General features: G+C 49.3%; 1 protein-coding gene across 1 annotated transcript; it reads right to left on the minus strand.

Annotated features, from left to right (window-relative positions):
- Window positions 1–16,606: 16,606 nt before the first annotated feature.
- On the minus strand, window positions 16,607–409,424 carry LOC144754137 (major histocompatibility complex class I-related protein 1-like). The gene is made up of 9 exons (XM_078641715.1): window positions 409,248–409,424; window positions 181,787–182,056; window positions 180,322–180,594; window positions 68,377–68,646; window positions 45,743–45,850; window positions 32,196–32,225; window positions 25,778–25,807; window positions 25,207–25,252; window positions 16,607–18,559 (listed from the first exon to the last, which is right to left on the minus strand). The coding sequence occupies exons 1-8, from the start codon at window positions 409,312–409,314 to the stop codon at window positions 25,209–25,211; spliced, it is 1,092 nt and encodes a 363-aa protein (XP_078497841.1). The 5' UTR covers window positions 409,315–409,424; the 3' UTR covers window positions 16,607–18,559; window positions 25,207–25,208.
- Between the last annotated feature and the right edge of the window lie 120,832 nt (window positions 409,425–530,256).

Raw genomic sequence — 530,256 nt, forward strand, 5'->3', positions numbered from 1 at the left:
CAGCAGAGGTCAGTAAAATACCAGAATTGCTATTTAACTGTCTCCATAGAAAACAACCAGCAGAGGTCAGTAAAATACCAGAATTGCTATTTAACTGTCTCCATAGAAAACAGCCAGCAGAGGTCAGTAAAATACCAGAATTGCTATTTAACTGTCTCCATAGAAAACAACCAGCAGAGGTCAGTAAAATACCAGAATTGCTATTTAACTGTCTCCATAGAAAACAGCCAGCAGAGGTCAGTAAAATACCAGAATTGCTATTTAACGGTCTCCATAGAAAACAACCAGCAGAGGTCAGTAAAATACCAGAATTGCTATTTAACGGTCTCCATAGAAAACAACCAGCAGAGGTCAGTAAAATACCAGAATTGCTATTTAACGGTCTCCATAGAAAACAACCAGCAGAGGTCAGTAAAATACCAGAATTGCTATTTAACTGTCTCCATAGAAAACAACCAGCAGAGGTCAGTAAAATACCAGAATTGCTATTTAACGGTCTCCATAGAAAACAACCAGCAGAGGTCAGTAAAATACCAGAATTGCTATTTAACTGTCTCCATAGAAAACAACCAGCAGAGGTCAGTAAAATACCAGAATTGCTATTTAACGGTCTCCATAGAAAACAACCAGCAGAGGTCAGTAAAATACCAGAATTGCTATTTAACTGTCTCCATAGAAAACAACCAGCAGAGGTCAGTAAAATACCAGAATTGCTATTTAACTGTCTCCATAGAAAACAACCAGCAGAGGTCAGTAAAATACCAGAATTGCTATTTAACTGTCTCCATAGAAAACAGCCAGCAGAGGTCAGTAAAATACCAGAATTGCTATTTCACTGTCTCCATAGAAAACAGCCAGCAGAGGTCAGTAAAATACCAGAATTGCTATTTAACGGTCTCCATAGAAAACAACCAGCAGAGGTCAGTAAAATACCAGAATTGCTATTTCACTGTCTCCATAGAAAACAGCCAGCAGAGGTCAGTAAAATACCAGAATTGCTATTTAACTGTCTCCATAGAAAACAACCAGCAGAGGTCAGTAAAATACCAGAATTGCTATTTAACTTTCTCCATAGAAAACAACCAGCAGAGGTCAGTAAAATACCAGAATTGCTATTTAACTGTCTCCATAGAAAACAACCAGCAGAGGTCAGTAAAATACCAGAATTGCTATTTAACTGTCTCCATAGAAAACAGCCAGCAGAGGTCAGTAAAATACCAGAATTGCTATTTAACTGTCTCCATAGAAAACAGCCAGCAGAGGTCAGTAAAATACCAGAATTGCTATTTAACTGTCTTCATAGAAAACTACCAGCAGAGGTCAGTAAAATACCAGAATTGCTATTTAACTGTCTCCATAGAAAACAACCAGCAGAGGTCAGTAAAATACCAGAATTGCTATTTCACTGTTGCCATAGAAAACAACCAGCAGAGGTCAGTAAAATACCAGAATTGCTATTTAACTGTCTCCATAGTAAACAACCAGCAGAGGTCAGTAAAATACCAGAATTGCTATTTAACTGTCTCCATAGAAAACAGCCAGCAGAGGTCAGTAAAATACCACCAGAATTGCTATTTAACTGTCTCCATAGAAAACAACCAGCAGAGGTCAGTAAAATACCAGAATTGCTATTTAACGGTCTTCATAGAAAACAACCAGCAGAGGTCAGTAAAATACCACCAGAATTGCTATTTAACTGTCTCCATAGAAAACAGCCAGCAGAGGTCAGTAAAATACCAGAATTGCTATTTAACTGTCTCCATAGAAAACAACCAGCAGAGGTCAGTAACATACCAGAATTGCTATTTAACTGTCTCCATAGAAAACAGCCAGCAGAGGTCAGTAAAATACCAGAATTGCTATTTAACTGTCTCCATAGAAAACAACCAGCAGAGGTCAGTAAAATACCAGGATTGCTATTTAACTGTCTCCATAGAAAACAACCAGCAGAGGTCAGTAAAATACCAGAATTGCTATTTAACTGTCTCCATAGAAAACAACCAGCAGAGGTCAGTAAAATACCAGGATTGCTATTTAACTGTCTCCATAGAAAACAACCAGCAGAGGTCAGTAAAATACCAGAATTGCTATTTAACGGTCTCCATAGAAAACAGCCAGCAGAGGTCAGTAAAATACCAGAATTGCTATTTAACTGTCTCCATAGAAAACAACCAGCAGAGGTCAGTAAAATACCAGAATTGCTATTTAACTGTCTCCATAGAAAACAACCAGCAGAGGTCAGTAAAATACCAGAATTGCTATTTAACTGTCTCCATAGAAAACAACCAGCAGAGGTCAGTAAAATACCAGAATTGCTATTTAACGGTCTCCATAGAAAACAGCCAGCAGAGGTCAGTAAAATACCAGAATTGCTATTTAACGGTCTCCATAGAAAACAACCAGCAGAGGTCAGTAAAATACCAGGATTGCTATTTAACTGTCTCCATAGAAAACAACCAGCAGAGGTCAGTAAAATACCAGAATTGCTATTTAACTGTCTCCATAGAAAACAACCAGCAGAGGTCAGTAAAATACCAGGATTGCTATTTAACTGTCTCCATAGAAAACAACCAGCAGAGGTCAGTAAAATACCAGAATTGCTATTTAACGGTCTCCATAGAAAACAGCCAGCAGAGGTCAGTAAAATACCAGAATTGCTATTTAACTGTCTCCATAGAAAACAACCAGCAGAGGTCAGTAAAATACCAGAATTGCTATTTAACTTTCTCCATAGAAAACAGCCAGCAGAGGTCAGTAAAATACCAGAATTGCTATTTAACTGTCTCCATAGAAAACAACCAGCAGAGGTCAGTAAAATACCAGAATTGCTATTTAACTGTCTCCATAGAAAACAACCAGCAGAGGTCAGTAAAATACCAGAATTGCTATTTAACTGTCTCCATAGAAAACAGCCAGCAGAGGTCAGTAAAATACCAGAATTGCTATTTAACTGTCTTCATAGAAAACTACCAGCAGAGGTCAGTAAAATACCAGAATTGCTATTTAACTGTCTCCATAGAAAACAACCAGCAGAGGTCAATAAAATACCAGAATTGCTATTTCACTGTTGCCATAGAAAACAACCAGCAGAGGTCAGTAAAATACCAGAATTGCTATTTAACGGTCTTCATAGAAAACAACCAGCAGAGGTCAGTAAAATACCAGAATTGCTATTTAACTGTCTCCATAGAAAACAGCCAGCAGAGGTCAGTAAAATACCAGAATTGCTATTTAACTGTCTCCATAGAAAACAACCAGCAGAGGTCAGTAAAATACCAGAATTGCTATTTAACTGTCTCCATAGAAAACAACCAGCAGAGGTCAGTAAAATACCAGAATTGCTATTTAACTGTCTCCATAGAAAACAACCAGCAGAGGTCAGTAAAATACCAGAATTGCTATTTAACGGTCTTCATAGAAAACAACCAGCAGAGGTCAGTAACATACCAGAATTGCTATTTAACTGTCTCCATAGAAAACAGCCAGCAGAGGTCAGTAAAATACCAGAATTGCTATTTAACTGTCTCCATAGAAAACAACCAGCAGAGGTCAGTAAAATACCAGAATTGCTATTTAACTGTCTCCATAGAAAACAGCCAGCAGAGGTCAGTAAAATACCAGAATTGCTATTTAACTGTCTCCATAGAAAACAACCAGCAGAGGTCAGTAAAATACCAGGATTGCTATTTAACTGTCTCCATAGAAAACAACCAGCAGAGGTCAGTAAAATACCAGAATTGCTATTTAACTGTCTCCATAGAAAACAACCAGCAGAGGTCAGTAAAATACCAGGATTGCTATTTAACTGTCTCCATAGAAAACAACCAGCAGAGGTCAGTAAAATACCAGAATTGCTATTTAACGGTCTCCATAGAAAACAGCCAGCAGAGGTCAGTAAAATACCAGAATTGCTATTTAACTGTCTCCATAGAAAACAACCAGCAGAGGTCAGTAAAATACCAGAATTGCTATTTAACTGTCTCCATAGAAAACAACCAGCAGAGGTCAGTAAAATACCAGAATTGCTATTTAACTGTCTCCATAGAAAACAGCCAGCAGAGGTCAGTAAAATACCAGAATTGCTATTTAACTGTCTCCATAGAAAACAGCCAGCAGAGGTCAGTAAAATACCAGAATTGCTATTTAACGGTCTCCATAGAAAACAACCAGCAGAGGTCAGTAAAATACCAGAATTGCTATTTAACTGTCTCCATAGAAAACAACCAGCAGAGGTCAGTAAAATACCAGAATTGCTATTTAACGGTCTCCATAGAAAACAGCCAGCAGAGGTCAGTAAAATACCAGAATTGCTATTTAACTGTCTCCATAGAAAACAGCCAGCAGAGGTCAGTAAAATACCAGAATTGCTATTTAACTGTCTCCATAGAAAACAACCAGCAGAGGTCAGTAAAATACCAGAATTGCTATTTAACGGTCTCCATAGAAAACAGCCAGCAGAGGTCAGTAAAATACCAGAATTGCTATTTAACTGTCTCCATAGAAAACAGCCAGCAGAGGTCAGTAAAATACCAGAATTGCTATTTAACGGTCTCCATAGAAAACAACCAGCAGAGGTCAGTAAAATACCAGAATTGCTATTTAACTGTCTCCATAGAAAACAGCCAGCAGAGGTCAGTAAAATACCAGAATTGCTATTTAACTGTCTCCATAGAAAACAACCAGCAGAGGTCAGTAAAATACCAGAATTGCTATTTAACGGTCTCCATAGAAAACAACCAGCAGAGGTCAGTAAAATACCAGAATTGCTATTTAACGGTCTCCATAGAAAACAGCCAGCAGAGGTCAGTAAAATACCAGAATTGCTATTTAACGGTCTCCATAGAAAACAGCCAGCAGAGGTCAGTAAAATACCAGAATTGCTATTTAACGGTCTCCATAGAAAACAACCAGCAGAGGTCAGTAAAATACCAGAATTGCTATTTAACTGTCTCCATAGAAAACAACCAGCAGAGGTCAGTAAAATACCAGAATTGCTATTTAACGGTCTCCATAGAAAACAACCAGCAGAGGTCAGTAAAATACCAGAATTGCTATTTAACGGTCTCCATAGAAAACAACCAGCAGAGGTCAGTAAAATACCAGAATTGCTATTTAACGGTCTCCATAGAAAACAACCAGCAGAGGTCAGTAAAATACCAGAATTGCTATTTAACGGTCTCCATAGAAAACAGCCAGCAGAGGTCAGTAAAATACCAGAATTGCTATTTAACGGTCTCCATAGAAAACAGCCAGCAGAGGTCAGTAAAATACCAGAATTGCTATTTAACTGTCTCCATAGAAAACAACCAGCAGAGGTCAGTAAAATACCAGAATTGCTATTTAACTGTCTCCATAGAAAACAACCAGCAGAGGTCAGTAAAATACCAGAATTGCTATTTAACTGTCTCCATAGAAAACAACCAGCAGAGGTCAGTAAAATACCAGAATTGCTATTTAACGGTCTTCATAGAAAACAACCAGCAGAGGTCAGTAAAATACCAGAATTGCTATTTAACTGTCTCCATAGAAAACAACCAGCAGAGGTCAGTAAAATACCAGAATTGCTATTTAACTGTCTCCATAGAAAACAGCCAGCAGAGGTCAATAAAATACCAGAATTGCTATTTAACTGTCTCCATAGAAAACAGCCAGCAGAGGTCAGTAAAATACCAGAATTGCTATTTAACTGTCTCCATAGAAAACAACCAGCAGAGGTCAGTAAAATACCAGAATTGCTATTTAACGGTCTCCATAGAAAACAACCAGCAGAGGTCAGTAAAATACCAGAATTGCTATTTAACTGTCTCCATAGAAAACAGCCAGCAGAGGTCAGTAAAATACCAGAATTGCTATTTAACGGTCTCCATAGAAAACAGCCAGCAGAGGTCAGTAAAATACCAGAATTGCTATTTAACTATCTCCATAGAAAACAACCAGCAGAGGTCAGTAAAATACCAGAATTGCTATTTAACGGTCTCCATAGAAAACAACCAGCAGAGGTCAGTAAAATACCAGAATTGCTATTTAACGGTCTCCATAGAAAACAGCCAGCAGAGGTCAGTAAAATACCAGAATTGCTTTCTGCTGAAGGACTTTATTCTTTAAAACATTTCTGGCAACTGCCTCTATTTAACTTCCTTGATAGGAAACGACCAGCAGAGGCCAGTAAAATACCAGTATCACTTTAGCATTCTCTAGATTCCAGTCCATAGAAATTGTCTTCCACGAGCACCCGTAGACAATAATATATTTTTAAAATCTTGTATTTTCAGTGATATGACCACCGAAGGACTTGATTTTATTTTAAAAGCAGAGCTTTGCACTATACCATTTCGTACTGAAAGGGCAATATTTCTCTCACTGTGTTCCCATACCTGGCGTGTCACGCAGTTTGATGCTTACTTTCCCTCCATGTTAAAGAACAGTAGATGTGTCAGCGCCCAGGCTAATGTACTGCATAGCTAAATACATATAATGTCTTGAAGGTGAGACCGATTGCATTGCAAATGCTTGTTTGTCGATGTTTTCAGCTCTTGGTTCAATTACTTAGAATGGGGTCGTCCTCAGTACAGAGTAAGTAGTGGAGACGCCTACGAGTAAAGAACCATGTACCAGAATTAGGTACATAGTCAGCTCACCTGCAATATTATTCAGACGCTCCAGGATTTTGCGATTTCCCCAAAATTTGTGAAATTGGCAGTTTTGTAAAAATGCTGCACTTTTTACAAAACTGCCCACGAAAACATGCGAAAATGTGATAATTTTTTTATTTACAAGTCTGAAAACAAAATATATTTTCACCTTTCCATTCTCAACTTTTGGGAAACGAGGACCTCTTGTGGCCATTTTATGATGTCCACAACATTATTGTATCATTGCACGATTCACAAGTATTTGTAATGCAATAGGTTTCACAATTGCGAGACTTGTTAAATGAGAATGCTTTTCAATTATGTGTTGGTTTTTAAAACATAAATAAAAGGCATTGTTATTTACAATGCAAACAGCTTACACGCTCTCAAATGCGAGACCTATTGCATTGCAAATGCTTGTTTTTAATATCTCTTTAGACGGCTTCTTTATTATGGACAGTACATAAGGGGAAGGTGTCTTGCCATGCGTCACTGTATATCCTCGGGGTCATGCTGGGATTCATGGATTCCCACAGGGTACCCTGTGATAGTGACAGACAGAGGTGTGCACATCTGTAGTGTAATGCAGTGACTTAAGAGCATGTAGTGACAGACAGAGGTGGGCACATCTGTAGTGTAATGCAGTGATTTAAGAGCATGTAGTGACAGACAGAGGTGGGCACATCTGTAGTGTAATGCAGTGATTTAAGAGCATGTAGTGACAGACAGAGGTGGGCACATCTGTAGTGTAATGCAGGGATTTAAGAGCATGTAGTGACAGACAGAGGTGGGCACATCTGTAGTGTAATGCAGGGATTTAAGAGCATGTAGTGACAGACAGAGGTGGGCACATCTGTAGTGTAATGCAGGGATTTAAGAGCATGTAGTGACAGACAGAGGTGGGCACATCTGTAGTGTAATGCAGTGATTTAAGAGCATGTAGTGACAGACAGAGGTGGGCACATCTGTAGTGTAATGCAGTGATTTAAGAGCATGTAGTGACAGACAGAGGTGGGCACATCTGTAGTGTAATGCAGTGATTTAAGAGCATGTAGTGACAGACAGAGGTGGGCACATCTGTAGTGTAATGCAGTGATTTAGGAGCATGTAGTGACAGACAGAGGTGGGCACATCTGTAGTGTAATGCAGGGATTTAGGAGCATGTAGTGACAGACAGAGGTGGGCACATCTGTAGTGTAATGCAGGGATTTAGGAGCATGTAGTGACAGACAGAGGTGGGCACATCTGTAGTGTAATGCAGGGATTTAAGAGCATGTAGTGACAGACAGAGGTGGGCACATCTGTAGTGTAATGCAGTGATTTAAGAGCATGTAGTGACAGACAGAGGTGGGCACATCTGTAGTGTAATGCAGTGATTTAAGAGCATGTAGTGACAGACAGAGGTGGGCACATCTGTAGTGTAATGCAGTGATTTAAGAGCATGTAGTGACAGACAGAGGTGGGCACATCTGTAGTGTAATGCAGGGATTTAAGAGCATGTAGTGACAGACAGAGGTGGGCACATCTGTAGTGTAATGCAGTGATTTAAGAGCATGTAGTGACAGACAGAGGTGGGCACATCTGTAGTGTAATGCAGTGATTTAAGAGCATGTAGTGACAGACAGAGGTGTGCACATCTGTAGTGTAATGCAGTGATTTAGGAGCATGTAGTGACAGACAGAGGTGGGCACATCTGTAGTGTAATGCAGTGATTTAAGAGCATGTAGTGACAGACAGAGGTGGGCACATCTGTAGTGTAATGCAGTGATTTAAGAGCATGTAGTGACAGACAGAGGTGGGCACATCTGTAGTGTAATGCAGTGATTTAAGAGCATGTAGTGACAGACAGAGGTGGGCACATCTGTAGTGTAATGCAGTGATTTAAGAGCATGTAGTGACAGACAGAGGTGTGCACATCTGTAGTGTAATGCAGTGATTTAAGAGCATGTAGTGACAGACAGAGGTGGGCACATCTGTAGTGTAATGCAGGGATTTAAGAGCATGTAGTGACAGACAGAGGTGGGCACATCTGTAGTGTAATGCAGTGATTTAAGAGCATGTAGTGACAGACAGAGGTGGGCACATCTGTAGTGTAATGCAGTGATTTAAGAGCATGTAGTGACAGACAGAGGTGGGCACATCTGTAGTGTAATGCAGGGATTTAAGAGCATGTAGTGACAGACAGAGGTGGGCACATCTGTAGTGTAATGCAGGGATTTAAGAGCATGTAGTGACAGACAGAGGTGGGCACATCTGTAGTGTAATGCAGGGATTTAAGAGCATGTAGTGACAGACAGAGGTGGGCACATCTGTAGTGTAATCCAGGGATTTAAGAGCATGTAGTGACAGACAGAGGTGGGCACATCTGTAGTGTAATGCAGGGATTTAAGAGCATGTAGTGACAGACAGAGGTGGGCACATCTGTAGTGTAATGCAGTGATTTAAGAGCATGTAGTGACAGACAGAGGTGGGCACATCTGTAGTGTAATGCAGTGATTTAAGAGCATGTAGTGACAGACAGAGGTGGGCACATCTGTAGTGTAATGCAGTGACTTAAGAGCATGTAGTGACAGACAGAGGTGGGCACATCTGTAGTGTAATGCAGTGACTTAAGAGCATGTAGTGACAGACAGAGGTGGGCACATCTGTAGTGTAATGCAGTGACTTAAGAGAATGTAGTGACAGACAGAGGTGGGCACATCTGTAGTGTAATGCAGTGATTTAAGAGCATGTAGTGACAGACAGAGGTGGGCACATCTGTAGTGTAATGCAGTGACTTAAGAGCATGTAGTGACAGACAGAGGTGGGCACATCTGTAGTGTAATGCAGTGATTTAAGAGCATGTAGTGACAGACAGAGGTGGGCACATCTGTAGTGTAATGCATTGACGTAAGAGCTTATAGTGACACTGTCCTATCGAGGCCTCCAGAGCGTCTCCACTGACAGTCATGAGCCGCGGGGGCGGGGCCACCAACAGGCAGCAGGCACGGGAGAGAAAGGTGAGGGTTCATCGCAGATGCACCCATGGGCACATTTATTTAATTGTTGCTTTTTATAGAGAACTTCCTCATTCATGGGATGGATAGAGGCTACTTCAAGACGAAACACGAAGTTGATTATCAATGTATAAAGTTTGGAGGTTTGTCTAAAGTATTAGAAATTATAAGAAAATGGTCTCTGAAACTTGGGAGGTGGAAATGAAATACAATTAAAGGGTTTGCATTGATTTATTATAATGAATTGGACGTATCTAGAATTAGGGGATTCATTTGAAAGTGCTTTGTTCTGTAAAGATTATAATGTTTGAATTATGAAACAATGTGGCAGGATCGCTGCTCTCACGAGGCCGTCCTGAGCACCGGGTGCAGAGATGGGGGTTGTGGGGGGTGCAATGGTTTCTTGTGTTGCTACCGTCAGAATATTCAAAGCACTCTTCACATAGGCTTTTCATATATTCGTTTCCTCTGTTCCTATGGTTTTCACCCATGCATGCTTCCATTTGAGCTTTTCTGATTCATTTGCTCTCTCGGTTACGGTTCTGTTAGAACATAAAGCAAAGTTCAGACCCAAGCAGTACAGCGTCTCATTCAAGCCTGTCACAGCCGCTTGGGGAATATCTGCAGATCGCATAGTTTAACCCTTCAGATAAAGATTCCTCATGTTGTGCAGTTCTCTAGGATGAAGCCAGCTCGAGGGAATCCATCTTTACCTCCTTTTCCAGTCCTGGTGGCCATCCTGGACAGTTCTACTGCAGTGGGTGGAGTGTGAGGGTTCAGGTGGCACGCGCACGGTAGAAAGGGTGTGCCCACATGTCTAAGTGGTACAAGAGCAAACTGGCAGCTGCAAACATGAGAACAACACAGCCCAGGGACAGGATGTGTGAGGATAATGTGGAGGTGATGCAGGGGTCAGAGTTGAATCTTTACTCAAGAGGACGCTCTCCAGATGACAGTGATGTTCTTAACACTTTAGTCCAGTTGCAGTTCCTGGTTGAGAGGGGCTATAACAGTACATGAATGCCTGAAGCAGAGCTAACCTTCCCCTGGGAACCCTGCATGTTTGTTAACGTGGATCCTGCTGGTCATCAGATGGTTTCACTTGGCCTTTTTTATCCTGTCACATTTTCGGGTTTAGTGATATCCCCATTTTGACAGTTTGCACAGTTCTCTTCCATTTGGAGATGGAACTCCAGGAGTGCATTGATGCAGCTCAGAGGGTTCATCGGTGCTTCCCTGTAGCTGTATTACTCTCACCTGCATGTAGATTATTTCTATTGAAAACCGCTACCTGTATAATGAACTCCTTTCTCGAAGGGTTGACTTTGGGAGAGCAGTTGTAACACAATCCTGTATTCCTGGTGATGTGAACACCCTGCCTGAGCCAGACTCCACCTACTGACATCTGGCAATGTATTTCCCTCCTTCCTGTTCTCCTTTCTTTGCCTCATCTGCCCAAAAGCATTATTCTTACCCTTAAGAGTAGGATTGTCTGTAGGCGCTGGCACCGCCGCTGCCAAGATAAGTTTTGTGCCCCTGTTTGTTCTGGCCCCCTGTTCCTGATTGTCCCTCTGTGCCTGCTTCGTTTTCTTTTCGTTTTTAAACAGTATTTGTATCGTTGCCGTTACTCTCGTGTCTGGTTCTGTTTTGCCCCATTGTCGCTCCAGTTGTTCCCTGCCCCACCCCGCTCCCTGCCGCTACTCCCCCGCGCCCCCACCCCCGCTCCCTCCAGCATCTCCGGACCGCTCCCCCCCACTCGCCACCCCGCCTCCCAGCTGCTCCTCCCTCGCCCCGCCCCCCCACTCTCCACTTATGGCAGAGTGCATACGTACGCGCAGCGGGCGCGCCGATTGTGCGCCGAAGGCTCGCCAAAGGCAAGCCCGTCTGCGCCCGTCCGCACCTGGACCGCGCCCAGCGCCAGACCCCCTGGCCCCCGCAGCTGCCAACCCACCCACGACACCGCCACCCTCAACGCACTCAATACCGGCCGAATCCCCGGCTGCCACCGTGCCACCCCAGGACGCACCCACGGACCCTTCGCCTGCCAATCCTGCAAGTTCTCCTGCCTCCGGACCTGCACCGCACCCGCCAAGCCAAGCACCAGCAGCAACCACCTGAAGTGCATCCTGCTCAACACCTGCTCCGTCCACAGACACGCCGTGGAACTATGGAACCTGCTCGACTCCACATCACCAGACGTCGCTTTCCTCACGGAAACATGGATGAACGCCTCCTCAGCGCCCGACTTCGCCATCGCCATCCCGGACGGATACAAGATCACCCGAAGGGACCGCGTCAACCAGACCGGAGGAGGCATCGTCATCGTCCACAAGAACACCATCCGCATCACGACCAACTCCGACGACACCTTCACAGCTGCCGAACACCTGCACTTCCAGATACACACCGACCCCAAGACCACCCTCAGAGGCACCCTCATCTACAGACCCCCAGGACCACGCACACAATTCAGCGAAGACATCGCCGACTTCATCATCCCGCACGCCCTCCCCTCGGCTGACTACATCCTCCTTGGGGACCTCAACTTCCACCTAGAGAACAACAACGACCGCAACACCACCACCCTGCTGGACAACCTCGGACTCAAGCAACTGGTGACCACCCCCACACACTACGCCGGCCACACGCTTGACCCCGTGTTCTCCTCTAGCAAGGACATCTCCTTCAGCCACACCACCGGACTCCACTGGACAGACCACAGCTGCGTCCACTTCAGCTTCAGTAGGACCACCACTCACCACCACCCGCAACAGTTCCCCCGCAGAAGCTGGAACAAGATCACCACCGACCAACTCACCACATCCCTGAGCCAGAACCCTCCCGCCAGCTCAACGAACCCCAACCAAGCCGCCAACAACCTCACAAGATGGATCACCAACTGCGCAGACGACCTCGCCCCACTGAAGACCCCCCCCCCCCGTCAGACCCGGCAACAAGAAAGCATCCTGGTTCACCGACGAACTCAAGAGATCCAAGAAGAACTGCCGGGCCCTCGAGAAAGCATGGCGCAGAGACCCGACTGCAGACAACATGACCACCCTCAAGCACGCCACCCGAAAACACCACCAGCTGATCCGCACCACCAAGAAGACAGCATTCAAGGAACGGCTGGACAACAACGCCCACAACAGCAAGGAACTCTTCATCATCGTCAAAGAGCTCTCCAACCCCAGCGCCGGAAACAATGACATCACTCCCTCGCAAGACCTCTGCAACTCGCTCGCCTCGTTCTTCCACAGCAAGATCGCAGACATACACAACAGTTTCAGCACACAGCCGACGCACCCCACGACTGTACCAACGCCCCCCACCACCACCCTCCGAGCCTGGACCCCGATCAATACCGAAGACACCATCCGCACGATGAACTCCATCCACTCCGGATCACCAACCGACCCCTGCCCTCACCACGTCTTCAACAAGGCCGACGCCGTCATCGCACCCCACCTCCAGGACATCATCAACACCTCCTTCGACACCGCCACCTTCCCAGAGTGCTGGAAGCACGCCAAACTCAGCGCCCTACTGAAGAAACCGTCAGTGGACCCCACCGACCTCAAAAACTACCGCCCCATCTCGCTCCTTCCTTTTCCTGACAAAGTCATCGAGAAGACCGTCAACAGACAGCTGGCCGCCTTCCTCGAGACGAATGGATCCCTCGACCACTCGCAGTCAGGCTTCCGGGCCAACCACAGCACCGAGACCGCCCTCATCGCAGCCACCGACGACATCCGAGCCCTGCTCGACAACGGGGAAACAGCGGCCCTCATCCTCCTGGACCTCTCCACAGCGTTCGACGCGGTCTGCCACCGCACCCTAGTGCAACGCCTGAACAACGTTGGAATCCAAGAGAAGGCACTGGAGTGGATCATCTCCTTCCTCGCCGGAAGGACCCAGAAAGTCCGCCTCCCCCCGTTCAGATCCGAGGCCACCGAAGTCATCTGCGGCGTACCACAAGGATCATCACTCAGCCCCACCATCTTCAACGTCTACATGAGCCCCCTCGCAGCCATCGCACGCCAACACAACCTCAACATCATCTCCTACGCCGACGACACCCAGCTGATCCTCTCCCTCACCAACGACCCCACAACCGCCAGAACCAACCTACTTGAAGGGATGAAGGACGTAGCCGAGTGGATGAGGAACAGCCGCCTGAAACTGAACTCAGATAAGACGGAAGTCCTCATCCTAGGATCATCACCCTCCGCCTGGGACGACTCCTGGTGGCCCCCTGCCCTCGGCAACGCACCCAAACCAACGGACCACGCACGCAACCTGGGCTTCATCCTGGACTCCTCCCTCTCAATGACCAGACAAGTCAACGCCGTCTCCTCGTCATGCTTCAACATCCTACGCATGCTTCGCAAGATCTTCAGATGGATCCCGACAGAAACCAGGAAGACGGTCACCCAGGCCCCTGTCACCAGCCGACTGGACTACGGCAACTCCCTCTACACCGGAACCATGACCAAACTTCAGAAAAGACTCCAACGCATCTAGAACGCCTCAGCACGACTCATCCTGGACATCCCCCGACACAGCCACATCGCCGGACACCTGAGAGACCTGCACTGGCTCCCCGTCAGCAAGAGAATCACGTTCTGACTCCTCACCCACGCACACAAAGCTCTCCACAACCAAGGTCCCAGATACCTCAACGACCGTCTGACCTTCTACACTCCCACCCGCCAGCTACGATCGACCAACCACGCCCTCGCCGCCGTTCCCCGCATCCGAAGAGCCACAACGGGAGAAAGATCCTTCTCCTACCTGGCTGCCAAGACGTGGAACTCCCTACCCATCCACCTCCGCCTGACCCAAGACCACCTCTCCTTCAGGAAGCAACTCAAGACCTGGCAGTTCGAACAGTAGCGGACCCCCCTCACCCAAGCGCCTTGAGACCCTCCGGGTGAGTAGCGCGCTATACAAATGCTTTGATTGATTGATTGATTTATTCATTTCATCTCATCCGTGGTTGAGTTCCTTCAACAGTACGAACAGTTTTGGAGACTGGGCCAACAAGGGTTCAAGAGACAAAATAAACAAAAGAGGTGATAAAGAGCAGCCCGAAGAGAACCTCTCGGAAGTTAGAAATTAGGCTTTAGGATCAGAATAGAATAAAGAAATCATTTACAAAAATGTTGATTCCCTCTCATGCCATTCCAATTATAAAATCCCTTCCAAAATTTCTTTGAATCAAAATTGACAGCGGCAGAAGGTGGTTTAAGCAACAAAGCTTTACTTATGACACTTAAGAATACTCCGATATTGTACGAAAGTCTGCCCTCCACAATCAGCCAGCTCAATTTTAATAGTATTCGCTAAGAGAGATGCAAGATTCATTGCCAGTATCCTTGGCAAACATTTTACTATCAGCATTGATAACTAAGGGTAATCATTCTCGCAAAGAGTAGCGTAGTGACCAGATTTGGGGATTAAGCCAATCTTTCTTTATACAAGTCAAAAGGTTTGGATCCAAGGACTTTAGAAAAATGTGAATACACTGGCTGGAAAACCATCCAGACCCGGGGCGTTCTACATTTCAAAGATGCCCTGGCCAAGATTATTTTCTCTGAAGTAATGCCATGATCTGAACAAGTCAACACTGGGACAATTTAAGAAATATGATGTTTCTGAGGTTAAAAAAAGTATGCTTTAATTGCTTAAAACTTTTAGTCCACTTTTTGATGTTTTCCTCAGCCCTTTAACTTTCTTTAAAATTGATAACATCTGTACAGAAAGATTTGTAAGTGTACCAAATATATGTAACTGAAGAACCCACAACTCAATCCAATGCCCATAAATTCTGATGAAAACAGCGGCAATTCAATATTTTAAAAAACTGAGTGTCATACGAAAGGGAATTGTTAAACCTCCATCTGTTGCCACCTGTCAGAAGAGCCAAAATATCAGAAAAAACCGGAGCGTGATCTTAAGTAGGGATTGAACCTTAAATCTATGCTAAAGATTAATAGTTATTGTAAATATTTCTGATGGGTCTTCTTCAAGGGATGTTATCAGTAGGACTAAGAGTAGAATTGAGACGACTTGACTAAGCTCCCAACATGTGCTGAGCAACAAAACCGTCTGAATAAGTGACCGACCTACAGGAAGCTTATGGGCCATATGTATGAAACTTAGGTTTTGCGATTCTCAAATAGCGATTTTTAGAGAACTGCTATTTGAGAATCGCAAAATGCTATGTATGTAAGATTTGCAAACAATTGTGTGAATCCTACATATTCCTTAATTAAGGAATACCTTCCTATTCATTCCTATGGGTCTAGAGGCCCATAGGAATGAATAGGAAGACATTCTCAATTTGCGAATCTCAATTAGAGAACCCCAAATTGAGAATGCAATTTCAAGGGTGCCAGGGTGTTAAAAGGACACCATGTTGCAACCCTGAAATGTACATGTGTGCACATGTGGCACACATACATGCCCTAGTTGGTGGTAATTTGCAATTCCCTAAGGTCAAATTGCACTTTTTATGTTCTTCTTATATTGCATTTAAGGAATAGCAATTTGCGATTCCTTAAATGCAATCGCAAAATAAGGAATCGCAAATTTTGCGATTCCTTATTTTGCGAGGCAGTTTTGCTTTCATACATACCAATTAGCTAAATTGCGATCACAAACGCCGAAATTCTGCGAATTTCGGCATTTGCGATCGCAATTTTGCTTGATACATATGGCCCTTAGTCTTTAACCTGACGCTGGCTCCATGGGGATCCACTTCCATCTCACTGAACACCTCGTGACCTTCCAACGACCCTCAACGCTTCACTGTCTGTGATAACAACCACAGACTTCTTACCGGGTCTGCGCATCACTTCCTGCCCCGCGGTAATCACTGAAAAAAGAAAATGTGTCTCTGGCAGGTCCTTCCGGGGAATGTCACAATGTTTGATAAACATGGAGAGAAATAATTGCAGATAACAAGATAAAGAGTTACTGTATTAATTATATTTATTTATCTCAAATACACTCACAGGCTGAATAATCGAGAGACTCCAGACCCCACTAAAGGCCTCAGAAAGAACAGCTGGAGCTGATATACAGATCAACAAGTCAACAGATCACAAGCTTCATTTAAAGCAAGTTTATTTTACATTCCACATTAATTTACTGCTTATAATAGAGCACAAAGATACAGAAAACCAATTATCTCATCACACAATGATAAGCAACAGACAGACCCATTCCTTATGACACGTCCCTTCCCTGCTCCAATGGTATCTGACCCGGGGGCTAAGACAACCAAAGAATTCTCTCCTATTTTAATACCATCTACTCTATATATGGATGCGTGGTCCCAACACAAACCACTTGTCTTACTGGTGTACGCTCCCAACTCCATGCACGCTACGAAAGGCTGTTCAGTCCCACCACTAGCTCCTCTACATACGGATGTGCGGTTCCATCATGGATGCACCGTTCTAAAAGCATCCATTCTCCACATAGATGTACAGCTCTGACACTATCCAATCTGTATATGGTCCCAACACCCTCCCCTCAACATAGATGTACGTCTCCAACACTGTCCACTCTGCACACAGATGTGCGGTTCTGACACTATACACTGTGCATAAAGATGTATTCCTTCAGCACCAACAAACCATGGAAATGGACGCATGGCTCCACGACTATCCAAACTGCACACAGATGTATAGCTCTGACTTTATAGACCATGTAGATGGTTGTAAATAGACAAGTGACTGTCCTCCATGGTTAGACGGGATCTGTACATTGAGTGCAAAAAAGCATACAGAGCACCTGGCACAAATGTTTTAAGGATCCTTGTGTTTTTGCACGCATTTATACCAGCTATGGTTAAATAAACCCATAAAAGCGAGCACTTGGGGAAAACTGCACCCAGTACCAAGAGGCCCTTCTAATTCTGGAACATCAGTACTGTGGGCCGGATTCACAAAGGAGAACTTACACACTTGTTTTGCTATTCATCTTGTTATGTGCACAGTTCTCCACCACAGCTGTGGAATCTCTGCATTTGTAAACTTACTATAATGTCACAGTTTGTGAATAGCAACAAAATAGTAAATATGCACAAAAGTGTAGATTTACCTTTGTGAACCAGGCCCTGTCAGTCACTCACTCGTCAGATAAGCCGACACCCGAGGCACACTCCATCCTCTGGAGATTTACAGCTTCCACAGTCGTTCTTGAGCCCAAAGACAGTGTCCTGTGACCCCTGAAAGGCTGTCTGCAGCTGGTTTATTGATGACATCTGTATCCAAATAGCTGCTAAAACTGGGCGGGAAGCCTTACAACAAGGGACTCACCACTCACAGCTCACCCTCTGTAAAGACCTCCAGTCTCAGGACTCAAAGACCTCTGCAAGGTACAGGAATCCGATGCACACACAAGTGAAGGGCATTGTGGGATATAAGGGAGAGCTGATGCTTCTTGAAAGTTATATATGAACTTGGTTATACAAATGAAAAGTCAAAATCATAACTTATTACGGTTTAAGTCACAAAAGTTAAATGTGTCTGAAAATTTAAGAATTGAATGCCTACACAGCAAACTAAAAGTATGAATAATGTGTTATTTCAAGGTATATTACTCCCAGGCAAAATAAATCAAAATATATGACAAATAATATTTTCCTCTGTTCAAACAATCACAGATTTTCTAATAGGATCTCCCCTCCCCCACCACCACTGTAGGATCAAAGGCACAATTATAACAATAAAGCTGAAGTTCCCATGGAAGCCAGAAGAGGGAGACAGAGGCGAGCGCTCGGGCTCAAGAAGGACCAGCGCTGCTGCCTCAATCAGGAGCGAAGGATAACAGAGGCCAGGGATGGATTCCTCGTCTCGGTCAAAGGATGCTCTCTTCCTGCTGATGATGCTGATGGAACCTCAGCCCCAGGGCTTGGATCTGTAACAGAAAGACTGAAGGTCAGAGGTTTCTATAGTGAGAGCCCCAGCCTCAACCAGAGGGGGGATTACAAGGAACAGAGCAGAACAAACATGAATACACTGAATATCCCTGGACATCATTGCCTTCCACTTCTACTCTATACTCTGTATAACTCCCAGGGATGCTGTGAGTAACAAGCTTCAACTGAGCCATCTATTCATTAACCCCTCCCACGCTTATGACGGAACCGCTCCGTCATGGCCCTCGTGTGGGCTGTGCTGGTGACGGAGCGGTTCCATCATGGCTTGCTCGCCGCGCCTGCGCAGCGCTGATTTTGCACCTGTGCTGACGGTCTAAAGAACGGGCGGGGCCATGACGGAACTGCTCCGTCACAAGCACAGCCCACCCGAGGGCCATGACGGAGCGGTTCCGTCATAAGCGTCGGAGCGCCACGCGGCCGCCCCACCCCCTTAGCGCTGCGGCGGAATTGCCGCCGCAGCGAAAGGGTTAAAGCAGAATCCAAGTTAAAAAAAATAACAGGTAGGTGATTTATCTCTTGAACAGCACGCTGACTCCAAAAGATTTGTTGCACTTTTGCGTAAGTGTAGACACGCTTGAGTAACTTTACTTCTTTTCAGTATTCACAAACTCAGAGCCAGATTCACAATCTGCACTTTGCAGTACATTTGTAGTACAACAAAACATACTACAAATTGCAATTCATAAACTATGTGCAGAGTTTTACGACTCCTCTGCACTGCCTATGTGCGCGGTTCTACACCCCAACTGTGGAGTCTCTGCACATGTACGTATATGATTTAGTATTAAATTGGGTGGGGCTGGAGTGAATGGGTGGGAAAAGGGTCTGGCTTACTACTAAAAAGGATGGGAATAGGGAGAAGTGAGCAGGATTTTCCCCAAGGGGCGCGAGATGCCAAAGTAAGGCCAAAAGGGGTGGCTGTCAAATTGGAAGTGTTCCGGCTTTGAAACAAACCGCAGGTAACAACTGAGGGACTGCGAGACAGGTCCATGAAACACAAGCCCCTCAAGTCCAGAGACACCGTCCCGTCTCCACAGACCAGAGAAGAAAGAACCTGAGAAGAATGAGCATCTGGATAGCTCTGTCTCCAGAAAGGTACTCAGTGAGTGGCCAGAGGTCCAAAATAAGCCTGAGGTCTCAGACTTTCTTCAGAATGAGGAAGTAACGTGAATAACATCCTTTATCTTTCGTAGAGTCCAGCACCGCACTCTCTCAATGACACCTTTATTGCGGTGATGTTTGAATTTCTGCAGCAAGATTGCGGAGTGATCCTTTGAAAGCAGCTCTGGTTTTGGGGGACGATGGGGAGGGGAGGAAATAAAAGACAGGGCGAAGCCCATTTAGATAATTTCCAAGACCCACTTGTCTGAGGTGATTAATCTCCAGCCAAGTAGAAAATCCTGGCTCCCAATGGATGGGTGTGGGCCTTCGAGGGCACCTCAAGCAGCCGGGCAGCTGCTGCCGCAGAGCAGGAGGAGCTGGATGACTGCAGCTCTTGCTGGGGTAACTGCCTCGGACTCCACCACAGCCTCTGCCCCTGAAGGAGTGGCTCTGTCCCCCAGGGCAGGATGTGAGGGCTGCCATCTATATATATAACAAGCATTTACAATGCAACGGTCTTGCCTTTGCCAAAGTTAGAGCTATTGGCATTGTAAATGACAACATTTTTATTTATGTGTTGGTTTTGAAAACAGATAAATGAATGGCATTGTCCTTTACAATGTCAATAGCTTAATCCCTCTCAAATGCGAGACCTATTGCATTTGCACCCACACACACACCCACAGAGAGCCACACACACAGAGCCCCCAACACACAGAGCCCTACACACACACAGCCCTACACACACACACACCCACACAGCCACACACAGTGAGCCACACACACAGAGCCCCCCACACACAAATAGCCCCCCACACACAGAGAGAGCCCCCTTACACACACAGAGCCCCCCACACACAGAGAGCCCTCCCACACACAGGAGCCCCCCCACACACACAGAGCTCCACACACACATAGAGATCCACACACACACAGAGCCCACACACACACAGAGCCCCCCCACACACACAGAGCCCTCCCCACACTCACACAAAGCCACACACACACACACACAGAGCCCCACACACACAGAGAGCCCCCACACACAGCCACACACACACACAGAGCCACACACACACAGAGCCACACACACAGAGCCCCCCACACACAAATAGCCCCCCCCACACACAGAGCCCCCCTACACACACAGCCCCCCACACACACAGAGAGTCTCCCCACACACAGAGAGCCCCCCCCACATACACAGAGCTCCACACACACATAGAGCTCCACAAACACACCCAGAGCCCCACACATACACACAGAGCCCCCTACACACACACAGAGCCCCCCACACACACAAAGCCACACACACACACACACACACAGAACCCCACACACTCAGAGAGCCCCCCCCACACACACACAGAGCCACACTCACACACACACACCCACACAGAGCCACACACACACACACACACAGAGCCACACACACACAGGTCCACACACACTAAGCCACACACACACAGAGAGCCACACACACACACACAGAGCCACACACACACACACACAGAGCCACACACACACACACAGAGCCACACACACACACACACACACAGAGCCCCCCCCACACACACACAAGCAGCCCCACACACACACACAGAGCCACACACACACACAGAGCCACACACACACACAGAGCCACACACACACACAGAGAGCCACACACACACACACACAGAGCCCTACACACAGACACACACAATCATACAGGGAACAGAGGCCAGAAAAAATGATCACAACGAGGGAACAGGGGGGGCAGAAAAGCAAGCACAATGAGGGAACAGGGGGGGCAGAAAAGCACACACAACGAGGGAACGGGGGCAGAAAAGCATGCACAACGAGGGAACTGGGGCAGAAAAGCAAGCACAACGAGGGAACAGGGGGGCAGAAAAGCACACACAATGAGGGAACGGGGGGGCAGAAAAGCACAACGAGAGAACAGGGGGGGCAGAAAAGCAAGCACAATGAGGGAACAGGGGGGCAGAAAAGCACGCACAACGAGGGAACAGGAGGGGGCAGAAAAGCCAGCACAACGAGGGAACGGGGCACAAAAGCACGCACAACAAGGGAAAAGGGGGCAGAAAAGCAAGCACAACGAGGGAACAGGGGGGGCAGAAAAGCTAGCACAACGAGGGAACGGGGGCAGAAAAGCACGCACAACGAGGGAATGGGGGTGGGCAGAAAAGCAAGCACAACGAGGGAACGGGCGGGGGCAAAAAAGCACGCACAAAGAGGGAACAGGGGGGCAGAAAAGCATGCACAACAAGGGAACAGGGGGGGCAGAAAAGCAAGCACACGAGGGAACAGGGGGGGCAGAAAAGCAAGCACAACGAGGGAACAGGGAGGGCAGAAAAGCAAGCACAAGGAAGGAACGGGGGACAGAAAAACAATAACAATGAGGGAATTGCAAATCGAGGGAATGGGGGGACAGAAAAGCCAGCACAACGAGGGAACAGGGGGGCAGAAAAGCAAGCACAACGAGGGAACAGGGGGGGCAGAACAACAATCACAACGAGGGAACAGAGGCAAGAAAATGGGCACAATCAGGGAACAGAGGCAAGAAAAGCGAGCACTCACCGGCTTAGGCGGAGGACTCGGCAGCTTCTCTATTTCTTCCGGCGGCGGTCCAGCAGAAATGGCTCTCCGAAAAGCCCTGACATTTTCGGACTGGGGGGCGGGTTTTTCTTTCTCTCCTCTTCCCATTGGCAGGAATGTAAAATTCCAGCCAATGGGAAGAGGAGAGAAATAACATGAAAAAACACGCCCCGAATCCCAAAATGACGGGGCTTAAATGGACAGATGCCCCTCTTCTCCAATGGCTGGCCTCCATTTAGGAAGCCAGCCAATGGAGAAGAGGGGTGGGTTCAAGCCCCACACACAAAAACATAAGATTTCCCCAGCAAGACTGAGCACGTGCAGCCTACGCAGGCGGAGACCTAAAAACGAATGTATGTCTGTCTGTCCGTCTGTTTGTCCTTTATGCATTACTACACCATTCATCCGATCGCCATGAAACTTTGGGAAGTTGTTAAGTACACTCCCGTCAAGGTTTCTGGCATAAATTTCTTTTAAAGATCGGCCCCCCCAGGGCCCTCACAATCTTTCGAATACTGAATTTGCAACCACGACTTTGCAACGGAACAAGACTTTCGGTGAAAAAGATGATGAACAATGTCATCAAAGCTACAATTTTGAATGGGAACTTGAAGGGGGAAGATGTACTGTTGCCACGTATTCCAATGATCCTAACATATATGCCATTTGAATTCAAACGTTTACAGTTTCCGGTGCGACTCGCTTTTGCAATGACCATCAACAAAGCACAAGGACAATCGCTGCAAGTGTGTGGACTAGATTTGGAGAATCCGTGCTTCTCACATGGACAACAGTATGTGGCCAGCTCACGCGTCGGAAAACCTTCTGATTTATTTGTGTACGCACCAGACGGAAAAACAAAAAATATCGTGTATACACAAGCACTCAAATAAATAAATAGATTTAAAACAACACTTTGAAATGCTTTCCAGATTAAAATGAATACGTTTCGATAAAAATGACACAATGTAAATTGAATGTTATCATAAAGAGTTTACTTGAATTACCTTTCTTCTGAGATCGCAGCAACGTGCGACGGGTAAGCTAGTTGTCTATAAGCTAGGCCCTGGCAGACTCTCTGAAATGTCTCTGCTGTTGGTGAACCTGTTTGGCTGGATACAAGAGCCCCAAAGTTCATGCTGTGGCACAGATATCGGAATTATACTTGTGTTTAAACAGCTTGCTCTCAAACGACCGAGATGCATCAAAAGGCATATCCATAAGGGAAGCTTGTACATCTCCTGAAAACCTGGTTGATGTTGTTGGGGTGTGCATTCTAAGCAAGGCACTGGTGCCCACAAGTTTACCTATCCAGCATGCAGTGTCCAGGCTGGCACGCAGAGCATACTAAACATACTAGGCCGCCTCCTGGCCATCTTGTATCACGTTGGCAAACTCTGTCCTGAGGTCGTCTGGGACAGACATGTCCCACAAAGCATGGGTGTACTCACCCAAGAAGCTCACTGTGCTGAGAGCTCTGAGGGCAAAGATGGCCCAAGAGAACATGTTCTCTCCAGTAGCATCAATTAGTTTTGACTCTACTCGGAGGACTGGTCGGAAAATAATTTGGGTTCACCCTAATGGTTGGTGCCTGAACTGCCCAGGCGGTCTGATGTAGAATGCCTTTTTTGGAAATCTGGATTCCTGGGGTCCAGCCTATGGCTCCAAACCACGTGCCGACTAACTGGATCTTAGTCCATCTCACCAACAGGGTGCCAGTAAGTGCTTCCTTGAATGGCAGCGGAGGCTCAGACGAGGCCGGCCCTAGTTGGAGAATTTAATTTATTAAATTTGCTATCGATTTAACAATGGGCAACTGTAAGTCCAGGAATTCAGCCTTTCGTTCCACTACTGGAAGAGGCACCGGTGGCCCATGTGGAGAGCCGAGCTCTGTTCCAGGGGACGCATCAGCCCCACTGGCATTTTGAACGTCTAACTATAAGCCTTCATCAGTGCGACGGGTAAATAAATTATACACAGTCAGCATCAAGGTATCCCTCTGTTAGAAGAGACACTTTTCAAGGAGGGGGGCTGTTACGTGCCACACCTGTACACTACTTCAAAAGCAGGTGAGAAAAGGGGAAAAAGTCATTTTTTATAAAGAGCCCTCACCCACTCATAGCATGCGTCATCACTGGGCTCACCCTGACCCCTAAAAGTCAAGGCGGGCTCAACTAAGTTTCAGGGAGCTTTTTTTTATATTGTTATTCAGAGGGGCGTAAAAAATAAATGAAAATTCCATATCCACTTACAAGGTACCCCTTTATTAGCGGGTGGATGGGAAAGATTAAAAAATAACTATAAAGGGGACTGAGGATATTACAGTCCTTTGTCCCTTTAATTCGCCAACATGTTTCAGCCCGACATTACTGGACTAGTAGGTCCTGGGCTCTGGTCAGGGTGTTTTTTTTTCTAGTACTTCCCCGGTGACATATATTCTTTACGTAGGCATTTTCATGTGCCATGCATTCTAGGTCAAGGCATGCCCAAGGCAGCATTAAACTCGTCAGTCCAAACAGTACCCTCTTACTGGGTAAATATTACCCCTCAGGCGGTGTGGGGACCCCCTGTAGTCAAACAATCATCAAGGGTCCCTCCCATCCGTACCACCTATTTAGCGTCCACTCTCCCCGGCTCACAGCCTTGTGCATGCCTTGACTTAGAATGCAGGCCACATGGAAATGTTTACGCACAGAATGTACCCACCGGGGGAGTACTAGGAATACAAACCCGCCCTGACGAAAGCCTCATCGAAAGTCTGGAGTCCCCAAATGGACACAGATGGCAAACGTTACTGTCGTACAATCTCAGGTGCACATTTCACCAGTAGATATTGTAGTCATACTTAACCACTGAAGCTGATAAAATGAGAAGGTTATTGTTATAATTAGTAACTTATGTCCCTTGGAGTGCGGCCGGGACCTACCTTCAGGCGGAGGCCTGGCTGGACGAAGAGTCCCCAGGAGCCGGGTCTGCAAAGAGAAGAGAGGGTGAGACTGTCGCTTCCAGTCTGGATATGTCTACTTTTTAATTCTTTGTGTTATTTGCAACTTAACAACTCAGCAACAGTAGGGCCACAATGGCACGTTCCTGCTCCAGCACAGTAAGTACTGCCTGCACCCAGCAACATTATAGAATAGAATAATACACACATGTAATTTACAAGCAGTCTGACAACTTCTGCCCCATCCAACCCCTCGCTCGCACCCATGCCAGTCACCCAGGATCACCCACGCACAACTGCTCCCCGTCTCTCTCCCACCGCATGAGATGTGTGTCTTTCACAAACACAGGAGACAAGTTAGAACATGGACCTTTGTAAATAAGTAGTGCCTGGAAGCGCCCTCTAAGCAAGGGCCTGTCGGACAATTAACCTGTGAGGTGCCATAAATGCAGTAAGAGGCGCAGAGGGCGCAGTGTGAAGATACTTCAAGCCGCTTCTCACTGCTCTCAGATCCCTTAGGAAGTTTAACTTAAACAAATCAAAAGTCACTCACCTGTTTTCACTTCAATGTACTCATTTCCTCCTGAAAGAAAATACACAGAGTAAGTATGTGGTTAGAGGTCACAGAGGTCATACAGCTCATTCTCTCTCAGGTCTACACAGGGGTGTTTGGGGGAGGTGGCAGCAGACAGGTGCAAGGAAGCAGAGCCTGCTCTATGTTGTATCTTACATGAAGCTTGAGTGGGAACAAGTCACATCTTTCCAGCAGCCTCAGATCTCCCCACAATAAGCTCTTGTCATGGATCAGCAACACTGACCCCTAGTGGTAGGACCCAGTACTGCTTCTAACACATGTGAGGAAGTGCCTCTTGCCTCTTTTCCATGGCTAGCCCCCGCTTTGTGCATGGTTTTGATGTGGTTTCAATTTAAGTGCACAGGGTCCCTGCCAACCAGGTCCCCTGTGCCAGTGCTTCTTCCCCAAAATATATCCACAATTGGTACTTCTGCCCCTGTACACCCTTAGTAGGTGGTGCCCTGAGTATGCTGGGCCTGGGAGCTGAAGAGGGGACGCCCCTCACTGGGACCATGCCACTGCCCTTGCAGCTTGCATGCCCCTGTGAGGTAGAAAACGACAAAGTCGACATGGCACCCTGCCTGGGTGCTATGCCAGCCAGCACTGCCTGAAGGTATAGGCAAGTCACCCCTCTAGTAGGCCTCACAGCTCTCAAGTAGGATGCACTATACTACAGGTAAGAGTAGAACTGCATGAGCAGATATGCCCCAACAATGTTAGGGTCCATTCCTTAATATCGTAAGTGCCAGTGAAGCCGTAAAGAGTACATGGGCTGGAAAATCGACAAGACGAGTTCCACAGCACCATGATGTCGTCACTGAACAAAGGAGTGTTTGGTACCAAACTACTCCTCTCAATAAATCCAAAATGATGCCAATGTGAGATTTATTGTACCATGTACTCAAAGAGCACCTCAGAGGTGCCCCCTGAAAACCTACCGACCCTGGTGGGGTCTCTGACAGGCTGTAGGCAGTCAGCCACCACCAGACATGTTTCTGGACCCCTGGGTGGAGCGCCTCTGCTCTCTGGAACCAGAAACAATGCACATCCCGGGCGGAGGTGTCACAACTCCTCCATCAGGATGGGTCAGTCCTCGAATGAGACTCTTCAGAGGCCTGAAGCCTTTGTAATGTGACCCCCAACCTCTGCTGCTAGCGGCAGATGCCAGCCCCCGGTTTACACCCCCACTTTGGGTGGGAAAACCGGTTAGTAAACCTAGTAGAATAGGAGGTGTACCCACCTCTGCCAACTCCACCCCTAAGGTGGGGGAGGCGAGGTGAAGCACATCTTTCAGTCCCCGCCATCTTCAAGACAGGGAGACCCCTTCAATCAGGCATAACAGAGGGTGTAGTCACCACAGGTAAGGTGCCTATTGGCCCTACCTGCTACTCCCCTGAAACACCCCTTATTAAGTGGCAGATTTACAATATGTGGCGCATCCCTGCATATCAGCAGGACGCGCCAGTTATTGTGCACTGCTGCTCCGCCACCCTGGATGCACTGCATTTACAATGCGGCGCACCATGGGGCAAAAACGGCACCGATGCATGACGCATCTGTGCCGTAAAGGCGGCGCATTGCTCGAGTTGCGTCGCATGTGTGACACAGCTCCAGCAATGCTCTGGGGACCCTATCTCCACAATGCTGCGGCAATCCTTATGCCTGCAATCAGCAGCATGGGTCCAAAAGTGACTGAGTGAAATCTTGTAGATTTCACTCAGCCACTTTTAGGAGGCGTTCCTGCGCCGAAACACCCTCACTGCGATGGAACGCCTACTTCGGGCGCAGGGCTTTACAAAGTTACGCATCTCCCAGATGCGTCACGTTGTAAATACCCTGCAACATGGCGCATCTTGTGCGCCGCTGCTGCATCATAAAAGTGACGCAGCGGCGGCGTAAAAGAGGCGCAAGGGGCTTGTAAATCTGAGTCTCAGTATTTAGGTGGCTCAGACAGAACTAGAAACTAGATCTGCAACGATGTAAGAAGAAAGAGGACATCGCTGCAGAGAAGACTGAAGACGACGACTGCCTTGGCCCCAGCCCTACCGGCCTGCCTCCAGCTGCTGCGAATCTGCGACCTGTCGTACAGGCAGTGACCTCTGAAAACCCCAAGCTGATTGTGCATCCTGCACCTCCCTGCCTCTGTGCCGCAGATGGTGTATGTTTGGTGCTGCTTTGTTGCCCCCCCATGATTGTGCTAACCCCCAAAGCCTGGCCCCTGCAACCGTGCAACCGATCCACCTACCTACAAGAAGTGTGGCGCCAGGCACCCCCAGTCGCAATTGAAAAGCATTGGGCCGAACTGTGACTTTGACGTTTGCACCCGGCCGCCACTGGGCTGCTGGTGGTTCAGTTTTGGTTCTCTCCTGACCCTTGCCCCTTGGTGTCCTTTGGGTCGGAAGACTGGATTTGTAAGTGTGGTCTTACCTGTTAAACCACATTATTGTTCTCCCCATAGGATAACATTGAACTGCTTCGAAAATATGTCGACTTTTGAAAGTGCAAAATATTTTTCTTTTAAAACATACTTTAACCCTGGTCTTCAAATAAAATACAAAAGTATATTTTTTCTAAAATTGGTCGAGATCGCCTTCTTGAGTCTTCTGTTCATTATTGGTCAATATTGTGCAATAAATGTCTTACACTCCTCTGTGTTAGGCCTAAGGCTGCTCGCCCACACTACCACTATTAGAGCACTTTCGGTTTTACATTGAGCCCTGTACACTTTTGGGGAACTCCTGGACTCTGTGCCTGGTATTCCCACCTTGTGTCAATGTTTCATGCAGAGCCAGCTTCCTACACCAAGTAAACCACAAAAGCAGCACTGCGCGTGCCCACGCTTCCATTTGATGCCACAGGGTATCACCACAGTCCAGTTTAAAGCTTGTTACCTATTAGAATATGATCCAGATGCACCCACTGCTCGGTGAGGAGTACAGGGCGAGGGTAGATTCACAGAGGGCTTCTCATGGGCACATCTGCTTCAAGGCTCAGGCCTGATGCAAGTCATGAGATCCGCAGATTTACGTAGAGTTGTGAAATGTACCAGCCTAATGTAATTCTCTTGAAGGGGGCATAGGGGTTGTGCAGCGCGGTTAAGGCAGCTTCAGGTTGCAACAGGTCACACATAGTACCTAAAATACCTCGAATATCCAAGGGTCTACAACAATGTTCTGAACACTATGAACTCTAGAAAACAAAAACCCAATGTGTTGGCGCCACAATAAGAAAATATTTATTAAATTTCCGGATTCCCATCACTCACCAATCACTCACCAATTCACATGACAGCGAATTGGTGAGTGATGGGAATCCGGAAATTTAATAAATATTTTCTTATTGTGGCGCCAACACATTGGGTTTTTGTTTTCTAGAGTTGATAGTGTTCAGAACATTGTTGTAGACCCTTGGATCCTCGAGGCATTTTAGTATTGTGATTGGTGGCAAGGTATCCAGGCAGGTCTTAATATATTGCCTCAGACCCTACCTAAAAGTGTTTGTGTTTTTTTCACAAACAGTACCTGCCATCTGCACCTCTGCAGTTCCTCAGGGCACACAATATCATTCTCTTGTTACGGAGGCATAATCTTCAAGCATGTACAAGTCTTGAGTAATAACTTAGGGAGGTGAAGCCAAACATCCCCGAATGGGCCTATCAGAGAGGCCACATGTCAATCTGGCCTCATGTACCCTCTGCAACTGTTTGACATCTGGCCCTAGTACATCATGTGTGGCTCAATACTTTACTCTTTTCAATGTTTTAAGCTCACCAGTGACTTTGAACAGGAAGTTTACAGTACATTTCTTTCATGGAAGACTCCGGGCTGAACAAGTCCCTTTGTGGGTGCTCAGTTACCCCTGGCCTGTAGTAGGCCTGGGTGTAATTTCAATCAGGTTTCATATCCCTCGCATACATGTGTGGGTCAAAATGTGCTATTCGAGCGTCACTGCTGACATTTTATACTTAAAATACCTAAAGTCATTATATGCTCACATGAATCAGTGTTCAGAATTTTGTGCTTCTCTGGAAGTCCCACTGAGGGCTCATTTGAAGCTTCAGACTCAGTCAGGGCTCCAAGAGGCCAGATGCATACTCTTGAATATCCCCCTCTGTCACTCAGTGTGCATGAATTACAAGAATGTATATTGTTCTGGAAGGCCATGGGTGAGGACCCAGGAAGGGATCCACAGGCACCGAAATCCACGCCTGCTTACGAAAAGGCCCAATGGCCCACGTCGACGATCGATTGGAGATGGAAGGTTGTATGGAGTAGAGAGGTACCGAACGCGAACAATACCGACGAAGTCGAAGGCCTTTTGGCCTTTAGAAAAGTTTTGTTTCGATTCCGAGTTGGAGTATAGGAGTTTGCATCCGAACCCAATGGCGGAAAAAAACAATCTGAGCATGGAAAGGATGCCCATGCGCACTGTAGTCCAGGGGAGCAGTCACCTACCTCGTGATACTTCGAAGACTCTTCCAGGACAACAAAGTGCAATCATCCGGACCCAACACTAGGCGGAGATCTATGCACAGATATGAATTCAGCAGCCCACATGCCTCGATCAAGAAGTTCTGATAGTGTTAGAGCTCTGGCTGGCCCTGGGGTGGAAGCGGCCGGCCCTGGGTCCCTTCTCCAGCCTGACGCATCGCAAAGTAAAGGGGATGGGCCTGCAGGCACTGGACCATCTCCCCTGCTTATCCTGGTTCTAGCTGGGCCCTAGGTCAGAGCTCCGGCTGGCCTCAGGTAGAAACCCCTGACCTGCCGTGTCGTAAAGTGTCCAAGACGAGGTCTCCCCTGCTCGTCCAGGTTTAGAAGTTGTGACCAGAAATCCAACTGGCCCTGGGTTGGAAGGCCCGGTCTCTCTTCTATGGTCCACTGTGTTGCAAACTGCTCGGCACAGGGTCCCAAAGGGACCTTGGGCTCTCCCCTGCTTGTCTGCGTTCAGAAGTTCTGATGGGCCCTGGGCTCCCTTCTCAAGCCTACCATGTCATAAAGTGCCCAGGATGGGGTCCCGCAGGCACCGGGAGGACTCCCCTGCTTGCCCATGTTCAGAACGGATGACGTGCTCCCAGGACAGACCTCCCACTTGTCCTGCGGGCAAGCCCCTAGCCCTGGGCTCCCTTCACAACCCCACTGTGTCACAAAGTGCCTAAGACGGGGTGTCACAGTCGCACTACGTGTCTCACCCACAGTAATTACATGGCAAACGGACTGCACGTGTCTACCACCAGTGTCTGCCTTTAAGATAATGCCACTGCGACGCAGCAAGGGTAACTGGCACTTGGCTGGTTACACATGAACAAGTGCGCACACGCGTGAGTCTACGTATGTGCACAGCCAGGTAACTGCGCACAGGTAGCCTGGTGCAATGGGAGACTCTACATGGTTCGTCACCAGGGATAGGCCTTTTAAGGTTAGTGTAGACTAATAGAGAAGTCAGTGGGATTTACTGCTTTTTTATAGTGAAACCCCATTATACACATAGGGAGAGGACTGCCTTGGAGTGCCGTTCTGCTCCCCTTTGGCCTATGCGTATGGTTGTATTTATCATGGCTGAGAGGCCTAAAGGTGGTGCATTGAAGCTCTCTGAGGGGCCATGTGTATGGTTGTATTCATCATGGCTGAGAGGCCTAAAGGTGGTGCATTGAAGCTCTCTCCGGGGGCCATGCGTATGGTTGTATTCATCATGGCTGAGAGGCCTAAAGGTGGTGCACTGAAGCTCTCTCTAGGGCCATGCGTATGGCTGTATTCATCATGGCTGAGAGGCCTAAAGGTGGTGCATTGAAGCTCTCTCCGGGGTCATGCGTATGGTTGTATTCATCATGGCTGAGAGGCCTAAAGGTGGTGCATTGAAGCTCTCTCTGGGGCCATGCGTATGGTTGTATTCATCATGGCTGAGAGGCCTAAAGGTGGTGCATTGAAGCTCTCTCTGGGCCATGCGTATGGTTGTATTCATCATGGCTGAGAGGCCTAAAGGTGGTGCATTGAAGATCTCTCCGGGGGCCATGCGTATGGTTGTATTCGTCATGGCCTGAGAGGCCTAAAGGTGGTGCATTGAAGCTCTCTAGGGCCCTAGTATTTGAAATGCAGTTTCATTACAATGCGATGCCCTCTAGCAAATGTTTTTGAAAGTCCAGTTTGATGGTGAAAAATTTATAAAAATGTACACGGACAGAGCTTGTAAACTCCGCCCCTCTGCCCCATGGATGCTTTACTGATAATGATCACAGTTTCTGACACAGAAAGACTTCCTGGTTTCACTCTAGATGTTCTGGTTTCTTTGCCAAAGTTCCCTTCATTTTGTCATTTAACAACCATGAGAACATTCAGTGTCTTCTCTTAATCACTCTCAGAGACTCACAAAACTCATCACAAACAAGTCAGGAGTCACTCACCTTGATTTGCCGCAGCATTGGTAGATTTTCCTGAAAAATAAAACACATTTAATCAGTGTTAAGGACACAGAGGTCACTCAGCCTGAAATGTCACTGGGGGATCACAAATGTTTTTATTGGGAGGTTGGAGGAGAGAGGGGGGAGGGAAGCCCAGCCTCAGGGGCGTGGCTTAGTCAGAGAGATTCGGGGGTGAAAATCTCACATTTCCCAGCGAAAAAGTAGTGCGCCACAGAGTGATTGGTGACGTGACTAGGGTCCTGGGTGAACTGTTCCAATAAGGAGAAGGGAGTGTAGGGCATCGGCTAGGGAGCACAGGGTTCATGGTTCAATCACTGGTGGCAGCTCAGCTCAGCATCATGTGATTCTGGGCAATAGCTCGCTTAATCTCCCCGACGGCCCCCACCGTCTTGAAACCCTTAGTGGTGAGTAGTCGCACTTTACAAATACCTAATTTAGGGTCAATTAGGCAGGTCTCTGGGGCTGATTTAGAGTTTGGTGACAGGTACTCTCTAGCAACCAGCTGATTTTGAGTTGGGCAGACCGCAGGTTTTATGCGGAGTAATTTTCAGAAAGCAACAAAACCGGAGGGTAGAGGCTGATTCTTATGAACAGGAGTGACTATTTACATGAGATAGATAGGCAATTGAAAGATGCGCAACGCTATGAAAAAGTCATGACAAATCCCATGCCCTGGATAGAGGGAAATATTAATTCTAAACTGTGGGACTGGCATGAATCAAATCTATTATCAGACCAAGAATATACATTTCTATAGGCTCACCCTTCCTGGTCTCAATGTATTTACATATTACCTAAAATTCATAAAGGGGGCGCTTTTCCACCTGGGCACCCTATTATCTCCGGGAATGGTGGTCCCAATGAAAATATAGCACAATTTGTTGATAATTATCGTCAGCCAATTGTGAAGAATCTCCCCTCTTTTCTTAGGGACAGCTCTGATCTCTTATGTAAACTTGAGGATTTTAAATGGGATCATGACAACTTGCTTTTCGTAACCATGGACGTGGAAAGCCTTTATACCTGTATACATATTCATGAAGGGATGAGGGCTCTAAAATACTTCCTCTTTAAATGGCGAGCGCAACACTTGACATGTTATTAACCATGGCAGAAATGTTTTTAACACACAATGCATTTCTGCATAACAATGAGTGGTTTCTACAACGACGTGGTACTGCTATGGGCTCCGGATTTGCTCCATCTTATGCAAACCTGTTGATGAGTTTGTATGAGGTGGAGCATGTCTGGGGCCCAGGTGCACACAAATGGAGTGATAATGTGATTTTTTATGCACGATACATTGATGATATCATTATGGTATGGCATGGCACAGTAGAACAGCTTAATCTGTATCACTCCTATCTGAATAAAAACAAGTTCAATGTAAAGCTTACCATTGAATATTCGAAGACTAATATTGATTATTTGGAATTGAGTTTGTTCACTAGGGATGAGAATATACATAGTGACATATACAGAAAAAAGACGGCGTGCAATAGTTATTTGCATGCCACGAGTGCACACCCACGATCTACAATAGAAGCCATACCTTATGGTGAAATGGTCCACGCTAGGCGCAATTGTAAACTGGATGAAGATTTTACTAAAAACATCAGTAAAATTAAGACCAACTTCTCTAAGAGAGGTTACGATCGAACTTGCTTAGATAAGACTGAAAAGTGGGCCAAGACCCTGAAAAGAGAGGAAACTATGTTGACGAAAGTCAGGAAAAAATCAAACATTGAGAAATCTGATTCTGAGGCACTTTTCATAACTGAGCATAATACCTTTAGCATTCATATATACAACATTTTGCGCAAGAATTGGGATCTTCTTGTGAATGATAATACAATGAGCGGAATAACATCTAGAAAGCCCAGGGTAATCTATCGTAGAAGTAAAACACTGAAGGATTTGTTAAGTCCTAGCTATATTAGAGACATCTCTACTCCTATGTCGATGTGGTTACCGGATAAACCATTGGGTTTCCACATAGGTGGAAATTGTTGTATCTGTAAATTTGGTTTAAACAAGAGTTTGAAATTCAGCAATAACACATCCAGGGAATTCTCAATAAACAGCTTTATTAACTGTAATACAACATTCAAAGTATATATGATTATATGTGCATGTCAAAAGAAATATATTGGGAGTAGTATACGCAGCCTTAAACTGCGTATACTGGAACATGCCAGAGCCATCAAGAATAGAGATGATAAATATCCGGTCTCTATGCATGTACAGTGTGAACATCCAAATGATAAGACCATTAGCTTCTATGGTATTGACCATGTTAAGATGCCAGAACGTGGGGGCGACAGAGAATTGCTCTTGAAACAGCGTGAGACGTCATGGATATTTCGTCTTAGGACAGTGAAACATGGGGTTAATATTCATGATGAGATGCATTATTTTCTGTAAACTGTTCATGATCTATGGACATAGGCATGAGCAGGATGATGAATTATGGATAAATGAAACAATTCTTGAAATGACAACTGGATATAGTTTACCATCCTTTTATTGCCCATTTGTCCAATATTTATGGATATAAATATGTATAGGATGATGAATTATAGACAAGTGGAACAGCTTTTGAAATGTAAATTGCATGATGTTTAACATCTTTCTAGAACATGTAGCACTTAAATAAGAACTCTGATATTTTAAAATTGGACATATAGGAATATGTTTGGTCACAACAAAATGTAGCGCTTATGTGACTCACAGAAGAGTGTATTACATAAGTCATTTTTAATTACAAGGAATTATGTAAGTGTAACTAAGTGATGACATTCGGTACTTCCAATATGGCTGCCAAATCTCATGTCGTTTTTAGGACATCATACAGCTCTCTATCCACATTTAACAATAGTTTGAAAATGTAGCAATGAACATACAAATCAGAATATAATGCTGCAGGAGATGATCAATGTGTGCTGATCTGTTTTACCCAACATTGTAGTTAAAATTCAGCATGGTTGGGGATACTTTAAACAAATTTAATTTTGTGGCATTTCATAATGTAATTTTATTTATTTGTTGTACGTGGACAGCGGGCTCGCTGTCCACTTGTTCAAATATAATAATTATTATGTCTAGGGACCACGAAATATGGCGTTGAATTGAGCAGAGAATTGTTCCAACATGTCCGCGCCGCTTAGCGCGGTGCCTTATACATGAGTATCTTGGCTTCGATCACATGATGAATCCGCTTCCGGGTAGGGAGCTTAAAATCGCAAGACCCACGAATACACGGTTTTACAAAAAATTACGCTGACGACATCTGAGGTCGGTTACTATGCCGATTTTGGTAAGTCTAAACTTGAGGCAATATTCTGCCCTAGTGTAAAGCTTTTAGAGTTTATCAATTTGGTTAACGCAAACTCTATGATTTTGTGTAATGTTCTTGTTAAATAAGGCTTGGGACCAAACAATTATATGTTTATCTTATAGGACACATGAGATATGGTATCAGTCATTTTTAGAATATATAGACGGGTGAATATATAGTAACAGAGGAATGTATTTTTTTAAAAGACGGCTGCCCTGATATACGGCGTTGAACTGAACCGAGAATCGCTCCAACATGTCTGCGCTATTTGATGCGGTGCGATATACATGAATTTGGGAGCCTTGACCATATGATATTGAATATGCTACTTACCAGTATGCATCTGTTCTTGGCATGTAGGGCTGCTAACATTCATATCTTTAGCATAGATCGCCGCCTAGTGTTGGGTCCGGATGATTGCACCTTGTTGTCCTGGAAGGGTCTTCGAAGTATCACGAGATAGGTGGCTCCTCCCCTGGACTACAGTGCGCATGGGCATCGACTCCATCCCCAGATTGTTTTTAGCCATTGTGGCAGAGATGGAGTGAAATAGTGTAAAGGATGTCCATGCTAATGATTGAATGCAAGAGAGTATCTGCAGCCGCTACGGGCACCGGGGAGGAGGGTGGGCGATATGAATGTTAGCAGCCCTACATGCCAAGAACAGATGCATACTGGTAAGTAGCATATTCAGTTCGAGGCATGTGGGCTGCTAAATTCATATCTTTAGCATAGAATACATAGCAGTCCCTCCATTAACGGCGGTTGCCCGTGCCAGCTGCAGAAGTCTGAAAGAGTGTCTTGAGAACAGCCTGTCCTACAGCTGCTTGCTGCTTGGAATGTACATCGACACAGTAGTGTTTGGTAAATGTGTGCGGTGTAGTCCACGTGGCTGCTCTACAAATGTCTTCCAAAGGAATGTTTCCCAGGAAAGCCATGGAGGCCCCCATCTTGCGTGTGGAGTGCGCCCTTGGGAGTATTGTTAAATTACGTTTAGCTTTTTGATAACAGATTTGAATGCACTTAACAATCCATCTGGCTATTCCTGCTTTGGAACTAGGGTTGCCCTTGTGCTGTGCAGAGAAGGCAACAAAAAGTTGTTGTGTTTTCCTAAAGGGTTGTGTTCTATCAAAGTAGTACATCAATGCCCTTCGAACGTCTAATGTATGGAGCATTCTTTCCGCTACTGTTTGCGGGTTTTGAAAGAATGCGGGCAGGTCAATAGTTTGGTTGATATGAAACTGTGACACCACCTTTGGAAGGAATTTGGGGTTAGTACGTAGTACTACCCTGTTTGCATGAATTTGTATGAATGGCTCCTGGGTTGTGAGCGCTTGCAGCTCACTAACACGTCTGACCGATGTAATAGCAATGAGAAAAGCCACTTTCCATGTTAGAAACTGAATTTCGCATGAGTGCAGTGGCTCAAAAGGTGGGCCCATCAGCCTAGTGAGGACCACATTGAGGTTCCACACTGGAGCTGGTGGTGTTCTTGGAGGAATGACTCGTTTCAGTCCCTCTAGGAAGGCTTTAATGGCAGGCACCCTGAAAACAGAGAGATGCTGCCTGTTTTGGAGATAAGCCGCTATGGCGGATAAGTGTATCCGAATGGAAGCGTACGCTAGATTGCATTTGTAAAGATGTAACAAATAGCAGATGATGTTAGGAATTGAAGCATCTAGCGGGTCGATGTGATGTTCTGCACAGTAAATGACAAAACGCTTCCATTTTGCTGCATAGCAAGCTCTGGTAGTGGGCTTCCTTGCCTCGCTGATGATGTCCATGCATTCAGGAGGCAGGTTGAGGTAGCCAAACTCTAGGACCTCAGGAGCCAGATCGCCAGATTGAGCTGTTGCGGATCTGGATGCTGAATGTCGCCATGGTTCTGCGTCAAGAGCCTTGGAGTGAGATGCAGCCTTTGATGCGGTACCACGGAGAGTTCTAGAAACGTGGTGTACCATGGTTGGCGAGCCCACGTTGGAGCAACCAGGATGAGTGTTATCGAGTGTTGCTTTAGCTTTCTTGCCACCAGCGGTATGAGAGGTGCTGGGGGAAAAGCGTACGCAAATTTGCCTGACCAGTTCATCCATATCGCATTGCCCTGCGATTGTGGGTGAGGGAACCTGGCGGCAAAGTGTTGGCATTTTGCGTTTTCCCTTGTGGCAAACAGGTCTATCTCTGGATGACCCCACTGCTGGAAGTACGGGCGGAGTACTGATGGATGTATCTCCCACTCGTGCATCTGATGGCTGTATCTGCTGAGCAGGTCCACCATCTGATTGTCCTTGCCCGGGAGGTGTTCTGCCATGAGGCAAATGTTCCTCTGAATGGCCCACTTCCACATGCTCTGAGCCAGATGAGACAGCTGTGGCGAGTGAGTACCACCATGCTTCTGGATGTAGTACATGGCTGTCATGTTGTCCGTCGGATCAACACGACCTTGTTGCACAGATGTACTTTGAAGGACTTGAGTGCCATGAAGATTGCCATCAACTCTAGGTAGTTGATGTGCATTCTTTTCTGTTGTGTTGTCCATAGTCCCTGCACCGTGTAGTGGAGCACATGAGCTCCCCACCCCTGGAGAGATGCGTCCGTTGTTAGGATAATCTGTGGCACAGGCTCTTGGAACGGTCGGCCCTTGCAAAGGTTGTGTGGATTCCACCAATGCAGAGAGTTGTATGCCCGACCGGTCACCAACACTAGGTCGTTCAATTGTCCTTGAGCCTGGGTCCACTGACGTGCCAAGCATTCTTGGAGCGGACGCATATGCAGTCTCGCGTGCGGGACTATGAAGATGCAGGAGGCCATCATGCCTATCAACTGCATAAACACTCTCGCTGGAAGTGAGTGTTGCGGTCTGAACCTCTGAATGAGCGACTGGATGCTGTCGATCCTCACAGGGTTCGGCTGAGCCGTAGCATTCAGCGTATTTATTGTCGCGCCCAGATACTGATGCACGTGGGCTGGCTGTAGGTGCGACTTCGGATAGTTTAACGAGAACCCCAGACTGTGAAGGAGGTGAATAGTGTGGGACATGTCCGCGGCGCACTGCTGAGCCGACTTGGCTTGAACGAGCCAGTCGTCCAGGTAAGGGTAGACATGTATGTTTTGTCTTCTGAGGTGCGCCGCCACAGTCGCCAGACACTTTGTGAACACTCTGGGGGCAGTGGTCACTCCGAAGGGTAGAACCCTGAACTGATAATGCCTGTTTTGTATGGTGAACCTGAGGTACTTTCTGTGGGATGGGTGGAGTGGTATGTGGAAATAAGCATCCTTGAGGTCCAAGGTTGCCAGGAAGTCCCCTTGTTTTAGCAGGGGAAGAATTTGTTGCAGTGTAAGCATGTGAAAATGTTCTGACAGTATGTACAGGTTGAGGGGGCGTAGATCCAGAATGGGCCTGAGGGATCCGTCCTTTTTTGGGATAAGGAAGTACAGGGAATAGACCCCTGTGCCTTCCCCCTCCACCGGTACGAGCTCGATTGCGCCTTTTTGCAGCATCACCACTACTTCTTGCTGCAATAAGTGCAAGTGCTCTGCCGACATAGGACGTTGCCTTGGGGGAATGTTGGGAGGAGTAGAGGTCAACTCCAGACAATAACCGTACTGGATAAGCTGTCTTACCCACCTGTCTGTGGTGATGGATGTCCAGACTGGCAGGAACTGCTGGAGTCTCCCCCTGACAGGTGTTGGATGGTCGGGGGGCAGTGACAGAGAGTCACTGTTTGTTGGCGGCAGAGGAACGGGAGTTGTTGTTTCCTCTGCCTCTGCCCTTGGAACTATTACCTCTGTAACCCCCCCTGCCCTGTTTGGGGTACGAGGATTGTGCGCCACCTTTCGTGAATTGTGTCTGTTGACCCAAGTGTCCTCTGGTAACACCGCGTGCACCTGAGCGACGAAAAGTGCTCCCCCTGAACTGTTGAGACTGAAGCGCCCCCATGGACTTAGCTGTCTCATTGTCCTTTTTAATTTTCTCGAGGGTGATGTCCACATCTGGGCCAAACAGTCTGTCAGGATTAACAGGCTGGTTGAGTATTGTTGTTTGAATGTCAGGTTTAAAGCCTGATATGCGAAGCCAAGCTTGTCGCCTTAACATGACGCTAGTGTTAATCGCCCTAGCCGCTGTATCAGCCACATCAAGAGCACACTTTATTGCAGCGTTTGAAATGAGCTTTCCCTCTTGTATGAGCATTTCTGCTCCCTCCTTAAACTGATCAGGTAGGTGTTGAAGGAGCTGTTCTAGGGTGTCGTAATGCGCCCTATCATATCGTGCCAATAGTGCCTGTGTGTTTGCTATACGCCAGATATTGGCAGCCTGTGCAGCCACCCTTTTGCCCCCTGCCTCAAGCACTTTCGACTCCTTGTCTGGGGGAGGAGCTTCACCCGTTGTCTGGGAGTTCGCCCTTTTGCGGGCATTGGCGACGACTAGAGAGTCCAGAGGCAACTGTCCCCGAATATATGCAGGGTCCCCAGGTGCCGGCCTGTATTTCTTTTCGATACGTGGGTTCACCACTCTCGCCCTGGTAGGTTCCTTAAAGATCTCTGGGGCATGCTTAAGGACACCTTTTAGCATAGGAAGGGTCTTAACTGTTCTCTCTGAGACAGAAAAAGTGTCAAACAAGAAATCTTCTTCCACCGGGTCAGCATGCATGTCCACATTATGATTTGCAGCTGCCCGCTCTATTAAGGCATTGAAAGCCGCTGAATCCTCTGTTGGGGATGTACGTGCACCAAAATTCTGTGGGTCCTGTACCACCTGATGGCCTCCATGGTCACCAGTGTCGTCATATGAGTCCTGATGGACATCAGGATCATCATTGTCCGGGAAATTGTACTGGTCATCCTGGTTATCCTCTTCTACCTCCGACTGGTGTAGGGAAGGTGATGGAGTCCTCCTTGGTGGAGGCTGAATAGGTTCCACAAGGGCAGGAATGTCCTGTGCTGGCCTTTTCTTCTTAAGAGGAATGACATATGATTGTAGTGGTTGGGAAGTGATCTTTCTTTTATAGAGTGTCATTTTCCCTGTTTCGGCATCGATGTAATGCTCAGATTCTTCGTCTGAGGCTTGATGTCGATCCAATCGGCCACTGTGCGTGGAAGGTGTCGGCGTTTCCGTGGTCTTCGGCACCGATTTGGGTGCAAATGCCTTCGGTGCCACCTTAGGCGGCAGAGTGTAGAGAAGCTTGCTCGAAGGCTTCGCAGGTACGTCCACCTGTTTCGGAGCCGACGGCGTGTGGGTCGTTGATGTCGAAGACTTCTCCCGAATACGTTTGAGGGAGTCAGCGACTTGCTTTGTGAAGGAGGCCGAGGGTTTGGTCACCGACGCCTCATGTCCGGTACCATCGTAGGCCTTCGGCGTCGAAGCGGTGGCCGCCGATGCATTTTGAGGTGCGACGGTCCGTGCCTCCGTTATAGGCTTAGGCGCCGGTGCCGTTGTTGGAGATTTGGTGTCTTTGTGCCGATGCGTAGTGCCTCCGGACTTCGGGTCGAGGGCCTGAGCAGTCTTCGGTTCGACGGCTTTAGTGGATTTAGCCGGCGGAACCGTGCCCGACACCTGATGGACCACCTTCTTCGAGGACGGGTCCTTGGGCACCTTCTGCGGCGCTGTCGACTCGACAGCCTTCTTCGACTTCGGAGGGCCGGAGGGCGACGGAGTCGATGAGGTAGCAGGCTTAGTTGTGTTAGACGGGACGTCGGCCATTTTAGGTGTTGTCGAAGCCGTAGGTTTCGGTTTCGTTTTTGATGGGACGTCGGCCATTTTAGGTGTTGTCGAATCCGAAGGTTTCGGTTTCGATACGCGCAATGGCGTCTCCGCTGTTATGTCCGTGGCCGGGCCAGAAGGCGGGGCCGGGGACAGCGGTGCAGGGTCGTGGGTAAGGCCGAGTGGCGATCCCGTGACCTGAGCCTGAAGCATGTAACTTTCGGGGCATAGCTCTTCCTCCGAGCTATCTTCCGCGGCCCCATAGACTTCTTCGTCGTCCCCTACCTCCTCGACGTCTTCAAGGTCTTGGCCCTGTCCTTCGACGTGTTCCTCGGGATCGGCCTCGACCTCCGTCGACGGTGGTGAGATTTGAAGATGATGGCTTAGGCCTTCTTCTGCGGGGTCGTCGAATATGTCGTCGGGTGCCGGAGCCGCTCGTTGGGCCTCAAGGCGCGCCGCGCACCGATGCTTGAGCGTTTTCTTCGACCTGAACTTCGAGCAGGCCATGCAGTTGTCCTCGTTGTGGTCCGGCGAGAGGCATTTGTTACAGACTGGATGCACGTCGATATGTGGGTATTTGGACCCACAAACGGGGCAGAACTTGAACGGAGATCGTTCCATGGTAAGATCGTCGGGGTCTTGCTGCGACGAGAGGGCCTCGATGTCCGAAGAGTTACTCGACTCCGCAGAAATCCGACTCGAAGAGTGGGATGATGCTCGAGACCGCACGCTAACAATACCGACGGAGGGAACGAAGGCCTTTTGGCCTTAAGAACTAAGAGTTTTTTGATTCCGACAAGGAGTCGTCGAAATCACATCCGAACCCAATGGCGGAAAAAAACAATCTGGGGATGGAGTCGATGCCCATGCGCACTGTAGTCCAGGGGAGGAGCCACCTATCTCGTGATACTTCGAAGACTCTTCCAGGACAACAAGGTGCAATCATCCGGACCCAACACTAGGCGGCGATTTATGCTAAAGATATGAATTTAGCAGCCCACATGCCTCGAACATATAGGTTTATAGGCGGATGCGCAGGAACAACTACGTACCACCCATGGAATGCCTAATTGACTCAAAGGAACATAAGGCAGTGCAATGTGCTGTGTTTTGTTGAAACTCGTCATTTGCGCGGCTTTGTAAATACCAAAAAGGATTTCACATTGAGGCGGCTTCAAAAAAGTGTTGCAACCCAAACGCAAAAGCTGTGTAAATATGGGTTGCCTAAAAATTCATGGGCGGATCGATAGGAACCCCCGTGCACCATCCATGGAAGGCCTCCCTGACTTACCGCAACACGAAACAGTGGAATGTTCTGTGTTCCATTACTTTTTCTCACAAAGCTACACAAAGCAACATTTTAAGTGGCTTTGTAAACGACACAGGCATAGCAAACCCGACTCAGGGACCCCTGATCCAACTACCTAGCCAAGAATGTATTCATTTGGGGGTGTCACATCTCAAATAACCCCCCTCCCGCTGCTATGCCCCTGCGCAGCCTGCTCCATGTTACATCCTCAAAACCACAAGCTTGATCAAGCCACCTTTCCGGTGACCTCAAATCTCCCCTCAAACAGTGCTCCCCAAGATTCACCGATTGCCTCCAGTGCAAGGATTTCACGTCTCGTCACAAGGCCCAGACCAGGAAAGTGGCACTGTTGACGCTCCCTTATTCACGTCACATGGTAACACCATTCCTCAGTTAAAAGTAAACGTTTTTTTACCCGCCAAAAAATGTGCGGATCCCAATTCATTTCAATGGGGACTGGTCACTGTAATAAGAGGCTGCAGGCTCCGGCTAGGAAGCCAGGTGGACTGGACCAGCAAGTGGGCTCCGGCCTTTCAATGCTCGAGGACAGGGGACAGCTTTGGTCCTCTTCTCCAAGGCTCCGGGGCGAGGGGTGTCCTTAGGCGTCGGGTTTTTGCTTCCTGGAGCAGTCATGGTTGAGGGGGCCTGCGTGCAGAGGCTGCAGGTGACATTAAAGGGTCCAGGAGGGGTGAAACCAAGATAAACTCAAGATCTGGAGTGCTGGGGGACCTTGTTACCACCGGTGGTCCACTTCAACTTGGGCCGGAGGTGACGAGTGCAGTGGGACTTCGGGTGTCGAGTTTTGGCTGTTCCAGAGGCCTCAGAGTCTTCTCTTTTGAAGTTACTTCAGAACAGGTCCGCTGTTCACGGGAGGTCTTGAGTCTTTTTCGAAGTCAGGCACCCCTCCCAGGTTTCTGGAACCAACAGGTGCAGGATGAGTTGACTTTGGCTGAGATTTCGACGAGTGATGCAGACAGGCCGGCAGCGTTGGTACACGGTTTGCTGCTTCTTCTCTCTTCTTGGCTTTTGCGGCTCTTTGGGGTCCTCTCTCTTCTTAGGTTGTCAGGATCTGCTTCTCTGGTGCCAGGGGCTCCCCTAAATACTGCATTTAGGGGTGTTAGGTCAGTATAGAGTAGTAGCCAATTGGCTACTGACCCTTGGGTTTACTACGTCCCATATATGACCACTTCCTGTCAGAAGTTGGCATAACCCTGTCCCAGAATTCATAAGTATGCCATCACAAAGATTCCTACTTCTGAAAAATCGTTCCCACCTCACAGAAGCCACCTTAGGAGTGGTACTAGCCTGGAGGTGGCACGCTTTCCTAACTAGCTAATTGTCCCATCTGTCCAGGTGCCAGGGGGCCCAGGACAGGGGGGTGGCATCCTCTGCTTTGAGGGTTAGCCACATTCACATTACAAAAGCGGCAGCTCTTTGAAGCTCGTCCGCGGAAGGAAGCTAATCAACAGGTCATCCTGTAGGAATAGGACTGACCAGCACAGGGGCATATCTGCTCATGCAGGTATGCCCTCACATGTAATATTCAGCACCCTACCTAAGGGCTGTTAGGCGTGCTGTAGGGTTGACTTACAAATATTACATGCCGTGTTAGGGGACGCGGCACACGGGGATGTGTGACATGTGTTTTCACTTTGGTCTGCACCAAGACACGCATCCTGGCGATAGCAGCCCTGCATGCGCTTGGTGAGGGGTCCTTCAGGGTGGCACCATTTGTAAGATAAGCGGGGTGCTGGTCATGATGGCTACGTAAATGACGCATTTGCATTTCAAGTTGATGCAGGCCAGTAAGGGGAGCCAAGGGAGTGTTTCTTCAAGCCCCGGATAAGTCATCCTGCAGCATGTAGGAAGCTTTAAAAGGTGCCAGTGTGGAGTCTGGAAGGTCATGGAGTAGGTGTTACTGCCGTCCATACGTGAGAAAGAGGGTTTGAACAGCAGCACTAACGTTGCTTTCAGGAAGAAATGGTTTTACATTCTTTAGAAGAGAGAGCTGCTACCAGTCTGTATTTGCTTTTTTTGTTACTTGAAGGTGAGGTTGATGTTGACTTGTTCTCCCCTTCACACTGTGTTTTCACTACAATCCCTCCATGGCTTCTGAGGAATCCTGAAAAAAGGGTGCTTTATCTCCATTAATTATATTAACTTTTGCATGGACAGTAGCATGTACTTTATATTGGCTTCACACAGTCGATGTTTCAACGCCACAAATGATGTACCGTGTTTCTGAATTGTAGCCGTATAGTCTTGGAGTATGGATACTGTTTGGCTCTATACTTGGAGTCCACCTGCTGTGCTGGCCTTGTGCAGTATTGTGTCTCTGTCCCTAGAATGTAACAGACAGGCCACCACAGGTCAGGGCACAACTCCAGATAGGGATTTCTTCATTAGGTATACTCTGTGCTTTATATCCTCCGAGGCCATTGCTATCACACCAGAGTACACAGTATACACAGTGCTTTGTATCATCTCTGAAAGCACTGTTATGACATCACAGCCCACATCATACTCAGTACTTTACAGCCTCGCTCAGGGCACTGCTATCAGCACAGCAAACAGTACCTTGTACCCTCTCTCAGGGCACTGCTATCAGCACAGCACACAGTACCTTGTACCCTCTCTCAGGGCACTGCTATCACACCACCGCACACAGGACCATGTACCCTCTCTCAGACCACTGCTATCACACCACAGCACACAGTACCTTGTACCCTCTCTGAAGGCACCGCTATCAGAGGACACCCCACAGTACACTCCGTGCTTTACAGCTTCAACATTGTCCTGGAGCTCCTCACATCTCGCTGGAACCTGGTCCAGGAAGGCACAGGGTGTTTCAACTGAGCAGCCAACCAGAACAGTTGAAACATGGGGTCCAATTTTCATTGGCAGAAGACTCGTAACTGTTACAATTTGGGGCAGATTTAAGATTTGTTCATGCATCTGGGGTTGGAGACGGAGTAGTGAAAGAGTGCTGTCAAGGACCTGCATCAGCAGTGCATCGACAAGGAAATACCTGCTCCACCCTAATCAGGGTAAATGATGCAGGTCTCTAAGCATGGATGTGTCACCAGCCATACTCGAAGTGGCAGATGGTATTCAACCACCTACCCGCGTATGAATCAGGAAGTGATTGTATCTCCCACTCACAGCATCAAACTGAATCCACTCACCTGATGTTTTCTTGTAGACAACCCAAGCGACAGCAGCGATCAGAGCAACACCCACCAGGGCTCCAATGACGCCTCCAATAATCACCCCCATTGGAGGAGATTTCTCTTCTGTGGGACAGAGATGGACAGGAGCAGAGTTACAGGACAGAAATCACTTCAAAGATATGAAATATGATGCAGTAACACTAACACCTGCCAGGTATAAAGATCTCTGTGAGTAAAGGGTCAGAGAGAGCTGTACCCTAACCTGGGAACAGAGGACTGATCCCACTACAGCCAAAGATATACTCACTGCTCTGTAACCCTCCGCACTCACTCCTATCACACCACAGCACATGGTATACTCACTGCTCTGTCACCCTCCGCACTCACTCCTATCACACCACAGCACATGGTATACTCACTGCTCTGTCACCCTCCGCACTCACTCCTATCACACCACAGCCCATGGTATACTCACTGCTCTGTCACCCTCCGCACTCACTCCTATCACACCACAGCCCATGGTATACTCACTGCTCTGTAACCCTCTGCACTCACTCCTATCACACCACAGTCCATGGTATACTCACTGCTCTGTAACCCTCCGCACTCACTCCTATCACACCACAGCACATGGCATACTCACTGCTCTGTAACCCTCCGCACTCACTCCTGTCACACCACAGTCCACTCACTGCTCTGTAACCCTCCGCACTCACTCCTATCACACCACAGCTCATGGTATACTCACTGCTCTGTAACCCTCCGCACTCACTCGTATCACACCACAGCTCATGGTATACTCACTGCTCTGTAACCCTCGGCACTCACTCCTATCACACCACAGTCCACTCACTGCTCTGTAACCCTCCGCACTCACTCGTATCACACCACAGCTCATGGTATACTCACTGCTCTGTCACCCTCCGCACTCACTCCTATCACACCACAGCCCAAGGTATACTCACTGCTCTGTCACCCTCCGCACTCACTCCTATCACAACACAGCACATGGTATACTCACTGCTCTGTCACCCTCCACACTCACTCCTATCACACCACAGCACATGGTATACTCACTGCTCTGTCACCCTCCGCACTCACTCCTATCACACCACAGCCCAAGGTATACTCACTGCTCTGTCACCCTCCGCACTCACTCCTATCACAACACAGCACATGGTATACTCACTGCTCTGTCACCCTCCGCACTCACTCCTATCACACCACAGCACATGGTATACTCACTGCTCTGTCACCCTCCGCACTCACTCCTATCACACCACAGCACATGGTATACTCACTGCTCTGTCACCCTCCACACTCACTCCTATCACACCGCAGCACACGGTATACTCACTGCTCTGTAACCCTCCGCACTCACTCCTATCACACCACAGCCCAAGGTATACTCACTGCTCTGTCACCCTCCGCACTCACTCCTATCACACCACAGCACATGGTATACTCACTGCTCTGTCACCCTCCACACTCACTCCTATCACACCGCAGCACACGGTATACTCACTGCTCTGTAACCCTCCGCACTCACTCCTATCACACCACAGCCCAAGGTATACTCACTGCTCTGTCACCCTCCGCACTCACTCCTATCACACCACAGCACATGGTATACTCACTGCTCTGTCACCCTCCACACTCACTCCTATCACACCGCAGCACACGGTATACTCACTGCTCTGTCACCCTCCGCACTCACTCCTATCACACCACAGTCCATGGTATACTCACTGCTCTGTAACCCTCCGCACTCACTCCTATCACACCACAGTCCATGGTATACTCACTGCTCTGTCACCCTCCGCACTCACTCCTATCACACCACAGTCCATGGTATACTCACTGCTCTGTCACCCTCCGCACTCACTCCTGTCACACCACAGTCCACTCACTGCTCTGTAACCCTCCGCACTCACTCCTATCACACCGCAGCACACGGTATACTCACTGCTCTGTCACCCTCCGCACTCACTCCTATCACACCACAGCCCAAGGTATACTCACTGCTCTGTAACCCTCTGCACTCACTCCTATCACACCGCAGCACACGGTATACTCACTGCTCTGTCACCCTCCGCACTCACTCCTATCACACCACAGCCCAAGGTATACTCACTGCTCTGTAACCCTCTGCACTCACTCCTATCACACCGCAGCACACGGTATACTCACTGCTCTGTCACCCTCCGCACTCACTCCTATCACACCACAGCCCAAGGTATACTCACTGCTCTGTAACCCTCCGCACTCACTCCTATCACACCGCAGCACACGGTATACTCACTGCTCTGTAACCCTCCGCACTCACTCCTATCACACCGCAGCACACTGTATACTCACTGCTCTGTAACCCTCCGCACTCACTCCTATCGCACTAAAGCACATGGTATACTCACTGCTCTGTAACCCTCCGCACTCACTCCTATCGCACTAAAGCACATGGTATACTCACTGCTCTGTAACCCTCCGCACTCACTCCTATCGCACTAAAGCACATGGTATACTCACTGCTCTGTAACCCTCCCCGCTCACTCCTATCACACCACAGCCCACGGTATACTCACTGCTCTGTAACCCTCCCCGCTCACTCCTATCACACCACAGCACATGGTATACTCACTGCTCTGTAACCCTCCACACTCACTCCTATCACACCACAGCTCATGGTATACTCACTGCTCTGTAACCCTCCGCACTCACTCGTATCACACCACAGCCCATGGTATACTCACTGCTCTGTAACCCTCCACACTCACTCCTATCACACCACAGCACATGGTATACTCACTGCTCTGTAACCCTCTGCACTCGCTCCTATCACACCACAGCACATGGTATACTCACTGCTCTGTAACCCTCCACACTCACTCCTATCACACCACAGCCCGTGGTATACTCACTGCTCTGTAACCCTCCGCACTCACTCCTATCACACCACAGCACATGGTATACTCACTGCTCTGTAACCCTCCACACTCACTCGTATCACACCACAGCACATGGTATACTCACTGCTCTGTAACCCTCCACACTCACTCCTATCACACCACAGCCCGTGGTATACTCACTGCTCTGTAACCCTCCGCACTCACTCCTATCACACCACAGCACATGGTATACTCACTGCTCTGTAACCCTCCGCGCTCACTCCTATCACACCGCAGCACACGGTATACTCACTGCTCTGTAACCCTCCACACTCACTCCTATCACACCACAGTCCACGGTATACTCACTGCTCTGTCACCCTCCACACTCACTCCTATCACACCACAGCCCACGGTATACTCACTGCTCTGTCACCCTCCGCACTCACTCCTATCACACCGCAGCACACGGTATACTCACTGCTCTGTAACCCTCCACACTCACTCCTATCACACCACAGTCCACGGTATACTCACTGCTCTGTCACCCTCCACACTCACTCCTATCACACCACAGCCCACGGTATACTCACTGCTCTGTAACCCTCCACACTCACTCCTATCACACCACAGTCCACGGTATACTCACTGCTCTGTCACCCTCCACACTCACTCCTATCACACCACAGCCCACGGTATACTCACTGCTCTGTAACCCTCCGCACTCACTCCTATCACACCGCAGCACACGGTATACTCACTGCTCTGTAACCCTCCACACTCACTCCTATCACACCACAGTCCACGGTATACTCACTGCTCTGTCACCCTCCACACTCACTCCTATCACACCACAGTCCACGGTATACTCACTGCTCTGTCACCCTCCGCACTCACTCCTATCACACCACAGCACATGGTATAATCACTCCTTTGTAGCCTTCGAGGTGGCACTAGTGTCTCACCACAGCCCATGGTTTACTCCACACTTTATCCTCTCAGGGCGCTGCAATCACCAGAGCCCACATTATACCCAGCAGTGCCCGGAGAGAGGCCACACAGACTATCACCCCACAGCCCGTGGTACTCGCCGCACTTTGTCGCTTTCCTCAGGACACTGTTGTACCACCACTGGCTGCACTTTACTCCCTGCACTGGGCCCTTTCTACACTCTCAAAAACAACAGTTGATGGACAGAATGCAGAACAATGTCATACATTCACCCCAGTACAAGGATCTGGGCCTAAATCCATCATTTTTTTGCACTCCACCACCCTAGTTCAGACATGGCCATATGCAAATCAGCCTTGACCCTGTGGCTCATGGGAACAGTCCAGCCTGAACTGCCAAGCCATGCCTTCCCTGGACCGGAATCAAGCATCCTAGGACCGGTTTCTGGCTATCAGCTGTCTTCAGCCAGGATAGCTTGACTCCAGTGGCATCTAAGCACCCATGCTCTCCTTCTGACTGGCTCCTTCATTAATGGCTGCAGCCAGGTCAAAGATTGGCTGGAAAAAGGCTGGCTTCCTGTATCGTCTGCTGTCTTGGGTCGAGGGCACCGGCGACACCTGTGGGGGTCAACCTCCAGATTAACAGCAATGAGGCCAAACTGACAACTTCCCTGGAACAATTCTCCAGCGTGGAATTCTTCTCTATTCACATCATTCTGTTATCTAGAGGTTGGGTCCAGATATTCCTGGCTCAGTAAAACTGTTTTATCTTTTCACCAGGGAGATGGGGGGAGGAGTTAAGGTGTGAATGTAGAAGAGCTACAAGCCACAAAAGGAAGGGAAACGGTTACCCTGTAAGCATCTGTTCGGAGTGTGCAGTGCTGTAGATTCACGTGCTCTGCATACTCCTACCATCTAGTTTTCGGCTCAGACGCTTGGAAGTTGTTTATCTTCGAAGAAGGTTTAGAGTCACACGATTTGCTGTGACGCCACCCTTCGTCCACAATGTGCACGGGCACCGGCTCCATCTTGGATTTTGCTTTTCAGACAGGGGTTGAGAATGTGGACATAGTGGCTAATTACGAGTCTGTGGTCATTAGATCGCCAAACCCAGAGTGGCGCAGCGGTGGCGGTGCATCCAGGCGGTATCACTGCTGTATTCTGATTTTGCTGGTTGGACCGCCGCAACCGCCGGGGACCCGTGATCTCTCAGCGGTGGCGTGTCGGTCACAGGCCATAATATGGTGCTGCACCGCCAAGCATATTATGAGTTTGCTCACCGCCGCAGCTTTCATGGTGGTGAACCCGCCATGAAAACTGTGGTGGTGAGTGTAGGAAGCCGGCTCTGTATATACTATACCAAAGTCAGGTATAGCGGGCACAGGATCCCCAAAGGCTTACAGAGGTTAAAGAAGATAATACTTTACTCTCTATTTGTGATAGTGTGGATGAGCAGTAAGGCTTTATCAGAGGGTAGTGTTAGGAATTTATTGTACACACTCCGGCAGGAAAGGATGTCACACACTCAAAGACTGAACTCAGACCAATTGTTTGTATAAAAATATATTTCTTATGCAGTTTTTCTAGAACCAAGCAGGACTTGGTACAGGTAAGTAGAATTGTACTTCTCAAGACAGATGGATAAACAAGCAAGCAGGATGAAAATTACTTTTGTTACACGTTTGTAAAATATTTAAATAAAGTTGAAATTACTCTTAATTACTTTTTCTACTCAGTGTGATATGCCTAGCTATCACACTGGGACATTTCCTAGATAAAAGGTAAGTAAAACAGTTTTCATAAAACCACAGAGGAAAACAGTCAATGCAATCTGATAGAGAAAAATTAAGTTATCGATTTGCAGGTAAGTAAACGGTCTTTAAGGTTGAGTTCCTGAGGTTAGAACAAGGGTTTCAATAGGGTGAAGGATGCACTCAAAAAACACACTCAACGGCACTACTGCGACCGGGTGCAGAGTGCTGAGGCCCAAAGTTAGCCTATGGGGGCTGTCGATTGGTGGCTGCTCACGAGCAGGCAACTGGGTTGTAGGAGCAAAGCTTCTAGGGTTAAGCTCAGGGCAAAGGAGGATCCAAGTTAGCACACAAGACCCACCACGGGGATCACTGAAATAATATCGAGTGACAAAATATCGACCTTCAAGAATATCGTTGACAAAATATAGACTGTCAAAATATCGACTTTCTATGTACAAACAGGTAAGTACAAAAATATCGAGTTTTAAATATCGTTTACAAAAATATAGTTGTAAAAAATATCGACTTTAATAAAAACAATGTTTAATTACATTAATATAAAAAATTAATTACTAAAATATACTTAACAATACTTAAAATAACTTTTAATAATTAAATAATTAATGAAAGTAAAAAAATAATATTTTTTTATTCATATTTCTTAAAACATATATATATATAGTAACAACATTTAATTAAATAATAGCCAATATTATTAACGTACAATTACAAAAGAGTAAAAATTACTATTCCCACTCCAGTGGGTGCAACAGTAGGGAAAGCGTTGGATAGCGTAGGGGTTAAAATTACTATTTCCACTCCAAAGAGTGCAACAGTAGGGAAAGCGTTGGATAACGTAGGGGTTAAAATTACTATTCCCACTCCAGTGGTTGCAACAGTAGGGAAAGCGTTGGATAGCGTAGGGGTAAAAATTACTATTCCCACTCCAGTGGTTGCAACAGTAGGGAAAGCGTTGGATAGCATAGGGGTAAAAATTACTATTCCCACTCCAGTGGGTGCAAAAGTAGGGAAAGCGTTGGATATCGTAGGGGTTAAAATTACTAATCTCACTCCAAAGAGTGCAACATTAGGGAAAGCGTTGGATAGCGCAAGGGTTAAAATTACTATTCCCACTCCAGTGGGTGCAATAGTAGAGAAAGCGTTGGATAGCGTAGGGGTAAAAATTACTATTCCCACTCCAAAGAGTGCAACAGTAGGGAAAGCGTTGGATAGCGTAAGGGTTAAAATTACTATTCCCACTCCAGTGGGTGCAACAGTAGGGAAAGCGTTGGATAGTGTAGGGGTTAAAATTACTATTCCCACTCCAAAGAGTGCAACAGTAGGGAAAGCGTTGGATAACGTAGGGGTTAAAATTACTATTCCCACTCCAGTGGGTGCAACAGTAGGGAAAGCGTTGGATAGCGTAGGGGTAAAAATTACTATTCCCACTCCAGTGGGTGCAACAGTAGGGAAAGCATTGGATATCGTAGGGGTTAAAATTACTATTCCCACTCCAAAGAGTGCAACAGTAGGGAAAGCGTTGGATAGCGTAAGGGTTAAAATTACTATTCCCACTCCAGTGGGTGCAACAGTAGAGAAACCGTTGGATAGCGTAGGGGTAAAAATTACTATTCCCACTCCAAAGAGTGCAACAGTAGGGAAAGCGTTGGATAGCGTAAGGGTTAAAATTACTATTCCCACTCCAGTGGGTGCAACAGTAGGGAAAGCGTTGGATAGCGTAGGGGTTAAAATTTCTATTCCCACTCCAGTGGGTGCAACAGTAGGAAAAGCATTGGATAGCGTAGGGGTTAAAATGACTATTCCCACTCCAGTGGGTGCAACAGTAGGGAAAGCGTTGGATAGCGTAAGGGTTAAAATTACTATTCCCACTCCAAAGAGTGCAACAGTAGGGAAAGCGTTGGATAGCGTAGGGGTCAAAATTACTATTCCCACTCCAGTGGGTGCAACAGTAGGGAAAGCGTTGGATAGCGTAGGGGTTAAAATTACTATTCCCACTCCAGTGGGTGCAACAGTAGGGAAAGCGTTGGATAGCGTAAGGGTTAAAATTACTATTCCCACTCCAGTGGGTGCAACAGTAGGGAAAGCGTAGGATAGCGTAGGGGTTAAAATTACTATTCCCACTCCAGTGGGTGCAACAGTAGGGAAAGCGTTGGATAGCGTAAGGGTTAAAATTAGTATTCCCACTCCAGTGGCTGCAACATCAGGGAAAGTAAATACTTCATATATTAATAAATAAATTACAAAATAATATCAATATAAATGTATTTAAAAATGATTAACTATTTATTATAACATAATAATTAATATATTAAAATTACTAATTAACTATAATTATTTCAATTAGTTACCTATTAATACTAATTTATAACTAATTACCAATTATTTATTTGATAATTAAAAATTAATTTACAATTATTTTCTATTAAATACAATTAAATAAATGTTATTATTTCATTAATTATTATTAAATTACTTCCCACTCTATTCCCCTATAAACCCACAACCCGCTACAGAACATAAATAATTTAATTTAACATAATTAGCAATTAATCAATTAAATTAAATTAATTACCAATTAAATTTTAAATAATTAACAAATATTTTTAAATTAACAATTAATTAAATATTACTACCAATTAATACATTTACATATTTAATTAATTATAATTAAATTACTTCCCACCCTATTCCCCTATAAACCCACAACCGCTACAGAATTAAATTACACAATAATTAAAAAAAATCATTAATTAAAATTAATTATAACATAAAATGACACTTTTCACACATATTATAACATGAAAAAACACTATAAATAATTAAATATTATTTAAAAAATGATATTTTTTACTATCTATATTATATACTTCGATATTTTCACTTTCTATATTATTTACAGTCGATATTACTTCACTTACCTTAAAAACGATATTTTGGCTGTCTATATTCTGTCCTGTCGATATTTTGTCCAAACGATATTTTGGAGTCGATATTATGTCTGTGCACCCCACCACGGCACATGGGCGGCTGGATGCAGTGTGCCGGATCGGCGTTGGGTTCCCTGTTGTTTTCAATGGGAGATCTCTGGTCAGAACATTTGTTTGCAGGTTTGGGTAGGAATCTTACTGGAGGCGACCACCAGTTGGAAAGGTAAGTTGGGATGCTGGGAGTTGCCTGGACACCGTCGGTTGGGCCACCCAAGGCCATGGGGCCTGTGGTGCAGCGGTGTCTTTAGGCATCGGGTTTCCTTACCAGCTCCAGTCGTGGAGACGCTTCACAAAGAGGCTGTAGGCTTAGGTGGGGAGGTTTGAGGTAGGTCAGGATCGCCGGGGGGACTTCCTCATGGTGTTGGGATCCTCGAGCTCTGGCATGGGCATGGGGTGCAGACTCGCGGATTCGATTGAAGCCAGAGTCTGGTTCTTGAGCAAGTCCGGTGCTCACGGGAGACAAAGTCTATTTAGAGAAGGCAGGGCAGGCCCTCCGGGTTCTGGGAGGCTGCTGGCTGTAGGACACGCCGGGATTCTGCTGGAGCAGGTCGAGGTCCAGACAGGCCAGTCGGACTGGGGCGAAGTCAGTTAGTGTCCTCCTCTTCTTCCTTCAGCACGGCTCTTCGGTCCTTCTTCTTGCTTATCCAAGGAGGCAAGTGTCGGGGTGTCTACATTTAGGGGCGTTTCAGGTAGGTACAGGACCCTTCCTTTGGGTGGGTATACCCCCTATTATGCCAACCTCCAGTGTAAGTGAGGAATAAGCCTCACTCTAAATGGCTGGATCCCCCCATCTTCAAGATGGCGGACACTGAGAGTTGTGCTTCACCTCGCCTCCCCACCTGAGGTGTGGGGTTGGCAGAGTTGGGCTCCAGTCTTTAGCATTAAATCCCACACTGGCATCAGTGTGGGTTTAATGTCCTTAGAACTTTGTTAGAAAGCGAAAATGATGGGACCCCCTCAAAAAGGTTAAGTATAGGCCAGGGAATAGAGGGGACCGTGGTGTTCCTGTTTGACGGTGCACTTTGTGCACATTTGCGAGAATCCTCCACTGTGGGCATTCAGGTCGGAAACGGAAAGACACGCTCTTGTCTTATAAATTAAGGAATTTCCTGGCACAACATGTAAGCAATCATGCTTATTAACTATAGTCCATCTCAATAAAACCACGGATCAAGCGACATAATTGTGTGACATCGGGTACTTATCATTTGGGCATTGCTGGAGAGACACCCATGTTTGGATAATGAGGGAATGAATAGAAAGAAAACCCATATACCTGTGATACAGCCACTCATTTGAATATACATCAAGACTTGAACACACACCAAGATCTTACGGTGTCCCCTTGGGTCTCACTGGGTTGCTGTTCATCTGGGGAAAGGTCCTGAGGAAGGTGGCCTAGAGCCGCCGAAACGCGCGTCGACTACCAGAGTGCGGGTCTCAAAAATTTGGTTGAGACTGTCCTAGTAACAGGGGGCTCCCTGTCTACTAGTACCCAGCTACCTTTTCACAATTGGAGCTTTTTGTGAATGTGTATGTATGAGTGTGTTAGTTGTTTGTGTGGGTGAGAACCTTTTGGGACACATGAATTGTTTTTTCTTCCTTTTTTAACGAAAATAATTCTTTCCATCTTTTGTATAATGTTGTTGTAAATAGTGATTCCTTTTTTTGTTGTATATATTGTGTTAATAATTTACTTTTGCTATATGGATTTTGTGATTTAGCTTCATGTGGTGTTCTCAAATAATGAATTTTGTATCGTATCTGTGAAAGCAATGCTAATACTTCAAAGTATAAAGATAATAAATGATATATATTTTTGAAAAAAATGAGAAAAAAATGTGGTTGGTGCAATTCTGTCACTTTTATATGAAGAATTTGATAAATACAGATCTGGAATAACTGAGGCCTAGGAGGGAACATTTTCTCTTACTGCTTAGAACTTTGTTACCATACTACCCAGAATTCAGTGGTGCTGTGGAGTTTGTAATGGCAAACTCACAGACCATTTACTCTTTATGGCTTTACTACATTTACAGTGTCTAAGAATGGATTTAGACACGGTAGGGGTTCAGGGCTCATGCACCTGTACCCTCACCAGTGGTACAGTGCACCCAGCTAGAGGGGTGTCTTACCTATACCATAGGCCGTGGATTGTAGCCACGCAGGGGCCCTCTCGACTCTTCACTTTTCTCTGCACCAAAACACGCAGCCTGCAAGGGCAGTGTGTGTTCAGGTACAGGGCCTCAGAGGATGGCACAATGTGTGCTGCAGTCCTCAGAGGCCTTCCCTGGTCACAGTGCCCTTGGTACCCATGTTACCTTTTACAAGGGACTTACATGTGGCCAGAGAGTTGCCGATTGGGGTTGCAAAGGTACAGTTTTAGAGAAAGAACATAGGCCCTTGGTACCTGATTAGCAGGAACCGAGGGCACACTACTTCAAAGTGCAGGAGGGTGAATCTACAGCACTACACGCTATAAACAGATACTTACAGGGGGAGTAACATTTTCTGTTCATAGTCTGTGGCTGTGGATACACATACTCTGCAGAGACTAGAAAGCAGAACCCTTGATTGCGGCATGCTGGCGGAGGCTAGCAAACAGAACCCTTGATTGCTGCATGCTGGCGGAGGCTAGCAAGCAGATGTCTGGAACAAAGTTCTTAGAATTGTCTGGCCAACGATAGCCTGGTGGCAGGCTAAGCGACCACACAATAACGCTTGTTAAGAGTATGCGTTGGTGACCAGGTGACCTCTTTACAAATGTAGGCTGGTGCAATGTTTCATAGGAAAGCCATGGTTGCTCCATTCTCGTGGGTAGAATGTTCCTTGGGGTGGTATGGGTAAACTTATCTTGGTTTTATGATAGTAAAAGTGGATTATCCATCTTGCAATATGTGCCTTGGAACCAGAATGACCTGTGAAAGGTTTCACAAAGGCTACAGAGTTGATATGATTTGTAAAAGAGCTTGGTTCTGTAAATATAGTACATAAGAGCTCTCTTGACATCTAGTGTGTGTAAATCTCTTTCCGCCGCTGAGTCTGGTGCAGAAAGAAGACTGGGAGTGCTATTGTTTGACTGAGGTGAAGATTAAGGTGAATCCTCCTTCGGCAAGAACTTAGGGTTTGTTCTGAGAACACTCCTATCCTTGACAACTTGAATGAAAGGTTCTTGTGGTGCAGCTCGCTAATGCACCTGAGTGATGTTTGGCAACTAAGAAGGCCCCCTTCCAGGAAAGGAAATTTGAGGGGCAAAAACCTCCTGGGGACCACAATGCGGTTCTGGTGGAGTGTGGGGGGGATTTGACGAAGTATGACCCTTTATGAAAGCCTTGACTACTGGGATTCTAACGAGGGAGGAGTGTTCCATCTTTTGCATATAATCAGCTACAGCAGCGAGGCTTAACCCCTTCCCTGTGGGGCATATTCCCCCACTGTGCTGGGGGGAGGGCAGGCGCGCACAGCCCCCCGGTGCTCATGACGAGCTGAGCTCATCATGACCACACCCGTTTCTTTAGAACGCTCGCACAGCAGGGTAATTTGCCCAGCGTGCGAGCGTTCTAACTGTCATGATGAGCTCAGCTCGTCATGAGCACACGAGCACTGTGGCTCATGATGAGCTGAGCTCGTCATGAGCCACGGTGGTCGTGTGCTCATGACGAGCTCAGCTCGTAATGACCACACCCATTTCTTTAGAACGCTCGCACAGCAGGGTAATTTGCCCAGCGTGCGAGCGTTCTAACTGTCATGATGAGCTCAGCTCGTCATGAGCACACGAGCACTGTGGCTCATGATGAGCTGAGCTCGTCATGAGCCACGGTGGTCGTGTGCTCATGACGAGCTCAGCTCGTAATGACCACACCCGTTTCTTTAGAACGCTCGCACAGCAGGGTAATTTGCCCAGCGTGCGAGCCTGCTAACGGTCATGATGAGCTCAGCTCGTCATGAGCACACGAGCACTATGGCTCATGATGAGCTGAGCTCGTCATGAGCATGGAAGGTGTTAAGTATTTTGACATGTAGGTATAAAAGGTAGCAGATGATGCCCCAGACCTTATCCATCACAGGGTCTAGATGTTTGGAAAGGCAGTAATGGATAAATGCCTACGTTAAGCCGCATGGGGTCTGGGGGTCTGATCTGACCCCATCTCTGGGTGAGAAGATCCAGCCTGATCGGGAACCTCTCCTGTGGCTGATGGACATTCCCTGAAGCATGGAGTGCCACGACTGTCCGGCCCACGTCAAAGCCACTAGGAGACATGGACGCCGCATCTTACCACGTACCCGAGAAATAGGAGAGGAGGAAAAGCAGAGGCAAAGATCAGATATCTGACGGAACTTGGGCCAGAGTGAGCATTTTAAATTAATGCTTCGGCAGGAAGGCACCCAGGGGGCGAAGATCTAAAATAGAATGAAGGCATCCATGCTTCTTCGGCATGGTGCAATAGAGGTGGTTAAAAAGCATCCCTGCTTGCAAGGATGGTCCCCTCTTGATGGCCCCTTTGACAGTAAGTCCTGCACCTCTTGTAGAAAGATGGAAAGGTGCTCCTCCGAAAGCCACCCTGATGTGGGAGGAAGCGGTGCCTGTCAGTGTGAAATGGGAGGGCAGAACCCTGCTGGACGATCTGTAGGATGTAATGTCTGATTCTTCCTTCCGCAAGGTGGTTGTGAGCTGCTAAGGGCATATACTAAAGCGGTTTGGAGGTTCAAACCAAAGGGAAGGGGCCCAAGAAGAGCATTGGCAATAGTGGCCCGTGGGATGTCTGCTCGATCCCTGCCACGAAAGTACTGGGGTGGCTGTTGAGGGGGTGGATGGGTCTGATGTTTCTGTACGCCAGCCCTCCGCAGTGACCTTGGAAGGAGTGAAACTGATGGGGAAACTGACCAGCGGCTGGAAAGGCCCAAGGATCGCATTGTGACTCTGCTTCCCTTAAAGCGTTTGAGGGTAGAGACAGCTTCTGACCAAACAGGCGGGACCTGTCAAAGACATATCTGTAAGGAACACCTGCACATTTACAGAAAAGCCACTGATCGCATCCATGCATGTTGGCGAAGCATCACTTCAGTGCCCATCCCTCGCCCAGAGCAATCAGTAATGCCAAGGCCAGCCCTCATTGGTGACATCCTAGCGGCCCTGAATGGTTTGAGCCAAAGAGGCCCGAAACCAATCTGTGCCTAACAAGCATAAAACCGCATTGATCGACCTCAATACTAAGCCAGCCGATGAGAACATTCACTCCCCGAACGAATTGGGATTTACTTTGCTGGTGGAAGTCTGGAGCACCAAACTCTCAGGAGTAGGCGCTTCATAAGAAAATCCAGATCACCAGGTGCCGGTCTGCGGCATGATAGGTTATGTGTATTTGTAAAGCACACTATAACCTGTGAGGGCGTCCTCAGGTGTGTGTGCGCCTAGGCCTGCCTGTGGTAAGTTGGTTAATTGCAACGCAAGGCCTTCAGCTTCTTGTAGAAGAGAAGAGAAGCGAGGAGGAGGCGCAGATGCAGAGTGGGACACCGTTCCACGCTTTAGGAGCATGTAAGAGAATGCCTGTTTTATTGATTTGGTTTTGTGTATGTGCTAGATGTGTGTGTGAGTAGTAGTCCTACGTAGCAGAGGTGTCTGGGTGGTTGGTGGTAGGAGATCCGTCTGTTCAGGTAGGTGGGGCCTAGGTTCAGTAGCGCCTTGACTGTGTGTGTGGGACCAGTTTGAAATGAGCTTATTCGTATATCAGGTGCAAGTGGTGTGATGTGATTCGAATGCTTTGTGGGAGGTGGAGAATAAAAGTGGCTGCCGAGTTCTGGATGGGTTGTAGTCTTCTAGTGAGTTGTAAGTTCATCCCGGCTTAGAGGGAGTCCTACTTGCTGGTGAGTGGAGCATGAGTGACAGTTGTTCTAGTGTTGCCCGGGAGCCATTTGAAGATCTTCTGCAGCATCTTCAGGTTGGTGAAGCAGGATGCAGCGATGACGTTGACTTGTGCGGTCATGTCCAGTTTGCTGATTATTCCAGGGTCATTGGCGAGGGTGCAGGTCTAAGTTCAGCTGGCCATGGTGAGGTGTTCTTGCTGAAGATCAATACTTCTGAGTTGGCTTACATTCAGTTGGCAAATTCTGCCATGCAGGCGATGATCTGCTTTCTCATGTTGGGTGCTTACCTGAGAGGGAGAGTAGGAGTTGCACCTCTTCAGCATAGAAGAGAATGTTGATATTGTGCGTGCGGATAACGTTGGCCACAGGGATCATATATGCATTGAAGAGGGTGGGGACACTTCAATAACACTTAATTTTTTTATTTAAGAGGTTTTATATAGCGCTAGCCAGACCCGAAGGTATCGGAGCGCTTTACAGCGAGTAGAAAAACACATAAAAGAGGAACAAGAATGCGTAAGTGATCAAAAGTTCCAGTGTGCTGTGCGTCCCTCGGAGCACATTGAGGTAGAGTGCTTCCGATGTAGTTTCGATCTGTGGGTAAAGTCCTGAGCTCCGTTTCCCTCCGGGAGTGGAGGAGAGTAGGGGGTTAAGGGGCGTGGATGAGGATGGGAATGTTGGAGCAATTGTCTGTTGGCAGCAAGGTGTCAGCTTGTGCACTTCGGATTTCAGTTTGGGAAGGTACGGTTGAGGTATAAGTCTTTTAGGAGTCTTTTGAATTTTATGAAGGAGGGAGTAGTCCTGATGTCAACCGGGATGGAGTTCCATATTTTGGGTGCGTTTCCGGCGAAAGAACAAGCTGCAGTTTTTTCCTTGCGTACTTTCAGAGGGATTATTAGGAGGGTGTTGGAACTCCTAAGGTTTCTTGACTGGCCGGCTTTCTTGAGCTTGGAGGCCAGGTATTCTGGTTTCCCTGTGTGTAAGGCTTTGTGAGTAAGGCGGATGTATGACGTTACAACGCATACTTTTACAACGCCTACCTTTACAACGCATTTTTTACACCGCAACATCTATTACAACGCACACCATTACAACGCATGCCATTACAACGAATTCTTTGAAACTACCTTTACAACGCATTCCACTACAACGCATACTACATTTACAACGCATACCATTACAACGCATTACATTACATTGCATGTAAGGTAAGTGTTGGATAGTGTAGGGGTAAAAATTACTATTCTAACTCCAGGGGGTGCAACAGTAGGGTAAGTGTTGGATAGTGTAGGTGTAAAAATTACTATTCCAACTCCAGGGGGTGCAACAGTAGGGTAAGTATTGGATGGTAAGTTATGCGTTGTAATGGTATGCGTTGTAATGACTGCGTTGTAATGGTATGCGTTGTAGTGGTGTGCGGTGTAGTGTCATGCGTTATAATGACTGCGTTGTAAATGCATGCGTTGTAATGGATTTTGCGTTGTAAAAGTTTCGTTGTAATGGTAGTGCGTTGTAAAAATTGCGTTGTAAACCTTGTATACCGAGTAAGGCAGGCAGTTCTGAAGTTGGCACGCAATTCCACTGGGAGCCATTTTAGTTCTCTGAGTGCGGGAGATAGGTGGTCGTACTTTTTGACTCCGGTGACCATTCTGGCAGCCGTGTTGAGAGTTGTTTTGAGTGGGGCTAGGCGGGAGAGAGCTGTACCCGAGAGAACTGCATTCCCATAGTCCAGTCTAGATAACACCAGTGATTGGGTGGCTTGCTTGAGGTCCGTGGGCGGGATGAAAGGTTTGATTTTGTTGCAGAGCTTCAAATTATGGAAGGCACTCTTGGCAGATGTCTTGATGTGATTTGTCATGGTTAGTTTTTGGTCGAGGGTGATTCCTAGCGATTGTACTGAGTTAGCCAGGGTGAGATTGCCATTGAGAGCATCAATAGCTTTCAGCCACTCTCTGATTTGCGGGTTTTCATCTTTGTTGGAGATAAGGAGGATTTCGTTTTTTTCATGATTGAGTTTAAGGTGGTTTGTGGCAAGCCATTGTTGAACTTCTTCTAGAGTGTTGTTGAGTCTTAGAATGTCATTAATGGAGGAGGTTTCCAGGTAGATCTGGGTGTCGTCAGCATATAGGTGTTGGCTTTTTGTAGGATGGTTGTGAGGGGTTCCATGTATATGTTGAACAGCTGAGGAGAGAGTACTGAGCCTTGGGGGACACCTCTGTTGACGGGGAGTGAGTCGGACGTAAAGGATTTGATTTTTATCCTTTGGGAGCGACCATGAAAGAAGGAAGAGAACCATTGAAGGACCACCTCGTCTGCACCTACTCGGTCTTTGAGAGCCTTGATGAGAAGATTGTGATCCACAGTGTCGAAGGCTGCCGAGAGGTCTAGGAGAATGAGTAGGCAACATTGGTCAGAGTCAAGGGATATGAGGATGTCATCCACGATGTTAAGGATCGCAGTTTCAGTGCTACATCCTTTTCTGAAGCCTGATTGGTGTTGGTCTAGGAGGTTGATATTGTCCAAGTGCCGATTCAGTTGCTGGAGAACGCATTTTTCGAGGAGTTTGGCTAGGAAGGGGAGATTGGAAACCGGTCTGAAGTTGTTCAGGTCGTTGGGGTCTAGGCCAGGCTTTTTTGAGTAAAGGTGTGACTTGGCCGACTTTGAGACACTCTGGTATGATGGCACTTTTTAAGGAACTGTTTATGATTTCGCACCATCGTGGTGCGAGGGAGAGTTTCAGCTTTTTGGTCAGTTGAGAGGGTACAGGGTCGAGGATGTGTGAAGAGGGTTTGGAGGAGGAGATTAGATTGAGAATCTCAGCTACAGGTACGAGGTCGAAGGTTCTCCAGGTTTTAGTGGGACGCGAGCTAGAGGTGATTTCAATTGCTGGGCTGAGTTCTTAGAGGCGTGATTGAGCATGGTGCCGAGTGATTGCTCGATATTGTTGATTTTTTCGTTGAAGAAGGTTGCGAAGTTGTCGCATAGAACTTTGGAGGCCTGCACTGGGGTTGAAGAGGGTTTGGAGGTTTGCTGCTTGATGATGTTAAAGAGTTCTTTTGGCCTGTTTTTCGCATTGTCGAGGGCGGTGCAGAAGAAACAGTTTTTTTCCTTAATGATATGTTTTTTGTACACTCTTCTTGCAGTTTTGAGTTTTTCGCAGAGGTTAGCAGAGGGATCCTTTCTCCATAGACGTTCTGTGGCTCTAAGCTGCCTCCTTTCGTAATTAATGTCCTTGTTGAACCAGGATCTGGAGGGGATGTTCCTGTTTTTTTTCAGTTTCAGGGGGGCAAGTTGGTCTAGGATAGAGGACATGGTTGTGTTGTGGTGGGATGAGAGGTCTGTTGTGGAGAGACCAACCAGGGGGGTGGGGAGGAGAATGGTTATTTTTTCTTCCAGGTCATCCATGTTGATCTGTGTTAGGTTTCTTGTCCATGTGGGAGGGTCTTGGATGGGAGGTTGGGGCATGATCGGTTGGGAGATGCGGAATAAGATTAAGTGGTGGTCTGACCAGTCAACAGGTAGGATGCGGTCTAATGTGAGTATCTTATGTTGGGCGATGATGGCATCCAGAATTGCACCTTTGTTGTGGGTTTCTTCTGAGCAGTACTGGGTGAGGTCGTTGCTCTGTAATAGTTCGTTCAGGTTTTGTGTTGGTGCGCTGTTTAAATCATTCCAGTGCATTTTGAGGTCTCCAAGAATTAGGTTGTTGCTGTCTCGGAGAGAGCAGTGGGCGACCAGGTCTGAACGAGGGGGTGTTGCTAGGAGGGTGGTATAGGAGATGACAGAGTAGTGAATTATTGTTACTGGTGATAATGTTGGTGGCTAGGCATCCGAAGGAGTTGTAATTGAACGTGTCAATTTCCGTCACAGATAGGTTGTTGTTGTGAATGATTGCTAGTCCCCCACCTTTCTGGTCTGGCCTATCTTTGTTGATGATAGAGAAGCCCGGGGGTACGAGCATATCCATGATTGGAGGAGAGGTGTCGTTCAGCCAAGTCTCTGTGATGAAGGCTATATCAATGTCATGGTTGAGGATGGATTCCGCTAACTCCGTGGCATGTTTAGTAGCTGACCTGCAGTTAATGAGCATGCAGTTGGTCAGGGTTGACTCTTCTTTTGGTTCGTTCATGAGGGGGATAGTTGAGATGTTGATGAGGGAGGGTGGGGGTCTAGGGGGTTTCCGGATGGGGTGATCACTTCTGAGTCCAGTGATTACTTGGATCGAGGACTGGGGTGTGTGTGAAGATGGGGTGGTGTACGAGGAGGCCAGCTCGGTCGCTTCGACAGGCGACATGGCTTCCATAGTTCTATTGGGTCTTGTAGTTCGGTTCGAGAGGGGGAGTGAGGTACAGCTGGGCCGCGGAACCTTCGGAGTGGTTTGGTGAGAGAGGTTGGGGGCGATAGGGGTCAAGTGGGGGTTTAAGGACGGCATATGACATGTGGCAAGGTTGCTTAGGATGACTTTCAGGTCCTGTATTATAGTAGCCACTTGGCTTTCAATCAGGGAGAGTCGGCGCCCTGTCTCTTCTTGGCGAGGAGTGGGGGGGATTTTGGTGAGGTCTTCACGGAGGGGCGAAGATCTGACAGCGTTTGGCTTACTTTTGGTGGTTGTTGTGTTGTCGGTCGGGGTTGTGGGATTGGAGGGAGGGTGGGTGGGGTCATGATGTGGTGGTTGGTTTCTTATAACGGTGGGGGGTGCTTGGGAGACTTAGCTTGGGTATTGTGGTCGCCCGGTAATGCTCGAAGTCGAGACGGAGCGTGAGGGTTGGTGGTGGCGGGTGGGGGTGTTCTGGTGGGGGGACTGGTTGTCGAGGAAGGGGGGACCGATGGGAGGGGAGGCTGTGTGTGGGTGAGGGTAGTCCTCAGAGAGGGAAAGAGGAGATCGAATGACTCCAGGTTGATATTGTTGGCTTGAATCAAGACTGTGCCATTGGAGTAAATGGTCACAAAGGTGTTCCCACAGCGCGCCTTCCGGTTAGGGGTGGAGAAAGATAGTTTGCAGCCATGGGGAGTACTGATGGTTTTGGAGATGTGGAGTTGTGCTCTCAGGATGGAATTGGCACCTGTCGGGGCTTTCCGTGTGAAAGATGAGGTCCATTTTTACTTGGCCTTTGGTGGAACAATGGTAAAGGTCAGCAAAGAGTGATTCGGGGAATTGCCTGATCAGTTTGTGTTTGAGGTTTTTTTTCACTTTGGGAGAGAGGTTGGGGGGGGGAGACTGATCAGGAAGGAGTTCGGGCCGTACGGTTTAACGTAGGGTGAGGTGAGGGGGTTGGGGGAGATTGACATGGTGAAAGGCGTGTCGTTTAAGACGTCGGTTGGACTGATTACTGTCGGGGTCTTTGCGAACTAGGTGCGTTATGGTAGCACAGGGGACAAGGGGTTGGAGTGGGGGACGGGACTACTAGCGAGGTCGGACCGCTTCTGTGTGGGTTGTGTTGGGTGGATGCTCAATATGAGGCCTGAGGGGGTAGGGAGAGAGAGGAACGGAGAGGCTTGGGATGATCTGGTTTCTGACGTTGGAGTCTGAGATTAAGGGCACCACTAGCCTTTGATAGGTGAGTGGATGAGAACTGAGCTGCAGTGGGGGGATGCAGCGGGCTGCTTTAATATCAATGCTGGCACTGGTGTTAGATGATTATGCGTCTGGCCGCAGTTAAGGGTTGGTCGGTGGCATGTCTGAGGAGTGTACATGGACGGTGGGAGGTGCGATGTCTGAGTGGAAAGAAGTATCAGACAGGGGGGGGCAATTTTTGGAGAAAGCGTAACTCTGGAGCGGCTTGCACTCCAGTATTCTAATAGCTATTCCAAATTGTTGGCCACTAGGAGGGGAATGATTTGTGCCTGGGGCTGTCTGGATACTCAGAGGCTGGGAGGTTACCTTAGGGAGTGAGCCTTTCGAATCCTTGGTTTCCTTGCTCATGAACTCAGAGGCTGTGTCTGCGGGGTGGAAGAAGGAAAGCAATCTACTGGCATTCCACAAACTCTGGTGGCTCTTTAACAACCAGCCCAAACACGCTTTTCTCTCATTCTCCTCTGGTTAGCCAATTCTGCAGTATTCACAGCGCCTAGACACCCATGGGTATTAGTGGGCGTTATAAATTGTATTTTCATTTCACTGAGCGATGAACCTTGAGGCACTCCACAGATGAGTTTGGAGGCTTCCAATGTGGAAGGTGCCAGGCTCACAGCATGTGCTCTATCCTGAGAGAAAAGTGGGTATTATATAGTGTGGCTGTGCGACTACACCATGTAATACATTCACAATACCGTCTTGGGTCCAGTTACATGACATAACGTGTATTTGTAAATGGCACTTTCACCACTACGGGTATCTTGGCGATGAGTAACAGATGTTTTTTGTTACCCAACTCAATGGTACTCATTTTATCGACCTCAGATGGATGAAAGGCTGGGTGGACCTGCTGGGATTTGAACCTGTGATCATGAGGTCGAGCACAGGCCCCTGCAGTAGGCGCATTAGTCCACTGAGCCACTAGGCCCGGCAGTTCGGCTGGTTTGTCAAACTTTAGCTCAACCCTGGGTCGCTGTGGGTTCGAGCATTCAGGTTTAAACAAAGAAACAAGTCTAAGCATTTAAACAGCACCAAAAGAACTGAATAAGAAAGAGACATGACTCTCGAAATCCGACATGAATTTAGAAAAATAGAGAGTATTTGTATGACTTTATAGACACCAAAATTAACAAAATCCACTGGAGGGCTCTGGAGATTTACATACTTGAAAAAACAGTAAATTAGGATTCCTCACTCAACCATGAACAAGCTGTGGCAAGTTCAAAGTATTTGACACTTTGAAGCATTTGCGAGAAAAACTTGCATCAAGGTTGAATGATATCACTTCCAGTTACTTTGGGCAGGGAGCAGGCCAAATGTATTTATATAGTGTTTTTTAAAGTTTACCGTGTACCACACTGGTACCTAGCAACTACAGTGTTTGTTAAAAAATGATTTATTTTTGCTTTTTTTAAATTGTGCTGCAATGTGTAGGTATTACAGCGGTACTCCATAGACTTTTTTTTATAAATAACAAAATACATACAAAATTGAAAATAAATTGTAGTACACTATTTGTGAAATATGGAGTAGTACAGTGTATTTTTAATTTCTGTACAAATGTTGTTTTTTTAATTTTATGTACAGGGGTACTTCCTATTTAGCTCCGCGATAGTCCCTAATACTTTTTTCAAATATATAGAAACTTATAAATGATTTTCCCTACCTCTTACTACTTATAATAAAGTGTTAGGATACAATCTAAGACCTAAAACGTACCTATAGCAAAAGCCCTAACCCAGAACTCTGACAAAGTCCCCTTAAAACAACATGGCTGCCTTTCACTTTTGTAAAGGGGGTCATTAGCCAACTCCATGACGCCTTGTCATCGGCATGTACCGGGGTACTTTCGTGACATGGTGTGAAACTACTGCAGCAACAGATATCTCTAAGTTAAAATACTTTAAAACTTAACACATACTTGTCCCTCTTACCTATACTACCATAAAGAGTCATTCGCACACCATAGTCTATAATCCTGCCTAAATTAATGTGAATCTGACAGGTGTTTGCCCGCCACATGTGAGTACAAAGTCTATGGAAAATGCATTGGTGCAAAAACATGCTTGTGGACCCCCCCCGCCCCGTTTTTCTTTTCACCCCCGTGACAAATATCTGCCAAATTTTGCATCATCTGCCAATGTAGAAAAAGGAATAGGGCTGCAAGGTTTTGCACAGATTTGTCAATTGGGTGCAAAGTTATTAACGGTCCAAAATCCAAGGAAATCCTGTCTCTAGGAACCCTCACTGTTACGGAGCGGACCTAGTCATTCTGTAGTTATAAAGTTCCTTAATTCACTTTTTTCAGGGGAGTCTAGGGCGGGGTGACCTACATGGAATCCACTAGGTTGTCTTACTCAGAATGCCCTTCGAACCCCAGCCTTTGGCTAAAGTCACATTTTCCTCATACTTCTGTGAGGGAAGCTTCTGAAATCTGCCGGGACCTACAACATTTCAACCCCCAGCATTCCCACAAATCTCCCCATAAAAATGTCCTCCCCTTCTGTGGCTGGGCCTAGCGCCAGTGACAGGATCAGATCAAGCCAGGGACCGTATGAAGTCATTATTTGCACCACCGTCACAATCACCCCTACAGACCACAGTGCACTCACCATACATCACGCTCACAGTGTCCGGCAGGCCGCTGTGATCCACCTCATATCTGTACATTTTCTCGTCATCTCCTTCCAGAACTTCCACTGTTTTGTGGGCCTGGTAGGTTCCGTCAGGGTTTGGCAGGATGTCCATCGATTCCCAGGGCATCTCTACACCATTCCTGACCCATTTCACCTCAATGTCTCTGGGATAAAATCCATACGCGTAGCCGGTCAGAAAGGTGCGACCGCCGTTCTTTCTTCGTGTAACGATTGTTTGAGGGGCAACTGGAAGGAAACACAATTACACAACCATCACAACATTGGGTTTTAACCAGCACACTTTTTTGGAAATACATACCAGTGACACTTTTCTTCAGCCTATGCTTTGACGCCCCCCCTTCACACACTTCCAGGACGCCATGAGCCTCTGCACAGAGGAGGAAACTGGGTAGAGGGGCGGGTAGGAGAAGCCTCACCACAGCCATCTCGGATCACAGACTCTACTACATTGGTAGCTCCATCCTACAAGAGCTGAGGATGCTACTAGAAGCTCAAGGAAAGGACCAAAGACGGTGACAGATGTTGGGGCTCACCCGCAGAGGCTCGATGGAGGAGAAACAAGATGACGTCAAAGTAGTGTTGCTGGATACAGACTCAGTGACGGGATTAAAGGGAACCAGACATTCAGTTTTTATAATTAGTTTATCATGCGATTTACCAAGAAGAGGCTGAGGCCATAGGACACGGCACACAACACATACACGGGTTGCTTGCTATTCAAATCATTGTGGTGCTCGAGTCAGGAGGACAAGCTGTCTTAGTCTACAAAACCAGGAGAAAATCTCTATCAGATGTGACTCGGGGTCGCAACTCACAACCCAACACTTTTTTGGTTAGTAACACCTTGATTAATCACAGCAGCCATTGGACAGCAAATGCACAGACTCAGAAACTTTTTATTTATAAAAGAAGATTCTTTATTAATTTACTCTTTTAAAACATATCCTTTTCTTCTTGGATTTTTTCTGTAGCCAACGCGTTTCATACAATACAACTTCTTCAGGGCTTGTTTAATGTATATCCCAGGGTTTTAAAAGAAGATTCTCCATCCAAAAGTCAAGAGCACTAGAGAGTGCGCTGTTGCAACACTCTGTATAGACACCTGAAGTTCCTGCAAACTGATCCAAGAGTGGAGGAAACTAGATGCCCAGAAGTTATCAGATATCAACTTTTAAGTTCTTAAATCAATATATGAACAAAGAATTTAATCCATTGATGGGTGAGATCTTGATAACAAACAACGTGGTCCAAATTCAGAACCTGCACGATGTGGCGTATGGTAATTCCCACACAAGCGGAGTAACTGTAATTAATGTATCACACGGCATCTTTACCTGTGCTGCATTGAAAGGACTCTTTAGTAAGAAGTACATTATACATCATGCTAGTGTATGACATGCGAATTCCGTGGTGATACCATTGATGAAATTGTCTATTTTTAAAATTCTCCAAGATGAAACGATTACTTTTTTTTGCTTTTATCACTTGTTCATATTGATTCGTAAGATCAATCTACTAGCTAAATTGTGTATACTGTGTTGCACTTGCTTTTATAACAACATTGTCGAAATAAAGCTTTTTGAAGTGAAGTGATATCCTCTAACCGCTTTGCATCGCTTTGGCTCTAGGGTCCTCGGTGTCAATTCTTAGATGCGTCCATCACCCTTGAGGAAATCACCGCTGCAATCCCTGGACTCCCCACGTGTAGAGCACCCGGAATGATGGTTCTTCTGCAAAGTTTTACAAAGCCTATTCCCACCTCCTAGCACCCTAGCTCCTGTGAGTGACAATGAGGCGGTAGAGAAGATCACTCCCCCGCCCTCATTCAGGGAGGCTTGTGGTGCGCTTGAAACCTGGCGAACCCTCTTTACAATACCGACCATGGGGCTCACACCGAACATTGTCTCTTATCAATGTAGACACCAAAATCCTCGCTAAGGTGCTTGTAAACCGGTTATTATTACTGCCCCAGGCTTGGTTCAACCAGAACAAGTGAGATTAATTCATGGAAGTCCACACCCTATGACCTCTGAACTTTGGTTGCCATAGTGAATTAGTTCAATCGGGCGATGGATGACGTGTCTCTATAGATTTTTTTTTTATTTTTTTAATTTATGTGTTTTTATATAGTCCGGACTTTACCCGAAGGCGTCTTAGCGCTTCTCAATAGGAACAGAAAATTATAAATGAACAAATTACAAAAGCAGACGATAAGTTACATGAGGTAAAAGTGACAATTGTGAGCAAACAAAATACATGAGGTAGCAAACAGTGCAATACAGGAGGAGAGAGTGACAAGTGTGCAGGTTACAAGAGAAAACAAAGTACAATTACAGGTAATATACTGCAATATATGCTAGACACAGAGGCACAAGAACAAACGTTACGTAGGCAAAGGTGGCACTTGTGCATGTATCAAAAGCAAACAAAATGTGAGAGGTAGCAAACACTGTGTTACAAGAGAAAAGTGGCGTGTGCATGTTACAAAAGAGTACCAAACACAGGTACAAGGATAATACTGCAATAAAAGGCATACACTCCAACCACACGAACACACTGGGAAGGCACTTCCATAGTCATGGAGAAAAGAGTTTTCACTGATGGGAGGTCTTCCTTCAGATAATAGAGAGGGAGTGAATTACTTTAGGAGGTGTCTTTGGAGGAGGAGAACTTTGAGGTCCGTTTTGAAGGCCTGAGAGGAGGTGGTGGTCCGGAGCTGAGGCGGAAGTGAGTTCCAGATTCTCACTGCGTTGCCTGAAAAGGATTGGGCCATCGATCTTTCCTTCTTGAAAGTGGGAAGTTCAAGCAGTAGATTTTCCGCATTACGTGAAGGTCTAGAGCCTCCAGAGAGTTTCAGCTTGTTCGCCAGGTAGCAAGGAGAGGAGTAGTGCAAGGCTTTGTGGGTGATGCAAGCAGTCTTGTAGATAGCTCTAGCCTCGATGGGAAGCCAGCGGAGGGTGGATAACATCGGTGTGACGTTGTCGCTTCTTTTGGCCCCATAAATGAAACGAGCTGCTGAATGGAGAACAGATCTAAGGGGGGACAAGTGGGATTTGGGGAGGCCAGTAAGAGAAATGCAGTAGTCCCGTCTGGAGAGGACCAGCGATTGCACCAGGGTTTTAAGGTCCTGCTCCGGGAAAAAGCGTCAAATTCCCCAAAGAAGGCGCAATGGTATCGAGCAGACTTTGCAATGGAATTGATGTGGGAGATTAGATTGAGTATTTTGTCGAGTATGACACCAAGGGATTTTGCGCTGTCGACAATGATGGGTTTATTGTTTAGTAGATTCATCATCTGATCATCCATGATTGAACCGGGGGAGGAGAGAGTGAGGAGGAGAGGAGGAGGAATTCAGTTTTGGAGGGATTCAGAATCAGTTGATGAGTTGACATCCAGTTTTGAATGGAGTTGGGAGTGGAGCTTAGGATAGAGAGATCGCGAGTGGAGGCAACCTTGAGGTAGATTTGAGTGTCATCTGCATAGAGATGATAGTGGATCCCGGATTTACTTAGGAGATTTCCCAGTGGTTCTAAATACAGATTGAACAATGTGGGTGCAAGTATAGAGCCTTGAGGAACACCTTGACCCACCGCCACAGGAGATGAAAGACTGTTCTCTATTTTGATCATTTGGGATCTATCTGAGAGGAAGGAGGCAAACCATTTAAGCACAGTGCCCTCCGTGCCCATTCTCTGTTCAAGAGTGTTAAGGAGGGTGTTGTGATTGACAGTGTCAAAGGCTGCAGAAAAGTCAAGGAGAATTAGAAGACAGGAGCCCCCCGAATCGAGTATCCTCAGCATGTCATCAACCACTTGCAGTAGGGCTGTTTCAGTGCTGCAGTTTTGGATGAAGCCGGACTGACAATTGTCAAGAAGATCATTGTCCTTGATATGACGAGAGAGTTGTTTCGCTACACATCTTTCTGTGATCTTCGCAAGAAAGGGTAGATTTGTGATGGGGCGGAAGTTGTTGAGGTCTTTCGCATCAGCAGTGGGTTTTTTAAGCAGTGGGGTGACCTGCCCAGTTTTGAAGGAGACAGGAAGGGAGCCTTGACAGAGGGAGAGGTTGACCAAAGTGGTCCAATAGGAAAGGGAATGGGTGTAGAAGTCAATGGCAATGGCACTGGGGATGGGGTCAAGAGAATGGTTGGAGGGCTTTGTTTCGCGGATGCACTTGAGGAGGACATCTTCAGAGATGGGGTCAAAGTTCTGCCAAATGGCTGAGGATTTGTGCTCCTCTGGAGGGGTAGGATGAGCGACCTGATCCACAAGTGATTTCACTTTTTCATCAAAGAATACAGCGAAATCCACTGCTTGCTTTGTAGAATCATCCAACTTGGAGGTTGGGGGGAGCAGTTAGGAATCTTGATGAGATCAAATAGTTTTTTAGGTCTATTTTTGGCTGAGTCAAGGAGGGTTTTGAAGTGCGATGCTTTCCCAAGAAAGATGTGCTTGTGGTACATGGATCTTGCTGAGCGAAGCGTGGCCAAATTATCTGTGGAGGGCGCTTGTCTCCATTGTTTCTCCAGGAGTCTTTGGTGATTCCTTTCTTCATGGAGGGATTTGTTGAACCAACGAGCCACGATCATGTTTGACTCCCTAGGGTGGGGGGTTCTTGTTCCCAGTTCTGTCCAGGATGGGCCTCCCAAACAGCTTTATAAACTGGGTAAGACCACTCTGCACTCAGTCAACTGCCTGGATGTGGCTGAATGGTCCGCTCTGACCGGATACCATTGAGAAGAGGCACCTGCCTTCCTTTTATCTATGCCCTGGTACCAGAGACTCTGGCCGTCTCTATTAGGCAACTACATGCGCAGCGAGGCCTAAATTTTACCCCCACAATCTCACAGTATCCCTGTACACAGATGACTTCATCCTATACCGGTGCGACCGGGCTCACAACCTAGACCTCTTATCCGAGACTTCACGCTATTTAAAATCCTCGCCAGAATCACCATCAAGTTGAATAAATCAGCTATTCTCCCTTGACACCCAGCACCCTAGTCAGCCAACTAGAGTTTCCATTCCACCGTCGCATTTTTGGACTGATTCGAGCATACTGAAGGAGTCTGTCACTCAGCCTTGAAGCCCAGACCCCACGTGGCCCATTGAGGGCTGATTAGAGCCCCCTGGGGGTATCCAGCATATTTCAAGCTCAGGTCAGTGCCTCCCATCCTACTGCACACACTTTCCTTCACCAGGATCACCCGTGGGGGGGTTTAAGCTGCTCTGTTTCCATTTCTTTTTTTTAGACCATTCCCACCCACCCTGTTCCTGAGGCTTGTCACGAGGGACCCCCTCCTTTAGCAACTGTACTACCTTTCATAATGCAAGTACGGTCTCAGAGTTATCGTCTATGCCTTGTACTGGCTCTTTTGCACTTTTCTACTTTTTAGCGCCACTCTGATCCTCCTTTCTCTAATATTGTTTCAGCTCTCCCTCTCTCGGGCTCTTTATATACCCCTGAGTCCTGATGACGATCCCGCCAGTTTTATGGGAATTGAAACGCCCGGCACTATCTGATTGTTGAGAACTTGCTGTAACGGGCTGTGCTGTTTATCTATTTGCTGATACACTTGTTGATCAGGATTCCCCTTTGTTTGTCCTCTATCCTAATTCTACAGCACACATAGAAAGAGGAAAAAGCCTCTCATGATTCTGTTTTTGCAGGAAGGTGTTCCTTCCTGCACAAACACAATCCTGCATGCAACAGAGACCCTTGCACCATGGTGCAAGGGTGCCTGCATTGGCGCCAGGCAGCCCATTGTGCGCCAGCGCAGGGCAAAGGACAGGAATGCGCCGTATAGCCTTAAATATGGCGCATTCCTGCCCTTTCCCAGTGACGCAGCGCAGCAAGGGGACTTGCAGCGCTGTGCCTCTTTTTCATAAATATGCCTCCTACTGTCTGAAACTCAACATCGACTCGAAGGAAGTGGTGCTATTCGGAAAAGACAACTCTCTCTGATCCTTGGCCTGGTGGCCCTCACAGCTAGGGCCGACACCAAGTCCGCCCAACTCACCAAGAACCCGGGGCTCATAATTGATCAGCAAATCTTGATGTCCAACCTGATAAACATGGTCATCTAAACCTGCTTCCACACCCTCAAGCTCCTTAAAGTGTAGGGATGACCCCACTGGACGCCCAAAGGTCTGTCACACAAGCCCTGATGACCAGCAGACTATGCTGCGGCAACACTCTTTACATTAGCATCACTTCTCAGCTCATCGACAGACTCAAAGTCATACAGAACGCAGCAGCCAGATTCACGTTCAAACTCCCACTCCAGTGTCACATGTCCAAACACCTCAAGGACCTCCATTGACTCCCACTCCACAAACACAGCCTATTCAAGTGCCTCACACACACATACAAAGCACTACACAAGCAAAGCCTAGCATCCCTCAACAGCTGCATCCAGTTCCCCAAACCAACCAGGCACATCCGCTCAGACAGCCTTCTCCTGGCAAATGTCCCTCGCATCCGCCGAGCCAGAGCCGACAGTCGCACTGTTCCCTACCTGGACCCTGAATCCTCCCACATCAGAGCCACCAGCCCCATCACAGGTTTCTTAAACCTTAGATCTATCATCAGGGGAATTGTGATCACTTTTGTCTCTGGTATCCACAGAAGGAATACTGCCAAAAACACAGGGATGGCCTGGTACTGGCTCTCTCTTCTAAAAGAAGTGACATTGATTCTTTCAGAAAGTGCTGGCGGAACTGCTATTCAAGCCTTGTTCTCTTGCATCTGGATGAGGGTAATAACATCCCCCCCAATGGTATCACAGACTCCACACTGGCAACCTTTAATGCCATCTGCACACCAAAGCTCGTCTCATCCAAGGCCTGAAGCAATATTACCACAACACTCCCATCCTGATGGAACTCCATTGGTGGCCAGCACCACCTTCAAAGCCATCTGCATCATTTACAGAGCCATCACCGCCACCACCATCTCCAAAACCATCTGCATCATTTACAGAGCCATCACAACCAGCACCATCTTCAAAACCATCTACATCATTTACAGCACCATCACGACCAGCACCATCTTCAAAACCATCTGCATCATTTACAGCACCATCACGACCAGCACCATCTTCAAAACCATCTGCATCATCACGACCAGCACCATCTTCAAAACCATCTGCATCATTTACAGCACCATCACGACCAGCACCATCTTCAAAACCATCTGCATCATTTACAGAGCCATCACGACCAGCACCATCTTCAAAACCACCTGCATCATTTACAGAGCCATCACGACCAGCACCATCTTCAAAACCATCTTAATCATTCACAGAGCCATCACCACCAGCACCATCTTCAAAACCATCTGGATCATTTACAGAGCCATCACGGCCAGCACCATCTTCAAAACCATCTGCATCATTTACAGAGCCATCACCACCAGCACCATCTTCAAAACCACCTGCATCATTTACAGAGCCTTCACCACCAGAGCCATCTTCAAAACCATCTGCATCATTTACAGAGACATCACGACCAGCACCACCTTCAAAACCATCTGCATCATTTCAAAAGCCATGACGACCAGCACCATCTTCAAAACCATCTGCATCATTTACAGAGCCATCACGGCCAGCACCATCGTCAAAACCTCCTGCATCATTTACAGAGCCATTACGACCAGCACTATCTTCCAAACCATCTGCATCATTTACAGAGCCATCACCACCAGCACCATCTTCAAAACCATCTGCATCATTTACAGAGCCATCATCACCAGCACCATCTTTAAAACCATCTGCATCATTTACAGAGCCATCACCACCAGCACCATCTTCAAAACCATCTGCATAATTTACAGAGCCATCACGACAAGCACCATCTTCAAAACCACCTGCGTCATTTACAGAGCCATCTCGACCAGCACCATCTTCAAAACCACCTGCGTCATTCACAGAGCCATCACTGCCAGCACCATCTTCAAAACCACCTGCGTCATTCACAGAGCCATCACGACCAGCACCATCTTCGAAACCATCTGCATCATTTACAGAGCCATCACGGCCAGCACCATCTTCAAAACCATCTGCATCATTTACAGAGCCATCACGACCAGCACCCCGCTTATCTTGCAGACAAGCTTACAACCTCTGGTGGATCATGGCTCACCCGCAGCCAGGACACCATCAGACTGCAGGAAAGAAGTGCAAAAAGACAAGACAACAAGCCTTTTCCATCTATGCACCCAGGATCTGGAACAATCCTGTATTCCACTGGAGCGAGAGCAAAGAGTTGGAAGACTCACCCCTCTAAAGAACACAACATCAGAGTGCATTAACTGTCCAAACTTGATATCTCTCATATCACTCGTTGACTTTATGCTGGTCTTTGACCTGCTGACTTTTAGCTGGCTCAGTACTGATGAAATACCACAAACATAAGCGCAAATTGAGGAATCATCAGCAGCACCTCCTGATGTGTGGGGTTGATTGTAAACTTAAAAATGACTAGTGAATCTTTTCTGTATATCCTTGGAAGATGTGTTTATAGACTGAGTCCGGCAGGTCAGCCTGTCATCTGTCCAGATGTTGAATCCTCCAGATGACCTTCCTCAGTAAGGTGGGACCGCAGGTGTACTAAAGGTGGTGTACCCCTGGATAAAGACTGGCTCCAGGCACCGTACCTCTGTAAGAGGGACGGCAGGTGTATTAAAGGTGGTGTACCCCTGGATAAAGACTGGCTCCAGGCACCATGCCCCTGAAAGAGGGGACCGCAGGTGTACTAAAGGTGGTGTACCCCTGGATAAAGACTGGCACCAGGCACCACGCCTCTGTAAGTGGGGACCACAGGTGTACTAAAGGTGGTGTACCCCTGGATAACGACTGTCTCCAGGCACCGCGCCTCTGTAAGATATGACTGCAAATATACTAAAGGTGGTGTACCCCTGGATGAAGACTGGCTCCCGGCACCCCGCTTCTGTAAGAGGGGACCGCTGGTGTACTAAAGGTGGTGTACCCCTGGATAAAGACTGGCTCCAGGCACCACGCTTCTGTAAGAGGGGACCGCTGGTGTACTAAAGGTGGTGTACCCCTGGATAAAAGAGGAAAAAACATGAAGAAGGAGGTGTTCCCTTAAATAACAAGGATCAAAGTTTAACTAATATCAGCAGTATACCACACACCACAAAAAGAATAAATGTATTCAAAAAAAGTTTTTAATTTTCATTTTTATATATATATATATATATATAGATATCAACATGATTTTTTATAATAAATAGAGTAATTACATTTGAGCAATACAAAGCATTTCGGAAGAATATACATAATCAAAAACATGCAAAAACAGTCTAAAACCTAGGACACGCAGTGACACTTCAAACAAGGCAACAAATAGACACTCATACATCCAGACATCCCTTTTATACAGTCAAATTCATACACAGACATTCACATCCATATCACTACACACAAGGACAAGAAAAGCGCCGACGCGCGTTTCGGACAAGTGCCAATAGAGGCTTCCTTCATCAGGGCGCACTTGAGATATTGCACAGACAGACAAAATAGATAATGTCTGTGACACGGTCCTGAGAAGCGGTCCTAGTAGCAGCAAGGCTGTGGGTGGGTATTCTGTGGGCAAAAAGGACAAATTAGGGACAACTCGGGATAAAATTTCATAAACAAGAGCAAGGTGGCCTGTAAATAGAGTCAGCAAGACGTAGGGGTTCCAATCAGCCAGGTACATACATATCAATAGAGATAAGCTCTCCTTATATCCCCAAAGTTTACAAGCACCGAAAAGGTATATTCAAGGATTAAAAAAGTGTGTAAAGAATATCAGAAAATACATAAATGTGTAAAGAATATAAGAAAATACATAAATCGGTCGCCCCATAATTGGTGCACCTGTAACCAGAAACCAGGTTTCAAGCAATGGTAGCCTACCTAGATACCCTACAATAACGGGGCCCCTTTAAGTATGTAAAAAGGTCAGCAGATTATAAAATCATGAAAACGTGGATCGAAATCCCAGGGTTCCACCGGTCAAAAATTTCGCACTTTAGGATGGGCCCACAGGGGATCCAGGTGTAAGAGGGAACCAGGTTTAAAAGCAATTCAACTGAAACATTCCAGGTATCTGATGGGGACATAAAAATAAAGACAGGGGTAACACATCTATACAAATAACAATAGGACAACGCAGGGTGAAATGAGTGTAGTCTAAAGGAGGGAGAACTACCTCAAAAGGAATAACAAGCGCTGATACAGTACAGGAAAAAGCACCGGAGCCAACTATGAAAAACGACCTAAAAAGCAATAAAACAGCAATAAGCTTCACAGATCATAAGGAGGTCGTGCTTCTAACACGGTACAGAATTGACACACAACAAACTGAAACCTACCTCAATGCAAAAGAAATGAGCAGTCCTTTAATTGCGGTGAGACGAAGACGGGAGACATCACGATATGGAGAAACTTCAAACCCGGGGAATAGGGGGCCTAAAGGGACAATAAAAGCAGAGGGATTTTCAGCAGGGTAAAAGTAAGAAAAGTGAAAGAGAGGTTGCGAGAAAAGAAGGATCGGGAGGATGGAACACACGAGGCCCGCAAAAGGTACACACAAGATCCGACTACACTGACCTGAAACGGCCCGGCGGTACAAGTATAAATGGTGTCCTGGATCGAAGAAAACCGGGTGACTCCTTCACCTTCCAGCGATACGGTTTGTCGATAGGGGAAAGCGGGAGGGACAGTGGGATTATATACAGGTGCTGGAGGGGAAATGCAGCGCACCTGAACGCAATGGAAATCGAGAAAGGACAACGCCGTAGATGTAGGGAAATAAAAATAGACAAAGGGCAAAGAATAAACAACTCCACAGTAGGAAACAATGAAGACAGACTATCAGAACCAACTAAAGAAGAGGTATACATATCAATAAACCCAAGGCACGGTCCAAAACATAAAACACCGAAAGTGGGGCAGGCAAAAACACGGAATACGAAGAATAAAAAAATGAATAAAATAAAGGAACCAGAAGTCAAGGTAAACAAGTAACACTCTAACCTAAACAGAAACTCTCTCAAAAATAAGTCTCGAACAGAAGGACTGGACGGATGTGGAAGAACAAAAAGAAATGCTACTTCTCAAGGCCATTCAATGAATGGCATTCTCCCAGGGAATAGATTCGTTCAATCCTGAGACAGCCGTCTCAAGATAAAAAATCCAGAAGACTTCTCTTTTGGCTCTGATAGCATCAATGTTGCCATCCTTAGGGTTTTTTATTTTCTCCAAAATAAGCCATTTCAGATCTTCCAGGGTGTGATTCAGGGCTTTCCAGTGTGCAACAAGCGGGGCTCCAGGGCGTAGGTTTCTGATGCAAGATTTATGCTCCGAAAACCTGGTCCTGAATTCCCTGCCCGTTTCTCCTACATAGCCCTTGGAGCACGGACATGTAATGAAGTATATGACGTTACTAGTTCTACAGTTCGTCATATCTTTCAACGTAATTCTTTTTTTGTTCCAGTTAAATTCAGATTTAACTGGATTTAACTGGATTCAGGGTCCCTCCTCTGTTTTACAATTGATTCCCGGCACTTTTTCCGTGAGGGTTAGATAGGTCCCTCCCTTTGGCCTTGAGTTCAGCAAGACTAGTTTGCATGTGGGATCATTCTTTGGCCCTAGTATATCTGGATTATTGTGTCTTCTAGGTTTTCATTTTTCTCTCCTTCTTCCCTTGGTGGGGAAGAACATTCTGTTGGTGCACATATTCATTTTGTTTCGTCTAATTCTGTGACATCTCATTTCTTATTCCTTGGGACAGACAAAAGGTCATGGATGCCATTAAAACTTTCGGTTTTAGTGAGGAAGACTTCACCAGGTTGCTTGGACCTACCACCTCTTCCGACCAACCCTTCTCGCTTAACAAAGGTACTAATGACGAATGGCTTAAACTTCTCAACTTGAAAAAGAAATCAAAAAGGACGGAGTCCCACGCAGACTTCATGATTAAATATCTAAAAGCTGGAGTCATACCCAATGGGTTGCGTATTAGAAATATACCAGGCTTATTCGTTGAATTGCGCGCTTTTTTAGAAAGATGGTCTCTTATTGCCAATCGTTGTTCTAGAGACCCGATGCTACTCATTATTGAGACAGCTAGAGAGGTAGTAGCTGAGCTGCTTAAAGAAATTACAGCGATGGAGGAGTCACTCCTTAAAAATGATGCAGTGGGCGACGCCAAACGCAAACTTGAAGAAGTTAACCTAGAACTCGACTCCTTCAATGAGTATATAGTTAAAAGAAAGGCAGAGAAACTTAAAAAAGACATCAGATTCTTCTCAGAAGAAAGAGTATACCCCTACCTACATGCCCAATACTACACCACTCGGGACTCATACCAACAAAATGACCAACAATATTGGTCAAATAGGCAAGTTCGGACTTTTTCAAATACATCTGAATCTGACGAAGGTGGGTCCACCTCCAATGAAAATCCCTCGGATAGAAGGAACAACTTTGACGGTCCTCAAAGATCCCATCATTTTTTAGGGAACCGCCGAGGGACGAATCGTGTTCGATTCAGACCATCGGAAAGGGGACGCTTCCAGAATACAGGTTTTCATCAGACGGAGAACCAGCCACGCTTTCTGGAGACAAGACAAAATCGGTACTGGAGAAATTAGAGACACCTACTAATCAGTCTCTGATCCCTATTTTTAATCTGTCAAAAAAACCTCTAAAAGACAGTACAGTAGCAGTTCTATCTCGTGGATTATCCTTTGTCCCGAGTGCCCCTTTCAATGCATTCGAACTTAACAAGGATATACAAGCCTTTTTTCGAAAAGTCCGCCTTAAAAAGTTTTTCATGGGAAGAGAATTTGAAGGAGAGAATAATATCTCTGGTTTCCGACCTGCTTCAGTCTTTATGCCCACCATTGACCAAGTTGGGCCTGAGGTGGAAATATTTGAGAAAAGCGTCTGCTCTAAAATTTCTAAGCTTACCAAGTTCGTTCCTAAGCCACCTTACAATCTCAATTACGATGAGTATCAGGCCCTTAAGCAATTGTCGACTGATCGCACCCTTATTGTGAAACCGAGCGACAAAGGGGGCGGTATCACTGTTCTAGATAGTGATTACTACAAGGAACAGATCTTGCTCATGCTCAGTAACCAAGAACACTACCTTAGAGTGGCTAACTATCCGTCCAAAAGAATTATGACTGAGATTTCTAATGTTACATATAGTGCCTTACAACGTGGGTCTATTTGCAAACAGGAATTTGATTTTCTGAATAAATCCTTTTTTTAAATACCAGTCCTTTATGGACTTCCTAAAATGCATAAAAGCCTTACATGTCCACCTTTTAGGCCTATCGTTTCGACCATTGGGTCCCTTACCGAACCGCTTTCTAAATTTGTAGACTCTTGTCTTTCTCCAATTGTAAGTGGCCTCCCTGCATTTGTCCGTGACACCGGACATCTCATTACTAAAATTGAGGGACTTGAATTCAATACTGACTCCGACTTACTTGTCTCTATGGATATTGAGGCACTATACTCGAATATCCCCCAAGAGGGTGCACTTCAAGCTGTCAAGAAAATTCTCAAAAACTCTGATTGTCCTTCTGAGAAACTGTTTGTCCTCGAATGCCTAGGTATTGTGCTTAAGGAGAACTATTTTGAATTTGACAAGTCCATCTATAAACAAGTTCTTGGCATCAGCATGGGGGCGGCATGTGCTCCGAACGTGGCCAATTCCTATATGGGGGTTTTTGAGGAGAAACACATCTACAATGAGATGGCCCCGTTTTTTGAAAACGTCACAAACTATAACCGGTTCATAGACGATATCTTCTTCATTTGGACACGAGACCAACTTGATGAATTTATCCTATGGATAAATCTCTGTGACTCCCATCTCAAATTCACAGCGAACATCAGCTCCTCTAAAATTGAATTTCTAGACATCTGGATTCAGGCTATTAATGGACACATAGAATTCTCCCTTTACACCAAGCCCACAGCACGGAATACCCTCCTGATGTACGATAGCTTCCATCCTCGTACACAAAGAAACAGCATACCGTTCAGCCAGTTCCTTCGGCTTCGTCGGAATTGTACTGACCCTAGGGACTTTGAAACACATGCCACTGTCATGAAGAAGAAATTTCTCGACAGGGGATACCCTAATAGGCTTATTAGGGATTCCTACAAAAGAGCCAAATATTACAACCGGGAGGCTCTTTTAGAATCAAAAATCCAAAAACCTGAGGACAAGTTGGTGCTAGTTACTACCCACTCCAACTTTAATGATAAACTCCGATATATCATTAATTCGCAGTGGCATCTGCTTAACCTAGACAAAAATATGGAGAAATTCGAGAAACCTATATTTGCGTTTCGCCGCAATAGGAATCTCAGAAATGTCTTGGTCAGAGCTTCCCTCCCTGAGGTACCCATGGTCAGTCAACGCAGCATCAAAGGGACTAACCCCATTACTGGGAGTCATAAGTGTGGCGGATGTCACGCTTGTGATAATATCATGACTGTCCCTGAATTTAACTGGAACAAAAAAAGAATTACGTTGAAAGATATGACGAACTGTAGAACTAGTAACGTCATATACTTCATTACATGTCCGTGCTCCAAGGGCTATGTAGGAGAAATGGGCAGGGAATTCAGGACCAGGTTTTCGGTGCATAAATCTTGCATCAGAAACCTACGCCCTGGAGCCCCGCTTGTTGCACACTGGAAAGCCCTGAATCACACCCTGGAAGATCTGAAATGGCTTATTTTGGAGAAAATAAAAAACCCTAAGGATGGCAACATTGATGCTATCAGAGCCAAAAGAGAAGTCTTCTGGATTTTTTATCTTGAGACGGCTGTCTCAGGATTGAACGAATCTATTCCCTGGGAGAATGCCATTCATTGAATGGCCTTGAGATGTAGCATTTCTTTTTGTTCTTCCACATCCGTCCAGTCCTTCTGTTCGAGACTTATTTTTGAGAGAGTTTCTGTTTAGGTTAGAGTGTTACTTGTTTGCTTTGTTCCTTATAATTCCTTCCTGTTTCATTTTAGTCGATTCTTTTTTCTAATAAATTTCTCTTGATAGTGCTTATAATTTATATTTTCTTTTTCGGTTATACCTTGACTTCTGGTTCCTTTATTTTATTCATTTTTTTATTCTTCGTATTCCGTGTTTTTGCCTGCCCCACTTTCGGTGTTTTATGTTTTGGACCGTGCCTTGGGTTTATTGATATGTATACCTCTTCTTTAGTTGGCTCTGATAGTCTGTCTTCATTGTTTCCTACTGTGGAGTTGTTTATTCTTTGCCCTTTGTCCATTTTTATTTCCCTACATCTACGGCGTTGTCCTTTCTCGATTTCCATTGCGTTCAGGTGCGCTGCATTTCCCCTCCAGCACCTGTATATAATCCCACTGTCCCTCCCGCTTTCCCCTATCGACAAACCGTATCGCTGGAAGGTGAAGGAGTCACCCGGTTTTCTTCGATCCAGGACACCATTTATACTTGTACCGCCGGGCCGTTTCAGGTCAGTGTAGTCGGATCTTGTGTGTACCTTTTGCGGGCCTCGTGTGTTCCATCCTCCCGATCCTTCTTTTCTCGCAACCTCTCTTTCACTTTTCTTACTTTTACCCTGCTGAAAATCCCTCTGCTTTTATTGTCCCTTTAGGCCCCCTATTCCCCGGGTTTGAAGTTTCTCCATATCGTGATGTCTCCCGTCTTCGTCTCACCGCAATTAAAGGACTGCTCATTTCTTTTGCATTGAGGTAGGTTTCAGTTTGTTGTGTGTCAATTCTGTACCGTGTTAGAAGCACGACCTCCTTATGATCTGTGAAGCTTATTGCTGTTTTATTGCTTTTTAGGTCGTTTTTCATTGTTGGCTCCGGTGCTACTTCCTGTACTGTATCAGCGCTTGTTATTCCTTTGAGGTAGTTCTCCCTCCTTTAGACTACACTCATTTCACCCTGCGTTATCCTATTGTTATTTGTATAGATGTGTTACCCCTGTCTTTATTTTTATGTCCCCATCAGATACCTGGAATGTTTCCGTTGAATTGCTTTTAAACCTGGTTCCCTCTTACACCTGGATCCCCTGTGGGCCCATCCTAAAGTGCGAAATTTTTGACCAGTGGAACCCTGGGATTTCGATCCACGTTTTCATGATTTTATAATCTGCTGACCTTTTTACATACTTAAAGGGGCCCCGTTATTGTAGGGTATCTAGGTAGGCTACCATTGCTTGAAACCTGGTTTCTGGTTACAGGTGCACCAATTATGGGGCGACCGATTTATGTATTTTCTTATATTCTTTACACATTGATGTATTTTCTGATATTCTTTACACACTTTTTTAATCCTTGAATATACCTTTTCGGTGCTTGTAAACTTTGGGGATATAAGGAGAGCTTATCTCTATTGATATGTATGTACCTGGCTGATTGGAACCCCTACGTCTTGCTGACTCTAATTACAGGCCACCTTGCTCTTGTTTATGAAATTTTATCCCGAGTTGTCCCTAATTTGTCCTTTTTGCCCACAGAATACCCACCCACAGCCTTGCTGCTACTAGGACCGCTTCTCAGGACCGTGTCACAGACATTATCTATTTTGTCTGTCTGTGCAATATCTCAAGTGCGCCCTGATGAAGGAAGCCTCTATTGGCACTTGTCCGAAACGCGCGTCGGCGCTTTTCTTGTCCTTGTGTGTAGTGATATGGATGTGAATGTCTGTGTATGAATTTGACTGTATAAAAGGGATGTCTGGATGTATGAGTGGATCTATTTGTTGCCTTGTTTGAAGTGTCACTGCGTGTCCTAGGTTTTAGACTGTTTTTGCATGTTTTTGATTATGTATATTCTTCCGAAATGCTTTGTATTGCTCAAATGTAATTACTCTATTTATTATAAAAAATCATGTTGATATCTATATATATATATATATATATATATATATATATAAAAATGAAAATTAAAAACTTTTTTTGAATAAATTTATTCTTTTTGTGGTGTGTGGTATACTGCTGATAGTAGTTAAACTTTGATCCTTGTTATTTAAGGGAACACCCCCTTCTTCATGTTTTTTCCTCTTGTTCTCGCCCTGGCAGGTTGTTCCCCAATTGTAGTTTTTTCTTAGATTCAGGGTCCCTCCTCTGTTTTACAATTGTACCCCTGGATAAAGACTGGCTCCAGGCACCACGCTTCTGTAAGAGGGGACCGCTGGTGTACTAAAGGTGGTGTACCTCTGGAAAAAGACTGGCTCCAGGCACTACGCTTCCTGAAACAGGCAGGTATGATAACTGGATAAGGTCCTGCACCAATAGGGATCACTAGCCTTGGTGCCAGCCCGCGACAGTCCAATGCAGCACATGGATGTAGTTTGTGCATAAAAGGTGAGAGTTGACAGAACTGGCTCCACTGACTCTCTCTTTCATCACGCAGTGCTCCAGTGGCCTTGAGGCACTAGTAAGAAATATGCTACTTACCAGTATGCATCTGTTCTTGGCATGTAGGGCTGCTGACATTCATATCTGTGCATAGATCACCGCCTAATGTTGGGTCCGGATGATTGCACTTTGTTGTCTTGGAAGAGTCTTCGAAGTATCACGAGATAGGTGACTCCTCCCCTATGGGCATCTCCATCCTCAGATTGTTTTTCGCCATTGTGGCAGAGATGGAGATAGTAAAGCAAGAGATGGCCATGTCAAAGATAATGCTGCAGCTGCGACAGGCACCGGGGTGGAGGACGGGTGATATGAATGTCAACTGGTAAGTAGCATATTCCGTTCGAGGCATGTGGGCTGCTGAATTCATATCTGTGCATAGACTGTATAGCAGTAACTCCTCTAGCCGTGGCTACCCGTGCCAGCTGCAGCAGTTTGAAAAAGAGTTTTGAGGACAGCCTGGCCTACAGCAGCTTGCTGTTTTGCCTGCACATCTACACAGTAGTGTTTTGTGAAAGTGTGAATGGTGGTCCATGTGGCTGCCTTACAGATGTCTTCAAGAGGAATATTTCCCAGGAAAGCCATGGATGCCCCCATTTTTCTTGTAGAGTGTGCTCTTGGGGGGACGGTTAAAGTGCGTTTAGCTTTTTGATAACATATTTGAATGCATTTAACTATCCATCTGGCTATTCCTGACTTTGAAATAGGGTTTCCTTTGTGTTGTGGTGCAAAAGCAACGAATAGTTGTTTTGTGCGTCTAAATGATTTAGTTCTGTCCACATAATAAAGTAGTGCTCTCTTTACATCTAAAGTGTGTAGGGCTCTCTCAGCTACTGACTGTGGATTTTGAAAGAATACTGGCAGTTCTATTGATTGATTGTTATGGAAATTTAATACAACTTTAGGCATGAACTTAGGGTTAGTTCTAAGAACCACCTTATTGGCATGTACCTGCATGAAAGGTTCTTGAATTGCTAGTGCTTGTAACTCACTCACTCTTCTGAGTGAGGTAATGGCAACCAAGAATGCAACTTTCCACGTTAAGAACTGTAGTTTGCATGAGTGTAGGGGTTCGAAGGGAGGTCCCATAAGTCTGGTAAGTACTATATTTAGATTCCAGACTCGGGAAGGGGGGTGTCTTGGAGGGATCACCCTTTTTAGTCCCTCCATGAAGGCTTTGATTGCGGGTACTCTGAACAGTGAAAGGTGTTGCCTGTTTTGAAGGTATGCTGCTATAGCAGCGAAGTGTAGTCATATTGAAGAGTACGCTAAGTTGCATCTTCGTAGATGTAGCAGGTAACATATAATGTTTTGTATGGAGGCGTCCAATGGGTTGATTTCGTTATTGTTGCAGTAAATAACAAATCTTTTCCATTTAGCTGCATAGCACGCTCGTATGGTTGGTCGCCTTGCCTCCCTAATGATGTTCATGCAGTCTGGAGGCAAGTTAAGGTATCCAAACTCTAAGACCTCAGGAGCCAGATCGCTAGGTTCATCTGATTGGGATCTGGGTGTCTTATTTCTCCATGGTTCTGAGTTAGAAGGTGGGGCGCGAGGCACAGTTTTTGGTGAGGAACTACTGAAAGTTCTAGGAACGTTGTGTACCATGGTTGCCTTGCCCATGCGGGAGCAACTAGGATCAGCGTGAGTGAGTGTTGCCGCAGTTTGCGTGCCACCAGCGGGATCAGCGGTGCTCGGGGAAAAGCGTACGCAAATCTGCCTGACCAGTTCATCCATATCGCATTGCCGTGTTAAAATGGATGTGGGAACCTGGCGGCAAAGTATTGGCATTTGGAGTTTTCTTTTGTGGCAAACAGGTCTAACTCTGGGTGACCCCACTGTTTGAAGAATGGCTTGAGAACTTGTGGCTGAATTTCCCATTCGTGTAGTTGTTGGCTGTGCCTGCTGAGCAGGTCTGCCATCTGATTGTCTTTCCCTGGAAGGTGTTCTGCTAGGAGAAAGATGTTCTTTGGAATTGCCCACTTCCATATGCTCTGTGCCAAGTGGGACAGCTGTGGAGAGTGTGTCCCCCCTGTTTTTGGATATAGTACATTGCAGTCATGTTGTCCGTCCGGATCAACACTGTCTTGCTGTACAAGTATTTTTGGAATGCTTTCAGGGCTAGGAATATCGCCAACAACTCTAGTTGGTTGATATGCAGTTTCTTTTGTTTTGTTGTCCAGAGTCCTTGCACTGTGTAGTGAAGGAGGTGGGCTCCCCAGCATGTCAGTGATGCGTCCGCTGTTAGTACTAGTTGTGGAACCAGCTCTTGGAACAGTCGCCCCTTGGAAAGGTTTTGTGGGTTCCACCCCTGCAGAGAGTTGTGAGCGCGACTGTCTACCAACACTAGGTCTTTCAGTTGTCATTGAGCCTGGTTCCACTGCCTTGCTAGGCATTCTTGTAATGGACGCATTTGAAGTCTGGCATGGGGGGACAATGAATATGCAGGAGGCCATCATGCCTATGAGCTGCATAAAGACTCGAGCTGGTAGAGTGTTGTGGCAGGAATTTTTGAATGAGTATCTGCATGCTGGCTATCCTCGCTGAGTTTGGATATGCCTTTGCCACTGCTGTGTTTATAGTGGCACCCAGGTAGTGTTGTACCTGGGATGGTTGCAGATTTGATTTTGGGTAGTTGATCGAAAACCCTAAGTTGTGGAGCAACTGAAGTGTTTGAGACATGTGCACGGCACATTGTTGGTACGAATTTGCTTGTATTAGCCAATCGTCCAGATAAGGGTACACATGGACGTGTTGCCTCCTGAGATGTGCTGCTACTGTCGCCAAGCATTTTGTAAACACTCTTGGAGCTGTGGTAACCCCGAAGGGCAAAACCTTGAATTGGTAGTGTTGACCTTCTATTGTGAACCTGAGATATTTTCTGTGGCTGGATGGATGGGTATGTGGAAATACGCATCTTTGAGGTCCAGTGTTGCTAGAAAGTCTCCTTGTTGTAGCAACGGGAGCACTTGCTGTAGTGTGATCATGTGAAAGTGCTCTTGTTAAAATCTGGTTTGCGATGTCAACATTATCGGCGCCATCTTGTCCCCTTTCAGACTCACGCACACTTGCAGCAGCAGCCATTTTTTGAAAACCATGGTCTCTCTGCCCACTGCCAATAGCCAGCGCGTCTCTCCCCCTCACTCCCCGGCCTCGCAAGCATCCCCCGCGCCCCGACAGCCCCCGGTCTCTCCTGCCTGGGCCATAAACGCACCTCCAGCGTGACCCTGCCTCCGAGCCACATCCCGTGCTGAACCCCCTCACTCTTTCATCCCATTCATAGAACAGGCCCTTTTGATAACCTCTTCCTCCCTGCCCGATTGTCCGGCCTGATCCCAGGCCATCACCTAGCCCAACAGATGCAGTTTATTGCCCCCTACAGTAGGACCTCGCCTCACATCAAAGGAGCGGGGATTAATCAATGCATTCACACCCCTAGATCCGACTGATCGCCCGCATTCCTGTTCCCAGCGGAATGTCCAGCTGCGCGATAGCCATCATGCTGAGATTTGGGTGGGGACCCCTACTGTAGATATGTGTGAGAACGGGCCTAAACCGGGGATTCCAAAGATGCCTTTTTTCGTACTTCAAAGCAATACCACGGATGTCATGAATGTAATAAAGCCATAAACTTGTGTATAAGAGGCCTGGCCTCAGAGATGCGGTTAGAGCACCTCGAGAAGATACCCTGTTGTCTGATTTGACGTGTTCTGCTCCGTCGGAATAAACTCCTGTTTCTTGCCTTCCAGTCTCCAGCGCCTGCCTCTTCATTTGGTAACCTTGAGTTGGGTGAGAGGCGGCTATCGCCGGGCAAACCTTGAAAAGGGGTAATCGATCTGACCTGCTTGCCCTTTTTCCACAATTGGCGCCCAACTTGGGGCCCATCAGCGACACGTGGATCCAGTGGGAGAGGTCCCAACGACAGTGTGAACGACTGCAACGATCGGGAAAGAGCTCCTGCCTGATAGACCCTCGTCTGGCAGCCGATTATCCGAACTTCACCAGTTCCGAGCAGACCTCTCTCGAGTGATCTACGGTCCTGACTGGGAACCATCAGGAGTGCCACAGCAATTACGGAGAATAGAGGATGATCAGGCGCTGGAAGCGGAAGACGAGAAACTGTCCATGTGGTCCGGGTAAGGTCGTGTAACACGACGAATTGCGAATTGATTGTTTGATTGTCTTGGAAAATACTAGTATTACGCATTTGATTGTTTGGTTCTGAGAGATTCTCTGTCTACAAACGGGGAAGGATAGGAGTATTCTCCCTTTGCAGATAGTGAAGGGTAGGTAGCGCAGGCTTTTGCCCCCGTTGTAACCCGTCGCGCCTACTTCCCTCTCCATTGATTGATTGTTTGTTCGAGCATTAACTGTTCGAAATTGGTTCTCTGAAAGGATCTTCTCTGCCTACAAACGGGGAGGAACAGGAATTTCCCTCTCTCTTTGCAGATAGTGAAGGGTAGGTAGCGCAGGCTTTTGCCCCCGTTGTAACCCGTCACGCCTATTTTATTCCTCATTTGATTGATTGATTGTTTGTACGAACATTGACTGTTTGGAATTAGTTCTCTCTTTGGGTTTTCCCTATTTGCGAATACTGTAGAATAGAAATATTCTGCCTAGTCTTCGCAAAGTAGTGAAGGATAGGTAGTGCAGACTTTTGTCCCCATTGTAACCCGTCATGCCTATCTTCTCCCCATTGTTCAGTAGTTGGTTCAGCCCGGACCGCTTATTAGAGGTGGATCATCCGGCTCCTCTGGAAGGCACCCCTAATAAGGATATGTTTTTAAAGTATGGACTAGTCGCCGTAGCTTATAGTAAGTTACGGCATAAATATACTAAAAAGGATCAGGAAAGTCAGTGGCCACTGATAGGATCCTTCGATGATACTAAAATAAGCGTGCTGGAAACAGCCCTTCGTAACCATAAAACAACGCCCACTATGCTTGATAGTTTTGGCATGTGGCTCAAAGAAACAGAACAGCGAAAGAAAAGAAATTAAGTCAGACTAGAAAAAGAATTACGAAAAGCAGCTCATTTAGCTGCGAACAAGTTGAAAGAAGAAATAAAAGAAAGAGAGGAAGCTAAACTAAAACAAGGATCTGAAACATCAAGCCAATGTCCCGTTAGAACGCCCGCCACGCTTTACCCTGAGCTACCTTCGAAGCAGCGAGCGAACGATGATCTACTGCTAGGTCCCCTGATCATCTACATGCCCCCTCCATACGCCCCGATGCCGATAAGAGAAGCAGCTCCTTATTGGGTCCCCTCACGAGGACAGGGAACACACGACGATATTAACCACCAAGATGAGAGGGGGAGGGTAATGTACAACTGGGTCTACCAACCCTGGGATCGGCAAGACATCCTGACTTTTCGAAAGTCCTTGCCTGATCTATGAAAGAACCCCACTGCCTTCTACACAGAATTAGGTACCGCCTTGGGGTCGACGATTATGTCCCTAGCGGACATCGACTTGTTTTTCCGGCTATGTCTACCAGCTGATGTGTGGAAGCTAATCCGGAAAGTCGACCACCTTGAGCTGTTCGGACATACCTGGTTACAACTCGATGGCATAGACAAGCAACGAGAGCCCGGACAGAAACCTTTGAAATCAATTCTAGACCTGCCAGACAAAATCGTACAAAAACTCAAAACCATAGTCCCAGAAAAGAAGGTGGACTGGTCGATAGTAACGGCCTGCTGCCAGAAACCCCAGGAAGACGTATCAGAATACTTTTCCAGGTTCGAAACGGTGTTCTCCGATTACAGCGGCCAGGACATGACCTCTGCAACTGGACATCACTTATTCGTCCAGAATTACTTAAAGGGCCTGACTCCAGAAGTCTCGCAGAAACTGCAGACTAGTGAAAGTAGTTGGGCTGCCTCCAAACCCGCGGCTATCCTTCAGATGGCTCAATACTACGAACGACAAAAGAATGAGAACGACAAAGCGACTGAGAGAAAGAAAAAGGACTTGAAAGAACGAGTAATGATCGCTCAATTGCAAGGAGCGACGATAGGTAGGGAACCGTACAAGGGACACTACCAGTCGACTGCCCCTAGAAATCCACCCCCTAAAGACCGTACCCCCGCGCCCTATGCTGGACAGACAGACATTGGGATTTGGGCATTGGAAGTCCCAGTGTCCGGTCCTGTTAGAAATGTACAAAAATAGAGACACAAAAGACGTAGCGGATGGGCCGAAAAATAGAGGACAGGGACGAGGGCACACAAACGACGCTAGCAATGACAGACCAGGCACACCGAACACTTTTGACCGCCCCCGACAGAACCAATGCCAGCAGGCTGACTGTGACGATGCCCGCGACTTCGCATAGGACTGCCAAGGGAAAGGGAGGGATCCAGTCGAGCTCTATGTTGACCAGCAAGGTCCTTATGTCACCGCTAAGGTCCTAGGTACGAAGTCTCCATTTCTGGTAGACACTGGCGCGACACGTAGTGCGTTATCTAAACGACTGATTCCAAGGGCACCCTTGTCTGGCTCTCACATAACATCAATAGGTTTTGATGGAACGCCCTCCACTAATCCCTTGTCCGCGCCGATCTCCTTCGACTTGGACAGTAACCCCACTGACACGACGTTTCTGCTTTCCTCCAACACCCCCGATGCCATTATGGGACTTGACTTACTGAAGCATTTCCGAGCTACTATTAGGTGTTCACAGGACGGAGTTCGAGTCATTCTGTACGATAACCCGACTCTGCTCAGACCTTATCCCTTACGACACATGTTCTCCATCTCTGACGCTGACTCATCCTTACTCGACTCTCTACCTCTGTATCTGTGGGCCAAAACTGACGCTGACGTAGGACGCATGATGATTGACCCTGTGCACATAACTGTTCGCCAAGATGCGATACTCCCAAAACTCCCACAGTATCGGATATCGCCCGAAGGTGAGAAGGCATTGGTAAAGATAATTCAGTCCTTGGTAGAGGCAGGAGTGGTAGAGGAAGTAGTCAGCAATATTTGCAACGGCCCTATCCTACCCATTGTAAAGAAGCAGGGTGAGGGAGATGAGAAAGCGTACCGCTTCATCATCGACCTTCGAGAGGTCAACTAAGTGGTTGTACCTCAGTACCCCGTAGTCTCGGATATCACCACCATTTTGACCCTGATTCCTTCCACAGCCACCACCTTCACTGTAATCGATCTCAAGAATGCATTCTTCTCCATCCCCATCCACCCAGACAGCCGCTGCCTTTTCAGCTTCACGTTAAAATCCCGCTCATATAGATTTTGTAGAGCTCCCCAAGGTTACACAGAAAGTCCCAGCATCTATAGCCAGGCCCTCAAGAGACAGCTGGACGCCGTTCAGCTGCCGGATGGAGTGTTGATACAATACGTCAATGATATCCTTTTGGCGGCCAACACTACTCCACTTGCAGTCACTACAACTGTCCAACTCATGCACTTCCTAGCGGAAAATGGCCACAAGGTCCCCAAGAAGAAGTTGCAATTCTGCCAACCCCAGGTCACCTACCTAGGCCACCTCTTGTCCAAAGACGGGAGAAAGCTTACACCCGATCGAATTCAGGCCATTCTAGAAACCCCTGTCCCAAAGACCCAGAAACAAGTCCGCTCCCTGGTAGGCCTCACCTCCTTCTGCCGGCAGTGGTTGCCAAACTTCAGCCTCATTGTAAAGCCACTGCTTTCTCTACTAGCTAAAGATGTCCCCTTCCCGCTCCCTTGGACCCCCGAATGGCAATCCTCCTTCAAAGAACTTCGAGACGCCCTTTGTTCTGCACCAGTCCTAGGAACCCCCGATTATACCAAACCCTTCTCTCTCTACACTCACGAAAGGGAGGGATGCGCTTTGTCTGTCCTGACTCAAACCATCGGCCCCAAGCAACGACCATGTGCCTATTTCTCTGCCACTCTTGACCCCGTAGCGAGAGCCTTGCCTGCCTGCCTTCGAGCCGTAGCTGCCGCTGCTGTCTCTATCCGACAAAGTGAGGGGATCGTACTCTCGAATTCCCTCACGGTATTAGTGCCCAATGCTGTTGACACCTTCCTGAACCAGACTAAGACGCAACACCTGACTAGCACATGACTGACTGGATACGAACTGACTCTGCTTGCACCCCACATCACGCTGAAAAGATGCACCACGCTGAACCCAGCCACCTTGTTGCCTCTGCCCGAAAATGACCCAAATGTCCCCCCTATACATGACTGTGTGACCCTCACGGACGAACAGACTAGGAGTAGAGTTGACCTCCGAGACACTGCCTTCCCAAACCCTGACGGAGAGCTATGGGTAGACGGCTCTTGCATTAAACTCCCCGACCGCACCACCTCAGCTGCCTATGCAGTTACCACAGCCCGAACTGTAGTTGAAACCGCCCGCATCACGCAACGATCCGCACAGGCGGCAGAACTGATTGCCCTCACACGAGCATGTATCCTAGCAAAGGGGACGACAGCAAACATTTACACGGACAGCCAGTATGCCTTCGGGGTGGTTCATCATTTTGGGCTCTTATGGAAGGAGAGGGGATTTCTGACATCTCATGGCACACCCATCCTGCACGGAGATCTAGTCTCCGCTCTGACTGAAGCGGTTCTCCTCCCCAAATGACTTGCCGTAATCAAATGCCAAGCACACAAAAAGGTGACAGACATCATTGGACAGGGAAATGCACTGGCCGACATCACTGCCCGAACCACAGCTGAGAATAGGACGACGACTCACATGTACGTGACTAGGTCACAAGCAGAAAAATGGACGGACGCTAGGGAAACTATTAGGGACATCCAAATGGCCAGCTCACCACACGAATTGACTGAATGGGCACGGGTGGGATTAAAAGACGATGAAGGCTGCTGGCGGACAAAAGACACGAACAAATGGTTGCTACCCAACTCGTATCTGATCCCCATACTGGCTATGGCTCATTCCCCTGCACACATAGGATCTGCCCCTATGACCGAACTTGTCTCCCGAGTTTGGCATAACGATAGAATTGCAGACTCAGCCAAACGATTAGTCCAGCAATGTCTAGTCGGCCTGCAACACAACCCTGGGAAAGGAACTGTCGTACCCCGGGGAGGGTTTGGGGTCCCCAATCATCCATTTGAAGTCCTACAGATGGACTATATCCAGTTAGAGAGATGTCAAGGACTGAAGTATGTACTTGTTGTTGTATGCGCTTTTAGCAAATGGGTGGAAGCCTACCCGACGCGTGACAACACTGCCATTGCCACTGCAAAAGTACTACTGAAAGAGTTCTTCCCTCGCTACGGCCTTTGTCGTATTTTATGGAGTGACAATGGCCCCCATTTCGTAGCCGAGGTTATCCAGCTTATCCTGAAGGGGCTGGGGGTACGACAGAAATTCCACGCAGTTTTTCACCCCCAATCTGCTGGACTGGTCGAGCGCCACAACGCCACATTGAAACTAAAACTGGCAAAAATAGTGGCTACCACAGGACTAAAATGGCCAGACGCTCTTCCCCTGGCATTGCTGTCAATGCGTTCCACCCCCACCAAACACCACTTGACCCCTTACGAGGTCGTTTTTGGCCGACCCATGAGTATCTGGTCTGCACCCAAACCGACATCTATTCACGACGTCCCGGACGTCCTAATGTCTGACTATCTGTATAACCTAACTAAAACGCTGTCTGTTATTCATCATCAGGTGCTGCAGGCCATCCCCGATACTTCCAGGGGCCGCGGACATACCATCCAGCCTGGAGATTTCGTCCTAATTCGGAACTTCCAGCGGGAGAAGAGTCTGGAACCCCGCTGGACGGGCCCCTGGCAAGTTTTGATCACCACCCGAACAGCTCTTCGAGTGGAGGGAAAGCGCAATTGGCTGCACGCACACCACTGCAAGAAGATCTCGTCGAATCTGACAACAACCGAAGGCGTGACCACGCAAGAAGAGCTCCTGAACAAAGATCGACCATCCCTGAGCTGCTACCCGGAAACAGACGCGCTTGAACTGGCAACATATCCCGACCCCACTGTGCCATCCAGAGAAGGGTACAACCTGCGACGAAAGGAGGGAGCTTCGGCTAAATAGACCACTGACTAAGTTTATATTCTCAGAGCGGTGGCCTAACGCTACTAAGGTCGCCAGGAGAGAAGCCAAAAGAAGTTTGTGGTTCTGCCCACTACCGAGCCCCCTTGAAGATGATGGAAGCGCCCGATACGAAGATGATGGAAGCACCCGACTTGAAGATGGTGGAAGCGACCGGATATCCAAAGACCCACTACAGAAACCCAAAGACTGACAAAATGCACAGTTCAAAGACTATTGCCTTCTTTGTTACCCTTCTCTTCTGCCTCCTCCTCATGACCACCCTCTGGATCTTGGAAGAAAGCCCACCAGCACATGAGACACTTCTAGCCACTGTACTACCTGTCACCGCAAAGGAACACCACCTGATCTCTCTCTCACCTCAACTCCGAGAAAGACGTAAGGAGTTCTGGAATAACTCCTTCGTACAACTTTTGCACCAGCACAACCTTGCCGCCAATGCCACCAACTTCTGGATCTGCGGGTTGCTTCCGCATGCCACTGGACATTCCATCCCTTTCATCCCCTCACCATTCTCTGTTCATGGCTCCTGCCTCGCCTGGTTGATTCTCCTGCAAGAGAGCTACAGAGATAAGACAATCTCCAGCGAAACCATGTCACACTTTTATCAAGGGGTCTGGCTGAAAGAAACAAAAAGAGCGGCTCACCCTTTTGCCCACTGACGTCCAACACCTCTGTTCACTTGGACATCCCAGCCAAAGAGCGTGTCGAAATGCAGGTGTTCAACAACCCGGCCAGACCTACCTTCTCCTACCTCCGGAAACGAACAGCAGCCACCCTGACTGTGGCCCTATCTGTTGTCAATGTCTCTGGCCTTGTATGCATCGAAGGCCTCGGGACACAATTTGTAGGTCACAGTGCCTGCAACATCACCAGAACCTTGGACACAACTGACCCACCCTCTTTTGTCACTTCTCCAAACATGTACTTTGTCTGCGGTACGAAAGCCTACACCTGGCTCCCAAAAGGCTGGGGAGGTACCTGCTACATTGCCTTCATCCTTCCTCCGACCTATGTGGCATCTGCAAACCACCACCGACAAAAACGAGAGAGAGACATTGAACAAGCCGTCTCTGCCGGAGCACAGTTCCTGGACGCAATGAAGGGACTTGTTCCACTCTGGGGTCCAATGGCAAACAGCCGTGCCATCCGACATTTGACCCAGGCAGTTGAAACAACCATGAACATTACAGCTGGCATCCTCACAAATAACACGGCCGAGCTTCAAGCGGTCCGCTTGGTGGCCCTTCAGAACCGCCTTGTTCTAGATGTGGTTCTAGCAGATCGTGGAGGGGCATGCCGCATCATTGGGTCCAGCTGCTGCACCTATATATCGGACAATTCACCCTCAGTGTACAAAGCCATTGAACATCTCCACAGACTTTCCTCAGAAGTCCACCAGGAACAAGAAGAATGGTCGCTTGGTGGATGGTTCTGGAGTACTGTAAAGAACTGGGAGTGGAGGTTGTTTACAATTATACTGATACCCATTGTTGTGTTATGTGGGTTCTGCCTAGGAATTCAATGTCTGCCGCCTTTGTGCTCACTATGTGCAAACTGTATCTGCCCAAAGACTCTGAACTTTGAAAAGGAACGCATGAGAGCATTGTACGATGTCGAGGTTAAGGATTTAATGAAGATCGATATCGACTAGACAAAATGGCTAGATATGTTGAAAAGGGAGGACTGTTAAAATCTGGTTTGCGATGTCAACATTATCGGCGCCATCTTGTCCCCTTTCAGACTCACGCACACTTGCAGCAGCAGCCATTTTTTGAAAACCATGGTCTCTCTGCCCACTGCCAATAGCCAGCGCGTCTCTCCCCCTCACTCCCCGGCCTCGCAAGCATCCCCCGCGCCCCGACAGCCCATGGTCTCTCCTGCCTGGGCCATAAACGCACCTCCAGCGCGACCCTGCCTCCGAGCCACATCCCATGCTGAACCCCCTCACTCTTTCATCTCATTCATAGAACAGGCCCTTTTGATAACCTCTTCCTCCCTGCCCGATTGTCCGGCCTGATCCCAGGCCATCACCTAGCCCAACAGATGCAGTTTATTGCCCCCTACAGTAGGACCTCGCCTCACATCAAAGGAGCGGGGATTAATCAATGCTTCACACCCCAAGATCCGACCGATCGCCCGCATTCCTGTTCCCAGCGGAATGTCCAGCTGCGCGATCGCCATCATGCTTAGATTTGGGTGGGGACCCCTACTGTAGATATGTGTGAGAACGGGCCTGAACCGGGGATTCCAAAGATGCCTTTTTTCGTACTTCAAAGCAATACCACGGATGTCATGAATGTAATAAAGCCATAAACTTGTGTATAAGAGGCCAGGCCTCAGAGATGCGGTTAGAGCACCTCAAGAAGATACCCTGTTGTCTGATTTGACGTGTTCTGCTCCGTCGGAATAAACTCCTGTTTCTTGCCTTCCAGTCTCCAGCGCCTGCCTCTTCATTTGGTAACCTTGAGTTGGGTGAGAGGCGGCTATCGCTGGGCAAACCTTGAAAAGGGGTAATCGATCTGACCTGCTTGCCCTTTTTCCACACTCTGACAGTATGTATTGATTTAGGGCTCCGAGGTCCAATATTGGTCTGAGTGAACCGTCCTTTTTAGGTCGAGCTGGAGTTAGCATCCAAAGGATGCGTCCAGCTGGAGACCTAATGTTGCCTGTCTCGGGGGAAGGAAGGACAAGAGGGTGCCACGTGCTTCTCTTGTCCTGGATTTCACTGCGTGCACGCGCCCCCACACTCACGCATGCGCACATCACAGCCACACGCATACACAGCCACACGCATACACAGGCACACCCCCCCCCCGCCCCGCCCCCGCACCTACACACACGCTAGCGCACCTACACGCACACACAGACACCCCCCACACACACACCAGTGCACCTACACACACGCACACATACAAAGACTCCCCTCCCCCTGCCGCCGCCATCGCACACATACACACACACACACACACACACACAAGCGCACCCCCCTCCCCCCTAGAACTAAGCCCCACTTACCACCATTCGGGACTTCGGTAGCCGGGGCTCTCCCTCGGGCATGGGAGCCCTGCTCTCAGGTACTCCGTGGGTGCGTGCGCGGGACTTCCGAAGACGGAAGTCCCGCCCAAAGGATCGAACGCGCATGCGCAGTGACCAGACGCTCCAGCAAAAGCAGCTCTGCGCCTCCTCGCACGATTCCAGCAGCGTGTATTGACAGCGGCCCTCTCTGCCCGTCAGGCCTGTCTCCAGGCTGTCTTGCCGGGGGAGCCTGCCCCCGCCTGGGCTGCTGGCCGGCGCTCTCCCTCCGCCGCCGCTGAGCTCTGGCAGATGTTACCACCCACTTGAACCGGAACCTGTCTGCGCAGCCTGCCTCCGCCGCTCGCTGCTGGCTCTGCTCGGGAGGAAGCGAGCCCGCCGCGGCCACAGACGCCACGCCAGGAAAAGGAAAAGCCTCCCCCCCCAGCTATGGCCGCCGGTGCCCGCGATGCTGCCTCCTGTTTCCCCGACGGAGCCCGTCCTGGGCGGGGAGCGTTAGGGTGCCGCTGCCGGCTTTCCATGCACGAAGCAGCAGCAGCAGCATCCCCGGGGGGAGGCTGTGCGTGCGGGGGTCCCTGCCGGGAGAGGATATGCGGCTGAGGAGGGAGGAGCCCCTCTCCCGTCCGTCCCCGGCTCTGCCCATGACTGTGCCCGGCTCCTAGCCGCCGAGGGCGGCCAGACCCGATACCCCAGCCCCGCTCCTCTCTGGGTGCCAGCGGGGGGAGAGCGCGACCCTCGCCACCCGTGCCAGCAGCAGCCGAGGGGCAGCGGAGCCTTCAAAGTGGACGCGAGCGGGGAGCTCGCGGGGAGGCACCATGGGGAACACCGCGTCCTGCTGCGTGTCGTCCAGCCCCAAGCTGCGCCGAAATGCCCATTCCAGGCTGGAGTCCTACCGGCCCGAGACAGACCTGAGCCGGGAGGACACGGGCTGCAACCTGCAGCACATCAGCGACCGGGAGAACATGGATGGTAAGAGGAACCGCCGGGCTCTGCTTCATGGAAAGAGCACCTACCACCCACCCACAGATGTGTATTGTACTAAACAAAGAACCTGTGTCATTGTGTCCCTGGTGTGTGTGTGTGTGAGATAGGCTGCAGGCATGTACTCCGACGTCAATGACGGGGTGCACAGTATGTGCCTGGGCAGCGCTTGAACTGCATCCCATGATGGAGGGACAGGCAACGAGGGCACGACTTGCATTCATTGCACTGCAGAGACAGGCGTGTTCACCCTGTGCCCTGGGGTTCTATTGGCGGATTTTGGGCGTGTTTACTATTGGTTAGGTAGAGTTAGACGTTCCCAAAAGAAAGGCCTGCCTGGAAGTGTCCGCCCTAGTGTTAGTTTTGGGAGTTTGGCTATCTGCCGTGACAAGTTCTGAGCTGTTTGCATGATAGGTTACAGGCGTTGTACTATCACAGTGACTCCTGTTTCTTGTGTGCTTGGGGCCTCGCGGTCTTGTTTTAAAGGTGCATGCCATGTTTTGGGCGTGGCAGTGTTTATTGGTGTTGTATTAATTAAGGGTTATAAAATCGGTGACAGGCGCATATGAAAGTTTACACACGCATACACAGCCACAAGCATACACAGGCACACACACACACTCCCCCCGTCGCCGCCGCACCTACACACACACTAGCGCACCTACACGCACACACAGAGACCCGCCACACACACACCAGCGCACCTACACGCACGCACACATACAAAGACTCCCCTCCCCCCGCCGCCATCGCACACATACACACACACACACACACACAAGCGCACCCCCCTCCCCCCTAGAACTAAGCCCCACTTACCGCCATTCGGGACTTCTGTAGCCGGGGCTCTCCCTCGGGCATGGGAGCCCCGCTCTCGGGCACTCCGTGGGCGCGTGCGCGGGACTTCCGAAGACGGAAGTCCCGCCCAGAGGAACTGGATCGAACGCGCATGCGCAGTGACCAGACGCTCCAGCAAAGGCAGCTCTGCGCCTCCTCGCACGATTCCAGATCGTGCGTTGATATCGGTCTATTGTGTAGACTCTAGAGCATGCGTGTCGCCTTCTGTCCCCTTTGCAGCACTTTGCCTAATTTCAGCATCTTCGTCTGCTTGGTTGGCAAACCCTTTACATTTCAAAGGTCGGATGTTATTCATGAGCAATACATTAATAGTTCTGAGGGAGCGCCCAGGTTGGCTCCAGTTGCATTTACTCTTATTGCATTAAAAATTGAATAAAGATGTGATTCTTTGTTAGCAATGACAGCAGAACCGTTCCCAGTCATGTCACATTAGAGGCCCCGAGGGACTAAATCGGTGTGGTGTGAAATGTTGACTGGCGGTATTGTTACTGATGCACATGATCGACAATAAGTTAAGTGAAGAAGGCTTAATGTCTTACTAATGCATTCAGCTATTGAAGCATTAGCATTTGCATTTAATTCTCTAGTCATTTCCACTGGCGTAGCTAGAACCTTTGCCGCCCCGCGATGGCCGCAAGTAAAAGCCGTGGGGAGGTGGGGGGGGAGAGGATCTCTGCGTGTAAAGGCAGGAGGTGGGGGTGCAAAACTCGTGCCGCCTGGAGCAAACCGTAGCCCCATCCTCTCCCCCCGAGGCCACTGGTCATTTCCATGCAAAAACAATCCATAATCTTGGGTTTTCGTTCTTCGGTTTGTCAACAAGGCTTGTGCTCAGCATTAGAAAGGCTTTAAAAAAATTTTTTATCCACCCGTGGATTCTCATTATTGACATGTTTATGCATAGGCTGTTTTATTATTTTTTTCCTGTCCATTGAATTCCTTATATAAACAATGAATGCTAAAAAATCAACCTCCAGTGCAAGGTGCGCGCTTGTGACTCAACAAATTGACAGTTAATCGTCAGAACCAAATGTCATGTCGGTAAAATAGCTCCGTGGAGAACTACATTCGTGATGGAGCTCTGTGGGTTACCCAAAGGTCACAGATCCATCAGTCGCACTCAACCTTTAGTCCTGCTGGTCGACAAAATTAGTCCTATTGAGCTAAGTAATTACTAATCACCTCTAATGATTTTGTGTCAGCACCTTGGTACCATACACATAGGCGATTGTGCCATACATCAGTAGTACTTAATATGCCAATTATTATTATTGTTTTATAAATAGAGTTTTTGCTGATGGAGCTCAGTAGTTCACTTCTGCTGGTGCGGAGATCCTTGTATAGTTTGCACCTTCCAGGTTGAGTTCCCACTGCATCTGTGTTGCTTACCAGTATGGGCTCTGTTAGTCTTTGTAACAGTGCTTAATTTGAGCTGGTGGTTCCCAGTGCTCGGCACCAGCACTTAATTGCTGGAACCTGCACGTAAATACAACACATATTGCATTAGAAATGCTATAGGTGTCGCATTTGCGAAAGTTATAACTATTAGCATTGTAAATGACATAGCTATTAATTTAGCTATTTTCAAAAACAAAACATAAATAAAAAATTTGTCATTTACAATACCAATAGCTCAAACTTTCCTAATGCGAGACCTATTGCATTGTAAATGCTTGTTGGGAATAAGGAAGTATAGTGAATATACCCCTGTCCCTTGATGTTCGAAAGGGACTGGCTCTACGGCCCCCTTTTCCAACATGCATTTCACCTCTTGTTGGAGCAGGGTGATGTGTTCTTTGGACATAGGACGATGTCTGGGTGGTATGTTTGGTGGCGTAGAAGTCAGTTCTAGGCAGTAACCAGATTGGATAATTTCTTTCAACCACCTGTCCGTGGTAATTGCGTGCCAGACAGGTAGGAACTGTTGGAGTCTGCCTCCGACCGGTGTTAGGTGGTCTGGAGGTTGCGTGATAAAGTCATTGTTTAGTAGCAGTGGAGGCTCTGGTGTTATTGCCTCCACGTCCTCTACCCTTATTATTGTTGCCTCTATAACCTCCTCTATTTGTGGTCTTGCTAAAGGAACCTTGTGTGTTACTTTTGTATGAGGCAGATGTCTGTGAGGTACCCCCTTGTGTATTCACTCTATACGAGGAGCGACGAAAGGAGCCTCTATGTTGCTGAAACTGTAATGCACCCATTGATTTTGCAGTTTCTTGGTCTTTCTTCATTTTGTCTAAAATAGTGTCGACAGCAGGCCCAAATAGAAAATCCTGATTAACAGGCTGGTTAAGAATGGTGGACTGCACCTCATTCTTGAAACCGGAGATACGCAGCCAAGCATGTCTGCGTAGCAGGACGCTAGTATTAATGGATCTAGCAGCGGTGTCTGCTGCGTCAAGCGGACATTTGATGGAGGCGTTTGTTTTAAATTTTCCCTACTGTATAAGGTCCTGAGCTTGTGCTTTAAAAGGCTCAGGGAGATGTTGCATTAGGCTTTCGAGCTGATCATAGTGCGCCCTGTCGTAACGGGCCAGTAGGGCTTGTGTATTGGCAATTCTCAATGAGTTGGAGGCTTGTGCTGCTACCCTTTTGCCCGATGCCTCCAGTATTTTGGATTCTTTATCAGGGGGAGGAGCTTCCCCTGTTGTCTGAGAATTGGCTCTTTTACGCGCATTAGCCACAACCAGTGAGTCTAGTGGTAATTGCCCCTTGATGTAGGTAGGGTCTGTAGGAGCCGCCCTATACTTTTTCTCTATTCTGGGATTGATGACCCGTGCCCTGGCTGTATCCTTAACCCCTTCCATGCTGATGACGAGCTCAGCTCGTCATCAGCATTACCTACCCTGTGCGGATGACAAGGTGAACTCGTCACTCAAATGGTGATTATGAAATTCCAGCGCACAGCGGGAAAAACGGCCGAACGCATGCGGTTAAATATGTCAGGAGCATGTTTTAGAACCCCCTTTAACATGGGAAGTGTTCTGACACTTTTTTCTGAGGTGGGAAAGGTGTCAAATAAAAAGTCTTCTTCGACAGGGTCATTATGCATGTCTACATTGTGGTATTGGGCTGCCCTGTCTATAAGTTGGTTAAAGACTATGGTGTCATCAGTAGGTGACGGCTTAGTTGGATAAGAGGGTACATCAGGGATGGGGTGGGTGTTGTAAGGGTCTGATGGCTCCTCCCATGGCTCCTCTTGTGGTGGAGAATCTGGTGGGAAATCAAATAGAGGCTGTGGCTCTTCCCCAGTGTTATCCTCATCATCCCCGTGTTGAGAAGGAGAGTAAGGAGAGTAAGGAACAATAGGTGTAGAAGGCATGATAGGTTGAAAAGGGCTGAAGGGTCTAGATGGAGAAGTACCAAAGTCCTTCATCTTCAATGGAATAGGAGAATGAGAGCCAAAGTCCAAAGGCCTCTTCTTCCTTTGCAGGATGGTAACTTTACCAGTGTCCGGGTCAATATATATCTTTGCCTGGTGTTCTGTTGGATCTGGGTGGAAGAGTTCTTCCTCTACAGTCCGAGGTGGGGTGTTAGACTTTTTTGGCTTGTTAACCCTGTCTTTGTCGATGACTTTTGGTGTTTTGCTCGGTTCGGGCCTTTTGTTTGGATCGACGAGTGATTTGGGGTCGACTGGAACTTTCAGATCGACTTTTTATGGTGCTCTGCAGTCTTTTTGGGCTGCGCGTCTTTCACCGGGTCGATGGTATTTTTTGGATCGACTGTCTTCGGAGCACTAATTTTCGTCTCGACAGGTTTGTCTGGTCGTGGTGCGGGCTTCGGCACGGCTCCCTTGTCTCCGGTGTTCTTTGCCGGGTCGAGGGATTTCGGGGACGTAGGCTTGTTCGGGTTGGCGACCTTTTTCGGTTCGGCGCCCTTTGGCTGCGTGCTCTTGCTTGGTTGACGACCTTCTTGGCATCGACAGTTTTCGGCTGAGCGTCCTTTTTATGATCGACAGTCGTTTTCGGCTCGACGCTCTTAGGCTGTATGGCCTTCTTCGGCTCAACGCTCTTGGGCTGTACGGCCTTCTTCGGTTCGACGCCCTTCGGGTCGACGACCTTTTTTGGCTCTGGAACCTTCTTCGGGACGATGGCGCTGGGCCCTGGGGGTTCCGAAGGTTTCAGTTCCGGTGCCGAGCCAATGGCGGGGCTGGCGAAACTTTTTTAGGATCTTGGCTAAGGCCTTTTGGCGATGCCTTGACCGGAGCCGTTGGTAACGTGTTAACTGGTGTCGGGGGCAGGGTACTCACGATTTGCCCCGGTGGGATCTCGTCATCGGAGTCCGAGTAGCCCTCGACAGTTACGATTTCTAGGTCCGAGTCTGGAGCTTCCGGTAGGTCCTGGTCATCCATCATCGAAGATGTTGTCTGGTTCCGGTGCCTGCCGCTGCATTTCTTGCCTAGCGGCCCTTCAGATCCGTATCGTTTTCTTGGATCGAAACTGGGCGCAGGCTGGGCAGGTTTCTTCCTTATGGTCTGGTGTAAGGCACTTGTTGCATACTGAGTGTTTGTCAGTATGTGGGAACTTGGAGTGGCATTGTGGGCACCTTTTAAATGGGCTCCTTTCCATCGACTGTAGGCTCAGGTGGCGTCGAAAGGCCCAAAGGCCCGCGTCGACGACCGAGTCTAGATGGAAAGCTGGATCGAGCAGAGAGGTACCGAATGAGAACAATACCGTTGAAGTCGAAGGCCTTTTGGCCTTTAGAAAAGTTTAGTTTTTCGATTCCGAAGTTGGAGTATAGGAGTTAGCATCCGAACCTAATGTCGGAAAAAAACAATCTGAGGATGGAGAAGATGCCCATGCACACTGTAGTCCAGGGGAGGAGTCACCTATCTCGTGATACTTCAAAGACTCTTCCAAGACAACAAAGTGCAATCATCCGCACCCAACAATAAGCGACGATCTATGCACAGATATGAATTCAGCAGCCTGTGGTAAATAAATAAATAATACCCTATTTTTGACTAGACATATATCATAACAGATAGCTCAATAAATAAGAGTCAAGATTCGAGGTAGTAGGAGTTTTGCAGGTTTAATACAGCATAAGGACAGGAACAGGACAACCTGCATAGGAACAGGGGCCCAGCAGGGTGACAGGGGCCCAGCAGCTGCTGGGGCTGGGTCTGGGATGAGCGCGCTAACTTTTGATAACAATACACGAGCATATATACATAGCGCGAACACATAGCATTACATTGCAGTAGGCGTAGCAGTGGGTGGAGCAGAAGGCGTGACGCGTAGCAGTCGCGAAAGATAACAGTAAAAGTAGGTGTAACTGGGCGTATACATAGACATGTGGTGCAGACGTAACAGAATATGTCATGAATGGGGCGGAAACATTGGAGGGGGCTACCTAAGGAGCCGGGACCTCTAACCTGGTGGTGCGCGCAAACTGGCAATGACGTGTTACTAGGAGAAGCTGGGGGCTACGAACTCTGTGCTAGGAGCAGAGACTAAAGTCTGGAGGGTCGGAGCGACATGTACCTAAACCCTATCTAGTATCTGATGTTTAGGGAACATGTTGATATAAACTAGAAGTCAGGAGGGGAAGGCTAACTTGATTCTAAGACTGGACCATGCATTATTCTACATGTAGTGCGTGATGAAGAATATTAAATGACCATTAAATGCAGTATTTCTCTAACGTGGAGCCGCATAGGCTAGACAATGACGGAAACTATTGATGCAGTTCAGTAGCTTAGGAATGCAGAGAAGGAGGACTGAACTGATAACTGGAACTATAACATACTTTTGGCAGACTCAGAGGCAGAGCCAAGCTGCACCGGGCACTGTGAGGCAGGAAGTAAGTGAGAGTTCGGGGATACAGGTGGGGGCTGTATCGCTCCTCAGCGAGGCTTCAAGAAACAGGAGCTGAATCTGATGTCCAGGCCCTGTTGAGGCCTAGAAACAGGGACTTTATAATGAAATAACGTGCACACTGAGAAACGTGGCAACATTACTTTACATAGGCCTGATATCCGTAGTATTCACGAGAACTGGAAACTGGCATACTAGAGGTGGACACAACTATAATTGCGTCTTGAATCGGACATGGGGAATAACATATGCATATTGGTCATGCACACATAACATATGATGGATGACACGTAGGGACACAGAACATGGCAAAATTTACTTTTCCACATTCCCTCCTTGTCACTACGTTTCCATCAGGAAACATCAATATTCATGATACCATCTATCATTTCATATAGTACCATTTGTTCATCTCGAATTGTCTTGGAACGGGATTTAGAACGGGGCTTGGGACTAGGAATACAAGAGGTAGCACACATGCCGCAAATCGCAGGGCCACATTGTATACAGAGGCAGCAGCTGAATATGATCGCTACTGCGATACCTAGAAAGGACAGGACTTTCCATCCCCAGGCGGAAATTATATTCCAGAACCAACCGGACCATGTCCAGGTGCCTGGATCTTGGTGTAACAGATGGGCAATTTTATGGAGTCTGGTTATAGCTGAATAAACAGACGGCGCGTTATTTGGAATGAAAATGCAGCAACTAGATCCGATGACTCTACAGGCCCCGCCCCTATCGGCCAGTATGACGTCAAGGACGAGACGATTCTGTAAAACGACAATTCTCATAAAGGATTGCTCTTCAGTTAAGTTACCTAGAGCAGAGGCAGTCTCATCTACTACAGCTTCAAGGGTTCTTGTTAACCTACGGATTAGCTTACTGTTTACAACTGTACCTAAATAAGGGAACACACCTTTATCAATATCAATGAATTGTTCTGCAGCAGTTTCAGTATAATCGACAATCGGGAGGTTTCTCTTGTGTCTAGTATGTACTAGGAAGGAATTCCTATGGTAGTCAGGTGGGGCTAGAAAAACAGGTGGTAGTAGGAAGGCAATGTAACAGGTTCCCTCCCAATCGAGGGGCAGACGAACATATGCGGTCTGACCACAAACAAAATAAGAATGACGTGAAGCTTTGAAAATAGATTTCCCACTGTCACTATACTTGACAATAGTAGTACAATCACTATGTCCTACGTGTACGGAACCCTTATTTCGGACACATAATTCGCCTTTGACTGGTAGTACTGAAATAGCAGGTGAGTCTGGAGTAGTATCAGACTGAACATTCAGGACCATGAAATTCGACGAATAATTACCTAAATTATATACTTCATTTTCTAGATCTAAACCTGTTCTGTGGGGGAGACCCTGCTTGTCTGGGAAACATGTGCTGTTAAGAAAAGACATATCTGTTGAGGATGACGTTAACGTGGACCATGCTCCACATGAACCATTATGTGAAAAAGGATAAGGAAAGAGTGGCAGAACTCCCTTCGGTGTCTGGAAAGGGGGGAGTCGACCACACACCCAACAATTAGTGGCATTGCTGGTCTGGTGTGAGTAATGTAACATGCGGATAAATGAGTTATTACGCATAGCAAGGCGGTATGAATATTCGTGAGGGGGCAGATCACTAAACGTGTGCTCTGCTGTAGCATTAGCAGGCTTATTTACATGAAGAACTGGAAAACACAGGAAAAAGGCATAACTGGTGCAGGAAATCATAATGCTGATGAATAATATGAAACTTAGGAAAACGATACATTGAATTGAGTTTTTACTAACTCTCTCACTATGGGGGTCTATTTTATACATGTCAGAAACAGTCTAACCGTTTCACCTAGGGGAGGACTTATACAATCAAACTGACTGACTTATTTTACTAGACCGTAGTTTTTGCTTATACTCCTGCTGCGGAGTTTTCTCTACCAAGGGAGGGGTTGTATCAATGTCTTTTGCGGGACAGTCCTTAAGAGCAATATTTTGGCAGTCCTTAAAATCCTGGGAAATGTTTTTAAAGACGGGTTTCAGTCCTTTAAAAAGTTTAACGTGAGAAAGGTGTATCCATCCTTTTCGGCCTTCCAACTTCACGGCTGTACGGGTGGTGAGGAGGACCTGACGGGGCTCTTTCCATCGAGGCTCCAGCGGACTTGATCTGTCAAAGTTACGGACCATCACCATGGAACCTGGAACGATTTCATGCGGTGCCACCTCGGTATTGTCTGGAAATGCGGCAGCAACCTGTGAACGACATGAGTTGAGGGCAGACATCAAGGAAGCTAGGTAATCTGTCAGCATATTACATGAAACATCAGTAATACTTCGGGGTCTAGGAGTACCCCACATGTTAGGGGGGCGGCCGAATACGACCTCATACGGGGACAGACCTGATCTGGAATGTGCGACCATGCGCATATAAAATAAAGCAACTGGCAGAGCTACTAGCCAGTCCACACCTTTTTCTTTGCATACTTTAGCAATTCGGATTTTCAGAGTCTGATTATGTCTCTCGACTAGACAGGCTGCTTCAGGATGGCGTACACAATGGAACTTCCACTGGTACCCTAACAACAGGGAAACGTGCTTCATCAGTTCGGATGAGAATGGCTGACCGTTATCAGAATATACGACTCTAGGGAGTCCATATCGAGGGAAAAACTCACGAACCAACTGCTTGGCAGTGGTCGCGGCTGTATAATCTGGGACTGGATATGCTTCTGTCCATCTGGACAAAGCGCATACAACTACAAGGACATACTTGAAACCTCGACATCGCTCCATCTGAATATAATCCATCTGGAGGACTTCAAAAGGGTGGTCAGGAGGCTGGAAACCACCTTGTTCCACCGGGACACTTTTACCTGGATTAAACTGACAACATATCATACAGGTACGGACTTTCTGCTTGGCTGCAGCTCGTAAATGCTTGTTGAACCAAATGTTCTGGATACTGTCTAACATTGCTTTTTCTCCTAAATGTGCTGGACTATGTGCGGTATTAATGATGACTTGAACCATAGAGTCGGGGAGAAACCATGCGGCTCTACCCTTCGTTAACCATCCTTGATCTGTCTGGACCCCTCCTTGTTCGGACCATTTCTTGATTTCATCGGGAGTAGCATGTAACTGGATATCTATGACATCTTGAGTGGGGTCCTTAACTGTCATACATGTAATCGGATCTGGAGTGTGTGTCAGGTTAACTGGAATGTCTAGAGTCTGTGCTGTAAGCTTGGCTGTGCGATCTGCTAGATCATTACCTTGAGAAATAATGTCAGTAACTTTCGTATGTGCTTTGCATTTCATGATAGCAATGGATGTCGGTAAATGTATGGCATCTAACAGAGCTTGAATAAGGAGACCATGCTGAATCTTGGTTCCATGAGAAGTCATGAAACCTCTCTCCTGCCAGAGCACTCCGAAGTCGTGTACAACTCCAAATGCGTAACGTGAATCTGTATAAACATTAACTTTCAGGTTCTTGGCGTGTATGCAGGCTTGTGTCAGAGCAACTAGCTCTGCTGCTTGAGCGGACAGGGTATCAATGCGGTGTGTCTTAATAACTTCGGTGTCAGTAGTCACTGCATACGCGGCGACTAGTTCTCCTGTACTAGTTCTCATACATGAACCATCCACATAAAGTGTCAGGTCAGGATCTGGTAACGGAATGTCTGTCAGGTCTTGTCTTGGCTTTGTCGTAATGTTAACTACTTCCACGCAATCGTGTGTGGCAGAATTTGAACTAACTGATGGTAACAGTGTAGCAGGATTCAGAACGTTGCAGCGTCTAATATCTATGTGTGGCTGAAACAGTGTCAATTCATAACCTGTTAAACGTGCAATTGTCAAGTGCTGAGTTTGTGTTCGGTTTAGAAGAACTTCCACGGAATGTGGAACTTGTACTGTCAAGGAATGTCCTAAAACTATGGAATCACTTTGTCTGATAGCTAGGGCTGTGGCTGCAACTGACTTGAGGCACGCAGGCAACGCCTGGGCGACTGGATCTAGTGTGCTCGAAAAATAAGCACAGGGCTTGTACTGTCCTGCTTGATCTTGTGTGAGAACAGATAATGCTGTACCTTCACGTTCAGTAACGAAAAGTGTAAAAGGCTTACTATAGTTCGGTGTAGCTAGAACTGGAGCTTGACATAGGGCTTTCTTTAACTCGTTGAAACTAAGCGTATGTTCAGATGTCCAAGGGAGAACAGTCGATACGGCTGCCTCCTGTGTTGTTAACTGTATCAGTGGCTTGGCTAGAAATGCATACTGGGGAATCCATTGTCTACAATAAGAAGTAAGGCCGATAAAGGCACGTACCTCCTTCTGGGTTCTGGGCTGGGGAAGACTCGCTATTAACTGGATACGGTCTGGTGTCAACTGCCTACCCCTCTTGGACAGCAAGTGTCCTAAGTATACCACTTGCTGGACACAGAATTGAAGCTTCGAAGGTGACACCTTGTGCCCCATCTCGGCTAGGAAATACAAAACCGTGAGTGACGCACGCTCGCAATCACGTTCAGAACGGGCTGTGATCAGTAGATCATCGACATACTGGAGCAGGGCAGTGTCAGTTGGCATGTGAATGTTGTCTAGTTGTCTCTTGAGTGCTTGACTGTAAATACTAGGACTTTCTGTGAAACCTTGAGGAGCTCGTGTGAACATATAGCTCCTTCCGTTTAAACAAAATCCGAAAAGAAACTGGCTGTCTGGATGAATCGGAACACTAAAAAATGCGTTCTTGAGGTCTATTACTGTAAAGAACGTGGCTTTGGAATCAATGGCTGTCAATAGGGAAGAGATATCTGGGACAACTGGGTACTGAGGAATAATACATTTGTTAAGTTCTCGTAAATCAATCACTAATCGATATACTGGGGGTGCATTTGGATCAGTACGTTTCATGACTGGAATGATCGGAGAATTACATACATTGGAGTCAGTTTCTACAACTACTCCTTGGGCGATGAGCTCGTCAATAATTTTGGATAAGGCTGCTACAGCCTCGGGTGGCAATCTGTACTGCCTAATTCGTGGTAACACTACACCTGGTTTGAGAGTCACACGATGGGGTGTGATTTGCATGTAACCTACATCAGTTGGACCTTGCGCCCATAAGTGCTGCGGAACATTAGACAGTCTTGAATCAAAATCTCGTAATACATAGTGACCCTTAAAGTCACGTAGGAACAGACGTATTCCCTCTGGGGAACAGCATATGACTGCACCTAATTCTTTCAGTGTTTTAATGCCTAATAGGTTTTCTGGACATGACTTAGTAAGTAACAGATCAGTAGTACGGGACAATGGACCTACTTCTAGAGTAACTGGCTTTGAAATCTCATTTACGATAGGCTTTCCGGAAAATCCAAGGGAAACATTTCTTGAGCCTGAGAGCGGAGCCCCTGGAACTTCGGCATGACTAATTGTGGTCCTACTTGCCCCTGTATCAATCAAAAACTTTATGTCTTTCCCTAATACTTGACTGTGAACATAGGGACCTTCTTGATCTACAGGTATCTCGATGAGAGGCAAGCCTACCTCCCTCTCTAGGCTGTTTCATGAATATGGCTGGTACTCTGGATACTCTGACTGTGCATACTGGTACATCTGCGATGTAACGTGCTGTGTTGCAGCGATAGGCTGCGGTACTGTAACTGTCTGTTGTGCATTCTGTGGCTGAGGAATCTGTGAAACTTGTTCCTGTCTAGGCGGACGTGGTCTTTCTTTAGTCTTACCAGTAGCTATGTTATGTTTCAGAACTGCACACTCATTTATAAAATGACCTGGCTGTTTACAATAATTGCAGTTCCCTTTAACGGGAGCTGCAGGATGACTGGCTTGATTCGGACCCCTCTTCTGACTGTCTTGAGGAACAGATTGTGCAACTAGCACTTTCATTTTCGTGTCTTTCATACGTTTTCTTTCGTGTTCTTGCTCTTCCCTGATTCTATTCTGGTGATACTGGAGCATCTGGAGCATCTGGGACGGAGTATTAGCTTGCCAGGTGCTTTCGACTTTCAAAACTCGGTTTTTAATTGGTGGACTTGAATTCTCGACTAATTTAGTAACAAAAAGGTGAGGATATGACTCACTACTTGTCTTGAGGCCACTGTTGATACTAAAACATTTTTCAAATCTAGAATAAAAATCACTAATATCTTCATCTTGTTTCTGTTTACAGGCTGAGATTGCATCCCAGTCTTCTTTTCTCGTCGTCAATAATCTGGGTAAAACTTGAATCAATAATTCTGGTAATTCTTTACATTTATCCCCAAGACCGGTACCTGGTACTCGTGCCTTGTCTTCAGCTTCTAGAACTGCCCAATCGATCTTTTTCTCTCCCACCTCCCATTCTTTTTCTTTAAGCTTTTCATACACCCCTGCGGGCAACAGAACTTTTAACATTTTAATGATATCTGGGTAAGTGTATTCTCCCATACGGAGCATGTCTGTTAATTCTCTATGGAACCCTGCTGGATCTTTGTCATGACAGGGAATTAATTTCTTCATTTCAAGGAGTTCCATCTTTGTGATTGGAGTGTATACAAACACTCGCTGCATTTCGCCACCCGTTCCTCTGACTGGGTGGACTTCTCGTAACGGATTCTGTCTGTCTATGTAGAATGATTTACTTTCTGGGGGTGAGACATGAACAAAATGCGGGTTCAAGAATGTTCTATATTTGTGACGCTGTTCTAGAATGACACTAATTAAATCGGTACCTAGACCTCTCCATCTGTACTGGAGTAACTCGTTCAGGATATCATGTAACGGACCTGGATCAGAGTGCTGACCCTCATACAGAGTAATGAGGTACTGAATCATATACATACCCACCAGTCGCTGCTCGGCTGGGGGCAATTTCAGAAACATTTGTGCCACTATTTCGTCTGGAAAAGTGGTAGAATCAGTAATCCATCGGACTGCTGATCGGACTAGTTCTTGTTCATGCATAGTACTTAACTCACTGTAACCGATTCGTGATTTCAGAATGTGATCGGTAGCTTGAAATACTTGTTCTAGGGAACCTTGTTCTGGTGCTGGATGATGGAAAGTAGACTTGTGTTCTAGACGTAAATGGTGATCTGGAAATCTAGATTTCCCTACATACGCTATTCTGGCAGTATTCTCGTCGTCTTCCTCTTCAGGATCAGAGGTACTTTCTTTCTCGCTTACTTGTGCTGCTTTACGCTGTTCGTGTATCTTTATTATCTCTCTACGAATTTTCTTGTACATACTTTCCATGGCACTAATGGTATTGTGCTTTCCTTCGGCTATATTATCACTCCACTTTGTCAGAGTTTTCATTTCCGCTGGATCTTTAGACGGGTAATCTTGTTCTCTTATTAGACAGTTAATTAAGAACTTTAATATCATACGCTGAATCTCGGCTTTCCTTTGAGACATGGCATCACTAATACTTTCTGGATCATCCCCTGTACGGATGAAACGATATATTCTGTCTAGATCTTCTTTCATATTCGGCAAGGTGACTAGATACTCGGTCACTCTCCTTATGCGTACGGAATATAAAACCATATTAAATTCGCCTGGAACTGGGTCATAGACACATTCGCCAAGGGTTTGCCTGATTTCTGCAACAGACTTATTACTTTTAGGAGTACGCTGTGATGCTTGAGCATGTAATTCGAGTGCTGATAAACGCTTGTATGGCGGCGGGGTTTGAGGAAGACCTCCCCCTGCGGCCCCTAAACTGGAATCATCAACTGATGCTTTTCGTCCTGGCAGGGTCGGTAATTGTAACGTGGGCTGGACTTGTATAGCGGGCTGACCCGGGGGGGCTGTTAAGGGCACCCCGGTGTCTGGAGGAGCAGGAATTACCTGATTTACAGGGACTGGCGGAGCAGGATTTGCATATTCGGGGACTGTGTCGTCCAAATAGGACGAGATGAAAATATCAGCTGCGGTCGGTTTGTGACGTAGCTTGGTCGGAACTAATGGTGGCGGAAAATTTCTGGATGCCTCTGGGGTCGCTTTTGGCAAGCCCTCAGCAAGAAGAGGATACATACCCTTAATGAGGGCATGCCTCTGTCTGTCTGACTGTTCGGCTTTGACTCGTTCACCTATCTCGATTAATTCTCTTTCTTGGGCTCGTTCTTGGGATTCTCTACTTAGTTCTGTCTTTCTGATTTCTTTTTCGGTTCTTTTATGAGCTTCTTTGCGCCATAACTCGATGGCATCTTTCTGTGACTGTCTGGCTTTCTTTTTCCATAATGCTTCTTCTACTCGCATGATACATTCGGCATCCCATGTACCCGATACGGGCCATCTATACTTTTCTTCTAACTGTTTGGTATACTCTACCCATAAATCTAGATACAATATGGCGCTTATGCCATGTTTCTGATACATAAAGTGACCTGGACTGTCCCTGGGCGGAACAGGAACTGCTTCTTCTAACAAACCCTTTCTAGTTTTTAACTGACGTAATCTCGAAAAGAGAGACATTGTAAACTTGAATCGGAACACAATACAATAGACGAGGAACAATAACAATTGGGAAAACAATTCAGGCATACCACGACATTGGAAATACATTGAACAACATCATAACATTACAGTTCGGACAGAAATATTACCTGGAATACTGAGAACAGAAACACAAGAATTTCTCGAGAACGGAACAGACTAGAGTTACTGGATGCACTGCTGAAACAGTACGGAACATACCGGTCCCATAAAGGGACGCATCAAGACCCGTATCCACCTAGGTGAACACTTCGTTAGTGGGCCTGGGTACCACCAACCCACGGACCAGAGTCAATTTAGATTGACCCTGTCTAGATACTACCCCAGCAATGGTACTCACCGGGCAGCAAGAACGGAAGGCCTTGGATCAGACTGGACTGCTACGACGACGGACGACGAACTTCGGACTTCAGTTACGGGTGGGCCTCCGGATACCTCGGACCTTGGACTCTTGGCTTGGGCTCTGGTCGGGACTCGCCGCGTTCCTCCACCGTCTCGTTTGGATGCTGGACCGCCTCCTCCGTCTCCTCCGTGGGCCTGAGGGATACTTGAAGCAGAAATATCTGCACGTGGCCGGTATGGTTCCGTCACGGCTGCAGAGGGTCAGGGGGTCGGCGTGGCTTCACCGACGCGTGGGGAAAGGGCAAGTCCCTATTCGGGCGCCATTATGTGGTAAATAAATAAATAATACCCTATTTTTGACTAGACATATATCATAACAGATAGCTCAATAAATAAGAGTCAAGATTCGAGGTAGTAGGAGTTTTGCAGGTTTAATACAGCATAAGGACAGGAACAGGACAACCTGCATAGGAACAGGGGCCCAGCAGGGTGACAGGGGCCCAGCAGCTGCTGGGGCTGGGTCTGGGATGAGCGCGCTAACTTTTGATAACAATACACGAGCATATATACATAGCGCGAACACATAGCATTACATTGCAGTAGGCGTAGCAGTGGGTGGAGCAGAAGGCGTGACGCGTAGCAGTCGCGAAAGATAACAGTAAAAGTAGGTGTAACTGGGCGTATACATAGACATGTGGTGCAGACGTAACAGAATATGTCATGAATGGGGCGGAAACATTGGAGGGGGCTACCTAAGGAGCCGGGACCTCTAACCTGGTGGTGCGCGCAAACTGGCAATGACGTGTTACTAGGAGAAGCTGGGGGCTACGAACTCTGTGCTAGGAGCAGAGACTAAAGTCTGGAGGGTCGGAGCGACATGTACCTAAACCCTATCTAGTATCTGATGTTTAGGGAACATGTTGATATAAACTAGAAGTCAGGAGTAGGAAGGCTAACTTGATTCTAAGACTGGACCATGCATTATTCTACATGTAGTGCATGATGAAGAATATTAAATGACCATTAAATGCAGTATTTCTCTAACGTGGAGCCGCATAGGCTAGACAATGACGGAAACTATTGATGCAGTTCAGTAGCTTAGGAATGCAGAGAAGGAGGACTGAACTGATAACTGGAACTATAACATACTTTTGGCAGACTCAGAGGCAGAGCCAAGCTGCACCGGGCACTGTGAGGCAGGAAGTAAGTGAGAGTTCGGGGATACAGGTGGGGGCTGTATCGCTCCTCAGCGAGGCTTCAAGAAACAGGAGCTGAATCTGATGTCCAGGCCCTGTTGAGGCCTAGAAACAGGGACTTTATAATGAAATAACGTGCACACTGAGAAACGTGGCAACATTACTTTACATAGGCCTGATATCCGTAGTATTCACGAGAACTGGAAACTGGCATACTAGAGGTGGACACAACTATAATTGCGTCTTGAATCGGACATGGGGAATAACATATGCATATTGGTCATGCACACATAACATATGATGGATGACACGTAGGGACACAGAACATGGCAAAATTTACTTTTCCACAAGCCCACATGCCTTGAACATCTATGATCAAAAATATCTGCAGAGACACCTTAGTGTCTTAAGAGCAATTGAAGGACGATGGATGCTGACCGTGGAGGTCGTGTGGCTTACAGGCAATACTAACCTTCCTCTTCTATCGTAGTGTGGTCCATCTGATGCTTTAATCAATGGCTGCAATAGATTGAGAAGGGTCCTCAGGCTCCTATAAGTGTCCTTGATGGCTTAGTATATCGCGCACCAGCAGAAGGGGTTTAGTCTCCTATAAGGGTCCTCGATGGCTCGGTGTATTGTGCACAAGGCAGAAGGTGTTGAGTCTCCTATAAGGGCCCTCGATGGCTTGGTGTATTGCGCACCAGGCAGAAGGCGTTGAGTCTCCTATAAGGGTCCTCGACAGCTTGGTGTATTGCGCATAAGGCAGGAGGTGTTGAGTCTCCTGTAAGGGTCCTCGATGGCTTAGGTGTATTGCGCACAAGCAGGAGGTGTTCAGTCTCTTCGCCTGTGTACAAGGAGGAAATCTTCAGTACTTGATGCTGATGAAGCATCGACAACTTCCTCATTCGAGAGTTGTATCTGATGTCATCACATGGATCCTCAGGTCCCTCCGTCTCCGCGCTCCTGGATATCCCTCCTTGTGACTGAATACGGTGCACAGACATAATATCGACTCCAAAATATCGTTTGGACAGAATATCGAGGAAAAAATATCGTTTGGACAAAATATCGACTGGACAGAATATCGACAGCCAAAATATCGTTTTTAAGGTAAGTGCAGTAATATCGACTGTAAATAATATAGAAAGTGAAAATATGTAAGTATATACTATAGATAGTAAAATAAATTGTTTTTATTTTTAGGGTTCAGGGTCAGTTTTGGGTTTTTGGGTAAAGGGGTATTTTTAGGGTTCAGAGTCAGTTTTGGGTTTTTGGGTAAAGGGGTATTTTTAGGGTTCAGGGTCAGTTTTCAGTTTTTGGGTAAAGGGGTATTTTTAGGGTTCAGGGTCAGTTTTCAGTTTTTGGGTAAAGGGGTATTTTTAGGGTTCAGGGTCAGTTTTCAGTTTTTGGGTAAAGGGGTATTTTTAGGGTTCAGGGTCAGTTTTCAGTTTTTGGGTAAAGGGGTATTTTTAGGGTTCAGGGTCAGTTTTCAGTTTTTGGGTAAAGGGGTATTTTTAGGGTTCAGAGTCAGTTTTCAGTTTTTGGGTAAAGGGGTATTTTTAGGGTTCAGGGTCAGTTTTCAGTTTTTGGGTATTATTTTATTATATTTTATTACTATATATATATGTTTAATAAATATGAAATAAAAAAATATTTATTTAACTTTCATTAATTATTTAATTATTATAAGTTAATTTAAGTAATTTTAAGTATATTTTAGTAATTAATTATTAATATTAATTTAATTTAACACTGTTTTTAGTAAATACGATATTTTTTACAACTATATTTTTGTAAACGATATTTTGTACTCGATATTTTTGTACTTACCTGTTTGTACATACAAACTCGATATTTTTGCTGTAGATATTTTTTCCTCGATATTTTGGGTAGTCGATATTTTGGTAGTCGATATTCTTTCAGTGATCCACTGAATACCAATGTCTGACCTCCCTCTCCCAGTGGGTGGGTTCATTAATGGATATTTATTCTGTTTCCAATCTCTGCAACCCCCCACATACACCACAGAAGGGGGACAGTGCACTGTACCTTAATTACCTCTGCCCTTTTTTGCCAATAGTGCCTCGACTCAGTTCTCCCCTCTGCTGTCGGCTGCTTCACAGCGCTTCCTTAGGTCTTTAAAATCTGTTGGAAGACTGAGTTTCATCTTTGTGGCTCTGCAGTGTCTCCAGCTCTTATAACTTTTCAATGATCTTGACTTACTTTGTTTTCTTTACAAAGTTTTATATAGTGCGAATTTGACCCAAATCGGGTATCAGAGCGCTTTACATAGCACCAGTTGCATTACATGAGGACACATTCATTTTTGTTAGGTACGGGGAGATTAAGGGACATATGTATCAAACGATTTTTTATTCGCAAACGCTGCGATTCGCGAGTTTGCGAATGAAAAATCGGTAAACACGATATATGAGCTGTTTTCTCATTGCAGTTATAAGGAATCGCAAAATTTGGGATTCCTTAACTTTGCATAAGCATTTAAGGAATCGCAAATTGCGATTCCTTAAATGCTATGTAACAAGCACCCAAGTTGTGCGATTTCTCCTTAAGAAATCGCAAATTACCACCAACTTCAAGGTGGTGGTAATTTACGATTTCTTTTAATAATGCACTTTTTGGCATTTTTCAAGGTGCGTTGTGGTGCACATACATGCCCTTAGGGCATGTATGTGCGCCATATGCGCACACATGCTCATTTCAGGGGTGCATCAGGGTGTCCTTATGACACCCTTGCACCCTTGAAATTATTCTCACTTTGCGATTAGCAAATTGAAAATCGCAAATTGAAAATGACTTCGCATTCATTCGAATGGGCCTCCTGGCCCTTAGGAATGAATGGGAAGGTATTCCTTAATTGCGATTTCGCAATTTGCTAATCGCAATTAAGGAATACTAAGAAATCACAAAGAAATTGTGATTTTTTAACTACATCCCGTTTTGCAATTCTCAAATAGCGATTCTCAAAAAATCGCTATTTAAGAATCGCAAACACGGATTTTCATACATATGCCCCTAACTGATTTGCCCAGAATCACAGGATGTTCAGCGCCCTTGTTGAAACTCGAACCAAGTTCCCCAGATACGAGGTCGACCGCCCTAGCCGTTAGGCCAACTCCTCTCCCCTTAACCACTTAATCAGAGCCACACCCATTTCCTGGTCCTAGAGGGCCCTCCGTTATCATCAACCACTGACTCCACTACTACATCTAGTTTTCACATTAATAACTGAGGCAAGGGGGGGGCGTGGCTTGGACGCCGGGGAAGATGGCGGTCTAGAGCGTCTCTCCTCCCGTCACGAGCCCTTCTATCGGAAATTGGGACACTTCCTTACACCGGCGACAGTGATGCGACCAGAGATTCAAGTACCGGATTGCTTTCTGCGTGCAGTGAGCTGTCTTGCGTAGCCGCACCTTCGACAGATCGGGAGTTACACCACAAGAGGCTCCGGACGTGCATGGCGGCAACAGCGCGAACGGCGCGAACAGCGCGAGCAGAGGAGAGGAGGTGTAGCACGGTACAATACCCAGCAAAGCGGTGAAATCCGCCGCCACGAAGGTATTTGGGATCAGTGGAGGCAGCAGCGCTCTGCAATATTTTTGGGCTGCAGGACGAGAAAATGATCGCGTGAGTAAAGCGCGATCGGCCATGTCGGGGCTTCATTCACCTTCACCAAGATGGCGGCCGCCATTCGGTAATGCCTGAAACTTCGAGAAGAAGTTACTCCCACACTACTTTCTGCACAATTATCTTGATTAAAGCGCCAGGTGAGCAATGCTGGCAAATGTACTGGGGGAAATAAGTGCACATTTCTGATCTGGTCATGGGGGTTCCATGTGCGCGTTGAATGCCTGGACTGCCTGACATGTGACCACGAGGAGCTCTCCAATGCCATAATGATCTCTTCAAATGATTTCCAACCTGGCAAAGGGGGCCTAATGTTGTTGCGCTGAGACTGCCTGACATAAGACCACAGTAAGCTCCCCAAAGCAACAGTGCTATTCCCAATGATAATTAGTGCCTGGGACACCTGACATCAGACGCAGCGGCCTCTCCATAGTATTCTCTCCAATGATAATGGTCTCTTCATAGTGATCCTTCCAATCATACTACACCTTACACGTGCACATCCAGAATGTGCGCTTGAGACGCCTGTACCTCCGGTCCCATTTGTTGAAGGGTTATAGCCACCAGTGAACCGAGATCTAACCGATCACTCTCTTCTATACATCTGGGTTGGCTAATCAACCCCACGTACTTGCCAAGAGTGGCACTCAGGGCTCCGTGCTAGGATCTAAGCAATCATGATGGAGACCAAAGATCAGAGTACCCTTAAAAGACTTAAATCGGATCACTCGAACCCGGGATCGCCGAATAAACCAAAGAAAGTCACTCCGGATGCACTTGATATGATATTAAATAGGCTAGATGAAGTGAAAGACCTAGCTACGGTCACTAAAGAGGAAGTGGTGGCGATCCGCCAAGATATCAGAGACACCAATGCGCGCTTGACAGAAACGGAGTCCAGGATTAGTCGTTTGGAAGATATAGAGGTTAGGACCTCAACGGCATTGAAACACCTGCACATCTCCTCTGACCAAACTACTAGGAGACTAGCCGAATTGGAGGATAGAAATAGAAGAGGGAACCTGCGCATCTTTGGGGTTCCGGAGGGGTCCGAGGATTCAGAAGGGTCGTGCATTCAGTTCCTAGAATCATGGTTTGCTAAAGCCACAAACCTAACTTTCGCCAACCCTCTGGAATTCGACAGAGCACATAGGGTGCCAGGGAGAATCCCCAAGACGCAAAAAGGACCAAGGCCCATCGTCTGTAAGCCATTGCGCTATCAACATGTGGAGCAAATACTTGCATTTGTTCGGAAACATAATCATATCCTGTGGAGGGACACAAAGATCTATATCTCTCAAGATTATAGCAAGGAGACTGTAGAGATCAGAAAAGCCTTCTTAGCTCTATGGCCACTACTAAAGTCGAAGGAATACCAATTTGGCTTTGTAGGCCCGGCAAAGTACAGGGTAACAATACGCGGATCGTCTCGTTACTTCACAGACCCTATGAAACTCAAAAGCGTACTTGGGGATTTGGAAGAACGCAACATGGAACGCAACATGGAGACCAACAACCCAGATAACCAGACAACCTCGGCTTCAGGTTACAAATGAACAATTCTAAGAGTTGATGTGGTTAATTGATTCTCTCTAACCTGATAGGATTGCGGGACTGATAGGCCTGACATCTGCCGGATTGGGCCCCATATCCGCAGCTACCGACAGACACTGGAAGTGCTACCATGAGTGGTAATATGTCGTAAGTGTTTGGCTCAACGTTCCGGTAATCTCCTTGCTCTTCACTTCTTGTTCATATTGTTGTTAGTACAGAGTGGTATAATCAGTAATGATCTGAATATTACATGTCTCGGCTCATTGACGTGTTCCGTCTGCGCTGATCAGGTCTAAGGTCTCAGCACGGCCGTGTTGAGACTCATTGACTCCTTGAGTATGTGAACGATAATCGAACGCCCGTTGACAGTTTGTTGCTCTTGTTTATGCAACTTATCAACAGTGAATAGACCTAGGATCTATTAGTCCTTCTTAGATGGTTCTTGATGAAGGATATGATGCTATAATGTCCTACAAGGGTCCTCATGGGCCTCTATACTACTTCTACTTACCGTCCTATTGCTGCAACCTCGAGCAATGGTTCTGTTTAAATAAGGTTGTCAGGAATGTTCTTTAATGGTACTTTATTGGTACTTTATTGGTTACATCATACAATTTCAATGTTCTCATTGCTTATGTGAGTGGTCATATACACCTTACATAGTTGTTCCAATGTTTATGCAAAATTATTATGGACGGGAGGGCCACTGCGGTTTTCCTCGCGTCGCCATGCTTCTATACGACAGCTGGGGTGGGTGGGGTGGGGGGATGGGGAGAGAGGGGGGGTGTGTGTTGTGTGTTATGGTTTGCATTTTTACTTTTACTTCCTCTTCCTCTTTTCTCTTTGCTTTTCCTTTCTCTTCCAATCTATCCCTTTTCTCTTGACTGGACAAGTTGTATCATCCGCATGCTGTGTTTGTATATCCGGACATGGTTTATTCATGTACTATACCTGTATGCCCATACGTCTGCTCATGGTTTCAGTAAATGTAGCCACATAATGGTTAAAACAGAGTACTCCTCATATAAGATGTTGTATAGCACGCCACTGCTTGGGGATTATAAGGTACTCATGTTACATGTAATGTTATAAATGCTACACCCTACGCTTAACACTCCGCTTGGAACGACCTCCCTTGACCAGCTTAAAATTCTGTCTATGAATGTTAAAGGTTTGAACCAACCCATAAAGAAACAAAAGATATTAGACTATGTACGTAGACAGAAGGGGGACATCGTTCTGATGCAGGAGACTAAACTAGACTCTAAACAGTTTTATACCTTACGTAATAAGTTTTTTTCGGAGGTTGTTGGGTCTAGTGCGCTTGGTAAAAAGAATGGGGTTCTGGTACTTTTATCGAAACGATCCAAGATAGAACTATTGTCTTCATCCTCGGACGAAAAGGGACGCTGGGTTACAGTAAAACTTGCCAAAGACCACACAGAATTCTTTGTCATGAATGTATACGCACCTAACACTAATGATCTCAATTTCTGGCAAGACTTAGTCAAGCAGATTGAAACAATACCTGACACGGCGGTACATATACTAGGGGGAGACTTTAACCTTCCACTTGATCCTGCCCTGGATAGGGATTCGAAGTGTGTGTTTAAACCGACCAAATCACATAATGATTTCGTTAAACTGTGTCAACGCTTTAATTTGGTTGATACATGGAGAATACAAAACCCTACTGATAGAGACTACACTTTTTATTCTTCCCCTCACGATTCGTACTCTCGCATCGACTACATCCTTCTCACACAGAATGGGGTTGCGAGAATAGAGGATACTTCAATAGAACCGAGAGTACTGTCAGACCATTCCTGCATTTCCCTTTCCATCAGCAACATTAAACCCTCCCCTAAACAGACATCGTGGAGACTTAATGAGGAAACTTTAAACAAAGAACAAAATAGGGCCACTATCCAAAAAGCCATCCGATCATACTTGGATCTAAACAGGAGAGGGGACACCTCAGATTTGATGAGATGGGAGGCGTTGAAAAGTACCTTAAGGGGGGTGTGTATCAAAATCCGCTCGGGAATGAACAGAGATTGTAATGCACAACTGGAAAAGCGAAAGGGCGGGAGTATGGCTGACCAGAAGGCGAAATTTTAAACTCTGCGAATCTAACAAGGACGGTAAAAGCTTGGCGGCATACCTGAAATTCAAAGTACAGAGGAATTCTATTAATGTCATAAAGGACTCGGAGGGAGTAAACCACTCTGATCCCCAAAAAATAACTGAGGTCTTTAAAGACTTTTATGAGGACCTGTATGCTAAAAATGACTCAGTTGATGAGGATAAAATTCAAGGGTACTTGCAGGAGTGTGATCTGCCAAAGCTAAGTTCGGAGGAACAACACAGCCTTAAGGAACCGATCACAATCGGGGAGGTGGAGAAAGCAATCAGAGGATTGAAATGTGGGAAGGCGCCTGGCCCTGATGGCTTTACAGCTAAATTTTACAAAAGTTTTGCAGCGGATCTAGCTGAACCCCTTCTGCATCTTTTCCATGAATTCACGGAGTCAGGTGAAGTGAGGGGGACCCTGGCAGAGGCGACTATCGCAGTTCTGCCAAAAGATGGCAAGGACCCATCGTTACCAAAAAATTATAGACCAATTTCCCTGATTAATTTGGATTGTAAGTTGCTAGCGAAGATTATGTCAACCCGATTACAAAAAGTTCTCCCTAACCTCGTACATCCATCCCAAGCAGGCTTTTTAAAACACAGATTATCTAGCGATAACACAAGAGTGTTAGCCCACGCCCTAGAAAAAGCGAAACTTTTAAATACCCCCACAGTGGCAATCACATTAGACGCTGAGAAAGCCTTCGACAAGGTTGATTGGACCTTCCTTGAGGCAGTTCTACACAAATTTAATTTGGGGACGACATTTACTAAACTGGTAATGGCCTTATATGCCGGTCCTACAGCCAGAGTTAGAGCGGGTGGCTCCTTTTCCTTATCCTTCTGCTTGAAACAAGGAACGAGACAAGGATGCCCGCTATCACCGTCTCTGTTTTTACTAGCGATAGAACCTTTCCTATACCATATCCGGAATAACGAGACCATTGCTGGCGTTCCGTTTGATGACTGCACTGTGAAATTAACAGCCTACGCTGACGATGTGCTCATTCTAACGGAGAAGGCTGACGAGGCTATCCCGGCATTAATGGACGTAATTGGCGAGTATTCTAAAGTTTCAGGGTGCAAGCTGAATAAAGACAAAACGGAAGTCAAGCTGCTAAATAACATCGGAAGTAGAGAAATACTTGGATCATCTGGCCTCACCTGGCAGCCGAAAGCTTTTAAATATCTAGGCTTAGATTTTGAGAAAGACTTAATAACAACCTTAAAGGTAAATGAGGGCCTAACATTAACAAAGATCTCTACGTTACTAGATAGCTGGTCGCCCAAGTTTATGTCCTGGTGGGGTAGGGCTGAGACCCTCAAAATGATGTGCACGCCTCTGGTTAATTATCTGGCTAGCATGCTCCCAATGACTTTTTCCGATGAATTCATCAAAAAAGTGGATAGACTGTTTGGAGAGTTTCTGTGGCGAGGGAAAAAAAAAAGCCAGGATATCATTGAAAAAGTTGCAATTGGCGAAAGAAAGGGGCGGCCTGGGCCTACCCTCGTTCAGAAACTACCAGACGGCTTTCCTTTGTAAGCAGGGGGCTCTTTGGCTAATTGACTCTCCATCTTATACTCCAGTATGGCTATCTATTGAGCGATCGTTAGTGGCTCATGCACCCCTCCCGGCTCTCCTCAGCATGGACTTAACCCATTTACCTCACTCCAAATATATCCTATTAAATACTAGAAGGGCGCTCCTCAGGCTTGACCAGTCACATAAAACTGATTCGGTGATTAAGAAATCTACCCTAGTCTCGATATGGCATAACCCTATGTTTCGGATAGAGGGGCAAACCCTTTACTGGGAGTTGAGGGCTAAACATGGTATCCATATGGTGAATGACCTCTATGAAAACGGTATGCCCATACCTTTTTCGACACTGCAAGAGAAATTTAATTTGCTACCCATAGAATTCTACCAATTTTTGAAACTGAAGGTCGCCATCTCTAAGCGTGCCCTCACTACTGATTCACCATGGCTGCTGACACGTCTCCGGATACAGTATAATGCTGACCATTTTGTGTCCAGAATATATAAACTGCTCCTCCCTTTGCCAAAGAAAGCACATAACTTAATTGAAAACAAGTGGGAGTCGGAACATAATTCGACAGGTATCTCGATTGATTGGGAGGTAATACACAAAACTGCACTATCAAATAAGGTGTCCCCAATTCTATGTCAAACGAAATATATGTTGTTGAACAGAGCGTTTTGGACTCCTCAAAGGCTGTTTAAATGTAATCTGAAGGATACGCCCAATTGCTGGAACTGCCAGGCTGCACCTGGAGACCTGGCACACATGCTCTTCGATTGTTCCCTATTGAGATCATTTTGGAAAAAAATATTTGCATATATCCAACAAGTACTTGGAATCACACCCGTTCAGGAATTTGTATATGTCATTTTGGCTCCCCTGGAAGCACAATTGCCTGACATTCATGACCGCCAATTGCTAGATATCATGTTGACACTGGCGTGTAAGGTCGTTCTCTGTAAATGGAAGAATTTTGCTGAAGTCAACTTCAAAATATGGCTGGAATGGCTCTCCTTCCTGAGAGGGGCAGACAATCCGGCACTGCAGTCAGCCACATGGAAGCCTTCTAACAAAAAACTGTGGTCCTCCTTGGACGCGTCATCCTCCCACTTTGAGCCTCCATGATACAATATTCAACAGACTGCCTGCCTTCATAAACTACAGTATCTCTGTTTGACTCCAAGTTACCACGTTTCAATGCTCTCCAGGCCTGAATGCTTAATGTATACTTATTGTTACCTGAATGATTAATGTATACTTATTGTTACCTGTAACGCGCCCCGTGCTTCTGTAAACCGATTGCAATTGATATATTGATACATCTGTCCTCTTTCTTCTCTCTTTTTCCTCTTTCTTTCTTTCTTTCTCTTATTCCTTCTTTCCTTTCCCTACTCTTTTTCTGTTCAGTTCAGTTCAGTTCATTATTGTAGGCGTCATTGTGCCATTAATGCATCCATCTATGTGATGAAGAATTTCGTGTATTGTCTTGCTTCATTTTGTCCAATCTTCAATAAAAAAGATTTGAATTAAAAAAAATAAAAATAAAAAATAAATAAATAACTGAGGCAAGGGCATTTTTCAGAGATTTGACTCGGTGAACAGTTTGTTGGTGGTCAATGCTAAGAACACACATAGAGGGACAGGGGCAGTCGGGATCTCCCATATGATCCACGATCTCTGTGGTATCAGACCTACAGTTACTACCTAGATGTATATCTAGAATTGGCACTTTTATAGGGTCTTGCTGGGGCAGCGATGGAAACACCAAGGCTTATTCAACTGATCCCCTTCTTCAATGCAGTTTCAATGTGGGTCGACATTCGAGACAGAGTGGAGTGGGGTGGGGTAGAGTAGAGTGGGGTAGAATGAGGTGGAGTGAGGTAGCTTGGGGTAGGGTAGACTGGAGTGGAATGGGTAGAATGGCGTGGGGTAGATTGGAGTGGGGTAGGATAGAGTGGGGAAAAGTGAAGTGGGTAGAGTGGAGTAGAATGAAGTGGGATGGAGTTGGGTAGGTTGGAGTGAAATGGAGTAGAATGAAGTGGGGTAGAGTGGGGAGTTTTGGAGTGGAGTAGATGAGACAACAGTGGGGTAGAGTGGAGTGGGGTAATGGGGTAAATAGGAGTGTGATAGAGTGGGGTAGGGTGGAGTCGGGTATATTGAGTTTCACTGGAAGGGGTATATTGGAGTAGGGTGGAGTGGGGTAGAGTGGGTTTCATTGGAAGGGGTATTTTGGAGTAGGGAGGAGTGGGGGAGATTGGAGTGGGGTAGAGTGGCGTAGATTGGGGTGGGGTTCACAGGACGATGTATATTGGAATAGGGTGGAGTGGGGTAGATTGGAGTGGGGTAAAGTGGGGTAGATTGGAGTGGGGTAGATTGGGGTGGGGTAGAGTGGGGTAGATTGGAGTGGGGTAGATTGGAGTGGGGTAGAGTGGGGTAGACTAGGTTGGGGTTCTCTGGAAGGTGTATATTGGAATAGGGTGGAGTGGGATAGATTGGAGTGGGGTAGATTGGGGTAGGGTTCACTGGAAGGTGTATATTGGTGTAGATTGGAGTGGGGTAGAGTGGGGTAGATTGGGATGGGGTTCACTGGAAGGTGTATATTGGAATAGGGTGGAGTGGGGAACATTGGAGTGGGGTAGATTGGAGTGGGGTAGAGTGGTGTAGATTGGAGTGGGGTAGAGTGGGGTAGAATGGAGTGGGGTACAGTGAGGAAGATTGGGGTGGGGTTCACTGGAAAGTGTATATTGGAATAGGGTGGAGTGGGGTAGATTGGAATGGGGTAGATTGGAGTGGGGTAGAGTGGGGAGATTGGGGTGGGGTAGAATGGAGTGGGGTAGAGTGGGGTTGATTGGGGCGGGGTTCACTGGAAGGTGTACATTGGAATAGGGTAGAGTGGAGTAGATGGGGGTGGGGTAGATTGGGGTGGGGTTCACTGGAAGGTGTAATTTGGATTAGGGTAGAGTGGGGTAGATTGGAGTGGGGTAGATTGGGGTGGGGTTCATTGGAAGGTGTATATCGGAGTAGAGTGGAGTGGGGTAGAGTGGAGTGGGGTAGATTGGAGTGGGGTAGAGTGGTGTAGATTGGAGTGGGGTAGAGTGGGGTAGATTGGGATGGGGTTCACTGGAAAGTGTATATTGGAATAGGGTGGAGTGGGGTAGATTAGGTTGGGGTAGAGTGGGGTAGATTGGAGTGGGGTAGAGTGGGGAGATTGGAGTGGGGTAGAATGGAGTGGGGTAGAGTGGGGTTGATTGGGGCGGGGTTCACTGGAAGGTGTACATTGGAATAGGGTAGAGTGGGGTAGATGGGAGTGGGGTAGATTGGGGTGGGGTTCACTGGAAGGTGCAATTTGGAATAGGGTAGAGTGGGGTAGATTTGAGTGGGGTAGATTGGAGTGGGGTAGATTGGGGTGGGGTTCACTGGAAGGTGTATATTGGAATAGGGAGGAGTGCGGTAGATTGGAGTGGGGTAGAGTGGGGTAGATTGGAGTAGGGTAGATTGAAGTAGATTGGAATAGGGTAGAGTGGGGTAGATTGGAGTGGGGTAGAGTGAGGTAGATTGGGGTGGGGTTCACTTGAAGGTGTATATTGGAGTAGGGTAGGGTGGGATAGATTAGAGTGGGGTAGATTTGAGTGGGGTAGAGTGGGGCGGATTGGGGTGGTGTTCACTGGAAGGTGTATATTGGAGTAGGGAGGAGTGGGGTAGATTGGAGTGAAGTAAAGTTCACTGGAATGTATATATTGGAGTAGGGAGGAGTGGCATACATTGGAGTGGTGTGGAGTGGGGTAGATTGCAGTGGGGTAGATTGGGGTGGGGTAGAGTGGGGTAGATTGGAGTGGGGTAGATTGGAGTGGAGTAGAGTGGGATAGATTGGGGTGGGGTTCACTGAAAGGTGTATATTGGAGTAGGATGGAGTGGAGTAGATTGGAGTTGGGTAGATTGGAGTAGGGAGGAGTGGGGTAGATTGGAGTGGGGTAGAGTGGGGTAATGAATATGCTACTTACCAGTATGCATCTGTTCTTGGCATGTAGGGCTGCTAACATTCATATCTATAGCATAGATCGCCGCCTAGTGTTGGGTCCGGATGATTGCACGTTGTTGTCCTGAAAGAGTCTTCGAAGTATCACGAAATAGGTGGCTCCTCTTCTGGACTACAGTGCGCATGGGCATCGACTCCATCCCCAGATTGTTTTTAGCCATTGTGGCAGAGATGGAGTGAAATAGTGTAAATGATGTCCATGCTAATGATTGAATGCAAGAAAAGTCTGCAGCCGCTACGGGCGCCGGGGAGGAGGGAGGGCGATATGAATGTTAGCAGCCCTACATGCCAAGAACAGATGCATACTGGTAAGTAGCATATTCAGTTCGAGGCATGTGGGCTGCTAAATTCATATCTATAGCATAGAATACATAGCAGTCCCTCCATTAGCGGCGGCCGCCCGTGCCAGCTGCAGAAGTCTGAAAAAGTGTCTTAAGAACAGCCTGTCCTACAGCTGCCTGCTGCTTGGAATGCACATCTACACAGTAATGTTTGGTAAACGTATGTGGTGTAGACCATGTGGCTGCTCTACAAATGTCTTCCAAAGGAATGTTACCTAGGAATGCCATGGAGGCTCCCAACTTGCGTGTGGAGTGTGCCCTGGGGGGGGACCGTTAAAGTGCGCTTAGCTTTCAGATAGCAAATCTGAATGCACTTAACGATCCATCTGGCTATCCCTGATTTGGAAATGGGGTTGCCTTTGTGCTGTGGTGAGAAGGCAACAAAAAGTTGTTGTGTCTTTCTAAAGTGTTGAGTTCTGTCAATGTAGTACATTAGCGCCCTCCTAACGTCTAGTGTATGAAGCATTCTTTCCGCCACGGTTTGTGGGTTTTGAAAGAATGCAGGCAGGTCAATAGTTTGGTTGATATGAAACTGTGACACCACCTTTGGAAGGAATTTGGGGTTAGTGCGGAGCACTACCCTGTTAGGATGTATTTGGATGAAGGGCTCTTGGATTGTGAGCGCTTGCAGCTCGCTAACACGTCTGAGCGATGTGATAGCAATGAGAAAAGCCACTTTCCACGTCAGAAATTGAATTTCGCAGGAGTGCAGTGGCTCAAAAGGTGGGCCCATCAGCCTAGTGAGGACTACATTGAGGTTCCACACTGGAGCTGGTGGTGTTCTTGGAGGAATGACTCGCTTCAGTCCTTCCAGGAAGGCTTTAATGGCAGGCACCCTGAAAACAGAGAGGTGCTGCCTATTCTGGAGATAAGCCGCTATGGCGGATAGATGTATCCGAATGGAAGCGTACGCTAGATTGCATTTGTAAAGGTGTAACAAATAGCAAATGATGTTAGGGATGGATGCATCTAGCGGGTTGATATTGTTGTCAGTACAGTAAATGACAAACCGCTTCCATTTTGCTGCATAGCAAGCTCTGGTTGTGGGCTTTCTTGCCTCTCGGATAATGTCCATGCATTCTGGAGGCAGGTTGAGGTAGCCAAATTCTAAGACCTCAGGAGCCAGATCGCCAGTTTGAGCTGTTGCGGATCTGGATGCTGAATGTCGCCATGGTTCTGCGTCAAGAGCCTGGGTGTGAGATGCAGCCTTTGATGCGGTACCACGGAAAGTTCTAGAAACGTGGTGTACCATGGTTGGCGTGCCCATGTTGGAGCAACCAGGATGAGAGTCATCGAGTGTTGCTTTAGCTTTCTTGCCACCAGCGGAATGAGAGGCGCTGGGGGAAAAGCGTACGCAAATTTGCCTGACCAGTTCATCCATATCGCATTCCCTTGCGATTCTGGGTGAGGGAACCTGGCGGCAAAGCTTTGGCATTTTACGTTTTCCCTTGTGGCAAACAGGTCTATCTCTGGATGACCCCACTGCTGGAAGTACGGGTGGAGTACTGATGGATGAATCTCCCACTCGTGCATTTGATGGCTGTATCTGCTGAGCAGATCCGCCATCTGATTGTCCTTGCCCGGGAGGTGTTCTGCCATGAGGAAGATGTTCCTCTGAATGGCCCACTTCCACATGCTCTGAGCCAGATGAGACAGCTGTGGTGAGTGAGTACCGCCCTGCTTTTGGATGTAGTACATGGCTGTCATGTTGTCCGTCCGGATCAACACGACCTTGTTGCACAAATGCACTTTGAAGGACTTGAGCGCCATGAAGATTGCCATCAATTCCAGGTAGTTGATGTGCAACCTTTGTTGCTGGGTTGACCATAGTCCCTGCACTGTGTAGTGTAGCACATGCGCTCCCCACCCTTGGAGAGATGCGTCCGTCGTTAGGACAATCTGTGGCACAGGCTCCTGGAACGGTCGTCCCTTGCAAAGGTTGTGTGGATTCCACCAATGCAGAGAGTTGTATGCCCGACCGGTCACCAACACTAGGTCTGTCAGTTGTCCTTGAGCCTGTGTCCATTGATTTGCCAAGCATTCTTGGAGGGGACGCATGTGCAACCTTGCGTGCGGGACTATGAAGATGCAGGAGGCCATCATGCCTATCAACTGCATGAACACTCTCGCTGGCAGGGAGTGTTGCGGTCTGAACCTCTGGATCAGCGACTGAATGTTGTTGATTCTGACTGTGTTTGGTTGGGCTATAGCAGTCAGGGTGTTTATTGTCGCGCCCAGATACTGCTGCACATGGGCTGGCTGAAGGTGCGACTTTGGGTAGTTTAGTGAGAACCCCAGGCTGTGAAGGAGGTGAATAGTGTGGGACATGTGTGAGGCGCACTGTCTTTCCGACTTTGCTTTCACGAGCCAGTCGTCGAGGTACGGATAGACATGTATGTTTTGTCTCCTGAGGTGCGCCGCCACTGTCGCTAGACACTTCGTAAACACTCTGGGGGCAGTAGTCACCCCGAAGGGTAGGACTTTGAACTGATAGTGCTTGTTGAGAATGGTGAACCTGAGGTATTTTCTGTGGGATGGGTGGAGTGGGATGTGGAAGTAAGCATCCTTGAGGTCCAAGGTTGCCAGGAAATCCCCTTGGTTTAGAAGGGGAAGGATTTGTTGCAGTGTGAGCATGTGAAAATGTTCTGACAGTATGTACATGTTGAGGGGGCGCAGATCCAGAATGGGTCTGAGTGATCCGTCCTTCTTTGGGATGAGGAAGTACAGGGAATAAACCCCTGTTCCTTCCTCCTCCACTGGCACGAGTTCGATTGCTCCTTTTTGCAGCATTACGAGCACTTCCTGCTGCAATAAGTGCAAGTGCTCTGCCGACATAGGACGTTGTCTTGGGGGAATGTTGGGAGGAGTGGATGTTAACTCCAAACAATAACCGTACTGGATTAGTTTTCTCACCCACCTGTCTGTGGTGATGGATGTCCAGACTGGCAGGAACTGCTGGAGTCTCCCCCCGACAGGTGTTGGATGGTCGGGGGCAGTGACAGGGAGTCACTGTTTGTTGGTGGCAGAGGAACGTGAGTTGTTGTTTCCTCTGCCTCTGCCCTTGGCACTGTTACCTCGGTAACCCCCTCTACCTTGCTTGGGGTACGAGGATTGTGCACCACCTCTTGCGAATTGTGTTTGTTGTCCCAAGTGTCCTCTGGTAACACTACGCGCACCTGAGCGACGAAAAGTGTTGCCCCTGAACTGTTGTGATTGGAGAGCCCCCATGGACTTAGCAGTCTCGTTGTCCTTTTTAATCTTTTCAAGTGTGGTGTCTACATCAGGGCCAAACAGTCTGTCAGGATTGACGGGCTGGTTGAGGATTGTAGTCTGGATGTCCTGCTTAAACCCAGATATACGAAGCCAGGCTTGGCGCCTTAGCATGACGCTAATGTTAATTCCCCTAGCCGCTGTGTCCGCGACATCGAGTGCACACTTAATTGCAGCATTTGATATAAGCTTCCCCTCCTGAATGAGCATTTCGCCTGCTTCTTTATACTCATCAGGTAGATGTTGAAGGAGCTGTTCTAGGGTGTCGTAATGCGCCCTATCGTAACGCGCCAGTAGTGCTTGTGTGTTTGCTATACGCCATACATTGGCAGCCTGCGCAGCCACCCGCTTGCCAGAAGCCTCAAGCACTTTCGACTCTTTGTCTGGGGGAGGAGCTTCACCCGTCGTTTGGGAGTTGGCCCTTTTGCGGGCGTTCGCGACCACCAATGAGTCCAAAGGCAACTGTCCCCGAATATAAGCAGGGTCTCCAGGTGCTGGCCTGTATTTTTTCTCAATACGTGGGTTTACCACTCTTGCTCTTGTTGGTTCCTTAAAGATCTCTGGTGCATGTTTAAGGACACCTTTCAGCATGGGGAGTGTTTTGACTGTTCTTTCGGAGACAGAGAAAGTGTCAAACAGGAAATCTTCCTCCACCGGGTCAGAGTGCATGTCCACATTATGAGTTGCAGCTGCCCGTTCTATTAAAGCAGTGAATGCTGCTGAGTCCTCAGTAGGTGATGTACGTGTTCAAAAAACCTGAGGGTCCTGTACCACTTGATGGCTGTCCTGGTCCCCAGCATCATCATATGGGTCCTGGTGTACATCAGGGTCATTGCCAGTAGGGAAATTATATTGGTCATCTTGTTCTTCATCCTCACCCCCTGAGTGGTGAGGGGAAGGTGTTGGACTCCTCCTTGGTGGAGGCTGAAGCGGTTCAACAAGTGGAGGTATGTCCTGTGCTTGTTTTTTCTTTTTCAGTGGAATAACAAATGCTTCCAAAGGTTGGGAAGTGATCTTTCTTTTATAAAGTGTCAATTTCCCTGTGTTGGCATCGATGTAATGCTCTAAATTGTCCTCTGACGCCTTTGGCCGCTGCAAATTGGGACTGGGCGTCGAATATCCCGGCGTTTCGGTGTTCTTTGACACCGTTTTTGCCACAAACGCTTTGGGCGCCACCTTTGGTGGTAGGACGTAGAGAAGCTTGGAGGACGACTTCGCCGGTATGTCCACCGGTCTCGGGTCCGACGGTGCGTTAGACGCTGACGTCTGTGCTTTCTCCAGAATTCTCTTGAGGGAGTCGGTGACCTGTTTTGTAAAGGAAGCCGAGGGCTTGGTAACCGATGCTTCATGTTTGTCCGCTTCGGAGGACTTCAGCGTAGCAGAAGTGGCCACCGATGATTCTTGGCCTCCCACGGGACGCTGCCTTGCGGTAGGTGTAGGCGCCGACGCCGTTGATGCCGATCCGGCATCCTTGTGCCGATGAGTAGTGGCTCCGGTCGTCGGATCTTGGGCCTCAGACGCCGAGGTGGGATGGACGACCTTCTTTGAGGACTTGTCCTTAGCCACCGTTTGTGGCGCCGGTGTGTCGACAGTCTTCTTGGACTTCGTGTGGCTTGAAGCCGACGGAGTTGAAGACGGAGCCGGCTTTGTTGGCTTGGACGGGACGTCGGCCATGTTAGATGTTGTCGAAGCCGTAAGTTTCGGTTTCGCTTTTGCTGAGTCGGCGGCCATTTTCGGAGCCGTGGAGACCAAAGGTTTTGGTTTCGTTTTTGGCGTGATGTCGGCCATTTTAGGTGTCGTCGACAGCAATAGTTGCGGTTTCGGTTTCGATACGCGCAACGGTGGCTCCTCCGGTGTATCCGTTGCCGGGCCCGAAGGCGGGGCTGGGGATATCGGTGCAGGGTCGTGGGCAAGGCCGTGTGGCGATCCCGTGACCTGAGCCTGAGTTGAGTAACTGTCGGGGCATAGCTCCTCCTCTGAGCTATCTTCCGCGGCCCCATAGACTTCTTCGTCGTCCCCTACCTCCTCGACGTATTCTTGGTCTTGGCTCTGTCCTTCGATGTATTCCTCTGGATCTGCCTCGACCTCCGTCGATGGTGGTGAGATCTGAAGATGGTGGCTGTGGCCTACTTCTGCGGGGTCGTCGAATATGTCGTCGGGTGCCGGGGCTGCGTGGAAGGCTTCAAGTCGCGCCGCGCGCTGATGCTTGAGCGTCTTCTTTGACCTGAATTTGGAGCAGGCCATGCAGTTGTCTTCGTCGTGGTCCGGCGATAGACATCTATTACAAACTGGATGCACGTCGATGTGTGGGTATTTAGACCCACACACGGGGCAGCGCTTGAACGGGCTCCGTTCCATGATGAAGCCGTCGGTGTCTTGCTGCGAGTACAGGGCCTCGATGCGCGAAGGGTAAACCACTCCGCCGAAGTCTGACCGGAAGAGACAGACGATGCTCGGGACCGTTCGCATACAATACCGACGCGAATACCGAAGGCCTTTTGGCCTTAAGAAGTAAGGTTTTTCGATTCCGACAAGGAGCCGTCGAAATCACATCCGAACCCAATGGCGGAAAAAAACAATCTGGGGATGGAGCCGATGCCCATGCGCACTGTAGTCCAGGGGAGGAGCCACCTATCTCGTGATACTTCGAAGACTTCTTCCAGGACAACAATGTGCAATCATCCGGACCAAACACTAGGCGGCGATCTATGCATCAGATATGAATTTAGCAGCCCACATGCCTCGAACATGTATGTTCTGTCTCCTGAGGTGCGCTGCTACTGTCGCCAGACACTTGGTGAACACTCTGGGGGCAGTGGTCACTCCGAAGGGTAGGACCTTGAACTGGTAATGCCTGTTTTGTATGGTGAACCTGAGGTATTTCCTGTGGGATGGATGGAGTGGTACGTGAAAGTAAGCATCCTTGAGGTCCAAGGTTGCGAGGAAGTCTCCCTGGTTTAGCAATGGAAGAACCTGCTGCAGTGTCAACATGTGGAAGTGTTCTGAAAGAATGTACTGGTTCAGAGGCCTGAGGTCCAGGATCGGTCTGAATGAATGAATGAATGAATGAAATTTTATTTGTAACGCGCAGCTATGCCCAGTGGGCGTCAAGGCGCCTACACCAAAATGTAAAGCTGTTAGCAGACAGAAACAGAGCCTACTGGTATGCCTTAATAAAGAGCCAAGTTTTCACTGACTTCCTAAAGAGATCAAGGGAGGGAAGTCGTTTGATTTCAAGGGGGAGTGAATTCCACATCAGAGGTGCCAGTATGGAAAAAGCTTTGGACCCCCATCTGGCCTTCTTGGCTCTAGGGATTACCAGTTGGTGTTGCTCGCTGGATCGTAAACATCTGCTCGGAACATATCTGGTAAGTAATGAACCAAGGGCATCAGCCGAGCCTGCAGTTAAAGCCTTATATGTAAGGCAAAGAAGTTTGAAAGTGATCCTTGACGGAATGGGGAGCCAGTGGAGGTTCTTCCTCGCTAGGGTCATAGATGACAACCAGGGCAAAGCGAGAGCAAACCGCGCTGCAGCGTTCTGTATGACCTGTAGACGCTGGAGCAAGCCCTTGTTGGCCCCGGCGTACACTGAGTTACAGTAATCGAGCCTTGAGCCAACAAGGGCAATCACCACCTGTTTCCGCGCCTGTGGGGACAAATAGTGCACAATCCTTTTCAGGGTCTTGATGACACCCCAACAGGTCGCCACCGTTCTATTCACCTGTAGCTCCATGGAGAGCTGGGTGTCAAAGATGACACCTAGGTTTCTAGCAGATTTGGTAGGTATAGGGCAGCTGCCTAAAGAAGGGGGCCACCAGTCATCTGACCATATGTCCTGGTCCTTGCCAAAGACCAGGACCTCTGTCTTGTCCCCGTTCAACTTTAGGGAGTTGGAGACCATCCACTCTGCAACAAGTTGCATGCAGGCCCTAAAGTTAGAAGCAGTTTCACTGACAGAGTGGGTCAGGGATACCATGATCTGCGTGTCGTCCGCATACGACACTACCTCCATCCCCTGAGATCTTACAAGTCTTGCAAGGGGGGCCACGTAGATGTTGAACAGGGTCGGACTCAATGCCGACCCCTGTGGCACCCCACATTGCAAAGACTTGGCAGGGGAGAGGTATTCACCTAGCATGACACGTTGCTCTCGATGTTGTAAAAAGGAGCTCAGGAGACTGAGCGCTGGTCCGACTACCCCTGCCTCCCTTAACCTAGATGTTAAGGTCAGGGGAGACAGGGTGTCGAAAGCTGCAGAAAGATCAAGCAGCACCAGTACGGTGGAGAGACCCAAATCTACTTTTCTGCGTATGTTATCCATGACTTTTGTCAAGGCAGACTCCGTGCTATGTAGCTTTCTAAAGCCATGTTGGGACCCATCCAAGAAGCCGGAGGCGTCGAGGAAGTTCGAGAGATGGAAATTCAGGTGGGTCTCCAACATCTTAGCAGGGGCCGGCAGCAGAGAGATGGGTCTAAAATTTTTCAGCACTCCCGGGTCTAAGGTGGTCTTTTTCAGAAGCGGCTTTACGATGGCTCTCTTCCAAAGTGATGGAAAAATGCCCTGTTCCAAGGCTCCATTCATTACCTCAAGCATCGGGGGGAGAATGATCTCTCTGCAGTTTTTAAGTACCTTGAGGGGCAATGGGTCAAGGGGAGATGAAGATTTGGTTTTATCCAGCAGGCTATTGAGATCTTCTAGCGTAAGAGCCGGGAAGTGTTCAAGGGACTGAGGGGAGTCTACATTCCAAGCCTCCAGACGTGTGGTTTGTACGGAATCCTCCAAACCGGTCTGAGTGAGCCGTCCTTTTTGGGGATTAAGAAGTACAGGGAGTACACCCCTGTGCCTTCCTCTTCCACTGGCACGAGCTCTATTGCGCCTTTTTGCAGCATCACAAGAACCTCCTGCTGCAATAAGTGCAAGTGCTCTGCTGACATAGGACGTTGTCTTGGGGGTATGTTGGGTGGAGTGGACGTTAACTCCAAACAATAACCGAACTGGATAAGTTTCCTTACCCACCTGTCTGTGGTGATGGACTTCCAGACTGGCAGGAACTGTTGGAGTCTCCCCCCGACAGGTGTTGGATGGTCGGGGGGCAGTGACAGGAAGTCACTGTTTGTTGGCGGCAGAGGAACGGGAACTGTTGTTGCCTCTGCCCCTGCCCTTGGCGCTGTTTCCTCGGTAACCTCCTCTACCCTGTTTGGGGTACGAGGACTGCGCCCCACCTTTACTGAATTGCTCCTGCTGTGCCAAGTGTCCTCTGTTAACACCTCGATTGCTTGAGCGACGAAAAGTGTTCCCTCTGAATTGCTGAGACTGAAGAGCACCCATGGATTTAGCTGTCTCAGTATCTTTTTTCATTTTTTCGAGGGTGGTGTCAACCTCTGGGCCAAATAGTCTGTCTGGATTAACCGGCTGGTTGAGGATAGTAGTCTGTATCTCTGGCTTGAACCCTGAGATGCGGAGCCATGCTTGACGCCTCAACATCACACTAGTGTTAATTGCTCTCGCTGCCGTATCTGCAACGTCGAGCGCACATGTAATTGCAGCGTTGGAGATGAGCTTGCCCTCCTGTATAAGCATCTCAGCTCCCTCTTTAAACTGGTCTGGAAGGTGTTGCGATAGCTGCTCTAAGGTGTCATAGTGTGCCCTATCGTATCTAGCTAACAGAGCTTGTGTGTTTGATATGCGCCAGATGTTGGCTGCCTGTGCTGCCACCCTTTTCCCAGATGCCTCCAGCACCTTTGACTCTTTGTCCGGGGGAGGAGCTTCACCCGTTGTTTGGGAGTTCGCCCTCTTGCGGGCATTAGAGACCACTAAAGAGTCCAAAGGCAACTGGCCCCGTATGTAAGTCGGGTCGCCAGGTGCCGGCCTGTATTTTTTCTCTATTCTGGGGTTGACAACCCTAGCTCTCATGGGTTCCTTGAAAATGTCTGTGGCATGCTTGAGGACCCCTTTGAGCATTGGAAGCGTTTTCACAGTTTTTTCGGCAGCAGAGAAAGTGTCAAATAAAAAGTCAACTTCCACAGGGTCAGCATGCATCTCCACTTTATGGTTTGTAGCTGCCCTTTCAATTAAGGCATTAAATGCCGCAGAGTCTTCAGTGGGAGAAGTTTTCACACCGTAAACCTGAGGGTCATGGACAGCTTGCTGGTCCCCATGATCACCAGAGTCCATCCACGAGTCCTGTTGCTCATCAGGGTCTGTGTTTTCAGGAAAATTGTACTCCTCATCTTGCTCACCCTCATCTGCATCTGAGCAAGTGGGTGAAGGTGTTGGACTCTTCCTAGGTTGTGGAGGAATGTGTTCAACAAGTACTGGAGCCTCTGGTGCTGGTCTTTTCCTCTTCAGAGGTATTACAAACGACTCCAAAGGCTGTGATGTAATTTTCCTCTTGTAGAGCGCGAGTTTTCCCGTGTCGGTGTCGATGAAATGTTCCGACTGCTCTTCTAATAAAGGTTGTCGATGACCAAAACCTCCACTCAGTTGAGTTTTCTTCAACCCTTCAGAGTCCTTGGGCACCGATCGTGGTGCAAAGGCTTCCGGCGCCACCTTCGGTGGTAGAGTATAGAGGATCGGCATCGAAGTCTTCTTCGGTGGGACCATTGGGGTTTTCGGCTCCGACGTTGACGCCTTGTCCCGTATCCGTTTGAGGGAGTCCGAGACCTGCTTCGTAAAAGAAGCGGATGGTTTCGTCGACCCGACCGATGACCTTCGTCCACCCCCAGGGGAAGACCCGAGCGTCGATGACTTCTGTCGAGCCGCCGGAGGCACAGACGTATCCTCGACAACTGCGCTTCGGCCGCCTTCCACGGCCACAGGCGTCGACGCCGACTGCTTCGGATCGGCAGCCTTTGCCATTTGCGTCGGGACTCCAGACTTCGGCTCGGTGCCCTTTGCCGACTTTGTCTCGACGGCCCTTTTGCCTGTTGGTGCGGTAGCCTTGGCTGAAGTCGGTTCGACAGTCTTCTTTGACTTCGACTCGATCACCTTGCTCGACCCCTGCTCGACGACCTTCTTCGAGCTTGGCTCCTTAACCACTTTCGGCACCTTTGCCTGATTGACAGGCGTCCTAGGCTTCGAGGCCTCCGAAGACGACGTCGTCGATGGTGGAGCTGACGTCTTCGGTTTCGATGGCGTGTCGTCCATCTTTGTTTTCGTCGACACCGATGTTTTTAGTTTCGGTTTCGATTTAGGTAATGGCGGCTCCGCTGAGGTGTCCGTAGCTGGGCCGGAAGGCGGGCCGTGGATCGAGGTGTAAGGTCTTGGGTAAGGCCGTGTGGCGATCCCGCGACCTGAGCCTTTGTAAGAGTACGAACGGGGCATAGCTCTTCCTACGAGCTATCTTCCATGGCCCCATATGCTTCTTCGTCGTCCCCTACCTCATCGACGTTTTCTTCTAGGTCTTGGCCCTCGACGTCTTCTCCGTAGTCGGCCTCGACCTCCGCCGATGTTGGTGAAATTTTCAGTTGAAGCTCTTGCTCGTCTGCTTCGGGGTCTACGAAGATGTCCACCGGTGCCGGGGCCGATCGCTGGGCCTCGAGGCGCGCAACGCGCCGAAGCTTGATCGTCTTCTTCGATCTAAATCTCGAACAGGCCATACAGTTGGTCGTGGTCCGGCGACAGGCACTTGTTACACACAGGATGGACGTCGATGTGTGGGTACTTAGAACCACACACGGGGCAGTGTTTGAACGGACTCCGTTCCATCGTCGTATCGGCAAAGTCTTGCTGCGTCGACAGGGCCTCGATGACCGAAGAGTCACCCGACTCCTCAGATATCCGACTCGACAAGTTGGAGTATACACGAGACCGAACGCGAACAATACCGACGGGGTAAAGGAAGGCCTTTTGGCCTACAAAGAGTTTTTTTATCGATTCCGAACAGGAGATGTCAAAATCACATCCGAACCCAATGGCGGAAAAAAACAATCTGGGGATGGAGTCGATGCCCATGCGCACTGTAGTCCAGGGGAGGAGCCACCTATCTCGTGATACTTCGAAGACTCTTCCAGGACAACAATGTGCAATCATCCGGACCCAACACTAGGTGGCGATCTATGCTATAGATATGAATTTAGCAGCCCACATGCCTCGAACATTGGTGTCGGGCAGAGTGGGGTAGATTGGAGTGGGGTAGAGTGAGGTAGATAGGAGTGGGGCAGATTGGAGTGGGGTAGATTGGAATGGGGTAGATTGGAGTGGGGTAGTTTGGAGAGGGGTAGAGTGGGGTAGATTGGAGTGGCGTAGAGTGGAGGCGAGTAGATTGGGATGGTGTTCACTGGAAGGGGTATATTGGAGTAGGGAGGAGTGGGGTAGATTGGAGTGGGGTAGAGTGGGGTAGAGTGGAGTGGGGTCGAGTGGAGTGGGATAGAGTAGGGTCTACTGGGATGGGGTAGATTGGTGTGGGATAGAATGGGGTAGATTGGGATGGGGTTCACTGAAAGGTGTATATTGGAGTAGGGTAGAGTGGGGTAGATTGGAGTAGGGTAGAGTGAGGTAGAGTGGAGTGGGGTAGATTGGAATATGGTGAAGTGGGGTAGATTGGAGTGGGGTAGATTGGGGTGGGGTTTACTGAAAGGTGTATATTGGAGTAGGGTAGAGTGGGGTAGACTGGAGTGAGGTAGATTGGAATGGGGAGAAGTGGGGTAGATTGGGATGGGGTTCATTGAAAAGTTGGAAATTGAAGTAGGATGGAGTGGGGTAGATTAGAGAGGGGTAGAGTGGGGTAGATTGGAGTGGGGTGGAGTGGGGTAGATTGGAGTGGGGTAGAGTGGGGTAGATTGGAGTGGGGTAGATTGGAGTGGGGGAGAGTAGGGTAGATTGGATTGGGCTAGAGTGGGGTAGATTGGGGTGGGGTTCACTGGAAGGTGTATATTGGAATAGGGTGGAGTGGGGTAGAGTGGAGTGGGGTAGATTGGGATGGGGTTCACTGGAAGGTGTATATTGGAATAGGGTGGAGTTGGGTAGAGTGGGGTAGATTGGGATGGGTTCACTGGAAGGTGTATATTGGAGTAGGGAGGAGTGGGGCAGATTGGAGTAGGGTAGAGTGGGGTAGATTGGAGTAGGATGGAGTGGGGTAGATTGGACTGTGGAAGAGTGGTGTAGAGTGGAGTGGGGTAGAGTGGGGTAGATTGGGGTGAGGTTCATTGGAATGTATATATTGGAATAGGGTAGAGTGGGGTAAATTGGAGTGGGGTAGATTGGAGTGGGGATCACTGGAAGGTGTATATTGGAGTAGGGTAGAGTGGGGTAGGTTGGAGTTGGGTAGAGTGGGGTAGACTGGAGTGGGGTAGATTGGAATAGGGAGGAGTGAGGTAGATTGGAGTGGGGTAGAGTGGGGTAGATTGGGATGGGGTTCACTGAAAGGTGTATATTGGAGTAGGATGGAGTGGAGTAGATTGGAGTTGGGTAGATTGGAGTAGGGAGGAGTGGGGTAGATTGGAGTGGGGTAGAGTGGGGTAAATTGGTGTCGGGTAGAGTGGGGTAGATTGGAGTGGGGTAGAGTGAGGTAGATAGGAGTGGGGTAGATTGGAGTGGGGTAGATTGGAATGGGGTAGAGTGGGGTAGATTGGAGTGGGGTAGTTTGGAGAGGGGTAGAGTGGGGTAGATTGGAGTGGCGTAGAGTGGAGGCGAGTAGATTTGGATGGTGTTCACTGGAAGGTGTATATTGGAGTAGGGAGGAGTGGGGTAGATTGGAGTGGGGTAGATTGGAGTAGGGTAGAATGGGGTAGATTGAAGTGGGATAGAGTGGGGTAGATTGGAGTAGGATGGAGTGGGGTACATTGGATTGGGGTAGATTGGACTGTGGTAGAGTGGGGTAGATTGGAGTGGGGTAGAGTGGAGTGGGGTAGATTGGGGTGAATTCACTGGAATGTGTATATTGGAATCGGGTAGAGTGGGGTAAATTGGAGTGGGGTAGAGTGGAGTAGATTGGAGTGGGGTTCACTGGAAGGTCTAAATTGGAGTAGGGTAGAGTGGGGTCGGTTGGAGTAGGGTAGAGTGGGGTAGACTGGAGTGGGGTAGATTGGAATAGGGAGGAGTGAGGTAGATTGGAGTGGGGTAGAGTGGGGTAGATTGGGATGGGGTTCACTGAAAGGTGTATATTGGAGTAGGATGGAGTGGAGTAGATTGGAGTTGGGTAGATTGGAGTAGGGAGGAGTGGGGTAGATTGGAGTGGGGTAAATTGGTGTCGGGCAGAGTGGGGTAGATTGGAGTGGGGTAGATTGGAATGGGGTAGAGTGGGGTAGATTGGAGTGGGGTAGAGTGGGGTAGTTTGGAGAGGGGTAGAGTGGGGTAGATTGGAGTGGCGTAGAGTGGAGGCGAGTAGATTGGGATGGTGTTCACTGGAAGGTGTATATTGGAGTAGGGAGGAGTGGAGTAGATTGGAGTGGGGTAGATTGCAGTGGGGTAGAGTGGAGTGGGGTAGAGTGGAGTGGGGTAGAGTGGAGTGGGGTAGATTGGGATGGGGTTCACTGGAAGGTGTATATTGTAGTAGGATGGAGTGGGGTAGATTGGAGTGGGGTAGATTGGAGTGGTGTAGAGTGGGGTAGATTGGAGTGGGGTAGATTGGAGTAGGGTGGAGTGGGGTAGAATGGAGTGGGGTAGAATGGGGTAGATTGGAGTGGGGTAGATCAGAGTTGGGTGGAGTAGGGTGATTGGGGTAGATTGGAGTGGGGTAGATTGAGGTGGGGTTCACTGGAAGGTGTATATTGGAATAGGGTGGAGTGGGGTAGATTGGCGTGGGGTAGAGTGGAGTAGATTGGAGTGGAGTAGAGTGGGGTAGATTGGAGTGGGGTAGATTGGAGTGGGGTAGAGTGGGGTAGATTGGAGTAGAGTGTGGAAGATTGGAGTAGGGTGGAGTGGGGTAGATTGGAGTGGGGTTCACTGGAAGGTGTATATTGGAATAGGGTGGAGTGGGGTAGATTGGAGTGGGGTAGAGTGGCGTGGGGTAGAGTGGGGTAGTTTGGTATGGGGTTCACTGGAAGGTGTATATTGGAGTAGGGTAGAGTAGGGCAGATTGGAGTGGGATAGAGTGGGGTAGATTGGAGTAGGGTGGAGTGGGGTAGACTGGATTGGGGTAGATTGGACTGTGGTAGAGTGGGGTAGATTGGAGTGGAGTAGAGTGGAGTGGGGTAGAGTGGGGCAGATTGGGGTGAGGTGCACTGGAATGTGTATATTGGAATAGAGTAGAGTGGGGTAAATTGGAGTGGGTAGAGTGGGGTAGATTGGAGTGGGGTTCACTGGAAGGTGTATATTGGAGTAGGGTAGAGTAGGGTAGGTTAGAGTAGGGTAGAGTGGGGTAGACTGGAGTGGGGTAGAGTGGGGTAGATTGGGATGGGGTTCACTGAAATGTGTATATTGGAGTAGGATGGAGTGGAGTAGATTGGAGTTGGGTAGATTGGAGTAGGGAGATGTGGGTTAGATTGGAGTGGGGTAGAGTGAGGTAAATTGGAGTCGGGTAGAGTGGGGTAGATTGGAGTGCGGTAGAGTGAGGTAGATAGGAGTGGGGTAGATTGGAGTGGGTTTCACTAGAAGGTGTATATTGGAATAGGGTAGAGTGGTGTAGATTGGAGTGGGGTAGATTGGAGTGGGGTAGATTGGAGTAGGTTGGAGTGGGGTAGATTGGAGTGGGGTAGATTGGAGTGGGGTAGATTGGAGTAGGGTGGAGTGGGGTAGATTGGAGTGGGGTAGAGTGGTGTAGATTGGAGTGGGGTAGATTGGAGTAGGGTGGTGTGGGGTAGATTGAGTGGGATAGAGTTGGGTAGATTGGGTGGGGTAGATTGGAGTGGGGTAGAGTGGGGTAGATTGGGGTGGGGTTTACTGGAAGGTGTATATTGGAGTGGGGTAGATTGGAGTGGGGAAGATTGGAGTGGGGCGTAGAGTGGGGTAGAGTGGGGTAGGGTGGAGTGGGGTAGATTGGAGTGGGGGTAGAGTGGGGTACAGTGCGGTAGGGTGCAGTGGGGTAGATTGGAGTGGGGTAGATTGGAGTGGGGGGTAGAGTGGGGTAGATTGGAGTGGGGTAGGGTGGAGTGGGGTAGATTGGGAGGGGGTTCACTGGAAGGTGTATATTGGAGTGGAGTGGGGTAGAGTGGGGTAGATTGAAGTGGGGTAGATTGGGGTGGGGGTAGAGTGGTGTAGAGTGGGGTAGGGTGGAGTGGGGTAGATTGGGATGGGGTTCACTGGAAGGTGCATATTGGAGTGGGGTAGAGTGGGGTAGATTGGGATGGGGTTCACTGGAAGGTGCATATTGGAGTGGGGTAGAGTGGGGTAGATTGGAGTGGGGGTAGAGTGGAGTAGGGTGGAGTAGGGTAGATTGGGACGGGGTTCACTGGAAGGTGTACATTGGAGTAGGGTGGAGTGGGGTAGATTGGAGTGGGGTAGAGTGGGGTAAATTGGAGTGGGGTAGAGTGGAGTGGGGTAGAGTAGAGTGGGGTAGAGTGGGGTAGATTGGGATGGGGTTCACTGAAAGGTGTAGATTGGAGTGGGGTAGAGTGGGGTAGATTGGAGTGGGGTAGAGTAGGGGAGATTGGGGTGGGGTTCACAGGAAGGTGTATATTTGAATAGGGTGGAGTGGGGTAGATTAGAGAGGGGTATATTGGAGTAGGAGGGAGTGGGGTAGATTGGAGTAGGGTAGAGTGGGGTAGACTGGAGTGGGGTAGATTGGAATAGGGAGGAGTGAGGTAGATTGGAGCAGGGTCGAGTGGGGTAGATTGGGATGGGGTTCACTGAAAGGTGTATATTGGAGTAGGATGGAGAGGGGTAGATTCGAGAGGGGTAGATTGGAGTAGGGAGGAGTGGGGTAGATTGAAGTCTGGTAGAGTGGGGCAGATTGGAGTGGGATAGAGTGGGGTAGATAGGAGTGGGGTAGATTGGGGTGGGTTTCACTGGAAGGTATATATTGGAATAGGGTAGGGTGGAGTAGATTGTACCTCACTCCAATCTACTCCACTCCAGTGGGGTAGATTGGAGTGAGGTAGATTGGGGTGGGGTTCACTGGAAGTCTATATTGGAGTAGGGTAGAGTGGGGTAGATTGGAGTGGGGTAGAGTGGGGTAGATTGGAGTGGGGTAGATTGGAGTGGGGTAGATTGGAGTAGGGTGGAGTGGGGTAGATTGGAGTGGGGTAGATTGGAGTGGGGTAGATTGGAGTAGGGTGGAGTGGGGTAGATTGAGTGGGGTAGAGTTGGGTAGATTGGGTGGGGTAGATTGAAGTTGTGAGAAGTTGGCCTGATAGGTGATGTTTCCAATTCTGGAACCACCTATTATCAGACCAAACAATCCCTTATGGTGTCTGGTTGTAAGTCAACCTTATTAGACAAGCTATCCTAGGGGTAGCATGGACTAAGCAGCCTAAAGGCTTAACTTAAGAGGTCGTGTTAAGCGAGCTGTTTTACCACATACAATCCTGTAATATCAAATGAAAGGACACCACACAAGTATATATTATAAAAATATATGTATTTATTACTAAAGACAATCCCCAGTATTCTTTATGAATAAAGGGGCACAAGCGTTAAATCAAAAGCACTGTTTAAACATACAAGTTGCACAATTATGGATGAGGGCAGGGGGCCACTCAAACCATATACTAAACAAGTGGTATAAGAGATGCCACTCGAGCAGTGGTTAGGCCTAGGGCCTAGGGAATCGCTGGGAGCAGTCAGGACAAGCAATGCTGAAGTCGGGAATGGCCCTCGGGATTCGGGAGATGTGCGGAAAGCGCACGCATGCACCAATGTTAACCAATGGTGCGTAAAAAGTGTAAAGTTAGAGTTTAAGGACACTTCCGCTGAACCTAGAGGAACAAAACTTAAGACACAGACCCTAGAGATGTGCACTAGTGTGGGAACACCGGCGGAGCAAAGTTACCTCACCCACAGGAAGTGGGTGCACAGGGTCGAAGTGGCGTCGGGTTTTGACACGCAGGCTCTTGGTGCTTGAAGCTGAAAGGGCTGCAGGCGGGTTGAAGATGAAGTGTCCGGTGGAGTCCAAGGGTGGACTCAAGTCGAAGGGTACCTGAAAGCAGAGGGGACAGAGTCTGGGTCACTCAGCAGTGACCAGGGTGGAACCAGGACGGAACCAGGCAATGTCGGGCGCAATCAGGTGGTCGTCGAGGAGCTTCTCTCCGCTGTCACGTGGGCTCTGGGGCATCTGCGACGTCCAGGAGCAGGTCACGATCTGTCCCACGCAGGCTCTCACCGTCGGCGCTGTCGGCTTCAAGTTTGGAGCAAACAACACTTGGCAATAGCAATCCACGCGGAACCGGGAGATTGCTTCTCACTCGAACCAGGAAGGTCAGAGTGGGGGCTCCTTTTCAGGGGAGCTGGTGTGGATCTGGAGCAACCAGATTCACGAGTCTTCTTCGTAGTTTCGTCGGCACAGGGACCACTAGCCGGCTGGCAAGTGACCGGGCCAACGCGTTGAGCCAAATGGAGCAGAAGGGCCCCACGCAGCACTCGTCGAGTGTGGAGGGCTGAACTTCGGCTCAAGAGTAGCTCAGGGTGGGGGCTTCTCAAACCCCGGTGCACAGCTTCGAGGGTCACTCGTGGGCTGCACGGTCAGCGTCTCGTGGTCAATTCAAGATGGCGTGCCCCACGCTTCCGGTCGCCTCCACGGGTCTCAGCTCTGCAGGGACTGTGGATCGGGCTGTTGGAAGGCAGGCAAGCTTGATCTCGTCGATCTCAGTCGCTCGAGTTCCGGCGGGAACTGCAACTAAGTAGACGTCGAGGGCTGGATGGTGCCTGCTGCTGCAGGGTGGTCACTCCTTGACCACAAGGGAGATTCTTCGGGCTTCCACGTTGAGATGGAGGTCCAAGGGTCCAGAGTTTCGTTTCTAATGTTTCTTCCAGGAAATCTGATGTGCATTGGCACTGCTCCCACTCTTATTCGAATCTGGGGGGCGTGATTACCTGCTAGGTCCCCCCCTATGGGAGGGACCCAGGAAGTGGGTGGATACACCCCCTTCCTTTGATCCAGGCCGCCCTGGCACGAGGGCTGGAGTGCCCCAGGACCGGTTTGGCCGGATTATGCAAGGGGCAGCCTTGTGCGCCCCAAGCAGTGTCTGGTTTCTTTCAAACCTCCCTGCTACAATCCACTATCTCCTGTCTGGAGGGCGGTGACACCCTCCTGTGACAGGAAACCCTTTGTCCAGGCCCCATTTGGCTGAGTTTCGGTCAACTGCAGGGGTCCAGACATTTGTCTGTGGCAGAGGCATCCATTTTGTGGATCTAAGGTCTTTGGAGAAATTAACCGCATTTAAGTAAAGCAACATGTCCTACCCCTCTAGAGGGGTGGAATGCTATCCCCGTCGCCAGAACTGGCGAGGGGATAGTATTCCAAATCGTATGACACCTTACACGACATGTTTTGATAAAGCCAAACCAAAGTTGCTATTTAACCGCGAGGATTATAAGGCACTTAAGAGTATATGGTATGGCATTATCCTGAAACAGCTTAGGGAGTTGTTCCCGACAGCTGCAGACAGGCTCAGCTCATGCTAGAGCTCCATCTCACATAAAACCACGCACTCTGCCTCCAGGATTGATGAGGCCTTTCATAGGAGTGGCTCACAGGTTTACATGTGTCCAGATATAGGTTTAGATATAGGTATACTATATCTAAGCAAGGGGTGATTACACCACCTTACCCCAGCTGAGTGATCAGCCAGTTGTGTCAATTTAAGAACCAGCCAGGGGTGGCAAAAGATATGCTGCAGCCCCTGGTAGGCCTTGGTGGCCCCTATGCCCTGGGCACCTATAGTGCATTATACAGGGGCTGACAAGGAGTCCATTTCCAATTGTGGTATGTGCCTATAGCACATGTGTCAGTAATTTAGTGAGAGAACAGCAGGCTGGGGGTCTGATCAGCAGGCCCACAGCCTCAGTAGTCGAAAACCAGTGAAGCAAAAAGCAAAAATTTGGGGTGACCATAGGATAGCAGACCCTACTCTCCTACACAACCCCCCCCCAAACGCAGGGACATTAAACTAACCTTGACCAGATAAGTCTTCATGTTCTAAGTGGAAGTACCGGGAGAGACCATCTGCATTACCATGGTCAGTCCCTGGGCGGTGCTCCACTGTAAAGTCCATCCCCTGTAGGGAAATGGACCACCTGAGCAGTTTGGGATTTTCACCCTTCATCTGATTGAGCCATAAGAGGGGCTTATGGTATGTCTGAACTAGGAAGTGAGTTCCAAACAAGTAGGACCTCAACTTCTTTAGTGCCCAAACCACAGCAAAGGCCTCCCTCTCAATGGCTGACCAACGTTTCTCTCTAGGGGTCAGCCTTCTGCTAATGAAAGCAATGGGCTGGTCTTGACCATCTTGATTAAGTTGTGAGAGCACAGCTCCCACCCCCAACTCAGAAGCATCTGTCTGTACAATGAACTGTTTGGAGTAGTCAGGACTCTTCAGGATAGGTGCAGAGCACATGGCCTTCTTCAGGTCATCAAATGCCTTCTGACAGCTAACTGTCCACTGAACCTTTTTTGGCATCTTCTTGGATGTCAAGTCATTTAATGGTGTCACTATAGACCCATAGTTCTTCACAAACTTCCTGTAATACCCAGTCAGGCCCAAGAAGGCTCTGACTTGTGTCTGGGTAACTGGAGGAGCCCAGTCCTGTATGGCCTGGATTTTGCTCTCCAGTGGCTGAACCTGGCCTCCACCCACTAGGTGGCCCAGGTATACAACCTTACTCTGCCCTATCTGGCACTTAGTGGCCTTGATAGTTAGGCCTGCCTTTTGCAGGGCCTCCAAAACTCTCTTCAGGTGGATCAGGTGATCCTCCCAGGTGGAGCTAAAGACAGCAATATCATCTAGATATGCTGCGCAAAAGTCATCCAACCCAGTAAGGACTTGGTTCACCAACCTTTGGAAAGTGGCAGGTGCATTCTTCAAACCAAAGGGCATTACCACAAACTGATAATGTCCACTAGGGGTAGAGAATGCTGTTTTGGCTTTTGACTCTTCAGCTAGTCTGATTTGCCAGTAGCCAGCTGTCAGATCGAATGTGCTCAGAAACTTGGCAGAAGCCAATCTGTCAATGAGCTCATCTGCTCTTGGAATGGGGTGAGCATCTGTCCTAGTGACAGCATTGAGACCCCTGTAGTCCACGCAAAACCTCATTTCTCTCTTTCCATCTTGGGTATGAGGTTTTGGCACCAGGACTACTGGGCTGGCCCATGGGCTCTCTGATGGCTCAATCACTCCAAGCTCCAACATCTTTTGCACCTCAGCCTTGATGCAATCCCTGACATGGTCAGGTTGCCTGTAGATCTTATTCTTCACAGGCAGACTGTCACCAGTGTCCACTACATGGGTACACCAGTCAGTCTGGCTGGGTGTGAGTGAAAACAAATGCCTGTGGGCCTGCAAAACTTGTCTGCAGTCCATCTGTTGCTGGTCAGTGAGGCTGCCTGCCAAGGCTAATCCATCAACTGAACCATCATCAGGGTTCTGAGAAAGCAGGTCTGGGAGAGGGTCACTCTCTTCCTCCTGATCCCCATCTGTGGCCATGAGCAAGCTCATGTCCTCCCTGTCCACAAATGCTTTCAAGCGATTCACATGGATTACCCTGTGAGGGCTCCTGGGTGTTCCAAAGTCCACCAAGTAGGTGACTTCTCCCTTCTTTTCAATGATAGGATAGGGTCCACTCCATTTGTCCTGGAGTGCTGCTGGGGCCACTGGCTCCAGTACCCACACCTTCTGTCCTGGTTGGAACTCTACCAGTACAGCCTTTTGGTCATGCCAAGCTTTCTGTAATTCTTGGCTGGCCTTCAGGTTTTTGGATGCTCTTTCCATGTACTCAGCCATCCTGGAGCGGAGACCAAGTACATAGTCCACTATGTCTAGTTTGGGCTGTTTGTGAGGTAACTCCCATCCTTCCTTCACCAAACACAATGGACCTCTCACAGGGTGGCCAAACAAAAGTTCAAAAGGGCTGTAGCCAACCCCCTTCTGTGGGACCTCTCTGTAAGCAAAGAGCAGGCAGGGTAAAAAAATGTGCCATTTCCGCCTGAGCTTCTCTGGTAATCCTTTTATCATGCCTTTAAGGGTCTTGTTAAATCTCTCCACAAGCCCATTGCACTGTGGATGATATGGGGTGGTAAACTTATAGTTTACTCCACACTCCTTCCACATTGCTTTCAGATAGCTAGACATAAAATTCGTGCCTCTATCTGATAGTACCTCCTTTGGAAAGCCCACTCTTGAGAAAACTGCAATGAGGGCTTTTGCCACCACAGGTGCTGTGGTGGTCCTTAGGGGAATAGTCTCTGGATACCTGGTGGCATGATCCACTACCACCAGTATAAATCTGTTCCCAGATGCTGTTTGGGGGTCCATTGGACCCACAATATCAATTCCAACTCTTTCAAAGGGAACCCCCACCACAGGTAGTGGTATTAGGGGGGCCTTTGTTGTGCCACCTGACTTACCACTGGCTTGGCAAGTGACACAGGAGCGACAAAACTCCTTGACATTTTCTGACATGTGAGGCCAGTGAAAGTGTGAAACAAGCCTGTCCCACGTCTTGTTCTGGCCTAAGTGTCCTGCAAGGGGAATATCATGGGCCAAGGTAAGAAGGAACCCCCTAAACTGCAGAGGTATGACCAACCTCCTGGTCATGCCAGGCTTGGGGTCTCTAGCCTCTGAGTAAAGGAGTCCATCATCCCAATACACAGTATGGGTACCTTGGGCATCCCCAGCAGCCTCAGCAGCAGCCTGCTGTCTGAGGGGTTCAAGGGAAGGGCAATCTAATTGAGCCTGCCTCAGGTCTGCCCTTGAGGGTCCCCCTGTCCCCAGAAACTCAACCTGGTCAGGTTCAAGTTCCTCAGAGACAGTCTCCTCTTGGACTGCAGAATCAGTTTCCTCTGAAACTTGATTCTCAACCTGGGGCAAGGTGGAAGGCTCAGCCTTTCCTCTCTTGCTCCTTCTCTTGGGTTGTGGTTGGTCTATTGTTCCAAGATCCACCACTGGTTCAGGAAGGCACTTCTTAGCCTGAGCCCTTGTCATGGCAAGGACATGCTCTGAAATCCCTAGCATTTCTGCATGAGTCCTGTACTCCACTTCTGACCATGCTGAGCTTTCAAGATCATTGCCTAACAGACAGTCTACTGGAAGGTCTGCGCTCACAACAACTTTCTTTAGGCCATTTACCCCTCCCCAGGAGAAGTTCACAACTGCTACACTATGGGAAGTAGTGCAGTTGCTTGCATTGGTCACTAGGTAACTCTCACCTAGTACAATCTGTCCAGGGTCCACAAAGTCAGGTGTCACCATTGTGACACTGGCACATGTGTCCCTGTAGGCCTGAGCCAGTTTCTCATTAATTAAGGGAGTCTGCCTGTATTTGCCCAGGTTACTGGGGCTTACTGCAGTGGGCAACTCAATGTCCACATCATACAGGAGAACTGCCTGTGTAGGGATTCTGACTAGGCCAGATCCTACTTCAATACCCAGGGTCAACCCAGCTACACCCTTGGACTGTGTTCCACCACTGCTTACTGTACTTGGGGTTGCAGTTGCTTTAGGAGCTGGAGTGGTGGAGACTGGATTTGCCTTGGTGCACTCACTGCCCCAGTGTGAAACTGATTTGCAGGTATTACACCAAGGTGTCTTTGGACCATTGTTCTTCTTCTTCTTGTTTCCATTTTGGGAACCACCCTCCTTACTATTAGTTTGGGGGCCTGAAGACTTCTGGTCTTTTTCTTTATCTTTCTGATTACCACCCTTCTGGTCTGTTTTCTTCTGGTCACCACCTTGGTTCTGGGGTTTCTGCTTAATCCTTGTTCTGACCCATTTGTCCGCCTTCTTTCCCAATTCTTGGGGAGAGGTCAGATCAGAGTCAATAAGGTATTGATGCAACAGCTGGTTTGTACAGTTATTAAGGATCTGTTCTCTCATCATAAGATTGTACAATCCTGTATAGTCTGAAACTTTACTTCCCTGCAACCAACCCTCCAAAGCCTTAGTGGCACACTCAACGAAATCAGTCCAGTCTTGAGTCTGCGCTTTTTGGGTGTCTCTGAACAACAACCTGTATTGCTCAGTGGTTAGGCCAAACCCTTCAATAAGAGCACTCTTCAAAACAGAGTAGTTTTTGGCATCCTCAGGTCTAACTGTGAGGAGCCTGTCCCTCCCTTTCTCAGAAAAGGAGTACCATAAAATTGCAGCCCACTGATCCTCAGGAACCTGCTGTACCATGCAGGCTCTCTCAAGAGCAGTCATCCATTTGTGGATGTCATCCCCTTCTTTGAAGGGGGCCACAATTTTTGTCAGGTTTCTATTGTCATAGCCCCTGTCTTTTTCTCTTGGAAAATTGCTGCCACCAGTGGCATCTAAGCCACTTAATTTCTGCTCTCTTGCCAAGGCAAGTCTAGCTTGAGCTAAGGTAAGTTTAGCCTGAGTCAGGGCTACCTCCTCCCTCTCTATTTGGAGTTTGACAGCCCTCATTCTAGCCCTATGCTCAGCTTTCTGAGAAGCAGCCATGCCTCTCTGTGATTCTCTGGAGGCACTAGAAATATGAGAGTCCCCTGAGGGAGATCTCACTCTTCTGTTGCCTGGGAGAATAACATGATGGGATCTGGGGAGGTGCTGGCCCTCTCCATTCCCCATTAGGTCTAAGTTGGCCTGGTTAAGCCTGGCAACTTGGACCTGGCTACCCCTCTGATCCTGATCTTCTGGGTCCTCAACTTCTGAGTCCTCCTCCTCCTCTTCTTCTTCCTCGTCCTCCTCCTGAGGGGGATCAGTTACAGGGGGGTTCCCTCTATTTCCTGTCTCTAGGGAAGCTTCCTTCGCCCTTTCTAAGTCATCCTGCTCTAGGATGCCTACCAGGATTTGGCAGGTGGGACTTCTGCCCCTTTTTAACCCTCTTGATTTGCACAAGGCAACCAAGTCCTTTCGGGTTAGTTTGTCATAGCTGAAAGTTGCCTGGGTAAGGTCAACTGTCACAGGAGTAGACCCTGAGGCTTTTCCTGTGTCAGACATGACTGCTAGTGAGGTGTAAGTGGTGCAGTTACCTACACTAAGTGTTTTCCTACTGTACCTTGCTAGTGAGTTGTAGTCAGGGTGTGCTAATCCCTTTAATCTACAACTACTAAGTTCAGTAGAACTTAATATGCTAAGCTTTTGATTTATATGTACCTAGAGGTACTTGATGTGATCTTTCAATTTGATACAAAGATTGCAATGGTAAAACAACAGCAAGCTCAAATCCGCACCGCTGCTCACCAATGTGAGAAGTTGGCCTGATAGGTGATGTTTCCAATTCTGGAACCACCTATTATCAGACCAAACAATCCCTTATGGTGTCTGGTTGTAAGTCAACCTTATTAGACAAGCTATCCTAGGGGTAGCATGGACTAAGCAGCCTAAAGGCTTAACTTAAGAGGTCATGTTAAGCGAGCTGTTTTACCACATACAATCCTGTAATATCAAATGAAAGGACACCACACAAGTATATTGTAGGAGAGTAGGGTCTGCTATCCTATGGTCACCCCAAATTTTTGCTTTTTGCTTCACTGGTTTTCGACTACTGAGGCTGTGGGCCTGCTGATCAGACCCCCAGCCTGCTGTTCTCTCACTAAATTAATGATACATGTGCTATAGGCACATACCAATTGGAAATGGACTCCTTGTCAGCCCCTGTATAATGCACTATAGGTGCCCAGGGCATAGGGGCCACCAAGGCCTACCAGGGGCTGCAGCATATCTTTTGCCACCCCTGGCTGGTTCTTAAATTGACACAACTGGCTGATCACTCAGCTGGGGTAAGGTGGTGTAATCACCCCTTGCTTAGATATAGTATACCTATATCTAAACCTATATCTGGACACATATTAACCTGTGAGCCACTCCTATGGAAGGCCTCATCAATCCTGGAGGCAGAGTGCGTGGTTTCATGTGAGATGGAGCTCTAGCATGAGCTGAGCCTGTCTGCAGCTGACGGGAACAACTCCCTAAGCTGTTTCAGGATAATGCCATACCATATACTATTAAGTGCCTTATAATCCTCGCGGTTATATAGCAACTTTGGTTTGGCTTTATCAAAACATGTCGTGTAAGGTGTCATACGATTTGGAATACTATCCCCTCGCCAGTTCTGGCGACGGGGATAGCATTCCACCCCTCTAGTGGGGTAAGACATGTTCCTTTACTAAATGCGGTTAATTTCTCCAAAGACCTTAAGATCCACAAAATGGATGCCTCTGCCACAGACAAATGTCTGGACCCCTGCAGTTGACCGAAACTCAGCAGATGGGGCCTGGACAAAGGGTTTCCTGTCACAGGAGGGTGTCACCACCCTCCAGACAGGAGATAGTGGATTGTAGCAGGGAGGTTTGAAAGAAACCAGACACTGCCTGGGGCGCACAAGGCTGCCCCTTGCATAATCCGGCCAAACCGGTTCTGGGGCACTCCAGCCCTCGTGCCAGGGCGGCCTGGATCAAAGGAAAGGGGTGTATCCACCCCCTTCCTGGGTCCCACCCATAGGGGGGGACCTAGCAGGTAATCACGCCCCCCAGATTGGAATAAGAGTGGGAGCAGTGCCAATGCACTTCAGATTTCCTGGAAGAAACATTTGAAACGAAATTCTGGACCCTTCGCCCTCCATCTCAACGTGGAAGCCCGAAGAATCTCCCTTGTGGTCAAGGAGTGACCACCCTGCAGCAGCAGGCACCATCCAGCCCTCGACGTCTACTTAGTTGCAGCTCCCGTCGGAGCTCGAGCGACTGAGATCGACGAGATCAAGCCTGCCTGCCTTCCAACAGCCCGATCCACAGTCCCTGCAAAGCTGAGACCCGTGGAGGCGACCGGAAGCGTGGGGCACGCCATCTTGAATTGACCACGAGACGCTGACCGTGCAGCCCACGAGTGACCCTCGAAGCTGTGCACCGGGGTTTGAGAAGCACCCACCCGGAGCTGCTCCTGAGCCGAAGTTCAGCCCTCCACACTCGACGAGTGCTGCGTGGGGCCCTTTGGCTCTATTTGGCTCAACGCGTTGGCCCGGTCACTTGCCAGCTGGCTAGTGGTCCCTGTGCCGACGAACTAACTAAGAAGACTCGTGAATCTGGTTGCTCCAGATCCACACCAGCTCCCCTGAAAAGGAGCCCCGACTCTGACCTTCCTGGTCCGGGTGAGAAGCAATCTCCCGATCCCGCGTGGATTGCTCTTGCCAAGGCTTGTTTGCTCCAAACTTGAAGCCGACTGCACCGACGGTGAGAGCCTGCGTGGGACAGATCGTGACCTGCTCCTGGACGTCGCAGATGCCCCAGAGCCCACGTGACAGCGGAGAGAAGCTCCTCGACGACCACCTGATTGCGCCCGACATTGCCTGGTTCCGTCCTGGTTCCACCCTGGTCACTGCTGAGTGACCCAGACTCTGTCCCCTCTGCTTTCAGGTACTCTACAACTTGAGTCCACCCTTGGACTCCACCGGACACTTCATCTTTAACCCGCCTGCAGCCCTTTCAGCTTCAAGCACCAAGAGCCTGCGTGTCAAAACCCGACGCCACTTCGACCCTGTGCACCCACTTCCTGTGGGTGAGGTAACTTTGCTCCGCCGGTGTTCCCACACTGGTGCACATCTCTAGGGTCTGTGTGTTAAGTTTTGTTCCTCTAGGTTCAGCGGAAGTGTCCTTAAACTTTAACTCTATGACTTTTACGCACCATTGGTTAACATTGGTGCATGCGTGCGCTTTCCGCACATCTCCCGAATCCCGAGGGCCATTCCCGACTTCAGCATTGCTTGTCCTGACTGCTCCCAGCGATTCCCTAGGCCCTAGGCCTAACCACTGTTCGAGTGGCCTCTCTTATACCACTTGTTTAGTATATGGTTTGAGTGGCCACCCGCCCTCATCCATAATTGTGCAACTTGTATGTTTAAACAGTGCTTTTGATTTAACGCTTGTGCCCCTTTATTCATAAAGAATACTGGGGATTGTTTTTAGTAATAAACACATATATTTTTATAATATATACTTGTGTGGTGTCCTTTCATTTGGTATTACAGGATTGTATGTGGTAAAACAGCTCGCTTAACACGACCTCTTAAGTTAAGCCTTTAGGCTGCTTAGTCCATGCTACCCCTAGGATAGCTTGTCTAATAAGGTTGACTTACAACCAGACACCATAAGGGATTGTTTGGTCAGGTAGTAGGTGGTTCCAGAATTGGAAACATCCCCTACCAGGCCAACTTCTCACATTGGTGAGCAGCGGTGCGGATTTGAGCTTGCTGTTGTTTTACCATTGCAATCTTTGTATCAAATTGAAAGATCACATCAAGTACCTCTAGGTACATATAAAATCAAAAGCTTAGCATATTAAGTTCTACTGAACTTAGTAGTTGTAGGTTGAAGGGATTAGCACACCCTGACTACAACTCACTAGCAAGGTACAGTAGGAAAACACTTAGTGTAGGTAAGTGCACCACTTACACCTCACTAGTAACCATGTCTGACACAGGAAAAGCCTCAGGGTCTAATCCTGTGACAGTTGACCTTACCCAGGCAACTTTTGGATATGACAAGTTAACCCATAGAGACTTGATTGCCTTGTGCAAAGCAAGAGGGTTAAAAAGGGGCAGAAGCCCCACCTGCCAAATCCTGGTAGAAATCCTAGAACAGGATGACTTAGAGAAGGCAAAGGAAGCTTCCCTAGAAACAGGAAATGGAGGGAACCCCCCTGTAACTGATCCCCCTCAGGAGGAGGATGATGATGATGACTTAGATGAGGACTCAGATGTTGAGGACTTAGAAGTTCAGGATCAGGGTAGCCAGGTTCCAGTTGCCAGGCTTAGCCAGGCCAACTTGGACCTACTGGGGAATGGAGAGGGCCAGCACCTCCCCAGAACCCAACATGTTATTCTCCCAGGCAACAGAAGAGTGAGATCTCCCTCAGGGGACTCTCATGTTTCTAGTGCCTCCAGAGATCACAGAGAGGCATGAGTGCTTCTCAAAAGCTAGAGCATAGGGCCAGAATGAGGGCTGTCAAACTCCAGATAGAGAGGGAGGAGGTAGCCTTGGCTCAAGCTAGACTTGCCTTGGCAAGAGAGCAGAAATTAAGTGGCTTAGATGTCACTGGTGGCAGCAATTTTCCAAGAGAAAAAGACAGGGGCTATGACAATAGAAACCTGACAAAAATTGTGCCCCCCTTTAAAGAAGGGGATGACATCCACAAATGGATGACTGCTCTGGAGAGAGCCTGCATGGTACAGCAGGTTCCTCAAGATCAGTGGGCTGCAATTTTGTGGTACTCCTTTTCTGAGAAAGGGAGGGACAGGCTCCTCACAGTTAGACCTGAGGATGCCAAAAATTACACTGTCTTGAAGAGTGCTCTTATTGAAGGGTTTGGCCTAACCACTGAGCAATACAGGTTGTTGTTCAGAGACACCCAAAAAGCACAGACTCAAGACTGGACTGATTTCGTTGAGTGTGCCACTAAGGCTTTGGAGGGTTGGTTGCAGGGAAGTAAAGTTTCAGACTATACAGGATTGTACAATCTAATGATGAGAGAACAGATCCTTAATAACTGTACAAACCAGCTGTTGCATCAATACCTTATTGACTCTGATCTGACCTCTCCCCAAGAATTGGGAAAGAAGGCAGACAAATGGGTCAGAACAAGGATTAAGCAGAAACCCCAGAACCAAGGTGGTGACCAGAAGAAAACAGACCAGAAGGGTGGTAATCAGAATCAGAAAGATAAAGAAAAAGACCAGAAGTCTTCAGGCCCCCAAACTAATAGTAAGGAGGGTGGTTCCCAAAATGGAAACAAGAAGAAGAACAAAGGTCCAAAGACACCTTGGTGTAATACCTGCAAATCAGTTTCACACTGGGGCAGTGAATGCACCAAGGCAAATCCAGTCTCCACCACTCCAGCTCCTAAAGCAACTGCAACCCCAAGTACAGTAAGCAGTGGTGGAACACAGTCCAAGGGTGTAGCTGGGTTGACCCTGGGTATTGAAGTAGGATCTGGCCTAGTCAGAATCCCTACACAGGCAGTTCTCCTGTATGATGTGGACATTGAGTTGCCCACTGCAGTAAGCCCCACTAACCTGGGCAAATACAGGCAGACTCCCTTAATTAATGAGAAACTGGCTCAAGCCTACAGGGACACATGTGCCAGTGTCACAATGGTGACACCTAACTTTGTGGACCCTGGACAGATTGTACTAGGTGAGAGCTACCTAGTGACCAACGCCAGCAACTCCACTACCTCCCATAGTGTGGCAGTTGTGAACTTCTCCTGGGGAGGGGTTGATGGCCTAAAGAAAGTTGTGGTGAGTGCAGACCTACCAGTAGACTGTCTGTTAGGCAATGACCTTGAAAGCTCAGCATGGTCAGAAGTGGAGTACAGGACTCATGCAGAAATGCTAGGGATTTCAGAGCATGTCCTTGCCATGACAAGGGCTCAGGCTAAGAAGTGCCTTCCTGAACCAGTGGTGGATCTTGGAACAATAGACCAACCACAACCCAAGAGAAGGAGCAAGAGAGGAAAGGCTGAGCCTTCCACCTTGCCCCAGGTTGAGGATCAAGTTTCAGAGGAAACTGATTCTGCAGTCCAGGAGGAGACTGTCTCTGAGGAACTTGAACCTGATCAGGTTGAGTTTCTGGGGACAGGGGGACCCTCTAGGGCAGACCTGAGGCAGGCTCAATTAGATTGCCCTTCCCTTGAACCCCTCAGACAGCAGGCTGCTGCTGAGGCTGCTGGGGATGTCCAAGGTACCCATACAGTGTATTGGGATGATGGACTCCTTTACTCAGAGGCTAGAGACCCCAAGCCTGGCATGACCAGGAGGTTGGTTATACCTCTGCAGTTTAGGGGGTTCCTTCTTACCTTGGCCCATGATATTCCCCTTGCAGGACACTTAGGCCAGAACAAGACGTGGGACAGGCTTGTCTCACACTTTCACTGGCCTCACATGTCAGAGGATGTCAAGAAGTTTTGTCGCTCCTGTGTCACTTGCCAAGCCAGTGGTACGTCAGGTGGCACAACAAAGGCCCCCCTAATACCACTACCTGTGGTGGGGGTCCCCTTTGAAAGAGTTGGAATTGATATTGTGGGTCCAATGGACCCCCAAACAGCATCTGGGAACAGATTCATACTGGTGGTAGTGGATCATGCCACCAGGTATCCAGAGGCTATTCCCCTGAGGACCACCACAGCACCTGTGGTGGCAAAAGCCCTCATTGCAGTTTTCTCAAGAGTGGGCTTCCCAAAGGAGGTGTTATCAGATAGGGGCACCAATTTTATATCCAGCTATCTGAAAGCAATGTGGAAGGAATGTGGAGTAAACTATAAGTTTACCACCCCATATCATCCACAATGCAATGGGCTTGTGGAGAGATTTAACAAGACCCTTAAAGGCATGATAAAGGGATTACCAGAGAAGCTCAGGCGGAAATGGGACATTCTTTTACCCTGCCTGCTCTTTGCTTACAGAGAGGTCCCACAGAAGGGGGTTGGCTACAGCCCTTTTGAACTTTTGTTTGGCCACCCTGTGAGAGGTCCATTGTGTTTGGTGAAGGAAGGATGGGAGTTACCTCTCAAAAAGCCCAAACTAGACATAGTGGACTATGTACTTGGTCTCCGCTCCAGGATGGCTGAATACATGGAAAGAGCATCCAAAAACCTGGAGGCCAGCCAAGAATTGCAGAAAGCTTGGCATGACCAAAAGGCTGTACTGGTAGAGTTCCAACCAGGACAGAAGGTGTGGGTACTGGAGCCAGTGGCTCCAGCAGCACTCCAGGACAAATGGAGTGGACCCTATCCTATCATTGAAAAGAAGGGAGAAGTCACCTACTTGGTGGACTTTGGAACACCCAGGAGCCCTCACAGGGTAATCCATGTGAATCGCTTGAAAGCATTTGTGGACAGGGAGGACATGAGCTTGCTCATGGCCACAGATGGGGAACAGGAGGAAGAGAGTGACCCTCTCCCAGACCTGCTTTCTCAGAACCCTGATGATGGTTCAGTTGATGGAGTAGCCTTGGCAGGCAGCCTCACTGACCAGCAACAGAGGGACTGCAGACAAGTTTTGCAGGCCCACAGGCATTTGTTTTCACTCACACCCAGCCAGACTGACTGGTGTACCCACGTAGTGGACACTGGTGACAGTCTGCCTGTCAAGAATAAGATCTACAGGCAACCTGACCATGTCAGGGATTGCATCAAGGCTGAGGTGCAAAAGATGTTAGAGCTTGGAGTGATTGAGCCATCAGAGAGCCCATGGGCCAGCCCAGTAGTCCTTGTGCCAAAACCTCATACCCAAGATGGAAAGAGAGAAATGAGGTTTTGCGTGGACTACAGGGGTCTCAATGCTGTCACTAGGACAGATGCTCACCCCATTCCAAGAGCAGATGAGCTCATTGACAGATTGGCTTCTGCCAAGTTTCTGAGCACCTTTGATCTGACAGCTGGCTACTGGCAAATCAGATTAGCTGAGGAGTCAAAAGCCAAAACAGCATTCTCTACCCCTAGTGGACATTATCAGTTTGTGGTAATGCCCTTTGGTTTGAAGAATGCACCTGCCACTTTTCAAAGGTTGGTGAACCAAGTCCTTACTGGGTTGGATGACTTGTGTGCAGCATATCTAGATGATATTGCTGTCTTCAGCTCCACCTGGGAGGATCACCTGATCCACCTGAAAAAAGTTTTGGAGGCCCTGCAAAAGGCAGGCCTAACTATCAAGGCCACTAAGTGCCAGATAGGGCAGAGTAAGGTTGTATACCTGGGCCACCTAGTAGGTGGAGGCCAGGTTCAGCCACTGGAGAGCAAAATCCAGGCCATACAGGACTGGGCTCCTCCAGTTACCCAGACACAAGTCAGAGCCTTCTTGGGCCTGACTGGGTATTACAGAAAGTTTGTGAAAAACTATGGGTCTATAGTGACACCATTAAATGACTTGACATCCAAGAAGATGCCAAAAAAGGTTCAGTGGACAGTTAGCTGTCAAAAGGCATTTGATGACCTGAAGAAGGCCATGTGCTCTGCAACTATCCTGAAGAGTCCTGACTACTCCAAACAGTTCATTGTGCAGACAGATGCTTCTGAGTTGGGGGTGGGAGCTGTGCTCTCACAACTTAATCAAGATGGTCAAGACCAGCCTATTGCTTTCATTAGCAGGAGGCTGACTCCCAGAGAGAAACGTTGGTCAGCCATTGAGAGGGAGGCCTTTGCTGTGGTTTGGGCATTAAAGAAGTTGAGGTCCTACTTGTTTGGAACTCACTTCCTGGTGCAGACAGACCATAAGCCCCTCTTATGGCTTAATCAGATGAAGGGTGAAAATCCCAAACTGCTCAGGTGGTCCATTTCCCTACAGGGGATGGACTTTACAGTGGAGCACCGCCCAGGGACTGACCATGGTAATGCAGATGGTCTCTCCAGGTACTTCCACTTAGAACATGAAGACTTATCTGGTCAAGGTTAGTTTAATGTCCCTGCGTTTGGGGGGGGGGGTTGTGTAGGAGAGTAGGGTCTGCTATCCTATGGTCACCCCAAATTTTTGCTTTTTGCTTCACTGGTTTTCGACTACTGAGGCTGTGGGCCTGCTGATCAGACCCCCAGCCTGCTGTTCTCTAACTAAATTAATGATACATGTGCTATAGGCACATACCAATTGGAAATGGACTCCTTGTCAGCCCCTGTATAATGCACTATAGGTGCCCAGGGCATAGGGGCCACCAAGGCCTACCAGGGGCTGCAGCATATCTTTTGCCACCCCTGGCTGGTTCTTAAATTGACACAACTGGCTGATCACTCAGCTGGGGTAAGGTGGTGTAATCACCCCTTGCTTAGATATAGTATACCTATATCTAAACCTATATCTGGACACATATTAACCTGTGAGCCACTCCTATGGAAGGCCTCATCAATCCTGGAGGCAGAGTGCGTGGTTTCATGTGAGATGGAGCTCTAGCATGAGCTGAGCCTGTCTGCAGCTGACGGGAACAACTCCCTAAGCTGTTTCAGGATAATGCCATACCATATACTATTAAGTGCCTTATAATCCTAGCGGTTATATAGCAACTTTGGTTTGGCTTTATCAAAACATGTCGTGTAAGGTGTCATACGATTTGGAATACTATCCCCTCGCCAGTTCTGGCGACGGGGATAGCATTCCACCCCTCTAGTGGGGTAAGACATGTTCCTTTACTAAATGCGGTTAATTTCTCCAAAGACCTTAAGATCCACAAAATGGATGCCTCTGCCACAGACAAATGTCTGGACCCCTGCAGTTGACCGAAACTCAGCAGATGGGGCCTGGACAAAGGGTTTCCTGTCACAGGAGGGTGTCACCACCCTCCAGACAGGAGATAGTGGATTGTAGCAGGGAGGTTTGAAAGAAACCAGACACTGCCTGGGGCGCACAAGGCTGCCCCTTGCATAATCCGGCCAAACCGGTTCTGGGGCACTCCAGCCCTCGTGCCAGGGCGGCCTGGATCAAAGGAAAGGGGTGTATCCACCCCCTTCCTGGGTCCCACCCATAGGGGGGGACCTAGCAGGTAATCACGCCCCCCAGATTGGAATAAGAGTGGGAGCAGTGCCAATGCACTTCAGATTTCCTGGAAGAAACATTTGAAACGAAATTCTGGACCCTTCGCCCTCCATCTCAACGTGGAAGCCCGAAGAATCTCCCTTGTGGTCAAGGAGTGACCACCCTGCAGCAGCAGGCACCATCCAGCCCTCGACGTCTACTTAGTTGCAGCTCCCGTCGGAGCTCGAGCGACTGAGATCGACGAGATCAAGCCTGCCTGCCTTCCAACAGCCCGATCCACAGTCCCTGCAAAGCTGAGACCCGTGGAGGCGACCGGAAGCGTGGGGCACGCCATCTTGAATTGACCACGAGACGCTGACCGTGCAGCCCACGAGTGACCCTCGAAGCTGTGCACCGGGGTTTGAGAAGCCCCCACCCTGAGCTGCTCCTGAGCCGAAGTTCAGCCCTCCACACTCGACGAGTGCTGCGTGGGGCCCTTTGGCTCTATTTGGCTCAACGCGTTGGCCCGGTCACTTGCCAGCTGGCTAGTGGTCCCTGTGCCGACGAACTAACTAAGAAGACTCGTGAATCTGGTTGCTCCAGATCCACACCAGCTCCCCTGAAAAGGAGCCCCGACTCTGACCTTCCTGGTCCGGGTGAGAAGCAATCTCCCGATCCCGCGTGGATTGCTCTTGCCAAGGCTTGTTTGCTCCAAACTTGAAGCCGACTACACCGACGGTGAGAGCCTGCGTGGGACAGATCGTGACTTGCTCCTGGACGTCGCAGATGCCCCAGAGCCCACGTGACAGCGGAGAGAAGCTCCTCGACGACCACCTGATTGCGCCCGACATTGCCTGGTTCCGTCCTGGTTCCACCCTGGTCACTGCTGAGTGACCCAGACTCTGTCCCCTCTGCTTTCAGGTACTCTACAACTTGAGTCCACCCTTGGACTCCACCGGACACTTCATCTTTAACCCGCCTGCAGCCCTTTCAGCTTCAAGCACCAAGAGCCTGCGTGTCAAAACCCGACGCCACTTCGACCCTGTGCACCCACTTCCTGTGGGTGAGGTAACTTTGCTCCGCCAGTGTTCCCACACTGGTGCACATCTCTAGGGTCTGTGTGTTAAGTTTTGTTCCTCTAGGTTCAGCGGAAGTGTCCTTAAACTTTAACTCTATGACTTTTACGCACCATTGGTTAACATTGGTGCATGCGTGCGCTTTCCTCACATCTCCCGAATCCCGAGGGCCATTCCCGACTTCAGCATTGCTTGTCCTGACTGCTCCCAGCGATTCCCTAGGCCCTAGGCCTAACCACTGTTCGAGTGGCCTCTCTTATACCACTTGTTTAGTATATGGTTTGAGTGGCCACCCGCCCTCATCCATAATTGTGCAACTTGTATGTTTAAACAGTGCTTTTGATTTAACGCTTGTGCCCCTTTATTCATAAAGAATACTGGGGATTGTTTTTAGTAATAAACATATATATTTTTATAATATATACTTGTGTGGTGTCCTTTCATTTGGTATTACAGGATTGTATGTGGTAAAACAGCTCGCTTAACACGACCTCTTAAGTTAAGCCTTTAGGCTGCTTAGTCCATGCTACCCCTAGGATAGCTTGTCTAATAAGGTTGACTTACAACCAGACACCATAAGGGATTGTTTGGTCAGGTAGTAGGTGGTTCCAGAATTGGAAACATCCCCTACCAGGCCAACTTCTCACATATATATTATAAAAATATATGTATTTATTACTAAAGACAATCCCCAGTATTCTTTATGAATAAAGGGGCACAAGCGTTAAATCAAAAGCACTGTTTAAACATACAAGTTGCACAATTATGGATGAGGGCAGGGGGCCACTCAAACCATATACTAAACAAGTGGTATAAGAGATGCCACTCGAGCAGTGGTTAGGCCTAGGGCCTAGGGAATCGCTGGGAGCAGTCAGGACAAGCAATGCTGAAGTCGGGAATGGCCCTCGGGATTCGGGAGTTGTGCGGAAAGCGCACGCATGCACCAATGTTAACCAATGGTGCGTAAAAAGTGTAAAGTTAGAGTTTAAGGACACTTCCGCTGAACCTAGAGGAACAAAACTTAAGACACAGACCCTAGAGATGTGCACTAGTGTGGGAACACCGGCGGAGCAAAGTTACCTCACCCACAGGAAGTGGGTGCACAGGGTCGAAGTGGCGTCGGGTTTTGACACGCAGGCTCTTGGTGCTTGAAGCTGAAAGGGCTGCAGGCGGGTTGAAGATGAAGTGTCCGGTGGAGTCCAAGGGTGGACTCAAGTTGAAGGGTACCTGAAAGCAGAGGGGACAGAGTCTGGGTCACTCAGCAGTGACCAGGGTGGAACCAGGACGGAACCAGGCAATGTCGGGCGCAATCAGGTGGTCGTCGAGGAGCTTCTCTCCGCTGTCACGTGGGCTCTGGGGCATCTGCGACGTCCAGGAGCAGGTCACGATCTGTCCCACGCAGGCTCTCACCGTCGGCGCTGTCGGCTTCAAGTTTGGAGCAAACAACACTTGGCAATAGCAATCCACGCGGAACCGGGAGATTGCTTCTCACTCGAACCAGGAAGGTCAGAGTGGGGGCTCCTTTTCAGGGGAGCTGGTGTGGATCTGGAGCAACCAGATTCACGAGTCTTCTTCGTAGTTTCGTCGGCACAGGGACCACTAGCCGGCTGGCAAGTGACCGGGCCAACGCGTTGAGCCAAATGGAGCAGAAGGGCCCCACGCAGCACTCGTCGAGTGTGGAGGGCTGAACTTCGGCTCAAGAGTAGCTCAGGATGGGGGCTTCTCAAACCCCGGTGCACAGCTTCGAGGGTCACTCGTGGGCTGCACGGTCAGCGTCTCGTGGTCAATTCAAGATGGCGTGCCCCACGCTTCCGGTCGCCTCCACGGGTCTCAGCTCTGCAGGGACTGTGGATCGGGCTGTTGGAAGGCAGGCAAGCTTGATCTCGTCGATCTCAGTCGCTCGAGTTCCGGCGGGAACTGCAACTAAGTAGACGTCGAGGGCTGGATGGTGCCTGCTGCTGCAGGGTGGTCACTCCTTGACCACAAGGGAGATTCTTCGGGCTTCCACGTTGAGATGGAGGTCCAAGGGTCCAGAGTTTCGTTTCTAATGTTTCTTCCAGGAAATCTGATGTGCATTGGCACTGCTCCCACTCTTATTCGAATCTGGGGGGCGTGATTACCTGCTAGGTCCCCCCCTATGGGTGGGACCCAGGAAGTGGGTGGATACACCCCCTTCCTTTGATCCAGGCCGCCCTGGCACGAGGGCTGGAGTGCCCCAGAACCGGTTTGGCCGGATTATGCAAGGGGCAGCCTTGTGCGCCCCAAGCAGTGTCTGGTTTCTTTCAAACCTCCCTGCTACAATCCACTATCTCCTGTCTGGAGGGCGGTGACACCCTCCTGTGACAGGAAACCCTTTGTCCAGGCCCCATTTGGCTGAGTTTCGGTCAACTGCAGGGGTCCAGACATTTGTCTGTGGCAGAGGCATCCATTTTGTGGATCTAAGGTCTTTGGAGAAATTAACCGCATTTAAGTAAAGCAACATGTCCTACCCCTCTAGAGGGGTGGAATGCTATCCCCGTCGCCAGAACTGGCGAGGGGATAGTATTCCAAATCGTATGACACCTTACACGACATGTTTTGATAAAGCCAAACCAAAGTTGCTATTTAACCGCGAGGATTATAAGGCACTTAAGAGTATATGGTATGGCATTATCCTGAAACAGCTTAGGGAGTTGTTCCCGACAGCTGCAGACAGGCTCAGCTCATGCTAGAGCTCCATCTCACATAAAACCACGCACTCTGCCTCCAGGATTGATGAGGCCTTTCATAGGAGTGGCTCACAGGTTTACATGTGTCCAGATATAGGTTTAGATATAGGTATACTATATCTAAGCAAGGGGTGATTACACCACCTTACCCCAGCTGAGTGATCAGCCAGTTGTGTCAATTTAAGAACCAGCCAGGGGTGGCAAAAGATATGCTGCAGCCCCTGGTAGGCCTTGGTGGCCCCTATGCCCTGGGCACCTATAGTGCATCATACAGGGGCTGACAAGGAGTCCATCTCCAATTGTGGTATGTGCCTATAGCACATGTGTCAGTAATTTAGTGAGAGAACAGCAGGCTGGGGGTCTGATCAGCAGGCCCACAGCCTCAGTAGTCGAAAACCAGTGAAGCAAAAAGCAAAAATTTGGGGTGACCATAGGATAGCAGACCCTACTCTCCTACAGAAGTGGAGTAGAGTGGGGTAGATTGGGGTGGGGTTTCCTGGAAGGTGTATATTGGAGTGGGGTAGATTGGAGTGGGGAAGATTGGAGTGGGGCGTAGAGTGGGGTAGAGTGGGGTAGGGTGGAGTGGGGTAGATTGGAGTGGGGGTAGAGTGGGGTACAGTGCGGTAGGGTGCAGTGGGGTAGATTGGAGTGGGGTAGATTGGAGTGGGGGGTAGAGTGGGGTAGATTGGAGTGGGGTAGGGTGGAGTGGGGTAGATTGGGAGGGGGTTCACTGGAAGGTGCATATTGGAGTGGGGTAGAGTGGGGTAGATTGGGATGGGGTTCACTGGAAGGTGCATATTGGAGTGGGGTAGAGTGGGGTAGATTGGAGTGGGGGTAGAGTGGAGTAGGGTGGAGTAGGGTAGATTGGAGTGGGGTAGAGTGGGGTAAATTGGAGTGGGGTAGAGTTAAGTGGGGTAGAGTAGAGTGGGGTAGATTGGGATGGGGTTCACTGAAAGGTGTAGATTGGAGTGGGGTAGAGTGGGGTAGATTGGGATGGGGAGAGTAGGGGAGATTGGGGTGGGGTTCACTGGAAGGTGTATATTTGAATAGGGTGGAGTGGGGTAGATTAGGGAGGGGTATATTGGAGTAGGAGGGAGTGGGGTAGATTGGAGTAGGGTAGAGTGGGGTAGACTGGAGTGGGGTAGATTGGAATAGGGAGGAGTGAGGTAGATTGGAGTGGGGTAGTGTGGGGTAGATTGGGATGGGGTTCACTGAAAGGTGTATATTGGAGTAGGATGGAGAGGGGTAGATTCGAGAGGGGTAGATTGGAGTAGGGAGGAGTGGGGTAGATTGAAGTCTGGTAGAGTGGGGCAGATTGGAGTGGGATAGAGTGGGGTAGATAGGAGTGGGGTAGATTGGGGTGGGTTTCACTGGAAGGTATATATTGGAATAGGGTAGGGTGGAGTAGATTGGATTGAGGTACAGTGGGGTAGATTGGAGTGAGGTAGATTGGGGTGGGGTTCACTGGAAGTCTATATTGGAGTAGGGTAGAGTGGGGTAGATTGGAGTGGGGTAGAGTGGGGTAGATTGGAGTGGGGTGGATTGGAGTAGGTTGAGTGGGGTAGATTGGAGTGGGGTAGATTGGAGTGGGGTAGATTGGAGTAGGGTGGAGTGGGGTAGAGTTGGGTAGATTGGAGTGGGGTAGATTGGAGTAGGGTGGAGTGGGGTAGATTGAGTGGGGTAGAGTTGGGTAGATTGGGTGGGGTAGATTGAAGTGGAGTAGAGTTGGGTAGATTGGAGTGGGGTAGATTGGAGTGGGGATGATTGGAGTAGGGCGTAGAGTGGGGTAGAGTGGGGTAGGGTGGAGTGGGGTAGATTGGAGTGCGGGGTAGAGTGGGGTACAGTGGGGTAGGGTGCAGTGGGGTAGATTGGAGTGGGGTAGATTGGAGTGGGGGTAGAGTGGGGTAGATTGGAGTGGGGTAAGGTGGAGTGGGGTAGATTGGGATGGGGTTCACTGGAAGATGTATATTGGAGTGGGGTAGATTGGAGTGGGGTAGAGTGGTGTAGAGTGGGGTAGGGTGGAGTGGGCTAGATTGGGATGGGGTTCACTGGAAGGTGCATATTGAAGTGGGGTAGAGTGGAGTGGGGGTAAAGTGGGGTAGGGTGGAATAGGGTAGATTGGGATGGGGTTCACTGGAAGGTGTATATTGGAGTAGGGTGGAGTGGGGTAGATTGGAGTGGGGTAAATTGGAGTGGGGTAGAGTGGAGTGGGGTAGAGTAGAATGGGGTAGAGTGGGGTAGATTGGGATGGGGTTCACTGAAAGGTGTAGATTGGAGTGGGGTAGAGTGGGGTAGATTGGGATGGGGTTCACTGAAAGGTGTATATTGGAGTAGGATGGAGAGGGGTAGATTCAAGAGGGGTAGATTGGAGTAGGGAGGAGTGGGGTAGATTGGAGTGGGGTAGATTGGAGTGGGGTAGAGTGGGGTAGATTGGAGTCGGGTAGAGTGGGGTAGATTGGAGTGGGGTAGATTGGGGTGGGTTTCACTGGAAGGTATATATTGGAATAGGGTAGAGTGGAGTAGATTGGAGTGGGGTAGATTGGAGTGAGGTACAGTGGGGTTGATTGGAGTGGGGTAGATTGGGGTGGGGTGGGGTTCACTGGAAGTCTATATTGGAGTAGGGTAGAGTGGGGTAGATTGGAGTGGGGTAGAGTGGGGTAGATTGGAGTAGTTTGAGTGGGGTAGATTGGAGTGGGATAGAGTGGGGTAGATTGGAGTGGGGTCGATTGGAGTGAGGTAGAGTGGGGTAGATTGGAGTGGGGTAGATTGGAGTAGGGTGGAGTGGGGTAGATTGAGATGGGTAGAGTGGGGTAGACTGGGGTGGGGTTTACTGGAAGGTGTATATTGGAGTGGGGAAGATTGGAGTGGGGGGTAGAGTGGAGTAGGGTGGAGTGGGGTAGATTGGAGTGCGGTAGATTGGAGTAGGGGGTAGAGTGGGGTACAGTGGGGTAGGGTGGAGTGGGATAGATTGGAGTGGGGTAGATTGGGGTGGGGTAGATTGGAGTAGGGTGGAGTGGGTTAGGGTGGAGTGGGGTAGATTGGGATGGGGTTCACTGGAAGGTGTATATTGGAGTGGGGTAGAATGTGGGAGATTGGAGTGGGGTAGATTGGAGTGGGGGGTAGAGTGGGGTAGGGTGGATTGGAGTAGATTGGGATGGGGTTAACTGGAAGGTGTAGATTGGAGTGGGGTGGAGTGGGGTAGAGTGGGGGAGATTGGAGTGGGGTAGAGTGGGTTGAGTGGAGTGGGGTAGAGAGGGGTAGAGTGGAGTGGGGTAGATTGGGATGGGGTTCACTGAAAGGTGTAGATTGGAGTGGGGTAGAGTGGAGTAGATTGGGGTGGGGTTCACTGGAAGGTGTATATTGGAATAGGGTGGAGTGGGGTAGATAGGAGTGGGGTAGAGTGGAGTAGATTGGGGTGGGGTTCACTGGAAGGTGTATATTGGAATAGGGTGGAGTGGGGTAGATTGGAGTGGGGTAGATTGGATTGGGGTAGATTGGAGTGGGGTAGAGTGGGGTGGGGTTCACTGGAAGGTGCATACTGAAATATGGTGGAGTGGGGTGGGTAGAGTGGGGTAGATTGGAGTATGGTAGAGTGGGGTAGATTGGAGTGGGGTAGAGTGGGGTAGATTGGGGTGGGGTTGAATGGAAGGTGTATATTGGAATAGGGTGGAGTGGGGAAGATTGGAATGGGGTCAATTGGAGTGGGGTAGATTGGGGTGGGGTAGAGTGGGGTAGATTGGAGTAGGGTGGAGTGAGGTAAATTGGAGTAGGGTAGAGTGGGGTAGATTGGGGTGGGGTTTATTGGAAGGTGTATATTGGAATAGGGTGGAGTGGGATGGGTAGATTGGGGTGGGGTAGATTGGAGTAGGGTGGAGTGGGGTAGACTGGAGTGGGGTAGAGTGGGGTAGATTGCGATTGGGTTCACCGGAAGGTGTATATTGGAATAGTTAGAGTGGGGTAGATTGGAGTAGGGTGGAGTGTGGTAGATTGGAGTAGGGCAGAGTGGGGTAGATTGGGATGGGGTTCGCTGGAAGGTGTATATTGGAATAGGGTGGAGTTGAGTAGAGTGGGGTAGATTGGGTTGGATTTCACTGGAAGGTGTATATTGGAGTAGGGTGGAGTGGGGAAAATTGGGGTGGGGTTCACTGGAACTCTATATTGGAGTAGGGTAGAGCGGGGTAGATTGGAGTGGGGTAGAGTGGGGTAGATTGGAGTGGGTTAGATTGGAGTAGGGTGGAGTGGGGTAGATTCGAGTGGGGTTGATTGGAGTAGGGTAGAGTGGGTTAGATTGGAGTGGGGTAGAGTGGGGTGGTGTGCGGTAGATTGGAGAGGGGTAGATTGGAATAGGGAGGAGTAGGGTAGATTGGGGTGGGGTAGAGTGGAGTAGATTGGGATGGGGTTCACTGAAAGGTGTATATTGAAGTAGGATGGAGTGCGGTAGGTTGGAGTAGGGTAGAGTGGGGTAGATTGGAGTAGGGTGGAGTGGGGTAGATTGGAGTGGGGTAGAGTGGGGTAGATAGGAGTGGGGTAGATTGCGTTGGATAGATTGGAATAGGGAGGAGTGGGGTAGATTGGAGTGGGGTAGATTGGAGTGGGGTAGAGTGGGGTAGATTGGAGTAGATTGGGACGGGGTTCACTGAAAGGTGTATATTGGAGTAGGATGGAGTGGGGTAGATTGGAGTAGGGTAGAGTGGAGTAGATTGGGATGGGTATCGCTGAAAGGTGTATATTGGAGTAGGATGGAGTGGGGTAGATTTGAGTAGGGTAGATTTGAGTAGGGAGGACTGGGGTAGATTGGAGTAGGGTAGAGTGGGGTAGATTGGGGTGGGGTAGAGTGGAGTAGATTGGGATGGGGTTCACTGAAAGGTGCATATTGGAGTAGGATTGAGTGGGGTAGATTGGAGTAGGGTAGAGTGGGGTAGATTGGAGTAGGGAGGAGTCGGGTAGATTGGGATGGGGTAGATTGGAGTGGGGTAGAGTGGGGTAGATAGGAGTGGGGTAGATTGGGGTGGGTTTCACTGGAAGCTGTATATTGGAGTAGGGTGGAGTGGGGTAGATTGGAGTAGGGTGGAGTGGGGTAGATTGGGGTGGGGTTCACTGGAAGTCTATATTGGAGTAGGGTAGAGCGGGGTAGATTGGAGTGGGGTAGAGTGGGGTAGATTGGAGTAGGGTAGAGCGGGGTAGATTGGAGTGGGGTAGAGTGGGGTAGATTGGAGTAGGTTGCAGTGGGGTAGAATGGAGTGGGGTAGAGTAGGGTAGATTGGAGTGGGATAGAGTGGGGTAGTTTGGAGTGGGGTAGAATGGGGTAGATTGCCTAGATCGAAGAAGGGAGATATTTGACCATTGGCATAGACTGCAGCACGTGGATGGGAGTATAAAAGGGAGATCAAGGAGATAAAATGGGGACCAAAACCAAACCATTGAAGTGTGTGAAAAAGGTAAGGCCATTCCACCCTATCGAACGCCTTTTCTGCATCTAGGGCTATCGCAGCGAGCGAGGAGTTTAAACGCGAGGATTTCATCAGGATGTTAAATAGTAGTCTGGTGTTGTCGGTGATAGATCGGCCCTTAACAAAGCCAGACTGTTCCTCGCCTAAAAGGTCAGGAAGCAAGGAATCCAGCCTTGTAGCTAGAGATTTGGCGAAGATTTTATAGTCAATGTTGACCAGTGATATGGGTCTATAATTTTTGCAGTATCGGGAATCTTTACCTTCTTTGGGTATCAGACAGATGTGCGCTTCTGAGAAGGTGCCTGAGGAATTGGCGATAATGAAGTGAGAAGGGAGTGGAGCTTAGGAATGAGAAGTTTAGAAAAATGAAGGTAGAATTCGACAGTGAAACCATCAGGTCCCGGGGCCTTGTTCAATTTAAGATGTTGGAGAGCGGTGAGCAATTCCTTCTGAGTCACATTAGACTCCAAACTAGAGAAATCGAGAGGAAAATGGGCTGGTTTCTGTATTGTAGAAAAATAGTTAGTAAGTGAATGGGGAGTAGGTCTAGTTTCAGAGGAGTATAGGGTTTTGTAAAAGAGGGAAAATTCAGAGAGGATGTCAGTGTCATTGTGTTGAAGGTTGGAGTTAGTATCATAGATAGCTTCAATGCTTAATTTATTATGTTTGATCTTTAAGTAATTAGCGAGTAGCTTCCCAGTCTTGTTTCATCCCCCATAAAACTTGGCACTAGATTTCAGTAAATACAATGATGCATCTTCAGTAGATTTCTTATTAAAGCGCATTTTGGCAGCCACCAAAGCAGTGAGGGATTCTTGGGAATGAGAAGTGAAATAGGCGTGCTCCAGTCTCTTAATGTCTAATAAAATGTCTCGGGTGGAAGTTCGCACAGCTTTGCGTTTCTTAGCAACAAAACAGATAATGAAATCGCGTGTAGATGCTTTGAAAGCGTCCCAGACGGTATACGCCGGGATTGAGGGAGTATCATTGAGTAGAAAAAATTCGTCAAAAAAAGTAGTAAACGAGGAGGTGAAGGTAGGATCTAGGAGAAGGGCGTTGTTAAAACGCCATCTCTTGGGGCCCTCAGATTTCGGGATTACATCAATAGTAACAAGGACAGGGGCATGATCGGAAAACAATATCGGACCAATTTCAGCAGCAGTGAGAGTTTGTGTGAGGGTGTGGGTAAGAAAAATATAATCAATCCGGGATTGAGAGTGGTGAGATGGGGAATAAAAGGTGAATTCTTGTAGGGTAGGATTACAAATGCGCCATGCGTCAACCAATCTATGTTGGGAGATAGTTTGGGTAAAAAGCTTGTGGGGTTTATTGGGGACGTAATGAACTTTGGAATGTCGGTCAACGAAAGGGTCTAAGGGGTGGTTGCAGTCCCCCGCAAGGATGAAATTGTCATCCATGAATCTGGTAATGTGGCGGGAAAATTCAGACCAAAAAAGAGGTTCACCAACGGTAGGGGCGTAGACATTGAGGAAAGAGACTGGAGCGCCTCTAAGCAATAATTTAACAAAAGTCCACCTCCCATCAGAGTCTGATTCCTGGGAAACAATAGAGAGGTGTTCGCCAAGGCTGTCCCCTCTCACCCTTTCTTTTTAATTTGGCTTTGGAACCCTTCCTATCCAGATTACGTCAAAATCCCAATATCCAAGGTTTTCAGCTCCCTGACTCCCATATCAAACTAGCCGCATACGCGGATGATATATTGCTCTTTATCTCCAACCCCGAATCTTCCATTCCAGCCTTTCAGGCAGAGGTGCAGGAATATTCTCAGATCTCAGGTTACAAACTCAACCACGACAATGCGAGATATTACCCCTCACCAAATTTACCTTTAAACCAGACTTTCTTGCCTCTAATTTTATATGGAATTCCTCACACATTAAATATCTTGGCCTACACTTTACTCCCTCTATCCCGGACACGGTCTCCCTCTGTCTCAGTAAATGCATTCAGAAAATCTCAGACCTCACTGCTAGGTGGCACCCCCTCTATCTATCTTGGTGGGGACGTCTTGATACAATCAAGATGATGCTGACCCCGATTATCCTATATACCATTTCGAACATTCCTGTCCCCATTCCTGCTAAGTCCTTCAAGAACATCAACTCCATTCTAACTACATTCCTCTGGAACAACAAAAAGCCACGGATGTCCCTTAAGAGATTAATCAACCCAGCTTCAGAAGGCGGTGTCAATTTTCTGAATTTTCCAGCTTATCAAAAGGCTTTTTTGTTAAGACAAGCAACCTTCTGGTTACAGGATCCCGATACTTTGTGTCCCCTCTGGGCTAAGGATGAACGTCTTTTCCTCTCTCCTTTCTCCTTCTCGGAGTACATCTCCTTTTCTCGCAAACCTTCCTCTGTTTCCACTCCCATTCACAGATTTACCACCAAACTCCTCCTGGCTTCATCTCCTGCTCCTCCCTGCTCCATTGCAGACTTTCTCTCCTCCCCCATCTGGCACAACACCTACCTTCAAATCCAGGCCAAGCCCTTCTATTGGAAATCCTGGAGACGAAGAGGCTTATTATGGATTTCACAACTATTTTCTTACTCTACATTCTTGTCTTTCCCCAACCTCAAACAGCTATATGCACTGCCCGCCTCCTTTGCTTCCAAATACTTGCTGCTCAAAGCAGCGGTGATGGAGGTGTATGAAAGATTACTGCAAACACAAACAAAGACTCAGATCCCTACTCCTACAGCAAATTTACATTCCCTCCTTCGCACTATCCCCAGAGCCTCTACCATTTACAAACACCTTCAATCTGCCACACTTCCTAGACCCAAGTCTAGAGTGGAGGAGCAATGGGAGCAAGATCTCGGAGAGGTCTGGCCCTTACCTGTATGGGACAGGCTATGGCTTAAACTACGCAAGTCGTCCAGAGCTGCCTCTCTCACGCAATCTCTGTTCTTCATATACAACAGATTGCTTCTCACTCCCTCTCTTCACATAAAAGATTCCCCTCCACTCCAGACACCTGTTGGTCCTGCTCCTCTTCCAATGCCACTTTATTTCACATGTTGTTTCTATGCCAACCTGTTCATGAATTTTGGTTACGGGTATGGGCTCAAATCAATGTCATATTTCATACTCATATCCCCTTTTCTCACACTCACCTCTTTCTAGGTAGCCTCTCACCTTGTTGGGACTCATCTCAGCTTGACGTGCGAATTGTAGATCTGCTACTGGCTGTGGCTTTCCAGCAGATTACCATTCATTGGAAATCTGCATCTGATCTTTCCTCTCAAGCCTGGTGGTACAATGTTTGCCATAACCATAGACTAGACACTACTTTTGTCTTTCCCCCTCAACTGGCTCCGCAAAGAGAGACCTTATGGCTCCCTGTTGTTTTATATCTTAATAGATGTGCTACCCGTTCTCATTGTTTGTCACCTACTCAACAAGAGGTCCCCAAACCTCCTTGATCACCTTAACATTCCCTCATTCTTAATGTTCAAATATGCACTAATTATATTCTTCTTTCTGTAATTTGCTATACATTGTACTAATTTTATACCCATGTTATGCACCACTTGACTCACGATTTTTCCTTGTATAAGACATTTATGATGTACCCATGATATTGTTTCATTTTCCCTTTCTCCCTTCTCTTACCACCCTTTCCCTTTTTCTTTTATTTATTTTTCCTGTTCATTTTACCATGTTTAAATAAATTTTTCTTGAACTTAAAAAGAATGGGGTAGATTGGGGTGGGGTAGATTGGGGTGGGGTAGAGTGGAGTGGGGTAGATTGCGATGGGGTTCACCAGAAGGTGTATATTGGAATAGGGTGGAGTGGGATCGATTGGAGTGGGGTAGAGTGGAGTAGAGTGGGGTAGATTGGGATGTGGTTCACTGGAAGGTGTATATTGAAATAGGGTGGAGTGGGGTAGATTGGAGTGGGGTAGAGTGGGGTAGATTGGAGTGGGGTAGAGTGGGGTAGATTGGGATGTGGTTCACTGGAAGGTGTATATTGAAATAGGGTGGAGTGGGGTAGATTGGAGTGGGGTAGAGTGGGGTAGATTGGAGTGGGGTAGAGTGGGGTAGATTGGGGTGGGGTTCACTGGAAGCTGTGTATTGGAATAGGGTGGAGTGGGGTAGATTGTAGTGGGGTAGAGTGGAGTAGGGTAGATTGTAGTGGGGTAGAGTGGAGTAGGGTAGATTGTAGTGGGGTAGAGTGGAGTGGGGTAGATTGGGGTTGGGTTCACCGGAAGTCTATATTGGAGTAGGGTAGAGCGGGGTAGATTGGAGTGGGGTAGATTGGAGTAGGGTGGGGTGGGGTAGATTAGAATGGGGTAGAGTGGGTTAGATAGGGGTGGGGTTCACTGAAATGTGTATAAAGGAATAGGGTACAGTGGGGTAGATTGCGATGGGGTTCACCGGAAGGCGTATATTGGAATAGGGTAGATTGGAGTAGGGTGGAGTGGGGTATATTGGAGTTGGGTAGAATGGAATGGGGTTCACTGGAAGGTGTATATTGGAATATGGTAGAGTGGGGTATATTGGGGTGGGTTTCACTGGAAACTGTATATTGGAATAGGGTGGAGTGCGGTATATTGGATTGGGGTAGAGTTAAGGATAATGGGGTTAGATTGAAGCGGGTTAGATTGGGTACAGTGGGGTAGATTTGAGTCGGGCAGAATGTAGTAAGTTAAATTGGAGTTGGGTTGAATGTAGTGGGGTAAATTGGAGTTGGGTAGAATGTAGTGGGGTAGATTGGAGTGGGGTAGAGTTGGGTAGAATGGAGTGGGGTAGATTGGAGCGGGTTAGATTGGATACAGTGGGGTAGATTGGAGTCGGGGAAAATGGAGTGGGGTAGATTGGAGTTGGGTAGAATGTAGTGGCGTAGACAGGAGTGGGGTAGATTTGGGTTGAATGGAGTGGGGTAGATTGGAGCGGGTTAGAGTGGAGTGGGGTAGATTGAGGTAGATTGTATTGTAGTACATTGGGGTGGATTGTTGTGGGCTGGAATGGGGTAGAGTGAAGTAGATTGCGTGGCGTGGGGTGGACGGCGTAGAGTACAGTAGTTTGGAGTTGAGTATGATAGATTAGGGAAGCTGGATTGAGGTAGATTGGAGTCAAATAGATTGTGGTAGGGGTGGAGTGAAGTGCAGTAGAGTTGGGTAGATTGGGGTAGACTGGAGTGGGGTAGATTGGAACGGGTTAGATTGGGTGCAGTGGGGTAGATTGGAGTCGGGTAGAATATAGTGGGGTAGATTGGAGTGGGGTAGAGTTAGGTAGAATGGAGTGGGGTAGATTGGAGTTGGGCAGAATGGAGTAGGGTAGATTGGGTACAGTGGGTTAGATTTGAGTCGGGCAGAATGTAGTAAGTTAGATTGGAGTTGGGTAGAATGTAGTGGGGTAGATTGAAGTGGAGGAGAGTTGGTAAGAATGGAGTGGAGTAGATTGGAGCGGGTTAGATTGGGTACAGTGGGGTAGATTGGAGTTGGGTAGAATGTAGTGGGGTAGATTGGAGTGGGGTAAAGTTGGGTAGAATGGAGTGGGGTAGATTGGAGTTGGGTAGAATGGAGTGGGATAGAGTAGGGTCTATTGGGATGGGGTAGATTGGAGTGGGAAAGATTGGGATGGTGTTCACTGGAAGGTGTATATTGGAGTAGGGTAGAGTGGGGTAGATTGGAGTAGGGTAGAGTGAGGTAGACTGGAGTGGGGTAGATTGGAATATGGTGAAGTGGGGTAGATTGGAGTGGGGTAGATTGGGGTGGGGTTCACTGAAAGGTGTATATTGGAGTAGGGTAGAGTGGGGTAGATTGGAATAGGGAGAAGTGGGGTAGATTGGGATGGGGTTCATTAAAAAGTTGGAAATTGGAGTAGGATGGAGTGGGGTAGATTAGAGAGGGGTAGAGTGGGGTAGATTGGAGTGGGGTAGATTGGAGTAGGGTGGAGTGGGGTAGATTGGATTGGGCTAGAGTGGGGTAGATTGGGGTGGGATTCACTGGAAGGTGTATATTGGAATAGGGTGGGGTGGGGTAGATTGGAGTGGGGTAGAGTGGAGTGGGGTAGAGTGGGGTAGATTGGGATGGGGTTCACTGGAAGGTGTATATTGGAATAGGGTGGAGTTGGGTAGAGTGGGGTAGATTGGGATGGGTTCACTGGAAGGTGTATATTGGAGTAGGGAGGAGTGGGGTAGATTGGAGTGGGGTAGATTGGAGTAGGGTAGAGTGGGGTAGATTGGACTGGGATAGAGTGGGGTAGATTGGAGTAGGATGGAGTGGGGTAGATTGGACTGTGGAAGAGTGGGGTCGATTGGAGTTGGGCAGAATGTAGTGGGGTAGATTGGAGTTGGGTAGAATGTAGTGGAGTAGATTGGAGTGGAGTAGAGTTGGGTAGAATGGAGTGGGGTAGATTGGAGTGGGGTAGATTGGAGCGGGTTAGATTGGGAACTGTGGGGTAGATTGGAGTCGGGTAGAATATAGTGGGGCAGATTGGAGTAAGGTAGATTGGAGTAGGGTAGAGAGAAGTGTGGTAGAGTGGGGTGGGGTGGATTGGATGTAGTGGGGTAGATTGGTGTAAGGGAGATTGGGGTAGGGGTGAGAGAAGTGGGGTAGAGTGGGGTGGGGTGGATTGGATGGAGTGGGGTAGATTGGAGTAAGGTAGATTGGCGTAGGGTAGAGAGAAGTGGGGTAGAGTGGGGTAGATTAGGGTGGTTGTGGATTGGTTTGAGTGGGTTAGATGGGGTAGAGTGGGGTAGACTTCGATCGGCTGGGGTAGACTGGAGTGGGGTAGAGTCGGGTAGAATGGAATGGGGTAGGATTGGGGCAGTGTGCAGTGGTAGCTGCTTCAAGAGTCGGGGTACACTTGCGCTCACATGGGAGAGCCGAAGGAAGCGCAGAACAGAAAACAAAGTCAAAGGATATAAAAAACAACACTAGTCAGAAAAAGATATAAAAAAGTTCTGTGAATCTCGGCGGACGGATACAAATTAAGTGGAGTCAGTTGGGGGTGGTGCAGACTCCGCTTCAAGCACCTTCACTGTATAGAATACGCACAAGTGACATCAAAAACAGATCCTCCACCAAGAAAGGAGTGGGGGCTGGGGGGGGGGGGGAGAGCACGGACCTCATACAGGGTACAAAGCCCCCCACTGTGTCTAACACTGCTCCAGACCCCCTTGTATCATCCCTGGGGGGGGGACAGAAATACTGGAGTCGGAGAGATGGGGGGTAGGGGGGCAGAGCGGATCACAGAGGGGCAACAAACAAACCTCGCCCTGAGGGTAACCCGGTCTTCTTGCAGTACAGGGAGCCAGTCTCTGTCCACGCAAGGCTTCAGTGGGGGCAGTAAGTGCTGTATAATTACCCATAACCCACCTCTCTGCACTGCCAGTGCCTGTGCACAGAGAGGAGTCAGTGCCTGGTGGGGGCAGTAAGAGCTATATAATTACCCATAACCCACCTGTCTGCAGAAGCTCCGCCCCGAGCTTCAGGTATTTCTTCAGGTACTCGATGCACCTCCCCTCCAGGTAGTCCTTCCGTCGCTGGATGAAGATCCTGTCTGAGTTCCATCGGTCCTGTGTGATCCTGGCCGCATCCATGGCCGCCGTGTACGTCTGTCTGTCCTTGTCGAAGCTGAGGAAGTCGTGTCCATCGAAGGCGTCCTGACGGAACCCTCCCACGGAGCCGTCGTCCCGGAGCTCACAGCCGAACATCAGCTGGAACATGTGGAGACCTGAGGGGGGGGGGAGAGAGAGAGGGGGAGAGGAGAGAGAGAGAGGTCTGACACCCGCAGGCAGAGGCTGAGGGGAGATACAACACCCCCCCCCTCTCACGCACCCCCCTCGCGCCCTGCTCACAGCCTTACATTCACTGGACCATGGGGAGACCTGAGGGGGGGGAGAGTGAGGAGCTGAGGGAGGGTAGAGAGCACGAGGGGCAATCACCAGCCCCCCCCCCCCCCCCCTTCGATGGGGCCGCCACTGCAGTGAGGAGACACAAGAACCGCCCCATGGGGCGTCACCCGGAGCTCACGCCCGGAATCCTAGTGGACACGTGTGGGATCTGAGGGGGGGGGAGAGTGGGGGGCTGAGGGGGGGACCTGCAGGAGAGGAGCGGAGAGACGCTGTCTGGGGGGGGGCAGCAATGATCGATCCGGGAGAGCAGAGGTGGAGTGAGAGCCTGAGGAGGGGGGGGACAGAATGAGGGGGACGCAAGAAAATCCTCCCCCCCCCCTCCATCAAAGCCGATCACCTGAGCTCAGCAAACACCACCGCAGCATGTGGAGAGGGGGGGTCATGAGGGCCTGAGGGGGGGCAGAATGAGGGGGACCCAAGAAAATCCTCCCCCCCCCCTCCATCAAAGCCGATCACCTGAGCTCAGCAAACACCACCGCAGCATGTGGAGAGGGGGGGTCATGAGGGCCTGAGGGGGGGCAGGGGGTCAGTCACGTTCAAGCCCAGAGAGACCATCGACCCTCATAAAACCCCGTAATGAGGGAGAGGACTGTGGGGGCACTGGGGGGGCGTGGGAGGGGGCAGCACAGAGGCAGGGTGAGGCCCCTAGTTTGGGGGGGCTTGTTACCCCCCCCCCTGCAGGCGCAAACTCCCCTCAGCCTCTGCGCTTCAGAATGTTTTGCGTGACTGCGTCAGACCCCCCCCCTCTGCAGTCACTCCCCCCCCCCCCCCAAAACACTGACCTGTCACAGCTCACTCGGGCTGGGTCTCCACCCCCCCCTCGAGCTAAGTTCGACCCACAGCCACACTGGAGCCCCCCCTCCCGGCTGTTCCTCCAAACCCCCCCTCAACACCCAGATGCCCCTCACCCCCCCCTGTCTGAATGAGGCCCCCTCCCCCGGTGTCACGCACTTCCGGTTGCCCCGCTTCCCTGGACACACTCCCCCCACCATGCCCCCCCCTGTCACTCACCCCCGGTCTGGTTGACTCGGTCCATCACGATCCTCACATTGGCCTTGGACACCTGCTCCCAACCTTTGAGGATCTCCGTCTCCCTCTCCCAGTACTGGGGGTCCTCGGCAGTGATCCTCTCCATCCAGGGGGCCCGGGGCTCCAGCCTGCGACTCTCACTGGTGTAACCCACGATGGGGACGTCATCCACGTATCCCACTATGGAGAACTGGGGGACCCCGGGGAGGGGCCCCGAGAGGGAGGAGTGGAAGTACCGGAGGGAGTGCGAGCCTGGGGGAGAGAGAGAGACAGGGGGGTCAGAGAAGAGAGCGCCCCCCACATGAAAAACGTTCCAACCGCACCCCACACAACAGTGACCCACCACATGCATTATAAAGACACCCCTCAGTCCTCCACCCCCCCTCCACCCTCCCTCTACAGTGTATGTCACTCTTACAAATAAACGGGGCGACCCCAGGGCGGGGCCCCGAGAGGGTGGAGTAGAAACCTCTGAAAGTGCGAGCCTGGGGGGGAGAGAGGCACAGGGGGTCAGGTGAGGCTCTCAGGGAAGGGGGGTGTCAGCCCCGCACCAATAATACATATTCCCGGGCACCCCATCCCCCCCCCACTCACCCCCCCACTCTGTCACTCATGTTCCTGATCTAAGAAATAGCAACTCTCTGCTGGGGTGGGGGAGGGGATCACCTCTCATAACCACCCTGCCCCGCGCGGCCACCCCTCCCTTTCACCCTCTTCAGCACTGGTGGACGGGGGGGGACGGGGGGGGATGTTCTGGAGGATTCCACAGTCTGAGATGGTGATGACACCGCGGGCCTCTGTTTACATAGCCACGCCCATTCCACGATATAGCCACGCCCCTCAATGTTGATGCTGGGAGCCTTAGATGTAGCTAACAACACCCCCACATCTCTTTGATCAGTGGAAGTGTAAGAAACCCCAAGAGAGCATCCTACGAAAACCACTTTTATCGACCCTGCAAGGGTTAAAGGGTGTGTGTGCCCTGCAATGCCTTTAACCAAATGACTGCAGGTGAAGAAGCTGAATGCACAAGACTTACTGAGATCGGTAAATAATACTTGGGGCCCCATAACTAGGGAGCAAGGTGGAGCAAGGTGTGACGGTAATAGGGGAGGAGTCACGAGGGGCGGAGTCATAATCTCCTGCGGTTCAGGCACCTGCTGCAGAGATTTGTGTGCAAAGAAACTTTTAGGGAATAATAATACTGTCAAGATAACTCTGGAAGTTAATGCACTTCTGCAGTGATCTATGTCTGACCAGCAACTTTTAGGGGATAATAATACTGTCAAGACAGCTCTGCAAAGAACTGTGTGCGCCCAGCAACATTTAAAGGATAATAATACTGGCACGATAGCTCTGGAGGTTCAGGCACCTGCTGCAGTGATCTCTGTCCGACCAGCAACTTTTAGGGGATAATAATACTGTCAAGACAGCTCTGCAAAGAACTGTGGGCGCCCAGCAACATTTAAAGGATATTGGTACTGGCAAGATAGCTGTGGAAGTTAATGCACTTGCTGCAGAGATGTGCATGCCCACCTAGGAACTTTTAGGGGATAATAATACTGACAAGATAAGTCTGGAGGTTAATGCACTGGCTGCAGAGATCAGTGTGTCCCCAACAACTTTTAATGGTTAATAATACTGGCACGATAGCTCTGTACGTTAATGCACTTGCTGCAGAGATCTATGTTTTTCCCAGTCACAGTTTTGACTCAAAGTAGCACAGAGGGTTACAGTGCCTGCGGCAAAGCACATTGCGTAACATGCAGACCACGATTTCTATTTGTAGGCCCAGCAACCACCACAGTCTACAGTGTATGCCACTCACACCGCAGAAGTAGGGGACCCCGGGAAGGAGACCAGAGAGGGAGGAGAAGTAACGGAGGGAGCAGGAGCCTGGGGAGAAAGTGCACACCCATCCCCCCACATGCAATACCTTCCCTCTGCACCCCCACACAACACTGAACTCCCTCCCCCCCCAGGCTATCGGGCATGTTAATCTTCCACATACAATGGGGGACCCCGGGGAGGGGCCCACGAGTGAGGAGCGAGCCTTGGAGGGGGGTTACAAAGGGTCAGAGAACTGACCTCACTTAGGGGTTTGGGGGAACGGGGCAAAAAAAACACCCCCACAGCATTCCCCTCGGTTATCAGGCTTGTCCCTGACTCAAGAGAGCTGGGGTGGGGGCAGGGGGAGGGGGTTATACTTCACAAGGAGAGGTAGAAATGAGTGCAAGTCTGGTGGGACGGACCAAAGACCTCGCATTATGGTCGCCCCCCACGTGTTTAATACTACCCCTCCCACAACACTGCCCCCGCTCGCCGCGGCGTTCACCCCACCCTTTTCCGGTCTCTAAGCTTCCTTTGAGGGGTGGAACAAGAGCAAGGGGAGTGATGGGTGTCGGTGGGGGGGAGATGGGGGGAGTTTGATTATTATCCGGTTCCAGGTGGTAATGATCCGGTAAAATCTCTATTTACATAACAACGCCCCTCTAACGCATCCCCACCAATCACATGGCCACACTCCTCAGCTCTGACCAAACTCCCCTAAATCTGTTAGAACAGAAGAGTAAGAACACCCCCCAAGTACATAGAGAGCCCCCTCGGTAAACCACTCTCTTATCGACCCTGCAAGGATTAAAGGCAGAGTGCGCCCTGTTGTCCCTTTCACCCAATGCCTACAGGTGAAACAGATGAATGTACAGAGTTGGCATCGTAAAATAATACTCTTGGAACCCACACCTGGAGGTCAAGTTGAGATAGGGGAAAGGGGGTGGAGTCACAGGGCGGAGTCAAGAAAACCAGACTCTGGCATATGTACGACCGCCTCTACATCTGAGCAGTCAGGAGAAGGGTAAGAAACCACAAGCAGAGAGAGCCGCCTACTTAAACCACTCTCGTATCGACTCTGCAAGGATTAATGGCCGAGTGTGACCTGTTGTGCCTATAACCCAATGCCTGCAGGTGAAACAGCTGTATGTACAGAGCTGGAATCAGAAAATAACACTCCAGGAATTCCTAACGGGGGTGTCAAGGTGTAGCAGGGGAAATGGGGTGGTCAAGAGGGGCGGAGACATGAAAAGCAGAGTCTGACAGCCAACTTGTACATCTATTTTTTAAAAACTCAGCTGATCACAAAAAGACAGCTTTTTAAAGATCTCTTGGGGTTAAGGCACCTGCTGCAGAAATGTGCCTCCCCTCCCCACCCCCCACCCAACGACTCCTTATCTACGGTGCATGTTACTCTCAGAGAACTAGGGTGTCTTGGGGTGAGGGGCACAGAATAATCAGACACACTCCTGTCAAGTTTCCCAGGTCCAAGCGTGATGTGCTACTCTAGGTCAGATGTTTTATTTGAATTCTGGGACTTGTAAGCTTATTTTTTACAATATAAAACAGGACTACAAGTCCCAGAATTCAAAGGAAAAAACCTGGAATGCAGCAGCTCATCATACATGAACCTGGGAAACTTGGCAGGTATGTGCGGGGTGGGGGAAAGGGGCAGAGACGGGACCTCATAGTGGAGGGGCAAGTCCCCCCCTCGCATGTCACCCGCAGATGGGGGGCAGCACAAATACCACACCCCTGCCAAGGACAACACTGCCCCCCACTCTTCTCTCCATTGTGTGCACTTAATTCACTCTGTCCCTTCCTACCACACACTGCCCCCCAGCGGACGCCTTCCCCCTCTCGTCCATGTCACTGGTCCAATACAACTTAGGTACAGCTATGGAGCTTAGGAGACCCCCTGGCCTACATCTCCTAAGCGCTCCCTTAAATACGGCCACGCCCACCCTGACCTTTAGGAGTCAGGGTGAACCCGATGATGAAGCATGACACCAACAGGGTGTGTGAGGGTAAATTAACAGAAAGGAGTTGCCTCCTTTCCCGCATTTTAGCGGGGTACGCCACGTAAGCCTAATGTTGAGCCCGTTGGGTTTGGATACTTAAAGTTGGCTCCATTTTTCTTTGTTCCCCAGACCACTCATAGTGTAGAGCGCCCTGCGCAGTCCCACATTAAGTCAGAATGCATCCGCTACAGAGGACTTCTTGCCATTCAATATGTTATATATAAGACCGCGCCCTGATGAAGGATAAGTTCATCTTTTGGTCACGTCCGAAACGCGCGTCAGGGCATTTCTGTCTAATATTGTATTATGATCAATTTCTGTACATTGGATTACGTTTACTGCATTATGTTTAATATGTACATCTGATTAATTTGAATATTGATTGAATTATTGATGTTTCTAATCTTTGTGTAGGTCTCTTTTGTGTTGTATGCTTGTTGCTTATTTTTTGTACAGTTTGTGAGAGGTTGGGCTGGCATATGCTGTCCACTATTCAAGTGGGCACCTTGCACCAGTCCAAACGACCCTCATTGATGATAGGTAAAGACAACCTTAATAGAAAGCTATCCTAGTGGTGGCTGTGGAGAGCAGCCTTCAGGCTAAGTCTTGAAGGAGTGTAAAGCAGCTTGTTTTACCAGTCTATAATCTCGTGAATGAGCAAATGAAAGGAGAACCACACTAAGGGGCAGATTTACTACAAAGTAACGCAGCGCGGTGCAGCAAGTCATTTTGCTGCACCGCGCTGCGTTAGTTAGGAAAGCACAGAGATGAAACATATTTACAAGAATATGTCGCATCTCTGTGCATCTCTGTGCTTCCCCCTGCGCTGGCGCACAAACTGCAGCCATGCACCGGAGCAGGCACCCTTCACCATGGTGCAAGGAAGCCTCTGTCGTGGGGGATTGTTTATGTGCAGGAAGGGACACCTTCTGCACAAAAACAATCACAAGAGGCTCTTTCCTCTTTTAATGCATGCTGTAAAATGCAGCACGCATTGAAGAGAAAGAAACAAGGAGAAATGAAAACATTTCTCCTCGTTGCGCCTCGCTACGCCACCTCTAGGGTGGCGTAGCATTCACACACATCTCTACATTTACGATTTCTCGTAAATCTGGAGATGTGTCTGTTCCATGGGTGTTGAGTGGGAACACCCACAGCAACACCCATGGAACGCCCCTTCAATGCACAGTGCTGCATGTTGAGGGGCCGTATTTATGAGGAGAGAAAAAGTCACGCAGGGTGGCTTTTCCTCTCCTTGTAAATATGGAGGAGCCCCCTGCGCCACCAGTACGTCACGAAAAGTGACATAATGGTGGCGCAGGGGACTTGTAAATCTGCCCCCAGGTATCAATATAAAATATATGTATTTATTCTAAACACATCCCACTAGTCTCTTTAGGCGGCTTGAGGCAAAAGTACATAAGGAAAACTTAACAGCACACAGTAAATTAGCACAATATACATTGAGCCCTAGGGCGTACCAAACCATATATCAATAAAGTGGTATAAGAACCACGACTTGCATAGATATGAGGCCTAGAGCCTGTAGAACCGCTGAGGTCACCACGAACCACCCAAGAGTGTGACACAGGGGACCCAAGGGAAACGCGTGCAGTGTCTAAACACAGCCTTGAATCACAATTAACTTCTATGGGGAAAGTCGCGGTTGGAAAATGACAGCTAAAGGACACTTAGAAGAGGACTTGGAGCAAACCCCGTTAGAACTAGGAGGTTCTAGAGTCAACACCCACAGGAGCACCGGAGTACTCGAGTTACCTCAGCCACGGAAGCCGGGTGCATAGGTGTCTTTTCGTGTTGGGTTTCGTCATCGATTACAATGGAGAGCTGCTGCAAAGTGCTGCTGGCGTCCAAGTGGAAAGTGACCGGAGGGATCCAAGCCTGGATCGGAGATGTGAAGAACCTGAAAGCAGAGGGGACAGAGTCTGGGTCATTTGCCAGTGCCCAGGAAGGCGACAAGAAGATGCCAGCGATGTCAGGTGATTTCAGGTGAAGGTGAAGCATGACTCTTCAGCCACGAGGTCCCGGAGATGTCGACGATGGCCAGGAGCTGGATTTAAGCTGTCCCAGGAAGGATGTCGAGTGTTGCGGTGTCAGTGCCCGATTGGACCCAACAAGCCTTGGCAACAGCAACCCACGCAGAAAGCAGAGATCGGCTTTGGTGCAGACCAGCTAGGTCTGGGAGACTCACCTCTTGGTAGGGAGTCTGGGCATGTCTGGAGCAACCAGGGAAGCCCAAGGAAAAGAGTTTCCTTCGAGGGGACCCACCAGTCAAGGGACTAGGGATCATGAAGGAGCCTCGAGCGGAAATGCAATAAGCAGGCCCACGGAACACTCGTGGAGTGTAGGCCCAGAATCTTCGGTGCAGATGATGCTCGGGGGTTGGGCTACAAGTAACCCAAAGCTTCAGGAAAGCTCTGGAAGTCAATGCACTTAGCAAATGTGCACGGTGTCAGGAGTTCCGGTTCCACGTCACTCGTTCAGGCTTCGGGTCTCAGCTTTGCTGGGGACTCGGGTCGGCCTTAGAGAAGTCTGGAAATCCTCTTCCTGGACTGCAGGTACTTCAGAGTCCGGCGGGAGCTTCGAAGATGCAGACAGGCAAATGCTTCATTGGTGCCAGTCTGAACAGGGGAGGCACTCCTTGACCCCAAGGGAGATTCTTCCGTCTTCTAGTCGAAATAGAATATCGAAGTTCCAGGATATCTGTTGCAGAGTTTTGTCCAGGTGTAATCTGAAGTCTTAAGGACTGGGGTCCTATACTTATACTAAGATAGGGGGTTGGACATACTCTGGGAACCCACCTATGGGAGGGTCTGGGAAGAGGGGTGGTTACACCCATTCCCTTTGTCCAGTTTCGCGCCAGAGCAGGGGCTGCATGAACTGGGATATGCACAGGGACACCAAGTGTGCCCCCAGAACTGTCTTAAAAGCATTCACTTAGTGCTCCCACCCAGCCCCAATACACTAAAGCCAGTCTGGGAAGTGGTTACACCTCCCTGTGACAGGAATCCTATTGTCCAGGCCTCCCCTGCCAGAGTTTCGTCCAGCAGCAGGAGGTCAGACCCGTGTCTGTGGCTGTAGCATCCATTTTGTGATGCTAGGTTTCGTTTAAACTATTACCGGTCAGACCAGTGTGTACATGCCTCTCCCTCTAGAAGGGTGGAATTCTACCCCCGCCACCAGGACTGGCGGAGGGGTAGGATTCCAAAGTATTTGACATCAAAAACGACATGTTTCGATGCAGCCATTCCAAAGTTAAGCATTTAACGCGAGGCTATAATGCACTTAAGAGTATATGGTCTGGCTGCATCACAGATCATCCTCAGAGAATAGATTCCGAAAGCTGCAGAGGGGTCTTGCTCATCATGGGCACCCTCTCACACAAAACCAAGCACTCTGCCTTCAGGATTGTCAAGGCCTGCCATAGGAGTGACTTATATGTTTACATGCGTCAGTGATTAAAGGTAGATATAGGTAACCTATATCTCAGTATGGGGTTCATGCACCACCTTACCCAGGCTTCAGTAGCAGACCTGGGGTATCATTTTGGAAGGCTTCCCAGGGGTAGCATAATACATGCTGCCGCCCCTGGTAGGCCTCTGGGGTATCTATGCCCTGGGTACCTAAGGTACCATATACTAGGGACTCACAAGGGTACCCCAGTAACCAAACTGGAGTGTACCTAAAGTACATGCAATCATTTCAGAGAGGATGCAGTTAGTTTGGCTGGGATCCTGCTATCCAGGATCCCAGCCAAACTAAGTCAAAAACCATCATAACACCAGGATAAAAGTGGGGGCAACCATGCAGTCGGATTCCACCTTCCTACAGAACCGCCCCTCAAACGAAAGGAGATACGGCTAACCTTCCCCAGTTGAGCCTATATTGACTAAGTGGCCATATAAGGAAGTACCTGCACTAGCATGGTGACCCCCTGTCTTATGGTCCACTAAGCAATCCCTCACCCTAAGGGTATCAGAGGTCTCCACCATGGGGAATCACTAACTGTGGGGTGTTTTGGTAAAGTAAAAGGCTGGTGAGTTGTCTGAGTGGGGAAGTGAGGCCCTAATAAGGTTGGTCTCAGCTTCCTTAGATCACTGGTCACCATGGATGCCTTTCTTTCCATGACTGAGTTACACTTTGCTCTCAGGGTCAACCTCTGGCTGACTGCAGCTGGGGGTTGCGTCCCTTTTGGTGGAACACTGGAGGGACATGGTAGGTTTGGAACCACTGGGTCCCAGGTTTGCCTTGGCCCAACAGAGTCCATTTGGGGGTGGTCCCTATTCAATGTCAAAAGGGATCCTCAGAGGGTTGAGGAATTTTCACCTGGCAAGGGCTACTAGACTGGGTGCCCCTAATTTGTTGATGGGGGTGATGGGGGGTTCCTCTTGACAGGGAGCCTTGTGGGGTTTACTGACCTCCCTCACCTCAGCAGCCCTGGGCTGACCGAGGCAGGGTAGAGAGGGGCAGGTGACCTGCTCCAGACTGGGTCCCACCTTGGAAGGGTCCACTGACATCAGGGGTTCTGCCAGGCCAGGGCTGACTATCTCTGGGGCAGTTCCTTCACAAGGGGCAGCGGAGTCACTAGGGTTGGTGTCACCCAGTGCGGTAACTCATGGTGTCACCCGTGCGGTCCACACCCCCGCACCCCCTAGTGTCGCCAGTGCATGCTGAGACTCAAACCCGGCTCTCCAGCTACGAAGTCGGCAGCTCTGACCATTACGCCACCCCCCACACTTTTATGGTTAGTAATTGGTTCTGTTTTAGGTGGCGCTAACAGGAGAAATGCGCTGGAGCATGCTGCCTCCTGACGCAAGCCCAGGCACTTTTTTTTTTGAGTGAAAATTACCCACTAATAGTAAATCCTCCTTTCCTCGAATATTTGAGGTATTTCTATGCCTCTTCTCCGAGGTAGGGCGAGGCTTTGACGTACAGGCACTGTCCGGGGGAGGGAAGAGCACGGGCGGAAGGGGAGCTCGAATGGGCCGACCATTGGCTGCGGTGTTTACTTGCTGTGGGTGGGGAACCTGATGGCTCTCGCTGGCAATAATCTTGACTCACCTGTGAGACAGGAGCGAGTTATTATGGCCTTGAGCAGGCAGTCTGGCGCTGTGTGCGGTTTCGGGTTACAGGAAGGTGTTCTAAGCGCGCGTATTGTTGTGCTCTGGGAACGGTAAGGCCGGCGCAGCCGCGCAGGGGATTGTTGCGGTTGCTCCTTCTCACGTGGGTGGGGCATGTCTTCATCCTTTGAAACTCCCCACCACTCTGCTAGAGTTTGGATTGGTGAATCACCCCCCCCCCCTTCACCTCCCACCAGAAAATAAGCGGATGTTCTCCAAATAATAGGTCTCTCGGAGACGTAACTGCGGAGACATCGGCCTTGTTTTGAGGCCTTCTTTCTCCCTGTGACTGCTTTGCGTTTGGGGCACTTTGGGGGGTTTCTCCGTAGGATACAAACTTGTACTTTTCTGTTCCATTGTGATTAACTCGGCTGGTGTTCGGAGGTCTTCTTGGCTGAGGAGTTGTGACGGTGCATTATGTGTACTTTTAATGCTCCCGTTCTGCCGTTGTAGTGCAGCCCTGCCTCTGGTCTCGAGTTTACACGTGGCGCGGTCTAGTGGATCCCTTTCAGAGGCAAGATGGATCCTGTTTTTTAACGTGTGCTTGGTTGTAGCTAATCTTGCCATGGTAATATAGGGCAGGCACAAATTAGTTCTGCTTTTGTTTTTTCATGATATCTCTTGTCTGGACTGAGCACTCCCACCACCCCTCCCCCGCTACCTCAGAGTGCCTAGGCCTTGACAGGCTGGAGTTGCGCTTTTCTAAAACGCGTGTTGGGCATGAAAGGGGCCGAGTGTGCGTAAAGCGGGGCCGCCAGCCACAAAGGAGGCCCCACCTTAAGGGGAGATCTACCTGATAGCTCCACGCCCCGTGATGCGTAGTATGCAACTCAGTGCCTGTGGGAGCGGTGGACGGTGGTATCGGTTCCGTGATGTTGAGTGCACAGTACCAACACACCTGAGAGTGAGTAGTTGTCTGCGAGAGGAAAGGGCGCATCTGGGAAAGTTGAGTTCCGGCACATGGAGTCATTTGGTAACCCCACTTAAAGTGGTTTTGTATATGCGTCAGGTGGATGAGCTAAAGGAAGTCAGTGGCTCCATTTCGAAAGCATGCCCCCAGTCCCCTGATGGTGTCCCGGTGTCACCCCATTTGATGGTGTCACCCGGTGCGGTCCACACCCCCCGCACCCCTCTAGTGATGCCACTGACAAGGGGTAGGGTCAGTTCCCTGAGGAGGCTGACCCTCACCTATAGTCTGGTGGGAGGGAGACTTTTCTCGCTCCCCAATACTCCCTGTCTGAGTGGAGTGATCCATAGTTTCAAGCTTCACAACACTAAAATATGTCTGGGATTGGGCTGTGGCCCTCACAGCCCCCCTAACCTTTTCAGGAAGGCCTAACATTTTGGAACGGGCCTCTTTTTCTACCTCAGCCCAGGCTGAGATCTCTAGATCATTGCCTAGTAAAGAATCTACGGGCAGGTTTGGGGACACTGCCACTCTCTTTGGGCCAGTGACTCCTCCCCAACTGAGATTTATTACAGCCCTGGCACGATCTGTCCTTACTCCATCAATATTGGTCATTTGGTATGTGAACTCAAGTAAAAGCTGTTCTGGGGGTACTAGTCTCCCTGTCACCATATTGATACTAGCCCCTGTGTCCCTATAGGCCACAGGTGTTTGACCATTGATGTGGGGCTCTTGTCTGTACTTACCCAAGGAATTGGGACAAGCAGTGAAATTGGCAAACCCCATGCCAGCATCGCAGACTAGAGTTGCTGTAGTAGGGGACCTGGTTAGGCCAGAGTCCACCTGAGTTCCCCAAGAAAACCCAACTGACTTTTTTAAGGCACTCCCACCACCTGGAGTATTATTTGGAGGAATATTTTCCTTATTACTGGCTTTTGGGCAACTGCTGTCAGTTTTCCAATGGCCAGGTTTCTTACAAACATGGCAATAAGGTTTCTTGGTAGGAGAGGAAGGGGTTTGGGACCCACCCCCTTCAGAGGATTTTTGGGGCCCTGTTGTGGACTTATCTTTAGATTTATCCTCACCTTTCTCTTGGGACTTGGTAGAATGTTTCTTCTGGTCACCACCCTGATTCTTAGGCCTTACCCTGGTTCTGACCCATTTGTCTGCCTTCTTTCCCAATTCTTGGGGAGAGGTCAGATCAGAGTCCACCAGGTACTGGTGTAAAAGCTGATTTTGACAATTATTAAGGATCTGCTCCCTCATAATCAAATTGTACAATCCTGTAAAGACATGCACTTTGCTGCCAAGTATCCAACCTTCCAGAGCCTTAGTAGCACAATCAACAAAGTCTACCCAGTCTTGAGTCTGAGCTTTTTGGGTGTCTCTGAACTTCAACCTATACTGTTCAGTGATTCGGCCAAACCCATCAATCAGAGCACTCTTCAAGACCTTGTAATTGTCAGCATCCTCTTCTCTGACAGTGAGGAGCTTGTCTCTACCTTTGTCTGCAAAGGAGAGCCACAAGATTGCTGCCCACTGCTCCTGGGGGACCTTCTGAACTTTGCAGGCCCTTTCCAGTACAGTTATCCATTTGTGGATGTCATCCCCACGCTGGTAGGGAGGAACAATATTGTTTAGGTTTTTATGGTCAAGACCTTTCCCTACCACTGGGGAAGTTGCTGCCACCATGGGACTCTAGACCCATCATTTCTCTACCTTTTGTCAAGCTCTAGGGACTCCCTTTCTAAGGCTACTCTTTGTCTCCTTATTCTCAGCTGAGCTTCTTCAAGCCTCATCTGATGCTCTTTCTTCTCCTGGGAGGTGTCCCTCCTATGAGAAGAAACAGAGTTCCCTATAGACAGGCACAGTGCGTACGTTGGGGCGTAGCACCCTTGCCCGCAGCTCCATTGGCATCTCTGAACTTAAGTAAAGTGAATCAGTTTACTTAAGTTCAAAGACGCCGAGGGAGAACTGACAATCATGCCAGTCAGCATGATGTCGGACCGCCCACCCCCTTCAGAGTGTGAAGGGGGTGGGCGTCCGCGCCATGTTGACTGATAGGATTGTCAGACCAGGGACAACAGGCAGCAGCACAACACAAGTGCGCATGAGTGGGGAATGTCGGCAAATTTTTGCGCCGTGCCCAGTCATGCGCACTAGTGTCTGCTCTGGCTGGGCATGCCCATTAGGAGAGCGAGGGTTGAGCAAAGGCTCAAACCGGGGTCTCCTAATGGGCAGGCGGGCGAGTAGTAACCATGCCCTAAGCCAATCCTGCAGCTGCTGGCAGCTCCAGGATTGGCTGAGAGGGGTTGCCAGTCCATTCCAGTGCCGTTCGCGAAGGCACCAAGGGGAGCAGAGGTGGCGCGGACCGGCTGTGTGAGGTAAGTTTTCTGTTCCATAATTAATACGTAAGAGATGTTTAGCTCCATGGAAACAGTAACTCATTGCACAACCTTAGCAGCATGTCACATGATAAATTGGGCTGCAAACAGATAGGAGCTTGTGCTGTGAAGGTCAAACCCAGGTGAGTACATAGTCACGGCAGCCCAGAGAGAAGCAAACTCGCAGCAGCATCGTGGGCACGCAGGAAACAATATGAACACTACTGCCCTCACTTATTTCCCACTTAGAGCATTTGTAATTAGTTATCAGCAGCCCCCCGTGAAGCTAACGAGCTGGCGCGAGCTGTAAACGCTGCTCTGCCTCCTGCGCACCAGGCCCCGCGGCTGCAAACGTGAAATAGACATTTACAAACCATTGTCTCCCAGGCAGCAGCAGCAGCATGTCGGGTCAATGTGAGCAACCCTCCCTGCAGCCTCCAGGTGACTGTGCAGTGCTCGTGAAACAGCCCACGGACACGGGAGATCACACATTTCATTCAAATGGCTTTTGCGCAAAAACGTGCAAAATCCACACGGCACCATTTTTGTTAGTTATTTTAAACCTGGCAAGATGGTTCGACAAGTGTGTTTGGCATGTTCAGCGCTTAGAAACACCAGATGTGCTGTAGGAAGAGCTATGTTAAAACTATCATTACTAAGTTTGCCTCTGTCCACATTTTAAAATACTTGTGCACCTAAAAAACGCAGGTCCAGGCTTCTGAACACATTAAAGATACGACTCTTCGGGTTCATAAGAAGTATTCGACATGTTACCGTGCTATTAAAAACGCTGTCTGTATATAAAAAAAATCAAATGCAGTTTCCAGTTTATCATTATTTTACTGTGTACCCAATAAAAAAACCTGAACAAACGGATCATGCTCTATTCTCGGAAAATCGTTTGCTCCTTTTATTGTGGAAACGATGTAAGCAGAAACGTATTGCATAGACAGTTTTCCCCTTTTTTTGTTTTATTTTATGTCCTTGTGAAAAACTTTTGTTTCTAGAAGCCATTTCTTTGCGCTCTTTTCTGTATACGTATACAATATAGCTCAGCGTAGGAGGGGCTCTTGTGAGGATGCCACTCGGGGAGGTGGGGGTTAATGGCGCTAAATGACAATATTGAAGCCCCCACCTCACAAACACCCGGAGGGCAGTGCTTCAGGTCACACCCACCTTGGATGAGGGTGAAGTGAGCCCAGGCTGGTCGGTGCAGGGGGCAGAGGCGCGCCTGAGAGGGTCTTTGATGCTCTCTCGCCATAGGAACTCAAACTTTTATGCCCACCACTTTCAAATATCACCAGCCGCCCCTGCCTATAGATATACTAGAATGGTTAGATTCCACAGAGGGAGCTCTTGGCCTTCTTGGTATACCTTCAACTCTTCCTGGGGGGACAAAGACAGGACCCCATGGGCCTCCATCTCTATCACCAGGAGGAGCTGCTCTGTCCAGGTCAAGGTCATTGTCCCTCCCTGGTCAGCATCAGAGTCTGAGTCCTGTAGGGTTGGGCCACTGGGGTCTTCCTCATCTGCTGCTCCCACCGCACTGCCTACCCTCTCAGGCTCTGAAGCCTTACTAAGGTCATCTAACAATAATACCTCTCTGAGGCGTTGGGTGTTGGCACCTTTGCCAGTCTTCAGTTGTCTCACTGTACACAGAGCCTTTAACTCAGAGAAAGGGAATGTGTCATACTTAGATGTCTGTAACGTACTGACATCTGGCAAGGACACACTAGGTCCTGGCACTGAAGACATTACTAGCGAGGTGTGGTGTATGCACCTACCTACTCTAGTCATTTACCTACTAAACTCTCTTGAGTTGTAGAAAGGGTGTGCTTAAGCCCTTGGCACACAACTCTAAGTTCAGTAGAACTTACTGTATTTAAGATTGTATTATATGTACCTCTGGTACCTTTAGTGGTTTTCAAATGATCAATCACTTGAGATTATCTGGTAAAACAATGGCAAGCTGGAATCCCACCCGCTGCACACCAATGTGAGAAGTTGGCCTGGCATATGCTGCCCACTATTCTAGTGGGCACCTTGCACCAGTCCAAACTACCCCTTATTGATGGTAGGTTAAGACAACCTTTATTGAAAGCTATCCTAGTGGTAGCTACGGAGAGCAGCCTTCGGGCTAAGTCTTGAAGGAATATAAAGCAGCTTGTTTTACCAGTATATAATCTTGTGAATGAGCAAATGAACCACACCAGGTATATATATATAAAATATATGTATTTATTCTAAACACATCCCTCTAGTCTCTTTATGAGGCTAGAGGCAAAAGTAAATTCAGTAAACTTAATTAGCACACAGTAAATTAGCACAATATACGTTGAGACCTAGGGGTGTACCAAACTATATATCAATAAAGTGGTATAAGAACCACAACTTGCATAAATACTTGGCCTAGAGCTTGTAGAACCGCTGGGGCCACCAAGAACGACCTAAGGTAGTGACACAGGGGGCCCACGGGGGACGCGTGCAGTGTCTAAACACAGCCGCGAATCACAATTAACTTCTATGGGGAAAGTCGTGGTTGGAAAATTACAGATAAAGGACACTTAGAAGAGGACTTGCAGCAAACCCCTTTAGAGGTTCTAGAGTCAACACCCACAGGACATTGGAGTACTCGAGTTACCTCAGTCAGGGAAGCCGGGTGCATAGGGGTCTTTACCTGTCGGGTTTCGTCATCCATTTCAATGGAGAGCTGCTGCAAAGGGCTGCTGGCGTCCAATTGGAAAGTGTCCGGAGGGATCCAAGCCTGGATCAGAGATGTGAAGAACCTAAAAGCAGAGGGGACAGAGTCTGGGTCACAAGCCAGTGACCAGGAGGGCGATGAGAAGATGCCCACCGATGTCGGGTGATTTCAGGTGAAGAAGGTGAAGCATGTCTCTTCAGCCACGAGGTCCCGGAGACGTCGACGATGACCAGGAGCTGGATTCGAGCTGTCCCACAAAAGATATCGAGTGCTGCGGTGTCGGTGCCCGGATTGGACCCAACAAGCCTTGGCAACAGCAACCTACCCAGAAATTAGAGATAGGCTTCGGTGCAGACCAGCAAGGTCTGGGGGACTCACGTCTTGGTAGGGAGTCAGGGCACATCTGGAGCAACCAGGGAAGCCCAAGGGAAAGTAGAGTTACCTTCGAGAGGACCCACCAATCAACGGACTAGGGATAGCGAAGGAGCCTTGTAGGAGAGTAGGGTCTGCTATCCTATGGTCACCCCAAATTTTTGCTTTTTGCTTCACTGGTTCTCGACTACTGAGGCTGTGGGCCTGCTGATCAGACCCCCAGCCTGCTGTTCTCTCACTAAATTAATGATACATGTGCTATAGGCACATAACCCAATTGGAAATGGACTCCTTGTCAGCCCCTGTATAATGCACTATAGGTGCCCAGGGCATAGGGGCCACCAAGGCCTACCAGGGGCTGCAGCATATCTTTGGCCACCCCTGGCTGGTTCTTAAATTGACACAACTGGCTGATCACTCAGCTGGGGTAAGGTGGTGTAATCACCCCTTGCTTAGATATAGTATACCTATATCTAAACCTATATCTGGACACATATTAACCTGTGAGCCACTCCTATGGAAGGCCTCATCAATCCTGGAGGCAGAGTGCGTGGTTTCATGTGAGATGGAGCTCTAGCATGAGCTGAGCCTGTCTGCAGCTGTCGGGAACAACTCCGTAAGCTGTTTCAGGATAACGCCATACCATATACTCTTAAGTGCCTTATAATCCTCGCGGTTATATAGCATCTTTGGTTTGGCTTTATCAAAACATGTCGTGTAAGGTGTCATACGATTTGGAATACTATCCCCTCGCCAGTTCTGGCGACGGGGATAGTAATCCACCCCTCTAGAGGGGTAAGACATGTTACTTTACTTAAATGCGGTTAATTTCAAAAAGGGCCTTAGATCCACAAAATGGATGCCTCTGCCACAGACACGGGTCTGGACCCCTGCAGCGGACCGAAACTCCGCCAAATGGGGCCTGGACAAAGGGTTTCCTGTCGCAGGGGGGTTTTATCACCCTCCAGACAGGAGATAGTGGATTGTAGCAGGGAGGTCTGAAAGAAACCAGACACTGCTTGGGGCGCACAAGGCTGCCCCTTGCATATTCCGGCCAAACTGGTTCTGGGGCACTCCAGCCCTCGTGCCAGGGCGGCCTGGATCAAAGGAAAGGGGTGTAACCACCCCCTTCCTGGGTCCCACCCATAGGAGGGGACCTAGCAGGTAATCACGCCCCCCAGATTCGAATAAGAGTGGGAGCAGTGCCAATGCACTTTAGATTCCTGAAAGAAACATAAGAAACGAAACTCTGGACCCTTGGACCTCCATCTCAACGTGGAAGCCCGAAGAATTTCCCTTGTGGTCAAGGAGTGACCACCCTGTGTAAACAGGCACCATCCAGCCCTCGACGTCTACTTTGTCGCAGTTCCCGCCGGAACTCGAGCGACTGAGATCGACGAGATCAAGCTTGCCTGCCTTCCTACAGCCCGATCCACAGTCCCTGCAGAGCTGAGACCCGTGGAGGCGACCGGAAGCGTGGGGCACGCCATCTTGAATTGACCACGAGACGCTGACCGTGCAGCCCACGAGTGACCCTCGAAGCTGTGCACTGGGGTTTGAGAAGCCCCAACCCTAAGCCACTCTTGCACCGAAGATCAGCCCTCCACACTCGACGAGTGCTGCGTGGGGCCCTTCTGCTCCATTTGGCTCACCGCGTTGGCCCGGTCACTTGCCAGCCGGCTAGTGGTCCCTGTGCCGACGAAACTACAAGATCGACTTGTGAATCTGGTTGCTCCAGATTTGCACCAGCTCCCCTGAAAAGGAGCCCCCACTCTGACCTTCCTGGTTCGAGTGAGAAGCAATCTCCCGGTTCCGCGTGGATTGCTTTTGCCAAGTGTTGCTTGCTCCAATCCTGAAGCCGACAGCGCCGACGGCGAGAGCCTGCGTGGGACAGATCGTGACCCGCTCCTGGACGTCGCAGATGCCCCCGAGCCCACGTGACAGCGGAGAGAAGCGCCTCGACGACCACCTGATTGCGCCCGACATTGCCTGGTTCCGTCCTGGTTCCACCCTGGTCACTGCTGAGTGACCCAGACTCTGTCCCCTCTGCTTTCAGGTACTTCTCGACTTGAGTCCACCCTTGGACTCCACCGGACACTTCTCTTTCACCCCGCCTGCAGCCCTTTCAGCTTCAAGCACCAAGAGCCTGCGTGACGAAACCCGACTCAACTTCGACCCTATGCACCCGCTTCCTGTGGGTGAGGTAACTTTGCTCCGCCGGTGTTCCCACACTGGTACACATCTCTAGGGTCTGTGTCTTAAGTTTTGTTCCTCTAGGTTCAGCGGAAGTGTCCTTAAACTTTAACTTTACAACTTTTACGCACCATTGGTTAACATTGGTGCACGCGTGCGCTTTCCGCACTGCACCCGAATCCCGTGGGCCATTCCGGACTTCAGCATTGCTTGTCCTGACTGCTCCCAGCGATTCCCTAGGCCCTAGGCCTAACCACTGCTCGATTGGTATCTCTTATACCACTTGTTTAGTATATGGTTTGAGTGGCCCCCGCCCTCATCCATAATCGTGCAACTTTGTATGTTTAAACAGTGCTTTTGATTTAACGCTTGTGCCCCTTTATTCATAAAGAATACTGGGGATTGTTTTAGTAATAAACACATATATTTTTATAATATATACTTGTGTGGTGTCCTTTCATTTGATATTACAGGATTGTATGTGGTAAAACAGCTCGCTTAACACGACCTCTTAAGTTAAGCCTTTAGGCTGCTTAGTCCATGCTACCCCTAGGATAGCTTGTCTAATAAGGTTGACTTACAACCAGACACCATAAGGGATTGTTTGGTCTGATAATCGGTGGTTCCAGAATTGGAAACATCACCTATCAGGCCAACTTCTCACATTGGTGAGCAGCGGTGCGGATTTGAGCTTGCTGTTGTTTTACCATTGCAATCTTTTTATCGAATTGAAAGATCACATCAAGTACCTCTAGGTACATATAAATCAAAAGCTTAGCATATTAAGTTCTACTGAACTTAGTAGTTGTAGATTAAAGGGATTAGCACACCCTGACTACAACTCACTAGCAAGGTACAGTAGAAAAACACTTAGTGTAGGTAAGTGCACCACTTACACCACACTAGAGTCATGTCTGACACAGGAAATGCCTCAGGGCCTGTTCCTGTGGCAGTTGACCTTACCAAGGCAACTTCCAGCTATGACAAGTTAACCCGAAAGGACTTGATTGCCTTGTGCATTTCAAGAGGGTTAAAAAGGGGCAGAAGTCCCACCTGCCAGATCCTGATAGACATTCTAGAACAGGATGACTTAGAGAGGGCGAAGGAAGCTTCCCTAGAGTCAGGAGATGGAGTGAACCCCCCTGTGACTAACATCCCCCCAGAGGAAGAAGAAGAGGAGGAAGAGGAGGAGGATGGTTCAGACATAGAAGAACCTGAAGATCAGGAGCTAGGGGTTAATCAAGGTAAAGTTGCCAGGCTTAGCCAGGCCAACTTAAGCCTACTAGGAACTGGAGAGGGCCAGCACCTCCCCAGATCCTACCATGACATTCTCCCAGGCAACAGAAGAGTGAGATCTCCCTCAGGGGACTCTCATATTTCTAGTGCCTCAATGGAATCTCAGAGAGGCATGACTGCTTCTCAAAAGCTAGAGCATAGGGCCAGAATGAGGGCTGTCAAACTCCAAATAGAGAGGGAGGAGGTAGCCTTGGCTCAAGCTAGACTTGCCTTGGCAAGAGAGCAGCAATTGAGTGGCTTAGATGTCACTGGTGGCAGCAATTTTCCAAGAGAAAAAGACAGGAGCTATGATAATAGAAACCTGACAAAAATTGTGGCCCCCTACAAAGAAGGGGATGACATCCACAAATGGATGACTGCTCTTGAGAGAGCCTGCATGGTACAGCAGGTTCCTCAGGATCAGTGGGCTGCAATTTTATGGTACTCCTTTTCTGAGAAAGGGAGGGACAGGCTCCTCACAGTTAGACCTGAGGATGCCAAAAACTACTCTGTCTTGAAGAGTGCTCTTATTGAAGGGTTTGGCCTAACCACTGAGCAATACAGGTTGTTGTTCAGAGACACCCAAAAAGCACAGACTCAAGACTGGACTGATTTCGTTGAGTGTGCCACTAAGGCTTTGGAGGGTTGGTTGCAGGGAAGTAAAGTTTCAGACTATACAGGATTGTACAATCTTATAATGAGAGAACAGATCCTTAATAACTGTACAAACCAGCTGTTGCATCAATACCTTATTGACTCTGATCTGACCTCTCCCCAAGAATTGGGAAAGAAGGCGGACAAATGGGTCAGAACAAGGATTAAGCAGAAACCCCAGAACCAAGGTGGTGACCAGAAGAAAACAGACCAGAAGGGTGGAAATCAGAAAGATAAAGAAAAAGACCAGAAGTCTTCAGGCCCCCAAACTAATAGTAAGGAGGGTGGTTCCCAAAATGGAAACAAGAAGAAGAAGAACAAAGGTCCAAAGACACCTTGGTGTAATACCTGCAAATCAGTTTCACACTGGGGCAGTGAATGCACTAAGACAAATCCAGTCCCCACCACTGCAGCTCCTAAAGCAACTGCAACCCCTAGTCCAGCAAGCAGTGGTGGAACACAGGCCAAGGGTGTAGCTGGGTTGACCCTGGGTATTGAAGTAGGATCTGGCCTAGTCAGAACCCCTACACAGGCAGTTCTCCTGTATGATGTGGACTTACCTTTGTCCACTGCAGTAAGCCCCAGTAACCTGGGCAAATATAGGCAGACACCTTTAATTAATGAGAAACTGGCTCAAGCCTACAGGGACACATGTGCCAGTGTCACAATGGTGACACCTGACTTTGTGGACCCTGGACAGATTGTACTAGGTGAGAGTTACCTAGTGACCAATGCAAGCAACTCCACTACTTCCCATAGTGTGGCAGTTGTGAACTTCTCCTGGGGAGGGGTAGATGGCCTAAAGAAAGTTGTTGTGAGTGCAGACCTCCCAGTAGACTGTCTGTTAGGCAATGATCTTGAAAGCTCAGCTTGGTCAGAAGTGGAGTACAGGACTCATGCAGAAATGCTAGGGATTTCAGAGCACGTCCTTGCAGTGACAAGGTCTCAGGCTAAGAAGTGCCTTCCTGAACCAGTGGTGGATCTTGGAACAATAGACCAACCACAACCCAAGAGGAGGAGCAAGAGAGGAAAGGCTGAGCCTTCCACCTTGCCCCAGGTTGAGGATCAAGTTTCAGAGGAAACTGATTCTGCAGTCCAAGAGGAGACTGTCTCTGAGGAACTTAAACCTGACCAGGTTGAGTTTCTGGGGACAGGGGGACCCTCAAGGGCAGACCTGAGGCAGGCTCAATTAGATTGCCCTTCACTTGAACCCCTCAGACAGCAGGCTGCTGCTGAGGCTGCTGGGGATGCCCAAGGTACCCATACTGTGTATTGGGATGATGGACTCCTTTACTCAGAGGCTAGAGACCCCAAGCCTGGCATGACCGGGAGGTTGGTTATACCTCTGCAGTTTAGGGGGTTCCTTCTTACCTTGGCCCATGATATTCCCCTTGCAGGACACTTAGGCCAGAACAAGACGTGGGACAGACTTGTTTCACACTTTCACTGGCCTCATATGTCAGAAAATGTCAAGGAGTTTTGTCGCTCCTGTGTCACTTGCCAAGCCAGTGGTAAGTCAGGTGGCACAACAAAGGCCCCCCTTATACCACTACCTGTGGTGGGGGTTCCCTTTGAAAGAGTTGGAATTGATATTGTGGGTCCAATGGACCCCCAAACAGCATCTGGGAACAGATTTATACTGGTGGTAGTGGATCATGCCACCAGATATCCAGAGGCTATTCCCCTGAGGACCACCACAGCACCTGTGGTGGCAAAAGCCCTCATTGCAGTTTTCTCAAGAGTGGGCTTCCCAAAGGAGGTACTATCAGATAGGGGCACGAACTTTATGTCCAGCTATCTGAAAGCAATGTGGAAGGAGTGTGGAGTAAACTACAAGTTTACCACCCCCTACCATCCACAATGCAATGGGCTTGTGGAGAGATTTAACAAGACCCTTAAAGGCATGATAAAAGGATTACCAGAGAAGCTCAGGCGGAAATGGGACATTCTTTTACCTTGCCTGCTCTTTGCTTACAGAGAGGTCCCACAGAAGGGGGTTGGCTACAGCCCTTTTGAACTTTTGTTTGGCCACCCTGTGAGGGGTCCATTGTGTTTGGTGAAGGAAGGATGGGAGTTACCTCTCAAAAAGCCCAAACTAGACATAGTGGACTATGTACTTGGTCTCCGCTCCCGGATGGCTGAATACATGGAGAGAGCATCCAAAAACCTGGAGGCCAGCCAAGAATTACAAAAAGCTTGGCATGACCAAAAGGCTGTACTGGTAGAGTTCCAACCAGGACAGAAGGTGTGGGTACTGGAGCCAGTGGCCCCAGCAGCACTCCAGGACAAATGGAGTGGACCCTATCCTATCATTGAGAAAAAGGGAGAAGTCACCTAATTGGTTGACTTTGGAACCCCCAGGAGCCCTCACAGGGTAATCCATGTAAATCGTTTGAAAGCATTTGTGGACAGGGAGGACATGAGCTTGCTCATGGCCACAGATGGGGAACAGGAGGAAGAGAGTGACCGTCTCCCAGACCTGCTTTCTCAGAACCCTGATGATGGTTCAGTTGATGGAGTAGCCTTGGCGGGCAGCCTCACTGACCAGCAACAGATGGACTGCAGACAAGTTTTGCAAGCCCACAGGCATTTGTTTTCACTCACACCCAGCCAGACTGACTGGTGTACCCATGTGGTGGACACTGGTGACAGTCTGCCTGTGAAGAATAAGATCTACAGGCAACCTGACCATGTCAGGGATTGCATCAAGGCTGAGGTGCAAAAGATGTTGGAACTTGGAGTGATTGAGCAATCAGAGAGCCCATGGGCCAGCCCAGTAGTCCTGGTGCCAAAACCTCATACCCAAGATGGAAAGAGAGAAATGAGATTTTGCGTGGACTACAGGGGTCTCAATGCTGTCACTAGGACAGATGCTCACCCCATTCCAAGAGCAGATGAGCTCATTGACAGATTGGCTTCTGCCAAGTTTCTGAGCACATTTGATCTGACAGCTGGCTACTGGCAAATCAGACTAGCTGAGGAGTCAAAAGCCAAAACAGCATTCTCTTCCCCTAGTGGACATTATCAGTTTGTGGTAATGCCCTTTGGTTTGAAGAATGCACCTGCCACTTTCCAAAGGTTGGTGAACCAAGTCCTTGCTGGGTTGGATGACTTTTGTGCAGCATATCTAGATGATATTGCTGTCTTTAGCTCCACCTGGGAGGATCACCTGATCCACCTAAAGAAAGTTTTGGAGGCCCTGCAAAAGGCAGGCCTAACTATCAAGGCTACTAAGTGCCAGATAGGGCAGAGTAAGGTTGTATACCTGGGCCACCTAGTAGGTGGAGGTCAGGTTCGGCCACTGGAGAGCAAAATCCAGACCATACAGGACTGGGCTCCTCCAGTTACCCAGACACAAGTCAGAGCCTTCTTGGGCCTGACTGGGTATTACAGAAAGTTTGTGAAAAACTATGGGTCTATAGTGACACCATTAAATGACTTGACATCCAAGAAGATGCCAAAAAAGGTTCAGTGGACAGTGAGCTGTCAAAAGGCATTTGAAGACCTGAAGAAGGCCATGTGCTCTGCACCTATCCTAAAGAGTCCTGACTACTCAAAAACAGTTCATTGTACAGACAGATGCTTCTGAGTTGGGGGTGGGAGCTGTGCTCTCACAACTTAATCAAGATGGTCAAGACCAGCCCATTGCTTTCATTAGCAGGAGGCTGACCCCTAGAGAGAAACGTTGGTCAGCCATTGAGAGGGAGGCCTTTGCTGTGGTTTGGGCCCTGAAGAAGTTGAGGTCCTACTTGTTTGGAACTCACTTCCTAGTTCAGACAGACCATAAGCCCCTCTTGTGGCTCAATCAGATGAAGGGTGAAAATCCCAAACTGCTCAGGTGGTCCATTTCCCTATAGGGGATGGACTTTACAGTGGAGCACCGCCCAGGGACTGACCATGGTAATGCAGATGGTCTCTCCAGGTACTTCCACTTAGAACATGAAGACTTATCTGGTCAAGGTTAGTTTAATGTCCCTGCGTTTGGGGGGGGGGGGTTGTGTAGGAGAGTAGGGTCTGCTATCCTATGGTCACCCCACATTTTTGCTTTTTGCTTCACTGGTTCTCGACTACTGAGGCTGTGGGCCTGCTGATCAGACCCCCAGCCTGCTGTTCTCTCACTAAATTAATGATACATGTGCTATAGGCACATAACCCAATTGGAAATGGACTCCTTGTCAGCCCCTGTATAATGCACTATAGGTGCCCAGGGCATAGGGGCCACCAAGGCCTACCAGGGGCTGCAGCATATCTTTTGCCACCCCTGGCTGGTTCTTAAATTGACACAACTGGCTGATCACTCAGCTGGGGTAAGGTGGTGTAATTACCCCTTGCTTAGATATAGTATACCTATATCTAAACCTATATCTGGACACATATTAACCTGTGAGCCACTCCTATGGAAGGCCTCATCAATCCTGGAGGCAGAGTGCGTGGTTTCATGTGAGATGGAGCTCTAGCATGAGCTGAGCCTGTCTGCAGCTGTCGGGAACAACTCCCTAAGCTGTTTCAGGATAACGCCATACCATATACTCTTAAGTGCCATATAATCCTCGCGGTTATATAGCATCTTTGGTTTGGCTTTATCAAAACATGTCGTGTAAGGTGTCATACGATTTGGAATACTATCCCCTCGCCAGTTCTGGCAACGGGGATAGCATTCCACCCCTCTAGAGGGGTAAGACATGTTACTTTACTTAAATGCGGTTAATTTCAAAAAGGGCCTTAGATCCACAAAATGGATGCCTCTGCCACAGACACGGGTCTGGACCCCTGCAGCGGACCGAAACTCCGCCAAATGGGGCCTGGACAAAGGATTTCCTGTCGCAGGGGGGTTTTACCACCCTCCAGACAGGAGATAGTGGATTGTAGCAGGGAGGTCTGAAAGAAACCAGACACTGCTTGGGGCGCACAAGGCTGCCCCTTGCATATTCCGGCCAAACCGGTTCTGGGGCACTCCAGCCCTCGTGCCAGGGCGGCCTGGATCAAAGGAAAGGGGTGTAACCACCCCCTTCCTGGGTCCCACCCATAGGAGGGGACCTAGCAGGTAATCACGCCCCCCAGATTCGAATAAGAGTGGGAGCAGTGCCAATGCACTTTAGATTCCTGAAAGAAACATAAGAAACGAAACTCTGGACCCTTGGACCTCCATCTCAACGTGGAAGCCCGAAGAATCTCCCTTGTGGTCAAGGAGTGACCACCCTGTGTAAACAGGCACCATCCAGCCCTCGACGTCTACTTTGTCGCAGTTCCCGCCGGAACTCGAGCGTCTGAGATCGACGAGATCAAGCTTGCCTGCCTTCCTACAGCCCGATCCACAGTCCCTGCAGAGCTGAGACCCGTGGAGGCGACCGGAAGCGTGGGGCACGCCATCTTGAATTGACCACGAGACGCTGACCGTGCAGCCCACGAGTGACCCTCGAAGCTGTGCACTGGGGTTTGAGAAGCCCCAACCCTGAGCCACTCTTGCACCGAAGATCAGCCCTCCACACTCGACAAGTGCTGCGTGGGGCCCTTCTGCTCCATTTGGCTCACCGCGTTGGCCTGGTCACTTGCCAGCCGGCTAGTGGTCCCTGTGCCGACGAAACTACAAGATCGACTTGTGAATCTGGTTGCTCCAGATTTGCACCAGCTCCCCTGAAAAGGAGCCCCCACTCTGACCTTCCTGGTTCGAGTGAGAAGCAATCTCCCGGTTCCGCGTGGATTGCTTTTGCCAAGTGTTGCTTGCTCCAATCCTGAAGCCGACAGCGCCGACGGCGAGAGCCTGCGTGGGACAGATCATGACCCGTTTCTGGACGTCGCAGATGCCCCCGAGCCCACGTGACAGCGGAGAGAAGCGCCTCGACGACCACCTGATTGCGCCCGACATTGCCTGGTTCCGTCCTGGTTCCACCCTGGTCACTGCTGAGTGACCCAGACTCTGTCCCCTCTGCTTTCAGGTACTTCTCGACTTGAGTCCACCCTTGGACTCCACCGGACACTTCTCTTTCACCCCGCCAGCAGCCCTTTCAGCTTCAAGCACCAAGAGCCTGCGTGACGAAACCCGACTCAACTTCGACCCTATGCACTCGCTTCCTGTGGGTGAGGTAACTTTGCTCCGCCAGTGTTCCCACACTGGTACACATCTCTAGGGTCTGTGTCTTAAGTTTTGTTCCTCTAGGTTCAGCGGAAGTGTCCTTAAACTTTAACTTTACAACTTTTACGCACCATTGGTTAACATTGGTGCACGCGTGCGCTTTCCGCACTGCACCCGAATCCCGTGGGCCATTCCCGACTTCAGCATTGCTTGTCCTGACTGCTCCCAGCGATTCCCTAGGCTCTAGGCCTAACCACTGCTCGATTGGTATCTCTTATACCACTTGTTTAGTATATGGTTTGAGTGGCCCCCGCCCTCATCCATAATCGTGCAACTTTGTATGTTTAAACAGTGCTTTTGATTTAACGCTTGTGCCCCTTTATTCATAAAGAATACTGGGGATTGTTTTAGTAATAAACACATATATTTTTATAATATATACTTGTGTGGTGTCCTTTCATTTGATTTTACAGGATTGTATGTGGTAAAACAGCTCGCTTAACACGACCTCTTAAGTTAAGCCTTTAGGCTGCTTAGTCCATGCTACCCCTAGGATAGCTTGTCTAATAAGGTTGACTTACAACCAGACACCATAAGGGATTGTTTGGTCTGATAATCGGTGGTTCCAGAATTGGAAACATCACCTATCAGGCCAACTTCTCACAAGCCTCGAGTGGAAATGCAAGAAGCAGACCCTCTCTTAAGTACCGGCCATTCCCTTTCTGCATTTTGTTGCTAGGTGATAGAAGGCCCCTTTGTTTCCAGGACCAGCCAGACACAGGTAAGGAGCGGTGGGTGAGAGGAGGAGGGAGCAGCCATATTAACTGGTGATGGGGCAGTATTTTAAGAAACGCATTGTTACTGCTTCGAAGGCCCAGGGGAGGGGGCCCCCTTTCCCTGGGCCTCTAAGCACTATAGAAATCTGCAAGGTCCAGGTGTGGGGGCCCCTTTCCCTGGGCCTCTAAGCACTATAGAAAGCTGCAAGGTCAGGGTGTGGGGCCCCCTTCCCTGGGCCTTGTAGCCATTACTCCCTCTTTCTTTTCCTTTCCTTTATTTGTTCCCCAGTGAAATTAATCCAAAAAAGAAAAACTTTTTAGCTGGAAAGGTCATCTTTTTTGTGACATTTTTCACTTCCAAAGTGCAGCCTTGGGAAAGAGAGAAATAAAAGGTTCAAAATGTAAAAAATAACTAAAGCAAGACAGAGTGGGTCGAAAAGGGGCCAGATTGATTTTATTCACACCCAAAACACATTAGTGCCAGAACACAGAGTTTGCCAGTGAAGCGCTACTTTTGTTTTCTTGTCTTTCTCTGAACAGCATTGTTTTCCTTGGGTGGGGAAGTGCACCATTTCTGGATGTACTGCAATACCTGCTTGATGGGCGAACTGGAAAATAAAATGCATACCGCTGCTCTGTATTCACAAATGTGGTCTTTTAAAACCATATTGCTTTCGTTTTGTAAGGATATATTCAATGGACATTGAAGCAGGTCCGTTCCGGCCCTGCAGTCATGGCCTTAACTTTTCATGCAAAAGCACTCATTCATTTCTGAATAATAAGTGCAAAAGCGTTAAGGTAACCATGTTGTTCCTGCTTACATTTCACATGCTTTAATTAATCTTACATTCCTTATGAGTGTTTGCTTTTTCCAGAATGTTGTCACTTTTTTTCCGGCAGCATATTGCTCTTGTCTAGTGCGTAATTTGAATTGAGTCACATCCAGGTGTTTATAGCGGGCGCATTTGGGTTGTAGTTGAAGGCAGTGCGAGTTTCTCTCAGTGGGGCAGTATGGTGTTCAGTGGGGGAGAGGATGTGGCACTATGATCAGAGCTGCCGAATTTGGAACTGGGGAACCAGGTTCAGCCTTCATGATCAGTCCACCAGACCGCTCTCCTGAGAGAGCACATTTCCATGCTAGACCTTAGAAGGACCCGCAAGACCTTAGAAGCCCTGGTGTCTTAGCACCAGCAGGTGAACCCTAGCAGTGGCAAGTGTGGGTTAACCTTGAAGGCCTATCTACCACAACCCCTATTGAAGCTCACATCTAGTCTTCTGCGCAGGCCTTCGAAGCAGCACACCCTAGAGCAACAGTGACTCTGTTATTGAGGTCACAGGACCCTAGAGCAGGGAGGCTCTGGGGCGGTGCAAACGGTGAGATCGCACTGAGCGCTGACTTTGGGTCATGTTTGCGAGTATATCATGTTTCTAAAAGCACTTGCGGCCTCCTTCCTGGCCTCCAGCAATTTTCGGCAACAATAAAAATTTCATGAAACTCCGGTGATCAATGTTCTTCCTAGAGAGAGATGGAGTTTTGTCAAGTGGAAGTTTTGACTTCTTTAAAGGTAGCGCCGAGGGTTAATGTGCTTGCTGCAAAGAACATGTACCATGCAGATCACTAAGTCCACATAATGTACATAGGCCAGTGGATTACTGCTTTTGTCAGAGAGATCCTATTGTTACTTGCAGTTTATAAGTTAAAATCCTAACAGAACAATGAGCTATTAACTGTCATCTAAGAGCTGCATGCCAACCATCGTTATGGTTTTTCCCCCAGTCTTTGATTAACATAATGTTGCGAAAAGAGTTAATTTGAACAGAAATCAATTCTGGTTATTAAAAAGAACTTCCAACCATGGTATTACATTCTAAATTCAGAGTTTGTGTTTCTCCAGATCAATCACTATTAAACTATACGGCCTGCTAGTACGATTGTCATGTGACTCCTAGTCCTTTGTCTTATGTGACATTACATATTGTGATTTACACAGTTTGATTGATTATCTCTGTGTAATGTGTGATATAAAGTTCTCTGACACTCTGAACTGGTATCAGTGGTGCTGTTTATCAAATTAAATGCATCTGAGAGAGAGTGTAGTTATGGAGACTTGAGGGGCACTGTTAAAGGGTGGTAGTGAGGGAATCCGTGGCAGAGCGAGTCATTGGGGGCACCAACATTGTCGCACAGGGCTCCACCAGTGCTGAATCTGGCCACATCTACTTCCTACAGTTCTAACACCAAATCAAAAGCGTTGATTTGACAACCCCTTGAATCTGTAGCATACCTTCAAGTCAATGTATGATTGAGCAGCGGTCTTGGTTGTTCTAAGTCTTTTTTTGTTTATGTACAATCTTTCTTTGTTTGCAATGGTGTTTTGTAATTTTGTACTACACGCGTTGTGTTTTTGCACTTAACATAATTCTGGCGAGTAAAGAGCACACACACAAAAAAGATTGTCCTTCGTCTCTTAGCATGGGACTGTGGGATTCTGGTGAGAGGATTTACGTTAAAACAAATGATAAAGTATTAATGCCATCCTAAGGTGGCACAATAATGGCACAGAAAGATAAGGGAGCCTTTTGAAATGTGCATACATCCATGGTGTGAGAGGTTTTTTCTTGTGTCATTTTATATTTTGAATGATCCCGCCCCTCATAACCGCAACAGGATCTTCCCCCTTTATGAGGCAGAACTGGAAAGTGTATCATGCACTCATGTGGAAACAATCTGTTAACGAGGAGTAAATAATATGCATCTTTGTGAGACCTGCACCTAGCTTTCCATCTAATGAGACAAATGTAATCCATTTAACAGTTTTAAAATATATGGACTTATTTCATTTGTATATTTATCTTTTTGTCCATGTTACTGATATCCACGTTAGGTCTCTTCAGTGATGCCAAATAAGATCAATAGTCCTGCGATGTCACTTTCTATGATGTCACTTCTTGTGATATTACCAAGGGCGGCTCCTTCACTAGGGCGGAGGAGCGACGCCCCACTACTTTCTCGCAGAAACACAAAATGCTAAAACAACCATTTTATGTTTCTGCTTCTAGCACTGCGAGAAAGCAGAAGTGTTTCGTTGGGGGCGGGCGGGTCTGTTTTAGGGCAGGGGAGGAGTGGCTTGTCAACTGCTAAGGGCACTGACTGTTCCACCAAACCAGTCAAGCGCACTCTGGCCTTTCTCTATGTTGGCTGCAATGCAGCCTACATGGAGAAAATGGCCTCCCCATAGGCGCCTGGCTGGTCGGCGTCCTGATCAATCACAACGCTGCCATTGCAGCATTGTGATTAGCTTAGGGGAGGGGAGGGAGGCTGCCGGCTTCCTGTTCCCCCCCTCCCGAACTCCCGCGAGACCCTCCACCCGTGAGTCATGCCGGCTGCGACTGGAAGATACATGCAAATTAGAGGGGCCTCACATCTTCCCTTTCGCCCGGGGCCCAAGGAGTTCTAGGACCGGCCCTGGACCCACCTATGGGAGGGTCTGGGGAGAGCGGTGGTTACACCCCTTTCCCTTTGTCCAGTTTCGCGCCAGAGCAGGGGCTGCATGCCCCATGCAACCGGTTTGAACTGGGATATGCACAGGGACACCAAGTGTGCCCCCAGCACTGTCTTAAAAGCATTCACTGTATGCTCCCACCCAGCCCCAATATACCAAGGGCCATATGTAGGAAGCCTAATTGCGCTCGCAAATGCTTAAATTCGCAGAATTTCAGCATTTGCGATCGCAATTAGGGCAGTGTGCTATGTAGCACACAAAAACCCACATGCAAAATACGGAATCACAAAATTTGCGATTCCTTATTTTGCTATTGCATGTAAGGAATCGCAAATTGCGATTCCTTAAATGAAATGTAGGAAGCACCCAAATTGTGTGACTTTTGGCTTAAGGAATCGCAAAATACCACCAACTTCAGGTTGGTGGTATTTTGCGATTTCTTTGAAAAATGCACTTTTTGGCATTTTTCAAAGTGCCATGTGGGTCACATACATGCCCTTAGGGCATGTATGTGGGCCACATGTGCACACATGTCAATTTCAGGGGGTGCTAAAGGGTGTCCTATTGACACCCTTACAACCCTGAAATTGCATTCTCAATTTGCGATTCTCTAATTGAGAATCGCAAATTGAGAATGTCTTCCCACTCATTCCAATGCGCCTTCTAGCCTATAGGAGTGAATGAGAAGGTATTCCTTATTTGTGAATCGCAATTTGCGATTCGCAAATAAGGAATAAGTGGGATTCGGAATGAATTTTGCTAATCCTACCTACATTTCGTTTTGCGATTCTCTAATTGCAATTCCCTAAAAATCACTATTTGAGAATCGCAAAATGAAAATTACCTACATATGCCCCTAAATCCTGTCCCCTGTGGCAGGAAACCTATTGTCCAGGCCTCCCCTGCCGGAGTTTTGTCCAGCAGCAGGAGGTCAGATCCGTGTCTGTGGCTGCAACATCCATTTTGTGATGCTGGGGTTCTTTTAAACTATTACTGGTCAGACCAGTGTGTACATGTCTCTCCCTCTAGAAGGGTGGAATTCTACCCCCGATGCCAGGACTGGCAGGGGGGTGTAGGGGGGGGGGGGGTGGTAGGATTCCAAAGTGTTTGACACCAAACACGACATTTTTCGATGCAGTCATTCCAAAGTTAGCATTTACCGCAAGATTATAATGCATTTAAGAGTATATGGCCTGGCTGCATCACAGAACAGCCTCAGAGAATAGATTCCCAAAGCTGCAGAGGGGTCTTGCTCATGCATGGGCATACTCTCACACAAAACCAAGCACCCTGCCTTCAAGATTGTTAAGGACTGCCATAGGAGTGATTTATAGATTTACATGCGTCAGTGATTAACCACATTGGTGCTAAGGCAATTCCCGCTGGTTGCAGATTTATTGAGAATCCCATTGTTCATGACAAGGTCAGCTCATCATTAGCACAGCTCCAGTGTGCCTCATGACGAGCTGACCTTGTCATGAGCATGGAAGGGGTTAAAGGTAGATATAGGTAGCCTACATCTTAGTAAGGGGTGCATGCACCACCTTACCCAGGCTGCAGTAGCAGACCTGTGGTGTCTGGTGGCTCAGTGGACTAAAGCAGCCATTGCAGGAACCTGTGTTCAACCTCATGGTCACAGGTTCAAATCCTGGGGGTCCACTCAGCCTTTCATCCATTTGAGGTCGATAAAATGAGTACCATTGAGTTGGGTAACAGTAAACATCTGTTATTCAGCGCCAAGACACCTTTGGGTAATTGTGCGCTTTACTAATACACCTGTTATGTTATGTTATTTTGGAAGGCTTCCCAGGGGTGGCATAATACATGCTGCTGCCCCTGGTAGGCCTCTGGGGTGCCTATGCCCTTGGTACCTAAGGTACCATACACTAGGGACTCACAGGGGTACCCCAGCAACCAAACTGGAGTGTACCTAAAGTACATGCAATCATTTTAGAGAGGAAGCAGCTAGGCTGGGGTCCTGGATAGCAGGATCCCAGCCAGACTAAGTGAAAAAACATCATAACACCAGGATAAAAGTGGGGGTAACCATGCAGGCGGATTCCACCTTCCTACACTGTTGTAATTTTACATGTTGTGATTTCTAGCTCATTGTTCATTGTTATTGCTGTAGTTCATGTGTTTTTTATGTAACAGTTTCTTTATAGAGTTTCTATGGCTGCTCCTCAAATTAAATACATGAAAATATATTGACTATTTATACTGAATGAAGACTTGCTAAATATATTTTATTTTTATATTTTTGTATTTTTCATAAATAAATTGGTAAAACCATTGGTCTGGTACTGAACAGTGTATATACCATGGACGAATTGGAAGTCTTTTAATGATTTTGTTTTGGAGAAGTTTTTGTTGTCTGTTTCTTCAAAGAGGCTAGCCAACATAGGTCTATGTGGACTGCAATAAATCTCCTCCAATCCTTTCTGGTGAATAGAGAACAGGCGGTTTCCCTTGAGGAATTTAGATCAAAACCCTCCTCTCTGCCTTGCGGGGTTCCACAAGGGTTGTCACTGAGCCCACCGTTTCTAATGTTAATGTGACCCCCGCTAGCCAAACTGATCAAATCGTTTGGTTTCTCAAAAACATCACACGCAGACGAGACTCAGATTATTGAGTCCATCTCTAGCAATGAGGGGGAAGCCTCCTATTGCTTCAATAGTTGCGTGGGTGAGATTGTCAAATGGATGAAACATAATAGTCTAAAGTTAAATTTGGGTGGCGTGGCCAAGATGGCGTCTTGGTAAGATCCAGTTGCTCTGCTCTCCGCTCCCACCGGGCCCGTTTTCGCACCTCCGGCGGCAGAAAGGGCACCAGAGCCTGTCTGTGTTACTGCAAGGGGCAACGCAGCATTCCTGGCGGTGTCGAAGGGCCGGGCCCCGGCGACAAAGGCAGCTCTGAGATCGTGGCGGAGCGGCCGAGGACATGACGGAGGACCACGAGAAGCCGCGGCAGACGGCATGGAGCAGAGGGCGCCTGGGCAGGTCTTTTGGCGGTCCACGTGTCTGGTATGGGGGCTGCCACTGCTACACAATGCAACCAGAGCGGCAACCTCAGCCGCAAACTCAGAGGCTCGCATCAGTGGCTATGAGAAGAGCCCGGGCCACGTGAATTACGCGAGGCCCCGGTTTTGCAGTCCTAGGTGGGCCTTCACACACACACAACCTAGTGATTATTGGAGCTGTTACCCGCATCGGCTGGGCAGAGAGCTCCCACAGTCTCCCCACCTGCGGGAGCCCCCTCCTTGCAGCCACAGGAGATGAGAAGGACCCACGGACGGACGATCAATAGCCCCTTGAGGTCTTTAGGGGCACATGGTTGAGAAGCTTTTTCTCAACCATCGCCCCTCTGCTCCTTAGAAAACTTACTGATTTATTTAACATGTCACTCTCACAATCAGTAGTTCCAGGAAAGCTGCTAGGGTCAGGCCTATTATTATTAAAAAAAACACTGCTGATCCCAAGATACCAAGTAATTATCATCCAATCTCTCTGCTTCCGTATTTTGGAAAGGTGCTCGAGTCCCTGTTCAATAAGCAACTCACCACACACCGGAGAGCCACAGATTATTGGACCCGTCACAGTCCGGTTTCAGGGCCGCCCACAGCACCGAAACAGCACTTGTGGAAGTCACTGATAGTATCAGACTAGCCCAGGACAACGGGCAGTCAGCCATGCTTGTCCTGTTGGGTCTGTCAGCCGCCTTCAACACCATCTGCCTCAGCATTTTAGAACAACGGCTCTGGGAGATGGGTGCCAGAGGTAGGGCCCTAGACGGGCTCAGAAGTTATCTAACTGACCGAACCACCACGGTACAGATTGGCAACGTGGTCTCTTGCAGTCGGCCAGTAAAGATGGGAGTCCCTCAGGGCTCCATTTTGAGCCCTGGGCTCTTTAATCTTTATGTGACAGTGACACCACTGGCTAAGGTGATCAGGTCCTATGGTTTTGATGTTGTGTCATACGCTGATGACACCCAGCTAATGATCACCCTAGGCCCTGATCCCATCGACAAAGATCCGCTTCAAAAACTGTATGACCCACATTAATAACTGGATGAGCGCTAACTATCCTCAGCTAAATGGTAGCAAGACTGAGCTCATTCTCTTCGGCAGGGCACACAAATTTTGGTCGAGTGACTGGTGGCCCCATAATCTTGGTCCCTATCCATCTCCAAAACCAGTGGTGCAGAACCTTGGAGTAATGATTGACAACATGCTATCAATTAAGAATCATGTAAACCATATAATTAGCATCTGCTACGGTGTTATGCATAGTTTAAGAAAAATCTTTCAAAGGATCCCAATTGAATCAAGGAATCCACTTGCCCAGGGACTAATCATAAGCTGTATTCATTATCAATGAAGAACTCTACTCTAGGCTTCAAGTCCTGCAAAATACAGCCGCCAGACTGGTACTAAACCTTCCTTCTAGGTCACCATCAGCACCCAGCCTGAAGCACCTTCACTGGCTTCCTATTAGGAAGCGAACCCGCTTCAAGATCCTCTGTTTAGTGCATAAAAACATGTACAGAAACGGGCCTAGCTATTTTGCAAAGAAACGTAGCTGGTACCAGCGAACAAGGACGCTCAGGTCAAGCACCAAATCACTTCTTACCCCATGTAGAGTTTGTACCGCCAGGAATGGCGGGAGATCCTTTTCTTTCCTCGCACCCACTCTCTGGAATAAACTTCCATCTCACTTACTCTCTGTTACAGATCACAATCGATTCCGTAAGGAATTAAAAACCTGGTTGTTTGATCATCTACAAGCCTCCTCTTTCTCTTTTCTTTGTTCTTCTGCCTCAGTGGAGTCATACGCAAGCGCCATGAGACCTCCGGGAGATATGCGTGGTCAACAAATACACTTGACTTGACTTGACTTAAACTAGTAGCTAGGGGCGACCTCATAGCTAGGTCCTCTGCAGACAACAAGATATGTAGGGGGAAAAGGGAGGAGCTTTCCAAGCAGGTCTCAGAACTAGAAGGGATTCATAAACGTACAGGAGCTCCCAGGGTATGGAGGCAGCTAAAAGCAGCACAAGCTCAATCAGCCAGCCTGCACTTGGGCAGAGCGGAGTACGCGGCCCTTGGTCTGAAACATATGTTCCACACGGGGGGAGATAGATGTGGCCGCCTGTTAGCGCACAAACTGCATGCGCATTGCCAAGCAGCGGCTGTCCCAATGATCATAGATGCTCGTGGAAGGGAACATTCACGAGAGGCAGATGTATCTCGCGTTTTTAGGGACTTTTATGCAAAACTTTATTCTGTGCAGCAAATCCCAGAACAAAATTCCTCCGCATACTTTCAGGATATTATGCATTCCCGTCTGACAGTGGATCAGGCCACCTCCTTAGATAGCCCGATTCGGGTTGAGGAGGTTAACTCAGCTATTGCCAGGCTTCAGCTCCTTAAATCCCCAGGTCCAGATGGTTTCACCGCCATCTTTAATAAAAACTTTCTGCTCAATCTTGGCTCCGATAGGGACTCGACTCTTCAACGCTATTGGTGACACCTCAGCCATGCCCCCCACAATGCTCATGGCCGCGGTGGCAGTCCTGCCTAAGCACGGCAAAGATGCCAGACTCTGCGCCTCATATAGGCCTACCTCCCTACTGAATATCGATCTTAAGATCTTCAACGGTATACTGGCGGGATACTGGCAACCAGTCTTGGCCTGCTCATGCTGGGATTGATAGAGCCAGATCAGGCCAGATTTGTTGCGACGAGATAATGCAGCGACAACAGTAGGAGGCTGCTGCACCTTCTGGGCAAGGCACATCATCAGCCGGTGGAACGAGTGGGGCTCCGTCGGTGCCGAAAATGCGTTTGACAGAATACACTGGCCTTTTTTAGAGACCACTTTGGAGCGGTTCAGGTGGGGAGTCAATCGGCAGGAGGGTGCACAGTGGATATAGCCACCCCTCGGCCACTGTCCGGGTGAATGGCTGGATGTCTGAGTCCTTTCCGATAGATAGGGGCATGCAACAGGGCTGCCCACTCTCCCCACTTTTGTTTGCCCTCTACATGGAGCCCCTGGTTCAGAAAGGACGGAAGAATCAGCGGATACAGGGGTGCTGCATGGGGGAGAGCTGCATACCATCAGCCTACACGTAGACAATATTATCGCCACGCTTGAGACCCCTGAGTCATCAGTTCCGGTGCTTTTGGCCGAACTGGAGGAGTTCTTGGTCGCTTTGGGCTTTCGAGTTAATGTGGCCAAATCACAGGCCCTATGTTTCTCCTTATTGCCATCAACAATTAACCAGGCATGCCCCATCAGCTAGGATCAGAAAAAAATTCCCTACCTTGGTATTACATTATCTGTGTCCATCGCAGTTTCCTTGAATTACACTCGTTTACTAACGCAGATATGGCGGGATCTGCGGCGATGGCGACCATTCAACCTTTCTTGGCTGGGTCGAGTGGCAGTCCTTAAAATGAGCAAACTTCCTAAAATGTTATATCTCTTTCAGACCTTGTGGAGCCGCCCTCAGGAATGTTGAAGCAGCTGTAAGCTGAATTCTCATCCTTTGTCTGGGTGGGCAAGAAACCGCGGATGAACAGGGACATGAGCTATAGGCCTCCTGGGGAGGGGGGTTGGGAATGCCCAATTAAGACCTCTACTACAAGGCCACGCAGATTCGGTGCTTGCTGGAATGGGCTCAGCAGGAATCTGAGAAGCATTGGCTTTTCATGGAGCGGGCATTGACCGGCCAGCCCCTATGGAAGGTTCCCTTTCTCTGCAGAGCCTCCAGGCCCCTCGGACTCAATAGCTCCCCCATAGTGCGAGCCACCCTAAACGCATTGGATTCCACAGCCACGCGCAACAGCCTTACCACATTCCCATCACCTCTCACCCCTATTACTAACAGTCCTGACTTCACCACAGGTCTCGACCCGGCAGCCTTTGGTTATTGGGATAAGGAAGGACGCAGATCCATGGGGCATTTTTTTAATATACAAGGTCCCATGTCCTTCGAAGATTTCCGATCTGATTTCGCTATGCCTGAAACTGAGCAGTACCACTATCAGCAGATATGACACTGCGTGATGCACCTCAGGTTCGCAAGGGAGCTGAGAGGCGACTCACCCCATATGAATGGTGGCTGCTCTCCAAGCAGTCCACTAAACGACATATCACAGAATTATATCACATTCTACGCCCTCTGGAACCAGTGGCCAAATCTGCAGGCCAGAAGAGGTGGGAGACTGAGTTGGGACGGGCACAGACTCAGATAGAATGGGGCGATAATCACTACAGGGCTCGACACTCCAGCATGGAGGCTGCTACTAAGATAGTGACACATTGGTACCTCAACCCCTCCAGGCTGCACAAGAGTGACCCCAGTCCTTCCCTGAGCCTTTGGAGGGGATGCGGGGCTGCAGGTACAGTGCTTCACTTGCTGTGGGTTTGCCCCACACTTAAGGGTCATTGGTCACATGTTCTGGGCGAGATCAATCAACACTTTGATACCACTATCTTACGCTTCCCGGAATACGTCATCTTGGGCGCCTCGGACAGACTCACATTCCCCCTCAAGTCCCGCAAAGGCAGGCAAAAGGGTAAGGCCTTAGGGGCGGCATTGCAGATTATACTGACCCTCTGGGGCTCGTGTTCCAAAAAGAGTTTTTCCTTTGGAAGGCGATAGAACCTCAATGGATATTATGATCTACACACTCGCATACTAGCCACATTCATCTACATTCAAATTCTCACCATTCCTATGAGAGAGATATACATATAAACACCAAGATCAGCAATCTGGAAACAATGTTTGTAAAAAATATATATAGATCTATTTGTTCAAGATGATATCATACATTACGTATATCATTTCATACCTAATCTTTGACTTAAAATATTCCTAAAATCAAATTTAAAATAATTCATAACATTGTACACATATATAGTGGAGAAGTGTGGCTCAATGGTTAGAGCGGCAGACCCTGATGCGGAGGTCTAGCCCGGGACCAGGGTTCAATTGCCCGCCTCGGCGGGTCTTGGGCTCACAAATTCCACGGACCTGATAATTCTCGCCTCGGTGCCTATTCTAATCATGGGTCCCACTCTACAACTCTGGCAATAGCTTGCTTAATCTCCACAACGGCCCCAACAGCGCTGGGATGCCTGGCTTCACCTTGGGGGTGCCCAGGAGTGGACACCTCACAGGGAAAGCCAGGAGGGGTTCCACAGCGGTATTCGTACAAGCGCCTTGAAACCCTTGCGAGTGAGTAGTGCGCTATACAAGTATCAATTTACAATTTACACATTGTAAAAATAACTGGATTAGAATGAGAGTACATCAAAAAGACAAAGGAATATGTCATTAGAATGCACACATCCGTGATCTCACAATAATTAAGACCGGAGTCCGAAACTGCAATAGTTATAAGTTTATAATTCCAGCCTACACATGGATTGTGGTTCTGAGAAGTGTAACACCATCTTTATCAAGACTGTCATATTTCACTCTCAATTAAAATAATCTTGTCCGGAGCTTTTGTCCACCTCTCTTGAATAATATTAGGATGCGGGTATACGAATACTTTGCATCCAAGCGTGGGCCTGCAAGGCTGGTGCTATCACCTCCGTCTTCTTGCGTTCTCTCCTCGCTCAAATATTAGGGTTTCTCTTGTTTTTACAGATCGATTGCATCTGGGATGAATAGCCGCATGCGGGCTTCTGTCACTTCACAAATAAAAATGATTACCAGCGCTGCGTCTGCAGGCGCTCATCTTCATGGACTCGCTTTAGTCACTGGATAGTTTCCTCCTTCTGCGACCTCCAATTCGCCTCTTTTATTAGATTAGAGGCCTTTACTTAATTAGCAGGGCCGGACTGGCCGTAGCGGGCACCGGGCAATCCCCCGGTGCGACGCACGGGTGGGGGGGCCGGTTTTGTTACAGGGTCGTTTTTGCAGCCGGCCGAGCACTTTGCCAGTTTTGGTTCCCAGTCCAGCCCTGTTAATTAGGCTCGGTCTGCGTGCGAGCGCGCAGCGTCACTCGTCCGATTTCCTTCTGGGGCTCGGACAGAACTCCTAAGATGCAGAGGTGGCTGCACAGGTTTTGGTACGTGCTCGGTATGGAGCGCATCTCTTCCTCCCTCCAGGGAGAAGGGGCCTCTTTCGCAGACATGTGGCGCCCCTTTATTGCCTTGCCAGGCTCTGAATTTCGCGAGCTCACCTGTCCTAGGTACACGCGGCTGTTGCGCCTTTCTGCGCTCTCACAAGATCTCACCCAATCTCAGTGCCACTAATTTGCTCCATGGTATGGTCAGTTATTTCCTTGGGCGGTGGAGGCGGAGGGGGAGGGGGAGGGAAGGGGTGAGATAGCGGGGAGAAGGGCGGTAGGGAGGTTTTTCTTGTTTCGTTTGATGCACTGTGTAGCTTCTTGATTGCATATGGCCCATGACATGGGCGCTTTTGCTTATTGCATCTTGTTTTGTCGTTTCTGTCTTTTAAACGAATTAAAAGATTTAAACCTAAAGATAAATTCGAACAAAACGGAGGTCCTTCTTTTTAAAGAGACCTCTCATTTTGGACCCCGTCCTGGTGGCCCCAATTTCTTGGCCCTTCCCACTCTGGTTTCGAAAGTACAAATCCTGGGAGTGATCCTGGATCTTTCATTTAGAGATCAGATAAACAAACTCACCTCTGCTGGTTTCTTTATCATAAAAACTCTGAGGAAAATACTTTCCTTTATTCCCTATGATTTCCAGAAATCAGTGGCGATTGCTTGGGGATTGTCCAGGTTAGACTCCAAATTCTGCAGATCGCAGCAGCACGCCTCCTTCAAAACAAGCATTTACAATGCAACAGGACTCGCAATAGTTAGAGTTAGAGTTTTTGGCATTGTTATACAATTTTGCTGAATGTGTTTCTTTGTTGTGCACTGAATGTATTTGCTAGATAACGAGCTGCATGTATGTGTGGAGTAAGTATGTGTATTATAGCTTATGTGCAGTTAGCGCTGGTGGCAATAGTTGTATGTAGCAGTAGTGTGCAGGGTTGAGTATTGCAATGAATAGTTGCTGTGTTATAGCATTTGTAGTATTAGCTAGGGTAGCAATAATGTGGATTGATAGATATGCATAAATAGATCCAGCACAATTGTTGTGTATTTATACGGGAGGTTCGCGCTATATAAAACTGCAAAACAAACAAAACCAAACGAGAGTTGGAGCTATTGGCATTGTAAATGACAATGCATTTTATTAATTTGTTTTGAAAACCTGCAAGTGGCGCATAAACACGCACTTTGTATGTATAGTCCTTGCTTACGAGAAGCAAGGATTGCAGTAAAAGAGACTGCCACCCTTGCTTCTCATAAGCAAGGACTATAAGTACAAAGTGCTTGTCTAGGCACAGCTTGCAGGTTTTCAAACGCATAAATAACAAGCATTTACAATGCAATGGTTTCGCCTTTGGAAAAGTTAGAGCTATTGGCATTGTAAATGACAAAATTTGTATTTATTTATTCGTTTTGAAAACAGATAAATAAATGGCATTGTCATTTACATTGCCATTAGCAGTATGTGTTTATGGACCCAGGTGAGAGCAACAAAGAAACCAGTGTCTAGGAGGAAAGGAAAACGAAACACGAGCAGCTGAGATGCAGGGTCAGCCTTGTGACTACCAACAGGGTCAAGACTCAAGACCAACTAAGTGGTTATGAAAAAATCTTGCAGGTCAGTGAAAAACAGTCAGCATTGAAAAGTCAACTGATCTGGCACAAAGCCAGGAATTCACAAATGCTGGTTACATGTTTGGCATGCACAAATGCCATTTATCACATTAACAACCCCTAATAGCTTCACATTTTCTTATCGAATGCATATAGGACATATACTGAATGTTACAAACAGCGTGATTGAATATAGTTTTCAAATGTCAACAAGTTCACTATGCATTCCCGTAAAAGCACTTCCTGGAAGGCAGAATACTACACTAAACAGCCAATAGAATGAGGCGAAGAATACTTCTCCACTAGATGGAGCCAAAGAGCACTTCTGTTTTAAAGGATTGGTAAGAATCCATCAAGCACAGCTGCACAATCAAACCTGACATATCGAACAGTAAGTTACTTGTGTAGAACCCCTAGCCATTGATCAAACATTGCTGACTGTCCATTTCCGGATATGTGCCGATAGTCCTAAAAACGTTTTTAAAAGAGGGTCAATGAGATTTCCTGTAACTTCCTGCTCTGATGCAGGCAGACCTGCAATACTAACTCATGCACAAACGACACAAAAGTAGGCAAAGTATAAACCTGTAAAATGAGACAGTGGAAAGGCACAGACAGCAGGAGGGAGGGCAGGAAAGGCACGGACAGCGGGAGGGGGGCGGGAAAGGCATGGACAGCGGGAGGGGGGCAGGAAAGGCACGGACAGCGGGAGGGGGCGGGAAAGGCATGGACAGCGAGAGGGGGGCGGGAAAGGCACGGACAGCGGGAGGGGGGTGCGGGAAAGGCAGGGACAGCGGGAGGGGGGTACGGGAACGGGCACACGGACAGCGGGAGGGGGGGCGGCGGGAACGGCTACAATCAAAAGCACTCACCTGGACCTGGACTTCCTCCGGCGGCGGTCGGCCGCGGAATGACCAAAAGAAACATGGACGACCAAAAGAATAAACCCCGCCCACCGCCGCACTGACATCCTAAAAGGGGCTGGATGAGAAAAAATCTCAGCAACGCCCACGAGTCGCCTCGCAGAATGACGGACGCCTCTGTTTTCCAATGGCTAGCCTCCATTTATGGAGCTAGCCAATGGAAAACAGAGGCGGGACAAGCCCACATACTGCAAAACAAAAGTTTTCGCCCTGCGCGAAAGTCTGCTGCGCAGCTTTTGGCGAGGCGAAACCTAAAAAGCATTGTCATTTACAATGCCAATAGCTCAAACTCTGGCAAATACAAGACCTATTGCATTGCAAATGCTTTTTTAGTTACTATTGTCTAGGACAGAAACGCAGAACCCAGAAGGGACCAATGTCAAGTCTTTCGTTTTTTTACCATCAGTGCTAAGAACTTGCAGAACAGAACCCACTTTAATCCCTGAGTTTATCTACACATGCATAGTAACAAAAGAACAACAGGGAAGAGGAGGCCCATTTACTGTGTAAGTGGACAGCAGTGGCCTAACGGCTAGGGCGCTCGACCTCGGGAACTGGGTTCGAGCCTGGTAATGTTGCGAAACATCCTGTGATTCTGGGCAAATCACTTAATCTCCTCGTGCCTAACAAAAATGAATGTGTGTCCTCTTGTAACCCAACTAGTGCTATGTAAAGCGCTCTGATACCCGATTCGGGTCAAGTTCGCGCTATATAAAACTGAAGAAAAAAATGCAAAGAGGTGCATTTTTGGCCCAGTGGCTGAGGTGTGTAGAGAGTTAACACATAATTTCAGTGCAAAATAGCTTTGGGAAGCTACATATTTATGAGGTCAGGGTGCAGAGTGCATCTATGGAGCCAGAGTAGGGAAAAAAGGGGCATCTATGGAGCCAGAGTAGGGAAAAAGGGGCATCTGTGGAGCCAGGGTAGGGGAAAAAAGGGGCATCTGTGGAGCCAGAGTAGGGAAAAAAGGGGCATCTATGGAGCCAGAGTAGGGAAAAAGGGGCATCTATGGAGCCAGAGTAGTGAAGAAAGGGGCATCTGTGGAGCCAGGGTAGGGAAAAAAGGGGCATCTGTGGAGCCAGAGTAGGGAAAAAGGGGCATCTGTGGAGCCAGGGTAAGGGAAAAAAGGGGCATCTGTGGAGCCAGGGTAAGGGAAAAAAGGGGCATCTGTGGAGCCAGGGTAGGGGAAACAAGTATTGTCATTATAAAAGACAATGTCTTTTACCCCCTTTTGAACCCAGCTTACAAACATACATAGAAACCGCGCTACAAACGGGCACACATGCATGCACACGCTGAGAAACACATGCACCCCGTGAGACAGACACACTAATACATAGAGGCACACGGGTGCACCGAATCACGTGATCACACACGTAGGCAATATAGTAATTAGTAATATACGACACAGGGTGTACCAGGCAACTGGAACTGCATCTTAACAGACACATGCTCTCCTATAAAATCCACTATTTAGGGGAGGGGGCCTAAAATGTGCCAGGAGACTTACTCAAGAAATCAGTAAGTCTTAGGAACCTTATTTATTCCAGAGTAAATCAATTATTTTTATTTCTCAATTTTTATCAAAACATCATTACACAAAATTCACATATTTATATACAAAAATATTTATACTCCACATTTATTACACACAACACTTCTCACATTTGGTACCACTTTCAACCATGCATACACATCCTCACATACATGAAAAAATTAGCATCAATTTACACAAAATATGTTACAACAAATTATTTCAGAAAAACAACACTGGAAATCAGATTCAACGTTAGGAAATTAATTATGATTTCAAGAAAATGTCCTAGTGTTGTATAGAAAGGTCTACGCGTTTCGAAAACCCTTTCCTTCAAGGGAATTCTCGTCAGGACCATGTAGCTCAAGGTGCTTGTTTTCTTAAACCTCACTAGTCTTCCACTAACGGAGGTTGTGCAGATACGCTCGCACAGGACTTGATGACTGCGGCGATTAACAAAAGACAGTGAGACATCAGGGAGGTACCCGACACCCGGACAGTATCCCCAGGCCAACCGGCTTCCTGGCAGAACCCAAACAGACGCTGCCTCAACAAAGTTAAATACATTTTCACACTCCAGTTGACACTAGCGGTATAAGTGGATCGATAATCCTTGAGGTTTAAGAAAACAAGCACCTTGAGCTACGTGGTCCTGACGAGAATTCCCTTGCAGGAAAGGGTTTTTGAAACGCGTAGACCTTTCTATACAACACTAGGACATTTTCTTGAAATCATAATTAATTTCCTAACGTTGAATCTGATTTCCAGTGTTGTTTTTCTGAAATAATTTGTTGTAACATATTTTGTGTAAATTGATGCTAATTTTTTCATGTATGTGAGGATGTGTATGCATGGTTGAAAGTGGTACCAAATGTGAGAAGTGTTGTGTGTAATAAATGTGGAGTGTAAATATTTTTGTATATAAATATGTGAATTTTGTGTAATGATGTTTTGATAAAAATTGAGAAATAAAAATAATTGATTTACTCTGGAATAAATAAGGTTCCTAAGACTTACTGATTTCTTGAGTAAGTCTCCTGGCACATTTTAGGCCCCCTCCCCTAAATAGTGGGCAGTACTTTTGGTTTGTTGTTTATAGTGAGGCTTGTCCTTATTGCCTGTGAGCCCAGACCCAGTTTTGGTTACGGCTCCTATAAAATCTGCAGATATTAGCACTGTATCTGTAGTTTAATAATTGTTATATGAAAATTGAAACTTCAAGTCCCAGAATCCATTGTGCTGTAAAATGTCAGTCCTGTCTGTGAGAGACCCTGAAGACATGGGGTCAGAAGGCAGGGCTGTAAAATTTATTTTCTTTCATTTCAGTACTTCGTGCACTGTTACGCTTCACGCCCGCCTGCACCACGAGGCTCAGTCGTATCCGTATTGGGCATGCGTGCACCTTGGGGCACGTATGCAAATGAGTGATACAAATTAGAGACTTGTGGGAACGTGGTGTGAATAGGAATACTGAACACCAATGAAGAACTCGCCATGAATTTTAAAAAACGATTATCATTGGATGGAATCATGGTTATATATAGCAAATGAGGTCAGAGCGCAGAAAGGAGGCACGTGGGCATATGGGAGCCAAGTGTGCAAATGAGAGACGCTACAAACGAGGGCACGCACGTCCAACTGAGAGGAATGTTTGGAAACGATAAGTCAGCGCGCAAGTGAAATTCATGTTTACAAATGAAGGACATTTGTACGAACGAAGTATCATGTCCAAAACGAGAGACATACGTCTGATGCGAGATGTGCACCTAAACGAGGGTGTGGCGTAGCTCAAAAGCAGCTCCTTTGGAGGGTCTCATTTGATTTCATAAATAGCCAAAAATATCCACTTTCCTGGCTGATCCGATACCCCTTAACTAGCACAAGTACCCGAGTTACGAAACTGAAAATTTGAGAGCTCCAGTGAGGGACGTGAGTCAGTGCAAACGAGCGACACTTGATCACACAAGGGTCAGGCGGGAAAAGAAGAGTACATTGGAGAAATTAGGAACATTCCAGCTAACTATGCCGTGCACAGGTGAAAAACATTCAGGGGCGTAGCTTGGGGGGGGGCTTTACACCCCACTAATACATGTATTCTGTAGAAAATAGTGGGATACAACTGCTTTAAGTCGGGTATGGCGATGTGTTTGACATATTTCTATTTACCAAGAGGTTGCAGTCTAGTGGTCAAACCTGTTGACTTTGGACCTGAGGAACCAAGCTCGGGGCTGGTGTCTGCTCAATATTCTGTTATGGTGTGAATCACATAATCTCCTTGTGCATAAAGAAATCACAAGTAACCCATCTTGCCAGGCTTCCAGGTAAATGTATCATGTAGTCATGCGACTCAAAGGAGGGGTTGAATCCGGCACTCAGTCAGAAAACCTGGGCGCTCTGAGCCTCGCCTCCACCCGGGTCTTCGGCAGCAGCCTAGCCCTGGTGACCATGTCACTGTAGGTGCAGTGGTTGGTTTCACTACACGGCGAGGAGGCGCCCGTGCCAGGCGCGCGCTGCAAGAGCATCTCTTCAGGAAGAGCCTATTCTGCGATCGCAGCCTGCAGATATTGCTAACGCAGCTGAGCAAAGCAATGCTGCCACTGACTCGCATCACTGAGCGCCTCAAAGACTCTCTATGAATACCAGGCGCTAGGAATAGCACAAACTACAGCAACTCGATAAAATACTAAATAACATAATCAAATAAAAAATAATTGGAGCAACGGGACATTAAATAAGATAATATACACCTGAGCAATGTAACACAAAAAAAGAGCAACGAGGGAGCAAGGCAGCAAAGCGAACGCGCACGTACTTATTGCAGGTTTTGAAACTAACATGTCAAATGAAAGCCGAACGCTGCAAGAGCGGGATGTAAAAGCAACAGGCACTGCAAATTTTAAAAATGTGGCACCGTCATCATGTAAGCAAAGAACTCAGTGCGATTGAAACGAGAGAGTAGAGGGGGCGAGCGAGCGCGGCAGCAAAGCAAACTTGCGCTAATTAGAAACACATGTCTCAAATGCCCCTGCTGCGCCTAACAGACACAGATGGGAAATGGGCAGTTATATTTGTAAAGAAGGTGTGACACGCACACGCCTTTCACCAATGGCGTGTTGTCTTTTTCACAAACATGCACGCAAAAGCCAATTGCAGCTGAATCAAAACAAAAGCACACGCACAAGCGTGTGGTCAGCTTTCTGAAGCTCGTACATGAGGTCTCTCGCTGCGCGAGCAGTGCTGCGCACTGGAACGCAAGGCGTGAGACCTAAACAGTGGCGGCTGGCTTGTAACAAGGGTGGTGTCACTGGGGGAGGCACAGAGAAAATAAATTCAATTACCTTAGTAGCGTGACATCCTCCTCCGTCTGGTGTCTTCTAGGAAGCTCTGAATGCAGGAAGATGCACTACCCAATCCTGATGCTGCTTTCACAGCATGAAAGCAGCGCCAGGATTGGATAGAGCAACCTCTCTCAGCGCTCCTAATAGCACTGGAGGCCTGCACTTCTCTAAGACAGCTATGTTAGAGAACTTAAAAATGAGCATGTCTGGCCGAAGACAGATGGCCAAAGAGACATGAGCATTGTAAAGTGCGCCGCTCCCTGCCACTGTTTGGCCCTGCACCGTCCTGACACTTAGTTCGGGACTGGTTGCTGAAAAAGAAAACAGTCAAAAATAAACTTTATAACCATTTTATTTTTCAGCTCTGGGGCTTGTGGGGCGACGCTCCTCCGCTCAAATGGAGGAGCCGCCCCTGTCAAAAAAATACCCAAATATCAATCATTCTGTCAGGCCTCTGCGGAGCTTCATTGGCTCCCGGGTAAGCGACGTTTGGCCTTTGTGGCTCCCAGCACAGCTCGTAAATCACTCCATGGGATAGGTCCCGAATATTTAAGGAAAATGTTCACTTGGTAGACGCCGAGGAGAACTCTGCGATCGGCTGCACTGAATACAATCTCCACAAGATCTAAAAACATCCTGGGGGGAGGGGGAGTTTTGTTTACTCCACATGAAAATTGTGGAATTAACTCCCTTGAGAACTTAAGAATCAACAGACCTCACTTGTTTTTGAAAACTGCTAAGTCATTGCTTTTTTCATCGCCATTTGAATCTTTGGGTGCTTTCAGAAGGTGTCTGGTTCCCTAGTTGCCATCTTAGTGTGGTGCACTTTGCCATTTCTTTTATGCTTTTTAGCGCTCACATTATTATTTTGGTTTAATCAATGGGAAACCATCTATAAAACCGCATTAAAGAATTTCCACAAACTTAAGCGGACCACCATGAGGGAATTCTTTGTAGAGAAAATTAAGACCGCTGAAAATTCATCAAAGACATTATTTAATGTCATTAAGAAATTTTCTAACCCCCCGTCTTAACTTCACCGATTGTCCCAAGTCAGATCCTCTGTGATGGTCTCTCTGACTTTTTTTTTCATGTCAAGATTATTACCATCTCATCTGCATTCAATCAGGACTGGGCTCCGCCCTTGCCTGATCCTAAAGCTATGCAGGTGATGGAGCAGGTTAATGAACAATATTTTGCTCAGTCTTGTGAAGTCAGACTTCCATAATGTTTAATAAAACTAATATGTTTGCTGTATGTTATTAAACCAACCTAGAATAAAAGTTGCACACACCAACATAAGGGATTAACATTATGTGCTCTATGTTGCAGCAAGTATGTTTTAAAAATAATTAACTAACCTTGTTTGTTTGTCTATTGTCTTATTAATTGTGGCTGTTCAATTAATTGTATGTGCCTATTTTATGTATGCTTTTGTCTATGTGGTGTCTTTTATTTTATTCAGGTATGTGGAGAATCCTGCTGGACTAAATGAAGAATGGTAGATACAAATGCTGCTTTATTTGTTTGCTTCTGCTAGGTAATATAGACTAATGGGTTAATTAATTAGCAAAAGTGGGTGGGTAACAGAACGAATTTCATTTCTTGCATTAATTTATGTTTTATGTTTGTTTATATAATAATTTTACAAATGAAGCTTAGAGATGGCTGCAGAAAAATAGGGCACTTTTAAAAAAGTGACGCAAGAAAAAGGTGGCGCAGAAAACTGACGCTTTCTGAAAAGAGGCCTGTTGATGAAAATGCCACAAGAGAAAATTATTCTGAAAAAGATGAGAAGCCTATGAACTTTTATTTTGAAAGGTTTTGAAAAGATCTGCCAAAAGTGACTCTGTGGAGAGGTTTGCTAATGTGCCACGGAAGCTCAGAACGACAAGCTCAAGGTTGAAAGGAAGAGACGTGACAGATTTTGTATGGCTTGAACTTCTTTGCTACAAAATGTAGCAGCCTGAGGAAGTGCTGCCAAGACTCTGTGCATGAACAATTAGCTAGTGAATAAGCCCGGACATGAGGAAGAAGATGTCACAATTTACTGTGGCATGAGGTGGCTCAGCCAATGGAGAGCTAGAATTCATCTGTTGGAATGTGAAGATAGTTAGATTAGCTTTGGTTTTAGGGTATAAGAATGGGCTCAAAGAACAGACATTTGGCTTGCACTTGTGATTCCAGGGGACGTGTTATGCTGATGGACAACATTCGTAAGGAAAGTAGCTTTTATTATATACTTTATTTCTAGGCGATGAGGGTAGTTAGGGTTTGAAAATGCTTATTTTTACTAATTTCTGCTAATGAATAATATTTCTTGAATTAAGCCCTCTTTTAAAATGCTAAATAAACCTTTCTTTATGACATTTTCTAATGCTTATTTAATAAATTTCCAAAACCTGAGTTTTTCTAGATATGTTTAAATAAACTTTCTAAAAGACAAGCTGGTATTGTTTATTGCGGATAGTTTAAACAACATATATAGATCTTATCGCCTCATGATTCAGTCGCTCTGTTGTTGATATGGGCCTAGTATTGTATAGTATGTTTAATGGTAGTAGGTAGAGTTAATTATGCAAATTTTTGGTAAGAGCGCTGGATCATTTCCCTGGTCGCAATCAGACGGTTTATATGTTGTTTTGACATACATGTTACATGCATGACACATATATGTTGGTATATTCATAGGATAAATGTTTAACATATGTTGAGTTATTGATTTTGTCAGATTGTTTAATCTAGTTGAAAGGGTTTTTTCCAGCAGTGTGAAAAATCCCAGGTTAAGCCATGGCAAGAGTAGTGTAACGCTGTGATCAGGACGCTGTTATCAGGTTACACAGGTTCATTTGTTCTGCTTCAAAAGGTGATATCGCCGCATATCATCGTGTTGTGGACGTACAACACAAGTTTAGGGTTTTAGGCGTGTTAAGTAAATTGTATGTATGATAGTGAGGATTGTCTATGAAATCGAAGCCTTGAGTATAGGGACTGAGAGCCTGTTTTAAAACTCTGTGTGAAAAGAGTAATAGAATATATTCAAACTTGTGTGAAGGGTAAGTGTTGTTTTATCTTCTAAGGTTTGAGTCCTAAGGAAGTAAAATAAGCATCGTTTTCTTACTGACAAAAGAGATTTTCTTCTAAAGGTTAGAGTCCTAAAGAAGAGAATAAGTGTGCATGAATAGGGATTTCTTTTAGTATGTATGAATGTATGTATAAATATGGTCTGAAGAAGTAGTGTCGTCTAGTTCAAGTGAATGAGTGAAAATCTGCGTGTCTGAGAAGCTACTATCCTTTTTAGAGAAGCAGGCAAATGGTTTTGTTTTGTGTTGTCACTAATTGTATCAAAAGTAATTATAAAACGTTTTTAAAACCTTTAAGTAAAGTCTGCGCTGTTTAAATAGTATAAAAAGTGATTAGCGCTATTCAAATGACGTTAAAAGCATTACGATCTAAACTGTGAAGGAGGGGCCGATTTTAGGAGCGAGAGTGCAAGGGGAGAGCTTGGAGCTGCAGCGGCTGTGTGCATCAGAGCCGCGGTGCTCTGATTGGCTGAGGCGTCCGGAGCATCAGGGCAAAGCAGCGCTCTAATTGGCTGAAACGTCCGTAGCATCACAGTAAAGCCGCGCTGTGATTCGCTAATAATGTTTTATTAGGATAGAAGTGGTCGCGCAGTAATTGACTGATGCCCGATACCACTATCTGTCAAATTATTTATTTACAAAATAAATGTCCCCGTTTTAATTTTCTTATTTGGAAGCAATCATGCAAATAAATAATGCGTGTGTCACAGCTAAATGAATTCTTCCTATTTTGAAAGTAACCTCGATCTGGTTTCTTCCTTTGCTACAGCTGCGCGTGTCACAACTAGAGTGTGATATCGGCCGGCAAATGATTTGCATTGTATTTTGAGCTCAGCTCAGTTTGTAAGGGAGGGGCTGTTTGAGGAGTAAGAGCGATGCGGAGAGAGCTGAGAACAGCAGCGGCTACACGCGTCACAGCCGCTGCGCTGAGATAGGCTGAAATGTTAGAATGGCTGCACTCTGATTGGCTGAGGCATTTGTTGCGCTGCCATTGGCTAAATGCACGTTGTTTACTCCTTTGATTTAGCAAATGCGATGTGGTAGCCGCCGGCGAGCGTTGCACTCTATATTAAGCTGATGGCACTTGTTAAGGGCTGATGTGCTCCTAAAATAAAGTGTTGTGAGCTCGTTAGGTAGAGGAGGGGCTAACTTGGAGCGTGAAAGCGCGAGAAGAGAAAGATAGACTGAAGTGGCAGTATAGGTCACTGTAGCGGCGCTGTGATTGGCTAGTGCATCATAGCTGCCGCTTTGTGATTGGCTGTAGCGTTATGGTAGACGCGCAGAGATTGGCCGAGACATTTGTTGAGCTGTAATTGGCTAATGCTCGTTGTTTGTTACTGTCGAGTGTTTTTAACTTTAATTTTCTTAGCGCTAGTATTTAGAACTTCGTTTATATTAAAACGAAGCACTTAACATAGTGTATAAAGTTTTACAAAGTTAATAGGATTCCAACTTTTTCAATGTATTTTGGGGAAATAGGTCTTGTTGTAATATAGTGAATAGCAGTTACTACAGTAACAGCCCTGATAAAGAAAACGACAACAGAAGTAACAAGTACAAAGATAGCAGTAATATAAACTGTCACAATAATAGGTAATATTGCAGCATTAACAACTAACACCAGAATTGTAAATTAAAGTCATAGCAGTAGTAATTTTTACTAGAATAGGAAGCATAGCTACAGCCATAGTTGTGATTTCAGCCACATCCACAGTAGCATCAGTAGTAATAATAATAATTGTAGTTTGTAATTACCAAGCCAAATTAAGTTCATAGAAAATAAATTTAAAAGTGATTGACAAAAAGGAAAAATGGAGGATTATGCAGTATAATTAAATAAATAAACATTACCAAGCCTTTTGCTGATTGCTGTATTAATCACTGGTGTGATTATAGAATAAAACAAAGCTGTATATAAATTATTGACAACAGCAAAGCAGCAATCCAGTACTAAGATAGACGAAGTGCATTAGGGAGGTTGCGCTGTGTTCAAGGTAGTCGCGCGCAGAATTATAATTTAAAGATAAAAAAAAAAGTATACCCAGTCCTTGTTTTGTTCTAAGGTGGTTCTGTCCTTGTTTGATTTATTAATTGGATTATTTCCATTGGTGCTTTCAATTAGTTTATTTTTCTACTGCCCAGATTAAATTGAGAACATAGGAAAAAGAGAAAGTAGAGTCTGATAAACGCTTGGCTTAGTGGACTAATTAGTGGATTTTGCATTGTGGTCAATTTTAATAAAAGTAAGTATTTTAAATGAAAAAAATTGTTGTTACTTGTGAAAGCAAATTAATGAATACACCACCTCTCCCAAAAGAAATAAAATTTAATGAAAATTCAGTTTGTAAATTTATAAATGAAAATTATAAACATGAGAGAGTAGAAAACATTGATGAGTGTAGAAATGATGTTGTAAATACAGATCAGGACAGAAATTTAAGTGAAACACCAGAACAGATTAATGTAACGCCAAGAGTCCCAGTTCAGATTAATAGAGTCCCAGTTCAGACTTCTTCTCAACGTGACGCGACAGAAAAGCATGATGAAATGCCTAGTACTTCTGGAATTAATATTCCTGATCATGTGAATTCATCAAATGATTTAAAACAGTCAACGAAATATATGGAGGCAGTGACAGTCTCTGTGCTTAGAAAAGATGAAATTAGTTCTACAGTTTTAACGGTCCCATTAAATTCTGAAATTCAAAATTTTACTGAAAAACTTTATTCTAATGTATCTGAAAGTCAGGCAGTAATGATTCCAACTAAGCTGGAGAGAGTAATGACTAGAGCTTTAACTAGTGAAAACTCTGATGTTGACCTGATTGATTTGACACAGCCTGATGAGTCAAAATTAAAAATTGATTAAGAAGAATTAATTAATGGTACAATGAGTACAGACAGATTGAAAACATATCAAGATGATGAATTGTTGTTTCTCTGCAAAGAAGTTACTTGGAAAACAAAAAATAAATATGATGCTGTTGAAGAAATGGCTTTTGATTTTGAAATTGATTTAAGTAAGCAAAGTCTGTTTCATAAAAATTACAGAATGAATTTTACTGAAAAGAACATTGAAAGCCTGAACAAATCAGGTAGAATTGCCCATATAAAAGAATTAATATGGATTTTGAGAAAATGTGGTAATCTGAATAAATGGAAAACAAAATGGTCAAAGAAAAAGGAGATTGAGATAAATGACCTGAATGAACAGCTACAAATACAGCGACTGGGGGTGATTCAGCAGAATGAGATTCCTCCACCATTTTGGAAAATGGTACGTGATAGAACAATCACGATCCTACCTAGCGCACAGCTGTATTAATAATATTTCCTCCTTTTCTGTATGTTTATCGATAGTATTCCAATTAGTCGGAGTTCCAATATGGCCGACGTCATTGTTTAAGAGGAGATAGTCCGCTTTTTGTGTTCACATCCTAGTTCCCATACTGCCGGTACATTCATTTATTAAACACTCACGTTCACCGTGAACAATGATTTAACTTCCGGTATCGAGCTGAGACATTTGAACTATGTAAAGGAGCACCGTCTTAGAATTCTAAACTTTACGGTAAGCCCCCACTTTAATAAATGCCTCGTCGGCAGTTTAAAACTACTCGTGACAAACTCGCTACTTATCTGTTTGTCATATTTTTTAATACGGGTTTCCTGTCTTTTCACAGAAATGCCACTTTAACATTACGAAGAGCAGGTAATTTCGTGCTTTATTTTCATGAACTACGGTGATCTAGGCATCTCAGCGGTTTACTAATTACACTCCCCTTACTTTATGTGCAGAGAGTAAATCAGACGAAGACTTTTTTACTTAGCGCCAAACATAATTGAAGTCCAACTAAATAAGTGAGTTTCTGTGTACAATCATATCTCTCCATTTTTTCAACACTGCTTTTTTAGTAACTTGAGCATGGCTATTAATTTAAACCATCGTGAGGTTTATGTAACCCAATCTGCATTACTTTCAATGCATATTCATGTAGCACCAGTCAATGATAGTTATATAGCGATTTTCTTCAGTTGTTTGTATCTAAATCTCTGAAAACATTGGTATCAGGTTAAAACAATTCATGTCCAAGTATGTTTCAGTTTTTGACGTTGATGCAAATGCAATCTGATTAAATTCAATACCTTTTGTTAGAAAAATCAATCACAAGTATGGTGAACTCAAAACTGAGTAGTGGCACTTGTACATATGAAATCAGTATAAAATGTGGATAATTGAAATTTAAGATTAATGTTAACGTATGATTTTTTACAGAGGCCCCTGAGGAAGGGACATGGGTCCCGAAATGCATCGGGCCAATGAACTCAACGACCGTCGTTATAATAATTACAGTATATGTTGTTTGTATGACGCTTGAATACAACCTATGTACTCTAAATTGTACAAAAAAGTTATAACGAAATCAAATTATATCGAACTAAGATGATTTACAATTTATGAACATTGTCGATTCAAAATAAATGCAACAATTAAGCAAATCTTGAAATTGTGGAATAATTGGAATACTATCGATAAACATACAGAAAAGGAGGAAATATTATTAATACAGCTGTGCGCTAGGTAGGATCGTGATTGTTCTATCACGTACCATTTTCCAAAATTATACACGCACTAAGGGATTGGCAGCCCTTAATTACCGAGCAGCACGCCAAAGGAGGACTTACATGCATAAAGACTTCATAAACAAGTGAATATTGAGCAAAAGGAGTGCCAACGGCCTAGCCCCACTTCGTTAATAATATTCCTCCACCATTGCCAAATTATGTTATTAAGGAGACAGACAATACAGATACAGGATTAAATAAAGAAAAGGAAAACAGTCCACAAAGAATAAATGTACTTCCAGTATCTTGGAATGAATCTGATGGTCTTTTAAGTGAAAACATCCAAGTAATAGATTAAATTGATCCACAGATTAAAATAAACTTGACAAATGATCATGAATGTCAAGATGTATTAGAATTTTACAAAAAGCCCAGACAAAACATTAAGGATGTTCCCTTACTAGAATCTGACTATGTGTTATTTGTGAAGGGATTATGTCTGAAAACAGATGATGATATATTGAGTGCAGCTTACTCAGTATGTACAATTACAGAAGTGGTTGAAGCATCTTGTCTCAAAGGAGTTAGTTCAGCTCAAGTAGCGGAATTAATTGCTTTGATTCGTGCATGTGAGATGAGTGAAAAACTAAAAATTACTATAATAACTGATAGTAAATTTGGATATAACATAATGCATGATTATGATCAATTATGGTTACAAAAAGATTTTTTAAACTCTATAGAATCACCTATAAGAAATGCTATTTTGATTAAAAGGTTATTAGATGGAATTGAACTTCTTGACCAATTAGCGGTAGTGAAGTGTGTTGTAAATGAAGAAAAAATTGATTATATCTCAAAAGGCAATGCGTACGCAGGTACCAGTGCTAAGTTATGTGCTCAAGAGAGGGTTGCAATGAATCGGGAAAAATTCAGTGAACACGTTTCGAGCATTCTCATATTAATCTTTGTAATTCAGACATGGCAAGAATTAAAACAATTACAAGACAGAGCAGATGATGAGGAGAAAATTGGATGGCTGAGACAGGGCTGTGAACAAAGAGAAGGAGATAAGATTTGGGTTCACAAAGATGACAGATTGGTCATGCCAAATAGTATCATTTTAGATATGGCTCGAATGTATCATGGGGAGGGTCATGTAGATCGAGATGACATAATGAAAATGTTCAGAAAGACATGGTATCCAAAGTTCAGATTAGTTGTGGAGTCATTTTTTCAAAGATGTTTGACATGTCAGAAAAACAAACGAGATCAAAAGAGAATTGAAAGTTTGGAAACAATAGGCCAGGAGGGTGGTCTATTTACAAGAATACAGGTAGATTTCATTGAAATGCCCCAACAAAACAAATTGAAATATGTCCTGGTTATCATTTGTTTATTTTCAAATTGGATAGAAGCCTTTCCAACAACAAAGAATGTTGTATGTTTAATGGTAGTAGGTAGAGTCAATTATGCAAATTTTTGGTAAGAGCGCTGGATCACAGGATGAGACTTTTGTCTCTTTTAAGGATCTAACTATGGAGTCTGCTTTGACTTTGTTAGACCGGTGCAAATCTGGGTCTCCTCTGGACCCAGCCCCAGCACAGGTTTTAGGTAACCTTGCCCCTCTGCTGATTAACCCACTTCTGGCTATCTGGAACACTTCACTACTCACAGGTCAATTTCCCTCCGCTTGGAAGCAGGCCATGCTGATCCCAATTATTAAGAAGACAGATGTAAAGTTTAGTAACTATCGGCCTATATCCCTTCTCCCCAAACCAGAAAAAATTCTGGAGAAGGTAGTGCAGGAGCAACTGGCCAATTACCTAGATTCCAAACAAGTTCTGCATGACTCCCAGTCTGGTTTTAGACCAGGTTTCAGCACTGAGACTGCACTGCTCGAGGTGTCTGAGTCCATTCGAGAGTGCGTGGATGCGGGCGAGGAGGCCATGCTGGTTCTCCTCGACCTGTCCGCGGCTTTCGATACCGTGTCCCATGACATACTATTGGACCGTCTGCGTAATATTGGAATCGGGGGTACTCCTCTGGCCTGGGTCAGATCTTTTCTCATGGGTAGATCCTAGCAGTTCTTCCTCCGGCCTTTCGTTTGAAAAAAAAAACACTCCTCTGCAGGGTTCCGCAGGGCTCCGCACTCAGCCCGCTGTATTTTAATATCTACCTTACTCCTCTGGCAGATGTGGTTGAATCCTGGGGGGTCAGAGTGATCTCTTACGCTGATGACACTCAGCTTGCGTTTTCTTTTAGAGATCACTCTGACGGCAGTTTGACGAATTTTCGTCACTGCCTTACTAACATCTCCTCCTGGATGACTTCTAATAATCTTAAACTCAATACGGACAAGACGGAAGTCCTGTTCTTTAATCAGAAGTCTCCACTCTCCTCCACATTGGGGTGGCCCTCGGAGCTAACCCCCCCCCCCGGTACCTGTTCAAGCAGCTCGTAATCTGGGATTCCAATTTGACAATGCTTTATCTTGTAAAACCCATATCAACAAAGTTACCGCAGCCTGCTTTGGCAAACTCCGTATGATCAGGAAAAAATTTTCCTACCTCCCTATTGATTCTCGCAGGACAGTTATACACGCCTTGATCACCTCTCATCTTGACTACTCCAATAGTTTGTATGTGGGAGCTCCAGCTTACCTGATCTATCGGTTGCAGGTTGTGAAGAACGCGGCTGCTAGGCTGATTGGCAATATCCCTTACCGCCATTCGATCACTCCATACCTGAGGAAGCTGCACTGGCTGCTAGTGACCCGTCGCGGTATACACTCAAAATATTGAGTTTTTAATATTGAGTTACATTAATATCGAGTTAAAAATATAGAATGGACACAATATCGAATGGACAGAATATAGACTACAAAAGTATCGAATAGAATAGCATTAATATCGAATCAAAAATATAGAATGGACAAAATATCGAATGGACAGAATATAGAGAACAAAAATATAGAATGGACAGAATATAGACAACAAAAATATCGAATTTGAGGTAAGTTGATATTAACTTTTTAAAGTATTTTTTATGTTAGTATATGTGTGAAAAGTGTATATTTATTTTATAATTTATTTTAATTAATTAATTTTATGGTATTCAATTTTTGCGTAATATAATTCTGTAGCGGGTTGTGGGTTTATAGGGGAATAGGGTGGGAAGTAATTTAATTATAAATAATTAAATATGTTAATTTATTTATTGGTATTTATTTTGAATTAATTGTTCATAAATAATTAATTTGGTAATTAATTAAAATATAATTGGTAATTATTTTAATTAATTGATTAATTGATAATTATGTTAATTTTATAAATGTATTTTCTGTAGCGGGTTGTGGGTTTATAGGGGAAAAGGGTGGGAAGTAATTTAAATATAGGTATTTAAAATATTTACTTTATTTATTGGTATTTATTTGGAATTAATTGATATTTCAATTTTTAATTGGTAATTAAGTAGCGGGTTGTGGGTTTATAGGGGAATAGGGTGGGAATTAATTTAATTATAATTAATTACATTTTTTTATTTATTTATTGGTATTTATTTGGAATTAATTGATATTTACATTTTTAATTGGTAATTAATTAAAATATAATTGGTAATTAATTTTAATTAATAGTTTAATTGATAATTATGTTAATTTTATTAATTTATTTTCTGTAGCGGGTTGTGGGTTTTTTGTATTTTTAATTGATTAATTAGTATATAAAATTGTTAATTACTTTTAATTAATTTGTATTTGGTATTAATATTTAATTTATTTTTATTCATATATGAAGTATTTACTTTCCCTACTGTTGCACTCTCTGGAGTGTAAATAGTAATTTTTACCCCTACGCTATCCAACGCTTTCCCTACTGTTGCACTCACTGGAGTGGGAAAAGTCATTAACCCCTACGCTATCCAATGCTTTCCCTACTGTTGCACTCTTTGGAGTGGGAATAGTAATGTTTACCCCTACACTATCCAATGCTTTCCCTACTGTTGCACTCACTGGAGTGGGAATAGTAATTTTTACCCATACTGAGGTTCTGTGGTTTTCGACTTCGCTTTGTATTTAGCCGCCATTTTGTGACCGTCGCCATTTTATGTTGCCTCACTCAGGCAGCACGGCGAACGCAGTCTTTCTGCCTGTCCAGCTGCTATGCGTCCCTTTTGTTAAAAAGTAACCATCTGTCCTTGTTTACGAAACCGATGTCAGCGTCGGTCCGAGTTCGTTAATCAATGTCTAGACTGATTGATCCTTGTTTTAGTTGACTGTTTGGGTCCCACCATTCTTTCTTACTTAATCTTATTTGACTGGCCTTCGCTATTCTCTACTTGTATTCTCCTATTACACAACCAACCTTTGAGGCACGTAGATATGTCCTGCCACCTGCAAATTGGATTACATGCACTAGCATTGATTAACTTGAGGGCAGGGGAGAACACAGGGTTTGAAAGGAGGGCGTATTCAAGATACCTGATAGCTTGTTTTTAAACTTTTCTCATTTGTCAGCTTTGTATGTTTTGGGAGTCGCCATTGTAAATATGTGTACTATAAGAGACTGTGAGTCACGGAGTTAAGTGGCAGTCTCCTAAGAATCTACCCTTGTTGTATTTCTTGGACAACTGTGCTTAGCTGCAGCTAATAAACCTGATTTTCTACGCCTAACAGAGTGTCTCGTGTCTCGGTCTGACAAGGCTGGTGAACCCGGAGATTTCAGGCGTGCCCTGCGCCGCTCGGCCCATAAGGCCCGGTTCTCTCGGGCTGAACCGCTACCACTGAAGGCGCCCACACGATGGGCGCCTTCAGTGGTAGCGGTTCAGCCCGAGGGTCGTGAGGAGCCTCGCAAGAAAATTCTGGAGGATTCGCGAACCACGTCAAGCGACCCCTGTATGTTGAAGTGGACCGAAGGTCTTTTGCAGCGCGGCTACTCCTTTCCGACGGCTGCTGACGACTGCTGCCCTGACTGCCGCCCTGCCTCTCTGGTGATGATTGGTATCGCGAGACGTTAGACGGACATCGGTTGGCGTGAGAAAACACTTAGTTAAGTATTCGTGGGTAGCGCCCACTCCTTTGTTTTGTTTTTCGACAAATGCATTAGTCGAAGCCAAGGGGTAAGTACGTTTGTGCTGTGCTCATTGCTTTAACCCCCTTGAAGTTTGTGAATAGTCCAGTTCATTACGAAATGCCTGGGCTTAGTAAGTTTAGGAAGTTTTGTTGTTTTGATTGTAATAGGGATTCCCGGCTAGAGGATTCTTGTCCGATTCCTCCGGTTGGAACTCCCACTTATGAGCTCTATTCGAAACATGGTCTTGGCCCTATTATTTTGAATGAAACATGGATCCGATATACGAAGAAAGATGGTGTTTTGCAGTGGCAACAAAATGGTAGCTTTGAGCCTGGTATATTAGATAATTTGGAAGTGATTTTGTTTAAGAGAAAAGCCTGGCCGGCAATGTTTGACTCTTTCCGCCTCTGGCGTAAGGAAGCCAAACAAAAAGAAATTAAGCAGGCAAAAAGAGATAAGAAAGAGAAAGATATGTCGATTATACAGGCTGCCCAGCAGTTTACAAATAATGATATCGATCAAGCGGCGAAGTCTCAGAAAGACAACATCGTATGGCAATAGATAGATGTTACCCTGTATTGCCTACTTCCCCACAGAATACGGATCTTGACGAAGATCCCTTAATGTCTCATTTGTTGAGATTACCTCCGCCTTATGTACTAGGTGCTAATGCACCCCCTTTACAACCTGTTGTTCAGCGACCTGCTGCTCAGCCAGTTATTCCGGTTCCTCCGCATTTGCCTCTTCCAGTATTTCCACCTCCTTTGCCACCGACTTCTGTACCTCAGTCTCCCTTACCGTCAGTTCCTCTTCTAGCTGCTAGCTCTTCTCCTGCTGTGCTTAATACACGGTCTCCTGTTTTGCTGACAGATTCTCCTACGGCTCGTCAACGATTAGTCGATACTGTTTCTGGTCTTTTATCACCTTTCTTTGGGTCCATTAATCTGACTCCTGCTTCGTCCCGAAGGCAATCTCGTAGTCAAATACCAGATTCTGACGAACAAGTTAGGTTGAACTCTCTCGCTCACAATTGGATCATGAGTGGTCCACAGTATGGTGTGCGCGATATTTTGGATACTTTTCTCCAGTGGAATGCGCCTACGGAGAGATATGTTTTAATGCTATGTGTAATATTCTTCTTAAAGGATGGAAAGATATGGATCTGGATCTACCTCCTCAGGGTTTGTTTGACATACAGGATAAATTTGATAAAGGACTTATTGTGGGCTCTGATGTTGAGAATGCCGTCCAGACACTCGTCACTTTTAGGTCCTCTTTGTTCTCTCAAGCTTCTTTCAAACCTGATCCTGCGGTTCGACATAAAATAAAACAATATCCTATGCGAGAAGTTCCTCCAATCTGGAGAGATGCGGTTCCACAGGCGGGCGCTGCTCCACCCGTCCCTGCTCATTTCCAGCGTATATGGGTACATGTTCCCTGGAAACGATCGGAAGTTTTGGCGGTTAAACAGTCTCTACCGGACCCTCGTAAGAACCCGGCTGGGTATTATAAAGACCTGTCTCAGACTGTTGATGCCTGTATTATGAATTTGGCAGATATTGATTTACTGATGGGAACTGTAGTCCCTCAATCATTGAGGGCTCGGATTCATAGGGAAGACCACAACCAAGCTTTAGGTGGTAATTGGGCTGCTATCACTGCCGCAGATGCAGCACAAATAGGTGGTGCTAAATCCGATGATTTAATTACAGCCTTGCCTGGTAGGATCATCACTTTAATGAAAACGATGATGCCTGCCTTACGTGTTAACTGGGATAAGTTAGCTGCGTGCAAGCAGAAGAAAGATGAGAGTGTCTCCGATTTCTTTACCCATTTTGAGGAGACGTTCATTTACCATAGTGGTCAAGATATACGTACTGAAGGTGGCCAGCGATTATTTGTGGACAAATTTGTATTTAATTTACTTCCAGAATTATCGCACAAATTGAAAGACTCTGAGAGTTCTTGGGCCGTTTCATCGTCTGCCCAGATATTGGCTACCGCTCAGTATTATGAGAATAGGGATAAGGAAGAAAAGGATAAAATTGAGAAAAAGACTAAAGAATTAAAAACAAAGGTTCTTTTACAACAAGCTTATCCCCCTCGTTCTGCTCAGCGTCAATTTCAACAGCCTCCCCAGTTTCAGAGGTTGTTACAGAAACCTGAACCCTTTGTTCCGCGACCTTTGTTAGGTCCTAATCAATGTGCCTATTGTAAAGAGGAAGGTCATTTTAAGAATAGTTGTCCGGTTTTATTGCAGCGTAATGGTGGACAGCCAGGGCCACGAGGCCATAGTGGTTTTCAGTCAGCACCCAGATGTAGAGGACGGGGTGGGTTGTCTCAGGGACAACATTCTTTTCCTCCTCAGAACTCTAAGAATTATTTTGATCAGCAGAATTCTCAGTCTGCACAATATTACAATGACGATTGTTGTACCGAAAGTGAGAATATTGATTTCCATACTAGCTAGGACAGCCATGGACAAAGCAAGGGAGTGGTATCAGTTCCGGTGGATCAGAATGGGCCTTATGTTGACGTTGTTGCATTGGGTGTTTCAGAGCCATTTCTTTTGGATACTGGTGCAATGAGAAGTTCTATCATTCACTCCAAACTCCCTGGGGCACCTTTGTCTGGCTTAATGAATGTTTCTGTAGGATTCTCTGGCGCCCCAGTTCGCAACCCGGTTTCTTGTCCTTTGCCTATCTCCATTGGTCCTTATGATTTGGAGGCTCCGCTCATTTTCACAACTGGTTGCGGTGAAAATTTGTTGGGTTTGGATTTACTAAAACGTCTACATGCAACATTGCATTGTTCCCCCTCTGGTGTACATCTTACTTTGGGTGATAAATTGGTTTCTCCTATGTATTTGTCTAAAGATCAACTGCCACTTGAATTGCGTTCACTTCCTGCTACGCTTTGGGCCACGGGTCCAAATGATGTTGGTTTGCTCAAAATTCCACCTTATGTGATTACTGTCAAGCCTGATGTTAAATTGCCACGCATTCCTCAGTATAAGATTTCTAACGATGGCGAAAGAGCTTTGTTGGCTATCGTTTATGATTTAGTTCAGAAAGGTGTTGTTGAAGAAACTAGAGGCAATGTTTGCAACAGTCCTGTTTTGCCTGTCCTTAAACGTACTGATCCTTCTAAACCACCTGTGTACCGTTTTGTGATTGATCTTCGAGAGGTCAACAAAATTGTTGTCCCTCAGTTTACTGTTGTTCCGGATATCACTGCTTTGCTTACAATGATACCTGCTTCGGCTGTTTGGTTCTCAGTCATTGATCTCAAAAATACTTTCTTTAGCATTCCTATTGCTGAGGAGAGTAGGGATCTCTTTGGTTTCTCTCTTGGAGGCCGAAGTTTTCGATTTAAGCGTGTACCTCAAGGTTATTGCGAGAGCCCCTTTATTTATAGTCAGGCTTTGAAATCTCAGCTTGATGCTTTTTCTTTGCCTCCAGGTGCTACTCTTATTCAGTATGTGGATGACCTATTAGTGGCTGCTGATTCTGAGGGTGTTTGTAAAAATGCAACTGTTTCACTTTTGCATCATTTATCTGATTTACATCATAAGGTGTCACCTTCTAAGTTACAATATTGCCGCCAAGAGGTTACCTATTTAGGTCATCTCTTGTCGAAGGAGGGAAGGCGATTGACCCCAGAACAAATCCATGCAATTGCACGTATGTCTGTACTATCCACAAAAAAGAGAGGTGCGTGCTTTCCTAGGCATTACCTCTTATTGTAGACAGCGGATTCCGAATCTTTCCTTGTTGGCTAAACCTCTGTTGGCACTTACTCTGAAAGACATGCACCAACCTTTTCCTTGGACTGATGAATGTCAGAAGAGTTTTTCTGATCTACGTACTGCTTTGTGTTCTGTTCCTGTGTTGGGTACTCCAGATTATAGTAAGCCTTTCACACTCTATGTGCATGAAAGAGAGGGTTGTGCATTGTCAGTTTTGACACAACAATTTGGAGACTAACAAAGGCCATGTGCTTATTTTTCGGCTACATTGGATCCTGTAGCCAAGGCATTGCCTAGTTGTCTCAGAGCAACAGCAGCAGCAGCGATCTCCATTCTTCAATCTGCTGGATTGGTGTTGGATCACACTCTTGTTGTTATGGTACCGCATGCAGTGGATACTCTGTTGAACAGAACGAAAACGCAACACCTTACGAGTGCTCGCTTGTCTGGGTATGAGTTAACGCTTTTAGCTAGTCATATACATATCAAGCGATGTAATGTTTTAAATCCAGCCACATTATTACCTATTCCGGAAGAGAACGATACACAAGAACAACATGATTGTTTCCTTCGTATAGAGGAAGAAACTAAAGGCAGAATAGATTTAAAAGATACACCGCTCGTGGATCCGGACGGGATTCTATGGGTAGATGGGTCTTGTTTCAAGCTTCCAAATGGTGAAACGACTGCAGCTTATGCTGTTACTACTTTGTATACAGTAGTAGAGACTGCACGCATTACACAGAATTCAGCGCAAGCATCTGAGTTGATTGCACTAACAAGAGCATGTGTGTTGGCAAAGGGAAAGAGAGTGACTGTTTACACCGATAGCCAATACGCCTTTGGCGTGGCTCATAGCTTTGGTCGCTTGTGGAAGGAAAGAGGATTCTTTACTTCCCATGGGACTAAAATACAGCATGGTCAGTTGGTTAATGATCTTCTTGAATCACTTGCCTCACATATTCAGATAGCGATTGTGAAGTGCAGTGCACACAGAAAGATCACTGATGATGTAGGTCGTGGAAATGCTTTTGCAGATGAGGTAGCGAAGGAAACAGCGAAAGATGTTAAGAATCGTATGTTTGTTGCAGGTCCTGCAAGATGGGTCAGAGAAGTAGGTATGTGTGAAGACACAGTAGAAATTGTAATAATGATCCAAGAAGAAGCAACAGAGAAAGAATTGAGTAAGTGGAGAGAGAGTACGGGAATGTGGGACGCGACTGGATGTTGGACGGAGTTGTCAGAACATCAATGTTGGTTGTTACCAGACGCCTATGTACTGCCTGTAGTTACTATGGCGCATGGTCCAGCTCATATCAGTGCGAAAGGAATATGCAAGCTTTTGGTTCCAGGAATACCTAAATGTGCGGAAAATGTGGTAAAGCATTGTATCGTTTGTTTGATGAATAACCAAGGAAAGGGAACCCCAACTCCGGCAGGTCTTTTTGCTCCCCCTATGTATCCTTTTGAGGTATTACAAATTGATTACATTCACATGGAACGTTCCAATAACCTCAAGTATGTTCTGGTGGTGGTGTGTGCCTTTTCCAGATGGATAGAGTCCTCTTGAAGGAATTCTTTCCTAGGTTGGTTTGCCGTGCGTTGTCTGGAGTGACAATGGGAGTGAATTTGTAGGCCAAATTATGCAGAAAGTGTGTATGGGTCTTGGTATTAGACAGACATTCCATGCGGCAAACCATCCTCAGTCAGAGGGTTTGGTAGAGTGTTATAATGGCACTCTCAAGCTCAAATTAGCAAAGATTCAGGCCAGCACGGGCCTCGCTTGGCCCGATGCTTTGCCTTTGGCACTTCTCTCTACGAGAACAACTGTACATTCTCGTTTGGGACTTAGTCCTTATGAGGTCGTTTTTGGGCGCCCAGCCAATGTTTGGGGAGTCCCTCGACCTAAAAAGTATTCTGATATTCCATACCCATTGTTGGTTGATTATTTACATGACCTCACCACTAAATTATGTGTTATTCATCAACAGGTCCAAAACGCTTTGCCGGAGGCTTCCTCAGATCCAGGTCACCCCATCCAACCCAGGGACTGGGTCTGTCTGAAGAATTTCCAGAGGAAAAAGAACCTGGAACCTCGTTGGGGGCCGCCGCGACAAGTGCTTTTGACGACACGTACAGCTGTGAAGGTCGTTGGGAAGAACAATTGGGTCCACGGCGTGCACTGTAAGAGGGTACCCTTGCCTTTACCTTATGACCAATGGGTCAGAGAAGGCATAGCTGATAGTGAATGTGAGAAAGTACCCCGATTTGTACCTTTCAGTAGTGCACGCCTGGACTGGACAAGTTCTGAGAAAGAAGATGACGACGTGTTGCAAGAAGCTGTACCATCACATCGGCGATTAAACACAACAAATCCAGAGACTTTGTTTCGAGATCAGACGGTACCTGGCAAGACACGATACAACCTAAGACCCAGGTTGACGAAAGACAATTGAACCTTTTTGGTTATCTTTTTGTTGAAAGACATTTCCTTTTTCACTATCCATCAAGTTGCAGGGTCACGGTAGGAGTCTTAGGCTGTGACCTGATTAGTGACTAGGTCAACAGGACTTGCAGTGTCATAGGACGGCTAATAACCACAACTAAGTGATCCAGGAAGATTACCGTGAGCAACGCCTTTAGAGAATGGATAATAAAGCGGAGGGGAATGACAAGAAAATTGTAAAGCAAGTGAAGTATAAGAAATTATTGTCTAGTCGATGTGGCGTAGCATTGTGTATTTTAGTATGTTTATGTTTCTTATTAGCTTGTGTGGGATGGGTTATCCACACTATGCAGCAAGCACCTGTTCCAAACTTCTATTTCTTTGCCTTTTTCTACTACTACCTCCCCGCATAAGTTCTATACACTCCCAGACCATGAGCAAGTTAGGAGAACAGAATACTTCAACAATTCATTTATCCAGTTGTTACATCAGCATCAACTGGTAGTCAACACTACTGACTGTTGGGTTTGTGGGCTTTGCCCCATAATGCTGAGAAAGGGATGCCATTTTTAGTCCTTCCGTTTTCTTAAGAAGGTTCCGCTTGGGCTTATTTGGCTATGTTTTCCAATGCATACCAGAACCAACTTCGACATCCTCCTGTTGTTCCATATGGTGGTGGAGCAGATTTTAGTCATAGTTCTGTGATAAAGGGAATAGTTACTATGGCTAAAATTGCCGAAATTGGTAAGATTCCCGTTGATGAGAAACGAGCATATGATGGTTGGAATGTGACTCGTTACGTTACTAGTCTTACTGAAAAGGCCAGAAAGCGAAGATCTTTGCCAATTTGGACCATACCTCATAAAGGTAATTTATGTCTGCAGATAAATGGTCAGAGTAATAAGAATAAACAGGAAAAGAGTGTTTGTTCCCATACATATATCTATTCACCCTCGATTTCTTCACCGTTGGTACCATCTCATGGTACATATTTTGTTTGTCACGATAGAGCCTATACCTGGCTTCCCACCTATTTTTCAGGAACATGTTATGTGGCTTTCCTTCTTCCCCCTACCTACACTGCTCCTTCAGGTCATCACAGAAAAAGGTATGGCAGAGGTATTATTGATTCTGGAGATACAGCTGGACAAGAGGGAGGAGACTTTATCAAAGGGTTTCTTCCTTTTTGGGGCCCAATGGCCAATAGCTGAAACATTAGACAGTTAGTTTGTGTTGTCGAGGCTACGATAAATGTGACTTCCGGAGCCTTGAGTAATCTGACAGCCGAGCTTCAGGCGGATCGTCTTATGACTTTGCAAAACCGAATGGTTTTAGACATTGTCCGTGCAGACAGAGGAGGAGTCTGTAAATTGATTGGGTCCAGTTGCTGCATTTACATTCCTGATAATGCCCCTCCAGTATACCAAGCCATTTCCAAGTTACACGTGATTTCCGAGTCTATTCATCAGGACACAGGAGATTGGTCTGTGATGGGATGGTTTTGGGGACTACTGTCCAAATGGGGATGGAAAGTGGTAACTTTCCTTGGAATGATTCTGGCCATCATTTTCTCTTGCTGTCTTTGTTTGCAGTGTGCCCCGTCATCTGTGGTCTTTGTGCCACCTTGTGCGTCCCAAAGCCTGTGTCACAGAAAACAGAGAACATTAAGATGATGTTGCAGCAACAACTCAATGACCTCATGACCATCGACATCGACTCAGACTAACATGAGTCCTTTCTGCTTTGCCTGAGTAATGGCAAAAGGAGGGTCTGAGGTTCTGTGGTTTTCGACTTCGCTTCGTATTTAGCCGCCATTTTGTGACCGTCGCCATTTTATGTTGCCTTGCTCAGGCAGCACGACGAACGCAGTCTTTCTGCCTTTCCAGCTGCTATGCGTCCCTTTTGTTAAAAAGTAACCCTCTGTCCTTGTTTACGACACCGATGTCAGGGTCTGTCCGAGTTCGTTAATCCATGTCTAGACTGATTGATCCTTGTTTTAGTTGACTGTTTGGGTCCCACCATTCTTTCTTACTTTATCTTATTTGACTGGCCTTCGCTATTCTCTCCTTGTATTCTCCTATTACACAACCATCCTTTGAGGCACGTAGATATGTCCTGCCACCTGCAAATTGGATTACATGCACTAGCATTGATTAACTTGAGGGGAGGGGAGAACACAGGGTTTGAAAGGAGGGCGTATTCAAGATACCTGATGGCTTGTTTTTAAACTTTTCTCATTTGTCAGCTTTATATGTTTTGGGAGTCGCTATTGTAAATATGTGTACTATAAGATACTGTGAGCCACAGAGTTAAGTGGCAGTCTCCTAAGAATCTATCCTTGTTGTATTTCTTGGACAACTGTGCTTAGCTGCAGCTAATAAACCTGATTTTCTATGCCTAACAGAGTGTCTCGTGTCTCTGTCTGAAAAGGCAGGTGAACCCGGAGATTTCAGGCGTGCCCTGCGCCACTCGGCCCATAAGGCCCGGTTCTCCACTACGCTATCCAACACTTTCCCTACGGTTGCACTCTTTGGAGTGGGAATAGTACATTTTATTAATGTATTTTCTGTAGCGGGTTGTGGGATTATAGGGGAATAGGGTGGGAAGTAATTTAATTATAATTAATTACATTTTTTAATTTATTTATTGGTATTTATTTGGAATTAATTGATATTTAAATTTGTTCTTGGTAATTAATTAAATTATAATTGGTAACTAATTTTGATTAATAGTATAATTGATAATTATGTTAATTTTATTAATTTATTTTCTGTAGCGGGTTTTGGGTTTATAGGGGAATAGGGTGGGAAGTAATTTTATTGTAATTAATTAAATATTGTTATTTATTTATTGTTATTTTGTTTTGTTGTAATTTTTAATAATTGTTTAATTCTTAATTAATTAATTGTTAATTGGTAAATAATTTGTATTAATAGGTCATTATTTGTAATAATTAAAAAAAATGTTTTAATTGATTAATTATTATATAAAATTGTTAATTACTTTTAATTAATTTGTATTTGGTATTAATATTTAATTTATTTTTATTCATATATGAAGTATTTACTTTCCCTACTGTTGCACTCTCTGGAGCGTGAATAGTAATTTTTACCCCTACGCTATCCAACGCTTTCCCTACTGTTGCACTCACTGGAGTGGGAATTGTAATTTTTACCCCTACGCTATCCAACGCTTTCCCTACTGTTGCACTCACTGGAGTGGGAATAGTAAATTTTACCCCTACGCTATCCAACACTTTCCCTACTGTTGCACTCTCTGGAGTGGGAATAGTAATTTTAACCCTCCCGCTATCCAACGCTTTCCCTACTGTTGCACTTTCTGGAGTGGGAATAGTAATTTTTACCCCTACGTTATCCAATGCTTTCCCTACTGTTGCACTCTTTGGAGTGGGAATAGTAATTTTTACCCCTACGCTATCCAAAGCTTTCCCTACTGTTGCACTCACTGGAGTGGGAATAGTAATTTTTACCCTCCCCCAGCCAATGCTTTCCCTACTGTTGCAATCACTGGAGTGGGAATAGTAAATGTTATGCCTACGCTATCCAACACTTTCCCTACTGTTGCACTCTCTGGAGTGGGAATAGTAATTTTAACCCTCCCGCTATCCAACGCTTTCCCTACTGTTGCACTTTCTGGAGTGGGAATAGTTATTTTTACCCCTACGCTATCCAATGCTTTCCCTACTGTTGCACTCTTTGGAGTGGGAATAGTAATTTTTACCCCAACGCTATCGAACGCTTTCCCTACTGTTGCACTCACTGGAGTGGGAATAGTAAATTTTACCCCTACGCTATCCAACACTTTCCCTACTGTTGCACTCTCTGGAGTGGGAATAGTAATTTTAACCCTCCCGCTATCCAACGCTTTCCCTACTGTTGCACTTTCTGGAGTGGGAATAGTAATTTTTACCCCTACGCTATCCAATGCTTTCCCTACTGTTGCACTCTTTGCAGTGGGAATAGTAATTTTAACTCTCCCGCTATCCAACGCTTTCCCTACTGTTGCACTCTCTGGAGTGGGAATAGTAATTTTTACCCCTACGCTATCCAATGCTTTCCCTACTGTTGCACTCTTTGGAGTGGGAATAGTAATTTTAACTCTCCCGCTATCCAACGCTTTCCCTACTGTTACACTCTCTGGAGTGGGAATAGTAATTTTAACCTTCCCGCTATCCAACGCTTTCCCTACTGTTGCACTCTCTGGAGTGGGAATAGTAATTTTTACCCTCCCGCTATCCCACACTTTCCCTGCTGTTGCACTCCTTGGAGTGGGAATAGTAATTTTTACCCCTACGCTATCCAACGCTTTCCCTACTGTTGCACTCACTGGAGTGGGAATAGTAAATTTTACCCCTACGCTATCCAACACTTTCCCTCCTGTTGCACTCTCTGGAGTGGGAATAGTAATTTTAACCCTCCCGCTTTCCAATGCTTTCCCTACTGTTGCACTTTCTGGAGTGGGAATAGTAAATTTTACTCCTACGCTATCGAATGCTTTCCCTACTGTTGCACTCTTTGGAGTGGGAATAGTAATTTTAACTCTCCCACTATCCAACGCTTTCCCTACTGTTGCACTCTCTGGAGTGGGAATAGTAATTTTTACCCCTACGCTATCCAACGCTTTCCCTACTGTTGCACTCACTGGAGTGGGAATAGTCATTTTTACCCCAACGCTATCCAACACTTTCCCTACTGTTGAACTCTCTGGAGTGGGAATAGTAATTTTAACCCTCCCACTATCCAACGCTTTCCCTACTGTTGCACTTTCTGGAGTGGGAATAGTAATTTTTACCCCTACGCTATCCAACGCTTTCCCTACTATTGCACTCTCTGGAGTGGGAGTAGTAATTTTTACCCTCCCGCTATCCAATGCTTTCTCTACTGTTGCACTCTCTGGAGTGAGAATAGTAATTTTTACCCCTTCGCTATCCAACGCTTTCTCTACTGTTGTATTTACTGGACTAGTAATAGTAAATGTTACTCTCCTGCTATCCTATGGTAAAAATATTGTATATTTTTTATTAATATTATGTTTATATATATATATGTGTGTGTTAAAAAATGTAATTGTATGTTTATTTATTTTTAACTTAAATTAATTATTTATTCATTTTAAGGTTATTTAAGTATTTTAAGTATGTTTAAAATAATTATATTTATTATTTCATTACTTTTACATTACTTTTAAGATATTTAAAAAATTCGATATTTTGACTAACTATATTTTTGAAGATAGGAAGTCAATATTTTGGTATTCTATATTTTTTCATCGATATTTTGCTACATCGATATTTATGACCGATATTATGTCAGGGATCCACCTGTCGCATTCAATTCAAAGCACTGGTTCTTGCTTTCAGGGCCCTTAATGGCCTTGGCCCGGTCTACCTTAGAAATAGGCTTAGACCTGTTCACTCGACCAGAGCTTTGAGATCCAACAATCTTTGCCTTCTTATTTCCCCGCGCTTTCACCGGTCCAGAAAGGGGGCAGAGCTTTTGCAGTAGTGACTGCTAAACTCTGGAACAGCCTCCCACTAGACCTCGGGCTTACTCCATCGGAACCGATGTTCCGGAGTAAACTGAGAACTTGGCTGTTTTCCAATCTCTAGCTCTTGTCATTCCCTCTTAGCCTGTTGTCTGCAGCGCCGGGACACCCCCGTTGAGGTAGCCGTGCACTTTATAAGCTTCAAAATAAATAAATAAAATAAATAGAGGGGTAGAAGGGTCGAAGACGGATAGAGGGGTAAAGGGGGTAGAGGGGGGTAAAAGAGGGTAGAAGAGGAGTACAGGGGTAGATGATGGGTAGAAAAGGGGTAGAAGGGTAGAGGAATAGTAGAGGGGTAGAAGAGGGGTAGTGGGGTAGAAGAGGGGTAGAGGGGTAGTAGAGGCATAGAGGGGTAGAAGAGGGTAGAGGGGTAGTAGAATGATAGAGGGGTAGTAGAGGGGGATAGAGTGGTAGAAGAGGGATAGAGGGGTAGAGGGGTAGAAGAGGGGTAGAGGGGTAGAAGAGAGGTAGAGGGGTAGAAGGGTAAAAGAGGGGTAGAGCTGTAGAAGAGGGGTAGAAGGGTAGTAGAGTGGTAGAAGAGGGGTAGACAAGGGGTAGAAAAGGGGTAGAGGGGTAGAAGGTGGGTATAAATGGGGTAGAAGAGGAGATGGTAGAGGGGTAGAGTGGTAGAAGAGGGTAGAGGGGTAGTAGAAGGATAGAGGGGTAGTAAAGGGGTAGTAGAGGGGGATAGAGGGGTAGAGGGATAGAAAAGCGGTAGAGGGGTAGAAGAGGGGTAGAAGAAGGGTAGAGGGGAAGAAGGGTAGTAGAGGGGTAGAAGAGGGGTAGAGGGGTAGAAGAGTAGTACAGTAGTAGAAGAGGGGTAGAGGGGTAGAAAAGGGGTAGAGGGGTAGAAGAGGGGTAGAAAAGGGGTAGAAGAGTGGAGGGGTAGTAGAGGGGTAGAAGAAGGGAAGGGGGATAGTAGAGGGATAGAAGGGGGATAGAGGGGTAGTAGAGTGTGATAGAGGGGTAGGAGAGGGGTTGAGGGGTAGTAGGGTAGTAAAGGAGTAGTAGAGGGGTAGAGGTGTAGTAAATGGGTAGAGGGGGTAGTGAGGTAGAAGAGGGGTAGAAGAGGGTTAGTAGAGGGGTAGAGGGGTAGTAGAGCGGTAGTAGAGGGGTTGTGGGGTAGTAGAGGGGTAGAGGGGTAGAAGAGGGGTAGTAGAGGGGTAGAGCGGTATAAGAAGGTTTAGGGGGATATAAGAAGGGTAGCGGGGTATAAGAGGGGTATAGGGATGGCAGAGGGGTAGAGGTGTAGAGGGGTAAAAGAGGGGTAGAGAGGTAGAGGAGAGGTAGAGGGGTAGAAGAGGGGTAGAAGAGAGGTAGAGGGGTTGAAGTGAGGTAGGGATATATAGGCGAATGAAAAGGAAGCTATGGACTTTTGGAATGTGAAAGAAAGCTCTCCTATCTTGAAAGCGGATTACAAACATCTCCTGAGAAATGCTGCAAAACTTTCAAACCACAGAAACAATCTTGTTGTTTGAAAGTTTCTCAGCGTTTCTCAGGAGATGCTTGTAAACACGAGTAACCTGATTCATTTAATTTAACAGTTGGCTCCGCCCAGTATTGCTTATTAACACAAATGACAAGGAAGCTATCGACTTCAGGAATGTGAAATAAAGCTCTCGTATCTTGAAAGCTGATGACCCATGACGAGAGAGGAAAGTCGGATGGCGCCTCTGCTCGTAAGTGTGTGCCACAGTGGTAGCATTTTCTGAAGCCCACTTACTAAAAGTCTCGCCAGATTAGCACATGCGCTGGCTCAGGCGACACCTAAAAAAACATAAAGAGTGAAAGAAAGAGAAAAACAGGAAAAGAGAGAAAGGATTGAGGAAGGAAAGGGGAGACGAAAAGAAAGTAACAGAGAAACAAGAGACAAGCTAGAGAAGTAGAGGATAAAAAGAGACAGATAAAAACAAAAACTGAACAACTAAGACAGGAAGCATAACAAGCATTTACAATGCAATGGTCTCGGCAGCATTAAAGGTAGAGTTATTGGCATTGCTCATTACATTTCTTTAAATCATAAATAAATGGCATGGTCATTTGATGGGACAAACCTACTAGGAAACTTTGTTAGATAGTGAGGTAGTGAAAGAGAGCGTGTTAGTGACTTAGTGTATTTGAGAGTGATGTAGTGAGTGAGTAAATTAGTAATTTAGAAAGAGAGTGAATTTGTGAGTTAGTGAGAGTGATGTAGTTATTTTTTGAGAGGGTGTGGTGATATAGTGAGGGAGTGATACCGAAATACATAGTGATGTACTGATAGATTGAGTGAGAGTGAGATAGAGATTGAATTTTGAGTATTGTGTTAGAGTGAGAGATAGTTACTGTTATAGTTATATTGTGTTGCTGTGAGAGATACAAATACAAAGATTAATACAATAGTGGTAATAAATGACGCTTACAAAAAAAAAAACAAGTAAGAGAGAAAGAATAAAAGGAGAGTAAGGATATGAAATAAGAAATAAGAATAAGAAATAAGAAATAAGGACAAGTGCATGATACTTTCTTAGGCTGGTCTGTGGTGCACAGTTGGGTTGATGTAAGGTGCCTGCCCGGAATGGTGTAGGATTCGCAGTTGGGATGGCGTAGAGTGCATTGAGGAGCTGGTGTAAGATACATCTTGTGGCGGCCTCACAGTGCACACTTGTACAGGTGGGTATCTGGAGTGTTGTAGGATACTTTATGTTTCTTATATAGCGCACTAGCTCCCGGAGACATTTACATGACAATGTACTCCCAGAACCTAGCACCCAAGAATGTAACGATTTAAACAGATGACAGCTAAGACAAGACAGCAAGCAATGAACTGCTGCAGTTGGAGCAGGGTATGCAGACGTCCTTAAGAGAATGCATGCAGGCGTGTACACTTGCTTCGGACTTTCGTGGATAGTCCCAGTTTTCAGAAGACTGTCCTGGTGTCCAGACGCTTTTGTTAATGTTCAATGCATGTCCAGGTGTTTGGTGCAAAGGTCAGGTCATCCTGGAAAAGCCGAATTGAAAGGTATGCTCTCCTTTCACAGGTGCCTCTAAAATGTGAAAGCATTCATGTATCTGTTTCTGCCAGGTAGCACAGGAGGACCTCTGCCTGCTCCCAGCAGAGAAAGAGTGGTGGGCAGGGCCTGCTCCTGTATAGTAGTTATATAAATGTTGCCTTCTAAATATGTGTGTGCGCGCACACATTTACAAACCTAGCATATATATAGGCACACGTTTACAATGCTAGTAAAAAAACAACGCAACAGGCCACATATAGAAGTAAAACTAAAGGCTTTAGTCCTGCTTTTATGTCTGACCGGTTTTTGCTTCTCAAAATCTGGTCACACTGTGCATGCCTAGTCTGTGCACAGTACCCGTTGCACATGTGTTAGTGCATGGTCACTGTGCACAGTACCCGTTGCACATGTGTGTTAGTGCAGGCAGGGAGTACCACAGAGGCCTTCCCTCCCGCCGCTTGTTTGCACAGGGCACTCGGTTGCTGACCTTGGCGGCTCGGCTGCAGCCGCTGGGAGAGAGCAGAGAACACGTCACTCATTAACCAGCCTGTGCCTCGTGGCCTGGCCGCGTGTACTGTCGGCACTGGCTGTGGCGGGTAACCTCGCTTCCCTCGCTTCCCGCCCTCAGGGTGCTCACCCGACCCCCGGAGTGTCGCCTGCTGCAAGTGACCATGCAGCATCTTAACTTGTGCGTGGATCGCAGGGCTCTAACGCAACACAGGGGAAAGGAATCTAGCAGCTGAACACTACTATGGACTGTTTGAAAAGGCTCTGAAACACGGAAGTGTTCGCACGAGGCAGGAATGAGGGTGTGATTAGGGTGAAACGTGTTTGAAGGAGGGAGAGGGTGTTGTCAAATGCGCCACATCGCAACTTAAAAAAGACTATAAATTGCATTCGTGTTGCCATGCACGCTCATGATCTGAAATGCACGTTTTGAAAACGCCCTATACCCAATAAGGACACGTTGCAGAAACCAATGGCTGCTGCAGCTTCGGAGCCGCAGGCCCGCACTCCAAAAGCAAGAAGCTGCACGCTGATCCGCGCGCGCTCCGTGGAACTCTGCTCTCGCTCAGCTGCCGCTAGGACTTTACCCTCTGAGGGTCATCGCAGAAAAAAAACCTCCCACAACCAATCAGGAGTTTGTATCAGGGATCGTCACAAGCCGCCTTGATTCTTTTAAACCGTAAATGCTTATAAACGGTAAACTCCAGTATGGCCGACATGCAGCCCAGTCCATTGCCGTGCACACCCTGCATTCTCACTGATCTACAAGCACCGGATCAGAGGCAGCCCCCCGCGCGCCCTTCTAGCGTTTATATTGAGTGCGCGGGGTGGCAGAGAAGTTCCAGCAGACCGTGCCTCGCGCCTCTGACGCTCGTCTATATACCCGGCACAAGCGGGACTTAGGGGGGCTCTCCGCGCTGAGCCCGCAACTCATAGTCGTGGCTTTTTTTGAGACTTCAGCGAAATCGAGATCTCTCGGGTCTCCAGCCCCCGATCGCCCTCCCCGGAGCTGGAGATGTCTACCGCCTTGCTGTCCGCGTTCTACGACATCGACTTTCTGTGCAAGGTAGGCATGGCTGCCTCTGATCCGGTGCTTCTAGATCAGTGAGAATGCAGGGTGTGCACGGCAATGGACTGGGCTGCATGTCGGCCATACTGGAGTTTACCGTTTATAAGCATTTACGGTTTAAAAGAATCAAGGCGGCTTGTTTTGTAAAGAACTAGAAAAGTACGGGTTGTTCTGAAAATGTTTAAATCAAACTTTTGAAAAAAAAAAAAGTAACCGTTAACAATGTGTTCTTTTCGCTGCGAGTTAATGTAAAGTTTCTATAAGAATTGAAATGACGCAGCATTATATAAAACCAGGAATACCAGAATACATTGGATAGGGGAAAAAGCGCGTTTTTTTGTTTAGCTCCGTTTAAAGGAGTTGTTAATACGTGCGCGTGTGTATGTGTGTGGGGGAGGCTGTATGTGCGTGCGTGCGTGCATGGGCGCTTCTGTGTGTGTGTGTGAGAGAATGCAGCGAGCGTTCGCGTGCGCGTGCTCGTTTGAAATCGCCTCCAAGGCGATGCGCGCGGCCAGGAGTGTCTCCTGGAAAGGAGACACGGCCACAATAGCTTGTCGGCGGACACGCGCTTCCGCGCGTTCAGCCGAGACCTAAAAAAAGGAGAAAAAGGTTAGATTGAAACAATAAAGAAACAAGGAGAAAGAAGAGAACGTGGGGGAAAAGGAAAGAAATGCAGAAAAGCGAGTGAAAGGAGGCAAAAGAAAACAAAGTACTAAAGAAACAGTGAAATAAGGAGAAACAGAGAAAAAAAAGTAATAGTCAAAGAAGGACACAAGTAGCAAAATAAAGAAAGAAAATGAAAAAAAAATTCAGAAGAGAGCTACATGTTCCTTTATTTTCGGATCCCTAGGCCCAACAAAAAGCGTTGCACCGTGTTCCAAAGTGCTGCCATAGCTTCTATTGTTCAACCAGCTGACAGGTAATGATCATGTGAGGCCAGAGAGCTATTGGTAGCTTGCAATCGACCGGTTGGAAATGCCTGTGCTGGAGTCTAGCATCGCACTCTGACAGGTAATTATCGTGTGAGGCCAGAGAGCTTTTGGTAGCTTGCGATCGACCTGTTCGATATGGCTGGAGTCTAGCATCACACTCTGACAGGCAATTATCATGTGAGGCCAGAGAGCTACTGGTAGCTCGTGATCGTCCTATAGGAAAGGCCTATGCAAGAGTCTAGCATCATACTCTGACAGGTAATTATCATGTGATTCCAGAGAGCTACAGATAGCTCACAATCGATCTGTGCTAGAGTCTAGCATCGCACTCTGACAGGTAATTATCATGTGATTCCAGAGAGCTACAGATAGCTCACAATCGATCTGTGCTAGAGTCTAGCAGCACACTCTGACAGGTAATTATCATGTGAGGCCAGAGAGCTACTGGTAGCTCACAATCGATCTGTGCTAGAGTCTAGCATCACACTCTGACAGGTAATTGTCGTGTGAGAGCCATAGAGCTACTGGTAGCTCACAATCGATCTGTGATAGAGTCTAGCATCACACTCAGACAGCTAATTGTTGTGTGAGAGGCAGAGAGCTACTGGTAGCTCGGGATCAACCTGTTGGAAACGCCTCTGCTAGAGTCTAGCATCACACTCTGACAGGTAATTATCACGTGAGGCCAGAGAGCTACTGGCTGTTTGCGATCTACCTGTTAAAAACGCATGTGCTGGAGTCTAGCATCACACTCTGACAGGTAATTATCATGTGAGAGCCAGAAAGCTGCTGGTAGCTCGCGATCGACCTTTTGGAGACACCTGTGCTGGAGTCTCAGACAGGTAATTGTCATGTGAGAGCCAGAGAGCTACTGGTAGCTCGCGATCATCCTGTTGCAAACACCTTTGCTAGAGTCTGGCATGATGACACACTCTTATCATGTGAGAGCCAGAGAGCTATTGGTAGCTTGCGATCGACCTGTTGGAAATGCCTGTGCTGAAGTCTAGCATTGTACTCTGACAGGTAATTATCATATGAGAGCCAGAGAGATACTGGTAGCTCACGATCGATCTGTTCAAGAGTCTAGCATCACACGCTGACAGGTAATTATCATGTGAGGCCACAGAGCTACTGGTAGTTTGTGATCGACCTCTTGGAAATGCCTGTGCTAGAGTCTAGCATCGCACTCTGACAAGTAATTATCATGTGAGGCCAGAGAGCTACTGGTAGCTTGTGATCGTCCTATAGGAAACGCCTGTGCTAGATTCTAACATCGCACTCTGACAGGTAATCATCATGTGAGGCCAGAGAGCTATTGGTAGTTTGTGATCGCCCTGTGCTAGAGTCTAGCATTGCACTCTCACAAGTAATTAGCATGTGAGGCCAGAGAGCAATTAGGAGCACACGATCGAACTGTGCTAGAGTCTAGCATCACACTCTGATATGATATGATAGGAGTTATTTATAGAGCGCACGTTCACCGATGGCTTCTTGGTGCTTGGGTGGAGGGGCTGAAGACAGAGGCAGTGTGCGAATTAGTTGTATGCTTGGGAGAAAAGCCAGGTTTTAAGCGACTTCCTGAATTGGGGATAGGAAGGAGTTTGACGGAGTTCTAGAGGGAGAGAATTCCAGAGGAGCGGTGCTTGGGTGGAGAATCTCAGACTGCCATGTTTCTCTCGTTTGAAAGTGCAGGGGGACAGGAGGTTAAGACAGGAGGAGCGTAGGTCGCGGGGAGGGACATAGCGATGGATAAGGGAAGCAATGAAAGAGGGTCCATGGGATGAGATGGCTCTATGGATCAGGCAGCCAAGTTTGAAGAGACTGCGCTGGATCACTGGGAGCCAATGAAGGCTCCTAAGGAGGGGCTTGGTGAGGCTGGACTTTGGCTGGCCATGGATCAGCCTGGCTGCTTGGTTCTGGACTAGTTGGAGTCGGTGGGATTAGTATGCAGGGATTCCACCATACAGAGAGTTAGTGTAGTCGATGCGGGACATGACAAGTGCCAAGGTGACTTGGATGAGAGCTTCTTGAGAGAGAAATCTACTGATCTTCCTGATTCTGCGTAGATGGAAGAAGCAGACAGACACCACAGAGTTGATATGGGCCCTCATAGAAAGGTCGCTACTGATGGTGACGCCGAGGCTCTTAACCGAGGTGACTGGGGGTGGCGGGCAGCCCAGGGAGAAGGGCCAGAAGTTAGGGTTCCAGGGGTTTCCTGGGGGACCTGTGAGGACCAGCTCTGTCTTATCGGGAGTGAGATTTAGCTGATTGGCATTCATCCAACAAGTGGATTGAACGTTCTCTATGGAGGAGGGGGAGGGATCAATGCTGAAGATGAGCTGAAGGTCGTCGGCATAATTAAAAATGACTACTGCTCTTTTCTGGAGTTCGGAGATCAGGGGGAGGATGTACAGGTTGAACAAGAGGGGAGAGAGAGAGAGGAGCCCTGAGGGACTCCGCAGGTGAGTCTTTTTTCCTCCGAGGAGAAGCTGGAAAGGCGGACCGCTTGGTGGTGGTCTTTGAGAAACGAGGTAAGCCATTCCAGCGGTGGGCCCCGGATGCCAGCGCTCTCGACCCGATTGAGTAATAGGGCGTGGTCGACGGTGTCGAAAGCCGCAACAAATCCAGGAGCACCAGTGCCTGCGAGGTGTTCTGATCGGCCCCCTTTCTAAGTTCGTCATGATCGGCGAGGGCAATGGACTCGGTGGAGTGTTAGGGCCTAAAGCCAGCTTGATGGGGGTCTAAAAAGAGGGAGTCTTCCACAAAAGTGCTAAGGCTGTTTGCCACGAAGGGCTCCAGGATTTTGCCCAGGAAGGTAAGTAACGAAATGGGGCGGAAATTACTTAGCACCTCAGGGTCAACCCCTGCTTATTTAAGTATGGGTGAGACTACTGCAGTCTTAAAAGAATTGCGAACCACGCCTGAGGAGAGGGAGTTATTGAGAAGAGAAAGAGGGGGGTCGGGGATGTTGAGAAAGATCTCCCGGGCGATGTGGCGGGGACAGCTGTCCCGCGGGGAGCCGGATCGAACTTTTTTGAGGAGGGAGAAGAAAACATCCTGAGTGATCAAAGGGAAGTGGGAGAAGAGAGACGGGTTGCGGGGAGCCTTACTGGGATCGGGGGTGAGGCGGCCTTGGGGATGCTTGTTTTGATGTTGGTAATTTGTAGGTGTTTAGGGAGTCGCAGAGAGTTTGTGATGGTAAAGATTTGAGAGTGATACGTCGGGTTTCACCAGTTCGTCCACGATGGAGATGATGTCTTTGGCTTAATTAGTCTGACAGGTAATTATCATGTGAGGCCAGCGAGCTATTAGTAGCTCGCGATCGACCTTTTGGAGACAACTGTGTTGGAGTCTAGCATAACAGCGTCTGTTACATATAAAAACACATGTTGAAAATCTTGCCTATTCCCATTAAAATTTAATTTTGGTTTGCAAATGTAATAAAATAGTACAAGATTTGAGTATGATGGATGCTTCTTGGCATTTTTGTAGTATTTTGCAGTTCAAATAGTCCCTATGCGGGAACTATTGACTTGCCAATGTCTTTTAGTCATGTTGTCCAGCGGCTTGGCTGCGCACTGTGGCTATAAGGAAATTCAAAAGAACAAGATGCGCCCAGTGCTGGCATCACATCATAACTTTTTTTTTGGGTGGGATGGGCAAGCAAAGAAGGGGAAAGGTGTGGGTTAGAGGCAAACACATATGGCTGATGGAGCATGACGGGAGAGAAACTCAAACAAGCATTTGCAATGCAATAGGTCTCGCATTAGGAAAGTTTGAGCTATTGGTATTGGAAATGGCAAAGTTTTTTTTTTTTTTTTTTTAAATAGCTAAATTAATAGCTTTGTTATTTACAATGCCAATAGTCATAACTTTCGCAAATGTGATACCTATAGTGGCTCAGGGGGAAGGACAGTTTTAAAGGGTTAGGGTCAGTTTTAGGGTTCAAGGGCAGGTCTGGGGCCTGGTTAGTTTTTAGAACGTGGGGCCTGGTTTTAGTGATCAGGGCAGGGGGGCTGGGGCGCAATCTTTAACACGCATATCCCTTTACCATGAAGTTGCGTGGTAAAGGCATGCATGGTAAAGAAATGCATTGTTAAGATGCATTTGTTGTTGGGGCAGCGTGGTAGAGGTATATGACTGGTTCCTGTCTGAGAAGGCCTGGTGGGCCATAAACAACGTACTAAGATGTGGCCCACGAGCATTTACCAGTGGCTGAGATTTAGTCTCACATTCCACCAATCATTTTTCATAGCCCTCATTTATGAATCAATAGCATACATGTCTGGTGACTTCATCAAGATGTTCCCTCAGCAGCAAGTCGTGATTGCCACCTCCGAAACTCTGGTACCAAGCAACTGGCTTGGCCTGGCACAAATCATCCAGAGAGGTGAGTAGCATTGGAGCATTTCATTGCACCCCAGTGATTTATTTATGTTTTTTTATCGTTTGGATACCACTGAGAAGCCAATTCCAAGTATGATGGAAAGAAAGGTTACATTAGGTATCAGGAAGATATCGGATTGAACGATTCATTTTACGCCCATACATGGTCAGGTAAAATGACCTGTTCTTTGCAGTGCATTTGTTTAGGGGAGCTGCATGGAACAGAAAGAGATAAAAAGCCACAAGCAACGTGGAAAAGGGGGGATTTAGTCCTCGTTGTGTCTTCTGGTTCTGTGTGGAGATGTAGGGAGAGGAACCTGCAGAGGATGGGCCCTGTGTACCAAGGGATATCTAGCCTGTTTTCTCTTCATGGGACGAGGGCTCCATTTATCTGAGGAGGCAACCAGTCGGGAACTGCTCAACCTCTTAAACTACTGACCACACACAGGCTTTTACAAGGGCTTCTAAATCCAGCCAGGGTTACACATTGCATGTCATCTGCCAGCTCAGAGACCTCTTCACAGAAGACAGGAATCAATTTCCTTCACTTCATTTTAACAGCACTAATGGTTTGCTCCACAACAGACCATAGAAACAAAATGGCTTTCACCTTCAATTACAGCATGGAGATGGTGACTCAGACACACTTACTGACAGAGAAGTCTACTGGCAGATGATTCAAGGAAAATCCCAAAATGAACTGCTGTGCATTTAAAGAAAGTCTCAGACGAGTGTTAGGCACAGGGCTGGGATGAGTGCAGAATAAAAATTAAAAAAAGAACAAGCATTACAATAATTTCACTGAAGTGCCCCCTTGGGTCTAAACTGTGGAAAAAAAAGTCAGCAAATGTAGCATCTAACTGTAAAGAGGAGGCAGGAAATTGAGTAAAGAATGGAAGGAGGGGGGTGGCGATTCATGTCTGCCAAGACTTTACATGTTTCGGTCTCCAATTATGTAATCCTGTATAGGAGTTCTGCTGCAGATCTAGAAAGAGAAGCTAAGAAGGGTTGGGTCTTCTTTCATTAAGACAAAAAAGCACTCTGCTAAACCCAGGGCCGGTTAGGGCGTTAACGTACAAAATGTGTTATGATGTGGCGGAGGAAATTGCCCTCTTTTTACTTTTTATTGAGCACAGCATTTGACATCTGATATTTTTTTTATATTGTTTTTAAGCTATTTGTGTTATTTGCTGTTAATAAGGTTTCAAAGGACAATTGTCCCAAAAAATGTATTTTATTACCTCCCTAATCGATTTCGATAGCCCAAAGGCCAAGTCCACACCAGCGTGTTCAAGATCACAATAATGGTCTGCATTTTTGAGCTTTTGGTGACTAAAGGTGCTCTGATACACTATGCACCCTCGAGATGCTGTTAGACGGCAGGAACCACCCCGTCTGAAAGACAGCTTTTGGGACCTCGAGTGTTGAGGTCAAACTGATGGCCATAAAAGAAAATGGGAGTTGTAAAAAAAAAAAACAGGATCGGTTTATCAGCCCTTCACGCCCCAGTGCCCCCCACCTCCAGTGCATACGAGACCCGCCACGCGTGACTACAAAAAAAGAGGTCTCCAGCTGCCCGAGGAAGAGAGGCTGAAAGGGCAGTTTCAGTCTGCGTGCCCCAGCTGGCCATTCTGCACTGAGTACACATGTTGTGGCCTTCAGAAAACCTCTCTGCAAATAACCCCCAGTGTTTGTTTTTTTGCCCAACAGCCTTTGCCCAGACGTAGAGGGGGGAGGGGGTGCTAGAGAGAGAGGGAGATTGTTTTTTATATGCCAGGGGCAGGTTAAGAGCTTAAACGACAATCAGGATGCAAATTAAATTGGCAGGTACTGTTGGGTCCCGAGTACCTGCACTTTTTAGGTTTCGACCTGGCGATCTGCGCAAGCAGTTCGCGCAGGTGAAATCTTTTGTTTACCATATTGGCTATCGGAACGTCCCCCACCTCCCATTAGCTAGCTCCATAAATGGAGGCTAGCCATTGGGAGCCGGATCTGTCCGTCAAGGCCGGACCAGATTCGGGGGCGTTCCCGCGATTTTTTCCCTCTCGCCTCTGCGATGTCGTCATCGCGGCGGTGGGCGGAGTTTCGTTTTTTTTCCTTCTGTGTTTGTTTTGGTCATTCCATGCGAGGAAGCCCAGGTGAGTGCTTGTTTTTTAGTGGTGGAGCACGTGAATTCAGTGTACGTTAGTTAAAAATACATGATGAAGACACAGGCCACGATCTGGCTGTTCATCAAGTGCATGGGCGCTAAAAGTAGTTTTTGCCCCTTTATTTGTAGTGAGGACTCCGCAGTGGTTTGTCTGATGTGAAATTGCTCGGCTGATCCCCTTTGTTGCAGCATGCATAACTTTTCATTCTTTCAGTTCGACTTTACAGTCCGTTTTAATAATGTCCTTAAAAACTGCGGGTGTCCAGTACCCAAACGGCCTAAATAAACTCGTATGGGCTAAGCATCTCGTGCCCCTCGTGAGACACTTGTAAAACTGCTCATAAGATTTGCAACAGGGAGTTTTTTCATGGTTTGGCATTTTTCGTAATGCATTACAGTTGAATTTATATAGCGCTTCATATCCTAACCGCACTGCAAAGCGCTGAAAAGCATCAGAGGCCATAAAGTACGTGCTGCAAAGGTGATTAACAGCAAATGGGTAGGGAGTGCAGAGTGGACAGGGAGTGCAGAGTGCAGAGTGCATAGGGCGTGCAGAGTGCATAGGGCGTGCAGAGTGCATAGGGAGTGCAGAGTGGGGAGTGCAGAGTGCATAGGGAGTGCAGAGTGGAGAGTGCATAGAGAGTGGAGAGTGCATAGGGAGTGCATAGGGAGTGCAGAGTGGAGAGTGCATAGGGAGTGGAGAGTGCATAGGGGGTGGAGAGTGCAGAGTGCATAGGGAGTGCAGAGTGCATAGGGAGTGCAGAGTGCATAGGGAGTGTAGAGTGCATAGGGAGTGAAGAGTGCATAGAGAGTGAAGAGTGCATAGGGAGTGAAGAGTGCATAGGGAGTGGAGAGTGAAGAGTGCATAGGGAGTGCAGAGTGCATAGGGAGTGGAGTGGAGAGTGGAGAGTGCATAGGGAGTGGAGAGTGCATAGGGAGTGGAGAGTGCATAGGGAGTGCAGGGTGGATAGGGAGTGCAGAGTGGATAGGGAGTGGAGAGTGCATAGGGAGTGGAGAGTGGAGAGTGCATAGGGAGTGGAGAGTGCATAGGGAGTGGAGAGTGCATAGGGAGTGGAGAGTGCATAGGGAGTGGAGAGTGCATAGGGAGTGGAGAGTGCATAGGGAGTAGGGAGTGCATAGAGAGTGCATAGGGAGTGCAGAGTGCATGGAGAGTGCAGAGTGGAGAGTGCATAGAGAGTGCATAGGGAGTGCAGAGTGCATGGAGAGTGCAGAGTGGAGAGTGCACAGGGAGTGGAGAGTGGAGAGTGCATAGGGAGTGCAGAGTGCATAGGGAGTGGAGAGTGCATAGGGAGTGCAGAGTGCATAGGGAGTGCAGAGTGCATAGGGAGTGGAGAGTGCATAGGGAGTGGAGAGTGCATAGGGAGTGCAGAGTGCATAGGGAGTGCAGAGTGCAGAGTGCATAGGGCGTGCAGAGTGCATAGGGCGTGCAGAGTGCATAGGGCGTGCAGAGTGCATAGGGAGTGCAGAGTGGGGAGTGCAGAGTGCATAGGGAGTGCAGAGTGGAGAGTGCATAGAGAGTGGAGAGTGCATAGGGAGTGCATAGGGAGTGCAGAGTGGAGAGTGCATAGGGAGTGGAGAGTGCATAGGGGGTGGAGAGTGCAGAGTGCATAGGGAGTGCAGAGTGCATAGGGAGTGTAGAGTGCATAGGGAGTGAAGAGTGCATAGAGAGTGAAGAGTGCATAGGGAGTGAAGAGTGCATAGGGAGTGGAGAGTGAAGAGTGCATAGGGAGTGCAGAGTGCATAGGGAGTGGAGTGGAGAGTGGAGAGTGCATAGGGAGTGGAGAGTGCATAGGGAGTGGAGAGTGCATAGGGAGTGGAGAGTGCAGAGTGCATAGGGAGTGGAGAGTGCATAGGGAGTGGAGAGTGCATAGGGAGTGGAGAGTGCATAGGGAGTGGAGAGTGCATAGGGAGGGGAGAGTGCATAGGGAGGGGAGAGTGCATAGGGAGTGGAGAGTGCATAGGGAGTGGAGAGTGCATAGGGAGTGCAGCTCGAGGGAGTGGAGAGTGCATAGGGAGTGGAGAGTGGAGAGTGCATAGGGAGTGGAGAGTGCATAGGGAGTGCAGAGTGGGGAGTGGAGAGTGCATAGGGAGTGGAGAGTGCATAGGGAGTGGAGAGTGCATAGGGAGTGGAGAGTGCATAGGGAGGGCAGAGTGCATAGAGAGTGAAGAGTGGAGAGTACATAGGGAGTGCAGAGTGCATAGAGAGTGCAGAGTGGAGAGTGCATAGGGAGTGCAGAGTGCATAGGGAGTGCAGAGTGCATGGAGAGTGCATAGGGAGTGGAGAGTGCAGATTGCATAGGGAGTGGAGAGTGCATAGGGAGTGGAAAGTGCATAGGGAGTGCAGAGTGCATAGGGAGTGGAGAGTGCATAGAGAGTGGAGAGTGCATAGGGAGTGGAGAGTGCATAGGGAGTGGAGAATGCATAGGGAGTGGAGAGTGGAGAGTGCATAGGGAGTGCAGAGTGCATAGAGAGTGAGGAGTGGAGAGTACATAGGGAGTGCAGAGTGCATAGAGAGTGCAGAGTGGAGAGTGCATGGAGAGTGCAGAGTGGAGAGTGCATAGGGAGTGGAGAGTGCAGAGTGCATAGGGAGTGGAGAGTGCATAGGGAGTGGAGAGTGCAGAGTGCATAGGGAGTGGAGAGTGCATAGGGAGTGGAGAGTGCAGAGTGCATAGGGAGTGGAGAGTGCAGAGTGCATAGGGAGTGGAGAGTGCATAGGGAGTGGAGAGTGCAGAGTGCATAGGGAGTGGAGAGTGCAGAGTGCATAGGGAGTGGAGAGTGCATAGGGAGTGGAGAGTGCATAGGGAGTGGAGAGTGCATAGGGAGTGGAGAGTGCATAGGGACTGCAGAGTGCATAGGGAGTGCAGAGTGGGGAGTGCAGAGTGCATAGGGAGTGGAGAGTGGAGAGTGCAGAGTGCATAGGGAGTGGAGAGTGCAGAGTGCATAGGGAGTGGAGAGTGCAGAGTGCATAGGGAGTGGAGAGTGCAGAGTGCATAGGGAGTGGAGAGTGCAGAGTGCATAGGGAGTGGAGAGTGCAGAGTGCATAGGGAGTGGAGAGTGCATAGGGAGTGGAGAGTGCATAGGGAGTGGAGAGTGCATAGGGAGTGGAGAGTGCATAGGGAGTGGAGAGTGCATAGGGAGTGGAGAGTGCATAGGGAGTGCAGAGTGCATAGAGAGTGAAGAGTGGAGAGTACATAGGGAGTGCAGAGTGCATAGAGAGTGCAGAGTGGAGAGTGCATAGGGAGTGCAGAGTGCATGGAGAGTGCAGAGTGGAGAGTGCATAGGGAGTGGAGAGTGCAGAGTGCATAGGGAGTGGAGAGTGCATAGGGAGTGGAGAGTGCAGAGTGCATAGGGAGTGGAGAGTGCATAGGGAGTGGAGAGTGCATAGGGAGTGGAGAGTGCATAGGGAGTGGAGAGTGCATAGGGAGTGGAGAGTGGAGAGTGCATAGGGAGTGGAGTGGAGAGTGGAGAGTGCATAGGGAGTGGAGAGTGGAGAGTGCATAGGGAGTGCAGAGTGGATAGGGAGTGCAGAGTGGATAGGGAGTGCAGGGTGGATAGGGAGTGCAGAGTGGATAGGGAGTGGAGAGTGCATAGGGAGTGGAGAGGTCATAGGGAGTGGAGAGTGGAGAGTGCATAGGGACTGGAGAGTGCATAGGGAGTGGAGAGTGCATAGGGAGTGGAGAGTGCATAGGGAGTGGAGAGTGCATAGGGAGTGCATAGAGAGTGCATAGGGAGTGCAGAGTGCATGGAGAGTGCAGAGTGGAGAGTGCATAGAGAGTGCATAGGGAGTGCAGAGTGCATGGAGAGTGCAGAGTGGAGAGTGCATAGGGAGTGGAGAGTGGAGAGTGCATAGGGAGTGCAGAGTGCATAGGGAGTGGAGAGTGCATAGGGAGTGCAGAGTGCATAGGGAGTGGAGAGTGCATAGGGAGTGGAGAGTGCATAGGGAGTGCAGAGTGCATAGGGAGTGCAGAGTGCAAAGTGCATAGGGCGTGCAGAGTGCAAAGTGCATAGGGCGTGCAGAGTGCATAGGGAGTGCAGAGTGGGGAGTGCAGAGTGCATAGGGAGTGCAGAGTGGAGAGTGCATAGAGAGTGGAGAGTGCATAGGGAGTGCATAGGGAGTGCAGAGTGGAGAGTGCATAGGGAGTGGAGAGTGCATAGGGGTGGAGAGTGCAGAGTGCATAGGGAGTGCAGAGTGCATAGGGAGTGAAGAGTGCATAGGGAGTGAAGAGTGCATAGGGAGTGAAGAGTGCATAGAGAGTGAAGAGTGCATAGGGAGTGAAGAGTGCATAGGGAGTGGAGAGTGAAGAGTGCATAGGGAGTGCAGAGTGCATAGGGAGAGGAGAGTGGAGAGTGCATAGGGAGTGGAGAGTGCATAGGGAGTGGAGAGTGCATAGGGAGTGGAGAGTGCATAGGGAGTGGAGAGTGGAGAGTGCAGAGTGCATAGGGAGTGGAGAGTGCATAGGGAGTGGAGAGTGCATAGGGAGTGGAGAGTGCATAGGGAGTGGAGAGTGCATAGGGAGTGGAGAGTGCATAGGGAGGGGAGAGTGCATAGGGAGGGGAGAGTGCATAGGGAGTGGAGAGTGCATAGGGAGTGGAGAGTGCATAGGGAGTGCAGCTCGAGGGAGTGGAGAGTGCATAGGGAGTGGAGAGTGGAGAGTGCATAGGGAGTGGAGAGTGCATAGGGAGTGCAGAGTGGGGAGTGGAGAGTGCATAGGGAGTGGAGAGTGCATAGGGAGTGGAGAGTGCATAGGGAGGGCAGAGTGCATAGAGAGTGAAGAGTGGAGAGTACATAGGGAGTGCAGAGTGCATAGAGAGTGCAGAGTGGAGAGTGCATAGGGAGTGCAGAGTGCATAGGGAGTGCAGAGTGCATGGAGAGTGCATAGGGAGTGGAGAGTGCAGAGTGCATAGGGAGTGGAGAGTGCATAGGGAGTGGAAAGTGCATAGGGAGTGCAGAGTGCATAGGGAGTGGAGAGTGCATAGAGAGTGGAGAGTGCATAGGGAGTGGAGAGTGCATAGGGAGTGGAGAGTGCATAGGGAGTGGGGAGTGGAGAGTGCATAGGGAGTGCAGAGTGCATAGAGAGTGAAGAGTGGAGAGTACATAGGGAGTGCAGAGTGCATAGAGAGTGCAGAGTGGAGAGTGCATGGAGAGTGCAGAGTGGAGAGTGCATAGGGAGTGGGGAGTGCAGAGTGCATAGGGAGTGGAGAGTGCATAGGGAGTGGAGAGTGCAGAGTGCATAGGGAGTGGAGAGTGCATAGGGAGTGGAGAGTGCATAGGGAGTGGAGAGTGCAGAGTGCATAGGGAGTGGAGAGTGCATAGGGAGTGGAGAGTGCAGAGTTCATAGGGAGTGGAGAGTGCAGAGTGCATAGGGAGTGGAGAGTGCAGAGTGCATAGGGAGTGGAGAGTGCAGAGTGCATAGGGAGTGGAGAGTGCAGAGTGCATAGGGAGTGGAGAGTGCATAGGGAGTGGACAGTGCATAGGGAGTGGAGAGTGCATAGGGAGTGGAGAGTGCATAGGGAGTGGAGAGTGCATAGGGAGTGGAGAGTGCATAGGGAGTGGAGAGTGCATAGGGAGTGGAGAGTGCATAGGGAGTGCAGAGTGCATAGAGAGTGAAGAGTGGAGAGTACATAGGGAGTGCAGAGTGCATAGAGAGTGCAGAGTGGAGAGTGCATAGGGAGTGCAGAGTGCATGGAGAGTTCAGAGTGGAGAGTGCATAGGGAGTGGAGAGTGCAGAGTGCATAGGGAGTGGAGAGTGCATAGGGAGTGGAAAGTGCATAGGAAGTGGAGAGTGCATAGGGAGTGGAGAGTGCATAGGGAGTGGAGAGTGGAGAGTGCATAGGGAGTGGAGAGTGCATAGGGAGTGGAGAGTGGAGAGTGCATAGGGAGTGGAGAGTGCATAGGGAGTGGAGAGTGCATAGGGAGTGGAGAGTGCATAGGGAGTGCAGCTCGAGGGAGTGGAGAGTGCATAGGGAGTGGAGAGTGGAGAGTGCATAGGGAGTGCAGAGTGCATAGAGAGTGAAGAGTGGAGAGTACATAGGGAGTGCAGAGTGCATAGAGAGTGCAGAGTGGAGAGTGCATGGAGAGTGTAGAGTGGAGAGTGCATAGGGAGTGGAGAGTGCAGAGTGCATAGGGAGTGGAGAGTGCATAGGGAGTGGAGAGTGCAGAGTGCATAGGGAGTGGAGAGTGCAGAGTGCATAGGGAGTGGAGAGTGCATAGGGAGTGGAGAGTGCAGAGTGCATAGGGAGTGGAGAGTGAAGAGTGCATAGGGAGTGCAGAGTGCATAGGGAGTGGAGTGGAGAGTGGAGAGTGCATAGGGAGTGGAGAGTGCATAGGGAGTGGAGAGTGCATAGGGAGTGGAGAGTGCATAGGGAGTGGAGAGTGGAGAGTGCAGAGTGCATAGGGAGTAGAGAGTGCATAGGGAGTGGAGAGTGCATAGGGAGTGGAGAGTGCATAGGGAGTGGAGAGTGCATAGGGAGGGGAGAGTGCATAGGGAGGGGAGAGTGCATAGGGAGTGGAGAGTGCATAGGGAGTGGAGAGTGCATAGGGAGTGCAGCTCGAGGGAGTGGAGAGTGCATAGGGAGTGGAGAGTGGAGAGTGCATAGGGAGTGGAGAGTGCATAGGGAGTGCAGAGTGGGGAGTGGAGAGTGCATAGGGAGTGGAGAGTGCATAGGGAGTGGAGAGTGCATAGGGAGTGGAGAGTGCATAGGGAGGGCAGAGTGCATAGAGAGTGAAGAGTGGAGAGTACATAGGGAGTGCAGAGTGCATAGAGAGTGCAGAGTGGAGAGTGCATAGGGAGTGCAGAGTGCATAGGGAGTGCAGAGTGCATGGAGAGTGCATAGGGAGTGGAGAGTGCAGATTGCATAGGGAGTGGAGAGTGCATAGGGAGTGGAAAGTGCATAGGGAGTGCAGAGTGCATAGGGAGTGGAGAGTGCATAGAGAGTGGAGAGTGCATAGGGAGTGGAGAGTGCATAGGGAGTGGAGAGTGCATAGGGAGTGGAGAGTGGAGAGTGCATAGGGAGTGCAGAGTGCATAGAGAGTGAGGAGTGGAGAGTACATAGGGAGTGCAGAGTGCATAGAGAGTGCAGAGTGGAGAGTGCATGGAGAGTGCAGAGTGGAGAGTGCATAGGGAGTGGAGAGTGCAGAGTGCATAGGGAGTGGAGAGTGCATAGGGAGTGGAGAGTGCAGAGTGCATAGGGAGTGGAGAGTGCATAGGGAGTGGAGAGTGCAGAGTGCATAGGGAGTGGAGAGTGCAGAGTGCATAGGGAGTGGAGAGTGCATAGGGAGTGGAGAGTGCAGAGTGCATAGGGAGTGGAGAGTGCAGAGTGCATAGGGAGTGGAGAGTGCATAGGGAGTGGAGAGTGCATAGGGAGTGGAGAGTGCATAGGGAGTGGAGAGTGCATAGGGACTGCAGAGTGCATAGGGAGTGCAGAGTGGGGAGTGCAGAGTGCATAGGGAGTGGAGAGTGGAGAGTGCAGAGTGCATAGGGAGTGGAGAGTGCAGAGTGCATAGGGAGTGGAGAGTGCAGAGTGCATAGGGAGTGGAGAGTGCAGAGTGCATAGGGAGTGGAGAGTGCAGAGTGCATAGGGAGTGGAGAGTGCATAGGGAGTGGAGAGTGCATAGGGAGTGGAGAGTGCATAGGGAGTGGAGAGTGCATAGGGAGTGGAGAGTGCATAGGGAGTGGAGAGTGCATAGGGAGTGCAGAGTGCATAGAGAGTGAAGAGTGGAGAGTACATAGGGAGTGCAGAGTGCATAGAGAGTGCAGAGTGGAGAGTGCATAGGGAGTGCAGAGTGCATGGAGAGTGCAGAGTGGAGAGTGCATAGGGAGTGGAGAGTGCAGAGTGCATAGGGAGTGGAGAGTGCATAGGGAGTGGAGAGTGCAGAGTGCATAGGGAGTGGAGAGTGCATAGGGAGTGGAGAGTGCATAGGGAGTGGAGAGTGCATAGGGAGTGGAGAGTGCATAGGGAGTGGAGAGTGGAGAGTGCATAGGGAGTGGAGTGGAGAGTGGAGAGTGCATAGGGAGTGGAGAGTGGAGAGTGCATAGGGAGTGCAGAGTGGATAGGGAGTGCAGAGTGGATAGGGAGTGCAGGGTGGATAGGGAGTGCAGAGTGGATAGGGAGTGGAGAGTGCATAGGGAGTGGAGAGTGCATAGGGAGTGGAGAGTGGAGAGTGCATAGGGACTGGAGAGTGCATAGGGAGTGGAGAGTGCATAGGGAGTGGAGAGTGCATAGGGAGTGGAGAGTGCATAGGGAGTGCATAGAGAGTGCATAGGGAGTGCAGAGTGCATGGAGAGTGCAGAGTGGAGAGTGCATAGAGAGTGCATAGGGAGTGCAGAGTGCATGGAGAGTGCAGAGTGGAGAGTGCATAGGGAGTGGAGAGTGGAGAGTGCATAGGGAGTGCAGAGTGCATAGGGAGTGGAGAGTGCATAGGGAGTGCAGAGTGCATAGGGAGTGGAGAGTGCATAGGGAGTGGAGAGTGCATAGGGAGTGCAGAGTGCATAGGGAGTGCAGAGTGCAAAGTGCATAGGGCGTGCAGAGTGCAAAGTGCATAGGGCGTGCAGAGTGCATAGGGAGTGCAGAGTGGGGAGTGCAGAGTGCATAGGGAGTGCAGAGTGGAGAGTGCATAGAGAGTGGAGAGTGCATAGGGAGTGCATAGGGAGTGCAGAGTGGAGAGTGCATAGGGAGTGGAGAGTGCATAGGGGTGGAGAGTGCAGAGTGCATAGGGAGTGCAGAGTGCATAGGGAGTGAAGAGTGCATAGGGAGTGAAGAGTGCATAGGGAGTGAAGAGTGCATAGAGAGTGAAGAGTGCATAGGGAGTGAAGAGTGCATAGGGAGTGGAGAGTGAAGAGTGCATAGGGAGTGCAGAGTGCATAGGGAGAGGAGAGTGGAGAGTGCATAGGGAGTGGAGAGTGCATAGGGAGTGGAGAGTGCATAGGGAGTGGAGAGTGCATAGGGAGTGGAGAGTGGAGAGTGCAGAGTGCATAGGGAGTGGAGAGTGCATAGGGAGTGGAGAGTGCATAGGGAGTGGAGAGTGCATAGGGAGTGGAGAGTGCATAGGGAGTGGAGAGTGCATAGGGAGGGGAGAGTGCATAGGGAGGGGAGAGTGCATAGGGAGTGGAGAGTGCATAGGGAGTGGAGAGTGCATAGGGAGTGCAGCTCGAGGGAGTGGAGAGTGCATAGGGAGTGGAGAGTGGAGAGTGCATAGGGAGTGGAGAGTGCATAGGGAGTGCAGAGTGGGGAGTGGAGAGTGCATAGGGAGTGGAGAGTGCATAGGGAGTGGAGAGTGCATAGGGAGGGCAGAGTGCATAGAGAGTGAAGAGTGGAGAGTACATAGGGAGTGCAGAGTGCATAGAGAGTGCAGAGTGGAGAGTGCATAGGGAGTGCAGAGTGCATAGGGAGTGCAGAGTGCATGGAGAGTGCATAGGGAGTGGAGAGTGCAGAGTGCATAGGGAGTGGAGAGTGCATAGGGAGTGGAAAGTGCATAGGGAGTGCAGAGTGCATAGGGAGTGGAGAGTGCATAGAGAGTGGAGAGTGCATAGGGAGTGGAGAGTGCATAGGGAGTGGAGAGTGCATAGGGAGTGGGGAGTGGAGAGTGCATAGGGAGTGCAGAGTGCATAGAGAGTGAAGAGTGGAGAGTACATAGGGAGTGCAGAGTGCATAGAGAGTGCAGAGTGGAGAGTGCATGGAGAGTGCAGAGTGGAGAGTGCATAGGGAGTGGGGAGTGCAGAGTGCATAGGGAGTGGAGAGTGCATAGGGAGTGGAGAGTGCAGAGTGCATAGGGAGTGGAGAGTGCATAGGGAGTGGAGAGTGCATAGGGAGTGGAGAGTGCAGAGTGCATAGGGAGTGGAGAGTGCATAGGGAGTGGAGAGTGCAGAGTTCATAGGGAGTGGAGAGTGCAGAGTGCATAGGGAGTGGAGAGTGGAGAGTGCATAGGGAGTGGAGAGTGCAGAGTGCATAGGGAGTGGAGAGTGCAGAGTGCATAGGGAGTGGAGAGTGCATAGGGAGTGGACAGTGCATAGGGAGTGGAGAGTGCATAGGGAGTGGAGAGTGCATAGGGAGTGGAGAGTGCATAGGGAGTGGAGAGTGCATAGGGAGTGGAGAGTGCATAGGGAGTGCAGAGTGCATAGAGAGTGAAGAGTGGAGAGTACATAGGGAGTGCAGAGTGCATAGAGAGTGCAGAGTGGAGAGTGCATAGGGAGTGCAGAGTGCATGGAGAGTTCAGAGTGGAGAGTGCATAGGGAGTGGAGAGTGCAGAGTGCATAGGGAGTGGAGAGTGCATAGGGAGTGGAAAGTGCATAGGAAGTGGAGAGTGCATAGGGAGTGGAGAGTGCATAGGGAGTGGAGAGTGGAGAGTGCATAGGGAGTGGAGAGTGCATAGGGAGTGGAGAGTGGAGAGTGCATAGGGAGTGGAGAGTGCATAGGGAGTGGAGAGTGCATAGGGAGTGGAGAGTGCATAGGGAGTGCAGCTCGAGGGAGTGGAGAGTGCATAGGGAGTGGAGAGTGGAGAGTGCATAGGGAGTGCAGAGTGCATAGAGAGTGAAGAGTGGAGAGTACATAGGGAGTGCAGAGTGCATAGAGAGTGCAGAGTGGAGAGTGCATGGAGAGTGTAGAGTGGAGAGTGCATAGGGAGTGGAGAGTGCAGAGTGCATAGGGAGTGGAGAGTGCATAGGGAGTGGAGAGTGCAGAGTGCATAGGGAGTGGAGAGTGCAGAGTGCATAGGGAGTGGAGAGTGCATAGGGAGTGGAGAGTGCAGAGTGCATAGGGAGTGGAGAGTGCAGAGTGCATAGGGAGTGGAGAGTGCATAGGGAGTGGAGAGTGCATAGGGAGTGGAGAGTGGAGAGTGCATAGGGAGTGGAGAGTGGAGAGTGCATAGGGAGTGGAGAGTGCAGAGTGCATAGGGAGTGGAGAGTGCATAGGGAGTGGAGAGTGCAGAGTGCATAGGGAGTGGAGAGTGCATAGGGAGTGGAGAGTGCATAGGGAGTGGAGAGTGCATAGGGAGTGCAGAGTGGAGAGTGCATAGGGAGTGGAGAGTGCATAGGGAGTGGAGAGTGCATAGGGAGTGGAGAGTGCATAGGGAGTGGAGAGTGGAGAGTGCATAGGGAGTGGAGAGTGCATAGGGAGTGCAGAGTGGAGAGTGCATAGGGAGTGCAGAGTGGAGAGTGCATAGGGAGTGGAGAGTGCATAGGGAGTGGAGAGTGCATAGGGAGTGGAGAGTGCATAGGGAGTGGAGAGTGCAGAGTGCATAGGGAGTGGAGAGTGCAGAGTGCATAGGGAGTGGAGAGTGCAGAGTGCATAGGGAGTGGAGAGTGGATAGGGAGTGGAGAGTGGATAGGGAGTGGAGAGTGCATAGGGAGTGGAGAGTGCATAGGGAGTGGAGAGTGCATAGGGAGTGGAGAGTGCATAGGGAGTGGAGAGTGGAGAGTGCATAGGGAGTGGAGAGTGCATAGGGAGTGGAGAGTGGAGAGTGCATAGGGAGTGGAGAGTGGAGAGTGCATAGGGAGTGGAGAGTGCATAGGGAGTGGAGAGTGCATAGGGAGTTGAGAGTGCATAGGGAGTGGAGAGTGCATAGGGAGTGGAGAGTGCAGAGTGCATAGGGAGTGGAGAGTGCATAGGGAGTGGAGAGTGCAGAGTGCATAGGGAGTGGAGAGTGAAGAGTGCATAGGGAGTGCAGAGTGCATAGGGAGTGGAGTGGAGAGTGGAGAGTGCATAGGGAGTGGAGAGTGCATAGGGAGTGGAGAGTGCATAGGGAGTGGAGAGTGCATAGGGAGTGGAGAGTGGAGAGTGCAGAGTGCATAGGGAGTGGAGAGTGCATAGGGAGTGGAGAGTGCATAGGGAGTGGAGAGTGCATAGGGAGTGGAGAGTGCATAGGGAGGGGAGAGTGCATAGGGAGGGGAGAGTGCATAGGGAGTGGAGAGTGCATAGGGAGTGGAGAGTGCATAGGGAGTGCAGCTCGAGGGAGTGGAGAGTGCATAGGGAGTGGAGAGTGGAGAGTGCATAGGGAGTGGAGAGTGCATAGGGAGTGCAGAGTGGGGAGTGGAGAGTGCATAGGGAGTGGAGAGTGCATAGGGAGTGGAGAGTGCATAGGGAGTGGAGAGTGCATAGGGAGGGCAGAGTGCATAGGGAGGGCAGAGTGCATAGAGAGTGAAGAGTGGAGAGTACATAGGGAGTGCAGAGTGCATAGAGAGTGCAGAGTGGAGAGTGCATAGGGAGTGCAGAGTGCATAGGGAGTGCAGAGTGCATGGAGAGTGCATAGGGAGTGGAGAGTGCATAGGGAGTGGAGAGTGCATAGGGAGGGCAGAGTGCATAGAGAGTGAAGAGTGGAGAGTACATAGGGAGTGCAGAGTGCATAGAGAGTGCAGAGTGGAGAGTGCATAGGGAGTGCAGAGTGCATAGGGAGTGCAGAGTGCATGGAGAGTGCATAGGGAGTGGAGAGTGCAGAGTGCATAGGGAGTGGAGAGTGCATAGGGAGTGGAAAGTGCATAGGGAGTGCAGAGTGCATAGGGAGTGGAGAGTGCATAGAGAGTGGAGAGTGCATAGGGAGTGGAGAGTGCATAGGGAGTGGAGAGTGCATAGGGAGTGGGGAGTGGAGAGTGCATAGGGAGTGCAGAGTGCATAGAGAGTGAAGAGTGGAGAGTACATAGGGAGTGCAGAGTGCATAGAGAGTGCAGAGTGGAGAGTGCATGGAGAGTGCAGAGTGGAGAGTGCATAGGGAGTGGGGAGTGCAGAGTGCATAGGGAGTGGAGAGTGCATAGGGAGTGGAGAGTGCAGAGTGCATAGGGAGTGGAGAGTGCATAGGGAGTGGAGAGTGCATAGGGAGTGGAGAGTGCAGAGTGCATAGGGAGTGGAGAGTGCATAGGGAGTGGAGAGTGCAGAGTTCATAGGGAGTGGAGAGTGCAGAGTGCATAGGGAGTGGAGAGTGCAGAGTGCATAGGGAGTGGAGAGTGCAGAGTGCATAGGGAGTGGAGAGTGCAGAGTGCATAGGGAGTGGAGAGTGCATAGGGAGTGGACAGTGCATAGGGAGTGGAGAGTGCATAGGGAGTGGAGAGTGCATAGGGAGTGGAGAGTGCATAGGGAGTGGAGAGTGCATAGGGAGTGGAGAGTGCATAGGGAGTGGAGAGTGCATAGGGAGTGCAGAGTGCATAGAGAGTGAAGAGTGGAGAGTACATAGGGAGTGCAGAGTGCATAGAGAGTGCAGAGTGGAGAGTGCATAGGGAGTGCAGAGTGCATGGAGAGTTCAGAGTGGAGAGTGCATAGGGAGTGGAGAGTGCAGAGTGCATAGGGAGTGGAGAGTGCATAGGGAGTGGAAAGTGCATAGGAAGTGGAGAGTGCATAGGGAGTGGAGAGTGCATAGGGAGTGGAGAGTGGAGAGTGCATAGGGAGTGGAGAGTGCATAGGGAGTGGAGAGTGGAGAGTGCATAGGGAGTGGAGAGTGCATAGGGAGTGGAGAGTGCATAGGGAGTGGAGAGTGCATAGGGAGTGCAGCTCGAGGGAGTGGAGAGTGCATAGGGAGTGGAGAGTGGAGAGTGCATAGGGAGTGCAGAGTGCATAGAGAGTGAAGAGTGGAGAGTACATAGGGAGTGCAGAGTGCATAGAGAGTGCAGAGTGGAGAGTGCATGGAGAGTGTAGAGTGGAGAGTGCATAGGGAGTGGAGAGTGCAGAGTGCATAGGGAGTGGAGAGTGCATAGGGAGTGGAGAGTGCAGAGTGCATAGGGAGTGGAGAGTGCAGAGTGCATAGGGAGTGGAGAGTGCATAGGGAGTGGAGAGTGCAGAGTGCATAGGGAGTGGAGAGTGAAGAGTGCATAGGGAGTGCAGAGTGCATAGGGAGTGGAGTGGAGAGTGGAGAGTGCATAGGGAGTGGAGAGTGCATAGGGAGTGGAGAGTGCATAGGGAGTGGAGAGTGCATAGGGAGTGGAGAGTGGAGAGTGCAGAGTGCATAGGGAGTGGAGAGTGCATAGGGAGTGGAGAGTGCATAGGGAGTGGAGAGTGCATAGGGAGTGGAGAGTGCATAGGGAGGGGAGAGTGCATAGGGAGGGGAGAGTGCATAGGGAGTGGAGAGTGCATAGGGAGTGGAGAGTGCATAGGGAGTGCAGCTCGAGGGAGTGGAGAGTGCATAGGGAGTGGAGAGTGGAGAGTGCATAGGGAGTGGAGAGTGCATAGGGAGTGCAGAGTGGGGAGTGGAGAGTGCATAGGGAGTGGAGAGTGCATAGGGAGTGGAGAGTGCATAGGGAGTGGAGAGTGCATAGGGAGGGCAGAGTGCATAGAGAGTGAAGAGTGGAGAGTACATAGGGAGTGCAGAGTGCATAGAGAGTGCAGAGTGGAGAGTGCATAGGGAGTGCAGAGTGCATAGGGAGTGCAGAGTGCATGGAGAGTGCATAGGGAGTGGAGAGTGCAGATTGCATAGGGAGTGGAGAGTGCATAGGGAGTGGAAAGTGCATAGGGAGTGCAGAGTGCATAGGGAGTGGAGAGTGCATAGAGAGTGGAGAGTGCATAGGGAGTGGAGAGTGCATAGGGAGTGGAGAGTGCATAGGGAGTGGAGAGTGGAGAGTGCATAGGGAGTGCAGAGTGCATAGAGAGTGAGGAGTGGAGAGTACATAGGGAGTGCAGAGTGCATAGAGAGTGCAGAGTGGAGAGTGCATGGAGAGTGCAGAGTGGAGAGTGCATAGGGAGTGGAGAGTGCAGAGTGCATAGGGAGTGGAGAGTGCATAGGGAGTGGAGAGTGCAGAGTGCATAGGGAGTGGAGAGTGCATAGGGAGTGGAGAGTGCAGAGTGCATAGGGAGTGGAGAGTGCAGAGTGCATAGGGAGTGGAGAGTGCATAGGGAGTGGAGAGTGCAGAGTGCATAGGGAGTGGAGAGTGCAGAGTGCATAGGGAGTGGAGAGTGCATAGGGAGTGGAGAGTGCATAGGGAGTGGAGAGTGCATAGGGAGTGGAGAGTGCATAGGGACTGCAGAGTGCATAGGGAGTGCAGAGTGGGGAGTGCAGAGTGCATAGGGAGTGGAGAGTGGAGAGTGCAGAGTGCATAGGGAGTGGAGAGTGCAGAGTGCATAGGGAGTGGAGAGTGCAGAGTGCATAGGGAGTGGAGAGTGCAGAGTGCATAGGGAGTGGAGAGTGCAGAGTGCATAGGGAGTGGAGAGTGCATAGGGAGTGGAGAGTGCATAGGGAGTGGAGAGTGCATAGGGAGTGGAGAGTGCATAGGGAGTGGAGAGTGCATAGGGAGTGGAGAGTGCATAGGGAGTGCAGAGTGCATAGAGAGTGAAGAGTGGAGAGTACATAGGGAGTGCAGAGTGCATAGAGAGTGCAGAGTGGAGAGTGCATAGGGAGTGCAGAGTGCATGGAGAGTGCAGAGTGGAGAGTGCATAGGGAGTGGAGAGTGCAGAGTGCATAGGGAGTGGAGAGTGCATAGGGAGTGGAGAGTGCAGAGTGCATAGGGAGTGGAGAGTGCATAGGGAGTGGAGAGTGCATAGGGAGTGGAGAGTGCATAGGGAGTGGAGAGTGCATAGGGAGTGGAGAGTGGAGAGTGCATAGGGAGTGGAGTGGAGAGTGGAGAGTGCATAGGGAGTGGAGAGTGGAGAGTGCATAGGGAGTGCAGAGTGGATAGGGAGTGCAGAGTGGATAGGGAGTGCAGGGTGGATAGGGAGTGCAGAGTGGATAGGGAGTGGAGAGTGCATAGGGAGTGGAGAGTGCATAGGGAGTGGAGAGTGGAGAGTGCATAGGGACTGGAGAGTGCATAGGGAGTGGAGAGTGCATAGGGAGTGGAGAGTGCATAGGGAGTGGAGAGTGCATAGGGAGTGCATAGAGAGTGCATAGGGAGTGCAGAGTGCATGGAGAGTGCAGAGTGGAGAGTGCATAGAGAGTGCATAGGGAGTGCAGAGTGCATGGAGAGTGCAGAGTGGAGAGTGCATAGGGAGTGGAGAGTGGAGAGTGCATAGGGAGTGCAGAGTGCATAGGGAGTGGAGAGTGCATAGGGAGTGCAGAGTGCATAGGGAGTGGAGAGTGCATAGGGAGTGGAGAGTGCATAGGGAGTGCAGAGTGCATAGGGAGTGCAGAGTGCAAAGTGCATAGGGCGTGCAGAGTGCAAAGTGCATAGGGCGTGCAGAGTGCATAGGGAGTGCAGAGTGGGGAGTGCAGAGTGCATAGGGAGTGCAGAGTGGAGAGTGCATAGAGAGTGGAGAGTGCATAGGGAGTGCATAGGGAGTGCAGAGTGGAGAGTGCATAGGGAGTGGAGAGTGCATAGGGGTGGAGAGTGCAGAGTGCATAGGGAGTGCAGAGTGCATAGGGAGTGAAGAGTGCATAGGGAGTGAAGAGTGCATAGGGAGTGAAGAGTGCATAGAGAGTGAAGAGTGCATAGGGAGTGAAGAGTGCATAGGGAGTGGAGAGTGAAGAGTGCATAGGGAGTGCAGAGTGCATAGGGAGAGGAGAGTGGAGAGTGCATAGGGAGTGGAGAGTGCATAGGGAGTGGAGAGTGCATAGGGAGTGGAGAGTGCATAGGGAGTGGAGAGTGGAGAGTGCAGAGTGCATAGGGAGTGGAGAGTGCATAGGGAGTGGAGAGTGCATAGGGAGTGGAGAGTGCATAGGGAGTGGAGAGTGCATAGGGAGTGGAGAGTGCATAGGGAGGGGAGAGTGCATAGGGAGGGGAGAGTGCATAGGGAGTGGAGAGTGCATAGGGAGTGGAGAGTGCATAGGGAGTGCAGCTCGAGGGAGTGGAGAGTGCATAGGGAGTGGAGAGTGGAGAGTGCATAGGGAGTGGAGAGTGCATAGGGAGTGCAGAGTGGGGAGTGGAGAGTGCATAGGGAGTGGAGAGTGCATAGGGAGTGGAGAGTGCATAGGGAGGGCAGAGTGCATAGAGAGTGAAGAGTGGAGAGTACATAGGGAGTGCAGAGTGCATAGAGAGTGCAGAGTGGAGAGTGCATAGGGAGTGCAGAGTGCATAGGGAGTGCAGAGTGCATGGAGAGTGCATAGGGAGTGGAGAGTGCAGAGTGCATAGGGAGTGGAGAGTGCATAGGGAGTGGAAAGTGCATAGGGAGTGCAGAGTGCATAGGGAGTGGAGAGTGCATAGAGAGTGGAGAGTGCATAGGGAGTGGAGAGTGCATAGGGAGTGGAGAGTGCATAGGGAGTGGGGAGTGGAGAGTGCATAGGGAGTGCAGAGTGCATAGAGAGTGAAGAGTGGAGAGTACATAGGGAGTGCAGAGTGCATAGAGAGTGCAGAGTGGAGAGTGCATGGAGAGTGCAGAGTGGAGAGTGCATAGGGAGTGGGGAGTGCAGAGTGCATAGGGAGTGGAGAGTGCATAGGGAGTGGAGAGTGCAGAGTGCATAGGGAGTGGAGAGTGCATAGGGAGTGGAGAGTGCATAGGGAGTGGAGAGTGCAGAGTGCATAGGGAGTGGAGAGTGCATAGGGAGTGGAGAGTGCAGAGTTCATAGGGAGTGGAGAGTGCAGAGTGCATAGGGAGTGGAGAGTGGAGAGTGCATAGGGAGTGGAGAGTGCAGAGTGCATAGGGAGTGGAGAGTGCAGAGTGCATAGGGAGTGGAGAGTGCATAGGGAGTGGACAGTGCATAGGGAGTGGAGAGTGCATAGGGAGTGGAGAGTGCATAGGGAGTGGAGAGTGCATAGGGAGTGGAGAGTGCATAGGGAGTGGAGAGTGCATAGGGAGTGCAGAGTGCATAGAGAGTGAAGAGTGGAGAGTACATAGGGAGTGCAGAGTGCATAGAGAGTGCAGAGTGGAGAGTGCATAGGGAGTGCAGAGTGCATGGAGAGTTCAGAGTGGAGAGTGCATAGGGAGTGGAGAGTGCAGAGTGCATAGGGAGTGGAGAGTGCATAGGGAGTGGAAAGTGCATAGGAAGTGGAGAGTGCATAGGGAGTGGAGAGTGCATAGGGAGTGGAGAGTGGAGAGTGCATAGGGAGTGGAGAGTGCATAGGGAGTGGAGAGTGGAGAGTGCATAGGGAGTGGAGAGTGCATAGGGAGTGGAGAGTGCATAGGGAGTGGAGAGTGCATAGGGAGTGCAGCTCGAGGGAGTGGAGAGTGCATAGGGAGTGGAGAGTGGAGAGTGCATAGGGAGTGCAGAGTGCATAGAGAGTGAAGAGTGGAGAGTACATAGGGAGTGCAGAGTGCATAGAGAGTGCAGAGTGGAGAGTGCATGGAGAGTGTAGAGTGGAGAGTGCATAGGGAGTGGAGAGTGCAGAGTGCATAGGGAGTGGAGAGTGCATAGGGAGTGGAGAGTGCAGAGTGCATAGGGAGTGGAGAGTGCAGAGTGCATAGGGAGTGGAGAGTGCATAGGGAGTGGAGAGTGCAGAGTGCATAGGGAGTGGAGAGTGCAGAGTGCATAGGGAGTGGAGAGTGCATAGGGAGTGGAGAGTGCATAGGGAGTGGAGAGTGGAGAGTGCATAGGGAGTGGAGAGTGGAGAGTGCATAGGGAGTGGAGAGTGCAGAGTGCATAGGGAGTGGAGAGTGCATAGGGAGTGGAGAGTGCAGAGTGCATAGGGAGTGGAGAGTGCATAGGGAGTGGAGAGTGCATAGGGAGTGGAGAGTGCATAGGGAGTGCAGAGTGGAGAGTGCATAGGGAGTGGAGAGTGCATAGGGAGTGGAGAGTGCATAGGGAGTGGAGAGTGCATAGGGAGTGGAGAGTGGAGAGTGCATAGGGAGTGGAGAGTGCATAGGGAGTGCAGAGTGGAGAGTGCATAGGGAGTGCAGAGTGGAGAGTGCATAGGGAGTGGAGAGTGCATAGGGAGTGGAGAGTGCATAGGGAGTGGAGAGTGCATAGGGAGTGGAGAGTGCAGAGTGCATAGGGAGTGGAGAGTGCAGAGTGCATAGGGAGTGGAGAGTGCAGAGTGCATAGGGAGTGGAGAGTGGATAGGGAGTGGAGAGTGGATAGGGAGTGGAGAGTGCATAGGGAGTGGAGAGTGCATAGGGAGTGGAGAGTGCATAGGGAGTGGAGAGTGCATAGGGAGTGGAGAGTGGAGAGTGCATAGGGAGTGGAGAGTGCATAGGGAGTGGAGAGTGGAGAGTGCATAGGGAGTGGAGAGTGGAGAGTGCATAGGGAGTGGAGAGTGCATAGGGAGTGGAGAGTGCATAGGGAGTTGAGAGTGCATAGGGAGTGGAGAGTGCATAGGGAGTGGAGAGTGCAGAGTGCATAGGGAGTGGAGAGTGCATAGGGAGTGGAGAGTGCAGAGTGCATAGGGAGTGGAGAGTGAAGAGTGCATAGGGAGTGCAGAGTGCATAGGGAGTGGAGTGGAGAGTGGAGAGTGCATAGGGAGTGGAGAGTGCATAGGGAGTGGAGAGTGCATAGGGAGTGGAGAGTGCATAGGGAGTGGAGAGTGGAGAGTGCAGAGTGCATAGGGAGTGGAGAGTGCATAGGGAGTGGAGAGTGCATAGGGAGTGGAGAGTGCATAGGGAGTGGAGAGTGCATAGGGAGGGGAGAGTGCATAGGGAGGGGAGAGTGCATAGGGAGTGGAGAGTGCATAGGGAGTGGAGAGTGCATAGGGAGTGCAGCTCGAGGGAGTGGAGAGTGCATAGGGAGTGGAGAGTGGAGAGTGCATAGGGAGTGGAGAGTGCATAGGGAGTGCAGAGTGGGGAGTGGAGAGTGCATAGGGAGTGGAGAGTGCATAGGGAGTGGAGAGTGCATAGGGAGTGGAGAGTGCATAGGGAGGGCAGAGTGCATAGAGAGTGAAGAGTGGAGAGTACATAGGGAGTGCAGAGTGCATAGAGAGTGCAGAGTGGAGAGTGCATAGGGAGTGCAGAGTGCATAGGGAGTGCAGAGTGCATGGAGAGTGCATAGGGAGTGGAGAGTGCAGATTGCATAGGGAGTGGAGAGTGCATAGGGAGTGGAAAGTGCATAGGGAGTGCAGAGTGCATAGGGAGTGGAGAGTGCATAGAGAGTGGAGAGTGCATAGGGAGTGGAGAGTGCATAGGGAGTGGAGAGTGCATAGGGAGTGGAGAGTGGAGAGTGCATAGGGAGTGCAGAGTGCATAGAGAGTGAGGAGTGGAGAGTACATAGGGAGTGCAGAGTGCATAGAGAGTGCAGAGTGGAGAGTGCATGGAGAGTGCAGAGTGGAGAGTGCATAGGGAGTGGAGAGTGCAGAGTGCATAGGGAGTGGAGAGTGCATAGGGAGTGGAGAGTGCAGAGTGCATAGGGAGTGGAGAGTGCATAGGGAGTGGAGAGTGCAGAGTGCATAGGGAGTGGAGAGTGCAGAGTGCATAGGGAGTGGAGAGTGCATAGGGAGTGGAGAGTGCAGAGTGCATAGGGAGTGGAGAGTGCAGAGTGCATAGGGAGTGGAGAGTGCATAGGGAGTGGAGAGTGCATAGGGAGTGGAGAGTGCATAGGGAGTGGAGAGTGCATAGGGACTGCAGAGTGCATAGGGAGTGCAGAGTGGGGAGTGCAGAGTGCATAGGGAGTGGAGAGTGGAGAGTGCAGAGTGCATAGGGAGTGGAGAGTGCAGAGTGCATAGGGAGTGGAGAGTGCAGAGTGCATAGGGAGTGGAGAGTGCAGAGTGCATAGGGAGTGGAGAGTGCATAGGGAGTGGAGAGTGCATAGGGAGTGGAGAGTGCATAGGGAGTGGAGAGTGCATAGGGAGTGGAGAGTGCATAGGGAGTGGAGAGTGCATAGGGAGTGCAGAGTGCATAGAGAGTGAAGAGTGGAGAGTACATAGGGAGTGCAGAGTGCATAGAGAGTGCAGAGTGGAGAGTGCATAGGGAGTGCAGAGTGCATGGAGAGTGCAGAGTGGAGAGTGCATAGGGAGTGGAGAGTGCAGAGTGCATAGGGAGTGGAGAGTGCATAGGGAGTGGAGAGTGCAGAGTGCATAGGGAGTGGAGAGTGCATAGGGAGTGGAGAGTGCATAGGGAGTGGAGAGTGCATAGGGAGTGGAGAGTGCATAGGGAGTGGAGAGTGGAGAGTGCATAGGGAGTGGAGTGGAGAGTGGAGAGTGCATAGGGAGTGGAGAGTGGAGAGTGCATAGGGAGTGCAGAGTGGATAGGGAGTGCAGAGTGGATAGGGAGTGCAGGGTGGATAGGGAGTGCAGAGTGGATAGGGAGTGGAGAGTGCATAGGGAGTGGAGAGTGCATAGGGAGTGGAGAGTGGAGAGTGCATAGGGACTGGAGAGTGCATAGGGAGTGGAGAGTGCATAGGGAGTGGAGAGTGCATAGGGAGTGGAGAGTGCATAGGGAGTGCATAGAGAGTGCATAGGGAGTGCAGAGTGCATGGAGAGTGCAGAGTGGAGAGTGCATAGAGAGTGCATAGGGAGTGCAGAGTGCATGGAGAGTGCAGAGTGGAGAGTGCATAGGGAGTGGAGAGTGGAGAGTGCATAGGGAGTGCAGAGTGCATAGGGAGTGGAGAGTGCATAGGGAGTGCAGAGTGCATAGGGAGTGGAGAGTGCATAGGGAGTGGAGAGTGCATAGGGAGTGCAGAGTGCATAGGGAGTGCAGAGTGCAAAGTGCATAGGGCGTGCAGAGTGCAAAGTGCATAGGGCGTGCAGAGTGCATAGGGAGTGCAGAGTGGGGAGTGCAGAGTGCATAGGGAGTGCAGAGTGGAGAGTGCATAGAGAGTGGAGAGTGCATAGGGAGTGCATAGGGAGTGCAGAGTGGAGAGTGCATAGGGAGTGGAGAGTGCATAGGGGTGGAGAGTGCAGAGTGCATAGGGAGTGCAGAGTGCATAGGGAGTGAAGAGTGCATAGGGAGTGAAGAGTGCATAGGGAGTGAAGAGTGCATAGAGAGTGAAGAGTGCATAGGGAGTGAAGAGTGCATAGGGAGTGGAGAGTGAAGAGTGCATAGGGAGTGCAGAGTGCATAGGGAGAGGAGAGTGGAGAGTGCATAGGGAGTGGAGAGTGCATAGGGAGTGGAGAGTGCATAGGGAGTGGAGAGTGCATAGGGAGTGGAGAGTGGAGAGTGCAGAGTGCATAGGGAGTGGAGAGTGCATAGGGAGTGGAGAGTGCATAGGGAGTGGAGAGTGCATAGGGAGTGGAGAGTGCATAGGGAGTGGAGAGTGCATAGGGAGGGGAGAGTGCATAGGGAGGGGAGAGTGCATAGGGAGTGGAGAGTGCATAGGGAGTGGAGAGTGCATAGGGAGTGCAGCTCGAGGGAGTGGAGAGTGCATAGGGAGTGGAGAGTGGAGAGTGCATAGGGAGTGGAGAGTGCATAGGGAGTGCAGAGTGGGGAGTGGAGAGTGCATAGGGAGTGGAGAGTGCATAGGGAGTGGAGAGTGCATAGGGAGGGCAGAGTGCATAGAGAGTGAAGAGTGGAGAGTACATAGGGAGTGCAGAGTGCATAGAGAGTGCAGAGTGGAGAGTGCATAGGGAGTGCAGAGTGCATAGGGAGTGCAGAGTGCATGGAGAGTGCATAGGGAGTGGAGAGTGCAGAGTGCATAGGGAGTGGAGAGTGCATAGGGAGTGGAAAGTGCATAGGGAGTGCAGAGTGCATAGGGAGTGGAGAGTGCATAGAGAGTGGAGAGTGCATAGGGAGTGGAGAGTGCATAGGGAGTGGAGAGTGCATAGGGAGTGGGGAGTGGAGAGTGCATAGGGAGTGCAGAGTGCATAGAGAGTGAAGAGTGGAGAGTACATAGGGAGTGCAGAGTGCATAGAGAGTGCAGAGTGGAGAGTGCATGGAGAGTGCAGAGTGGAGAGTGCATAGGGAGTGGGGAGTGCAGAGTGCATAGGGAGTGGAGAGTGCATAGGGAGTGGAGAGTGCAGAGTGCATAGGGAGTGGAGAGTGCATAGGGAGTGGAGAGTGCATAGGGAGTGGAGAGTGCAGAGTGCATAGGGAGTGGAGAGTGCATAGGGAGTGGAGAGTGCAGAGTTCATAGGGAGTGGAGAGTGCAGAGTGCATAGGGAGTGGAGAGTGCAGAGTGCATAGGGAGTGGAGAGTGCAGAGTGCATAGGGAGTGGAGAGTGCAGAGTGCATAGGGAGTGGAGAGTGCATAGGGAGTGGACAGTGCATAGGGAGTGGAGAGTGCATAGGGAGTGGAGAGTGCATAGGGAGTGGAGAGTGCATAGGGAGTGGAGAGTGCATAGGGAGTGGAGAGTGCATAGGGAGTGCAGAGTGCATAGAGAGTGAAGAGTGGAGAGTACATAGGGAGTGCAGAGTGCATAGAGAGTGCAGAGTGGAGAGTGCATAGGGAGTGCAGAGTGCATGGAGAGTTCAGAGTGGAGAGTGCATAGGGAGTGGAGAGTGCAGAGTGCATAGGGAGTGGAGAGTGCATAGGGAGTGGAAAGTGCATAGGAAGTGGAGAGTGCATAGGGAGTGGAGAGTGCATAGGGAGTGGAGAGTGGAGAGTGCATAGGGAGTGGAGAGTGCATAGGGAGTGGAGAGTGGAGAGTGCATAGGGAGTGGAGAGTGCATAGGGAGTGGAGAGTGCATAGGGAGTGGAGAGTGCATAGGGAGTGCAGCTCGAGGGAGTGGAGAGTGCATAGGGAGTGGAGAGTGGAGAGTGCATAGGGAGTGCAGAGTGCATAGAGAGTGAAGAGTGGAGAGTACATAGGGAGTGCAGAGTGCATAGAGAGTGCAGAGTGGAGAGTGCATGGAGAGTGTAGAGTGGAGAGTGCATAGGGAGTGGAGAGTGCAGAGTGCATAGGGAGTGGAGAGTGCATAGGGAGTGGAGAGTGCAGAGTGCATAGGGAGTGGAGAGTGCAGAGTGCATAGGGAGTGGAGAGTGCATAGGGAGTGGAGAGTGCAGAGTGCATAGGGAGTGGAGAGTGCAGAGTGCATAGGGAGTGGAGAGTGCATAGGGAGTGGAGAGTGCATAGGGAGTGGAGAGTGGAGAGTGCATAGGGAGTGGAGAGTGGAGAGTGCATAGGGAGTGGAGAGTGCAGAGTGCATAGGGAGTGGAGAGTGCATAGGGAGTGGAGAGTGCAGAGTGCATAGGGAGTGGAGAGTGCATAGGGAGTGGAGAGTGCATAGGGAGTGCAGAGTGGAGAGTGCATAGGGAGTGGAGAGTGCATAGGGAGTGGAGAGTGCATAGGGAGTGGAGAGTGCATAGGGAGTGGAGAGTGGAGAGTGCATAGGGAGTGGAGAGTGCATAGGGAGTGCAGAGTGGAGAGTGCATAGGGAGTGCAGAGTGGAGAGTGCATAGGGAGTGGAGAGTGCATAGGGAGTGGAGAGTGCATAGGGAGTGGAGAGTGCATAGGGAGTGGAGAGTGCAGAGTGCATAGGGAGTGGAGAGTGCAGAGTGCATAGGGAGTGGAGAGTGCAGAGTGCATAGGGAGTGGAGAGTGGATAGGGAGTGGAGAGTGGATAGGGAGTGGAGAGTGCATAGGGAGTGGAGAGTGCATAGGGAGTGGAGAGTGCATAGGGAGTGGAGAGTGCATAGGGAGTGGAGAGTGGAGAGTGCATAGGGAGTGGAGAGTGCATAGGGAGTGGAGAGTGGAGAGTGCATAGGGAGTGGAGAGTGGAGAGTGCATAGGGAGTGGAGAGTGCATAGGGAGTGGAGAGTGCATAGGGAGTTGAGAGTGCATAGGGAGTGGAGAGTGCATAGGGAGTGCAGAGTGGAGAGTGCATAGGGAGTGGAGAGTGCATAGGGAGTGCAGAGTGGAGAGTGCATAGGGAGTGGAGAGTGGAGAGTGCATAGGGAGTGCAGAGTGCACAGAGAGTGAAGAGTGGAGAGTACATAGGGAGTGCAGAGTGCATAGAGAGTGCAGAGTGGAGAGTGCATGGAGAGTGCAGAGTGGAGAGTGCATAGGGAGTGGAGAGTGCAGAGTGCATAGGGAGTGGAGAGTGCATAGGGAGTGGAGAGTGCAGAGTGCATAGGGAGTGGAGAGTGCATAGGGAGTGGAGAGTGCAGAGTGCATAGGGAGTGGAGAGTGCAGAGTGCATAGGGAGTGGAGAGTGCATAGGGAGTGGAGAGTGCAGAGTGCATAGGGAGTGGAGAGTGCAGAGTGCATAGGGAGTGGAGAGTGCATAGGGAGTGGAGAGTGCATAGGGAGTGGAGAGTGCATAGGGAGTGGAGAGTGCATAGGGAGTGGAGAGTGCATAGGGACTGCAGAGTGCATAGGGAGTGCAGAGTGGGGAGTGCATAGGGAGTGGAGAGTGGAGAGTGCAGAGTGCATAGGGAGTGGAGAGTGCAGAGTGCATAGGGAGTGGAGAGTGCAGAGTGCATAGGGAGTGGAGAGTGCAGAGTGCATAGGGAGTGGAGAGTGCAGAGTGCATAGGGAGTGGAGAGTGCAGAGTGCATAGGGAGTGGAGAGTGCATAGGGAGTGGAGAGTGCATAGGGAGTGGAGAGTGCATAGGGAGTGGAGAGTGCATAGGGAGTGGAGAGTGCATAGGGAGTGGAGAGTGCATAGGGAGTGCAGAGTGCATAGAGAGTGAAGAGTGGAGAGTACATAGGGAGTGCAGAGTGCATAGAGAGTGCAGAGTGGAGAGTGCATAGGGAGTGCAGAGTGCATGGAGAGTGCAGAGTGGAGAGTGCATAGGGAGTGGAGAGTGCAGAGTGCATAGGGAGTGGAGAGTGCATAGGGAGTGGAGAGTGCAGAGTGCATAGGGAGTGGAGAGTGCATAGGGAGTGGAGAGTGCATAGGGAGTGGAGAGTGCATAGGGAGTGGAGAGTGGAGAGTGCATAGGGAGTGGAGAGTGGAGAGTGCATAGGGAGTGGAGAGTGCATAGGGAGTGGAGAGTGGAGAGTGCATAGGGAGTGGAGAGTGCATAGGGAGTGGAGAGTGCATAGGGAGTGCAGCTCGAGGGAGTGGAGAGTGCATAGGGAGTGGAGAGTGGAGAGTGCATAGGGAGTGCAGAGTGCATAGAGAGTGAAGAGTGGAGAGTACATAGGGAGTGCAGAGTGCATAGAGAGTGCAGAGTGGAGAGTGCATGGAGAGTGCAGAGTGGAGAGTGCATAGGGAGTGGAGAGTGCAGAGTGCATAGGGAGTGGAGAGTGCATAGGGAGTGGAGAGTGCAGAGTGCATAGGGAGTGGAGAGTGCATAGGGAGTGGAGAGTGCAGAGTGCATAGGGAGTGGAGAGTGCAGAGTGCATAGGGAGTGGAGAGTGCATAGGGAGTGGAGAGTGCAGAGTGCATAGGGAGTGGAGAGTGCAGAGTGCATAGGGAGTGGAGAGTGCATAGGGAGTGGAGAGTGCATAGGGAGTGGAGAGTGGAGAGTGCATAGGGAGTGGAGAGTCCAGAGTGCATAGGGAGTGGAGAGTGCATAGGGAGTGGAGAGTGCATAGGGAGTGGATAGTGCATAGGGAGTGGAGAGTGCATAGGGAGTGCAGAGTGGAGAGTGCATAGGGAGTGGAGAGTGCATAGGGAGTGGAGAGTGCATAGGGAGTGGAGAGTGCATAGGGAGTGGAGAGTGGAGAGTGCATAGGGAGTGGAGAGTGCATAGGGAGTGGAGAGTGCATAGGGAGTTGAGAGTGCATAGGGAGTGGAGAGTGCATAGGGAGTGCAGAGTGGAGAGTGCATAGGGAGTGGAGAGTGCATAGGGAGTGCAGAGTGGAGAGTGCATAGGGAGTGGAGAGTGCATAGGGAGTGGAGAGTGCATAGGGAGTGGAGAGTGCATAGGGAGTGGAGAGTGGAGAGTGCATAGGGAGTGGAGAGTGCATAGGGAGTGGAGAGTGCATAGGGAGTGGAGAGTGCATAGGGAGTTGAGAGTGCATAGGGAGTGGAGAGTGCATAGGGAGTGCAGAGTGGAGAGTGCATAGGGAGTGGAGAGTGCATAGGGAGTGCAGAGTGGAGAGTGCATAGGGAGTGGAGAGTGCATAGGGAGTGGAGAGTGCATAGGGAGTGGAGAGTCCAGAGTGCATAGGGAGTGGAGAGTGCATAGGGAGTGGAGAGTGCATAGGGAGTGGATAGTGCATAGGGAGTGGAGAGTGCATAGGGAGTGCAGAGTGGAGAGTGCATAGGGAGTGGAGAGTGCATAGGGAGTGGAGAGTGCATAGGGAGTGGAGAGTGCATAGGGAGTGGAGAGTGCATAGGGAGTGGAGAGTGGAGAGTGCATAGGGAGTGGAGAGTGCATAGGGAGTGGAGAGTGCATAGGGAGTTGAGAGTGCATAGGGAGTGGAGAGTGCATAGGGAGTGCAGAGTGGAGAGTGCATAGGGAGTGGAGAGTGCATAGGGAGTGCAGAGTGGAGAGTGCATAGGGAGTGGAGAGTGCATAGGGAGTGGAGAGTGGATAGGGAGTGGAGAGTGGATGGGGAGTGGAGAGTGGATAGGGAGTGGAGAGTGGATAGGGAGTGGAGAGTGGATAGGGAGTGGAGAGTGCATAGGGAGTGGAGAGTGCATAGGGAGTGGAGAGTGCATAGGGAGTGGAGAGTGGAGAGTGCATAGGGAGTGGAGAGTGGAGAGTGGAGAGTACATAGGGAGTGGAGAGTGCATAGGGAGTGCAGAGTGGAGAGTGCATAGGGAGTGCAGAGTGCATAGGGAGTGCAGAGTGCATAGGGAGTGCAGAGTGGAGAGTGCATAGGGAGTGGAGAGTGCATAGGGAGTGGAGAGTGCATAGGGAGTGCAGAGTGGAGAGTGCATAGGGAGTGCAGAGTGGAGAGGGAGTGGAGAGTGGAGAGTGCATAGGGAGTGGAGAGTGCATAGGGAGTGGAGAGTGCATAGGGAGTGGAGAGTGCATAGGGAGTGCAGAGTGGAGAGTGCATAGGGAGTGGAGAGTGGAGAGTGCATAGGGAGTGGAGAGTGCATAGGGAGTGGAGAGTGCATAGGGAGTGGAGAGTGCATAGGGAGTGCAGAGTGCATAGGGAGTGCAGAGTGGAGAGTGCATAGGGAGTGCAGAGTGGAGAGTGCATAGGGAGTGGAGAGTGCATAGGGAGTGGAGAGTGCAGAGTGCATAGGGAGTGGAAAGTGCAGAGTGCATAGGGAGTGGAGAGTGCATAGGGAGTGGAGAGTGCATAGGGAGTGGGGAGTGGAGAGTGCATAGGGAGTGGAGAGTGCATAGGGAGTGCAGAGTGGAGAGTGCATAGGGAGTGGAGAGTGGATAGGGAGTGGAGAGTGGATAGGGAGTGGGGAGTGGAGAGTGCATAGGGAGTGGAGAGTGCATAGGGAGTGGAGAGTGTATAGGGAGTGGAGAGTGCATAGGGAGTGGAGAGTGCATAGGGAGTGGAGAGTGCATAGGGAGTGGAGAGTGGAGAGTGCATAGGGAGTGGAGAGTGCATAGGGAGTGGAGAGTGCACAGGGAGTGGAGAGTGCATAGGGAGTGCAGAGTGGAGAGTGCATAGGTAGTGGAGAGTGGATAGGGAGTGGAGAGTGCATAGGGAGTGCAGAGTGGAGAGTGCGTAGGGAGTGCAGAGTGGAGAGGGAGTGGAGAGTGGAGAGTGCATAGGGAGTGGAGAGTGCATAGGGAGTGGAGAGTGGAGAGTGCATAGGGAGTGCAGAGTGGAGAGTGCATAGGGAGTGGAGAGTGCATAGGGAGTGGAGAGTGCATAGGGAGTGCAGAGTGGAGAGTGCATAGGGAGTGGAGAGTGGATAGAGAGTGGAGAGTGCGTAGGGAGTGGAGAGTGGAGAGTGAGTAGAGAGTGGAGAGTGCGTAGGGAGTGGAGAGTGGAGAGTGCGTAGGGAGTGGAGAGTGCGTAGGGAGTGGAGAGTGCATAGGGAGTGGATAGTGCATACAGAGTGGAGAGTGGAGAGTGCATAGGGAGTGGAGAGTGCATAGGGAATGGAGAGTGCATCCCCTCTACTTCTCTTCTATGGACACTTGTACTTCTTCTACTTCTCCACCAGCACAGTGTGTGTTTCCACTCGCCCGTGGCACTGGAGACTGAAGCACATCCTTCTTAGAGTCTTGCTGGTCATTATGGACACTCTTTCCAGTTCTGTACTTTTATGTGATCACACTATGCATTATGGGGGGTGTAGTGTTGCTTTGATTCCATTAGAACACAGCTGAAAACAATGATTTGTAGATAAAAACTCTAGTCCCACTAAATCTTGGAAGTGCTTATTCACACACACACATGCATGCACGCACATATGCAAACACACTCTCTCTCCCTCAACAGGTGCACTACCTCCTCACAAGCACGGACACATGTTTGTAAAACAGGTTCTTTAACCCACCATGCCATCCCATAATGCAGTTCGGTTGGCTAGCACACCGTGGCTGACTGAAGATGCGCACTAGGATGGCGCCGGCACTTGACAGCCAGGCACAGAGAGGCGCGTGATTGACAATGGGCGACAAGACGAGCGTGACTGAGAGCAGACGCCAACTGAAATGTCCAACCCTTAAAAAGGAAAGATTTAATGACGGTATTTTTTGTGGAACTGGTGGCGAGCTTCCTGTTTCAAGATGAGTGAGTGGACCATGTCCAAAAAGACTGACACTCCAGTAGGGTAGTGTAGTGCTTTCAGCAAGCGTTGCCTTAATGTCCCACCCCAGCACGATTTAACCCCCTCAGCTGTCAATTGGGCATCTGTCACGTGACACCTGCAGACCAGACTCTGAATTTCTTCAGTGAAATCCAGTAGGGTACAATAGGTCTTACATTTGCAAGAGATTAAGCTGTTGGCAATGTAAATGACAATGCCATTTATTTATCTGTTTTCAAAACCAACACATAAATAAAAATATTGTCATTTACAATGCCAATAGCTCTAACTTTGGCAAAGGCGAAACCGTTGCATTGTAAATGCTTGTTTAATTTGTATTGAAAGCGCCTCCACTTCTCAGCACTGCTACAATACTTTGACTCTGACAGTGCCAGCACTTCTAGATAGCTGACAAGACACTTTCTGGGTAGAGAGTACCTGAACGTTTATATTTCCATTCAAAGTTCTGCAATAAATGCTTGAACACATGCAAAAGTAATTGACTGCAAACCCAAACATGAGTTAGCTCTGGAAAAAGTGTTGTTATATCTCCTATCCAAGTGACAAGACTGCAGCATCCATGCAGCTCTCTGACAAAGGCACACAGCCCATAGGCACATATATTACGGGATCCTTTTCCCAATATTCAGCAAATGCATATGGTGATATACAAAACTAGTGAGAAAACAATATTAAATAATATGAAAAGCAAACTGTAAAGCCCAAAATGGAGCAGCATTGAGATCAGAGTGCAGCTCTGGAGGCCACATCTCCACCCAGATAAGAAATGTTAGAGGTTGTCCACTGACAAGTTTCCGAAATGGCGCCACCTCCTCTTCGTAACTGAATAATAAACAGATACAGAAAATACACACCACTCTTGAACAACAAAATATCCAATACTATAAAACTGCGGAAGGAAATTAGGACAACTAGAAGAACAAAATAAAAACCGAGCATAAGGAGCAGAGTGAATGCAGGGTGCTTGGCAAAACTCAAAGGTGCAATGGGTAGCTTGAGACACAAAGGAAGACAAGTATAATAAAAACTCACCGCCGCAGCCCGGCTTGTACAGGAAGCCAGGCAACCTCTGTTGGGACGGGGGCGGGGCCGCAAAAAGACAGGAAGCCGACGGGAGCCTACCCCGCGCTCCTGTGCTGAAGCGCTCCTGTGCCCGTCAGCCGGAAGATTGCCGGAAGATTTGAGCGTCAGCTAGTGGGGCTCCCGTGCTCGTGGAGAGCCCCGCCTGCTGCTAAGGATGACCCGCTGCCTGCCGAAGGAGAGAGGGACACAGGAAAAGAACTCGGTGAGTGGGGTGGGAGGGGGGGGGACATGTGCGCGCGCGCGCGAGTGTGTCTGTGTGTGTGTTTGTGCCTGTGTGTGCGCGTGTGTCTGTGTGTGTGTTTGTGCATGTGTGTGTATGTGTCTGTGTGTGTGTGTATGTATGCATGCATGCATGCGTGTGTAAAAAGATCCGATGACTGGTGGGGGGATGTAAAGTGAAAGTAAGCAGCGCGTGTGTGGTGGCTGGCTATGTGCGCACGCGTGGACGGAGGCGACGTGCGCGTTCGCGCACACGAATCCAAGCTCGTGCACCCTCTTGTCCTCATTCCCCCCACACTGATCGCTATTGGTCTCCAGCTGGACAAATGCATCCTTGCGGATGCATTGCCAGCGAGACCCAAAAATCGGTGGGTGGGTGGGAGGGAAAGAAGCAACACGGCGTACGGGTTGGGTGAGAGGGGAATGAGAAATAGTACCTCATTCACAGCACGATCAGCGGGTGGACACTAATCAAGAGGACGCACTCTGTCCTTCATCCATGCTTCACAGAGAGAAAAGGAAGTGACGCCACGAATGCACTGGCCAATTAGGAGGGGAAATGGCCTTAACAACAGGGGGCCGTTTCCCTGCAAGCTCACCACGCTTGCCTTAACCACGCCTATGCCCTAACAACACATAGGCATGGTTAAGGCAATGCGCGGTCTAGTTGCCAAGCAGATGGGTGGGACAGGAAGAGGAAGGAGGATCGGGAGAGGACGCGGTGAGGTAAATGGGACTGGGGCCAGGTCTTGAGGGGGGTGGGAGTACATTTTTGGGGTAGGGGTAGGTTTTAGGACTCAGGAGGGGGTCAGGGCTATTTATAGGGCAGGGAGCTGTTTTAGGGCTCAAGGCAGGGGCTCGGTCGGGGTACTTTAGGGATGTAGGGGACAGTTATTAGGGCTCAGGGTGGAGGGGCTGGGGTCGGGCTAGTTTTTGGGGCGTGGTGCTAATTTGTAGGGCTCAGTGCAGGGGGGAAAAGGGACAGTTTACAGGGCAGGGGGGAGAGGTATGATCTTTACCGTGCATGTACCTTTACCCATCATGTATTTACCACAAAATTGCATGGTAAAGGCACGCGTGGTAAAGGCATGTGTGGTAAAGACACAGTTGTGGCAGAGAACGCATTGTTCAGTCATGCGTTGTACCATCACAAAACCAATTAGGAGGCAGCAACTAAGAGTGACAATGAAACCAACGAATGGAACGCAACAGCGGGCTTCAAACCGCAAACAACGCCCCTGCAGCGGCAGCGAATGCGCTTTTGGCAGAAGAATCCTAAAATCGGATTTATTTATTTATTTATTTTTTGCAATTTGTTAAGCGCAACGTATACCCGTGGGCGTCTTGGCGCTGAATGGATTATGCTGGGGGCGGGGCTACAACATTTCCAAATGTTAAGGAAATCCACTTTTTGGCCTTGAAGAGTGTTGGCTGTATGATTTGCATGGTATTTTGGTGACTTGGCTCATGTTGTGGCGTGCTACACTGATTCACACGTGTACTCTCACTATTGTATTACACTAATCTGCGCACACAACCCCTCCCTGTGTTATATTTATCCTCCCACACACACTCCTCTCCCCGTGTTACACTGATCCCCACACACAGCCCTCACCCCGTGTTACACTGATCCCCACACACAGCCCCCACCCTGAGTTACACTGATCCCCACACACAGCCCTCACCCTGTGTTACTGATCCCCACACACAGCCCTCACTCTGTGTTACACTGATCCCCACACACAGCCCTCACCCCGTGTTACACTGATCCCCACACACAGCCCTCACCCTGTGTTACTGATCCCCACACACAGCCCTCACTCTGTGTTACACTGATCCCCACACACAGCCCTCACCCCGTGTTACACTGATCCCCACACACAGCCCTCACCCCGTGTTACACTGATCCTCACACACAGCCCTCACCCTGTGTTACTGATCCCCACACACAGCCCTCACTCTGTGTTACACTGATCCCCACACACAGCCCTCACCCTGAGTTACTGATCCCCACACACAGCCACCACCCCGTGTTACACTGATCCCCACACACAGCCCCCACCCTGAGTTACACTGATCCCCACACACAGCCCTCACCCTGTGTTACTGATCCCCACACACAGCCACCACCCCGTGTTACACTGATCCCCACACACAGCCCTCACTCTGTGTTACACTGATCCCCACACACAGCCCTCACCCCGTGTTACACTGATCCCCACACACAGCCCTCACCCTGTGTTACACTGATCCCCACACACAGCCCTCACCCCGTGTTACACTGATCCCCACACACAGCCCTCACCCCGTGTTACACTGATCCCCACACACAGCCCTCACCCTGTGTTACACTGATCCCCACACACAGCCCTCACCCCGTGTTACACTGATCCCCACACACAGCCCTCACCCTGTGTTACACTGATCCCCACACACAGCCCTCACCCTGTGTTACACTGATCCCCACACACAGCCCTCACCCCGTGTTACACTGATCCCCACACACAGCCCTCACCCTGTGTTACACTGATCCCCACACACAGCCCTCACCCTGTGTGTTGGACAGGCCACATGAAGGGCTCGCTCCCTCCCCGCAGGACAGGGCCCGGGCCACCGTCAGCACCATTGCCCGGCCCAGCCGCCATCTTGGACACGGCACCACGCGGCCGCGCGGCCTCAGCCCGACCCCAACCCTGGGCCTGGCCAGGCCCCGACATCCCGGCACCACCCTCCACCCAGGAGGTGAACGGCCCTGTTGGACAGGCCGCATGATCGGGCTGCCCCCCTCCCCGCAATGGGACCGGGACCCTGGCTCTCCTGCATCCCCAGCCAGAGTCCCCCACCGACCACCCGAAGTACCCTGCAATCCCTCCACTACAAGACACCAGCGCCGGACCCAGCTGTCCCGGGTCACCATCCACACCACGACATCGACCCGGCCGCCATCTTGGGGCACTGCAGCACGAGGCCGCGTGGCCTCCACTCGACCCTAACCCTGGGCCCGGCCGGGCCCGACATCGAGGCACCAACCTCCCCCCAGGAGGCAGAGTGACCACTTGGCGAGTCAATGGGAGAAGGAATCGTCAACGGCTCTCCTCCGCCAGGTGTCGATCACCCCAGGCCGCCCTGGGCGCTGGCTCCACCCCCCTGCTGGGTGTCTGGACTCCCTCATCCCGGACCTCCCGGCCCCCACAGGCGCGAGGGTCCGGACATCAAAGGGGACCAGACCTATAACTGGGGCAGGGCCAGACCCGGACGCCAGTTGTATCCTGGAGTCGAGAGACCCGAGAAGAACTCATCCGTAACTGGCCTGCTGGCGCTGCCGCGGCCCTCTGTCTCGTGAAACCTTCGTCTTGGCCTGCTGGCGCTGCCGCGGCCCTCTGCCTCGTGAAACCATCGACTTGGCCTGCTGGCGCTGCCGCGGCCCTCTGCCTCGTGAAACCATCGACTTGGCCTGCTGGCGCTGCCGCGGCCCTCTGCCTCGTGAAACCATCGACTTGGCCTGCTGGCGCTGCCGCGGCCCTCTGCCTCGTGAAACCATCGACTTGGCCTGCTGGCGCTGCCGCGGCCCTCTGCCTCGTGAAACCATCGACTTGGCCTGCTGGCGCTGCCGCGGCCCTCTGCTTTGTGAGACTACCATCTTGGCCTGCTGGCGCTGCCGCCGCCCGATCCACCGACACTCCAGCTCGAGGATTGTGAGCTCGCCTCTTACCACCACCTGTACCGATCCGGTACCAAGACTGTCCCGCTACCCCCTTTTCCCTACAGAGACTAGAAGTGAGAGGACCCCCGGGTCCGAGATATCCTGTATCGCTAATATCCTTGCCTTACGAACCTTATATAAAGCATTGAACTCGACTTGGTGTGGTGCCTGTTTGTGGGGAGGGAGGTAACTTGTCTGTACGATCGCCGGAGACGGTCCCCCTCGGGGATCTCTCCCTCAGTGTCCGGCCGACCCTCAGGGTCCCCGTCTAACAGGCCCACTTGGCAGGTCAATGGGAGTACGAAGTGTCGACGGCTCTCCCCCGCCAGGTGCCGAGCACCCCCAGCCTCCTCGGGCGCTGGCTCCACCCCCCTGCTGGGTGTCTGGACTCCCTCATCCCAGACCTCCCGACCTCCCAGAGCGAGGGTCCGGACATCAAAGGGCGCCAGACCTATAACTGAGGCAGCCCCAGGACAGGAAGGCAGTTGTATCCTGGAGTCGAGAGACACCGCGACAAACTCATCCTTGACGGACTGTTGGCGCTGCCACAGCCCTGCCTTGTGAACTATTGTCCTGCCTGCTGGCGCTGCCGCGGCCCTCTGCAACCTTCATCCTCGTGGGACCTGCTGGCGCTGCCGCGGCCCTTTGCAACCTGCATTCTCGTGGGACCTGCTGGCGCTGCCGCGGCCCTTTGCAACCTGCATTCTCGTGGGACCTGCTGGCGCTGCCGCGGCCCGTTGTAACCTTCATCCTCGTGGGACCTGCTGGCGCTGCCGCGGCCCGTTGCAACCTGCATTCTCGTGGGACCTGCTGGCGCTGCCGCGGCCCGTTGTAACCTCCATCCTCGTTGGGACCTGCTGGCGCTGCCGCGGCCCGTGCCACCTACGACCTCTTCGGGACCTGCTGGCGCTGCCGCGGTCTGACCCATCCGAACACCGAGCTCGAGGATTGTGAGCTATCACCGTTACACACCCGTACCCGTGGGTACCAAGACTGTCCCGCTACCCCCTTCCCTTACTAGAGACTAGAATTGAGAGGATCATCGTGTCCTGATCGCCCTGTATCGTACCACTCTACTACCCGAAGTGCCTATAAAAGGTGTTACTATAAGCTTTGTGTGGTGTCCATCTGTGGGGGGGAAGTTACCTGTCTGTGCGATCACTGTGCTCGGCCGACCCTCCAGGTCCCCGTCTAACATTGGTGGCTAGCGGCGCGATCCGAACCAACGCGTACCGTACAGACAGTAACTCACCCTACGACTAAAACCACAATGACGACCAAAGAGAGCGGATCGGCGGAGAAGTTCCAGATGGAAAAGCTGGAAGAATACAACCACCGAGAGCTCAAACAATTTTGCATGGACTTAGGCATTGCTACCACCGGGCTAAGCACAAAAGAAGACTTCAAAAACGCCCTAGAGGCCTGGACAGAGACAAATACCGCAACCCCCCGGGACCCCGCAGCCCCGGAAGTCAACACCACCCGGACGGAGGAACGGAGACCAGGCCCCTCCCATGAAGAGATCCAGGAGCGGGAAAAAAATAGATTACACGAGTTAGACTTGGCACGACTCAGATTAGACGGAGAGTTGAAACTGGCGGAACAAAAAATAAACTTAGAACACTTACGGCTCAGAGAAGAGCGGGAGGAAAAACAGAGACAGAGAGACCTCGAAGAAAAAAGACTGGCATACGAGCACGAGTGCAAACTAGCGGAGATAGAAATACGCAAACTGAACAAAAACCTAGGGGTGCCCGAGCAACCGCACTCCCCGGGTCCTACCGAGCAGAAGGTCCACATCCCCAAGGATGTGGTCCGAGAATATCACCGGAACGACGACATACAGCAGTGGTTCAAAGCCTATGAGATTGCCATGACCGCCCACCGGGTCGCTCGAAGTGACTGGGGAGCCGGTCTATGGGGGAGATTCGTCAACGAGGGTCGTGATGCCCTGCTGCAGCTTCCGGACCACCAAATGACGTCCTATGACCATATGAAGGCCGCCCTCCTCAGTCGATATGGACTTACACCCGAAATGTACCGCCAGAGGTTCCGCAACTGCACCCGGATCCCAGGTACGACGTGGTTGGAATACGTGAACTATTTCAGCCGAGCCTTCGAGGGGTGGATCAAGGGTAACAACGTAACCACCTACGAACAACTCTTCAATCTCATTGTGTGGGAGCACCTCTCCAACAACTGCTTTGTCGAGCTCAGGCAGCACCTCCTCGACAGTAAATTGACTGAACCCCGGCAGCTCGCCACCGAGGCTGACCGGTGGGAGAGCACCCGAGTGGGCCGGAGTGGGCCGAATGAGCAGAACAGAACCAACCAAGGTCACCATCGTCCCCGAGGAGGAGGAGGAGGCCCGGGCCGGGGCAGAGACGCCGCCCCGGCCGCACCCACGAACGCCACCCCGGCTCCAGCAGGCCGGGGAAACCCCCCGATGCGCCCGGGGTTCCGAGCTAACGTGACGTGTCATCGATGCCAGCGAGTCGGCCACTATGCCAGTGACCCGACCTGCCCGAAGAACCAGGTCCCCGGGCCCCGCCAGATGGCGGCCGCCGCCCTGGGAGAAGAACAAATCTCCGAAGACACGGAGACCTATGAGTCGGAGCAGTTCGAGTGGGAACCCGCCGCCATGACCCTGGCATGCCTGGGAGGAAGAGACATGGTCCCGCGGACTCCCCTGCCCGCCAACACTCGGAAGTACAGCCAATGGGTGAGCATCAATGGGCGCAAGGCCGAGGCCCTGCGTGACACCGGGGCCAGTGTGACGGCCGTCCGCTGTCACCTGGTGACCCCAGAACAAATCCTACCAAACGTACTTTGCCCCGTCCGATCGGCAGACAACTCGGAGAGCCTGTGTCGGATGGCCTGCGTCCCCTTCGAATGGGGAGGAGTGTCCGGCATGCTGAAAGTAACTGTCCGTGACGATGCCCCCGTAGACTGCCTCCTGGGGAACGATCTCGAGAGCTCCCCGTGGGCCGCTGTGGAAAGAAGAGAGCATCTGGGGATGTTGGGTCTCCCGGACTGGGCATGCGTAACCACCCGGTCCATGGCCACCCGCACCATCCCTAGACCAGAAGAACCAGAATGGGCAGCGCCTCCGCCCTCGATCACTCCAGAAGAAGACTTCCCCCAGACCGACCACCCGGACCCCACCCCAGAGGGGTCCACACAGCCCCCCGAGCTTCCCGACCTGGCTCAGTGGCGTCAAGAAGGGGGGCCCACCCAGGAACAATTCCGGCAGGAGCAAAAGACCTGCCCCTCCCTCGAGGGATTGCGACAGCAAGCGCTCGCCCAGAGCCAAGGAGACACCACCGGGGCCCACTGGGTTTATTGGGACAATGATCTCTTGTACAGCGAACAGAAAATCGCAGAACTGGGGGCCGGGCGAGTGCTGGTGGTGCCCCTCCACTTCAGAGACTTCCTGTTGAACCTAGCCCACGATGTCCCCCTGGCCGGGCACCTGGGCCAAGACAAGACCTACCACCGCCTGGTGACTCACTTTTTTTGGCCCAAAATGAGGAACGATGTATCCAACCATTGCCGGTCCTGCCCGACCTGCCAGGCCAGTGGGAAGAGCGGCCGCAAACTCAAGGCACCCCTACAACCATTCCCCGTGGTGACCACCCCGTTCGAAAGGGTGGGAATAGACATTGTGGGGCCCCTGGACCCCCGAACAGCACAGGGACATCGCTTCATCCTGGTCCTGGTGGATCACGCTACCCGCTATCCTGAGGCGGTCCCCCTTCGTACGATAACAGCCCCAGTAGTGGGTCGAGCCTTGATGGGGATCTTCTCTCGAGTGGGCTTCCCCCGAGAAGTCGTCAGCGACAGGGGTACGAACTTTATCTCAAAATACATGAAGTCCCTCTGGCAACAGTGTGGGGTCACCTACCGATTCACGACCCCCTATCACCCTCAAGGGAACGGACTGGTTGAGCGGTTCAACCGCACGCTCAAAGGGATGATTGGGGGGTTGGAAGAGCCCCTCCGTCGCCAGTGGGATGTGCTACTACCGTGCCTTCTCTTTGCCTACCGAGAAGTCCCCCAGAAGTCCCTCGGCTTCAGCCCTTTCGAACTCTTGTATGGACACCCGGTGCGAGGCCCGCTCAGCCTAGTCAAAGAAGGCTGGGAAATGCCCCCTCTAAAGAACCCTCCAGATGTTTTCAAGTACCTCCTAACCCTCCGCAACCAGACCAGAAGGTTCAGAGAGATGGCAAAAGCAAACCTGGAGGCCAGTCAGGAGGACATGAAAAGGTGGTACGATAGAAATGCATCCTCCATCGAATTTGAACCCGGTCAACAAGTGTGGGTAATGTCTCCCACCGAACCATGCGCCCTGCAAGACAAATGGACGGGGCCCTTCAAAGTAATCGAGCGCAAGAGCCCTGTCACCTATCTCATCGATATGGAATCTTCCCGAAACCCTCTCCGGGTCCTCCACGCTAATAGACTGAAACCCCACTTTGTACGCTCCGAACTCAGCCTCCTGATGGCAACCGACAATGGAACCGAGGAGGACTCCGAACCCCTCCCTGACCTCCTACGGTCACGGGAGAAGGACGGCTCCGTGGACGGGGTCCGACTCTCGGAGGCCCTCACCCTGGAACAGCGCCAAGGCTGCCGAGTCCTCCTGCTACAGTTCTCCACCCTGTTCTCCCTCACCCCAGGGGTCACCCCCTGGTGCTTACACGACGTGGACACGGGAGACAGTCCCCCTATCCGCCATCGGGCCTACCGCGTACCAGATCGGGTACGGGCCTGCATCCAAGAGGAGGTGGCCAAGATGCTCACCCTCGGGATCATCGAGCCCTCAGACAGCCCCTGGGCCAGCCCAGTGGTACTGGTCCCCAAAGCGGCCGCCCCCGGCACCACGCCGGAGCTCCGGTTCTGCGTCGACTACCGGGGCTTGAATGCGGTCACCAGAACAGACGCACACCCCATCCCCCGAGCAGATGAACTAATCGACCGCATGGGAGCTGCCCGCTACCTCAGCATCTTTGACCTGACAGCGGGCTACTGGCAGATCGGTCTCACACCCCGGGCCCAAGAACGATCTGCATTCTCTACCCCGGATGGCCACTATCACTTCAAGGTCATGCCATTCGGCATGAAGAATGCCCCAGCAACCTTTCAGCGGCTAGTAAACCAGGTCCTGGCAGGACTCGAAGGATTCAGCGCCGCCTACCTGGACGATATCGCTGTGTACAGCCACCACTGGTCCGACCACCTCCACCACCTCCGAGAGGTGCTACAGGCCCTCCAGCGAGCTGGCCTCACGATCAAGGCCAGCAAATGCCAAATTGGCCAGGGGTCCGTGACCTATCTCGGGCACCAGGTGGGAAGCGGTCTGGTGGCCCCTCTGCAACTCAAGATCACGGCCATCCAGTCGTGGCAGTCCCCCATCACCCAGACCGAGGTCCGCGCCTTCTTGGGACTCACGGGCTACTACCGACGGTTCGTGAGGGACTATGGCAGCATCGTAGGGCCCCTCACGGAACTCACCTCCAAAAACCAACCAAAGAAGGTCAACTGGACCCCAGACTGTCAAACGGCCTTCGAGAAGCTGAAGGCCGCCATGTGCTCCGCCCCGGTGCTCCAGGCCCCCGACTACAGTCGGGAATTTATCGTCCAAACAGATGCCTCCGACCATGGCGTGGGGGCAGTCCTTTCCCAGCTGAACCCCGAAGGACTTGACCAGCCAGTGGCTTTCATCAGCAGACGGCTCCTGGCCCGAGAACGACGCTGGAGCACAATCGAGAGGGAGGCCTTCGCCGTGGTGTGGGCCCTCAAAAAGCTCCGGCCTTATCTCTTCGGCACCCACTTCCGGGTCCAGACCGATCATCGACCCCTGCAATGGCTCATGCAGATGCGGGGGGAAAACCCGAAACTACTACGTTGGTCCATCTCCCTGCAGGGGATGGACTTCACTGTGGAACATCGACCCGGCCAGGACCACGCCAACGCGGATGGCCTGTCCCGCTTTTTCCGCCTCGACGAGGAGAGTCCCCAAGAAGATGGGTGACTCTCCCCGCCTTCAGCTGGGGGGGACGCATGTTGGACAGGCCACATGAAGGGCTCGCTCCCTCCCCGCAGGACAGGGCCCGGGCCACCGTCAGCACCATTGCCCGGCCCAGCCGCCATCTTGGACACGGCACCACGCGGCCGCGCGGCCTCAGCCCGACCCCAACCCTGGGCCTGGCCAGGCCCCGACATCCCGGCACCACCCTCCACCCAGGAGGTGAACGGCCCACTTGGCAGGTCAATGGGAGTACGAAGTGTCGACGGCTCTCCCCCGCCAGGTGCCGAGCACCCCCAGCCTCCTCGGGCGCTGGCTCCACCCCCCTGCTGGGTGTCTGGACTCCCTCATCCCAGACCTCCCGACCTCCAAGAGCGAGGGTCCGGATATCAAAGGGCGCCAGACCTATAACTGAGGCAGCCCCAGGACAGGAAGGCAGTTGTATCCTGGAGTCGAGAGACACCGCGACGAACTCATCCTTGACGGACTGTTGGCGCTGCCACAGCCCTGCCTTGTGAACTATTGTCCTGCCTGCTGGCGCTGCCGCGGCCCTCTGCAACCTTCATCCTCGTGGGACCTGCTGGCGCTGCCGCGGCCCTTTGCAACCTGCATTCTCGTGGGACCTGCTGGCGCTGCCGCGGCCCTTTGCAACCTGCATTCTCGTGGGACCTGCTGGCGCTGCCGCGGCCCGTTGTAACCTTCATCCTCGTGGGACCTGCTGGCGCTGCCGCGGCCCGTTGCAACCTGCATTCTCGTGGGACCTGCTGGCGCTGCCGCGGCCCGTTGTAACCTCCATCCTCGTTGGGACCTGCTGGCGCTGCCGCGGCCCGTGCCACCTACGACCTCTTCGGGACCTGCTGGCGCTGCCGCGGTCTGACCCATCCGAACACCGAGCTCGAGGATTGTGAGCTATCACCGTTACACACCCGTACCCGTGGGTACCAAGACTGTCCCGCTACCCCCTTCCCTTACTAGAGACTAGAATTGAGAGGATCATCGTGTCCTGATCGCCCTGTATCGTACCACTCTACTACCAGAAGTGCCTATAAAAGGTGTTACTATAAGCTTTGTGTGGTGTCCATCCTCACCCCGTGTTACACTGATCCCCACACACAGACCTCACCCCGTGTTACACTGATCCCCACACACAGCCCTCACCCCGTGTTACACTGATCCCCACACACAGCCCTCATCCCGTGTTACACTGATCCCCACACACATCCCTCACTCTTGTGTTACACTGATTCCCACACACAGCCCCTCACCCCGTGTTACACTGATCCCCACACACAGCCCTCACCCCGTGTTACACTGATCCCCACACACAGCCCTCACCCCGTGTTACACTGATCCCCACACACAGCCCTCACCCCGTGTTACACTGATTCGCACACACAGCCCTCACCCCGTGTTACACTGATTCCCACACATAGCCCTCACCCCGTGTTACACTGATCCCCGCATACAGCCCTCACCCCGTGTTACACTGATTCCAACACACAGCCCTCACCCCGTGTTACACTGATCCCCACACACAGCCCTCACCCCATGTTACACTGATCCCCACACACAGCCCTCACCCCGTGTTACACTGATCCCCACACACAGCCCTCACCCTGTGTTACACTGATCCCCACACACAGCCCTCACCCCGTGTTACACTGATCCCCACACACAGCCCTCACCCCGTGTTGCACTGACCCCCACACACAGCCCTCACCCCGTGTTACACTGATCCCCACACACAACCCTCACCCCGTGTTACACTGATCCTCACACACAGCCCCCTCACCCTGTGTTACACTGATCCCCACAAACAGCCCTCACCCTGTGTTACGCTGATCCCCACACACAGCCCTCACCCCGTGTTACACTGATCCCCACACACAGCCCTCACCCTGTGTTACACTGATCCCCACACACAGCCCTCACCCCGTGTTACACTGATCCCCACACACAGCCCTCATCCCGTGTTACACTGAACCCCACACACAGCCCTCACCCCGTGTTACACTGATCCCCACACACAGCCCTCACCCTGCCCTCAACCCTGTGTTACACTGATCCCCACACACAGCCCTGACCCCGTGTTACACTGATCCCCACACACAGCCCTCACCCCGTGTTACACTGAACCCCACACACAGCCCTCACCCCGTGTTACACTGATCCCCACACACAGCCCTCATCCCGTGTTACACTGATCCCCACACACATCCCTCACTCTTGTGTTACACTGATTCCCACACACAGCCCCTCACCCCGTGTTACACTGATCCCCACACACAGCCCTCACCCCGTGTTACACTGATCCCCACACACAGCCCTCACCCCGTGTTACACTGATCCCCACACACAGCCCTCACCCCGTGTTACACTGATTCGCACACACAGCCCTCACCCCGTGTTACACTGATTCCCACACATAGCCCTCACCCCGTGTTACACTGATCCCCGCATACAGCCCTCACCCCGTGTTACACTGATTCCAACACACAGCCCTCACCCCGTGTTACACTGATCCCCACACACAGCCCTCACCCCATGTTACACTGATCCCCACACACAGCCCTCACCCCGTGTTACACTGATCCCCACACACAGCCCTCACCCTGTGTTACACTGATCCCCACACACAGCCCTCACCCCGTGTTACACTGATCCCCACACACAGCCCTCACCCCGTGTTGCACTGACCCCCACACACAGCCCTCACCCCGTGTTACACTGATCCCCACACACAACCCTCACCCCGTGTTACACTGATCCTCACACACAGCCCCCTCACCCTGTGTTACACTGATCCCCACAAACAGCCCTCACCCTGTGTTACGCTGATCCCCACACACAGCCCTCACCCCGTGTTACACTGATCCCCACACACAGCCCTCACCCTGTGTTACACTGATCCCCACACACAGCCCTCACCCCGTGTTACACTGATCCCCACACACAGCCCTCATCCCGTGTTACACTGAACCCCACACACAGCCCTCACCCCGTGTTACACTGATCCCCACACACAGCCCTCACCCTGCCCTCAACCCTGTGTTACACTGATCCCCACACACAGCCCTGACCCCGTGTTACACTGATCCCCACACACAGCCCTCACCCCGTGTTACACTGAACCCCACACACAGCCCTCACCCCGTGTTACACTGATCCCCACACACAGCCCTCACCCCGTGTTACACTGATCCCACACACAGCCCTCACCCCATGTTACACTGATCCCCACACACAGCCCTCACCCCGTGTTACACTGATCCCCACACACAGCCCTCACCCCGTGTTACACTGATCCCCACACACAGCCCTCACTCTGTGTTACACTGATCCCCACACACAGCCCTCACCCCGTGTTACACTGATCCCCACACACAGCCCTCACCCCGTGTTACACTGACCCCCACACACAGCCCTCACCCCGTGTTACACTGATCCCCACACACAACCCTCACCCCGTGTTACACTGATCCTCACACACAGCCCCCTCACCCTGTGTTACACTGATCCCCACAAACAGCCCTCACCCTGTGTTACGCTGATCCCCACACACAGCCCTCACCCCGTGTTACACTGATCCCCACACACAGCCCTCACCTCGTGTTACACTGATCCCCACACACAGCCCTCACCCCGTGTTACACTGATCCCCACACACAGCCCTCACCCCGTGTTACACTGATTCCCACACACAGCCCTCACCCTGTGACACTGATCCCCACACACAGCCCTCACCCCGTGTTACACTGATCCCCACATACAGCCCTCACCCTGTGTTACACTGAACCCCACACACAGCCCTCACCCTGTGTTACACTGATCCCCACACACAGTCCTCACCCCGAGTTACACTGATCCCCACACACAGCCCTCACCCCGTGTTACACTGATCCCCACACACAGCCCTCACCCCGTGTTACACTGATCCCCACACACAGCCCTCACCCCGAGTTACACTGATCCCCACACACAGCCCTCACCCCGTGTTACACTGATCCCCACACACAGCCCTCACCCCGTGTTACACTGATCCCCACACACAGCCCTCACCCAATGTTACACTGAACCCCACACACAGCCCTCACCCCGTGTTACACTGATCCCCACACACAGCCCTCACCCCGTGTTACACTGATCCCCACACACAGCCCTCACCCCGTGTTACACTGATCCCACACACAGCCCTCACCCCATGTTACACTGATCCCCACACACAGCCCTCACCCCGTGTTACACTGATCCCCACACACAGCCCTCACCCCGTGTTACACTGATCCCCACACACAGCCCTCACCCTGTGTTACACTGATCCCCACACACAGCCCTCACCCCGTGTTACACTGATCCCCACACACAGCCCTCACCCCATGTTACACTGACCCCCACACACAGCCCTCACCCAGTGTTACACTGATCCCCACACACAACCCTCACCCCGTGTTACACTGATCCTCACACACAGCCCCCTCACCCTGTGTTACACTGATCCCCACAAACAGCCCTCACCCTGTGTTACGCTGATCCCCACACACAGCCCTCACCCCGTGTTACACTGATCCCCACACACAGCCCTCACCTCGTGTTACACTGATCCCCACACACAGCCCTCACCCCGTGTTACACTGATCCCCACACACAGCCCTCACCCCGTGTTACACTGATTCCCACACACAGCCCTCACCCTGTGACACTGATCCCCACACACAGCCCTCACCCCGTGTTACACTGATCCCCACATACAGCCCTCACCCTGTGTTACACTGAACCCCACACACAGCCCTCACCCTGTGTTACACTGACCCCCACACACAGTCCTCACCCCGAGTTACACTGATCCCCACACACAGCCCTCACCCCGTGTTACACTGATCCCCACACACAGCCCTCACCCCGTGTTACACTGATCCCCACACACAGCCCTCACCCATGTTACACTGAACCCCACACACAGCCCTCACCCCGTGTTACACTGATCCCCACACACAGCCCTCACCCTGCCCTCACCCTGTGTTACACTGATCCCCACACACAGCCCTGACCCCGTGTTACACTGATCCCCACACACAGCCCTGACCCCGTGTTACACTGAACCCCACACACTGCCCTCACCCCGTGTTACACTGATCCCCACACACAGCCCTCACCCCGTGTTACACTGATCCCACACACAGCCCTCACCCCATGTTACACTGATCCCCACACACAGCCCTCACCCCGTGTTACACTGATCCCCACACACAGCCCTCACCCCGTGTTACACTGATCCCCACACACAGCCCTCACCCCGTGTTACACTGATCCCCACACACAGCCCTCACCCCGTGTTACACTGATCCCCACACACAGCCCTCACCCCGTGTTACACTGACCCCCACACACAGTCCTCACCCGTGTTACACTGATCCCCACACACAACCCTCACCCCGTGTTACACTAATCCTCACACACAGCCCCCTCACCCTGTGTTACACTGATTCCCACAAACAGCCCTCACCCTGTGTTACGCTGATCCCCACACACAGCCCTCACCCCGTGTTACACTGATCCCCACACACAGCCCTCACCCCGTGTTACACTGATCCCCACACACAGCCCTCACCCCGTGTTACACTGAACCCCACACACAGCCCTCACCCCGTGTTACACTGATCCCCACACACAGCCCTCACCCTGCCCTCACCCTGTGTTACACTGATCCCCACACACAGCCCTCACCCCGTGTTACACTGAACCCCACACACAGCCCTCACCCCGTGTTACACTGATCCCCACACACAGCCCTCACCCTGCCCTCACCCTGTGTTACACTGATCCCCACACACAGCCCTGACCCCGTGTTACACTGATCCCCACACACAGCCTTCACCCCGTGTTACACTGATCCCCACACACAGCCCTCACCCCGTGTTACACTGATCCCCACACACAGCCCTCACCCTGTGTTACACTGATTCTAACACACAGCCCTCACCCTGTGTTACACTGATCCCCACACACAGCCCTCACCCTGTGTTACACTGAACCCCACACACAGCCCTCACCCTGTGTTACACTGATCCCCAAACACAGCCCTCACCCCGAGTTACACTGATCCCCACACACAGCCCTCACCCCGTGTTACACTGATCCCCACACACAGCCCTCACCCCGTGTTACACTGATCCCCACACACAGCCCTCACCCTGCCCTCACCCTGTGTTACACTGATCCCCACACACAGCCCTGACCCCGTGTAACACTGATCCCCACACACAGCCCTCACCCCGTGTTACACTGAACCCCACACACAGCCCTCACCCCGTGTTACACTGATCCCCACACACAGCCCTCACCCCGTGTTACACTGATTCCACACACAGCCCTCACCCCATGTTACACTGATTCCCACACACAGCCCTCACCCCGTGTTACACTGATCCCCACACACAGCCCTCACCCCATGTTACACTGATCCCCACACACAGCCCTCACCCTGTGTTACACTGATCCCCACACACAGCCCTCACCCCGTGTTACACTGATCCCCACACACAGCCCTCACCCCGTGTTACACTGACCCCCACACACAGCCCTCACCCCGTGTTACACTGATCCCCACACACAACCCTCACCCCGTGTTACACTGATCCTCACACACAGCCCCCTCACCCTGTGTTACACTGATCCCCACAAACAGCCCTCACCCTGTGTTACGCTGATCCCCACACACAGCCCTCACCCCGTGTGAGAAGTTGGCCTGGTAGGGGATGTTTCCAATTCTGGAACCACCTACTACCTGACCAAACAATCCCTTATGGTGTCTGGTTGTAAGTCAACCTTATTAGACAAGCTATCCTAGGGGTAGCATGGACTAAGCAGCCTAAAGGCTTAACTTAAGAGGTCGTGTTAAGCGAGCTGTTTTACCACATACAATCCTGTAATACCAAATGAAAGGACACCACACAAGTATATATTATAAAAATATATGTGTTTATTACTAAAAACAATCCCCAGTATTCTTTATGAATAAAGGGGCACAAGCGTTAAATCAAAAGCACTGTTTAAACATACAAGTTACACAATTATGGATGAGGGCGGGTGGCCACTCAAACCATATACTAAACAAGTGGTATAAGAGAGGCCACTCGAACAGTGGTTAGGCCTAGGGCCTAGGGAATCGCTGGGAGCAGTCAGGACAAGCAATGCTGAAGTCGGGAATGGCCCTCGGGATTCGGGAGATGTGCGGAAAGCGCACGCATGCACCAATGTTAACCAATGGTGCGTAAAAGTCATAGAGTTAAAGTTTAAGGACACTTCCGCTGAACCTAGAGGAACAAAACTTAACACACAGACCCTAGAGGTGTGCACCAGTGTGGGAACACCGGCGGAGCAAAGTTACCTCACCCACAGGAAGTGGGTGCACAGGGTCGAAGTGGCGTCGGGTTTTGACACGCAGGCTCTTGGTGCTTGAAGCTGAAAGGGCTGCAGGCAGGTTGAAGATGAAGTGTCCGGTGGAGTCCAAGGGTGGACTCAAGTTGTAGAGTACCTGAAAGCAGAGGGGACAGAGTCTGGGTCACTCAGCAGTGACCAGGGTGGAACCAGGACGGAACCAGGCAATGTCGGGCGCAATCAGGTGGTCGTCGAGGAGCTTCTCTCCGCTGTCACGTGGGCTCTGGGGCATCTGCGACTTCCAGGAGCAGGTCACGATCTGTCCCACGCAGGCTCTCACCGTCGGTGCAGTCGGCTTCAAGTTTGGAGCAAACAAGCCTTGGTAAGAGCAATCCACGCGGGATCGGAAGATTGCTTCTCACTCGGACCAGGAAGGTCAGAGTCGGGGCTCCTTTTCAGGGGAGCTGGTGTGGATCTGGAGCAACCAGATTCACGAGTCTTCTTAGGTAGTTCGTCGGCACAGGGACCACTAGCCAGCTGGCAAGTGACCGGGCCAACGCGTTGAGCCAAATAGAGCCAAAGGGCCCCACGCAGCACTCGTCGAGTGTGGAGGGCTGAACTTCGGCTCAGGAGCAGCTCAGGGTGGGGGCTTCTCAAACCCCGGTGCACAGCTTCGAGGGTCACTCGTGGGCTGCACGGTCAGCGTCTCGTGGTCAATTCAAGATGGCGTGTCCCACGCTTCCGGTCGCCTCCACGGGTCTCAGCTCTGCAGGGACTGTGGATCGGGCTGTTGGAAGGCAGGCAAGCTTGATCCCGTCGATCTCAGTCGCTCGAGTTCCGGCGGGAACTGCAACTAAGTAGACGTCGAGGGCTGGATGGTGCCTGCTGCTGCAGGGTGGTCACTCCTTGACCACAAGGGAGATTCTTCGGGCTTCCACGATGAGATGGAGGTCCAAGGGTCCAGAGTTTCGTTTCTAATGTTTCTTCCAGGAAATCTGATGTGCATTGGCACTGCTCCCACTCTTATTCCAATCTGGGGGGCGTGATTACCTGCTAGGTCCCCTCCTATGGGTGGGACCCAGGAAGTGGGTGGATACACCCCCTTCCTTTGATCCAGGCTGCCCTGGCACGAGGGCTGGAGTGCCCCAGAACCGGTTTGGCCGGATTATGCAAGGGGCAGCCTTGTGCGCCCCAGGCAGTGTCTGGTTTCTTTCAAACCTCCCTGATACAATACACTATCTCCTGTCTGGAGGGCGGTGACACCCTCCTGTGACAGGAAACCCTTTGTCCAGGACCCATTTGGTCGAGTTTCGGTCAACTGCAGGGGTCCAGACATTTGTCTGTGGCAGAGGCATCCATTTTGTGGATCTTAAGGTCTTTGGAGAAATTAACCGCATTTAGTAAAGGAACATGTCTTACCCCTCTAGAGGGGTGAAATGCCATCCCCGTCGCCAGAACTGGCGAGGGGATGGTATTCCAAATCGTATGACACCTTACACGACATGTTTTGATAAAGCCAAACCAAAGTTGCTATTTAACCGCGAGGATTACAAGGCACTTAAAAGTATATGGTATGGCATTATCCTGAAACAGCTTAGGGATTTGTTCCCGACAGCTGCAGACAGGCTCAGCTCATGCTAGAGCTCCATCTCACATAAAACCACGCACTCAGCCTCCAGGATTGATGAGGCCTTCTATAGGAGTGGCTCACAGGTTTACATGTGTCCAGATATAGGTTTAGATATAGGTATACTATACCTAAGCAAGGGGTGATTACACCACCTTACCCCAGCTGAGTGATCAGCCAGTTGTGTCAATTTAAGAACCAGCCAGGGGTGGCAAAAGATATGCTGCAGCCCCTGGTAGGCCTTGGTGGCCCCTATGCCCTGGGCACCTATAGTGCATTATACAGGGGCTGACAAGGAGTCCATTTCCAATTGGTATGTGCCTATAGCACATGTGTCATTAATTTAGTGAGAGAACAGCAGGCTGGGGGTCTGATTAGCAGGCCCACAGCCTCAGGAGTCGAAAACCAGTGAAGCAAAAAGCAAAAATTTGGGGTGACCATAGGATAGCAGACCCTACTCTCCTACACAACCCCCCCCCAAACGCAGGGACATTAAACTAACCTTGACCAGATAAGTCTTCATGTTCTAAGTGGAAGTACCTGGAGAGACCATCTGCATTACCATGGTCAGTCCCTGGGCGGTGCTCCACTGTAAAGTCCATCCCCTGTAGGGAAATGGACCACCTGAGCAGTTTGGGATTTTCACCCTTCATCTGATTAAGCCATAAGAGGGGCTTATGGTCTGTCTGCACCAGGAAGTGAGTTCCAAACAAGTAGGACCTCAACTTCTTTAATGCCCAAACCACAGCAAAGGCCTCCCTCTCAATGGCTGACCAACGTTTCTCTCTGGGAGTCAGCCTCCTGCTAATGAAAGCAATAGGCTGGTCTTGACCATCTTGATTAAGTTGTGAGAGCACAGCTCCCACCCCCAACTCAGAAGCATCTGTCTGAACAATGAACTGTTTGGAGTAGTCAGGACTCTTCAGGATAGGTGCAGAGCACATGGCCTTCTTCAGGTCATCAAATGCCTTCTGACAGCTAACTGTCCACTGAACCTTTTTTGGCATCTTCTTGGATGTCAAGTCATTTAATGGTGTCACTATAGACCCATAGTTTTTCACAAACTTTCTGTAATACCCAGTCAGGCCCAAGAAGGCTCTGACTTGTGTCTGGGTAACTGGAGGAGCCCAGTCCTGTATGGCCTGGATTTTGCTTTCCAGTGGCTGAACCTGGCCTCCACCTACTAGGTGGCCCAGGTATACAACCTTACTCTGCCCTATCTGGCACTTAGTGGCCTTGATAGTTAGGCCTGCCTTTTGCAGGGCCTCCAAAACTTTCTTCAGGTGGATCAGGTGATCCTCCCAGGTGGAGCTAAAGACAGCAATATCATCTAGATAAGCGGCACAAAAGTCATCCAACCCAGTAAGGACTTGGTTCACCAACCTTTGGAAAGTGGCAGGTGCATTCTTCAAACCAAAGGGCATTACCACAAACTGATAATGTCCACTAGGGGTAGAGAATGCTGTTTTGGCTTTTGACTCCTCAGCTAGTCTGATTTGCCAGTAGCCAGCTGTCAGATCAAATGTGCTCAGAAACTTGGCAGAAGCCAATCTGTCAATGAGCTCATCTGCTCTTGGAATGGGGTGAGCATCTGTCCTAGTGACAGCATTGAGACCCCTGTAATCCACGCAAAACCTCATTTCTCTCTTTCCATCTTGGGTATGAGGTTTTGGCACCAGGACTACTGGGCTGGCCCATGGGCTCTCTGATGGCTCAATCACTCCAAGCTCCAACATCTTTTGCACCTCAGCCTTGATGCAATCACTGACATGATCAGGTTGCCTGTAGATCTTATTCTTGACAGGCAGACTGTCACCAGTGTCCACAACATGGGTACACCAGTCAGTCTGGCTGGGTGTGAGTGAAAACAAATGCCTGTGGGCCTGCAAAACTTGTCTGCAGTCCATCTGTTGCTGGTCAGTGAGGCTGCCTGCCAAGGCTACTCCATCAACTGAACCATCATCAGGGTTCTGAGAAAGCAGGTCTGGGAGAGGGTCACTCTCTTCCTCCTGTTCCCCATCTGTGGCCATGAGCAAGCTCATGTCCTCCCTGTCCACAAATGCTTTCAAGCGATTCACATGGATTACCCTGTGAGGGCTCCTGGGTGTTCCAAAGTCTACCAAGTAGGTGACTTCCCCCTTCTTCTCAATAATAGGATAGGGTCCACTCCATTTGTCTTGGAGTGCTGCTGGAGCCACTGGCTCCAGTACCCATACCTTCTGTCCTGGTTGGAACTCTACCAGCACAGCCTTTTGGTCATGCCAAGCTTTCTGTAATTCTTGGCTGGCCTCCAGGTTTTTGGATGCTCTTTCCATGTACTCAGCCATCCTGGAGCGGAGACCAAGTACATAGTCCACTATGTCTAGTTTGGGCTTTTTGAGAGGTAACTCCCATCCTTCCTTCACCAAACACAATGGACCTCTCACAGGGTGGCCAAACAAAAGTTCAAAAGGGCTGTAGCCAACCCCCTTCTGTGGGACCTCTCTGTAAGCAAAGAGCAGGCAGGGTAAAAGAATGTCCCATTTCCGCCTGAGCTTCTCTGGTAATCCTTTTATCATGCCTTTAAGGGTCTTGTTAAATCTCTCCACAAGCCCATTGCATTGTGGATGATATGGGGTGGTAAACTTATAGTTTACTCCACATTCCTTCCACATTGCTTTCAGATAGCTGGACATAAAATTCGTCCCTCTATCTGATAGTACCTCCTTAGGAAAGCCCACTCTTGAGAAAACTGCAATGAGGGCTTTTGCCACCACAGGGGCTGTGGTGGTCCTCAGGGGAATAGCCTCTGGATACCTGGTGGCATGATCCACTACCACCAGTATGAATCTGTTCCCAGATGCTGTTTGGGGGTCCATTGGACCCACAATATCAATTCCAACTCTTTCAAAGGGGACCCCCACCACAGGTAGTGGTATTAGGGGGGCCTTTGTTGTGCCACCTGACTTACCACTGGCTTCGCAAGTGACACAGGAGCGACAAAACTCCTTGACATCCTCTGACATGTGAGGCCAGTGAAAGTGTGAAACAAGCCTGTCCCACGTCTTGTTCTGGCCTAAGTGTCCTGCAAGGGGAATATCATGGGCCAAGGTAAGAAGGAACCCCCTAAACTGCAGAGGTATGACCAACCTCCTGGTCATGCCAGGCTTGGGGTCTCTAGCCTCTGAGTAAAGGAGTCCATCATCCCAATACACAGTATGGGTACCTTGGGCATCCCCAGCAGCCTCAGCAGCAGCCTGCTGTCTGAGGGGTTCAAGGGAAGGGCAATCTAATTGAGCCTGCCTCAGGTCTGCCCTTGAGGGTCCCCCTGTCCCCAGAAACTCAACCTGGTCAGGTTCAAGCTCCTCAGAGACAGTCTCCTCTTGGACTGCAGAATCAGTTTCCTCTGAAACTTGATCCTCAACCTGGGGCAAGGTGGAAGGCTGAGCCTTTCCTCTCTTGCTCCTTCTCTTGGGTTGTGGCTGGTCTATTGTTTCAAGATCCACCACTGGTTCAGGAAGGCACTTCTTAGCCTGAGCCCTTGTCATGGCAAGGACATGCTCTGAAATCCCTAGCATTTCTGCATGAGTCCTGTACTCCACTTCTGACCATGCTGAGCTTTCAAGGTCATTGCCTAACAGACAGTCTACTGGTAGGTCTGCACTCACCACAACTTTCTTTAGGCCATCAACCCCTCCCCAGGAGAAGTTCACAACTGCCACACTATGGGAGGTAGTGGAGTTGCTGGCGTTGGTTACTAGGTAGCTCTCTCCTAGTACAATCTGTCCAGGGTCCACAAAGTCAGGTGTCACCATGGTGACACTGGCACATGTGTCCCTGTATGCTTGAGCCAGTTTCTCATTAATTAAGGGAGTCTGCCTGTATTTGCCCAGGTTAGTGGGGCTTACTGCAGTGGGCAACTCAATGTCCACATCATACAGGAGAACTGCCTGTGTAGGGATTCTGACTAGGCCAGATCCTACTTCAATACCCAGGGTCAACCCAGCTACACCCATGGACTGTGTTCCACCACTGCTTACTGTACTTGGGGTTGCAGTTGCTTTAGGAGCTGTAGTGGTGGGAACTGGATTTGCCTTGGTGCACTCACTGCCCCAGTGTGAAACTGATTTGCAGGTATTACACCAAGGTGTCTTTGGACCTTTGTTCTTCTTCTTCTTGTTACCATTTTGGGAACCACCCTCCTTACTATTAGTTTGGGGGCCTGAAGACTTCTGGTCTTTTTCTTTATCTTTCTGATTCTGGTTACCACCCTTCTGGTCTGTTTTCTTCTGGTCACCACCTTGGTTCTGGGGTTTCTGCTTAATCCTTGTTCTGACCCATTTGTCTGCCTTCTTTCCCAATTCTTGGGGAGAGGTCAGATCAGAGTCAATAAGGTATTGATGCAACAGCTGGTTTGTGCAGTTATTAAGGATCTGTTCTCTCATCATAAGATTGTACAATCCTGTATAGTCTGAAACTTTACTTCCCTGCAACCAACCCTCCAAAGCCTTAGTGGCACACTCCACAAAATCAGTCCAGTCTTGAGTCTGTGCTTTTTGGGTGTCTCTGAACAACAACCTGTATTGCTCAGTGGTTAGGCCATACCCTTCAATAAGAGCACTCTTCAAAACAGAGTAGTTTTTGGCATCCTCAGGTCTAACTGTGAGGAGCCTGTCCCTCCCTTTCTCAGAAAAGGAGTACCACAAAATTGCAGCCCACTGATTCTCAGGAACCTGCTGTACCATGCAGGCTCTCTCAAGAGCAGTCATCCATTTGTGGATGTCATCCCCTTCTTTAAAGGGGGGCACAATTTTGGTCAGGTTTCTATTGTCATAGGCCCTGTCTTTTTCTCTTGGAAAATTGCTGCCACCAGTGACATCTAAGCCACTTAATTTCTGCTCTCTTGCCAAGGCAAGTTTAGCTTGAGCTAAGGTAAGTTTAGCTTGACTCAGGGCTACCTCCTCTCTCTCTATCTGGAGTCTGACAGCCCTCATCCTAGCCCTATGCTCAGCTTTCTGAGAAGCAGTCATGCCTCTCTCTGATTCTCTGGAGGCACTAGAAATATGAGAGTCCCCTGAGGGAGATCTCACTCTTCTGTTGCCTGGGAGAATCCCATGTGGGGTTCTGGGGAGGTGCTGGCCCTCTCCATTCCCCAGTAGGTCCAAGTTGGCCTGGCTAAGCCTGGCAACTGGAACCTGGCTACCCTGATCCTGAACTTCTAAGTCCTCAACATCTGAGTCCTCATCTAAGTCATCATCATCCTCCTCCTCCTGAGGGGGATCAGTTTCAGGGGGGTTCCCTCCACTTCCTGTGTCTAGGGAAGCTGCCTTTGCCTTTTCTAAGTCATCCTGTTCTAGGATTTCTACCAGGATTAGGCAGGTGGGGCTTCTGCCCCTTTTTAACCCTCTTGCTTTGCACAAGGCAATCAAGTCTCTGCGGGTTAGTTTGTCATATCCAAAAGTTGCCTGGGTAGGGTCAACTGTCACAGGAGTAGACCCTGAGGCTTTTCCTGTGTCAGACATGGTTACTAGTGAGGTGTAAGTGGTGCACTTACCTACACTAAGTGTTTTCCTACTGTACCTTGCTAGTTAGTTGTAGTCAGGGTGTGCTAATCCCTTCAACCTACAACTACTACGTTCAGTAGAACTTAATATGCTAAGCTTTTGATTTATATGTACCTAGAGGTACTTGATGTGATCTTTCAATTTGATATAAAGATTGCAATGGTAAAACAACAGCAAGCTCAAATCCGCACCGCTGCTCACCAATGTGAGAAGTTGGCCTGGTAGGGGATGTTTCCAATTCTGGAACCACCTACTACCTGACCAAACAATCCCTTATGGTGTCTGGTTGTATGTCAACCTTATTAGACAAGCTATCCTAGGGGTAGCATGGACTAAGCAGCCTAAAGGCTTAACTTAAGAGGTCGTGTTAAGCGAGCTGTTTTACCACATACAATCCTGTAATACCAAATGAAAGGACACCACACAAGTATATATTATAAAAATATATGTGTTTATTACTAAAAACAATCCCCAGTATTCTTTATGAATAAAGGGGCACAAGCGTTAAATCAAAAGCACTGTTTAAACATACAAGTTACACAATTATGGATGAGGGCGGGTGGCCACTCAAACCATATACTAAACAAGTGGTATAAGAGAGGCCACTCGAACAGTGGTTAGGCCTAGGGCCTAGGGAATCGCTGGGAGCAGTCAGGACAAGCAATGCTGAAGTCGGGAATGGCCCTCGGGATTCGGGAGATGTGCGGAAAGCGCACGCATGCACCAATGTTAACCAATGGTGCGTAAAAGTCATAGAGTTAAAGTTTAAGGACACTTCCGCTGAACCTAGAGGAACAAAACTTAACACACAGACCCTAGAGGTGTGCACCAGTGTGGGAACACCGGCGGAGCAAAGTTACCTCACCCACAGGAAGTGGGTGCACAGGGTCGAAGTGGCGTCGGGTTTTGACACGCAGGCTCTTGGTGCTTGAAGCTGAAAGGGCTGCAGGCAGGTTGAAGATGAAGTGTCCGGTGGAGTCCAAGGGTGGACTCAAGTTGTAGAGTACCTGAAAGCAGAGGGGACAGAGTCTGGGTCACTCAGCAGTGACCAGGGTGGAACCAGGACGGAACCAGGCAATGTCGGGCGCAATCAGGTGGTCGTCGAGGAGCTTCTCTCCGCTGTCACGTGGGCTCTGGGGCATCTGCGACTTCTAGGAGCAGGTCACGATCTGTCCCACGCAGGCTCTCACCGTCGGTGCAGTCGGCTTCAAGTTTGGAGCAAACAAGCCTTGGTAAGAGCAATCCACGCGGGATCGGAAGATTGCTTCTCACTCGGACCAGGAAGGTCAGAGTCGGGGCTCCTTTTCAGGGGAGCTGGTGTGGATCTGGAGCAACCAGATTCACGAGTCTTCTTAGGTAGTTCGTCGGCACAGGGACCACTAGCCAGCTGGCAAGTGACCGGGCCAACGCGTTGAGCCAAATAGAGCCAAAGGGCCCCACGCAGCACTCGTCGAGTGTGGAGGGCTGAACTTCGGCTCAGGAGCAGCTCAGGGTGGGGGCTTCTCAAACCCCGGTGCACAGCTTCGAGGGTCACTCGTGGGCTGCACGGTCAGCGTCTCGTGGTCAATTCAAGATGGCGTGTCCCACGCTTCCGGTCGCCTCCACGGGTCTCAGCTCTGCAGGGACTGTGGATCGGGCTGTTGGAAGGCAGGCAAGCTTGATCTCGTCGATCTCAGTCGCTCGAGTTCCGGCGGGAACTGCAACTAAGTAGACGTCGAGGGCTGGATGGTGCCTGCTGCTGCAGGGTGGTCACTCCTTGACCACAAGGGAGATTCTTCGGGCTTCCACGATGAGATGGAGGTCCAAGGGTCCAGAGTTTCGTTTCTAATGTTTCTTCCAGGAAATCTGATGTGCATTGGCACTGCTCCCACTCTTATTCCAATCTGGGGGGCGTGATTACCTGCTAGGTCCCCTCCTATGGGTGGGACCCAGGAAGTGGGTGGATACACCCCCTTCCTTTGATCCAGGCCGCCCTGGCACGAGGGCTGGAGTGCCCCAGAACCGGTTTGGCCGGATTATGCAAGGGGCAGCCTTGTGCGCCCCAGGCAGTGTCTGGTTTCTTTCAAACCTCCCTGCTACAATACACTATCTCCTGTCTGGAGGGCGGTGACACCCTCCTGTGACAGGAAACCCTTTGTCCAGGACCCATTTGGTCGAGTTTCGGTCAACTGCAGGGGTCCAGACATTTGTCTGTGGCAGAGGCATCCATTTTGTGGATCTTAAGGTCTTTGGAGAAATTAACTGCATTTAGTAAAGGAACATGTCTTACCCCTCTAGAGGGGTGGAATGCCATCCCCATCGCCAGAACTGGCGAGGGGATGGTATTCCAAATCGTATGACACCTTACACGACATGTTTTGATAAAGCCAAACCAAAGTTGCTATTTAACCGCGAGGATTATAAGGCACTTAAAAGTATATGGTATGGCATTATCCTGAAACAGCTTAGGGATTTGTTCCCGACAGCTGCAGACAGGCTCAGCTCATGCTAGAGCTCCATCTCACATAAAACCACGCACTCAGCCTCCAGGATTGATGAGGCCTTCTATAGGAGTGGCTCACAGGTTTACATGTGTCCAGATATAGGTTTAGATATAGGTATACTATACCTAAGCAAGGGGTGATTACACCACCTTACCCCAGCTGAGTGATCAGCCAGTTGTGTCAATTTAAGAACCAGCCAGGGGTGGCAAAAGATATGCTGCAGCCCCTGGTAGGCCTTGGTGGCTCCTATGCCCTGGGCACCTATAGTGCATTATACAGGGGCTGACAACGAGTCCATTTCCAATTGGTATGTGCCTATAGCACATGTGTCATTAATTTAGTGAGAGAACAGCAGGCTGGGGGTCTGATTAGCAGGCCCACAGCCTCAGGAGTCGAAAACCAGTGAAGCAAAAAGCAAAAATTTGGGGTGACCATAGGATAGCAGACCCTACTCTCCTACACCCCGTGTTACACTGATCCCCACACACAGCCCTCACCCCGTGTTACACTGATCCCCACACACAGCCCTCACCCCGTGTTACACTGATCCCCACACACAGCCCTCACCCCGTGTTACACTGATCCCCACACACAGGCCTCACCCTGTGTTACACTGATTCCCACACACAGCCCTCACCCTGTGTTACACTGATCCCCACACACATCCCTCACCCCGTGTTACACTGATCCCCACACAAATCCAACAGTATCGCCCCACTGAGAGGCAAGATGGCGACCGTGTGAGACGGTCGAGAAGCAGCTCGTGTGAGGAGGAGCGCCATGGAGGATTGAGGCCCTTGACTTTCCCCACAAAGTTGAGATTTGGATGTGACAACCAAAAGTTCGAGTCTCCGATGCTGTTTTGATAGAGGAGGCAGAGAAAAAGAAGAGTTATCGGAGTGAGCGCGGCTGGATGAAATTGACCTGCAGTCTGCCGCTGGAGCGGCTGCTCCGGGAGCTTGCACAGCTGACACGGCGGATCAGAGGCGGCGCTGTCATTGGACCACGAGCGGAGGCCGCGGAGCTCACAGAGCTCGCGGAGTTTGTAATCAGCCTGGAAGCTTCACGGAGTTTGGCTTGGAGGCAGCGAACTCGACTGAGGAAGAAGCTCCGCGGAAACCAAAGGAAGACAGCGTTCAATCTATTGTCTGGCGAGAAGGGGCGGACAAGGAGCACTCTGGAGGACATCGGAGTCGTACAGATTGAGGCGGAGGCAGAGACTGCTGTCGAAACCGGCGATTTCCCAACCGGTAAGGAGACATTTGGGTCAGAGGAGAGGCGGAGGGCAATAATGGCTCCTAAGCAGAGCGCCGTTGCAAAGGCGGCCGCTAGGAGGAAGGCAGCGGCAGCGGCAGAACAAGCAGATGTATTGGATATTGATGGCAGTAAGGGGAAGAAACAGGGCTCCCCACAAGTTAAAAAAGCAGTGCAGCAGGGCTCCAATAAAGGAAACCTGGATAGTGTGGGCACTATTCCAATATCGGATATATTTCAAAAGCTTACCAAGACTAAAGACTTAAAAGAACAAAAGGAAGACAACATACTGGCTGTCCCTGCCACTCCTATTACCCCTGCTCCCCCCGATACCCTTGCTGTTGCTGGTAATGAGGTGGCGTCTCTGGTTACGGCTGCAGTGGAAGAACCCGCTGAGCAACCAAGTACAGTAGTAATGGGGGTAGTTGAAGACCCATTGGAGTTGACAGCGGGAGCTCAGCTGGGGGAAGGTGATTCAAGTCAACCTGGCTTGGAAAAAATTTTGGAGGATAATACTGGGGGGAGTAGCTGCAGCAAAAAAGAGGCATTGAGTGAGGCATTTTTCTCAGTATCTGAAGGTGGGGAATGGTCGGAGGACGGTGAAGAAAGTTCGGGACAGGAAACCAGTGACATAGAGACTGGAAGCGATTTGGAACTCGAGGAAAACAGTCCTCCCAACACAGCAGTAAAAATGGTGGGGAAAGCTAAAGGTTCTAATCAAAGAAAAGATGTAATACAACTAAATGCCTCAGCAGATAGCCCAGAAGGAGACTCAGCACAAATGTCACTCTTGGAGATCATTCATCAGGAAATATTGGCCCATAGGGAGGAGACACGGCAAGAAAGTCGGAGATCACAGGCGGCGGTTAGAAAGATGCAAGGGGTGGTGAGGAAACTTACTAAGGCCTGTGTGAACTTGGGGGAACGAGTGACCAATTTGGAAGAGAGAGTGGTATCCACAGAAGCGGATGCCGCAGAAGCAGTTGATAAAGTTGACAGTCAGGCAAAAAATATTACGGACATTCAATGGAAACTGGAGTCGTTGGAGAACAGATCGAGGCAAAATAATCTACGTGTCCTGGGAATTCCGGAGGGGGCCGAGGGGACAGACATGAAAGGTTTCATTGTAAAATTGTTTTCATCCGCCTTCGTAGAACTAAAAGATTGGGATTTTGATAGGGAAATTCAGAGAGCGCATCGCACTCCATCTAATATCTACAAAAAGGCCAAAGAAGGAGATAAACCTAGGGCGATATTAATTTTTCTGGGTAATTTCAACCTCAGACAAGCAATCTTTGAGAGGGCAAGGCCTGATAAAAAAAAAACAGTAGATGATTATACCTTCTTTGTCCGCCCGGATTTTTGTCACATTACTGTTGAGAGGCGTTGGAGGTTGCGACAAATGATAAAACCTTTTCAAGACAAGGGTATGCAGGCATATCTGATTAATCCTGCCCAGTTGAAAGTAATCCAGGATGGCAAATGTGAGAAGTTGGCCTGGTAGGGGATGTTTCCAATTCTGGAACCACCTACTACCTGACCAAACAATCCCCTTATGGTGTCTGGTTGTAAGTCAACCTTATTAGACAAGCTATCCTAGTGGTAGCATGGACTAAGCAGCCTAAAGGCTTAACTTAAGAGGTCGTGTTAAGCGAGCTGTTTTACCACATACAATCCTGTAATACCAAATGAAAGGACACCACACAAGTATATATTATAAAAATATATGTGTTTATTACTAAAAACAATCCCCAGTATTCTTTATGAATAAAGGGGCACAAGCGTTAAATCAAAAGCACTGTTTAAACATACAAAGTTGCACAATTATGGATGAGGGCAGGGGGCCACTCAAACCATATACTAAACAAGTGGTATAAGAGAGGCCACTCGAACAGTGGTTAGGCCTAGGGCCTAGGGAATCGCTGGGAGCAGTCAGGACAAGCAATGCTGAAGTCGGGAATGGCCCTCGGGATTCGGGAGATGTGCGGAAAGCGCACGCATGCACCAATGTTAACCAATGGTGCGTAAAAGTCAAATAGTTAAAGTTTAAGGACACTTCCGCTGAACCTAGAGGAACAAAACTTAACACACAGACCCTAGAGGTGTGCACCAGTGTGGGAACACCGGCGGAGCAAAGTTACCTCACCCACAGGAAGTGGGTGCACAGGGTCGAAGTGGCGTCGGGTTTTGACACGCAGGCTCTTGGTGCTTGAAGCTGAAAGGGCTGCAGGCAGGGTGAAGACGAAGTGTCCGGTGGAGTCCAAGGGTGGACTCAAGTTGTAGAGTACCTGAAAGCAGAGGGGACAGAGTCTGGGTCACTCAGCAGTGACCAGGGTGGAACCAGGACGGAACCAGGCAATGTCGGGCGCAATCAGGTGGTCGTCGAGGCGCTTCTCTTCGCTGTCACGTGGGCTCTGGGGCATCTGCGACGTCCAGGAGCAGGTCACGATCTGTCCCACGCAGGCTCTCACCGTCGGTGCAGTCGGCTTCCGGTTTGGAGCAAACAAGCCTTGGTAAGAGCAATCCACGCGGGATTGGAAGATGGCGTCTTACTCGGACCAGGAAGGTCAGAGTCGGGGCTCCCTTTCAGGGGAGCTGGTGTGGATCTGGAGCAACCAGAATCACGAGTCTTCTTTTGTAGTTCGTCGGCACAGGGACCACAAGCCAGCTGGCAAGTGACCGGGCCAACGCGTTGAGCCAAATCGTGCCAAAGGGCCCCACGCAGCACTCGTCGAGTGTGGAGGGCTGAACTTCGGCTCAGGAGTAGCTCAGGGTGGGGGCTTCTCAAACCCCGGTGTACAGCTTCGAGGGTCACTCGTGGGCTGCACGGTCAGCGTCTCGTGGTCACTTCAAGATGGCGTGCCCCACGCTTCCGGTCGCCTCCACGGGTCTCAGCTTTGCAGGGACTGTGGATCGGGCTGTTAGAAGCTGGGCAGGCTTGATCTCGTCGATCTCAGTCGCTCGAGTTCCGGCGGGAACTGCAACTAAGTAGACGTCGAGGGCTGGATGGTGCCTGCTGCTGCAGGGTGGTCACTCCTTGACCACAAGGGAGATTCTTCGGGCTTCCACGTTGAGATGGAGGGCGAAGGGTCCAGAATATCGTTTCAAATGTTTCTTCCAGGAAATCTGATGTGCATTGGCACTGCTCCCACTCTTATTCGAATCTGGTGGGCGTGATTACCTGCTAGGTCCCCTCCTATGGGTGGGACCCAGGAAGTGGGTGGATACACCCCCTTCCTTTGATCCAGGCCGCCCTGGCACGAGGGCTGGAGTGCCCCAGAACCGGTTTGGCCGGATTATGCAAGGGGCAGCCTTGTGCGCCCCAGGCAGTGTCTGGTTTCTTTCAAACCTCCCTGCTACAATACACTATCTCCTGTCTGGAGGGCGGTGACACCCTCCTGTGACAGGAAACCCTTTGTCCAGGACCCCCTTGACTGGGTTTCGGTCAGCTCCAGGGGTCCAGACATTTGTCTGTGGCAGAGGCATCCATTTTGTGGATCTTAAGGCCTTTGGAGAAATCAACCGCATTAAAGTGAAGTAACATGTCTTACCCCTCTAGAGGGGTGGAATGCCATCCCCGTCGCCAGAACTGGCGAGGGGATGGTATTCCAAAGCGTATGACACCTTACACGACATGTTTTGATAAAGCCAAACCAGAGTTGCTAAATAACCGCGAGGATTATAAGGCACTTAATAGTATATGGTATGGCATTATCCTGAACCAGCTTAGGGATTTGTTCCCGACGGCTGCAGACAGGCTCAGCTCAGGCTAGAGCTCCATCTCACATAAAAACCATGCACCCAGCCTCCAGGATTGGTGAGGCCTGTCTATAGGAGTGGCTCACAGGTTTACATGTGTCCAGATATAGGTTTAGACATAGGTATACTATATCTAAGCAAGGGGTGTGTACACCACCTTACCCCAGCTGAGTGATCAGCCAGTTGTGTCAATTTAAGAACCAGCCAGGGGTGGCAAAAGATATGCTGCAGCCCCTGGTAGGCCTTAGTGGCTCCTGTGCCCTGTGCACCTATAGTGCATTCTACAGGGGCTGACAAGGAGTCCATTTCCAATTGGTATGTACCTAGGGTACATGGAATCCATTTTACAGAGAGAGCAGATGGCCTGGGGCCCTGATTAGCAGGGAACCAGGTCAACTAAGTCAAAAAACCAGCTAAACACAGGCAAAAAATCTGGGGTAACCATAGTCAGGTAGCCACCTTCCTACATAACCCCCCCCCAAACGAAAGGAGATAAGGCTATCCTTGGCCAGGTAAGCCTATATTGCCTGAGTGGCCATATAAGGAAGTACCTGCACTAGCATGGGTACCCCCTGTCTCATGGTCCACTAAGCAGTCCCTCACCCTTTGGGTATTAGAGGGTCTCCACCATAGGGAATCACTACCTTGGGTGTGTTTATGCAAAGTTAAAGGCTGGTTTGGATATGGAGTATTGAAGTGAGGCTCTACTAATTTAGGGCTTAGCTTCCTCCAATTATCTTCCACCATGTGTGCCTTTCTTTCTTTAACTGAGTTGCACTGTGCTCTCAGGGTCAACCTCTGGCTACCTAAAGCTGGAGGCTGGGTCCCTCTGTTTGGCTTGCTGGAGGGACAGTTCAGGTTTGGGCCCGTTGGGTCCCAGGTTTGGCTGTGCCCAACAGAATCCATCTGGGGGAGGTCCCTAACTGTTTTTAAGGGGGCTCCCTCAGGAGTTTTTAAAGTTTTCACCTTACTAGGGCTACTAGTTTTGGTGCACCTAATCTTTTGATGGGGGTGCTTTATTTGACAGGGGGCCCTCTGGGTCTCACTGTCCTTCTTGTCCTCTGCAGCCCTGGGCTGGCTAAGGCAAGGGAGAGAGGGGCAGGTTACCTGCTCCAGACTGGGTCCCACCTGAGAAGGGTCCACTGACATCAGAGGTTCTGTCAGGCTAGGCCCAACCACCTCTGGGGCAGTTCCTTCATCAGGGGTAAGATCAGTTCCCTGAGGAGGCTGATCCTGTCCTAAAGTCTGGTGAGGGGGAGATTTCTCTTCCTCCTCCATGCTCTCAGTTTGTGTGGAGTTATCCATCATTTCAGGTTTCACAACACACGTGTCAGTTTGAGTTTGGGCTGTGGCCATCACAGCCCCACCAACCTTTTCAGGAGGAGACTCAGTTTGGGTTTCTGCTGTTACCATAACAGCTTTGCTATTCTGTTCAGGAAGAGCTTTTGCTAAAGATGGGGCAGAGAGCTTCTCAGCCCTACCAACCTTTTCAGGAAGGACATCTTGAATTGGGTCTGTAGCCATTACAGCCCCACTAACCTTTCCATTGGAATTCACCATTCTAGAATGGGTTTCCTGTTCAACCTCAGCCCAGGCTGAGATCTCCAAATCATTACCAAGTAGGCAGTCTACAGGCAAGTTTGGTGACACTGCCACTCTCTTTGGGCCAATGACACCTCCCCAGCTGAGACTTACTACTGCCATGGGATGATTTGTTTGGATTCCATCAATGTTTGTAACCTGGTATGTGGCACCAGGTAAAAGTTGCTTAGAGGGGACTAGGCCATCAGCCACCATGGTGATGCTAGCCCCTGTGTCTCTAAAAGCCTCAACTTTCAAACCATTGATGATGGGTTCTTGTCTATACTTGCTCAAAGTATTTGGGCAAGCAGAGAAGTTGGCAAACCCCATGCCAACCTCATAAACAAGATCATTGGGTGATGGGGACCTGGATAGGCCAGGGTCCACCTGATTTCCAAAAGTAAACCCACCCAGATTCCTGGGTGTGCTTCCACTTCCTGGGGGATTACTGCTGACAGTAACAGGAGGTGTTGAAGCTGGCTTTGGAGGTATATTTTCTTTATTGTTATTCTTGGGACAACAGTTGTCTGTTTTGTAATGCCCCACCTGTTTACAGGCATAACAATAAGGCTTTTTCTCAGTTGAAGAAGTGTCTTGGGACCCACCCCCATCCTTGGAGTTTTGGGGCCCTGGGGAAGTCTTTTCTTTATTTTTATCCCCACCCTTATCTTGAGGCTTGGTAGACTCCTTCTTCTGGTTACTGTCCTGATTCTTAGGCCTAATCCTGGTTCTGACCCATTTGTCTGCCTTCTTTCCCAATTCTTGGGGAGAGGTCAGATCAGAGTCTACCAGGTGCTGGTGTAAGAGCTGGTTCTGACAATTACTTAGGATCTGCTCCCTCATAATCAAATTATACAATCCTGTAAAGTCATGTACTTTGCTGCCATGTAGCCAACCCTCCAGAGCCTTAGTAGCACAATCTACAAAATCAGTCCAGTCCTGAGTCTGTGTCTTCTGGGTGTCTCTGAACTTGAACCTGTACTGTTCAGTGGTTAAGCCAAACCCATCTATCAGAACACTCTTCAGGACTTTGTAATTGTTTGCATCCTCATGTCTGACAGTGAGGAGCTTGTCCCTCCCTTTCTCTGAAAAGGAGTACCATAAGATTGCTGCCCACTGTTCCTCAGGAACCTGCTGTACCATGCAGGCTCTCTCAAGAGCAGTCATCCATTTGTGGATGTCATCCCCTTCTTTGAAGGGGGGCACAATCTTTGTCAGGTTTCTACTATCATAGGACCTGGGTTTCTCTTTAGGAATATTGCTGCCACCAGTGGCATCTAAGCCACACAATTTCTGCTCTCTTGCCAAGGCAAGTTTAGCTTGAGCTAAGGTAAGCTTAGCTTGACTCAGGGCTACCTCCTCTCTCTCTATCTGGAGTCTGACAGCCCTCATTCTAGCCCTATGCTCAGCTTTCTGAGAAGCACTCATGCCTCTCTCTGATTCTCTGGAGGCACTAGAAAGATGAGAGTCCCCTGAGGGAGATCTCACTCTTCTGTTGCCTGGGAGAATCATATGTTGGGTTCTGGGGAGGTGCTGGCCCTTTCCATTCCCCAGTAGGTCCAAGTTGGCCTGGCTAAGCCTACCAACTGGAACCTGGCTACCCTGATCCTGTACTTGTGAGTCCCCACCATCTGAGTCCTCATCCAAGTCATCATCATCCTCCTCTTCAGGGGGATCAACTACAGGGGGGTTCCCTCCAGTTCCTGTATCTAGGGAAGCTGCTTTTGCCTTCTCTAAGTCATCCTGTTCTAGGATTTCTACCAGGATTAGGCAGGTGGGGCTTCTGCCCCTTTTTAACCCTCTTGCTTTGCACAAGGCAATCAAGTCTCTGCGGGTTAGTTTGTCATATCCAAAAGTTGCCTGGGTAGGGTCAACTGTCACAGGAGCAGACCCTGAGGCTTTTCCTGTGTCAGACATGGTTACTAGTGAGGTGTAAGTGGTGCACTTACCTACACTAAGTGTTTTCCTACTGTACCTTGCTAGTTAGTTGTAGTCAGGGTGTGCTAATCCCTTCAACCTACAACTACTAAGTTCAGTAGAACTTAATATGCTAAGCTTTTGATTTTATATGTACCTAGAGGTACTTGATGTGATCTTTCAATTTGATATAAAGATTGCAATGGTAAAACAACAGCAAGCTCAAATCCGCACCGCTGCTCACCAATGTGAGAAGTTGGCCTGGTAGGGGATGTTTCCAATTCTGGAACCACCTACTACCTGACCAAACAATCCCCTTATGGTGTCTGGTTGTAAGTCAACCTTATTAGACAAGCTATCCTAGTGGTAGCATGGACTAAGCAGCCTAAAGGCTTAACTTAAGAGGTCGTGTTAAGCGAGCTGTTTTACCACATACAATCCTGTAATACCAAATGAAAGGACACCACACAAGTATATATTATAAAAATACATGTGTTTATTACTAAAAACAATCCCCAGTATTCTTTATGAATAAAGGGGCACAAGCGTTAAATCAAAAGCACTGTTTAAACATACAAAGTTGCACAATTATGGATGAGGGCAGGGGGCCACTCAAACCATATACTAAACAAGTGGTATAAGAGAGGCCACTCGAACAGTGGTTAGGCCTAGGGCCTAGGGAATCGCTGGGAGCAGTCAGGACAAGCAATGCTGAAGTCGGGAATGGCCCTCGGGATTCGGGAGATGTGCGGAAAGCGCACGCATGCACCAATGTTAACCAATGGTGCGTAAAAGTCAAATAGTTAAAGTTTAAGGACACTTCCGCTGAACCTAGAGGAACAAAACTTAACACACAGACCCTAGAGGTGTGCACCAGTGTGGGAACACCGGCGGAGCAAAGTTACCTCACCCACAGGAAGTGGGTGCACAGGGTCGAAGTGGCGTCGGGTTTTGACACGCAGGCTCTTGGTGCTTGAAGCTGAAAGGGCTGCAGGCAGGGTGAAGACGAAGTGTCCGGTGGAGTCCAAGGGTGGACTCAAGTTGTAGAGTACCTGAAAGCAGAGGGGACAGAGTCTGGGTCACTCAGCAGTGACCAGGGTGGAACCAGGACGGAACCAGGCAATGTCGGGCGCAATCAGGTGGTCGTCGAGGCGCTTCTCTTCGCTGTCACGTGGGCTCTGGGGCATCTGCGACGTCCAGGAGCAGGTCACGATCTGTCCCACGCAGGCTCTCACCGTCGGTGCAGTCGGCTTCCGGTTTGGAGCAAACAAGCCTTGGTAAGAGCAATCCACGCGGGATTGGAAGATGGCGTCTTACTCGGACCAGGAAGGTCAGAGTCGGGGCTCCCTTTCAGGGGAGCTGGTGTGGATCTGGAGCAACCAGAATCACGAGTCTTCTTTTGTAGTTCGTCGGCACAGGGACCACAAGCCAGCTGGCAAGTGACCGGGCCAACGCGTTGAGCCAAATCGTGCCAAAGGGCCCCACGCAGCACTCGTCGAGTGTGGAGGGCTGAACTTCGGCTCAGGAGTAGCTCAGGGTGGGGGCTTCTCAAACCCCGGTGTACAGCTTCGAGGGTCACTCGTGGGCTGCACGGTCAGCGTCTCGTGGTCACTTCAAGATGGCGTGCCCCACGCTTCCGGTCGCCTCCACGGGTCTCAGCTTTGCAGGGACTGTGGATCGGGCTGTTAGAAGCTGGGCAGGCTTGATCTCGTCGATCTCAGTCGCTCGAGTTCCGGCGGGAACTGCAACTAAGTAGACGTCGAGGGCTGGATGGTGCCTGCTGCTGCAGGGTGGTCACTCCTTGACCACAAGGGAGATTCTTCGGGCTTCCACGTTGAGATGGAGGGCGAAGGGTCCAGAATATCGTTTCAAATGTTTCTTCCAGGAAATCTGATGTGCATTGGCACTGCTCCCACTCTTATTCGAATCTGGTGGGCGTGATTACCTGCTAGGTCCCCTCCTATGGGTGGGACCCAGGAAGTGGGTGGATACACCCCCTTCCTTTGATCCAGGCCGCCCTGGCACGAGGGCTGGAGTGCCCCAGAACCGGTTTGGCCGGATTATGCAAGGGGCAGCCTTGTGCGCCCCAGGCAGTGTCTGGTTTCTTTCAAACCTCCCTGCTACAATACACTATCTCCTGTCTGGAGGGCGGTGACACCCTCCTGTGACAGGAAACCCTTTGTCCAGGACCCCCTTGACTGGGTTTCGGTCAGCTCCAGGGGTCCAGACATTTGTCTGTGGCAGAGGCATCCATTTTGTGGATCTTAAGGCCTTTGGAGAAATCAACCGCATTAAAGTGAAGTAACATGTCTTACCCCTCTAGAGGGGTGGAATGCCATCCCCGTCGCCAGAACTGGCGAGGGGATGGTATTCCAAAGCGTATGACACCTTACACGACATGTTTTGATAAAGCCAAACCAGAGTTGCTAAATAACCGCGAGGATTATAAGGCACTTAATAGTATATGGTATGGCATTATCCTGAACCAGCTTAGGGATTTGTTCCCGACGGCTGCAGACAGGCTCAGCTCAGGCTAGAGCTCCATCTCACATAAAAACCATGCACCCAGCCTCCAGGATTGGTGAGGCCTGTCTATAGGAGTGGCTCACAGGTTTACATGTGTCCAGATATAGGTTTAGACATAGGTATACTATATCTAAGCAAGGGGTGTGTACACCACCTTACCCCAGCTGAGTGATCAGCCAGTTGTGTCAATTTAAGAACCAGCCAGGGGTGGCAAAAGATATGCTGCAGCCCCTGGTAGGCCTTAGTGGCTCCTGTGCCCTGTGCACCTATAGTGCATTCTACAGGGGCTGACAAGGAGTCCATTTCCAATTGGTATGTACCTAGGGTACATGGAATCCATTTTACAGAGAGAGCAGATGGCCTGGGGCCCTGATTAGCAGGGAACCAGGTCAACTAAGTCAAAAAACCAGCTAAACACAGGCAAAAAATCTGGGGTAACCATAGTCAGGTAGCCACCTTCCTACAGCAAAGTATTCTATTTCTCCTCAGAGATTAAGGCCAAGGAGTTCCTGCAGTCATAGATGGTGTATAGGGAGTATAGGGAGTACTAAATTGTATTAGGAAATTTGCGTAATGAACCATTGAAATACTTGTAGGGGGAGGGTTCAAACTTTTTGGGTGAGATGTTTTCACTGAGGGGTGAATGGGGGAAAAAAAAAAAAAAAAAAGGCTAAGGAAAAAAATATAAGAAGGCGAGGGGTCTAGAAAAAGCATAAAATGTTTGAAGCGGAATTCTTCTCCTCACACAGCTGCAACCATCACGTGCACAGACCCAAGGTCTGAGCGCCTCTAGTCAAGCGGGGGGGGAGAGGGGAGGCCCTGAATTGGAGCCTCGGAGGGGGAGGGTGAGAGTGCAGAGGGAGGAGTGGGTGGGGGTGGGGAGGGAAGGGGGGGTGAAAATAAAGAAAAAATTTGAGATGGAAAGGAATAATTTTCAGATTGATAACAGGTATTTGGACATGAATTTTTGGGAGAAAGGTAAACTTGTAAAAAATGTCAGACATTAGAATATGACAACGAGTCCATTTCCAATTGGTATGTGCCTATAGCACATGTGTCATTAATTTAGTGAGAGAACAGCAGGCTGGGGGTCTGATTAGCAGGCCCACAGCCTCAGGAGTCGAAAACCAGTGAAGCAAAAAGCAAAAATTTGGGGTGACCATAGGATAGCAGACCCTACTCTCCTACACCCCGTGTTACACTGATCCCCACACACAGCCCTCACCCTGTGTTACACTGATCCCCACACACAGCCCTCACCCCGTGTTACACTGATCTCCACACAGCCCTCACCCCGTGTTACACTGATCCCCACACACAGCCCTCACCCCGTGTTACACTGATCCCCACACACAGCCCTCACCCTGTGTTACACTGATCCCCACACACAGCCCTCACCCCGTGTTACACTGATCCCCACACACAGCCCTTACCCCGTGTCACACTGATCCCCACACACAGCCCTCACCCTGTGTTACACTGATCCCCACACACAGCCCTCACCCTGTGTTACACTGATCCCCACACAGCCCTCACCCTGTTACACTGATCCCCACACACAGCCCTCACCCTGTTACACTGATCCCCACACACAGCCCCACCCTGTGTTACACTGACACCCACACACAGCCCTCACCCTGTGTTACACTGATCCCCACACACATCCCTCACCCTGTGTTACACTGATCCCCACACACAGCCCTCACCTTGTGTTACACTGATCCCCACACACAGCCCTCACCCCGTGTTACACTGATCCCCACACACAGCCCTCACCCTGTGTTACACTGATCCCCACACACAGCCCTCACCCTGTGTTACACTGATCCCCACACACAGCCCTCACCCTGTGTTACACTGATCCCCACATACAGCCCTCACCCTGTGTTAAACTGATCCCCACACACAGCCCTCACCCCGTGTTACACTGATCCCCACACACAGCCCTCACCCCGTGTTACACTGATCCCCACACACAGCCCTCACCCCGTGTTACACTGATCCCCACACACAGCCCTCACCCCGTGTTACACTGATCCCTACACACAGCCCTCACCCGTGTTACACTGATCCCACACACAGCCCCACCCGTGTTACACTGATCTCCACACAGCCCTCACCCCGTGTTACACTGATCCCCACACAGCCCTCACCCCGTGTTACACTGATCCCCACCCACAGCCCTCACCCTGTGTTACACTGATCCCCCCACACAGCCCTCACCGTGTTACACTGATCCTCAGACACAGCCCTCACCCCGTGTTACACGGATCCCCACACACAGCCCTCACCCCGTGTTACACTGATCCCCACACACAGCCCTCACCCCGTGTTACACTGATCCCCACACACACAGCCCTCACCCCGTGTTACACTGATCCCCACACACAGCCCTCACCCCGTGTTACACTGATCCCCATACACAGCCCTCACCCCGTGTTACACTGATCCCCACACACAGCCCTCACCCTGTGTTACACTGACCTCCACACACAGCCCTCACCCTGTGTTACACTGATCCCCACACACAGCCCTCACCCCGTGTTACACTGATCCCCACACACAGCCCTCACCCTGTGTTACACTGACCTCCACACACAGCCCTCACCCTGTGTTACACTGATCCCCACACACACACAGCCCTCTCCTGTGTTACACTGATCCCCACACACAGCCCTCACCCTGTGTTACACTGATCCCCACACACAGGCCTCACCCTGTGTTACACTGATTCCCACACACAGCCCTCGCCCCGTGTTACACTGATCCCCACACACAGGCCTCACCCTGTGTTACACTGATTCCCACACACAGCCCTCACCCCGTGTTACACTGATCCCCACACACAACCCTCACCCCGTGTTACACTGATCCCCACACACAGCCCTCACCCCGTGTTACACTGATCCCCACACACAGGCCTCACCCTGTGTTACACTGATTCCCACACACAGCCCTCTCCCTGTGTTACACTGATCCCCACACACAGCCCTCACCCCGTGTTACACTGATCCCCACACACAGCCCTCACCCTGTGTTACACGGATCCTCACACACAGCCCTCACCCTGTGTTACCCTGATCCCCACACACACAGCCCTCACCGTGTTACACTGATCCTCAGACACAGCCCTCACCCCGTGTTACACGGATCCCCACACACAGCCCTCACCGTGTTACACTGATCCCCACACACAGCCCTCACCCCGTGTTACACTGATCCCCACACACACAGCCCTCACTCCGTGTTACACTGATCCCCACCCACAGCCCTCACCCCGTGTTACACTGATCCCCACACACAGCCCTCACCCCGTGTTACACTGATCCCCACACACAGCCCTCACCCTGTGTTACACTGATCCTCAGACACAGCCCTCACCCCGTGTTACACTGATCCCCACACACAGCCCTCACCCTGTGTTACACTGATCCTCACACACAGCCCTCACCCTGTGTTACCCTGATCCCCACACACACAGCCCTCACCGTGTTACACTGATCCTCAGACACAGCCCTCACCCCGTGTTACACGGATCCCCACACACAGCCCTCACCCCGTGTTACACTGATCCCCACACACAGCCCTCACCCCGTGTTACACTGATCCCCACACACACAGCCCTCACCCCGTGTTACACTGATCCCCACCCACAGCCCTCACCCCGTGTGACACTGATCCCCACACACAACCCTCACCCCGTGTTACACTGATCCCTACATACAGCCCTCACCCGTGTTACACTGATCCCCACACACAGCCCTCACCCCGTGTTAAACTGATCCCCACACACAGCCCTCACCCTGTGTTGCACTGATCCCCATACACAACCCCACCCGTGTTACACTGATCTCCACACAGCCCTCACCCCGTGTTACACTGATCCCCACACACAGCCCTCACCCTGTGTTACACTGATCCCCACACACAGCCCTCACCCCGTGTTACACTGATCTCCACACAGCCCTCACCCGTGTTACACTGATCCCCACACACAGCCCTCACCCTGTGTTACACTGATCCCCACACACAGCCCTCACCCTGTGTTACACTGATCCCCACACACAGCCCTCACCCCGTGTCACACTGATCCCCACACACAGCCCTCACCTTGTATTACACTGATCCCCACACACAGCCCTCACCCCGTGTTACACTGATCCCCACACACAGCCCTCACCCTGTGTTACCCTGATCCCCACACACAGCCCTCACCCTGTGTTACACTGATCCCCACACACAGCCCTCACTCTGTTACACTGATCCCCACACAAAGCCCTCACCCTGTGTTAAACTGATCCCCACACACAGCCCTCACCCAGTGTTACACTGATCCCCACACACAGCCCTCACCCCGTGTTACACTGATCCCCACACACAGCCCTCACCCTGTGTTACACTGATCCCCACACACAGCCCTCACCCCGTGTTACACTGATCCCACACACAGCCCCACCCGTGTTACACTGATCTCCACACAGCCCTCACCCCGTGTTACACTGATCCCCACACAGCCCTCACCCCGTGTTACACTGATCCCCACCCACAGCCCTCACCCTGTGTTACACTGATCCCCACACACAGCCCTCACCGTGTTACACTGATCCTCAGACACAGCCCTCACCCCGTGTTACACGGATCCCCACACACAGCCCTCACCCCGTGTTACACTGATCCCCACACACAGCCCTCACCCCGTGTTACACTGATCCCCACACACACAGCCCTCACCCCGTGTTACACTGATCCCCACCCACAGCCCTCACCCCGTGTGACACTGATCCCCACACACAACCCTCACCCCGTTGTGGAAAAGTAAATTTTGCCATGTTCTGTGTCCCTACGCCTCATCCATCATATGTTATGTGTGCATGACCAATATGCATATGTTATTCCCCATGTCCGATTAATGACGCAATTCCAGTTGTGTCCACCTCTAGTATGCCAGTTTCCAGTTCTCGTGAATACTACGAATATCAGGCCTATGTAAAGTTACGTTGCCACGTTTCTCAGTGTGCACGTTATTCCATTATAAAGTCCCCGTTTCTAGGCCTCAAAAGGGCCCGGACATCAGATTCAGCTCCTGTCTCCTGAAAGCCTCGCTGAGGAGCGATACAGCCCCCACCTGTATTCTCGACCCTTCACTTACTTCCTGCCTCGCAGTGCCCGGTGCAGCTTGGCTCTGCCTCTGAGTCTGCCAAAAGTATGTTATAGTTCCAGTTATCAGTTCAGTCCTCCTTCTCTACATTCCTAAGCTACTGAACTGCATCAATAGTTTCCGTCATTGTCTAGCCTATTCGGCTCCACGTTAGAGAAATACTGTATTTAATGATCATTTAATATTCTTCATCACGCATTTCATGTAGAATAATGTATGGTCCAGTCTTAGAGTCAAGTTAGCTTTTCCCCTCATGACTTCTAGTTTATATCAACATGTTCCCTAAACATCAGATACTAGATAGGGTTTGGGTACATGTCGCTCCGACCCTCCAGACTCTAGTCTCTGCTCCTAGCACAGAGTTCGTAGCCCCCAGCTTCTCCTAGTAATACGTCATTGCCAGTTTACGCGCACCATCAGGTTAGAGGTCCCGGCTCCTTAGGTAGCCCCCTCCAATGTTTCCGCCCCATTCATGACATATTCTGTTACGTTTTCATCACATGCCTAAGTATACTCCCAGTTACACCTCTTTTTACTGTTATCTTTCGCGACTGCTACGCGTCACGCCTTCTGCTCCACCCACTGCTACGCCTACTGCAATGTAATGCTATGTGTTTGCGCTATGTATATAAGTTGATGTATTGTTATTAAAAGTTAGCGCGCTCATCCCAGACCAAGCCCCAGCAGCTGCTGGGTCATCCTATGCAGGTTGTCCTGATCCTGTCCTTATGCTGTAATAAACCTGCAGAAACTCCTACTACCTCGAATCTTGACTCTTATTTTATTGAGCTATCTGTTATTCATTCATTCATTCAAAAATAGATCCGGTATTATTTATTTATATACCACATAATGGCGCCCGAATAGGGACTTGCCCTTTCCCCACGCGTCGGTGAAGCCACGCCGACCCCCTGACCCTCTGCAGTCGTGACGGAACCATACCGTGCACTGGCAGATATTTCTGCTCCAAGTATCCCTCAGGCCCACGGAGGAGACGGAGGAGGCGGTCCAGCATCCGAACGAGACGGTGGAGGAACGCGGCGAGTCCCGACCAGAGCCCAAGCCGAGAGTCCAAGGTCCGAGGTATCCGGAGGCCCACCCGTAACTGAAGTCCGAAGTTCGTCGTCGTAGCAGTCCAGTCCCGTCCGAGGCCTTCCGTTCCGTGCTGCCCGGTGAGTACCATTGCTGGGGTAGTATCTAGACAGGACCAATCTAAATTGACTCCTGGTCCGTGGGTTGGTGGTGCCCAGACTCACAAACGAAGTGTTCACCTAGGTGGATACGGGTCTTGATGCGTCCCTTTATGGGACCGGTATGTTCCGTACTGTTACAGCAGTGCATCCAGTAACTCTAGTCTGTTCCGTTCTCGAGAAAATTCTTGTATTTCTGTTTTCAGTATTCCAGGTAATATTCTGTCCGAACTGTTATTTATAATGTTCTGCATGTATTTTACTGTTGTGGTATGAGTGCGACGTGATTTTGTGTTTTCATTGTGTATTGTATTGTGTCCAGATTACAGTTCAGTCATGCCGCTCTTTTCCAAGTTACGTCAGATAAAAACTAGAAAGGGTCTGTTAGAGGAAGCGGTTCCTGTCCCGCCCAGGGACAGTCCAGGTCATTTTATGTATCAGAAACATGGCATAAGCGCCATATTGTATCTAGATTTATGGGTAGAGTATACCAAACAGTTAGACGAAAAGTATAGATGGCCCGTATCGGGTACATGGGATGCCGAATGTATCATGCGAGTAGAAGAAGCATTATGGAAAAAGAAAGCCAGACAGTCACAAAAGGATGCCATCGAGTTATGGCGTAAAGAAGCTCATAAAAGAACTGAAAAGGAAGTCAGAAAGTCAGAGTTAAGTAGAGAATCCCAAGAACGAGCCCAAGAAAGAGAATTAATCGAGATAGGTGAACAAGTCAAAGCCGAACAGTCAGACAGACAGAGGCATGCCCTCATTAAGGGTATGTATCCTCTTCTTGCCGAAGGTGTGCCAAAAGCGACCCCAGAGGCATCTAGTAATTTCCCGCCACCATTAGTTCCGACCAGGCTACGTCACAAACCGACCGCAGCTGATATTTTTATTTCGTCCTATCTGGACGACTGTAGGAAGGTGGCTACCTGACTATGGTTACCCCGGATTTTTTGCCTGTGTTTAGCTGGTTTTTTGACTTAGTTGACCTGGTTCCCTGCTAATCAGGGCCCGAGGCCATCTGCTCTCTCTGTAAAATGGATTCCATGTACCCTAGGTACATACCACAATTGGAAATGGACTCCTTGTCAGCCCCTGTAGAATGCACTATAGGTGCACAGGGCATAGGAGCCACCAAGGCCTACCAGGGGCTGCAGCATATCTTTTGCCACCCCTGGCTGGTTCTTAAATTGACACAACTGGCTGATCACTCAGCTGGGGTAAGGTGGTGTAAGCACCCCTTGCTTAGATATAGTATACCTATATCTAAACCTATATCTGGACACATATTAACCTGTGAGCCACTCCTATGGAAGGCCTCATCAATCCTGGAGGCAGAGTGCGTGGTTTAATGTGAGATGGAGCTCTAGCATGAGCTGAGCCTGTCTGCAGCTGTCGGGAACAACTCCCTAAGCTGTTTCAGGATAAGGCCATACCATATACTCTTAAGTGCCTTATAATCCTCGCGGTTATATAGCAACTTTGGTTTGGCTTTATCAAAACATGTCGTGTAAGGTGTCATACGATTTGGAATACTATCCCCTCGCCAGTTCTGGCGACGGGGATAGCATTCCACCCCTCTAGAGGGGTAAGACATGTTACTTTACTTTAATGCGGTTGATTTCTCCAAAGACCTTAAGATCCACAAAATGGATGCCTCTGCCACAGACAAATGTCTGGACCCCTGGAGCTGACCGAAACTCAGCCAAAGGGGTCCTGGACAAAGGGTTTCCTGTCACAGGAGGGTGTCACCGCCCTCCAGACAGGAGATAGTGTATTGTAGCAGGGAGGTTTGAAAGAAACCAGACAGTGCCTGGGGAGCACAAGGCTTCCCCTTGCATAATCCGGTCAAACCGGTTCTGGGGCAGCCCAGCCCCAGCTCCAGTGAGACCTGGACAAAGGAAAGGGGGTGTAACCACCCCCCTTCCTGGTCCCACCCATAGGGAGGGACCTAGCAGGAGATCCACCCCTCAGATTGGAATAAGAGTGGGAGCAGTGCCCTAGCACAGCAGATCATCCTGAAATCACCTTTAAACTAAGAAGACGACTGGACTTCGACATTCTGATGAACAGAAGACTGAAGAGCATCTCCCTTGTGGCCTAGGAGGGGCCACCCTGTGAACACAGGCACCACCCAGCACCTCGACGTCTGCTTTGCCGCCGCCTCCCGCCGGAGCCCGAGTGCAGAGCCTGACAAGACCCAGCTTTCCAGACTTCTCCCAGCCCGATCCACAGTCCCTGCAAAGAAGGGACCCGTGGAGGCACCGAGAGACGTGGGAGCGGACATCTTGAAAGACCCCCGAGACGCTGACTACGCAGCACCCGAGGCACCCTCGACTCTGTGCTCTGGGGTTTGAGAAGCCCCACAATCGAGCAGCATTTGCACCAAAGATCAGCCCTCCAGCATCTCCACGATCTGCGTGGGGCCCTTTTGCTTTGTGCCACTCGACTCGCCATCCCGGCCGCTTGTCACGTGGTCAGCGGCCATCTTGGCAACGAAACCTACAATTTACACTGTGGGTCTGGTTGCTCCAGACCTGCCCTCGCTCCTGTAGAAAGGAGTACCCGCTCTGACCTTGCTGGTCCGAGTAATAAGCCTTTTTCACTTTCCCCGTGGCTTGCATTAGCCAAGGCTTGTTTGCTTCAATCGAGTTGCCGACACCGCCATCAGCTAGAGCCTTCGAGGGACAGCTCGTGATCGACTCCTGGACGTCCTTGACCTCTTCGTGTCCACGTGGCTGCAGAGAGAAGCAACACCTCATCACCTGTTTGCACCTGACTTTGCCTGGTTCCAATCTGGTTCCACGGTGGTCACTGGCCAGTGACTTTGAACACTGTCCCCTCTGCTTTCAGGTCTTCACCACTTCAGATCCACCCTTGGATCCACCGGACACTTCTCCTTCACATCGCCTGCAGCGTCTTCAGCTTCAAGCGCCAAGAACCTGCGTGTCAAAACCCGACGCCACTTCGACCCTGTGCACCCACTTCCTGTGGGTGAGGTAACTTTGCTCCGCCGGTGTTCCCACACTGGTGCACACCTCTAGGGTCTGTGTGTTAAGTTTTGTTCCTCTAGGTTCAGCGGAAGTGTCCTTAAACTTTAACTATTTGACTTTTACGCACCATTGGTTAACATTGGTGCATGCGTGCGCTTTCCGCACATCTCCCGAATCCCGAGGGCCATTCCCGACTTCAGCATTGCTTGTCCTGACTGCTCCCAGCGATTCCCTAGGCCCTAGGCCTAACCACTGTTCGAGTGGCCTCTCTTATACCACTTGTTTAGTATATGGTTTGAGTGGCCCCCTGCCCTCATCCATAATTGTGCAACTTGTATGTTTAAACAGTGCTTTTGATTTAACGCTTGTGCCCCTTTATTCATAAAGAATACTGGGGATTGTTTTTAGTAATAAACACATATATTTTTATAATATATACTTGTGTGGTGTCCTTTCATTTGGTATTACAGGATTGTATGTGGTAAAACAGCTCGCTTAACACGACCTCTTAAGTTAAGCCTTTAGGCTGCTTAGTCCATGCTACCCCTAGGATAGCTTGTCTAATAAGGTTGACTTACAACCAGACACCATAAGGGATTGTTTGGTCAGGTAGTAGGTGGTTCCAGAATTGGAAACATCCCCTACCAGGCCAACTTCTCACATTGGTGAGCAGCGGTGCGGATTTGAGCTTGCTGTTGTTTTACCATTGCAATCTTTATATCAAATTGAAAGATCACATCAAGTACCTCTAGGTACATATAAATCAAAAGCTTAGCATATTAAGTTCTACTGAACTTAGTAGTTGTAGGTTGAAGGGATTAGCACACCCCTGACTACAACTCACTAGCAAGGTCCAGTAGGAAAACACTTAGTGTAGGTAAGTGCACCACTTACACCTCACTAGTAACCATGTCTGACACAGGAAAAGCCTCAGGGTCTACTCCTGTGACAGTTGACCCTACCCAGGCAACTTTTGGATATGACAAGCTAACCCGCAGAGACTTGATTGCCTTGTGCAAAGCAAGAGGGTTAAATAGGGGCAGAAGCCCCACCTGCCTAATCCTGATAGAAATCCTAGAACAGGATGACTTAGAGAAGGCAAAAGCAGCTTCCCTAGACACAGGGAACCCCCCTGTAGTTGATCCCCCTGAAGAGGAGGATGATGATGACTTGGATGAGGAATCAGAGGTTGAGGACTTAGAAGTACAGGATCAGGGTAGCCAGGTTCCAGTTGGTAGGCTTAGCCAGGACAACTTGGACCTACTGGGGAATGGAGAGGGCCAGCACCTCCCCAGAACCCAACATGGGATTCTCCCAGGCAACAGAAGAGTGAGATCTCCCTCAGGGGACTCTCATATTTCTAGTGCCTCCAGAGAATCAGAGAGAGGCATGAGTGCTTCTCAGAAAGCTGAGCATAGGGCCAGAATGAGGGCTGTCCAACTCCAAATAGAGAGGGAGGAGGTAGCCTTGGCTCAAGCTAAACTTAGCATGGCCCAAGCTAAACTTGCCTTGGCAAGAGAGCAGAAATTGTGTGGCTTAGATGCCACTGGTGGCAGCAATATTCCAAAAGAGAAACCCAGGTCCTATGATAGTAGAAACCTGACAAAGATTGTGCCCCCCTACAAGGAAGGGGATGACATCCACAAGTGGATAACTGCTCTTGAGAGAGCCTGCATGGTACAGCAGGTTCCTGAGGAACAGTGGGCAGCAATCTTATGGTACTCCTTTTCAGAGAAAGGGAGGGACAAGCTCCTCACTGTTAGACATGAGGATGCAAACAATTACAAAGTCCTGAAGAGTGTTCTGATAGATGGGTTTGGCTTAACCACTGAACAGTACAGGTTGAAGTTCAGAGATACCCAGAAGACACAGACTCAGGACTGGACTGATTTTGTAGATTGTGCTACTAAGGCTCTGGAGGGTTGGCTACATGGCAGCAAAGTACATGACTTTACAGGATTGTATAATTTGATTATGAGGGAGCAGATCCTAAGTAATTGTCAGAACCAGCTCTTACACCAGCACCTGGTAGACTCTGATCTGACCTCTCCCCAAGAATTGGGAAAGAAGGCAGACAAGTGGGTCAGAACCAGGATTAGGCCTAAGAATCAGGACAGTAACCAGAAGAAGGAGTCTACCAAGCCTCAAGATAAGGGTGGGGATAAAAATAAAGAAAAGACTTCCCCAGGGCCCCAAAACTCCAAGAATGGGGGTGGGTCCCAAGACACTTCGTCAACTGAGAAAAAGCCTTATTGTTATCCCTGTAAACAGGTTGGGAATTACAAAACAGACAACTGTTGTCCCAAGAGTAACAATAAAGAAAATATACCTCCAAAGCCAGCTTCAACACCTCCTGTTACTGTCAGCAGTAATCCCCCAGGAAGTGGAAGCACACCCAGGAATCTGGGTGGGTTTACTGTTGGAGCTCAGGTGGACCCTGGCCTATCCAGGTCCCCATCACCCAATGATCTTGTTTATGAGACTGGCATGGGGTTTGCCAACTTCTCTGCTTGCCCAAATACTCTGAGCAAGTATAGACAAGAACCCATCATCAATGGTTTGAAAGTTGAAGCTTTTAGAGACACAGGGGCTAGCATCACCATGGTGGCTGATGGCATAGTCCCCTCTAAGCAACTTTTACCTGGTGCCACATACCAGGTTACAAACATTGATGGAATCCAAACAAATCATCCCATGGCAGTAGTAAGTCTCAGCTGGGGAGGTGTCATTGGCCCAAAGAGAGTGGCAGTGTCACCAAACTTGCCTGTAGACTGCCTACTTGGTAATGATTTGGAGATCTCAGCCTGGGCTGAGGTTGAACAGGAAGCCCATTCTAGAATGGTGAATTCCAATGGAAAGGTTAGTGGGGCTGTAATGGCTACAGCCCCAATTCAAGATGTCCTTCCTGAAAAGGTTGGTAGGGCTGAGAAACTCTCTGCCCCATCTTTAGAAAAAGCTCTTCCTGAACAGAATAGCAAAGCTGTTATGATAACAGCCGAAACCCAAACTGAGTCTCCTCCTGAAAAGGTTGGTGGGGCTGTGATGGCCACAGCCCAAACTCAAACTGACATGTGTGTTGTGAAACCTGAAATGATGGATAACTCCACACAAACTGAGAGCATGGAGGAGGAAGAGAAATCTCCCCCTCACCAGACTTTAGGACAGGATCAGCCTCCTCAGGGAGCTGATCTCACCCCTGATGAAGGAACTGCCCCAGAGGTTGTTAGGCCTGGCCTGACAGAGCCTCTGATGGCGGTGGACCCTTCTCAGGTGGGACCCAGTCTGGAGCAGGTAACCTGCCCCTCTCTCCCTTGCCTTAGCCAGCCCAGGGCTGCAGAGGATAAGAAGGACAGTGAGACCCAGAGGGCCCCCTGTCAAATAAAGCTCCCCCATCAACAGATTAGGGGCACCAAAACTAGTAGCCCTAGTGAGGTGAAAACTTTAAAAACTCCTGAGGGAGCCCCCTTAAAAACAGTTAGGGACCTCCCACAGATGGATTCTGTTGGGCACAGCCAAACCTGGGACCCAAAGGGCCCAAACCTGAACTGTCCCTCCAGCAAGCCAAACAGAGGGACCCAGCCTCCAGCTTTAGGTAGCCAGAGGTTGACCCTGAGAGCACAGTGCAACTCAGTTAAAGAAAGAAAGGCACACATGGTGGAAGATAATTGGAGGAAGCCAAGCCCTAACTTAGTAGAGCCCCACTTCAAAACTCCATATCCAAACCAGCCTTTAACTTTGCATAAACACACCCAAGGTAGTGATTCCCTATGGTGGAGACCCTCTAATACCCAAAGGGTGAGGGACTGCTTAGTGGACCATGAGACAGGGGGTACCCATGCTAGTGCAGGTACTTCCTTATATGGCCACTCAGGCAATATAGGCTTACCTGGCCAAGGATAGCCTTATCTCCTTTCGTTTGGGGGGGGGTTATGTAGGAAGGTGGCTACCTGACTATGGTTACCCCGGATTTTTTGCCTGTGTTTAGCTGGTTTTTTGACTTAGTTGACCTGGTTCCCTGCTAATCAGGGCCCGAGGCCATCTGCTCTCTCTGTAAAATGGATTCCATGTACCCTAGGTACATACCACAATTGGAAATGGACTCCTTGTCAGCCCCTGTAGAATGCACTATAGGTGCACAGGGCATAGGAGCCACCAAGGCCTACCAGGGGCTGCAGCATATCTTTTGCCACCCCTGGCTGGTTCTTAAATTGACACAACTGGCTGATCACTCAGCTGGGGTAAGGTGGTGTAAGCACCCCTTGCTTAGATATAGTATACCTATATCTAAACCTATATCTGGACACATATTAACCTGTGAGCCACTCCTATGGAAGGCCTCATCAATCCTGGAGGCAGAGTGCGTGGTTTAATGTGAGATGGAGCTCTAGCATGAGCTGAGCCTGTCTGCAGCTGTCGGGAACAACTCCCTAAGCTGTTTCAGGATAAGGCCATACCATATACTCTTAAGTGCCTTATAATCCTCGCGGTTATATAGCAACTTTGGTTTGGCTTTATCAAAACATGTCGTGTAAGGTGTCATACGATTTGGAATACTATCCCCTCGCCAGTTCTGGCGACGGGGATAGCATTCCACCCCTCTAGAGGGGTAAGACATGTTACTTTACTTTAATGCGGTTGATTTCTCCAAAGACCTTAAGATCCACAAAATGGATGCCTCTGCCACAGACAAATGTCTGGACCCCTGGAGCTGACCGAAACTCAGCCAAAGGGGTCCTGGACAAAGGGTTTCCTGTCACAGGAGGGTGTCACCGCCCTCCAGACAGGAGATAGTGTATTGTAGCAGGGAGGTTTGAAAGAAACCAGACAGTGCCTGGGGAGCACAAGGCTTCCCCTTGCATAATCCGGTCAAACCGGTTCTGGGGCAGCCCAGCCCCAGCTCCAGTGAGACCTGGACAAAGGAAAGGGGGTGTAACCACCCCCCTTCCTGGTCCCACCCATAGGGAGGGACCTAGCAGGAGATCCACCCCTCAGATTGGAATAAGAGTGGGAGCAGTGCCCTAGCACAGCAGATCATCCTGAAATCACCTTTAAACTAAGAAGACGACTGGACTTCGACATTCTGATGAACAGAAGACTGAACAGCATCTCCCTTGTGGCCTAGGAGGGGCCACCCTGTGAACACAGGCACCACCCAGCACCTCGACGTCTGCTTTGCCGCCGCCTCCCGCCGGAGCCCGAGTGCAGAGCCTGACAAGACCCAGCTTTCCAGACTTCTCCCAGCCCGATCCACAGTCCCTGCAAAGAAGGGACCCGTGGAGGCACCGAGAGACGTGGGAGCGGACATCTTGAAAGACCCCCGAGACGCTGACTACGCAGCACCCGAGGCACCCTCGACTCTGTGCTCTGGGGTTTGAGAAGCCCCACAATCGAGCAGCATTTGCACCAAAGATCAGCCCTCCAGCATCTCCACGATCTGCGTGGGGCCCTTTTGCTTTGTGCCACTCGACTCGCCATCCCGGCCGCTTGTCACGTGGTCAGCGGCCATCTTGGCAACGAAACCTACAATTTACACTGTGGGTCTGGTTGCTCCAGACCTGCCCTCGCTCCTGTAGAAAGGAGTACCCGCTCTGACCTTGCTGGTCCGAGTAATAAGCCTTTTTCACTTTCCCCGTGGCTTGCATTAGCCAAGGCTTGTTTGCTTCAATCGAGTTGCCGACACCGCCATCAGCTAGAGCCTTCGAGGGACAGCTCGTGATCGACTCCTGGACGTCCTTGACCTCTTCGTGTCCACGTGGCTGCAGAGAGAAGCAACACCTCATCACCTGTTTGCACCTGACTTTGCCTGGTTCCAATCTGGTTCCACGGTGGTCACTGGCCAGTGACTTTGAACACTGTCCCCTCTGCTTTCAGGTCTTCACCACTTCAGATCCACCCTTGGATCCACCGGACACTTCTCCTTCACATCGCCTGCAGCGTCTTCAGCTTCAAGCGCCAAGAACCTGCGTGTCAAAACCCGACGCCACTTCGACCCTGTGCACCCACTTCCTGTGGGTGAGGTAACTTTGCTCCGCCGGTGTTCCCACACTGGTGCACACCTCTAGGGTCTGTGTGTTAAGTTTTGTTCCTCTAGGTTCAGCGGAAGTGTCCTTAAACTTTAACTATTTGACTTTTACGCACCATTGGTTAACATTGGTGCATGCGTGCGCTTTCCGCACATCTCCCGAATCCCGAGGGCCATTCCCGACTTCAGCATTGCTTGTCCTGACTGCTCCCAGCGATTCCCTAGGCCCTAGGCCTAACCACTGTTCGAGTGGCCTCTCTTATACCACTTGTTTAGTATATGGTTTGAGTGGCCCCCTGCCCTCATCCATAATTGTGCAACTTGTATGTTTAAACAGTGCTTTTGATTTAACGCTTGTGCCCCTTTATTCATAAAGAATACTGGGGATTGTTTTTAGTAATAAACACATATATTTTTATAATATATACTTGTGTGGTGTCCTTTCATTTGGTATTACAGGATTGTATGTGGTAAAACAGCTCGCTTAACACGACCTCTTAAGTTAAGCCTTTAGGCTGCTTAGTCCATGCTACCCCTAGGATAGCTTGTCTAATAAGGTTGACTTACAACCAGACACCATAAGGGATTGTTTGGTCAGGTAGTAGGTGGTTCCAGAATTGGAAACATCCCCTACCAGGCCAACTTCTCACAACGACACAGTCCCCGAATATGCAAATCCTGTTCGCGCTCCGCCAGTCCCTGTAAATCAGGCACTTCCTGCTCCTCCAGACACCGGGGTGCCCTTAACAGCCCCCCCGGGTCAGCCCGCCATACAAGTCCAGCCCACGTTACAATTACCGACCTTGTCAGTACGAAGAATGTCAATAGACGATTCTAGTCTAGGGGCCGCAGGAGGAGGTCTTCCTCAAACCCCGCCGCCACACAAGCGTTTAACATTACTCGAATTACATGCTCAAGCGTTACAGCGCACGCCCAAACATCAGTCTGTTACAGAAATCAGGCAAACCCTTAACGAATGTGTCTATGATCCAGTTCCAGGCGAATATAATATGGTTTTATATTCCTTACGTGTAAGGAGAGTGACCGAGTATCTAGTCACCTTGCCGAATATGAAAGAAGATCTAGACAGAATATATCGTTTCATCCGTACAGGGGATGATCCAGAAAGTATTGGCGAGATTATGTCTCAAAGGAAAGCCGAGATCCAGCTCATGATATTAAAGTTCCTGATCAATTGTCTAATAAGAGAACAAGATTACCCGTCTAAAGATCCTGCCGAAATGAGAATTCTGACAAGGTGGAGTGATAATATAGCCGAGGGTAAGCACAAGACCGTCGGTGCTATGGAGAGTATGTACAAGAAAATCCGTAAAGAGATAGTAAAGATACACGAACAGCGTAAAGCAGCACAAGTAAGCGAGAAAGAAAGTATCTCTGATCCTGAAGAGGAAGACGAGAATTCCGCCAGAATAGCGTATGTAGGAAAATCTAGATTTCCAGATCGTCATTTACGTCTAGAACACAAGTCTGTTTTTCATCATCCAGCACCAGAACTAGGTTCTCAAGAACAAGTATTTCAAGCTACCGATCACATTCTGAAATCACGAATCGGTTACAGTGAATTAAGTACCATGCATGAACAAGAACTAGCCCGATCAGCAGTCCGATGGATTACTGATTCTACCACTTTTCCAGACGAAATAGTGGCACAAATGTTCCTGAAATTGTCCCCAGCCGAGCAGCGACTGGTGGGTATGTATATGATCCAGCACCTCATTACTCTGTATGAGGGTCAACATTCTGATCCAGGTCCGTTGCATGATATCCTGAACGAGTTACTCCAGTATAGATGGAGAGGTCTAGGTACCGATTTAATTAGTGTCATTCTAGAACAGCGTCACAAGTATAGAACGTTCCTGAATCCGCATTTTGTTCATGTCTCACCCCCAGAAAGTAAATCATTTTACATAGACAGACAGAATCCGTTACGAGAAGTCCACCCAGTCCAAGGGGCGGGTGGCGTAATGCAACGAGTGTTTGTATACACTCCGATTTCAAAGATGGAACTTCTTGAAATGAAGAAATTAATTCCCTGTCATGACAAAGATCCAGCCGGGTTCCATAGAGAATTAAAAGACATGCTCCGTATGGGAGAATACACTTACCCAGATATCATTAAAATGTTAAAGGTCCTGTTACCCGCAGGGGTGTATGAAAAGTTAAAGGAAAAGGAATGGGAGGTGGGAGAGAAAAAGATCGATTGGGCAGTTCTAGAAGCTGAAGACAAGGCACGAGTACCAGGTACCGGTCTTGGAGATAAATGTAAAGAATTACCAGAATTATTGATTCAAGTTTTACCCAGATTATTGACAATGAGAAAAGAAGACTGGGATGCAATCTCAGCCTGCAAACAGAAACAAGATGAAGATATTAGTGATTTTTATTCTAGATTTGAGAAATGTTTCAGTATTAATAGTGGTCTCAAGACAAGTAGTGAGTCATACCCTCACCTTTTCGTTACCAAATTAGTCGAGAATTCAAGTCCACAAATTAAAAATCGAGTTTTGAAAGTCGAAAGCACCTGGCAAGCAAATACTCCGTCCCAGATGCTCCAGATGCTCCAGTATCACCAGAATAGAATCAGAGAAGAGCAAGAACACGAAAGAAAACGTATGAAAGACACGAAAATGAAAGTGCTAGTTGCACAATCTGTTCCTCAAGACAGTCAGAAGAGGGGTCCGAATCAAGCCAGTCATCCTGCAGCTCCCGTTAAAGGGAACTGCAATTATTGTAAACAGCCAGGTCATTTTATAAACGAGTGTGCAGTTCTGAAACATAACATAGCTACTGGTAAGACTAAAGAAAGACCACGTCCGCCTAGACAAGAACAAGTTTCACAGATTCCTCAGTCACAGAATGCACCACAGACAGTTTCCGCACCGCAGCCTATTGCTGCAACACAGCACGTTACATCGCAGATGTACCAGTATGCTCAGACAGAGTATCCAGAGTATCAGCCATATTCATGAAACAGCCTAGAGAGGGAGGTAGGCTTGCCTCTCATCGAGATACCTGTAGATCAAGAAGGTCCCTATGTTCATAGTCAAGTATTAGGGAAAGACAGAAAGTTTTTGATCGATACAGGGGCAAGTAGGACCACAATTAGTCACGCCGAAGTTCCAGGGGCTCCGCTCTCAGGCTCAAGAAATGTTTCCCTTGGATTTTCAGGAAAGCCAATAGTTAATGAGATTTCAAAGCCAGTCACTCTAGAAGTAGGTCCATTGTCCCGTACTACTGATCTGTTACTTACTAAGTCATGTCCAGAAAACCTATTAGGTATTAAGACATTGAAAGAATTAGGTGCAGTTATTTGCTGTTCCCCAGAGGGAATACGATTGTTCCTACGTGACTTTAAGGGTCACTATGTATTACGAGATTTTGATTCAAGATTGTCTAATGTTCCACAGCACTTATGGGCGCAAGGCCCAACTGATGTAGGTTACATGCAAATCACACCCCATCGTGTGACTCTCAAGCCAGGTGTAGTGTTACCCCGAATCAGACAGTACAGATTGCCACCTGAGGCTGTAGCAGCCTTATCCAAAATTATTGACGAGCTCATGGCTCAAGGAGTAGTTGTAGAAACTGACTCCAATGTATGTAATTCTCCGATCATTCCAGTCATGAAACGTACTGATCCAAATGCACCCCCAGTATATCGATTAGTGATTGATTTACGAGAGCTTAATAAATGTATTATTCCGCAGTACCCAGTTGTCCCAGACATCTCTTCCCTATTGACAGCCATTGATTCCGAAGCCACGTTTTTCACTGTCATTGACCTCAAGAATGCATTTTTCAGTGTTCCAATTCATCCAGATAGCCAGTTTCTTTTCGGATTTTGTTTAAATGGAAGGAGCTATATGTTTACACGCGCTCCTCAAGGTTTTACAGAAAGTCCTAGTATTTACAGTCAAGCACTTAAGAGACAACTAGACAATATTCACATGCCAACTGACACTGCCCTGCTCCAGTATGTCGATGATCTACTGATCACAGCCCGTTCTGAACGTGCTTGCGAGCGAGCATCCCTTACAGTTCTGTATTTTCTAGCCGAGATGGGGCACAAGGTGTCACCTTCGAAGCTTCAATTCTGTGTCCAGCAAGTGGTATACTTAGGACACTTACTGTCCAAGAGGGGTAGGCAGTTGACACCAGACCGTATCCAGTTAATAGCGAGTCTTCCCCAGCCCAGAACCCAGAAGGAGGTACGTGCCTTTATCGGCCTTACTTCTTATTGTAGACAATGGATTCCCCAGTATGCATTTCTAGCCAAGCCACTGATACAGTTAACGACACAGGAGGCAGCCGTATCGACTGTCCTCCCTTGGACATCTGAACATACACTTAGTTTCAACGAGTTAAAGAAAGCTTTATGCCAAGCTCCAGTTCTAGCTACACCGAACTACAGTAAGCCTTTTACACTTTTCGTTACTGAACGTGAATGTACAGCATTATCTGTTCTCACACAAGATCAAGCAGGACAATCCAAGCCCTGTGCTTACTTTTCTAGCACATTAGATCCAGTCGCCCAGGCGTTGCCTGCGTGCCTCAAGTCAGTTGCAGCCACAGCACTAGCTATCAGACAAAGTGATTCCATAGTTTTAGGACATTCCCTGACAGTACAAGTCCCACATTCAGTAGAAGTTCTTTTAAACCGAACACAAACTCAGCATTTGACAATTGCACGTTTAACAGGTTATGAATTGACACTGTTCCAGCCACACATAGAAATCAGACGCTGCAACGTCCTGAATCCTGCTACACTGTTACCATCAGTTAGTTCAAATCCTGACCCCCATGACTGCGTGGAAGTAGTTAACATTACGACAAAGCCAAGACAAGACCTGACAGACAGTCCGTTACCAGATCCTGACCTGACACTTTATGTGGATGGTTCATGTATGAGAACAAGTACAGGAGAACTAGTCGCCGCGTATGCAGTAACTACCGACACCGAAGTTATTGAAACACACCGTATCGATACCCTGTCCGCTCAAGCAGCAGAGCTAGTCGCTCTGACACAAGCTTGTATACACGCCAAGAACCTGAAAGTTAATGTTTACACAGACTCACGTTACGCATTTGGAGTTGTACACGACTTCGGAGTGCTCTGGCAGGAGAGAGGTTTCATGACTTCTCATGGAACCAAGATTCAGCATGGTCTCCTTATTCAAGCTCTGTTGGATGCCATACATTTACCGACATCTATCGCTATCATGAAGTGCAAAGCACATACGAAAGTCACTGACATTATTTCCCAAGGTAATGATCTAGCAGATCGCACAGCCAAACTTACAGCACAGACTCCAGACGTTCCAGTTAACATGACACTTACTCCAGATCTGACTACATGCATGACAGTTAAGGACCCTACACAAGATGTCATAGATATCCAGTTACATGCTACTCCCGATGAAATCAAGAAATGGTCTGAACAAGGAGGGGTCCAGACAGATCAAGGATGGTTAACGAAGGGTAGAGCCACATGGTTTCTCCCCGATTCTATGGTTCAAGTCATTATCAATACCGCACATAGTCCAGCACATTTAGGAGAAAAAGCTATGTTAGACAGTATCCAGAACATATGGTTCAACAAGCATTTACGAGCTGCAGCCAAGCAGAAAGTCCGTACCTGTATGATATGTTGTCAGTTTAATCCAGGTAAAAGTGTCCCGGTGGAACAAGGTGGTTTCCAGCCCCCTGACCACCCTTTTGAGGTCCTCCAGATGGATTATATTCAGATGGAGCGATGTCGAGGTTTCAAGTATGTCCTTGTAGTTGTATGCGCTTTGTCCAGATGGACAGAAGCATATCCAGTCCCAGATTACACAGCCGCGACCACTGCCAAACAGTTGGTTCGTGAATTTTTCCCTAGATACGGACTCCCTAGAGTCGTATATTCCGATAACGGTCAGCCATTCTCCTCAGAGTTAATGAAGCACGTTTCCCTTTTGTTAGGGTACCAGTGGAAGTTCCATTGTGTACGCCATCCTGAAGCAGCCGGTCTGGTCGAGAGACATAATCAGACTCTGAAAATCCGCATTGCAAAAGTCTGTCAAGAAAAAGGTGTGGACTGGCTAGTAGCTCTGCCAGTCGCTTTGTTTTATATGCGCATGGTTGCACATTCCAGATCAGGTCTGTCCCCGTATGAGGTCGTATTCGGCCGCCCCCCTAACATGTGGGGTACTCCTAGACCCCGAAGTATTACCGATGTTTCATGTAATATGCTGACAGATTACCTAGCTTCCTTGATGTCTGCCCTCAACTCATGTCGTTCACAGGTTGCTGCCGCCTTTCCAGACAACACCGAGGTGGCACCGCATGAAATCGTTCCAGGTTCCCTTGTGATGGTCCGAAATTTTGACAGATCAAGTCCGCTGGAGCCTCGTTGGAAGGAGCCACGTCAGGTCCTCTTGACCACCCGTACAGCCGTGAAGTTGGAAGGCAGAAAAGGATGGATCCACCTGTCTCATGTTAAACTTTTTAAAGGACTGAAATCTGTTTCTAAAAACATTTCCCAGGATTCGAAGGACTGCCAAAATATTGCTCTTAAGGACTGTCCCGCAAAAGACATTATTACAACCCCTCCCTGGTTAGAGAAAACTCCGCAGCAGGAGTATAAGTTAAAGCTCAGGTCTAGTAAAATAAGTCAGTCAGTTTGATTGTATAAGTCCTCCCCTAGGTGAAACGGTTAGACTGTTTCTGATATGTATAAAATAGACCCCCATAGTGAGAGAGTCAGTCGAAGTTCAATTCAATGTATCGTTTTTCTGAGTTTCATATTATTCATCAGCATTTTGATTTCCTGCACCAGCTATGCGTTCTATCTGTATTTTCCAGTTCCTCATGTAAATATGTCTGCTAATGCTACAGTAGAGCACACGTTTAGTGATCTGCCTCCTCACGAATATTCATACCGCCTCGCTATGCGCAACAACACATTTATCCGTATGTTACATTACTCACACCAGACCAGCAATGCCACTAATTGTTGGGTGTGTGGTCGACTCCCCCCTTTCCAGACACCGAAGGGAGTTCTGCCACTCTTTCCTTATCCATTCTCACATAATGGTTCGTGTGGAGCATGGTCCACGTTAACGTCATCCTCAACAGATATGTCTTTTCTTAACAGTACATGTTTTCCAGACAAGAAAGGTCTCCCCCACAGAACAGGTTTAGATCTAGAAAATGAAGTATATAATTTAGGTAATTATTCGTCGAATTTCATGGTCCTGAATGTTCAGTCTGATACTACTCCAGACTTACCTGCTATTTCAGTATTACCAGTTAAAGGTGAATTATGTGTCCGTAATTATGGTTCCGTACACGTAGGACATAGTGAATGTACTACTGTTATCCAGTATAGTGACAGTGGGAAATCTGTTTTCAAAGCTTCACGTCATTCTTATTTTATTTGTGGTCAAACTGCATATGTTCGTCTGCCCCTCGATTGGGAGGGAACCTGTTACATTGCCTTCCTACTGCCACCTGTTTTCCTAGCCCCATCTGATTATCACAGAAACACACATCTAGTACACATTAGACATAGAAGGGAGTCCCCAATTGTCGATTATACTGAAACTACTCTAGAACAGTATACAGATTTCAATAAAGGTTTCTTCTTCTTCGTAGGACCTGTCCAGAATAGTAAACTAATTCGTAGGTTAACAAGAACCCTTGAAGCTGTAGTAAATGAGACTGCCTCTGCTCTAGGTAACTTAACCGAAGAACAATCTGCTATGAGATTTGTCGTTTTGCAAAATCGTCTCGTCCTTGACGTCATACTGGCCGATAGGGGCGGGGCCTGTAGAGTCATCGGATCTAGTTGCTGCATTTTCATTCCAAATAACGCGCCGTCTGTTTATTCAGCTATAACCAGACTCCATAAAATTGCCCATCTGTTACACCAAGATCCAGGCACCTGGACATGGTCCGGTTGGTTCTGGAATATAATTTCCGCCTGGGGATGGAAAGTCCTGTCCTTTCTAGGTATTGCAGTAGCGATCATATTTAGCTGCTGCCTCTGTATACAATGTGGCCCTGCGATTTGCAGCATGTGCGCTACCTCTTGTATTCCTAGTCCCAAGCCCCGTTCTAAATCCCGTTCCAAGACAATTCGAGACGAGCAAATGGTACTGTATGAAATGATAGATGGTATCATGAAAATTGATGTTTCCTGATGGAAACGTAGTGACAAGGAGGGAATGTGGAAAAGTAAATTTTGCCATGTTCTGTGTCCCTACGCCTCATCCATCATATGTTATGTGTGCATGACCAATATGCATATGTTATTCCCCATGTCCGATTAATGACGCAATTCCAGTTGTGTCCACCTCTAGTATGCCAGTTTCCAGTTCTCGTGAATACTACGAATATCAGGCCTATGTAAAGTTACGTTGCCACGTTTCTCAGTGTGCACGTTATTCCATTATAAAGTCCCCGTTTCTAGGCCTCAAAAGGGCCCGGACATCAGATTCAGCTCCTGTCTCCTGAAAGCCTCGCTGAGGAGCGATACAGCCCCCACCTGTATTCTCGACCCTTCACTTACTTCCTGCCTCGCAGTGCCCGGTGCAGCTTGGCTCTGCCTCTGAGTCTGCCAAAAGTATGTTATAGTTCCAGTTATCAGTTCAGTCCTCCTTCTCTACATTCCTAAGCTACTGAACTGCATCAATAGTTTCCGTCATTGTCTAGCCTATTCGGCTCCACGTTAGAGAAATACTGTATTTAATGATCATTTAATATTCTTCATCACGCATTTCATGTAGAATAATGTATGGTCCAGTCTTAGAGTCAAGTTAGCTTTTCCCCTCATGACTTCTAGTTTATATCAACATGTTCCCTAAACATCAGATACTAGATAGGGTTTGGGTACATGTCGCTCCGACCCTCCAGACTCTAGTCTCTGCTCCTAGCACAGAGTTCGTAGCCCCCAGCTTCTCCTAGTAATACGTCATTGCCAGTTTACGCGCACCATCAGGTTAGAGGTCCCGGCTCCTTAGGTAGCCCCCTCCAATGTTTCCGCCCCATTCATGACATATTCTGTTACGTTTTCATCACATGCCTAAGTATACTCCCAGTTACACCTCTTTTTACTGTTATCTTTCGCGACTGCTACGCGTCACGCCTTCTGCTCCACCCACTGCTACGCCTACTGCAATGTAATGCTATGTGTTTGCGCTATGTATATAAGTTGATGTATTGTTATTAAAAGTTAGCGCGCTCATCCCAGACCAAGCCCCAGCAGCTGCTGGGTCATCCTATGCAGGTTGTCCTGATCCTGTCCTTATGCTGTAATAAACCTGCAGAAACTCCTACTACCTCGAATCTTGACTCTTATTTTATTGAGCTATCTGTTATTCATTCATTCATTCAAAAATAGATCCGGTATTATTTATTTATATACCACACCGTGTTACACTGATCCCCACATACAGCCCTCACCCGTGTTACACTGATCCCCACACACAGCCCTCACCCCGTGTTAAACTGATCCCCACACACAGCCCTCACCCTGTGTTGCACTGATCCCCACACACAGCCCTCACCCTGTGTTGCACTGATCCCCATACACAACCCCACCCGTGTTACACTGATCTCCACACAGCCCTCACCCCGTGTTACACTGATCCCCACACACAGCCCTCACCCTGTGTTACACTGATCCCCACACACAGCCCTCACCCCGTGTTACACTGATCTCCACACAGCCCTCACCCCGTGTTACACTGATCCCCACACACAGCCCTCACCCTGTGTTACACTGATCCTCACACACAGCCCTCACCCTGTGTTACACTGATCCCCTAACACAGCCCTCACCCCGTGTTACACTGACCCCCACACACAGCCCTCACCCAGTGTTACACTGAGCCCCACACACAGCCCTCACCTTGTGTTACACTGATCCCCACACACAGCCCTCACCCTGTGTTACACTGATCCCCACACACAGCCCTCACCCCGTGTTACACTGATCCCCACACACAGCCCTCACCCCGTGTTACACTGATCCCCACACACAGCCCTCACCCTGTGTTACACTGATCCCCACACACAGCCCTCACCCCGTGTTACACTGACCCTCACACACAGCCCTCACCCTGTTACACTGATCCCCACACACAGCCCTCACCCTGTGTTACACTGATCCCCACACACAGCCCTCACCCTGTGTTACACTGATCCCCACACACAGCCCTCACCCTGTTACACTGATCCCCACACACAGCCCTCACCCTGTGTTACACTGATCTCCACATACAGCCGTCACCCCGTGTTACACTGATCTCCACATACAGCCCTCACCCCGTGTTACACTGAGCCCCACACACAGCCCTCACCCCGTGTTACACTGATCCCCACACACAGCCCTCACCCTGTGTTACACTGATCCCCACAGACAGCCCTCACTCCGTGTTACACTGATCCCCACACACAGCCCTCACCCCGTGTTACACTGATCCCCACAGACAGCCCTCACCCCGTGTTACACTGATCCCCACAGACAGCCCTCACTCCGTGTTACACTGATCTCCACATACAGCCCTCACCCCGTGTTACACTGAGCCCCACACACAGCCCTCACCGTGTTACACTGATCCCCACAGACAGCCCTCACTCCGTGTTACACTGATCTCCACATACAGCCCTCACCCCGTGTTACACTGAGCCCCACACATAGCCCTCACCCCGTGTTACACTGATCCCCACCCACAGCCCTCACCCTGTGTTACACTGATCCCCCCACACAGCCCTCACCGTGTTACACTGATCCTCAGACACAGCCCTCACCCCGTGTTACACGGATCCCCACACACAGCCCTCACCCCGTGTTACACTGATCCCCACACACAGCCCTCACCCCGTGTTACACTGACCCTCACACACAGCCCTCACCCTGTTACACTGATCCCCACACACAGCCCTCACCCTGTGTGTAGGAAGGTGGCTACCTGACTATGGTTACCCCAGATTTTTTGCCTGTGTTTAGCTGGTTTTTTGACTTAGTTGACCTGGTTCCCTGCTAATCAGGGCCCCAGGCCATCTGCTCTCTCTGTAAAATGGATTCCATGTACCCTAGGTACATACCAATTGGAAATGGACTCCTTGTCAGCCCCTGTAGAATGCACTATAGGTGCACAGGGCATAGGGGCCACTAAGGCCTACCAGGGGCTGCAGCATATCTTTTGCCACCCCTGGCTGGTTCTTAAATTGACACAACTGGCTGATCACTCAGCTGGGGTAAGGTGGTGTACACACCCGTTGCTTAGATATAGTATACCTATGTCTAAACCTATATCTGGACACATGTAAACCTGTGAGCCACTCCTATAGACAGGCCTCACCAATCCTGGAGGCTGGGTGCATGGTTTTTATGTGAGATGGAGCTCTAGCATGAGCTGAGCCTGTCTGCAGCCGTCGGGAACAAATCCCTAAGCTGTTTCAGGATAATGCCATACCATATACTATTAAGTGCCTTATAATCCTCGCGGTTATTTAGCAACTCTGGTTTGGCTTTATCAAAACATGTCGTGTAAGGTGTCATACGCTTTGGAATACCATCCCCTCGCCAGTTCTGGCGACGGGGATGGCATTCCACCCCTCTAGAGGGGTAAGACATGTTACTTCACTTTAATGCGGTTGATTTCTCCAAAGGCCTTAAGATCCACAAAATGGATGCCTCTGCCACAGACAAATGTCTGGACCCCTGGAGCTGACCGAAACCCAGTCAAGGGGGTCCTGGACAAAGGGTTTCCTGTCACAGGAGGGTGTCACCGCCCTCCAGACAGGAGATAGTGTATTGTAGCAGGGAGGTTTGAAAGAAACCAGACACTGCCTGGGGCGCACAAGGCTGCCCCTTGCATAATCCGGCCAAACCGGTTCTGGGGCACTCCAGCCCTCGTGCCAGGGCGGCCTGGATCAAAGGAAGGGGGTGTATCCACCCACTTCCTGGGTCCCACCCATAGGAGGGGACCTAGCAGGTAATCACGCCCACCAGATTCGAATAAGAGTGGGAGCAGTGCCAATGCACATCAGATTTCCTGGAAGAAACATTTGAAACGATATTCTGGACCCTTCGCCCTCCATCTCAACGTGGAAGCCCGAAGAATCTCCCTTGTGGTCAAGGAGTGACCACCCTGCAGCAGCAGGCACCATCCAGCCCTCGACGTCTACTTGGTTGCAGTTCCCGCCGGAACTCGAGCGACTGAGATCGACGAGATCAAGCCTGCCCAGCTTCTAACAGCCCGATCCACAGTCCCTGCAAAGCTGAGACCCGTGGAGGCGACCGGAAGCGTGGGGCACGCCATCTTGAAGTGACCACGAGACGCTGACCGTGCAGCCCACGAGTGACCCTCGAAGCTGTACACCGGGGTTTGAGAAGCCCCCACCCTGAGCTACTCCTGAGCCGAAGTTCAGCCCTCCACACTCGACGAGTGCTGCGTGGGGCCCTTTGGCACGATTTGGCTCAACGCGTTGGCCCGGTCACTTGCCAGCTGGCTTGTGGTCCCTGTGCCGACGAACTACCAAAGAAGACTCGTGATTCTGGTTGCTCCAGATCCACACCAGCTCCCCTGAAAGGGAGCCCCGACTCTGACCTTCCTGGTCCGAGTGAGACGCCATCTTCCAATCCCGCGTGGATTGCTCTTACCAAGGCTTGTTTGCTCCAAACCGGAAGCCGACTGCACCGACGGTGAGAGCCTGCGTGGGACAGATCGTGACCTGCTCCTGGACGTCGCAGATGCCCCAGAGCCCACGTGGCAGCGAAGAGAAGCGCCTCGACGACCACCTGATTGCGCCCGACATTGCCTGGTTCCGTCCTGGTTCCACCCTGGTCACTGCTGAGTGACCCAGACTCTGTCCCCTCTGCTTTCAGGTACTCTACAACTTGAGTCCACCCTTGGACTCCACCGGACACTTCGTCTTCACCCTGCCTGCAGCCCTTTCAGCTTCAAGCACCAAGAGCCTGCGTGTCAAAACCCGACGCCACTTCGACCCTGTGCACCCACTTCCTGTGGGTGAGGTAACTTTGCTCCGCCGGTGTTCCCACACTGGTGCACACCTCTAGGGTCTGTGTGTTAAGTTTTGTTCCTCTAGGTTCAGCGGAAGTGTCCTTAAACTTTAACTATTTGACTTTTACGCACCATTGGTTAACATTGGTGCATGCGTGCGCTTTCCGCACATCTCCCGAATCCCGAGGGCCATTCCCGACTTCAGCATTGCTTGTCCTGACTGCTCCCAGCGATTCCCTAGGCCCTAGGCCTAACCACTGTTCGAGTGGCCTCTCTTATACCACTTGTTTAGTATATGGTTTGAGTGGCCCCCTGCCCTCATCCATAATTGTGCAACTTTGTATGTTTAAACAGTGCTTTTGATTTAACGCTTGTGCCCCTTTATTCATAAAGAATACTGGGGATTGTTTTTAGTAATAAACACATATATTTTTATAATATATACTTGTGTGGTGTCCTTTCATTTGGTATTACAGGATTGTATGTGGTAAAACAGCTCGCTTAACACGACCTCTTAAGTTAAGCCTTTAGGCTGCTTAGTCCATGCTACCACTAGGATAGCTTGTCTAATAAGGTTGACTTACAACCAGACACCATAAGGGGATTGTTTGGTCAGGTAGTAGGTGGTTCCAGAATTGGAAACATCCCCTACCAGGCCAACTTCTCACATTGGTGAGCAGCGGTGCGGATTTGAGCTTGCTGTTGTTTTACCATTGCAATCTTTGTATCAAATTGAAAGATCACATCAAGTACCTCTAGGTACATATAAAATCAAAAGCTTAACATATTAAGTTCTACTGAACTTAGTAGTTGTAGGTTGAAGGGAGTAGCACACCCCTGACTACAACTCACTAGCAAGGTCCAGTAGGAAAACACTTAGTGTAGGTAAGTGCACCACTTACACCTCACTAGTAACCATGTCTGACACAGGAAAGGCCTCAGGGTCTAGTCCTGTGACAGTTGACCCTACCCAGGCAACTTTTGGATATGACAAACTAACCCGCAGAGACTTGATTGCCTTGTGCAAAGCAAGAGGGTTAAAAAGGGGCAGAAGCCCCACCTGCCTAATCCTGGTAGAAATCCTAGAACAGGATGACTTAGAGAAGGCAAAAGCAGCTTCCCTAGACACAGGAACTGGAGGGAACCCCCCTGCAGTTGATCCCCCTGAAGAGGAGGATGATGATGACCTGGATGAGGACTCAGAGGTTGAGGACTTAGAAGTACAGGATCAGGGTAGCCAGGTTCCAGTTGGTAGGCTTAGCCAGGCCAACTTGGACCTACTGGGGAATGGAGAGGGCCAGCACCTCCCCAGAACCCAACATGTTATTCTCCCAGGCAACAGAAGAGTGAGATCTCCCTCAGGGGACTCTCATATTTCTAGTGCCTCCAGAGAATCACAGAGAAGCATGGGTGCTTCTCAAAAGCTAGAACATAGGGCCAGAATGAGGGCTGTCAAACTCCAGATAGAGAGGGAGGAGGTAGCCTTGGCTCAAGCTAGACTTGCCTTGGCAAGAGAGCAAAAATTGTGTGGCTTAGGTGCCACTGGTGGCAGCAATATTCCTAAAGAGAAACCCAGGTCCTATGATAGTAGAAACCTGACAAAGATTGTGCCCCCCTACAAGGAAGGGGATGACATCCACAAATGGATGACTGCTCTTGAGAGAGCCTGCATGGTACAGCAGGTTCCTGAGGAACAGTGGGCAGCAATCTTATGGTACTCCTTTTCAGAGAAAGGGAGAGACAAGCTCCTCACTGTTAGACATGAGGATGCAAACAATTACAAAGTCCTGAAGAGTGTTCTGATAGATGGGTTTGGCTTAACCACTGAACAGTACAGGTTGAAGTTCAGAGATACCCAGAAGACACAGACTCAGGACTGGACTGATTTTGTAGATTGTGCTACTAAGGCTCTGGAGGGTTGGCTACATGGCAGCAAAGTACATGACTTTACAGGATTGTATAATTTGATTATGAGGGAGCAGATCCTAAGTAATTGTCAGAACCAGCTCTTACACCAGCACCTGGTAGACTCTGATCTGACCTCTCCCCAAGAATTGGGAAAGAAGGCAGACAAATGGGTCAGAACCAGGATTAGGCCTAAGAATCAGGACAGTAACCAGAAGAAGGAGTCTACCAAGCCTCAAGATAAGGGTGGGGATAAAAATAAAGAAAAGACTTCCCCAGGGCCCCAAAACTCCAAGGATGGGGGTGGGTCCCAAGACACTTCTTCAACTGAGAAAAAGCCTTATTGTTATGCCTGTAAACAGGTGGGGCATTACAAAACAGACAACTGTTGTCCCAAGAATAACAATAAAGAAAATATACCTCCAAAGCCAGCTTCAACACCTCCTGTTACTGTCAGCAGTAATCCCCCAGGAAGTGGAAGCACACCCAGGAATCTGGGTGGGTTTACTTTTGGAAATCAGGTGGACCCTGGCCTATCCAGGTCCCCATCACCCAATGATCTTGTTTATGAGGTTGGCATGGGGTTTGCCAACTTCTCTGCTTGCCCAAATACTTTGAGCAAGTATAGACAAGAACCCATCATCAATGGTTTGAAAGTTGAGGCTTTTAGAGACACAGGGGCTAGCATCACCATGGTGGCTGATGGCCTAGTCCCCTCTAAGCAACTTTTACCTGGGGCCACATACCAGGTTACAAACATTGATGGAATCCAAACAAATCATCCCATGGCAGTAGTAAGTCTCAGCTGGGGAGGTGTCATTGGCCCAAAGAGAGTGGCAGTGTCACCAAACTTGCCTGTAGACTGCCTACTTGGTAATGATTTGGAGATCTCAGCCTGGGCTGAGGTTGAACAGGAAACCCATTCTAGAATGGTGCATTCCAATGGAAAGGTTAGTGGGGCTGTAATGGCTACAGCCCCAATTCAAGATGTCCTTCCTGAAAAGGTTGGTAGGGCTGAGAAACTCTCTGCCCCATCTTTAGCAAAAGCTCTTCCTGAACAGAATAGCAAAGCTGTTATGATAACAGCAGAAACCCAAACTGAGTCTCCTCCTGAAAAGGTTGGTGGGGCTGTGATGGCCACAGCCCAAACTCAAACTGACACGTGTGTTGTGAAACCTGAAATGATGGATAACTCCACACAAACTGAGAGCATGGAGGAGGAAGAGAAATCTCCCCCTCACCAGACTTTAGGACAGGATCAGCCTCCTCAGGGAACTGATCTTACCCCTGATGAAGGAACTGCCCCAGAGGTGGTTGGGCCTAGCCTGACAGAACCTCTGATGTCAGTGGAACCTTCTCAGGTGGGACCCAGTCTGGAGCAGGTAACCTGCCCCTCTCTACCTTGCCTTAGCCAGCCCAGGGCTGCAGAGGACAAGAAGGACAGTGAGACCCAGAGGGCCCCCTGTCAAATAAAGCACCCCCATCAAAAGATTAGGTGCACCAAAACTAGTAGCCCTAGTAAGGTGAAAACTTTAAAAACTCCTGAGGGAGCCCCCTTAAAAACAGTTAGGGACCTCCCACAGATGGATTCTGTTGGGCACAGCCAAACCTGGGACCCAAGGGGCCCAAACCTGAACTGTCCCTCCAGCAAGCCAAACAGAGGGACCCAGCCTCCAGCTTTAGGTAGCCAGAGGCTGACCCTGAGAGCACAGTGCAACTCAGTTAAAGAAAGAAAGGCACACCTGGTGGAAGATAATTGGAGGAAGCCAAGCCCTAACTTAGTAGAGCCTAACTTCAATACTCCATATCCAAACCAGCCTTCAACTTTGCATAAACACACCCAAGGTAGTGATTCCCTATGGTGGAGACCCTCTAATACCCAAGGGGTGAGGGACTGCTTAGTGGACCATGAGACAGGGGGTACCCATGCTAGTGCAGGTACTTCCTTATATGGCCACTCAGGCAATATAGGCTTACCTGGCCAAGGATAGCCTTATCTCCTTTCGTTTGGGGGGGGGTTATGTAGGAAGGTGGCTACCTGACTATGGTTACCCCAGATTTTTTGCCTGTGTTTAGCTGGTTTTTTGACTTAGTTGACCTGGTTCCCTGCTAATCAGGGCCCCAGGCCATCTGCTCTCTCTGTAAAATGGATTCCATGTACCCTAGGTACATACCAATTGGAAATGGACTCCTTGTCAGCCCCTGTAGAATGCACTATAGGTGCACAGGGCATAGGGGCCACTAAGGCCTACCAGGGGCTGCAGCATATCTTTTGCCACCCCTGGCTGGTTCTTAAATTGACACAACTGGCTGATCACTCAGCTGGGGTAAGGTGGTGTACACACCCCTTGCTTAGATATAGTATACCTATGTCTAAACCTATATCTGGACACATGTAAACCTGTGAGCCACTCCTATAGACAGGCCTCACCAATCCTGGAGGCTGGGTGCATGGTTTTTATGTGAGATGGAGCTCTAGCATGAGCTGAGCCTGTCTGCAGCCGTCGGGAACAAATCCCTAAGCTGTTTCAGGATAATGCCATACCATATACTATTAAGTGCCTTATAATCCTCGCGGTTATTTAGCAACTCTGGTTTGGCTTTATCAAAACATGTCGTGTAAGGTGTCATACGCTTTGGAATACCATCCCCTCGCCAGTTCTGGCGACGGGGATGGCATTCCACCCCTCTAGAGGGGTAAGACATGTTACTTCACTTTAATGCGGTTGATTTCTCCAAAGGCCTTAAGATCCACAAAATGGATGCCTCTGCCACAGACAAATGTCTGGACCCCTGGAGCTGACCGAAACCCAGTCAAGGGGGTCCTGGACAAAGGGTTTCCTGTCACAGGAGGGTGTCACCGCCCTCCAGACAGGAGATAGTGTATTGTAGCAGGGAGGTTTGAAAGAAACCAGACACTGCCTGGGGCGCACAAGGCTGCCCCTTGCATAATCCGGCCAAACCGGTTCTGGGGCACTCCAGCCCTCGTGCCAGGGCGGCCTGGATCAAAGGAAGGGGGTGTATCCACCCACTTCCTGGGTCCCACCCATAGGAGGGGACCTAGCAGGTAATCACGCCCACCAGATTCGAATAAGAGTGGGAGCAGTGCCAATGCACATCAGATTTCCTGGAAGAAACATTTGAAACGATATTCTGGACCCTTCGCCCTCCATCTCAACGTGGAAGCCCGAAGAATCTCCCTTGTGGTCAAGGAGTGACCACCCTGCAGCAGCAGGCACCATCCAGCCCTCGACGTCTACTTGGTTGCAGTTCCCGCCGGAACTCGAGCGACTGAGATCGACGAGATCAAGCCTGCCCAGCTTCTAACAGCCCGATCCACAGTCCCTGCAAAGCTGAGACCCGTGGAGGCGACCGGAAGCGTGGGGCACGCCATCTTGAAGTGACCACGAGACGCTGACCGTGCAGCCCACGAGTGACCCTCGAAGCTGTACACCGGGGTTTGAGAAGCCCCCACCCTGAGCTACTCCTGAGCCGAAGTTCAGCCCTCCACACTCGACGAGTGCTGCGTGGGGCCCTTTGGCACGATTTGGCTCAACGCGTTGGCCCGGTCACTTGCCAGCTGGCTTGTGGTCCCTGTGCCGACGAACTACCAAAGAAGACTCGTGATTCTGGTTGCTCCAGATCCACACCAGCTCCCCTGAAAGGGAGCCCCGACTCTGACCTTCCTGGTCCGAGTGAGACGCCATCTTCCAATCCCGCGTGGATTGCTCTTACCAAGGCTTGTTTGCTCCAAACCGGAAGCCGACTGCACCGACGGTGAGAGCCTGCGTGGGACAGATCGTGACCTGCTCCTGGACGTCGCAGATGCCCCAGAGCCCACGTGGCAGCGAAGAGAAGCGCCTCGACGACCACCTGATTGCGCCCGACATTGCCTGGTTCCGTCCTGGTTCCACCCTGGTCACTGCTGAGTGACCCAGACTCTGTCCCCTCTGCTTTCAGGTACTCTACAACTTGAGTCCACCCTTGGACTCCACCGGACACTTCGTCTTCACCCTGCCTGCAGCCCTTTCAGCTTCAAGCACCAAGAGCCTGCGTGTCAAAACCCGACGCCACTTCGACCCTGTGCACCCACTTCCTGTGGGTGAGGTAACTTTGCTCCGCCGGTGTTCCCACACTGGTGCACACCTCTAGGGTCTGTGTGTTAAGTTTTGTTCCTCTAGGTTCAGCGGAAGTGTCCTTAAACTTTAACTATTTGACTTTTACGCACCATTGGTTAACATTGGTGCATGCGTGCGCTTTCCGCACATCTCCCGAATCCCGAGGGCCATTCCCGACTTCAGCATTGCTTGTCCTGACTGCTCCCAGCGATTCCCTAGGCCCTAGGCCTAACCACTGTTCGAGTGGCCTCTCTTATACCACTTGTTTAGTATATGGTTTGAGTGGCCCCCTGCCCTCATCCATAATTGTGCAACTTTGTATGTTTAAACAGTGCTTTTGATTTAACGCTTGTGCCCCTTTATTCATAAAGAATACTGGGGATTGTTTTTAGTAATAAACACATATATTTTTATAATATATACTTGTGTGGTGTCCTTTCATTTGGTATTACAGGATTGTATGTGGTAAAACAGCTCGCTTAACACGACCTCTTAAGTTAAGCCTTTAGGCTGCTTAGTCCATGCTACCACTAGGATAGCTTGTCTAATAAGGTTGACTTACAACCAGACACCATAAGGGGATTGTTTGGTCAGGTAGTAGGTGGTTCCAGAATTGGAAACATCCCCTACCAGGCCAACTTCTCACACTGTGTTACACTGATCCCCACACACAGCCCTCACCCTGTGTTACACTGATCCCCACACACAGCCCTCACCCTGTTACACTGATCCCCACACACAGCCCTCACCCTGTGTTACACTGATCTCCACATACAGCCGTCACCCCGTGTTACACTGATCTCCATATACAGCCCTCACCCCGTGTTACACTGAGCCCCACACACAGCCCTCACCCCGTGTTACACTGATCCCCACACACAGCCCTCACCCCGTGTTACACTGATCCCCACACAGCCCTCACCCCGTGTTACACTGATCCCCACCCACAGCCCTCACCCTGTGTTACACTGATCCCCCCACACAGCCCTCACCGTGTTACACTGATCCTCAGACACAGCCCTCACCCCGTGTTACACGGATCCCCACACACAGCCCTCACCCCGTGTTACACTGATCCCCACACACAGCCCTCACCCCGTGTTACACTGATCCCCACACACACAGCCCTCACCCTGTGTTACACTGATCCCCACACACAGCCCTCACCCCGTGTTACACTGATCCCCATACACAGCCCTCACCCCGTGTTACACTGATCCCCACACACAGCCCTCACCCTGTGTTACACTGACCTCCACACACAGCCCTCACCCTGTGTTACACTGATCCCCACACACAGCCCTCGCCCCGTGTTACACTGATCCCCACACACAGGCCTCACCCTGTGTTACACTGATTCCCACACACAGCCCTCACCCCGTGTTACACTGATCCCCACACACAGCCCTCACCCCGTGTTACACTGATCCCCACACACAGCCCTCACCCCGTGTTACACTGATCCCCACACACAGGCCTCACCCTGTGTTACACTGATTCCCACACACAGCCCTCTCCCTGTGTTACACTGATCCCCACACACAGCCCTCACCCCGTGTTACACTGATCCCCACACACAGCCCTCACCCTGTGTTACACTGATCCTCACACACAGCCCTCACCCTGTCTTACCCTGATCCCCACACACACAGCCCTCACCGTGTTACACTGATCCTCAGACACAGCCCTCACCCCGTGTTACACGGATCCCCACACACAGCCCTCACCGTGTTACACTGATCCCCACACACAGCCCTCACCCCGTGTTACACTGATCCCCACACACACAGCCTTCACCCCGTGTTACACTGATCCCCACCCACAGCCCTCACCCCGTGTTACACTAATCCCCACACACAGCCCGCACCCCGTGTTACACTGATCCCCACACACAGCCCTCACCCTGTGTTACACTGATCCTCAGACACAGCCCTCACCCCGTGTTACACTGATCCCCACACACAGCCCTCACCCTGTGTTACACTGATCCTCACACACAGCCCTCATCCTGTGTTACCCTGATCCCCACACACACAGCCCTCACCGTGTTACACTGATCCTCAGACACAGCCCTCACCCCGTGTTACACGGATCCCCACACACAGCCCTCACCCCGTGTTACACTGATTCCCACACACAGCCCTCACCCCGTGTTACACTGATCCCCACACACACAGCCCTCACCCCGTGTTACACTGATCCCCACCCACAGCCCTCACCCCGTGTGACACTGATCCCCACACACAACCCTCACCCCGTGTTACACTGATCCCCACATACAGCCCTCACCCGTGTTACACTGATCCCCACACACAGCCCTCACCCCGTGTTACACTGATCCCCACACACAGCCCTCACCCCGTGTTAAACTGATCCCCACACACAGCCCTCACCCTGTGTTGCACTGATCCCCACACACAGCCCTCACCCTGTGTTGCACTGATCCCCATACACAACCCCACCCGTGTTACACTGATCTCCACACAGCCCTCACCCCGTGTTACACTGATCCCCACACACAGCCCTCACCCTGTGTTACACTGATCCCCACACACAGCCCTCACCCCGTGTTACACTGATCTCCACACAGCCCTCACCCCGTGTTACACTGATCCCCACACACAGCCCTCACCCTGTGTTACACTGATCCTCACACACAGCCCTCACCCTGTGTTACACTGATCCCCTAACACAGCCCTCACCCCGTGTTACACTGACCCCCACACACAGCCCTCACCCAGTGTTACACTGAGCCCCACACACAGCCCTCACCTTGTGTTACACTGATCCCCACACACAGCCCTCACCCTGTGTTACACTGATCCCCACACACAGCCCTCACCCCGTGTTACACTGATCCCCACACACAGCCCTCACCCCGTGTTACACTGATCCCCACACACAGCCCTCACCCTGTGTTACACTGATCCCCACACACAGCCCTCACCCCGTGTTACACTGACCCTCACACACAGCCCTCACCCTGTTACACTGATCCCCACACACAGCCCTCACCCTGTGTTACACTGATCCCCACACACAGCCCTCACCCTGTGTTACACTGATCCCCACACACAGCCCTCACCCTGTTACACTGATCCCCACACACAGCCCTCACCCTGTGTTACACTGATCTCCACATACAGCCGTCACCCCGTGTTACACTGATCTCCACATACAGCCCTCACCCCGTGTTACACTGAGCCCCACACACAGCCCTCACCCCGTGTTACACTGATCCCCACACACAGCCCTCACCCTGTGTTACACTGATCCCCACAGACAGCCCTCACTCCGTGTTACACTGATCCCCACACACAGCCCTCACCCCGTGTTACACTGATCCCCACAGACAGCCCTCACCCCGTGTTACACTGATCCCCACAGACAGCCCTCACTCCGTGTTACACTGATCTCCACATACAGCCCTCACCCCGTGTTACACTGAGCCCCACACACAGCCCTCACCGTGTTACACTGATCCCCACAGACAGCCCTCACTCCGTGTTACACTGATCTCCACATACAGCCCTCACCCCGTGTTACACTGAGCCCCACACATAGCCCTCACCCCGTGTTACACTGATCCCCACCCACAGCCCTCACCCTGTGTTACACTGATCCCCCCACACAGCCCTCACCGTGTTACACTGATCCTCAGACACAGCCCTCACCCCGTGTTACACGGATCCCCACACACAGCCCTCACCCCGTGTTACACTGATCCCCACACACAGCCCTCACCCCGTGTTACACTGACCCTCACACACAGCCCTCACCCTGTTACACTGATCCCCACACACAGCCCTCACCCTGTGTTACACTGATCCCCACACACAGCCCTCACCCTGTGTTACACTGATCCCCACACACAGCCCTCACCCTGTTACACTGATCCCCACACACAGCCCTCACCCTGTGTTACACTGATCTCCACATACAGCCGTCACCCCGTGTTACACTGATCTCCATATACAGCCCTCACCCCGTGTTACACTGAGCCCCACACACAGCCCTCACCCCGTGTTACACTGATCCCCACACACAGCCCTCACCCCGTGTTACACTGATCCCCACACAGCCCTCACCCCGTGTTACACTGATCCCCACCCACAGCCCTCACCCTGTGTTACACTGATCCCCCCACACAGCCCTCACCGTGTTACACTGATCCTCAGACACAGCCCTCACCCCGTGTTACACGGATCCCCACACACAGCCCTCACCCCGTGTTACACTGATCCCCACACACAGCCCTCACCCCGTGTTACACTGATCCCCACACACACAGCCCTCACCCTGTGTTACACTGATCCCCACACACAGCCCTCACCCCGTGTTACACTGATCCCCATACACAGCCCTCACCCCGTGTTACACTGATCCCCACACACAGCCCTCACCCTGTGTTACACTGACCTCCACACACAGCCCTCACCCTGTGTTACACTGATCCCCACACACAGCCCTCGCCCCGTGTTACACTGATCCCCACACACAGGCCTCACCCTGTGTTACACTGATTCCCACACACAGCCCTCACCCCGTGTTACACTGATCCCCACACACAGGCCTCACCCTGTGTTACACTGATTCCCACACACAGCCCTCTCCCTGTGTTACACTGATCCCCACACACAGCCCTCACCCCGTGTTACACTGATCCCCACACACAGCCCTCACCCTGTGTTACACTGATCCTCACACACAGCCCTCACCCTGTCTTACCCTGATCCCCACACACACAGCCCTCACCGTGTTACACTGATCCTCAGACACAGCCCTCACCCCGTGTTACACGGATCCCCACACACAGCCCTCACCGTGTTACACTGATCCCCACACACAGCCCTCACCCCGTGTTACACTGATCCCCACACACACAGCCCTCACCCCGTGTTACACTGATCCCCACCCACAGCCCTCACCCCGTGTTACACTGATCCCCACACACAGCCCGCACCCCGTGTTACACTGATCCCCACACACAGCCCTCACCCTGTGTTACACTGATCCTCAGACACAGCCCTCACCCCGTGTTACACTGATCCCCACACACAGCCCTCACCCTGTGTTACACTGATCCTCACACACAGCCCTCATCCTGTGTTACCCTGATCCCCACACACACAGCCCTCACCGTGTTACACTGATCCTCAGACACAGCCCTCACCCCGTGTTACACGGATCCCCACACACAGCCCTCACCCCGTGTTACACTGATTCCCACACACAGCCCTCACCCCGTGTTACACTGATCCCCACACACACAGCCCTCACCCCGTGTTACACTGATCCCCACCCACAGCCCTCACCCCGTGTGACACTGATCCCCACACACAACCCTCACCCCGTGTTACACTGATCCCCACATACAGCCCTCACCCGTGTTACACTGATCCCCACACACAGCCCTCACCCCGTGTTAAACTGATCCCCACACACAGCCCTCACCCTGTGTTGCACTGATCCCCATACACAACTCACCCGTGTTACACTGATCTCCACACAGCCCTCACCCCGTGTTACACTGATCCCCACACACAGCCCTCACCCTGTGTTACACTGATCCCCACACACAGCCCTCACCCCGTGTTACACTGATCCCCACACACAGCCCTCACCCCATGTTACACTGATCCCCACACACAGCCCTCACCCCGTGTTACACTGATCCCCACACACACAGCCCTCACCCCGTGTTACACTGATCCCCACACACAGCCCTCACCCTGTGTTACACTGATCCCCACACACAGCCCCACCCTGTGTTACACTGATCCCCACACACAGCCCTCACCCCGTGTTACACTGATCCCCACACACAGCCCTCACCCCGTGTCACACTGATCCCCACACACAGCCCTCACCTTGTGTTACACTGATCCCCACACACAGCCCTCACCCCGTGTTACACTGACCCCCACACACAGCCCTCACCCCGTGTTACACTGATCCCCACACACAGCCCTCACCCTGTGTTACACTGATCCCCACACACAGCCCTCACCCTGTTACACTGATCCCCACACACAGCCCTCACCTTGTGTTACACTGATCTCCACACACAGCCCTCACCCCGTGTTACACTGACCCCCACACACAGCCCTCACCCCGTGTTACACTGATCCCCACACACACAGCCCTCACCCCGTGTTACACTGACCCCCACACACAGCCCTCACCCCGTGTTACACTGATCCCCACACACAGCCCTCACCCCGTGTTACACTGATCCCCACACACAGCCCTCACCCTGTGTTACACTGATCGCCACACACAGCCCTCACCCCGTGTTTCACTGATCCCCGCACACAGCCCTGACCCCATGTTTCACTGATCCCCACACACAGCCCTCACCCTGTGTTACACTGATCCCCACACACAGCCCTCACCCTGTGTTACACTGATCCCCACACACAGCCCTCACACCGTGTTTCACTGATCCTCACACACAGCCCCACCCTGTGTTACACTGATTCCCACACACAGCCCTCACCCTGTGTTACACTGATCCCCACACACAGCCCTCACCCTTTGTTACACCGATCCGCACACACAGCCATCACCCTGTGTTACACTGATCCCCACACACAGCCATCACCCTGTGTTACATTGATCCCCACACACAGCCCTTACCCCGTGTTACATTGATCCCCACACACAGCCCTTATCCCGTGTTACATTGATCCCCACACACAGCCCTCACCCCATGTTACACTGATCCCCACACACAGCCCTCACCCTTTGTTACACGGATCCCCACACACAGCCCTCACCCTTTGTTACAGTGATCCCCACACACAGCCCTCTCTGTGTTACACTGATCCCCACACACAGCCCTCACTTTGTGTTACACTGAACCCCACACACAGCCCTCATCCCATCTTACACTGATCCCCACACACAGCCCTCACCCCGTGTTACACTGATCCCCACATACAGCCCTCACCCGTGTTACACTGATCCCCACACACAGCCCTCACCCCGTGTTAAACTGATCCCCACACACAGCCCTCACCCTGTGTTGCACTGATCCCCATACACAACCCCACCCGTGTTACACTGATCTCCACACAGCCCTCACCCCGTGTTACACTGATCCCCACACACAGCCCTCACCCTGTGTTACACTGATCCCCACACACAGCCCTCACCCCGTGTTACACTGATCCCCACACACAGTCCTCACCCCATGTTACACTGATCCCCACACACAGCCCTCACCCCGTGTTACACTGATCCCCACACACACAGCCCTCACCCCGTGTTACACTGATCCCCACACACAGCCCTCACCCTGTGTTACACTGATCCCCACACACAGCCCCACCCTGTGTTACACTGATCCCCACACACAGCCCTCACCCCGTGTTACACTGATCCCCACACACAGCCCTCACCCCCGTGTCACACTGATCCCCACACACAGCCCTCACCTTGTGTTACACTGATCCCCACACACAGCCCTCACCCCGTGTTACACTGACCCCCACACACAGCCCTCACCCCGTGTTACACTGATCCCCACACACAGCCCTCACCCTGTGTTACACTGATCCCCACACACAGCCCTCACCCTGTTACACTGATCCCCACACACAGCCCTCACCTTGTGTTACACTGATCTCCACACACAGCCCTCACCCCGTGTTACACTGACCCCCACACACAGCCCTCACCCCGTGTTACACTGATCCCCACACACACAGCCCTCACCCCGTGTTACACTGACCCCCACACACAGCCCTCACCCCGTGTTACACTGATCCCCACACCCAGCCCTCACCCCGTGTTACACTGATCCCCACACACAGCCCTCACTCTGTGTTACACTGATCGCCACACACAGCCCTCACCCCGTGTTTCACTGATCCCCGCACACAGCCCTGACCCCATGTTTCACTGATCCCCACACACAGCCCTCACCCTGTGTTACACTGATCCCCACACACAGCCCTCACCCTGTGTTACACTGATCCCCACACACAGCCCTCACACCGTGTTTCACTGATCCTCACACACAGCCCCACCCTGTGTTACACTGATTCCCACACACAGCCCTCACCCTGTGTTACACTGATCCCCACACACAGCCCTCACCCTTTGTTACACCGATCCGCACACACAGCCATCACCCTGTGTTACACTGATCCCCACACACAGCCATCACCCTGTGTTACATTGATCCCCACACACAGCCCTTACCCCGTGTTACATTGATCCCCACACACAGCCCTTATCCCGTGTTACATTGATCCCCACACACAGCCCTCACCCCATGTTACACTGATCCCCACACACAGCCCTCACCCTTTGTTACACGGATCCCCACACACAGCCCTCACCCTTTGTTACAGTGATCCCCACACACAGCCCTCTCTGTGTTACACTGATCCCCACACACAGCCCTCACTTTGTGTTACACTGAACCCCACACACAGCCCTCATCCCATCTTACACTGATCCCCACACACAGCCCTCACCCCGTGTTACACTGATCCCCACACACAGCCCTCAGGCTGTGTTACACTGATCCACACACACAGCCCTCACCCTGTGTTACACGGATCCCCACACACACTCCTCACCCTGTGTTACACTGATCCCCACACACAGCCCTCTCTGTGTTACACTGATCCACTCACACAGCCCTCACCTCGTGTTACATTGAACTCCACACACAGCCCTCACCTCGTGTTACACTGATCCCCACACACTGCCCTCACCCTGTGTTACACTGATCCCCACACACAGCCCTCACCCTGTGTTACACGCATCCCCACACACACTCCTCACCCTGTGTTACACTGATCCCCACACACAGCCCTGACCCCACCCCGTGTTACACTGATCCCCACACACAGCCCTCACCCCGTGTTACACTGATCACCACACCTTCACCTTCAAGTCCCCTGACGTCTGTTCCAGAATTTCTCTCCCTCCTCACTTGGACACCAGTCCCACCTCTCCTCCACCGAACTCCTCGAATAGGAACATTACTATACTGTAGGAAGGTAGATCCCTGACTATGGTTGCCCCAAACTTTTTGCCTGGTGTTTTGCTGGTTTTCTGACTTAGTTGACCTGGGGCCCTGCCATTCAGGACCCCAGGCCCACTGCTCTCTCTGTAAAATGGATTCCATGTACCCTAGGTACATATCTAATTGGATACTGAGTCACCTTATCAGCCCCTGTACAGTGTACCTTAGGTACCCAGGGCATAGGTGCACCCAGGGCCTACCAGGGGCTGCAGCATGTATTATGCCACCCCTGGCTGGCCATCCAAATCTGGCACAACTGGCTGCTTGACAGCTGGGGCAAGGTGGTGTACTCACCCTTTGCTTTAGATATAGTATTCCTATATCTAACCCTAAAAATGGACACATATATTCCTATCAGTCACTCCTATGGCAGGCCTTAACAATCCTGAAGGCAGAGTGCTTGGAATAATGTGAAATGGTGCTCTGGCATGAGCTGAGCCCATTTGCAGCTTGCGGAACCAAGTCCTAATAGCTGTTCCATGATAACGCTATACCATATACTCTTAAGTGCATTATGTACCTCGCGGTCAAATGCTAACTTTGGTATAACATTATCAAAACATGTCGAGTAAGGTGTCATACGAATTGGAATACTAACCCCTCGCCAATTCTGGTGACGGGGTTAGCATTCCACCCTTCTAGAGGGACACGACATGTATGTAACCTGTAACCCCGGTTAAAGTCGAACATAGCCTCAGCTCCACAAGATGGATGCTGCCGCCACCGAGACACAAGTCTGCCCTCCTTCTGCTGGGAGTCCTCCCAGAGCAGGAGGCAAAGACAAAGGGTTTCCTGCCAGGGGCGGTGCCAGCACCGTCCCAGACAGGATTTTGTGTATCCCAGGTAGGCAGGGCTATAGAGGAAGGTGACTGCAAGTGGCACCCCGGTGCTCACGATGCATAGGCCGGCCAGAACTAGTTCCAGGGGCACACCAGCCCCTGAGCTGGGGAAAGCCCGGCCTGGGAGAGGGGTGTAACCACCCCCCTTCCTAGTCCCACCCATAGGGCAGGACTTAGTCGCGTGCCAGCCCCCTTTTGCAGGATAAAGGTAGGAGCAGGCCCCCTTCCAAATCAGATCATCTTTGAATCCTGAAACTACTTTCTACGAAAAGGAACTCAAGACTCTTCTCAAGATTTCTCCCTTGTGGCTAAGGAGTAGTCACCCTGCAGCAGCAGGCACCATCCAAGCATCGCGGTCTGCTGTAAGTCTCTCCTCCGGATCAAGACTGCCCAGCTCGACGAGAACCGGCTTCCCTGGCACCTCTGACCTCTACCTACATCATCAGTGACGCTGAGATTCGTGGGTGTGACGAGACCTCGAGGGACCGGCCATCTTCAAGACTGCACGACGCTTGCCCAGCACGACCACCGAGTGACCCTCGACCGAGTGCTTTGGGGTAAGAGAAGCCCCAACCCTGAGCAGCTCCAGCACCGAAGCCCAGCCCCCCTGCATCCACGAGATCTGTGTGGGGCCCTTCTGCTTTTTGCTGCTCACCGCGTTGTCCAGGTCGCTTGCCCGTTGGCTAGTGGCCCTTCTGACGACAAACTACGACGACAACACTGCTGGTCTGGTTGCTCCAGACTGGCCCTTGCTCCCCTCCAACAGAGGAGCACCCCGGACCCTCCTGGTCCACTCAAGACGCCATTTTGAGTCCACCGCGTGGGCTTGCATTTGCCAAGACTTGTTGCCCCAATCCTGGGTCCAGCGACGTCGACAGCAAGTATCTTCGTGGGACAGCTCGCACCTCCATCCTGGTCGCCGACAACGCCTCCTGGTCCGAGAGACTGCAGAGCCCAGCAGCGCCCACTCACCTGGTCGAGGTGAATTCGCCCGGTGCCATCCTGGTGCCCACTTAATCACTGGCTAGTGATTCTGAACTTGGTCCCCTCTGCTTTCAGGTCCTTCTTCTTCCCTGATCCAGGCTTGGATCACCACGAACTTCTTCACTGGCCGCCTGCCAGCAACTTCTTCTTCAGGCTCCTGAGTCGTCAACGAGGATTCCCGACGCCACTTGAACCCTATGCAGCCGCAGCCCCTGGGCTAGGTAAACCGAGTACTCCAGTGCTCCAGCGTAGACCAACTCTCTAAGTGTCTAGATCCACTTTCGTTTTTGACCTACCTAGTCGGGTTCGCCCGAAAACACTAACTTTGCATTTACTAGGATCCATAGACTTTTTCCCGCCTTACGCGTGAGAGTTCCCACTCTGCACACGACGTCCCTAGGTCTCCTGCTAGTAATCTAAAGGTTCAGTAGTCCAGTCCTAGCGATCCCAAAGTCTATGAGAATAGTTACTTACCTGCTAGTATTTCGCATTCCACTTTTGTAGTATATGGTTTTCCGTGCCCCTCGGGCATTTGTGTAAATTGTGCGACTTAAAGTATTTTCGTAAGAGTTTTGTTGTGTGCTTAGCTCCCTGTCTCATAAAGAGCCAGGGTAGTCTTGTTATAAATAAATATACAGTTTATTTTCATAACAACTTGTGTGGTGTCCTTTCACTTGGTGTTCAAGGGGTAATGTGATGGTAAAACAGCTGGCTTAACACGCCCTCTAGAGTTTAGCCTAAAGACTGCACGTGTCCATGCTACTAGGATAGCTGGTCTATCAGGTTGACTTGCAACCAAACATCAATAAGGGTTGTTTGGACTGATACATAGTGATCACTAGAATAGTGAGCACTGCATATCAGGCCAACTTCTCACATATACCGACTCCCCACATACAACCTCCCCCTCTCCTAATCCCAGGGACTCCATCCAACCCCGGACCCCTGCTCAATCTCCCTCCATAGACCCGGGTCATCCTCGACCCCTGCCTAAAACCTTGAACTTCCTCAGCTCAATAGCACAGCAACTGAACAGAATGGAGCAGAAAATTAACTCCCTTGCTGGTGATTTCCTTCACTTACAACAAGACCTTCTCAACAGGGCCAAGCCACCGTGCTCCCTCCCCCCGAGGTGTTGTGCTCCTTCTTCACTCAATACATCTCACATAGCCCCACAGAGCACCCCTCGACCCTCCAGCCCATCATCGAGCCAGGCCCTCAGTCCCAACAGGGATAGCCAACCCTTTTCGGTACCGACACCTGATGAACTCTACGACTCTCACCTCACGTTGTACCAGAAATCAGCCCCTGTCCACATCCCTCTTATTATCGGCACTAACAGAATCATGTGTACTGTCCACTCGCCTAGACCCGCTGCTCAATACACCTCTATCCACCTAACTCCCCCCATCATCGAGGCTCCCCGTCCTCTCTCTTGCATGCTCCTACACTGCAGATCAGCAGTACAACACGCCACTGACATTGCTGAAGCTCTTCTCGCTGAAGAAATTGACATTGCCTTCCTCAAATAATCCTGGCTCAATGCCCACTCCATCCCCATTCTTGACATTCTACCCCCTCTAGGGTATAACCTCATCAGACAAGACCGGCCGATCAAAACTGGGGGGGTCTAGCCATCATGCACAGAGATGGAATACAGATTACCAAACTCAAACCTGCAGAATACCTATCGTTTGAATACCTAGACGTCGAACTCATTACCAAGGGCACCCCACCCATCAAATTCCACACCATCTACCATCCTCCTGGAGAGCGTACCCTTTGCCTCGAAGAACTAACAGACCTAATAACATGATTCTCCTTGACAGACACCAAAGACGTGTTCTTGGGTGACCTCAATATCCACTGGAACGACCCAGAATACTCCACTGTCTTGAACCTGTCCAACCTTCTGGAAATATATAACTGTAGGAAGGTGGCTACCTGACTATGGTTACCCCAGATTTTTTGCCTGTGTTTAGCTGGTTTTTTGACTTAGTTGACCTGGTTCCCTGCTAATCAGGGCCCCAGGCCATCTGCTCTCTCTGTAAAATGGATTCCATGTACCCTAGGTACATACCCCAATTGGAAATGGACCCCTTGTCAGCCCCTGTATAATGCACTATAGGTGCCCAGGGCATAGGGGCCACCAAGGCCTACCAGGGGCTGCAGCATATCTTTTGCCACCCCTGGCTGGTTCTTAAAATTGACACAACTGGCTGATCACTCAGCTGGGGTGAGGTGGTGTAATCACCCCTTGCTTAGATGTAGTATACCTATATCTAAACCTATATCTGGACACATATTAACCTGTGAGCCACTCCTATGGAAGGCCTCATCAATCCTGGAGGCAGAGTGCGTGGTTTCATGTGAGATGGAGCTCTAGCATGAGCTGAGCCTGTCTGCAGCTGTCGGGAACAACTCCCTAAGCTGTTTCAGGATAATGCCATACCATATACTCTTAAGTGCCTTATAATCCTCGCGGTTATATAGCAACTTTGGTTTGGCTTTATCAAAACATGTCGTGTAAGGTGTCATACGATTTGGAATACTATCCCCTCGCCAGTTCTGGCGACGGGGATAGCATTCCACCCCTCTAGAGGGGTAAGACATGTTACTTTGCTTAAATGCGATTAATTTCTCCAAAGACCTTAAGATCCACAAAATGGATGCCTCTGCCACAGACAAATGTCTGGACCCCTGCAGTTGACCGAAACTCAGCAGATGGGGCCTGGACAAAGGGTTTCCTGTCACAGGAGGGTGTCACCACCCTCCAGACAGGAGATAGTGGATTGTAGCAGGGAGGTTTGAAAGAAACCAGACACTGCCTGGGGCACACAAGGCTGCCCCTTGCATAATCCGGCCAAACCGGTTCTGGGGCACTCCAGCCCTCGTGCCAGGGCGGCCTGGATCAAAGGAAGGGGGTGTATCCACCCACTTCCTGGGTCCCACCCATAGGAGGGGACCTAGCAGGTAATCACGCCCCCCAGATTGGAATAAGAGTGGGAGCAGTGCCAATGCACATCAGATTTCCTGGAAGAAACAATAGAAACGAAACTCTGGACCCTTGGACCTCCATCTCAACGTGGAAGCCCGAAGAATCTCCCTTGTGGTCAAGGAGTGACCACCCTGCAGCAGCAGGCACCATCCAGCCCTCGACGTCTACTTAGTTGCAGTTCCCGCCGGAACTCGAGCGACTGAGATCGACGAGATCAAGCTTGCCTGCCTTCCAACAGCCCGATCCACAGTCCCTGCAGAGCTGAGACCCGTGGAGGCGACCGGAAGCGTGGGGCACGCCATCTTGAATTGACCACGAGACGCTGACCGTGCAGCCCACGAGTGACCCTCGAAGCTGTGCACCGGGGTTTGAGAAGCCCCCACCCTGAGCTGCTCCTGAGCCGAAGTTCAGCCCTCCACACTCGACGAGTGCTGCGTGGGGCCCTTTGGCTCTATTTGGCTCAACGCGTTGGCCCGGTCATTTGCCAGCTGGCTAGTGGTCCCTGTGCCGACGAACTACCTAAGAAGACTCGTGAATCTGGTTGCTCCAGATCCACACCAGCTCCCCTGAAAAGGAGCCCCGACTCTGACCTTCCTGGTCCGAGTGAGAAGCAATCTTCCGATCCCGCGTGGATTGCTCTTGCCAAGGCTTGTTTGCTCCAAACTTGAAGCCGACTGCACCGACGGTGAGAGCCTGCGTGGGACAGATCGTGACCTGCTCCTGGACGTCGCAGATGCCCCAGAGCCCACGTGACAGCGGAGAGAAGCTCCTCGACGACCACCTGATTGCGCCCGACATTGCCTGGTTCCGTCCTGGTTCCACCCTGGTCACTGCTGAGTGACCCAGACTCTGTCCCCTCTGCTTTCAGGTACTCTACAACTTGAGTCCACCCTTGGACTCCACCGGACACTTCATCTTCAACCTGCCTGCAGCCCTTTCAGCTCCAAGCACCAAGAGCCTGCGTGTCAAAACCCGACGCCACTTCGACCCTGTGCACCCACTTCCTGTGGGTGAGGTAACTTTGCTCCGCCGGTGTTCCCACACTGGTGCACACCTCTAGGGTCTGTGTGTTAAGTTTTGTTCCTCTAGGTTCAGCGGAAGTGTCCTTAAACTTTAACTCTATGACTTTTACGCACCATTGGTTAACATTGGTGCATGCGTGCGCTTTCCGCACATCTCCCGAATCCCGAGGGCCATTCCCGACTTCAGCATTGCTTGTCCTGACTGCTCCCAGCGATTCCGTAGGCCCTAGGCCTAACCACTGTTCGAGTGGCCTCTCTTATACCACTTGTTTAGTATATGGTTTGAGTGGCCACCCGCCCTCATCCATAATTGTGCAACTTGTATGTTTAAACAGTGCTTTTGATTTAACGCTTGTGTCCCTTTATTCATAAAGAATACTGGGGATTGTTTTTAGTAATAAACACATATATTTTTATAATATATACTTGTGTGGTGTCCTTTCATTTGGTATTACAGGATTGTATGTGGTAAAACAGCTTGCTTAACACAACCTCTTAAGTTAAGCCTTTAGGCTGCTTAGTCCATGCTACCCCTAGGATAGCTTGTCTAATAAGGTTGACTTACAACCAGACACCATAAGGGATTGTTTGGTCAGGTAGTAGGTGTTCCCAGAATTGGAAACATCCCCTACCAGGCCAACTTCTCACATTGGTGAGCAGCGGTGCGGATTTGAGCTTGCTGTTGTTTTACCATTGCAATCTTTATATCAAATTGAAAGATCACATCAAGTACCTCTAGGTACATATAAATCAAAAGCTTAGCATATTAAGTTCTACTGAACTTAGTAGTTGTAGGTTGAAGGGATTAGCACACCCTGACTACAACTCACTAGCAAGGTACAGTAGGAAAACACTTAGTGTAGGTAAGTGCACCACTTACACCTCACTAGTAACCATGTCTGACACAGGAAAAGCCTCAGGGTCTACTCCTGTGACAGTTGACCCTACCCAGGCAACTTTTGGATATGACAAGTTAACCCGTAGAGACTTGATTGCCTTGTGCAAAGCAAGAGGGTTAAAAAGGGGCAGAAGCCCCACCTGCCAAATCCTGGTAGAAATCCTAGAACAGGATGACTTAGAGAAGGCAAAGGCAGCTTCCCTAGACACAGGAAATGGAGGGAACCCCCCTGAAACTGATCCCCCTCAGGAGGAGGAGGATGATGATGACTTAGATGAGGACTCAGATGTTGAGGATCAGGGTAGCCAGGTTCCAGTTGCCAGGCTTAGCCAGGCCAACTTGGACCTACTGGGGAATGGAGAGGGCCAGCACCTCCCCAGAACCCAACATGTTATTCTCCCAGGCAACAGAAGAGTGAGATCTCCCTCAGGGGACTCTCATGTTTCTAGTGCCTCCAGAGAATCACAGAGAGGCATGAGTGCTTCTCAAAAGCTAGAGCATAGGGCCAGAATGAGGGCTGTCAAACTCCAGATAGAGAGGGAGGAGGTAGCCTTGGCTCAAGCTAGACTTGCCTTGGCAAGAGAGCAGAAATTGTGTGGCTTAGATGCCACTGGTGGCAGCAATATTCCTAAAGAGAAACCCAGGTCCTATGATAGTAGAAACCTGACAAAGATTGTGCCCCCCTACAAGGAAGGGGATGACATCCACAAGTGGATAACTGCTCTTGAGAGAGCCTGCATGGTACAGCAGGTTCCTGAGGAACAGTGGGCAGCAATCTTATGGTACTCCTTTTCAGAGAAAGGGAGAGATAAACTCCTCACTGTTAGACATGAGGATGCAAACAATTACAAAGTCCTGAAGAGTGTTCTGATAGATGGGTTTGGCTTAACCACTGAACAGTACAGGTTGAAGTTCAGAGACACCCAGAAGACACAGACTCAGGACTGGACTGATTTTGTTGATTGTGCAACTAAGGCTCTGGAGGGTTGGCTACATGGCAGCAAAGTACATGACTTTACAGGATTGTATAATTTGATTATGAGGGAGCAGATCCTAAGTAATTGTCAGAACCAGCTCTTACACCAGCACCTGGTGGACTCTGATCTGACCTCTCCCCAAGAATTGGGAAAGAAGGCAGACAAGTGGGTCAGAACCAGGATTAGGCCTAAGAATCAGGACAGTAACCAGAAGAAGGAGTCTACCAAGCCTCAAGATAAGGGTGGGGATAAAAATAAAGAAAAGACTTCCCCAGGGCCCCAAAACTCCAAGGATGGGGGTGGGTCCCAAGACACTTCTTCAACTGAGAAAAAGCCTTATTGTTATGCCTGTAAACAGGTGGGGCATTACAAAACAGACAACTGTTGTCCCAAGAATAACAATAAAGAAAATATACCTCCAAAGCCAGCTTCAACACCTCCTGTTACTGTCAGCAGTAATCCCCCAGGAAGTGGAAGCACACCCAGGAATCTGGGTGGGTTTACTGTTGGAGCTCAGGTGGACCCTGGCCTATCCAGGTCCCCATCACCCAATGATCTTGTTTATGAGACTGGCATGGGGTTTGCCAACTTCTCTGCTTGCCCAAATACTTTGAGCAAGTATAGACAAGAACCCATCATCAATGGTTTGAAAGTTGAAGCTTTTAGAGACACAGGGGCTAGCATTACCATGGTGGCTGATGGCATAGTCCCCTCTAAGCAACTTTTACCTGGTGCCACATACCAGGTTACAAACATTGATGGAATACAAACAAATCATCCCATGGCAGTAGTAAGTCTCAGCTGGGGAGGTGTCATTGGCCCAAAGAGAGTGGCAGTGTCACCAAACTTGCCTATAGACTGCCTACTTGGTAATGATTTGGAGATCTCAGCCTGGGCTGAGGTTGAACAGGAAACCCATTCTAGAATGGTGAATTCCAATGGAAAGGTTAGTGGGGCTGTAATGGCTACAGCCCCAATTCAAGATGTCCTTCCTGAAAAGGTTGGTAGGGCTGAGAAACTCTCTGCCCCATCTTTAGCAAAAGCTCTTCCTGAACAGAATAGCAAAGCTGTTATGATAACAGCAGAAACCCAAACTGAGTCTCCTCCTGAAAAGGTTGGTGGGGCTGTGATGGCCACAGCCCAAACTCAAACTGATATGTGTGTTGTGAAGCCTGAAATGATGGATAACTCCACACAAACTGAGAGCATGGAGGAGGAAGAGAAATCTCCCCCTCACCAGACTTTAGGACAGGATCAGCCTCCTCAGGGAACTGATCTTACCCCTGATGAAGGAACTGCCCCAGAGGTTGTTAGGCCTGGCCTGACAGAGCCTCTGATGGCGGTGGACCCTTCTCAGGTGGGACCCAGTCTGGAGCAGGTAACCTGCCCCTCTCTCCCTTGCCTTAGCCAGCCCAGGGCTGCAGAGGACAAGAAGGACAGTGAGACCCAGAGGGCCCCCTGTCAAATAAAGCACCCCCATCAAAAGATTAGGTGCACCAAAACTAGTAGCCCTAGTAAGGTGAAAACTTTAAAAACTCCTAAGGGAGCCCCCTTAAAAACAGTTAGGGACCTCCCACAGATGGATTCTGTTGGGCACAGCCAAACCTGGGACCCAAAGGGCCCAAACCTGATTTGTCCCTCCAGCAAGCCAAACAGAGGGACCCAGCCTCCAGCTTTAGGTAGCCAGAGGTTGACCCTGAGAGCACAGTGCAACTCAGTTAAAGAAAGAAAGGCACACATGGTGGAAGATAATTGGAGGAAGCCAAGCCCTGACTTAGTAGAGCCTCACTTCAATACTCCATATCCAAACCAGCCTTTAACTTTGCATAAACACACCCAAGGTAGTGATTCCCTATGGTGGAGACAATCTAATACCCAAAGGGTGAGGGACTGCTTAGTGGACCATGAAACAGGGGGTACCCATGCTAGTGCAGGTACTTCCTTATATGGCCACTCAGGCAATATAGGCTTACCTGGCCAAGGATAGCCTTATCTCCTTTCGTTTGGGGGGGGGGGTTATGTAGGAAGGTGGCTACCTGACTATGGTTACCCCAGATTTTTTGCCTGTGTTTAGCTGGTTTTTTGACTTAGTTGACCTGGTTCCCTGCTAATCAGGGCCCCAGGCCATCTGCTCTCTCTGTAAAATGGATTCCATGTACCCTAGGTACATACCCCAATTGGAAATGGACCCCTTGTCAGCCCCTGTATAATGCACTATAGGTGCCCAGGGCATAGGGGCCACCAAGGCCTACCAGGGGCTGCAGCATATCTTTTGCCACCCCTGGCTGGTTCTTAAAATTGACACAACTGGCTGATCACTCAGCTGGGGTGAGGTGGTGTGTAGGAAGGTGGCTACCTGACTATGGTTACCCCAGATTTTTTGCCTGTGTTTAGCTGGTTTTTTGACTTAGTTGACCTGGTTCCCTGCTAATCAGGGCCCCAGGCCATCTGCTCTCTCTGTAAAATGGATTCCATGTACCCTAGGTACATACCAATTGGAAATGGACTCCTTGTCAGCCCCTGTAGAATGCACTATAGGTGCACAGGGCACAGGAGCCACTAAGGCCTACCAGGGGCTGCAGCATATCTTTTGCCACCCCTGGCTGGTTCTTAAATTGACACAACTGGCTGATCACTCAGCTGGGGTAAGGTGGTGTACACACCCCTTGCTTAGATATAGTATACCTATGTCTAAACCTATATCTGGACACATGTAAACCTGTGAGCCACTCCTATGGACAGGCCTCACCAATCCTGGAGGCTGGGTGCTTGGTTTTTATGTGAGAAGGAGCTCTAGCATGAGCTGAGCCTGTCTGCAGCCGTCGGGAACAAATCCCTAAGCTGTTTCAGGATAATGCCATACCATATACTATTAAGTGCCTTATAATCCTCGCGGTTATTTAGCAACTCTGGTTTGGCTTTATCAAAACATGTCGTGTAAGGTGTCATACGCTTTGGAATACCATCCCCTCGCCAGTTCTGGCGACGGGGATGGCATTCCACCCCTCTAGAGGGGTAAGACATGTTACTTCACTTTAATGCGGTTGATTTCTCCAAAGGCCTTAAGATCCACAAAATGGATGCCTCTGCCACAGACAAATGTCTGGACCCCTGGAGCTGACCGAAACCCAGTCAAGGGGGTCCTGGACAAAGGGTTTCCTGTCACAGGAGGGTGTCACCGCCCTCCAGACAGGAGATAGTGTATTGTAGCAGGGAGGTTTGAAAGAAACCAGACCCTGCCTGGGGCGCACAAGGCTGCCCCTTGCATAATCCGGCCAAACCGGTTCTGGGGCACTCCAGCCCTCGTGCCAGGGCGGCCTGGATCAAAGGAAGGGGGTGTATCCACCCACTTCCTGGGTCCCACCCATAGGAGGGGACCTAGCAGGTAATCACGCCCACCAGATTCGAATAAGAGTGGGAGCAGTGCCAATGCACATCAGATTTTCCTGGAAGAAACATTTGAAACGATATTCTGGACCCTTCGCCCTCCATCTCAACGTGGAAGCCCGAAGAATCTCCCTTGTGGTCAAGGAGTGACCACCCTGCAGCAGCAGGCACCATCCAGCCCTCGACGTCTACTTAGTTGCAGTTCCCGCCGGAACTCGAGCGACTGAGATCGACGAGATCAAGCCTGCCCAGCTTCTAACAGCCCGATCCACAGTCCCTGCAAAGCTGAGACCCGTGGAGGCGACCGGAAGCGTGGGGCACGCCATCTTGAAGTGACCACGAGACGCTGACCGTGCAGCCCACGAGTGACCCTCGAAGCTGTACACCGGGGTTTGAGAAGCCCCCACCCTGAGCTACTCCTGAGCCGAAGTTCAGCCCTCCACACTCGACGAGTGCTGCGTGGGGCCCTTTGGCACGATTTGGCTCAACGCGTTGGCCCGGTCACTTGCCAGCTGGCTTGTGGTCCCTGTGCCGACGAACTACAAAAGAAGACTCGTGATTCTGGTTGCTCCAGATCCACACCAGCTCCCCTGAAAGGGAGCCCCGACTCTGACCTTCCTGGTCCGAGTGAGACGCCATCTTCCAATCCCGCGTGGATTGCTCTTACCAAGGCTTGTTTGCTCCAAACCGGAAGCCGACTGCACCGACGGTGAGAGCCTGCGTGGGACAGATCGTGACCTGCTCCTGGACGTCGCAGATGCCCCAGAGCCCACGTGACAGCGAAGAGAAGCGCCTCGACGACCACCTGATTGCGCCCGACATTGCCTGGTTCCGTCCTGGTTCCACCCTGGTCACTGCTGAGTGACCCAGACTCTGTCCCCTCTGCTTTCAGGTACTCTACAACTTGAGTCCACCCTTGGACTCCACCGGACACTTCGTCTTCACCCTGCCTGCAGCCCTTTCAGCTTCAAGCACCAAGAGCCTGCGTGTCAAAACCCGACGCCACTTCGACCCTGTGCACCCACTTCCTGTGGGTGAGGTAACTTTGCTCCGCCGGTGTTCCCACACTGGTGCACACCTCTAGGGTCTGTGTGTTAAGTTTTGTTCCTCTAGGTTCAGCGGAAGTGTCCTTAAACTTTAACTATTTGACTTTTACGCACCATTGGTTAACATTGGTGCATGCGTGCGCTTTCCGCACATCTCCCGAATCCCGAGGGCCATTCCCGACTTCAGCATTGCTTGTCCTGACTGCTCCCAGCGATTCCCTAGGCCCTAGGCCTAACCACTGTTCGAGTGGCCTCTCTTATACCACTTGTTTAGTATATGGTTTGAGTGGCCCCCTGCCCTCATCCATAATTGTGCAACTTTGTATGTTTAAACAGTGCTTTTGATTTAACGCTTGTGCCCCTTTATTCATAAAGAATACTGGGGATTGTTTTTAGTAATAAACACATATATTTTTATAATATATACTTGTGTGGTGTCCTTTCATTTGGTATTACAGGATTGTATGTGGTAAAACAGCTCGCTTAACACGACCTCTTAAGTTAAGCCTTTAGGCTGCTTAGTCCATGCTACCACTAGGATAGCTTGTCTAATAAGGTTGACTTACAACCAGACACCATAAGGGGATTGTTTGGTCAGGTAGTAGGTGGTTCCAGAATTGGAAACATCCCCTACCAGGCCAACTTCTCACATTGGTGAGCAGCGGTGCGGATTTGAGCTTGCTGTTGTTTTACCATTGCAATCTTTATATCAAATTGAAAGATCACATCAAGTACCTCTAGGTACATATAAAATCAAAAGCTTAGCATATTAAGTTCTACTGAACTTAGTAGTTGTAGGTTGAAGGGAGTAGCACACCCCTGACTACAACTCACTAGCAAGGTCCAGTAGGAAAACACTTAGTGTAGGTAAGTGCACCACTTACACCTCACTAGTAACCATGTCCGACACAGGAAAGGCCTCAGGGTCTAGTCCTGTGACAGTTGACCCTACCCAGGCAACTTTTGGATATGACAAACTAACCCGCAGAGACTTGATTGCCTTGTGCAAAGCAAGAGGGTTAAAAAGGGGCAGAAGCCCCACCTGCCTAATCCTGGTAGAAATCCTAGAACAGGATGACTTAGAGAAGGCAAAAGCAGCTTCCCTAGATACAGGAACTGGAGGGAACCCCCCTGCAGTTGATCCCCCTGAAGAGGAGGATGATGATGACTTGGATGAGGACTCAGAGGTTGAGGACTTAGAGGTACAGGATCAGGGTAGCCAGGTTCCAGTTGGTAGGCTTAGCCAGGCCAACTTGGACCTACTGGGGAATGGAGAGGGCCAGCACCTCCCCAGAACCCAACATACGATTCTCCCAGGCAACAGAAGAGTGAGATCTCCCTCAGGGGACTCTCATCTTTCTAGTGCCTCCAGAGAATCAGAGAGAGGCATGAGTGCTTCTCAGAAAGCTGAGCATAGGGCTAGAATGAGGGCTGTCAGACTCCAGATAGAGAGAGAGGAGGTAGCCCTGAGTCAAGCTAAGCTTACCTTAGCTCAAGCTAAACTTGCCTTGGCAAGAGAGCAGAAATTGTGTGGCTTAGATGCCACTGGTGGCAGCAATATTCCTAAAGAGAAACCCAGGTCCTATGATAGTAGAAACCTGACAAAGATTGTGCCCCCCTTCAAAGAAGGGGATGACATCCACAAATGGATGACTGCTCTTGAGAGAGCCTGCATGGTACAGCAGGTTCCTGAGGAACAGTGGGCAGCAATCTTATGGTACTCCTTTTCAGAGAAAGGGAGGGACAAGCTCCTCACTGTCAGACATGAGGATGCAAACAATTACAAAGTCCTGAAGAGTGTTCTGATAGATGGGTTTGGCTTAACCACTGAACAGTACAGGTTCAAGTTCAGAGACACCCAGAAGACACAGACTCAGGACTGGACTGATTTTGTAGATTGTGCTACTAAGGCTCTGGAGGGTTGGCTACATGGCAGCAAAGTACATGACTTTACAGGATTGTATAATTTGATTATGAGGGAGCAGATCCTAAGTAATTGTCAGAACCAGCTCTTACACCAGCACCTGGTAGACTCTGATCTGACCTCTCCCCAAGAATTGGGAAAGAAGGCAGACAAATGGGTCAGAACCAGGATTAGGCCTAAGAATCAGGACAGTAACCAGAAGAAGGAGTCTACCAAGCCTCAAGATAAGGGTGGGGATAAAAGTAAAGAAAAGACTTCCCCAGGGCCCCAAAACTCCAAGGATGGGGGTGGGTCCCAAGACACTTCTTCAAATGAGAAAAAGCCCTATTGTTATCCCTGTAAACAGGTGGGGCATTACAAAACAGACAGCTGTTGTCCCAAGAATAACAATAAAGAAAATATACCTCCAAAGCCAGCTTCAACACCTCCTGTTACTGTCAGCAGTAATCCCCCAGGAAGTGGAAGCACACCCAGGAATCTGGGTGGGTTTACTTTTGGAAATCAGGTGGACCCTGGCCTATCCAGGTCCCCATCACCCAATGATCTTGTTTATGAGGCTGGCATGGGGTTTGCCAACTTCTCTGCTTGCCCAAATACTTTGAGCAAGTATAGACAAGAACCCATCATCAATGGTTTAAGAGTTGAAGCTTTTAGAGACACAGGGGCTAGCATCACCATGGTGGCTGATGGCATAGTCCCCTCTAAGCAACTTTTACCTGGTGCCACATACCAGGTAATAAACATTGATGGCATCCAAACAAATCATCCCATGGCAGTAGTAAGTCTCAGCTGGGGAGGTGTCACTGGCCCAAAGAGAGTGGCAGTGTCACCAAACTTGCCTGTGGACTGTCTACTGGGTAATGATTTAGAAATCTCAGCCTGGGCTGAGGTTGAACAAGAAACCCATTCTAGAATGGTGAATTCCCATGGAAAGGTTAGTGAGGCTGTACTGGCTACAGCCCCCATCCAAGATGTCCTCCCTGAAAAGGTTGGTAGGGCTGAGAAACTCTCTGCCCCATCTTTAGTAAAAGCTCTTCCTGAACAGAATAGCAAAGCTGTTATGATAACAGCAGAAACCCAAACTGAGTCTCCTCCTGAAAAGGTTGGTGGGGCTGTGATGGCCACAGCCCAAACTCAAACTGACATGTGTGTTGTGAAACCTGAAATGATGGATAACTCCACACAAACTGAGAGCATGGAGGAGGAAGAGAAATCTCCCCCTCACCAGACTTTAGGACAGGATCAGCCTCCTCAGGGAACTGATCTTACCCCTGATGAAGGAGCTGCCCCAGAGGTGGTTGGGCCTAGCCTGACAGAACCTCTGATGTCAGTGGACCCTTCTCAGGTGGGACCCAGTCTGGAGCAGGTAACCTGCCCCTCTCTACCTTGCCTTAGCCAGCCCAGGGCTGCAGAGGACAAGAAGGACAGTGAGACCCAGAGGGCCCCCTGTCAAATAAAGCACCCCCATCAAAAGATTAGGTGCACCAAAACTAGTAGCCCTAGTAAGGTGAAAACTTTAAAAACTCCTGAGGGAGCCCCCTTAAAAGTAGTTAGGGACCTCCCACAGATGGATTCTGTTGGGCACAGCCAAACCTGGGACCCAAGGGGCCCAAACCTGAACTGTCCCTCCAGCAAGCCAAACAGAGGGACCCAGCCTCCAGCTTTAGGTAGCCAGAGGCTGACCCTGAGAGCACAGTGCAACTCAGTTAAAGAAAGAAAGGCACACCTGGTGGAAGATAATTGGAGGAAGCCAAGCCCTAACTTAGTAGAGCCTAACTTCAATACTCCATATCCAAACCAGCCTTTAACTTTGCGTAAACACACCCAAGGTAGTGATTCCCTATGGTGGAGACCCTCTAATACCCAAGGGGTGAGGGACTGCTTAGTGGACCATGAGACAGGGGGTACCCATGCTAGTGCAGGTACTTCCTTATATGGCCACTCAGGCAATATAGGCTTACCTGGCCAAGGATAGCCTTATCTCCTTTCGTTTGGGGGGGGGTTATGTAGGAAGGTGGCTACCTGACTATGGTTACCCCAGATTTTTTGCCTGTGTTTAGCTGGTTTTTTGACTTAGTTGACCTGGTTCCCTGCTAATCAGGGCCCCAGGCCATCTGCTCTCTCTGTAAAATGGATTCCATGTACCCTAGGTACATACCAATTGGAAATGGACTCCTTGTCAGCCCCTGTAGAATGCACTATAGGTGCACAGGGCACAGGAGCCACTAAGGCCTACCAGGGGCTGCAGCATATCTTTTGCCACCCCTGGCTGGTTCTTAAATTGACACAACTGGCTGATCACTCAGCTGGGGTAAGGTGGTGTACACACCCCTTGCTTAGATATAGTATACCTATGTCTAAACCTATATCTGGACACATGTAAACCTGTGAGCCACTCCTATGGACAGGCCTCACCAATCCTGGAGGCTGGGTGCTTGGTTTTTATGTGAGAAGGAGCTCTAGCATGAGCTGAGCCTGTCTGCAGCCGTCGGGAACAAATCCCTAAGCTGTTTCAGGATAATGCCATACCATATACTATTAAGTGCCTTATAATCCTCGCGGTTATTTAGCAACTCTGGTTTGGCTTTATCAAAACATGTCGTGTAAGGTGTCATACGCTTTGGAATACCATCCCCTCGCCAGTTCTGGCGACGGGGATGGCATTCCACCCCTCTAGAGGGGTAAGACATGTTACTTCACTTTAATGCGGTTGATTTCTCCAAAGGCCTTAAGATCCACAAAATGGATGCCTCTGCCACAGACAAATGTCTGGACCCCTGGAGCTGACCGAAACCCAGTCAAGGGGGTCCTGGACAAAGGGTTTCCTGTCACAGGAGGGTGTCACCGCCCTCCAGACAGGAGATAGTGTATTGTAGCAGGGAGGTTTGAAAGAAACCAGACCCTGCCTGGGGCGCACAAGGCTGCCCCTTGCATAATCCGGCCAAACCGGTTCTGGGGCACTCCAGCCCTCGTGCCAGGGCGGCCTGGATCAAAGGAAGGGGGTGTATCCACCCACTTCCTGGGTCCCACCCATAGGAGGGGACCTAGCAGGTAATCACGCCCACCAGATTCGAATAAGAGTGGGAGCAGTGCCAATGCACATCAGATTTTCCTGGAAGAAACATTTGAAACGATATTCTGGACCCTTCGCCCTCCATCTCAACGTGGAAGCCCGAAGAATCTCCCTTGTGGTCAAGGAGTGACCACCCTGCAGCAGCAGGCACCATCCAGCCCTCGACGTCTACTTAGTTGCAGTTCCCGCCGGAACTCGAGCGACTGAGATCGACGAGATCAAGCCTGCCCAGCTTCTAACAGCCCGATCCACAGTCCCTGCAAAGCTGAGACCCGTGGAGGCGACCGGAAGCGTGGGGCACGCCATCTTGAAGTGACCACGAGACGCTGACCGTGCAGCCCACGAGTGACCCTCGAAGCTGTACACCGGGGTTTGAGAAGCCCCCACCCTGAGCTACTCCTGAGCCGAAGTTCAGCCCTCCACACTCGACGAGTGCTGCGTGGGGCCCTTTGGCACGATTTGGCTCAACGCGTTGGCCCGGTCACTTGCCAGCTGGCTTGTGGTCCCTGTGCCGACGAACTACAAAAGAAGACTCGTGATTCTGGTTGCTCCAGATCCACACCAGCTCCCCTGAAAGGGAGCCCCGACTCTGACCTTCCTGGTCCGAGTGAGACGCCATCTTCCAATCCCGCGTGGATTGCTCTTACCAAGGCTTGTTTGCTCCAAACCGGAAGCCGACTGCACCGACGGTGAGAGCCTGCGTGGGACAGATCGTGACCTGCTCCTGGACGTCGCAGATGCCCCAGAGCCCACGTGACAGCGAAGAGAAGCGCCTCGACGACCACCTGATTGCGCCCGACATTGCCTGGTTCCGTCCTGGTTCCACCCTGGTCACTGCTGAGTGACCCAGACTCTGTCCCCTCTGCTTTCAGGTACTCTACAACTTGAGTCCACCCTTGGACTCCACCGGACACTTCGTCTTCACCCTGCCTGCAGCCCTTTCAGCTTCAAGCACCAAGAGCCTGCGTGTCAAAACCCGACGCCACTTCGACCCTGTGCACCCACTTCCTGTGGGTGAGGTAACTTTGCTCCGCCGGTGTTCCCACACTGGTGCACACCTCTAGGGTCTGTGTGTTAAGTTTTGTTCCTCTAGGTTCAGCGGAAGTGTCCTTAAACTTTAACTATTTGACTTTTACGCACCATTGGTTAACATTGGTGCATGCGTGCGCTTTCCGCACATCTCCCGAATCCCGAGGGCCATTCCCGACTTCAGCATTGCTTGTCCTGACTGCTCCCAGCGATTCCCTAGGCCCTAGGCCTAACCACTGTTCGAGTGGCCTCTCTTATACCACTTGTTTAGTATATGGTTTGAGTGGCCCCCTGCCCTCATCCATAATTGTGCAACTTTGTATGTTTAAACAGTGCTTTTGATTTAACGCTTGTGCCCCTTTATTCATAAAGAATACTGGGGATTGTTTTTAGTAATAAACACATATATTTTTATAATATATACTTGTGTGGTGTCCTTTCATTTGGTATTACAGGATTGTATGTGGTAAAACAGCTCGCTTAACACGACCTCTTAAGTTAAGCCTTTAGGCTGCTTAGTCCATGCTACCACTAGGATAGCTTGTCTAATAAGGTTGACTTACAACCAGACACCATAAGGGGATTGTTTGGTCAGGTAGTAGGTGGTTCCAGAATTGGAAACATCCCCTACCAGGCCAACTTCTCACATGGTGTAATCACCCCTTGCTTAGATGTAGTATACCTATATCTAAACCTATATCTGGACACATATTAACCTGTGAGCCACTCCTATGGAAGGCCTCATCAATCCTGGAGGCAGAGTGCGTGGTTTCATGTGAGATGGAGCTCTAGCATGAGCTGAGCCTGTCTGCAGCTGTCGGGAACAACTCCCTAAGCTGTTTCAGGATAATGCCATACCATATACTCTTAAATGCCTTATAATCCTCGCGGTTATATAGCAACTTTGGTTTGGCTTTATCAAAACATGTCGTGTAAGGTGTCATACGATTTGGAATACTATCCCCTCGCCAGTTCTGGCGACGGGGATAGCATTCCACCCCTCTAGAGGGGTAAGACATGTTACTTTGCTTAAATGCGGTTAATTTCTCCAAAGACCTTAAGATCCACAAAATGGATGCCTCTGCCACAGACAAATGTCTGGACCCCTGCAGTTGACCGAAACTCAGCAGATGGGGCCTGGACAAAGGGTTTCCTGTCACAGGAGGGTGTCACCACCCTCCAGACAGGAGATAGTGGATTGTAGCAGGGAGGTTTGAAAGAAACCAGACACTGCCTGGGGCGCACAAGGCTGCCCCTTGCATAATCCGGCCAAACCGGTTCTGGGGCACTCCAGCCCTCGTGCCAGGGCGGCCTGGATCAAAGGAAGGGGGTGTATCCACCCACTTCCTGGGTCCCACCCATAGGAGGGGACCTAGCAGGTAATCACGCCCCCCAGATTGGAATAAGAGTGGGAGCAGTGCCAATGCACATCAGATTTCCTGGAAGAAACATTAGAAACGAAACTCTGGACCCTTGGACCTCCATCTCAACGTGGAAGCCCGAAGAATCTCCCTTGTGGTCAAGGAGTGACCACCCTGCAGCAGCAGGCACCATCCAGCCCTCGACGTCTACTTAGTTGCAGTTCCCGCCGGAACTCGAGCGACTGAGATCGACGAGATCAAGCTTGCCTGCCTTCCAACAGCCCGATCCACAGTCCCTGCAGAGCTGAGACCCGTGGAGGCGACCGGAAGCGTGGGGCACGCCATCTTGAATTGACCACGAGACGCTGACCGTGCAGCCCACGAGTGACCCTCGAAGCTGTGCACCGGGGTTTGAGAAGCCCCCACCCTGAGCTGCTCCTGAGCCGAAGTTCAGCCCTCCACACTCGACGAGTGCTGCGTGGGGCCCTTTGGCTCTATTTGGCTCAACGCGTTGGCCCGGTCACTTGCCAGCTGGCTAGTGGTCCCTGTGCCGACGAACTACCTAAGAAGACTCGTGAATCTGGTTGCTCCAGATCCACACCAGCTCCCCTGAAAAGGAGCCCCGACTCTGACCTTCCTGGTCCGAGTGAGAAGCAATCTTCCGATCCCGCGTGGATTGCTCTTGCCAAGGCTTGTTTGCTCCAAACTTGAAGCCGACTGCACCGACGGTGAGAGCCTGCGTGGGACAGATCGTGACCTGCTCCTGGACGTCGCAGATGCCCCAGAGCCCACGTGACAGCGGAGAGAAGCTCCTCGACGACCACCTGATTGCGCCCGACATTGCCTGGTTCCGTCCTGGTTCCACCCTGGTCACTGCTGAGTGACCCAGACTCTGTCCCCTCTGCTTTCAGGTACTCTACAACTTGAGTCCACCCTTGGACTCCACCGGACACTTCATCTTCAACCTGCCTGCAGCCCTTTCAGCTCCAAGCACCAAGAGCCTGCGTGTCAAAACCCGACGCCACTTCGACCCTGTGCACCCACTTCCTGTGGGTGAGGTAACTTTGCTCCGCCGGTGTTCCCACACTGGTGCACACCTCTAGGGTCTGTGTGTTAAGTTTTGTTCCTCTAGGTTCAGCGGAAGTGTCCTTAAACTTTAACTCTATGACTTTTACGCACCATTGGTTAACATTGGTGCATGCGTGCGCTTTCCGCACATCTCCCGAATCCCGAGGGCCATTCCCGACTTCAGCATTGCTTGTCCTGACTGCTCCCAGCGATTCCCTAGGCCCTAGGCCTAACCACTGTTCGAGTGGCCTCTCTTATACCACTTGTTTAGTATATGGTTTGAGTGGCCACCCGCCCTCATCCATAATTGTGCAACTTGTATGTTTAAACAGTGCTTTTGATTTAACGCTTGTGTCCCTTTATTCATAAAGAATACTGGGGATTGTTTTTAGTAATAAACACATATATTTTTATAATATATACTTGTGTGGTGTCCTTTCATTTGGTATTACAGGATTGTATGTGGTAAAACAGCTCGCTTAACACGACCTCTTAAGTTAAGCCTTTAGGCTGCTTAGTCCATGCTACCCCTAGGATAGCTTGTCTAATAAGGTTGACTTACAACCAGACACCATAAGGGATTGTTTGGTCAGGTAGTAGGTGTTCCCAGAATTGGAAACATCCCCTACCAGGCCAACTTCTCACAATAACCTCAAACAACTCTACAATAAACCGACTCACATCAAAGGTGCAACACTAGATGCGATCATAACCAACAATGATCTGATCTCCTTGAGAGAGATTACTCCCATTGACTGGTCCGACCACCTCATTTTGTTCAAGATTGACACACTTGCCAGCCTCCAACCTATCTGTGCTGTCAAACCTAAACTCTTAACCAGAAACATCAAAGAAATAGCTTCATCCGAACTTGAAGCCAAGATTAACCCCCATCTTGAACTCCACCCCTCATCATGGACGGCTGATGACCTCACTTCACACTTCAACTCAAGAATGACACAGGTCTTAGACCAAGTAGCTCCCCTCAAACCCAAACAACTGAGGAGAACCAAATCAAAACCCTGGTTTAACGTGGAGCTGAATGATGAATGGCGCCAACTCAGACAAACAGAAAGGTCCTGGAGACAAAACCCCTCGTCCTTGCACCTAACACATCTTAGATCTGCTCGGCGGTCACACAAAAAACACATCTTCAGTGAAAAGGCATCTTTTTTCCGCAGCCAACTAGATCTGGCGGAAAACAGACCAAGAGAACTCTTCAGCATTGTTAAAAGCCAAACTAACGGCACTTTGTCTCAAGAAATCGAAGCCACCAATGAGCGATGTGAAGAAAGTGCCTCCTTCTTCACTGTAGGAAGGTGGCTACCTGACTATGGTTACCCCAGATTTTTTGCCTGTGTTTAGCTGGTTTTTTGACTTAGTTGACCTGGTTCCCTGCTAATCAGGGCCCCAGGCCATCTGCTCTCTCTGTAAAATGGATTCCATGTACCCTAGGTACATACCAATTGGAAATGGACTCCTTGTCAGCCCCTGTAGAATGCACTATAGGTGCACAGGGCATAGGAGCCACTAAGGCCTACCAGGGGCTGCAGCATATCTTTTGCCACCCCTGGCTGGTTCTTAAATTGACACAACTGGCTGATCACTCAGCTGGGGTAAGGTGGTGTACACACCCCTTGCTTAGATATAGTATACCTATGTCTAAACCTATATCTGGACACATGTAAACCTGTGAGCCACTCCTATAGAAAGGCCTCATCAATCCTGGAGGCTGAGTGCGTGGTTTTATGTGAGATGGAGCTCTAGCATGAGCTGAGCCTGTCTGCAGCCGTCGGGAACAAATCCCTAAGCTGTTTCAGGATAATGCCATACCATATACTATTAAGTGCCTTATAATCCTCGCGGTTATTTAGCAACTTTGGTTTGGCTTTATCAAAACATGTCGTGTAAGGTGTCATACGCTTTGGAATACCATCCCCTCGCCAGTTCTGGCGACGGGGATGGCATTCCACCCCTCTAGAGGGGTAAGACATGTTACTTTACTTTAATGCGGTTGATTTCTCCAAAGACCTTAAGATCCACAAAATGGATACCTCTGCCACAGACAAATGTCTGGACCCCTGGAGCTGACCGAAACTCAGTCAAGGGGGTCCTGGACAAAGGGTTTCCTGTCACAGGAGGGTGTCACCGCCCTCCAGACAGGAGATAGTGTATTGTAGCAGGGAGGTTTGAAAGAAACCAGACACTGCTTGGGGCGCACAAGGCTGCCCCTTGCATAATCCGGCCAAACCGGTTCTGGGGCACTCCAGCCCTCGTGCCAGGGCGGCCTGGATCAAAGGAAGGGGGTGTATCCACCCACTTCCTGGGTCCCACCCATAGGAGGGGACCTAGCAGGTAATCACGCCCACCAGATTCGAATAAGAGTGGGAGCAGTGCCAATGCACATCAGATTTCCTGGAAGAAACATTTGAAACGAAACTCTGGACCCTTGGACCTCCACTCCAACGTGGAAGCCCGAAGAATCTCCCTTGTGGTCAAGGAGTGACCACCCTGCAGCAGCAGGCACCATCCAGCCCTCGACGTCTACTTAGTTGCAGTTCCCGCCGGAACTCGAGCGACTGAGATCGACGAGATCAAGCCTGCCCAGCTTCTAACAGCCCGATCCACAGTCCCTGCAAAGCTGAGACCCGTGGAGGCGACCGGAAGCGTGGGGCACGCCATCTTGAATTGACCACGAGACGCTGACCGCGCAGCCCACGAGTGACCCTCGAAGCTGTGCACCGGGGTTTGAGAAGCCCCCACCCTGAGCTACTCCTGTGCCGAAGTTCAGCCCTCCACACTCGACGAGTGCTGCGTGGGGCCCTTTGGCACGATTTGGCTCAACGCGTTGGCCCGGTCACTTGCCAGCTGGCTTGTGGTCCCTGTGCCGACGAACTACCGAAGAAGACTCGTGATTCTGGTTGCTCCAGATCCACACCAGCTCCCCTGAAAAGGAGCCCCGACTCTGACCTCCCTGGTCCGAGTGAGAAGCAATCTTCCGATCCCGCGTGGATTGCTCTTACCAAGGCTTGTTTGCTCCAAGCTTGAAGCCGACTGCGCCAACGGTGAGAGCCTGCGTGGGACAGATCGTGACCTGCTCCTGGACGTCGCAGATGCCCCAGAGCCCACGTGACAGCGGAGAGAAGCTCCTCGACGACCACCTGATTGCGCCCGACATTGCCTGGTTCCGTCCTGGTTCCACCCTGGTCACTGCTGAGTGACCCAGACTCTGTCCCCTCTGCTTTCAGGTACTTTTCTACTTGAGTCCACCCTTGGACTCCACCGGACACTTCACCTTCAACCCGCCTGCAGCCCTTTCAGCTTCAAGCACCAAGAGCCTGCGTGTCAAAACCCGACGCCACTTCGACCCTATGCACCCGCTTCCTGTGGGTGAGGTAACTTTGCTCCGCCGGTGTTCCCACACTGGTGCACACCTCTAGGGTCTGTGTGTTAAGTTTTGTTCCTCTAGGTTCAGCGGAAGTGTCCTTTAACTTTAACTTTACAACTTTTACGCACCATTGGTTAACATTGGTGCATGCGTGCGCTTTCCGCACATCTCCCGAATCCCGAGGGCCATTCCCGACTTCAGCATTGCTTGTCCTGACTGCTCCCAGCGATTCCCTAGGCCCTAGGCCTAACCACTGCTCGAGTGGCATCTCTTATACCACTTGTTTAGTATATGGTTTGAGTGGCCCCTACCCTCATCCATAATTGTGCAACTTTGTATGTTTAAACAGTGCTTTTGATTTAACGTTTGTGCCCCTTTATTCATAAAGAATACTGGGGATTGTTTTTAGTAATAAATACATATATTTTTATAATATATACTTGTGTGGTGTCCTTTCATTTGGTATTACAGGATTGTATGTGGTAAAACAGCTCGCTTAACACGACCTCTTAAGTTAAGCCTTTAGGCTGCTTAGTCCATGCTACCCCTAGGATAGCTTGTCTAATAAGGTTGACTTACAACCAGACACCATAAGGGATTGTTTGGTCAGGTAGTAGGTGGTTCCAGAATTGGAAACATCCCCTACCAGGCCAACTTCTCACATTGGTGAGCAGCGGTGCGGATTTGAGCTTGCTGTTGTTTTACCATTGCAATCTTTATATCAAATTGAAAGATCACATCAAGTACCTCTAGGTACATATAAAATCAAAAGCTTAGCATATTAAGTTCTACTGAACTTAGTAGTTGTAGGTTGAAGGGAGTAGCACACCCCTGACTACAACTCACTAGCAAGGTCCAGTAGGAAAACACTTAGTGTAGGTAAGTGCACCACTTACACCTCACTAGTAACCATGTCTGACACAGGAAAGGCCTCAGGGTCTAGTCCTGTGACAGTTGACCCTACCCAGGCAACTTTTGGATATGACAAGTTAACCCGCAGAGACTTGATTGCCTTGTGCAAAGCAAGAGGGTTAAAAAGGGGCAGAAACCCCACCTGCCTAATCCTGGTAGAAATCCTAGAACAGGATGACTTAGAGAAGGCAAAAGCAGCTTCCCTAGACACAGGGAACCCCCCTGTAGTTGATCCCCCTGAAGAGGAGGAGGATGATGAAGATGAGGACTCAGAGGTTGAGGACTTAGAAGTACAGGATCAGGGTAGCCAGGTTCCAGTTGGCAGGCTTAGCCAGGCCAACTTGGACCTACTGGGGAATGGAGAGGGCCAGCACCTCCCCAGAACCCCACAAGGGATTCTCCCAGGCAACAGAAGAGTGAGATCTCCCTCAGGGGACTCTCATATTTCTAGTGCCTCCAGAGAATCAGAGAGAGGCATGACTGCTTCTCAAAAAGCTGAGCATAGGGCCAGAATGAGGGCTGTCCAACTCCAAATAGAGAGGGAGGAGGTAGCCTTGGCTCAAGCTAAACTTAGCATGGCCCAAGCTAAACTTGCCTTGGCAAGAGAGAAAAAATTGTGTGGCTTAGATGCCACTGGTGGCAGCAATATTCCAAAAGAGAAACCCAGGTCCTATGATAGTAGAAACCTGACAAAGATTGTGCCCCCCTTCAAAGAAGGGGATGACATCCACAAATGGATGACTGCTCTTGAGAGAGCCTGCATGGTACAGCAGGTTCCTGAGGAACAGTGGGCAGCAATCTTATGGTACTCCTTTTCAGAGAAAGGGAGGGACAAGCTCCTCACTGTCAGACATGAGGATGCAAACAATTACAAAGTCCTGAAGAGTGTTCTGATAGATGGGTTTGGCTTAACCACTGAACAGTACAGGTTCAAGTTCAGAGACACCCAGAAGACACAGACTCAGGACTGGACTGATTTTGTAGATTGTGCTACTAAGGCTCTGGAGGGTTGGCTACATGGCAGCAAAGTACATGACTTCACAGGATTGTATAATTTGATTATGAGGGAGCAGATCCTAAGTAATTGTCAGAACCAGCTCTTACACCAGCACCTGGTAGACTCTGATCTGACCTCTCCCCAAGAATTGGGAAAGAAGGCAGACAAATGGGTCAGAACCAGGATTAGGCCTAAGAATCAGGACAGTAACCAGAAGAAGGAGTCTACCAAGCCTCAAGATAAGGGTGGGGATAAAAGTAAAGAAAAGACTTCCCCAGGGCCCCAAAACTCCAAGGATGGGGGTGGGTCCCAAGACACTTCTTCAACTGAGAAAAAGCCTTATTGTTATGCCTGTAAACAGGTGGGGCATTACAAAATAGACAACTGTTGTCCCAAGAATAACAATAAAGAAAATATACCTCCAAAGCCAGCTTCCACACCTCCTGTTACTGTCAGCAGTAATCCCCCAGGAAGTGGAAGCACACCCAGGAATCTGGGTGGGTTTACTGTTGGAGCTCAGGTGGACCCTGGCCTATCCAGGTCCCCATCACCCAATGATCTTGTTTATGAGACTGGCATGGGGTTTGCCAACTTCTCTGCTTGCCCAAATACTTTGAGCAAGTATAGACAAGAACCCAACATCAATGGTTTGAAAGTTGAGGCTTTTAGAGACACAGGGGCTAGCATCACCATGGTGGCTGATGGCATAGTCCCCTCTAAGCAACTTCTACCTGGTGCCACATACCAGGTTACAAACATTGATGGAATCCAAACAAATCATCCCATGGCAGTAGTAAGTCTCAGCTGGGGAGGTGTCATTGGCCCAAAGAGAGTGGCAGTGTCACCAAACTTGCCTGTAGACTGCCTACTTGGTAATGATTTGGAGATCTCAGCCTGGGCTGAGGTTGAACAGGAAACCCATTCTAGAATGGTGAATTCCAATGGAAAGGTTAGTGGGGCTGTAATGGCTACAGCCCCAATTCAAGATGTCCTTCCTGAAAAGGTTGGTAGGGCTGAGAAACTCTCTGCCCCATCTTTAGCAAAAGCTCTTCCTGAACAGAATAGCAAAGCTGTTATGATAACAGCAGAAACCCAAACTGAGTCTCCTCCTGAAAAGGTTGGTGGGGCTGTGATGGCCACAGCCCAAACTCAAACTGACACGTGTGTTGTGAAACCTGAAATGATGGATAACTCCACACAAACTGAGAGCATGGAGGAGGAAGAGAAATCTCCCCCTCACCAGACTTTAGGACAGGATCAGCCTCCTCAGGGAACTGATCTTACCCCTGATGAAGGAACTGCCCCAGAGGTTGTTAGGCCTGGCCTGACAGAGCCTCTGATGGCAGTGGACCCTTCTCAGGTGGGACCCAGTCTGGAGCAGGTAACCTGCCCCTCTCTACCTTGCCTTAGCCAGCCCAGGGCTGCAGAGGACAAGAAGGACAGTGAGACCCAGAGGGCCCCCTGTAAAATAAAGCACCCCCATCAAAAGATTAGGTGCACCAAAACTAGTAGCCCTAGTAAGGTGAAAACTTTAAAAACTCCTGAGGGAGCCCCCTTAAAAACAGTTAGGGACCTCCCACAGATGGATTCTGTTGGGCACAGCCAAACCTGGGACCCAAGGGGCCCAAACCTGAACTGTCCCTCCAGCAAGCCAAACAGAGGGACCCAGCCTCCAGCTTTAGGTAGCCAGAGGTTGACCCTGAGAGCACAGTGCAACTCAGTTAAAGAGAGAAAGGCACACATGGTGGAAGATAATTGGAGGAAGCTAAGCCCTAAATTAGTAGAGCCTCGCTTCAATACTCCATATCCAAACCAGCCTTTAACTTTGCATAAACACACCCAAGGTAGTGATTCCCTATGGTGGAGACCCTCTAATACCCAAAGGGTGAGGGACTGCTTAGTGGACCATGAGACAGGGGGTACCCATGCTAGTGCAGGTACTTCCTTATATGGCCACTCAGGCAATATAGGCTTACCTGGCCAAGGATAGCCTTATCTCCTTTCGTTTGGGGGGGGTTATGTAGGAAGGTGGCTACCTGACTATGGTTACCCCAGATTTTTTGCCTGTGTTTAGCTGGTTTTTTGACTTAGTTGACCTGGTTCCCTGCTAATCAGGGCCCCAGGCCATCTGCTCTCTCTGTAAAATGGATTCCATGTACCCTAGGTACATACCAATTGGAAATTGACTCCTTGTCAGCCCCTGTAGAATGCACTATAGGTGCACAGGGCATAGGAGCCACTAAGGCCTACCAGGGGCTGCAGCATATCTTTTGCCACCCCTGGCTGGTTCTTAAATTGACACAACTGGCTGATCACTCAGCTGGGGTAAGGTGGTGTACACACCCCTTGCTTAGATATAGTATACCTATGTCTAAACCTATATCTGGACACATGTAAACCTGTGAGCCACTCCTATAGAAAGGCCTCATCAATCCTGGAGGCTGAGTGCGTGGTTTTATGTGAGATGGAGCTCTAGCATGAGCTGAGCCTGTCTGCAGCCGTCGGGAACAAATCCCTAAGCTGTTTCAGGATAATGCCATACCATATACTATTAAGTGCCTTATAATCCTCGCGGTTATTTAGCAACTTTGGTTTGGCTTTATCAAAACATGTCGTGTAAGGTGTCATACGCTTTGGAATACCATCCCCTCGCCAGTTCTGGCGACGGGGATGGCATTCCACCCCTCTAGAGGGGTAAGACATGTTACTTTACTTTAATGCGGTTGATTTCTCCAAAGACCTTAAGATCCACAAAATGGATGCCTCTGCCACAGACAAATGTCTGGACCCCTGGAGCTGACCGAAACTCAGTCAAGGGGGTCCTGGACAAAGGGTTTCCTGTCACAGGAGGGTGTCACCGCCCTCCAGACAGGAGATAGTGTATTGTAGCAGGGAGGTTTGAAAGAAACCAGACACTGCTTGGGGCGCACAAGGCTGCCCCTTGCATAATCCGGCCAAACCGGTTCTGGGGCACTCCAGCCCTCGTGCCAGGGCGGCCTGGATCAAAGGAAGGGGGTGTATCCACCCACTTCCTGGGTCCCACCCATAGGAGGGGACCTAGCAGGTAATCACGCCCACCAGATTCGAATAAGAGTGGGAGCAGTGCCAATGCACATCAGATTTCCTGGAAGAAACATTTGAAACGAAACTCTGGACCCTTGGACCTCCACTCCAACGTGGAAGCCCGAAGAATCTCCCTTGTGGTCAAGGAGTGACCACCCTGCAGCAGCAGGCACCATCCAGCCCTCGACGTCTACTTAGTTGCAGTTCCCGCCGGAACTCGAGCGACTGAGATCGACGAGATCAAGCCTGCCCAGCTTCTAACAGCCCGATCCACAGTCCCTGCAAAGCTGAGACCCGTGGAGGCGACCGGAAGCGTGGGGCACGCCATCTTGAATTGACCACGAGACGCTGACCGCGCAGCCCACGAGTGACCCTCGAAGCTGTGCACCGGGGTTTGAGAAGCCCCCACCCTGAGCTACTCCTGAGCCGAAGTTCAGCCCTCCACACTCGACGAGTGCTGCGTGGGGCCCTTTGGCACGATTTGGCTCAACGCGTTGGCCCGGTCACTTGCCAGCTGGCTTGTGGTCCCTGTGCCGATGAACTACCGAAGAAGACTCGTGATTCTGGTTGCTCCAGATCCACACCAGCTCCCCTGAAAAGGAGCCCCGACTCTGACCTCCCTGGTCCGAGTGAGAAGCAATCTTCCGATCCCGCGTGGATTGCTCTTACCAAGGCTTGTTTGCTCCAAGCTTGAAGCCGACTGCGCCAACGGTGAGAGCCTGCGTGGGACAGATCGTGACCTGCTCCTGGACGTCGCAGATGCCCCAGAGCCCACGTGACAGCGGAGAGAAGCTCCTCGACGACCACCTGATTGCGCCCGACATTGCCTGGTTCCGTCCTGGTTCCACCCTGGTCACTGCTGAGTGACCCAGACTCTGTCCCCTCTGCTTTCAGGTACTTTTCTACTTGAGTCCACCCTTGGACTCCACCGGACACTTCACCTTCAACCCGCCTGCAGCCCTTTCAGCTTCAAGCACCAAGAGCCTGCGTGTCAAAACCCGACGCCACTTCGACCCTATGCACCCGCTTCCTGTGGGTGAGGTAACTTTGCTCCGCCGGTGTTCCCACACTGGTGCACACCTCTAGGGTCTGTGTGTTAAGTTTTGTTCCTCTAGGTTCAGCGGAAGTGTCCTTTAACTTTAACTTTACAACTTTTACGCACCATTGGTTAACATTGGTGCATGCGTGCGCTTTCCGCACATCTCCCGAATCCCGAGGGCCATTCCCGACTTCAGCATTGCTTGTCCTGACTGCTCCCAGCGATTCCCTAGGCCCTAGGCCTAACCACTGCTCGAGTGGCATCTCTTATACCACTTGTTTAGTATATGGTTTGAGTGGCCCCTACCCTCATCCATAATTGTGCAACTTTGTATGTTTAAACAGTGCTTTTGATTTAACGCTTGTGCCCCTTTATTCATAAAGAATACTGGGGATTGTTTTTAGTAATAAATACATATATTTTTATAATATATACTTGTGTGGTGTCCTTTCATTTGGTATTACAGGATTGTATGTGGTAAAACAGCTCGCTTAACACGACCTCTTAAGTTAAGCCTTTAGGCTGCTTAGTCCATGCTACCCCTAGGATAGCTTGTCTAATAAGGTTGACTTACAACCAGACACCATAAGGGATTGTTTGGTCAGGTAGTAGGTGGTTCCAGAAATGGAAACATCCCCTACCAGGCCAACTTCTCACATTCACCAATTAATTCTCTAAAATTGATCAATCCTTCTTACAAATTGCTAACCCTCCTTCTCCCTTAACCTGCCCCCCTTCAACCTCCCTGGACAACTCGGAAAGAGCGCTTAACAAGGACAATCAGACCTACCTCCAGCTAAAAAACAATGCGCATTGGTCCGACTTTGAGCTAATGTCGGTAAACGAGGTCTTCAATATAATTTCTAGTCTAAAACCTTCCTCCCACACCATGGTCCACTCCCTGCCACAATTATAAAAGAACTCAACCACACCATCTCCCCTTTCTGGACAAAACTCATCAACGCCTCTCTCACCTCAGGCTGTGTCCCAGACTCCCTTCAACTAGGACAAATCACACCCATTCTCAAGAAACCTGGGGCCGACCCTAACCATCTTAACAACCTCAGACCTATCTCTAACCTTCCATTCCTTGCAAAAACATTGGAGAAATGTGTTCTCCTCCAACTCAACAAACACAATGATGAGTTCAACCTCCTTGACACCTTTCAATCTAATTTCAGAAAAGGCTGTAGCACAGAAACAGCTATACTCAACGTCTCCGACAACATTCACAAGGCCCTAGACGAAGGTGATGCCCGCCTACTCATCCTGATTGACCTATCTGCGGCATTCGACACCGTAAACCATCCAGCCCTTTTGAAGACCCTGTCGAAACGGTATGGCATTAATGACACAGTACTAAAATGGTTCACCTCCTTCCTTCAACACCGCTCGCAACAAATTTAAATCAACTCCTGCCTCTCGAAGCCAAGAAAAGTCACACTTGGGGGTCCCGCAAGGCTCAATCCTCTCCCCGTCCATCTTCAATCTCTTCTTGGAGCCCCTCACAATTATATTGAAAAAAGCTGGAGTGAATTACCACCTTTACGCGGACGACACCCAAATCTATTTCAAAATCAAGTCCCCTGATGACATCCAACACCTCAATGCCACTCTAACGGAGATCCAAACTTGGTTCAACGTCAACCACTTAAAGCTCAACCCAGATAAAACGGAACTGATCCTATTCTCTCCAAAAAGCAACCATCATCCTATCCAAGAGTGGCTAAATAATCTGGTTGCACTAAACTGCCCCCTCGTTCTATCTGACTCAGTTAAGTCTCTAGGCATCACTCTTGACAAGAACCTATCAATGGAGGCCCACATCAAAAACTCTGCAAAAAGTGCTCTTTTCTCTCTCAAACACCTCAAGAAATTGAAACCTTTTCTACCTCACGATGACCTCAAGACAGTAGTTCAATCCCTGGTTCTCTCTAAAATCGGCTACGGGAACGCCATCCTCACAGGGACTCCTAAAGCTCACCTGGCCCCTCTAAGGGCAGTGCTGAACATGGCCGCTCGACTCGTATCTGGAGTTAAAAGATTTGAACACATCACTCCAGCTCTCAACTCCCTCAAATGGCTTCCCTTGGAAGGGAGATGTATTTACAAGCTGGCCTGCATCACACACAAAACCCTCCACTCTCCGGCCCCCAACTACCTGAATAACAAACTGGTAAGAGCAGGTCAAGCCAGAGCACTGAGCAGCTCCAACTCACTCCTTCTCATTCCACCAAAAATGAAAAAGAAAACCACCCAATACCGATCGTTTTCTGGCAACGCTCCCAAGATGTGGAACGCTCTCCCGGGAGCCCTCAGATGCAACCCCTCCTTCTCCTGTTTCAAAAGGGACCTCAAACTCCATCTCCTTAAATACTTTCCGGAACAACGTCAAGCAACCTAGACCTCAATATCCGAGTTGTCTCCTCTCTCCCTGGACTTTCATGGATAGTGGGTGACCGGACTAGGTCACTCTCACCTTTTCACCTTTTCTTTTATTGCTCTCCCCCTCCCCTCCACTGCATATTTACCTCCCTTGCTGTATTTTTTCTGTGGTTTGCTTCCTTACTGCCGGCCTACTATGTAATGTAATGTCCTTCTATTTTTCACAGTGTGTATGTAAAGCGCTCTGATACCTACGGGTCACGCTAGCGCTATATGAAACTTTTAAAATAAAATAAAAAATAAACACTGATCCCCCCACACAGCCCTCAGTCACCCCTGAGGAGTCCACTTGCCTGTTCACTCCCCCCCCTCGATGTGTGTCCCCCCCCCAGGTCACTCACCTGCCCGGGCCGGCTGCAGACAGAGCCCACCAAGAAGAAGGAGGAGGGGGGCACCCCAGGTCATCATGAGGGGGGGGGGGCAGCAGTGAGGGCACAGTGGGGGCAATAACCACAGTCTGAAGTGGGGACCCGCTCCGGTGAGAACTTCACGCGATCTGATCTCAGCCTCCACTGGGCTCGCAGGGAGAGCGGAACCCACCAATCAGAGGCCAGAACAGCCGCGCGTCATCCCTCACCAGGTAGAGCCTCGCTGCGAGGAGCTAGATGGAGCAAGTACAAGTGAAAGTGAAAGTAAAGAGACAGAAGTTTCGTTTTCCTCCTTTCTTTTGATTTCATTTCTGATCCTTTTCTCAGCGCTTAGAAGCTCCCCCCCCCCCCCCACTTCCGCCTATCCTGGCTGCGGACCACAGGGAAGAGTCTGTGATTTCACCCCCCCCCTTTACCCTTGTGTTATTTACCACGTCACTTTTTCCTCCTGTAATGCACCGTTTGCTCCTCTTGTATTTTGTTTGCTCACTAGTGTCACTTTTGCCTCATGTAACTAAATGTTTGCTTTTTTAACATGCTCACTTGTAATTTTCTCCTCATGTATCATTACTGTTCCTATTGTGAAGCGCTCTGACGCCTTCGGGTAAAGTCCGCGCTATATAAAAACGCATAAAATAAATAAATAAATAAATAATACATATTCCTCCCTCCAGTTTTGACCCTCTCTCTGTATTTGTTTGTTTTGCTCCCATTGTTTCTGTGCTGTGCTGAGCGCTGCCCGTGCCTCGACTCTAAAGTGCCTAGAAGCCCTCGTTATTATTGGCCGAGGAGGGGATGTGTCGCTATGGCCAGAGCTGCCTACTTTAGAACTGGTACCGGGTTCGAGTCCCGGCGTCGGCTCCGCACCCTGTGATCCTGGGCAGATCGCTTCCCCTCCCCGTTCCATGATATGAAAGTGACTTGTGATGTGACTGGTGCTCGTGGGAAGCGCACCCTTGGGCCGCTTTTGCGCTATATACTAACGTCAGCCCTGTTAGTGCTTAGAAGCCAGTGACATTACTGACTTAAATGTCTGGAAACCCCCCGCTGCTCGGGTGACAGCTCGGTTGAGGCTTCCCCAGCGGGGCTCTAGCGCCCTCCAGCGGACGGATAGCGCCTCGAAGACAGGAGACGGGCTGATTTCACAGAAACGGAGGCTTTGGTGCGGTGAGGGGGGTGAGAGAGGAGGGAACCTCTGATGAGAACTAAACATCTGAGCTCTGCCCTCCCTGGGCCTGGAGACTGAGGGAACCCACCAATCAGGAGGCAGAACAGCAGCTCGTCATCACTCACCTGGTAGAGCCTGACTTCTGCCCCATTGAGTTCTCTTCTGATCCTTTTCTCAGCGCTTAGAAGCCCCGTCACCGGTCCTGGCTGCAGGCCACAGCGAGGAGTCTGCACTGGGGTGTCACCCCCCTCTCAACCCCCGTTGTCCGTTTGTTCTTTCTCCCTCCAGTTTTTACCCCCCCCTCTGTATTTGTTTCGCTTTCTTTGTTTCTGTTGCGGTGATAGGCGCTGCCTGTGCTCGGACTCAAAAGTGCCTAGAAGCGCTCGATGTTATAGAGCTGCTGACTTTGGAACTGGGGAACCAGGCTCGAGTCCCAGCTTTGGTTCAACATCCTGTGATTCCAGGCAAATCGCTTCACCTTCCCGTGCCCATGATATGGACGTGACTTGTTGTAATGTAACTGGTGATCGAATAAAGCGCTACATTGGGCCGATTTTGCGCTATATACTAACTGCGAAAAAAAGTTTTGCACCTTCTCATGCCTCTGCTCTTTTAGCGCTTAGAAGCTTCTGACATGACTACAGGCCCGGTTCTAGGCACCCAAACATGAGCCTGGCCCACCCAAACATACAAAAGGGGATGATGGACGGAGTGTTTGAACAAATCAAACACTCACCCCCAGTCAACTGATCTGGGTTTAATCCATCACCATTCTTTAGTTCACTCAGCCACCCCAGTTCAGACATGGCTATATGCAAATCAGTCTGACCCTGTGCCTCATGGGAACAGTGCAGCCCGAACTGCCAAGCCATGTCTTCCCTGGACCGGAAACAAGCATCCTGGGACCGGTTTCGGATTCATAATCCTCATCAGCCAGGCTATCTTGAATCCAGTGGCCAAGTGAACAAGGGACTCACGTCTGAGCATACCCTGCCACACTTAGGGCGAACAAAGCGATACAAAAGGGGATGATGGACGGAGTGTTTGAACAAATCAAACACTCACCCCCAGTCACTCTGAACTGGGGTGGCAGAGTGGGCTAAAGAATGGTGATGGATTAAACCCAGATCTTTTGACTGGGTGTGAGTGTTTGATTGGTTCAGATGCTCCGTCCATCACCACCCCCTTTTGTACCGCTTTTGGCCACCATTAGTGTGGCAGGGTATGCTCAGACGTGAGTCCCTTGCTCCCTTTGCCACTGGATTCAAGCAAGCCGGGCTGAAGACGGCTGTAATGCCAGAAACCGGTCCTCGGAAGCTTGTTTCCGGTCCAGGGAAGGCATGGCTTAGCAGTTCGGGCTGGACTGTTCCCATGAGGCACAGGGTCAGACTGATTTGCATATAGCCATGTCTGAACTGGGGTGGCAGAGTGGGCTAAAGAATGGTGATGGATTAAACCCAGATCTTTTGACTGGGTGTGAGTGTTTGATTGGTTCAGATGCTCCGTCCATCACCACCCCCTTTTGTACCGCTTTTGGCCACCATAAGTGTGGCAGGGTATGCTCAGACGTGAGTCCCTTGCTCCCTTTGCCACTGGATTCAAGCAAGCCGGGCTGAAGACGGCTGTAATGCCAGAAACCGGTCCTCGGAAGCTTGTTTCCGGTCCAGGGAAGGCATGGCTTAGCAGTTCGGGCTGGACTGTTCCCATGAGGCACAGGGTCAGACTGATTTGCATATAGCCATGTCTGAACTGGGGTGGCAGAGTGGGCTAAAGAATGGTGATGGATTAAACCCAGATCTTTTGACTGGGTGTGAGTGTTTGATTGGTTCAGATGCTCCGTCCATCACCACCCCCTTTTGTACCGCTTTTGGCCACCATAAGTATGGCAGGGTATGCTCAGACGTGAGTCCCTTGCTCCCTTTGCCACTGGATTCAAGCAAGCCGGGCTGAAGACGGCTGTAATGCCAGAAACCGGTCCTCGGAAGCTTGTTTCCGGTCCAGGGAAGGCATGGCTTAGCAGTTCGGGCTGGACTGTTCCCATGAGGCACAGGGTCAGACTGATTTGCATATAGCCATGTCTGAACTGGGGTGGCAGAGTGGGCTAAAGAATGGTGATGGATTAAACCCAGATCTTTTGACTGGGTGTGAGTGTTTGATTGGTTCAGATGCTCCGTCCATCACCACCCCCTTTTGTACCGCTTTTGGCCACCATAAGTGTGGCAGGGTATGCTCAGACGTGAGTCCCTTGCTCCCTTTGCCACTGGATTCAAGCAAGCCGGGCTGAAGACGGCTGTAATGCCAGAAACCGGTCCTCGGAAGCTTGTTTCCGGTCCAGGGAAGGCATGGCTTAGCAGTTCGGGCTGGACTGTTCCCATGAGGCACAGGGTCAGACTGATTTGCATATAGCCATGTCTGAACTGGGGTGGCAGAGTGGGCTAAAGAATGGTGATGGATTAAACCCAGATCTTTTGACTGGGTGTGAGTGTTTGATTGGTTCAGATGCTCCGTCCATCACCACCCCCTTTTGTACCGCTTTTGGCCACCATAAGTGTGGCAGGGTATGCTCAGACGTGAGTCCCTTGCTCCCTTTGCCACTGGATTCAAGCAAGCCGGGCTGAAGACGGCTGTAATGCCAGAAACCGGTCCTCGGAAGCTTGTTTCCGGTCCAGGGAAGGCATGGCTTAGCAGTTCGGGCTGGACTGTTCCCATGAGGCACAGGGTCAGACTGATTTGCATATAGCCATGTCTGAACTGGGGTGGCAGAGTGGGCTAAAGAATGGTGATGGATTAAACCCAGATCTTTTGACTGGGTGTGAGTGTTTGATTGGTTCAGATGCTCCGTCCATCACCACCCCCTTTTGTACCGCCACCCAAACATGAGCCTTGACCCACCCAAACATGAGCGAGGCCCACCGAAACATGAGCCAGGCCCACCCAAACATGAGCCTTGACCCACCCAAACATGAGCCTTGACCCACCCAAACTTGAGCCTTGGCCCACCCAAACATGAGCCTTGACCCACCCAAACATGAGCCTGGCCCACCCACACATGAGCCTTGACCCACCCAAACATGAGCCTTGACCCACCCAAACATGAGCCTTGACCCACCCAAACTTGAGCCTTGGCCCACCCAAACATGAGCCTTGACCCACCCAAACATGAGCCTGGCCCACCCACACATGAGCCTGGCCCTCACAGTGAACCTGCCACCGATGTACAACAATAAAAACTGTTAAGATAACTTGCGATTCACGATCCTGCTGCAGAGCAACCATTTGTTAGTAGTTTTTAAATGCAGATAAACTGAATTTTATGGGAATAGATCAGTGGGTTACTGCCTCTATCACAGAAATCCTAGTGTCACTTGCAGTTCAGAAGTTACCATCCTAACAAAGGACAGTGACCTATGAACTGTCATCAAAGAGCTGCATACAAACTTCTCGTTTTTGTGTTGTGATATAGTTAGAACTTCTCTATTCCTTCATTATTTTAATGTTACTAAAAATAGTTTGTTTGGATAGTTATACATTTTTATCAGTAAAGCCGACCCCCAACCACTGGAGTACTCTTTAAATCCTGAGTTTGTGTTTTTCCAGACCAAACCCCCGTAAAATAAATTGCCCACTAGTGTGATTGAAGTGATTTCAATCAATCAATCGATCAATCATGCCATTTGTATAGCGCACTACTCACCCGGGAGGGTCTCAAGGCACTTGGGGGGAGGGGCATGCTACTGCTCGAACAGCCAGGTCTTGAGTTGTTTCCTGAAGGCGAGATGGTCCTGGGTCAGCCGAAGGTGGATGGGGAGGGAGTTCCAAGTCTTGGCAGCCAGGTAAGAGAAGGATCTTCCTCCGGCGGTGGCTCTTCGGATGCGTGGTACGGCTGCGAGGGCGAGGCTGGTGGACCGTAGCTGGCGGGTGGGCGTGTAGAAGGTCAGGCGGTCGTTGAGGTACTTGGGGCCCAGGTCGTGGAGAGACTTGTGTGCGTGGGTGAGGAGCCGGAACGTGATCCTCTTGTCGACGAGGAGCCAGTGCAGGTTCCTCAGGTGGCTGGAGATGTGGCTGCGTCGGGGGACATCCAGGATGAGCCGGGCGGAGGCGTTCTGGATGCGCTGGAGTCTTTTCTGTAGCTTGGCTGTGGTTCCGGCGTAGAGGGCGTTTCCGTAGTCCAGTCGCTGGTGACGAGTGCCTGGGTGACAGTCTTCCTGGTCTCGGTCGGGATCCAGCGGAAGATCTTGCGAAGCATACGCAGGGTGTTGAAGCACGATGAGGAGACGGCGTTGACTTGTCTGGTCATCGAGAGGGAGGGGTCCAGGATGAAGCCCAGGTTGCGTGCGTGGTCGGTTGGCTTGGGTGCGGTGCCCAGGGCTGGGGGCCACCAGGAGTCGTCCCAGGCGGAGGGCGAAGATCCCAGGATGAGGACTTCTGTCTTGACCGAGTTCAGTTTCAGGCGGCTGTCCTTCATCCACTCGGCGACGTCTTTCATCCCTTCGTGTAGGCAGGTTCTGGCGGTGTCGGGGTCTCTGCTGAGGGAGAGGATCAGCTGGGTGTCATCGGCGTAAGAGATGATGTTGAGGTTGTGCTGGCGTGCGATGGCTGCGAGAGGTTTCATGTAGATGTTGAAGAGGGTGGGGCTGAGTGAAGATCCTTGCGGGACGCCGCAGATGACTTCGGTGGCCTCGGAGCGAAACGGGGGGAGGCGGACTCTTTGTGTTCTTCCGGCGAGGAACGAGATGATCCACTCCAGTCCCTTCTCTTGGATACCGATGTTGCTGAGGCGCTGGACTAGGGTTGTGGAAAATTAGTACGATTTTGGTAAACATTATCTGCGCCATCTTGCCTTTTCCCCGGATGCCACACTTTTGTCGTGCGCACCCGCCATTTTAGGTGCCTCGATCAGAACCACCCTCTGCACGCCACTAAGCCCCCCCCCAGCATAACCCTTCACCCCCGCAAAGCCCGCGCTCTGACAACCCCCCCCCCCGCTCTCACATGCCTTGGGTCATAAACCCCTCTCCAGCGCAGCTCTGCCTCAGAGCCCCATCCTGTTACCGCCGCGACACCTCCCTTCATTCCTTTCACGGTCCCAGGCCCTTTGATGCAAAACCCCTTTTCCTGTGCCCGTTTGTCTTCCTCGTTCCCAGGCCGACACCTAGCTCTGCCGATACTGTTTATTGTCCCTCCCCGTACAGTAGAAAGCTTCCCTCATCAAAGGACCCCCGAATTGATCAAAGCCCCCACCCTATGAGATTCGATCAAACCCCCACATTCCGTGAATCGGCGGAATGTCCAGCTGCGCGATATTCATCACCTGCTGTGACCAGGGTGGGGACTTCAACTGTAAATGTGTGTGGGAACGGGCTTGGAGCGGGGATTCCGAGAATGTCTTTCCGTACATCAAAGCATTGCCAAGAATGTGTTATATGTAATAAAGCCGTAAACTTGTATATAAGAGGCCAGGCCTCAGAGATGCAGTTAGAGCACCTCATGACGATACCTGCTGTCTAACTGATGTGTTCTCCTCCGGAGAGAATAAACCTTGTTTCCTGCCTTCCCGTCTCCAGCGCCTGCCTCTTAATTGATTAATAATTCATGGGTTAAAGAGGCGATACCGCCGGGCAAATATCGATTGTCCCCGACCTAGTTTCAACAATTGGCGTCCCAAGCGTGGGGCCCATCAGCGACTCGTGGATCCAGTGGGAGAGGTCCTGACGACAGAGTGAACGACTGCAACGATCGGGAGAGCTCTTGCCCAATAGACCCTCGTCTGGCAGCCGATCATCCGAACTTCACTAGTTCCGAACAGACCTCTCTCGAGTGATCTACGGTCCTGACTGGGAACCATTAGGAGTGCTGCGAGGAATACGAGAAAAAGAGGACGATCGAGCGCTGGATTCGGAAGACAAGAAACTGCCCATACGGTCCGGGTAAGGTCGTGTAAACACGACAAACTGCAAAATAATTGTTTGATTGTTCAGAAAATACTAGTATTACTCTTTGTTGACTTATTTGGAGATTCACTGTCTGCACACGGAGAAACAGTAGGCTCTTTCCCTTTTGCAAACAGTGAAGGATAGGTAACGCAGCCGTCGTGCCTATTTTTCTCCCCCACTGAATTGATTATTTATTAACGGTTTTCGGGAGATTCCCTCTCCCACACTGATTAACTGGTTTTTTTTGACCCCGAGCTACCGTTCGCAGATTGTTTTCTGGAGATTCCCTGTCTACAAACAGGAAAGAACAGGTTCCCCTTTGCAGATAGTGAAAGGGTAGAGGACGCAGACCTTTGCGGATCTACTTACTCTCCCCACCGGTCATTTATTTATTTATTGTTTTGTTATTGGTTCATGAGGTATTCACTGCCTGCAAACAACGTAGAATAGAAATATTCTGTCTAGTCTTTGCACACAGTGATAAGATAGGCAGTGCTGACTTTTGTCCCTCGTTGTGAGCTGTCATGTCTGTCTTCTCCCCACTGATTGATAGCTGGTTCAGCCCGGACCGTTTATTAGAGGTGGATCATCTAGCTCCGCTGGAAGGCACCCCTAATAAAGACATGTTCATAAACTATGGATTAGTTACCATAGCCTATAATAAATTGTGGCACAGGTATACCAAAGAAAGTCAAGACAAACAGTGGCCACTGGTAGGATCCTTCGACCTTGATAAAATAGAAACGTTAGAAATAGCCCTTCGGGATAATAAGACAACGCCTATTATGCTCGATAGTCTCGGTATGTGGCGCAAAGAAGCAATGCAACGAAAGAAAAGAGACGAGGACAGAGCAGGTAGAGGAATATATCAACAGGACAACCCCTGGACACCACAACCCGAAAGTTATCCCCCGACACTACGCACAGGACGGCCAGACTTAGGGCAAGACCAATGTGCTTTTTAGGTCGAGCTGACGTTAGCATTCATGCGAAGCATGAATGCTGTCAGCTCGACAACTAATGTGATCCGTTTTCAGGAGAGTGGACACCAAAGTGTTACGAGCGTCGGATTTGACCTCGGGAGCGAGCGTCTGGTAGCTGCGCATGCGCAAAGCCGCTGCGCATGTTGCAAAGCCCTTGCTCACACACAGGCAGTCCCCACCTCTCTGCATGCACGCACGCACACACACACAGGCGCGCGCATGCACACGCAGGCATACAGCACCCATACAGGCACACATACAGGCACACTATCCCCTACCTCGCATTCTCTCTCAATCACACACAGTCACGCATGTGCACACACGTTCCCTCGCGCACACACTCCCCCCCCCACGCATACAAACAGGCACGCACGCACTTTACATCAGCCCTGGGCCCCACTCACCAACTGCGCTCTTCCGGCGGGGCTCCTCACGGCGCGTCTCCATCTAAATCGGGGCTCCCTCAGGTCAGAGGAGCCCCGCAACAGGCGCCACACATCTCCTTCTCCCCGGCCCCCTCCTGGGGACCCGGGCTACACCGGACGGCAGGGCGCTCCATGCGCCGGCAGCTCGCGGACCTGGGGAGGCGGGACTTCCGGTCGGCCGCGAGCGGATTGGCCGGCCGGCCAAGAGCTTCCGGGTCCGTCTGCAATGGCGGTCACGAGGCATCAAGACTACTGAAGTGCTATTCGCACATGCTGGGTAAACAAATGTATTGCACGTAGAGACTATGTTGTGGTTTTTTTTTGCTTTAGGCGCTTTGGCGGTCTCCTCCCTGGGCAGCACCAGCCGAGCAACACTTAGTCAGGCGCTGCCACGGTCATGAGCTGCAGGTCACACCGATGTGCACGCTCACGCCGTGCCTACAACGCGCGGATGCTCTTTCACTTTCCCTTGTTCTGTGCAGTTTTTGACTCCAGGAGTGTGATTGGACATTAGCCTTTCTATGTGCGATGTATGTTATATATATATAGCGAGGTGGTGAGTACGTTCTCTCGGGCAGCATGGGTTTATTTATGTTAGATGAGAATACCAGCAGCATGTTGTGTAGGGCAATGACATACGCTCTTGCAAGCAGCACGTGCACAGCAGTGAGGATGTATGTTTCTTTTGGCAGCACGAGCCGTGCATCAGCTGTGATGTAATCTGTCTGCCAGCATAGCGGCGCGCGCTTCTGATATGTATTACCATTGACTGTTTGCACTGATGTGTATCGTGCACATACATTGTGGATGTAGGCTCTGAATATCGACCTGCGTTTTGTGTCAGTGTTGTTTGTGAAGCCTTCTGATGTGTGCACATTTTCTGTCAGTTACTGCAAGTGTCTGTATGTTCTCTCTAGCAGCCTGGGTGTTGGTGCATCAGTAATGTGTGTCGTTTATGACCCCTCGCTGTGCGCGTCAGTGATGCACATTATGTGGGACGTCGTAGGCCCTGCAATGTCAATGCGTGTCCCGCCTGCCTGAATTGCAGTGCCTTGGAGATGTGTATTTTCCTCAGCCGGTTGAGGGTGGGTAGTGTAGAAATGTGTTATTTATGGCAGCGTGACCTTTGACGTGTGCGATCATTGGACGCCGGTTACATCGCAGACAGTATATCGGAGACGTTAGATCTCTGGGCAGCGCAGAATTGCACCGGAGATGGGTGCGCTGTAACAACAAATGGTGTGCACTGTTTTGATTGTATTCTCTCTAGCATGTCATGTGCACAGATGACGCGTGTGCTCTCTACCAGCATCGTGCACGTTTTCTTCTGTCACAGTGGCCGTGTGGTGAATTCTCTGTCCATAATGTCCCAACTCTTTGCGAGGTCTGGGCGGTGGTCGGGAGATGACGTCACTTTTGATTTGGACCCTGCCATGCCAGAATATTGTTGTGTACACAAGCAGCGACCCATCGACTCTTTTTGACCGTGCCGCCCCTGGTGCAGAATGCAGCTCTGTGGCCGTGGACGCCTTTGTCTTGCTGTGCCCGGGGACCAGGAGCAAGGTTAAGAGTTCCCTGACACCGCTCACAATGCCTCCCTGTCTTACTGCGTGCCCATGTTACGCCACCCCACATCAATCCCAGAGCCGAAACAGAGGGTGGGAAGCTGTTTCTGCGGTGTCGCACAAAGCTCTTTGTCTTGCTGAGCTAGGGATCATCTAAAATGAGTTGTGTGTGTATATTGGTACGCAGCTCAGATATGAGAGGAGATGCAGTGTGGTAGTAGAGTGCATTTTTTCCTGTAGCACATGGCTTAATTCCCATTTGGCAGCGCACTCTTTGCACGCGCATTCTTTATAACATAAGACCTGCCTTCACTGCTTCCTGCAAAGGGGTGTCTGTCCACATGTAGCTAATTTGTTGTTCTTTTGAATACTTGATGGCTTTGGTGCATAACACATTTACTGTTCGCAAACTCTATGATTTTGTAAATTGCACGGTTTGCTACCTATAAATGTGTTTTTGGTATATAGTAAACCGCTCAATGGCTTTAAAAAAACCATACCCATACCGAATCGGTTTTTGGAAGGAAAGGCACGTGTTTAGGGCAGTGCTTGAAATGGAAATACAGCCGCCCACACACACACCTGAAAATGTGCATCCCTCCGATACATTTTCGTTTCACATGAACTGTGTCCTCAAACAGCCTGCATGCAGCTCACTTCAGCGGTGAGTGGTCTCTGGACGCCTGGATTGTGCGTAGGTGGTGCGTGTGATCTGCTTTGAAGTGTGCGGTGTGCAGTCTGGCAGCTTTAACTAGGCAGCAGCTGACAGTGGCACCCACGTGCAGACCTTTTTGCGGCATAGCGTTGTGTGTTTATTGTGGGCGGTCGTATCGATTCGTGTCCGGTCAGTTCATCACTGTGAGCACGTATGCCACCATCCATAGAATCTACATCCTGTTCTGAGGTCATATAAAGAAAACTTCTTATGTAACTGGTTGCTGGTACACATTTTATTGTTGAAATGCTATGAGCAGATACAATAAACACTTTTTGGTTACCCATGATACCCTGCATCTTTGTGCTGAGACTCTTTCCTAGTTCTGCTAATGTGGTGGTAGTCTGCTGGTATGCAGAGCGGCCTTTCTTCTGGCAGGCGCTGCCATTTTGTTTGTTTTGTGTGCTCTGTGGTGGGTGTGTACCAGTATACAACACACCCATTCCCTCTGTTGGTGCGGTCAGTATTTTTGTGCGCTGTGGTGGTAGTGTGGGTGCATAGGTATTGCTGTGGTTGTAAAACTGCTGTTAGTCCTGCTGGGTTGGACACCACTACCCCACTTTGGCTGGTTTAGCAGAACTACTGACTGTTGTCACTGCCCTCCGTTGGTAGGATGATGTATAAAAGCAGAAACACCTAACCATGTCAGCTGTCTCTGTGCTGCCGATGAGGGTCCTGGGCTGCTAGGTGTCGCTGCTGTGTGCAAACACAGAGGCGTGATTGGCGATGAAGTCCTAGTTGTTTCATCAACTAAGGTGACCCCGGCAAGCTCCTCAGGCTTTCGTGGGTGGGGGGTCGGGTCAGAGCACACGCTCTTTGCTCTCGAAAGCAGCATGTGCCACTTATATAAGGAGCTACAGAACACAGTATGCAGCGCCTGTGCGATTCACAAATCCAACTGATTTAATTCTGAAAGCTGGTCGTCAGCATTTTTTGTTGGGGAACTATTTTCAGCATCAGTTGGCAATCATGGTATGGGTTCTGCAACAGAAAACACACTTGGCAAAACATCATATTAATCCATGGCTATAGGGAGTGGCAGTTGTTGATAGCGTCTTATCCCACATGCATGGACTGTATTTCCTATAACACAATTGCCCCACTACCACATACTAACATTATAATTAACGTTGTATATATTTATTGATTTTAAAACAAAATAGATAAAAAGCAATGCCATTTACAATACCAACAACTTTAAACTTTGCTACTGCGAGACCTATTGCATTGCAAATGCTTGTTGTAAATATGTCGGGCACTGGAAAGCCCAATGCCCGACTTTACTGAGCGAGAGTAGGAACAGAGGATCGACAGGAATAACCGTCCGGAAGAAAGGAAAAAAGCGCGAGACAAAGAAGAATCAGACGGGCATGGTCAGGCCAGATAGAACCACCACGTTTGATTATGCCCGATGGCACAGATTTCGCCAGACTGATTTCAGTGACATGCTCGAGTTTTCATAGATCGGACAATGATAAGACGGGAACCCAGTCTAGCTCTAAATTAGCATGTACAGAAAGAGATAATTATGGCCAATAACTGTTTTATATTTGTCTTTGGGTCTTTGTGTGTCATACTTTTACTGTCTCCCCGTCTGAGTTTGTGTGTACGTGAGGCATGAATCTACGTCATCCCTCTGCCTGTGTTTCCGTGTTACTTAACCTCTGTTAATAGAAACTTTAGCATGAAACAACCTGGAAAGAAAGGAATGGGAAACGAAATCAGTAAGCCACTGATGAACACAAACTTTTATTTAACATAACAAGCAAGAAACAATAACAATACAAGAACGGTAAACTGTAGAAAATAAAAGTCAGCAGAACACCCCCCATTCTGGAACCTTCCAAAGTAGGGCAGGGTTACGGCTACGCCCAACCAGCGGCAACCCATATAAGGCGGGTCCTGCTGCCAACACTTGGCCAGGAAATCTTAACATATGGGGGAGTCAGAGGAGAGACAGGGGCCAGCGGTCCGGCCACGGTGGCACGTGACAGTTGCAGGTAGTCCCGCCACATGTCCCCCCCCCCCGGCCCGGCCACCAATGGCCAGGGACTGGGGCCAACTGGATCCGGCTGCAGCCGATAATCCAAGGAACCCGTTCACGGGGCCAGAGCAAGGGGCGTCCGGCCGACATCCACGGAAGCCCGGCCCAGAGAAGGACGGGACACTTCTTTCTTTTCCCCTCTGTAATGGCCGCAGCAGCACGCCAGGCGCCACTTCTATCATGAACAATGGCTGCGACAACTCTGGGCGGCGGGATGTCCTGTACATACCTCCACGAAAATTAGTCCTGGTCGGGCTGGGAGGGAGAGGCGACGCGGACGAGCCTCTCCCACCTCCACTGGTAGGAGGCTTCCCAGCCCCAGTCCGGCCATCACAAATACCTCTGCAGAAATTTGTCCACGTTGGGCTGGGAGGGAGAGGCGACGCAGACGAGCCTCTCCCACCTCCACGGATAGGAGGTTTCCCAGCCCCCTGGCCCGGCACCGAAATCCTCCAGCCGGGCGGCGCCAATACTTGCGCAGCACCGAACATGCAACGGTGCCCATATTTGCGCAGCACCGAATATGCAATGGCTGCACCGATACTTGCGCAGCACCGAATATGCAATGGCTGCACCGATACTTGTGCAGCACCGAATGTGCGCCGCAGGTGGCCGTACTTCCGTAGCACTGAACATGGGACTTGTGGAGCACGGGATGTGGAAAGGCCATCGTGCAGGCCCATGAAAGAGAGCAGCGTGGGGTGCACCGGGAGAGGGAGATGGCGCGAACGAGTCTCCCCCGCCCCCCAGGTGGGGGCGCCACAGCTGCACCCTAGCTGAATGTCCTGCTCCCACGACACAAAGTTCCATTTTTCCTCCCCAAAGGTCTCTTCCACTCATGCAGGCTCGACGAAGGGCGGCTGCTGCAGGGCCTCAAAATGGCGTCTGAGCCCCTGGAAGGCGGGTCTAGACCGCTAGAGTGACCTTGAACAGCAATGTAACTCGGACGCTTGCCCACCGGGGCACGAGCCCCCACCTCCGACAGCATCTCCACAGCCTTGAAGATTCTACAAAAGTCCCAGGAACCCTCGGGCCCCGCCAGGCTTCCGGTAAGGGACAACTGCCTTGATCGCTAACGAAATAAGCATGACATAGCCACTCCTTCTGTTAGCATGAATTCTTGAACTGCCGAAAAGGACTCTGGTCCAACTGCCAGTTGTAGGAAACATTTTTTCCCTGATGCTACTTCCGGACTAACCCGGCCCCGCCCAAAATGGCGCCGGTATCAATAGGAACTTACGAACACCTCGTGGTGTCCCTTTTTACTAATACAAAACTTGATGTTCTGAGACATATATATGACCCTTTGTACACTTGACAAGAAAGAAGGAGAGCTCACTCGACGAACATGTAAAAGGATCCCGTTAAAAATGTTGATTACAAATGTACGATGTATTATATTTTTATATCTGATGTATAACCTCGCTTATGACGCACGCACACGGTATGCATATAGGAAATCTGATTGCAACTAGTCTGACTATTATGAAATGAATGCCCCCGATCCCCCAACCAATTGATAGACGTTTTAGTTTCCTACGAATGAATGAATAAACCTTTCTAATGTTTTTTTGCTGCAAAACAACCCCCCCCTACTGTACGCACTTTAGCCATTGCCGTGCTCGGCCAAGTACGACTGCACCCTCATATTCTACGTACCGAATGATTTTGCAAAATAAAGGTTTTCCAAACTATGAACAGGTATTGCATGCCCTTTTTAAAAAATTTATGGGATCAGCGGGAGAGTTTTTTGTGCACCCTACTTTGTTCTCTCTTTAAGGTTATTAGAAGATGGTTGCCCAGCCCCGGATGAAGGATCGGATCTAAGACACGATACTCTGCCTTCAGATACGCGACTGACTCATGGACTCGCGCATGGAGAAAGACCTCGACTTTTGAGGATGGGTAAAACGAAACGGTATAAATGATGAAATGTAAAAGATGGGTAAAATTAAACGATGTAACTGATAGAATGTTATAAAAATACGACACTCAAAGGTACTAGGGAACAGAGTTGACCGAAGAACTAATAAACCTTAGAACATCACAGCGTTGAAAGAGATTTAAGGACCCCGATAGCTAGATACCCCTACCAACTAGATACCTCGCACTAGGTACCTTTGGTTTCCTTTTTAACGTTTCCCTACACCCGACCTATAAGGGCACACTGCCCCCCCCCCCGACTCCAGAAACCATACCCCAGGGATTCTACCCCGAGGAGGAAAGACGAGTATGAGGTAAGTAAAGGACTCTTGAATCCATGTATTTGATATGCGCGAATGTTGTCCCCCTCCCTTCCCCTCTTTTCCCTCCCTCTACAGGGTACATCAGAGATCACAACCGAGGTATGGCGAAGATCTGAAGCCTTGCCACGTCTGATACGCGAAGCAAACTAACGCCGCAAGGTGGCGCCTAAGCACACCCACAAACTACTCATGTAGCAAACGAGCCAATAAATCGTATGATCTGATGGAAAATGATCACCCTTAATCCATGCTGCGCGAATGAACACATGTCACGTATGTCTGAAACTATGAGAGAATGTGTGTGTGTGACTGAAGCGTTGACTCAGCTGGTCAAAGGACCGAGAATGCAAGAAGTGCGACGCAGTGGTGCCCTTTTCCCTTTTTCTCAAAGCATGTCCCCTCTACCCTGCCTAATGTTTGCCCGTCTTGAACCGCATGCTTTCAAAATACTAACACAGACCCGCGATGTCTCGTGTCGAGTAATGCGCTGAATAGCCTATCTTAATACACGGCCGCTCCCTATGTTGCACGTGTACTATCTAGCCTATTGTTGCACATCTCTCTCTCTCTCTCTATCTCTCTCTCTCTCTCTCTCTCTCTCTCTCTCTCTCACTCTCTCCCTCTCCCCTCCACACTCTCACTCTTCCGAACGACTAACACCGAAATTGGCAAACCGCCACCCCTAGCATACCACCCAATTGGCTCCAAATACCGCCAGTATTTGCACAAAACTTGTCTTTAATAAAATCACCCTGACGCTGTGTCACTACCTCTCCTTTCTGCTAAAAAAAAAATTTTTTTTTGATGAAACCGAGATTTGACCATAAGGGAAAGGACAGGTAAGACGACTGAGGTTCCCTAATCTGACCCGAAATAAGGGAACTACATGTCAGCGGCTCCTGTGTTATAAAAAAAATGCCTCAGATAACGCGACCTTCCCCGTCCCGAATTGTCGCAATACCCAAACAGAAATGGTGATCGAAACATCCTCATGTTCCCGGAACGCCCCTGTTCCGTATCAGCTGCTCCAGACGAAAGTTATAAAACTGTCCCTCACCCCCGGTTGTAAGAGATGGGTCGATTTACGCCCTTACCACAGTTTTCTATGTCCCTAGCTGTTTCTCATAAGACCCCTGTCTTTTCTAATTAAGTGGTCAGGCCGTAAGAGGCTATGTAGGAACCAGAATGATGTTTACAAAGTTAAAGATCAGACCGAAGTGAAGAAATCATTGCAATGAACCCTGTTGAAAGCGAAAATGTTTAGTTGAAAGACAGGACGCATTGATAGAATGAAAAATGTTTAGCCTATGTTCGTCCCTCAGCAAGATACCTATTAGTACCATGTTGATAGCTCACAGCACCCTTTGTAAATATAAAGCCCTAGAGAACGGTATAGCTTTGTATTACGAAGGTGGGTCCCCATCAGAAGAACTGCCATAACAGTAATACAATAAAAGGTACCAGATCCCGCACCACGACCAACAAACACCAAAGAAATAGTTGTGAAGGAAAGTCATAGTAAATCCAGCAGGCCCATCATCAATCATTTATATGTTAGTTATGAACCCTAATATAACGGACGTTTCCATTTTTTACCTGGAGCTGGGAGAGAAATAGACTTATGTGATTACCTTCCTCTGCCAATTTTCTAAAGACTGTCTTTTCAAACTCATTTAAGGGTACGACTGTCGGAGGAAAGAAGGACCGGATGTGGGAGCACGTGGCCTGACTACAGACTATGGAACATCTGTGACATTGGCCAAGGCGAGACCGCGACAGTGAGGAGCTGCAGGACGAGGCACTGTTTTCGACAAAATGAGAGGAAAGGGCTGGCCTGATGCCCCTGCTCGATGTCCGACGTATGCCGAAAAGTCCCCGCTCTCTGAACTCGGTCATGAATCTGCCTATCTGAAATTTTCCGTCCCCCTAGTCTGTTCCCGATCTGGCCCTGCTCCATCCCCCCTTTTTTTCTCCGACCTACCCTAAAGGACTGCTCACACGCACATTTCTTCCATCTGAACTTTTTGACAATCAACCCAAAGGACACAGGGCGAAAAGGACCTTTTCGACCAGAAACGCGAGGGAAAGGTCGTGCCCTGCAACGCGGGACCTAGAATAGAGCTGGACCCGTAGCTCCACCGCCGGTGCTCCACAGCGCCAACAAAAGACGACAAAGAATGCTGAGAACTCATTAACTTCGAACATTTGACACCCTCAATCATCGTTTCTACTACGTCTCATTTTTCTCCCAGCCACCATTGTATTGATTATGCTCCAAACCAAATCTGATCAGAACTTGTATATGTAATAACCTATCAGTTCACATTATGAAATGTACTCACTGCTCTCACTACAGAATCATTTTTGTATTGCATTACTATGACTTTCCTGCGAACAAGTTTTTCGATAGACCCGCCTCCTAAGACGAAAAGATTTTTAATGTAATGTTTATAGCTCCTTCACCTGGGTTCCTACTTTTTCTTATGACCACCACAATAGACATGAATAGGAAATAGACCAGCAAGATGTCTTGGATATGTTAAAGGGAGGACTGTGGAAAATTAGTACGATTTTGGTAAACATTATCTGCGCCATCTTGCCTTTTCCCCGGATGCCACACTTTTGTCGTGCGCACCCGCCATTTTAGGTGCCTCGATCAGAACCACCCTCTGCACGCCACTAAGCCCCCCCCAGCATAACCCTTCACCCCCACAAAGCCCGCGCGCTGACAACCCGCACCGCTCTCACATGCCTTGGGTCATAAACCCCTCTCCAGGTGGCTGGAGATGTGGCTGCGTCGGGGGACATCCAGGATGAGTCGGGCGGAGGCGTTCTGGATGCGCTGGAGTCTTTTCTGTAGCTTGGCTGTGGTTCCGGCGTAGAGGGCGTTTCCGTAGTCCAGTCGCTGGTGACGAGTGCCTGGGTGACAGTCTTCCTGGTCTCGGTCGGGATCCAGCGGAAGATCTTGCGAAGCATACGCAGGGTGTTGAAGCACGACGAGGAGACGGCGTTGACTTGTCTGGTCATCGAGAGGGAGGGGTCCAGGATGAAGCCCAGGTTGCGTGCGTGGTCGGTTGGCTTGGGTGCGGTGCCCAGGGCTGGGGGCCACCAGGAGTCGTCCCAGGCGGAGGGCGAAGATCCCAGGATGAGGACTTCCATCTTGTCTGAGTTCAGTTTCAGGCGGCTGTCCTTCATCCACTCGGCGACGTCTTTCATCCCTTCGTGTAGGCAGGTTCTGGCGGTGTCGGGGTCTCTGCTGAGGGAGAGGATCAGCTGGGTGTCGTCGGCGTAAGAGATGATGTTGAGGTTGTGCTGGCGTGCGATGGCTGCGAGAGGTTTCATGTAGATGTTGAAGAGGGTGGGGCTGAGTGAAGATCCTTGCGGGACGCCGCAGATGACTTCGGTGGCCTCGGAGCGAAACGGGGGGAGGCGGACTCTTTGTGTTCTTCCGGCGAGGAACGAGATGATCCACTCCAGTCCCTTCTCTTGGATACCGATGTTGCTGAGGCGCTGGACTAGGGTTGTGGAAAATTAGTACGATTTTGGTAAACATTATCTGCGCCATCTTGCCTTTTCCCCGGATGCCACACTTTTGTCGTGCGCACCCGCCATTTTAGGTGCCTCGATCAGAACCACCCTCTGCACGCCACTAAGCCCCCCCCAGCATAACCCTTCACCCCCGCAAAGCCTGCGCGCTGACAACCCCCCCCGCTCTCACATGCCTTGGGTCATAAACCCCTCTCCAGCGCAGCTCTGCCTCAGAGCCCCATCCTGTTCCCGGCGCGACACCTCCCTTCATTCCTTTCACGGTCCCAGGCCCTTTGATGCAAAACCCCTTTTCCTGTGCCCGTTTGTCTTCCTCGTTCCCAGGCCGACACCTAGCTCTGCCGATACTGTTTATTGTCCCTCCCCGTACAGTAGAAAGCTTCCCTCATCAAAGGACCCCCGAATTGATCAAAGCCCCCACCCTATGAGATTCGATCAGACCCCCACATTCCGTGAATCGGCGGAATGTCCAGCTGCGCGATATTCATCACCTGCTGTGACCAGGGTGGGGACTTCAACTGTAAATGTGTGTGGGAACGGGCTTGGAGCGGGGATTCCGAGAATGTCTTTCCGTACATCAAAGCATTGCCAAGAATGTGTTATATGTAATAAAGCCGTAAACTTGTATATAAGAGGCCAGGCCTCAGAGATGCAGTTAGAGCACCTCATGACGATACCTGCTGTCTAACTGATGTGTTCTCCTCCGGAGAGAATAAACCTTGTTTCCTGCCTTCCCGTCTCCAGCGCCTGCCTCTTAATTGATTAATAATTCATGGGTTAAAGAGGCGATACCGCCGGGCAAATATCGATTGTCCCCGACCTAGTTTCAACAGGGTGCGGTGGCAGACCGTGTCGAACGCAGCGGAGAGGTCCAGGAGGATGAGGGCCACTGTTTCCCCCTTGTCGAGCAGGGTCCGGATGTCGTCGGTGGCTGCGATGAGGGCGGTCTCGGTGCTGTGGTTGGCTCTGAAGCCAGACTGCGAGGGGTCGAGGGATCCGTTCGTCTTGAGGAAGGCGGTCAGCTGTCTGTTGACGATCTTCTCGATGACTTTAGCAGGAAAAGGGAGGAGCGAGATGGGGCGGAAGTTTTTGAGATTGGTGGGGTCCGCTGTAGGTTTCTTAAGGAGGGCGCTGATCTCGGCGTGCTTCCAGCTCTCCGGGAAGGTGGCGGTGTTGAAGGAGGCGTTGATGATGTTCCGGAGTTGGGGTGCGATGGTGGAGTCGGCCTTGTTGAAGACGTGGTGTGGGCAGGGGTCGGTCGGTGATCCGGAGTGGATGGTGTTCATCGTGCGGGCTGTGTCATCGGTGGTCACCATGGTCCAGGTGCGAAGGGTGGCGGTGGGGGGCGTTGGTTCGGCGGTTGGGTGCATGGGTGGGGCGCCGAAGCTGTTGTGGATGTCGGCGATCTTGCGGTGGAAGAACGAGGCGAGGGAGTCGCAGAGGTCTTGTGACGGAGTGATGTCGTTGGTGCCGGTGCTGGGGTTGGAGAACTCCTTGACGATAGCGAAGAGCTCTTTGCTCTCGTGGGCGTTGTTGTCCAGTCGTTCCTTCAGGGATTTCTTCTTGGTGGTGCGGATGAGCTGGTGGTGCTTGCGGGTAGCGTGTTTGAGGGTGGTCAAGTTGTCGGTGGTCCGGTCGAGGAGCCAGGCTTTCTCGAGGGTGCGGCAGGTCTTGTTGGAGTCCTTGAGGTCGTCGGTGAACCAGGATGCCTTCTTGCTTCTGGGTCTGCTGGGAGGGTTCTTTAGTGGCGCGAGGTCGTCGGCGCAGGCGGTCAGCCACTGTGTGAAGTTGCGGGCTGCTTCGCTGGGGTCCGTTGTGTTGGCGGGTGGGCTCTGGCTGAGGGAGGTGGTTAGCTGGTCTGCGGTGATCTTGCTCCAATTCCTGTGAGGTACCTGTTGCGGGTGGTGGTGGGTCGTGGATCTTTTGAAGCTGAAGTGGACGCAGCTGTGATCGGTCCAGTGGAGTCCGGTGGAGTGGCTGAAGGTGATGTACTTGCTGGAAGAGAAGACGGGATCAAGCGTGTGGCCGGCGTAGTGGGTGGGGGTGTTGACCAGTTGCTTGAGCCCGAGGTTGGCGAGGTTTTCCAGCAGGGCGGTGGTGTTGCGGTCCTTGTTGTTCTCCAGGTGGAAGTTGAGGTCCCCGAGGAGGATGTAGTCAGTGGAGGGGAGGGCGTGCGGGCTGATGAAGTCTGTGATGTCTTCGCTGAATTGTGTGCGTGGTCCCGGGGGTCTGTAGACGAGGGTGCCTCTGAGGGTCGTCTTAGGGTCGGTGTGAATCTGGAAGTGGAGATGTTCGGCTGCGGCGAAGGAGTCGTTGGCGTCGGTCGTGATGCGGATGGTGTTCCTGTGGACGATGGCGATGCCACCTCCGGTCTGGTTGATGCGGTCCCTCCTGATGATCTTGTACCTGTCCGGGATGGCGATGGCGATGTCGGGTGCAGAGGAGGCATTCATCCAGGTTTCTGTGAGGAAGGCGACGTCCGGTGATGTAGCGTCGAGGAGGTTCCAGAGTTCCACGGCGTGTCTGTGGACGGAGCGGGTGTTGATCAGGATGCACTTGAGGTGGTTGCTGCTGGTGTTTGTCTTGGCGGGTGCGGGGCAGGTTCGGAGGCAGGTGAACTTGCAGGTGCAGCAGGTGAAGGGTCCGTGGGTGCGTCTCGGGGTGGCTCGACAGCAGGCGTGGGTCCGGCCGGCATTGAGTGCGTTGAGAGTGGCGGTGTCGTAGGACAGTCGGGTCGTCTTGCCTCGGCGGGGAGGGCCAGGGGTCCTGGCGCAGGGCGCGGGCCAGGCGCGGACGGGCGCAGACGGGCTTACCTTTGGCGCACCTTCGGCGCACCTTCGGCGCTCAATCGGCGCTCCCGCTGCGCGCGTCCGCTGCGCGGTCGCTCTGGGGGCGTCATAAGTAAGGAGCCGGGAGGGAGGAGCAGCTGGGTGGCGGGAGCAGGGCGGCGGATGGAATCACAGGGGGGCGGGGCCGCAGGGAGGCAGCGGCGGGAAATTCCAAGAAGCAGCGGGCAGCGGGAAATTCCCAGGAGCAGCGGGAAATTCCCAGGAGCAGCGGGCTGCGAGCGAAGGAATCTGCAGGCAGGAGGTGGCAAAGGCAGGCAGGAGCGGCAGCAGTGAGTGGGGCGACCAAGCCCTGTGGAGGGCTGAGCGGTCACACCTTGTAATCCTTATTGGCTTATGCGGCATTCCACATAAACTGATTTAGTGTCTCTGTATAATGTGTTCTGTTATGTAACGTTCTGTGATACCCTACACTCATATGAGTAGCGCTATACAACAAAAGGAATGGAATGGATAAGAGATGGGGCAACGGACAGATGAGGGGCACTAATGGAGGGTGGCAGTGAGGGAATCCCAGGAAGAGGTGATGGGGTGGGGGAGAGCTACGGAGAGATGAAGAGAGCTGGTGAGGGTGGCAGTGAGGGAGTCAGAGGAGGAGGACACAGGGTGGGGGGACTACAGAGGGATGAGGGGCACTAGTGGAGGGTGGCAGTGAGGGAGTCTGAGGAGGAGTCACAGGGTGGAGGGAACTACAGAGAGGTGAGGGGCACTAGTGGAGGGTGGCAGTGAGGGAGTCTGAGGAGGAGGACAATAAGGGGAGGGGCTATGGAGCGATGAGGGGCACTGTTAGAGTTTGGCAGTGAGGGAATCTGAGGAGGAGTCACAGGGTGGAGGGAACTACAGAGAGATGAGTGTCGCTGGTGGAGGGTGGCAGTGAGGGAGTCTGAGGAGGAGGTCCTGGGGTGGGGGAACTACAGAGAGATGAGGGGTGCTGGTAGAGGGTGGTAGTTAGGGAGTCTGAGGAGGAGGCCATGAGAGGGAGTGGCTACGGAGAGATGAAGGGCGCTGTTAGAGGGTGGTTATTCAGCTATCTACAGAGAAAGAGGTCAAAAAAGAGGCCAACAAGACTTTTGCACCAGCACTAAAGCCGGCCCTGTCATGGCCTTCCTGTTTTTGTTTATTTAATTAACAGTCAGGTGATTAGGACCACTGTGGAGCATAGTTTAACATGCATGCTAATTACATGTACTGCTATATGCAATGTTTCAGGTTTAAAGATGATTTTACTATTGTTTTTTACTGGGAATAATGAAAGTGGAACTGAATGGTGGCTGATATGGGGCTGGGGCCCAAGGTCAGCTGTGAGAGAAGGTGTAGTGGAGAGGGGTGGTAGAAAAGTGGATAATCCAGCCGGTAAGGAAGTGCCCTGCAGAGTCAGGGGTCTGGTGGAGGTAGTAATAAAGAGGGGTTCTCCCTGAAGGCTCGCAGAGAGGGAGCCCGAGTAGAGTCACTTGCCTGATGCCCCCACCTTAGAAATCTCCTCTTCCCATCAAAGGGACATTACATGGAAGAAAAGCACTTTTTGAGAGTGATAACATTTAGAAAGAGACTTGGAAAAGAGTGCGTTTTACTGTAACTTGTAAGACTAAGGAGAGATAAAAGGAGGGTCCAGAAGCAGGCCGGGCTAGATATATAAGCAATAAATCGGGCCAGCAGTGGCCCACCCGAATGTACCCTTGGCCCACTCAAACAAACATTCCTGGAGCCGGGCCTGCATGACTACCGTGGTTACTGCATAGCAACGGGAAAGCCATGAACTGAAGTGCAGGTGAGATGGGGCAAGGGCAGATACGAAGAGGGTAGCGGGGGCGAGGAGACCCCCCCCCCCCCCCGGGAACGGTGGCTCAATTGGGGGGCATCAAGTAGGACGGGTCTAGGGTGCAAGGGAGGTTTGAGAAAGTGCCATCTTTCTTGCATGGTATGCCCCCACTTATTTCTGAACTGCTGATGTGCTTTGGCTGAGTGTGCCGTGAGCTCCTGCCAACCAGGTGCCCAGGGTCTGTGTTCCTTCCCTAAAGCTGTATTGAAGCCTAAACCCCATTGGCCTCTCTGGCCACATGTCAGCCCCTGGTAAATGGTACCCTAGGAACCCAGGGCCTTGTGATCAGGGAAGACCCCTGAGGGCTGCAACACTTATTGTGCCCCCTTAGGGGCCCTGCACCCTGACACCCACACACTGCCTTTGCAGGCTGAGTGTCTTGGTACAGAACTAAAGCAAGAGTCGACATGGCACACACCCCTGTGTGCCATGCCCACACACACTGCCCTGGCATCCACCAGTCACCCCTCTAGCCAGGTGCCCTATGCCAGTGGTGTGGGTACAGGTGCATGAGCCCTGTACCCCTACAGTACCCAGGGCCATTCCTGGGCACTGTAAGTGCAGTGATGTCATAAAGAGTATATGGTGCTGGGAGGTTGTCATTACGAACTCCACAGCACCATAATGGCTACACTGAAGACTGACAAGTTTGGTATCAAACTTCTCAGTACATTACACCCGCACTGATGCCAGTGTGGGATTTAATGTAAAATGCACAACAGAGGGAAACTTAAAGTTGCCCCCTGAAACTAACTAACAACCTGTGTCCTGACTGAGAGGCTGCCGAGGCTGCCACACAGCAGACATGTTGCTGGACCCCTGGGTCGAGAGCCCCCGCTCTCCTGGGCCTGCAACAATGCACGTCCGGGGCGAGGTGCTAGGTCTCCTGCCCCAGGATGGGCAGGGGGAAGCTTTAAAGGCATGCCGCTTTTGTGAGCTTTTCCAGACCACTTGCTGTACTCAGCAACTGGCCCCCACTGGTTCTGACCTCCACTCTGGTGGAAAGATTGGAGGGAAACCCTACGTGAGGAAAGGGGGTGTGCCAGCCTCACCAACCCCACCCCTCAGGTGGGGGAGGCGAGGTGAAGCACAACTCCGGGCTCTCACCATCTTGAAGATGGGGAGCCCTGCCCAATCAGGACGAGGCTCCTGCCCCCCTCCCACAGGAGAGGGGCAGGATAGGGGGTCTACTCACCCCAGGACAGGGACCTATCGGCCTTGCCCTCCCTGTAACGCCCCTAAATTTAGTATTTAGGGGCACCCTGAACCTTCCTTCCTTAGATCCCGATTTGAAAACAAGAAAGAAGATCAAGAAGAAGAAGACCCGCCGTGCAGCTGCTAACAAGAGGACGACACCAGCTGACTTGGCCCCAGCCCTACAGGCATGTTGATCCTTGAACCTGCTCCTGCTAAAATCCCGGTGTCTCCTGCGGACAGTAACTTTGAAAAACCTGGAGGAGCTGCCTGCCTTGAACCTCTTAAAGACTGGGACTCCCATGAGCAGAGGCTCTGCTCAAACAGCAATTGTTAGAAATGGGATCCCTGGCTGGACAGGGCTTGCGCCAAAGTCAGTCAGAGACCACCACTCCCACGTCAGGGCAAGGGAGTTACACGCCAAGATAACCCCTGCTCACCCCCTTGGTAACGTGACACGAGCAGTAAGGCTAATCTCGGAGGCAATGTGAGTAAAGCGTTTGCGCACGCACCCCAGCAACAACACCCAAGGCCCACCACAAAGGAAACTCTACACAAGGTTATGTATAAAAATAGCCGTTGTATTACCAAAACACATTAAATAAAAACACACACTTTACAATGTGCCAACAGGCACGGGCAGAATTTACAGGGGATATGTACAAGACAGGGCCACATATGCACTTTTAGACTTAGTACTTGGTAGAATTAGCACTTGTTACATATAATAATAATCACATTAGCACAAAATAGCAAATGTAGCACACAACCAGTAATCACTGGTAACAGGTAAGTACCACCTAAGCCACCCTAACCATTTTAGGAAAATATTGCGCAGGGAACCAGCACCTCCCTAGCAACACCTGTACTAGGAGAAAACAACCACCTAACTATCACCATACATTTAGGGGTATAGGCATTGGAACAAAACACAACTATGCTTTGAATGAAACATTGCTTTGAATGCGTACAGCACCAATGCTTTTTTGTGTACAACCAGTACCAAAGCATTTTTATGTGTGTTTGGGTGGGTTTTAAACACTTGTAGATATATTTAGATATATTTCAACATGTTTAGAACTTAGTATTTAGTAAAAGTCTTATATAAGAAGCTGGAGTGGGTGTTGTGTTTGATTTTAGATTTCGATTGAATTTCCCAATTCATGCCTTTATAAAGGTACAATTCGCGTTGCCCTTATATAGGCATAGAAATCCAGTCCTTATTTAGGCATAGCCCATGCTGCCCAAATACAGGCATCGCTACTTTCATCCGTTCATCTATGTCACAACGATTTCTTGGAAAACCAGACTCTTAAGCCGTTAGGGACTTCCCCTTGCTTGAACATTGATTTCTCCAAGAACTCAGTTATTATACACGAACATCTATTCCTTAGGGGTTCATTCATGCCGTTCATATGCTCGACTTTACGTCAAAGCTGGCATTCCTAAACACCTTCAAGGTATAAATATACCTTCACTTGCTAGGGCAAAGCACGGTGTGGTTCAGTGCAGTTCGACTACCTACTTGCCCGACGCAGCTCGCTAAGTGCCAAAGGAAGCCAACTCTCCAGCTGACGTACTGATTGGAAGTTGTCCTCCTCTGCCGATAAATCCAGCTCCAGTGTTTCTGACTCCCCTTGCGGGGTGTTGGGAAATCAAGTCCGAGACAGAGATATCAACCTCTTTCATTCTGAGGAATGGAGCGGATTAGAACTTAGAGAAACCTTTGGCAATTCTTGGCAAAACTAAACCTATGGTAGAGACAGCACTTACTTCTTCCCTCGTACTAGACTTAGGTTAGTTACATCGAGGTAGGCGTATTTTAGAAGCACCAGTTCAGTATTTTAGCCTGTGTTATTTATGTATGTATTTTTATATGTCATAGCACCAGACAATGCTATTACAGTATTATTTTATATTACTGTTTACGCTGTACGCATTATACTTTGCCTTCTGCCTAACGATTGTAGCAGTTCACCTCTCTTGCATGAGAAAGAAGACTGTTCAATAAATCCCTTTTATTGAAACGCCCGTCTCTCTATTTTCTCTGCAACTCTGTAGAAAAGAAGCATGCACGATTGACTGAGTAAAATAGTTATCTATTGTTTCCACGACTCTGAAGATATTTGTTCCAGTCTTAGGGAAACAAAGTTGTCACCTTTAACACCTTGGCTGCTTGAGATATTTTCCTCCTGTGCTGGGCCATAGTGATAATGGGTGTGGTCATGACGGATTCAGCTCGTCATGAGCACCCTAGAGGTATACTTCATGGCGAGCTGACCTCGTCATGAGCATTGAAGGTGTTATGCGGTTGTCAGAAACTAATCCCTTCTTGTGTATTCGAGAAAGTTTCTAGTGACCTAGGAGCTAGCTGGCACTCACAATTAAGTTTAGTATATTCGATAGAGACATACTGACCTAAGTCTTATGTCATATCTAAAGGGGGTATTATTGCAATGCGCAGAGCCTATTGGGAAAAGAGGAACTACACTACAGCAGCTCCTACAACACCTGCTGCTCTGTGATGTGGCCGTGGCCATTCCTCATCCTCTGAGTCTGAATCTGTGATTTCCACTGGGGGTCCCTTCTTTGTGGCCAGGTTGTGTAGCATGGCGCAGGTCGCAATGGTTTTGCAGCATATCTCGGGGCGGTACTGTCCTGCACGTCCACTTTTGTGGCGGCAGCGGAACCTGCTCTTCAGTTGTCCAAATGTCCGCTCTACCACATTGCACGTTGATTTATGGGCCGCATTGTATCTCCTCTCACTTGGGGTAGATGGGTTGAGGTATGGAGTGAGTATAAATGCCCGCACCGCATATGCGCTGTCACCTAAGTGGTAAAGGAAGAAAGATCAATCACAGATACATACAAGGTATGCATCAGGGTGTGTAACATGCATTTACCTAGCAGGTATCCTTCTCCAAATTCACCCCCAGCCAGGCGTGTACAGATTCCACCGTTCCTGAAGATGTAGGAGTTATGCGTGCTCCCTGTGAATTTCGCCACTATATCGGTTATGATGTGAGACGCATCACAAATGACCTGAACGTTGATTGAATGAGTTGATTTCCGGTTCCGATATATGTTCTCAGTAGCAGGGGGGGGGGGGGGCAGATTGCAATATATGTCCCATCGATGCACCCTAAGACATGTGGGAACTGGGCCATCTGATAAAATTCCATCTTGGTCTTATGCAGTCCATGTGCGTGGTGGGAAACCGGATATAGTGGTGCATTCTTTGCATCATGGCATTCAGGAAGGTGTTGAAGAAGCGTGACAGCCAACTTTGTGAAACACCTCCAGCCACAGCTATCACTCCCTGGTAACTACCTGATGCAAGAAGGTGCAGGCAACAAAGGACCGGCAAATGTGGTGGAATTGCGTGTTCCCTTGGTGTCAGGTGCTCCAGGATTGGGTGCAGGTCACTTATCAGGTCTAGGGTGGTAGTGGGGTGAAGCCTGTACCTCTCATGTATTTCTGCCTCTGTGAGTTGGAAAGGGGTGATGAGCAGTCTGTATATGCGATCCTGTCGTCTCCTGATCCTCTGTGCTGCTGCTTGCAACCGCATCAGCCTTGCAATGACATTGAGGGCCGCCATTGTGTTCACACTGATGCATTATGGAGCTTTTTATATGCAGTGCACCTGGTTACCACCTGCTTTGAGTTGGTGTTAATTAGCGACTCACAAATAGCGATTTTTCAGAAAATCGCTATTTGCAATTTTTCATACATTTATATATTGCGATTTCTTAAATAGCACGTTGCAAATTTGGGAGTCGGTGGATCAAATTCGCAAGATAAAGAATCGCAAACTGACTTCCCTTTATTTTAGCGATTCCTTAATTTGTGCTTGGGTTTTCCCTCTCTACATTTCAAATGGGTCTTTTGCAATCGCAAACGTTGAAATTCTGTGAATTTCAGCGTTTGCAATCACATTTTGTCTTCCTACATCTGGCCCTAGATCTTTTGTGTTTATATTAATATCGAATGCAGTTGAACATGAAACAGACATGTCGGAAACTTGGTCCTGAATGAGAGCAGTAGAAAGAGGGGCAAAGAATCTCCCTTTTAGAGGGAGCCAGAGCCTAGTTTATACTCATTCCTGCAACCTATAAATAAATACTCAGTTATGTGCCAGTGAATGAAGTTCAGCAAGGGCTTGTGTATGCCTTTGCAGGCCGCTAGGTTAGTTTGGTTGTTATATAGAAAGGTGTGCAACCTGCTGGTAACAACTGGGCAGCAAGATAACTCACAAGGGTGATGTGCCTGCTGCAGGGTGTGTGAGTGGAGAGAAGGGGGTGATATACCCATGGCAGGTAACAGTTGTGAACGTCAGTAATGTAGGAGAGAGGTGTCTTCTGCGCTTGGGGGGAGGAGCGGCTGTGTGCAGGTGAGCACCCCGGTATATGTACCGGGTGCAGGTCACAGTTATGAATCATATTAATGTACTAGCTTACCCGGCGCACGTTTCTGCGATCTCAGAAGAAAGGAAATTTTAGGAAACTTGTTATGATAACATTCAATTTACATTGTGTCATTTTTATTGAAACATTCATTTTAATATGGAAAACATTTTAGAGTGTTGTTTTAATTCTGTTTATTTACTCGAGTGCTTGTGGACACGAATAAATCAGAAGGTTTTCCGACGCCTGAGCTGGCCACATACAGTTGTCCATGTGAGAAGCACAGATTCTCCAAATGTAGTCCACACACTTGCAGCGATTGTCCTTGTGCTTTGTTGATGGTCATTGCAAAAGCGAGTCGCACCCGAAACTATAAACATTCAGTATTGGAAAGATTATGAGGGGCCTAGGGGCTGGGGGCCGATATTTAAAAAACATTTTTTTGCCAGAAACCTTCGCGGGAGTGTACTCAACAACTTTTAACAATTTTATTTTACTTTTTTTATCTTATTATTATTTTTTTGGGGCATAAACCCTTGCGGGAGTGTACTCAACAACTTCCCAAAGTTTCATGGCGATCGGATGAATGGTGTAGTAATGCATAAAGGACAAACAGACAGACAGACATTTGTTTTTATATATATATATAGATGGTGCATGTGCCTGTTGCCAGATGTGTGCAGTAACATTGAAGCTATGTGTTTGCGGCTCGCTTTAAAGCACAACTAATGTGTTATATTTGGACAGTTAATAGCTGTTTTTATTGTTACATTTTTCATGTCGAGCATTCAAGACGTCTTGTATATACTTTAGTATATACTTATATGTGTATGCACTTTGTGGGCTCTGGAGATCAGCCCAAGGAATTGGCTGCTTCCGCTTAGGGACTTTTCTTTCTGTTCAACTGCCTCTATTTAACCGTCTCCATGGAAAACGGCCAGAAGAGGTCAGTAAAATACCAGCATTGCTTTCTGCTTGTTCAACAGCCTCTATTTAACTTTCTTGATAGAAAACGACCAGCAGTATTTCTTTGTAAACAGGGAGCTCAATGGTTGACAAAATCACCACTCTACACACCAGTATGGATTAATATAGAGGAATCACTAGTAAACCATGCTCCTCTTGAAACCCTACTCACTATGGACCTATCGCATTTACCACATTCCAAATACATAATGTTAAATACTAGGCGGGCTCTGCTTAGGCTTGACCAAACACATAAAACTAAGCTGACATTCGCTAAGTCATCATACATGTCCCTATGGAGAAATCCCTATCTCAAACATAATGGCAGTACACTCTCATGGGACTCATGGTCCACGAAGGGCATTCATTTGGTGGGGGATCTATATGAAGGGAAGGTTCCACTCCCGTTCTCGACCTTGCAACGGAAACATGACCTTACTCCGATGGATTTTTATGATTTCCTGAAAATCAAAGCGATACTAACAGCACGTAATTTCTCTCCCTATACACCATGGCTAATGACTCATCTCCCACGTCTCATGTATGCCGGTCACTTCGTGTCTAAGGTGTATAAACTATTATTGCCCTTGCCCAGGAAAACTCATAGAAAGACGGAATTGAAATGGGAAGCTGAACTGAATCTAACAGGCATAGATTTTGACTGGGATGTGATTCATAAGACGGCCCTTGCCCACAAAGTCTCACCCATCCTATTCCAAACAAAGTACATGCTCATAAATAGGGCATTTTGGACTCCAGATAGGCTCTTCAAATGTAACCTAAGGGATTCGCCTACATGCTGGAACTGCCGGGTCAGGTTCGGGGGACCTTGCCCACATGCTATTCAGCTGTCCTTCTTTAAATATATACTGGGGGAAAATATTTGACTGCATTTACCACGTATTCAAGATAAGGCCTGTACAGGACTTCGTATATGTAATTTTGGGAGCACTTGATCCACAATTATCAAATGATCAGGACCGCCTGCTTTTGGACTTAATGTTAACGTTGGCGTGCAAGGTGGTTCTATGCAATTGGAAAAGTACGAATAAGGTAAATTTCAAAATCTGGCAGGAGTGGCTATCATTTCTGAGAGGTGCTAATAACCCTGCGCTGCAGGCAGCTACATGGAGTCCGTCTAATGGAAAGCTGTGGAAATCACTAGATGCATCTTCATTTCACTATGAGCCACCTTGATGCACGATATGTAATCCTGCTCTTTGACCTGTATTATTTGAGAGTACATGTGTTGTAATCCGCTATATATGTGTCTGTACTACGAGGATGCAAGCAAGAGTTGATTTACTTTATCTTACTTTCATTTTTTGTAACTGTTCATCAATAGCTGACTTGGATAATTTCTGAAACGGAAGAATTATTGTAATGTCTTTCCTTTTGTTACTATTTCAATAAAAATGACTTGAAAAAAAAAAAAAAAAGAAAACGACCAGCAGTGGTCAGTAAAATACCAGAATTGCCTTCTGCTTGTTCAACTGCCTCTATTTAACTGTCTTGATAAAAAACGACCAGCAGAGGTCAATAAAATACCAGGCTCACGTTAGCATTCTCTAGATTCCAGTCCATAGAAATTGACTTCCACGAGCACCCGTAGACAATAAAAAAAAATTCAAATCTTGTATTTTCAGTGATATGACCACAGAAGGCCTTGATTTTATATTACAAACAGAGCTTTGGACTATACCATTTCCCGTTGAAAGGCAATATTTCTCTCCATGCGTTCCCATTCCTGGCGTGTCACACAGTTGGGTGCTTACTTTTCCTCCATGTTAAAGAACAGAAGATGTTTCAGCTCTCGGGCTAATGTGCTGCATAGCAAAATACATATAAGGTCCCAAAGTTGAGACCTATTGCATGCAAATGCTTGTTATGAAAGCGGTTAGGAGGGCAAAAGGTTATAAGATATGCTTTCCATGATACAATATTAATGCGGCAAAATATTGTGTTCTCTGTTTTAAGACATATAAACAAGAACTCCACAATAAATGTTTACTATAGTGTTGCACACCTTCAATAAATAGTAAAACTGTGTCCCACCAGATGCTGGTTTAAAAATAAATTAACTTTAGAAAAGCCAAATATATGCGTAAATTAAATAACATGCAGCATTAGCTCTTTTGTGCACAGCTGGTATGTTTCCTTATGGCAGGTGAAGCTTTCAGCAAGTGCTACATTAAGGTATTAAATGTCCTGTGCTCACTTTCTCCACCACAAAAAAAAAACGCAAAGTGTGTTTCATTTTTACTACCTGAATAAGCATGAATTGAAAATAGGTCTGAGTTTTATTTCCACAAACGTAATTTGTTCACATATTTGAAAAATAAATAGGTAAATAAATTGTATGCACAAATTCGAATTCCTCCAAAAATAAAGCAACACCACTTTGTAGAAAGAAGCTTTTAAATATAATAAAAAAAGACAAAGATTACCTTTAGGCTGCTGTTACAGTGCAAGCTAGTTTTAAGGTATTCTCACTTCTTTGAAAAAAAGGAAAGACTGCGTCTGAAAGTCTGCAGTAGGGTGAGACATTAGAATTTTTCATAGAGGTGTTGTGGAAGGAAACAGGGACTGGTTATTCAAGCGCAAGTGAGGCTTGTAGTGAAGATGGTGATCTTTCTGTCAGCGGTATCTATGGTTACACATTGACTGAATTGCCAGAAGCAGCAGGATGTCAAACTTTCAAACAGAGTGTAGGTCACAACTGAAGCTGCTGAAGTACTGGGTTTTTCGGAACCGGTAACCCAGCGGTGCCAGGGACAACACCCTAAGACTTCGAGTCCTTCCTGTTTTAGACTACAGAAACAAAGAGTCTTCTTGGTGAAGTCAAAGATTGAATTTATTGGCTGCAGCCAGTAGCAGTGTATCCTAGAAGTACAACACGGTGTATATTCTCAGGAGACTGCTCAATCTTACAAAGCCAGCCTTCTCTTTTTATACAAAATATTATGCTTTAGGCAAACATTCCTTATTTTACAGTTGACCATTCACATATTTTCACTACAAAGAAAAAGCAGAGTCATGATGACAAGCCCATATTTCAGTTTGTTCAGCCCACAATCAATTACCCGGCAAGGCCCAGTATTTCCATCAGATATCGACGGACCCTCAATAAAACGGGCACCTCCTCCTGGTAAAGCAAGTCATAAAGAAAGAAACAGGGACAGGTGTGTGTAAGATTAGGCATGGTTTGTGTGGGATGAAAGGTTTATGATATGTTGTGCCTTGATGCTATCTCATTCGGCCACTGGGAGAGGAACTGACCGAACAGGTTTGGCTTCAGGCAGTGGAGTCAGCTTGCCCAGGTCACAGAAAAGTCAGCAGAGGTGTACGTGTCCTTCAGATTCGTTTTTGGCCTTAGTCATCGGCCTATGTGAGGGCTACACACAAAATGGCTGCCGTACACAAAATGGAACCCGAGGGTTCAGGACGAAAACTATGATTTCAGGGTGATTTCGTCACTCGAATATGACGAAAATGCTTGTGCATAGTCTAGTAGTCATTCTCGGTCTGCTGATATCAAAATCGTCATGATACGATGATGCTTATGACACGGGTCCAGAATTTTCAGTACCACACTGCCAAGCCTTGTAGCAAAGAACATTACAAATACAACAGTGAGCGTACAAAACATGACATAAACTACATTGAAATCAGTAACAAACATTGAAATATGAGGAAAAGAACAGATTAGTATGCAAAAACTTTGTTAAATCAAGTATTACAATAATTGCAGCCCAACCAATGTGCTCAAGGAAGACTGAGTTTATATCCAAAACAGGCCACAGAAGCTCTTTGTTTTAGTATTTATCAATATATATATATGTAAAGCTGCGACACATTTTAGTGTCGTTAAAGGAACTTGTAAAAAAAGTGCCCATACGCTCTGTTCTAAATATAAATGAACCCTTCCAAACCTAAACATACACCGAACAGTGTAGACTACTGTTAACGCTTTCAATTGTGTTAAAACATATTCCTAAAAGAAATAGAGGCAAAAAAAGAAGCCTTGAGAAAGCTATCTGCAAAATATTTAACAAATTATTATGAATACGCTTCAATATAATAGCACTTTCTTTTAAAGATCCCTTTAAAATAACTACTTGTCCTACACAGCTACCTACTGAATAAGCAAAAAAATGCTACATACACTTTTAACAAATTATTGGGAATACGAGACAATATAAAAGCGCTTTCTTTTAAAATTGCCTTTAATATATCTAATTACCTCCTCGTCCAGTCTTCCCGTCCCATTCCTTAACAGTGAGCAGCTAGTCTGCTCCACAGAAACCTACTACCTAGCCAAGCTTTTCACACTTCCCCCAACATGGCGCCACCATCAGGTGACGTTAAATGGGAAGTGTATCAGAGAACATCCTATTCTTTTTTTTCTGCCTTCGCAGTCTACTGGTATTCCTAGCAGGAGCTATTGGGGTACTTTTTTTCTCTTATTTTTTTATTGTCGGGGCGGCCTGCTCTAGCGGCGTATTTTTTTCTTTACTTGTATGTGATTGTGCCTTTCAGGTACTTGTGTTGTGTGTCTTTGTTCTCTGCACTTTTTGAACTCGCATGTGTTTGTTCCGCGGTGTCATGGTCCGCTCTAGCGGCCGCTTGTGCAGGGTTTTCTGCCGCTCTCACCGGTGTTGATTCGGCCTGCTTCAGCGGCCGTTTTCTCTCAGTGCCGGTCCCGATGCGCCCTGATTTAGCGGGCGGGGATTATTTGGTGGTGTGTCCTGCGGCGTGCTCACGGCTTCCCTGGGGATTGTTTTGGGCGGCCTGCAGCTTTTTCAGCATCCGCCCCCCTTTCCAGGTCCCGCATAAGGTCGGGTCCTTGGGGCTTCATGCTTTTAAAGGCGGGTCGTTTTTTCTTGGTTCCCGTCCTCTGTGGGTGCCTGTTTTGACCCTCTGTGTTCCGCATTTTGTGTGTTGCGTGCTGCCATGGACCAGGGTGCCCCTTCTTCCACTCCTCCTATGGATGCCCTGCGCCTCCTTATTAAGGAGGCGATTGCTGCTGCCTTCCGGGCTCAGGAGGCTGCTGACCCTCCTGCCAAGATGCCTCGTGGGTCTGTCGATCCGCCTGACCCTCCTGCTGACGATTTGGGACCTGACGAGGAGGAATGTATGTGTGCGCTCTTTGTTCAGGTTTGCGGAGCTCTCTGACTTGTTCCTCCTGTGTCTGATGTCCTGGAGGATGACTTTTTTACGCAGTATCACCAGCCGACTCCTGAGTCCTTCTCCTTGCATGGTGATGTGCACAAGGTGCTGGATCATGAGTGGAAGGAGGGGGATAAGTCCCCCTTCCCTTGCTTTTTGTCAAAACATTATCCTTTGGAGGGGTTTGCAGCTGAGTGTCCCCAGTCCATCAAAGTTGATCATTTGATGGCTGGTCTTTCCTCGCAGGGTTTGTTTCTGTCTGATGACGCCCTTCCTTCTGACGCTGTGGATAAACGTGTTGAGGGGGCGGTGAAGAGTTCGAATGCTGCTTCCAATTTTTCTGTCAGGGCGACTGCCTATTCCAATTACATGGTCCAGTCCCTGCTGAAGGATTTCCAGGCCCTGGCTCTTCTTTTGCAGGATGGGGAGGAGGCCTGCACGTTCCGATCTATCCTGCGGATCAGCAGTATCTCCGGTGTGCTGTTGGTTCCGGGTTCTTCCTTTTGGCCTTTCATCGGCACCCAGGGTTTTCACAAAGCTCTTGGCCCCTCTGTTGGGTATTCTCTATTCCAGAGGTCTGCAGGTTTTTCCCTATCTTGACGATTGGTTGATTATTTGTCCTTCTTTTTCTCAGGCTCTGTCGGATGTGGACCAGGTGTGTCATCTTCTGGGGTCCTATGGGTTCCTCATCAATCAACCGAAGTCCTCCCTGCTGCCCTCCCAGACTCTGACGTTCCTGGGGGCTCTGTTCCGCATGGATCTGGGGATGGTGTTCCTCTCCCAGGAGCGCCAGTTGACTTTGTTCTGTCACCTTTCTTGGGTTCTGTCCCAGTCCCAAGTGTCTGCCCATCTCTGGTTGCGGAGTCAGGGGGAGATGGCTTCCACTCTGCATCACCTCCCTTGGGCCCGGCTGCATTTGTATCCCCTCCTGCATCATGTCCTGTCCCACTGGAATCCTGCCTCTTTGGACTACGATGCCCTGATTCCCGTCACTCCGGTGATTTGGGTTGCTCTCCAGTGGTGGTTGTCCCCTCAGTCTCTTTCACAGGGGTTTGACTTTCTTCCTCCTCAGGATGTGGTTGTGTTGTCCATCGATGCCAGTGCCATGAGTTGGGGTGCTGTCCTGGGTGCTTCCAAGGCTCAGGGTCGGTGGTCCCATTTCGAGTCTTTTCAGTCCTCGAACTGGAAGGAGTTGCGGGCAGTTTGGTTGGCTCTTCGGGGGTTTGCTCCTCTCCTTCTGGGCCGTGCTGTCTCGGTTTAGACCGACAACCAGGTTGTTCAGGCTTATGTCAATCATCAGGGGGGCATGTGCCGGTCTCTGTTTCTCTTTGGGTGATCGGTCTTTGGGCCAAACGGAAGCTATTGTCTCTGACAGCTGTCTATCTTCCGGGGAAGGAGAATGGGTCTGCTGACTCTTTGAGCAGAGTGTTCCCTTCCTCCGTGACTATGTGTCTGTCCCTGGCTCGGTAGCATAAGTATAAGATATATTGAACGTGTCTCACAACTAAAGTAGAAAGCAGTTCTGATCTGCCATTTGGACAGGAGTTATTCTGCACAGCTTTAACAATTTAACAAAAAGTTTTTCAAAATCTACTAGCTTGTAATCTAGTACTGTAAAGTACACAAATCTCTCTTAAGTAATGTGTGTTCTGCCTGAATAGGACCAATACACTCACGATCCCATGAAAAGGTTGTTCTAAAGAAGTCGTTAATTGCTATACCCTCATTTTCTAACACATTTAGCACTACCATTAAAAACTCCTGAGTATCATGTTGCACATTCAAAGTGAATTGTGAACCATCATTACAGTGATCAACAATATCGCATGTACAAGTGTTGGACCTGGCCTCGTGGCGTGGTTCCCCCCCCCGTTCCTCAGCTCCCCGTTAGCATAGCCTGCACCCAGAGTTCCCTGGTCGTCCTGCTCCCTGCACGCCCAGACCCCGTAAACCGACGACCAGTTCCGCATGCCCCGTCCCACTCCCGGCTCCGAGCGCCTAGAACCTGCATGCCCCACAAGGCCCGGCAGCCATTTTCCCTTCCTGAGATCCCTGACTCCCTGGGCCTAGCGTGACCCCGACCCCAGCGAAACCCAGCCTCCAAAGGCGTGCCAGTCCCGGCTGGGGGGTAAAGGGCTCCCCGAGTGAGATAAGCCAGGGAGTTTCGATGACACCTCCGGCCTCCCCTGAGAGACTGGTTTCTGTCACACCTTTGACCTCCCCCTGTGGGCCAGTTTCGATCGTACCTCTGGCCTCCCTGAGTGCTGGCTCCAGACCCTGATAGGTGTCTGGGAATTCCCGGACGCATCTTCAAAGGATCAAAGAACCAACCACCGGACCTGGCCAACGGCCAGCCCCCAAGGCATGAGACCTCCGCCTGCGAGGGTCCGGACATCAAAGGGCCCATGGACTATATCAAGGGCGGCCCCACAACTAGCAGGCAGTTGTATCTTGGACCTGAAAGCCCTGCTGATCTGATCGCGGCTGATCCTAAGAAGAACTCAACTTTGCATCGCTGAGCCCTGCTGACGCTGTCGCGGCTCCTTCTTCGCAACACAGAACTCGTAACCATCTGAGCCCTGCTGACGCTGTCACGGCTCGTCCTCTCAAAGACCTCGGAGCCCTGCTGACGCTGTCGCGGCTCGAGCTTGAACTCGAAACCATCTGAGCCCTGCTGACACTGTCGCGGCTCCTCAAGAACTTCTCCGGATCGAGCCCTGCTGACCTCGTCGCGGCTCGAGGAGTACTCTGGTCCGGCTGGACCATCCACGCTACCATCACGACCTGAGCCGACTCGACGTGAGTAAAGCAGCTAGTACAACCATCATCTTCCGTATCCCCCGGCTCGAGGATTGAAAGCTGTGCGCAGGGTACGCTTCGTACTGGCCTAAAGGCTAAGACTGTCCTGCTTCCCTCTTCCCGAATTCCTAGAGACTTTACGATCCCTCGATCGCTTGTACATAAGAGTGCCGATTCTTCTTACTGTTTGATAAAGAACTTAATACTGAATACCTACGGTGTGGTGTCCGTTCATAAGTGTGGTGTGAGCTCAGTGTAAACGATCCTAGACTCGAAGACCTCCCCGGTGGGGACCTCACGATAAGACTCGCCAATATCTGTGGGCGAGGTGGGTCCTGGGGTGGTCGGGTGAGCACAACCTGGCCCTCTGAGATCGCCTCTTCTAACATTGGTGGCAGCGTCGCGATAAGAACCTACGTCTAGGGATCGTACAGTACTGACACACTACCCGAACGAAGAACAACCATGAGCCTCACGAACGACGAGACCACCTTCCAGATGGAGCGTCTGGAAGAGTATACACACCGAGAGCTGAAGCAGTTTTGCAAAGATCTCCATATCACCTCAACTGGGTTAAGCACCAAGGAGGACTTTCAAAAAGCCCTGACAGCATGGGTAGAGGCCGGAGCCCATCCTCTCTCGCCAACAGGAGACGGTGGAGAGGGAGGGCCACTGACCGAAGCCTGCGCCCAAGAGCATGAGAGAGCAGAGTCCCCGACGCGGAGTCCCAGCACGGAGAGAGGTCTGTCACCAGAGGAGATGACAGACCGAGAACGCAATCAAAACCACGAGCTAGAACTAGCACGTCTGAAAATAGACGGAGAGCTCAAGTTGGCCGAGAAGCAGCTAGCCATCGAGCAGTTACGGCTGCAAGGAGAACTGGAGGAGAAGAAACTCCAGAGAGAACACGAAGGGAAAAGACTCCAGCTGGAGCACGAGCGCGGCCTGAAGGAGATCGAGCTGAAGGCCCAGAGCGAAGACAGCCGAACATCGGGGACCCGAGAGGCCGTTCCCCCGGTGGAACCCAAAGTCCACATCCCCAAGGATGTGGTCAAAGAGTACTATAAGAACGATGACATCCAGCAATGGTTCAAGGCCTACGAGGTCGCCATGACCTCCCACTGAGTTCCGCGGATGGATTGGGGAGCCGGCCTGTGGGGTCGATTCCTGAGCGAGGGGAGAGACACCCTGCTCGACCTACCGTCCTCCGAACAAATCTCCTACAGCCACATGAAGGAGGCCCTCCTCACAAGGTACGGGCTCACCCCGGAAATGTACCGACAAAGGTTTCGAGACTGCAAGAAGATCCCCGGCACCACATGGGTAGAGTACGTGAATTTCTACAGCCGAGCCCTGGAAGGGTGGATCAAGGGCAGCAAGGTGTCCACCTTTGAGGGGCTCATTGATCTCATTGCTTATGAATATTTGTCCACAAATTGCTTTGTGGAACTCCGACAGCACCTCCTGGACAGCAAGCTGGCTGACCTCCGGAAACTGGCCGTCGAGGCAGATCGCTGGGTGAGCACCAGAGTCCCCCGGGGTCCCGGGGAGACTATGGCCGAAATGAACAGGGATCTTCCCGCCAAAGGGGGGGGGAGGTCAGAGTAGACAGGGGGGATCCCAGGTAGGGTCCCCGCGAAGCCCCCCCAGAAACCAGCCCGGAACATCTCCCCCCACAGCACGCGCAGGGTTTCCCCCAGCCAAGCCAGGGCCCCGAGTCAGCCAAGCCTGCTTCCATTGCCAGCAACCAGGGCATTATGCCAATGACCCCCGATGCCCTCTGTTCAAGAAGCCCGCCGCTGCAGGTCCCCCAGCGCGCCAGATAGCCTCTGTAGCCCTAGGAGAGGAAGAGGGGGAGGATTTCGAAGGGGGTGACCCCGCAACCATGATTCTAGTCTCCCTGGGTGATAGGGAGATGGTCCCCGGAGCCCTCCTGCCAGACAACACTGAAAAATACAGACAGCAGGTGACCGTCAATGGCCACCGCATAGGGGCGCTCCGAGACACAGGGGCCATCATCACTGCAGTAAAGAGTCACTTGATCACCGAAGCCCAAATCGTACCCCGCGTCTCCTGCAGGGTAATCACAGCTGATAACTCTGTCCGCACCTGCCGGATAGCTCAAGTCCCGTTCGAATGGGGAGGCGTCTCCGGGGAGTTACGAGTAGCGGTCCGCACCGACATGCCCGTGGACTGCCTGCTCGGCAACGACTTGGAGAGCTCCCCATGGAAGCAGGTAGAACGAAGGACCCACCTGGAGATGGTGGGCCTGCCCGAATGGGCCTGTGTGAGCACCCGGTCCATGACCGCCCGAATGGCCACCCCGAGGGGGTGTCCCTGAGAACGCCCAGCCCGACCCAGAGGACCCCGAGGTCCCTGGGTCCCCGGAGGCTCCCGAGCCGTCCCCCGGGGAGATCCTCGTCCCTGACGCAGGTCCCCTCGGTCCTGATGTCGACCAGACCCCGAGCCTGGACGACCTTCCTGAGCTGGCCCAGTGGCGCCAGGAAGGAGGACCGTCCCGAGAGGAGTTTTGCCTCGAACAGACATCCTGTCCGTCCTTAGTCGGGCCGCGGCAGCAGGCCGCCGCCCAGGCCGCCGGCGACCAGTCCGGCTCCCACCTTGTCTATTGTGAAAACGGCCTTTTGTACAGTGAACAAAAGTCCGCCGAACTAGGGTCAGCCCGAGTGCTGGTGGTACCCCTACGCTTACGCGGCTTCCTCCTGAACCTGGCCCATGATGTGTCCCTGGCGGGACACTTGGGACAAGACAAAACATATCACCGCCTGGTCACCCACTTTTACTGGCCCGGCATGCGCGCCGATGTGGAGGCCCACTGTAAGTCCTGCCCCACGTGTCAGTCCAGCGGGAAGAGCGGAGGAAGGCGCAAGGCCCCCTCCAACCCTTCCCCGTGGTCAGTACCCTCTTTGAGCGGGTGGGAATAGATATCGTGGGGCCCCTCGACCCTCGGACCTCTTTAGGCCACCGATTTATCCTCGTCTTGGTGGACCATGCCACACGATACCCCAAAGCCATTCCCCTCCGAACGGTGACGTCCCCGTAGTGGGGCGGGCCCTCATGGGGATCTTCTACCGGGTGGGATTCCCCCGCGAGGTTGTGAGCGACCGAGGAACAAACTTCATCTCGAAGTACATGAAGTCCCTCTGTCAACAATGTGGGGTGACCTACAAGTTCACCACCCCATATCACCCCCAAGGTAACGGTCTGGTTGAGAGATTCAACCGGACCCTCAAGGGAATGATCATGGGTCTCGAAGAGCCCCTGAGGCGCAAGTGGGACGTCCTCCTTCCCTGTCTCCTCTTCGCGTACCGCGAAGACCCCCAGAAATCCTTGGGGTTTAGCCCCTTCGAACTGCTCTACGGGTACCCCATCAGGGGACCCCTCAGCCTGGTCAAAGAAGGGTGGGAGACGGCGGCCCCAGAGCCCACCTCCGGATGTGTTTCGATACATCCTGGCCCTCAGGAACCAGACTCGGAAGTTCCGAGAACTGGCCGAGGCAAACCTCGAGGCCAGTCAAGAAGAAATGAAACGGTGGTATGACCAGAATGCCACTCTGGTTGAGTTTCAGCCCGGACAGCAGGTCTTGGTGATGGCCCCCGTGGAGCCCTGTGCCCTGCAAGAGAAGTGGACAGGGGCCTTCAAGGTGGTGGAGCGCAAGAGCCAGGTGACTTATCTCATCGATGTGCAGTCCCCCCAGAAACTCTTGAGGGTCCTCCACGTGAACCGCCTTAAACCCCACTTCGCACGGTCCAAGTTGAGTTTGCTCCTTGCCACTGATGATGGAGAGGAAGAGGAAATGGAGCCTCTCCCCGATCTCCTGTGCGCAAAAGAAAAAGATGGCTCCGTAGAGGGAGTAAGTCTCTCCTCCTCCCTCTCTCCCGAGCAGCGCGAAGACTGTCGCCAGTTGCTGGGACAATTCTCGAACCTTTTCTCCCTCATCCCCAGCGTCACCAGCTGGTGCGTCCACGACGTGGACACCGGAGACAGCCCTCCAGTACGGCACAGAGCCTACCGCGTCCCTGACAGAGTCCGGGCCTGCATCAAGGCGAAGTCTCTAAAATGCTAGCGCTAGGAGTGGTCGAAGCCTCTGACAGCCCATGGGCTAGCCCCGTGGTCCTGGTTCCGAAGGCGGCTGCCCCCGGTGCTGTTCCCGAGCTGAGGTTCTGCGTTGACTACCGCGGGCTCAACGCAGTCACCCGAGCCGATGCACATCCTATTCCCCGAGCAGACCAGCTTATTGACCGCCTAGGGGCTGCTCGCTTTCTCAGTACGTTCGACCTGACCAGCGGGTACTGGCAGATTGCCCTCACCGAAGGGGCCAGAGAGAGGTCCGCTTTTTCCACCCCGGATGGTCACTACCATTTCCGGGTGATGCCCTTCGGGATGAAAAACGCCCCTGCCACCTTCCAGAGGCTGGTTAACCAGGTACTGGCTGGGTTGGAAGAGTTCAGCGCTCCGTACCTGGATGATATCTCAGTGTTCAGTTCCCACTGGTCCGAGCACCTCCAGCACCTCTGGGTGGTGCTGACAGCCCTGCAGAGGGCCGGTCTCACCATTCAGGCAAGCAAATTCCAGATTGGACAAGGGTCCGTAGTCTACCTGGGGCACCAGGTCGGAAGCGGCCTTGTAGTCCCCCTCCAGCCCAAGATCGATGCGATCGTGGCCTGGGAGGCCCCCACGACCCAGACGGAAGTGCGGGCGTTCCTAGGGCTCACGGGGTACTACCGCAGATTTATCAAAGGCTACGGTAGCATCGTAATCCCCCTCACGGAGTTAACCTCCAAAAACCAGCCGAAGAAAGTCAGCTGGACCCCCGCCTGCCAAGAGGCGTTCGAAACCTTAAAAGACGCCATGTGTACCGCTCCAGTCCTACAGGCCCCCGACCACTCACGAGAGTTCGTGGTCCAGACGGACGCGTCCAAGCATGGCGTCGGAGCGGTCCTGTCTCAGGTGAACGAAAACGGCCTAGACCAGCCAGTAGCATTCATTAGCCGGAGGTTACTCCCTCGAGAGCAAAGGTGGAGCACCATCGAGCGGGAGGCCTTCGCGGTGGTTTGGGCCCTGAAGAAGCTGAGGCCCTACCTGCTCGGTACTCACTTCCGGGTCCAGACCGACCACCGACCCCTCCGGTGGCTAATGCAAATGAGAGAGGAGAACCCCAAACTGTTGCGATGGTCCATCTCCCTCCAGGGGATGGATTTCACTGTTGAGCACCGGCCTGGTGTTGACCACGCCAACGCAGACGGCCTGTCCCGATTCTTCAGCCTCAGTGAAGAGAACTCCCAAGAGGATGGGTAGTTCTCTCCGCCTTTCAGCTGGGGGGGACGCGTGTTGGACCAGGCCTCGTGGCGTGGTTCCCCCCGCTCCTCAGCTCCCAGTTAGCATAGCCTGCACCCAGAGTTCCCTGGTCGTCCTGCTCCCTGCACGCCCAGACCCCGTAAACCGACGACCAGTCCCGCATGCCCCGTCCCACTCCCGGCTCTGAGCGCCTAGAACCTGCATGCCCCACAAGGTCCGGCAGCCATTTTCCCTTCCCGAGATCCCTGACTCCCTGGGCCTAGCGTGACCCCGACCCCAGCGAAACCCAGCCTCCAAAGGCGCGCCAGTCCCGGCTGGGGGGTAAAGGGCTCTCCGAGTGAGATAAGCCAGGGAGTTTCGATGGCACCTACGGCCTCCCCTGAGAGACTGATTTCTGTCACACCTTTGGCCTCCCCCTGTGGGCCAGTTTCGATCGCACCTCTGGCCTCCCCGAGTGCTGGCTCCAGACCCTGATGGGTGTCTTGGAATTCCCGGACGCATCTTCAAAGGATCAAAGAACCAACTGCCGGACCTGGCCAACGACCAGCCCCCAAGGCATGAGGCCTCCGCCTGCGAGGGTCCGGACATCAAAGGGCCCATGGACTATATCAAGGGCGGCCCCACAACTAGCGGGCAGTTGTATCTTGGACCTGAAAGCCCTGCTGATCTGATCACGGCTGATCCTAAAAAGAATTCAACTTTGCATCGCTGAGCCCTGCTGACGCTGTCGCGGCTCCTTCTTCGCAACACGGAACTCGTAACCATCTGAGCCCTGCTGACGCTGTCGCGGCTCGTCCTCTCAAAGACCTCGGAGCCCTGCTGACGCTGTCGTGGCTCGAGCTTGAACTCGTAACCATCTGAGCCCTGCTGACGCTGTCGTGGCTCGTCCTCTCAAAGACCTCGGAGCCCTGCTGACGCTGTCGCGGCTCGAGCTTGAACTCGAAACCATCTGAGCCCTGCTGACGCTGTCGCGGTTCCTCAAGAACTTCTCCGGATCGAGCCCTGCTGACCTTGTCGCGGCTCGAGGAGTACTCTGGTCCGGCTGGACCATCGACGCTACCATCACGACCTGAGCCGACTCGACGTGAGTAAAGCAGCTAGTACGACCATCATCTTCCGTAACCCCCGGCTCGAGGATTGAGAGCTGTGCGCAGGGTACGCTTCGTACTGGCCTAAAGGCTAAGACTGTCCCGCTTCCCTCTTCCTGAATTCCTAGAGACTTTACGATCCCTCGATCGCTTGTACATAAGAGTGCCGATTCTTCTTACTGTTTGATAAAGAACTTAATACTGAATACCTACGGTGTGGTGTCCGTTCATAAGTGTGGTGTGAGCTCAGTGTGTACTCGAAGTCCTCCCCGGTGGGGACCTCACGATAAGACTCGGCAATATCTGTGGGAGAGGTGGGTCCTGGGGTGGTCGGGTGAGCACAACCTGGCACTCTGAGATCGCCTCTTCTAACAACAAGTGGTTGAAGAACACATGTTCCTAAACTGAGCAATTTCGTGAAAGCTTGGCTTAAAGGTTTATCTTTGATTTGGAGAATGTTTACAACCAGTGGTTATAGGTGGAATAGAACATCAACTACTACATTACACTAATATGAAACTCCTGAAGTGTTTGAAAATGCAAAACCTATTACATTCTTGACTTCATTAGTTTTTATCTTTTCTGATGTCTTTGTAGATATGTTACTTACATGTGAAACTTAAAAAACATCTCCAACCTCAGCACTTTCTGCTTCCTATAACTTCCATGTTGCTCAACAATGGGATATAAGCCCAGAAAAGGAGCACACAACCCGCTCAAACGATTGTATTGTATCGCACATGAAGAGTTACCATTGACTTTTCTCCCACCAAACTGAAGACGGTACAACCCTGACAATGACCTAACCTGTGATAGAGCAACATAAGACATGAAAAATGACCTATATATATCATTGCTTTGTCCAAACTTAATGCTTGAGATTTGTGAATGCGACAGCGTAGGCAAACCAGATGGGAAACAGTTGTCTTCTCAGAGAGATCTTTTATCAATAGAAATCTAGCAGTGAACCTTCCAATGTTTTGAAATCTTTAAATTGATAACATTTAATCAAAATATACTTGTACTATTCTCTAGTGGGATATGTAATTGAGTCTATCACATTCCCCAATGCACCATTCACGAATCCCTCCTCAATGAGATTTTGTGTCAACATTATTCTGTAATCTTTACCGAGATTTAGATTCTTTTTTAAATCAGCAGTATATGGAACTGTTTTTTCTAGTGATTCCAGTTTCTTTACCACTGGTGTAGTGGTGAGTTTAAACATTGATATTTCATTTGATCTTTACTACTAAGACTCACAGGGGCAGATTTACAATAAGTGGCGCATCCCGGCATATCAGCAGGGATGCGCCACTTATTGTGCGCCATGCCTCCACCACCATTGATGCGCCGCATCTACAATACGGCGCACCATGGGGCAAAAACGGCACAGATGTGTGACGCATCTGTGCCGTAAAGGCGGCGCATTGCTGGAGTTGCGTCGCAAGCACGACGCAGCTCCAGCAATCCTCTGGGGGGCCCTATTCTTACAATGCTGCGACAATCCTTACGCCTGCTTCAGGCAGGTGCAGGGTTTTGACGCAGCATGGGCCCCAAAGTGACTGAGTGAAATCTTGTAGATTTCACTCAGCCACTTTTAGGAGGCGTTCCTGCGCCGGAACGCCCCCCCTGCGCCGGATCGCCTCCTTCTGGTGCAGGGCTTTACAACATGACCCATCTCCCAGATAAGTCACATTATAAATACCCCGCACCATGGCGCATCGTTTGCGCCACTGCTGCGTCACAAAAGTGACGCAATGGCGGCGTAAAAAGGCGGAAGGGGCTTGTAAACCTGCCCCACAGTCTCTTGTTTTTCCAAATGGCGCATTTCAAAGTTAAACTTGAGGGCACTCAGCCAATGTTGGCACACGGCACACAATCTATTGGAAACTTTTCAATAGATGTTACATTTCAGAAGCAGTTGTGTGGGAACAGAGCTAACCAGGTGAGATGCAAGATTATTTCCTAATAATTCTTATTCTCATATTTACTAATATATTGCCTTACTCAACATCTGCTGTCTTCTCATATTTTGAGTTAGCTCAGCATATTGGAAATGTCACCGTATGTTGACATTTCCAACACTTGCTAGGGACTTTTTGGTTTGTTCATGAAGCAGTTTGTTAAAAACTGGTTGAACCAGACAGGAGTCAACTGTCGAAGGTCACCAATCAATCAATCAATCAGTGACACTTATAAAGCGCGCTACATACCCGTAGGGTCTCAAGGCGCTGGGGGGGGGGGTGCCGCTACTGCTCGAACAGCCAGGTCTTCAGCTTCTTCCTGAAGGAGAGGTGGTCTTGGGTCAGGCGCAGGTCGGTCGGGAGGGAGTTCCAGGTCTTGGCGGCCAGGTAGGAGAAGGACCTTCCTCCTGTAGTCGCTCTTCGGATGCGGGGGACGGCGGCGAGGGCGTGGTTGGCTGATCGGAGGTGGCGTTTGGGAGCGTAGAAGTTGACTCGGCTGTTGAGATAGCTCGGGCCTTGGTCGTGTAGGGCTTTGTGTGCGTGGGTGAGGAGGCGGAAGGTGATTCTTTTGTTAACGGGGAGCCAGTGAAGGTCTCTCAGATGTCCGGAGATGTGGCTGGTTCGTGGGATGTCGAGGATGAGTCTGGCTGAGGCGTTCTGGATCCGCTGGAGTCTCTTCTGGAGCTTGGCGGTGGTGCCGGCGTAGAGGGCGTTGCCGTAGTCCAGCCGGCTGGTGACGAGGGCCTGGGTGACGGTCTTTCTGGTCTCGGTGGGGATCCACCAGAAGATCTTCCGTAGCATGCGTAGGATGTTGAAGCATGACGAGGAGACGGCGTTGACTTGTCTGGTCATGGAGAGGGAGGAGTCCAGGATGACGCCCAGGTTTCGTGCATGGTCTGTCGGTTTGGGTGCGCTGCCCAGGGCGGGAGGCCACCAGGAGTCGTCCCAGGCGGAGGGTGAGGAGCCCAGGATGAGGACCTCCGTCTTGTCCGAGTTCAGCTTCAGGCGGCTGGTCGTCATCCACTCGGCTACCTCTTTCATCCCTTCGTGCAGGTTGGCTCTGGCGGCGGCGGGGTCGTTGGTCAGGGAGAGGATCAGCTGGGTGTCGTCGGCGTAGGAGATTATGCTGAGGTTGTGTTTGCGTACGATGGCCGCGAGGGGGCTCATGTAGACGTTGAAGAGGGTGGGGCTCAGAGATGATCCTTGGGGGACGCCGCAGATGACTTCGGAGGCCTCTGACTTGTACGGTGGTAGGCGGACTCTCTGTGTTCTTCCGTCGAGGAAGGAGGTGATCCATTCCAGCGCCTTGTCCTGGATGCCGATGTTGCTGAGGCGCCGTACCAGGGTGCGGTGGCAGACTGTGTCGAATGCCGCGGAGAGGTCTAGGAGGATGAGGGCCGCTGTTTCTCCATTGTCCATCAGGGCTCGGATGTCATCGGTGGCGGCGATGAGGGCGGTCTCGGTGCTGTGGTTGGCTCGGAAGCCAGACTGTGAGGGGTCGAGGGATCCGTTCGTCTCGAGGAAGGCGGCCATCTGCTTGTTGACGGTCTTCTCGATGACTTTGGCTGGAAACGGGAGGAGCGAGATGGGGCGGTAATTCTTGAGTTCGGTGGGGTCCGCTGTGGGTTTCTTGAGTAGAGCGCTGAGTTCGGCGTGCTTCCAGCTCTCGGGGAAGGTGGCGGTGTCGAAGGATGTGTTGATGATGTCTCGCAGGTGGGGTGCGATGACAGCGTCGGCCTTGTTGAAGACGTGGGGAGGGCAAGGGTCGGTCGGTGATCCGGAGTGGATGGAGTTCATCGTGCGGATGGTGTCTTCGGTGCTGATCGGGGTCCAGGCGTGGAGGGTGGTGGTGGGGGGTGGTTGTTCGGTCGTGGTGTGCGTAGGTTGGTTGTTGAAGCTGTTGTGTATGTCCGCGATCTTGTTGTGGAAGTATGAAGCGAGGGAGTTGTAGAGGTCTTGCGATGGGATGATGTCGTTGTTTCCTGCGCTGGGGTTGGAAAGCTCTTTCACGATGTTGAAGAGTTCCTTGCAGTTGTGTGCGTTGTTGTCCAACCGGTCCTTGAAAGCTGTTTTCTTGGCGGCGCGGATCAGCTGGTGGTGTTTCCGGGTGGCAAGTTTGAAGGAGGTCCTGTTGTCCGGTGTCGGTTCCCTTCTCCAGACTTTCTCGAGGGCTCGGCAGTTCTTCTTGGAGCTCTTGAGTTCGTCGGTGAACCATGGGGCCTTCTTGCTGCCGGGTCTGCTAGGCGGGGTCCTCAGTGGGGCGAGCTCGTCCGCGCAGTTGCTGATCCACTTCGTGAGGTTGTCGGCGGCTTGGCTGGGGTTCGCTGAGCTGGCAGGAGGGTGCTGGCTCAGGGAGGTGGCGAGCTGGTCTGCTGTGATCTTGTTCCAGCTTCTGCGGGCGGTCTGTTTCTGGTGGTGGTGGGTCGTCGTTCTCTTGAAGGTGAAGTGGACGCAGCTGTGGTCCGTCCATTGAAGCTCAGTGGTGTGGCTGAAGTTGATGTCTGTGCTGGAAGAGAAGACTGCGTCGAGTGTGTGTCCGGCGAGGTGGGTGGGGGTGGACACCAGTTGCTTGAGTCCAAGGTTGGCGAGGTTGTCGAGCAGGGTGCTGGTGTTGCGGTCGTTGTTGTTCTCCAGATGGAAGTTGAGGTCTCCCAGGAGGATGTAGTCAGCGGAGGGGAGGGCATGCGGGCTGACGAAGTCGGCGATGTCCTCGCTGAATTGCGTGCGTGGTCCCGGGGGTCGGTAGATCAGGGTGCCTCTGAGGGTGGTGTTCGGGTTGGTGTGGATCTGGAAATGCAGGTGTTCGGCGCTGGTCAGGGTGTTGTCGGTGCTGGTCGTGAGACGGATGGTGTTCCTGTGGACGATGGCGATGCCTCCTCCCATCTGGTTGGCGTTTCGGTCCCTCCGGACGATCTTGTAGCCCTCTGGGATAGCGATGGCGATGTCGGGAGCTGAAGAGGCGTTCATCCAGGTCTCCGTGAGGAAGGCAACGTCAGGGGCTGTGGCGTCTAGAAGGTTCCAGAGTTCGATGGCGTGTCTGTGGACGGAGCGGGTGTTGAGCAGGATGCACTTGAGGTGGGTGCTGCTGGTGGTCGACTTGGCGGGTGCTGGCGCGAGGCAGGTCCGGATGCAGGTGAACTTGCAGTCGTGGCAGCTGAAGGGTCCGTGGGTGCGTCGTGGAGTGGCTTGGTGGCACTCTGGGCGTCGGCCGGTGTTGAGAGCGGTGAGCGAGGCGGTGGAGTACGTCAGGCGGGTTGGCCGGGGTCTTCGTGGGCCAGGGGTCCTGGCACTGGGCGCGGTCCAGGCGCGGACCGGCGCAGACGGGCTTACCTTCGGCGCACAATCGGCGCGCCCGCTGCGCGTCAACGCTGCGCGTTCGCACGGTCGCCATTTAAGGCGAAGTGCGCGGGTGGGCGGAGCAGCTGGGAGGCGGGAGCGGGGAGGGTTACAGAAGAGAAAAAAGGGGCGGGGACAAGCGGCGGTGGCGGGAAGGGAGGGCGGGGGGCGGCGAGGTAGGCGGACAACAAGGAAGGAAGTCAAAACACGGGCCAAATGAAATTCGGCAACACAGGCACAAATAATCGACAAAACAAGGAAAAAAAGAGGTTAAGCACAACAGGCACAAATGTTTGACAAAACAAGGCAAAAACAGTCCCCGCAGCGGAGGCAGCCGGCAACCGGCAAAACGAGGCGGCAGCGAGGCAGGAGGGCAGGCAAGGGGCACACGCAGCAGCTGGTGGCCGTGCGGCGCGGGGGTGTCCCACAAGTGGGTCACACTCACCTGCGTCGCACGGTCGCCATTTAAGGCCAAGTGCGCGGGTGGGCGGAGCAGCTGGGAGGCGGGAGCGGGGAGGGTTACAGAAGAGAAAAAAGGGGCGGGGACAAGCGGCGGTGGCGGGAAGGGAGGGCGGGGGGCGGCGAGGTAGGCGAACAACAAGGAAGGAAGTCAAAACCCGGGCCAAATGAAATTCGGCAACACAGGCACAAATAATCGACAAAACAAGGCAAAAACAGTCCCCGCAGCGGAGGCAGCCGGCAAAACGAGGCGGCAGCGAGGCAGGAGGGCAGGCAAGGGTCACACGCAGCAGCTGGTGGCCGTGCGGCGCGGGGGTGTCCCACAAGTGGGACACAAGTGGGACACCAAAAACTATGATGTGCTTACCACCAAAGAGAACATCATAGTCACTTCCGAAGACCTCTTGCATCCTCAGATGAGTAAAAGATAGCATTAGGTTTGATATCATGCTCACCTTGTCAATAATCAGGACCTTCATGTTTTTCAGAACCCTGGAGACTTCATGGCAAGCATCACCAGATAACTTCAAGTACCCCAACTTGTTGTCATGTTTGGCAGGCAACAGAAGTAGTCTTGAGTGGTTGTGTTTACCATGGTCCAGCTTGGCCAGGACTCCCATTCTTGCTGACCCCTCTCTTCCAATGGGGGTGCCTCTGCTTGACGATCCTTCTCTTCAAACCTCGGAAACATTATTACTATTTACGGTGTTTCGGCCCCACAAGATGGCGAGGATCTGCACGATGTCGCACCACAAAATGGCGGACATCAGTCCCCAAATTACTGAATACACCGTGAGCCGCCACTCACTTCCATCCTGAGGCCTTCCCAGCCCTCTGTGCATGATGTTTGCTTCCCCCTACTGGCCCCAACCTGCTGACAACGTTCGGACCCCCTGCGGCCACACAGACTTCTACTGTATGATATTCCTGATCCAAATACCCAATGCCCCAGAGATGCTAGCTCCTTTTACGTTTTCTCTGACTTTTTGGCCAAATCGGAACGTTAACACTTCCCATGCTGATTGGCTGCTCCCTCACGTTAAATCTGCGCAGCTGCAAGACACTCTGACCCACCTCGACTAGATTTCCCATTATTTTGAATTGTATGGTACTTTACATTGCCTACTCACAGGCAATCCTCCAGAGTGGCACAAGGGATTTTCTTTTCTCAGCACTCAATTAATTCTCCAAGGGCTCAATTGCATTGTTATTTTTGTTTTTAAATATTTGTTTATGAAGTTCAATAGTAATCATATACACAGTACCGTTCAGTGTTCATTACAGTTATCCTATACTTCATACAATGATCAGGGGATAGCAAATCCCATTTACAAAGTGGTTATACCTCTGTTCCCACCTCTGTGCAGTTCTAATTCCTTCATTGGGAAAACACATATATCTCCACGATAAATATTCTATTTGTTCCATTTCTTGTCCCACTTTTTAGGGCATCCACGTGTTATAAATACTTCATTTTCCGCTACCATACACTTGTCGAGTTCTTTCGCCCATACACGGATGGATGGTGGGTTCGCCGCCCCCCAATTTCACGCTAGTTCTCGCTTAACTAATGTATATCCTAATGTTGCCAGCTGTTGCTCAATTTCTGTGAGGTCTGTGGCTGTCCATATATTGAGTAGTCCCAGTTGTGATGTGAGAGCTAACTCCTTCCCAAGTGCGATCTGCATGTGAGTCGTGGCTCTCTCCCATATGTGCTGTATAACAGGGCATTCCCAGATCGTATGAGAAAAGGTGGCTATTTGTCTGCACCCCCTAAGACAGAGTTCAACCGTCCTTGCGTCTATTTTGGCTATAATGACCCCTGTCATATAGGACCGATGTAGAATCCTAAGCTGTGTCAGTCAGAAGCGGAGTGTGATAGCTGCTTCTCTAGGTGACATTAAGGCAGTTTGCCAGTCTTCATCGTCAATAGACCCGAGGTCGCTTTGCTATTGCTCCCTAAGTTTATTAAATGTATCGGGCAGGTTGTTACATAATTTTTTATAGGTTAAGGATATGGCTTTCGAGTGTAATGGCCCATCCAGCAGTCGATCTTCTAACGGCGACAATTCTGGTATGTCTTTGAGATCTGGAAAAGCCGCCGCTAGGGCGTGTCTTATTTGTAGGTATCTAAACAGTTCCCCCTGAGCCATTTGGCAATGTCCCTGAAGTTCCTCAAAACCAAGAATAGTTCCCATTTTAATCAAGTCTCCCACCACTGAAATCCATATCATGTCCCACTTGTCGAACCCTGGTTGGTGACATAGAGTGCCTAGTCTCTTGGCATGCCACAATGGCGTCGCTTTTGTGAGGATGTTGGCCCAGCCCAGGCGAGAATTCACCTGGTGCCAGATTCCTACTGTGTGAGAGGTGGGACCAAAATATCTATGTTTCCTGATTTTGGAATACAGTGCTCCTAAATAGCTAGAACGGATGGTTTGGTATCTGTCCAGAACATATGCCGGATCAGTGGCACTAGTAATCTTCCCTGGGCTCAATTGAACTCTTAGGGCTCTATGTTATTGTTATTTTTATTGCTTCCTTCTAGACAATCCTTCACAGTGGCACAACTAACTTTCTTAGTGATGGTTTGAATTCTTAGTGCCCCACTGTATTGTTATTTTGGTTGTGAACTCCTAAATCACCCTATGAGTGTATTTTTTCCTGTTCTCATATTTTTCATTATTTGACGCCTTAATCTCTTTGGTTTTCATAAGATCCTCAATGTCTCCTCTTGCCCCAACTTGCTTCTTACTAGTCGAAGTGTGTACATTTCCGTATTGTTCTCTATATGTAATTCATCTTCCCGTGTTTACTCTGATTGTTACTCTCTTTCTGATTGTCTTCGGATTTTACCACTTCTCTTCCTCCTTGCCCCGACCTCTCTCTGTACCCCTACTACTGACTTGTGTCTAAACTTGTCTAGGTTTTTCATTAAGTGTAATGCTCTCTCACTGTAAATTAGCTTCCTTCCCATGCTTATTTTGACTGTTAATCCCTCATCCTGTGTCCACTCCGATATTCCTGCATCTCTCCCCTCTAACCCTGACCTCTTATTTCCTCCTCCTAGCAGGGTAGTCTCTCCCTTCCTGTGCTTGCTCTAATCGCTTACTTTCCCTCGTCCCCACTCTGACTCTCCCGCCTCTCCACGCCCTATTTCAAATGTTCCCGCCCGCATCTTAATCTCTCCCCTAGCGGCTTTCGGTTGAACTACCTCAATCACTCCCTCATACCACAGGATTCTCCCCCATCAATAGTCATGGCCCTAACTCATGGACCATTCTTTACCCCCCTAATCTTCCAAAAAATGCTAAGAAAAACTTCAAAAACAAATTACTAATTCGTCACCATGAAACTTTATTTGCCGATAACTCCCTCAGCCTCGCCTCCATAATAAAAAACAACGACATCTTTTACTCCAAATGCTTCTCCAAATGGAAAAGCATGTTCCTCCACCACCTCCCCATCACTAAATCATGTAAAAAAAAAAAAAAAAACTTTCCTCTGCGAAACTAACATCTCCATTTTCAAATCAGGTAACATCCTCTTACAAGCTTCTGAAAATCACCTCACCATCTTTAAACAACATTTCAGCAACTTGTCCTACCTACTATCCAAACCATCTCCTAACACTTCATTTTCCCAACTGCATGACGCCCTTTTGCCATCTCCCTCCTCAACCCTATCGCCCCCTCCCCAGGCATTCCAACTGCTAATGATGTCTCCCAAACCTCCAATTACCCTCCCTTGCTAGAGACCCTGCCTCCTCCTGACATCTCAACTGCATACACAGTCTCCCAAACTCATTCTCTCCCTAATGACTTATCACCACCCACCACTAATCCCACCACTTACCTCACTACTACCTCTCAGCACCCTCACCCCAAACTCCCTATTGTTCGACTACTGGCACCAATATCATCCTCTCTAAATTGCCTTCCTCCCCCTACCCTGGATGTTTTCGCTCCTCACTCCCCTTGCGACTCCTTACCATCTCTGAACACTTATCCTGATTCTATGTTTTCCCTTTATGTCTCCACGGTCTTCTCTTCATCCATCAACCTCAGGACTCCTCTCCCCCCCTCCTGGCCTCCCACCCCACCCACTCTTCAGACTGCTTTCCCCGGCCAACATGTATCATTCTCTTTTCCCACTCGCCCTCTCACCCACCGTCCCTATCACTCCTATGACCCAAACTCTATCTAACATTGAACACTATCTCTCAACCCAGTCGTCTGAACTCACTCGACTCAGAAAAAATGTAAACTCCCTCTCCTCTGGGATCCTCCTCAATCGTGCTAATTCCCCCGGCCCTGGCTTACAAAACACCTATAACCCCCAACATTGGAGAACTTCCCCCTGCGGCAAATGTACACATAGGCCCCCTGTACCTCGAGCCATCTCTCCTCCTCTGAACTCCTTGACCTTTGTAACTCCTACCTCCCTAACTCTCCTATTATCGACTCTGCCGTCCCCCACCCAACCATTCTCGTGATCCTGGGGACTAGCAGAATCCCATCCTCCCCATCTCACCTAGACCCCCTCCGCAACTTACCGCTATACAACCATGATCTCCCCCTATAAGCAACCCTAAACCCCTCACCTGCATGCTGGTTAACTGCCGTCCAGCTGTCCAGCATGCAACAGAAATAGCTGAAACCATCTTCAGCTAAGCCATTGACATCGCCTTCCTGACGGAAACTTTGCTCAATGACCACTCAACATCTATCCTTGACTTACTCTTACCCCCGGTTACTCCATCCTCGGAAAAAGAAAGACCGGACAGAATGGGAGGTGGTCTAGCCATAACCTTTAAAAACGAACTAGAACTCTTGCTTGTTAAGAACTCTGACCATACTACCTTTGAATACCTCGGAGCGGAACTTAAAGCTCAGGGTTCTCCACCAATTCGGCTACATAATATCTACCATGCTGCTGGTAACCCTCTTCCCTTCGCTGAAGAACGTCTGACTTCCTCACCCAATTCTCACTTTCCAACTCTAAAAATCTCTTCCTTGGAGACTTCAACCTCCACTGGAATGACTCTGAGTACTCTGCAGTTAATCTCCTCACGAATCTCCATGAGCAATTTTAAACAACTTTGCCATTCTCCTACCCACACCAAAGGAGCTACTCTTGACTCCATCATCGCAAACAAGGATTTGGCCTCCCTTTCCAACATCATCCGCATCTACTGGTCTGACCTTCACTTTATTCTCCTCATGATCGCCATCACGGCCCCTCCCACGAAAAGCATCAAACACAGGAAATTGACCAGAAACCTTCACCTTATCCCCTGGCGGACTGGAGACTAAACTGAAAGCACAACTTCTGCTCACTCCCCCTCCCAAAATGCTAACGTCATCACCGAACATTTAAATAAATCAGTCAACGAGGACTTAGACCAAATTGCCCCAACCAAACTAAAAACTCAAAGAAACATTCCTTCCAAATCCTGATTCAACTCTGATCTCAACAATGAAAGACACTCGGGGGGCATGGCCAACAGCATGCCGAGCTAGACGTGTAGCTCGTGAGCTCCCGGCCGGCAGATATCTAATCCGTCATAAAACGCATCTACAAAGCGCTAAAACCACACAAAAGTGCAGAGGACTACCTGGAGGCTGTCTGGTGAGGTGGATGGTGGCCCCGACGACCACAGGGCCAGAGAAACGGAGGCTTGGCCGGCGGCGGTGGAGAACCCCGAGGAGGCAAAATGGCGGCAGCGCTTTGAAACGGGAGTCCGAGAAGTGATGCCCAGCGGGACGCTGCACTGACCCTTGCACCTGGCCAGGAACCAGTCGGAGTCGCAGTGGGATCGCCGCACCGTGGGACGACTCGGAAGTTCGAAGACCCGCGGTCGGGTGCGGCGACGGAGCCCGGTGACAACTGCACCACCATGGCGGACGAGCCAGGCACTCAGCACCGGCAACCCTGAAGGTACTGGCGGTGTTCGGCGGGGGCGGTGGAGACAGACTGCGGCAGGAGAAGTGAGGGGGGGCCCACCGGAGGTAAAATCCGCTCGGCGGTGTGAGACCCGAGACACGCTGACCCCCACAGCAGACACCGGCATCGGGGCCACCTTTACCAAGATGGCGGCGGGACCCAGACCAGAATCAACAGGCTGCGAGGCTCTGCAGTGAGCCCGTGACAGACACGGGGACTCCGCGACGAGGGGGGAGGTCGGCGCTAGCACACAGCGTCAGCGGCTCTACACAGAAATCCCGACGGCAGGGGTGAAGCAATTCCCCCGATCTTGCCCGCCGCACCATTATAGCGGTAAACGGAGCTCCGCAACTGAGGCGGCGCACACCAAGGGAAGGCAGACCAGCTGCCCCATAATCCACTCAAGGGAGAAGTAACCCGCCGAGACCGGAGCGGAGGCGATGCACCGCCGTCCCGTGCCTCATTGACCAACACAACGGCCCGCCGGTGGTGCGGAACACGGCGAACCACGGAGGCAGTGACCTCGCATTACCCGCATACGTGGCGGCTGAGGTGGAGGAGCGGACAGTCCTACCAACGGGGAGAGAAGGCGGGGGAGTCCCGCGGCTGAAAGAGGAGGGTGCAACACGCAAACCAGCGGCGGGAGGCACCCGGATGAGCCACAGACAAGGCAATGTAAGTAGACATAGACGCTCCCCCCCCCGCCACCCCTAGCGGAACAGGAGGCAGGAACTGAGGCAATACTTGGTGGGCTCCCATACAGGTAGCAGCCACGGTGGTGGGGTGGATGACCCGGTGGCGGACCATCAACGACGGGGGAAAGTGGATGGACATTATACGAGGAAACAGAGCCCACATGAACTGGGTCACTGAAATAAAGCGCACGTGGCGCTCCCCCCGGATACAGGCCACACATACCGAGCGGCAGTAGTAACTCATCGACAACTGGAGGCACGTAGAGAGGGAGTCCAGCCAGGCTAGTGGTTGCACACCGGTGGCAGACGAAGCTGAGGCACTGCAACGCACCCATCCGCAGCACACACCACAATATCGAGAGAGGAGTGAGGGGTGCTTGTTGGAGCTGGATCCTGGTGGACATACCCAGTGAACCGCCAGACCGGGCAGAAGACCCACACGACTGCTCGGCCAGGAAGGGGCACGCACGGCCAAGGTCAGCCATACACCCACGTCGACCGCCATGGGAAAGAAGGACCCGCCACCCAGGCCACTGCCAAAAGGCCCTATGGACAATTTTGCAGCACCACGACAGGCCAGGGGGAACCAGGACACGTCAGCGGATGGCCACATAGACACGGGGGCACTGCTTGCGGCAATCCAGGCTTCCAGAACAGATATTCAAGAATCACGGGCGGCACTGGAAGTGAAAATCGGAGAGGTGGGATCTGAAGTCACCCTCCTGCGCCAGGATTTCAGGAACCTCTCAGCCAGAGTAACGGCGACAGAATCACGAATTGGGGAAGCGGAAGACTCGATTACAACGATCAGGAAAGACATGGCGGAACTCCAAGCGTCACATAGGCAGCTGCTGTGGAAGGTCGATGATGCCGAAAATAGGGCGCGTCGCAACAACCTGCGCTTCGTAGGATTTCGAGAAGGAATTGAAGGGAATAACATGGCGGCGTTCTTGTACACGTGGCTAAAAAAGACTTTCCCGGAGGCACACTTTTCAGCATGCTTTGTAATAGAAAGAGCTCACCGAGCACTGCTGGCGAAACCACCGGAGGGTGCGAGACCTAGGCCTGTGATAGCACGTTTCCTCAACTTCGCTGATAGGGACTTGATTCTACGCGAAGCGTGGAAACTCGGAGTCATAAGGTTAGAGAACACACACATCATGATCTTCCCGGACTATAGCCAGGAGGTGCAGAAGCAGAGACCGTCCTTCGACTCAGTGAAAACCAAGCTCAGATCTATAAACATTACCTACATGCTGCTCTTCCCGGCGAAACTTAAAGTCATATACAAGGAGAAGGCTATTTTCTTCAACCACCCGGAGGAGGCATGGCAATGGCTCGAAGAGAGACTGATACTCAACGGCAGGGAAGCTGCGAGGTGAGAGGAATTGGACAGAACTGTACGAGAAAATACGCAATGGACTCTCCCGAAACCAGAAAGGCAAAAATCTAGGAGGATGCGCTCTCGTGCCTCAGGAACACCCTACCGACCACGCACAGCGACGGGAAGTAGGAGGGGGAGGTCAGAGTCGCCAGGAGCCTCCGGTACAGCGGACCCGCTACTACAGGGTGCACACAAACAGACCTGTTCGGAGGGTGACGGTGAGGAGGAGGCCGAAACTAGAGACTCGGAAGCTGAGGACGATGTGAGAGACACTCATCAGAGCTCCGTACACCCATTAGTGACTGTGATACGGGACATGGAACATGACAACTCTGACAAATATAGTGGGTCAGAATCGGCCACACAAGACTCCCACTCTTGAATGATGCTGGAGTGGTCTAGATCAGACGTCAGCCGGAGCACGAGATGGCACGCAAGTTGTCACTACCCCCTGTTTTTTTTATTGTTTTCCTTTACCACTGTCTTCCTATTCTTTTTTGGGAAGTTGTTCTTAGTTTGGAATTCCATTCCAGTTTCAGTATAACTAAATAGTGGGCGGGTGTGGGCGGGCGACAGACCGACTCCTACTGAAAGCTCGGTCCTCAGAGGGGATGAGTCTGGATGGGGAAGGAGGTGGGGAGGGGGGGGGGGAGCGCTGGGGGGGCACAGTTACACAAGTTGGGGTTGGGGATGAGGGCGGGGGGGAAGACAGCCACGATCGGAGGGATTGCAGTACAGCCACGGGCGTCCAGCACAGACTCGAACAGAACATGAATACCACACCACACCATGGCAGGTACATTGACGACACCGATACAGGATGGTAGGGGGATATCGATCCTCTCATGGAATGTGAATGGCCTGGGTTCAAGGATAAAGAGGGGCCTAGTAAATGCGTATATTAAGAGAGTGGCGCCGGACTTTGCCCTCCTGCAGGAGACACACCTCAGGGGCGACAAATGTAACTTCATAGCTAGAGGGAGGTATGCGGTCCTGGCCCACGCGGGGTACACCCAAGACTCCAGAGGAACGGTTATTCTGGTAAACAAAGCCTTCCCCTTCAAAACAACACGTACCTGGAGCGATCCACAAGGGACATATGTAGGAGTACAGGGAATATGGAGGGGGCAAAGATACACAATACTCTCAGTCAACGCCCCACCGAAATTACAGGCACGCACATATAAGGCGATAGCTACAATCCTTATGAACACTGCAGATACACTACAAATAGTGGGAGGCGACTTTAATGACGTTATGTCGGAAGAGCGAGACCGCACGGGGACAACACGTAGGGGGGGGGCGGAGACGACACTTTCACAACACGTGGCCAATCGGGGTCTCACGGACGTGTGGAGATGGCGACACCCCACGCATAAGGATTACTCCTTTTACTCCGGGGCACATAGAGTGTTCTCCAGACTGGACTATATTTTCATGGCCAGGCAATATCTCACCACTGGCGACGAGGCGGTGTATAAGGCACGGGGGATCTCGGACCACTCTCCACTATACGCTAAGGTGGGGGCAGACAGAGGTAGGACAGGCTCAGAATGGCGACTGGCAGCCTGGGATCTCCAGAAGCCAGAAATGATAAGAGGACTCAGGGCGGACGTAAAAGTATACATAGCAGAAAATGAAGGCTCAGTCGCTTCCGGAGTGACCTTTTGGGAGGCCATGAAAACGGTTCTGAGAGACAGGGCACAGAGTAGGCTGCGGGAGGACCGTAGGAAACAGCAGGCAGTGATAGTGGGACTGGAGGCCGAAATACTACATCTAGAGGGAGAATACCAGACACATAAGGAAGACGGTACTTTACGGCTTTTGCTAGACAAGCAACGGGAATATAGAGCCATAGCCTCGAATGAGGCGAGGACGCAATCGCTAGCCACCCTGCACCGGCTCTATGACGTGGGCGACAAATCAGGCAAGCTCCTAGCGTGGCTAAGTAGGAAGGAGAGGGCAGCCAGATGGGTGGAACGGATTAGGCAGACAGATGGCGTCATGGCGTGTACCGAACAAGAGATAGCCGATTCCTTTGCGGCGCACTATGCAGGGTTTTATGCTGCGAGAGACCTCGGGACGGTTGAGGACGCACTGCACTATATGGAGGGAGTAGATCTGCCTGCTTTAGCCTCTGAATCCAGCTCGGCTCTGGAGACTGATATCTCATTAGACGAGATCTCCGAGGCCATAAATAAGCTCAAAACAGGGAAAACGCCGGGTCCCAATGGATTCCCCGCGGAATTTTTTAAACGTACAGCAGATCTGCTGACGCGCCACCTGAAAGCCCTCTACACTGAATCTTATCAGAAGGGACGTCTCCCTCCTGACCTCGCTCTGGCCACCATAGTACCGATTCACAAACAGGGCAAACCCCCTGAGGAATGTGCTTCATACCGCCCCATTTCCCTCCTAAACATTGAGGTGAAGATCCTGGCTACAATATTGGCGACGCGCCTGAGGTCGGTGATCCCAGATCTCATTCACACAGACCAGTCAGGCTTCCTGCCAGACAGAGCAACTAAACTAAATTTGAGACGCACACACAATTGGTTACAGGAAGTCAGAGACAGAAAGGAACCCCACTGGTTTCTGTCCCTGGACGCAGAAAAAGCGTTCAATGCTGTACATTGGCCATTCCTTTTGGCAACACTGCAACGGTTCGGCCTTGGCCCAAAATTCCAGGGATGGATAGAGTTAATGTATGCAGCTCCGACAGCGCGGGTTCGAGTCAATGGCAGACTGTCCAGAGAATTTCGGGTGTCCAGAGGCACGAGACAGGGATGCCCATTGTCCCCCTTACCGTTCACGCTCACGATCGAGGTGCTAGCCGCCAAGATTAGACAAAACCCCGAAATACACGGCTTCTGTGGGGAAACAGGAAAAAATATAGTTGTATGCAGACGACGTGCTGCTATACATAACGGAACCAGAGGTTTCGATCCCGGAGTTATTTCGGGAGCTGGGGGGCTTTGGCGCAAGAGCGGGACATACTATCAATTGGAACAAATCTATACTCTATGACCCACGTGGATCGGATAGGTGGGGGACCCTACCTGGCCAACTGCTCACCACTGCTGAGGGGTTTCAATACCTGGGAGTATATATTACATTAGACAAGGCGCTCTCGTTCCACAGAAATGTAGAGCGCGTCATGACTGAGGCGGTAGAGGACATGAATAGATGGAGACAACTGCCGCTCACCCTGTTAGGAAGGGCCGCGATGTACAAATTGATTGCCCTCCCCAAGTTCCTCTATGCCCTCCAAAACTAATACTACCCGCTCCCGGCCGCCACGCTACCCAAAGTCCACGCAGACCTACGTTCCTTTCTATGGCTGGGGAAACAACCGCTTATTGCACTTCAGACGCTCCAGCGACACCAGTATAGTGGTGGGATTTCCCTGCCTAATCTGGAAGCGTACTACTGGGCGGAGCACCTGACGCCAATCAATGAGTGGATCCATGCTCCAGCCGACCACCCGAACTACGCACTGGAACGGCAGACGCTGTCAGCACACAGTGTGTACCACTATCTATACGGGGGTAAGACACGAAGATCGCTCCTACCGGCAACGCTGCTCACACTACGGGCATGGACGCGAGCGACAAAACGTATGGGGTGGGATAAGAGGCCGACTAGACAGACGCCGTTATGGCAATGCCATTGGCTGACTGAATTTAAAAAGCTGAAAGGTTTCCAAAGATGGGATGATATAGGTATCTCACATATTGGCTATGTCATATATAGGGGGGAAGTGAAGTCGTTCAGCAGATTACAAATGGAATACGGACTACACCGATCACAACTATTCAAACATACAGAATTGGCCCATGCATGGAGAGCCCAAAACATCATACCCACAGATCTGCCAGAATACGCTCCACTGGAAGGCAGGCTCCTGCAGGAACAGATAACACATCAGGCGGTCTCGCTCACATACAGGACACTCACTAACAATATGCTGGGGGACTTAACGAAACTTAGAAGAGTGTTTGAGGCGGAGGTAGGCAAGATGGAGGACTTGGATTGGGAGATGGTCTTGATGCACCCACGAGAGGTAGCTATTAAGTCACGGTTGAGGCTCATTCAGATGAACGTGCTACACAGGACTTACTTTGATAGAGTACGTCTCCTCAAAACAGGGAAAATAACAGACCCCCGGTGTCTCAGATGTCAACAACACCCAGGTGACTTTTACCACACAATATGGTCATGCGATAATATACGCACATACTGGACACACATTTTCGCGGAACTGGGGGAGGTCCTAGGGATAGAATTAGAGCGCGAACCGAAATTGGCGTTGCTGGGCATGACTAACAAAATAGATTTACCACGCAACCACCTTATATTTTTGGTCCTGGCGCTAGTGGTGGCCAAGAGGGACATCGCCAAACATTGGGGAGCCACGGTGCCACCAGACATAGAGGAATGGAGAAGGGGCCTAGATCTCTACATGGCGGCAGAAAGGGTGACATATAAGGCGAGGGGGTGCCCAAAAAAGTTTCAGAGGGTCTGGGCAAAATGGAGACAATACCATGGTTTAGAGGGAGGGCAATGAGGTATACTAGGTCGGCCAAGGAGGGCCTACAACAGGAGTGGGATTGATTTCACAACTGCGAAGACATGAGTGGGGAGGTATGCAACATCGAGAAGAAATTTTAAAAGCAAAGACTGAAAAGGTGCTATTTTGGGGGGAAGTGCAGGGACGGGGGGGGGTGGTAGAGGGTGAAACTGTGGCTGTAGGGAAGTTGCACCGAGGACTATGCAGCAAAAGGAAATGATGTGGAAACGAACTTTTTGGGGGTATGTTATTCAGTTACACCGAACATAGTTGAGGGAGGGGGGGGGAGGTTATTCTATGGAAAATGCAGGGTACCGACTCGACATTGATGACACGCACTGCTGCTGGCTATATCATGTCCGATTGACTGAGTACAGCTGCGCCGCCCGGCCTCCGGGATGTGGGCTGATGTGCCGTGTCTATAACTATAGCCTAGATCAGCGCACAATTGTGGGTTTGAAAATGCAGCCCACGGGCGGAGGATATTTGTGTGTGTACCTGCAACAAAAATAAAGTTAAAAAAAAAAAAACAATGAAAGACACTCTCTTAGATTGACTGAAAGAACTTGGAGGCAACACCCATCCCCCTCCCATCTAGCCCTCCTCCGATCCGCTAGGTCCAAATATAAGAAACACTTCCTCAATGAAAAGGCTTCCTTCTTCCATGCATAACTTGACCAGGGGAAAAACAGACCCAGAGAACTGTTCAGCATCGTCAAAAACCAAACATCCTCTACACCCCAAAGTTGAAGGCCTCAATTGAGAAATGCGAAGAAATTGCGAACTTCTTCTCAGAAAAAATTGCCAAAATTGATCAATCCTTCCTATTAAACCCCTCTCAGCCAAAGCTCTATTTTCCTATGACATTTCTTCTGAATCTCCCTCCTTATCAACTCTTCCCCCTGACTCTTCACAACTCACTCTCGTTACTTTCCCTCCTGAACCAAACCCCTACAACCCCCAGCAAAAAAATAAGGCCTCCTGGCATAATTTCAACCCCGTAACTGAAACCAAAATTTATAACATCATCACTAATCTAAAACCATCCTCTCACACCAAAGACCCTCTCCCTTCTAACCTAGTCCAAGATCTAAAACATATCATTGCTCCATATTGGGACACTATTATCAACTCCTCCCTGGTCACGGGGGTATGTCCCTGCCTCCCTCCAACTTGGACAAATCACGCCCATTCTCAAACATTCCAATGCGGATCCTAATGACCCATATAATCTCTGCCCTATCCCTAACCTCCCTCCTCTCTCCAGAGCCCTTGAAAAATGTGCCTTGCTCCAATTGGATAAACATATCAACACTTTCAATGTTTTTGACTCACTGCAATCTGGCTTCAGAAAAGGCTGCAGTACTGAAACTACCATGATTAATATAGTTGACTTAACAACAAAGGAAGGGTGCCAATACTGATGCTTGATTTCCAAACAAATCAATTTCCAATGTAAAGATCACAATTCAATACAAGTGGATGCTAATCAATAGCTATTTATTTTGAAAACTTTTTTGGGGGGTCAGTGCACATTTTTTGAGTTAATGCAGTAGTTCAAAGAAGCAATTATATAGGAACAATCAAGATAAGGACACAAAACGTGAGATAAAACCTCATACAAACCATCACTCATAATTCTTCAAACATCACAGTCAAACCTCTTACATTCCAACATTCAAACAATGTCGTCAACACTAACTGGAGACTCAATAAACCAGTTGGTGAGGTACTAAGTCTGCTTATACAATTTCAAGGGACTTTCTTATTATTCTAAACAATACACTACAAACAATGCCTTTTTAAATCATATAATTGAAATCCCAATTATCAACATTAAGAGTGTAAAGATGCAGGTCAGGATGCGAAACCATTAGGCACCCAGACTCAAAAAGCAGACCAACAGGCCTACGCGTTTTGAATCCTTGCAGGTGACGGGGTTCTCATCAGGGCCAATAAGCTTGATTAGTCCTTTTGCCAACAGATATCCTATTTATAGTGATGGTCTCCTCAGGGCGAGAGCACCATATTCTACAATTGTTGGTGCGTGGTCTTTAAATGAAATGGATCTGACGTAATGTAGGACCAAAATGGTCGAGGATCGACCATACGAGGAGGGACTGCGCTGAGCCGATAGTTCCGGCGTGGTCAGCAAGCGAGGTCACTGGAGCATAGCGCGGTAGCTATACCGGGAGTGCAGCCGGGTTCGAGATTCAATCAAAGTGGGTTGAACTGCGCAAGATCTTTACATTGGAAATTGATTTGTTTGGAAATCAAGCATCAGTATTGGCACCCTTCCTTTGTTGTCTAGTTATTTGGCTCAGCCTTACTGATTAGAGCCGGCCCTAATTGTTAATAGTAATATAGTTGACGACATCCGCCACTCCCTCGACAAGGGCGAGTCTTGCCTACTCATCCTCCTCGACCTCTCTGCTGCATTTGATACATTTAACCACTCTGCCTTACACTCTTAAAGTTCGCTTTGGCCTCAATGGTCTTGTCTTCAAATGGTTCACCTCCTTTTTCCAACACAGAACTCAACACATCAAAATCTACGGCTGCCTTTCTAACCCTACACCTATCTCCCTTGGTGTCCCTCGGGGATCTATTCTCTCTCCCGCTCTCTTCAACCTCTTCATGGAAACCCTTACCCTCATCCTTAAACAAGCAGGAATCAACTACCACCTCTATGCTGACGACACTCAACTTTACTATAAGATTAAATCCCGCTCTCATGTTCTGCACCTCAATGACACCCTGACTAAGATCCAATCATGGTTTCACCACAATCATCTTAAGCTCAACCCTAAAAAAACTTAAATCATTCTCTTCTCTCCTAAAAACAACCCACTCCCCATCCAAGACTGGATCTCCGACCATATGGCTCTCAACTGTTCGCTCACCATTTCCAACTCATTTAAATCTTTCGGTATGACCATTGACAATAGCCTTACTCTTATTGCCCACATAAAAAAATCGGCCAAAGGAGCACTCTTTACCCCCTGTCATCTCAAGAAAATTAAACCCTTCATCCCTGCTAGCGACTTCAAATCTGTTGTCCAATCACTGGTCCTGTCGAGAATCTACTATGGTAATGCTATCCTCTCTGGAACACCTAAAGTCCACTTAGCTCCACTCAAATCTGTGCTCAACCTAGCAGCTAGGGTTATCTCCGACTACACACGTTTTGACCACTTCTCCCCTGCCCTTAAAGCCCTCAAATGGCTGCCCGTCTAAGGGAGATCCACCTACAAGATTGCATGCATCACACACAAAGCCCTTCACAAAACACCCCACTGTACCTCTCAGATAAACCCCACAAAGCGGGCTGCGCCCAACCGATGAGGAGCACCAACACGCTCGTAATAGTCCCCCCTCTGTTAAACAAGGAATGCACACAAGCTCGCTCCTTCTCCGGGAAAGCTCCAACCATCTGGAATACCCTGCCTGAAGACCTGCGCTGTAACCCCTCGTACCACAGCTTCAAAAAAGACCTACAACTGCACCTTCTCAACACACACCTAAAATTAACAAAACAATTAACATAATTAATTATTAATTGACTAATTGGGAAACCTGCTTGCTTGCAGTAATGATTGCCGCCGTATGGGAAACGGCCACCTGCCCTTACCTGCCTTCTGCCGCCGTGAGGGAAATGGCCTTCCAGCGCCACTCACCCTGCAGACCATCACCGTGAGGGGAACGGCTACTGAAGGGACTACATCCCCCACGAGTACCAGCGTCTCGGTCACCCAGTGATGCTGAGACCGCGCCACGAGGCGCGATAAAAGCCGCGCAGCACCCTGCAGCACGGGACGCGCGCGGGCGTGCCGGGCAAAGCAGGGGCCAAGTGCGGGCCTGTCTGAGCCCGTCCGAGACTGTCAGAGACTGGACTGGGCCACCCCCCTTTATTCTGTATGTAGTGAGTACTATTCTATGGACATCTGCTCCATTAGAGCAATTTTTTAACTGGGGGCTTATGAGAGTAACCATTTTACTGTCTATATGTTAATTTAAGTCACTGGGGACTTTGTATTGCTGTATTAACAGTAATTATATCTAATTGTAGCCATTCCTGTAGGCCTTGTTTGGTTTAAGATAGGAAACTGTTATGGGGAAGACTACTCCTCCTCGGTTAAGACCCATCACTAGACAGAAACCTCTTAACCAAACCCCCATTATTCAGCCGACTGCGATAGATAGAATGTTGTAACAGGTTTCTAGTGAAATAGAGCGCACGGAGAGGTGTCTTTCATTAACTCCAAGAATGATAAGCATCTCAGAGTCAACGGAGATAGACTCTCCTGTAGCACCCCAACCATTAGTCCCTTCCATTTCCCTAGATTTACCCCCTGCCCAAGTTATTATAGCCTCAACGAGAACTGGTAGGGCAGGTACTGGAGGGAGGGTGAAAAGGAAAGGAGCCCCTTGAAAAAAAAACACTCATAGGGGCGCGATCTTTGAGGAATATTCCCCTGGGATAGAGCTTATTAATACTCCAGGGGGTGAATACTCTGACGTTAGTAAAAACTAAACCTCCGAGCCTCCGGGTTGGGTCCTATCATTAAATCTTATTTAGACCAGCTCATAAAATCTGAAATGAGAGACGTCATGAAAAGGGATGTATGACATTACAACGCATGCTTTTACATCGCATGCCTTTACAACGCGGTTTTTACAACACATGCCTTTACAACGCATAGTGCTTTTGGGCGCTGGATAGTGAGTAGTTTAATTTACTATTCCAACTCCAGTCCCCGTGGATAGTAGGGAAGGTGTTGGATAGTACATTAAAGCTATTCCCTATCCTAGCGCGCCCCCCAACGCAATGCGTTGTAATGGTTTGCGTTGTAAAAGTTGCGTTGTAAAGGATGTTCCCCCATGAAAAGTATTGTTCAATTAAAACACTCATAGATTCATGGGGAATCAAAATCGATGCTGCTCTGAATTCTATTGATATTATCAACCCTACAAAAAAAGGGCTACTACCCCCAACGAATACATGCTATTCTGCCTCCCTGTGTCCAGCATCCTCTATCTGTAAGCCCATTGAACGGCCCACGAGTGAACCCACCCATTATGACCAGATGCCCCCCCCCCCCCCAATCGAATCAACTCCTAAGTAGCTCCCATTGTAGGGCGCCCCACTCCTCTGTTAATGCACCAAACTCTAGGGCAGCGGCACACATTACAGTTACACCAGAAGCCCAGCAGATCCAAACAATAGTGCCAATAACTGAAAGGAATCCAATGCTACTCAAGTCAAGACTGACAAACTCTACCCACCCCTGTATCGATCTGCCTCCAGTATCAACACCTTACGTGGTAATCTGAGCTGCAGTAGCACCGCTGGAAGCCGGGCGAGAGGACACATACCCTGAGCTAAAAAATAAAATCATACATTGGTTGAGTAAATCTAGACCACTCCCCTACCTAGTAGAGACTGACATTGTAATTACCAGGAGGGCTAGTTGGCTTGGGCAGAGACAAAAAGATATTGCAGGGGACTGTGTCCTAATCAACTTTAGAGACAGAAGGGTGGTTCACCATATTTTTAAATGGGGTCCAACAGCAGAGTCTGGAGGCATCCAGACAGTACCCCTGGGTTATTTCTATCCTCCAAGCCCTCTTATAGATAGAGTAGGCAGCATGTATAAAGAATGGGAACTCCGTGCCCAGAACAGCGTTTTGCCACATTTAGGTCAGGATTGGGGTACTAGAGAGCAATTTAACATCCCTGTAAGTAATCGATTCAGTTCTCTGGACTTGGTTGACTGACTAGCTCCCAGTTACGAAAATTTGAACTTGGTACAAAATCCACCTACTACATTCGCTGAAGAATTTAAAACTAGTGACCAACCCTGTTAAGTCTCTTCTGAGATAACCCCTTGGGTTGGTGCCTTCGGAGAACCGGATTCACCTTTAGGTCATTCGATTGTATTAGTCAGGATGATGTTGGGCCCAATGAGCAGGCTAAAATCATCCACCAGGAAGGACAGCAGGGCGGGTCCCTTACACAGAGCACAACATTTGTATCCTGAAACATAGCAGGTCTTAACTCAAAACTCGATCTTCCAGATTGGGCGGATTACATAGATACCCACGAGTTATGCCTCTTCCAGGAAAGGTGGTCAAGGAAGTTTTTATTGGAATAGACTGCCCACCGAAACCACACTTAATCCGTCCTTCATCTCTTTAAAAAAAAAGAAGTGAAATCTATTCTCTTATCTAAATTCACTTGAGCCCTGTATTTAACTTGTATTTCTATTGTGTGCTCTCATGGAACTGTTTGTTTCCTACGTATGCCTGTAAAGCGCTCTGATACCTGCAAGGGTCTTGTTCGCGCTCTATAAAACCTTCAAAATAAATAAATAAATAAATAGAGTGGGGTGTGTTGCATACTCTATCCCAGCTGTCCAGGGTCCAGGGGGAGACCCTCCAGTGGCCTCTGCATCTGGGTTGGTATACATCTGGGTCATTAAAGTGATAGATACATCTTCCCCAGATATTCTCTGTATTCTTCGGACCTTTTCTAATAATATGAAGATTGCTATGATTAATATTTACTCACGGCCAGTGAAACAGGGGCTGACATTGCAGTTTTTAGATTGCCTGGCGATATTCGTACACTCATTGCCCGCGTCATGGCATATAATCATCGGGGGGACTTTAACTGACATTTCGAACAGTTAAATGGTTTAAACACTACTATTACCAGTGAGGAGGACTCGGTATGGTCAATCCCTGATTGCAACACTTATCCAGGTAAGGGGTTGGACCCCCATAGTCCTGCAGATGAACTCTCCTATTCTTACTAACCATCTAAGGGCAAGCAATGGACGGTTCCCCTCCGACAGCCCGGGCATCCCCACGTATAACAACCTGGGTCAAACATCTATTATTGATTATATACTGGTAGATGTGGAGTTATGGCACAGATAAGTAGACTTTGCAGTAAATCTTTGTTGCGAAAGTGACCATAACCCGTTGGTGTTAGAAATGACTCTGTTAAACCTTGAGCAAGACTGGATTGTACGTGCCCAATCGGCCCCAAATCTGATAGCAATAGAAGGAGGCAGAATAATTTGCTGGGGAACATTTGTACAGTCAACTGATGAAGTGGCTACCCTCTATGAACCAATTATTCCCCACTTGGAATTTGCTTTTCGAACGTTTGCAAGTGACCATGGTTTAGACTCTTTGCAGGAAATAGGTAAGAACCACCAGGAAGTGCTTTCTAAACTTGCAGTGCATTTTTATAATAGAGAGCTTAAAAAACGTCCAGATCGCAAAATCAGACACTCCTGGTATAATAAAGCGTGTAGGGATGCTAAAAGTACCCTGGTGTTAGCTGTTAAAGATAAGGACAATCAACGCACCAAAGAATCCAGAGCAGTATACAAAAAAATTGTGGCTGAAGCAAAGTCAATATGGGAGAAGGACAAATGGGAATCAATTGAAATGGCTCTGGAGAATGGAGATATGAGAGGCTTTTGGAACCTAGTGAGAACTGGGAAGTCCGAAGGCCATTCGGCTATTGAATCGAACCTGCGGGAGGAAGTCTGGAGGATGCATTTTCAATCATTATACTCCAGACCTGTGGATCGAGTTGTATTAACTAGAGACCTATCCACGTACAACACTCCCCTGGATAGTATTGCTCCTACTTGCACTTTAAAGGAGGTTACGGCAGCAATGGGTAAAATGCTCCCAGCTAAAGCTCCGGGCTTGGATCTCTGGCAACTTATTTAAGAATGAAGGATCTGTGTTGTGCACCCTATCTCTGGGTGCTATTTAACCGCATGCATGCGGGCGGAATTCCGCTCGCACGCTGAGATTTTTAAAACCGCACTTTACATGACGAGCTGGGCTCGTCATGAGCGTGCGAGGAGGCTACCTCATGACGAGCCCAGCTCGTCATGAGCGTGGAAGGGGTTAACGCCATCCTGCAAGGGATGGTGTTACCCTTGACTTGGGCAGATGCAGAAATTATCACGATTTATAAGAAGGGCTCCCCGCTTAACCCGGCTAACTACCGCCCAATAAGTTTATTTGACGTGACACAAAAGTTATTTTCTCCCGTTCTCCTTGGTCGATTGCAGTCCTGGATTGAAGAAAAAAACGTTCTAACACCTCTACAAGCTGGTTTTAGAAGCAAAACTTCAACTATTGATCAGATTTTCAGATTGCTACTGATCCATTGGAAAACAGTGATCTTGGAGGGTGCCAGTCTTTATCTAACCTTCGTGGATCTTAAATCTGCATTCGATATGGTACAGTGCGCTCAGCTATGGGGTATTCTCCAGGATATGGGAGTACCAGTCTACTTATGCCGCATGCTGAAGCGTCTGCATCAGGATCCGTATGCGAGAATTAGATACGGTAAAAAAGGGGAATTGTCAGCCACCCAGTAGAGAAAGGGGTACGACAGGGCTGTGTGCTCGCGCCGACCCTGTTTTCCCTCTTCTTAAATGGTTTAATAGACACTATGCTGGCGATAAAAGATGAACCCCCACATGCATCAAAGGTTTTTGGAATCGCAAACGGTGCGAATCGGAAAATTCGGCCGTTTGCGATTCCAAAATCACTTTTTGCTATGCATGAAACTTTTAGGAATTTTTTGCACTTCTAAAAAATGCGTTTGCATTTAAGGAATCGCATGTGTGCATGATTTTTAAAAAAAATGCGAATTCTAAAATAGGAGGTGCAAATTAACACGAGGTTGACCCTCGTGTTAATTTGCGAAAATTAAAAAAAAAGCAAAAAAATGCATTTTTTAAACATGCATGTTACAGACACACATGTCCTTAGGACATGTGTGTGTGAAACATGCACTTTAAAATACATTTCAGGGGTGCAGGGGGGGTCCTTTGGACCCCCCTCTGCACCCTTGAAATGCATCAACAAATTGCGATTGCAAAAAAAAAAATGCAAAACGGCATTGATTCCTATGGGCCTCTAGGCCCATAGGAATCAATGTAATGCCATTCCTTAATTTCGATTCGCAATTAAGGAAACGCAATTTCCGAAAATTAAGAAATCCTAAAAACTTTTAGGATTTCTTGATGCATAAGATTTTGCATTTCCTAAATAGCGATTCCTTAATTTTCGCTATTTAAGAAATGCAAAATCCTAGATTGATGCATGTGGGGGATAGACTCACCTAGGTTAGCACAATGTAAAATACCCGTGCTTATGTTCGCGGACGATACGCTACTTCTCTCAAAGACCCCAATGGGTATGCAGCGGGTATTGGAGGAGTTCTGTAAATTCTGTAAGAGGGATCTGGAGATAAATCTCCAAAAAACGAAATATATGGTGTTTCATGTAAATACTAGCAATTGCTCAGCCACAAATGGATGGCAAGCCCCTAGAAAGGGTATCTACCTTTGATTACTTTGGCCTAACCCTTAAGGATAAGATGGACTGGGGGAGCCAAGTAAAGAAATCAAACTTAAAACTCACGCAATCAATTGGGGGCATTTTAAAAGTTTATAAAAATTGTACCCAAAAAGCTGTAGGACCTCCTGCTGAAATCTATAAAATACAAGCTAGGGGAGCATCTCTTTATGGTGCTGAACTTTGGGGCTTTTGCCTTGTGAGAAGTTGGCCTGGTAGGGGATGTTTCCAATTCTGGAACCACCTACTACCTGACCAAACAATCCCCTTATGGTGTCTGGTTGTAAGTCAACCTTATTAGACAAGCTATCCTAGGGGTAGCATGGACTAAGCAGCCTAAAGGCTTAACTTAAGAGGTCGTGTTAAGCGAGCTGTTTTACCACATACAATCCTGTAATACCAAATGAAAGGACACCACACAAGTATATATTATAAAAATATATGTGTTTATTACTAAAAACAATCCCCAGTATTCTTTATGAATAAAGGGGCACAAGCGTTAAATCAAAAGCACTGTTTAAACATACAAAGTTGCACAATTATGGATGAGGGCAGGGGGCCACTCAAACCATATACTAAACAAGTGGTATAAGAGAGGCCACTCGAACAGTGGTTAGGCCTAGGGCCTAGGGAATCGCTGGGAGCAGTCAGGACAAGCAATGCTGAAGTCGGGAATGGCCCTCGGGATTCGGGAGATGTGCGGAAAGCGCACGCATGCACCAATGTTAACCAATGGTGCGTAAAAGTCAAATAGTTAAAGTTTAAGGACACTTCCGCTGAACCTAGAGGAACAAAACTTAACACACAGACCCTAGAGGTGTGCACCAGTGTGGGAACACCGGCGGAGCAAAGTTACCTCACCCACAGGAAGTGGGTGCACAGGGTCGAAGTGGCGTCGGGTTTTGACACGCAGGCTCTTGGTGCTTGAAGCTGAAAGGGCTGCAGGCAGGGTGAAGACGAAGTGTCCGGTGGAGTCCACGGGTGGACTCAAGTTGTAGAGTACCTGAAAGCAGAGGGGACAGAGTCTGGGTCACTCAGCAGTGACCAGGGTGGAACCAGGACGGAACCAGGCAATGTCGGGCGCAATCAGGTGGTCGTCGAGGCGCTTCTCTTCGCTGTCACGTGGGCTCTGGGGCATCTGCGACGTCCAGGAGCAGGTCACGATCTGTCCCACGCAGGCTCTCACCGTCGGTGCAGTCGGCTTCCGGTTTGGAGCAAACAAGCCTTGGTAAGAGCAATCCACGCGGGATTGGAAGATGGCGTCTCACTCGGACCAGGAAGGTCAGAGTCGGGGCTCCCTTTCAGGGGAGCTGGTGTGGATCTGGAGCAACCAGAATCACGAGTCTTCTTTTGTAGTTCGTCGGCACAGGGACCACAAGCCAGCTGGCAAGTGACCGGGCCAACGCGTTGAGCCAAATCGTGCCAAAGGGCCCCACGCAGCACTCGTCGAGTGTGGAGGGCTGAACTTCGGCTCAGGAGTAGCTCAGGGTGGGGGCTTCTCAAACCCCGGTGTACAGCTTCGAGGGTCACTCGTGGGCTGCACGGTCAGCGTCTCGTGGTCACTTCAAGATGGCGTGCCCCACGCTTCCGGTCGCCTCCACGGGTCTCAGCTTTGCAGGGACTGTGGATCGGGCTGTTAGAAGCTGGGCAGGCTTGATCTCGTCGATCTCAGTCGCTCGAGTTCCGGCGGGAACTGCAACTAAGTAGACGTCGAGGGCTGGATGGTGCCTGCTGCTGCAGGGTGGTCACTCCTTGACCACAAGGGAGATTCTTCGGGCTTCCACGTTGAGATGGAGGGCGAAGGGTCCAGAATATCGTTTCAAATGTTTCTTCCAGGAAATCTGATGTGCATTGGCACTGCTCCCACTCTTATTCGAATCTGGTGGGCGTGATTACCTGCTAGGTCCCCTCCTATGGGTGGGACCCAGGAAGTGGGTGGATACACCCCCTTCCTTTGATCCAGGCCGCCCTGGCACGAGGGCTGGAGTGCCCCAGAACCGGTTTGGCCGGATTATGCAAGGGGCAGCCTTGTGCGCCCCAGGCAGTGTCTGGTTTCTTTCAAACCTCCCTGCTACAATACACTATCTCCTGTCTGGAGGGCGGTGACACCCTCCTGTGACAGGAAACCCTTTGTCCAGGACCCCCTTGACTGGGTTTCGGTCAGCTCCAGGGGTCCAGACATTTGTCTGTGGCAGAGGCATCCATTTTGTGGATCTTAAGGCCTTTGGAGAAATCAACCGCATTAAAGTGAAGTAACATGTCTTACCCCTCTAGAGGGGTGGAATGCCATCCCCGTCGCCAGAACTGGCGAGGGGATGGTATTCCAAAGCGTATGACACCTTACACGACATGTTTTGATAAAGCCAAACCAGAGTTGCTAAATAACCGCGAGGATTATAAGGCACTTAATAGTATATGGTATGGCATTATCCTGAAACAGCTTAGGGATTTGTTCCCGACGGCTGCAGACAGGCTCAGCTCATGCTAGAGCTCCATCTCACATAAAAACCATGCACCCAGCCTCCAGGATTGGTGAGGCCTGTCTATAGGAGTGGCTCACAGGTTTACATGTGTCCAGATATAGGTTTAGACATAGGTATACTATATCTAAGCAAGGGGTGTGTACACCACCTTACCCCAGCTGAGTGATCAGCCAGTTGTGTCAATTTAAGAACCAGCCAGGGGTGGCAAAAGATATGCTGCAGCCCCTGGTAGGCCTTAGTGGCTCCTGTGCCCTGTGCACCTATAGTGCATTCTACAGGGGCTGACAAGGAGTCCATTTCCAATTGGTATGTGCCTATAGCACATGTGTCATTAATTTAGTGAGAGCACAGCAGGCTGGGGGTCTGATCAGCAGGCCCACAGCCTCAGTAGTCGAAAACCAGTGAAGCAAAAAGCAAAAATTTGGGGTGACCATAGGATAGCAGACCCTACTCTCCTACACAACCCCCCCCCAAACGCAGGGACATTAAACTAACCTTGACCAGATAAGTCTTCATGTTCTAAGTGGAAGTACCTGGAGAGACCATCTGCATTACCATGGTCAGTCCCTGGGCGGTGCTCCACTGTAAAGTCCATCCCCTGTAGGGAAATGGACCACCTGAGCAGTTTGGGATTTTCACCCTTCATCTGATTAAGCCATAAGAGGGGCTTATGGTCTGTTTGCACCAGGAAGTGAGTTCCAAACAAGTAGGACCTCAACTTCTTTAATGCCCAAACCACAGCAAAGGCCTCCCTCTCAATGGCTGACCAACGTTTTTCCCTTGGGGTTAGCCTCCTGCTAATGAAAGCAATTGGCTGGTCTTGACCATCTTGATTAAGTTGTGAGAGTACAGCTCCCACCCCCAACTCAGAAGCATCTGTCTGAACAATGAACTGTTTGGAGTAGTCAGGACTCTTTAGGATAGGTGCAGAGCACATGGCCTTCTTCAGGTCTTCAAATGCCTTCTGACAGCTAACTGTCCACTGAACCTTTTTTGGCATCTTCTTGGATGTCAAGTCATTTAATGGTGTCACTATAGACCCATAGTTTTTCACAAACTTTCTGTAATACCCAGTCAGGCCCAAGAAGGCTCTGACTTGTGTCTGGGTAACTGGAGGAGCCCAGTCCTGTATGGCCTGGATTTTGCTTTCCAGTGGCTGAACCTGGCCTCCACCTACTAGGTGGCCCAGGTATACAACCTTACTCTGCCCTATCTGGCACTTTGTGGCCTTGATAGTTAGGCCTGCCTTTTGCAGGGCCTCCAAAACTTTCTTCAGGTGGATCAGGTGATCCTCCCAGGTGGAGCTAAAGACAGCAATATCATCCAGATAAGCTGCACAAAAGTCATCCAACCCAGTAAGGACTTGGTTCACCAACCTTTGGAAAGTGGCAGGTGCATTCTTCAAACCAAAGGGCATTACCACAAACTGATAATGTCCACTAGGGGTAGAGAATGCTGTTTTGGCTTTTGACTCCTCAGCTAGTCTGATTTGCCAGTAGCCAGCTGTCAGATCAAATGTGCTCAGAAACTTGGCAGAAGCCAATCTGTCAATGAGCTCATCTGCTCTTGGAATGGGGTGAGCATCTGTCCTAGTGACAGCATTGAGACCCCTGTAATCCACGCAAAACCTCATTTCTCTCTTACCATCTTGGGTATGAGGTTTTGGCACCAGGACTACTGGGCTGGCCCATGGGCTCTCTGATGGCTCAATCACTCCAAGTTCCAACATCTTTTGCACCTCAGCCTTGATGCAATCCCTGACATGATCAGGTTGCCTGTAGATCTTATTCTTGACAGGCAGACTGTCACCAGTGTCCACAACATGGGTACACCAGTCAGTTTGGCTGGGTGTGAGTGAAAACATTTGCCTGTGAGCCTGCAAAACTTGTCTGCAGTCCCTCTGTTGCTGGTCAGTGAGGCTGCCTGCCAAGGCTACTCCATCAACTGAACCATCATCAGGGTTCTGGGAAAGCAGGTCTGGGAGAGGGTCACTCTCTTCCTCCTGTTCCCCATCTGTGGCCATGAGCAAGCTCATGTCCTCCCTGTCTACAAATGCTTTCAAGCGATTCACATGGATTACCCTGTGAGGGCTCCTGGGTGTTCCAAAGTCTACCAAGTAGGTGACTTCCCCTTTCTTCTCAATAATAGGATAGGGTCCACTCCATTTGTCTTGGAGTGCTGCTGGAGCCACTGGCTCCAGTACCCATACCTTCTGTCCTGGTTGGAACTCTACCAGTACAGCCTTTTGGTCATGCCAAGCTTTCTGCAATTCTTGGCTGGCCTCCAGGTTTTTGGATGCTCTTTCCATGTACTCAGCCATCCTGGAGCGGAGACCAAGTACATAGTCCACTATGTCTAGTTTGGGCTTTTTGAGAGGTAACTCCCATCCTTCCTTCACCAAACACAATGGACCTCTCACAGGGTGGCCAAACAAAAGTTCAAAAGGGCTGTAGCCAACCCCCTTCTGTGGGACCTCTCTGTAAGCAAAGAGCAGGCAGGGTAAAAGAATGTCCCATTTCCGCCTGAGCTTCTCTGGTAATCCTTTTATCATGCCTTTAAGGGTCTTGTTAAATCTCTCCACAAGCCCATTGCATTGTGGATGATATGGGGTGGTAAACTTATAGTTTACTCCACATTCCTTCCACATTGCTTTTAGATAGCTGGACATAAAATTTGTCCCTCTATCTGATAGTACCTCCTTAGGAAAGCCCACTCTTGAGAAAACTGCAATGAGGGCTTTTGCCACCACAGGTGCTGTGGTGGTCCTTAGGGGAATAGCCTCTGGGTACCTGGTGGCATGATCCACTACCACCAGTATGAATCTGTTCCCAGATGCTGTTTGGGGGTCCATTGGACCCACAATATCAATTCCAACTCTCTCAAAGGGGACCCCCACCACAGGTAGTGGTATTAGGGGGGCCTTTGTTGTGCCACCTGACTTACCACTGGCTTGGCAAGTGACACAGGAGCGACAAAACTCCTTGACATCCTCTGACATGTGAGGCCAGTGAAAGTGTGGAACAAGCCTGTCCCACGTCTTGTTCTGGCCTAAGTGTCCTGCAAGGGGAATATCATGGGCCAAGGTAAGGAGGAATCCCCTAAACTGCAGAGGTATCACCAACCTCCTGGTCATGCCAGGCTTGGGGGTTCTAGCCTCTGAGTAAAGGAGTCCCTCATCCCAATACACAGTATGGGTACCTTGGGCATCCCCAGCAGCCTCAGCAGCAGCCTGCTGTCTGAGGGGTTCAAGGGAAGGGCAATCTAATTGAGCCTGCCTCAGGTCTGCCCTTGAGGGTCCCCCTGTCCCCAGAAACTCAACCTGGTCAGGTTCAAGCTCCTCAGAGACAGTCTCCTCTTGGACTGCAGAATCAGTTTCCTCTGAAACCTGATCCTCAACCTGGGGCAAGGTGGAAGGCGAGGCCTTTCCTCTCTTGCTCCTTCTCTTGGGTTGTGGCTGGTCTATTGTCTCAAGATCCACCACTGGTTCAGGAAGGCACTTCTTAGCCTGAGCCCTTGTCATGGCAAGGACATGCTCTGAAATCCCTAGCATTTCTGCATGAGTCCTGTACTCCACTTCTGACCATGCTGAGCTTTCAAGGTCATTGCCTAACAGACAGTCTACTGGTAGGTCTGCACTCACCACAACTTTCTTTAGGCCATCAACCCCTCCCCAGGAGAAGTTCACAACTGCCACACTATGGGAGGTAGTGGAGTTGCTTGCATTGGTTACTAGGTAGCTCTCTCCTAGTACAATCTGTCCAGGGTCCACAAAGCCAGGGGTCACCATGGTGACACTAGCACATGTGTCCCTGTAAGCTTGAGCCAGTTTCTCATTTATTAAGGGAGTCTGCCTGTATTTGCCCAGGTTAGTGGGGCTTACTGCAGTGGGCAACTCAATGTCCACATCATACAGGAGAACTGCCTGTGTAGGGACTCTGACTAGGCCAGATCCTACTTCAATACCCAGGGTCAACCCAGCTACACCCTTGGACTGTGTTCCACCACTGCTTACTGTACTTGGGGTTGCAGTTGCTTTAGGAGCTGTAGTGGTGGGAACTGGATTTGCCTTGGTGCACTCACTGCCCCAGTGTGAAACTGATTTGCAGGTATTACACCAAGGTGTCTTTGGACCTTTGTTCTTCTTCTTCTTGTTACCATTTTGGGAACCACCCTCCTTACTATTAGTTTGGGGGCCTGAAGACTTCTGGTCTTTTTCTTTATCTTTCTGATTCTGATTACCACCCTTCTGGTCTGTTTTCTTCTGGTCACCACCTTGGTTCTGGGGTTTCTGCTTAATCCTTGTTCTGACCCATTTGTCTGCCTTCTTTCCCAATTCTTGGGGAGAGGTCAGATCAGAGTCAATAAGGTATTGATGCAACAGCTGGTTTGTACAGTTATTAAGGATCTGTTCTCTCATCATAAGATTGTACAATCCTGTATAGTCTGAAACTTTACTTCCCTGTAACCAACCCTCCAAAGCCTTAGTGGCACACTCCACAAAATCAGTCCAGTCTTGAGTCTGTGCTTTCTGGGTGTCTCTGAACAACAACCTGTATTGTTCAGTGGTTAGGCCATACCCTTCAATGAGAGCACTCTTCAAAACAGAGTAGTTTTTGGCATCCTCAGGTCTAACTGTGAGGAGCCTGTCCCTCCCTTTCTCAGAAAAGGAGTACCACAAAATTGCAGCCCACTGATTCTCAGGAACCTGCTGTACCATGCAGGCTCTCTCAAGAGCAGTCATCCATTTGTGGATGTCATCCCCTTCTTTAAAGGGGGGCACAATCTTGGTCAGGTTTCTATTGTCATAGGCCCTGTCTTTTTCTCTTGGAAAATTGCTGCCACCAGTGACATCTAAGCCACTTAATTTCTGCTCTCTTGCCAAGGCAAGTTTAGCTTGAGCTAAGGTAAGCTTAGCTTGACTCAGGGCTACCTCCTCTCTCTCTATCTGGAGTCTGACAGCCCTCATTCTAGCCCTATGCTCAGCTTTCTGAGAAGCACTCATGCCTCTCTCTGATTCTCTGGAGGCACTAGAAAGATGAGAGTCTCCTGAGGGAGATCTCACTCTTCTGTTGCCTGGGAGAATCACATGTTGGGTTCTGGGGAGGTGCTGGCCCTCTCCATTCCCCAGTAGGTCCAAGTTGGCCTGGCTAAGCCTACCAACTGGAACCTGGCTACCCTGATCCTGTACTTGTGAGTCCCCACCATCTGAGTCCTCATCCAAGTCATCATCATCCTCCTCTTCAGGGGGATCAACTACAGGGGGGTTCCCTCCAGTTCCTGTATCTAGGGAAGCTGCTTTTGCCTTCTCTAAGTCATCCTGTTCTAGGATTTCTACCAGGATTAGGCAGGTGGGGCTTCTGCCCCTTTTTAACCCTCTTGCTTTGCACAAGGCAATCAAGTCTCTGCGGGTTAGTTTGTCATATCCAAAAGTTGCCTGGGTAGGGTCAACTGTCACAGGACTAGACCCTGAGGCCTTTCCTGTGTCAGACATGGTTACTAGTGAGGTGTAAGTGGTGCACTTACCTACACTAAGTGTTTTCCTACTGGACCTTGCTAGTGAGTTGTAGTCAGGGGTGTGCTACTCCCTTCAACCTACAACTACTAAGTTCAGTAGAACTTAATATGCTAAGCTTTTGATTTTATATGTACCTAGAGGTACTTGATGTGATCTTTCAATTTGATATAAAGATTGCAATGGTAAAACAACAGCAAGCTCAAATCCGCACCGCTGCTCACCAATGTGAGAAGTTGGCCTGGTAGGGGATGTTTCCAATTCTGGAACCACCTACTACCTGACCAAACAATCCCCTTATGGTGTCTGGTTGTAAGTCAACCTTATTAGACAAGCTATCCTAGGGGTAGCATGGACTAAGCAGCCTAAAGGCTTAACTTAAGAGGTCGTGTTAAGCGAGCTGTTTTACCACATACAATCCTGTAATACCAAATGAAAGGACACCACACAAGTATATATTATAAAAATATATGTGTTTATTACTAAAAACAATCCCCAGTATTCTTTATGAATAAAGGGGCACAAGCGTTAAATCAAAAGCACTGTTTAAACATACAAAGTTGCACAATTATGGATGAGGGCAGGGGGCCACTCAAACCATATACTAAACAAGTGGTATAAGAGAGGCCACTCGAACAGTGGTTAGGCCTAGGGCCTAGGGAATCGCTGGGAGCAGTCAGGACAAGCAATGCTGAAGTCGGGAATGGCCCTCGGGATTCGGGAGATGTGCGGAAAGCGCACGCATGCACCAATGTTAACCAATGGTGCGTAAAAGTCAAATAGTTAAAGTTTAAGGACACTTCCGCTGAACCTAGAGGAACAAAACTTAACACACAGACCCTAGAGGTGTGCACCAGTGTGGGAACACCGGCGGAGCAAAGTTACCTCACCCACAGGAAGTGGGTGCACAGGGTCGAAGTGGCGTCGGGTTTTGACACGCAGGCTCTTGGTGCTTGAAGCTGAAAGGGCTGCAGGCAGGGTGAAGACGAAGTGTCCGGTGGAGTCCACGGGTGGACTCAAGTTGTAGAGTACCTGAAAGCAGAGGGGACAGAGTCTGGGTCACTCAGCAGTGACCAGGGTGGAACCAGGACGGAACCAGGCAATGTCGGGCGCAATCAGGTGGTCGTCGAGGCGCTTCTCTTCGCTGTCACGTGGGCTCTGGGGCATCTGCGACGTCCAGGAGCAGGTCACGATCTGTCCCACGCAGGCTCTCACCGTCGGTGCAGTCGGCTTCCGGTTTGGAGCAAACAAGCCTTGGTAAGAGCAATCCACGCGGGATTGGAAGATGGCGTCTCACTCGGACCAGGAAGGTCAGAGTCGGGGCTCCCTTTCAGGGGAGCTGGTGTGGATCTGGAGCAACCAGAATCACGAGTCTTCTTTTGTAGTTCGTCGGCACAGGGACCACAAGCCAGCTGGCAAGTGACCGGGCCAACGCGTTGAGCCAAATCGTGCCAAAGGGCCCCACGCAGCACTCGTCGAGTGTGGAGGGCTGAACTTCGGCTCAGGAGTAGCTCAGGGTGGGGGCTTCTCAAACCCCGGTGTACAGCTTCGAGGGTCACTCGTGGGCTGCACGGTCAGCGTCTCGTGGTCACTTCAAGATGGCGTGCCCCACGCTTCCGGTCGCCTCCACGGGTCTCAGCTTTGCAGGGACTGTGGATCGGGCTGTTAGAAGCTGGGCAGGCTTGATCTCGTCGATCTCAGTCGCTCGAGTTCCGGCGGGAACTGCAACTAAGTAGACGTCGAGGGCTGGATGGTGCCTGCTGCTGCAGGGTGGTCACTCCTTGACCACAAGGGAGATTCTTCGGGCTTCCACGTTGAGATGGAGGGCGAAGGGTCCAGAATATCGTTTCAAATGTTTCTTCCAGGAAATCTGATGTGCATTGGCACTGCTCCCACTCTTATTCGAATCTGGTGGGCGTGATTACCTGCTAGGTCCCCTCCTATGGGTGGGACCCAGGAAGTGGGTGGATACACCCCCTTCCTTTGATCCAGGCCGCCCTGGCACGAGGGCTGGAGTGCCCCAGAACCGGTTTGGCCGGATTATGCAAGGGGCAGCCTTGTGCGCCCCAGGCAGTGTCTGGTTTCTTTCAAACCTCCCTGCTACAATACACTATCTCCTGTCTGGAGGGCGGTGACACCCTCCTGTGACAGGAAACCCTTTGTCCAGGACCCCCTTGACTGGGTTTCGGTCAGCTCCAGGGGTCCAGACATTTGTCTGTGGCAGAGGCATCCATTTTGTGGATCTTAAGGCCTTTGGAGAAATCAACCGCATTAAAGTGAAGTAACATGTCTTACCCCTCTAGAGGGGTGGAATGCCATCCCCGTCGCCAGAACTGGCGAGGGGATGGTATTCCAAAGCGTATGACACCTTACACGACATGTTTTGATAAAGCCAAACCAGAGTTGCTAAATAACCGCGAGGATTATAAGGCACTTAATAGTATATGGTATGGCATTATCCTGAAACAGCTTAGGGATTTGTTCCCGACGGCTGCAGACAGGCTCAGCTCATGCTAGAGCTCCATCTCACATAAAAACCATGCACCCAGCCTCCAGGATTGGTGAGGCCTGTCTATAGGAGTGGCTCACAGGTTTACATGTGTCCAGATATAGGTTTAGACATAGGTATACTATATCTAAGCAAGGGGTGTGTACACCACCTTACCCCAGCTGAGTGATCAGCCAGTTGTGTCAATTTAAGAACCAGCCAGGGGTGGCAAAAGATATGCTGCAGCCCCTGGTAGGCCTTAGTGGCTCCTGTGCCCTGTGCACCTATAGTGCATTCTACAGGGGCTGACAAGGAGTCCATTTCCAATTGGTATGTGCCTATAGCACATGTGTCATTAATTTAGTGAGAGCACAGCAGGCTGGGGGTCTGATCAGCAGGCCCACAGCCTCAGTAGTCGAAAACCAGTGAAGCAAAAAGCAAAAATTTGGGGTGACCATAGGATAGCAGACCCTACTCTCCTACATGCCTCTCTAATGTTATCTCTACAATAGAGAATTATTTTCTCAGACAGCTCTTGAGCAAAGCGAAAAGCACTCCCTTGATTCCATTGAGGATGGATCTGGGGATTGACCCGATTAGTGATCTAATTGCTTCCCGTCCACTTTTATTCTGGCGTCGTTTATGGAGTACGCCCGAGTTACTTCATTATAGGGAGGAACTGAAGGATGTGATGTCTATTCTAGGAGCAGGGAACATCCCATGGTTGTCTTATATTCACAATACATGTTACACATTGGGGAGGGCAAACCTGTGGTCATCGCCCGAGGAGTCCTGCTCCTCTACTTTTAAAAAAACCTTCAGTACGCCATCAAAGAATATAAATTAGCCCAATTCTCACAGAGTACTAACTCTTGCTCCTTGACCTCCCGGTTTCTGGACGTCAAACAGCAATACAAGCTTGTATCAGTACTTGACAATATTCAACCGCTCCTTGACAAGAAATTGTTTTTGCAATTTAGACATAGTGTGCTTCCCTTGAGAGCACTTACAAATAAATGGGAGGGAAAACCCAAGTTGGACTGCCCTGGGTGTAAGGCGACCGAAGAGTCAGAGCTTCATGTTCGTCTCTTCTGCCCTGCTTATAGATGGCCAAGGTCCAAATGGGTGCTCCAGTTGTGTTGAAACATGGGAATTAGAGATCACACTGAGGCCTACAGGCTATTAAAATATGAGTAACACCCATTATTTGTCTTTGCAACTTCTAGATTCTTGCTTGCAATGTGGCATATGCGCAGAGCCATTATAGAGAATGAAAGTTCTGGAACAAGTTAGGCGTCCCCATTCAATGAATTTGCTGCTATCTCAAAATTGCACTATTACCCATGAAAGAATTTGTATAGATGATTGCTTCTCATTTTTATCTTTTTTTAATTCAATTTTAGTGTTTTTATTATTTATTTTACTGGTTTTTAACAATTTTTATGTGTGTATATCTGCCCTGTTTGATTGGTACCTTTTGGGCTCTTCTATTGAGATGTGCTATTTTTGGGCTCAAAACTACCTCATAACCCTGCATTCTTATGCTTTCACAGGCTCGTTAAATACACCTGGTAGTGTTTTTTTGTTGCTCACAATATCTGTAATTGAAGCTTGGTGTCCGATGAATGTTTTTTATCCTGTGCTTTTATGGCTTTTCGCCGAAATAACGTTTTTTTGAACTTGAAATTAATTAACAACTAATTATTAAATTATTATTCATCAATGTACACATTAATTATTCAATACATTTTATATAATTAAATTACTTCCCACCCTATTCCCCTATAAACCCACAACCCGCTACGGAACTAAAAACGCAAAATTCAAATAAAAGAAAACAAAATTCACTACTATAAATTATTATTTAAATCTATATAATTTAATTACTTCCCACCCTATTCCCCTATAAACCCACAACCTGCTACGGAACTAAAAACGCAGAATTAAACCTAAAATAAATTAATAACTAGTAACATTCTAAAACATATAAAAAAATGACAAACAATTCTCATTAAAAACACTAAAATACATAACTATTAATAAATCAATATTTATACCGTTTTCGTAGATTTACGGGCGGCATTTGACCTCGTACCCCATTGGAAACTCTGGTCTGTTCTGTCCAATATGGGGGTACCTCAATACCTCCTAAACATGATCATCCGCCTGCACACAAATAACTATGCGCAGGTCAGATGTGGCCAGGATGGTTCCCTATCTCACAGATTCCCCGTTGACAGGAGGGTAAGACAGGGTTGTGTGTTAGCACCGACCCTGTTCTGCCTCTATGTCAACGGGGTAATCTCTCACTTAAATGGGATAGAGGACGGTGACGTCCCCAGACTGGCCGGAAGCAGGGTGCCGGCGATTATGTTCGCCGACGACACCCTGCTTCTGTCTAAGACACCTATGGGGATCCAAAGAATCCTTAAGGGCTTCGAGGAATTCTGTGGAACCCATGGCCTTGAGATTAACGCCCTCAAGACCAAATACATGATTTTTAATCCTCCCCCCAAAACTCGCCCTAACCCTTCCATTGGAGGCAATAGGCTGGAGAGGGTCCGAACCTTTGAATATCTAGGGGTGACTCTAAATGAGCACATGTCTTGGCGCCATCACCAAACAAAAACACAACTCAAATTGGCCCAAATGGTGGGAGGAGTAATTGCCCTTGTAAACAAAAACAAATCTACCATCAAGGCAATTGGTCCCCCGCTAGAAATATATAGAGTGCAGGCTAGGGGAGCGGTCATGTATGGCAGTGAACTTTGGGGCCATACGTGTAATCGCGAGCTAGTGGTAACGGAGAACAAATTTATTAGGCAGCTTTTATCTCTCCCCCCTAGTACCCCCCCTGTTGCCAATGAGGCTAGACTTGGGACTAAGGCCTCTTGAAGAAGATCTGGGAGTTAGGCCCCTAACCTTCTGGCGCAGAGTTTGTACCACTCCAGAGTTGGCAAGCTATAGGTCTGAGCTCCAGGAAATCGTGAACTATCCGATCGCAGGGAACATCCCCTGGTTCCAGCACATAAAAATGAGTTCATGCGTTTGGGACTACCCGACCTGTGGTCTGACCCTGCGAACGCCTGCTCCACGGTTTCAAGGAAACAGCTACTCTCATTTTACTGAGAAAGTAAAATTATGGCACAGAGACAGGGCATACAGACAGGTACCCTGACTGACTCCTTCCTAAAGATCAAGGATACTTATAAGTTGGAGGGAATCCTAGATGTTATTTTTCCATCCAACACTAGGAAACTGTACCTACAGTGGAGGTACGGAAGTCTGCCAATCCGAGCCTTCACCAGCAATTGGTCTGTCCCCGCCCTGAGTCACTGCACCGGGTGCAACCATAATCAGGAAACGAGTTACACATACTGTTTTTCTGTCGAACCTATGTGCAGGCGAGAAGGAAGTGGATAGTCCCAGCCTGCAAAAATCTAGGCTTTACTCATTGCCTGCAGGCATACAGGGTTCTCAAATCGGACCTTTCTAGCATGATAGTGTTTGCGGTAGCAAAATACCTGGAAACCTTCTGGCACATGAGAAGACGTTTGCTACCAAGGGCTGTGGATTAACTGTACATTTTTAACAACATTATTATGTAACTACTTCTTAACCATTTTTATGTCCCAATGAATTCAATACAGTTATGTGCTCTCCGGGTTTCAGATCATCCGCATAATTTTAACACTATCAATATGTAACTATTGCTTATCACTTTTAATGTTTCAATGAACTCACTATAGCTCTTTGTACGATATTTTTGTAATCAATATTACTTACCTGCCAGTCGATATTCTTGTAAACTATATATATATATATATATATATATATATATATATATATATAGACTTTTAATTTAAAAAAATCTTTATTAAAGCTTAGTACGGTACATCAGTGCAATGAGTTCTCCAGCAGATCATAAAATAGTGTTTTTTTTAACAGTACCGTACACCTTCCCGTATCTACAAATTTCAGCAATAACATTCCCCCTTTCGATTACCTTGTATGACATTTCGTGTTCTGGTGGTATAGTCAATAGGATATATCTTCAGGTGTGATGGCAGACAACATACCCATCAATAGTTCGCCATACTAATTGCCATTAAATGATATACAGTCACATAGCAAAATACATCTATTAACTATCAACTTCTGGTGGAATCTGTACCGTTCATTACCTGTGTTATCTCCAATAACACGTCCTGACTGGCTCAGAAGCGGTCGCTCCCCACGCTCCCTGGCACTGGTATCGTAGCGCTTCACCACTCTTGGCTGAAATTAAGTTATTGTGCTCTGCTGACAATGTAGCGCTTCACTGCTCTTGGCTGAAATTAAGTTATTGTGCTCTGCTGACATCGTAGCGCTTCACTGCTCTTGGCTGAAATTAAGTTATTGTGCTCTGCTGACATCGTAGCGCTTCACTGCTCTTGGCTGCCATTTAGTTGCTCTGCTCCCTCTGATAGCGTTCTCAATCATTAAAATCTAATAGCGCCCGAGTAGATTGAATATCTCGTGGCGCTTACTGCAAAGCTCACATTGTTTACACTACCAGAGCCCTGCTTGTGTTGTTTTCGATTTTGCTTTTTGCTGCCACCATTTTGTTGTTCTGATTCCCAGCCCCTCTCTCCACCCCGCTTCCCGCCTCTCAGCTGACCCTCCCTCGCCCCTCCCCTCCCCTCCTCCACTATCTACATATGACAGATGCCTTTACGCGCAGCGTTAACGCGCAGCGGTCGTGCCCCATGCGCGCCAAAGGAGTGCCAAAGGTAAGCCCGTCCAGCGCCAAGACCCCTGGTCCTCGCAAAACCCACTCCACCCGCATAACGTATGACGCCGCTACCCTCTTTGCCCTTAACCCCGGTCGCACACCACAATGCTGCGAAGCTACCCCAGGACACACCCATGGACCATTCGCCTGCCACTCCTGCAAGTTCACCAGCATCAGGACCCACACCAAATACACCTCCCCAAAAGACAACTCCGACTCTAACCACCTGAAGTGCATCCTGCTGAACACCCGCTCGGTCCACAAACACACCACTGAACTCTGGGACATACTCGACACTTCATCGCCAGACATCGCCTTCCTTACAGAAACCTGGATGAACGCCTCATCGGCGCCCGACATCGCCATAGCCATCCCGGACGCTTACAAGATCATCCGAAAGGACCGCATCAACCAAACAGGAGGAGGTATCGCCATCGTCCATAAGAACTCCATCCGAATCAAGACCAGCTCCGATGATAACCTCGTGACCGCCGAACACCTTCACTTCCAGATCCACTCCGACCCCAGGACCACACTCAGAGGCACCCTCATCTACAGACCACCAGGAACACGCACACAATTCAACGAAGACATCACTGACTTCATCAGCCCACATGCCCTCACATCCGAGAACTACATTCTACTGGGAGACCTCAACTTCCACCTGGAAAAGAAAAACAACAACAACACCAACACCCTTCTAGACAACCTCGCCAACCTCGGACTCAAACAACTTGTTAACACCCTCACCCACTTAGCCGGACACACGCTCAACGCTATCTTCACCTCCAGCAAACACATCTCCTTCGATCACACCACAGCTCTCCATTGGACGGCCCACAGCTGCGTTCACTTCAGCTACAAAAAGACCACGACCCACAACCCCCCTCAACCCATCCCACGAAGAAACTGGAACAAAATTACCACGACCAACTCTTCACATCGCTTAACAAAAACCCTCCTGCCATATCATCGGACCCAAACCAAGCTGCCACCAAACTCACACAATGGATCACCCACAGCGCTGACGAACTAGCACCCTTGAAAAACCACCAGATCAAACCAGGTAGCAAAAAGGCCCCCTGGTTCAACGATGACCTTAAGAAATCCAAGAAATTATGTCGTACCCTCGAGAAAACCTGGAGAAAAAACCCAACCTCTGACAACCTGACCACCTTCAAGGACGCCACCCACAAACACCACCAATTAATCTGATCCACCAAGAAATCAGCATTCAAGGATCGACTGGACAACAACGCCCACAACAGCAAGGAACTATTCAACATCGTCAAAGAATTTACCAACCCCACCGCCGGCACCAACGACATCACTCCCTCCCAAGACCTCTGCGACTCTTTATCCTCTTTCTTCCACAACAAAATCGCTGACATACACAACAGCTTTGAAAACCAGCCCGAAGAACAGACCACTCCACCCACCCCCGAACCAAAACAGCACTCTCACAACCTTTGCGCCTGGAACCCAATCACCACCGAAGACACCATCCGCCTGATGAACTCTATCCACTCAGGTTCACCAACCGACCCATGTCCACACCACATCTTCAACAAAGCAGACTCCATCATCGCACCACATCTCCGCGATGTCATCAACTGCTCCTTCAACTCCGCCACCTTCCCGGAAAGCTGGAAACATGCCGAACTCACCGCCCTTCTGAAGAAACCCACAGCAGACCCCTCTGAACTCAAGAACTACCGCCCCATTTCGCTCCTCCCATTCCCCGCGAAAGTCATTGAGAAAGCCGTCAATAGTCAACTCGCCGCCTTCCTTGAATTCAACAACTCCCTCGACCCCTCACAGTCCAGCTTCCGAGCCAAACACAGCACCGAAACCGCCCTCATCGCTGCTACTGACGACATCCGAACACTACTGGACAACGGAGAAACAGCTGCCCTCATCCTACTTGACCTCTCCGCCGCCTTCGACACAGTCTGTCACAGCACCCTCATACAACGCCTCAGCAACGTCGGAATACAAGGAAAAGCTATGGACTGGATCATCTCGTTCCTCGCCGGTAGAACCCAGAGAGTCCGCCTCCCCCCATTCAAATCAGAGGCCACCGAATTCATCTGCGGAGTACCACAAGGATCATCACTCAGTCCCACCCTCTTCAACGTTTACATGAGTCCCCTCGCAACCATCGCACAACAACACAACCTCAACATTATCTCCTACGCAGACTACACCCAGCTGATCCTCTCCCTCACCAAAAACCCAAACACCGCCAAAACCAATCTACACGAAGGAATGAAAGAAGTAGCCGAATGGATGAAGAACAGCCGTTTAAAACTAAACTCGGACAAAACAGAAGTCCTCATCTTAGGATCATCCCCCTCTGCCTGGGACGACTCATGCTGGCCACCGGCCCTGGGTACAGCACCCATACCTACAGATCACGCACATAACCTGGGCTTCATCCTAGACTCCTCCCTCTCGATGACCAGACAAGTCAATGCCATCTCATCTTCATGCTTCAACATCCTACGCATGCTCAAAAAAATCTTCCGCTGGATCCCCACCGAAACAAGAAAGACAGTCACCCACGCACTGGTCACCAGCCGTCTGGATTATGGAAATACCCTGTACGCCGGAACCACAGCCAAACTACAGAAAAAACTTCAACGCATCCAAAACGCCTCAGCCAGACTCATACTGGACATCCCCCGTCAAGCTCACATTTCCGGTCACCAGAAAGACCTCCACTGGCTTCCCGTCAACAAGAGAATAACATTTCGTCTCCTCACCCACGCACACAAGGCCCTCTACGACCTAGGACCCGAATGCCTCAACACACGACTGTCCTTCTACACACCCACCCGCCAACTACTATCATCCAATCAAGCCCTCGCCGCAATTCCGCGCATTCATAGATCCACCATGGGAGGAAGATCCTTCTCCTACTTAGCGGCCAAGACCTGGAATTCTCTCCCCACTCACCTCCGCCTTACACAGAACCACCTCTCCTTCAGAAAACAGCAAAAACCTGGCTTTTCGATAAGTAATGCACCCACCCTCCCTCAAGCGCCTTGAGACCCTCTGGGTGAGTAGTGCGCTATACAAATTTCTGAACTTGAACTTGAACAATACATTATTCCTAGCCACATTCTCACGTCCTCAGACCCTCCTCCATTGTTTGCCCGGGACCGACCCACGCACATTGAACATCCACGGCAGTCCGTCATGCTCAGCTTATCCATCTCTCTCCCCTGCCCCACATCCCTCTGTTGTTGCTCAGCAGTGTCCCCTTGTGCTAACAAGTATCTGGTCAATGGGCCCCATATGTCCTTTGGCTGGGACTTCGTGGGCAGGGACTCCGCATAATAGCCTAGGTTTTCTTGCCATGTGGTCATGGTTTGGATCCAGCCTTTAAACTTGGGAGCCCTCCCCCTTCCCCAGCGGCATGCAACCTGTCTTTTTGCAATAAGCAGTCCTATATCTAGGTATTTCCTATGTGGGGTATTGATGGCATGTGAGAGGCCCAAGAGGCCTACCAAAGGGAAAGGGTTGAGTGTGATCCCTAACATGGTGGATAGACCCTCAAATGTTTGTGTCCAAAACAATGCGACTTGTGGGCAGGTCCACGCCAGGTGAAGAAAACCCGCCCCCTCTTCGTGGCATCTGGTGCATTTGTCATTGTCTCGTAGATGGAATTTATGGAGCCCTACTGGAGTATGATACAGCCTGTGTAGGAATTTAAAGTGTATCAAACGCAACCTACTATTCCCTGTGACAGCCTCCGTGTGGGCGCAGCTGCGTTCCCTCTGTTCATCGGTGAGTGTGACTTGTAAAGTCACACTCCTGCCTGGCTCTGCTCATAGCGGTGGGCTGTGCTGTTTGTGTGTGTCTGTAAAGCAGGGACACCGCATGCTTGGGGGGGAGCCTTCTGTAAGAACATTTGTAGCGCTTCTAATGTAGGCGGTTCCTCCGGAAAGGACGGGGTCGCTTCTTTCACACTTAATCTGAGCCTGGCGTAGAGAAAGGTGTCCATAACCGTGTATGCTGGGTAAAGAATTGATCTAGGGTGCGAAAGCGCCCTCCAATATATAGATCGTCCCAGGCAGAATAGTTCTGGTTGTCCAGCATCTTACAGCAGATCCCTTCCTGTGTGACGGCCAACCACGGATGGCGTTTCAGAGCCATCTTGGGGGAATACAACATTGGGGCGTCCAGTTTTTGGGCAATTTTTTGCCAGGCTATTACAGTACAGTCTACCATGGATGGATCTTGCCCGCGTTCCTTGACCTGCGTGAAGAGGTAAGTCGACGGGGGGGTGGGGGGGGTCGGCGCCATGTAACCATCTTCCACTGCTAGATGGGGCATATAAGGTGGGGGGTGAAACCAGTATGTTGCAAAATGGGCTTGCGCAAAATAATAATAGTATTCGAAATTGGACACATCAAACCCTCCCTGACATTAAGGCAACATCATTGTATTAAGGCTTAGTTGCGGATGCTTTCCCCCCAAATGAGTCTTGCAAGTTGCGTGCAAAGTGTTTTAAAAAAGAAACTGCCAAGGTGGTATGGGATGTTGGTAAAGAGATATAGTAATTTGGGCAGGAGAACCATTTTAATCAGTGAGATCCGCCCTACCATAGATAGGGGCAAATTCAGCCATTTAGTAACGTTATCGGTGACTTTATCCATGGCTGTGACATAAATGGCCCTTATTAGGGCCTCCTTGTCCCTAGTAACGTAGATGCCAAGGTATTTGACTTCATCCGTCTCCCAAATCAGTGGATAATCCAATTGGTGTTGCAAGGTGGCATTCGTCAGGGGGAAGATTGCGGACTTAGACCAGTTGATCTGAATTCCGAATATAGCTCCGAATTGAGTGATTTCTTTAAGGATCGGATTAAGGTTTTCATGGGGTTTACGAATATATAAGGTCATGTCATCCGCGTATAGGGAAATGAGTAGCTGTCTGGCCGGATATCTCAATGCTTTGTCGTTGCGGTGTTGGCGGAGCTTTGCAGCGAGAGGTTCAATAGCCAAGGCAAATAAGATTGGGGATAAGGGGCATCCTTGGCGCGTGCCTCTAGAGATGGGAAAAGAGGGGGACCTTGCACCATTGAGGAGCACCGTTGCTGTTGGCCGGTGATACAAAAGTTGGATACACAGAAGGAATAAAATGGACAAACCCATGCGGCCCAGTATACCCATTAAATAGTCCCATTCGAGGGCATCAAACACCACTACTGCAGAGCTAGCAGAGTCTATATCCTGCATGACTGAGGCTAAAGTTCAGAGGTTGTAAGCAGTTGCTCGATTCGGTATGAACCCTGCTTGGTCGGGTGAAACTAGTTTTTGCATGAGGAGGTTCTTCAACCTGGAGTAGGAAGCAAATGAGCGGTGGGCCGCCCAACGCGATGCGAACTGAGGCGTGGTTTCAGGGCTTAAATGTGTTTCCTGTAACATGGCGACTGAGATGTGATGCCGGTCTAGATAGCCCAGCACTTGTCTTTTCTTCCGTGGGTTGTTAAGCCCACGAACATTCCACGACAATATTTTAACATTATGCTTATCACAGTTATCGTCTGTCATCACTACCATACAGACAATACATCCTTAATTGCATCATCATGATATCTGCACGAAAACAGAAGGGGTATTCATATATTCGTGTATAAAAGGGGTCTGTCCCATCGGTCCTGGCATCCGCAACTCACCAGGCATAACGGTCTCCACTCCCCTCCCTAACTCCCCAACTGAAAACTTACTACTCAATAGTGCCATTGCATTTACCTTCCCCCACCAGCCGCTCCCCCCCACATCGGCCTCCCCAACTCGCCGTGCATTCTCCCTTCCCTCTCAAAACCACCCACAAAGTACTTTAGAGGTACGTCTCCCCACGAGGAGCCTCTGGGCCGAAGTCCACCCCAAGAAAAACCGAACAATACTCCAGAAAGTTAAAATCAAAACCCAAAGTAGGGGGGTACGCCCTCATCCAGGGGCCGCTAGGGGCTTTCATCGCACCCACTCAGCCTCACTATTTCACCCATCCACAACCCATGATATCATAGGGGCCGATCTGATGGGATGGAGGTGAGTGTTCGGGCGACACAATGGGATAAGTAAGCAACAAAATGTACAGCTATACATCACCAGTCGGCATAGCGTCCAGAGTGTCCAAAGGCACTGCTTTGCCACTGTCCGAAGTCCATTAGCCGGGTTCCGACAGCGGCGAGTAAAACCTGGAACGTCGTCAGGCAGATTCTTCTCGGGATGCAGATCTACGGTTGTGTTTCAGGTAGTCCTCCACCTGCTGAGGAGAGTTGAAGAGATGTTGTTTCCCTCGGTGGTTGATCCACAGTCTTGCAGGGTACAGCATGGCATATGTGATTTCTTGCGACTGAAGTTTTTTCTTCATGGCTATGAATTTACGGCGGGCGTCTTGCACGGCCTGTGTGAAGTCGGGGTAGAAGGCTAAAGTAGTGTTCTCATAATGGACCGTGCCTTTTTCTCGTGCTAGGCGTAAAACAGTACCCCTGTCGCGGTAGCTTAAAAAACGCATTATCACAGGGCGAAGCGGGGCGCCAGGAGGAAGGCGTGCTGATAAAGATCAATGGGCCCTTTCGATGACCAGGTGTGCTGAGAAGGTGTCTTTGCCAAATAGGTCCACTAGCAAGCGCTCCATAAAGTCCTCCAGGTGCCCTGTGTTGGTAGATTCCATAAGGCCTAGGATGCGTACGTTGTTACGCCGGGACGGGGCTTCTAACTCCTCATTTTTGTCTGCGATAATCTTCAGGAGTTTATCCATTTGCAGCACATGTTGTTTATTAGTGACTGCGCCATCTTCCAGCCCCGACACCCTCTGCTCCGCCTCCTTTAATCGCTCTTCATGTTGGCCCAGCTTTGCTACTACCGAGTCCAGCCTGTTATTCATTGCGTTCATTTTAGCGTCAATTGAGGTGAGGCTTTGTTGCATCCCCACCAACAGTGTCTTCCAGCCTTTATCTCTAGTCTCCGGAGGGTCATCATCTTCACGGTCTTTGGCGCTGGAGTTAGTCGCTCTACGATTATCAAATGTGACTTTCGCCTGTTTTGGTTCCGTTCTCCCCATGTCTTCTTGTTAGTTACAATGTGCGTAGTACTGGTACAAGTGGCGCAGCTGGGGGGGGGGAACCGTGTTATTTACCCCCGGGAGGTCATCCACCACATATACTTCTTTGCGCCTTTCAGGACTCCTTCGATCGTCTTCCCGCCAATAGTGTTGGGAGAGCGGGGGAGGGGCACCTGGGGTGTAATGGAGCGGCTGTTTCAGGACCAACTGCGGCCAATATCTTAGGGCCGATGGTGCTAACCTCTCACCAGGATCTGGTGCCATATGAGACTCAATCCCCTTCGTCGAGGCGCAGGGGGGGGAGGGCTGCAGCTTCCAAATTCAGCAAATGGCAGGTTAATGTCCACTATGCGCCCTATTCATCCGCCAGGGTCGTGCGCAATTTCTCACACACCTGCACGGGGTCTGTGTCCCATAGTATGATGTGTCGTGATGTGTCTCCCCCTCAGGATTTCCACTCGGCTACCTCCTCTGCCCCCTGCCTGGTCCCCCTCTGGGCCGTTGGGGATGGCATCCTGCTTGTGCAGCAAATGGCGAACCAGGGCGGATGGTATTATGACAGCACCCAATGATAGCTCCCTTCCGTATCTGTACCTGTGGGGCTCCGTGCAGTAATACTCCGTCATTCTCTGTGCCCTTTGCGCTCCCCCCTTTCTCAGCTTCACAGCGCCAACTTGAGCGGGTCCTCGCCGCCCTTGCTGTTGTCCGGCCTCCGCGCCTCGTGTCAGGGCCTCCAGTCACATCAGCTGGGAAGGATTATGTAGGGCCAGCTTCCGGCAGCCTAATATCATGTTGATGGGGGGGGATGGGAGGAGTCCAACCTCATATGCTGTTCCGTCCCACAGTCGTCCAGCCTCCGCACTCAGCAGGCTCCGTAATAAGGCCTATTCCGCTGCAGCCTCTCGTACTGCTTTTACCCGGTCCAGCGCTCCACACTGCCCACTCTGCTCACCGCCGCCAGGTTCCCGGGCCCACAGGACGTGCTCACAGCGGCTCAGCTACAAACTACTTGAAGTACAAACTACTTCATGTACGAGTAAACCACAACTTGTTAGTTTACACAAAACATTTTATGTTTTTCAATTTCGTACTCAGTTTACAAAAAGAGAAATCACAATAAACAGAACTAAGATCACTATCAACCTCATGTCTGAGCCATATAAAAATTCAAAAGAAATTAATACAAATGTGCAGTGAACCGAACATGTGGTGAACAATTAGAAAAGCAGTGACTTGTTGACATATACACACATCACATTATATACATGGACCAAAAAAACTTTTTACATTTGTGAAACAAGGGCTCTTACAAACATTTAGGAACCCGGGGAGAAAATAGAAAACAGCGTTTAAAGTAGTTGTTAAACTCCCAAAACCTGAATAGGAACTAATCAATTACATTTCAGGAACATAGCCCGTTTCTACAATAAATGACAATGGCCAACCGGTCAAACAAAGGAAAAAAGAGTGCCGACGCGTTTCGAATCCTGATTCACAACTTGCAGAATTCTCATCAGGGCAGATTGGATCTAGTCCATGGGCACTATTTAAAATGAAACAAAACAAAAGTATTTACTATCTAGCGGGTCCTCTAGCCATTAGTCTCTGGACAGTACGATTACAAAACAGTTTGTACCTTGTGTGAATCCTGCCCACAGTCAGTTCTGGATTAGAGGAAATGTCGTCTAGGCTTGGCGGCCTACGCTGCAACAGAGTAATGGAGTGAATAAGTACTAACCGGGTGCACAGGAAGGGAATGCTTGAAAGCCATTATCACTCGGTTACCTGAGTTTTTATGGAAGCTAAGCCACATCTTCGCCACTTGGGGTGAAGTTCCTTTATTTTCTGAAACATAGGGGACAGAGTGCGACTTAGTGCACTGTTTACTCGCTGATTAGCTAATCGCGTGTAAATTTTGGTACTTAGAATGAACCACTTACTTGGGCATTGGTCCGCAGTGACCTCAGTGGGGGTTCTATTTTGTGACCACGTTTCGCCGCGCAGGGAACAGTTAATAATCTGTAAGGATAAGGAGAGGGGCACCGTGTTACCGTGCTGCTATTTGGATGCTAGGTTGAGCAAGGTACAATTTTAGAATGTGTCTACATCCGCGCTAATCGCATTTGAATTTTACACTCTTTCAAATGGTCCACTTACTTGGACAACGAGTAGCGGTGACTTCAGTGGGGGTTCTATTTTTAAGACTGCGTTTCTTCACCCAAAGCTTACTCGGGTAAATATCTGCGGGGGGAATGGGAGGGGGACACGTTACCGCGTCATCATTTCTGTGCATAACCAATATACAGTTGACAGTTCTGGAAAGTGGCCGCTTCCATGCTTACCGCAATATGTCAAATCCGATCAGCGTGCTTGCTCCACAGCGGTGACCAAGGGCTGTGAGTGTCCCTGGGCGTCGCCGACCATGAAGCCCAAACCATCTAGTTTGTAACGGGCCAATCAGGCAAAAGTCCGGGTAATGGAGCATGCTGGGACCTGTAGTGTCAAAGGGCAAATCAAGGTTTACACGAACCTTTGAGGTGCATTATGGGACATGTAGTGTCCGCCAGCGGGCACAAAATGTTTATGCCCTATTTATTTCACTGAGGCTGTTCAGACCCTTGTTTACGCTTTCAAACTTTAGGATTAGATACGCCTCCTTGCGCAACAGCATTGTGTCCACATCTAGGAAGTGTTTAGGGTCGATCCATGCCAATACGGTCCATTTGAAGTCAGTCTCAGAGTGGCCATTACTGGTGAAATGTTCCACCATGGGGGCAGTGATAACTTTTTTCTTAAGCCGGGAGCGATGCTGGGTAATGCGGGCATTAATTGGCTGATTTGTTTTGCCTACGTAAACTCTGTTGCATGGGCAAACCACCGCATAGACGACATTTCGAGTCTTGCAATTCGTAAAGCAATCATGCTTCCATCTAATGCCATTGTTTACAAATATGTCACCTTCTATGGTGCTTGAACATGAAACACAATTGCCACATTTGTGATGTCCGCGTATTGGTTTCAGATTCCACTGTGTGACAAGGTCGCTTTTGGGTGCTGTGATATGACTATCTGCTCTGATTAAATGTTGCCCTATGCTTCTGTTCTTGCGCATAGCAAAGATGGGTTTTGAGAGGGGATGCTCTAGAGTCTCAAGAAGATGCCAGTTATTCCGAATTATGTTCTTAAATTGGTTCGTGTGTTGGCCAAATGTTGTCACACAAACCAATTGTTCCAGATCTTTCTTTTCTTTCTTTTCAAACAGTGTCTCTCTTGGAGTAAATTTGGCCCTATTCTTTGAATGTTTTAACAACTTTTTAGGGTATCCTCTTTCTGCCATCTCATTGCAGAATCTGATTGCATGAGAGTCAAAATCACAGAGGTTTGTGCAATTACGCCTAATCCTCAACAGTTGCCCATAGGGCAAATTATTTTTTAACGATTGAGGATGCGAACTGGTGTAATGCAGAATGGTATTACGGTCAGTTTCCTTTTTATGCAAGGAGGTAGTTAACTTAGCCTCATGGGAGCTTACCGTGACGTCCAGGAAAGTCATTTCTTTTGGACTATAGTTGAGTGTGAATTGAATGTCTGGGTGCCTAGAGTTCAGCCACAGATGGAACTGCTCGAGGTCCGCCTGGCTCCCCTGCCACAGGAGCCAGACGTCGTCGATGTATCTTAGCCACTGAATGATATGTCCTGAGAAGGGGTTGTCACTGAGGACAAAACGCTCCTCATATTGTGCCATGTACAACACGGCCAACTCCGGTGCGTAGGGACAACCCATGGCTGTCCCCTTGACTTGAACGAAAAAGCTATTCTCAAATTTAAAATAGTTGCTGCGAAGAGTGATCTCAGCTAGTGCCACAATGAAGTTGGTAGGTACCCGATGGGGTCTAACCCTTTGTTCTAGGTACAGTTCGATGACCTCTAGAGCTTCATCCTGCGGTATCTGTGTGTAGAGCGAGGCGACGTCAAGTGTCACCATCAACTCGGTCCGGTCATTGAATGGATGTCCCTCAATCTGTTTAATGAAGGCTGTTGTGTCGCTGAGGTGCGATCGGACTTTTGCAATACATGGCTTTAAAAAGAAATCAATGTATTTTGATACTGGTTCAAGCACCGAATCGCATCCCGAGACAATGGGTCTGCCCGGGGGTACCTTGTCATTTTTGTGAATCTTCGGTAAGAAGTAGAGAATCGGAGTTCGAGGCATTTTCTTATTCAGAAATTCATACTCTTTAGGTCCTAAAAAACCTGTGTCCAAACCCTCCTTGGTAATTCGAGATATTTTATCCTGGATTGCATGGACAGGGTCTTCTTTGGAGGGTCTGTACCATTCCCTATTGTTGACATGTTTTTGGCCTTCAGCAAGGTACATGGGACGTGGCCAAAGGACCACTGCCCCGCCCTTGTCGGCTTGTTTAATCACTATTGAAGTGTCAGATTTCAGATCACTGATTGCTTTTTGTATACCCTTGCTGATGTTGTTCTTAGTAAAACTGTTTTTCTTCTCAAGTTTGGTGAGGGAAGACAGTACAGCTTGCTCAAAAGCTATGACCTGTTTTGGAATATTTAGAGTTGGAGTAAAGCGTGATTTAACTCTAAGTCCAGTAGTTTCCTGTGTGGACGTCATTTCGGCTCCCGCGAAGAAAGTTTTTAACCTTACCTTGCGACAGAAGTCAAGTGCTTCTAATTTTAATTTAGTGAAATACGTTCTTTTGTTTGGAACGAATTTGAGGCCAAGGTTAAGAAGCATTTTTTCATCCCTGGATAGATCCTTGTTAGAAAGATTCACTATAGTGGACAAATTTAATTGTTGTTGTAGTTCTTGTTGCGTGTTTGCATTTGCCATGGTTGCTTGAACCGAGGTCGCGATTGGCCGCCCCTGGACAAAAAAGGAGCCGACCCTCGAGGAGCGCCTCGTTTGTTGAAATTGGACTGTCTTGAGTCTGGGGAAGAGTCTGTGATTTTGACTCTCATGCAATCAGATTCTGCAATGAGATGGCAGAAAGAGGATACCCTAAAAAGTTGTTAAAACATTCAAAGAATAGGGCCAAATTTACTCCAAGAGAGACACTGTTTGAAAAGAAAGAAAAGAAAGATCTGGAACAATTGGTTTGTGTGACAACATTTGGCCAACACACAAACCAATTTAAGAACATAATTCGGAATAACTGGCATCTTCTTGAGACTCTAGAGCATCCCCTCTCAAAACCCATCTTTGCTATGCGCAAGAACAGAAGCATAGGGCAACATTTAATCAGAGCAGATAGTCATATCACAGCACCCAAAAGCGACCTTGTCACACAGTGGAATCTGAAACCAATACGCGGACATCACAAATGTGGCAATTGTGTTTCATGTTCAAGCACCATAGAAGGTGACATATTTGTAAACAATGGCATTAGATGGAAGCATGATTGCTTTACGAATTGCAAGACTCGAAATGTCGTCTATGCGGTGGTTTGCCCATGCAACAGAGTTTACGTAGGCAAAACAAATCAGCCAATTAATGCCCGCATTACCCAGCATCGCTCCCGGCTTAAGAAAAAAGTTATCACTGCCCCCATGGTGGAACATTTCACCAGTAATGGCCACTCTGAGACTGACTTCAAATGGACCGTATTGGCATGGATCGACCCTAAACACTTCCTAGATGTGGACACAATGCTGTTGCGCAAGGAGGCGTATCTAATCCTAAAGTTTGACAGCGTAAACAAGGGTCTGAACAGCCTCAGTGAAATAAATAGGGCATAAACATTTTGTGCCCGCTGGCGGACACTACATGTCCCATAATGCACCTCAAAGGTTCGTGTAAACCTTGATTTGCCCTTTGACACTACAGGTCCCAGCATGCTCCATTACCCGGACTTTTGCCTGATTGGCCCGTTACAAACTAGATGGTTTGGGCTTCATGGTCGGCGACGCCCAGGGACACTCACAGCCCTTGGTCACCGCTGTGGAGCAAGCACGCTGATCGGATTTGACATATTGCGGTAAGCATGGAAGCGGCCACTTTCCAGAACTGTCAACTGTATATTGGTTATGCACAGAAATGATGACGCGGTAACGTGTCCCCCTCCCATTCCCCCCGCAGATATTTACCCGAGTAAGCTTTGGGTGAAGAAACGCAGTCTTAAAAATAGAACCCCCACTGAAGTCACCGCTACTCGTTGTCCAAGTAAGTGGACCATTTGAAAGAGTGTAAAATTCAAATGCGATTAGCGCGGATGTAGACACATTCTAAAATTGTACCTTGCTCAACCTAGCATCCAAATAGCAGCACGGTAACACGGTGCCCCTCTCCTTATCCTTACAGATTATTAACTGTTCCCTGCGCGGCGAAACGTGGTCACAAAATAGAACCCCCACTGAGGTCACTGCGGACCAATGCCCAAGTAAGTGGTTCATTCTAAGTACCAAAATTTACACGCGATTAGCTAATCAGCGAGTAAACAGTGCACTAAGTCGCACTCTGTCCCCTATGTTTCAGAAAATAAAGGAACTTCACCCCAAGTGGCGAAGATGTGGCTTAGCTTCCATAAAAACTCAGGTAACCGAGTGATAATGGCTTTCAAGCATTCCCTTCCTGTGCACCCGGTTAGTACTTATTCACTCCATTACTCTGTTGCAGCGTAGGCCGCCAAGCCTAGACGACATTTCCTCTAATCCAGAACTGACTGTGGGCAGGATTCACACAAGGTACAAACTGTTTTGTAATCGTACTGTCCAGAGACTAATGGCTAGAGGACCCGCTAGATAGTAAATACTTTTGTTTTGTTTCATTTTAAATAGTGCCCATGGACTAGATCCAATCTGCCCTGATGAGAATTCTGCAAGTTGTGAATCAGGATTCGAAACGCGTCAGCACTCTTTTTTCCTTTGTTTGACCGGTTGGCCATTGTCATTTATTGTAGAAACGGGCTATGTTCCTGAAATGTAATTGATTAGTTCCTATTCAGGTTTTGGGAGTTTAACAACTACTTTAAACGCTGTTTTCTATTTTCTCCCCGGGTTCCTAAATGTTTGTAAGAGCCCTTGTTTCACAAATGTAAAAAGTTTTTTTGGTCCATGTATATAATGTGATGTGTGTATATGTCAACAAGTCACTGCTTTTCTAATTGTTCACCACATGTTCGGTTCACTGCACATTTGTATTAATTTCTTTTGAATTTTTATATGGCTCAGACATGAGGTTGATAGTGATCTTAGTTCTGTTTATTGTGATTTCTCTTTTTGTAAACTGAGTACGAAATTGAAAAACATAAAATGTTTTGTGTAAACTAACAAGTTGTGGTTTACTCGTACATGAAGTAGTTTGTACTTCAAGTAGTTTGGAGGCATAGGCAAACATTTCTATTTTCATATTGTGAGGCCCTGCCTACCCTCTTTCCCATTGGGCCCAGCCACCCTTGTGTGTTTTGATCACAGCGGCTCAGCAGCACAAAACTCGCGTCGGGGCTTCAGTTTTCTTTCCGCTATCCAGTGGTGATGTTTGAGTATCTTTTTACTTAGTTAGGATGGGGGTTATGATGATGAAATCGCCCGTACCGGCGGGAGCCTCACATCGGTGCGGCCATGTTGGATAAGCGCCACCTAGCACCCCCCTTGTAAACTATATATTTTTTGTCGATATTTCTTTTCCACAATATTTTTGCGGCGATATTAATGTCCCACAATATTTCTCCGTCTATATTCCTGCTCTGCACCACCATGTAAAAGTCCATGCTCTACAGATTTACTTATTTGTTCAAAAATCCCTACATGTTCTTGATTAAGTTGAGATATTGATTTTTCTTAAATCAATGCTCTCACTCCTCACTTGGCCCATAGTATTTTCCACTTCATTCATAGCTATTGATGCCTCATTCTCGGTGAGAGGCTGGCCAAAGGGATCTCGACTATTAGAACCTGAGCTCTGCCTGTCTTGTGAACTGTCCTTGCCAACCTTTATGGTAATGCCTTCCTGTACGAAATTGGGTTGTTGGTTGACTGGGGTGTAAGCCCTGGTCAAGCAGCAACCGCAATCCTTGCCAGGGAAAGGCACAAGCAACCTCCATATTAACCTGTGCTCACCCCCTGTTACTTTGGCACATATCTGACAAGCTTAACTTAGCGGCAATATGTAATGTAATTGTGCAAGCACAGCCAGCAAAAGGGTTAACCAAACAGGGTAAGCGTCAATAAATAAAACAAGAAAAAAAATGCTAATTCCAATTATTAGACCTGGAGATATTAAATTTTAAAGTTTATAGCAGCAAATAGTGCCAAAAAGTATAAAGCGCCAACTGGGGATATCTGGTCTTGCTGGACCAGGACAAAGTCACAAGTTCAGGGTGACGTAATAAAGTGCGGACCAGCTACAGGGACCCGTTTAGGCCCATTGAACTAAGTACCTTAAATCCTGGTTGCAGAGCATTGCGTGGATCCAGATCAAAGAAGTGCTGCACAGCCGTAGCGATGTGTTGAATCTGAGACGCGGCGAGCCTGCGAGGCTGTGGTGTGAAGTCCTGTTGCATTGACAACGAGGATCCCGTCAACGGGGTTTTCGATGCAAAGTCTGGGCATCAGTGATGCATTGTGCAGCTGACGATGCATCAGTTCCAAGGAGCTCTGAGGCTGCAATGAGGTGTCCAGCTTCCTCGAGGCTGCCGTTGATGAGAGATATGAGGATCTACCTGAAGTTGTACCACGCCATCAGCGATACATTAGTTAGAGGATTGTGAAGGCGATGCGGGTCTTCTGCAGGCGGCGATACCTCAGAGGTGTTCGGGGAAGCACCGCAAGCTGAGGAGATGCACCTTAGGCCCATTTCCAAGGGTCCAGGACTGGGGTGGCACCACTAAGGAGGGTAGACCCACAGAATCCAGTTGTAGGTGCAAGGCTGCTGTAAGCCTGTTATGTCCCTGAGGCTTCAGATCAGGAGGCCAGCCTACAACCTCTTGGAGTCGTTCTAGGTTCAAGAGATGCAGGTCCACTCCGTCTCACCCCGGCAAGCGGGCAGCAGGCCAGCACAGCAAAGCAGGAGTCCAGCAGAGTGGCAGTCCTTCAGCAGCACAGCAGTCCTTCTCGCTTGAGTCTCCACAGGTCCAGAAGTGTACTGAAGTGGTGGTGTCTGAGGTCCTTCTTTTATACTCAAAAAAAAAAAAAAAATTAACAACAAGGGGTGGTGATGGACAGAGTTTCTGAATTAAGCAGAATACTCTCACCCAGTCAAGAGATCAGGGCTAGATCCAACACCGTTTTTTAGCTCACTGCACCATCCCAGTTCAGAACCTGGCTATATGCAAATTAGTCTGTTCCTGTCCCAGTGCATGATGGGAACAGGGCAAACCAAACTACCAAGCCAATTCTTACACTGGGAAGGAAACAAGCTTCCGGGGACCGGTTTCTGGCATTTCAGCCGTCGTCGGCCCGGCTTGCTTGAATCCTGATGGTGCAATGAGCAAGGGACTCACATCTGAGTATACCCTTCCACCCTTAGGGTGGACAAAATAATTAACAACAAGGGGTGGTGATGGACAGAGTTTCTGAATTAAGCAGAATACTCTCACCCAGTCAAGAGATCAGGGCTAGATCCAACACCGTTTTTTAGCTCACTGCACCATCCCAGTTCAGAACCTGGCTATATGCAAATTAGTCTGTTCCTGTCCCAGTGCATGATGGGAACAGGGCAAACCAAACTACCAAGCCAATTCTTACACTGGGAAGGAAACAAGCTTCCGGGGTGTGGTAAATAAATAATTAATTACCGGTACTATTTTTCAGGATACTCATACAAATAGATAGCTCAATAAATAAGAGTCAAGATACGAGGTAGCTAGAGTTGACAGGCTTTAATTAAGCATAAAGGACAAGAATAGGACAGCCTGTACGGGAATGGGATGGCAGGGCCCGACAGCTGCCGGGGCAGGATCTGGGAATGGCTAGCAAACTTTTAATAACAGTACATTAGTATATATAGTTAAACAAAATACATTACAGTCAATACAGTAGGCGTAGCAGTAGGCGGAGTTTGTAGCAGTCGCGGAAGATAAGGCATAAAATGGGTGTAACAAGAGGTGTGTACAGGGCGGATACATAGACATGTGATGCAAACGTAACAGAATATGTCATAAAAGGGGCGGAAACATGGAGGGGGCTACCTGAGCAGCTGGGACCTCTAACCTAGTGGTGCGCGCAAACTGGCAATGACGTGTTACTAGGGAGAACTGGGGGCTATGACTTCTGTGCTAGAAGAGGAGACGAAAGTCTGGAGTGTCAGAGCGACATGTACCTAAAGCCTATCTAGTATCTAGTGTTTAGAGAACATGTTGATAGAATCCAAAAGTTATCAGGGCAAAGGCTAACAGACATTAAGACTGGTGCATACATAATCCTATATGTAGTGCGTGTGCGGGGAATATTCTATGAATATTAATACAGTATTTCTCTTACATGGAGACATAAAGGCTAGACCATGACGGAAACTATTGATGCGATTCAGTAGCTTAGGAATGCAGAGAAGGAGAGCCGGACTGATAACTAGAATCATAACATACTCTTGGCAGACTGAGAGGCAGAGCCAGGCCGAGCCGGGCACTGCGAGGCATGAAAGTAAGCTAAGGGTCAGGGATACAGGTGGGGGCTGTATCGCTCCTCGGAGAGGGTTCAGGAAACAGGAGCTGAATCTGAGTCCGGGCCCTTTTGAGGCCTAGAAACGGGGACTTTTCAATGAATTAACGTGCACACTGTAAAACGTGGCAACGTAGCTTTACATAGGCCTAATATTCGTTGTATTCACGAAAACTGGTAACTGGCATACTAGAGATGGACACAACTGTAATTGCGTCTTTAATCGATCAGAGGGGGATACATGCATATCGATCATGCACATATAACTTAAGATGGGGAACACGTAGGCACATATAACATGGCAAAATTTACTTTTCCACAGGGGACCGGTTTCTGGCATTTCAGCCATCGTCGGCCCGGCTTGCTTGAATCCTGATGGTGCAATGAGCAAGGGACTCACATCTGAGTATACCCTTCCACGCTTAGGGTGGACAAAATAATTAACAACAAGGGGTGGTGATGGACAGAGTTTCTGAATTAAGCAGAATACTCACACCCAGTCAAGAGATCAGGGCTAGATCCAACACCGTTTTTTAGCTCACTGCACCATCCCAGTTCAGAACCTGGCTATATGCAAATTAGTATGTTCCTGTCCCAGTGCATGATGGGAACAGGGCAAACCAAACTACCAAGCCAATTCTTACACTGGGAAGGAAACAAGCTTCCGGGGACCGGTTTCTGGCATTTCAGCCGTCGTCGGCCCGGCTTGCTTGAATCCTGATGGTGCAATGAGCAAGGGACTCACATCTGAGTATACCCTTCCACGCTTAGGGTGGACAAAATAATTAACAACAAGGGGTGGTGATGGACAGAGTTTCTGAATTAAGCAGAATACTCTCACCCAGTCAAGAGATCAGGGCTAGATCCAACACCGTTTTTTAGCTCACTGCACCATCCTAGTTCAGAACCTGGCTATATGCAAATTAGTCTGTTCCTGTCCCAGTGCATGATGGGAACAGGGCAAACCAAACTACCAAGCCAATTCTTACACTGGGAAGGAAACAAGCTTCCGGGGACCGGTTTCTGGCATTTCAGCCGTCGTCGGCCCGGCTTGCTTGAATCCTGATGGTGCAATGAGCAAGGGACTCACATCTGAGTATACCCTTCCATGCCAGAAACCGGTCCCCGGTAGCTTGTCTCCTTTCTGGTGAAGAATTGGCTTGGTAGATTGGTCTGCCCTGTTCCCATGATGCACTGGGCCAGGGACAGACTAATTTGCATATAGCCAGGTTCTGAGCTGGGATGGGGCAGTGAGCTAAATAACGGTGATGGATCAAGCCCTGATCTTTGGACTGGGTAAGAGTGGTCTGCTTAATTCAGACACTCTGTTCATCACCACCCCCTTTTCTGAATCGTTTTTGGCCACTATAGTTGTGGCAGGGTATACTCAGACATGAGTCCCTTGCTCGCTGCTCCATCAGGATTCAAGCAAGCCTGGCCGACGAGGCTGAAATGCCAGAAACCGGTCCCCGGTAGCTTGTCTCCTTTCTGGTGAAGAATTGGCTTGGTAGTTTGGTCTGCCCTGTTCCCATGATGCACTGGGCCAGGGACAGACTAATTTGCATATAGCCAGGTTCTGAGCTGGGATGGGGCAGTGAGCTAAATAACGGTGATGGATCAAGCCCTGATCTTTGGCCTGGGTAAGAGTGGTCTGCTTAATTCAGACACTCTGTTCATCACCACCCCCTTTTCTGAATCGTTTTTGGCCACTATAGGTGTGGCAGGGTATACTCAGACATGAGTCCCTTGCTCACTGCTCCATCAGGATTCAAGCAAGCCGGGCCGACGAGGCTGAAATGCCAGAAACCGGTCCCCGGTAGCTTGTCTCCTTTCTGGTGAAGAATTGGCTTGGTAGTTTGGTCTGCCCTGTTCCCATGATGCACTGGGCCAGGGACAGACTAATTTGCATATAGCCAGGGTCTGAGCTGGGATGGGGCAGTGAGCTAAATAACGGTGATGGATCAAGCCCTGATCTTTGGACTGGGTAAGAGTGGTCTGCTTAATTCAGACACTCTGTTCATCACCACCCCCTTTTCTGAATCGTTTTTGGCCACTATAGGTGTGGCAGGGTATACTCAGACATGAGTCCCTTGCTCACTGCTCCATCAGGATTCAAGCAAGCCGGGCCGACGAGGCTGAAATGCCAGAAACCGGTCCCCGGTAGCTTGTGTCCTTTCTGGTGAAGAATTGGCTTGGTAGTTTGGTCTGCCCTGTTCCCATGATGCACTGGGCCAGGGACAGAGTAATTTGCATATAGCCAGGTTCTGAGCTGGGATGGGGCAGTGAGCTAAATAACGGTGATGGATCAAGCCCTGATCTTTGGACTGGGTAAGAGTGGTCTGCTTAATTCAGACACTCTGTTCATCACCACCCCCTTTTCTGAATCGTTTTTGGCCACTATAGGTGTGGCAGGGTATACTCAGACATGAGTCCCTTGCTCACTGCTCCATCAGGATTCAAGCAAGCCGGGCCGACGAGGCTGAAATGCCAGAAACCGGTCCCCGGTAGCTTGTCTCCTTTCTGGTGAAGAATTGGCTTGGTAGTTTGGTCTGCCCTGTTCCCATGATGCACTGGGCCAGGGACAGACTAATTTGCATATAGCCAGGTTCTGAGCTGGGATGGGGCAGTGAGCTAAATAACAGTGATGGATCAAGCCCTGATCTTTGGACTGGGTAAGAGTGGTCTGCTTAATTCAGACACTCTGTTCATCCCCACCCCCTTTTCTGAATCGTTTTTGGCCACTATAGGTGTGGCAGGGTATACTCAGACATGAGTCCCTTGCTCACTGCTCCATCAGGATTCAAGCAAGCCGGACCGACGAGGCTGAAATGCCAGAAACCGGTCCCCGGTAGCTTGTCTCCTTTCTGGTGAAGAATTGGCTTGGTAGTTTGGTCTGCCCTGTTCCCATGATGCACTGGGCCAGGGACAGACTAATTTGCATATAGCCAGGTTCTGAGCTGGGATGGGGCAGTGAGCTAAATAAGGGTGATGGATCAAACCCTGATCTTTGGACTGGGTAAGAGTGGTCTGCTTAATTCAGACACTCTGTTCATCACCACCCCCTTTTCTGAATCATTTTTGGCCACTATAGGTGTCGCAGGGTATACTCAGACATGAGTCCCTTGCTCACTGCTCCATCAGGATTCAAGCAAGCCGGGCCGACGAGGCTGAAATGCCAGAAACCGGTCCCCGGTAGCTTGTCTCCTTTCTGGTGAAGAATTGGCTTGGTAGTTTGGTCTGCCCTGTTCCCATGATGCACTGGGCCAGGGACAGACTAATTTGCATATAGCCAGGTTCTGAGCTGGGATGGGGCAGTGAGCTAAATAACAGTGATGGATCAAGCCCTGATCTTTGGACTGGGTAAGAGTGGTCTGCTTAATTCAGACACTCTGTTCATCACCACCCCCCTTTTCTGAATCCTTCTTTTATACTCAGCTATGCCTTTGAAGTGGAGAGAAGCTTCTAGAGGCATGCCTTTGAAGTGCACAAATACCCTTTTGGTCAGCCGTGGCTTAAGACTAACTACAGGGGGTATTCAGGCCTTTGTGTATGGACAGGACACACCCTATTCAGGAGTAAGTGAGACTGGTCCCAGCTCCTCCTTCCCATCCTGGAAGTAATTGCCCACTCATTCACACCTAAGATCCTATTGTGTGGCTAGAGACAGGCTGTAGGCACCAAATGGCTAAGGGAAGAAAATGCTAACTTTTTAAATGAATTTTAAGCAGAAACAGTTGTTCCTGTGGACAAATGTAATCAATAAGCAATACTGGAAGGCACAATGGCAATAGACAGGGGTAAAGTGGATGTCCGAGAGGGATATAAGACCATATACAACGGGATACTTGTAAATTCAAAAAGTTTATATACATAAATGATCACAATTATTGGCAAAAGAAGTGCATTTATTTAAGAGTTTTATACAGTGCTGCTAGACCCGGAGGTATCAGAACACTTTACATGAGGAATTTAGCATTTAGCATATTACAAACGTTACAGTACTTACATGAAAGATCGTTACGAGGAAGAGGAAGAACAAGGTTATACAAATACATCTAATGATTAGATCATTACAAAAACAGACGATATTAAGGAGCAATGGGAGCGAGGGAAAATAGGGGTCAGGGAAAAGGGGGAGAAGGGAAACGTGGGAATGAGTGGGCGCAGGGAGAAAGGAACTGACAAAGGACGGAACAAGACGGCAGGTTGGGATCACAGGAGAGGGTGAGAAGGAAGATGGGGACAAGAAAAGGGGTTCTGAGAGAGGGAGAGGAGGTCATCGGAGGAAGATATAGAGAGACAGCAGCGAAAGGACGAGGAGTGCCATGCACCAATGTCCGGCTGGGTTGACGGCTGCGGGCGCCAGACTCCTCTATTGCCGAACCAAGAGGCTCCACCGGGCATCGGCCATGTCATCTCAACGTCTTTACATAAGTTTCCACAAAATTATAGAATTACACCAGTTACAAGTTACATGAGGAATTTAGCATATTACAAACGTTGCAAAATTTACATGAAAGATCGTTGCGAGGAAGAGGAAAAAAAAGGTTATACAGATACATCTAATGATTAGATCATTACAAAAACAAAAGATATTAAGGTGCAATGGGAGTGAGGGAAAATAGGGGTCAGGGAAAAGGGGGAGAAGAGAAGGGAAACGTGGGAATGAGTGGAAACAGGGAGAAAGGAATGGACAAAGTATGGAACAAGATGGCATGTCAGGATCAGAGGAGAGAGTGAGAAGGAAGATGGGGACATGAAAAGGGATTCTGAGAGAGGGAGAGGAGGTCCTCGGAGGAAGATATAGAGAGACAGCAGCGAAAGGACGAGGAGTGCCATGCACCAATGTCCGGCTGGGTAGGTGACGGCCGCGGGCGCCAGACTCCTCTATAGCCGAACCAAGCGGCTCCACCGGGCAATGGCCATGTCGTCTCAACGGCTTTACATAAGGTTCCAAAAAAAAAAAAAACAGATGAACATGAAAATCAAGATCAGAAAGAACGGGGAAAGCTGGCAAACCACAGGAGGAGACAGCAGCGGGGAAGAAAACTAGACAAATGTCCAAAGTCCGGCTGGGTAGGTGATGGCCATAGCGGTGTGCCAGAGCCAGTCTTCCCTATAGCTGTTGGAGCAGCTCCACCGGGAGTCAGTCATGTATGCGTTTCGGACTCCGCCAGAATAGAGTGAGGATCAGGAGGTGGTCAAAAATTCTAGTCTTTAGGGTACCTATGTGAGAGATCAGTCTAAAGCAATGTAATGAGGACATTCCAAGATGGCCGAATCCTTAGTATGACTTGTTGCCCGGATGTATAGTCCTTTGTTAGTGTCCAGCATTGGTGAGTCCTATTACTCTGTTTAGTGATTGTAGGGACTATGGTCCTCTTTCAGTTGTCATAGGGTAGTGGGAACACACCACCAAGCGGCCGTTTTAAATTAAACAACTATGTTGAGGAGTCCATAGCATTTAAATACATACAGGGCCAGTAAAATAAATAAAGTGAAAGTAAAAAATAAAAGAAAAATAAAAAGTCACCGACTGAAGTTCGAGTTATCAAAATGCTGGAGGTCACATGTGATAATCCCAGCCTGACTGCCTTGGCCTTTCATCCTCCCCGTGTGCGAATAAGGTTAATGAGTGCATCTGTGAGTACTTATATATAAAGGTAGGAAGAAAAAGAGGGAAGATGTGCATCAGGGTCTCACATAGTGTATCGGTGAACATGGAACCTACATAACAATTAGTGACATTCTGAGACATAAAAAAATGTTTTCCAAAGTTACAAAGTCGACCATCACAATGGTATAAAATGATCACAGCCTGCTAAGTAAACAAAGAAGGGAAGGGAGCATGTTTTCTATCTTTACTACCCCATGGCGGGGAGCCATTACCGGTGCGTGGAGAGCAGAGCATACTTCTACTCCGGTGATAACCTCAGTGAGGAAAAAATGGTGGTGATGCGAGCACAGGGGCGCACACATGCCTAGTTTAGTGCGATGAAACATAATACAATGATAGTACAAGTGTATGGTAATTGCTATCTCAACCGAACGAGACAATTGAAACACCATGTGTACAAGGTGATACTACTCATCAGGTGTGCCGATGCAGGAGTATCAGTAGATACTTCAGCAAGGATGTTTACCGCCTTCATTTCTCCTAAGAGATGAGCGTCATATCCGGTACGTGGTAAAAAGTGTCCTCGATAGTACTTAATATAACAAGCACGGATGAGCCGGCTCGAGAACGCATATTGATGTATGGAAGGACCCGTAGGGGGTCACTAGTCATGAATCAGGTCGTGTTGACAAGTGTGCCCTGTGACACCCCGAGCAGTCTCTGGGAGAAGTCACCATGTGCATCAGTGTCACATCTAGAAGAAGCAAGGTGGATTGACCTGTAATATTGTGTACAACTGTACAAATGTATGGAATCAAATTACAAAGTTCACATCATATATACAGCAATATATAATGGTACAAGGGTAAGGGTATCAACAATATTCACATGTTAGTTGTCAGTTGAGGTACAGGAGTATATTGCTGTTTGTAAAAATCCTGAATTGTAATGTTCTTATACAGAGTCCCACATTTGAGCTCAGCGTCGTTTTGCATCAGTGTGGATCTTCTAATCAGTTAGATCGAGTGGCCACAAAACCATGCTGTTCCTCAGCTGTGTTGAGTCCTTGGAGAATAGAACGAGTCCTTTCTATCCACGGACATTCAAGTCTTTGCAGAATATGTGATATGTCATCTCCTCTTTCAGGGACGTTGCTTTGTCAATGACCTGCTATTTAATTTCATCCGCTGTGTGGTTCTTTTCAATGAAGTGTGACACCAAAGGGCCATTCAGCACCGAACGCTTTATTCTGCGTCAGTGTTGGCCAATGCGCGCTTTGGTGGGTTGTGAGGGTTATAGTAGTGGGCTTCAGCAAGGCCTACCAGTGCTAGGGCTTCGCCCTTCACTGCACAGAGACCTCAGACCAATAGGAAGAAGTTGGCACAGAAACTGGAATAGAAAATACAAGATTTATTAAACCTCATGAGGTGGAACTACATTCACACAACAGCTTTCGGTAATGCATGAAGTAGCACACTGAATGGAAGGAGCTTGGTCCTTTTATACCCACACAGGGGCTCAAATGAAGGCGGTACAAGTACAAACTGATGGTTTTAGGTACATACAAGGTCATACAGAAAATGTACAGTGGGAGGAGCCAACAGTTGCTAATCCTGGTGGACACATCCTGACATTTACAAACTAGAAGCAGCTGCAAGGACAGCTGCAAGCTCAACTGAGCATGTGTGAAGGTGGAAGGTGCTAAATAGAGTTTGTCTCTAGGTAGATTTCAAGAGCAGTTAACAGAAAGGTAGGACAGAGCACATGGCGAGCACATGGTAGCACATGGCAAACAAAATGGCTGACAGAAATGCAAAATGATTCCACAAAACGGACAAGATAACTTCTAAATACAGGATGGCTTCTGCTAACGCTAACCCCATTGCTGCCAAATTACAACAGGGTTGTCCAATGTATGGTAAGTCACAGGGGCACCTTATGCAATATAAAACATTTCGAGAGTTACAATTTGAGAAAAAGTTGAGAACTTGTCTAACATTAGCATGTTCAAAGGTGTCTGTATCAGATGTGCAGGTACACGCCACACAATTACCACATTTAAAATGGTCTTTTACCCCAGGTGGGCCCCAAGCTGATTCGAGTGTTGTGGTCCTCTGCCTGGTGTTGCCTCGTGAGGAAGAGTGTACTAGGTGATCCGTGACATTTTTTTCCCGTTTGAATGCAAATATAGGAGTTTCTATTGCAGGACCAATGTTCGTAATGAGAGTCCAATTTTTTGTGATTAAATTGTGAATCTTGTTTGTGTGTCTGCCAAAAGAAGTCTCACAAATAAGTCCTTCAAGGGGAGTTTTTTCTTTAGTGATGAGTAAATCTTCTCATGGGCAAAACCAAGCGCGTTTTAGGGGATTTCTTACTATTCCGTTAGGATAACCCCTCGCTGGTAGTTTAGCTTTCAGTTATTGGGCGGCTTTCATCTAATCTTCCTTATCATTCTTTAGGTCTTGTAATGCTCTTCTCTCCTGTAAGGTGATGTTATAGGGTATAAAGCATCCACTTGATTTTAGATTGTCTAGAGCACTTAATATCAGCTTTTCAAAGGTTCACAATTCGGGTGCATCATTGAATCAGAGGATAAAACACTGAGGGAGGTTGAAATATAGGCCTTGCAATAGAGAAAAACGAATTTCACCACCAGGACAGGTAACACTTAAAAGTGCATGTGCCTTTTAAATACATTGCACCCGGCCCTCTGGGCTGTCCAGGGCCTACCCTAGGGGTGGCTTGTATGTATTAAAAGGGAAGGTTTGGCCTGGGGAAAGGTTTATTTTGCTAGGTGTAAATAACAGTATAAAACTGCACACACAGGCTCTGCAATGCCAGGTCTGAGATGTGTTTAAAGGGCCACGCAAGTGAGCAGCACATCCAGTGCTGCAGGCTCACGCGTAGCATTTAATTTGCAGACGCTCGGCACATGTAGTGCACTTTATTAGGGAATTATAAGTAAATTAAGTGTGCCGATTGGGTATGAGGCGATATTACCATGTTGAGAGGAGAGGGCACATGCACTTTGAACTCTGTGCCACTGCTAACCACTGCTGGAGTCCTCATGCCGGCAAGAACGAGGTCAGGAAGAATGGAGAGGAGGCAAAAGGTTGGGGCAGGGAGCACCCTAACGGTGTCAGGTCTAACATTTCCTCTCGTTGAATGTAATCATTGAACAGTTTCAGATACATGGGAAACACTGCACATTGATGCAGGATAGTGCCTCTTTCAGACATGGTCGACCCCGCTTTTTGCCCACTGGTACTGATGCTTTTGATCAGAAGGACACGGGATTCCTGTTCACCAGGCCCCAGTGCCAGGGCTCATTCCCAAACAACCACACAAATGGTAATTGTAACCCGACTGGCAAGGAGTTTAGCACCCTTGTAAGACCCTGGTAAATGGTACCCCTGGTACCCAGGGCATGGGTACTAAAGAGGGTGCCTAGGGGCTGCAGCATGTATTATGCCACCCAAAGGGACCCACACTCAAACTACAGGCAGACTGCCATTGCAGGGTGCGTGAAATGGTGCAAGCCATTTTAAAAACACAACATTGTCCCTTCCCTGTGTACAATTGCACATACACTGCATCTAATTTATGTACATCACCACTATAGCAGGCCTCAAGAGCCCTACGGCAGGGTGCATTAAATTGCATGTGATGCCTCGTTCCATGGCTCGTCATTGCAAGTGTTTAGGAAGCCATTTTGAGGACATGCACTGGGCTCCAGCCATTATGAGTTTCCCGGCTACATGATGGCTTCAATGAAAGTACTGGTGTTTGGTATCAAAAACCTTGGGGCCCATTAGGATCTCGGGCGGATCGCCACCGCCCGCATGGCGGTGGCGATCGGCCCGAGATCCGTCCCTGCCTGCCACCCATTTCCCCCTCGGCGGACGGAAAGACTGTTCGCCCGGTCAACAAACTGACCGGGCGGAAAAGAGTTTAATATGGTGGCGGTGTCTGTTAGACACTGCCAGCCATATTACCATGGGGGTGGAAACATGCCGGAAAGGCATGCGGGAATTGTTTGCGGAGGCCTGTTGCGGGCCCCCAGGGACTCTGGGGGGTGAGGGGTTGCAGATGGGGGGTACTTATGGAACCCCCTGCAGTTCCATGCACAACATGCCTTCCTGGCATTGTGGCGGGCGGTGCACTCGTCACCGCCCACCACAATGTCAGGAATGCAAGAGGTGCCCGCCACTGTGGCGAGTGCATCCTAATGGCCCCCACGGGACCACCGCTCTTACGGCTGGCGGTCCCATTTCATGATAGGATGGCGGATCCTAATGACCCCCTTACTCTTAATAATCTGTTCTGATGCCAGTATCAGATTTATTAGGACGTGCACCCAAGAAGGCCCTTTAGAGGTGCCCCCTGTAGCCCTGCCAGAATCTTAGTATGTTGGCTGACTGGTATCTTCCAGCCCGCCACCACAGACGGCCACTCCCTGCAAGGGAGAGCCTGCACTGTCAGAGGCCAGGAACAATGCTTACTTGGCAAGAGGTGCTCTCACCTCCTCCAGACGGATGGCTAGAAATTTAGCAAATCAAGGCCAGAGGCTCTAATGACTCTGCTGCCTTTGACATATAACCCCGGCTCCCCCCAGACCTGAAGAGCATCACCCCCTGCACTGGGGACCATTTGACACCAGAGCAGGTGGAAATGTAGTTATTAGGGAGGCGTGTCTTGCACCCACAGGCTGGCTAGCTACACCCCCAAGGTGGGCTACCTAAAGTGAACAGCCAGAGAAGGGTTCACAATCTTGTTTTTGGTGACATAGGGATTCCTCGCGGGGAGTGCTCATTTAGGGAGTAGTCACTGTAGTGCTAGGTAGTCCTTTGGCTACTACCTGGTACTCCCCTAAGCACCCCTAAATTGAGTATTTAGGGGTCCCCCTGACACCAGGCCCACAGATTCCACTTCCTGGGAACTGAAGAGGACAAAGAAAAGGCAACACCATGAGAACCAAGGGCCTGCACAGAAACATGCGCCAAACCCTGCCTTGCTTCTCGCAACTTAACAATTCCAAAGACCTGACTCATCCTGTGGCTGTGCATCATACCCAACATTTGGAGGACGGTCCAGCACTTTGACAACCAGCAATCATCTCCCTTGGGGCGGAGGAGCCATCTCCCGGCATTTGCAGGTACCGACCGCATCCATCCAGTTCACCATGTTTCTGCCATCGTGCCCACCGAGAGAGCATCACTCAAAGAGGAGATATTCATGGCTCTCTGAGGTCAGCCTCATCTCTTTGATCAGTTTCGAGATGCTAGGCCCTCTAATGGCTACCTTGTACCAATACAGTGCGTACCAGGGGACTTGCACCAGCCAAGGCTTGTTTTGTGTCCAGCCCAGACACCACCACCTTGGAAACCTTCCTGCACATCGAGGGACATCATGTCAGATGAGAGCCATGACCAGAATGGCCCTGCTCTTTTGTTTTCCTTCACTCTGCAGATCTACCAACAACCGAGAGTGTCATGTCCTGCCAAATGCGCCTGCCTAAACTACAGGGACCAGAAGGCCGAGCGCGTGGGAGGAGCCCGCAAAGCCATTTAGGGAGGAAATGCCTACACACTCGCTGTACGTGATTCCTGATTTTGAACCAGTACCTGGATTACCTGATTTCTCGATTCTGCTGTTCTTGGATTCCTTTCTCGAACAATTGCTTCTGAAGAGGCGTTCGGTGGCTGCTGTTCGCAAGTAACTGCTGACTTATTGTTCTTTGTGTTCAGCGGATACGATTAGTTCTTGCGCTCGCGTTCTCGGCTGAGACGCGGAGCCTGTAGGGTTTTCCTCGAACTTTTGCGTGAACGCTATAGCGGCTGCGGCGTTCAGGAAGGCTACTGTTGCTGTTGCCCCGGAGCTTAGGAGGTGACGGACATTCTTTCCTGCTCGCGTTCTCGGCTGAGACGCGAGGCAGGATAACTGAGAACGGGCGCACTGAAAAGGCGTTGGCGTTCGGTCTCCCGTTACCGGACCACATCAGTCAGCGGCTGCAACAGATATATGAATGCCAATGGGCTTGAGTACTAAAAGTATCTTGAAGTAGTACTGCTGGCTATTCTTCGTGTAATTTGAACTGTTCAGGGGACTTTGCTTGCAGGACTTGTTACTTTTGCTTGTGGAGGTTTGAACAAGCAGGAAAAGGAGAGACTTCGAACTATTCTTTGGAATACTTTAATTTGAATTTGTTACCTTTGGAACTACTTTTGGATTTGGTTGAACTTCTGTTTATTCTTTGGAATCCTGTTCCTATGAGACTTACCTTCCATAAGCACTTTTGTCCTCTTTCTAAAGCCAAATTTGGAAGGAGATTCTTGATTATTGAAACGTGTATGGGGAGGCTGGAAGGTACGAGTGAGTGTTGTTGCTATTGAGATTCGATTCAGGATGGTTGTTTGACGAAGTAATAACACGTTCTTTTGTGTTGTAGGACAACCAGGTGTTTCTACAGAGAAAAAGACTGTACTATTCTTTTGAGGGAAAGAGAACTGATTAAGTAAGCTTCTGGGTGGTCGTTCCTGTAGTGAGACTCAATGAGAGTAGTTAGTATGTAATGTACTTACCTTTGTGTTTTTCTTTCTTCTCGTTTCAGCTTCCCTTTCCCGTTCCAGACCCTTCCCTACCTTTTCCCTCACCTGATCCCCTCTATGCTCTGTGTATATTATATCATTCAGAATGTAGGGAGATCTGGAGGTGGACCCCTTTTAGCAACGACGCTGATCCTGAGGAGGCGCAGCCCGTGACAGAGAGTGCCTCGACCAGTGGCCTGCCAGCCAAGACCCTGTGCACCCGATCTCCACAGCCCAGGACCACAACTTCTGACTGTGTACCCTTGGCCCAGGGGTCCCCACAACCTGAGCCCCCCCCTTTTTGATTCAGACAGATTTGCTTCCAAGTCCCTCCTTGCAGCCCTTGTTTCAAGTCCCATTGACTTCAACGGTGTAGCACTTGCGGCAGCCACTCCTGTTTGCTATATGTGTTTCTTTCCCGTAGGATAACATTGTAACGTTCGAGGCTCATGCCTCAAAATTGTTATTTTTTTGTCATCTCCACTAAAAGCAATTTCTCCGCTTGTACTTAAGTGAATTTAAAGATCCTTGTGTCTATATTCTTATAAAAATGTGCTATAATTTTATAAATTGGCCTCGGATTTCTTATTGAGTGTGTGGACCATTTATTGCCTGTGTGTGTACAACAAATGCTTAGCACTCCTCTCTGATAAGCCTGAGCTGCTCGACCCCGCTACCACAAAAAGATCACTCTGGATTCTTAAAGTGAGCCCTGTAAACCAATAAGACTCGTCTGAACTCTTTGCTTGGTGTGCCCTGACATTGGCACCACTACATATAGAGCCAGCGTGCTGCATTTGAATATTATCTTTAACTGCATTAAACGCATCTTCGTAGCAGTCAGTTTCCTAGCAACTCATTCTCAGAACGCCAAGGTTGAAACAGTTGCAAAAGAACCAAGTAAAAGATTTTTCTTTACTCAACTGTTCGAGAGCTCAGTTTGCAATGATTACTCAGACCCGGCTGTGAGTGTCTCCCGAAACATCCATTAGAGCCAGACACTCCAAAGTTTCCTTGGGCAATGCTTTCATCTATATTATTTCTGTATATGCAGTACTGCAGTCTGTATGTGGAGTACTACAGTACTTAATACAGAGATGGTTTAAGTGGTCACTTTCACCAGGGTAACAGGTGTCCATCATATTGGTTTTAAGTAAGTCAATCCTCTCTGGATCAAACTGAGCAAGGTTGATGTCAGACCCAAACTTGGCAATATTCTTGATTTGGACTTTCTGTACAACCTACTAGAACTGAGCTTGCCACAGGCTTCAAAAGATCCAAGTTCCTGTAGGAAAGCATTTTTAAATCGAAACAGTAAATCTTTTTACTATAGACTTCTCTGGTGCTTTCTCCTCCCATACGTCCTTCATTTCAGTCTTGTCAGACTGTCATATATGAAGTGACATGTTGAGTAACAGCAATAGAACTGCGTAAAGTGAGTACCACAAACTGAATATCAATGTTGGCATTCCACGTGGACAGGATTGCTGGATTGTAATCATTGACAAGTTTTGAAGCCTCCCTTCTCTTCAGGTAGATGTGTTTTAGGTGATTTCCCAGTAACAGTGTTGTTCTGTGCCCTCGCTAGGCCCATGTAGCGAAGCTGCTCATTTCTTACATTGTACTCTTTTTCTCAAAAACATTTGTGCCGTGACCATTTGCACATATTTGAGAGCACAGCAATGTTGGATTAGTTTCTCTGAAATGACTTTGTTTACACATCTAGCTTCACACAACATTATCACGATCCCTCGAACATCATGTACAAGGCTCTTCTATGCAGTAAGTACAAATGTTGTTTTTATCTCCATCTAGGGGCGTTAGGGCTATCTACAAAGCTATAACATCACTAATCTATACGCACATCGCAAGGCTGCTTTCTATTATAAATAAAGAGCATTCCAATAGACTTGCAGAGGAGGCGCTTCAGCGGACACCGAGGGTCCCTGTATGCTGAGACGTCACCACGCAGCGGTCTGACATCTCCGCGAGGGGGTGTCTAGTTCGTGAAAAAGAGGGGCTCTTACATTCTCTCCCACCAGGTAATGGGGTTGGATTGTCCCTTGGGGGGATTCTTAGCTTCACCTGCACACACTCTAGGCACACTTAGAGTAGATTTCTGCATAATAGGAATACACCAGATTACTGCCTTGTTTATATGTCGGCATATACACACTGGTTTAGAACCATGGTAGAACTGTATCTACTATTGACGCTTTTGGTGCTTGTAATCACCTTTGTCTGCTTCTGTCTACTGATTATCAAAGCACATCTTCTATATATGAATATTGTTAGAAATGGGATCCCTGGCTGGCCAGGGCTTGCGCCAAAGTCAGTCAGAGGCCACCACTCCTAAGTCAGGGCAAGGGAGTTACACGCCAAGATAACCCCTGCTCACCCTCTAGGTAACGTGGCGCGAGCAGCAAGGCTAAACTTGGAGGCGATGTGAGTTAAGTATTTGCGCACGCACCCCAGCCACAACACCCAAGACCCACCACAAAGAAAACTCCACACAAGGTTATATAAAAATAGTATCACAATACCTGTAGGGGTATAAGCACATAACACATGATGCATAACATACATTCAGCGGTGTAAGAACATGGCACATGACGCATTAAAACACATTCAGAGGTGCAGGGGAGGAAAACACATGATGCCTAAAAACATTCAGAGGTGTAGCATTAACAATTGCGCAGTAATCACATAGGCACATAAATCATAAATGCACCAGAATCACATTAGCCACAACCTGTGGCAGTCCCTAGGCCAACTGTCCTCTCTAGGGCTAGGACGCCCTGTGTCCCAAAGTCAGGGGCCTAAACGTAGCAGTTGCCCACAAAGTGCTGGGCAACTGGTGCAGACAATGGGGAGGGCCAACACGGGAGCCTCGCAGGCTCTGGCCACAAGAAATGCCCCCTAGAGCCTCTCTGGGCTCTCCAAACCAAGATGCAGCCTCACCGGGCGGTGGGGTCCCTCACGGGGGACCCGGGAACACTTGGGGTGCCTTTGTTGGAGTCCCCCCTCTGGGGGACTCGAGATGCAGTAAATGCCCCTTGAGCCTCTCAGGCTCGTAAAACTAGTGGGGTGCCTGGAGCCTCCTTGGGGCTGTGAATAATCAAAACTGTGCCCATGAATCACGCTGGGGTCTCTCGGGGGTCCGTAACAACTGTGGCCCCCTGAGCCTCTCTGGGCTCGAACTACTGATGCGGGGAGCCTCGCAGGGCTCGACAACTATGACCCCGGCGTAGGAGTCTTGCTGGGCTCTAAAGAAATGCGATGATGTCCCCGTGTAGGTGGAGCCGTCTGGGCTCGAACAACAATGCCCCGGAACCTCTCAGGGCTCTAAAGGAATGCTGGCATCGTGGTGGGAGTCCCGCTCTGGGGACTCGAGATAGCAAATGCCCCCAAACGTTGGAGTCCCGGCTCAGGGGACTCGTGGGGCAGAGGTGCGTCCTGGTGGAGCGGCCCGCTGCCAAGTGGGGGCCGCTCGAGTAGAGGCAGGGTGGGGGGAAGGTGCGCGACCTCGCACCTCTCCCCTAGCCTAGCCGGCTTTCACTCACAGGCTATGTGTTGCTGGAGATCTCCTCTTGCCGCCCAGTCTCACGGTGGCTGCTCTGGTGCCGCGGGCGGGGCTCCTCTCCTCCGGTGCCTCGCTGCACCTCAGCTGGGATCCTCTGGGCAGGGCAGGCGCGCGGGGTCGGCTCCCGCGGCCTCCTGCGCGTCAGGTCTGCTTCCGGTTGTCCACTTGTCCCGCCCCCGGCCTGACTTCCTGCTGCGTGTCGGGCGGCGGCGGGGACAATCTCGGGGGCAACTACCGGACAAAGCGAGGGGTGAGCACCCTCG

The sequence above is a fragment of the Lissotriton helveticus genome, chromosome 5_1 (genome assembly GCF_964261635.1).
Source record: "Lissotriton helveticus chromosome 5_1, aLisHel1.1, whole genome shotgun sequence".
Lineage (NCBI taxonomy): Eukaryota > Metazoa > Chordata > Amphibia > Caudata > Salamandridae > Lissotriton > Lissotriton helveticus.

Coding starts and splice junctions, on each gene's coding strand:
- LOC144754137 (XM_078641715.1), bottom strand. CDS start 409,314: ATGATGACCTGGGGTGCCCCCCTCCTCCTTCTTCTTGGTGGGCTCTGT. Junction 182,057..409,247: donor TCTGCAGCCGGCCCGGGCAG/GTGAGTGACCTG, acceptor TCTCTCCCCCAG/GCTCGCACTCCCTCCGGTAC. Junction 25,253..25,777: donor GTACATTGAAGTGAAAACAG/GTGAGTGACTTT, acceptor TTCTCTTTGCAG/ACCCGGCTCCTGGGGACTCT.